Raw genomic sequence first — 576,716 nt, forward strand, 5'->3', positions numbered from 1 at the left:
CCAAAAACTCCTGAAACTGATAAGCAACTTCAGCAAAGTCTCAGGATACAAAATCAATGTGCAAAAATCACAAGCATTCCTATACACCAATAACAGACTGAAAGAGAGCCAAATCAAGAACGAACTGCCATTCACAATTGCTACAAAAAGAATAAAATACCTAGGAAAAGGACTTACAAGGAACGTAAGAGATCTCTTTTGTAGAAAACTACAAACCACTGCTCAACAAAATAAGAGATGACACAAACAGATGGAGAAATATTCCATGTTCATGGTTAGGAAGAATCAATATCGTGAAAATGTCTATACTGCCCAAAGTAATTTACAGATTCAAAGCTAACCCCATCAAGCTACCATTGACTTTTTTCACAGAACTGGGAAAAACCACCATGAACTTCATATGGAACCAAAAGAGAGCCTGCATAGCCAAGTCAATTCTAAGCAAAAAAAACACAGCGGGAGGCATCACACTTCAAACCATACTACAAGGCTACAGTAATCAAAACAGTATGGTATTGGTACCAAAGCAGAGATATAGACCAATGGAACAGAACAGAGGCATCGGAGGCAACACAGCATATCTACAACCATACAATCTTTAATAAACCTAACATAAACAAGCAATGGGGAAAGGACTCCCTGTTTAATAAATGGTGTCAGGATAATTGGCTAACCATATGTAAAAAGCAGAAACTGGACCCCTTCCTGACACTTACATTAAAATTAACTCCAGATGGATTAAAGACTTAAATATAAGACCTGGCACCATAAAAACCCTAGAGGAAAATCTAGGCAAAACCATTCAGGACATAGGAGTAGGCAAGGACTTCATGACCAAAACACCAAAAACGTTGGCAACAAAAGCCAAAATAGACAAATGGGACCTAATCAAACTCCACAGCTTATGTACGGCAAAAGAAACAGTCACTAGAGTGAATAGGTAACCAACAGAATGGGAAAAAACTTTTGCAGTGTACACCATCTGACAAAGGGCTGATATCCAGAATTTACAAAGAACTCAAACAGATTTACAGGAAAAAAACAAACAAGCCCATTCAAGAATGGGCAAAGGATATGAACAGACACTTTTCAAAAGAAGACATACATGAGGCAAACAAACATATGAAAAAATGCTCATCATCACTGGTCATTAGAGAGATGCAAATGAAAACCACATTGAGATACCATCTCGTGCCAGTTAGAATGGCGATCATTAAAAAATCTGGAGACAGACGCTGGAGAGGATGTGGAGAAATAGGAACACTTTTACACTGTTGGTGGGAGTGTAAACTAGTTCAACCATTGTGGAAGACAGTGTGGCGATTCCTCAGGGCCTTAGAAATAGAAATTCCATTTGACCCAGCAATCCCATTACTGGGTATATATCCAAAAAACTATAAATCATTCTACTATAAGGACACATGCACACGAATGTTCATTGCAGCACTGTTTACAATAGCAAAGACCTGGAACCAACCCAAATGCCCATTGATGATAGACTGGATTGGGAAAATGTGGCACATATACACCATGGAATATTATGCAGCAATCAAAAAGGATGAGTTTGTGTCCTTTGTAGGGACATGGATGAATTTGGAGAACATCATTCTCAGCAAACTGACACAAGAACAGAAAATGAAATACCACATATTCTCACTCATAGGCAGGTGATGAAAAAAGAGAACGCATGGACGCAGGGAAAGGAGTACTACACACCGCGGTCTATTGGGGGGAATAGGGGAGGGATAGCGAGGGGGGGAAGGGAGGAGGGATAGCCTGGGGGGAAATGCCAAATGTGGGTGAAGGGGAAGACGGCAGCAAAACACACTGCCGTGTGTGTACCTATGCAACTATCTTGCATGATATGCACATGTACCCCAAAACCTAAAATGCAATAAAAATAAATAAATAAATGAAAAGTCAAAATATAATAGGTGCTTTCAAGGTTCAGAAGAAAGTGGAACACTTATACACTGTTGATGGGAGTGTAGATAAGTTCAACCATTGCGGAAGACAGTGTGGCGATTCCTCAAAAACCTAGAAACAGAAATATCCTTTGAACCCAGTAATCCTATTACTGGGAATATACCCAAAGGATTACAAATTATTCTATCATAAGGACACATGCATGCATATGGTCCTTGCAGCATTCTTCACAATAACAAAGACGTGGAATCAACCTAAATGCCCATTAATAGTAGACCGGTTTATAAAATTGTGGTACACACACGCCATAGAAGTCTATGCAGCCATAATAAAGCAAGATCATGTCCTCTCAGGAACATAAATAGAGCTGGTGACCATTATTTTCAGCAAACTAATGCAGGCACACAAAACAAAATACCACATGTTCTCACTTACAAGTGGGAGCTAAATTATATAATATATGGATACATAGAGGGAAATGACAGACACTGGGGCCTGCCAGAGAGGAGGGAGAGAAAAAAAAATAATGGATACCAGGATTAATACCTGGGTAATGAAATAATCTGTACAACAAACCCCTTTGACATAAGTTTACCTGTAAAACAAACATGAACATGTGCCCCTGAACTTAAAAGTTTTTAAAAAAAGATAATGGAAGACAATTTTTTAAAAAGGAAACAGAAGAAAATGAAAGGGAAAAAAATCTAAGATCAGTGTTTTTTCTAATTTAATAGATAATTCAAGCTTTAAACATGATTGTACCAATCTTTAGTTTAACCGTAAGTTCATAAAATTCATCCATATAGTTTATAATATGAATTAGGACACCTTTGAAAATGAAAAGGAGGCCCTTTTAAAAATATATATACTGGGACAGTGGATTTAGCCAAGATTTTTTTGAGCAAATCAGATTGGTTTTGTCAACCAATGCACCAAAGTTTTTATCTCTGTACATTCTCAGAAGGGATTGATACTGTAATTGATTTCAAAGTTAGCCCTTTTTGTTAGTACAGTAGTGATCCCTCATTGTAATTTTAGTTTGCATTCTCTTATTTGCTAACGAGAATGGTCACATGTTAACATGCTTACTGGTTACTGGATATCTTCTTTCGGAAGAGAATATACAATTCTCATCTATATTTGTAATGGGCTGTCTTTTCAGCCTTGATTCTTAAGTGTTATTTTGAGATTCTGGATTGGGTGCCTTTAACCTTTATTTCTCAACTCAAAATAAATTCATTTTCAGTAAATGCATGCAAGAAAAGTGGTAGGTCCACTAACCACTTTCAGGTATCCCATGCATCCAGAATTATTAAACATGCCAGGACTGTGATGCCAGATATTCATTTAGCCATTGTGTCCAAGTGGAGAGAATACACTTCATGGCTCATCAATCCACTATTGATATATGATGTTGCTACTGAGACCTGGCATTCTGCATTCACACAAATATCCTGTCCACACTACTGTGATTCCTCACTGCTCCTACTTCATGCACAGACCACCAAGGTTTTCTCTTTCTATCCTCATTCTTAAATATTGTTGCCCAGAACTCAAAGCCTGAAGCAAGGGAATGGGTTTAGAAGAGAAAGCTTTCAGAATTAATTATAAGGTATACTGAAACATTTCTCCTCCATGACCCTTATCTCCTTCTTTTGAGCCTGTCACTACCCTGTGCTAGATTGCCCCACATTTTGTATAGGTAATTTCACTAAAGATGCTTCATCATCTATCTCTTCCACTGAGACTTGGTTAAACCCACTCTTTGTCAGTCCTACTGGTAACCCCAAAGTAATGGATGCTGGCAGTGGCAACCCATACGCCTATGACCTTTCTAGGTGCTAGTGCATGCATTTCTAAATCTGGGCAGACTTTTTTTTCCCCCAGATCACTGTAAAGATCTGAGTGCAATCACAACACACAAAAGTACTAGTAAATTAACATCGTTCTTCTCCCCTGAAACAGCCCTCAATATATGACCCCAGAAGCTGGTCTATAAATCGTTAGCACAGAGACCTCACCCCTTGAGAGAGACAAAGGAGAAAAATAAAAATAAATTAAATCAAGTGGCAATGAAGTTTTATAGGATAGTGTTGTATAATGTCAAAATGTTTAACATGGATTAATGATATAAATATAAAATAATTTAAATTATAAAGCATGTGTAGCTTTTGCCATGTCATTTGAATATTAAAACTGAAAAATAACTTCTGTGTCTGGTGCCAACCTTACTGTAATATAATCCATTATTATCCTTCAACTGTCATTCATTATGGGATTTTAATATTGTGTTATTATTCTCTGTTTACTTATTGAATACAGCAATTATTTATAATAATACACTTTTAGGTTAAAATAGCTTATTGAATAACAGTAAATTAATGGTAGTGTTTGCTATATGTTATTCTTGGGCCTGGGATAGAGGATCTGGATTAGGGGAAGAATTTACAATACTTCAGAAATAATGTTAAAGTTAGTGAAGCATGCTGAGAATGTGATTAACTTGCCAACACCTGGCTGAAATGATGTACAACACAAGTTTATAAATGGTGGTAAAGCATAAATTATAATTTGGTAGTTATTTTTCTTTTCAAGAAAATTGAAAATTTATTCTAATGATCTGAAATGGGATATAGCAAGTAGTGTAACTTATATCTCTAACCTGCACACATCTTCTATTTGTGAGTGTGTGTGTACACATGGGCATGCATGCAAAAGCAACAATATAAAAAGCTGCACCTGGAGTGGGTAAGACAGAACAGAATTATAAATGCTCTTTTCCTAATATAAAATGAAATTTAAAATATTTAAATACAAATTTTGCGTACGTGCCAACAGCAAATCAATAAGAGAAACAAATACAGCCAGAGGGGAAAAATGTAGCTCTCATTGAAATAAACAAAAAATTCTAGGTCGGAACTACTTGGACTCCTCCAGCCAAACAGAAGTGAAGAAAGTAGATGAATGGAATTCATCCTGCAAATTCTTACTAATACATGCCCATCTCAAAGTTGGTTGGGATGTAGGTGGGTGGGTTCTGAGTAAGCTGCTGTGGGAAATGTGGGGCAAAGCAGTGAGTACAGATGGTGCCACATACTCATGCTAACATGGAAGACATTGGAATGAAAAGCCTCTGATCATGTCAATTCTTGGGACTTTTTAGGAATTAGGAAAGTGAGCAAAAACTTGTGATACTGAAATAAGCCTGGACAGGATAATACACTCATATATACATACACAAAGGCATCTATAAAGAAACAGCACAGAAAGACTGTCAGGACCATTGAATTGTGTAACTCCAGGAAATAGGCAGTTCTGTAGAACACAATGTGCTTATATCCCTAGAATTATCAGAAACTACATTTGGCCCAAACCAGGTTCTTCCTTTCTAAAGCACATGTGTTTTGCATACATATGACTTAGGCTAAACAAAACTGATATGAGAGCAACACTCAGTCCTAACCCTATCCTGCTAAAACATAATTGCTACCATTTAATAATTATTTTAAAATTACTTTAATTTGTAATATTATTTTTAAATCTATCTGTTTTCTGTCTGTCCATTCATCTATCCTCCCATCTCATCTATCCATCTACTCAGATATGCATGCATAAATATAGCCATCTTTCTTTATGTATAGATGCACAAATTACTGCAACAATATTCACCAAATGGTAAAATACATTTACCCAGTGACATATTTGAGTTAACTGTTGCATTATTCTGTGACATTTTTGAAACTTTACATTTTATCCATTACTATAAAAAATGAAGTAAAAATACAGAGACAGATGATTCTACTAAGAATAGAGTTCCTTCTATGTTCATCATGGATATTGGCCTGAAGTTTTCTTTTCTTGTTGGGTCTCTGCCAGGTTTTGGTATCAAGATGATATTGGTCTCATAAAACGATTTGGGAAGGATTCCCTCTTTTTGAATTATTTGGAATAGTTTCAGAAAGAATGGTACCAGCTCCTCGTTGTGTGTCTGGTAGAATTCGGCTGTGAACCCATCTGGACCTGGGCTTTATTTGTGTGGTAGGCTCTTAATTGCTGCCTCGACTTCTGACCTTGTTATTGGTCTATTCATAGTTTCAGCTTCCTCCTGGTTTAGGCTTGGGAGAACACAGGTTTCCAGGAATTTATCCATTTCTTCCAGGTTTACTAGTTTATGTGCATAGAGTTGTTTGTAATATTCTCTGATGATGGTTTGAATTTCTGTGAAATCTGTGGTGATTTCCCCTTTATCATTTTTTATTGCATCTATTTGGTTGTTCTCTCTTTTCTTTTTAATCAATCTGGCTAGTGGTCTGTCTATTTTGTTGATCTTTTCAAAAAAGCAGCTCTTGGATTTATTGATTTTTTGAAAGGTTTTTTGTGTCTCTATCTCCTTCAGTTCAGCTCTGATCTTAAGCCAAAATAGACAAATGGGACCTAATCAAACTCCACAGCTTCTGCACGGCAAAAGAAACAGTCACTAGAGTGAATCGGCAACCAACAGAATGGGAAAAAATTTTTGCAGTTTGCCCATCTGACAAAGGGTTGATATCCAGAATTTACAAAGAACTCAAACAGATTTGCAGGAAAAAAACAAACAAGCCCATTCAAAATTGGGCAAAGGATATGAACAGACACTTTACGAAAGAAGACATATATGAGGCCAACAATCATATGAAAAAATGCTCATCGTCACTGGTCATCAGAGAGATGCAAATCAAAACCACATTGAGATACCATCGCATGCCAGTTAGAATGGTGATCATTAAAAAATCTGGAGACGAGAGAGGGGACTCAAGATGGCGCTGTGAGAACAACCCAGGATTGGAGCCCACGTTGAATTCGCAAACGGTGAGTCAGTGCTGCATTTCCAGACTGATCTTTGTTGCCCACAGAACGGGGAAACAACCAAGTATAAAAAGACACGGGACGCCAGGCAGTAGGTCTGCCTGGCGAAACCGGCAGCCGGGGCGGCGGCGGCCGGCCCTACCCAGCAATCCCCACAGGGCGCGCTTGTCCGGGTGCCTTGTTGAACCGGCAACCTGAGATTTGAGAGGGCTGGACTTGAGACTGAACGAGACTTGCACAGTAGCCCAGCCCAGGGGATTGCAGGGACAGATGGTTTGGGATACCCAGTGGGACGAACAAAACCGCGATTTCAAACTATCCCGGGCAGACGGTCCGAGACGCTCTGTGGGGGAGGGGCATCCACCACTACGGAGGCAACCTGCCCCAACTGATATACACGCCCACTGCTGACGCAGCCAGCCGTTGCCGAGGCAACCCGCCCCAACTGAGATACACGCCCACCGCTGACCCAGCCAGCCATTGCCGAGGCAACCCGTCCCTACTGAGATACACGCCCACTGCTGACACAGCCTGCCGTTGCTGAGGCAACACGCTACAACGAAGAGACTCCGCCGCAGGGCGTGGCGGAGACCACAGCAGAGCCGGCAGGAACAGCGCGAATCACACAACAACAGGGCGGAGCCTCGGCAGCCAAACAGTGGCTAGTCTGCCTTTGAGCTGGGCAGGACACCTGATCGGACATCCAAAAATAAAGCCCAAACCCCTCAACACAGAGCATTTGAGAAAAAAAAAAAGGGTTGTTTAATGAGCTGTGTTGCAGCAGAATCAAACATAGCAGCATAACAGCCCTGAATGAACAACAGAGTGCACAGCTCAGCAATTAAACCCCTATAAAGTACAAACTGTCTCCTCAAGCAGCTCCCTGACCCCTCTATATCCAAAAGACTGTCATTAGGCAGGCATCATCCTGGGACAAAGAGAACAGAAAAAGAAACTGGTAGCATCCCCCGCTGTGCCACGGCTACTAGAGGTGCACCCCAGACAAGCAGGGTCTGGAGCGGACCTCAACAGTCGTTCAGCGAAGGGGCTAGACTGGTAGAAGGAAAACCAAGCAACAGAAATACTTCATCATCAACATTCTGGGTGTCCACTCAGAGACCCAAACGAAAAGTCAGCAACTACGCAGACGACCAGTGGACAAATCCACAAAGATGGGAAGAAACCAGCGCAAAAAGGAGGAAAACACCCGAAACCAGAACACATCGCCTCCTAGAAAGGACCAAAACTCCTCACCAGCAAGGGAACAAAGCTGGACAGAGAATGACTGTGACGAAATGACGGAATTAGACTTCAGAAGATGGATAATGAGAAACTTTTGTGAGCTAAAAGATCATGTATTAAATCAATGCAAAGAAACTAAGAACCTTGAAAAAAGATTTGAAAAAAGATTCGAGGAAATGATAACAAGAATGGATACCTTAGAGAGGAATATGAATGAATTAAAGGAGCTGAAAAACACAATACGATAACTTCGTGAAGCAAACGCAAGTTTCAATAGCCGAATTGACCAAGCAGAAGAAAGAATATCTGAAGTCGAAGACCAACTCAATGAAATAAAACGAGAAACAAAGATCAGAGAAAAAAGTGCAAAAAGGAATGAACAAAGTCTCCAAGAAATGTGGGACTATGTGAAAAGACCTAACCTACGTTTGATAGATGTACCAGAAGGGGACGAAGAGAATGAATCCCAGCTGGAAAATACTCTTCAGGACATCATCCAGGAAAATTTCCCCCACCTAGCAAGACAAGCCAACACTCAATTGCAGGAAATACAGAGAACACCACAAAGATATTTCGCAAGAAGAGCAACCCCAAGGCACATAATCGTCAGATTCAACAGGGTTGAAATAAAGGAGAGAATATTAAGGGCAGCCAGAGAGAAAGGTCAGGTTACCCGCAAAGGGAAGCCCATCAGACTCACAGCAGATCTCTCAGCAGAAACACTACAAGCCAGAAGAGAGTGGGGGCCAATATTCAACATTCTTAAAGAAAAGAACTTTCAACCCAGAATTTCATATCCAGCCAAACTGAGCTTCAGAAGTGAAGGAAGAATAAAATCCTTTGCGAACAAGCAAGTACTCAGAGATTTTGTCACCACCAGGCCTGCTTTACAAGAGCTCCTAAAAGAGGCACTACACATAGAAAGGATCAATCAGTACCAGCCATTCCAAAATCACACTGAATGCTAAAGAGCTTCAACATAATGAAGAATTTACAACAACTAACAGGCAAAACAGCCACTTAGAATCAAAATGGCAGTATCAAATTCACACATAACAATATTAACCCTAAATGTAAATGGACTAAATGCACCAATCAAAAGACACAGACTGGCAAATTGGATAAAAATCCAAAACCCATCAGTGTGCTGTATCCAGGAAACCCATCTCACATGCAAGGATACACAAAGGCTCAAAATAAAGGGATGGAGGAAGATTTACCAAGCTAATGGAAAGCAAAAAAAAGCAGGAGTTGCAATTATCATCTCTGTTAAAATAGACTTTAAAGCAACAAAGATCAAAAGAGACAAAGAAGGCCATTACATAATGGTAAAAGGATCGATACAACAAGAAGAGCTAACGATCCTAAACATATATGGACCCAACACAGGAGCACCCAGATACATAAGGCAAGTTCTTAATGACTTACAGAAGGACTTAGACTCCCACACAATAATAGTGGGAGACTTTAACACTCCACTGTCAATACTAGACAGATCAACCAGACAGAAAATCAACAAGGATACCCAGGGCTTGAACTCAGACCTGGAGCAAGCAAACCTGGTGGACATTTACAGAACTCTCCACCCCAAATCCACAGAATACACATTCTTCTCAGCACCACATCACACCTACTCTAAAATTGACCACATAATTGGAAGTAAAGCACTGCTCAACAAATGCAAAACAACTGAAATCATAACAAACAGCCTCTCAGACCATAGTGCAATCAAGTTAGAACTCAGAATTCAGAAACCAACCCAGAACCGCACAGCTTCATGGAAACTGAACAACTGGCTCTTGAATGTTGACTGGGTAAACAACGAAATGAAGGCAGAAATAAAGAGGTTCTTCGAAACCAATGAGAACGAAGACACAACGTGCCAGAACCTCTGGGACACATTTAAAGCAGTCTCTAGAGGAAAGTATATAGCAATAGGTGCCCATATGAGGAGAATGGAGAGATCCAAAATTGACACCCTATCGTCAAAATTGAAAGAGCTAGAGGAGCAAGATCAAAAAAACTCAAAACCCAGCAGAAGACAAGAAATTACTAAGATCAGAGCTGAGCTGAAGGAGATTGAGACACGAAAAACCCTTCAAAAAATCAATAAATCCAAGAGCTGGTTTTTTGAAAAGATCAACAAAATAGACAGACCACTAGCCAGATTGATTAAAAATAAAAGAGAGAACAACCAACTAGATGTAATAAAAAATGATAAAGGGGAAATCACCACAGATTCCACAGAAATTCAAACCATCATCAGAGAATATTACAAACAACTCTATGCACATAAACTAGTAAACCTGGAAGAAATGGATAAATTCCTGGACTCCTGTGTCCTCCCAAGCCTAAACCAGGAGGAAGCTGAAACTATGAATAGACCAATAACAAGGTCTGAAGTTGAGGCAGCAATTAAGAGCCTACCTCACAAAAAAAGCCCAGGTCCAGATGGGTTCACAGCCGAATTCTACCAGACACACAAGGAGGAGCTGGTACCATTCCTTCTAAAACTATTTCAAACAATCCAAAAAGAGGGAATCCTTCCCAAATCATTTTATGAGACCAACATCATCCTGATACCAAAACCCGGCAGAGACCCAACGAGAAAAGAAAACTTCAGGCCAATATCCATGATGAACATAGATGCAAAAATCTTCAATAAAATATTGGCAAGCCGATTGCAACAGCAAATCAAAAAACTTATTCATCATGATCAAGTAGGATTCATCCCAGGGATGCAAGGCTGGTTCAACATACGCAAGTCTATCAACGTAATTCACCACATAAACAGAACCAAAAACAAAAACCACATGATTATCTCAATTGACGCAGAGAAGGCATTTGACAAAATTCAACAGCCCTTTATGCTAAAAACCCTCAATAAACTCGGTATCGATGGAACGTATCTCAAAGTAATAAAAGCTATTTATGACAAACCAACAGCCAATATCATACTGAATGGGCAAAAACTGGAAGCATTCCCTTTGAAATCTGGTACTAGACAAGGATGCCCTCTCTCACCACTCCTATTCAATATAGTACTGGAAGTTCTAGCCAGAGCAATCAGGCAAGAAAAAGAAATAAAGGGTATTCAAATAGGAAAGGTGGAAGCCAAATTGTCTCTATTTGCAGACGACATGATAGTATACCTAGAAGACCCCATCGCCTCAGCCCAAAAACTCCTGAAACTGATAAGCAACTTCAGCAAAGTCTCAGGATATAAAATCAATGTGCAAAAATCACAAGCATTCGTCTACACCAATAACAGACTCAAAGAAAGCCAAATCAAGAGCGAACTGCCATTTGCAATTGCTACAAAAAGAATAAAATACCTTGGAATACAACTCACAAGGAACGTAAGGGACCTCTTCAAGGAGAACTACAAACCACTGCTCAACGAAATCAGAGAGGACACAAACAGATGGAGAAACATTCCATGTTCATGGTTAGGAAGAATTAATATCGTGAAAATGGCTATACTGCCCAAAGTAATTTACAGAATCAACGCTATCCCCATCAAGCTACCATTGACTTTCTTCACAGAACTGGAAAAAACCACCATGAACTTCATATGGAACCAAAAGAGAGCCCGCATAGCCAAGTCAATTCTAAGCAAAAAGAACACAGCGGGGGGCATCACACTACCGGATTTCAAACTATACTACAAGGCTACAGTAATCAAAACAGCATGGTACTGGTACCAAAACAGAGATATAGACCAATGGAACAAAACAGAGGCACCGGAGGCAACACAACATACATACAACTATACAATCTTTGATAAACCTGACAAAAACAAGCAATGGGGCAAGGATTCCATGTTTAACAAATGGTGTTGGGAAAACTGGCTAGCCATGTGCAGAAAGCAGAAACTGGACCCCTTCCTGACACCTTACACTAAAATTAACTCCAGATGGATTAAAGACTTAAACATAAGACCTGGCACCATAAAAACCCTAGAAGGAAATCTAGGCAAAACTATCCAGGACATAGGAGTAGGCAAGGACTTCATGAACAAAACACCAAGAGCATTGGCAACAAAAGCCAAAATAGACAAATGGGACCTAATGAAACTCCACAGCTTCTGCACGGCAAAAGAAACAGTCACTAGAGTGGACCGGCAACCAACAGAATGGGAAAAAAATTTCGCAGTCTACCCATCTGACAAAGGGCTGATATCCAGAATTTACAAAGAACTCAAGCAGATTTACAGGAAAAAAACAAACAAGCCCATTCAAAAGTGGGCAAAGGATATGAACAGATACTTTACGAAAGAAGACATATATGAGGCCAACAATCATATGAAAAAATGCTCATCGTCACTGGTCATCAGAGAGATGCAAATCAAAACCACATTGAGATACCATCTCACGCCAGTTAGAATGGTGATCATTAAAAAATCTGGAGACAACAGATGCTGGAGAGGATGTGGAGGAAAAGGAACACTTTTACACTGTTGGTGGGAGTGTAAATTAGTTCAACCATTGTGGAAGACAGTGTGGCGATTCCTCAAGGCCTTAGAAATAGAAATTCCATTTGACCCAGCAATCCCATTACTGGGTATATATCCAAAAGACTATAAATCGTTCTACTATAAGGACACATGTACACAAATGTTCATTGCAGCACTGTTTACAATAGCAAAGACCTGGAATCAACCCAAATGCCCATTGATAATAGACTGGATTGGAAAAATGTGGCACATATACACCATGGAATATTATGCAGCAATCAGAAATGATGAGTTTGTGTCATTTGTAGGAACATGGCTGAATCTGGAGAACATCATTCTCAGCAAACTGACACAAGAACAGAAAATGAAATACCGTATATTCTCACTCATAGGCGGGTGATGAAAAATGAGAACACATGGACACAGGGAGGGGAGTACTAAACACTGGGGTCTATTGGGGGGAAAAGGGGAGGGCCAGCAGGAGTGGGAGCTGGGGAGGGATAGCCTGGGGAGAAATGCCAAATGTGGGTGAAGGGGAGAAAGGAAGCAAAACACACTGCCATGTGTGTACCAATGCAACTGTCTTGCATGTTCTGCACATGTACCCCAAAACTTAAAATGCAATAAAAAATTAAAAAAAGAAAGAATAGAGTTCCTGAAGAATATTTCAAAACTATTGTTTTTGAAAATTTTTAAAAGAGAGCAAGAGAAACTTAAATCTTTTATTCTAGCAGTAAACACAGAAGCTGCAAAAAAGTAGGAATTTGAAAGTGGGATGAACAGAAAAAATATACTTTGTTAAACTACTGATAGTTATCTTTGTATTTGGTATTTATTGTTCTCTTCCCAATCTGAATTTTTTCTTTGCTTGTAGGAAGCTGAATTTCTGATGCAAATGAAGAAGCAAAGGATTTTTGTCGAAATAGATCTGTTGGTTGCATCCCTGCTGCTTTGTATGATGTGTGTGTGTGTGTGTGTGTGTGTGTGTGTGTCTGTGTGTGTGTGTAGAGGAGGGGCAGAGAAGACATAGTAAATTAAGGCATCATTTCAAGGGGTTTGAAAACAATAGAGATTTACATTTATAAATCACTATCTGTCAATACAATTATAGGTCACAAGAAGGAAACCACCTAAGACACATGAATTAACAGTTGATTTGTGTAGATTTTTATACTAGCTGTCATTTTGCATCCCTACCCATAGACCCTAACAGCTGGCAATGATATTATTTGACTTTAAGATTTTACTATTTCCATCTTTTCTGTGATTATCTAGAAATTTATTTGTAACATAATTCCCAATTTTCTTTCAGTCTTTGAAACTAACCTCTAAACCAAAGTAAAGTTGGTTATTATCAATACCCCACATCAGCAAGTATTTTCATTTTAATAAATATGGTTCTACAAAATGCTTGTGGCCCATTCCCCAAAACAATATCTATAATTTTTAGTTCTTTCAATAATAGACTTTACATAGAGGACACCCACTTCTGGATGCTAAATCAGTGTATAATATCAAAGTCACATTATTAAATTTTAAGCCAACATGTATAATTTTAATGATATGCTATCATTCTATGGTACAAGAAATTACTATTTATATTTTAAAATGTGAAAACAATTTTCAAAAAATTTTCAAATTATCTGTCAAAGGACATTAGTAAATAAATTTGCAAAAATACAGACTAGGATTAAGGTTATTTTGCTATTAAATTCTATAAAAGAGAGATTCAAAACATCATTAAGGACTTCAGTTGTGCAACATCTATTTAACTCTGACTGGGCTTACTGTAGACCTTCACATAGTCCTTCAATTATTCATATCAAGGTATTAATCAGTACTGCTTTGGTAAACCCAAATTCTATGCCCTCTAAGAAAAAAACAGTGTCATTCCCTGGGGTCTAAAATGCCAGTTGGAGCCAGTATTTTTCTTTGAATCTGTAGTAAGGAAAAACACAATTAATTGTTAGTTGTCACTTTCAAGGACCTCAACTGTCAAAAAATTTCCGATGGAAAACAGTAAAAAGTACCAAAAATAGTTTTGTGAATGTTTTAATGATTTACATTTTTTGAAACGATGTATCATAACGCATCAAGCTGCTGAAAAATTGTCAGTGCCACAGTGTAATTGTGTCAACAAACAGGACTTGAGTGCTGAAAAGAAAGCAGTGTTCATCTCCAATCACATTGTAAGTGTTAGGTTTAGGTTAAAGAAATTGGTAAAATTATATAATTAACATGTAGAAGAGCTCTAATATTCTCATATTCTTTTTATACTCTACTGTCTTTCAAATTTCAATGTTTGTCAAATTTTGAAAAATTTACCTTCAAGACCTCCTTCTCTTTCAAGGTGCCAAACTACTGAGGAGAAATAAGTGACAGAATAAAGTTAGAACTTTAGGCAAATTGCATAGTTTCGCTTTTTAGAAAGAATTCTGATTTTAAACGAAAGGACAGATTGAAGAGTAAAATAAAAAGACCATGTAAAATATACAACAAATTGTTTACAATTTAGAAAGCACACCATTTAAGGATTTGTTTTTACAATCTATGTGACTAAATCATATATGGTCATGGTATAATTCCAAGTAATGATAATAAATAAATATTATGACTAGAAGGTACATAAAACATATTCTATTAGGAAAAAGATTTTTTATCCACCTTGAAAAATGATGTTAATCGTTTTGTTAATTGCTTCGTTGCCAATTGCTTTTTGCCAATACTCTGCAGTTCTCAAAATTGCAAAATAATCTATAGAATATTAATTATTTTGCCTTATGTTTGTATATTTTTCCACTATTATGTGCTATTGATTAATTTAAAAATCTGTTCTCAAAATAAGAATTCATGCATACCTGAAGGAATAAGTTTATTTTGTTGTTTTTTCTGCTGTTAGTAAAACCTAAATGCTTGGATATATGTTATCATCAATTTTATCTTACACTGTGAGTAGTTATGCAAGGCAAAATAAATAAAAATTATATTACACTGATGTGGACTTCATAGTAGTAATTGGAATTTCAGGGACTTTTTAAAGAAATTGCCATGCCTTTCTTTAAAATTAAGATATTTTGAAATTACAGCATAACAGAAATAGTTATTTGGCATTATAATAAAAATGAATTTTGCATTTAATGATTTTCATAGAACTGAGCTTTTTTTTTCTTTTCTTTTCTTTTTTTTTTTTTTTTTGAGACGGAGTCTCGTTCTGTTGCCAGGCTGGTGTGTAGTGCTGTGTGATCATGGCTCACTGCAACCTCCACCTCCTGGGTTCAAAGAATTCTCCTGCCTCAGCCTCCCGAGTAGCTGGGGCTACAGGCGCACGCCACCACTCTCAAGTACTTTTTTTTCTGTATTTTTTAGTAGAGACAGGGTTCACCATTTTGGCCAGGGTGGTCTTGATCTCTTGTCCTCATGATCAGCCCACCTCGACCTCCCAAAGTGCTGGGATTACAGGCGTAGCCACCCTCCAGACCAGAACTGAGCTTTGCAAACCAATATACAATAATTTTCAGGAGAGAGCTAACTGGTAGTGTAAAAGACATCCATTCTTAAAATAGATACATTTCTTTCTGTAGTGTCAGATTAATGTGGTGAGGATTTTGAAATATTTTTATATTAAAACCACATTGATATGGCATCTATTTGTAACTATCTGCATGCTCTGTAAAATAAAAATTATTTCCAAACAAAAATTTTTGCTATTAAGTCTGTTTAGCATAACCCCCCTGACAACTGGAAGTAAGCATTCATTCTTTCCTCTCACAAGAACTACTCTAATGAAATTTTGAAAAGCACTGTAATACTGGAAGCCCAGTAGCCTCAGGGTATACAGAAAAATTTTCTCTTAAAATTGACCATTAGAAAAACCTTGCATGAAGTAAGAAAATTGAAAGTTGGCATTAGAAAACTTTCAAAGAAAATGGCAGTATTTCTCCTAATTTTTACATTTTCGTGAAAATAAACATGGTGTAAAATGGGGATAAAACAACATCTGTGATGCAAATTACAAAAACCCGTTAGACATACCATAATAACAACAGTATTGAAAGAATGTATGAAGACGACTTTTTTACTTTTCTTAGGTACTGGGGCATAAGTAGAAAAGAAGGATGTACTGATACCCAGTTACTTTGAGAGGGAAGGAGGCTGAATGAGTTTGTAGTCCCAGTGCAACCAGCCTGCCCTGTAGGAGGAAAACTCTGCCACTAGGAAGGATGTTTATCAGCGGGCCATGAAATTTAAGTGAATGACCATGTCAGACAAAGGGAAAAGATTATTTATGCACGGAGGTGAAAATTATTGTTGCAACCGCCTGAAAATCTGTCATCCTTCATGCTCGATTTTAACCATTCTGGAATGAAAAACATGTTCATCTCCAAAGCCAAGCACGATGTTGGGAAGAGTGCCCGTGCCACATTTTAGATTAGGGGAAAGCATGCTATGACTGCTTCACAATGTTTGCTATTGCAACAAGGGTGAGAAATTACATAAAGTGATCCATGTATTTTTTGGCTTCAGCATAAATTATTGCACTTCTAAACTAATTACCCAGATTTAAAATTATTTTTTCTTCTTTTATAATCTATATTTCATTAATATAATTTGCTTATTTTTTCCTTTTGTGGACTTTTAGGATTTTCTCTTTCTTGATAACTTGATTTCTCTACATTGTATTATAAATTTCTTTATCACTATTTTACTTGACACTCATTAGGGAGAGCTAATTTGAAAATTTGAATATTGTATTTTGAAAAAAATATCAGTAGTTTTCAACTTGAATCTTGCTTCTTCTCTATTACCCCTATTTTTGTCTTTCTAGAGAACTTAATCAATTTTTTTGAGCTTCTCATTCTATCCTCCACACCTTTTAACTTCTCTTTCAAGTTTCTTTGTGTCTTACTGTGTGGTGCTGGTAGGTTCTCCATGTTCTACATTCCACTAGTCCAAATCCCTACTCAACCAATAACTTAGGAGTATCTAATAGAGCTTTGCAAAAACTACATTTCAGTGGCAATGCATTTCTCTTTCTATCATTTTAATAATTAAAGATATTGTGCAATGTATACCTTGTCCTGGGAATAGGGTTCTGTCACTTAGTTCTCTTCTGATTTCTTTTTTTTAATTGCATGCAAGATCGTTGCATAGGTACACATAGGGCAGTGTGATTTGCTGCCTTCCTCCCCATCACCTATATCTGGCATTTCTCCCCATGCTATCTCTCCCCAACTCCCCATCCCACACTGTCCAACCCCTATTTCCACCTGACAGACCCCAGTGTGTGATGCTTCCCTCCCTGTGTCCATGTGTTCTCTTTGTTCAACACCCACCTATGAGTGAGAACATGCAGTGTTTGATTTTCTGTTCTTGTGTCAGTTTGCTGAGAATGATGGTTTCCAGGTTCATCCATGTCCCTACAAAGGACACAAACTCATTATTTTTGATGGCTGCATAATATTCCATGGTATATATGTGCCACATTTTCCTTGTCCAGTCTATCATCAACGGGCATGTGGGTTGGTTCCAGGTCTTTGCTATTGTAAACAGTGCTGCATGTGCCCTTATAGTAGAATGGTTTATAATCCTTTGGATATATACCCAGTAATGGGATTAATGGGTCAAATGGGTTTCTATTTCTAGGTCCTTGAGGAATCGCCACACTGTCTTCCACAATGGTTGAACTAATTTACACTCCCAGCAACAGCGTAAAAGTGTTTCTATTTCTCCACATCCTCTCCAGCATCTTTCTCCAGATTTTTTAATGATTGCCCTTCTAACTGGCGTGAGATGGTATTTCAATGTAGTTTTGATTTGCATTTCTCTAATGACCAGTGGTGATGAGCATTTTTTCATATATTTGCTAGCCTTATATGTCTTCTGTTTTTGTTTTTTGTTTTTTGTTTTTTTTTTTTAGACAGAGCTTTGCTCTTGTTACCAGGCTGGAGTGCAATGGTGCAATCTCGGCTCACCACAAACTCTGCCTCCTGGATTCAGGCAATTCTCCTGCCTCAGCCTCCTGAGTAGCTGGGATTACAGGCATGCACCACCACGCCCAGTTAATTTTTTGTATTTTTAGTAGAGACAGGGTTTCACCATGTCAACCAGGATGGTCTCGATCTCTTGACCTCGTGATCCACCCGCCTCGGCCTCCCAAAGTGCTGGAATTACAGACGTAAGCCACCATGCCTAGCCCCATATGTCTTCTTTTGTAAAGTATCTGTTCGTATCCTTTGCCCATTTTTGAATGGGCTTGTTTGTTTTTTTCTTGTAAATCTGTTTTAGTTCTTTGTAGTTTCTGGTTATCAATCCTTTGTCAGATGGGTAGATTCCAATTTTTTTTCCCCATTCTGTTGCTTGCCAGTTCACTCTAATGACTGTTTCTTTTGCTGTGCAGAAACTGTGGAGTTTGATTAGGTCCCATTTGTCTATTTTGCCTTTTGCTGCCAATGCTTTTGTTGTTTTGGTCATGAAGTCCTTGCCTACTCCTATGTCCTGAATGGTTTTGCCTAGATTTTCTTCTAGGGTTTTTATGGTGCCAGGTCTTATGTTTAAGTCTTTAATCCATCTGGAGTTAATTTTAGTAAAAGATGTCAGGAAGGGGTCCAGTTCTGCTTTCTGCACATGGCTAGCCAGTTTTCCCAACATTATTTATTAAGCAGGGAATTCTTTCCCCATTGCTTGTTTTTGTCAGGTTTTTCAAAGATTGTATGGTTGTAGATATGTTGTGTTGCCTCCGATGCTTCTGTTCTGTTCCATTGTTCTATATCTCTGTTTTCATACCTGTACCATGCTGTTTTGATTACTGTAGCCTTGTAGTATAGTTTGAAGTTCAGTATTGTGATGCCTCCCGCTTTGTTCTTTTTGTTTAGAATTGACTTGGCTATGCAGACTCTCTTTTGGTTTCATATGAAGTTCAAGGTGTTTTTTTCCAGTTCTGTGAAGAAGGTCATTGGTATCTTGATGGAGATAGCATTGAATCTGTAACTTACTTTGGGCAGTATGGCCATTTTCACGATATTAATTCTTCCTAACCATGAACATGGAATGTTTCTCTATCTGTTTGTGTCCTCTCTTATTTCGCTGAGCCATTGATTGTAGTTCTCCTTGAAGAGGTCCTTTACGTTCCTTGTTAGTTGTATTCCTAGGTATTTTATTCTCTTTGTAGCAATTGTGAATGGCAGTTTGTTCTTGATGTGGCTCTCTTTAAGTCTGTTTTTGGTGCATAGGAATTCTTGTGATTTTTGCACATTGATTTTGTATCCTGAGACTTTGCTGAAGTTGCTCATCAGTTTCAGGAGATTTGGGGCTGAGATGATGGGGTCTTCTAGATACAAAATCATGTCCTCTGCAAATAGAGACAATTTGACTTCCTCCTTTCCTATTTGAATACCCTTTATTTCTTTTATTTGGCCTGATTGCTCTGGCCAGAACTTCCAGTACTATATTGAATAGGAGTGGTGAGAGAAGGCATCCTTGTCTAGTGCCAGATTTCAAAGGGATTGCTTCCAGTTTTTTCCCATTCAGTATTTTATTGGCTGTTGGTTTGTCGTAAATAGCTTTTATTATTTTGAGATACGTTCCATCAATACCGAGTTTATCGAAGGTTTTTAGCATAAAGGGCTGTTGAATTTTGTCAAAGGCCTTCTCTGCATCAATTGAGATAATCATGTAGCCACCACAAGCTCATGATAGAGAAGCTACACCTTCAGGCACAGGCACAGGAGTTACAAACTAAGGTAGATAAACTACATCTTCATGTTACAATTTCAGAATTCTTGTTATCACATCTTTAATGTGGGAAATGTGTTATTACTGGCCCCAGCTCACCCTTACTGGTTAGGCAGTGAAAAATAATACCAGATTATTGAGAAAATTAGTCCTTTCTCATCAGTCTTTCCCAAAGAATGTCTACTTTGATTTTCTTTATATCTCTCTCTCTTCTCCATTTTCTCTACATTCTCTCTTATATGCCACCTTGTAGAAAATAATAGAATTGGCTTAAGACATAAGTAATATAATGTAATGGAGAGCATGACATTTGAATACATTCAGATGATGAGATAATGTGAACCAGTCACAGGCTTTATTTGCTCAGGCCACCAGGACTGTCTCATACAAGATACTGATTTTTGAAAAATATTTTATTTAATTTTAGTAAAATTCATTCACAACTTTTAAAAACTAAAGAAGTTCAATTTTTTTTTTTTTTTTGTGACAAAGTTTTGCTCTTGTTACCCAGGCTGGAGTGCAATGGCGCGATCGGCTCACCACGCAACCTCCGCCTCCTGGGTTCAGGCAATTCTCCTGCCTCAGCCTCCCGAGTAGCTGGGATTACAGGCACGTGCCACCGTGCCCAGCTGATTTTTTTGTATTTTTAGTAGAGACAGGGTTTCACCATGTTGAACAGGATGGTCTCCATCTCTTGACCTCGTGATCCACCCACCTCGGCCTCCCAAAGTGATGGGATTACAGGCTTGAGCCACCACGCCCGGCCCAGAAGTTCAATTTTAAACATATTTATGTGAACCTTTCTTTATAAAAATTAGAAAATCTGTCAATCTGGAGTCCATTATTTTATCAGGCAAAAATGTGAGTATAAAATATCACATTTTGATGAGACTCTTGATTTCCAGTTCTCATCACAATATCTGCTTCATTTATTTACACTATCTACCTGTCCCTCAGCATTTGAAATTCGCAACCTCTCACAATAATTCACTGGGGAGGATCCCAGGCTTTCTTTCCTTCTTTCTCTAAGCTTTATCCCTAGGTCATCTCACGTATTTCCATTGTTTTCCATTGCCACCTACATCAAAACTGCTCTCTTCACTCACTTCACGTATTAGTTAAGACAAGCTAAATTATCAAACAACAACCAAAGCTCATTGGCCTGGTAAAACAAAGATGTCTTTCTTGCTCTTATAAATTAGTTCTAGATTTGGGCAACTCTGACAGCAGCTCTACTCCATACCACAAATTCCTAATCCAGGATGTTTCTTTCAATCTTGTAGCTTTACTATCTTAATACTTCACCTTCCTCCCCAACCCCTTGATAAGAAAAAGATCAAAACACTTTCAAACTGGAAATTAAATGTATCAGCCTAGAATGGGTAGATGCACTTCCATGAAGAACACATTGTCTAGAAATAGCCAACTGTGACAGTCAAAGAATTACAGTCTATTTTTTTTAATGGGCCCAGGAGAAAGAAAACAGATTAGTGAACAAAAATGATGTCTATACACCTGGAAAACTGAGGCATATTCTAACTAGTCTCCTTTAGCCTCTCGTGTCCCTTCTATAATCTGTGCTCCTCACAGAAACCAGAATGATAGTTTTTAAAGTGTGCATTTTATTTCATAATCCACAGATTAAAAAGTATTTAATATTATTTCATTATTCCAGTATTTTCAATATAGACTATAAGACCTGCATGATTTGTTTCAGTGTTACAACACTTTTTCAATGGAATGCTATTTTCCAGCTATTCTTACCCTTATCAGAAACATAGCAAGTTCATTCACCCTAAGAACTGCTGATCTTTTTGTTGGCATGTTTTTCAAATACCAGCCTTCACTGAATACCTTAAACCTTCGATTTTATTGTTTCCTTTTTATTTTTTAAAATGATTCAAGAAACATTCTTCTGTATTCAGCTATTTCTGCATTTCTGCAGTTTTCTAAACTTCAAATTCTAAATTAATTATATTTTAGGGTCAGGTACAGTGTTCGTACCTGTAATCCCAACACTTTGAGAGGCTAAGGTGAGAGGATCGCTTAAGGCTAGGAGTTCAAGAAGATCCTGAGAAAAATAGGGAGCCCTAATTTCTACAAAAAATTTAAAAAGTAGCTGGACGTGGAGATGAATACCTGTAGTCCCAGCTACTTGGGGGACTGAGGAAGGTTTATTGTTTGGGCTCAGCAGGTTGAGGCTGCAGTGAGGTGTGATCACAGTACTGTACTCAGCCTGGGTGAAACAGAGTAAGATTCTGTTTCAAAATAAAGAAACAGAAGTATTTTAGAATCCTGCATATTTATATGTTATTTACTGTTAATAATTACTCTAAAATTTACATATTTACCTCCGGAATACATTCTCACTAAATTAATTCATTCAATAACTTACTGTATCAGGCAATATTTATCACACACCCATTATGCACCCTCGTGAAAAACATGAGTTTTCACTGAAAATAGTATAAGATTTGTTAATTTGAAAAGTAAAAATATTTTATTCATATTTATAATTTTTTTTTACTTTTTGTGGTTCCAAATACATTTATTAAAATAACTTGGCAGTCATTTCTTTGCACGAATCTTTGCCACTTCTATATTGAGATTTACTTAAGAGAAATGGTTTACACAATTGTGGGGCAGACTGGCTAATTTCAAACTCCATAGGTCAGTCCATCAGGAAAGGCAGGCTGGGACTCTTGGATGTAGGCTGAAAGAAGCCTTTATCCACAGGCAGAACTTCTCCATTAGAAATGCCTCAACTCTGCTCTTTTTTTTTTTTGAGACGGAGTTTCGCTCTTGTTTCCCAGGCTGGAGTGCAATGGCACGATCTCGGCTCACCGCAGCCTCTGCCCCCTGGGTTCAGGCAATTCTCCTGCCTCAGCCTCCTGAGTAGCTGGGATTACAGGCACACGCCACCGTGCCCAGCTAATTTTTTTTAGTTTTTAGTAGAGACGGGGTTTCACCGTGTTGACCAACTCTGCTCTTAAGGCCTTTCAACTGATTGATTCAGGCTCACCTAGATTGTTTAGGATACTCTCTCTACTTAAAGGCATCTAATTATGAAATTGAATTACATGTACAAAATACCTTTTCAGCAATACCTATATTCGTGTTTGATTCAACGACTGAGGACTGTAATCTAGTCAAGTTGATGTATCAAAAGGCCGTCACAACAAGTCAGAATACGTTTAGCTGATTAAGACAAATCTTTCTTTCTAGGAAAATTCTTTTGGGAAATCAAATGAATATCAAAAGTTTATTTTAACAATTAGGAAAGTGTTCAAAATTTGTTTTGAAAATTATTGGAACATTTGTCAGAGAGAACTAGACCACTCATAAAGATCATTAAGAGTCTCCTGGAAACCATGACAAAGCCTCACTATTCTTTTCTCTGTCATCATTGGCGGTAGTATTATTTACCTTCTTCTTCCTCCCCCTCCTCTTTTTCATATCCTCTCCCTCTGTCTTACTTTCTTTCTCTCTTTCTCTCTCCTTCTTTTCTCTCTTCCTTTCTTCCTTTCCTTCTTTCTTTTTCTTTCTTCCTTCTTTCTTTCTCTCCCTCTCTTTCTCTTTCTTTCTCTCTCTCTCTCTCTCTCTCTCTCTCTCTCTCTCCCTTCCTTCCTTCCTCCTTCCTTCCTTCCTTCCTTCCTTCCTTCCTTCCTTCCTTCCTTCCTTCCTTCCTTCCTTTCTTTCTTTCTTTCTTTCTTTCTTTCTTTCTTTCTTTCTTTCTTTCTTTCTTTCTTTCTTTCTTTCTTTCTTTCTTTCGAGTTTCACTCTTGTTGGCCAGGCTGCAGTGCAATGGCACAATCTTGGCCCACCACAACCTCTGCCTCCCAGGTTCAAGTGATTCTTCTACTTTGGCCTCCCGAGTAATTAGGATTATAAACACACGCCACCACGCCAGCCTCATTTTTGTTTGTTTGCTTGTTTTTTTTTTTTTAGTAAAGATGGTGTTTTTCTATGTTGGTCAGGCTAGTCTTGAACTTCTGACCTCAGGTGATCTGCCCACCTAGGCCTCACAAAGTGCTGGGATTTCAAGCAAGAGCCACTCCTTCTTTCTATTATCTTCCTTTATCTCCGTCTTTATTTCAATTGAATAAGTATTAGCTTTCTATTATAACTTGTTACATTATACTTGTAGCAACAAGTTGCATAAGAAATGCTTTAAAAATATTCTTATAAAGTGTCCTTTCTTGACAATAACATGAATCATAATGGGATTCTTAATGATCATTTCGAAGACATCCTAATTATATTACTAACTTATTTATTATAGTGAAATTTTCTGCAGATGTCTAATCCAATACAAATTTGTTGTTTCCAGTGTCTGAGCATACATTTATACAATACTTGAAGAAATTTCTTAAACATATAAATATTTTATTAAGTAAATAATTACTTTAGCACAATTTCATGCAAGATATATTAACAAACTAGGGAAAATGTCTTTAAGAAGGTTTTTTCAAAGAAATCTTAAAGTGTTTGTTATAAAATAGATCTCTCTACTTGTTCAACCTGCCCCTCAGGAATAATGATTAGTAATAGTATTTAATAATTAAAACTATTGAACACTTACAATGAACCAAGTACATTGCTAAGGGCTATACTACATCATCTCATGGAATCTTAACATATCATGTTATCGTGTAAGCTATCAATAAATGATTTCAGATAAAATAACAAAAGTCTCAATAGTATTCGAGTCAGCAACAAGAAAACTTTATAGGATAATATTCACTCGAGTAGTTTCAGAAGCTGAAATGTGTTCCACTATAGTTCCCATTTGTGGTGAAAGAAACTAAAAAGTTTCCTGAGTTTGGTACATGTAGAATATGTTCAAATTAGAATATGCTCTAAATATAATAAGTAGCTGATTCAAAGCTTCCAAATTACCTAGAACTAACTTAACTCAAAGCAATAAATGTTTAAATTACTTTTGTCCCACTAACCATGGTTCCAGTACCAAGATGACTTTGCTGTTAATTCAACTTAGAAACCTTGTCCTGATAACTGAGTTTTGTAGCCTGGATTCTGCTAGACCTACACTTTTTATCCTTTAATACAACTTGTTTCAGTGTTCTGATAATTTTTACTTGATCCTCATTAAGCCTGAATTTGCCCAATTAAATAGATGTATGTAAAAATAAATTGCATGTTATTTGAAATGCATTAGAAAATATGGAGTGGTTTCAGAATGTATAAGAACTAATAAAAACATTATTTTGAACAAGAGAATATAAAGATAAATATTTGCACCATTTGTCTTCATATCACAAATCATGCATTTACCCTTTTACCTTTAGTTTTCATACTCATTAATGCCATCTATAAATGGTAAAGTGTTGCTCATTGATATTAAGGGGTAGAAGAAATCATCAAAATTGTCTAAAAGTTTTTTTTTAATCTGGTTCATGAATTACAAATATGTCAAATATTTCAAGCTAGGATAAAACAGAATTTACTATTAATTCATAAAAAATTAAAACAATATAAAATCCTACTTCTTATAATATGAAAATAGTCATACCTGGAACTCGCAGGGAAACATTACAGACATAACTGAGCAAAGGTTTTAGCCCCAGGCCAGAACTTATCACTGGTTTGATCCACTGGACTCAAACAGATACTCTATAGCTAAACTAGCTCCTGGTGTTTGAGATGGGAGTAGATATAACCACCAAAAAAAAAAAAAAAAAGGAATCTAAAAGTTTCAACAATATTCAGGTAAAATAGAGGTAAATTGATTAAGAATTTCAGAAAAAAAATACCAAAAATTCCATCAGATGCCGATAGACCAGCATTAAGAGATCTTGACAGGGCAATACTGAGCCCAATAAAGTTTCAGAAATAAGGCATCCTATTAAAGGATAGGGGTCTTATTTAACAATCCAAATACAGGAGAAGTCTTCATTATTTTAGAGAATAATTCATAAAAGAAAAGTACAGTTGTTCAGGTCAGGGAGAGTTGCATATATTAAACTCCAGAATTTTTCATCTCTCATAACTGAAACATTTTATCCTTTGAGCAATATCTATCCAATGCCCTAATCCCCCACCCTCTGGCAGCCACCATTCTACTCTGCCTTTTCACAGATAAGTGAGCTCCTACAGAAAAATATTCTGTGTCTGGTTTATTCTGCTTAGAATAATGCCCTCTGGATTCTTGCATATTATTGCAAATGACAAGATTTACCTCTTTGAAATGGCTGAATAATATTGGTGTGTGTGTGTGTGTGTGTGCGTGTGCGTGTGTGTGTCACATTTCCTTTCTATTTTCTTTAGACAGAATCTCACTTTGTCACCGAGGCTGTAGTACAGTGACACAATCTCAGCTCACTGCAACCTCCGCCTCACAGGTCAAGTGATTCTCATGTCTCAGCCTCCCAAGTAGCTGGGATTACAAGCGTGCACCACCTCACCCAGCCTATTTTTGTATTTATACTAGTGAGAGGGTTTTACCATGTTGGCCAGGCTGGTCTTGAACCCCTGACGTCAAGTGCTTTGCTCACCTAGGCCTCCCAAAATGAACCACTGCGCCTGGCTGTGTATCACATTTTCTTTCATTCATTACTGAACACAGGCTGATTCCATATCTTGGCTATTATAAGTAAAACTTCAGTGGTATATTTAGTTTTGGTTGTAAATCAACATAATCTCTCCGAAAATACTTAAAATACAATACAGGAAAAATAGTTTTCTACAACTAAAATGGAAAAAAGGATTTATTTCAGGTATTGTTCCTCTCTTAAAGGTAGTTTTTAGTAGCTAACAATTTTGTTAGTTAATTTGAGACTGCTTTTGTAAAGAGTCTCTTTAATATCTCACAGTGAGGTAGAAAAATTAAAAGCAAAATCAACAGACAATAATTACTATTTCTCTGAATTCTCCTTTTTCAACCAGATGATGATGCTTAAGACAACACAACTCCTTCATATGTATGCATTTTATTAAAATGAATTTTCTATAATTACTTTTTTAAACCAGACGAGAAAATAATTAAAAGAAATTTGAGAATGCCATTCCCTAGTATCACCTCTGAGGAGCTAAAACGGATCATAGTGGTTCATTCTATAATGAATAATAAAATAAATAACTCTCTATCATCAGTGACATAGCAGGGTAGTGTCACTACCTCTACCCCAGTGAGGTAGAGAATGCTTGGTGGGAAATTAACATGGACAGGTACTTGGGAAGTGTTGAGTTTGTGTTCAGAGGAACAACTCTTCAGAACTACCCACTGAAAATACTGTTTTTCTCCCAGTGCTCCATTTCTTTCCCTCTTAAATGCATGAATTCATCCATTTAGCAAGTATTTATTGATTACTTAGTACAGAGGCCTGCGCTATTTTAGGCATTGTGGATACAAGTGTACAATGCAAAATCAGAGGCAGAAAAGGAGATAATTTGATAAAACGTAATCTATACCTCTTAATCCAACTTTTCATTTAGATATATCTCCTAGTTTTATTACAGTATTTAAAATTTATCTTTATTTTGATGTACTAAGATTTTATGCATAAGGAAAAATTCTTGAGACATATTCGTAAATGCCTGAAGGTGCCCTGACTAAATAATAATGTCAAAGATTTCATTTTCCTGGTGCATGCTTTGGAACTTCTTTCTTGGTTTTTCTCTAGAGTGACCTGTTTCATCCCAGCCTGCCACAGTGGCTTTTGTTTTTTTTGAGACAACAAGAGTTAAAAGTGTCCAAGACAAGGTACATGAGAGCAATTGAGCATGTGCTTTGTCTGGAGTTATGTTTCACCTTATTTGGCTTTTTACATTTCTCCTTCTTTAAATGGCAAAGATGCAGATTCCTCTATAATTAGATTATTTGCAGTGGGTTGTCCAAGACTTTTTATGTCTACTTCTGCTTGTGTTCACACCAAATAACTTAACTTTAATGGCCTACATAGTAAAACTTCTGTTTCTTTTCTTTGAATTTCCAGACTACATTTATGAAAACAAATATTATTTCATCTGCTATAATAAATAATAAGCCATGGAAAAATTTTATTTTTTTGCCCAATTTCAAACATGGGCATAATGAACATAGTGAATGTTGTTTACGTCATTGTAGCCAGAAGATTGATTTTTAAATATTTTCCAATGACCACTTCAATATGGTTGATTTTACTAGGATGTGGAAGCATCTTTTTATTTTTTCCCATGTGGGCTGATTAGCATGAAGAAGACAGGACATTTATCTCATAGATGGTTTTTTATGAACTACATTTTATTCATGTGGGCTAGTACTCTTAAATTATGTGTCTTACTCAAGGGTCACTATAAAATGCTGCATGTAAAATTACAAAAGGACTTTTAGAATCCTTGAGATTGATTGAATCGTAAATATACAAGGAAATTCAGTTCATAAAACATCACTGGACTGTTAAGTTGAATGTATATGGTGCAAACTCTAACTGTATTTGTACCATGAAGTCTGTTCATAATAAGGACATGTAATTTTAACTGATTTTTAGGAGAACTGAAGATGCTTCTGCATTATAAAAGGAATAACTCAAAATATACAAGTGTTTAATTAGTAAAACCCAGAACAATATTATCATAAATGATCTAAAATTTATTTTATATGGTTCTATAGGACATACACTCTATTTTAATTTTCACAAAAATCATGGAATTTAGACAGGGTAGGTGTTCAGAGATGTTAAAATGTTTTCCCTCCAAAATGGATTTAGCATTGCAACCTGATGACTCCTAATATAGAATTCTCTTTAATACATCAAACCTCTACTAAAATTTGATATAATGTTAATTTATAAATAATATACTATATAACAAATATATTATAATAAAATATAATACAATTAACTATAGTACATAATAACACAAACTATTTGAAGTTTACTATTCTTGTAGCTGGGAAAGAAAAACTTTTTACCACTCAGAAATGAAGATGATGCAACAGAGACCACCATGAAACCTATCATCTCTAACTGTAAGTCATGGGAGCTGATGAACCTCTTTGCCCCGGTGAAGAAAAAAGGAAGAGGAAATAATAGCTGGATAGTTTAGGGAAGTTTGTGCTCAATTTTCACAACTTAGGAGAAAAGACGGCTTGCTTTTCACATAGAAAAACTAGTTTCTAATATAGTTCTGAGGTAGCTAAAAATATTAAAACCATTTTTATCTATCTGGTATTCCCAGGACTTGGTATACCTAATGCTCTCACAAGTAAGTGAACCCAAATAGCACAAAATAAATTATACTATGTGAATTGGACTGGTAAGTCACATGTTTTGTGAAGGCATATCAATGTGCATATTACTAATATGTCTACTATATGGAATATACCCATTGTCCACAAATTTTATCAAGAATGCTAAATGTTTTTGCTCCCACAATACAATCTCACAAAGTGGCTTTTGCTGTTATAATTCTATGTCCATCATTAGCTAATTTTAATATTAATATCAGTGACTGGCTAAGAGGGGAAATTCCAGTGATCTTTGCCTTATATTGAGAGGGGCTGAGTGAAATTTATTCAATAGAAAAATCAAATGCATTTACAAAAATTTTCCAAACCATATGTTTATGAACAAATAAGGAGATATTAGATCAATATATCAAAATACTTGACATATATAGACATCCAAATAAATTAAAGATGTATTTTCCATGCTGCTACATAGTATAGATGGGATAAGGAATATGGGGTTGCAATACTTTCTCAAGATGAAGATAAATAGAGGATATTATTCTTGGAATCTGTCTATTGCATCCAAGCAAAAACATCACGTTTTTGATTGATATATTGAATATTCTACAATGCATAATGATTAATGCTACCAATGTATTATACCACAGGAAATATGGTTGGTAGCCTAAAACAATACAACACAGTATCTCACACACACACACACACACACACACACACACACACACACACACAGAGACACGCAGCTTGTTCTCAATTTTATTAGCTCTTAGGAAGAGATAATAGATTCCTTGCTGTAGGTAAATAGATAGATAGATCCATATATCATGGATATGAGTGTATATGTTTATATATTCTATATGTCTTTGAGTAAAAAATCAAACTAGCAACATTTTGAAGAGAAATGTTATTTCACAAAATATGACTACTTTCATGTTGCTGAAGTACATAGATACAACAAAATCTATACAGCTTATATCCAATATGTAAACTAGAGAATGGTACATTTTGTGTTCAAAACTTAGGAAGTATAAATGTTAGAAGAAAAAAAACATATTGTAATATGTAGATTCCTTCATCAACAACGTATATTTATCAACTAAATACATTTTTAAATACTTTAAAGCAAAAGCAATGAAACGTTTGTAAACCACAATGCAAATGTGTAAGATGCCAAAAAAAATATGTTTAATGTGTTGTCATAGAAAGTTGCCCGTGGATCAATAATTCCCAAGTTTAGCATGATAAAGAAAAACTTAGAAATATTGCTAAATTTCTAGTTCTAATATTTAGAGTTAGTGACTCACAAAATCTGTAACACAGCTCAGCAACCAGAAACTCAAGTTATTCTGGTAGAATTATTTCACAGATCAATTATTTCGGGGAAAAGGTGGGGGAAAACTGCCACTGACAATATAATTTCATGTAAAATGGTTATTTAAGTAAAAATAAATCAGATATTAATATTTATTGGAGTTTTCTTTCATTTTGAAAAAGAAATAGAGTATTTGTGAGTTACCCACAAGCCAACAAATGTAGTTTAAACAAAGTAGTATCTTTATCCTTCTGTAACAAACTAGTAGTTATGATCACCTTAAAGGATAAAGAGAAAAATCACAGAAGCAGCACAGAAAAAAAAGTGATGGTTTGTTTCCCTTACTTAAAAATGAACAAATCAGAAAATGTGTGAGTAAAGAAACAAGAAAAACAAAACAAAATAAAAATACAACAAACATACATATGCATGATTATCTGTTTTTTTAAGTAAAAGCCAATTTATTAAGAAAGTAAAGGAATAAAAGAATGACTATTCTAAATAACTTATAGTTATTTATTGATTTATATGCTAAACAAGGGGTAGATTCCTGAGTTTTTAAGGAAAGAGGTGGAGAATTCCCGGAAGTTAGTGTTCTTTCGGCTTTCAGATCACATGGTGTAACTTCCAGATATTCTCATGGCATTTATAAACTGTCATGACACTGGTGAGAGTGTCTTTTAGTATGGTAATGCATTATAGCATATAAAGAACAGTGAGGATGACCCGGGGTGACTTTCATCATCATTTTGGTTTTGGTAGATTTTGGCTGGCTTCTTTACCACTCCTGTTTTATCAGCAGTGTCTTTGTGACCTGTACCTTGTGCTGATCTTCCATTTCATCCTATAACTAAGAATGCTTAACCTTCTGGGAATGCTGCACAGCAGGTCTCAGCCTCATTTTACACAGCCTCTGTTCAAAATGGAGTGACTCTGGTTCAAATGCGTCTGACATGTATCCCCCATCCCTTTTACAAGGGTATCTTTAATTGTAAGAGTTATAGAGGGAAGAAGATCCGTCTTCTGTAACTTAATCAGACTGAATAGGGGTAATGTATTCCTGCATAGCTTGTAAGGTCTCTTGTATTCAGGGTAGAGAGGAGTTTAGTTAGAAAGCCTCAGTATAGTGGGGTTCATTTTTAACTCCAAGTTCTGACCAAAGGTGTTACCTAGAAGATAAATAAGTATTTAATTTTATAAAGCATTGAGCAACTTTATGTTGCATTTGTACATGGAATACAATAGCAATATATTCTACAACAGTAAAGTAATATAAATAAAATTGTCCCAACTAAACTCAATAAGGTTTTCCATAATGTAGACAATTGTTAGAACAAAGCTGATATGGGATCACTAACAGGTGCACCATAGTTGTTGAAAGAATTTTTCTCTTACTAGTCCCCATTTTTATTCAAAACAAATGATGGTAGGACTGACTTGTTTGCAAAGAAAGTTTTAGTCTTATTATACTTGACCTTATTATTTGCATAAAATGCAGCAAGAATAATTATTTGCCATATAGGCTTTTTAAAAAATTGGCTTTACTGGAACTTTTTTCCATATGGATTCTTATATTAGACATTCTAAAGCCATAAGCCCACCATAGTTTTGTGCCTACAAATAGCAGTATAAATTGGGTGAATTCCTATCCTCCTGTGGCACAAGATAACTTTGGCCTCCCCTGCCTGTCAGAAAATGACAGTCTTTATTTACAACATGTCAGGAATTATGTACAGGGACTGTGTACACAAGGTATGAGACCAGTTTTCCCAAGGGGCTTTTACTGGTTCTTAGTTAAGTTTGATTCCTTAAAGCCATTTGTTTATATTTGAAAGCTTGACATTCCAATGAAAGCCTTGGTAAAATTGCCAGTTTTTCCAATTGTGTCCTCTTGCAAAAGAAAACAGATTCTTATTGGACTTATGCAAATAACTACATTGTTATAGGTTAAAAATACAAATAGTTGCAGTTTTTGGAGAAATTAGTTGAAAAGAAACATATCCAAGTTTCATTTACAGGAGTATACTTTATCCAATTGCTAAAAGCTGTAAACACCTCAAAATAAGAGTTTTCTAGACTCTGAAAAACAAAACAGGCCAGCTTCTGTTTTGTCTACAGGATCACACCTGTAATCCCAGCACTTTGGGAAGCTGAGGCAGCAGGATTGCTTGAGTTCAGGAGTTGGAGAACAGCCTGGGGAACACAGCAAAATCCTGTATCTACAAGCGTTTCTAGCAAAGGTAATAAAAATATCATTTTGGTCTTTTATTAGTTCAGTCTATAAAACTGCCTCCTGTTTTGCTTGGTATTTGTGAACACAGTAGTATTCAAGAGAGTCTTTAACGTTTTTATCCTCCATTTTAATGTCACACTTTCCAAATTTACTTACATTTAAATATATTCGTCAGAGTTCTTTAGCTGATCATAAACTGCCTTTTGAAGAAATCAAAAGAAGGCAATTGTTTGTGGATGAAAAAAAGTCTTAGGATAGCCACAGTCAAAGACACAATTGACAAGAAAATTTGGTTACCTCTGTGGCCCACAATACTTTAGCATAATAATTGTAATTATTGCTGATAATGTATCCTAAGTCATATCAGACTTATAGGTGTTTCTTACAATTCTGGTACATAAACTAATAACACATTTATACAAATACAACCCAAAGAAAGTCAAATACCATTTGATACTTGACAATCCTTCCTCTAAGATTTTAACATACAAAATAAAACAAATGTATGTCTTTTTTTTAATACTTTGGAAAATATATCTATAAGGATTTATCAAGTCAGTAAAAGATTTAATTTTGAATTGGACTTTGGAAAGTTTGTCAAATATAAAAGGTTTAAACACTTAATGTTATAAAATAGAATCTTAATATGACTACAAGTCATTTATTTAGTCAAAATGATAACTCGAAAGATTTTAAAAAGACAAAAACCTTTACTCATTGATACAGGAGGAATTAGCTTTCCAAACAATTTGTCTCTTTTTCCCTTGCTTCTTTTTCCTGTTGTTTATTCAAAAGATAAATAAAAATCTTTCATTTCTTTTAATATTTCTAGAAAATCTTGTTCAGGACAGACAGCCAAATTTTAACTTTGCATGAGTGTACTATTAATGTCAACCCAATTCTTCTTCCTCTTTTTTTTTTTTAATAGCAAATTAACAAATTCATTAAGATATAATGCTGTTTGCAGTGAAGATGCTGGCACTTTTATTTACTGCTATTGGGAATATACATAAGAACATTTTGTAAGTTTGAGGATGTTAATGTTAGCATAAAACAAAAAAAAAGGCCTATAATACTGACTATAATTCTGTGTATAGATCAGGTGAAATTGTCTATCATTGCAAATATAATATTCAAAATAATATATGAAGACTCTTGAGAATGTTGATGATATATTAGGTAAAAAAATGGTTATAAAAGAGTATATAAAATTGTTTTATTTTGTAAACACATATGTGTAAATAATTATATTTACTGAGATATAGTTATTTCTGATTAGTAGAATTTAGAAGTAGATATTTATTTTATTCTCAATTGCATTTTTTCTTTTATTATACTTTAAGTTCTGGCGTACATTTACAGAACATGGAGGTTTATTACATAGGTATACACGTACAAAGATGATTTGCTGCATCCATCAATCTGTCATCTATATTAGGTATTTCTCCTAATGCCATCACTCTCCTAGCCTCCCACCTCCCAAAAAGTGCCAGTGTATGACATTGGCTTCCCTGTGTCCATGTGTTCTCATTGTTCAACACCCACTTATGAGTGAGAACATGTGGTGCTTGGTTTTCTGTTCTTGTGTCAGTTTGCTAAGAATGATGACTTCCAACATCATCCAGGTCCCTGCAAGGGACATGAACTCTTCCTTTTTTGTGGCTGCATAGTATCCCATGGTGTATATGTGTCACGTTTTCTTTATCCAGTCTATCATTGATGGGCATTCGTGTTGGTTCCAAGTCTTTGCTCTTGTAAATAGTGCCACAATAAACATGCTATTACAAAGCAAGTGTCTTTATAGTAGAAAAATTTATACTCTTTTGGGTATATAACCAGTAATGGGATTGCTGGGTCAAATGGTATTTCTAGTGCTAGATCCTTGAGGAACCACCACACTGTCTTCCATAATGGTTGAATTAATTTACACTCCCACCAACAGTGTAAAAGCATTCCTATTTCTACACATCCTGTCCAGCATCTGTTGTCTCCACATTTTTTAACGATCAGCATTCTAACTGGCATGAGATGGTATCTCATTGTGGTTTTAATTTGAATTTCTGTAATGACCAGTGCTGATGAGCTTTTTTTCATATGCTTGTTGGCTGCATAAATATCTCCTTTTGAGATACTGGGTTCATATCCTTCACCCACTTTTTGATAGGGTTACTTGTTTTTTTTTCATACAGATTTGTTTAAGTTTTTGTAGATTCTCGGTATTAGTCCTTGTTGATTGGATAGGTTACAAATATTTTCTCCCATTCTGTAGGTTGCCCATTCACTCTGATAATACTTTCTTTGGCTGTGCAGAAGCTCTTTAGTTCATTAGATCCCATTAGTCTATTTTGACTTTTCTTGCCATTGCTTTTGGTGTTTTAGTCATGAAGTCTTTGCCCATGCCTATGACCTGAATGGTATTGCCTTGGTTTTCTTCTGGGGTTTTTATGGTCAAACCCAATTCTTAATAAAATCTTGTAGACAATTTATTTAATCTTTATCAGTTTGGCCATAAGGGAAGACCCTCATAAACCTTTTATGATTATTTCCAATTTTTGGTTAAACAATTGATCAATGCTCTAAGAAAACCCTGTTGTGCTTTTATTCCAATGTTCAACCTATGAAAAAACTGAATAATAGCCCTTTAACTTTAGTCAGTGTGTGCATACACAGAATTCTTTCACAAGATTAAGCTTTCACAACTTGCTCAAACTTTCAACTTTATCTTATCTGGTTTATAATAATCCTTTAACTTCTAAGCAAGCAAAAGACCAGCTGCCATGGGTCACACTTGTAACCTCAGAACTTTGGGAGGCTGAAGTAAGAGGATTGCTTGAGCTCAGCAGTTGGAGGCCAGCCTTGGAATACAGCAAAACCCCATCTCTATAAAAAATATAAAAATTGCCAGGCATGATGGTGTATGCCTGTAATACCTGATACTCTGGAGGCTGAGTTGGAAGGACCACCTGAACATAGCCTTGGCTATTCTGGAGGTTGAGATGCAGGATCACATGACCATGGGCGGTTGAGGCTGTGGTGAACTATAATGTCACCAGTAAATTTCAGCCTCATAACAGGGTGAGACTCTGTCTCAAATAAATAAATAAAAAAATAAGATAATAAGAAGCTTTCTCTTCCAGTGGTAAGGAGTAAGAACATTCTGATGCACCTGTCCAGTATACCACTGGTATATAATATAGTTTTTTTTATGCCAGTTCTAAGTGAAGCAGACTGTTAACAAGTCCTCTAAAGCAATTTTAAGGGACAATTTTCAAAAGAGTGTACAAAATCACAGTTAACTCTTTTGGATCTACCTTAGCTATATAAAGCAGAATCTAACTGAAGCCTAAGTTCTGTTGGCCCTATGATTGGATATGCCTAGACATGAGTAGAGGGTCTAAATCAGGTCTTACGCTGTGGTATGTGATGCCTTCCATGAAATAACTCATCCAAGAGAAAGGATAGTCAAGGATCAGAAGATTGAGGCAAAACAGTAGCCCCATGCTGGGGAAGAACATGAACTAATTACCTTGGTATATTGTGGAGTCACATAATATTCCACGGGAGCTCCAGTAGAGTTCATTTGTTCACAAAAGTTTTACTGCATATCCTACATGTGTCAGATGCAACTATTTCCTATTAATTTAGATCCACTTTCTTTTGGCATAAAATTATTTGTAATAATACTACTACTCTTAGTAAAAGTAACAGTCAAAATTAGTGTTACCAAAGATTTTACTTATTTGAAATTACATAGGTGCTTTACATGAACTTAAAAGCCATCAAAATTTAAATATATGTGTGTGTAAATATGTGTGTATATTTACTGTTTGTATACCAATTCTTTCTTCTATTTTTAATTTTCTTCTTGCCGATAGACATCCTTAATGTTGTTTATTCAGTGATAATCTGTGATTAATAAATATATTAGTTTTTGTAAATCCGAGAATTCACTCTTCCTTTCACTAAAGTTTAGTTTATTATTGAATTCTGGGTTGATTCGTTACATCTTCAGACAGTTTGACCTCTGTTGCTCATGGTAAGCATGCAGTTAATCACAGACTTTCTTTTTAAGAACTCCGTGTTTACGTGTGTGTGTGTGTGTGTGTGTGTCTTTAACATTGATATTGTGAATATACTAAAATGTGCTCAGTCATAAGCTTTATCCAGTCTGTCATTGATGGGTATTTGGATTGGTTTTATTTTGCTTGCTTGGGGTTAGAGATGATTGTTCAATCTGAGGGTTCAGTATTTTTTCTATTACAAAGTAATTTCAGTCATTATATTAGTAAATTGTGCCTCTTTCTCTTATTGTGTGTTTTCTATGCTTCTAGACCATTCAAAACATAGGCATATGCAAGGACTTCATGACTAAAACACCAAAAGCAATGGCAACACAAGCCAAAATGGATAAATGAGATCTAATTAAACTTAAGAGTTTTTGCACAGCAAAAGAAACTATCATTAGAGTGAATCAGCAACCAACCGAACAGGAAAAAATTTTTGCAACCTACCCATCTGACAAAGGGCTAATATCCATAACCTACAGGAAACTTAAACAGATTTACAAGAAAGAAAACAAACAACCTCATCAAACAGTGAGCAAAGATATGAACAGGCACTTCTCAAAAGAAGACATTTATGCAGCCAATAAACATATGAAAAAAAGCTTATCATCACTAATCATTAGAGAAATGCAAATCAAAACCATATTGAGATACCATCTCACACCAGTTAGAATGGCGATCATTAAAAAATATGGAGACAATAGATGCTGGAGAAGATGTACAGAAACAAGAACGCTTTTACACTGTTGGTGGGTGTGTAAATTTGTTTGACCATTGTGGAAGACAGTGTGGTGGTTCCTCGAGGATCTAGCACTAGAAATACCATTTGACCCAGCAATCCCATTACTGGGTATATATCCAAAGGATTATAAATCATTCTGCTGTAAAGACACATGCACAAGTATGTTCATTGTGGCACTATTTACAATAGCAAAGACTCGGAACCAATCCAAGTGCCCATCAATGATAGACTGGATAAAGAAAATATGGCACATATACACCATGGAATACTATGCAGCCATATAAAAGGAGGAGTTCATGTCCTTTGCAGGGACTTGGATGAAGCTGAAAATCATCATTCTCAGCAAACTGACAAAAGAACAGAAAACCAAACACCACATATTCTCACTCATAAGTGGGTGTTAAAAAAGAAGAACACATTGACACAGGGAGGGGAACATCACATACTGGGGCCTGTTGAGATGGTTAAGGTGGGATAGCAGTGGGTGTGGAGATTGAGGAGGGAAAACATTAGAAGAAACACCTAATGTAGATGACAGGGGATGGATGTGGCAAACCACAATGGCATGTGTATACCTATGTAACAATCCTGCAAAATCTGCACATGTACCCCAGAACTTAAAATAATTAAAAATTAATAAATATGACATCCAATTTTGAGGGAGGCACAGAAAAAAAGTAATTAAAAAATAAGAAAATAAGCAGTTATTTATTTTATAAGAATATCACAAACCCTGGGTTCCATAGGCCTTTGAGAGAGTGTTTCATGTTTGATTCTGCTGTAGTAGAATCAAGCTTTAGAAAAGCATCCATACTCAACAGAGGTTTAAGTTTCTTATTCCTTACAGGTAAAACTACCTCAGCTCTGTTTATAATATTAATTGAGGTCTACACTCTGTATTTATTTCCTTCATTATACCATGAACCTTAGTTATACAATGAATTATCTTTCAATTTTATTTGTCTATCTGTGACTTACACATCATAGGTACTAAATGTGTGTAATTTTCAACTATATTGATTACTTAGTAACTAAACATCCAACACATGTGTACAAAAAAATTAATATTATAAAACTAAAGAAGTTATAGGAACCCACAGTTTATCTTTTAATCTTAACAACTAAATAGTACTCAAATAAATTTAGAAGAGAAGTCCAATTTCTTCAGTATTTTTAATATGTTTTGTTTTTTTACACAAGTAGAGAAAATAATATGAAATATGCTTGCATAAAAGCCTCAAAGTTAAGCTATTTGTCAGGTATAATGATTTTGTTCTCTCAAGCTCTGATGCAAATATTTGTTTCCCAAGAAAGCCATTACAGCATACTACTTCTCTCTAATAACAAAATGATAAGCGTATATTGAGGAAAAAAATAAAATTCCTAAAGGAGAAAGTGCATTCTATGTACATTAATAATGAAAACAGCTTTAAATGTTAATCTATGTACAAAACAATATCCAAAAATGAACCTCCTGTTACATTTGCCCTACAGTGAAATAATACAAAATGCTAGGAGAAAATCAAGCTGTTGGTAATCAGGCCCTGAATAAAAGATCACATTTCTGTAGCTTCTATTACCAAGAAACATCTGTCATAAAATAAAGAGCACAGATATATCCTTAAAATATTTTATGGTTGCCTATAGAAAAAGTATACATGCATAAGCAAATTTTCAACCATATAATAAGACTTTTGTAGAAATTCTTTAAAGAAAATCCATTAATATAAAAATTAAAATAATAGGCATTTATTTCTATCAGAATAATTTTGGAGCGATTGCATAATAAAGTTATATTATATTGGCAATATGGAGTTTTGAAATAAGCCAGGTCTATCCTGAATCCAGTCCAAGAAAGTTTAGTTACAGAGTTACTAGATTTGGCTCACAATAGTGTGTCTGTTAGTTGGGCACCATGGATAATTTAATCTGAGACACCAACATGCATTCTTTAAAAAAAAATAATTAAACATTGTATTCTTCAGACTATAATTAGTAGAGTATTTACTTTGGAGTGCAAATCTCTCAAATACATTCTCTCTCTACCATCTTCCTTCCCTACCTTTCTCCCTCTCTCTCTTCTTTCTTTATATAACTAGAAAATTAAAGAGTTCCTCCAAGTGATAAACAGAATATGTCAGCATAAGACCTGGAACTACTTAATAGATAGAATGATAAATAAATAAAAGTCCATAATATCATAGCTCAGACTCTTGGGGATGTTTGCCATTTTTTAATCCCCTACCCACCATTCTGTGCAGGACAGTTCTCCAGGTGCCCTTGGACAGGCCCCTTTCTCACCAATTTCTTGCTTGTAGTTCTTAAGAACAACTGCAGAATGTGCCAGGAATGCCACAACCTGAGACAGGGAGTGGTTGACCAGAATAGCCCAGGCTCTGTTCCAGTCTCTTCTAGAACACGGTTTAAGCCAATGTTTCCTGTTGCCCAGTGATAGAAAATCCAGAGAAGGCTGCTTTCTGCGATCCCTCACCTGTGGTGCAAATGGGGCATTTATAGACTACTCCAACCACCCAGGCAGCATGTCTGAGCCTTGGAGGACTGGTTTGTAATGAATCCTATGCTTCTGGTTCCTTGCTGCTTATCTGTCATTACAAATCCACTTCCTGTAACTTGTGTGTGGGTGTTCTATCTCACTGGACTGTCATGTGGATAGCCAATACACAGTGAACAAAATTGCACTGAGATCAGGATGCTTTCTGACAGACCATGACTTCTACTAGCAAAGCAGGCACGGCCGTACCCCCTAGTACACCTGGTCCAGGGAGAAGATGTCAGCCTGACAATGCACAGTGGCCCATGAGTCCCTGATATTGCGCACTTATGTGGTTGTCCATTCCTAAGACCACAGACCTCAGTAAGTGGATACTCAGATGGACTCTGAGGTGCTTTGGAAGAAGCCAACACAAGTAAGGCAACTTCTCAGAATGGGAGGCTCACTATTAAAAGTAATGAAGGAAGGCCAGAGAAGCCCTCTGCAGTGTGGTTGATGTGTTTTCTTGATCAAGGGATATTGCAGGTTGAAATGGTGAATGGAGCAGTTAAGGATGAAGACAATGTCTCTGGATGTCCACTGGAGGCCAGTGGTCTTAAATTCTGGTCATGATAGAAAGGAGAAAGAGGGCAATTCAGACTTTTCTGAGGGCATTATAGGCATTGACATTTTGGCTGCTTGTGGCACAGACTATCATTACTGCCTGAAGGGACATGCTCGTGACAGCTAAGGATTCCCCCCATAATAAAGGGATATATTCCCTCCTACCTGCAACCTTAGCTATCCAAGTCCTAACAGATTATTCACATAAGTAGTACTGTATGCTGACTGGATAAATGGACTCTAATTTGTTAATTCGGGACTTGGTACACATGAAAAGGTTACAATTAAACTTGTTACAATGTACCAGGCAGTTTGGCTAGTCAAAAGGACCTTCAGTGCATGGAGACTAACAATGGACAGAATGCTAGGCTTCTGGGGCAGGAAGCCAGATAAGTATTCCAGATACCATCAAGCAAAACTTATTGCCCCTGGTGATATCCACTGAGAAGAAGGAGGCCCAACAGGCTGTATGCCTCTTTGGGTACTAGATACAGTGTTTATCTTACAAAGCCACTAACTTTAGCTGGGGCCCTTTGCAATAGCATGCTGGAAAGACATTTGATAAGTCATGGCCACGATACTACCTCTAAAACCTTTCATGTCAGCTATTCTGATGAAATTACATGTGTCTGCAACCTTCACACAGGCTAACTGAAATTTGTGGCAACAGAAAACTGTCAGTAGGATGTACCAATATCTTGGATTTTGAACTCAGAAGTTGCCTAAGTATACATCAGACACAACTCCTTTGAATGGCAACTCCTTGAGTGCTTTTGAGAAGTAGTGGAAACTATGATTTTACAGCTGGAGTGCCACATGTGACACTACAACATGCATTGCCCATTCTCTCTTGGGTGCTCACAACGTCATCAATAAAGTTGAACATGCTCAACTAAGTTCAATTATCAAATAGAAAGGACACATACAACATTAGGCCTGGCTACGATGCTTATGGACCAGTAGGTTCCATGAACCACTGGCTAGCCTACCAGAAGGAACCAAGTAACTTGCAGAAAGCTCAAGACTTAGAGAGGAGCCTTCGGACAATATGTCATGGATAACCGGCAACTCTGAGAAATAACAAGCAGGTGGGATCCACTGGACTGTTGCTACCATCCAGCCAATGGATGGCCATCTTTTGACACAGACTGAGAGGAACTTATGTCATGTTTTTGGATAACCCATGGTAGGAAAGCAGTTGAGAGCCCTGCCCATATAGGAACATGCCAGGAGGAAGGAATAAACCATTAAAGAGGAAACAATTAAAGCCCAGATACAAAAATGAATCATTTTACTATCTTGCCAAATGAAAGGAGCATAAATGTCCAGCTTCCTTGAGGTTTTTAGGATTAAGCCTATCATGTCTCCCTTAAATCAGCTTCTGTCACACTGAAGCCAGTCTCCCCTGAAAATCTTGGATCTCTAACATGTTGAAAATGCAAGCAGAATTAATGCTTTATACAGGTTTAAATAGATAAACATTTTATCTTTACTTTTGTAATTATCTTTTTGTCACATTTTTAAGTATTTAGAAATAACTTAGGGCACAGAATCCCAGCAGCTATTTGTTAGGAAGTAATGGTGAAAAAAAAATATTAAGTTGAATTGATTGAAAGTGTTCTAGTACCTGCAAAACGAAACATTAGTAAGCTCACCTTTACTCAAAAGACATGTGTTCAACCCTTAATGTACAAAGTATTGTGACAACTGAGGAAATGCGAAGCAGGGAAAAAAGAAAATAATTTTATCTCAAATGACAGAAGTATAAAAGTAGCATAAAAAAGGAGTAGAAGGACAGGGGCAGTGGCTCATTTGGGAGGCCAAGGTGGGCAGATCACGAGGTCAGGAAATCAAGACCATCTTGACTAACACGGTGAAAACCCATCTCTACTAAAATTACAAAATATTACCCAGGTGTCCTGGCACTCACCTGTAGTCCCAGCTACTTAAGAGGCTAAGGCAGGAGAATTGCTTTAACCTGGGATGCGAGAGTTGCAGTGAGCTGAGATCACACCATGACATGCCAGCCTGGGCAACAGAGCAGTACTCCATCTCCACAAAGAAAAAAAAAAAAAGGAGAAGAAAAATGGAGTAGAAAGGTCCAAGGGCTATATTGACTATATGACTATATATAGTCATATATATATATATATATATATATATATATATATATATGAAAAAAAATAATTAATATAACTAAAGAAAAAATCTCTTTCAGAAAAATAATCAACAAAGCAAATTTCATAAGCTGACACCGTCACCCATTGTCTAAGAGACTCAAAGTCTTCTCCAAGGACTTCAGTATTATAGTCCCACTGGTAAAATCATTACTCCCTTGGATTGCTACTAATGACATTAAATTAAGAAAGTGCCTCCAAACTGAATGACTCCATGTTAATTAAGCAATAGTTTGACCTTAATTTGGCTTATGACATAGATTTGCCACTAAGTACAGAATGTTCTGGTATTTTAATATAAGTATATGTTATGTGATTTTTATATTTCTCATTTATATTTTTCATTAATAAGTTGTCATTTTGTTTTTTATCAGTTCCTGGAATTGAATCATGTGAATCTGTTCTGAAAGACGTTTCGATTTTCACATACATCATGATATCTGGTTATGCAATACTGAGATCCATATCAGAAACACAAGCAAATTTGCCCAGGAAAGTAGCCCTTTGGGATTCTTTATAGACGACTAGTTCGCCTCTCCAGAAGGCCCTCCACTTCAATGAATTTTTTTCCTTCATCTCTTCTTCATTGCCCCTTCCTCCACTGTCGCACTTTGAAAAACAATTTTCAATATTTGACTATTAAAATCTTATCAGTCATTTCAGACTTTTAAAATCATTTAAAAATAACTCACCTTCTGTAAAACCCTCTTACCTGAAACCTCTGGCCGAAGTATTATGTTGCTTGTAGCTCCCATAATACTTTGTATTTGTGTGTGTGTGTGTATGTGTATATATATATATGCAACACAACAATACATATATATATACACATACACACACACACACATGCACACTCACATATGTATAACTGTATCTTATTTTCTACTTGTGTTGCATATGTCTTCTTTTTCCTAAGTGACTATAAAGTACTTTAGAATAACCAGATATATTATTATGTGCAATTTGAGAACCTTTGGAAATCTATTTTAAAAACCTGGAAAATTTTGATTAAATGTCTTTAATGGAATGAAAGGCTATCTTAGCATTGCTTATAGGCACATAGATATAGTTCACTGTCAACAGTTATACAACCTCATCTGGGATTGTTTCTTAGAGGATAAATAAATGTCAGCCTTCATATTCTTTCATGTCAAATAATAGGAAAAGTAATAATATACTGTTCTAATGAGACAAATTGCTCACTTAATAAGAATTCTCTATCTGGGAAAGATGATAAAGAATCTCTTCCACACAGAAGGCAGAAATCATTTCCCCTCTGGCTGTTGTTGTCTGAGTATGCCTAGCTACATTTGCATTGCACAGAAGTACCGACAGTTTTATAGGCAAAATAGGTAAGGGAAGTTTCTTTTGGTTGAGCTTGGTCTTGCTTAACTCCAGAAAACTACCATTTCACAGACAAAAATGATATCATTGATCATGTTTGTTCTTCTGTACTGCTGCTAAACCTGTATAGGAAGTAATTAATCCTTAGAATCTCCTTTCAGATGTTTTAGCCCAGTTTTATGGGTAGAGTCCAGCACAAAGAGGAAAACTGAATGGTCTAAGGCCACATTAAGAGTCTTCACCAGAACTGTCATTAGAACTCATGAGCACCTGCCAACACGCCTGAGCTCAAAACAGGTACCCTTGTCAGTCTTTATAGCTGTGGAGTGACACTACTAACTACAAACAGACCTTTTAACTAAAAAAATTTACAGGTTACTACCAGCATCTGAGTCAAATGAAAACCACATTTTCTGGTAAAAAGAAAGACATAAATAATATGCAAAGTTAATATTTTAAAATTATTTTAGAACTGCTTTTAAGAGAATTTTGTCCAGTTCAAATTAAAACCACAAAAAAGAGATATAAATACATTTTTCACATCAACAAGTAAAGCAGCATTGTGCATTTTTCATGTTATAATTATAAATTATGAGCAAGAGTTCCAGCTTGAGACTAAGTAGTAAAGGTATTCTAGTAATGAGTGGGGCAGGCCTAAGAGAAGTGGCTGAAGAATTTCAGGAGTACCCCCATTCTAAGCAAACAACAATAACAACTACAAAGTGCCAGCCACGGAAGCTAAACTCACTTCCATATGAACAGTTTTCTCATTAAAGAGCTGGCGATTCTAGAATATTAGCCACTCTGATGCGCCCTCCATCCCAGTGCCTATGAGTACTACAAAGATACAAATAATAAGTTAAAATGCAAAAGCAATTTCACTGCAATTTTCATAGCCTGGTTTCCTCTTTGCTCTGACATGGTGTAACTCAGAGGATAGCACAGTGTTCTCTCCCAATTCCTTCCAAACTGCCTTGTTCATTTGGCACTAAGACTCCCACACAAACAGAGGCACTTGGCAGAGTGACTAGCTAATGGTAGGAGTACTGAGTATCCAGGAGCAGGTACCCAGTAAAGCAGTAATACATTCATAGAGGCCCAAATGGAGAAGGTAAGAATGAGTAGAGTCGTGCCAATGCCCAGAGGGAGACAGCAGCAGTGGTGGTGGCTGTCGATGGGAGCAGACTTGTTTGCAAGAAAATGTGAGACACTCTCTGAAATACCAGGCAGGAGACTTTGTGGAGTGCTGACGTTTTTCCATCTGCTCTAGGGGTAAGCTGCCAGTATAATTTTTTTTTTTTTTTTGAGACAGAATCTCACTTTGTCTTTAGGCTAGAATGCAGTGACGTGATCTCGGCTCACTGCAATCTCTGCCTCCAGGTTCAAGTGATTCTCTTGCCTCAGCCTCCCAAGCAAGTAGCTGGCACTACAGGCTTGCCACCATGCCCAGCTCATTTTTGTGTTTTCAGTAGAGTTGGGTTTTCACCATGTTGGCCAGGAGGGTCTTGATCTCTTGATCTCATGCCTGCCCCAGACAGCCAGTGTTAATTATTTATCTAATCCTAGGCTAGTGAAGGAAACTAGTTAAAGGTAGATTTTGGTATAATACTGCTGGTTTGTTTGTATATACCTATTCTGTAATACTTGAAAGTTAACTGATTTTTATGTATGTTATAGTCATAAAACCTGGACACAGAGAGGGGAGCATTACACACCAGGATCCGTTGTGGGGGACTAGCAGAGGGATAGTGGGAAGGAGGGTGGGAAGGGATAACATGGGGATAAGTGTCAGGTATAGGTGATGAGGGGATGGAGGCAGCAAACCACCTTGCCATGAATGTACCTATAAAACAGACTTGCATGATCTGCACATGTACCCCAGTACAATTAAAAAAAAGACATTACCTTAACAAGTTTATGCTGTATAGCGTATCCTTAGCATGACTTCAAAGTTGCAATTATAGAGCCAGACAAAGCCATGTCATAAAAAGTATGCAGAATCAAATTATTATTTAATGTATATAATAGTTGTGATTCTGACATCTAGGAAAGTAATACATATATACATATATATACACACACACGTGCATATATACGCAGGCATATGCACACGTACACAAAAGTAAAGTACAGAATTCGGTCAAAAAGATCAGAGATATAACACAATTACAGAGGGATTTAAGGATTCCAGTGAAATGATATTAAGGGTTCTCTAAAGGCAGGTGGGAAACATTTTAAATATCTCAAGAAAGCCAAAAATTTCTGAAGAACTCGACCAAACAGTTATGCCAGTAATATATAAATTTAAAATACCTGAAGGATTGTGTGAGTAAATAATACTGGGCCGGGCGCGGTGGCTCAAGCCTGTAATCCCAGCACTTTGGGAGGCCGAGGCGGGTGGATCACGAGGTCAACAGATCGAGACCATCCTGGTCAACATGGTGAAACCCCGTCTCTACTAAAAATTACAAAAAATTAGCTGGGCACGGTGGCGCGTGCCTGTAATCCCAGCTACTCAGGAGGCTGAGGCAGGAGAATTGCCTGAACCCAGGAGGCGGAGGTTGCAGTGAGCCGAGATCGCGCCATTGCACTCCAGCCTGGGTAACAAGAGCGAAACTCCGTCTCAAAAAAAAAAAAAATAATAATAATAATAATAATAATACTGGAAGAACTGGCTGATGATGTAACTTAAGCCCAGAAATGTGTGCTGAAAAACACTGGCTTTTTAAACTTATGACATCCTCTTTTGATGCAAGTAACACAGATATCAAGGGCAAGAGCCCCATACTGTGCCCACGTCAGGGGACTGTCTCGAAAATAACCTTAGGACACCGACTGGCTCTGAAAGGCCTTAATATCAACCTTTATTTGTGTTTTTGCATGATAGGAAGTTTACTCATTTTATGTGTCAAGAGCATTGTTAACACACTCTAGACTAGAATGTTAAACAACAGAGTCATGGAGTTTATAATCTAGATATGAGGACTAATCAAATAATCACACACATTATGTATAACATATTTTGTCAAATCTGAAATGTCATTAATTTCACCATAATAAGATATGTTATTTTGAAAAATTAAGAAAGCAAAAGAAAATGCCCACTGATATTAAAACCGTGGGGCAATACTTTTTTTTAATCACTCAAATATTTTAAACATTTTTTTAATCACTCAGATATTTTAAATATTTGAAAACCAAGGTTGTCTGGTTCCAGAGTCTGTGATTTTTGTAAAAATACCACTGCTTACTTCGGGTGGTCTTGAGGCAAGTTAGTAAACCACTACATGACTCAGTTTACTCAACTAAAATATGGAGACTCAAAAGTCGACCTGTCTCACAGGACTGTTGTCAGGACGACATAATTTGATGTTTATACATTTCTTAGAATTGTACATAACGTATGTTAAGTATTTATAAGCTTTGTTTTTATTACTATCATATTAAATACATTGAGATTTCTTACACTAACAGAAAGTGCTATTACAAGTTAATGATTATTATTTATTGGTCATTGGCTCAAACTCATGTTATTGATCTATTGAAATTTGTGGCACATAATACTTATTGTTATTTAAGCTGAGTTATGCCTTTCTTCACCCTCAACAAATCTGCAACAGACTTTTAAAAATCAGAAAAACAATTTAATAAATAGACATGCAACTTCAGCTAGCCCTCACGTTTGACCTTATTTGGTTTTGTAAAACCATAATGTGGTTTTACAAAAATGCTATGTCCTTTGTGTTTTTTAAAGATGGTTTTCTGATATTTTTTAAAATGAAAATTTAGAAATTATTATATATTCACCTTTAATTAGCTTTGAAGAAAATTGGAATAGCAGTAGAAGCATGCTTTTGTCATCCAACAGAAACTAAGTTTAAATGTTACCTGTGTGACATTGAACAAGTTATTTGAAATCTCATAGACTTCATCTCTTCACTCACAAAGCTAAAGTAAAAAGTACTGTCTCAGTGACTTTTTATGAGCATTATATATGGAAATATATGTAGTTTCTCAATAGAGAAACTAGCAAATTGTAAATGCACAATAACAATAATTGGGGTAATCAGTGTTTTTATTAATTAATTGGCAATGTTTTAATAAAGTCATAATATAGAGTGTAACAAGGTGATACTTTGGATACAAAAAGAAGCCAAATAATATACTACTGACAAATAATAAGCACACAATACTTATGGAATTAATGAAAGTGGAAATACCTAATGTCATCACCAAAAAATGTCACAGTGGCACTCTGGATAGAATCCATCAAATATGTTTTAAAAAGAATAAGGTTTGGAGAGAAAGCCATGTTAATGAATAACTTCAAAGAAGTTTATGCATTTATTCAAATGCAATTTGAATACAATATGAAATACAACAAAAATCAAAATTTTAAAATACCATGTCCTTGTCTATCTTTCGTTATCTTCAAATACAAAGACAATGTAAAATTTACCCTTGTAATATCTTACCCAATCTAAACATTACCTCTATATAGATATAAGCAGCAAAATCCAAATATTAAGATCTTACATTTTCTATTATCTTAATATATGTTATTTGAAATTTTACCATGTTAACTGATATCTTGAATTCTTAAGGAAAACTTCAATCATAGAAAACTATCTTAAGATATAAAAAATATACAAACATAAAATAAATCTTTATTCTTCAAAGTAAAGATGAAAGTTTCAAAATATATGATTTCAAAATTTCTTCACAAATTCAAAAGTCTATGATTTTATAATAATATAATAAATAAATAATAACATTATATACTTTGTTTACAACAATATAATTTTTCTGAAGTTTTAAATTTATTTATTAAGGCTGGTTTTTAAATTTGGAATGCTGAATAACCTCAAAACTCAGATTTAAAGATTTGTATATTTTAGTTTTGTTGTAGCACTAGCCTAAGAGATAAGCTAAGTGTCTCTTAAATGGTTTCTTTCTGCTCTGAGGTTTAGGTATATATGTACATACTCTCTGCAACTTTGATTTTGTCAAGTCATCTCTGAAATATTTCTCAAATAAATCTACTTTCTCTAATTTTGCTTACTGTTACCACCCTAGTTTCTTCCATATAGTTTCTCAAAACAAGGACAATAACTGTGACAGCAAATAAAACAACAAACAAAATGAAATAAAAGCAAAGTGTATTTATTATAAAGGCACACGGATATAACATTTATTCCAAAGAAGACAGTATAGCCAGTCTCTGCACATTTTGAACTGATAGTAATAGCCATCAGCATCTTTCAATATACCAAAGAGTATGTGTTGTTAAAATATATTAGAATTTCAGCCTGCCTTTGAATAGATATTAGTAATGAGTGAATTAAAAATTTAATTTATGAGGTATATGATTGAAGGAGATTCACAAAAGACAAATTAATTAGATAATTTCAACTTGGATTAAAAAGTCCTCAATGCTCTTCATAGCACTTATTACTGTATTTACCAGCCTTTTTATTCTCTTCTTAGTGTAAATCTTTTTATCCCTTGTTAATTTGGTATTGAGAGATTATCAGGTGAAATAAGAGAACAACATAAAAGCTTCACATGTTCCTCCATTAAAATCCTGGATGTGGCTAATAAATAATGATTATATATGTGAATTATTTAAATTTACAAATTCTTTGTTATTTAAATAATTTTGAAGAGGGAAATATTTAAATGCTTAATTTTGCATTTCTTATAAATTATTTATTTATTTATTTTGAATTTCTTATGAATTCTTTATTATTTAAATAATTTTGGAGACAGAAATATTTGCCTTCTTTATTTTGCATTCCTTGATTGTTAAATTTCATTTTTCTGCCCTCCTTTCAAAATAATAGCCTACACATATTACCCTAATAACATGTGATAAAGATATTCATTAAGCTATAGATAAATGTCTAAAAATGGATAGTGATAAAATTTAAAGCTATATTTTTAAATCAATTTATCAGAGTTTTTTTTAACTTATAGAGATGTGTAATGTGAGATCTAAAAATGGAAGTCCCTCCTGAAAGTTTTTGCTTTATAGGTAAGAAATTAGTTTGAAGTTTGAATCAGCTTATGGACACCTTATTGTCAGTGAAAGAGGCAAATAAATTAAAAAAAATTACAGTGAATTTTAGTAAGTGCTTACAATAATTAAAACATTAAAACCTTTCTGCCTTCAGTATCTGATCATGAGAACTTGAGCTTATTTTTCCAACTTTACATGAAGTTTAACCTCCTGCATTTTTAATCGTCTCATGATATGAACAAGAGATTCAAATGAAGTGAGCAAAAAAGAGTAAACTCATTTTATTACTTTTCTTAAATATTTTAAACAATATTTTATGCCATAAATTTGACTGAATATAAGCATACAATTCAGTGATTATTAGACCCCTCAGTACAATGTTGAAAAAAAGTAAGGAGTGTAGACATCTTTTTTTCTTAGTTTTAAAGGTAAAACAGTCTTTTACCATTAAGGCTAAAGTTAGCTGTAGAGGTTTCATAGATATCATTTATGAGGTTAATTAACTCTCTTTTTATTGCTAATTTGTGGAGGATTCCTGAATGTTGATTGGATTTTGTTCTGTGTTCTCTTTGAAGTCTATTGAGAATGTCTTGTGGTATATTACAATAATTGATTTTCAAAAATGAAACCAATTTTGCATTTTTAATAAGCCTCAATTTTTTTGTGTCACTAAACTTTGTTATTATTTTATTGAGGATTTTCACAACTATATTGTGAAATGATCTGGTTATTATGTCACTTTCTTGTTTTATTTATTTATTTATTTATTTATTTATTTATTTAGGATGTACCACATTGTCTCATCCATTTTTTTTCTGATTCCTCCCCTCCAGTTCTCTCTTACAGTGTCTGGCTTTTGCCTTTACTCCATGGGAAGAGCTCTTGTTAAGGCCAACAAGTGCAATAGTTGAGTCTCTCTTCTCTTAGTGGTCCATGAGTGGCATTTGACATGATTGGCCTCCTCCTCCTCCTGAACCTGCTCTTGTTTTATTTATTATGTGTTGATCTACCTTTTGCATTAAGTGAAACTGTCCTTATAGAATGAGCTAGAAAGTAATCCCTCCTTCTCAATATTTTGTGAAAATTAGTCTGTCTTTTTTCTTAAATGTTTGATAGAATTCACCAGTCAAGACATTAGGGCCTGAGTTTTTCCGTCTGGGTAATATATCTATATCTATATCTATATTTCTTTAGATTTATTTGTATATATATTATATATATGGACATATATATGTGTGTGTGTGTGTGTGTGTGTGTGTGGTGTGTGTATATGTATACACACACATATATGTTATTTGGTGGGAACATTTTTTTATTAGCTGTTGTAATTTGTTAGCAGTTTAAAATTACAACAATTATCTTTAACTGAAAATCACCTGATAATGAGGGTCGCTTGAGCCCAGGAATTTGAGACCAGTCTGAGCAACATAGAGACTGTTTCAAAAAAATAAACAAATAAAATACACCTCCTGATAATGTGTCTTTAATAAGTAAACATAGCAAAAAAATGAGAGCCTTAAAAAAGTAGTTTGAGGTATTTTTAGGACAGTGAATAAACCAGTTATTTTTAATCTAATAGTAACAAGTGAGCATTTTAAAATTCATATGAGACAATTACAAAAATGCTCATTTTTAATTTATTTAAAACTTACAGAAAATAGCTATGACATTATCTTTTTTTCTAATTCTAATTCTGATCATTTACAACATAGAAATGAAATTCATTTTGTTTTGTTTTGTTTTAATGTTTTATATATTGTTGCTCATATTATGTGTGTGTGTGCATGCTTTAAATATGAGCCACGCTGCCTCTCTTTTTTATGACCATAAATATACAGAAAACCTAGAGTTCCCCTTCCACCTTGCAAGATATTTCATGTGTTCTCAACTGTGTTATATCTTTATTTGGTAATTCTTTAAATGATTTATTTAAATAATACAGCTTTTTGAGTCCCATTTTCAGGATAGTAAGGAGTTGAATTCTTATGAATTTTGTGGGAGTCCTAACGTCCAAGGTGATGGTATTGGTGAGAAGAGCCTTCAAAATATATTAGTGTCCTTATGAAAGAGAGTTCAGTGGGATCCTTTGTCCCTTCCATCACGTGACATTATAGTGAGAAGATGGCCCTTTGTGAGGATATGATCCCTCACCAGACATCACATCACTAGCACCTTAATCTTGGACTTCCCAGCTCATTGAATTGTGAGAAATAAATGCCTATTTTTTATAAGCCACCACTCTATTATATCTGGTTATAACAGCCTAAATAGACTAATGCAACTGGATATTGACAACTCCAAAGAAATTTAAGTTTGGGTTACTCAAATCATTATCATTTTATGTTAAGATATCTACTTTTCATGTTGCAAAAGGTGACAAGTAATATATTTTTTAAGTATAGATAAGCCAAAAATGTTCCAGATATTAGAGTTTCTGTTCAGTTCTGAAAAAAACATGTGGCTAAATAATGAATCTAGTATTGTTGTACATTTATTATAAAAGATAAAATAAATTTCATTATTTAAGATGTTTTGCAAGGTGTATCAACACATGACATGATGTTATTCTTCTCACAAATTTAAGTCTTCTTCCAAGCTTAATCCTAAATGATAGTTCAGAAGCTACCTTCCTTATGTGCTGCTTTGATAATATCACTCAACTATTCAGAATTGCAGCCTTCAAGATCAGAACAAATTTCGTCACACTTGGACTCCAGTTTTGTTAAATACATTCGATCATATAAATCTCCTTAACTTACAGGTAGCTTTGCTGTTTCTGCTGCAGTTAAACTGTGTGAGCCACTATGCCTGCAAAATTATTTATTCTTACTCCTCAGATACAGTGCCCTGAGAACTGACAGAAAGCATATTCTACCCCATACATTGGTGAAGGAAAGTTTCATCTATTAAAAATCACAAATATATATCCTTGGTTCTCACAGAACTGTAGAATTCAGTTTCTCAATTGAAAACACTTTACACAGATTAGTCTTTGAAATTTCACTTTCATGCTAGACTTTGGCTAGATTACAAATAATAAAACAGCAAAGTAAGCCTTTCTGTTATGTTTATGTTAATAAAAGAGTAGCTTACATTTTTAGTGCCACATATATACAAAGCAACATTGTTCAAGGAATTTTATATGTAATATTTCATCTAATCTTGCAATTTAGTTATATTCATTTTATAGAAGAGGAAATAATTTTTACCCAAAGTTGCAGAGTGATTAGTAAGACCACCCAGCATAACTGTAAATGCAATTTTCTTTCTATCATATCAATCTTACCTAACCTTAATTTTTGTTTCTGAAGTTTAGAAGCACATAGGGAAAAAAATCACATAATTTAGTGCAAATCTTAGTTTCTTTTTTAACATAAAAATTAAAAATATAAACTTTATTTTTCAACATAAGCTCCATCAAGTTTTAAGATACTTTTATAAGTGGTGAAACCAGCCATTTAGTGCATTCGTAAAGAACTGAGGGTCCTAGGAGCAAATCTTAGTTTCTTACGACTTCTTTAAGAAAACTGGGAATACAATTGAAGGGTGATCTAGAAAATAACTACAACAGGGCCGGGCGCGGTGTCTCACGCCTGTAATCCCAGCACTTTGGGAGGCCAAGGCGGGTGGATCACGAGGTCAGGAGATGGATACCATCCTGGTCAACGTGGTGAAACCCCGTCTCTATTAAAAATACAAAAAATTAGCCGGGCATGGTGGCACGTGCCTGTAATCCCAGCTACTCAGGAGGCTGAGGCAGGAGAATTGCCTGAACCCAGGAGGCGGAGGTTGCGGTGAGCCGAGATCGCACCATTGCACCACAGCCTGGGTAACTAGAGCGAAACTCCGTCTAAAAAAAAAAAAAAAAAAAAAAAAAATCTACAATATTTCCTTTGATATGTGCTAAATTTTATACAATGTACCAACTGGTTGTAAAAAGTTAAAGTTATCAAATTTTATTGCCACCTTTTGAGGTAGAGATAATTAATCTGATTTAAATAAACTGAATTTTGGAAAAATAATTCTTTTGCACAAAGTAACAAAGTTAATAAAAAAAAATATTTGAACCTGGATATCTCAAATATGTCAATCTATATACTTCCTTTCTCACACTCTGATGTTTCTCTTGGTTAGTACGATGTACTGAATAAAAGCTAGAAATCTTGTACATTCTTTTTTTCCTAAGGTTTTCAGTTTCGTTGTCTGTGAAGTATCCTTTGTCAGCCTTGACTTTCTGCAATAATTATCGCGTGCACTCACAACCCACACAAATAAACATACTGTTCATTATGGAAATTGTATGCTTTATTCTTTTTAAACATTTTAACATAAAAAAATTCAAACATATTCAAAGTAAACAAACAAGTATAATGAATCCTCATGCCTCCATCACTTAGCTCCAAAAACAATCAACATTTAGGATCATCATCCTTGTTTCATTTATACGTCCACTCACTCCTCACTCTCTCACTCACATTTTCAAATAAAATTTGCATAAATAAAATACACAGATATCAAATGTATAATTTTGATAAATGAACACACATATAGCCAACATTTCCTATAGAGATATATACTATTTTCATTAACTCAAATACTGTCTCATGTCCCTTGACAGTCAATTACTCTTGAGCCCAGAGACAACCATAGTTCTGTTTTTTTTCACCAAGACACACTTTTACATATTAAAGAACTTCATATGTAAGAAATCATTAAGTATGTACTTTTTAATTTCCAGCTTAATTGGCTTCTTATAATTTCTATAAGTTTCATCCATGTTGTTGTATGAATGAGTAATCTATTATGCTTTTATTTTAGGAGGCAGAGTTCTGCATAATACTGTTAAATTATATCAATATATCGCACATCAATTATTCATTCTCCTGATGATTGACATATGGGTTATTTATAGATTTGGCTGATATGAATGAAGCTATTCTCAACATTTGGGTACACATCTTTCTGTTGACAAAGATATTAAATTTTCTTGGTTAAATACCTGGAAATGACATTGGAGGATCAAATATTTATCTTTGTAAGAACTTCCAATCCTTTATTTCTGAAGTGATTGTACCATTTACAATCCTATCAGCAGTGAATGAGAGTTTGGGTGTCTTCACATCAACACTGACATTTGAGTGTTGTCAGCTTTCTGATTTTATCCTTTCTGGTGGGGGTCTACTACTCTCTCATTGTGGTTTTAATTTGCATTTCTTTAATGATTGATTAGGTAAGCCATGAAAATATTCTTGTAGTGTTTCTGATACAAACTTTGTAGCTTTAGTTTTTAAAGCTAGGTTTATTATCCACCTTGAATTAACTTCTGTGTATTGTGTAAGGTGGATGCCATGGTTCGTTTTGTTTCCATATGGGTATGTTCAGTGGATCCAGCACCATTGTTTAAAAGAGCCATATAAGCATGGGTATATTTCTGGATTCTCAAATCAGTATTATTGGTCTTGCTGTCTATTCTTAACTCAATACTATCTTACCTTGCCCTTTTTTCCTGTACCGATTTGGATTTTTTCCATGCATTGGAAATTACAACATACCCTTTAATGTATCACAATGTACATTTAGAGTTTAAATTACACTTTTTTTGCGTATCAGAGTGTACATATAGAGTTAAAATTATATTGCTCTGTGTGACATATAGAAACTTTGCAGCAGTATACTTATGCATCTTCTATTCTGTTATTTATATCATATGTGTTATGTCTACCTAATTTGTGAAGCCCACGATAGTTTTATGTATGATAAATATATTTATTTATAATTTTAATTGCCATATGCTTTTAAAGAAATGTAAAAATATATTCTTGGTCTTTTCTTTAAAATACACCTTTTGTACATTCTGATAAGTTTTGACGTATGTATATACCCACTGAACAATTAAACCAATCATTAAACAAATGCTTCTTTTCTCTTCTTTGTAATTCTGCCCTCACACTTGTAGTTATTCCTAAACAGGCAAATACTCTGCATTCTAATCTGCATTTTGACATATTAACAGCTTAGTATCAATTTTTAAATATTGTATTAATAGATTCATACAGGATTTGATATTTTGTTAGGCTTCTCACTAAGCATAATTATTTTAATATTGGTCCATGTTTTCCTATATACTAGTTGCTTATTATTTTATATCACTTAATAGCATTCAATTGTGTGGATATCTCACAAATTGTTTGGTCAACTTTTGATGGACATATATATATACACACACACACACATATATATATATATATAGTTTTTTTCTCGGATGTATATACATGGGAGTGGAATGACTGGATAATATGGTAGCTGTATATTTAACAGGTTAACAAACAACGGAGATGTTTTCCAAGGTGGTCATACCATTTTATATTTCTATTAGCAATGTATGGAACTTCAATTTGGTCTACATCTTCACTTCACTTGCTCTACATCTTCACTATCACTTATATTCAGTCTTTTTTTTTTAATTTTAGACATTACAGTAATTGCATAATTTATTTCATTGTGGTTTTAATTTTTATTCTTCTAACAACAAATGATACTGAGAAAGTTTTCACGTGCTTATTTGCCATTTATTTCATTTCATTGGTCAAGTGTCTGTCCAAATCTTTTGGCTGTTTTAAAAATATATTTATTTGCATTTTTTTCTTATATTCTGTGGTAAAAACTTTAGCAGATATATGACTTGGAAATAATTCCTCACAATGTTTCCTTGATTTATTCTCTTCATTGCATTTCAAAGAGCAGAATTTGTTTATTTTGATAAATTTGAATTTATTTTGTTTTTATAAGTGAATTATTGGTTCAGTTTCCGAAAACTATTTGACAAACCCATGATCACATATTTTTTCCCTGTGTAAGTCAAGAATTTTTGTAGTTTTAGATTTTGTATTTAGACCAGTGTTTCTTTTTCAGTTAATTTTTATGCATGGCTTATTAAAATACAATTTTTTGGCAAACAGATATTCATTATTTTCAGCATGATTTGTTAAAACACTATCTTTCTTTTCTGAATTAGCTTTGCACCTTTGTAGAAAATCAGTACATAATGAACACATATATTCAGGTCAATTGTTGAACTCTCTTTTTTGATCAATTATCTATTTGCCTACCTTGATGTCAACACCATATTTCTTTGATGAACTTAGCTTGATAACGAATCTGGAAGTCAGATAGTGTAAATCATCCCAATTTGGTTTCCTTTTTCAAGGTTATTTCTGTTATTTTGGTACTTTATATTTTCATACTAATTTTAGGATCAGCTTATCAATATCTACAATAGTCACTGATAAAATTTTAATTGAGATTGTATTAACTACATAAATACGGTAAAGAAGAAATGATATCTTAGTGTATTGATTCTTCAGACTTATAAACACAATATAGTTGTTCATTTATTTAGTTCTTTATGTCAGTAATGTTTTTAATATTCAAAGTATGGGTTTTAAAAATATTTTTCAGATTTATCAATTGGTTCATATTTTGATGCTATTGTAAAATTTTATTTAATTTTATCTGAATATTATTTATTCATATTGTTCAAAAAAGTAATTGAGTTTTGCATTTCATCTGGTGATTTTCTGCAATCTTGATAAACTGATTTATATTAGAGGCTATTTTTTTTTAATTTGAGACAGGGTCTCACTCCTGTTGCCCAGGCTAGTGTGCAGTGGCACAATCTTGGCTTGCTGAAGCCTCAACTTACAAGGCTCAGATGATTCTCCCACCTTAGCTTTTCCAGTTGCTGGGGCTACAGGTGCACCACCACACCCAGCTAATTTTTTGTACATTTGGTAGAGAGGGGGTTTCGCCATTTTGTCCAGGCTGGTCTTGACTTACCCTGGCCTCCCAAAGTTCTGAGATTACAGGTATAAGCCACCTTGCCTAGCTAGAAGCTTTTTTGGTAGGGTCCCTAAAATTACCTCTGGAGATGATTATATCATCTACAAATATAGATTTATTTCTATTCTAATATGAATGCATTTAAAATTTTTCTTATCATATTGCACTAACTAAAATCTCTAGTACAATGGTCAATAGAAGGGCTAACAGTGGGTACACTTGGATTCTTCTTTATCTTACCAGGAAACATTCAGTCTTTCAATGCTAAATACAAGTTTAGCTTTGGTCATTGGTAATTACCCCTTATCAGGGTGAGAAAGATTCCTTCTACTCCTATTTTGCTGTGAAGTTTCTTTTTTTTTTTTTTTCAAAAATAGATACTGAATTTTATCAAAGATTTTTTTTCCATCTTTTGAAAAGATTACATGCCATTGTTGCTAGTACATGTCATTGTTTGCCTGTTAGTGTGGTGAATTACATTGATTCTCAATTATTAAACTAACCTTACTCTCCCCATGGAGAGAGTAATTATGAGTAATTTTATTAGTAAAATAAAATTTACTAAGAGTAAAATTAGTAATTTTATTTACTAATTATGTATTAGCCTTTTAACATTTTGTTGGATTATGCTTGCTTAAATTATGTTTAAAATTTTAACGTCTGTGTCCTAAGTAATATTGATCCAGGTTTTCTTTCTTTGTATATCTTTATTTCTGATTTTTGCATCAGAAAAATGCTATTATAGTTTTACAGAACAACATAGGGTATATCATATCTCTTCAATTTTCTGGAAGATTTTGTAAAAAATTGATATTATTTATTTCTTAATATTTAGTAGAATTCTCCATGTGAAAACGTTGTGTATTTTTTGTAAAAGTTTTTAATTAAAAACTCAGTGTCTTTTGGAGATATAGTGTGTCTCTTGGGAAAGTGTTTTTTCATTTCTGTATTTGAAAGACATAAACTAAATGGTCAAATTCACTTACATAAAGTTGTTTATAGTGCCTTATCTTTTTCTTAAGTCTATTCAAGTGATATCATCTCACTCATATCTGATAATGGCAATTTGTAATTTCTTCATTTTGGGGGCTGATCAGCAAAGCTAGAAAATTGTTTTTATTTATTTTTCATACAATCAGTTTTTCGTTTCATTTACTTATTTTTTTCTGCTTTTAAACTACTTGATTTCTGCTCTGACCTTATTTTATGTCTGTGAACTTTGGCTTTCAGTTACTCTTCTTTTGTTAGTTTCATAAAGTAGAAACTGAAGTTTCTGATTTGAAAATTATTTCTTTTCTTATTTGAGAATTCCCCCTTATTATTTCCCTGTAATCATTTCTTTAGCAGTGTCCCACAGGTTTTGACATATTTTGTTTACATTTTCATTCAGCTCAAAATACTTTCTAATATCCATTTAAATTTCTTCTTTGGGCCATAGGTTATATATATATGTGTGTGTGTGTGTGTGTGTGTGTGTGTGTGTGTGTGTGTGTTATTTGGTTTTCAAATATTTGGAGATTTTCCATATATCTCTTTTGTATTTCTTTAGTATTTAGTTTAACCATGGGCAGACATTTACTTCGTATGACCTGAATCAATTTTATATGTATTGAAATATGTTTACTAATAGATTATGTTTTGTCTTTGTAATTGTTCTATGAACACGTGAAAAGAATGTGTATTCTGTTGTAATGGGGGGGACTGTTGTATAAATGTCCATTGGGTCAATTTGGTTGATAGTGTACTGTACGTTTACTGATTTTATAAATGTTTTATAAGCTATTTAGACTGTTAGGAGCTCTAGCTTTATTTGTGGATTCCTTTATTTCTGTTGGAAGTTTTTCCTTCATTAATTTTTAATTTGGATTTGAAGTGAAAAAGAATTAAGATTGTCATATCCTGAGAAATTGAACCTTTAACATTATAAAACACTTTATCTATTCCAGGAAAATTATATGTTTCACTAGAAATTTTATCACCCTCATTGATAATTCCCTGATTTTTTATGTCCTTTTTTTATTCTGTATTTCATTTATGATATTTTCTCTTGCTAAATATTAAATGTCTAGCTCTATCATCTGCATAATTTCTAGGATGATTTTGATAGATATTTTTTCTGTTTTACTTACAGGAAGAATATTTTGCTTCTTGAATGCTTGGTAATTTTCTATGGGGTGATAGACCTATTTTCAATTTGTCCTCGCTTGGGCTAAATATTTTTTGTGTTCCTACCAATGTTTTTTAGCATTCTCCCAGGGCACAATTAAACTCACTGGAGACCATTTGACCTTTGTGGATATGGACTTCAAACTTTACCAGGTGGGAGGAAGTAGAGTTGTGTTTTACATTAATTTTACAAACTGCTAAGGAAAACTTAGTACTCCACCTGCAGCTTCATAAATTTGGAAGTATTTCACTTAGGCTTTTGAGAACAGACAATATTCCTCACTCTGAACTTTGAGGATTGTTATTTCTAGTTATTTTTTGGTGACATTTTTTGGCTTTTAGATATTTTTCATATATGCATTCATTAATTAGTATTTTGCTAATCTTCTGCAGAATGGTGGGGCCCTGAGTGTGCATGTTGTGTGTGTGTGTGTGTGTGCGCGCCTTTATCTTCTCTCATACTTTGTACTGTAAACCTTAGATGCCTTGGATTATCTGAGCTCTCAGATCTACCTCCTCAACAAAATAGCTGAGTTCTGCCTAAGTTACATTCTCAGACAGTAAGCAGAGGCAATTGGAGAGTTCATTTTCTTTCTTTACCACCTCTCAGGAATCACTTCTGCACTGAGGGATGTAATTCATTGTTTCATTTATTTTGTCTCAATTTTTGGTTGTTTCAAATGAGATTATACATCTACTCCTGTTTACTCTATTTTACTTGAAAAAATATTGGCCTTTTTTATTTATTAACATATTGCACCTTTACCCCTTTATGTATACTCAAGTTATCATCTAGTGTAATTTCCTTCATCTTGAATTACTTCCTTTAGCATATTTTTGTACATAATTCTGAATGCAGTGAATGGACATGATTTTGGTTTATCTAAATTGTCTCTTATTTTCCTTTTTATTCCCAGTACATTCGGGTTATGGTTTTATTGTAGTCTGTTATATTTTTCTTAATGGGAAGTCAGCTATTATTTGAATTTCTCTTCCTGTGTTTGCAATGTGTCATTTATGCCTGGTCACTTTTAGCTGTTCTTTATCTTTTGAAATCGACAGTTTACAATGATATGGTTTGTTGAGGTGTTCCTACCTATAGTTTGAAGCTTTTCCTCCAAATTTGTGCTTTTCTCTTTCTGTTTAAGAAAAGAAATTTTCTTAAATTTTTGTCCTGTTGTCTCTACCCTTTCCTATCAAACTCAAATTACACATATGTTAGAATACTTAGTGTTTCTCTTTTTATTCACGCCCAATATTTTAATTGATCTGCATTCAAGTTTACTAATGCTTTATTTTGCTACCTTCTCTTTTATTAATTGAATGCAATGAAATTTTCATTACAGTTGTACTTTTTAGTTTCATTGCTTTTATTTGGTTTTTATTTTTTAGTTCTAATATGTTGACATTTCTCATTTGTTTATTAATCATATTTTCCTTTAAGTCATGAAATATACTTTAATAAAACTCTGATACTGGTGATTATATCTTGATACTTTTAGGAAAATTTTCTATTGATTGCAATTTTTCTGTGCAAATGTCATATTTTAATTTGTTTATTCTAGTGATATTTGATTAGACATTACAAATTGTACATTATACAAACACTGGATTTTGTTATAATATACTGTGTCTCCCCTTTGTGGGAAGCGACTAAAACCTTCACTCAGATTTTTCAGTTTTGAAAAGATATATTTTTGTCAGGATGCTATGTTCTTTTTGATGCATTTTCAAAATTCAGTGTTTTATCAAGATTTGTGCACTTTTTATACATTTTGGAGGCTTTCATATCTTATCCAACTCCTTCTTTTTCAGATATTTCTCTCTGCATTTCCAGCTGCTTTCCCAGTACCAAACTTTAAGCTAATAAGTCTATAGTTTTCTACTGTAGTAACTGCTTCATTGGAGGGTACCATCGGACAAAAACCTATAAATTCACATATCACACTGGTTTCAGTTTCTATTTAAGAGCAGACTCCTCTTCAGCATCACCCTACATGGTACTCAAAGTTTTTTTTTTTTTTAATTTTCTATTTTACCATTTCTCTCTGTAAGATGTTTATTCGAGCTAAACAACAAAAACTTAAAGTGCATTGATCTTTCAAAGTGTATATTCATATATAAAATATCCTATGTAATTTTGGGAAGTTAACAGGGTAAATTAAAAAAAAGATAACAATTCTAATTTGTCACTAATATCTCACAATCCTTTATCTCCCAAATCTGTTGAGTGCTTCTCATTTCAAAAATCTTGTTAAAGACATAACACCACAGATTAATACTGGTGGTGCTAACCAATTGTCTTTTTTTAAAAAATCTACATTCTATATGTATGATTTTATAGACCTACATATGTCTGCATTTAGTTGGGAAACTTTTTTCTGTATGAAATAAAATATTGTGCCTAACCTGTTTGCTTGAATGAATGTCATATACTCTTCAATATTTTATCCAGTTGATTTTCTTTAGAAAACATTTTCCAAACTTTTTTGCTACTACCATAAGCTGAGTTTGGGCGACCACTTTTGTGTATTTTTAGGATATTTTCTTCTTTCGTTTAGGAAATTTGTCACACTTTATTTAAATAATTGATTTATCTTGTCTATCTTCACAATATACTGTGAATTCCTTGAAGTCAAGCATTTTAAAATTTACTTTTATATACCCAACACTTAGCACAACAGCTTTCAGAAGGAAGTGCTTAAATAAATTTATTTAATTAAATTGAAAATATTTCAGGTAAAATTATGTCATCTGTTTTGAAATTTCTGCTTATATTTTGCAAGTCAGTGTGATAACTTGTAAATGTATATTAGGACACTCTAAGGCTTGCTTTTGCAAATATCATTTTGGGACTATTTTTTAATCTCAAAAATACTAAAGCACTATTATGCAATTTGTTACATTTTTAGCCATTCAAGTCTCTACTTTTAGTAAAATTGGTATAAAATAATAAAACCCACCTACACAGTTTTATTTTTAAAATTGTAAAATTGTAAGTGAATAACATCCTACTCAACCTAATCTGTCATCACATTTATTTCTTATAAATGTATATTAATAACTTAGTTCTTCTGAAATCTTTAATCATTAATTTTATTGATTTTCTTACTACTAAAGCAATCATTTCAAAATAAATTATTTTGTATTTTGATTAAAACATTTCCTTTCTTCTCTCTCTCTCTCTCTCTTTTTTTTTTTTTTTTTTTTTTTTTTTAAGATGGAGTCTCACTCTGTCACCCAGGCTGGACTGCAATGGCACAATCTCGGCTCACTGCAACCTCCGCCTCCCAGGTTCAAGCGATTCTCTTGCCTCAGCCTCCTGAGTAGCTGGGATTACAGGCACGTGCCACTGTGCCCAGCTAATTTTTTTGTATTTTTGGTAGAGACAGGGTTTCAACATCTTGGCTAGGCTGGTCTCGAACTCCTGACCTCGTGATCCACCTGTCTCGGCTTCCCAAAGTGCTGGGATCCTTTTCCTCGCTCTTAATTGTATTAAAAGTGTAATGATTCTTTGAGGTACAAAATGTACAATACATATAAAAATCAACCATTTAAAAAATTCTTGAAGGCATTTTCTACCATAAAGTCATTCTATACATATTGTTTAAACAGGGACATTCAATATTCTAAATATGTTATTTAAATAAAATAATTATTTAATATTCCTTTTTTTTGTTTCTTCAGAATTTTTACATATCAACAAAATGTATTATAACTGGAACAAGGTATTTTTTGAAGGAAATAACATAATTAATATTGAGGATTACTTTCTAACTGGAAAGAAAGACCATTTTGTCACTATGGGCAAAAGTATTTAGAAGGTAGGTATCAAAAGAAAAAGTAGGTATCATACAATAATGCAAGAATATGATAATTAACCTATGGATGGCAGACAACTGCTTCTGCATATCTATAACATTAAAAACAAACTGAAAAAATTCAGACTGAGAGATTTAATTCAACTCTTAAAATTTACACTCTTATGTGTACAACACATATACCCCAAATAAGATTTTCAATCACCCATTTCAACTCAGTGTTTAAAGATTAAAGTAAAAAGGAAGAATTGTTTTTAAAAAAGAAATAAAAACCATTTATCATGGTCTTAAAGGTTTTGTTATGAATCATTGGGATGCTACCATTTTAGAGGAGACTATAGTGTCCGCTGAGAACACTGCTGTTTTGTTGCCTGAAACACTGCTAGCAGGTGGTAAAGGTGAGGAAAATACAGAAAATGAACATGTGCCACTTAAGAAAGAATAGTTGCTGTAGTTAGTTATAAAACACATAAAATGACAATTCTACAGTATGTTGTATTAGGAAAGATAGCCAACTCTACAATGTCTTTAAAGAGTTAAAAATACATTTTACCATGAGTCTATAAATACTGCTGTTTATATTCTCTACAACATTGAGCTAGTAACATTTAATAATAATTAATGTCATTACTGAGAGCCCTTCACTCTCAAAAGCTGTATAAGCTGGCAAGGTGGCTTAGTGACACATGTTTCATTTCTGTTAATTGAGACTCTTTAAAGTGACATATTAAATTTCTTTTGCCTGAGTTGACTCAGCTCTTCTTTAAAAAAAAAAAAAATAGGTAAAATTGCTTACTCTAATGCTTACTGAAGTTTCTTCTTTGAATGACTCTTTAAGTACTCAATTGCTTTCTAATGTCCTGGAAAGATATTTTTTTTCTGCTCAGGAACTTTTTCAACAGAGTTGAGTGATTTCCACTCTGAGTCAGGGTTTAAAGTAGAAGCTAATCAATCTGCTATCTCATGGAGGGTGACCCTAAAATGACAGGAGGAGATGAAAAATTAAATTTCTATATTCACCACTATAATATAATGTCAATCATTAGACAATAGCTCCGTGTCTTTGATTATCTGGAATATTTTCATAACTGTAATTCTTACTCTTAGAATTAAAATTTTAATATAAAATATGAGATTTAATATGCTTTTGCATTAAAGTGGCAAAGGATAGTACAAAGAACTGGAAGATATTGTCTATCAGCTAAATTTTAGACATAATACTATAAAAGAATAAATGCTAAAAATCCTGCAGTATTAATTTTCAAAGTTCTACTAGAAAAATATTTAATAGGTATCACATGCTAGGTATTCAAGGAATGATAATTAAATGTCTATTGTGTTCTAGGCACTGTTGTGTATATATATATATTCTGAGAACACAACAGGATCCTTACCTTTGTCCTTAAAGTAGTTACAAAGACTCCTCTGCCTAGTTCTTAACCAATTATTTTTTCCATGGAACAGCAAATTGAGCAAGCATGTTAGAGTAGTATATGGTGCTAGCAGCAGTTGAGATCTGAAATAAATCTTGCTTCTATAAGCAGCTGTACTTAAAATGTTCTAGTAAGTTCGTGATCTTTATCTATCCTTGTCATGAACTTTTTATTTGGATCATTTTGTCTCAGTGAGGTAAAATCTAACACTAAATTCCAACCTACCCTTTAAATCAAGACTTAGAAAACCCGCCTGAATAAATTGATAGCTCATTCAGAATTATGATGTCTAGATATGCCTGATTTTGAGTTTTGCCTTTGCCCAGGCAATTTGACCATCTTACTACAATGGTTTGCCCACTTTTCAGGCTCTCACTTCTGTTTGAAATATAGCTCACACTGATCTTAATTGTGTAAAGCAAGGACTGGCACACCGAGATCTGAAGGAGTCTAACACTTCCCTTGTTTTTGTAAGTAACCTTTTTGGAATACAGCCACACCATTGATTCACATATGGTCTATGGCTGTTTGCATGCTACAATGGCAGACTTGAGTAGTTGCAGTGTCGACCATATGGACCTCAAAGCCGAAGATATTTGTTGTCTGGCTCTTTACAGAAAAGTTTGCTGAGCCTTGCTTTAAAGCTTCTATTTGAACAGTTGTTGAATGTAGACATGACCTTTCTGGCAAGTAGATTAGCATTTTTACTTCCAATCTAAATATTGTTATTGTTCTTTCTGCCCAATGTCTTCTTATGATTCCAACATATCTTTCCAGGGAAGGTTACCTAACATGTAACATTGAATTATTTCTCCATCATTCACTGTATAATGTTCCCTGATAGGTAATTTCAGGCATATTAATGATGATAGTAGTGAGACCCACAAGGGATAACTCCTGTGCTTATAAGTCTTTCTGTATATTGTATATAAACATGCAAATATTCAAAAGAAAAATCAAAACCGTAAATTTTTTAAAAGAAAGAATCAAAAACAGGCAAAGCAAAGACAGTGAAAATGTTCAAGTCAAATTGCAAACATTTGTCATGCTCCTTGGTATAATAAATAAAGCAATAATCATGAAAGGTTGCAGAGCCTTACTCATAGCCCATAAGATAGGTCTAATCTCACCTCTTAACTTCTCTGTGAAACATAGAGACCATTAAAAATAATTAATTGGCAGGGTGCGGTGGCTCAAGCCTGTAATCCCAGCACTTTGAGAGGCCGAGGTGGGTGGATCATGAAGTCAAGAGATCGAGACCATCCTGGTCAACATGGTGAAACCCCATCTCTACTAAAAATACAAAAAATTAGCTGGGCATGGTGGTGCGTGCCTGTAATCCCAGCTACTCAGGAGGCTGAGGCAGGAGAATTGCCTGAACCCAGGAGGAGGAGGTTGTGGTGAGCCGAGATCATGCCATTGCACTCCAGCCTGGGTAACAAGAGTGAAACTCCGTCTCAAAAAAAAAAAAAAAAAAAATTAATTGATCATATTAGATTGATAAATTCTTTGACAAAAATAATCTTGTGTCTTTTAGTATTCGCTCCGCTTGGGTTTACATTTTGCTCTCTTTTTTCCTGAAGAATTGATTTAAAATGGAAGATTCTGGGATTTACAACCAAGAAGTCACTGTTCAAGAGCTCAGTTGTTGGAAACCAATGGAACTAGGTTAAGTTCACAGCACCACTGCTGTGATCTGTAAACAAATTAACATATGGGATTATAAAATCATAAAATAAATTAAAAATAAATAAATTACATTTTGTCTGTATGACCAACAACATTAATTGCAGTAGAGGCACAGATTTTTACTTTTCATTTCCAAAATTTATTTGAAAAATGACTTTATATTTTGAATACACACACATATAGACTTCGTGTGGATATGAGTATATATGACATTTCAAAGGCTGTAAGTCATCAGTATGCACTTGCCACAATCAGCACCATCATTAATATTAAGCACCCCTACGGGGTCTGGTACCTAATAAAGTGCTATATGGATGAATCAGTTAACTGGGAAGTTCTCTCTCCAAGCTTGTAACCATGCTATTTTTGCACTCAGTAGTGCTTGAATAGAGCATGTAAGAGCCCTTTTGAAATGTCGATCACATTCTATTTTGTTTCTTGCTAGCAAAAACTATGCCTTATTTTTACAGACTATCTTCAGGGTGACCAAGTATAACCCATTAAGTATATCTGAAGCTTCATGTACACCTTCTGTAGCCTCTGTGGTAAAATATGTATATTATAGACAAATAGTTTTATTTGCAAATAGTAATGACCATGTAATTAGATATTCACCAGGATGCTAAAGTTCAACAATGTATTAATACAAATATTCAAAAGATAATTCAAAAACTGAGAATTAAAAACAAATAATAAATAATAAATAATAAGCAAAGCGAAGAGAGTAAAAATGTTCTAGTCAAACTGCAAACACTTTTCATGCTCCTTGGTATAATAAACAAAACAATAATGGTGAAAGACTGAAGACCCTTACTCAAAGTACATGTATCTTCCAGAGCCCACATTCATATGTAAATCATATAAATATAATATTTATATTATAAATACATATATAATATATTCTTACATACATATTTACTTTAATATATAATATATAACTCACAAATAAAGTACTTACCTAAGTGCATTGAGAAGGAAACTCTTTGAAGAGGATATGGAGCATTTATGTGTGTGTGTCCATGTGTGTGTGTGTGTGTGTGTCTGTGTGTGTGTTTATGTATGTGTGTATTAGTGTTGCTTACTCAGAGAAATATTGGAAAATGTAGTTCCTCAAACTGGTAACAGTGGTGTAGCCTGAGTTGTGTATTTGGGAGATAGCTTTTAACCTTTTCCTTATACTCTTATATAGATGAAAAAATTATATTTAGAACGTCATTTTTATTGAGAATATGTTATTTTTATAGTCACATAAGCTATTCTTTTCAAAAACAAAAGCAATAACCATATATTAATTAAACATATAAAGTTCAATTGCGTAGGATGGCATCATGCCTAACTGCCTAACCTCATTTCCAGATTCATCCACCATTATAATATATTCTTTGACAATACTAAAATAGGTAATTGTCCAATTATGAATTTCTTTCATGCTTCCATGTGTCTGTTAAGGCTTTTCTTTGTTTGCTTTTCCCCTTTTCACCTGTCAGGCCAGTGCTCAAGAAATATTATCTTGTGTAGCCCACTCAACCTATATGAGGGTCCATCCATAACCCAGAGAAAGTAACCAATCCAAACACTGAAAGGAATTTTGACTCTTCAATGTCTGCATGCAACCAATTGTACATTGCTGCATCACCCTCCTTCCTCAAATCCAAATTCTATCAAGTACACATATAAATATTTTACTCGTTCTTCCCTTTGTTCTTGGGTCTCTGTGAAGTAATAGCTAAGATGACAAAATAAACAAAGACAACCCCTTTTGATCATGGCCTGATAACTTCTAATCCTTTGAGTAGAAGTAGCCAATTTTCTTTCTGTTGAGCCTTACTAATCTCCTTATTTCAATTAATGTGGTCACCCCACTGTGTTAAAATGGTAATACACACTGTATTGAAAGAATGCAGTTTGTCAACATCAGGAAATGTTAAATCTCCCAATATGGTATTACTGGTCCTATAGATGCATTTTTAAATTAATGTAACAGTATTTCAGTATTACGGCACAATATTACTTATAATTACTAATTTCACTGTGTTATATAAAATAGTATCATGTGTTACTATCAGTAGCACCTTAGAATTTAGGACATGTGAGTGTGTGTGTGCGTGCAGTTGTCAAACAGTTTTTGATTAAGTCTTATAGAATATAACCTCCTTAATGAGAATAAATGCTATGTCTCTGGTAAACTTGTCTCTTTCTGGCCATGCAATAATCATTTGTAAAATGGTTAAATAACATGCCATCCACAATAACATATGTGGATGCATGTGGTCTCACTGGAATGTCTGTGCCAATACTTAAATAGTCTACTAAAACCTGCAACATGTTCCAATATCTTCATCTCAGTAGTGTAAGTAAGTCTCCAAAACTGAGTATGAGCAAAGGAAACTAGGTCATCCTATAAATTCTAGTTAAAAATCTACTTAATTCAAGTCTATTAAGAATTTTGCAATGAAGCATGATCAGTATTATCAGCAAGCACATGTACAAGCTGTAATGGAAGTTGTGTAGAAAGTGCTCTGTTGTGAAGTCACCACCTTTGGTTAAAAGGGCCACAGTATCCCTATTTTTGTTCCCCTACTTTCCCTGCTATGATCATGCCATTCACTGTATTTCATATCTTTATATATATATATATGTCTGTGTGTGTGTGTAATTGCACTTTAGGTTCTGGGGTACATGTTACATGTGTGGAACATGCAGGATTGTTGCATAGGTACATACATGGCAATGTAGTTTGCTGCCTCCTTCCCAGTCACCTGTATCTGGCATCGCTCCCCATGTTATCCCTCCCCAATACCCTAACCTCCGCTGTCCTTCTCCTAATCCCCCTCCAACATACCCCAGTGTATGATGCTCCCCTCCCTGTGTCCATGTGTTCTCACTGTTCAACATCCACCTATGTGTGAGAACATGAGATGTTTGATTTTCTGTTTTTATGTCAGTTTGCTGAGAATGATGGTTTCCAGATTCATCCCTGTCCCTACAAAGGACATTAACTCATCATTTTTTATGGCTGTGTCACATTTTCCTTGTCCAGTCTATCATCGATGGTCATTTGGGTTGGTTCCAGGTCTTTGCTATTGTAAACAGTGCTGCAATGAACATACGTGTGCATGTGTCTTTATAACAGAATGATTTATAATACTATGGGTATATACCCAGTAATAGGACTGCTAGGTCAAATGGGACTTCTAGGTCCTTGATGAAGTGACACACTGTCTTCCACAATGGTTGACTAATTTACACTCCCACCAACAGTGGAAAAGTGTTCCTATTTCTCTACATCCTCTCCAGAATCTGTTGTCTCCAGATGTTTTAATGATCGCCATCCTGAGTGGCATGAGATGGTATCTCAATGTGGTTTTTATTTGCATTTCTCTAATGACCAGGGAGGATAACCATTTTTTCACATTTGTTGGCCTCATATATGTGAAAGATATGAACAGATACTTTTCAAAAGAAGTATCTGTTCATATATTTCACCCACTTTTGAAAGAGTTTGTTTGCTTTTTTTTAAGCAAATCTGTTTCAGGTCTTTGTAGATTTTGAATATTAGCCCTTTGAAAAATGGGTAGATTGCAAAAATTTTTTCCCATTCTGTTGCCTGCCAGTTCACTCTAATATTTGTTTATTTTTTCTGTGCAGAAGCTCTGAAGATTAATTAGATCCCATTTGTCTATTTTGGCTTTTGTTGCCAATGCTTTTGGTGTTTTAGTCATGAAGTCCTGGGCTATGCCTATGTCTTGATTGGTTTTACCTAGGTTTTCTTCTAGGGTTTTTATGGTGTTAGGTGTTATGTTTAAGCCTTTAATCTATCTGGAGTTAATTTTTGTGTAAGATATCAGGAAGGGGTCCAGTTTCTGCTTTCTGCACATGGCCAGCCAGTTTTCCCAATACCATTTATTAAACAGGAACTCCTTTCCCCATTGCATGTTTTTGTCAGGTTTGTCAAATATCAGAGGGTTGTAGATGTGTGGCATTGCCTCTGAGGTCTCTGTTCTGTTCCATTGCTCTATATCTCTGTTTTTGTACCAGTACCATGCTGTTTTCATTATTGTAGCCTTGTAGTATAGTTTGAAGTCAGGTAGAATGATGCCTCCAGCTTTGTTCTTTCTGCTTAGAATTGACTTGGCTATGCTGGCTCTCTTTTGGTTTCATATGACGTTTAAGGTGTTTTTTTCCAGCTCTGTGAAGAGGGTCATTGGTAGCTTGATGGGGAAAACATTGAAGCCATAAATTACTTTGGGCAGTATGACCAGTTTCACAATATTAATTCTTCCTGACCATGAGAATGGAATGTTTTTCCATCGGTTTGTTTCCTCTCTTATATCCTTGAGCAGTGGTTTGCAGTTCTCCTTGAAGAGGTCCTTTACATCCTTTGTTAGTTGTATTCCTAGGTATTATCTTTGTAGCAGTTGTGAATGGGAGTTCATTCTTGATTTGGCTCTCTTTAAGTCTGTTATTGGTGTGTAGGAATGCTTGTAATTTCTGCACATTGATTTTGTATCCTGAGACTTTGTTGAAGTTGCTTATAAGTTTCAGGAGATTTTGGACTGAGATGATGGGGTCTTCTAAATATACAATCATGTCATCTGCAAATAGAAACAGTTTGACTTCTTCCTTTCCTAATTGAATACCTTTATTTCTTTTTCTTGCCTGCTTGCTCTGGCTAGAACTTCCAATATTATGTTGAATAGGAGTGGTGAAAGAGAGAATTCTTGTCTAGTGCCAGATTTCAAAGGGAGTGCTTTCAGTTTTTGCCCATTCAGTATGATATTGGCTGTGGGTTTGTCATAAATAACTTTTATTATTTTGAGATATGTGCCATCAATACCTAGTTTATTGAGAGTTTTTAGCATAAAGGGCTGTTGAATTTTGTCAAAAGCCTTCTCTGCATCAATTGAGATAATCATGTGGTGTTTTCTGTGGGTCTGTTTATGTGATGAATTACGTTTATAGACTTGTGTCTGTTGAACCAGCCTTGCATCCCCAGGATGAAGCCTACTTGGTAGTGATGGATAAGCTTTTTGATGTGCTGTTGCAATCAGTTTGCCAGTATTTTATTGAATATTTTTGCATCTTTTTTCATAATGGATATTGGCCTGAAGTTTTCTTTTCTTGTTGAGTCACTGCCGGGTTTTGGTATCAAGATTATGTTGGTCTCAGAAAATAATTTTGGAGGGATTTCCTCTTTTTGCATTGTTTGGAATAGTTTCAGAAGGAGTGGCACCAGCTTCTCTTTGTATGTCTAGTAGAATTCAGCTGTGAACCTATCTGGACCTGGGCTTTTTTTGGTTGGAAAGCTATTAATTGCTACCTCAACTTCAGCCCTTGTTATTGGTCTATTCAAGGTTTCAACTTCTTCCTGCTTTAGGCTTGGGAGGGTGCAAGTGTCCAGAAATTTATCAATTTCTTCCAGGTTTACTGGTTTATTTGCATAGAGTTGTTTGTAGTAATCTCTGATGGTAGTTTGTATTTCTGTGGAATCAGTGGTGATATTCCCTTTTTAATTTTTTGTTGCATCTATTGGATTCTTCTCTCTTTTCTTTTTTATTAATCTGCCTAGCAGTCTGTCTATTTTTTGATCTTTTAAAAAAAACAGCTCCTGGATTTATCTATTTTTGAAGGATTTTTGTGTGTGTGTGTCTCTATCTTCTTCAGTTCTGCTCTGATATTAGTTATTTTTTTTTCTGCTAGCTTTTGAGTTTTTTTTTAATCTTGCTCCTCTAGCTCTGTCAATTGTGATTATAGGGTGTCAATTTTAGATCTTTCCTGGCTTCTAATGTGGGCATTTATTGCTACAGATTTTTCTCTAGACACTGCTTTAAATGCATCCCAGAGATTTTGGTATGTTGCATCTTCATTCTTGTTGGTTTTGAAAAACATCCTTCCCAGCACTTTGGGAGGCTGAAGTGGGCAGATCACAAGGTCAAGAGATTGGAATCCTTTGGGCCAACATAGTGAAACCCCCTGTCTACTAATTACTACAAAAATTAGCTAGGTGTGATGGCACATGCCTATAGTCCCAGCTACTCAAAGGGCCTGAGGAAGGAGAATTACTTGAATCCAGGAGGCAGAGGTTGCAGTGGGCTGAGATCATGCCATTGCACTCTATCATGCAGCCTGGTGACAGAGCAACACTGTCTCAAAAAAAAAAAACAAAAAATCTTTATTTCTGCCTTCATTTCATTGTTTATCCAGTCAACATTCAAGAGCCAGTTGTTTAGTTTCCATGAAGTTGTCCAATTCTGAGTTAGTTTCTTAATCCTAAATTCTAATTTGATTTCACTATGGTCTGAGAGATTGCCAGTTAAGATTTCCATTCTTTGCCATTTGCTGAGGAGTGATTTACTTCCAATTATGTGGTCAATTTTAGAGTAGGTGTGATGTGGTGCTGAGAAGAATGTATATTCTGTGGATTTGGGCTACAGAATTCTGTAAATCTATTGGGTCTGCTTGGTCCACATATAAGTTCAAGTCCAGGATATGCTTGTTAATTTTCTGTCTCATTGATCTGTCTCATATTGACAGTGGAAGGTTAAAGTCTCCCACTATTATTGTGTGGGAGTCGAAGTCTCTTTGTAGGTCATTAAGACCATGCTTTATGTATCTGGGAGCTCCTGTATTGGATGTGTATATTTATAGGATTGTTAGCTCTTCTTGTTGCATTGATCTATTTACCATTATGTAATGCCCTTTTTTTGTCTCCTTTGATCTTTGTTGGTTTAAACTCTATTTTATCGGAGACTAGGATTGCAGCACCTGCTATTGTTTGTTCCCCATTTGCTAGGTAAATCTTCCTACATCCCTGTATTTTAAGCCTATATGTATCCTTGCACGTGAGATGAGTTTCTTGGATATAGGACACGGATGGGTTTTGACTTTTTATCCAATTTGTCATTCTGTGTCTTTTGATTGGGGCATTAGCACATTTACATTTAAGGTTAATATTGTTATGTCTTAATTTGACCATGCCATTTTAATGCTAGCTGGTTGTTTTGCCCATTAGTTGATACAGTTTCTTCATTGAGTTGATGCTCTTTACCATTTGGTATGCTTTTGGAGTGGCTGGTACTGGTTGTTCCTTTTTATGTTTAGTACTTCTTTCAGGAGCTCTTGAAGGCAGGCCTGCTGGTGACAAAATCTCTGAGTAATTACTTGTTCATAAAGAATTTTATTTCTCCTTTGCTTATGAAGCTTAGTTTGGCTGGATATGAAATTCTAGGTGGAAAGTTCTTTTCTTTAAGGATGTTGAATATTGGCCCCCACTCTCTTCTGGCATGTAGGGTTTCTGCTGAGAGATCTGCTGTGAGTCTGATGGGCTTCCCTTTGTGGGTAACCTGACCTTTCTCTGGGGCTGCCCTTAGCATTTTTTCCTTTGTTTCAACCCTGGTGAATCTGGTGATTATGTACCTTGGAGTTGCTCTTCTTTAGGAATATCTTTGTGGTGTTCTCTGTATTCCCTTGACTTTAATATTGGCATGCCTTCCTAGGTTGAGGAAGTTCTTTTGGATAATATCCTGAAGAGTGTTTTCCAGCTTGGATTAATTCTCCCTGTCACATTCAGGTACACCTATCAAACATTGATTAGGTCTTTTCATATAATCCCATATTTCTATTCAATGTTTGATAGGTGTACCTGAATGTGTTTATTCTCGTTAGCATTTCATCAAACCTTTTCAAGGTTCTTAGTTTCTTTACATTGGTTTAGAACATGTTCTTTTTGCTCAGAGAAGTTTGTTATTACCCACTTTCTGAAGCCTGTTTATGTCAATTCATCAGACTCATTCTCCATCCAGCCTTGTTCCCTTGCTGGTGAGGAGTTGTGATCCCTTGAATGAGGAGAATCATTCTTGCTTTGGATGTGTTCATCCTTTTTCACTGGTTTTTTCCCATCTTTGTGGATGTATCTACCTGTCATCTTTGTAGTTGTTGACTTTCAGATGGGGTTTCTGAGTGGATGTCCATTTTGTTGATGATGAAGTTATTTATTTCTGCTTTTTAGTTTTCCTTCTAACAGTCAGGCCCCTCTGCTGTAGGATGGCTGGAGGTCCACTCCAGACCCTGCTTGCCTGGGAATCACCTGTAGTGGCTGCAGAGCAATAAGGGTCACTGCCAGTTTCTTCTTCTGTTATCTTTGTCCCAAAAGCATACCCGCTAGATGTCAGCCTGTGCTCTCCTTTATGAGGTGTCTCTTTGGATATATGGGGGTCAGGGAGCTGCTTGAGGAGAACAGTGTGTCCCTTATAGGAGCTCAAGTGTTGAGCTGTGAGCTCTGTTGTTCTGTTCAGAGGTGCTGGGCAGGTACTTTTAAGTCTGTTGCAGTAGAACTCATAACCACCTTTTTTTCCCCAGGTGCTCTGTCCTGGGAAGGTGGGGCTTTATTTATAAGTTTTTGATGTGCTGCTGCCTTTTCTCAGAGATGCCCTGCTCAGCAAGGAGGTAACCTAGTCACAGTCTGCCAGCACAGGTGTTGCTGAGCTGTCATGGGCTCTGCCCAGCTGCTGTATGAACTTCCTTTTGGTTTTGTTTATAGACGTATAGTTAGAACTGACTCAGTAATGGAGGTCTGACTCAGTAATGGTGGACTGTCTCTGTAATGGTGGACTGCCTCAGTAATGTCGGACTGCCTCGGAAGTTGTGGACTGCCTTGGTAATGGCGGACGCCTTTCCCCCCACAGAGCTGGACAGTCCTGTGTTCAGCTGCACTTGCTGTGAAACTCTCAATACACAGCATTTCAGATTGCTGAGCTTTGTGGGGGTGGGACCCACCAAGCCAGTTCACCTGGCTCCCTGTTTCAGTCCCCTTTTTTCAGTTGAATGGGCACAGGTTGAAAAGGCCACCCAGATTTGGTTGAGTCTTGTGTGAAGACCCGCTACACTGGCTGAATAACCATGCTGGAGACTTGTGGCCCTCTTCCATCCTGTAATCTCCTGGTCTTTGGGCAATAAAAGCTTGTATGGAAATGCAGTGATCACTCACCCTCCCAGTTCTCACTGGGAACTGCATTCCAGAGCTGTTGCTATTTGGCCGTCTTGGATCATTTGGCTGTATTTTCTATCTTGATGATGGCACAATTCAAGGCAGATTCAAGGATGTTTGACACTCCTTCACAAATCACATTTAATCAGTAACCAAATCTAAGATCTCACATCACAGTGGCTCCTAATGCAGACCTAATTTAGGCCCCACACTTTTCTCAGAAAGCACTATTGCAAACCAAATGTATCACTTTTCCAAATTGATGTAAGAGTGATATTTTTGAAAAAGCACATTAGTTTCCTACTCCAAGTTACTGAATAATTCTATTTTTAATAATATAAACTTTTATCTATTTTGTAAGATACTTACATTCCTTTATTCTTTCAGTCTTTTCCTGATGTGAAATAGTCTGCTCATTTTTTTTTTTAAATGACATTGATTATTTTAGGCTGGTTATCTTGGAGAATGTTCAGCATTCTGAATATGTGTGATTGTTTCCTCATTGTGATGTTGGCCTTGTTCTTTTATCTTCTTGTTTCCTGCAAGTGAACATTAGGCCTTGAGGCTGAAATAGATGCAAACTAAACATTTTGTGAATTAATATTTTATAGGTAATCTTCAATATTTTGTGTTGTACCACACTGAAAAAACCATGATGTAAGAATATAATTCTGTGAGTATTCCTGAGTTTGGCACTTTTCTAATGTGTATTGTTTTAAATTTATAATGACCAATTAATATGTAGATTATTAGACACCCTGTTCATATCTTGTTCTTTAAAATATTTTCCTATAATTTTAGAATTCACTGATTATATATGTTTGAATATGTTATAGCATGGAGTGTTACAAAAATGGCAGTTTTCAATGTTTATCATTTATTAGTTCTCATTTTTCTATAAAGAGATTTCTTTCAACTGTTTACCTTTACCTTCACTATCAAGTCATGTGTGTTTATTTATTCAATTTTCTACAATCAAGATGATATAATAGTTTACAGCTTAAAAAAAAACTCAATTTCTACTACTTACCACTGAAATCACTGACTGTTGCTAATAATTTAAGAACACCTTTAGAATTCCAAAAAGTTTTGATTTTCTGAGCATATCACAATCAATGATTTTAACAAGAGAATCTGTTTATGATTTTTCTGTATCATAAAGAAATGAGATGGCATGTAAGCACTTATTATATAAAATCACTATCCTAGGAAATCTCAGGTATTTTTTTTTACCAGTCAGTCCTCAAAACATTACTAGGAGCACTTATTTTGCACTCCTTGCCTCTCATTTCATTTTATGAATAAGGTAATCAATACTCTGAAGGCTAATTAGATGCTCAAAGGCATATAATTAGTAAAATATGAGCAGAATTTAAACTCTGGTCTATTGACTCTCCCTATGCCATAGTGCCTCTCTGAAGTTCTAGTTACCATTATTTTACTGTCATGAGACATAATGGTGATCCTATTAGTCAGGGTTCTCCAGAGAAATAGAATCAACTATATATATATGTATATACACACACACCCACACACATCTGGGAGGAAGACAGCAAAATAAAAAGAAAATTTATTTTAAGGATTTTGCTTACACAGTTGTGTTTACTGGCGAGTCAGAAATCTACATGGCAGGCCAGCAGGCTACAGATCCAGGGAATTGTTGATGCTCCAGCTCAAGTCTGAAGGTAGTCTTGAGACATAATTCCACTTTCATTCAGGGAACCTCAGTCTTTTCCTCTTAGGCTGTCAACAGATTAGATAAAACCCATCCACATTATGGAGAGTGATCTGTTTTTATTCAAAGTCTTCCAATTTAAGTGTTAATTCCATTAAAAATGCCTTCATAGAAACTTTAAGACTGGTGTTTGACTAGACATATGTGCACTGTAGCCTACTGACACAAAATTAACCATCACAATGATATGTAGTGAATGTGCTAAATTTCTATTTTATTGGTATATATTTAGTTTTAAACTTCACACATTTGTTTTCTCCAATGAGCCTATTTTTCTCGTTAAAATCGATCTCCATGTTTTAATGTATTAAAAATTATTTGCTATTTATTTGTGTCATGTATGGACACGAGAAATTGTTATTAAACAATTTCTATTAGTTCACTCCTCAGTGATAGGTTTAATATTTATTAAGACGTTTTATACACTATATTTTAAACTAGCAGTATTGACTCTATAACAACCTTGAGTTACAGCTTCAAATGTTAATCCAAATATGGTCTTTATTGATGTAGACACTTTGCAGCTCTTAGAGACTCACACTTAGAGCATAAAAACAGTTTTACAATAAAAACTACAAGCAGAGATTGTGTTCTTCTGTGATAGTGACACTGTACTGCAGAAAAATACTTGAGTGCATCTCATTATTTAAGGAGGAACAGTGGGCTCTGGAACTGTGAATACCAGAAAGGCAAAAAACTCTTCTCAGTGTTCCTTTCAGGCCAATATCTTTAAGCGACATGTTCAGGAAGGCAAATATAGGCTGCAGAAAAGTAAGAAAAAATAATATCCCTGAGAGAGAAACTCCCGGACTATGAGTCAAACTGTTGTGTCAATTCATTCACTGGATTTCTAAATGATAGCAAATTCCTAAAATTCCCACATTCTTTCATGAATTGTTTGAAATCTCCCCAATTTGTCACCTGTTTCCCCTGCTGCCTTAAACTAAGGTAATACATCAGCATGTTCAGTAACTGAAAACAGTAAGTTATAGACCCTATAAATCCTTTCTTGGTGATGGACCAAGTATCACTTTGATTTAATACTGGCATATTCTAATTATTTCCTAATTTTAGCCTTTTTAGATCTGCTATTTCCTGGGGAATTTGTATCTGTACTTTAGTTCTATAACTTTGACACCCAGAATGATGGCTCAGACTTAGTTCTTTAACAGCTGTTCATTGTAGGTAGAATGTCTAGCACTTCAACATTTAATTTCTAGTCCCAATTATTTGGCTGGCACTATACTAAGATTTCTTCCAATTCTTTGCATGTAAACTTTGGGTACAAGATTTGCTCTAAATATAACATAGCAAGACGTGGGGACTGGCAATGATAGGAAATGGATCATCTGGACATACACACTACATCTATAACAGCTACTCATACCTCTAATGTGCTTTTAGGAACTACTGGTAATTTCCCAAAATTCTATCAACATTGATTATTTTATTGGAAGTTTTGATATTGTTTAGAAAAAGTGATTATCCTATTGGTTCTGAGGAGCATAGAAAAATATCATTACTTTTTCTTTATACTAATGACATTAAAAAGAAAGAAAAAAGATAAGAGAAAATCCCAATGGCAATAGTAAATTTGTATCTATTATTGCAAAAGACCTAGTGGCATTACCTGTTTAGCTCTGCCTCTGACCTTCAATACATCTTAAGAGTTTCTGAAAATATTCTTTTACTGAAAATGAATGAAACTGAGGCAGAGAATTTCAAGGAAGAGATTGAAGCCTCAAGGGATAGGCGGTACACAGATTAGTATGACTGGAAGTTGAACAAAGGGGCAGCCACCAGCTTTTCTTTGACCTTTTCCTTTCACTTAGTGGCATTTATATGAGCTTAGACTGTAAGTATTCTAGAAATGGCAGAAAGCAGATCTGGACACAGCTCAAGCTATACTTATATTTTTTTTTTTGCTCCAAATCAATGTAGCAAGTTATTTTTCTCTCTCTTTTCCCCAGATCTTTGAACAAGAATAATGAGAAGAAGGAGGAAGAGTAAGAGGAGGAGAGAAAGGAAGGAAAGAAAGAAAAAAGGAGGGAAAAAGGAAAGAATAACAAAAGGAAGAAAGGAACAAAGGAAGGAAGGAAGAAGGGAGGGAAATGATCTGTCTCAGACAAATAAAACACCCCAAAAATAAATAAGTTTTTTATTGGTAGCTTAAAATCTAATTTTTGATACTAAACTATAACAAAATTAAGTTAATATGAATTTAATCATATTCATTCTAAAGGAGAGGAAATTCTTCAGTGTAGTTATTATAGAGAAAGATTTAGGAGGCATCAGAACAAAAATGATTATGAGGAAAACTACCTTTATGTTCACTTATGATATTTCCAATAACTCTATTTTCAAGAGTTCTCCTACAGTATTTCACTTCTACAATAAGAAAAACACGTTAATAGTCACAAAATTAACATACCAATAGCTATTATCATATACTACCATTTGTGTTAAACTCATTAATTTCTCAAAACCTTACTAGCAATGACTTTCATGATTTCAAGGAATATTTATATTAAAGCAAATGAAAGTATACGCATGAAAACACAGAATATATACCACACACATGCACACATACATGTACACACTCCTGCAATTACTTTGATGCAAATCACAAAAACACAAAAATCATTGGAGCAGATGAAAAGTCCCCGGCCCCATCCTCAAATGCATTCATGAGCAATTTCATTTGACAGTTTCCAGCATACTCTCAGCCATTCATCTCAAACCCTTATTCCCTCTTGTCTGCCTGAGGACTACCTTCTCCTTGAAACTTGCTTGAATTCAAGAAAGGACAATTTACAGGTTTTAGAGAGTTAATGTCTCTCCTTCAGACAGTGCTAAAACCATTGAGAATGAAGTGGTCAATGAATAAGAACAAGACCCCCATTCCTTTGTAGGCTGGTCCTGAAGGCATTTCTACATAGTTTCCCAAAGGGGCCACTTAAGTGACAATAGCCTACAGCAGCAATTTCATTAACACAAACTTTTCTGCTTCGCTTTCCCTCTTTTCTTACTTGCAAATTCTAGATCACCACTTCCATATTTTACGTGTTCCCAAGTTCTCATCTCTAAGTCTGTGTTTAGGATTACTCGAACTTGGCGTAGTAGAAAAAGGCAAATATAGTTTGTTCATTTCAGTTACCTCTATTGTGAAATAATCATTGTTAGAGATAGAAAATCTGGCTAAATTGAACTCTGACAGACTGTAAAATTACCTTCATATACTTACTGATTTCCCCCCCTCAGGTTTCACAAGAAATAATCTACAAATAAAAATTAAAAACATTTACAGTGTATAATAGCATATTTGGATACATATAGATGTTGTGAAATGATTAAATCAAGCTAATTAATATATTCATTACCTCACATACTTCTCCCTTATTAGTGATGAGAACATTTTAAAATCCACTTTTCTTTTTTAGTAATTTCCATGTATAAAATCAATTATTATTAACTATTGTACAACATGGTGACCATACTTAATAATGTATTGACTGATTTTCAATTTGACTATTTTTCATACATAAATCAGTCATCTCATGACAAATGAGACTTTATTACAACTATCTAATGAAAATATTTAAGAATATTGCACATTTATTCATAGTAATATAGGATAGAACATAATACTATAATAATAAAAATAATCTTAGTAATTTTGCTTATCAATGTTATAACTTTTATTTTCTCGTCTGAAGTATTTCTGCTTGGCTCAAATTGCAGTTACTTAACTACTGTCGATGAATTCTGTTCCAAGTACGTTTTATTTGTCTTTAGTTTTTCTCTTCTTGTCATAAAGAATAAAGCACTTTCCTAGGAAGAAATCTAACAGAAGTGATTCACGCTGCTACCTGCCTTAAAATAAATTTGTCTTTATATTCCTTTAAATTAGCTTGAAATATTTATTCTACCCATAATACACAATCACTTACAGAACATGAGAGTGAGACTTTGCATTCAGGGTTGCCTACAGCCCAGCTTATTTTGAGTAATTGTAAATAGTAATACCCATACTTTTTTTTTAATTGGCTAATGTTGTAAGGTGGCATCTGTCATCAGCATCCTCATATAAACTCACCAGTGCCACAGCATCTGTTCTATCACACAATGTTCTATTTCTGTGTCTCGCACATTTAACTAGCAAAGAACAAATAGACTATTTTAAAATAAGCTGCCAATGTTTCTAAATGAGAACACAAAGTATATTTGCCAGAAAGGTATGTGACAGAACAGGAATAAACTATGACTTTCAACTTAAAGAAATATAATAAACACATCAGTTATTTCATTTATATTTAAATATTAAGATTGGACAATTACATAATTGGAAAAGAGTTGTTGGATTAAAAGTACTCTACTTTTAAAATCACTTTTTCTAATACATGAACACAGTTTTCATTTTGTATTTGAAATCTAATTGATATGTAGCATAAAAGTATGATAAATATATTTGAAAGTTGGTAGATTTACTCTAGTTAATGTTCTGTGCCAAAAACTTCTCCAGGAATATAATGAATTAGAATTATAATGTGAATTCAGCCATCCATCCATTCATTCATTCAATAAATATTGATTAATCACACTATGCACCAGGACATAGTGATAAAATAACTTAAAAAGTTGTTACAAAAGTACCTGGTTTCATAAAGCTTATTCCAGAGGAAGAAGGCAGGGGAGAGTAAATAAATGCATAAAACGTTTAAAACAGATAGGTGACATAACTGCTGTGAAGAGAAAGAAAAAAGGCACTGGCAGAGGATGCTAGCAAAAGAGTGTACTTCCTTAGAAAAGTGATCTAGAAATGGCTTCTGATTAAGTTGAAAATACCTCTTGAAGTTAATAATTGAAATCAAAGATTAAGAAAACATATAAATAGTCACTTTTTCCTTTTAAAGGAGCTGAATAGAAAGTATCTTGAATCGATAAAATATAGTAATACACTTTAGGAAAAACCAATTAAAGAAGCCACAACAAAGAAAACATCACAAAGAACATAATCTACACACACATTTTTCAGCTTCATCTGCAATCCAAAGAACTTCACACACTGAGGCATGGGGGGTGAGGACTTAAGAAGGGAGGAATAGCAGAGGGTGGGGGAATTGGGGAGGGATAACATTAGGAAAAATACCTAATGTAGATGATGGGCGGATGGATAAAGCACACCACCACCATGGCACATGCATATGTAGGTAACAAACCTGCATGATCTACACATGTACCCCAGAACCTAAAGTATAATAATAATAATAATAATAATAACAAAAGAATAGCAATTTTTTATAAGTATGCAAGTAATCTCAAACAGGCCAGTCCCTAAGAGGCCTCACAATTGTGTATCAGTGTAAACATTATATTTTGATGCAAATCCTATACATAGCTTATCTGACAGTGGAGAAAAGATTGCTTTTTCATTTTAGAAAAAATGCAGCATAAATTATTACCATTATGTAAATTATTCTTCTTCCTGCTTTACAACTATTGAGAACATTTTGCATGAGCAAAAAATATGTCAAAATATAAAGAAGGACACCCAAAGGTGGCAGCATTTTGTGGCACATGGTGTGTCACTCAATGAAATAAATGACATGATAAAATTCATTTTAGTCATTTATTTATTCAATTAATTTAGTCAAACAGTATTCACTTCAGACTAAGGAGAATTGCTTAAAAAGAGAGATTTATTATGTTTACTGCTGTCCACCAAGCATAAAACATACTATTATTTAACTATGTGTATATTATTTTTAAAAGTCTAGAAAATAGTACTTCTGTGTAGAACACATATCATGTAGGAAGTCATGTTACATTTAAAGCAAGATTTTAAATGATACTACATTAAACTATGTAGAATTTATTTTCTGAACAAAAAAATCAATAGGTAAGAAAGTCAATGGAACTATTTGAGTAAATGCAACCTCCTACTATAATATTAACATACAATCTGTCCTTTTAAAATATTTACAATCTCGTTATAACAATACCAAATATTAAAATATGGGTGAAACACTACAGAGGTAATAATTAGGTATTCTATTTAAGAATGAATCTACAAACTGGTGGTGGGTGCATATTGTTATGGTAGTCATAATCAGGAGTAAAAATACATGGATTCTTACTTTGCCACAGCAATGTTATAACAGGGTAGGGTAATTTTAAGACTCACTATCTAGATGTTTAAAAAATCTAATATGTGAAGGAGAAATCAGGAAGGAGGGAGAGAGAGAAAGAGACTCAAATGAGGTACAAAATAGGAAAAATATCTGAAACTCTTTTGGTTTTAATTTTCATCATAACTAACATAGGTTTTTTAGAAGGGTGGGCTTATTAATGCATTCATCTCTTTATTAAACAGATTTTTACTGAGCCCCAACTACAGGGCAGAAGTTGCTTTGGACAGTAAATACATAGTGCAGAACAGACCAATCCCCCACCCTGAGCAAGTTTACATTCTACAAAAGGGAACAGAAAATTAACAAACAGGCATATCAAATATCAAATGGTTGTAAGCACTAGAAAAAAAATAAAGCACAATAAAGAGAGGCGGCATAATTGCCTGTGGGAGAACTACTTAAAACAGGGCAATCGCTTTGTAAGAATTGGCAATAAGAGATTTGAATGACATGAGGGTGCAAACTGTGAAGGGTTTTAGGGTAAGAGAGTTTTAGAAAAATGGGTAAATAAGTGCTGACACTCTTATGAAAACAGCTTGGTGTGTTGGAAACAGAGGCTGAAGGAAGATTGAAAGGGATAGCATGGTAGGAGATGGGATGGGGGCTTCATGTAGGAGGGTTGAAAATGTAAAAAGGATGGAGATAGCTAGTAAAAACTGAGAGAAAATGTGAACTTTACTATCATCTGGAAGGAACATTGAGATTTGCAGAGAGAGAGAGATGGGAGAGAGAGGGAGAGAGAGTTGGGAATGGGAGGGGGAGGCGGGGAGAGGCTCTATGATGAGAGAAATATGAAAAAGTAAATAAATAAAACACACTTATGAAAATATTAATGGTGGCTCCGGATGAGGTGGCTCACACTGGTAATCTCAGCACTTTGGGAGGCCGAGGCAGGCAGAGCACTTGAGCCCAGGAGTTTGAAACCAGCCTGAGTAACATGGCAAAACCCTGTCTCTTCTAAAAACACAAAAATTAACTGGGCATGGTGGCAGGCACCTGTAATCCCAGTTATTCAGGAGGCCAAGGGAGGAGAATTGCTTAAACTCAGGACTCAGAGGATGCAGTAGGCCAAGATAGTGCCATTGCACTCCAGCCTGGGTGACAGAGCGAGACTATCTCAGAAATAAATAAATAATAAAAATAATAAAATATTAAGGGAGCTAGGGTCATAATGTGAATTATATTAGGACTGTGAAAGAAAGGAATAATTTAGAAATAAGCTACCATTTAATGGCTGTTTATCTTGACAATAGTAAGAAGGATAATTTGAAATGATGACCACCTGAGATAACATTATCTTAATCAAGCTATGAGTCAAAAGCAGCCAGAAGATGATGTATGAGCCAGAGTATCTGATTTAACTCAGAGAAAACTAAATCTCACTGGATTTGCACAATTCATTTGTTTCTTGCTCACATCACAGAAGAAACAGACCTTCATGGGGACGCTGCTTCACAGGGTAATCTGTGCTTCCAGGATCCTTCCAGATTGTAGCTTCACCCACTTGAAGGCCTTGAATTCCTCCCTTTCAGCCAACTGATAGAAAGAGCATGGCCTGGGACATTGGAGGATGTTTATCGTGTAGTCCAGGAAGAGCAGCAGTTCACTTCATATTCTTTAAACTGGATTTAAGTGTTGAAGCCACACATCACTAAAAATGTCTGGAAAATGCAGTCCATTTGTGCTACCAGGAAAAATCAAACAAAAAAAACAGCAGAGAAAATACAGTCAGAGATAGGTATACACATTAGACATGAGTAAGTAGCACAAAGAAAATGTAGTTGAAAGAATATAAATATTAAAAAGAACATAACAGCATATACAAAATAAGTGACAGAAAACATAAATATACAATATAGACAATATTTCTCTTATTTTAATATTTCTATTATAATAAATACAAAAAAGTCATCATTATAAAATAATTTTGACCATCATTAGGGCAAAGTATAATAAAATGGTCTTACTTTTATTAAAGTATTAACTTTTGAATTGAATTTTGTATTTTCTGATTTCCTATTACTTCATAGAGTACATCAGTGTAGATCATGACATTTGGATAATATGTTTATTTTTAATCACTGATTTTTTTCTATGTTCCCTAACTGAATAATACTGTTACATTATGTCTTCATTCTAAAACACAATATGTGTATTCATCTGTGTGATTTTTATTTATTGAAAAACTTTGTTTCTTACCAATTAGAAGCAAAGAAAACTGAAGTTGAGAAGTCTTTTCTTTTAATTTAAAGCAGAGATATCATGAAAACAGCAATTTGGCATCTGAAACTATTGAGAAGCATCAATGAAAGCAGGATTTTTAAAATATATAATAATACTCTTTCCAGGTAATGCAATGGTGTTAAGTACAATAATGATGTTAAAATCACATATGGCCTTACAAATTTGACCAGTGGACAGTGCTCTATAATGACCCATGAAAAATTAAGTTTCTTGTGCCCTAAACATAATTCATCATAGTAATAGCCACAGGAATGGTAACTATAATAAAGCAATTCTACTTTAAAAAATTGTCTTTGACATAGAAGTCTATTCTCAAACATACCATGCATTAGGTAGCAGCAATCCTTCTAATCTAGAAGACACAATACAGAATTACTGTTGATTGCCTTCAAGAATACCTGTAATTAAACCTAGCCCAGTAAAATAACTATTGGTTTTGCATCTTCTGTCTCTCTCATATTCATACACACTCACTTTCTCTCTCTCTCAATTACAAGACACAAGTACACTATTTTCTAATGATTAAAATATGATTTTATCTATCATTAGTAAGTTGTAATATAGATTTGTTTTAATGATAATGTTCATCTAATGCAGTGCTTTTTAAAAGTATGTATTTTCTTTATATACTACCATAAGAATTTAAAATAAAATAAGTGTTCTCAAAAAGTTTCCAGGTTGATGATTAAATTGTTAACGGTTTAAAGTAGCTAAAACATTGAAATTTTGATTCTTTTAAATACTGGTATTTTTAAATGGACATATTATGTTAGTCCTTTAATTAGATCCAGTGGAATTAAATATCCATGACTCGATACACAGCACCAAAGATTTAAAAGAAACACCAGAGCTGCACATGTTTGTTTTCATCTTTAGATCATAATAAACCCCCAATTCCTCCACAGGATTTTATTTGAATGTATATAATACACTTAAATATTTTGTTTAAAGTCTTTCAACGACTATGATACAAAATATGTGTTTAAATTTAAAATATTTTTTTAAATTTCCTAGGAGCATAAGTTAGTAAAATGTTAAAAGTTTTAAAAAATGTTATTCTAGCTTGACATACCTTTCCTATTATACATAAATGTAACATATGGTTGATCAAAGATCTTCTATCATGCATTCTTAGATAAATTTTATTTATTATGATAACAGTACAGAGTTCAACATCCATTCCATTTCTTTATGAAAAAAATAGTTCTGAGCATGAAGAAACTATATTCATATAAGTAAATAGATAGAACAAATATATTTGTCATAAGCACATAACCGAATCCTTAAACACTGAGTTTTATGCCAAAACTCGTACACTGATTTCCCATTAAAACTTGTTTAATGATCTGTCTCTGACAAGACTGTTAAATCACTAAATTTGGTTCACCTTCAATTTTGTCAAAAAGTATGATTTAGAAAACACCTGAAACATTTGTTATCTAGTCATCAGAATCATTCATTTTCCCAATTCTGACATCAATATCTAGTTTCTCCTGTGTGCATCTGTGTGAATGTGTGTGTGTGTGTGTGTGTGTGTGTGTGTGTAAAACAGCTTGGCATAATACAAAGTAATAAGCCATAGAATAGATGAGAAGTATTGCTTTTTGGTATAAAGTTGTGTAGTATGGGAATAATCTTAATTGAGGAAGAGGAGGTAGGAAAGAAGTTGCTGGACTCAGAAACCTTATCAGTCTTAGAATATATAGAAAATTGAGGATTGGAAAATTAATTTCCTTAAAACCATCTGTGCTTTTATCTTATAACCCCAGGGTATGTTTACCCTAGTTAGAAGACAACTGGTCTAAGGAAGCTCTTTGCAAATCCTTTGGAGGGTTTGAATATACAGACACTGGTTCCCTGCTTAGCCCCTTTTTGAGTGGTCACATGTCACAGATGGCATGCAATGTGTCCTGTGTAAAGTGTAGAAGCTCCACATCCTGGAGAAACTGATGGTGTCATGCTTAATCTTTTGTTTGCATAAGAATTTGGTGACTTCTTGAAGTATGCAAGTGCATAGTTGAGTATACTTACACACTATGATTTATGGTTTTAATTAACCAAATTCACAAACTATACAAGTGGCTTACAAATATTTCTGTCAAATAAACGTGTATTAAAGACAATATAAGATTAATAATCCACATATAAGTAACCAACAAAAAAATTGCATCACTGGTATTTATTAACCAGATTCAATATTTTTGTAGGCCACACTATAAGACGAGAGCGATGACAGTCTAAATTGAAAGAACAAGAGGTCAGCCAGATTTTCCTAAGTCATCAAAAAGATCATTTGAAGTATAAATGCACACATTAATTAAAATAATTTTCAATAATTGTTAACTCATCTGTATTTTGCAATGATTCACAATACATATAATTCATTAGTAAAGAAGCAGAATTACCTCCTTCATATGTAACCAAAAAACTTTTTGTGTTATCAAAAAACTGTGGGGCAATTGGTCTATAGAACAAGGTTGTGTTAACTTTTCCATATGATAGAAGGAACAGTAGGTCACTAACTGCCTGTCTAGAAATTTATCACATTATTTCCTCTCTAAATATGGCACTAAATAAGAAAAGAGAAGAATCAGTGAGGTTTGGGGACAGTCTACTATTAATGATGCTTATAATAATGTAGTCAATATAGTTATTACTTGTGTAGATGTTATAAATGATATTATAATTTTCATAATAGTTTATTTGTACGTAATTAATGAAGTGCTTTTTAAAGCAATATAATATAAAGGTTGGGAAAAATTATGCAATTAGACACAATTTTCTTTTAGAATGAGTGGTTTCCCAGCAACATTCTTAGTCAATGTAAATTCCAATAGAACTTCCAAAACATTTGAGTTGTGGACTGAACACATTTTGTTTCAAGCAGGCATTAACACAGAGAAGTGGAGGACCGCAGAAACAAGAAATCTTCCCCAGTTTCACAAGCTGGCCACAGACATCTTCATCAATTTTTCACAAATACAGATTTTGCATTAAAGATTTTATGTGTGTGTCCTATAGGGCTCGGTAGGCATTCTGTTTAGTAATAGTATTGCCATTAATTTATATGCTTTAGGTCAATGAACATTGAACGACGAATATTTTCCTTCCACTGCAAACCAAATTATAGACACTTGCTTCCTAAAAGATGCATGACTTGAAATACCATTGTGTTCCCGTGTAATCAGTGGGCACCTAAAATGTCTTTCAATTGAGTTCCTTATTTCAGATACGAGAACTGCAATCCAGGCAGAAAGGATACAAAAAGAGTGTAATACAACTCAAAGCAAAATTCACATAACTTATAACACTTAAATACCTGAAAAAGAACTGGAATAAATAGATTTGTCTTCACTAATTAGCAATTCCCAAGCTAGGGCAGATGTGAGGATGCCGGACCATAAGGCATGATGACACTGAAACCAACTAAAAAACAAAGAAACAATCCAGCTCCATAAAAAGCTATAGGAAAGAATTGTAAAAATTGTGAAAACGGCTCTTCATCAGGTATTGAGCTTATTCAGCCACACTTGCAAACACAATTATAGCAATTTTACCAGTAGTTGTGTGCAAATTTGAATACCAATTATATATATTATACAGTATTATTAAAAATGTAATGTATGTCTCTCTAAAATATATTAACTAAAGCTGCTTTTTGCTTCAGTAAAATAGTGAAACTGATTTCAATGGCTTATAACTCAAACAAGGTTTGTTTTTTGCTTTTGAATTTAGACTTCTAATTGAAATTGACACCTAGGATACCATCAAACTTTTTCATGAAGCTAGAAGAAAAAATGTATTCTACTAAGAGAAAAGAAAAAAACATAATAAACCCAGACTCAAATTTAATCCTTGATATTAGAGCAACCTCCATGATTTCCTTAAGGTAATGATAAAAATGTAAAGCAGTTTGTCTGAAATTATGTCTTCTTTCCCAATTTTCCCACCATTCTAAAACAGAACTTGTAAAAGACTGTTTGTAAGAATGTGGGAAAGACCAGAAAATGGGGGGAAACCCATTCATGTGTGTATTTATATTAATAAATGTTTTATTTTGATATAATATTGTGTTGCTAGACTAAAAAGATGTATGTCTGCTAAATGCCAAAATACTCAAAATTCAGCACTTTACTTTCAGTATTTCAGAAGTTAATATACCATGATCTTACAGCTTGAAAATATTCCTAACACATTGAAGGATGTATGACTTAGTTTTAATTCTAAAATATGGTGGATATAACACAATTACAAAGTATGAAAATTTATGAAACGTTACCTGCTTATGAATTGTGAGACAGATTAATATTAAAAGCATTTTAGCTCAATTCATAAATATAATTTGAATACATAACACATTTCAGATTATTCTAGAAATGACAATGTCAACGAATATGACTAGCACATGTTTTCTGCCACTGAAGACTTCACGAAGTAAAGGAAGCTCATAGGAACCACCAAGTCCCACTGTTCTCTTGGAAGTAATAAAAATATACAAGAATAGAGAGTCATTCATTCATTTTTGATTAAGGTATAATTCACAAATAAAAATTATATATATTCACGGTGTAGAATATGATGTTTTGATATGTATGCATTGTGCAATGGTTAAATATAGCTAATTAACATAAACCTCAGCACATACTTCTTATTTTTTTGTGGTGAGAACATTTAAGACCTACTCTCTTAGCAATTTCCAAGTATATAATACATTATTATTAACTATAATCACAATGACAAACTTATTTATCCTGTGTAACTGAAACCTTGTGCCCTTTGACAAACATCTCCCCTGACTCTGAAAATTCAGTCTTTAAGATTGTGGCCTATCGGTAAATACTTAAATAAGAAGTGATATTTGAGCAGATCATTGTAAAATGAGAAGAAACTCCACAGACAGAGAAGTCAAAGGATATTTCATTTTATCTCATTGCTGACATATCCATGTATTTTCTCTCCATCCCTTCAAATATTATCTACATCATTTAAAAATTTTCTATCCATCAGGTTTTGTTTGAAAGATCGTTTTCTGAGTGAGATCATGCATGAAACAACAATACTAAATAGTTTTTTTCTTGTTACTGAACTTGAGTATCTTAACTATTTTTTTTTTAAGTTCCGGGATACATGTGCAGAATGTGCATGGTTGTTACATAGGTGTAGATGTGCCAGGGTGTTTGCTGCACCTATCAACCTGTCATCTAGGTTTTAAGCCCTGCATTCATTAGTTATTTGTGCTCATGCTTTCCCTTCCTTTACCCCCTACCCGCCGACAGGCCCCAGTGTGTGATGTCCCCCTTCCTGTGTCCATGTGTTCTCATTGTTAAGCTCCCACTTATGAGTGAGAGTGTGTGGTGTTAGGTTTTCTGTTCCTCTGTTAATTTGCTGAGAATGATGGCTTCTAGCTTCATCCATATCCCTACAAAGGACATGAGTATTTCAAATTTAGTCAAGATATTTAAGCAGTTCATACTTATTTCCATAAAGTTGTATTTGGTCCATGTAGAGTTTTATTTTATGCTTTTTTTTAAGCTCCTGTTACATCTTTTGTTTTGCTGACTTATTTACTTCTAGTAATTTTTTAAATAGTGTTCTTATTTCAACTCAACTACTTAAACATTGTGACATGTTAGTGTTAAAAAGATGAGTTACATTCATATAAAAATAGACTTTTTTATTCATTTTCCTTATGTTACTTTCCTAGCATTTTTCTCAATTCATATTTATTGTAACTCCAGGTCACAAATTTCACACTAAAAAATAAACTTGTCTTTCCAGATTGTTTAGACTTAAACATTCTATTTTGGAGTTATAATTACAACAGTTATTTATATCCACTAACATCCTATCTCTCCCCACATAAGTTAGAGCTTTCATACATTTATGTTAGTTTTTACCTGTTGAATAGCCTTCCTTAGTTTATATTTTGTTCATCTCTTTGTGGTACAAAATAATTCTTTCAGAAAATTTTAAAGGAAAATACATTAGGGTTTATTCTTTTGAAATGATACATGGCTCTGGTTGTTTTCTACACATGTGAACAATATGTGTACTAAGAATAACATTTTTGAATCACAATCATTTTTCTAAAAAATCTCTATTGACTTTGCTTCACTGTCCTCCTGCATTTATTGTTGCATAGAAAATAAATGAAACCCCATATACTCCTTAGAGAAAAGACACTATCAAAATTTAACAATAAAGTAAATGAAAAGTCAAGTGAGAAACATTTGTCAAAGTAGAACTACTTCTTGCTTTGGGAAGGGGAAGGGCAACAATATTCATCTTTTGCCAAACTTGGAATATTTCTGTTGAAAGGTTTTACAAGCATTTTAGGAAACAATTTGGCAATAGTAAGATTAAAATGTCCATACTTACAATCCTTCAATTTCATTTCTAAGTATATAAGCCCAGAGAAATTCTCACAAAACGTTTGAGTCTTCACTGCATTTCCAATAGTAAAAATAAAAATGGATCTTTAAATTGTGCATTAATCCATATGATCAGAATAGTGTAAAAGTACACAAGTAACCAAAAGATATATACATTTATTGACATGTATAGAAGTTGGAAATATAATACTGAGATATAAAAAACAAATTGAAGAATGTTATATATGTTAAACATTTGCAAAATATTTAAAAATATACAAACCATATTTTTATACTTTTATTTTTATCAATATTATACATGCATTTAAGAATCACATAATTCTATATGGTTTCTGAGATCGTGATTCATTGTCCCTACTTTTGAATCAAATGTCCAAAATCAACAATTTAACCATTTTTGCTGGATAGCTGGGCTTATAACACTACACCTCTAAATACTGTGTATATATGTTAGCATGTCTATTTCTTAAAGTTTTATGCATTATCTGTTGAATTTATGATAATAAAGATAAGAACTTGATTTTCTTTCATCATTTCCCTCTTCAACCCATTTTTCCATCACTCTTACTTATTGCATCTACATTAACTATTCACATTATGATTACCATGTGAATGCTATTGACAGGTGAGTCAAGACAAAGCTTATGATTGCTTGTCATTTCCTGAAAACACAGTTTTTCCTGAATAATTGTCTGGGTCTTTCTAGTTATCACTTAAATAACCCCAAGTTAACTGCCAATGATCTTAAATGCTTCTCCTTGCATTAATATTTATCAGGCATTCCATCAAGTTTATCTTTTTACAGAACTGTCTCCAACAGCCTCTGATCTGTCCAGTTAGGACTGGTTGGTTGGACTCCATGCCTGAGGTACCTATCTCATCTTGGGATCATCCTTGACCATATTCTGATAATTATTTTGTTGTTATTCCTGATTTACACTCATGTTTAGACACAGCATATCAACCAGTACCTTCTTAAAAAAAGGTTGAATAAGTAGTACTAAGAATATAAACAAATTCAATCCTCATATATGTTGATAATTCAGCTGGATGAAAGAGTCAGGGTTGAAACTATTTTTTCTCCTACATTTTGAAGACATTGCTCCATTGTGGTCTATTTTCCAGACCTGCTGTAAAGCAATACTGATTCTGACTCTTTCTCACTTAATGATTTTATTATTACGTTTTTCTCTCTCTTTATAGAAGCTAATAGCATCTTCTCTTTTTCATTATTGCTCTGAAATACCACGTCCACGTGCCTTTGCACAACTTTATTTTTACTCATTTTCCTGAACACTTGGTGTGTGGTATTGGCTTTCAACATGCAAGCTTGTGCCCTTCATCTTTAGATGTTTTATTTCAATTATTTGATAATTTTATTTCTTTCATTTCTGGAATTGTTATGTTAGAAAAATAATACTTCAAATATTTTGGCCTTTTAACAAGTCTTCTGAATTTCTTAAATTCCTCAGTTGTTTCGCAGCTTTTTGCCTCCTTGTTTTATTTTCTAAAAGTACAATTAATTATTTTATTGAGTTTTTCACTTCCGTCATATATATTTAATTTTCAGAAGCCCTTTTCTTGTACTCTTCCATATTTTATCCCTATCTCATGACTTCAAAGCTGAGTAGGCAAGAAGGTTGGCAATTCTGGAGTTCAGTGCACAAAGGCCCTATGTGGTAGAGACATACTTTTTAAGATGTCCACTATAATCTCACCTTCTGATATTTACATTCTTGTTTCATCCCCACTCCTGAGTGTGGGCTGACCCAATGCCTTGCTGCTAATGAATTGTAGTTAGGCCTTGAGATGACCAACAGATCCATTCAAGATCCACCTTAATTTCAGCTTATGAGAAACCTTGAGCCACAGAACCCAGCTGTGCCGAACCCTTTCCAGATTTACAGAAACCATGAATGATAAAGGTAGTTTTTAGCAAATAAATGTTGGAATAATTTGTTATACAGCAACAGGCAATTAATATAGCATATGATATTTAGGAGGCTGTTCTTATCTTCATTCTACCTGATATAAAGTAGAACAGAGCTTTCTGTATTACATTTCTTATGGAATAAAACTGCAGTTTCAAATGGAGTAAGGAAGTGGGCAATCTACTTGTTTACATGACCAGATTAGTAAACAGAATTTGGAAACAGGATACTTTTAAAAACACACTTTCAACAAAACTCTGTTTTTATCCCATTATTCAAATATCAGAGTTATCTAATACAACACATTTCAGAGTTTTCTCGAGGCAAAAGTCAGGTTGCTATTGAGTTTTTCTATCTGTTTATTTAGGATTTAACTTTCTTGGTCTATTAGATTATTTACCACTCATTCATTTGCTGTTCAGCTTCCAAAATATTTTTATGTTTTCTCTTTTCCTATTATCTTGCTCTTTGTAATGTTGAATGTTCGTTTGTTTAAATATATATATTTAAAACAATATATATATATATTGAGACTGACTCTTACTCTGTTGCCAGGCTGGAGTGCAGTGGCACAAACTCAGCTCACTGCAACCTCTGCCTCCTGGGTTCAAGCGATTCTTCTGCCTCAGCCTCCCAAGAAGCTCTTGTTAATAACTTTCAGGGGCCTTCTAAAATGAATATAATACAAAAATTAATCAGTACATTTTAATGATTTTAAACAAAAATAAATTAAGTATTTATTCATGTGGAATTAAGGATACATTGATGTTTTCATATTGTTCTTTGAAAAAGTTTTGTTTTAATATTTTATTGCCAAACTTGTTTCAACAATCTGATTAAAATATCTGCTCTATGTTGTAAGCTTCTTGGATTTTCATAGTATAATATTACTGCATGCTAATAAACTGAAAGCCATGAAAAAAAAAATCTAAAAGGGGAAGATATAAGAGCATTTCAAGTAAAATAATATGAAATAATTAAGATGGTTGATTTTTACTTTGCAAGTGCTTTTTTTTTTTCATAAAATAAACACTTTGCACATAAATATATTTCCCCACAGTATGCTTGTACAAACCAAGTCACAATCCTATGCCCACATGTGTGATTGTGTGATGATGTTTAAAAAGAGATCTGTTTCAATTTTCTTTAGACCAGTTACCTGACATTTCAAAAGATAAGAAGTACTGCTTGGCTTGAATGAACTCAAAAATATCTCTGCAAATGCATTTGAACACATCTTTTGAAATGTCAGTTTGGGACCAAGTGATATGAGTTACTCATTCAGATACTGGAATATAAGTGTTAGGCGTGTGGAACAATTTTTAAAGAGATAGAATAAGATTGATGAATATATTTTTAATAAATCAATGAAGTAAAAGTTGTGTAGCTACTACTTCATTAAGATAATTATTTCCCTACTCTTAGGATGCTTAAAGTTTAAATGCAGAAATACGTTACATCATTTATATACAAGAATATTCATTTGACATTTGAATTATCCTCTTATTTTATTTATTTAATATTCCATTGGCTATTTCATTTTACTGTCTTTTTTGTGTATGTTGAATATTTTTGTGTGTTCTAACATTTTCTTTTTAAGGAGATTTATTATATTATTGAATCAAATTCATCCTGTTCTTGTTGAATAAGTTGAGGGTGCAATGGGCATGGCTATAACCACGTATCATTAAAAATTGATGATGAAAATTGACTTTCCATACAGCCTAAAAGTTGCACTTTTGAGCATTTATGTCACAGATATGAAGACTTATTTTCACAAAGAACCTTGTACACAAATGTTAATAGCAGTTTTATTTGTAAGAGCCTAAATCTGGACACTACCCAAATGTCCTTCAATGAGTAAATGGTTAAACATGCTGTGGTACATTCATTCTATGGAACACTAATTAGCAATTTAAAAAGAATGAGCTATTATTGACTTACAAATAACTTGGATGAAGCTCACAAAAATTATACTGAATAAAAAAGCCAATTTCCAAAGGATACAAACTACATCATTTAATTTATGCAACATTTGTGAAATAGTATAGCAATATAAATGAAAATTGGTTAGTGATCTCTAGGTAGGAGGGATAACAGGCAGTAGATGTACAGATAACATGAGGGAACGTTGCAGTAATAGTTGGGTATCCTGATTTTTCTGAGGGTAACACAAGGCTACCCAAGAAATAAAATTACACAGATTTAAATACACACATGCACATATACACTCACAAATAAGTACATTTATAATATTTGAAATCTGAATATGCTCCATAAAATGTACCAATGTCCATTTCTTGGTTTTTATTTTTTATTATAAGTGTGTATTATAACACTGAAGGAGATTTGAGAAAGTGTACATGAGATTTCTTCACACATTTCTTTGCAACATCCAGCCAGTCTATAATTATCTGAAAATAAAATATTTACCAAAAAAAAAATCACTTGATGTAAAATAATTTTGACAGGCAAAGCATTAAGAGAAAATGTAATATTGCCAAAGTTTCCTTTGTGGAATCTCATTATGTACTTTACTTCTTCTCATCTCCCATTGGGGGCCTACCAAAGCTGTTGTCCTTAGACTTGTTCGCTGTGAATGTCAGCAGGAATGCTTCGTGTACATACCTATGAACAAGGATTCAAAGTGGTTTTTGTTTTTTTTTTTTTTTTTTTTTTTTTTTTTTGAGACGGAGTTTCGGTTTTGTTATCCAGGCTGGAGTGCAATGGCGCAATCTCGGCTAACCGCAACCTCCGCCTCCTGGGTTCAGGCAATTCTTCTGCCTCAGCCTCCTGAGTAGCTGGGATTAGAGGCACGCGCCACCATGCCCAGCTAATTTTTTGTATTTTTAGTAGAGATGGGGTTTCACCATGTTGACCACGATGGTCTTGATCTCTTGTCCTCGTGATCCACCCACCTCGGTCTCCCAAAGTGCTGGGATTACAGGCTTGAGCCACCGTGCCCAGCCTTTTTTTTTTTTTTTTAATTGAAGCGAGTATTTCCATTCTGCCCTTTTGCTCTTTTTATTTTTTGTAAACATAAAATAAAATTTGATGTTACAATGCAAATAATATTAGAAATATGTTTTGTAAAGCTAAAAAAGAGGAAGACTTTTTTTTCCCTAGGCTTTTTTCTGGAAAATTTATTCAATGTTTAAATATGTATTTATAAAATAACTCATATACAATCATTTTCATAATTTATTGATTTTCATCTAATAACCAAGTTCAGAATTAACATAAGAACTATTGATGGATTTCAAACTATGGCTTTGGTTTGTGATTTATGATTCATGTTTAAGCATTTTATTTAGTCCTGTACTTCCCCTTCAGTGGTCATCAGCACTGATGATTAAATACATTTGTAATTATCAAATATAAAGAACTGATAGTGTCTTTGATGGAATCAACCAGTTTTACTACAAATCACCACTTACATTTTTATATTTGCCTCATGTCCTTTTATCACTTTACAAAAATTATGTATTTCTACTATCCATATAGTTTTTTTGTGTTTTTATATAATTTTATAAATTTAACAATGAGGGAATGAAGGAAAAAATGCTATTTCAGAGGCCAGTTCCATTTTTGGTCAGTATGAATAGGAAAGTTTCTTAAGAAATTTGAATTATTATTGTTGAGAATCTGTGGGCAGAGCCTCCATGAGAGAGATTGGGCAATGTATTAGTCTATTTTCACACTGCGAATAAAAACACACCTGAAACTAGGAAGAAAAAGACGTTTAATGGGCTCAGAGTTCCACATGGCTGGGGATGTCTCAAAATCATGATGGAAGGCAAGGAGGAGCAAGTCATGTCATACATGACTGGTGGAAGGCAAAAAGCAGAGTGAGCTTATACAGGGGAACTCCTCTTTATAAAATCATCATATCTCATGAGACATTCAGGCAGAGAAGGGTTTAACTGAAGACAATGCTTTTGGAAATTTTATTCTTGGTTGAGAAGATAAGACTTTAGGTACTTGAGGAAAAGGAAGATACAGAATGGTTTTCAAAGAGAAAAAAAACCCAGAAATATGAACATCAGAAAAGCATTTGATGAAAAAAAAATCTATGATATTTACTGTATTAATCTGTTTTCATGCTGCTAATAAATACCCAAGACTGGGTAATTCATAAAAGAAAGAGGTTTAATTGACTCACAGTTCCACATGTCTGGGAAGGCCTCACAATCATGGTGGAAGGCAAATGAGGAGCAAAGTCAGTTCTTATATGGTGGCAGGAAGGCAAGGGAGCTTTTGCAGGGAAACTCCCATTTATAAAACCATCAGATCTCATGAGACTTATTCACTACCACAGGATCAGTGTAAGATAAACTGCCTCCATAATTCAATTATCTCTACCTGGCCCTGCTGTTGACATGTGGAAATTATTATTACAATTCAAGGTGAGATTTGGGTGGGAATACAGACAAATCATATTATTCCACCCTAGGCCCCTCCCAAATCTTTTCCTCCCATTTCAAAACCAATCATATCTTCCCAACAGTACCCAAAAGTTTTAACTCATTTCAACATTAAGTCAAAAGTCCACAGTCCAAAGTCTCATCTGAGACAAGGCAAGTCCCTTTAACCTATGAGCCTGTAAAGTGAATAGGAAGTTAGTTACTTCCTAGATATAATGGGGGTATAGGCATTTGATAAATATATCTATTCCAAATGGGAGAAACTGAAAAGAATGAAGAGGCATCAGGCTCCATGCAAGTCCAAAATTCAGTGGGGTAGTCAAATCTTAAAGCTCCAGAATAATATCCTTTGACTCCAAGTCTCATATCCAGGTCACACTGATGCAAAAGGTAGATTCCCATGGTCTTTGGCAGCTCCACCCCTTTGGCTTTTCAGGATACAGCCCCTCTACTGGCTGCTTTAACAAGCTGGCGCCGAGTGTCTGCAGCTTTTCCAAGAAAAAGGTGCAAGCTGTCAATATATCTACCATTCTGGGATTTGGAGGGTTGTGACCCTCTTCTCACAGTTCCACTAGGCAGTGCCCCAGGGGGATTGTGTGTGGGGATTCACACCCCACATTTCCCTTCTGCACCGCTTTAGCAGAGGTCCTCCATGAGGGCTTTGCCCATACAGCAAACCTCTGCCTAGACATCCAGGAATTTCCATACATCCTTTGAAACCTAGGTCAAGGTTTCCAAACCTCAATTCTTGATCTCTGTGCCCTTGATCCCAACACCACATGTAAGCTGCCAAGGGTTGGGGCTTGCACCCTCTGAAGCAATGACCTGAGCTCAAGGTTGGTCTCTTCTAGCCACGGCTAGGTTGCAGGGACCAACTCCAGAGACTGCACAAAGCAGTCGGGCCATGGCTCAAGCACACAAAATCATTTTTTCCTCCTATGTTTCCCAGTTTGGGATATGAGGGGCTGCCATGAAGACTTCTAACATGCCCTGGAGACATTTTCCCCGTGATCTTGTTGATTAACATTTGACTCTTCCATACTTATGTAAATTTCTACAGCCAACTTGAATTTTTCCTCAGAAAATAGATTTTTCTTTTCTATCACATCATCAGGCTACAAATTTTCTGAACTTTTATGTTCTGCATCACCTTTAAACATAAGTTTCAATTCCAAACCATATATTTGTGAATACATAAAACTGAATGCTTTTAGCAATACCCAAGTTATCTCTTGAATGCTTTCCAGCTTAGAATTTCTTCCATCAGATGCTCTAAATCATCTCTCTCAAGTTCAAAATTCCTCAACTCTCTAGGGCAGGGGCAACATGCCACCAGTCTCTTTGCTAAAGCATAGCAAGAGTCACATTTGCTCCAGTTCCCAACAAGTTCCTCTTCTCCATCTGAGACCACCTTAGCTTGGACTTTATTATCCATATCAATATCAGAATTTTTTCAAAGTCATTGAACAAGACTCTGGGAAGTAATAAACTTTCCCACATCTTCCTGTCTTCTTCTGAGTCCTCCAAACTGTTCCGACCTCTGCTTGTTACCCAGTTCCAGAGGCGCTTCCAAAGTTTTGGTATCTTTACAGTAGCACCACACATCTGGTACCAATTTACTGGATTAGTCAGTTTTTATGTTGCTAATAAAAACATACCCAAGACTGGGTATTTTATGCAAGATAGAGGTTTAATTGACTCAGTTCCACATGGTTGGGAGGCCTCACAATCATGGCTGAAGGCAAATGAGGAGCAAATTCACATCTTACATGGCAGCAGTCAAGAGATCTTGTGCAGGGGAACTCCCATTTATACAACTATCAGATCTTGTGAGACTTATTCACTACCATGAGTATAGTATGGCAAACAAACAAACAAAAAATCACCCCATGATTCAATTATCTCTACATGGCTCTGCCCTTTACACATGGGGATTAATATAGTTCAGGGTGAGCTGTGGGTGGGAACACAGACAAACCACATCAATCTCAGACAATAAAACTTTAGGAAGTTAAATTCCAATTTTTACAAATTCTGTGGTATAGTTTTTCCCTCTTTACACACATTTCAAGAAAAATAACTATTCATAACCTACACATATGATAGCAAAGGAAGAGGAATGTTACCAATTATGAGTTAAACCAGTATAGAAATAAACTAGAATTAGAAGTACAGTCAATAAAGTTAGCATGCTGCAAAATTCAGTGGGAAGATGCTTTGAAACATAAGGTACACGATAGAAATCATGCATCTTAGAATTTTTGGAAGACGTGGAAAAATTGTGGATATGATAGAAAATGATTAAGTCAAACAAGTATTATACCTAACTCTTTTTATAATAGGAGCAAGAGGCTAATTAATTTTTACTTTACTATTTTTGGTAATATAAAGTTAATAATTATTACCATCTTTGTACTCTCTACTGTCTCTCCCTCTCTTCCTCCTTCTCATTATCATTTTCTCCTTTTCTCTCTCTCTCTCGCTCTCGTTTGTGTGTATGTTAGTGTGTATTGATGACTGCATACACATTTTCCTTGTAGATTTGATTTTCTTTTTTTTTTTTGAGACAGAGTCTCACTCTGTCTCCTAGGCTGGAGTGCAGTGGCAAAATCTCAGTTCACCGAAAACTCTGCCTCCCTGGTTCAAGTGATTCTCCTGCCTTAGCCGGATTATATGTGCCTACCACCACACCCAGCTAGTTTTTGTATTTTAGAGACAGGGTTTCACCAAGTTGGCCAGGGTAGTCTTGAACTCCTGACTTCAGGTGATCCTCCTGCCTCAGCCTCTAAAAGTGCTGGGATTATTGGCATGAGCCACCAAGCTGGGCTTAGGACTGCCTTTTTTTACCCATGTTTTTCTAGTGTTATATGTTATAAATGCTAATTACTGAAAATGTAAAAATTAAGAATAGAAAAATAAATTCAATTCATCACCCCAGTCATATACAAATGTTGACAATGACATATAGCTTTCCAAACTTAAAAAAGTTTGTTTTTATTAGCTGGAGATGGTGGCTCACACCTGTAACCCTAGCACTTTGGGAGGCCGAGGCAGGTAGATAACTTAAGGTCACGAGTTCTAAACCAGCCTGGCCAACATTTTGAAACTCTGTCTCTATGAAAGATACAAAAAATCAGCTGGGCATGGTGGCACACAACTGTAATCCTAGCTACTCATGAGACTGAGGCAGGATAATCTCTTGAACCCAGGTGGTGGAGGTTGTAGTGAGCTGAGATTGCACTACTGCCCTCCAGTCTAGGTGACAGAACGAGACTCCTTCTCTCAAAAAAACCAAAGAAGTTTGCTTTTTATTATGCTTTCATACTTTGATATTTAGAGCTATGATATATAGATACATAATCATATATTTATATAATTATATCTATATATCTATATCTATAGCCCTCCTGGGCATTGTGGCTTGCCTTACAGCATTTTGGGAGGCTGAGGTGGGAGGATGGCTTGAGGCCAGAAGTTCAAGAACTGCCTGGACAAAATGAGACACCTATCTCTATAAAAACTAAAAAATAAAAAAATTAGCCAGGCATAGTGCAGCCAAGCCTGTGGTGCCAGCTCAGTAGTTCAAGATTGCAGTGAGCTCTGATTGAATTACTGTACTCCAGCCTGGTGACAGAGTGTCTGTCTCAATCAATCAATCAATCAATATTTTAAAAAATGATCCCATGATATTCTTTTATATACATATACTATAATATATTAACCATTTCTTATTAAAGATTAGAGCACTTCAGATTTTTATCAGTTAAATATACCACTGTGTTTAATCTTTCAGCCCATCTTAATTTCCTCGCTTACAATATAAGAAATGTAATTGCTAGATTTGAAACTATGCCTTCTTTAAAAACACTTGATGTTATTATTATTATTATTATTATTATTTTGAGACGGAGTTTCGCTCTTGTTACCCAGGGTGGAGTGCAATGGCACAATCTCGGCTCACCGCAACCTCCACCTCCTGGGTTCAGGCAATCCTCCTGCCTCAGCCTCCCGAGTAGCTGAGATTACAGGCATGTACCACCATGCCCAGCTAATTTTTTTGTATTTTGAGTAGAGACGGGGTTTCACTATGTATACCAGGATGGTCTCGATCTCTTGACCTCGTGATCCTCCCGCCTCGGTCTCTCAAAGTGCTGGGATTACAGGCTTGATTGATGTTATTTTGAAATGACGCTAATAAAGACATTTCAGCTTTACATCCCACCAACAGCGCATCAGAGTACATGAGATTATCATTGCTAACTTTCAGCTAGAAGCTTGTTCAATAGACAATAAACAGTGGTATCAAAAGTCTGGGCTGGACTTCTGGCTACTTAGGAGGCTGACATAGGACCACTTCAGACCAGGAGTTCAAGGCTGCAGTGAGCTATGATCCAGTCACTGCGCTCTATGCAGTCTAGCCAGGGCAACAGAGGGAGACTCTGCCACAAAAAAAAAAGGAGAAGTTGCACACGTACCCCTTTGTTATTTGTGCCATTGAAAACATTGATCAGTTTTCCCCCAGAAAACTATAGCTATTATTTTATAAAATATGTTCTTGTAGGAGTAGATTGGTTATCAATATCAAGTCAGTATATCAACTGAGATTAATAAACAGTCCTTTGAATATAAAAAATTTTACAACATATTTTTCACATATTTGCAAATAGTTTCATAGTCCAGAGAATAGATTAGAATAGGTAGAATTTTGACTATTACAGTCACTTTAGTTTTCTGACTCTCCTATCTATATAATTCTTACTTTTTCAGCCCCAAAAGTCCATATTATCCTAGCATTCACATATTCTTCTGATGCCAGTTGTCCAAAATGCAGGATGGAAACAAAAACCAAAGGACTTCCTTGCAAGTCAATTTGGCTCATCGTAAACTCCAGCAGCATTGGCCTCATGCTATGCGGCAACATCTGCAATCCTCGCACATTGACAAAAGAATGATTAAAGAAGAAACCACCATCAACAACCACTATGACTATTTGGCTCACCGCAACTCATTTGAATATTTTATTCTTTCTTCTTTGCTACATAACTTCTTTGTACATAATCATGAACAGTGTGACAACTTTATTCTGTTCTCAATATTGATAGAAAAGAGATAAAAAGAGTGGTGATTATGACATGAACATCTTTGATAAGTGAAATTTCTGATGAGTAATCATTTCATATATTGTTATAAAATACTTTCTATATTCAAATCCTCATTAATTTGTTATTTTTTTTAAATTACATATCCATCTGATATCTTGTTAAATTTAAATATAATTTAACTTCACGTTAATTGGTAGAAATGTGAATCAGCAAAAAGAAGGGATTCTAGGACTTCAGGAAAGAAATGCTTAAGAAATAATACTCAACAAAATATTTGCCATTTTATGTTCATTAACTTAAGAGGCAACATATACAATTATGAATATATTAAAGTATTGTCTTTGTTGTAAACTTCAAGAGTCGATTGCTTAAATATATTTCAGTCAATATTTACCTTTGAGATCAAAATAATTAGTATCACCATATATATATCCTCTTTAGCAAATTATGAATCTGAAAATTTAATTTTTTAGGGTATCTTGTAGTTTCATTTGGGTATCAGATAATTTCTCATCTGAAATCTACCATCGTTAAAATTTGGCTTTGCCTGTATTTTTCATCAAATTCTCCCAAAGAAAGAATCTAGCTAAGTGACAAAAACCTTTAAAACAGATTTGTAAAAAATTAGTACAATGATATAATATGAAAGGAAAAATTCTGTTGAGTTTATGGAGTTTCATTTAAATTGCTTTAGTGAAGGCTGTGGATTACGTTTTCTACCATGGTTAAAAGGGGCTGTGTGCCATGTGCTGGGCTAATGTTATCTGACCACAGATCTCAATCGTTTTACTTTCTTGATTTGGTCCATTGTCTCCATTGTACACAAACAAATTTTGTGCATATTTTTGTGTGCAGGAAACAATGCTTTTCTTTAAATAATGCTTGCTTACGATCCTTATTTTTTCTGTTTTCTCCTATTCATTTACGTCACATATACTGCCTCTTTTGAAAATCACTTTTGGACTTAAACCTGTAAATTGAAATATTTTCATGTATTAATTGGTCCCACTCATGCAGAATTTTGGGATAGTCCTCTTTTTCTGACCAACCTGGTTTATCACATTTATTCTTTATTTCAGTTACATAGGACTTTTCTCAAATAGACTCCAAGTCATCAGTTAAAGTTTCCATGTCTTACCAGCTGTGAGACTACTTGGGTCACCTAATATCATTTCCTCAGTTTTCTCATCATTCATATGGGGATAATAATTTTCACCAACATCAGGGTTGAAGTGTCAGCATTAAATAAAATAGTTAAGATAAAAACACCACATAATGCTTTACACATAGCAAATCTTCAGGAAATACTAGCAAGTCTTTCTGTAAAGACTGCTTTTCTTAAATCTTTGAAAGCAGGGAAGATTATTGATACACTGAACTTAACTATAATATTAAAAGTTTTTATGGAGGTAGTAAACTTTAAAGGAAACTTATCAAGTTTACTTTGAATATCCTTCCTTCAAGAAAACTCAGTATTGAAGTCACACAAAAGCAGAGATCTTGGGAGACCCTAACTAACCACTTCCATCTTTTAAGGTCATAGTAGCTATTCCAAACAATGAGAAATGCAAACCACACGGCACTGAAACCAATGATGGCATGATCTTTTGTTATGCAAAGCAATAAATATGAAAGAAAACAATAAACCAAATCTAGTTTTCATGCAATGCCATGGTTCAGTGTAATTATGTTAAAAAAGTATTAACATGCCAAGACATCAACACCTGGCCAAATGTATATCTCCTTTGAGAGATTTAAGTCCAACTCAAACCACCATCGTTATCTTTTCTGATTAACCCTCCTTAGATCAAAAATTGATTTTCATTTCTGTCTAAAGAACTTTATGAACTTTACAGCTTCAATGAGCTTAACAGCTTTCATTTTTTTTCAGAGATATGTAGTCAGTATTATTAAACAACTATGAGAAAGTCGACTGCAATTCAAGGTGGAGAAAACAAAGGATTTTGCATTCTGTATTCTCAATTGTGTAACTCAGCAATGTTGGGAGAAGATCACACAATAATGACCACACTGACCAGCATCCCATGTTTTCTCTGACATACCAGATTTAGATTCTGTCTTTCTTCTCTTTAGATATAGTTAGACAATTTTATTCCAGCTTTGACTCAGAAAATATTGGCATTGTGTTGATTTATACAAAGCTATGACTACTTTAAGGTGGAGAACAATGTCACTTTTTTTGTTGGGAAAAGAAAAAAATTAGACTTGAGTGCCTGGCTTTCCTAGAACACTGGGTACAATTTAGATAACAGCAATACCTGTGTGTGTGAGTGTGTTGTTCGTGGAGGGGGTGGTCAGGAGTAAATATTTCCAGAGGTAGGATTTCCTTGGAACAGAATGACAGGCAGAAAAATCAGAGAGGTATGAGGTAATTTAGGAGAAAATTGAGTTTAACGCTGTAGTATAAAATAAAAATTAAACTATTTGTGGTAGAAGCCTTTAAATTCTAGGCTTTAAAAAATGTGGTTATTTTGTGATCAATAGTAAATAACTGAAGATGGTAGATGACCAAGGTAGTCACATAGACATGCAACCAATATGGGAGGGAAGGGAGCTTGAAGGTTGTCTTCTCCAAGTTCCTCATTTTGCTGATGAAGACACTGAGGTCTGGAGAAGTAATGGAACTAGCTCAAAGCCCGACTAAACTCATATTAATTTTATTACATATTTCTGGGCTTTAGATATCTTAGTTGATATTTTGCTTAAATATTTTTAAGTAACTCTTTTATGAATGTAGAGGGGAAGGGAGCTTACATTTTGAATGGTCCTCAAATAGAAACATAAATTTTAACTTTCTATCTCACTGTGAGGCTTTTTGCCAAACTGAGAGACTGATTCACTGCTATTCCTCTAAATTTGCTTCATTCATTTGGAGCACATTATAATAGAAAGAACTTGCTTTCAGACTTCTGGGGCCAAAACATTTCAGGAAAAAAAGAAATTATAAATGAGCGTTCACCTCTTTATAAAATTGCATCACTACTGCTTTATTCTTTCATCTTTATTGCAAATATTTAAACAAAGAAAAAGTAATCAGCTAAAGATTGTGAGGAATTTATTGTGAAGATAAACAAGGCTCTACAAATGTCAAAACTCGTGAGCTGACTCACCTTTATTAGGTGTGAGCAGAAGCCCAAGCTTTACAGTGGTTACTATACATGAAATTAAATGAGATACCTTTCTTCTAAAATCAGACCTTTTTGTAGTTGCTTTCTCTGCAGCCTTTTGTTATTTAATGTCTGTACAGTAAAACTGTCCTTCAAATGCATCCCTTTGAAAGAATGAGTAAATCGAGGGAATACACTAAAGCAAGAAAAGACCTAATAGAGGTGAAGCATAGAAAGTTAATTATCTTAACTGGCTTTTTCTCATTGTTTGTAAATCTCTCAATGCAAAAGGGCACAATCAATTAAAATAATTAAATTCGTAAAGCCATGAATTTATTTGACGGATGCTAATTTCACTGGAATGAATTACATATATCTGCATAACGTATAATTTCTAAAATACTGAAACCTTCTATCAATGAAATAAATTACCACCTCTGAAAGTACCTGGCACACTACAAATCTCAATAGTGAAATTATTTGACTCCTTGAAATCTCCAACAGAGCTACCGCCTCTCTGTTTACACAACGATTTACTTCTGAAGAAAACGTTGAGTAATTATCCCATTCCAGCCATCAAAGTCTGGGAAGAACAGAAAGGGTCAGCAGCGGTAAGCGGTATGGGTGTTTAAGAAACTAGCCACGGACCAACAGAGCCTGCGAATGCGCGGCGATGTGACGACAAGGTTGTTGATGCCACAAGCCTGTGAGGGGCAGCAGGAAAAATGCCAGACGGAGGGACCGGTATCTCTAAGGGCCGCCAGTTGAGCTGGGGTTGATCTCGCTTCCGCCTCCCGAGAGCACCAGTCCTAGCCAGCGTCGTCAGGAGGATTCTTCGCCCTAATTATCCCGGGAGGAAGACGCGCCTTTCCCGGAGACCACTAGGCAACACTCACCACGGCAGCCTTCAGATTACTTCCCTTCGTGGGTGTGTGACTTCGCCGAAGCAACTCACACTTACAGTAGATTCTCACTGGCGAGGCTGCGAGCAGCGGAGGGCGGGGGAGCCGGGAAGAGGAGGAGGGAAGAAGGGTGGGAGGCGCTGAGCGGGGAAGCAGAGGAGACGCAGGGGCTCCAGACACAGCAGGAGCGCGCCTTGGCGGTGCAGTTTCAACCTCGCCCTCGCAGCCGCTCACACACCACCTCCTCCCCGAGCAGCGGGAACCGCAGCAGCTCCCGGGCCGCCGCAGCCCGGCTCCGCGCTCCTGCCTGCCGGCCGCCGTCAGTCCCTCCCCTCGTCAGCGCTCAGCCCGCAGCGATTTCCTTCTGCCAGCCTCTTTGAACTCTGGATCTTTGCCTTTGCTCGCTGCTCTCCTGTTTTTCACTCCCCACATTTTCTCAACTCTTCATTCTTTATCCTTAGCCACCCTGCTTTTTTCCTTTTTTTTTTTTTTAAATCGGGGATTTCGTCATAAAATGATTTGTCTTCCTTACCTTCGTCCATTTCAACACTGAAGACTGCAGAGAAGCTTCACCTTTCCCCTAGTGGCATCTAAAAATTCTCAATTCTTAAAAAGTCTTTTTACAAGGCAGAGGAACAGGACGCGGGACCCTCTCGACAACCCTTGATCCGAGTCCAGAACTGCGCTAGCAACCAGAACTAATTCATTTAACCCCACCAAAGGGGAAGGCGACAGGAGCCAGAAGCAAACTTCAGCTGGCTCAGCGGATCCGTGGTTCCCGCATTTGGAGGAGCCGCGTGCCAGAAGGCGTAGGACCCCACCGGGGGACCAGAGGACTCCCGAGTCTCCCTCGGCCGCTCCGCGAGGCCGAAGCGGTGGACTGAGCCGCGCGGGACAGCGGCAGCTGAGGAGGCACGGAGAAAATGCGGGGCTCGGGGCCCCGGGGTGCGGGACGCCGGCGGCCCCCGGGCGGCAGCGGCGACACCCCCAGCACCTCAGCTTCCCTGGCCGGCTGCTACCCTGCACCTCGCCGGGCTCCCCTCTGGACGTGCCTTCTTCTTTGCGCCGCACTCCGGACCCTCCTGGCCAGCCCCAGCAACGAAGGTAGGGAGATGGGGGTGGGGACCGCGGCGACCTGGGGCGGAGGGGCTAGGCGGGGCCTGGGGAGTGCGGGTCCCGGAGCGCTGGACGCTGCTCCTGTGGACTAAATCGCACTCTCATCTCAAATTAATATTTGTCGTCCTCATCCACTGGCCTTTCGCTTCCCTCTGCGGTTTTTGATAGCATTGTTTGACATTAGCTGCGGAGTGCTGGGCAAGGATCAAGCATGTGGACAGAGACTGGTTGGGGGGCTGGGAAGGTGGAAAACCTTGGGGGGAAAGGAGGTCCGAGGTCCGCGCCAGGGGGATGGGTGCGGCTGGGGCTCACTTAAGGCGCGTGGGGAAGTGACATACCGGGCTTGAGGGAGTGGGAACTGTTTGAAGCTCAGCAACAGGGATCTCGGGAGCAGTGGGGCTTTTAGAAACCGTTATTTGAGGCCAGTGATGGGAAAACGTTGTGGGGGTGGCTGAGTGCTTTTATTTTTGGGGAAAGTGCCTGCTGGGAGCTGTTATTTAGGGCATCACCAGCTGCTATTCTGGGTGGGTGGCAGGAGCTTTTATTTCTCGTGGGAGGGGTATAGCGAAGGACAGAAGGCGCCCCACACTGTTGGGTGCCCTTCTTCTTCGGAGAGTTATTTGTCACACTCAAGCCAAGGTGGAAGAAGGCGAGGAGGTGGGATGCCGCGGGAGGAGGGGTGGGGGGAGTGTCGTGTCGCTGCTAGGAAGTTGCTGCTAGAACCCACCTGGGCATGTCTTAGGGAGGGAAATGACCTGCTTTGGCCAGCACAGCACAGCACGGGATCCGGGAGTTCCCAGCCCCCCTCCCTACCTCCAATCCTGTGCTCCGGACCCAGAATACTGTCCCTGCTATTCTCTGGGAGAGTAGGGCCGACAGGGGAGCAACACCTGTGTCGCTCTCCATGCTCCCAGAGCAGTGCTCAGCCCCTCTGCCCGCCCACCTCTTGGACCTGAACCCTCTGTCCCTGGGTTCCCTCCAGCCCAGCTCGCTCCTCTCCCACACCGGGATGGAGCTGGGGTCTGAGCCCAAGCGCGCATTTCTCCCGGAGGGGCGGGAGCAGCATCTCAGATCCAGATCAGGGTCATTAGGAATGGTCAGCTCCACCATGAAAACATGAAAAAGCCTACCTCCTTTGGCTAGAAGGTTGGGGGTTTCGGTTTGGGATTGTGTATGCGACGCGTGACGCTCAGAACCTTACAGAAATTCCTTTCACTCCTGGGCACGGGACGCTAGACCGGAAAGATGAAGCAGCAGTGGTGGAGTAGTGTGTGTCCTCGTGACTTGCATGGGTTCAGTCTCCACTGTAGGAGAAGGCGCTGCACTGGTATCCCAGCAATGCTAGGTCTAAAGGAACGGCGTGAAAGCAGGGCGGACAGAGGATCCCTTACCCTCATTCCATGAACTTTCTCTCTCTTTAACCTCTAAGTTTATTTTTTTTTAAATTCTGATTAAAGGCATATGTGTATTTACCTACATTTATCTTTATACATATATAGGTGATCTGTCATGCCTAAGCCGAACAATCGGGCATTTTCTCTTTCTGATAAAGTTGAAAAAAGTGTTTTTGGGACTCCTAGACCTTTTATGAACACATTAAGGTAAATTCATTCTATTAGATGCCTGGAGGATTATAATAGGGTTAGAGAAGGTTATTTTATTAACTATCTTATTCCACCGAAAGGGGCATCTTGGTTTGAATTTAAAGAGGTTTAACATTAATATTCATCCGTTCGTGTTTCCGTTAGATTTAAAGTCCTTTTCTCCAGGTGTGATGGAAGAGGAGAACTTAGGTGGAGATGAAAAGGAGTCGCTTTGGTTAGAAAATTGGAAGAATTGAATTCTCAGGGAGTGACACTGAATAGGAACAAGAGCCAAGACTGTGCAGGGAGGAAGAGGCAGAAGGAAAGGGAAGAAAGGGGAAATAGCGCCGGTCTCCTAAGGTGTTGAAAGCAGAGCTCGAATCTTGTGAAATGTAGCCTGGCTGTTGTTACAGATTTAACACCCACAAATTGTATTGTCTTATCTCATCTAGTTCTTCACACAGCAAAACTTAGACTACAGTGAGATGGGGCTTGGAGATCTAATCAAATATGAGATGTACCTTACCACCTGGTGCTCTGAAAAAAGCCTGCTGTTTGGGGGGCACATTTTGTAATATGTCACTATTATACTTAATTGGAAATAAAATTGTATAAATATCTGTCATTATCTAATTCATCCCATCTCAGCTAGGCACAGTTTTCTGTCTTTCCACTTAGTATTTCAGACCTTTATTTCTGCTCTGTGAAATTTGCATTCTTCTCTTCCTTTTGTTTCTCCATGCTATTGCTATAAATTGAGCAGCAGAGTATATTAAAATATTTATTTATGTTAAAATATTTATAAAATGTTTGGGGTTTTTCTCAGTTTCAGATTAGAGTTTCCCAATTTGCTTGTTTGCTTTTGGAGGGACTTTGTAAGGTCAGGAGACAGAAAGACTTGATGGATATGCTAAACTCATTAATCACTTGTTCTCCTTTAATTTGCCTTCTGCAACCTATAGATGCTTAGGGATTACCCAAAGAGCGCGTGTGTGTATGTTTGTGTGTGTGTATGTGTGTGTGTATTATGAAAAATAATGTTTTAAGATATACAGAATAAATATGAGTGTACATAGTTGGTATTCTAGTCATTTCTTAAATTTAACTTTATTAGATATAAACAAGCAGAATTGAACAGAAGAAGCCAAACATGTATCTGGAAATTTGGACTGATATGAAATGCATTTATTTGGCTTGTTAGTGTATGTTGGATAGCAGACAAGAGGAAAATTTACCCTTTAGTCTGAATTCTAAGCACTTTATAAGATAAATATATCCTTAGTAGTTTTATCATATTAATCATAAACTACATGGGGAAGAAATCTTTGAACTACAATGTAATATTCAAAACTTTTTTGTTATAAAATATTTCAGAGTCATATTTAGGAACAGACTTCTCTCTGATCAAGCAGGACAAATATTAGCAAGTGTATCTACAAGTGGAAGTTTAAGTACATTTAGTAAGTAAAGGGTTCATGTCCACTGTTATGAATTTTGGAGATGGCCCTGAACTTATTCAGTAACTGCCACTTTTTGCTGTCTGGAGATATATTTGTAAACAAGCATTATTTGACAAGTGCTTTTCACAGCAGGGATTCTTGGCCAATTACTGCTGAACAGCTCTGCATTGAAAATGATTCACCCGCAGTGAATCAAGCTTAATTCATTGAAGCTACAGTCAGTAATGTCCCAGTAAAGTGCTTCTGACAGTTGTCAGCAGTTTGGATTTGAAAAGTCCAGTTTCTTGTCTCTGAATGTTTTGTATGTTTGAGAAAGTGGGATAGAAACACGTAAGGGGGGAAGAAAAGACTAAACTGCTTCAAAAACAATCATAGAATTGTAAATGGTTTCCTTGGAAGGATAAAAAAGGGAAAAAAAAGTTTGTTTTAGGGGTTTCTTGGCTTATAATAGAACCAGGCCCATAAAATAGATTGGAGGACATAATAGATTTGTAAAACTAAATGGCTTTATTCTGTGGCCTTGTCATCCTGTTGTAATTCATTTCCTTTTAGATAAATCTGCAGGACCCCACAGAAAAAGGACAGTAAAATCATTTCCTCACCAGGACATTACTGAGCAAGAAAAGAGAGCTATTGCCCCATTTGAATCATAGATTGTCGAAACTACAAGGGAGCATGAATAGTTTTGGCTTTTTGCTTAATAAACCATGAAAAGGAGACCTAAGTCTTGACATTTTAAGCTCTTTTGAGGTAGACAAAGATCTTCTTGGGTGTCAGGGTGACAGGTAAGAGGATTTCATTTCCTCATATAAGACAGAGAAGACAGTGAACCATTTCTGCATTTACAACAAAGATTTAGCTTTGATTTGAAATATTCTTTTTGTAATACTGTCATCTGGAAATACTGTTGGCTCTTTATTCTAATCCACGTAAGATATAGTTGATAAGGAAAAAAACGTTCACTTTTTTCACCTAGAAAAACATTATTTACTATAACATATTTATGTTTTTATGCTCTATAAAATGCTACCGGTTACATTATGTGTTTTTGTATATTTACATGCAAAATCAGAATGAAATGATATAGCTGTTTATAGCAAACATTTCCAAACTTTTTAATTAAATATTTTATTCAGCATTGATTGGTCCGGTTGAGAAAATAACTATGCTTTAGTTATTTCTACCATACTTTTGCTGATTGACTTTACCACTTGAATCTTCGTTGTCTGGAGTGCTTTTTTAACTGTATTTCCCTGAAGGGCAATTAGTTTCTTTTTCATTTGTAGAAACCTTTCTACCTTTGACTGCAAAAATAGAATGTAATGTGTGTAATTATATTGGCTAACTATAGCTATTCTCCCTTTTATGAGTCAAATTTAATGTTCTTTTTCAAAAGAAAAATATACTGTTCGTATTTACAAAAATAATTGCTGAACAAATTATTGATAACTACTTAGACATTATTTTTTAATTTAAATTAGCAGATATTTAATATCATCTAGTTTACTAATGAATAGTTCCAATTTAAGTTAGCAGGAGTATCTAATTATTTAAAGATTATGACATCATTTTAAGCAATCTTAAAATAGTTCACAATGGTTTTTATAAAGCATCAGAATTAATTGAGGTTTGAATTTCATGCCTTGCTTATTAATCATTAAAAATTGATTGTAGTATTTGCCTTTTATTTTTCTTTCCAGTAAAAGTGAATTGTGATTATAAAAGTAATATCAGAGCTAAAAATGTAAAGTGTTACTTAGAAACTCAAAATGATTCTTACTCTTATAATCTCTCTGGTGAATATATTTCAGGAGGTAAATGGCTCCCACTGCTGTGCCCTTCTGAGTAAATACATATTTAGTTATTTTATCAAAATTTATGTAATCCATAGGGTAGATAAGGGTTTCAAAAAGGAGTTATTTTAGTTTGCTGTATATATATATATATATATATATATATATATATATATATGTATATATATATATATATATACATATATATATATATATATACACCAATGGAGTAGTTAACTGATTTTAAAAAGTGTATCATATGTTCTATATTAGTGTAATTGGCACCGACATTTCTATGGGTGTATATAAAGGTAGACAAAAAGCAAAATGACTTCTTAAGGCTTTGTAAACACAGATTGAAATGGTTCATACCTTTAAAAAAATTCTTAGTACCTATCTTTAATCAACAAAATGTTTATTGAGTGAAATGCATTAGAGATAGGAAATACATTAAAAAAATAGATTTTCTGTTGTTTTAATAACAATTTTTGAAGGCACTATATAGCAGTTAGAAAACTGACAATTATTAGTTGTTGAAAATATGTTCTAAATAATTGGTTCCATTGAAAATGTTTGTTTCAAAATATGAGCAATCTATTTTTAATTATTTGGTTTTGAAGTTCCAAAACAATTGGCAGGAATTCTTAGGATAATTTTCTTTATTTAATATTACTTTTAGTTTCAGACTTCCCAGACATTTGTTTGTATTCATTTAATGAGATAGATTTTAAAGTGTTTGAGCAAGGCAAAAATGGAAGCACTGTAGCAATTTTAAATATAAATTTTAAACAACAGTTTATTTTTGACAGTCCATTTATTAACATATGCAAAATGCTTGTAATGAGGAAAATAGAATCTGATGTCATATAAATTGTAGTGTGAAATAGGCATTTCCACATGAAGCTCCAAATAAATAGCAGTGCAGGTATTCATGAATATTAAAACTTTATTGGAATTCTCACTTTTCTTTTGACCCTATAGAATTCCCATAAAGAGGATTTATTCATCGCAATTATTCTTATCACATAAAAGAAAGATATAGCTCTAATTTAAAAATCTCTATTATCATTACAATAAGAAATATTTAATTAAGTGGTTAAAAATGTAATTCTAATCAATGAATTTCAAGAATGGGATTTTAAAGTTCCCATTTAAACTATTTTATTACCATCTTAAACAATTGTTACCTAATATAATCTGTTAGTGCAAAGAAAACTAAATAGAAAGAAAAAGTGCTATAAGACAAATAAGAATTTGAATTATATCTGGTGAAATTTGTAGTAATTGAAGGTCTTGTTCTTTTTTTTTTTCCTAAAAGCTCAAATTTTCATCCAGCATTCCTAATGAGAATCCCAGGTGTTACAAAGTCATAAAATAAAACTGTAATTTAGTAGGTGCCCCAGTTGGAGTTCTTAAAAACTCTGTGGTTTAGTATGATGACATTTATTAACTGTCACTTTAATGTTAGTATAACTTTTGAAATGATTTTAAATTTATAGTGATTTAAAGAAACCAAAACCATAAGCAGTCATTTCTATATTTAAAAATTGCCTGAAAAACCCTTTAAAAAAAAAAGTGTGTGTGTTTTGCCTTTAGAGTGCCATTTAATGGTATCCCAGTTTAAAAAGTTCTGGTAGGTTCTATTCATAATTAAACTCTTCTATAGCTCTTATTTTCCTGTAGGGTTTGCAGACGTTAGTCTCTGATCAGCTTTATTAATATCATATGCTACTTTATTAATATCACTTATATTATTGCTTATACTATAGAAGAGCATAACTTAACTTTGTTGAAAAAGAGTAGAACCTAGGGCATGCCGTCTTTCCTCTGTGCCTCTCAGTGACAAAGTGTTCATGCCTTTAATCGCTGTGTTTTTATTAAGCAGAGTGCAATAACTTGCCTGGCTTTTTGTTGTATGTGCCCGTGGATGTGTTTCGACTGTGTGGAAAAGTGATGAGAAGGTTGGAATAAAGGGTAGGGAGAGGCATGTCAATGTTATCACCACAAACCTGATGTTAATAACAATTTTGAGTATTGGTTTCAGTCATATTTTTAAAAATATTGTCCCGGCCCACACACATACTCTCACACACTCACACGTTCTAATTTTATATTTGTTTTATTATGTCCCTAACAATAAAAAAAACCCAGCCTAATGACAAAAAAGAACCCCTAGTTCATTTTGTTTCATACATTTTTTTTCTTCTATTTCTCTGTAATATCTGTTTTGTTGAGTTATGCCAAACACTTGTTGTGTTGGACACCCCACAGATTAAATAATTGGGATTTAAGTGTCTGGGATAATTCTAATTATGTTTTAGTTGCTGGACTATCGCCCAGGCCATCTTCTTCATTCATCAAGCTTGTCTTCAGTTCTAAATAAACTAGCCCCACAACTCTGTTAAGTAAATGATTCTGGTAAAAAATAAAAATAAATAAATAAAAAGAAAGAGCCAAAACCAGAGAGTTGAAATATTTTGCATATGCTTTATGAGAAAATGTTCCTACTTAGAAAAATATTTCAGGCTGAGTATTGGAAGAGCTAGAGAAAATACAGTCTGTTCTTTTACTCAGAGATGGGTAATGTCTTTTTTCTCTTATAATAATTTTACATTCTTATTTTCATTTGTCATGTTGTCTTCCTCTCTTCCTCCCTTCCTCTTTCTCTTCCTTCCTCCATTTATCCTCCTCAAAGTCAAAATGATTTAGGAGGGTAAGAGCCCATGCCTGTCATGTTCCAACACCCTCAAGGAAGTCAAGATTTCAGATTGTGCATTTGTTAAGAAGATAATATATAGTCTTCTTGCAAAGAAATTGTGGGATTCAATGCTTACAGAATAGATTGTGTGAAACCCAGTTATACATTTTTTTTCACTTAATTCATACATCAGAAGTGTTTAAGACATCTCTGTCAGTTTTTCCTTTCTTATAAGATAACTGACTTATTTACTTTGCACTGACAGCTCCTTCACTTTCCAGGATGCTTGTTAAAGTCTTTTCTATGGAAAGGCAAATTTAATAGGCAGATATGGCTGGCACCTGTTCAGCCCAGCAGTCCACAGCAAAAGCTTGCTGGGAGAGCCAAGCACTTTCACCCAATGCTTTCACCGTGTGTCCTAGCAGGAAAAGTGAGGCTGATTGCCCAGTCTTGTGGAAGATGACAATGCACTGTCGTCTCACTTTAAGAGTTTCACTCCAGGCAGTGTAGTAATGCCTTACTGAGTCTCCGAAGAGGGGATACAGCCAGACTACCGACGTAGATGATAGAAAGAAATAAAACTTCTGTGTCTGAAGGATTTTAACCACGCCTAGTTCTGAAGTATGATATTTGACTTCTCTAGAAGGAAGAGAGGCAGCAATAACCACAACAAAATTATCTTAAACATACAGATTTTGTACGTCATTGCTTTTGATTTAAACTTGTAAAAAAAAAAAGTAGGAAAATGATTAGTTGCAGTGGAAGTACAGAAAACCAACAACAAAAAAAGCAAACAAAAACAGTTTTAAAAATCTGTTTTAAATTCAAAAACAAACATGATTTTGTTTTTTGTTTGTGATAGTCTCTAACACTTACTAACTCTAAATTATTTGGTCCTTATTTATTTATTTTAAACTTCAGTTCAATTATCTGTATTAGGGCAATAATGGTACTGCCTACTTCATATAATTACTATGGAAAACAAATGAAATGAAACCATTTTCTAATTATTAGAGCACTACACAAATATAGGAGCAGAGGAAGCCTGGGAATATAACTGATTAAAAGCCCTCCATGGTCTCTGTGTGTTACTCTTTGTTTGTTGGGTAAGGATAAAAATAAAAAGTTATGTTATTTGAGGGAATTCCATTAAGAAAAGGAGTAGAAAAATATTTTACTTTTACAAGTTTAACAGAAATATGGATATTTATGAACACTTTGCTCATGCCTCAAGTGGTATGAAAGTGGCCCATGTCCTTGGGGGTCCTATAGCTTAATTTTTATTAACTTTATGATAGTCATATCTCTTGCGGGATAGTTCATAATGGGGAGATCTAGAGACCATGAACCCAGCTCAACCATGGTCTTATACAGTGGTATGGTCTTGAATCATCCACCTCAGATTCCACATAGTTAAAATGAAGATGTAAAGGCACACCCATAAGGTTGCTGTGAAAATAAAATAATAATGTACCTATTAAGTTTCTTAAAGCCAAGTGGGTACACAAACCTGTTAGTCTCTGTCTTCCTCCCTTTTCCCATTACTACATATAGAGTATTTGAGGTATGATTTCATACTCACAGATGGTCATCTTCCTTACATTGTATGATTAAAGGGAATGTGGGCTGGGAAAACAATCTGAGGAAAGGAATTGATATGCACATTTTCCACAGAACTATCAAAGGTAAAAATCAACCACCTGACATTGTCTTGATTTTCTTCTGTTTTTTCTCATTATTTAATATTGAATATTGGGATTTGATTAGGAAATAAATAGAAAACCATTGGTATAAGCATTATGGGTTGTAAATGTTGTATTTTACCTCATTTACCCTAATGTAGACTGGTAGAGGGCAGATTTTTTTTTTTTTGCCTCAAACATATCAAAAAGTATCTTCAAATATTTTGAATGTTTAGTCCTATAATATGTTATCAGTTTCACTTTTAAATACACACACACATATGTGTAAAATGTCATATATATATAGTCCATATAGAAAGTCATTAAAAGGACATGAAAGATGCTGCTGAAAGTAGATAGTTGGAAGAATTAAATTCTTAGAAATTACCAATATTATGTCAACACCTCTACTTTTAGTTTAAAATATATAGATTTCTTATCTGTTCAATTATATGCAGAGTAAAAAATATTTCCTGGAAATATAATTGGATTTTTATATTTTCAAAAAGTATTAATGTAATTTCATAAAAGCTTATCTTTTTTACTTAGGTGAGCATAAACAGGTAAAAGAAAGTTTGGAATGTGTTATACTTAGCTCTGCTTTTAAAATGTATGCATGTGTTTGCAGGCTCATGAATGCACACACCTGTATAAAGTAATAATAACTAACATAAATTATTGACTTACTGTGTGTGGGGAATTTTTCTTAGTGGTTTACATGTATATTAATTTATTTTCTTCAAAACAAGTCTTAAAAATGTATGTGAAGTCTTGGAGATATTTCCTCTCACACTTACTCATAGCTCTAATTTTTTCCCTGTCATTGAACCCTTGATCAGCTGCTAGTCATCATACTATCACACACTGATTTACTTTCTGTTAGTCTTCTCTCTTCATTGTCCAGATCCCCACTAGCACAGGGAAGATCTGTTCCTGCATATTTTCCTGTTTCCATTTCATGACATGTATACTTTACCTTTCCTGTTTTTTTTCTGTTTCTCTAGTATATAAGCAATCCAGTTCCCAGTCTCTAGCCCAGATCAGACACTCTAGATCTAGCCTTGCATACCCCAAATTATCATATTAAGAAATATACCGCAAAATATTATTATATTAAGAAGTTTTTAAAGAAGTGCTATCTATTGCTCAGTAGTATGATCACTACCTCTTGCTTTGTTAAAAATAGTTTTGTTCTGACTCATGATGAATTCTATTATTTTAGGCAGCACTACTGTTTATAACAAGAGAGAAGACTGAAGGGTTTCCTGGAATACTCAACTTTCATCTCCTGTCCAAGCCAACCCTTTGGGTGCTTTTATCCTCCTTTATGTACAGGGTTATGTTAAATATTTTATAATCAATGTTATGTTGCTTATATTATGAAAAAAAATACTATTCCACATGAATTGCATAAAAGAGCCTATAGGATAGATTAGAGGAACTAAATGTTATAAATAAGGGAACTGAAAGAAGAGAGTTTGATTTATTAAAAAATTAGAACTAGTGTCAAAGCCAATGTCTTATTACTGCAGAACCAGTGCAAAATTTTAGCTGAGGTATATCAAAAGGGTAAAATCATAGGCTCAGGAACCTGGCTCAACTACTTAGAGCTGTGTGACTCGGGCAAGCTAGTAAACCTCTCTGTGCCTATGTTTTCTCGTCTATGAAATGGGATGGTTATAACAATATGGTTTAGAATTGAAGATTGAATTCTCATTAACAATGTACTTCATAGGCTGGGCACCATGGCTCATGCCTGTAATCCCAGCACTTTGGGAGGCTGAGGTGGGCGGATCATGAGGTCGAGAGATTGAGACCTTCCTGGCCAACATGGTGAAACCTCGTCTTAGTTGAGCATGGTGGTGCATGCATGTAGTCCCGGCTACTTGGGAGGCTGAGGCAGGAGAATTGCTTGAATCTGTGAGGCAGAAGTTGCAGTGAACTGAGATCATGGTATTGCACTCCAGCCTGGCAACAGAGCGAGACACTGTCTCAAAAAAAAAAAAAATTGCTTCATAAAAGTTCTAGCATATAGTAAGTAATATATATGTTAGGTATTACATGTATTAAAACAGTGTGCGTTGGCACTCCAACATTGAGCAAGGTCTACTTTTCTACATTAGTCAGTGAGTACTGTCTAATATTAATTGCAAATAGAAATGCCAGGAGAAAAACACTTGACTTCAGTTCAATAGCTCAACCAACCCTTCTTTATACCCTGAGTAAAACCTTTTAATGGTCCTCCAGTGCCCTCAGGATAAAAATGTAAGTCTCTGACTCTGAGTACAAAGTTCTCAGTATTTTGCTTCTGGCCCATCTCTCCTGCCAGTTCCCCTTCCCTGCATTCCAAGCTTCTTGGTGAAGAACTGCTCTTAGTGCAGTTGGATCCTATGAGCTCAGTCAAAAACACTCACCTCTCTTCTTCTCTGGATATTCTGATATTTATGCCTAGGTCTGTACAAGATTTTCCCAGGAGTGTGTGCCCATTTTTATTCTAGGTGTTGCCTGTCACACTGAGATGGAATTGTGTTTTTGCTTGTCTGTACATTTCTGATCTTTGATGGGAATAGAGATCTCTGTAAAAAGTAAAGGTAAACCAGAAAAAAAAATTCTCTTCTGAACTGAGAATCACCACTGAAATAGTATAATTTGTCAAAGAAAGCAAGTTAGTTCCAAAAAAACTGGCAGTAAAATATCTCTCTTTTTTTCATATACCAATGTATCAATATGAAGAAGCCCGCCTGTCTGTAAACTCATTGAGAGCCAGCTCCAATGCTTTGCTATTCCATATGGAGCGTCTTAGTAAAGTATGTTATAATCTATACATTTCTGCTTAGTGAACAAATATTAAGTAACTTATTTGTTTCTTTAAAGTCAGTGCTGTTCCGTACACCCAGTTGTACCTGATGACTATATTGTTGCTGAAGCCAGCATAGCTGAAGCCACCACAGCTCTTTTTACAAATTCGTAACTAATAAGAGTTCAGAATCTCTGGTAATGTAGTCTTTCCGAAACTGAAAAGCCACCAACTGAAAGATTGTATGATTTGCCAACCAAAGCAAGTTAATTCCAAGAAATTTGTTAGTAGAATACTGTATTTTAGACTTACCAAAAGAATCAATGAGAAGAAAGTCCTACTGAGATTAGCAAGCTGCTGGAAAACAATTAGTAGATATCCTGTGGTCACTATATCTTTGTAATTTAATCAACTGCAGCTTTCCCAAGACCCCTGTTTTCTTATGATAAATTTTCCAAATTCCTATAAGTTGAGCTACTAATACCCGACATAATTTTTTTTTTTGCTTAGCATATTTTAATTTTACCTCCAGAAAAACAATTGATATAAAACCTGTGTTTCTAAATAGTTTAAATTTCATGGGAGTGGAAGATTTACTCTTTGATTTGTTCTACATTTCCTGGATTATTTTGACTGTCACTTACTTTATGAAGTACTTTAGATTTACAAGCTGGTTAGAATTCCTAATGTTGCAGGGAAAACAGCGAAAAAATTGATGTTATTAATGGTCTGAATAGAATAGCATTATAAGAGATTTATATGTAAGAAAAATTAAAATGTGTGATAAAGGCTTTTTAAGTACAGTTTGGTTGGCATCTGATTAGTGTTTTTAATTAACTATTTCTCCAGAAAAAAAAAAAAACACATATTTTCATTTACTTTAAAATAATACCAAGTATATCCAAAATATCAGAGGGTTAATATTGGATTCTCCTAATCTATAAGAATTCTTTGAATTAAATTTTCCTCTAGGTGGGAGGGTTAAAATGATAAATGCTATGGAGACTATTGCCACATAATCGATTGCCAAAAAACTATTGCCACAAAAACCTTTAATTTTCATAACAATCCTGTGTAATTGAAATTATTATTCTAGTTGATGGAGTAAAATAGTGTTTTGGCAAAGTTCAGTAATTTTTCACTAGGTCATATAGCACCTAAACTGACAGGATAGAATCAGGTGAATATGACTCTGGAGCTCTGGGTTGCACCCATTTTGCTAGAGATTATATTTATCTAAATATACTTAGTATTATGTTTTGTATTTTATTTATGCATACCATCTTTCAAGGAAGGAATAATGTTTTGTAAAAAGAATATGCTTCGTCCAGGCACTGTGGCTCATGCCTATAATCCCAGCGCTTTTAGAGGCCAAGACAAGCATATTGCTTGAGCTCAGGAGTTTGAGACCAGCCTGCGCAACATGGCAAAATCTTGTCTCTACAAAAAATACAAAAAATTAGTCAGGCATGATGGTGTGCACCTCTAGTCTCAGGTACTTAGGTGGATGAGGTGGGAGAACAACCTGATCCCTGAGAGGTCAAGGCTTCAGTGAGCCATGATCACTCCTCTTCATTTCAGCTTGGGCAACAGAGGGAGACTCTTTCTCAAAAACAAACAAACAAAAATATATATATATATTATGCTACATATAAATGTAGTATACTACATATAGTATGCTTGTGAGAAAATAAATGAAGATAAAAATAATATAAATACATATATAATGAAACATGGAAAACTCATATCAAGAAAATCTCATTATCATCAATGCTAAAGCAATTATATAGTAAATTTAAATATAAGATTTCAGTTGCACGGTTCTCACTTCCTGGTAGAAAATCTGTCAGTTCATCAGGAAACTGACATTTTTTTTTCCAACTCTGGGGTTTGAGAGAAGCTGTTATAGTGGTGTTTTTGTTTGAAGGATGCCATGAATAATATTTTTATTTTTCACTGATTATCTGGTGGACTCCTGTATAAGTCATTGTGGAAAGCCATGGACATAAAGGTAGCAATGGTTCCAGGGACTTTTTGTTTTTTTTAAGCAGCAGCAGCAGCAGCAGGTTCAAAAGAAATCACTGTGGAAGCCCAATATCTAAAGCAGAGAATTACTGGGTTTTTGGCTATGTTTTTGTCTCCTCTTTTCATCCATATGCTTGTACCTCTGAGACATCTTTTTAGAACCTCCAGCCCATTGTGAGCTCAGTTTAAAACCTACTGTGTAAAATATAAAAGGAATGTTGTACAAAAGATCAGGGTGATATAATCCTGACATGTAACTTTCTAAAAATCTGCCTAAAGCAGAAATTATAATATCTAGTAAAGTTTACTTTAAACCAATGGTCCCTAACCCAGAGGTGCTCATTAGAGCCAATTTCAGAATATTGTTAATTATGCTATGTCTGGACCCACCTAAACTTGTGGAATCAAATTGATTAAAGCAAATTCTTTGGAAACCTATACTTTTGCAACCTGGGAATCTGTAGTTTTAGAACACCCATAGATAATTCTTATTTTTATCCTTGTTAAAGAACCCTGGCTTAGAACAGAAGTACTTAAAGTTAGATGTGTGAACTGGCACTCAATCAGTTTGCAATTATACCAATATAAAGATTGAGGGTTAGGTTTTAGGGTCGGTTATTGCAATTTGACGTTGCTGCACAATACAGCTGGGTAATAGGTAGATTTACCTCATTGAGCCAAGGCCTAGCTAGCTCATTTCTAATGTCTAACTTTAATTAAGTGAGCATAAGAATTACTTGGGTTGGTAGTTGTGCGGGGATTTCTAAAATGCTGTCTCTTGCATTTTAGTCTCCACCTAATGTCCTGATTTTGTAGGTTTTAGAAAGAGCCAATGGATTTATAGTTTTAAAAAAAGTACTGCAGGTGATTTGAATGTGGGTGATAGAAATACCACACTTCAAAAAACCAGAGTGTATATTTATTTACATGTATATGTCACTTATATATGAGTCATGCTTAGAAAATGCCATATAAAGTGTTTCTGTTGATAATGAAAGAGAGTATGAGAGTGTTCTAAGGTTAAAAGTGATATAGATGATTTTCAGGTAACACTATGTACATCAAGGAAATACAAGATGTTAGAGAGTTGTAAAAGCAAGTATCACTGTGCAAAATAAAGTAAATTCTAAGTATGATTTGATGCATATTCAATGGTATAATGACTGACTTGAAAAATCTGATTCTCAAGGTATATGCATTGAGATATGTGTGTGTGTGTGTGTGTGTATAAAATCTTTTCAATTCTAAACTATATTGTTTTATATATATTTATATATATAAAATAAATTATTAATGATAATTCAACCTTTTCAATTCTAAACCATATTGTTTATATATAGAGAGAGTTTTATATATATAGATAGATAGATAGATAGAGTTTTATATATATATAGAGAGAGAGTTTATGTATATATATATATTAACAATATGGTTTAGAATTGAAATGATTGAATTATCATTAATAATGTGCTTCATAAAAGATCTAGCATATAGTAAGTAATATATATGCCAAGTATTACATGTGTTAAAACAGTACGGGTTGGCACTTTGACATTGAGCAAAGTCTACCTATCTACGTTAGTCAGTGAGTACACACATACACACACATATATAAATAAATATGTATTATATGTATGTATGTATGTGTATATATATATATCCCTAAATGCTAAATGTTAACTTAGATAGTTATCCCCTGAGAGTCTAATTTAGGAGATTCAGATAGATGACTTCACAGGTGATATAAATTCAAAGGACTTTCTATTTTTAGGGCTAATCAATTAGAAGACTGAACAATCAAGAAGACCCTTCCTGTTTTATTTGCTGATGTTTCCCCAAGGCTTAAAATAATTTTTGGCAGTTAAATAGATACTCAGTAAATATTTGTTGAATGAATGAACCCTTATTGTACATATTATATTCCATAGAACTTGAACAAAAGACTGTAAGTTGGATTTTCTCATCGGTTGTGTATGTATTATCTGTAGAATTTTATTAGGTTACAAATAGAAAAACTATCCAAGAGTGGCTTAAAAATCGTTTTTTTTTCAGTAAAGTAATTTGGGGGTAGATGTCTGGTGGCTTGGGGTTCGTTTTTCTTGGTCTTACTCTCGTGCTCACTGTGTTATGTTTGCATGAATGCTAATGCATCTACCAGTATCATATTCAATTCGGAATAAGAAAAAAGGAAAGAGAAGTGCCAGTAGCCTTGTCAGCAGCATTATTCCTTTAGTTTAAACAACAAAACTTTCCCAGAAATTGGCAAGCAGATGGCTGTCCAATTTCATTGCCAGACCTATGTAACAAGGCTGACAGATTCAAGAGAGGCTAAGAGAATAGCAACATGATAATTATTGTTTGCTAAGACCCCTCTGATCCATAGTCTGGTATGAAGCATATCACTGATATTATGATACTAAGGAAAGAAAAAGAATGTGAGTAATTAATATGCATAAAACAATGTCTGCCAAATATTACAAAAAACTGAATGTACTTTTATTTTACTTCATTTATTTTCTTTTTTCTTTTTCTTTCTTTTTTTGGTGGGGGGAGGAAGGCAGGAAGGGAGGGAAGAAGGACGGTAGGGAGGAAGGAAGGGATGAAGGAAGGAAGGAAGGAAGGAAGGGAGGAAGCGGGGAGGGAGGGAGGGAGGGAAGGGAATCAAGCAATGACAGAGACATTGCCGACATGGATCTAGAGGTTTACAAGTTGATTTCTTTTTTTTTGAGAGAAGGAAAGAAAAAAAAAATAAGTAAAGGAGAGGAAGAAAGAGGAAGAGAAAGAGGGAGAGTAAATGGAAATATTGCTTTATTTTGAAAAAAATTGGGTATTAATAATGGCCAATCAATGTTTCATTTAAACTTATGGGTAGGTGTGGTGTGGTATTGACAAGAATGTATATTTTGTGTATTTGAAGTGGAGAGCTCTATAAATATTTATTAAGTTTACTTGTTCCGGATCTGAGTTCGAGTCCTTGATATCCTTATTAATTTTCTGTCTCATTGAATCTAAGTCTCGTATCTGGGTGTTAGGATCGTTAGCTCTTGTTGTTGCATTGATCCTTTTACCACTATATCTTTGTTGCTTTAAAATCTATTTTATTCGATACGAGAATTGCAACTCCTACTTTTTATTTATTTATTATTTATTTTTGCTCTCCATTTGGTTGGTAAATCTTTCTCCATCCCTTTGTTTTGAGTCTTTGTGTATCCTTGCATGTGAAACAGGTCTGGATGTAACATGCCATTGGGTTTTGGCTGTGTCTTTTGATTGGGGGATTTAGTCAATTTAAATTTAGGGTTACTGCCATTTGATGTTGACCGGGTGTTTTATCTATTCGTTGGTGTAAATTCTTCTTTATGTTGGTGCTCTTTACTTTTTGGTGTATTTTTAGAAAGGCTAATACTGGTTGTTTCTTTCTGTGTGTAATGCTTCTTTCAGAAGCTCTTGTAAAGCAGGCCTGGTGGTAATAAAATCTCTGAGTTCTTGCTTGTTCATAAAATATTTTATTTTTCCTTCAGTTGTGAAGTTTGGTTTGGCTGGATATGAAATTCTGGGCTGAAGGTTCTGTTCTTTGAGGATGTTGAATATTGGCCCCCACTCTCTTCTGGCTTGTAGAGTTTCTGCTGAGAGATCTGCTGTAAGTCTGATGGGCTTGCCTTTGTGGGTAATCTGACCTTTCTCTCTGGCTGCCCTTAGTATTTTCTCCTTCGTTTCAACCCTGGTGAATCTAACGATTATGTGCCTTGGTGTTGCTCTTCTTGAGGAATATCTTTGTGGTGTTCTCTGTATTACCTGGGGTTGAATGTTGAGCTGCTTTGCTAGTTTAGGAAAATTTTCCTGAATAATATCCTGAAGGGTATTTTCCAGCTTGGATTCATTCTCTCCGTCGCATTCAGGTACACCTATCAAACGTAAATTTGGTCTTTTCACATAGTCCCACATTTCTTGGAGACTTTGCTCATTCCTTTTTATCCTTTTTTCTCTAATCTTTTCTTCACGTTTTATTTCATTAAGTTGGACTTTCACCTCTGATATCCCTTCTTCTGCTTGAACAATTTGAGTGTTGAAACCTGTGCATACTTCTTGGAGTTCCTGTATTGTATTCTTCAGTTCCATTATTTCACTCATACTCCTCTCTAAGTTGTCTATTCTCAATAGGAGTTCATCAAACCTTTTTTCAAAGTTCCTAGTTTCTTTACGTTGGGCTACAACAGGGTCTTTTAACTCACTGAAGTTTGTTATTATCCATTCCTTGAAGAGTGATTCTGTCATCAGGATGCGCTCCTTCTCCATCAAGCCTTGTTCCATTGTTGATGTGGAACTGTGATCGTCTTTAGAGGGAGAGGTGTTCTGACTTTGAGTATTCTCAGCTTTTTTATGCTGGTTTCTTCCCATCATTGTAAATTTATCCTCCTGTCATCTTTGAAATTATCAACTTTCAGATTAGGTCTCTTGAGTGGACGTCCAGGTTGTTAGTTCCCAGGGCCAGAGCAGCGGTGTTAAAACTGATGGTGCTTTTCTGCCCAGGATTCTCCTGTCTGGTTTCCTTCTTGTGTCCGTAATAGGTGACTCTGCCTTCCCGGGGCTCCAAACCTCGGTCAGAAGGGGAACCGGTCCCGTTTACTCTGCGCTGAGCGCTGTGCCATCACAGCCTCTGCGCTGGGCTCTGGTGTCCTGCTGGGGGCCCATGCGGGTCCTCCGAACCTGTTTACTCTGCTCCGAGAGCTGTGCCAGCCACGAGAGTCATGCTGGTCACCCGTGTGTTTCCTCCACTGGGGGATCTTCTGCTCCATGAGCGACCAGAATTTGTCTGAACGTGTGGCGTCCTCTAGTTCTCCGCACCTTCCCTGAGAGCTGCAATCCCGGGATGTTAGCGATCGGCCATCTTGGATTATTCTCCTATTTTTTATTTTTCTTTGTAACCTTTTAAAAAGGACAGACAACCAACTACTGCAGTCATTTTGTGACCAAAAATAGATTATAGTACTAGATTAGCTAGGCAAAAACGATTAATACTATAAAAATGTTATATACTGTTAAGATGTGTAAAGCATTGTATTTTAATAGACTAATTTTAAAATATGTTCTTACTGTCATGACTGTCGGTAGTTATTTTCAGATGGATAATTAGTTATGGGAACTAAAATGTTTGTGGTCAGCCACCTAAAACCATTTGACACAATATTTGTACTTTGTTAGTATTTTTGCCTGTATTACTTAATATATTGACTAGTTTTCAATGATGAAACATTAACCAAAGATTTCTTGTAATATCAGCTTTAAAAATTTTAGATAAAGAATCATTATGTAGGGTTTACATTAGTATTAATTTTTGATTCAACCAAAACACTGGCATGCAGTAATGACAAGTTGTCAGCAGAAATTTGGGTCACTTCTCGTTTTACAAGCAGGACTACTGAGTCATTTAGATGTTTACCTATTTTTGGTACATGTCATCACTTTAAAAATTCACTTCAATTTTGTGAAAATTTCTGTCTTCTGTAATCCTCATTTATCTCCCCTGAAGTTTGGAAAGCTAATTATTATATAGGTTTTTTTAAAGACTGGTATAATTCACACATTTCACCAAGGTAAGGATTGCTTCAAAACAAAGAATTAGCTTTGCATACATTTTAAAATTCTATTTTAATACAGTAGTTTTTAGTGTACCATTTGCCTTTTAAGGACAAATTCATATCTTATTTTGCCCCCATTAACATGCTTAAGACAAAGTGAATAATAAAATTTAAAAAAAAAGGGAGGGTTTATTATTCCTTTTTTGCTTACTCTTTTGCTTTCTGGAATCTTGTAACTAACTTTTGAAAATTTGATACTAAAATGTGACTTTTCCAGGAAAAACTAATGTCTGTTCTGTTTAGATTGATATACCTGAGGATTTTCATCCGATGCACAATATAATGAGAGCATTATGGTGATGCCGGCTTCTGTAAAATACAATTTGCAGTCATTGATTTAATAAAATTCATTGATATATTGGATTAAGTGGTTCAAAAGAGTGAACCTTTGTATTTTACAAGTCAGACATTGGGGCAGGAATGATATAGATACCAGAGAAAGAGCTTCAGAGTTACATATACTTGGATTTAGATTTTAACTATGTGCTTATTAGCTCTGGGACCTTGGGCCATTGCTCTATTAGTGTTTTTTTAACTTCCATTTCCTCATCTGTAGAATGGGAAAAATAATATACAAAAGATCATTGTTAGGATTAAGTGATATAGTGTATATGAAGTGTAGAAACAGACCATTTTAGTTTCAGTCACTGATGTCACAGACATGAGAACTGAGGCCCTCAAAGTAAAATTATTTACTCAAGGTCACACAGTAGCAGAACCAGAACCATAGAACTAAAGAGTATTCACTATGCAGTGAAGCATTCTTAAACGGAATTGTGAATATGCACATTTATTTCAAGTAGTGAGGACTTAATTTTTTTTTGAAGGAAACAGCCTTGTCTTATCTATATACATAGTAGGGTGGAATTAAGCAGTTCTTACGTGAAGTATTCTGTGATATAAAGATTTTCAAGTCTCTTATATTATCATCATCGTCTGATGTTGGCTTTTCTTTTTAGAATAAAAACAATATGTAAGATTAGACAACTTTGGTTACCATACCTGACAAGGTAGCCACCAAAAACCATATGGTGTTGCTCTTTTCATGCAATATGTTCTGTGAATATAGCAGACTGCTCGTTAGTCCTAATTTAGCGGTCAGTAGACTACTGTATTAGCTTTGCCTAAGCACTTTGTACAGAGGAACCAGTGGATACTAACTCTGAATTTCTTTCTGCTATCTCCCTGGGCTTACATACTTTTAGACTATTAATTCAAAATACTTTGTATATGTTTCGGATTGATTTTTGCTTCCATCATAGACATATGCTTTATGGTATGAATATTCTACTGTTTAAGTTTTGAAGAGCAATGCTATAACTTCTTTGTATAATTATGGTGATGAAAAATACTTTGGGGTAAAATAAAGATGAAAATATTTTGTAACAAAAAAATTAAAGGCACTCATTATTTGCGGTAAACAATTAAGCATAATATTAAGATCTAAAGGAACAACAAAAATAATCTTTTATAAATAACTTCAAAGATAAATGATGTGGAAATAAGTGACTAGATTTTAAATGTCATTAGAATTCTGTGAATAAACTTTTTGGAAGTATTAACATATAGAAGGAGAATAGACACTGGAATGGAAAGATAGGTTGGCCTTCAAGCTCTGCCACTTACAAGTTTTATCAGTTAGTGTGTCTTTCTCTTCAAATAACAGCAAATAACTGTCCCTCTGGATTAAGAAACAAAATTGATTTTTTCTCATATAAAAGCAATTCCTAAGAGAGGCAAGTTTCAAGTTTAGATGGATTAACAACTCTATGATATAATTTGGAACTAGATACTTCCCATCCCTTCACTCTGCCAACCTTAATCTGTAAGCTTTGCTCCCCTGCTGATTCTACTTATTTTATCTTGATGGCTGTATCAGTTTCAGGAAATACATCCATATCCATCAACATTCAAGGCAGTCGGGAGTTTTCTTTACTAATATTTTCTACCAAAATTCCCTTCCTTTGCAGATCCCCTTCACAGATCATTGGAGAGAACTGAATCAATAGTGGGACCACATAATTGGAATTGAAATAAGTTCATTTTTGCCGAAATGGAAGAATATAGAGATGAGTAAGCTTGAAAAACTGGAAAGAATAACCCTGTAAGGACTTATGTTAAAATAATAAGACAATATTACAAGATTGAAGTTAGACAGTCGCATGATTATATTGGTGGTTTACAAAGATCTTTCTGGAAGCAATATTTTGAAGAAATTGTTAGGGATTATACCTTTTTCTGCAGAGAAAGCCATTAGGAGATTTTTCAAGAGAAAAATTATGGCAAGGATTTTACTAGACTGATTATACTGTGGAATGAAACAGAACAGGCTATTTAGACAGTTAAAATCAGTGAGATTTGGTCAGTGATTCAATGTGGGGGTAAAGGTGAGGAAAGGGTGACTCAGACATCTGGATAGAACAAATAGTTCTATGGATTTGCACTTATTGAACTAGGGATCATGGGAAGACAATTTTTATTTTTACTTCTATATACAGAAGATACTTTATTCATTTGGGGACAGGCTGAATTTGGGGATGATTACATACCACAAATGTATTAAAAACCAGCAGGCAGTTTTACAAATGTATAGGAATTTTAAGAGAGATAGATGTATAAAATAAATGAAATTGTGTGATCATTAACATTTAGATTTTAACTCAGAAGTTCATGAGCTCCTCTGGAAGAGTCCTTACATTGGGACACATACTAATATCTCCTTTAAAACCAACTATCCAGCCAACAGAAAGTAAACATGTGAGCCATTCTCTATCCTTAATAATCTGATGCAATATGCATGGACTAGCACCAAGACTTAGTTCTTTTAAAAAGCTTGTTTAAAATTTTGATGTTAAGTTTTAATCAAGAATTTTTGGTATAGTGTGGGAAGAGAAGACAGTCTACACAAATGAGGCATTGATCAAAATCGAGGTTTGAAGGGATGGTGCAGGAAGAATAGCTTATAAAGGAAAGAGGAAGCAGTAGCTAGAGATGTAGAAGAAAACCACAGAAACCTGTTGTCACTGAAGATGAAAAGTGAGAGTGTTTGTCCATGATGGTCATGACCAAATGCTGCCAACAGATAAGACAAATTAGGAGCTCAGAGCTACACAATTATCACTAGTGAATTTAGTAACAGAGGTTTTGGTAGAATAATGGGGGTTGAAGCCAGATTGTAATGGATTAGGAAGGGACGAAGAAGATGTGAGAAAGTAATAGATACGGATGTTGACAATTCATTCAATAATTTGAGTTATAAAAAGGACAAAGATAGAACATTCACTGGATGGGAATGTGAGATTTATTTCTGAATATGTTTTAACAAAAATCTTTAGGAAATTCGTTGTGGTTAATATGCAAAAGGCCTAATTACCCAAATATAGGTTTGTCAGGTAGTGTTGACAGCTCATTTGAGTTCATGGTTTACTTAGAATGAAATCAGTCTCTGATTGTACAATTTTTCTCAAGCTAGGTTCAGCTGCCATGGTTCATGTACAAAGAAGGTAGATTCATTCTTGATTAGAGTCTTTCGATGTCCAGGGAAATAGGTGGCTGCCATAAAATGATCTAACATTTAGGTCTTAAGTTGGGGGCAGATTTGGCTGCAGGAAACAATAAGCAGGGCTCATGGTCTGTTGATAAGGTCTCAGTTACTGCTTTATATAGAAATTGCCTTGTTGAGCACCTGACATATAGTAAGCATTTAGTAAGTATTTCCCCATATTCTTTTTTTCTAACAAAGACTATGCATATGAATTGCTCAGATTTGTCAAATAAATACTCTTCCATTCATTGTCTGTGGAAAACACAGTTGGTGTGGCTTCCTGCCTTCGAGTCAAGGGATGCCAGAAATCATAACACTTGTAAACCTATAACATAATTTTTCCCAAATTTACAAATCTAGTTTTCCAATGGGAAACACATGTCCTCTTTCTCTGCACTCATTTTGTAAACCATTCTTTGTTCCCTGCAGCAGTTGTCAAATTATAAAATTTAGCCTGACAACAAGAAATCACATCTGTGCTGAATAGGACCATGGAGAGAGGCTGGACAGCTGTATATCTGGGGTTTGTTCCCACAGATTATTTAAATGTGTATTGTAATTGAATCCAGTAACTTTTCTGATATTGTTAAATCAAAGCGAATAAGCAAGCATCCATCAAAACTCTGTTGTATGCAATGGGACTTTGATTCAATGCCTTTAGAGAAAGAGAAGGCCATCCAATTTGCAACTAGCCCAAATTATTATCTTTTCATACTGGAGTGAAGGTCTAACTGACATTATAATTGTGTTTGTTAATGTGAAGATAATAGAAAAAACAGAAACAATATAAATAAGAATATGCCTTCTAATTGTCTATCTTCATGTCATCAGGGATCACGCATTCTCTCAACGCCTGCGCACTGATGGTGGATGGTGGGGTCACATGCCCTTGATCTGTCTTTGACTCTTCAACATATGAAAACACATTCATTCCAATGTGTCTGTTTCCTGGAGAATCTAATACATTTTCCTGCTCATAGTGACTTATGTTGGCAAGATGTTAAGGAAAAAGTAGTGGCGTCAAAGGGATATAGAACAAGTTATGAATGTTTGAAAGTGATAATCACTGAAGAGCATATATGTATTATTAACGTAAACTAAACTTTAATTGTTAGAATGTGGAGAAGTTGAGGACTTAGGAATCTTTTTATGCATATTCTGTTTTATTTATTTGCTCTTTGCTGTCCTTGAATCTTAACAAAAATGACAAGTTAGCAGTTCTCTGCTTTTTTTGAAAGTAAATTTTCCAAAGGCTTTCCTCTGTTCAAGAAAGCATTGAAATTGTTAATATGTAGTAATAAAATTAAAATATATTGAAAACTATTTTGAGTTAGTTTCTCTTATAATCTGTCATTTATTTGGGCATTCAGTTAAGTGACTTTTCCTTATTAAAAGGTTCCTGTATTAGTATTTTCCCATATATAAACTTTAGGAATTGAAATTTAGTACATATTCATTTACTCCTTTAAAGTTATTTCTCCTGAAGAATCAGTCTTCTTAATTACTGATTAAAATACCAATACCAACCAATATGTCTATCTTCATTGTAATTATACAATGGTTGAGGGAAAATCACCCTGAAACCTGTCTCTCAGTTAAATTGTATTACTCTATTTTTAAAACATAAATAATAGAATAAAAGCATTTTTATAAAATTTCTGTATCTAATTAATGTCTTTTAGAGTAACTGTGGTATCAAACACTTCCTTTAATTATATTCATTAGTGGCTTCTCCCAGACAAGTTTTAATTAAGTTGTACAATAAAGATCAATACTCATGTATTCATTACAATTTACAACAAGCATATATACTGTTCAGAACAATTTAATTACTGTAATTATAGCACAGAAGATACTTAGTGACTGTGCTCTATTATTGCCAATCTCTCTTTTTAATAAATTTGGTAATGAAATTGGGAAATTAATCTCTGAAAATTCACATTTTTATATACCCTATGTCTAACCTTCTGCTTTTTATATAGCTATTTTTTAATTTTTTTTTTTTATTTTACTAGCAGGGGAAGTGGAAGCATTAATAAATAATAGCAATGACAAAGTGCTTTTCATGAATATTGTCATGAATACTGAGAAATTATGAAAATGTATATAACAGCACCTATAATAATTATATTGGTTATTTGAAAAATAATTTGGTGTGATGCAGTCAGATATTCTATTTTTATTTTTGTAAATAAGACAAAAATTATTTTATTACTTTAATTTGCTTAAATGTAAGTATTATTTTGGCTCAAAAGAGTGCCTCCAATATGCTAAGGTTCTGTTAAATTCCTACTTTCTCAATTCTTTAAATGCTACATTGGTAGATTAACAGATCGTTCTACCAATGTACCATGTAAAGAACTGTGAACACAGAAATTTTCTAGAGGCATTGATAGCTGTATAACAGGGTTTCTCAACTTTCGAACTTGTGAAATTTTGGCCAGATAATTATTTCCTGGTGAGCTTTACAGTGCATTGCAGGATGTTTTTTTTACCGCGTACCTGACTTCTTCCCATTCAATGTCAGAAGCAAATATTCATCCATTAATGAACACAGAAAATAGATAAATGCCCCCAGTTTTTATAATCAAAATGTCTCCCGACATTATTATATATCCATGTTGAGAACCACTGGTGTATGGTGATTAGCCACACCCTCCTGATCTTCCCACTGACCAAATTATTCATTCATAAGACAAACAGCTGTTCAACTGTTCTGAACTGAGCTAGGTTCATAGGCATGAGTCAAACATGTTTTTTTTTAATAATAGAACAACACAATTCTGTGCATTTTATTTTTTAGAGATAGTAATAGAGTGGTCATAGAATGTTTAGTAATAATACCTAACTCAGATTTTGGAAAGGGAAGATCAGAATAGTCTCCTGAAGAAGGAAGTTCCTAAAATATGTTTTGAAGGACAAAGGAATCATTATCAGTTCAGAAGGTAAAATAAAGATATGTGTTTTAAAATTTACACATAAATTTTAGTTATTTTCTCTGAGAATCAAATTCTAATTTATTCTCCATTACATAAACAAAATCCTAATATAGTAATATGCACATGATTACTAAAAATGCCTGATTTTACTCTCTTTTTCTCAATTTCCAGTTCACTAATGGGATATGTAATTACCTTTTTTGCACTGTGAATTTTATGAAATCATTTGTTTCCCGAAGGACAGCCATTTTAGACAGTAGTGGGAAGATACATATGTGTATTTTTTGTAAACTTCCTGCTCTACGTATGAAGAAAACTATTTGATCATATCACTGTAAGATTATAGAGATCCCTAATGTGGTTATTTTCATGTATTCTGTAGTATATTCCAACACTGAAAACTCTCAGTAAATTGTATTAACAGCCAAGCTAGTATTTTGAGATAATCTGTTTATTCCCACACATACATATTTTCAGCAAAAAATAAAGAAGGTATAAATGATAATTTAGTTTAAAGTTAATTCAAGTGTGGCTAACTGAATCTTGAAAAGCCATCTGAAATTCTGCTGATAATAATGAATATTTCATATCTGTAAGAGGTCTGCAAGGAATGCTGTGTTTCTCATGCATGGTAGGCTGGTTATGAATTCCTGGAATTCCTGTGCACATCGGTTTGCCACCAAAGGATTAAGTTCAATTTGACTGCCATCATGGTAGCACCCTTAGTTTGCTGATTTGCTCTACTTTATCTAATCTACGCAGATAGGCTGCTGCTCAATATGAAAGGTGAATCAAATGAATCATTAAGATGAATAAACATAACAATTTAGGTTCTGCAACCCCTTGGTATTTAGTCATGTCTAGACACAGCTCTAGTGTCCCAGAAAAACTAAAATGAGGACAAGGACATTTAAGTTTAATGTAGCCTTATTCCCATGGAAACCAGAAAAGCCAACAATAGAATAAAAAGAAGAGTATGGATCTAACTGAAAAATTAGGTGTAATGAGTGGCAGGATTTGCAAGGTCAGTGGGTAGGAGAACAGTTTTTGTTTGTTTGTTTTTTGAAAGAATGGTTTCTCAGTTAGGTCACCATTCCTTTAAGAAATCAATAGTCCACAAATTATTTATTATTCCTTAAAACCAGTATGATTTGAGTAGGTTAAAAATGGTACAAACATATTGCATACATTTTTATACTTAACAAGCTCAGAAAATAGAAGAATAAAGTGTATTTTAGCATCAACAACATTAATGTGTATATATAGGTAATAGTATATTTGTTTTTCTACAGATTTTAAGTTATTGATTTAATGTTACTATTATATAATTTCAATGTGGTTTATAAGATATATAAGTTCCCAAATGTGCTTTTGTCTCATTAATTTTTGCTACTGCAAAATAAATGATGCATACCAATAGTTAAATGCACATAATTTCTCTAAGATGTAGGAAATTTCCTCAGTCATAATAATTTTATATTATCTTATAAAGTATTGAGACACATCCCAGCCTATCAACCGTTACTTCTTTAGTACTTCAGGCTTACACTTACAGATAGAATCATCCTTTTAGAACCAGTGGCATTTCAAGATACTGGCTTTTGAATGTAGCTTACAGAAACTTTGGTACCTCTACATAGGAATAACTCAGGTGTTTCCCTTTTAGGTTTATATGCCAGGTTCATTCAGAGTGGTGGTATTGCACAGCAGGCCAGGTAGATTGATGTGGAATAGGTATAATAGGTTGGAAAGATAATGATATCTGATCCAGGGCTAAAGTATTTTGACTAAACTGTACCCTATAAGCTAGTTTGATATCTCAGAGACAGTATGTAACACCATATGTATGATACATATCAGTGTGTATGTGTGTGCAGTGATATGTGTGTGTGTGTGTACATATTCATAAATGGCTTCCTTTTGTAATGATGGCACTCAAACTTCCATTCTGTAGTTTATAAATATCTTAGGATTCCCATATATAATGTATCTGGCAGTTCTACATGAAGCCCTCTTTTTAAACTATGGTCATATCTAAGTAGAAGATATCTCTGGGAATGCAATAGATTCTTAAGTATAGCAACTTTCTCAAGAACTGTTACAATTTACTTGTCTTGGTTAAGGGTGTGTAGATTTATTTCTTAATTAAACTTGCAATTTAGATTACAGATTTCTGTTAATATCACAAAAAATGTTACAAGCTTGGGAATAGTTTATTGCTGTTTAATGTAAATTATTTGTTAATTGCTTCATAACAGCTTTCCAGAAGAAAATAAAATACATTTAGCTACAACTTAATGGCTGCAGCTTAATCCCCAAACCTAGAGCTTTTTATAAGGCAGCATGAGCCTTTCATTTTTGTGGGCTTACTTTTTGTCTTGTTTTTTTTCTTTATTCTATTTTTTAAAAATTTATTATTGTTTTGCAAGAAAAAAACATTTAGGGTAATGCCTTGCTTTCAAATAATTTTGCTGTGATTGTTCTTCAAATGTTTATTTAAAATCACTTCTCTTGCATCAATATATTTTCTTTAAATGATACCCATTGTGTTCATCATAATGAACACATAATTTATGTAAACAACATGCAATTTTAATAAGACTATTAAGATAGAGATACAATATTTATGATGTTATATATTTTACTGAGTTTAGTATTCTTTTCTTTTTAGTGAATTTATTGGATTCACGCACTGTTATGGGGGACCTGGGATGGATTGCTTTTCCAAAAAATGGGGTAAGTTTTTATGAGACTTTTTCTAAAACTTAAGCTATGTGCATAAGCATCTTGATACTTGTAACACAGGAATGAAAATGTACTGGATATATATGTTGTTAAGGGAGGAGGTGGTATATGTGTGTTGGATGGGGTGGAGGGACTTCTAATAACTCTGACCAAAGAAAGGAACACTAGGGAAGGGCTTTCAGTGACTGAGAAGTAAATATATTATTTCTTCTCTGAGTATTGTTCCACAAAGAAATGTGAAGTTTCTTTCAGCATTTATGAAAAGTTCACATTAAAACAACAAACTTTCAGAATTAGTTTATATTAAAGGTAATAGTATTTGATTTGCTACTAATTTGCTGTCATCCTGGCATATTGCATAGTAAATAAAATTTAACAGGTTTATGATCAGTGTTGATTCAAAGCTGGGACCAATTTATTTTTTACTTTGTTTACCGAATCAGGGAATAAAAATACTATAAGAAATTCCTTTAAATGCCATTGAGATAAAAAATATTCCAAGAAACTATTATAATACATGCAATTCATGTAAATATGCATGTATATATGCAATTCATCTAGAAAATTGTGCACACTAATAATTTTAGAAGATATCAAAGGTTAATTTTCGAGTAGTCAAATTTTATAACAAATTTGGTTATAACAACCTAAATAGTCAAAAATTTTATTTTCAAATTAATGAGCAAACCAGGTGTGCTAATCAGTTCTTTACTAAGAAAATTATTATAAAAAGAACACATTGTATTAATGATTCTAATTCATAATAATTTGTATATTAACATCCTCATCTCAGTGGGCTTTTATGTTTTTCTTCAATTTGGTATTTCTTTTTGGTTTTGAAAAGTTATAGATGCATTTAAGGTCATGATATAAAAAAGGAATTTGGTAGATTTTTAAGAGCAACAACAAAAACATTCCATTACCCAGGTGTAGCCAGGCTCAGGATAATGTCATGTATACTTTTAATGTGTTCCTCTTTTATCTTTCTTACACTCTTCCTTCTTCCTTACCTTTCTTCCCTGCACCTCCATACACTTTTTCTTTCATCTATCATCACCCCATACAAATAAATGGCTGGCTAACATCAGTCTATGTGAATCTTTACAGATATTTTGTATTCTCCTTTTTCTCACATACCAAAAATAATTTATTGAATAAATATTTTAAGTTTTTTTCTTTCTGAGAGGATGGCTGATATGTTGTGTTGAAATTAATTTTTTAGAATCCAGAGAAAATATATGATATTCTCTTTGAATTTAGTTTTGTGTTTTTCTGCTGTTACCACTCAGAATTTATTAAAATAGTGCTTTGACAGAGTGTATCTGTGAGAGTATAAGTGTGGTGTTGTAGTTGCTGTTGCAACTATAAATTTGAGGAACATTACTCTATTTTATACATGATTTCCATATGAAACACAATTAATTGCTTTTTAAAAACATAATCATTCTGCATTGGGAATGGGATTTTTCCAATTATTCTAACAACTTCATGCTTTCTTTTTTTCCTCTTATTATTGTTAATATAGTACTGTGTTTGTTCTGTTTTTTAAACAATGAGCATTCTTTACAAAATTCTTATAATTATATTGAGTAATGTTTCCTTTCACATAGTGTACCCAATGTTAATATTGAAGACAGGGAAGTTAATTTATAGGGGCTTAATCAATGTATATTTGAGTGTGAAAAATGTGTGTGGGATTCAGGCACTATGTTTTGTCTTATGGCACTCAAAGTAAAAATGAATAAAAAATTGTATTATATTTAAGTAAAATAAATATTCCCTGTATATAAAATTATAGTTATATATATATATATTACTTTATATATATATATATATATATATATTACTTTATATATATATATATATATATATATATATATATACTTTAAAAATATTTTAGTTGGCTGTGGCATTTGTGATTAGATAAGAAACATAATCGTAGGTGAAATATACATAATCAGAATGACATCCAAAAAATTATGGAATAATGGCCTACAATTTTTTTTCTCAAAAAATGCCATAAGAAAACTGGAAAAACATTGTTAGAGTCAATTTTTTCTGGGAACTCTGGAATTCAACCAACATCTTGGAGAAATATGGGTAATGTTTATTTGAGAAAATTGAGTTAGTCTTTTAAAAATAGCAAGTTTTTTTGTATGTTTGTTTGTTTGTTTTGGTATCTGGATAAAATTTGGGACAAAAATTAGGCCTGTTCAACTAGAAAACTTAGGGAAAGCTGGAAACTGAGATGTTCACATGAATTTTAAAATGCCTCAATAAATTATTTGGAATTTATAGGGCCATGCACATGTGTAGGGCTGTGTACATGCCAAAGTTGTATGTATACTCAGGAAAGACCTGAGAAAGACCTAAGGTTTTATCTGTGCACAAAATTGAAGTGAAGGGTAAGGTAGGTCTTTAATTGCCTAGCTGAATATTGAAGGAATGTCCCAACATGCACACAGAGACCCTCAAACAAGTTGAGAACACTTACTGGTTTGAGATTAACAAAATATTCTGTCTAAGCAATAGCTGGTATGTAAGCTAATAGAGCAATGACTTCCATGGCTACACATAACCATTGAAAAATATAGAATTATTTCAGTAAAGTCAGTAAAGAAGCAAACATTAACAAACCCTGGAGAGTGGGGTAGAATATGCTAGGTTTGCAATAACAAAAAACTATGAGAAATGGAAAGAAACAAGAAAGTATTGCTGGTAAAAAGAACAGCAGTTATTAGAAATTGTACTGAAGATGCCCAGATGTTAAAATACATTGAAAGAAGTAAAGGAAAATATGTCTAAAGAATAAAATAAAGTATAAAAATAATGTATAATTGAATTCAAAATATCAATAAAAAGTACTTCTTATAAAAGAAAAATTGGCATTGAAAAATATAAAAGCAAATGAATAGTTTACAATAGGGGCTTAACAGCAGATTTGAGCAGAGAGAAGAAAGCATGAGCAGACTTGAAGATAGGATAACTAACATAATCCAATCTGAGGAACAGAAATAAAAATTAATGAACAGAAATAAACAGAAACTTAGAGATCTGTAGGAAGAACACAGATATAATAGGAGTCCTAAAAGAAGAGGGCTGAAAGGGTCAGAACAAATATGTGAAGAATTAATGGACATAAAATTCCCAAATTTGATTAGGGAACATTAGTGCAGGCATTCAAGAAACTCAACAAATATAAGTAGGCTAAAGTCAGAGAGATTCACAACTAGACACATCTTAGTTAAACTGTCAAAAGCCAAAGAGAGAATTTCAAAAGTAGCAAGAGTTCATCCTGTATAAGAGATCCTCAGTACTTTGTCTGGGTGTGTTTGCATGTGTGTGCATTTGTGTACCTGTTGGTCTGCCTCATGATAAAAAATTTAATTCTCCTTCTCTTTTTTCTTCTGGACATATCTAGTGGTACACTATTACAGAAAATTTTATGCAAATTTACTGCATTTATTCATTCAACATAAATTTATTGGGCTTCTAGTATATTTCCTTCAATCTTCCAGGTATTAGGGCTACAGCAGTGTCATAAAACACCCTAAATTCCTCAGATCCTGGACTCTAAGGGAGCATTATAATTTTGAGAATGAGTAATCAAGAAGAACAAGGCAGTAGATAGTACATTTTTTTGTCTTGTTATTTCTTTTTATAAATGTGCAAAAGTGTCAGAGAGATGATGGTATTTGATTGAGGTCACTTAAGTAGTTTGCAACACACCTGGGAAGAGCGCATATTCTGTATTTGGCACATGCAGTGTCATATCACTCTTTCTAATTCTAGCTTTCCATGAAAAAAATATGCTTTTAGTGCATAAATATATACCAACACTTAGTACTAATAATCACAACGTGCAAGAGGAAACTTAGTATTCTGTTTGTAAATGAAAAAAAATGAGGTTCGGTATGGGTAAGTGACTTGCCCAAGATTATGTAGTTACTTGGAGACTGAGTCCATTTCAATCCCAGGTCTTCCAGGATCCTGATTATTTAAAACCAGAGATGAGCTATTCTAAATGGTTAGGTTTTTAGAGACATGACCAAGTTCTGGCGCATACTCAGATTTTTATTTTATACATACGAGATTAGGTGCTAAAGAAATAATTCATCTCAAAGAAAAGTTTTAAAAGGTCCAGAGCAGGTTGCATTCTATTCAATGTTAGATCGTAAATGGTGAAACAACATATAAAACATACCTATTCAAATTTCTGCAAGGTCTTACCTTCTTACTGTCAAATGTGCGGTACCAAATTCCAAATCTGAACCTTAGAGAAGGATAAAGCCTTTAAGAACATAAAAATCTTTCTTAAAAGGTAAAAGTTTTGTTTCATGTAAATTTTATTTTAATTAAAATTATGAAAGCATTTAGAATCAATTTTAAAATTTTATAAAATTACATTTATCTCAATTTTCTAATCAAATTGTTTGGTGGAATAATAGTAAATCCAATAGACTCTTTGTAAAATAAGTATTTTCTCACTTAAAGCTTTCCTCGCTCTTTAACTTTCTGCTCTTAAACTATCAATCTCATTATTCATAGCTTCACTAGCCTATATGTACACAACGTAAAAATGTATTTTGTTTTTGCTTCCTTCTAATTACAGTAGAGTTGTTTCAGTCACCCTCTGGAACATTTTATATTGATTAATTTATATAGTCTAAGCCTGCATGTGAACATAATCATTCCCTGGAAATTTTTATCAAGTGTTTTCAAGGCTTATTCTTGTGAGAATAAAATTAATAGTTCAGTGTTTGCTTAGAACAGTTTGTGATCTCATGTATTAGAAATTCCACTATTGCTCTTTTTTTCCATAAGCTGTTGTTATGTATGATCACAAGATACATCTGCCTCCCTTGCTTTGGTGAACCAGCCTTCTCCCTACTGAGTTGCCTGTGCTTCCTCTAGCACACAGTGGGGAAACCTCACATTCCCCGGAACATCACCACGCAGTTGCATTGCAAATTCCCCTTTGATTTTTGCTCTATTTTCTTTTTCCAGTCAGATAAAGTATATAAACATTATTTTAATTTTTTTCTAATGCTGATCTTAAGCACTTTTAGGATCATTTATAATCATTTTTTCATTTGAAGATTTCAGATTATTGACTATATGTTTGTTCTAAAATGGATACAAAGTAACTTGCTCTCTGCCTGAAGGAGAAAGAGAAAGGAATAACCCTACACTGTAGCTACTTTAAAACAGGAGTTTATGGCTTTTCTTATTTTATTGTCGCTTTGTTCTATTATTTCTTTGAGACTGAGAACCTTAGTGCTTACTTTTGAAGCTGGAAAAATCTCAGGTTAAGATTACTCAAAATGATTGTGTATACATTGTTAGTGCTTTATGTGTTCTCTCCTCAATCAAGAAAAACTTATGAAGGGGAGAAAGAAAGCAAAACACACTGCCATGTGTGTACCTATGCAACTGTCTTGCATGTTCTGCACATGTACCCCCAAACCTAAAATGCAATAAAAAATTGAAAAAAAAAAAAAGAAAAACTTAAGCTGGGTTTTTCATCCTGGTACTCAGATTTTGACAATTTGTGTGTGTGTGTGTGTGTGTGTGTGTGTGTGTGTGTGTTTTGTGTATGATTCCTTGTCCCTGAAACTAAAGGCAAGAGTGTGGAGAAGTATTTGAACTCTGCTATTCTCATATTTTCTAGAGTATCACAGTGAATTTTGCCAGAACCTTATTTTGGCTTTGCTTCCTACTGAAAGAGAGGAAAAATAATGACTAGCCCAGAAGCCCACACTGAGCACGAAGAGGCTAATAAAGATTAAAGTAATGCTGAAGTGAGTAAAAAAGAGCACATTAGTGGATATAGAAAAGCTCTTTATTTTAACAGTGATAGAAAAGAATTCTAATGGGAATGGATATTATAATATATAATGCAAATGCCAATATAATGAAGAACAAGCCTGATTCAAATAGCTTTGTATTTATTATTTTTTAGAAAAGTAAAAAGCATGCCCCATCTGTAAAATAATTAAGATAAATAATTTATGGAACTTAAGATAATCATTAAGCACACACTGAAGTATACAAAACAAAAAATTTTGCATTTAGATTTCTCAGATGGAAACTTAGCAATTATGAATAAAGTTCTTTAAAATGTCCAGCTCTTGCTTCTGTATATAAGACAAATGTTGTATTGAGTCTTTGATATATGCCAATACTTAAAATGAATTGATAATAGTCATAGGATATTCCTGCATAGTACGATTGAGATACACATGCATTATTTGTTCATTAGTTTCATTAGGTATCCCTGTGTTCATTCTGGTTATATATTTTAAATCAATACAAATTAATACCAATATTTTCTTGTTTAGAAGTTCCTGAAACACTTTTTCTAATTAATAGAGAAACTCATAAATTGGAATATGACCTTCATCCATAATATCCTCTTATTAATATCTTTTTAACCTAACTGTAATTGGCTAGCTAAATGTCCTATTTAGATTTGACTTAGTATTACTTTCTCAAGAAGGTATGGCATCCAGACAAACTCTGTTCCTCTTTGTAGTAGTTCATGTGGTGAAATCCATCTCTTTTCCCCTCCATCCCAACCTCCATCTCATGTTTTTACTCTAGATTATAATGTGTACAGCTATGTTATCCATACTTACCATTTTGTCTAGCTTTGCATCCAACTGTTTATTATTCTGATTTTTTTCTTCTTTAGATTGCTTTTTCCACTTTCTTGTAAAACAGGCAGGGAGGAGTTTCAGGTCATTTAGAGAGTCATATACAAGTTATTGTTACCTCTCCTGTGACATGAGTTAGCTGCTAAATTGTACCAAATGGCTATTTCCCAGTATAACTTCCATGATTTTATGTTGAATCCAAATATTTTCATTTCCCCCATTATGTATCAAGGGATATATAGGTCCCAAAGTGGTTCTCTGCCAAATGATATAGCCCATGCAAAACTTGGGCCTAAAGTTATTTTTCTTTTGAAAAAAAAATTCTGCTGACATTGATATTTGCACCAGTTTCTGTATGTCAATATAATGATTTTGTTTTGTTTTGTTTTTCACTTCCATGTTCCCATTTATTAATGAAAATGTTAAATAAAACTAGGCCTTGCAGAGTTCCCTGGGGTCCAACCGCCAGGTATTTTTCCAAGTGGTTTGATTGCTGTTTATTGTGATCCTTTTTTTTTTTCCACCATCCTTCAGCTGTTTTCAATTCCTGTGACAGTGCTCCTATGCAAGTCAATTTGAATTAATTTTGCCAGCAAATGCTTTATGGTTCTGAGTACATAATCTCCCTCTCCCACAGAGAAAAAAATATACTGTAATCATCCCGCATTCCTGTTGATTATTTCCATTAAAGGCAGCAGGGGAAGAGAGACTCCTCTTGTGTTTGAAGTTTTTTGAGGCTTTTGCTATTCATTGCCTTATTCTCTCTCACAGCCCCCATTCTCTGTCTCTCTCTCTCTCTGTCTCTCTCTGTCTCTCTTTCTCTCTCTCTCTCTCTCTCTTTCTCTCTCTCTCTCTCTCTCTCTCTCTCTCTCTCTCTCTCTCTCTCTCTCTCTCTCTCTCTCTCTCTCTCCCTCTCCCTCTCCCTCTCCCTCTCCCTCTCCCTCTCTTTATTGTGTTGTTCAGTACTTGCAATAATGCAGAAATTATGGTCCAAACTGCTCAACCTGAAATTTTGGTCCTTTAGAGCCTAGCCATTGCTGTCTTTATGATCCTATATCCCCAATACTTTCCCTCTAATTGAGCTGATTTCCTTCATCTTAACTCTACAAATGATTCATATAAATTTCTATCTCTGGTGTTTTCCACAAGTTACTTGAAATACTTCTTACTCTACATGAAATCCATCTTAATACTAATCCTTTTTTCAAGATACAGCTCAAGTTATACCACATGAAACCTCTCATTACCACAGAGAAGTGTGGATACTTTTTTGGATGAATTAATGTAGCAATTATTGAATATTGAACACACTGAAAATTAGATATTTATCGTGTTACCGGCTGTGTGAATACTGTAAGCTGCTCTACTGTAAATAATTTTTTTTGTTTTCACCTCTACCACATCAATCTGTGCCTCAAATATAAATTCCCATTACCTGTATCAGTTACTGACGGATAAATAATCAGGTATTTAAATCTTTAGGAAGTAGTAATTGTTTGGAACCAAAAGGCTAAACCTTTTTTGCTAAAAATTGATTAGTAAAACAAAGGTAGCAACATTTGGATTTAGGGGTTCTTATTTATTTTTTATTATACAAAGCTGAGCCAATAATACTTGGTTGATTATAAAACTTATTTTTACTAAAAGTGCTTGTGCCAAGTACTGAGATTATAGTGGTAAACAGGAGTCAGTTTCTGCCCTCAAGTATTAGGAAAGCATCAGTTTAAATGATGTCTCCTAGAACTGTGAAATATACAACCTAGACAAACATAAACATAACACTGGGGCCATGTCTCCATTGAGTTTGATCCAAGTTACTCATGTGTATAAATATTTGTGTCCTTAATGCTAGTATAGTTAACATAGAGTTCTTGAAGTCTGTTAATCTGGATTCCAGACATGGCTCCATTTCTTACTACCTCATGTATAGCAAGTTAGTTAATCTCTCTGTTTTTGCATCTATAAATTAGGTATAATACTACCTACTGTACAAGATTGTTATAAGGATTAGAATTAATCAATGAGGCAGTGTTTAGCACAATCCCTGACCCATAATGAGCACTCAGTGTGTGTGATGTTGTCATTATTCTTGTTCCTGGTTTCTGTTTTGGTTTTTGTTCTTATTTTGGTTTTTAGCAAATGATAGGTAGTGGTTGTGATAGACTTCTAAGGTCATTATGTTTTGATCATTCGCTTCAGTATGCTTAAACTATATTTTAATTAAAACTTAAAGATGGAAAATATATTTGCTCATTTAAAAAATCTAGATAATTTATTAATAAAGCTTTGAGTAGTTTTACCAAAAGTCACTCTGGAACTTTCCTTGATAGCATGTATATAAAGCTTCCTAGAAAAAAAGTGTTTTTTACTGATATGAACAATTCAGTTTCACAAATTAAACAGAAATGTACACTAATTATGGCAAGAAGAGAAAATGCACAGTGAAGGCATGGAATGTTTATCAAAAGCAGACAAAAGAATTGTAATTTTGTAGATTATATGATGATAGGCTTATACAAATCTATGAAAACACTGTTTGAAAACCTTTTTGTATGCCTCATTTTACCCTCACCAAGAGCAGAGGTACAATGATGGGCATGCATTCAATAATAAAATTGATCTTCAAAAATCTTAAGTGTTGTTAAACCTTTTCTCTTATGTAGTCAGGATAAGGAGGAAATATTTCATCCAAAAAATTATTATTAAGATAAAATATTTTCTTACAGGGAAAGTTTCTAGGAAATGTTCTAACCTTTTGAGTTATGCATACAACTAAAGCTGATTTAGTTATTTCTTACTCTGTTATTCAGAAGTCAATTGGCTTCATTTAATGCAAAATGACCAGCTAGGCAGGGGTTGCTTTCTCTTTCTGGTTCCTGCTTCTGACTGTTATCAGTCATGAAGCTGTACAGGTCTGCAGCAACCCCAATTCTTGCCTCCCTAGAAAACAGAATTTGAGGCAGCATAAGGCAGAAGGAGAGTCTGAGGCAAGTTTTAGAGCAGGAGTGGAAGTTTATTAAAAAGCTTTAGAGCAGGAGTGAAAGAAAATATGCTACATGTGGAACAGGGCCAAACAGGCAACTAGAGAGACCACTAACAGAGTGCACTGATGACCTTTGACTTGGGGTTTTATATTTTATACTTCCAGGTCTCGAATCCCCACTCCCCTGATTCTTCCCTTGAAGTGGGCTGTCCACATGTACTGGGCTGCTAGCACTAGGGGCTGCATGCACAGTGTGTTTACTGGAGTTGTAAACATCCCAGTTGAGATGTTCTTGCCTTCCCAGTGGAATATCCCTCCAAGATCATACACCAGTTAAACTCTGCCATTTTGCCTCTTAATGAACATGCTTGAGGCCAGTTGTGCAACTCCTGAGCCCTCATAGGGAAGCTGCTGATAACCAGTTTCAGGTATTTTCCCTCTATTGAGAGACTGCCTTTCCTTGGCACTAACTGTGACCAATTATTATTTTAGAGAGGGTATAAAACTACTCCTGAGACCATTTCTTCTCCTTGACCACTTTTTCCTTGCGTCTCCCTCCTGCATGCTGCTTTATTTCCTTCTCCCTCCCCCACCACCTCATGGTATGAGTTATTTAAGAGTGAAAGGGACACACTAGTAGGTTTGCCAAGTTTAATGTAAAGCACTGATGTAACTTGGTAGGTAAACTGGAAGGTAAGTTCTAACTGCTTATTCTCCTATGTCAGTTAATTGGTGTCTTCCCCCTCATTTGCTGTCTGCCCTAAAACTTATTCCAGATTCCTTCATTCACTGTTTTACTTCTATGTTCTGCTTTTCCTCCTCTTTGTTCCCTTCCTGTGTGTCCATTGAGTTTATGAAATGGAAGAGTTAACTGCATGCACGAGTGTTTGGAGGGTGTTGCAGTTTGTCTTTCTAATTAGGTGTATAGCCTATTCACTTTCCTAGAATGAATCTCTTACCCTAAATTTGAGTAGTCTCGGTTTTGGCAATTCCTCTAGCAGTTTGGCAGCCCAGTGCAGGTTGTACATGACCATTGGTACTGGTCATTTGGTCAGTTGGTACCTGACCATTAGCTGATGGTCGCCTGATGTGTGTGTGTGTGTGTGTGTGTGTGTGTGTTGTGTGTGTGTGTAGGGGGGAGGCCTCTCCTGCTCTGCTCATGTTGACAAGCTGCCTACAGTAACTGACCAGTTTTTTTTTCATACATTTTTCATACTTCTCTGCAGACCAGATACCAGATTTATTTGCTTCACTTTGCACATGCAATTTCTACAATTCCAGACTTGCCCTCTTATATTAAAGTGACTAGCTCACATTGACTGGAAATGTTCCAAATTCTACACTGAAATATTGTGATGGGTTCCACTTGGCTCACATGTGCATCACTGATGCAAATAGCTCTAGCTGGGTTGGGGAAGAGGATGGAATCATGCATTATACATGCTGTGGATGTTGGTAGCCATCACTACAGTTAAGGAGAGCAGCTTTAGAAAAAAAAATATCAAAAAAACTATCTAGGATTCATCTCAATTAGTGTCTCTTAGGAATTCTGATGAGGAAGTATTTCCATAAGTATAAAATTGACTAAGTTATAAAAACAGTTACCAATATGAAATATTTTCCTCCCAAAATTTTTAGAAAAATGAGTTATTACAGTATATAATTCCCATTATATTTCTAAAGCCTGATCACACAATACATACAAATTTTATCCCACTATTTGTATATTTGGGACTTCGTTGTAGTTGTTTATTGTATGTCTTTATTTATCATTCTTTTCCATAACACAAATACCTCTGTTCCTCTATGCTACTTTGACTGTATAATAATCGTACAGTCCTGTCTCTATCCAGTTATTATGAGTAGGCAAAAAACTAATAACATCCTATTAGCTCATTGTTTCCTTAGAGCCTAAGAAAATCACCCTTGTGATTGCTGACCTGGTTCTGAAAGTCCCTATGCTGCATCTAACATTGTCTCTAGCTTAGAAGCACGTTGTAGATATGAAAATACAGAAACAAAAGAGGAAGGCAACCTTCACTGTCTGTTTATGTTGTTTCTCCTATGTGGAATTTCTTTATGCTATTTTAACACTTCCAAAATGTTATTATAAATATTTAATGACATTTTATGAATCTGAACTGATTGAGCAAATATATTCCAATTCATCTTATCTCTTAGCATTTTATCTAGAACACAGATATGGAAATGGTGTGCATATAATTTATGAATATTGAACTTAATCCTTTATATATTCTACACTACAATATATATATCAGGACAGGACAGCTGCCAGGGCTATTAGAAAAAATATTTAAGAGAGTTTTGTATATTGGGCATGCATGGACTTTGGTTGATTATAACATGCAAATGTGTGATAAGCCAATGAAATCACACAGGCTCTGCTGTGATTATAAATTATTAAAATAATTCGAGATTATTCACAAATACTTCCAATCTGCACAGTTAAAGCCATAACCATGAGTATAATCCTGAAATATAGTAACTTCATTAAAAAACTTCTCTGGTTTACTTTTTGCTTTATTATGATGCTAGAATGAATAATAAAATTTTTAAAGGTAAGTAATAGTAGTGACTATATGCTGTATTTATCCCTTCTTATAACTTTTATTTTTTACATTCTTAAAATATATAGACTAATGTTATTATGATCAGAATAACATATATAATCTCAAGGCTAATATCAGAAAACTTAATATTGCAAAAGTGATATGAGTATGCCATTTTCCTGGAAGGTTCAAGATGTCTATCATGTCATCAAATATTGAGAGTTCTTTCTGGATAACCAATCATCAGTAATATTCTTGGTAGCATTATTCATATATTGAAGTTCATTCCTAACATTTACATATATTGCATTGTTCTTTGAAAGTAGAAATGGGAATGAAGATACAATATCATATAATGAGTGAGTAAAATATTAAAATGAAGCTTCCCTTATATAGACTCCCTACATTTTCAGATGTAAGATGTATGTCATAGCTGTAAAAAATAATAAACTATGGGATTTTATAGTTGGGATTCTTCATATTATTAACCGTGTATGGTCAGCATGTTCCAATGTACTTTAAAGATGTGCATTTTTAAATGAATTCAGGTAATATAAAATTAGGAAAGCCACATCATAAAAATAGCAACAGTAGCAGGAGCAAACAATGCTGACAACTTTAGTCCATTTTGAGTTAAATTTGTGATTTATTTTAAACATGAATTACCTGTTTACTCATCTATTAAAAAATAATAATGAATAATTTTTAAGATTCTTTTTAATACACAAAGTTTATACTTTTATTTATTTATTTATTTATTTATTTATTAGTTGCATTTTAGGTTTTGGGGTACATGTGAAGAACATTCAAGATTGTTGTATAGGTACACACATGGCAGTGTGATTTGCTGCCTTCCTCCCCATCACCTATATCTGGCATTTCTCCCCATGCTATCTCTCCCCAGCTCCCCATTTCTAACTGTCCGTCCCCTATTTCCCCTTGACAGACCCCAGTGTATGATGCTCCCCTCCAAATATACTGGACAGGGAAAATGTGACACATATACACCGTGGAATATTATGCAGCCATAAAAAACAATGAGTTCATGTCCTTAGTAGGGACATGGACGAACCTGGAAACCATCATTTTCAGCAAACTGACACAAGAACAGAAAATCAAATACCACATGTTCTCACTCACAGGTGAGTGTTGAACAATGAGAATACATACACTCTTATTTTTTTGACTTTGATTTTAAATCTGACACGATGGCCAATTATAACATGTATGAAGGCATTAACACTAGAATTAGTTCATAGTTAGACTTTGTGTAAATCTACTGAAGAAATTACTTCTATAGTCCTAATTGGGTTGGTAAAGTTGAAGAACTGAAGTGTGTGTTTGGTGAAGTTTGAGAATGTAGGTGCCACTTTGTTAATTTTTATTTTTCTAAAGGAGTAACAAAGGCATAATATGGTCAGACACAGAAATGGCAATGCTATCATTAGATATCTCTCTGTCTTTTTCTTCCTCTCTCCTCTTCAAACCTACACATTCCATCAAGTGCATATGCATTTACAAAATGAGACAAAAATTACAGTTTGAATAACTAAAGAGGGCTGAAGATACTGAATTGATGTCCAATATTTCCCAAAGTGATGTTTTATTAAAGATGATCAGAAACAGAAAATAAATGTGTTAAGCCAAAGGGGTTCTATACTCAAGTTAAGTTTGGAAAATATAAAATTAAATGGTATTAAACGGATTTCTCTACTTACAGCATTACACCAAACCTTTAATATATTAAGGGGCATTTAGGTTTTTCAAATTATTTTATCAGGAAACATTTTACCTAGTATATTTATGAACTTCTTCATGAAAAATGTCTAGCAGATGCAGTTTAGGAAACATTTTAATTAAAAGGAGCTAGTTCTCCATTTAAAACCTATCTGAATGCAGTGATATACAGAAATAAGTATAAAAAGAGTTTTTCTCTTTATCATAATGACATATAAGCACTGCCTAAGAATCACTTTTTTATACATATGTGAAAATTGTGTCTAAGGCACAATAATAACAAGTAGATAACCCGCACTGGATATTATAACTTATACATGGTGTTTGTTATGTTGGATATCCAGATCAGGAATGTTTCACATTCATATTACAGAGACACAGTTGCCTGGGCTTGCAAGCTGTGGGTTGAAAGGATTTCAGGTTTACGTTTTTCAAGGGGGTTAATGAAATAAATTCTCTTTTAATTTACATAAATGAGAAAATAAATAATTTATTTAGTTGATATTTTAACTATACATTTATATAATCTCAACTGTTGCTCCATAGTAGAAAAGAGAAGCAAGCTGTATGAAACCTCACAGAAAGTTATACTGAACAAATATCTTCTAAAAAATGTCTTTCCCTTAAATCTACTACATCACATGTAAGCACATAGATAGTCTACATAGAGCTTTGATTTGAAATTATACATAATGGCATATAACCTTGAAAACATGATTTTGAACTTAATTTCTTGATACAGTTGTATATTAACCCCTTCATTCATCCAACAAATATTTATTAAATAAAACATGTAACAGAAGTATGCTTACATTTAGGATTAAAAGTTACAAGGAATGTTCATTGACTTTTTAAAAAATAAGTTCTACAACTGAGATATATTATTATGCAATTAAATGCGTAAAACAGTACAAATCTCATAAAGGTTTATAACAAAATGAAATTTAAACTGTGAATTTAAATTAGTGACACCTAATTATTTGATCATGATAATGAAAATAGCTAATAGCAATATTGTTTATAGCTCTGGAAAACATAGTAAGCAATTCTTCCGTTCTATGATGTGTTAACCTTCCATTACAGTATTTATAAAACTCAAAAGTTCAAAAACATTTTTTTGTGATTTCACTAAATTAGTACACTTTGTTCTTTCATTGTTTGTGATAAATTTAAATATCAAGCCATGTTTTATGTAATGCTTATCTTCTAAATATAAATTTGTTACTCAAAGTGTGACTTAGCTATATGTGATATTCAGATATTCAATTAACATTTTTTAAAAGTGTGTTCTTTAAATAAATGTTAAAATGACTGCAAAAACACCTGCTTGCTGTGATATGGAAGTTGGTTGTGCTAGCTGAATGAGGCCAAAATTTGCTTTATTTGTTTTAAATTGTAAATTGAATCAATTAGAATTATACTGTGGACTATTTCTTATCATAACTACAACCACAGTGACAAGAAGATTTTTAAGTTTAGGTCATTTTTGCCATGTTCTTTTGTGAATTTGGTCAAGAAGGTCAGTTACTACAAGATTTTAGAAATGATAATATTGACTTCATAGGAGAACTGAGAGAAAAATATTAAACACTTCAATATTTGGTGTCTTATTCTTCAATGTGATAGCTGGCATTAGTTGATGACTGGAGAAGGTGACACTTTCCTCCTGTATTACATACAGTATGATTGTATCAGTACATGAAAAGAAGTGCATACATAAGATGCAAAAACCTTTTTTAGACATGGGTTTTCTGTATACTCATGTAAAAAGAACAAGTAATAATTTCATGATTTTTCATATGACAAACTAGCAGTTTAAAAAAAATAGATCTGGCTGGGCGCGGTGGCTCAAGCCTGTAATCCCAGCAATTTGGGAGGCTGAGGCGGGTGGATCACGAGGTCAAGAGATCGGGACCATCCTGGTCAACATGGTGAAACCCCGTCTCTACTAAAAATACAAAAAATTAGCTGGACATGGTGGCGTGTGCCTGTAATCCCAGCTACTCAGGAGGCTGAGGCAGGAGAATTGCCTGAACCCAGGAGGCGGAGGTTGCGGTGAGCCGAGATCGCGCCATTGCACTCCAGCTTGGGTAACAAGAGCGAAACTCCATCTCAAAAAAAAAATAGATCTATGAGGCAGAGTAATTTTCTTCACTTGGCTTTCTCTTCTATTATCTCAGTCTATTAATCCATTTAATATATTTGTTTTACAACATAGCTCTCTATATTTTTTATATTAAATAGTTTATGTTCTACAAAGTTTAATATGTTCTATCATATGAGATAACCTAAAATTTCTAGTATTCCCTAATTACCTAAATCTTAAATATCAGTAGTGCTATATTTAATAATTGACCACCACTGAAATCTGAGGTGGTCATTTTGTCTATGCCAATGACAATTTTTTAGAAAGCAGTTATTTTTGTTTTATTTTTAATACATTTATTCTTTTAACATTAGCAGTCATTTTTATTTTGCGATGTCACATATGCTGTTTTAAGCACATTTGTTCCTTAAACATTTAATGTGTTAGGCACAATGATTATTTCCATTTTATTCGTAAGAAAGCTGAGCTGTAGATAAATGACTTGTACACAATCATTGAGCTTGAAAGTGAAGCTGAGAATAGAATCCTAACAGTTTGGCTCCTGGATCAACATCAAGGTGTCTTTGCTTACATTACAAAATTCATCCTTTCTATTAATCAGGTAGAATTCAGGATAACAAATCCAATAGAGCATTTTGTAACATTCAGTCAGAGAACTGATGAAATGAAATAAAGCAGTTTTTATTTAAATGACCTATGTGTTTATTGAATTTGGAGATTCCTTTACTTATGAATGAATTTTAATAGTTGCTACTCTGAAAAGCCTCAAATTTATTAAAGTATCTTTAAAGTTATAACAATGGGATTTATTATGTAATAATTTCAAAAGAAAAGTCACCCTTTAGTAACAGTAAATAAAAATTCTTGCCCCTGTCTGTAGGCAGCATGTTGCACATCCGTCAGTGTGAGGCAGCCACAGTCTGAAAGTGAATTTGTGAATCGCTAATATGAAAGATACTGAATAATAACAAGTATGCCTAAAAGTATTAAATTTTAAATTTTGAAGTGTCACAGAAACTATTTTTGTATTTAAAATAATTCATAAAATTGTTATTAAATCTCATGATTATCTTATCCTCTCTAACTTTTCCTGAAGCAGAATAATTCTTTCATTTTACTATTACCTTTATTATCATAAATCTCTAAATATAAATAAGTTTTGGTTTTTCCATCAAGATTTTATTTTTCTATTCTCTGATCTGCATCGTAATTGGTAATAGTGGAATGTGAAGTTAGCTATTAGATCACAAATTTTATATTAGTTTATTAGTTTTTTGTCCATCATTCATTTCTGATTATATAAATATAAACAACATTTTTAGCATTTTCTGAAGTTTTGCTTGGCGTATAGTCTCTGTGCAGTGGCTTTTCTGAATATGCCTAGAATTCTAAAACTCTGAAGTCTCCTGCTTCATATATCCACCTTGCAAAGCTGTAAGAGAGAATTATATTTCTTCATAGCACTTATCACAAACCTGATGCTATTATATGTTATATTATATTCCCATATATTATATGCTTCTTATGATAGTATATTAGGCATAATATGTGAAGGGTACTATTTTCTTCCTTTTGCAATAGTGTGTCTCCATAGCATAGTGTGTAATCAGTATAATTGTTGAATGAAAGAACAATCAAATGGTTGTGAAGTTGAGGTTGAAAGAAAAACTTTCCCTCATTTACAGGAATTTGGGTTCAGGTTTCTGAGACTGTTGCAAAAGAATTGTATGCATCAGACACCCCCAATTATAATTTTTTTTTAATTTTTTATTGCATTTTAGGTTTGGGGGTACATGTGCAGAACATGCAAGACAGTTGCATAGGTACACACATGGCAGTGTGTTTTGCTTCCTTTCTCCCCTTCACCCACATTTGGCATTTCTCCCCAGGCTATCCCTCCCTGTTCGCCCCCACCGCTGGCCCTCCCCTTTTCCCCCCAATAGACCCCAGTGTTTAGTACTCCCCTCCCTGTGTCCATGTGTTCTCATTTTTCATCAACCGCCTATGAGTGAGAATATGCGGTATTACATTTTCTGTTCTTGTGTCAGTTTGCTGAGAATGATGTTCTCCAGATTCATCCATGTTCCTACAAACGACACGAACTCATCATTTCTGATTGCTGCATAATATTCCATGGTGTATATGTGCCACATTTTCCCAGTCCAGATTAATGTAATGCTCATAGTAACAATTTTTTTCTTAAGAATTTTTTTCTTAAGAAAAGTGGTATTTTTTGGTAGTGATATGATTTTCAAGTTTCAAATAGGTTATTCACAAGTAATGTGGGACTACTAACTTCTCATAAACTAAACTATTTAAAACCATGTTATCCAAATCAGTTGATAAAAATTGTTATGTAATGACTATATACTCTTAAAGTTGAATGTTAATACCCTGGTTTAACAGTTCTCAGCCTTGCTGAGTCTCTTTATGACATGCCAGCTACTCTGCTCTTATTAATAATTAAAGCTAAGTGAGCTTGAGGTTTAAATACTTCAAACACTTTCCCTTGGAAACCAGACCAAGTCCCTTCTAGGAGACAGCATTTCTTTCTTTTTTTTCCACAGGTAAGACCCAACAAGATCACCTAGATTTATGCTAGTCAACAACCATTGATTTAAAAACAAAATTCAAATGGTACACTAAATAAGAATCAATAAACCATCCTCTATTATCACTACCATGTCATTACAAATAGAATTCTAATACCAAAAACTAAGCATATATTCCCCAACTAAAGAATAAGCCATTACATTGAACAAATTTGGCTTTGTGAAAAACTTATTTTCAGTTTTTAAAGAATTAGTGAAGACTTTGTCATGATCTGTTGGCTAACATTTGGGAATTATATTACGTTTTATCTTCATTTAAAGACGAGAACACTTGAATTGTTTTCTAGGATTTTTTTTTCTTCAGATCTCCATGTTTCCTATGTCTTAAACATACTTTGGTAAACTCACATAGTGTCATATATGAAATAAGCTGAAGTGTAACTGTTTTTCAAGAAAAGCTTTTATAGCCCAACGAGTTTACCATTATTTCTATCTCAGTGTATCTATCCAGACACTATTTGGTTGATTTAATCAAAAACTACAATAAGTTTGCAGTTCACTTTGGAAGAGTATACCAAATCAAATACTGTTTAGAGTTGATTCTGAACAAAAGGAAGTTACTTTTCTAGAAAATAAAGTAAGCTGAACAGAGAATATAATTACACAGGACTAATGTAAGGATGCCCAGAGCAAGTTGGGCCTGATTAAATATATTTAATCTTAAGATACTCTTCAAAGGTTTAATCATATTCCTTAAACTTCAACAAAATAGAATCTAAGTGAAAATTTACTCAGATAATTTAATGTAATGTAGCTTCTCCTTTGATCTCAGAGTGCTGATCTCAACGTTCATCCCCAGTGCACTTTCCCTTTGTTTTCAGAAATCTTTTAACACACTCAGCAACACATTCACATAGAGACACACAGATACAGGTAGGCATGCAAACATATCCAACGTAGTATTAGATACCGAGAAGATTCCCAGGATTAAATCTGAAAACATGCCTGAACCCCTAATACATACAGCACATGGTAGAACTCAGTGGAAAAATTTTCTGAAAAATAACCCAACATTTTTACTCATGTCCTAATCCCTGGTTACCTGACTATATTTCTGGTTCTGTATATTAACGTTTCTCCTGGTTAGTTATTTCTGAACACACCTTACTTTGATTTTGGTGTCTTCATTTATTTGTTCCACAAAACATTTTTACACATGTATTTTGTACTAAGAGCTCTATACATTGTAAATGGAGAGATGAACGACAAACTTTCTGCTGCTAATCAGGCTGTAATATTAATTTATAAAAATTATTGCACTTACTATTATATGCTATTACATTTAATATTAATTCATAAAAATTATATGCACTTACTATGTGCTAATGACTGTTTGGTATTGGAAAACAAAGTATCAGTATCTTATCATCTCCATTCTCAAAAGGATTATAGTCTAGTTATAATCACTTTGCCAGTACATTTGTTGGCTCCATCCCACTTCTGTCCACAGTGACATAGGCTGCTTCTGGGTCTATATATTCTCCAGGTTGATGCAGATTTTCAAAACAGGGATATGTAAAGAATCAGGCAACTTGTGTAAATAAGTGATGCTTCTCGATGTTTTTATTTCATCTTATTTTGTTTAACCTTGCTAAGCATCTCTGCAGTATTCATTATTTAAACTAGGTTTTATCCTTATTAAGGGGAGAATTATTTTCCCAAGACCATATCTGAGGTTAGCAATTATTCAATTTCTTTTTTCTAATGAATTTCAGTGTATTATGGAAAAAAATGGTGACTTGGTCCATAGAGATACATATAAATGTCTGATTATAAACTTGGAAGTATTGAAGCATGAATCTCTTAATGTTCAGTCCTCACTTACTTTTTCTCCTATCTCCGAGAAGAAAGGGCATACCACTTGCAGTTTTCCACTTTTTCCCACATATGGAAAAAGCACATTTGAAATGTATGCAAATCCATTATCTGATTCTTCAAGTTACTGGATGTTTTCTGAATATATTTCTTTCCATTTTCTTTGTTCCAGAAAAAGTTAATTTCTTTTCTGTTTTAGCATATGCTTAATGAAACAAAACCTCAGCCAAGACCATGATCTACCATTAATTCACAATTATAAATATATAACCTATCAAAAACTGAAATATCATTTTGGACTTCTATAACATTTTCTTTATGCAGATAGTTTTAGTGAATTTCTGTTCAAAGAGCTTGAAAAGAAGAATCATCTCAACAAATATTCACTGACAGCTCAAATATTTTGCTCCAAATTGTGAATATATATATATGTGTGTGTGTGTGTATTTCTCCCTTCTCTAAAATAAATTTTCATTTAATTTTAAAATTGCTACAATTCAAATATCTTAAATTCAGTGTACTATATCATCACATTTATTAGATTGGCGTTAAGACATTTTAATAGAAATATGGCTGTTAGACTCATCAAATAGAAACAGTGTACATCACAAGAAGTCAAGAGCCAAGATTCTGAAATAAAGTTGCCAGATCATATCTCCAAAACTTATTAACTTGCCTAGTTTTCTCATCTAAATAATAATAGCTTCCTCATTGGACTGTTTTGGTGATAACCTGTGTTAAAACATATACAATGTTTAGGAAGGTCCTAGGTATATATTTTATTCTTGATAAATTTCAGTTATTACTATAATATATTATATACATATATAATTATATAATATACATATTTATTATACATATATAATATACATATATATTATACATAAAATTATAATATACATATATATATATACTATATATATATAGTATAATTATATATGTATATGTATATACACATACATATATTGGGGTCCAAAGATTCCATAGGTCTGGAGTGGTTTGGTGTACATTACAAAGGATCTGCTCTTTAACACACACCAAAGGTGGTGATTAAACTAGTGCTTGGAAACCTCTCTTCTAGATCATTCAAATTGAGCATAGAGAAGAAAAAAGGACAAATTTTATGTTATAATCAATTAAAACTGAAAAATGAAGATATACTGTTATGAATGAATGTTTTAGAAATAAATTAAAGAAAAAAGAGAAAAACAGATTTTAGATATTAAAATTGGAAGCTAATTTTTCTGGGCATGTATGTATTTTTATGTAAGTATAACCACATTAAATTGAGTGGGAATTCTGTGCACATATATACTTAGGAAAATATGGCCTATATATATATTAATGAGACTCACTCAGTATCTCTCTTGCTGAATGTTTAATTCTGTCAGCTTTAAGTTATTTTAGCTGAAGTAGAAAATGAGTTAAGATGGTTTAAAGAGAAAAAAAATACATCAGTCCTTACTCATTTTTCATTTAGTGATACTTTTTTTAGAACCAAGCTGCATAAATCAAATTTAACTATTTAATGTCAATATATAGATTTAGTAGTTATATATTCCTTAGGGTTACCAATTCTAATTTGAATAAAATTTTATATCTATTATTAAATATCCTGAGGCTCCTCATGTAATGTCTTTCTTTTACAAAAAAGTCCATATTTTTTAAAATTCCTAAATATATGTGTATGCATATGTACACATATCTAATATTAGTTTTTGAAAATCTGAAAAATCTTAACTTCTCAAATATAACTCATTGTCTGTTAGAGATAGTTTTTCAGTTATATAGCAAATATTAAATTGTTTATTATAGATAAATGCAAAGCCTATGAAGTAATGTGTTATCAATGAGTGTACAAATGCAAACATCCAGCAGAAGAATGTCAATGTAATCAGTTTATTATTTTGTACAGAGTCTCAGTTTGTCACCCAGGCTGGAGTGCAGTGGTGTGATCTCTCCCCACTGCATCATCCACCTTCTGGGCTGAAGTCATTCTCTTCCCTCAGCCTCTCAAGTAGCTGGGACAAAGGAATCCACCACCACACCTGGCTAATTTTTATATTTTCAGTAGAGATAGGGTTTCACCATTTGACCAGGCTGGTCTGGAACTCCTGGCCTCAAATGATCTGCCCGCCTTGGCCTTTCAAAGTGCTGGGGTTACAGGCATGAGCCACGGCACGTGATCTATTTGTTTATGCTGTTATGGCCCTTTCTGTGACTGACTTCTGTGATGAGCACACAGATGTATTTTGTGCATTTATTGGCTCTCTATAGTTATGAATGGAATGTTTCCAATGGGAGCTTAACAAATTATAAATATAATAATATAATAAATTCAGGTTTATACTTTTGTCACTGAATATGAGAAAAACACAAACCAGCATATTTGGAGCATGTTAGTATTACTGTAAAAATCATTGTAGAAATGAACTCTGCCAGCAGTAAGGTTGTATGAAGCCATAAGATAATTACTTAGAGGAAGACTGTCAAGAAAAGTATGTGCCTCAATCATCCTATAAAGTGATCGGATCTAAAACATGACATTAAATTCTTGTGAAACTAATTAATTAAAAGGACACTGAGATTTTTCAATTAAAGCAGAAATTTAGCTATGAATATTGAGACTTGTAAAACAATTTTCTTTACTTTAAAAATTCTTTCAATAAGCATATTCTTTGTTACATTTGATAGTAATTAAATTTCTAGTAATTTTCTTTTGATACCATTTACGTGTTAAAGGGTTGTCATTAAATATAATCAAAGAATTAATGAAATTCTATTGCTTATCAACCATATATCAAAGTAATTTTCATATTTAGTTTTCTGATTTGCCATTTTCATTTGGGCCAACTAAATTGGCATGTGTTAACTGGGATCATTGGGGCTCATGTTCTTCTCTGAAGGTGAGTGGAAGACCATCTGTGTCCCAGTGTTTGAACTTTACATTCATTCCAACTAATTAGATCTTTTTCCCTGGCAGGATAGGTATTTCAGATATCTTCATGTAATTTTAACATTCTATTTAATATGAGGAGAAGAAAAATACTGGTTAGATCAAGCCTCAACCTCACATGATAATAAATGCCACTTTTTTATATGAATAACTGAAGATTTTAATTGTTATATTGAAACATTTATGATGATTTAATAAAATTTTACAGTCTTCTCAGACCTCCATAGGCTTGCCAACTGTCACTTTCTAGTGATAATTAGGAATAGAGATACACAAATAAATGAAATTCACAGTGGTTTAAGTAGTACCCTTTTCCAACTTGATTCAATTCTCTTCGCTCTAAAACCTTTCCTAGATCTGCCAACTCTTAACAACATGTGACAGAATTGAGTTTAACCTTTTTTTTTTCCTTACTATTCTTCTAGTGGAGGTAATTATTGAGGGGAAAGCAATAGTGGCCATACCAAAAAGCTGGCAACATTTAAGTGTTCTTTGACCAAATTCTAGAAAAAGGAGGGATAAATAACTGTCATTCAAAAGGTCTTTCTGTTTCTGATGTAGATCCCAGTACACTACCAGTAAAGCAATAAAAATAAAGAAAATCACTGTTGGTATTTTCATTCATTCATCTATTCAATCATTGTTTCATTTTTACTTGCATAAGTTCAATCAACAAATATTAAATGTATCCAGTTTCCTAAATACTGGTGGTAGACAGGGTGATACACCAACAATTGATCACAGATTTCTTTGTCATTGAGGCAAGAGAATAAATCCATTTGGAGATACAAATATGTAAACTGATGATGTAACATAAATCAGGTGCAATGAAAATTGTGTGCAAGAAGAGTAAACAGGATTTAATACATTATGATATGGTATTTCACTAAATGGCCACACTTAGTGGAGCGGCTGTCAGCCACTATCATAAATTAGAATTTCTCAAAATATAGGGATATACAGAAAAAAAGTAAATATGTGTTATTAATGAGAGCTATCCCGTAATACAAGTTTGGGAAATATTATATAAAACCAAATAGGATAATTTACTGTGTAGCTTTACTATACATATTGCATACTATACATATTTACTTTATAGATATGCCCAGATTTCACAAAGATTTCAACTTAATATCCTGAAAATAGATAAATCAGGAAGAGCTTCATTGTTGTGTCTCTAAAGAACACTTCTTTTCCATAAACTATTTAGTGAGATTATAGTTGTATACCAAATACTTTAAGCAATATTATGTTCATAACTACCTGAGTTTTAATTCAAAGTAAAGAGAAATAAAAATTAAATATACAATAGAATTTGGGGAATAAAAAATGGATGTGCCTTTGAAAGAATATCAGAGACTTCATTGACTCCATTCATTAGTTTGCCTTTGAATTACTGTTTTCCCATGTTCTTTATCTTATTTTGTGAAGCATCATGGTGTAGTGAGTTAAAATATGAGCTTTGAAGCCAGATAAATCTGAATTCCAATTGTTTTATATTGATCATTAACTTTATAACAACTTCTCCTGACCTTTCATCTTATATAGCTCAATTCTCTCTTTTCATAATGCGCTTCACGCTCTCCCCCTCCTTCTCTCTCTCTCTCTCTCTCTGTATGTATTAATCTGTATGATTCATCACCTGTGTAGGTTTTTGTAGCCATCACTTGTATATTGTGAAACAGAAATAATACCACAAGATCTTTCATGTCTTCTTTTATGCCTACCCTCATATATTTCTTGTTGCTTATTCCTTTATCCTCAGATCTAACTCTTGGCACTCCTCTGCTCTTCTCCACTTCTAAAATATTTCCTTTTCAATATTGTCTTTTCATGTATTTTCTGTACTTTCTCAGCGATTTATGTTTTATATGTTTTACTGTGAGTTTTGAGTCATCTTTCATTTTGGAAGGTAAGTTTGCTAGACATAGAATTCTTGGTTGACAGAATTGTTTTTCTAGCACTTTAACTATATCATTCTACTTTCTTCTGGCCTCTATGGTTTCATCAGAGGTATCAGCTTATTGTCATATTTTTGTTCCTCTCTATCTGAGTTGATTTCCTCTTGCTGCTTTAAAAATTTTCAAAACTGTTTTAGCTTTTATCACATTCAAGTGTCTAGGCCTGAACTTTTGTATGTTCACTAATGGGGTTCAGCAGGCATTTGTATTTCTACCTAAGTGTTTGACATCAAATTTGTAAAATATTTGATATATTATCAACTATTGTACCTGCTATTTTTTCTTCTTACCCCTTCTTTTGAAAGTCTCATTAGACATATGTTAATATGATACACAACTTTTCCTAGATATCTACAAGCTTCTGTTAATAAATTTAGTGTATTTTTTAGTTCATTTTATATTTTATAACTTGTCACTTTGTTATGACTATAGTAAAAGAAAATTTAGCATAGTTTTATTTATTTTAAAGTATATTTTGCTGTTTTGTAAATTTTACATTTGTCTTTATTATTATATACTTGTAAACTCCATATAACAATTACTGCTAACTCTTGTGCAATGATTTACAGCATGAATATAACATATTTATTTATTTATTTAGTCTTGGTTACATTAGTAGCTTCTTTTTGATCACTACAGACATCACTTGAACACGTGTATCTTTACAAACATTTATAAATCCAAGATGTAAACACTTTTAAATGCACCATGTATTTACAAACACCTCTCAAAGCTGGCTAATAATGTATATTCCAAGCAGCAGCATAGAATATTACTTCTTCCTTATCACTTTTATATCACTTGATTCCATTTATACCTGGTTTCTCCTAATAAACAGTCAGTTAAATGTATGAAGCATTATCCTATATTTAGCATAAATAGACAAAGTTGGATAAAGAAATAGTATTAAGAGCTTGTGATACCCAGGAGCACTCTAATCCATCTTTGCTAAAGGATGGATTTACATAGCAGACAAACCATCAGATATAGCAAACAGAATAATAAAGGGAGGTCAGGGACATTTACCTCCTATAATTATGGATATTTCCTGTATCATATCAAGAGTTCAGTTTGCTCATATACAAATAGATGTAAAAGTACAAAATAATATCTAAGATGTATTATGCTAAAACATTCTATGTTTCTTTACTATAACTAGATTTGCTTGTTATCTGCATTTGTTCTGTTTATGTTATCTGTTATGGGAATACATTAGCAAACAAGATTGTATTGATAAGCAGAGTAAATGGCAGTTAACAGTTTGTTTTAATATTAAGACTAAAATCACACTGCAAAATTAATTTTCTTTTCCCATCTGTGATTGATAACCTAAGCAACAGGGCTCAAAATAATTAAGGGTTAATATAGTAAGACAAGGAACAAGGTGACAGAAGACCCCAGTAGGGAGAACAAATGTAAAGACTTATTTTTTCTACTGTTTGAACTTCAGTAATACTGTAAAGATGTCATAATTTCTAAAATTCTTAGCATTTCTAATTAGAAATATCTGTCTTTATGGTAATTCTCAAGTAAAATATTAAAGTATAACAAAATATATAGATTGTTGATAGGCAAAAAAATTATATAAATGTTAAACAGTCACTGTCTTCAGATAGTCAATCCCTCTTGTAAACTTCTATAGCCTAATGTTGGTCAGAATTAAATTTGCATTTAATTATGATAAAAAAAAAAAAGGCCGGGCATGGTGGCTCACACCTGTAATCCCAGCACTTTGGGAGGCTGAGGTGGGCGGATCACAAGGTCAAGAGATCAAGATCATCCTGGTCGACATGGTGAAACCCTGTCTCTACTAAGAAAATACAAAAATTAGCTGGGTGTGGTGGCGCACGCCTGTAGTCTTAGCTACTCAGGAGGCTGAGACAGGAGAATTGCTTGAACCTGGGAGGCAGAGGTTGTGGTGAGCCGAGATCGCACCACTGCACTCCAGCCTGTCACCTGGCTACAGAGCAAGACTCTATTGAAAAAAAGAAAAAAAAAAAAACTAAGTATTTGGAATTGTCACTGGAGAACTATCACTAAACATTTTAAACTTCTGTAAGAGAAGTATATACTTGTCAAAGATACACTTTTGGTTGAGATTACTTTTTTTTGGCCAGACACAAGACTAACAAATGCAGGAGGAGGAATTTGCAACAGTCATGTGGCTTTTTGTTCATTTGCTTCTATTACAAAGAGAGAAGCACTGGAATTCTTAATATATTTAACAAAGTGGGTAAAAGTATCTCTACAAGGAAAACTACTGAGCACTGATGAAAGAAATAATGGATGACACAAACAAATGGAAGATCATCCCATTCTCATGGATTGGAAGAATCAATACAGTTAAAATGTCCATACTGCCCAAAGCAATCTGAAGATTCAATGCAATTCCTATAAAAAATATCAACATCATTTTTCACAGAATTAGAAAAATACATATGTAATTTATATGAACTCCCAAAAAAGTGCAAATTGTCAAAGAATCCTAATCAAATAGAATAAAGTTGGAAGCATCACATTACCTGACTTCAAATTATACAACAAGGATATAATAACCAAAACAGCATAGTACTGGCATTAAAATAGAGATAGATCAATGGAACAGCAAAGAGTCCCAGAAATAAAGCCACAGACCTACAGCCAACTGATCTTTGACATAGTTGACAAAAACATATACTGGGATAAGGACACCCTATTAAATAAATGATATGGGGAAAATTGGATTTCTATATGCAGAAAAATGAAACTGGACCCCTATTTTTCACTATATATGAAAATGAACTCAAGATGGATTATAGATTTAAATGTATGACCTGAAACTATAAAATTCTAAAAGAAAATTAAGGAAAGCTCTTCTGGACATTGGCCTAGGTGAAGTATTCATGAACTAACACCTCAAAAGTAAATGCAACAAAAACAAACAAACAAAAAAGATAAATTGAACTTATTTAAACTAGCACAGTGAAAGAAATAATTATCAGACTGAATAAACAACTTGCAGAATGGGAAAAATTATTTGTAAATTATGTATCTGACAAAGGACTAATATCTAGAGTCTACAAGGAACTGAAACACCAACAGCCCCAAAACAACACAAATAACCACATTGAAAAGTGAACAGATATGAACAGATATTTTGCAAAAGAAAAGACACAATGGGCCAAAAAGCCTGGAAAAATACTCAACATCACTATTCATCAGATAAATGCATATTAAAGCCATAATGAGATTCCATCTCACACCAGTCTATTACAAAGTCAGAATACTTTCTCCCTTTCTGTGATTTGTCTCTTCACCTTGTTCATTGTACCCTTTGCTGTATAGAATGGAAGATTTTTAACTTGATATGATCCCATTTGTCCATTCTTGTTTTGGTTGGCTGTGCTTGTGGAATATTATTTAAGAATTTTTTGCCCTGACCAGTGTCCTGGAGATTTTCTTCACCGTTTTCTTGTAGTAGTTTCAAAGTTTGAGGTTTTAGATCTAAGTTTTAATCCATTTTTATTTGATTTATCTATATGGAGAGAGGTAGGATTTTATTTCATTCTTCTGCATATGGATATCCAGTTTTCCAGGCACCATTAAAATAACAGGTGTTGGCAGGGATGCGGAAAAAAGGGAATGCTTATATGCTATCGGTGGGAATGCAAATGAGTACAACTGCTATGGAAAACAGAGATGTCTCAAAATAACTAAAAAGAAATCTACCATTCTAACTAGCAATCCCACTAAAGGGCTATACCCAAAAGAAATGAGACCATTGCATCAAGAATATTCTTGCACCTGTATGTTTCTGGCAGCATTATTCACAATAGTAGAGATATAGAATTAACCTAAGTGTTCATCAATGGATGACTTCATAAAGAAAATGCAGCATATGTATTCAGTGAAATATTACTCAGTAATAAAAAGGAATTAAGTAACGTTTTCTGTAGCAACATGAATGGGACTAGAGGCTATTATCATAAGTGAAACAGTTCAGAAACAGAAAGTCAAATTCCAGATGTTCTCACTTATAAGTGGTAGCTAATGTGTACACATGGATATAGAGAGTAGAATAATAAGTTTTGGAAACTCGGCAAGGTGAGAAGGTGGGAGGGGCATGAGGGATGAGAAATTAGTTAATGGCTAACAATGTATCCTATTTGGGTGTGGTTACACAAAAAATCCAGACTTCACTGCGATGCATTATATCTATGCAATGAAACAACACTTATACTTCCTAAATTTGCTTAAAAAATAATGAATAGAGTTGTTCTCTTTGGAAATGCCAGCTACTGACTAGACAACACACTGACAGTAGATGGCCTAAATTTCTATAGAATGTCTTTAATACTGCTTTGACAAGTGGATGGAGTACATTTTATTATATATTATGGCAATATAATCACTTAAATTTGAGTAAGCTAACAGCCCTAATGTTGCTGTTTTCCAACAAAAAAAAAATGAGATGGAAATTTGTGTTGAATAGCCACTGATTACAAGAACATGATTAATGTGAGATATAGAATTGATTTATGGGTGCTGTTGTCAAGGCCTGCATCACAAGCATAATATTATCTACTGAAAAATGAGAACAGAATATAGAACAGAGAGCACAGGCAGCATTATATTTTGTGATGTATTTTATAGAGTGGGTATATTATCCAGAATTGCAAATGGTTTACTGAAACCATTTTTTTTTTTTGCCAGAACAACAAGGGTGTAATTGTATTTATTTTACCTGAAACATTAAGTGCACCAAAGGCTAATCTACTTTATTTTCATTAAGCTGAATCCGAAGTGAAATAGTTTATTTTCACTCATTTACTGAAACTTTCATTCTGCTTTGAAAATAAGGCTTCCTTACAGAATTTACAGGTATCTATAATAGGACAGCAAAATATTTATATTAAAGAGTACTAATTATGTTACTTTTCAATCTACATCTTATTGAGAATATATACATTAAAACAACACTAAAAGGACCATCTCTAACATCTCACAATGACTGTTGTGAAGGATTCTTAATTGTGTGTGTGTGTGTGCATGCACATGTGTGCATGTATGTGTTTGTTATAGTCCTGAAACATGAAATACTTGACTCTCTTTAGAACTTAAAATCTGCATGATAAATTTGTACTCCAGTATAAACAATATATAATTGAAATCACAATCACTCTTAGGAAAGATATAAAGTCACTGACTATGTAAACTTTCGTAATAGTACACCAAAGTTTATTTCTGTTGCTGCAGTTACATATCAAATGTTGGTCTGATCGTCTCTTGACATAACATGATAGAAAATACACATTGGTGGCTACCATAGTCTAAGTATAAAGGTGTCTCCATATACAGTGGTACAATAATGGAACTAAACTAGATCAGTGATTTATAAACCTAATTGTTATTTGCTTCTTTTAAAATTGTAACTCATTACACACATTACTGACAAATTAGATTACATGTACCATATTTAATAGGGTTGCTTTTTATAAAACAATAATGAGATCATTTAAGATTTTATTCAGTTTATTAATTTGTTAATTTCAGGCATGGTTACCTACTTTGCTTATTCTGTCTTTTAAAATTATTATTGACAATTGATAGGTTTGCATTTGTTCTCATTAGTAATTTTTCAAGGAAAAATGTCTCATTTTATTTTTTGATTAATTTATGTATTCTCCTATTTTAATTTAGGCTCTCAGGGTACATGTGCGGGTTTTTTACATGGGGAAATTGCATGTCATGCGGGCTTGGTGTATGGGTGATTCGGTCAGTCAGGTAGTGAGCATAGCAACATACAGGTAGCCTTCCAACCCATAACCCCTCCAACAGTCCTCTGTCAAGCAGTCCCCAGATGGTCTACACAGACCATCTTTGTGTCCCTGTGTATTCAGCATTTATCTCTCATATAGAAGTGAGAACATGCCATCTTTGGATTCCTGTTTCTATTAGTTCGCTTAGGATAATAGCCTCCAACTGTATCCATGTTGCTGTAAAGGACAGGATTTCATTTTTTTTAATGGCTGTGTAGTAGTATTCCATGGTCTATATTTACCACATCTTTTTGTTCAATTCACTGTTGATGGGCAACATGGTTGATTCCCTATCTTTGCTGTCATAAGTGGTGCTGCAATGAACATATGAGTGTATACGTCTTTTTGAATGCCTTATTTTAAAACTTGAACTGTTTGTGACATCTTTGATAATTTTATATGATGAGAAACTATTTAATATATCTCTTATTAAAAGCAGAAAAACAATAAATACATCAGTCCTTAATATATCAGTCCTTATATATATTTTTATTTGCATACTATGTTCATCACATTTAACTAAGAAATACTTTTTCTTGATTAAGTCATAAACTGTTCTAGTTGTATATATTTTATTTGATATACTACTTTTGATTTTTCCAACCTTCTATTTATTGCTTCACTTGGATAATTGTTAAAGGAATTAATGAAGAAAGGATCCATAATTTTTGAAAAAAATACAATAAGAATATTGAATGAAAAAAATGAATTTCTTACCCCAGGGTTAAAAAAAATATCTAGCTTGCCATTCACATTTACTGTTAAAAATAGATGTTCAATTGTCTGTGAATTTTGCTGTAAAAAGATTAATATTAACTTGAAAATTTTAATCTTTCTTTCTCAAGTGATTTCATTTGTATCATGAATTGAATTTGAGCTCATAAATATTTGCACTATTCCACAGGCAATAAAGTAATCAACTTCAGTTTTATTTCATACACAGAAAATTAATAGAGTTGTTTCTAGCAACGCTGCTACATAACACTTATGAATTTTAAAGATGTTTTGAACAACTCAGATTCTTACTTGATGCAAGTCTTTCTTTCCCACTAACATATTATTGAGGAAATATAAAAAGGTTTTGATTCAAATGATTTTTGCTGAAAGTTGATACATTTTGTTATATTTATTTTATTGAGGGATCATAACTATTAGAGAAATTGAATTTCTTACACAGAAACTCTGTGCTACATGTTTTTTTTTTCTTTTTAAACCATTTTTTTTTCCCTGTGGTTTTGTGTAAAAATAGATGCTTCTGTTGCCCAATGGAATGCCCATTTGTTTCTTGATTCAAAAGTAAGGAAACTGAACAAGGAAGATGGCAGCTGTAATTCTACAAAAGCACATAGTTTGGTTTTATCTTTTGAAAACATAAGTACCTAGTTCATTAGGTAATAAATCTTTTGTTCATTAGAATGACCTCATGTGGCCCTATAGTTTATGCATAGTAATTTAACCCCTAAAAAAGAGAAAAAAATTAATTATAATCAGAGAATTCTAACTGTAGGTATTAATTTGGCTCTAATCAGTATGCCAGTTGTTTGGGGCCTCAGTTTACTCATCTGCAAAAAGATGCAGTTATATTTTGTAGTATAATTATGTCATGTATGCATTGTGTAACAGGAAAATTGATCTACAATATGGCTCTATCTTTCAACTGTTCTTCCAGGATTATCTGTAAATGAGCACACAATGTTTTTTTAAAAGACTGTGACCCAAGATGAAGTTTGCACTTTAATTTGACTCTTTATTGCCTGAGCATTTGGGAAGCCAATGGCAAGAAAGTCTGGCTACTGATATTCATACCTAACATGTACTTGTCTTAATAATACAGTGTTTCTTCCTAATGAGAATTCACTTTCAGTTGATACATCAAAGATAGTAATGAGAGACGAAAGAACTTCCTTCCCAATAATAGTAGAATACCTCACTTTTTCTGCTATAATCTTCCTAAGTGACTTTCCTTTGAGGATTTTCTTGTCCACTTTCTCTTAAAAGAAATGCCCTGAATGAAATTTATTAAGTAACGGCAGCGTTAACAAAAAATGAACTCAATTTTAAATCTAACAAGGAGAAAAAGATATAATGGTTTTATGTAAGCATAGTCATTCTTATAAAATCTTATGGAGAAGATAAGTAATTGTTTATCATACATCTGGGGAAAACAAAAACAATGAATTCATTCAGGTCCAAACTTTTCCCAAGTTTAGTCAATATAGCCAAATAGAAAAAGTATGTTAAGTAATGAAACTAAAAATATTACATTAAAATATAAATTAGTATAATAAACGAGGTACTAATAAAAATTAAAAAATACAAAATGTCCCTGCAAAGGACACTTCTGGGTTTGAAGTTTCTGATTTTTTATATTGCATTTATCTAATTTTTGCAGTAGCAGAAAGCTTCCAGAAATTGTTCACTTTAGGTAAACATATTTTGAAGTAGCAATTGGAGTGTGTTACCAGGCACTTTCTAAGATCATAAGGTGATGCTGTTTTTCTTTCTTCATATATATATATAGGTGTGTATATGTACCTATATGTATATACACATACACACCACACACACACACACACACACACACACGCACATATACCTTAAGTTCTGGGACACGTGCAGAACATGCAGGTTCGTTACATCAGTATACAAGTGCCATGGTGGTTTGCTGCACCCATCAACCCCTCATCTACATTAGATATTTCTCCTAATGTTATCCCTCTGCTAGGCCACCACTCCCCAACAGGCCCCAGTGTGTGATGTTCACCTCCCTGTGTCCATGTGTTTTCATTGTTTAGCTCCCATTTATGAGTGAGAACATGCGGTGTTTGGTTTTCTGTTCTTGTGTTAGTTTGCTAAGAATGATGGTTAACATCTTCATCCATGTCCCTGCAAAGGACATGAATTCATCTTTTTTTTTTTTTTATGGCTGCATAGTATTTCATGCTGTATATGTGCCACATTTTCTTTATCTAGCTTATTATCAATGGGCATTTGGGTTGGTTCCATGTATTTGCTATTATGAACAGTGCTGCAATAAACACACATATCCATGTCCCTTTATAGTAGAATGATTTATAATCCTTTGAGTATATACTCAGTAATGGGATTGCTGGGTCAAATGGTATTTCAGGTTTTAAATCCTTGAGGAATCATCACACTGTCCTCCACAATGGTTGAACTAACTTATACTCCCACTAACAGTGTAAAAGTTTTCCTATTTCTCCACATCTCTAGCATCTGTTGTTTCCTGACTTTCTTTCTTTTTTTTTTTTTTTTGAGACGGAGTTTCGCTCTTGTTACCCAGGCTGGAGTGCAATGGCGCAATCTTGGCTCACCGCAACCTCCGCCTCCTGGGTTCAGGCAATTCTCCTGCCTCAGCCTCCTGAGTAGCTGGGATTACAGGCACACACCACCATGCCCAGCTAATTTTTTGTATTTTTTTAGTAGAGACGGGATTTTACCATGTTGACCAGGATGGTCTTGATCTGTTGACCTCGTGATCCACCCACCTCGGCCTCCCAAAGTTCTGGGATTACAGGCTTGAGCCACCACGCCCGGCCCTGTTTCCTGACTTTCTAATAATCACCATGCTAAATGGCATGAGATGGTATCTCATTGTGGTTTTGATTTGCAGTTCTCTAATGACCAGTGATGATGAGCTTATTTTCATGTTTGTTGGCTGCATAAATATCTTCTTGTGAGAAGTGTCAGTTCATATCCTTTGCCCACCTTTTTATGTTTTTTTTCTTGTAAATTTGTTTAAGTTCTTTGTGGATTCCAGATATTAGCCCTTTGCCATATGTATAGATTGCAAACATTTTCTCCCATTCTGTAGGTTGCTTGTTCACTCTGATGATAGTTTCTTTTGCTGTGCTGAAACTTTTTAGTATCATTAGATTCCATTTGTCAATTTTGCCTTCAGATGCCATTGCTTTGGTGTTTAGTCATGAGGTCTTTGCCCATGCCTATTTCCTGAATGGGTATTGTGTAGGTTTTCTTCTAGGATGTTTATGGTTTTAGGTCTTACATTTAAGTCTTTTCAGAAAAACATCAGTGAATTAGTGATTTGAAATCATGATATCTTCAATAAAGTTAGCAAAACATAGTGTGTGAAACAAAACATATCACACATACATTTACAAACTGAAAATCAGAATAAATGATATCTGAAATATTTTAATGGTTTGAAACCTATAACTTACTTAGTTTTGAAGCTCTTCAGAAGACATTATATTTAAAAGTTGTGATTCAAAGGATGATGAACTGCTATCCCTGTATTTAAAGATGCAGTTAGGTGATAAACAAGGTCTTCCGAGAAAGTTATGCTTTGGTCATTTCAGAGTAAAGCTGCAGGCAGTTGATTTCTTGCCATAACTTTATGTCACTCTGCCAAAGAAATATCTAATATTGTCCTAATATTATTTGACTGAAATATGAAATATGTCTATAGTTCCTTGAACCGATATGCTGTATTCTGGGTTTTTAATTTACACAGAATGCTGAAGAAGACTACTGAGTGACAAAAACTTTATTTTTCAAACATATTCTTGGAAATAAAGTAAGCTATCAGTTATGATTAGTAAAATGTAATGCTAGTAAAAAATCATTCAACAGGTAAATATGCAAAACTAAACTTAAAAAATTGTATCAAAAATGGAAAGAAGAAAATCTCTTTAAATAAATCATTAGTGTTTTTAATTAAAAATTACTGGACTATTTTTTTAAAATCTGCTTTTATAAACTTTTCTAATTTGATGTGATAAAATTATGATAATTGACAAAGACAAAAATGTATTTTTTTTGTTTTAAATATAGCACAATTATATATTTGTTTACCATGTTTGAATTATTTCAAATTAATGGGATTTCTGGAATAAGAAGTGGTATGTATATGTATGAAATGAATTTATTAATTATAAAATATCTATCAAGTGCCCTACTCTGTGCCCTGTTGTATCAGACTCTAAGATATGGTAGACAATAAGAAAATCATGCATGCCTCTCCCTCATATTTGTGTTGAGTATTAAAATATATAGCAAAAGAAAAGAAGATATATTCCTGGTTACATGTTGTCTGAAAAAATGTTGAGTAGCAATTAATGCAATGTATAAAGGAATCCCATGCACAAATCCACACAATGAGGCAGAGACATGCTGAGAAGAAGACAAAAGAAGCTATGGGCAGAGGAGATGCCCAGGTGGTCATCTTGGTCTTGTGTAAACCTGAGTAAATCCTTCTTTTGTGTGGTCTTCAACTTCTTATTTCTCATATGAGCAATAGGACTGGCTCTTTTAAGGTCCTTTCTGATGTCTTTATTGAATATTAGATGCCTAGGAGAGAAAGTTTTTGTTCTCATTATAGATTTGCATAGTTGATTTGCCAGAGATTGGATCTCATTTTATACATCTAGATATTGTAAGAGCTGAGACTAAAACTAGGGCTTCAGGCTTGTAGTTTTCTTCTGTACAAGATCATTATAGTGGCATCGTTTTCTTTTTTTTTTTTTTTAATTTTTTATTGGATTTTAGGTTTTGGGGTACATGAGCAGAGCATGCAAGACAGTTGCGTAGGAACACACATGGCAGTGTGCTTTTCTTTCCTTATCCCTCCCCACCTCCCCCTCCCACTGGCCCTCCCCTTTTCCCCACAATAGACCCCAGTGTTTAGTACTCCCCTTTCTGTGTCCATGTGTTCTATTTTTTCATCACCCGCCTATGAGTGAGAATATGCGGTGTTTCATTTTCTGTTCTTGTGTCAGTTTGCTGAGGATGACGTTCTCCAGATTCATCCATGTCCCTACAAACGACACAAACTCATCATTTCTGATTGCTGCATAATATTGCATGGTGTATATGTGCCACATTTTTCCAATTCAGTGTATTATCAATGGGCATTTTGTTTGATTCCAGGTCTTTGCTATGGTAAACAGTGCTGCAATGAACATTCGTGTACATGTGTCCTTATAGTAGAACGATTTATAGTCTTTTGGATATATACCCAGTAATGGGATTGCTGGGTCAAATGGAATTTCTATTTCTAAGGCCTTGAGGAATCGCCACACTGTCTTCCACAATGGTTGAACTAATTTACACTCCCACCAACAGTGTAAAAGTGTTCCTTTTTCTCCACATCCTCTCCAGCATCTGTTGTCTCCAGATTTTTTAATGATCGCCATTCTAACTGGCGTGAGATGGTATCTCAATGTGGTTTTGATTTGCATCTCTCTGATGACCAGTGACGATGAGCATTTTTTCATATGATTGTTGGCCTCGTATATGTCTTCTTTTATAAAGTATCTGTTCATATCCTTTGCCCACTTTTGAATGGCCTTGTTTGTTTTTTTCCTGTAAATCCGTTTGAGTTCTTTGTAAATTCTGGATATCAGCCCTTTGTCAGATGGGTAAACTGCAAAAACTTTTTCCCATTCTGTTGGTTGCCGATCCACTCTAGTGACTGTTTCTTTTGCCGTGCAGAAGCTGTGGAGTTTCATTAGGTCCCTTTTGTCTATTTTGGCTTTTGTTGCCAATGCTTTTGGTGCTTTGTTCATGAAGTCCTTGCCTACTCCTATGTACTGGATAGTTTTGCCTAGATTTCCTTCTAGGGTTTTTATCGTGCCAGGTCTTATGTTTAAGTCTTTAATCCATCTGGAGTTAATTTTAGTGTAAGGTGTCAGGAAGGGGTCCAGTTTCTGCTTTCTGCACATGGCTAGCCAGTTTTCCCAACACCATTTGTTAAACAGGGAATCCTTTCCCCCTTGCTTGTTTTTGTCAGGTTTATCAAAGATTGTATAGTTGTAGATATGTTGTGTTGCCTCCGGTGCCTCTGTTTTGTTCCATTGGTCTATATCTCTGTTTTGGTACCAGTACCATGCTGTTTTGATTACTGTAGCCTTGTAGTATAGTTTGAAATCCGGTAGTGTGATGCCCCCCGCTGTGTTCTTTTTGCTTAGAATTGACTTGGCTATGCGGGCTCTCTTTTGGTTCCATATGAAGTTCATGGTGGTTTTTTCCAGTTCTGTGAAGAAAGTCAATGGTAGCTTGATGGGGATAGCGCTGATTCTGTAAATTACTTTGGGCAGTATAGCCATTTTCACGATATTAATTCTTCCTAACAATGAACATGGAATGTTTCTCCATCTGTTTGTGTCCTCTCTGATTTCGTTGAGCAGTGGTTTGTAGTTCGCCTTGAAGAGGTCCCTTCCGTTCCTTGTGAGTTGTATTCCAAGGTATTTTATTCTTTTTGTAGCAATTGTGAATGGCAGTTCGTTCCTGATTTGGCTTTCTTGAAGTCTGTTGTTGGTGTAGACGAATGCTTGTGATTTTTGCACATTGATTTTATATCCTGAGACTTTGCTGAAGTTGCTTATCAGTTTCAGGAGTTTTTGGGCTGAGGCAATGGGGTCTTCTAGGTATACTATCATGTCGTCTGCAAATAGAGACAATTTAGCTTCCTCCTTTCCTATGTGAATACCCTTTATTTCTTTTTCTTGCCTGATTGCTATGGCTAGAACTTCCAGAACTATATTGAATAGGAGTGGTGAAAGAGGGCATCCTTGTCTAGTGCCAGATTTCAAAGGGAATGCTTCCAGTTTTTGCCCATTCAGTATGATATTGGTTGTTGGTTTGTCATAAATAGCTTTTATTACTTTGAGATACATTCCATCAATACCGAGTTTATTGAGGGTTTTTAGCATAAAGGGCTGTTGAATTTTGTCAAATGCCTTCTCTGCATCAATTGAGATAATCATGTGGTTTTTGTTTTTGGTTCTGTTTATGTGGTGAATTACATTGATAGACTTGCGTATGTTGAACCAGCCTTGCATCCCCGGGATGAATCCTACTTGATCATGGTGAATAAGTTTTTTGATTTGCTGTTGCATTCGGCTTGCCAATATTTTATTGAAGATTTTTGCATCTATGTTCATCATGGATATTGGCCTGAAGTTTTCTTTTCTTGTTGGGTCTCTGCCGGGTTTTGGTATCAGAATGATGTTGGTCTCGTAAAATCATTTGGGAAGTATTCTCTCTTTTTGGATTGTTTGAAATAGTTTTAGAAGGAATGGTACCAGCTCCTCCTTGTGTGTCTGGTAGAATTCGGCTGTGAACCCGTCTGGACCTGGGCCTTTTTTGTGTTGTAGGCTCTTAATTGCTGCCTCGACTTCTGACATTGTTATTGGTCTATTCATAGTTTCAGCTTCCTCCTGGTTTAGGCTTGGGAGGATGCAGGAGTCCAGGAATTTATCCATTTCATCCAGGTTTACTAGTTTATGTGCATAAAGTTGTTTGTAATATTCTCTGATGATGGTTTGAATTTCTGTGGAATCTGTGGTGATTTCCCCTTTATCATTTTTTATTGCATCTATTTGGTTGTTCTCTCTTTTATTTTTAATCAATCTGGCTAGTGGTCTGTCTATTTTGTTGATCTTCTCAAAAAACCAGCTCTTGGATTTATTGATTTTTTGAAGGGTTTTTCGTGTCTCAGTCTCCTTCAGCTCAGCTCTGATCTTAGTTATTTCTTGTCTTCTGCTGGGTTTTGAGTTTTTTTGATCTTGTTCCTCTAGCTCTTTCAATTTTGATGATAGGGTGTCAATTTTGGATCTCTCCATTCTCCTCATATGGGCACTTATTGCTATATACTTTCCTCTAGAGACTGCTTTAAATATGTCCCAGAGGTTCTGGCATGTTGTGTCTTCGTTCTCATTGGTTTCGAAGAACTTCTTTATTTCTGACTTCATTTCATTGTTTACCCGGTCAACATTCAAGAGCCAGTTGTTCAGTTTCCATGAAGCTGTGCGGTTCTGGGTTGGTTTCTGTATTCTGAGTTCTAACTTGATTGCACTATGGTCTGAGAGGCTGTTTGTTATGATTTCAGTTGTTTTGCATTTGTTGAGCAGTGCTTTACTTCCAATTATGTGGTCAATTTTTGAGTAGGTGTGATGTGGTGCTGAGAAGAATGTATATTCTGTGGATTTGGGGTGGAGAGTTCTGTAAATGTCTATCAGGTTTGCTTGCTCCAGGTCTGAGTTCAAGCCCTGGATATCCTTGTTGATTTTCTGTCTGGTTGATCTGTCTAATATTGACAGTGGAGTGTTAAAGTCTCCCACTATTATTGTGTGGGAGTCTAAGTCTCTTTGTAAGTCATTAAGAACTTGCCTTATGTATCTGGGTGCTCCTGCCTTGGGTCCATATATGTGTAGGATCGTTAGCTCTTTTTGTTGTATCGATCCTTTTACCATTATGTAATGGCCTTCTTTGTCTCTTTTGATCTTTGTTGCTTTAAAGTCTATTTTATCGGAGATGAGAATTGCAACTCCTGCTTTCTTTTGCTCTCCATTTGCTTGGTAAATCTTTCTCCATCTCTTTATTTTGAGCCTTTGTGTATCCTTGCATGTGAGATGGGTTTTCTGGATACAGTACACTGATGGGTTTTGGATTTTTATCCAATTTGCCAGACTGTGTCTTTTGATTGGTGCATTTAGTCCATTTACATTTAGGGTTAGTATTGTTATGTGTGAATTTGATACTGCCATTTTGATGCTAAGTGGCTGTTTTGCCTGTTAGTTGTTGTAGATTCTTCATTATGTTGATGCTCTTTACATTTAGTGTGATTTTGGAATGGCTGGTACTGGTTGTTCCTTTCTATGTGTAGTGCCTCTTTTAGGAGCTCTTGTGAAGCAGGCCTGGTGGTGACAAAATCTCTGAGTACTTGCTTGTTCACAAAGGATTTTATTCTTCCTTCACTTCTGAAGCTCAGTTTGGCTAGATATGAAATTCTGGGTTGAAAGTTCTTTTCTTTAAGAATGTTGAATATTGGCCCCCACTCTCTTCTGGCTTGTAGTGTTTCTGCTGAGAGATCTGCTGTGAGTCTGTTGGGCTTCCCTTTGTGGGTAACTCGACCTTTCTCTCTGGCTGCCCTTAGTATTCTCTCCTTTATTTCAATCTTGTTGAATCTGACGATTATGTGCCTTGGGGTTGCTCTTCTTGCAGAATATCTTTATGGTGTTCTCTGTATTTCCTGCATTTGAGTGTTGGCCTGTCTTGCTAGGTGGGGGAAGTTTTCCTGGATGATGTCCTGAAGAGTATTTTCCAGCTTGGATTCATTCTCTTCGTCCCCTTCTGGTACACCTATCAAACGTAGGTTAGGTCTTTTCACATAGTCCCACATTTCTTGGAGACTTTGTTCATTCCTTTTTGTGCTTTTTTCTCTAATCTTGGGTTCTCATTTAATTTCATTGAGTTGGTCTTCGACTTCAGATATTCTTTCTTCTGCTTGGTCAATTCGGCTATTTAAACTTGTGCTTGCTTCGCAAAGTTCTCGTATTGTGTTTTTCAGCTCCTTTAATTCATTCATATTCCTCTCTAAGTTATCCATTCTTGTTATCATTTCCTCATATCTTTTTTTAAGTTCCTTAGTTTCTTTGCATTGATTTAATACATGTTCTTTTAGCTCACAAAAGTTTCTCATTATCCACCTTCTGAAGTCTAATTCCATCATTTCGTCACAGTCATTCTCCGTCCAGCTTTGTTCCCTTGCTGGTGAGGAGTTTTGGTCCTTTCTAGGAGGCGAGGTGTTCTGGTTTCGGGTGTTTTCCTCCTTTTTTCGCTGGTTTCTTCCCATCTTTGTGGGTTTATCCACTTGTCGTCTGCGTAGTTGCTTACTTTTCGATTGGGTCTCTGAGTGGACACCCAGATTGTTGATGATGAAGTATTTCTGTTACTTGGTTTTCCTTCTACCAGCCTAGCCCCTTCGCTGTATGACTGCTGAGGTCCACTCTAGGCCCTGCTTTTCTGGGGTGCACCTCTAGCAGCTGTGGCACAGTGAGGGATGCTACCTGTGTCTTTTTCTGCTATCTTTGTCCCAGGATGATGCCTGCCAAATGTCAGTCTTTTGTATATAGAGGGGTCAGGGAGCTGCTTGAGGAGACAGTCTGTTCTTTTTAGGAGCTCAATTTCTGAGCTGTGAGCTTTGTTGTTCAATCAGGGCTGTTAGGCTGCTATGTTTGATTCTGCTGCAACAGAGCTCATTTCAAAAACCCCTTTTTTTCTCAAATGCTCTGTGTTGTGGGGTTCGGGCTTTATTTTTCGATGTCCATTGAGGTGTCCTGCCCAGCTAGGAGGCAGACTAGCCACTGTTTGGCTGCCGAGGCTCCGCCCTGCTGTTGTGTGATTCGCCCTGTTCCTGCATGCTCTGCTGTGGTCTCCGCCACGCCCTGGGGTGGAGTCTCTTCATTGTAGCGTGTTGCCTCGGCAATGGCAGGCTGCGTCAGCAGTGGGCGTGTATCTCAGTAGGGACGGGTTGCCTCGGCAACGGGAGGCTGCATCCGCAGTGGGCATGTATCTCAGTTGGGGCGGGTTGCCTTGGTGGTGGTGGACGCCCCTCCCCCACAGAGCGTCTCGGACCGTCTGCTCGGGATAGTTTGAAATCGCGGTTTTGTTCGTCCCACTGGGTACCCCGAACGCTCTGTCCCTGCAATCCCCTGGGCTGGCCTACTGTCCAAGTCTCGTTCAGTCTCAAGTCCAGCCCTCTCAAGTCTCAGGTTGCTGGTTCAACAGGGCACCCGGACAAGCGCGCCCTGTGGGGATTGCTGGGTAGGGCCGGCCGCCGCCGCCCCATCTGCCGGCTTCGCCAGGCTGACTTACTGCCTGGCGTCCCGTGTCTCCCTTACACTTGGGAGTTTCCCCGTTCTGTGGGCAACAAAGATCAGTCTGGAAATGCAACTCCGACTCACCTCTTTGCGGATTCAACTAGAGCTCCAATCCTGGGTTGTTCTCACAGCGCCATCTTGAGTCCTCTCCAGTGGCATCGTTTTCAAGTGTCTACTCCAGAGCTTCTTACCACTGCATCGTAGCCTCAATAGATGATCCTTGATATGGAATCAAGATAATTAGAAACATAATAATGACAAAAGAACTAGACAATGGACACCCTAAATAACTTGAAAGGTTAAAATTGACTCTTTTGACATGATGCTGCCTACTGTGAATTTGGTGACATAATGCCAAGGATATTTCCGGTCCAGTCCATGTGTCATGAGTCAGTATTTTCAAGTTCTGCATGAAAAATGATGTATAGGCTGGGGGTCTGGAAATGAGAGCAATGCCAGAAAGGTAGGAGACAGCAGGAACTGGATACCAGAAGGCCAAGAGCAGTGAGAGGCAGACAGGGAGAAACTAGTTCCTAATGGCTTGGGTAGGAAAAACTGGTAACTCCATCATACACATGTTGTTATGAAAGTAAGTTCTTTCTTCCCCCTACCCTTCTCTGATCAATGTGGCTGATGTGGGATGCCTGGCCAGCAATGGGTTTAGAATGCAACTGATCTGAAATTTTCAAAGCCCTGAGGGAAAAGGAGTAAGCTCAAGAATCTGGGAGAGAAATCAAGCTAACCCGAGCTGTATAACCAGTTATTTATTTTTAATGGGGAAGAATGGGAAATAAGGAGAAAACAAACAGAGAAAAGCATGGGCTCAGGGGATGGCACTGAATAATTGCGAGACCTTAAGAGTCGAACTACAGCCATCATAGTGCATTCAGCAGTCCATTTATCCAAAATGTCCAGGCTCACCACTTCTAGTAATCAAAGGATCAGCAAATATTTTTATTAAATCATGAAGTCATGGAAAATCCAACAAAAATGAACAGAAAATATTGATTCCTATCTGTGCCTTGTATTAAGTTACTGTAATCCTGTACATGACATTTGTAAGTGTCTAGGAATACTTCTGCCACATTCTAGAGTTCTTGGTGAATGTTACTTTCTCTTCATCCTTTTTTATTTGTTCATACCCAATTTTTGCTGAGGATAGCAAGATACTCTCTTCATATTAAAAAGGAAAGGAAGCTTAGAAAAATGTGAAGTTTTATTTCAGATAGCCAGTCTTAAATACATAAAATATTTCTGTCTATTTCTTGGTTTGTCTCAATGGCAGCAGATATTAGAGATGGATATATTACCCGTGTGATTCTCTGAATGGTTTATTGCCATAATTATTTAAATTAAAGTCATTATATTTGCCATCATTTATATTTTGGGTACTTGAAAAAAAATAAATAATATCTTACCATGACAGTTTCCGAATTCAAAGAAAATTATAGTTTCCCTCTCCTTAATTGAGAATATTCAGAGAAGCAAGATGCTTATGCACATGCTTTGAAATTATCACCTGAAGCAGTAACTATTAAGCTGTCTTTTCAAGTGCTGCTTGGCTTGCATTTTTAATAATATTTGTGGTACCCTGGACTTTGTAAGACAAAGACTGAATTGCTTGGCTTATGGTCTTGAAAAATCCTGCTATTCTGCTGGCTTTTATTTGCTAGCAGGATTTTACTAGAATATATTGTCCAGAAATAGGGCTTCTATAAGTGATTAGAGGCAAAAACATATGTATATATGTTTATGTTTTATACTGAAAATTCATCTAAGACAAATATTTAAAACAGAAATAAGGTAGCATTTTTATTTCCTTTTTATAAGGAGATTTTTGATATCCTCCCTTTTACTAATTCAAATAATATATATTTCATTAATCTGATTGCAGTAAATGGATCAATCTTACCATTTTACTTGGTTAGTTGACATATTATTTTGCATGAAATATTAATCATGATAATTGGCACCACTTATAAAGAGATTGATACCTAAATCACTTCGGAAAAAAATTGTAAGTAGTTTAATGTTGGAGTGCTGAAATGGAAAGCTGGTTTAGAAAATCAGGAGCTAAGTAGAGTTTATATACATTTTGAGAAATGACAAAAACAAGATTGAGTGAAATAAGTGAGGCTTTAGGTAAAAACATAATATGAAAGTTGTTTGGCAAGATAAAATCTTGATGTTACTCTCTTGTGAATTTAAGGAGCTCAACAGTTTTACCTCATTAGCACCTTTGCTTATATCTGCCGGATGGCAGCTAGACTTTCCAGAGGAGCCATCTGATGTATAAGATTTATTTGCATCCTTTGTGCCCATGCATTTTTCAAATTTTGCCTTTAGAACAGAATCAAGAAATAATGCCATATTTAATTTCATGTCTAAAGAAATAAGTGTCTATGAAGTTTTTTTATCTATAATAATGTCTGAAATCACACATTCTGGATTTTTTGAAAGTCAGTATGGTTTCATTTTTCTTTGTGTTTCAGGGTTATTTTAAAGATTTAAAGCAAAATTATATATCTAGTTTTTACACACAGATTTTTTTATAGGTTTCAGAAATTCCTTAAATTGTAATGACATCTTTATGAAGAATAAAAATTTGGCTCTGTACTGTTAAGGAAATGGTTGTGTTACGTTGAGATTCTCAAAACTGGAGTATTTTACTAGGAAAGAGATAAATTTAGACCTCTTCTTTGGCCAAATAATGTTTTGGAAGCTAAATAAATTGTACTTATTATTTTTTTTTTTTACATCCTGTATATCTTCAGAACTCTTAAGGCCACTATGCATAAAATAATGCCTTGATAAGAAAGAATTAATGGGGTCCCAACATATCACAAGAAGTTATTAGTATTCAAAATGACAAGGCTATCCATATAACTAATCTGTAATTTTTAATCTTTCTTTCATAACTGTCTCCATGTTTATATATGTAGATAAATCTATGAATTAATATTTAGCTAGCTAATTTGTGAGAGTCCTGAATAGATGGGTTCAGTGAAATAAAGATCTATATTAATTTCAAACTAATGAATTTTCTTTCAACTTATATTACATTGATGTGTCATTTGTGACATTACAGAATAAATGTGTTTATATGTTACATTTTTCTTCCTTTTTTCTCTCAAATTTGTGGTCTTTTTTCCCCTCATTTCATTTTTTGATTTCATTTCTTTTATTTCCCTGAAAGTTTCTCTACCCTGCTTATATATACGCTTAACTTTATTCAAAATATACCTGTTTTCCTTTTTCTGCTTCATTTTGTTAACCTTACCCACATTTAAATTTCTTTTATTTTTTTCTCAGAAATGCATGTTTCCCCCTCTGCCTGGGACATATTCATATGTGTTTCTCTTTGAGTTATGTTGGAGACAAAATATAATAAGTTGTTAATTTACCTAATTTAAAAATGGCAATAAAAAATTTGTGATTCTCTTCTCCAAATACTTTATATCTAGTTCCTTATGTAAATACCAAATATTGAGGATATGAATGTTTCTAAATCTGAATTAGTTTTCTTTTATAATTTTTGCTATAGTTCCTGGTTATTTTATATTTTTTGAATGTTTTTATCTTTCTGTTTTATATTGTACAGTGGGAAGAGATTGGTGAAGTGGATGAAAACTATGCCCCTATCCACACATACCAAGTATGCAAAGTGATGGAACAAAATCAGAATAACTGGCTTTTGACCAGTTGGATCTCCAATGAAGGTGCTTCCAGAATCTTCATAGAACTCAAATTTACCTTGCGGGACTGCAACAGCCTTCCTGGAGGACTGGGGACCTGTAAGGAAACCTTTAACATGTATTACTTTGAGTCAGATGATCAGAATGGGAGAAACATCAAGGAAAACCAGTACATCAAAATTGATACCATTGCTGCCGATGAGAGCTTTACAGAACTTGATCTTGGTGACCGTGTTATGAAACTGAATACAGAGGTCAGAGATGTAGGACCTCTAAGCAAAAAGGGATTTTATCTTGCTTTTCAAGATGTTGGTGCTTGCATTGCTCTGGTTTCTGTGCGTGTATACTATAAAAAATGCCCTTCTGTGGTACGGCACTTGGCTGTCTTCCCTGACACCATCACTGGAGCTGATTCTTCCCAGTTGCTTGAAGTGTCAGGCTCCTGTGTCAACCATTCTGTGACCGATGAACCTCCCAAAATGCACTGCAGCGCTGAAGGGGAGTGGCTGGTGCCCATCGGGAAATGCATGTGCAAGGCAGGATATGAAGAGAAAAATGGCACCTGTCAAGGTAAGAGTTTGCCTCCGGATCTGCAGGGGCTGTCTGCTTCAGTTGGATCATGTATATGTATTTCCTCCAATGATTATGAGCAAATGACCTTTTACTTTGCTAATTTATGGAGATTATTTCTCTCAAGTTTGATTTTTCCCTTTTCAGAATTTTAAAATTTCTGGCAACTGTGAAAGATTTAATGTAATATTTTACTGGATATACATAATTAATACTCAGAGTGTCTGACTTGCAATATAATATTTCATATTCACTTTGCTTTTAGAAATTTTATTTCTGAAAAACTCAAACCAAGGGACTAGTAACCTTCATTGTATAATTATTGTCTGCTACTTCTAGTTTCTCTCCATGAACTTGTTTTCTATTCTTTATTTGCTGTATAAAATTTAAATGCAAAATCTTAGATTAGACATGTTTTGGCATGTTTTTAACTGCCTTTTAAAAATTCTTCAGAAAAAAAGTTCAGCCATATGAACTTTACAGCAAAACATTTGTAAACTGACAGGATTAGTTTACTGTGTTGTTTACATATGGTTTCAATTACATGCTTGCTTTTTAAAAATTACAGATCAATTTTAAATGCATAATAAGCAGTGCTCAACAAAAAAATAATGATTTGAAGATAGAACTGATAAAAAAGGTCACTTTAAAGCAATTTGTCCTTGGGGATTTTTTTTTTCCCCTGCTTTTATTTTCTTTTAAATTGAAACTTGATCATGCATGCTTCTCTCTTCATTTGAAAATGCCCTTATATTGCCCGCAGTATGGTGAGTTGGCCGTTTAAACTGGAAATTTGTCAATGGCTTTCTGGAACAGGGGAGTATTTTATGTCAAAGGGAAGAGCAGTTTATAGGAAAGAAAACAAGCATTTTCTATTTAAATTATTCTCCCTCATGACCCTGAACTTGTTTTCACGATGATATGAGTGTACTAAATAGGTAATAAAAGTTAATGAGTATTAACCGAGGGAAATCTGAATGCTGAGCAGACACTTGGTCCCACCTGGTATCTTCAGGTGCATTTATTTTTCCTAAGTCCACTCTATTACATGAATCAAACTTCCTCATTTGTTCATGCTTGACTGTAGATTATCGATCCAGGGAAACAAAACTAGGGAAATTACCTGTAAATTGCAGTAACTTTGGTTAATTCTCACCAGAAACACATTACACTTCATTTGAATTTCCTACTTCAGCATCAGCTTCCATTTTATATCTTTACAATACCATCTACAGTTAATTCTGTTGTTTTTCTGTGAAATCTATAACTTTCTACACCTGATTTTATATATATGCAAGCACATCTGAAGTTTTTGTTAAATCAAAATTGTGTTTTTAAAATGCTTCTAAGCTTATTGAGGAAATGAATCACAATTTTTTCAAGATTTGAATTAAAGAAACGTTCTAACTCACAGTATATTTTGTTTTTTGAGCAGTCTTACTGGTTTAAGGTGAAGTTTTATGTAATTGAAGGATCAGAAGCAGGAATTATAAGCAATCAATTGAATTTCTGTCTAAAATATTGTAAATTTAAATCTTATTTATTATTTCTAAAACTTAACTTTGTTTATTAGTATTATGAAACAATATACTATACTTGGCTGTTTGCTTATATCATTTTAGAGAATGTGTGCTCACTTAGTTCAGATCACTATGACCTTTGTCTTTACTTTGATTGACAGATAGTATAAGAGGCCTCTCTCCACGTTTTGAGGATGCATTTTGATTGTTGATTAAATTAAAAAATTCTGCTGGTAATAATCACAAAAATCTTGGGAGGTAGCTTTCTGACAGGATGCAATGCAATGTCAACTTAGTGCAAGGGTTAACACACATCTTTAACTTCTCACATTCTTTTCTTAAGAATTGAAAAGTAGAAACTTAATTGAGTGATGGTGGATTAACTAGAGAGTTTACATTTTAGAAAACTTTACTAAACTGGACTCTGTCTTAATTTATGCATATATCTTTCTTCCCTGATAGTAGGTGCAGTGGTTTGCAGAGGTGATGCAAAAAGTTTACTGCACAACCCAGAGAATGTTTCGTACATATAGTCTTTATGATTAATGTCTGTGGGTATTTTCCTATGTACAAGTGGTATGTGATGGCACTCCAGGAAGAATTTCAAGTGTTTATTATATACATAACTTATATAATTGAATAACTCATTGAGTGAATAAATAAATCTTAAAGGTTTGCTTCACAGAACTAAAGCATCATAGATATTATTGAGACATTTCTATCTATAGTAATAAGTAAATGTAAATGTGTGTGTGTGTGTGTGTGTGTGTGTGTGTGTTTTAAATGCCACTGTGACTCCAGCTTATTTTACAATCTTAATTTGCTAGCCTCAAGCCTCTAAGTGGGGATCTTGATGATTTGAAACCATCCTTCAAAATAGGCCAGCAATTTTGGGATCATTCTTCACATCTCTTTTCTACTCACTATCCAGTTCCAATCCATCACAAAGTATTTATAGAAAGGACCACTCAATTTTCTCTTAAAATCTTCTACTTCTCTCTATTTCATTTTTCCTTTAATGTAGAGGTAAACCTTATTGAAACTTTGTTTTCAAATATAGTGAATTACTTTTTATATAGTTTTGATTTTTGAACCATATGAATGCATCACCTATTAAAAAATGCAAATGTTCTTTTCACACACCCCTCCCATCCCGGGAACCTCCCCGCCGTCACTCTCAAACACACATTTCATATCCTTAAGCGGTTTCCTTCAAGACAAAGTTTTTGTCATTAAGAGGCTGCATGGTTTTGCTCCAGTTATCTTTTGTGACTCATCTTAAATTTTGCTTCCTCCCCTTCCCTATGCACTAGCCAAGCTAGGTTTTCTCCAGTTTCTCAAAGACAATTTGCTCATTTTTACTGCTTGTTTTAAGAATATGTTCTCTTCCTGTGGATTATTTCTGTATGTAACATACATTAATTCTTTAGATCTGTGCTCCTGACCAGTCAAGGCTAGATCAAGCCTCACTGTTTACTCATATAGCTTTCCTTCATAGAACCATCTAGAACTATAATTTTACATCTATTTGCTTACTTGTTATCTGTTTAATTATTTTTCTACTCCTGTTAGTCTACATACTCCTTGATGACAGGAGTAGCCAGGACTATGTACTCCTTAACCTAAGAGATGAGAAAGAAATAAAAAACCAAAAGGGAAGGACAATGAATTCAAAAGAGAGGACAGAGAATCTTCAAAGACATAAAAGACTACTGTGTTTTTAAATACCACTTTGTGTTGAATTATTTTACCTTTGTATTATCTGTAAAAAAATTCAGTGGTCTGAAAATTGATTGTCATGTCTTTTAACTTAATCATTTCTTAGTTCTAAGACTCTCAGGCCAAATTTCATGTTCAAGGTATTAAGGCATATGTGATTGGTACTTCATATATTTACTATTAGAGAAGCCAACTTGGTGAATTTTACAGACCACAAAACACCACATATTTAAATATAATACAGCCATAGTCCATGATGGCATTTAATTATTCAGTTTCTTGATAATAAAATGATATTAGAATTTAATGTAATTATATTATTAAGAAGCTAAAGTTTGAATATATCTGTGGCAATGATTATCATGTATTAATATTTCTTAGTCTGTGCTGGAGGGGATTGAGTACTTGCTGTCATATCATGCTCATGTGACTTGTTATATGTGCTTTGCATGATGGAGTTGACACATGGCCTTTTACAAACTAAACCTTCAGGATTCAGAATGCTAGGCAGCTCATTAACATATGGCCTCAATCTAGACGACCAAGCACTGAGTTTGGAGTCCTGGTCAATTTAGCAATTTGCGATCTGTCATTTTCATATAACTTCTTCTCATTTAACTTTCTGTAAGAGAATTATAGACTACCTCACCCATAATAATCTGGTTTTGACGAGGTAACAAAATACTCTTGTTTCTATTGTATGAACATAAAATATAGTGTATACTTATTTTTGTAAGTCTTACTTATATGCCTAAATTTTCTGTAATAAACTGATTTAAGTCTACAGATTTCTTTCTTGGAAGTATTTTTTATTTTCAGAAACAAATAATGTCTCAAATCCATTAATCCAAGTACATTTTTCCACTTGTATTTTGTATTATTTCTGATGAAATTCATGCTATTTTTTTCCCTTAAGATTCATGACTTTTTTTTTTAGTAAAAATGGTTAGCAAAAACACATTTTAGAAGTTTCTGCCTTTTATTGAAGTGAATGTTTTTGACAGAAGTAATTGAGTTCACATGAATCAAATGTTGCCTGCTGAGTTCTCTTGTGATTATGTTGCTGACTTACTCAGATGCAAGGCAAGACCACTAATCTTCATCAGTTGCTAGTGGAATGAAGTAGTAATTTGAAATTAGCTCCAGATAATTATAGTTTCACTTATATCAAATGGAGGAAAGAGATTTAGATTGTGGGTCACTGCCAAAACCAGAGTGAAGAAGGTATATAGCACATGCTAAAATACAGGATAAGGAGGGTTACACGTCAAGGGCTGTCGAGAAAAAGTACTTAATAATTGTCCAACTAGAAGATGATTGCACAGCAAGGAAAATATAGTGAAAATACCCTATTCAAGAAAGAGCCTTGATTCAGAAATAGTACTATTCAGCATGGAGTAGGATGTCGATCATTCATACTTCTGGTCCATATTTATGATTGAAACAAATTGGCTGGAAATATAGTGTATTAGGTGTTCATGTAATTATGCATTGGAGAGCCTAGTTATTTTTAATTAGGCACATTACCAAAATATATCAAAGAGGTTGAGCTTTTGCTTCCATTTGGCGTGTTATTATATATAACAAAAGGAACCTATTTTAATTTCAAAATTGGAACAAATAATGGAGATTATAGAAGTATAGGATATCAGAGGTGCCTGATTGTGATTTGTTGGTGTGTGTGTGTTCTGCTTTTGTGAGAAATTACAAAGTCAAGAAAATTAAATATGAAATCAAATTATTTCATCCATTTACAAATATTATATAAGATAATAATTCAAATACTCTTTTTCCCCATTTTAAGTGCTCCCTAGCCTACTTTTAGATTAGTTGTAATACAATTTTAGAAAGTAGCCTGCATTTAGTTTTTTTTTTTTTTTTTTTTTTAAATAAATCAAGGATTTTCAACACTGGCACTATTGATGTTTTTGACCAATTATATATATATATACATATATATATGTAGCTGGTGGGGAGGGGGATGTTGTCTCTTTCATTGAAGGCTATTTAGCAGCTTTCTTGGGCTCTTCCCTCTAACACAATAGGACACTCCACTCCCCGATTTGAACAGTCAAAAATGTGTCTAGACACTGCCAAATATTCCCTGGGGTCAAGCATCACTCCCAGTTGAGAATAATTAATCCAAGTAATTGTCACCTCCCCAAATGAACACACATGGCACTAACACAAAATACGTTTATATATATGCTTATGGACTGGATACCTTTGCAAAAGTGAACTTTTTTTTTTTAATTTGAAAGAAGGAAGGAGATGTACATGTTTAAATGTGACTGATTGAACTTGAATATGGTGGGAAATATGCTGCTTAGAAGAGGCAGCATACTCTAGTAGTTTAACCACATGAATTCTGAGTAAAAATGAAAAGATTCTTATTCTACCTCTGCCATTTACAAATGCCATATCCCTGTGCAAGTTACTGAATCTCTCTGTTCTTTGCTTTCCTCATGTCTAACTACCTCATACCAATCTTGCGAGATATTATATAAAAATTATTTGGCACACTCCCTAGCACACTGTATTTATTCAATGAAGATTATTTTTTATAGCTCTCATTAAAAATAAAATGCATTTATAGGCATATATGTCTTCATAAAATAAAGGGTAGCTACAAGTTATAAAAATATCTAGTTTTCTTTAAGTAGGTAGTATATTTCTGAGCAATTTGATTTATCAAAGAATAACACCACATTTTTTCCATTGGGCGAATAAAACTATGTAAATATTATATAACTTCCTTTATACGGATTTTGTTAGAAGTACAAAATGGAAATATTTGCTCTCTGAGTAGACATTTTTACTTTTCTATAAGTTGTTATTGCAGTGGGCACTGTATCCAGACTATACAATCCCTGTATTCTAGGAATGCAGATATATATGCATACAAACATGCATATAGACTAACATCTACAGTTAAAATGTATGAAATTTTCTAATGGTGGTATAGTTACCTAGGGATAAAGTGTGCTATTTTAGATACGGCAATAAGAAATTTTTTTTTTTCTGAAAAGGTGGCATTTAAAATAGAAATGAGGGGAAAAAACTATGAAAAGTATGAGAAACATTACAGCAAACAGAGGGAGCTTCCAGTGCAGAAATCTATTTTAATATGTTAATTTTATGTATGTCTCATTTCTTTCTAAAATTACACTTAAAATGTATTTGCATATTAATATCTGAGAAACAAAAGACCTGATGATTCCAGAACTTATTAGCTAAAATATGCTGTTCTTCCACATTTATTATTATCTTAAAGATAGAAAACTCCTAATAAATATCCAGGGTCAAATGCATACGTATCAAACATGAAACAATCCCGTTTTTTTTATGAGTTGTGTTGGTGGATGGTTATTTGTAAATTATTACACTTGTTGAAAGTATAAAACCAGTGTTTTTCTTAAAGAACTTGTTTCATTGGTTTGACAATGGTTAGTAACTAGTGACTTCTGCTATATATGAATGGATGAATACAGGGACTTGGCAATGAAAGAAAAGAGATGGAAGAACCAAAAACCTTATGATTCCTTTCTGGTCAAACTTTTAAATCTGGTTTGCACTCCAACTTTCTCACTCATAAAAGAAAGTATACTAGTGAAAGTCTCGAGCTTGTATATATTTTTAGTTTAGAATAAATGTAACCGGTAAATCCTATACCTCATCTTTATAGTAACAGTAATAACTACTTTGTAAATTTCACTTTGGGCAGGTCTCTAGGATGTTTTATATGATGATGACATGTTCCATATTGTTACTGTGCAAATGAATCTTAACATTAATGGACTTGAGTTTCATCATGGTCATATGGATGGAGAATTAATGATTATATTTTATGTTGAAATGTCTCACACTTGTGTAAACACTTATTAATAATAAACATTTATTAAAATAAGATGCACTGGATAAGCTCCTTTTATTATAATGCATTTTATAAAATGATAATTATCAGGAAAATATTTTAATGATAAAGACCTCATAGAAAGCTTTATATGTTTAAAATTCACAACATTTAAATGTTCCAGGAAGCCAAAAAATGGTCCTTTTGTTTTATTGTTTTCTTCTTTTCTTATTGTTCAAACACGATCAAAAGATAAAGTCTGATAACATAAATCAGAACAGCTCTCATGGGAAAAGTTGTGTGTACAGAGTAATTTGATGGTGAAAACTCAGAGTATGATTTAGGAAATATTTCAGTATCAGTTCTCAGAGTCTTGAGAACTAATAGTTCCAAAAATGAATGCAAATGATAAAAAACAAAGTAGCCAACACTTGCATAAAATAATTCAATAGACTTCAGACATTAAAATTGATCTTTGAAGGCATCAGGAGGTATTTGTGTGTGTAGCAAATAAATGGCATTAGGCTTAAAAATGACGCTGGCCTCAGCTCCAATCTCACTGTACCATGTAGTGTATGTGTAACTGTGGTCAAGTTACAAAACCAGATTGAGCCCTGTTTTCTTCCTCTGTGAAATATTAAATGTTATAATCTGTACGTGTAAAGTGTTCATGTAGCTGCAAGTAATGTCTGCCTACTTAGAAATGGTACATGGACTGGAAGCATTGCCATCATCTGGGAATTTTTTAGAAAGGAAGAAGCTCACCCTTACCAAAGAATATTAAATCGGAATCTACATTTTAGCCACATGCCTTGGTGATTTTTATGTACACTCAAGTTTTAGAAGCAATGAAAGTAAGCACTCTTGCAGTGAGTGTGTTTTTCTTTTTTATTTCATAGATTAGGGTACTGAGATACAGATAAATTAGGACCATGTAAATATATAAGGTCAAGAACAGTAATATATGTATCATAATCCCTTTGTATATATGTAAAAATAGTACAGTATCAATGTTTTTTAGAGCCATTGTGCATTAGTTGAGTGTTTATTCTCCCCTCAAGGTGTTCCTTAATATACTTTATCATATAGATGGAATTATTTAATTTTTGATAGTATATAGATCTAGTAATACTTCTGATAAGTGCATTATCACTTGAGAGTTACATATTCACTACCATTTTTTTATCCTATTAACATACATAGACAATATTTGGCAAATTAGAGGAAAAGTCAAACAACAAAAAAATTGAGAAAAAGTAGAGACGCATCCGTGTTTTAATGAGTTAGATTTATAAATTAGTTGTTTATTTTGCCCCCTGTTGGGATGCTTGTCTTTTTCTTACTGAGCCAGAGGAGTTCCTCACATGATATAGCATTTCCTCTTACTGATATGCATTATTGAGACCAAATTTTATCTAATTCTTCTGTGCTCAACATTTACAGTGCAACACAATCATTTTTAACAGTGATATTGTTGACCACACCAAGCAGAAATTCTGATATCATGGTATGGTGCTAGCCAGAGGTTCAGTATTTTTAAAAATGTTTCTTAGATGATTGTAATATGCAACCAGGGTTGAGAAGTGTTGTAACATTTAAGATTCATGAGTTTTTAGCTTTTGGTGGCTAATAGGAATTTGCACCCCAAAACCTTACCCAGGGAAGGCCACTGATTTTGATTCTTGAAGATTGTGCTTTCTTCTCCCCATTAGGAGGTCATCAGGTAACAGCCTCTTTGTGATCTCACTGTGCCCATGGGCAGTTTTCTTTTTTCTTTTTATTTTTTAACTCTGTGTCCTTAGTGTGTAGCCAGATTTTCAAGTTTCAGTATCTGTGAAGGTCTCCTCACTTGGTACAAGGCTACGGCCTTTTCTCTTGGATTCTGAGGCATTAAAATTCAAGTTCTGCGTCATCCCACTGAGGTTTCAGGACAGTCAAGGATATGCTCTGGCAGTTACCACTTCAGGCTTTGGTTTTCCCTTTGTTTCTGCCCTGTGTGGATTGCCCTTCCCAGAGATTTTTAGTTTATTAGTTTTAATGGAATTTGTGTTGAAGCAAAACATAACAAGAACCTTTAATTGTTATATTTAATTCAGGATTTTTATTTTAAGGTGTTTGTAGCTGAAGCATTTTCAGATTTTCTTAGACCTTCACATGGTTGGTACTGAAAGCCTTCTGAGAACTCACAGATTGTAAATTGCATAGCTCCCTAAGCATACGATGCCAAATACAAAATGTTTATTTTTTTAAAAATAACTGTGGACCCATAGGAAGATAAAATTAGTGAAAGATAAATAATTCCATTACTTGAACCCCCCAATACTAAATTCACAGTTTTTTATTAGGTTTAAAAAAAATAAAGAATGCTTATTTTTTACAGGTATGTTTCATTTAATTTTATCTAAAACTCATGTTATTTTACTAAATAGCTAATATCTGAAAAAGTACTAGTTAAGCTGTCTGAAAAAATTGGCAAGTAAAGTAAGTTTCATCTGTTAATAAACATTGTTACTTTATCATTGTAATGAACAGAAGAAAAGCTGTAATTTTCATTTTTCTTCTTCTGTAAGTAATGTTAGAATTAAAATGATTTACATGACTTCGGGAAAAAAAAGCCCCTATACTTCTGTACATTTTTTCCTCTTTTCTAATCACAATCTCTCAAGCTTTTTTAACAAAATAAAAATAAAAAATTAAAGGAAAAAATGCATCTTGGCTTTGAGAAAGGAGTATCAAATAAATATATGAGTGAAACTTGGGAACACAAAACTTATTTTAAGAAAGGAGTATGAAACAAATAATGAGTGAAACTTGCAAACACAAAACTGTATTTTAATAGTTTTAGCATAAAGACCTCTGAATGATATGATCAAATTAAATTTTTTTCATCAGTGAACTCAGTAAATATAATTATGTCACCTGTATAAAGAGAACAAAAGGCATGGATTTAGAGGTGTTTTGTTAATACTGGTTATTGAAGTAAGATTAGTAGTATTTCTTTATAGTACCAAAAATGAAGGTATAATACAGGTGAAATAGAACCAAATATTGCTCTATTTAATAATTTCTTAATTACAAAACTCAAGAGAAACAATGATTTTTTTCCATGTGGAAAAATGAAAATTTTTATTTTAGGAAGGGTAATAACATATTTACTTTTTTAGCATTTCTTGTTTCCTTATCTTAAAAAAATAACATATGAGTTGAAAATTTTATGAAGGTTGGTAAGCTAATAAGGAAAATGCGGTCTGGTGTCGGGGGTTGGGGAAGGGATTAAGCTGTCCATTATTACACAACCACAGTATTTTAATTTTAGCCGTAGAATCATATATTTTACTTCAGCCCCTTTGTTTTACTTTTTGACTTTGTACAGTGTAAATCATACTTGATCAGAATGGTTGATTTGTAGTTTTAATTGTATATTACATCAATGATAAACCTGAATAAAAAGCACTGCTACTTATTAGGTCCATATTAGGATTAATATGTTAAATGTTTGTGCTTCATCTGTATAGATTTATTTAATGTATTCCTGGATGGATCATCCTTGAGAAAACTACTTATCCACTTTAAAATGTTGCATAGAAAACTATCTAACTAATAGCAAGTATAGCTTAATTTGTATCTCTCTCTCTCTCTCTCTCTCTGTGTGTATGTGATTGTGTGTGTGTCTCTCTCTCTCTCCAATTTATGCTACTCATACAAAAGTATACCTTTTACTGAATTTATATAATCTATTGCCTTTAAATTTAACTCATACAATAGTCCAGAAAGACATGTCAATTATTATAAAGCAGGAAAGCATGGAATTACTAACCCTGGTATAGTTCTTTCTAGGAAGGGTATAATTCACAATAACAATAAAAAAGTGAATTCTAAACTATACATGATCTCATAACTGGTTTTCATTACATTAAAATGCTTTTATATCCTTTTTTATTTGTCGTCATGTGTGTGGATCACATCTTATTTTTAAATATTTTATTCTCTTTGGTGCTTAAATGCATTGTCTGTATTTACGGCTGACCAGCAGTATTTCATCTATAAGAAACAAAGTGATTTGTTGATATGCTTTGATCTTTTCTGATCTTGAAGATTTCTTGCTCATTTGAGCACTGTAAAGGTGTAGTTTATAAAAGAAAAGGTAAGGAAAAAAAGAAGAACCCTAGTTTCGGGGAAGTAACAATTAGAGCAAATGATAATTTGACTGATGGATAACTCCATTTCTTTGATGGAATTGTTAGCAGTAATCAGACATGGAGAATGAATGCTGGAAAGTTCCTGCTGTGTGACTGTAAAAGAGAATCATAATACACTACTCCATATGCATAAGAGCTTTTCCTCTGATGAATTCACAGAATTTTGAAAGGATTCCATTAGGACATATCTAAGATCAAGTAAAAAATGAGACTTTCAAAGTTTTATTTTCCATTTTATGGGTTGGAAAAGTCATGTGATGTGATTTCACCAGTGTGTCCTGTGTTTCCCTTAGGCTTCCTTCTCCCACACTACTTTTATGCCTCACAATCTAAAAGCCATGTAATTACTTGGTCCTGTGAACAGTTTTTCAATATTCACCTATTCCCAATATTTTCTAATGCTAAAAGCTTCTTTTTTTAGAACCAGACTGACCTGTATTATTTATTTATTTTAAATTCTCCTTAGAAGGTTCTGTGTGTCGTCTGTGTTTGCTCTCTTGGTTCAAGCATGATTTAATATGTCAACACTGGTTTGCTTAACCGCGTTTGATTGTCTTCCATACTTCACTTAGAGCTAGGCAAGTCGCTTTTCAAGAATGTTGCTGCCCAGATAAATGAAATGTCACAACAGTGAAGACTCCTTGTTTTGTGACAGCAGTGGCTTTCTTTGGCACAGTCAGTGGTTGGAGAGGGAGGTGGGTAGGGAATTTAAACAGTAATAATAGAGCCCATTTAAGTGGGGTTGTGCTCCTCAAGGCCCGTACAGACTAGCAGCAATAGAATAATGTACTTAAATTTGGGGGAACTCCACTCTTTCTACAGGTAAAAATGAATTTAAGTCCAGAATAAGAATTTGTTTTCCCATCATAAACAAGAAAAAAAGGTCTGTTAGCAGTTTAACCAAGTAACACTCAAAGAAATCAAGTTTTGGTTGGATTTTTCCGTACTTTATTACCAGGCCCTGAGTTGTTATTGCTCTCAGTACATAATGTTAGAAACCAGTTCATGCTAAAAGATGTTTTCACTGTCTTTCACAATAAATGTATTGTTTATGATTTCAAAACCTGGATTAGATTTTAAAGATTCGAGGCTCATAAAGCTTCATACTCGGCACAAAGAAAATCCTCGATACAAGTTAGTTAGATTTAAAAGTTTAAAGCAATTTCAAATTTCAATGAGATAAAATCCTAGACAAAGTGCTGGGGGTTTCGTTTGCTTCTGCTTTTGTTTTTGTGTTTGCATTTGTTGCTATTGCTGCCCCCACCTTGGCCATTGGAGCAGTGGAAAATAGGAGCATGCTCAACCTGGTACCGTCTGACCAAGCCAGCGACTTGCGGCCTTTAAAGACTTGCGAGCTTTCTAAGAGTTGTTGGTGTGAGTGTAAGTGTGAACATTTTTAATTTCAATTTAAAAGAGAAATAAACCAGACCAACCAGGCATGTTGTTAAAAATTAAATATATGTTATAGGAATAGAGACACTGTTAATAAAACACCTTGATCAGGAACTGAGGGTATAAGAAACTAAGCATTCAGGAAGCAGGGCATTGGGTGAAAACTTTTACTTCTGGTAAAAATCTGATGAAGGGGAAAGTCTTAGCCAAGGGCAACCTGTCATCATCAAGGGAAAGACCAGCCAGAGCATTCCTCTGAGCAGACCTCAGGAGAACATAGTTATTTTCATCTGTAGTTACAGGAAATGGAAAGAAAGCTGAGGAGAAAAGGAGCTTGTTCCTAGAAAATACAAAAGTGGGCTGATGGGAATAGTTTGACTTTCAAGTGGAGTATAAAAAGCAATAATATAATAGAAATAAGGGAGATCCGAAGAAATAAGATCTAAGATTCTGAATATCAGAATTGTCAGGATATTTTAACTGGACTCGTAAGGCAAGAAGAAGGGTTGACACATATGCAAAGAAACCTGCTATATGCCTGTGCTGTTAAATGTTTTATTCATATTCACTCTTTTAAGCTTGACAACATCCTACAAGGCACCATTTCAGGGGCAGCTGAAAGCTCATAATCTTACTAACATCACACAAACTAAAACTAGAAAGTGGAAAATTGACATTTGAACCCATTGTGTTTGTTTCAAAGTCTGTACCTTTTTATTATATGTTCTGCAATAAAATGCCTTTGGAATTGTTTGATTATGTCGCCTCGACTTAGATCACCTATGAGCTTAATCCATCATTTGTAGGAGCTGCACTGGAGTGCACATGAGAGGGAGGCACACCAGAAAGACTTGGGAGCCACAAGAGTTGTCCTTATAGAAGAGAGATTTGGCCCCTGTATTCAGACCTGAGACCAGAAAGGAAGAACATGTAGTAGCAGGAAGATGGAGCAAACAAGCAAAGCAAAACTGAGTGAGCAAAGCAAAATAATGCGTTAAGAGGGTCTAGGATTCTGAAGCTCTTATTCTAGATAGTAGAGACTGTATAATTAGGCTCAGTGAATAGTCAGGAACCGAACTACACTTTTTAATGGAAACATCCAAATGGGGGTCAGGGGACTTTTGGCATAAACTCAACATACATGTTGTATTTGAGTGAGAGATTGTGTCCAGAGGTTAAAAGTTCTCAACTCATTTCTGACTTTTTGCTTTGTACATTCTTAGACACATCAGCTGCTTTGCCTTGTCTGTGCCTGAAAATAGTATAGATTTTTTTTTTCTTTCAGTACACGTTTTGGCCTTCGGAGTATTAAAGTGTCATTTGCATTCAAGTTTTGTTTTTTTTTGTGTGTGTGTGTGTTTGGAGGTGTCGTATGGAAGCAGTAAAATAAAACTGCACTGTATAAAATAAGGGAGGAGACTTTGTCAGGATTCTGACACGGGAGCATCCTCTGCACCTCATGAAGCTGGTTGGATCTTTAGATTTTTCATCTCCACAGTAAAGAAGCTAAAGGATTCTTCATCTCACCATCACTTCCGAAATTATACACTTAGCAGGTACATGGTTTCTGACTGGAGGAGACTTTCAGTTTGAAGTGATTTCATGTCATTCTTGATGGTGGGAAGCTGAAAAAATGCAGAACACAAAACAACACAATGACAAAAGTAAAAGCAAAATAGAGATGTCTTTATAAGCAAAATAGTATAATTAAAATAATTGCTATTCTCTGATGATTGATCTTAATGAATACATCATGCTGATAATGAAGACAAATGTCTTTATGTTCAGAAGTGCTTTAGAAAAAAGAAAGTTCATATCCATGGATTATCTCACCCAGATGCATGCCACGTCTATAGAAAAGAATTTAATCCTCACAATTACTTTACCAGATATATACTGTTTTTTTTTTTAATTTTATAATTGGGAATAAATGAGGTTAATGTAGACTAAATATGATTTCCAAGAACCCTGAGTTAGTAGTTAGCTTCAAATATAGCTTTGCTATGCTTAAATATATATTACTTTTGAGAGAAAAAAAAACATACCAGGATATCTAACATTTTAGAATGTACCACATTTTAGTTTTTAATTGAAAAGGTAGATAAAGTTCAGTTACTAGAATTACAGGGGAAGGAATATATAGCCAAAGGACAAGTATAGAGAACATTGTAGTACTGACATGAAGAAAAATGATAACTACTACCTGTTTTTAAAAAATCAAATTCAAAGATAAATATTTGCTAATAATTGTATAAAAAGAAGACATAAAAAGAACTAATTCTATTCATATATGTATTTATATATGGCATCAGAAAGATGAAAAATATCACAATGAACATAAGATTGTCTAATTATTATATAACTTGAATCCTGACTGTACTGGGAAAAGTTACATTAAATTGAGTACAATTAAGAAATTGCCAATATATGACCATGTTAAAGCACAAAAGCTGGTTTCATATTATTCAAAATAACATATGCAATCAAATGCTGTCAATATTTACTTATGTTTTCTCATTACTTACCTATTTAAATGATTCAGTAATGAAGGAAAATCTGACTGCAAACCCAATTTCCATACAAGTACTCTCTCTGTCTCTTCCTCATTTCTTCCCCCACTTTCCTTTTCCCATATTTTTTCTCTTTATTTTTAGAAGACATTCCAAAGATGATAACTTTTGTATTTTTCAGTGTATTTGGTGTAGAAAAGAAAGTGAGGCTACAGGTATTTTTTTTTTTTTTGCTTGTTTTAGATGATAAATATTACTGGTTTTACAAGAAGGCCTGAAAAGGAGTGTATATCCCTACTGCTGTAGAAAAATATATGTTCCTTTTCTTTCTCCTGTGTAAGTAGTTTCTGATTCATAATCTTAAATGCTTCCTAGAGTTGTAGATTTATAAGCACTGATTACAACAGATGTTTCATGTTTTCTGAATACAAAGGAGAGATACACAGCTAAATGTAACTGTAATCTCCAATAGTCTTCAGATTTTCCGGTTTTGTTTCCTTTTTTTTTTCCAAAAGAAATCTTCTTGCTTTGTTCTTGGAAAGAAAAATATGTCATTTTATTTGGATCCTGCCATTTCAGCTTGTCTACTAATAAAGTTAACATATCCTGTTTCAACTCAGAAAAACACTGACTACTTTAGCTCTTAAGGTCAATTAAAACACTCTTGGGAAATATTTTTTCTCACTAAGTGGTATTGGATCCTGGAAAACTCTGAGTTTCAACTCCTTGGTAAGATTTAAAACCTGGTTATTATCTGATTTTTTTTTCCTTTTCTTCAATTCTTACCACATTTTCTAAAGTTACTTTACTTTGTGTTGTTTTGATTTCTTTTACTTACACCCTGTTTTAATATCCTGCTTTTTCTTCTCCATTATAAATTTTCTGTAATATAAATTTATTCAATTCATTTAAATATCTTTACTCTTTGAGAGAACCTTAATTTTTAAAAAGAAAGCTATTTTGGCTGTTATTATTTTTGCCTCTTTCGAACAAAGATACTTTATTTTGTTAACTCAGAAACAGAGGGCAGAGGATGCTACCATTATAATATAAAAATATATAGCCTGGCTCATGAATATTTTTTAAATGTATATAGCACTTTTTCTGTACAATAAATTTAACCTTTGTGTTCTATCATTAAAGATGATAATGGGATAGTGATAATAATAGCGATAATGCATCTCCAACACTTTTATATCAAAGTCTATATGTCACAAACTATTCTAAGCACATTATATTTATTATGTAATTGGACACACACACACACACACACATGCATGCATGCATGCAGGTAGTGAAACACAGAGAGACATAATGAAGGTAACAGTTATTAAGTAGTTGAGTTGGATGAAAGTGTAGGCCGTATCTGCCAGGGTCTCTGCTCTTAACTGCTATGACATCCTGGTCATGGAGAGAACAGCATATCCTCCCTCCTAATTTTTTCTCAGTTTTCTCACCAAGGCGTTTACAAACCAGTTCAAAAGAAAACAACAGCTGTATATGTAATAATTAATTGAGTAACAAATACATAATTAAATAGGAAGATTTTAAACAATATTTTTGTAGTTCATTTTGATTAAAAAAATCTCAAGAACACTTAGGCACTTGATTCTTTTTATCTTACAAAAAGAGACTGATTCAAATACAAAATATTTCCATTAAAATTTACATGTATACAAACTCTAATAATTTTAAAAAATTGTTATAAACTAAAATAATAATATTTTCATTTAAAATGTGTTAATATTAAAGGTATTAGAGACCATTTTCTACCTGGTATTCAGTGTTTGTTCATACTGGTTTCTCTTGTTTGCTGTGCTATTTTTAAATATGTCAAATATGTCATAAAGAAAAAGTTGATTTGTATAGGTTATGCTTTGTCACATCTGAGTATTTTTGAGGCATTGAGAGAGCTGTGTCATGCCACTCAAAACATCTAAAAAGGACTTTATCATCAGGTTTGTGCAGGAGAATTTTGGAAAAAAAAATTTGAAATATGATTTTGTATTTTAAAAATATATTGAAATTATCATTTGAATTTCATAGTCAAGATGTTAAAGATAGGCATTTTCCATTAAGATATATTTTCTCAGACATCACTATTACTGTTCATCAAACAAGAATTTAGTCACAGAAGAAAAACACATTATATTTAGAAAAATATGATGAGTTTCTGTTGGAAGGAAATATTCTCATGACAGGTTTTGTTTATATCTTAACCATTTTGTTTATTTTGTCATTTTAAGATGAAGAATAACTTTTAGGTATGTAAATGGAAAACATGGATATAAATCAAAGAGATTTATAAGTCTAGTGGATTGATCAGGTGTTAAAATTTTACCTGACATTTTTCCAAATTGATTATTAAAATATATTATTTTAAAATTTATTTATACTTAGCATATTACATATATATTACATATATGTGTGTAAACATTTTAAATGAATTCAATTTAATATTTAATGAATTTAATGAACAACTATGTACATTTGCAAATAAGAACATATATAACTGTTGGATATATGCATTTAGTCTACCTTTTGGAAAATGCATAATGTCAAATAATACAATTTAATTTTCATTATTTTATGTAAAAAACAATAACAAAAATATCATTCTTTTTTAACAAAATCAAATTTTATGTGTTCTAAAGGGTGATAACCCCAAGCCATAGGGAAAAGTGCGGGACCACATTCAAATTAGCCTTATTGTTCTGTAATATCTTCCTGGAGTACAAGGTTAATTAGTACCATAGGCGATAATGCATTATTCGACATTGCAATCAGTCTTTTATTCTGCAGGGTCTTTATCAAATACAGATTGTTGTTTTTCTTGTAACAAAACCTTGATAAACTATTGTCATATTTAATTTTACTGAATTACATTGGTGACATATAAATTAATTCATGTACTTTAAATATTCTGAAGATGCCATTCCAATCTAGAAAACTACAAAGTAAGATTAAAGACGAATGTCCTCCTTTTCAGTAGGAGATCATGAACTTTTAAGACAATGAACAGAGATTGCTATTGCTTCTTTTAGTTTTCTTTTTTTTTACTTTTAAGTTCATTTTCTGTCTATGTTACAGAGAAAGCTTTAACAATACTTGTGTTTAGTGGTAATAGTTTTTCATTAAATGGTGATTAAATTTTTTTTTTCTATATTATTAATTTCCCCTCTCATTAGACTATAAACTCTCTCAGAGTAGGAATTTTATATATTTTTTCCATGATTTGTCATGGCAGATAGAACTGGTTTATACCTTACACATATTTTTAAATGAATTTAATGAACAAGTGTATATTTGCAAATAAGAATATATACCTATTCCCTAACAATTTAATAAGACTTCAGTTGTAGGATTAAAAACAAAAAATCTTGTCTCAATTCTAGTTTTTGTATTTCTTCTCCACTTATTTAAAAGAGACAAAGATATAACAAAGCAAATGTGGAGGTAATGGCAAACACAATACAGAAATGATTATTTATTGTGTAATTCTAAATTGTAGAATCAAATGATAGCCAGGCAGCAAGAATTCCAATGGTCATTTTCCTTTGCAGATTTTTGAGTAAATATATGTAAATTGGCAAATTTTTTCTTTACCCCCCTTTTTCCCCCAGAAATCACATAATTAAAATTGCACACACAACACAGCTGCGAGTAAGTTGCAAGAGATGTTGGAATTCAATTTTTTTCCTCTTTCCTCAGAGAAGACACACATTATTTTCATAGATAACTGTAAGCTTCACTCATCTGGAGAAGAGTTATCAGAAAATTTCAACTTCAGGAAAGTACTTCAGCTTATTTCTTTTTGATAATTTACTCCTAATTTTTTTCATAGGGTAAGATAAGGAATACTTGGATTTTATTTGTTTTTGTTTCCCAATTGCTAGTTTCTTTTGATGTCCAAACAATAATGATTGAGTCTTTGCCATTCAGGGGAAAATAAGATATTTTATGAGCAAAGAATATCTGATTTTGCTTATCTGATGGACAGTTTCCCTTATAATTGTTCAGATCTAGAATTTTAAATGGAAAGTTACACAAGGTATAATTAAAAATACCTACTGCCTTGTCTCAGCCTATGAATAGAATTGTGGCATCTGGAAAATGAGTCATAAATTGTTTATTGTATGGAAATTTTTATACATATTTATGGTATCACAGTAACAATGCTGGTTTCAAGAAACTATTAATTTTTTTTTCTTCAGAACACACTAGGAGTTCCTTTTAGTTATTTATTTTTTTCCTAAGATATCAAGAAATATTTAATTCAACTCAGTTCCTGAAGGATTGAGGAGGGCCATTTCTATATGTTTCATAGTGTCTACAGCAAAGCAAGCAAACCAATAAACACAAAAGATGTTGAAAGGTGCTCACACACATAAAAATGTCCACATTATTAAAACATGAATACTTCCTGCCTTTTCAGTTAAACTTTGTTAACATCAATGACTTTCCTAGACTTTCAAATGTCTATGTGTAAAGAATCACAAATAAAACATGGTTAAACTCTTGAACAGTTACCTCACAACTTTAGCATATAAACCAAGTTATTGCACATTTAGAAACCTTTCATTAAATTGGTACTACCAGCACTTTGGGAGGCCGAGGCGGGTGGATCACGAGGTCAACAGATCGAGACCATCCTGGTCAACAAGGTGAAACCCCCTCTCTACTAAAAATACAAAAATTAGCTGGGCAGGGTGGTGCGCGCCGGTAGTCCCAGCTACTCGGGAGGCTGAGGCAGGAGAATTGCTTTAACCCAGGAGGTGGAGGTTGCAGTGGACTGAGATCGTGCCATTGCACTCCAGCCTGGGTAAACAGTGAAACTCCATCTCAAAAAAAAAAACAAAAAAGTTGGCACTAAAGAGTTATCGTGACAATAGTTAATTAGTTCAAGCCTATATTTCATTTAAGGAAGTAAAATGCACTGAAAACATTTCTAACTCAAAATCTGGTAACTGTTAAGATAAAACAAGAATTTAAAATGTCCCTATAGCTGATATATTTTAAGATTCATTACCTGTAGTAACCATAATCTATATAAGCTTGTCAGGGAAAAAAATTCAGGTTGAATTTCAAAAAACCCGCATTGATAAATAAGGACCCATGTTTCAAATACCACCTCTGCCAGAAATAGACCACATTGAGTAAATAACCTTGCTTGCTAGGACTTCAGTAGGTTAGTCTTTAAAATAAGAGATTGACTTTGTAGGAGATGTAAAAATAATTTACCCTCTAATCTTTTGAGTTCTTAGCTCTGAGACCCTTGTAACAAAAGACAGATTAACAAGAATGAAAAATCAAACAGAAGTTTATTAACATGTATACATACTTCATGTACACATAAAAGATATCCAAGGGGAAAACTGAGGAAGAGTTGCTTAAAACTCTGGCATGTAGAACATCTTCAACAAAGAACAATATAATTATAAAGAAGTGACGAGACGGAAAAGGACCCAGGTCACTAATGGAGCAAATTGTGGTAGACTAAATAAATGGGGGAACAAATGATAGATAAAGCCTAGATGATAAAGCGTGTTACTTAGATTTCTGTGGTGCCATCTCCAGGCTAATAAGGGTCTGAAGTCTTTTATGCTCAACTTTTGTGCTTTATGGGGGCCAGGAGAGGAGGAACATCTTTGTAAATTTAAGTCCTAATTTTAGTCAAACAGGGGAAGGGCAGAGGGCTTTTATTTGATTTGATTTGATATGTGTTTCATATTGTTTACCTTCAGCACAAAATAATCCTTATGCCAAAGTGGCATAATTTTTGGTGAAATATTCTACTACCCTTGAATTTAGTATCACTTTTCAAAATGGGTTTTCTGGACATAGTCTTCTATCACTAAAGATCTTCACTGGAGTGAGTGCAATTTATATTTTAACTTCCACAAATATCTAAAAATTAATATATTCTATATCTGAGTACTGGAAGAATATGCAGTTTCTTTAGATCGTTTCTTGCTTTGTTTCCAAGTAACATTTTATTCATATTCGGTTAACTTAAATATTATTTATTCAGAGTAAAGGTAAAGTAATGGAGTTGGAAAATTTGTAAATGATGCAAAACCAAGTGAAACCCAAATGAAAATAAGGCTTATTGATTAAATAAAAGTTTCATAGACTTTTCAATATAGAATAACTGCAAGATAATTGAATCTTTACTTTGTGTTAAACTCAAAAATTTTTCATGTAATGTCAGAGAACAATTTAAAGTATCATTTTAGTGTCAAAAAAACTTGAATTGTCACATTAATTAATATTAATTTGAATTTTATTGGCTCTGTAAGTTTGTTTGTATTAATTCTGTAAAATTGTTTTTGTTTCAGTAATAGCAGCTATAACCTAATAATTTTATTTTTAAGTTTATATTTGCACATTTTAATGAGCCCTTAAACATTTTTAAAGTTTTAAGTAAATACTGAAAGGAAATTTTTTCTCTTTTAAAAACTGACTGAACATTATTCAACCTTTAGAACTCTGTTCTAGGATGAATTGATTACTGTTAACATTCCACGCAGCTCATATATTAGTGGCTCAGACCATTTAGAGCCTGTGCAGCTGAAGCAGTTTTCTGACTGTGTGTGACCCTCTGGTGACTGGGACTGTCCAGGCCCAAGACACCCTGGCTTCCTGAGAGTGCCTGTCCTATATCCTTTTTCTCCACCCACTGTGTCTGTTACTGACCTTTTCATAGAAGGAAATGAGGATGGGAAAACCATAACCAGCATTTTTTTTTTTTTTAGCATGAAACTATAGGAAGAAATTTGGAAGTAGAAAAGCCTGCTGTTATGTGTAGTATGTATATATCCCCTACCCCCAAAAAAAGCTAGGGAGGGGGATGGAGTATAATTGGTAGGGTGTTACTTAAGAAACTCAGTAAATAAACTGCCAGAACTTGAATTACACATTTGGGAGGGTGTGGTGATTAGATAAGAGATAGATTCAATGTTGATATAGGTATACCGATATATAGATAGAGATATCCCAAGAAGTAGCTCATTTTCATGCACCGAAATTATTTAGAATTAACTTGTATTTATTTATTCGGAAAATATTAATTGATGATAATTAAGTGCTACAAATTCTAGTAATTTCTGGTGGTGCAGAAGTGAACAAAAAACAAAAGATTTCTGAGTTCATGGAGACAATTTCTGGTTTAATTGGTCACGTACCAGTCTGATGAGGGAAACGTGACAGGATTTGTAAAGGCACCTCAGTTTTGATGCTAAGTACATACTTTCCTTCTGACCTTTTTTTTCTTTAGCATGATTTCCAGAAATTGTGGCCGGATATCTACTGATATTTTAGTATCCAGGTGACATTTCTTCATTTATTAATTTTTTGTCTAAAATTGAATGTTAGTAGTTACTTAGTCTATTTCAAATTAAAATATGAATAATGGTATATATGCAAAATTTGCTTAAAATTTTATTATAGAATAAGGAATAGTAAGTAAATTGGATTTAAATTATAATTATTTAAGTGAACTGACCTGGAATGGTTTTTCCTGTGTTAGTTTCTAATTACCACATCAGTCACTTATAAGCTTCAACATTGCATAGTAACTTACTATATAAGCTACTGTTACATTACATGTAATAAAGCAGATTATTAAAATCTCATTAAAATGATGAAATTGTCACAAATTTTTAAATGGCTTTGAAATAAAATGCCTAATAATCACATGAAAACTGTAGCCAAAAGTATTAATTAAAGAGGAAACCTGCCAATGCTGAGGTTCAGTAGATAAAAATGATCTTTTAAAAACAGATTTTGATACAAATGTTGACATACTATATATTCCATTAATATAACATGTACTCATAAGCAAATCAATAAAATGATAGTGACAGCAAATTAAATGTAATTCTGTATTCGGAGATTAAAATAATAATAATTAACAAACAAATAAAAACCAAACTTTCAAAAATGATTTTTAGCTAATGCTTCTTTCTTTGGTTGGAAGTAAAGTGCACATGCAAACATTCAATTAGCAACAGTGTTAGGAAGTTGTGTACCTGTTCAAGAACAGTGGGACTTGTTTTCCCATTTCTATAGAGTGTAAAATTCATCTTTCTCTGTGTGGAGAAAAACTGTCGCTCAAACCGATGGACATGGGAAGAGGTATGAAGGGACTGAGCACTTACATCAGATATGAAGTCAAGATCTGAACTCCCAGTAGTGCTACTTCAAATGTCCACCTGTCCTAACTTGTCAAACTTTCCATATGTGTCTAGGGTGAGAGATTTCCCAAGTGAATAGAGCTATACCACCAGTGACAATCCATAGTAGGAAATAAGGAAAAATATGACAAAGTCTGTGATAAGTAACAGAAACTCTTAGTTCCTAATTTTATGTCTTACTCTCAAATATATGCATAGCTAGGGGATGACATTTAACCACTGGAGGACAAATCCGCCTTATTTGAATAATTCAGTGATAGGCCTTTGTACAGGCCTATACATTCGAAAGTTCTATAATATGTCACTATTTACACATTAACTTTTTGAGGCATAACAGAGTTTTTGTTTGTGTTCAAAACCATATTATGCAACATTTTGCAGAGCATAACATTCTTCTACCTACCACTTGCTTCTCAAATGCCGAGTATATTGAATAAACCATAGTTAAGAAAAATGACTGTAAAAATGCTGTATCTCTTGAGGTGAATGACATTTGCACATTTCACATACTGCATAACTTGTACTTGTTTAATTATTATACTTTTTTTCTTGACATGGATGCAGAGTTCTATACTGGGCATGTTTCTAGAAACCAAAGGTTTGGAACAGAATTGACAAATGTCATGCATGCCCTTGATTAATTTATTAATTTTTTGCAGTTATTTCTTTTCTTTTCTTTTTTTTTTTTTTTTTTTTTTGATGGAGTCTCACTCTGTCACCCAGGCTGGATTGCCCAGTGGCACCATCTCTGCTCACTTCATCATCCACCTTCCAGGTTCAAGCGATTCTCCTGCCTCAGCCTCCCTAGTAGCTGGGATTATGGCGCCCACCACCACTTCCTCCTAACTTTTTTTATTTTCAGTAGAGACATGGTTTCACCATGTTGGCCAGACAAGTCTTGAACTTCTGACCTCAGGCAGAGGTCAGCCTCTCAAAGTGCTGGGGTTACCAGCGTGAGCCACTGCACCCGGCCTTCTGCAGTTATTTCTAATAGACTTCTCACTACCTTAGAATGAAGTATGTAAGACTGCTATTAGGCTAATTCATAGTCTTTTAAAAAATGTTATTTAAGACTGAAGCTAATTTTAAGCTTGATTCCATCATAGGATAAAGGATAGATAAATGGCAAAATTTATATGAGTAAATAAACCACTATAATGTTTCCATCCCTTTACAGACTATTAGGAGAAAATATTGAGACCCGAATAGTCTCATTAGGCATTAAGTATTCAGGTAAGCTAATATTTCTGTGTTGAGATAGTAAAGTAGTAGGTAGAGAGAATAGAAGGTTTCTATACCAGAAAGTTGCTAACAAGTGGTGTTTGAACATCAAGGGAAGAAGGTACATGGAACCCCTCAGCTTATGTGAGCCCACCGATTTGGGTAGCTGACTATCCAAGGTTGTGAGCAGTAGAAATGCTATAAAATGTGGGCCGTCAACTTTCAGTGGGCCAGAATGATTACCAGGGCTCACTGTGGACTTTTCTCTTTGATCAGCTCACTCATTCCAGTGTGTCTGTTGTTTCTGTTGATTGCTGTCATATGAGATTGCTCAGTTCTCTATATCGTGTTATTAGATTTATTCTTTTTTTTTATTGTACTTTAGGTTCTGGGGTACATGTACTGATCATGCAGGATTGTTGCATAGGTACATACTTGGCAAGGTTGTTTGCTTCCTTCGTCTCCCCATGACCTATAACTGGCATTTCTCCCTATGTTATCCCTCCCAGCCTCCCAACCCCTACTATTCCTCCCTTAGCCCTTCCCCCACCCACACGGACCCTCCCTGAGTTCGTGTGTTCTCATTGTACAACACCCATCTGTGAGTGAGAAGATGTGGTGTTTGGTTTTCTATTCTTGTGTCAGTTTGCTGAGAATGATGGTTTCCAGATTCATCCATGTCCCTACAAAGGACATAAACTCATCGTTTTTTTATGGCTGCATAATAGTCCATAGTGTATTTGTGCCACATTTTCTTTGTCCAGTCTATCATTGATGGTCATTTGGGTTGGTTCCATGTCTTTATGATAGAGTGATTTATATTTCTTTAGGTATATACCCAGTAATGAGATTGCTGTGTCAAATGGAATTTCTATTTCTAGATCCTTGAGATATTGCTGCACTGTCTTTCACAGTGGTTGAACTAATTTACACTCCCACCAACAATGTATAAGCATTTATTTTTCTCCACATCCTCTTGCACATCCGTTTTCTCCTGATTTTTTTAATGATTGCTATTCTAACTGGTGTGAGAAGATATCTCAATGTGGTTTTGATTTGCATTTCTCTAATGACCATGTGATGATTAGCATTTTTTTCATATGTTTCTTGGCCTCATATATGTCTTCTTTTGAAAAGTGTCTGTTCATATCCTTTGCCCATCTTTGAATGGATTTGTTTTTTCTTGTAAATCTGCTCTGGTTCTTTGTAGACTCTGGATGTTAACCCTTTGTCAGATGGGTAGATTGCAAAGATTTTTTCCCATTCAGTTGGATGCCGATTCACTTTAATGATTTTTTCTTTTGCTGTGCAGAAACTCTTAAGGTCTAAAAAATATAGAACACTTCATGAATTTGTGTGTCATCCTTGCACAGAGGCCCTGCTAATCTTCTCTGTATCATTCTGATTTTAGTATATATGCTGCCAAAGTGAGCATTCCTAACTCTATTCTTATCCATACCTAGCAACATTCTTTTCCCAATTTAAAGCTTACTTCCTTGTGGGCAAATGCTTATTTAAAGTACATACCTGTACCAGTCTCCTCACTGTATTATTAGAAAGGAAACACTGTTCAACAAAAAAAAAGATATTTTGTGTATCATAGGTTCTCTAGCTCTAATCCTTGAACTAACACGAGATGCCAGAGAGTCCATTTTAAGTTGCAGGGGTTTCACAGAAAAGGTTTATTAATGATGGAATTTTTACAAACAGCATCACTACAGCAATTCTGCCATGGCATTCAATAGTCTGAGAAAATTACTCTCATATTCTACCATATATATATATATATATATATTCTGGCAATTTATTTAATTTTTTTTATTATTGGATATTTAGACTACTTTATGTGGAATGACATTTTGATAAATTTTTATTTACACAAATATTTAACTACATTTGTAATTATTTTCTTAATATAGAGTTTGAATACATGTATTGGAGCATTTTCAAAGCTTTTAAAAACTATTCAAACATACCTTCCATAATTATTGTGATAATTATTATTTTTATTATTTTTATTTCTTTCTTACTTTTTTTTTTTTTTGAGACAGAGTCTCACTTTGTTGCCTAGGCTGGAGTGCAGCGGAACAGTCCTGGCTCACTGCAACCTCTGCCTCCTAAGTTCAAACTATTTTCCTTCCTATGCCTCCTGAGTACCGGAGACTACAGGCATGCACCACCATGCTCAGCAAATGTTTGTATTTTTAGTAGAGATGGGGTTTCACCATATTGGCCAGGCTGGCCTTGAACTTCTGACCTCAGGTGATCCTCCTGCTCGGCCTTCCAAAGGGCTGGTATTGCAGGCATGAGCCACTGCGTCTGGCCTGTGATAATTATTATTACACAAATAATAAATGATTCAAGGACATACTCTCTTAATTTTACTTTTTTCTATTTCTGGTTTCCTATACACAAATACTTGTCATATTCAGCATAAGTAACATGAAACTATTGGCACAAAAATAGGCTTACAGTCACAATTTTTATACAATTTTCACTTAACATATGGCTTATTATGCTATTTAAGGTGACAGAAATTGATAAGTCTTTTTCCCTAAGTATCTGAATTCTTTCCATTTGTTTTATAGATGACTGGGATGATTCATGCTTATAAGCATTTAGAAGCAATTGGGGCCTAAGTTTGAATATCAAGCCTTGATTCTTTTTCAAGGCTGTATGTTCATCACTAGCATGCCTGTGTTGGAGGTTATGTGATATATTAAGGTAATAAAATAATTGAAATAAGTGAGGTGTTATTGTCATAAATAATAATTTCTTTAAAGTGATAGATATACTTGAAAACTAATTTCAGAATAATTAAATTAGTTTCTTTCCAATAATTTATTTTTTCAGAGTCTTGTAGGAGATAATAATTCAGCTCATGAGAAAATGGCTTATTTAATAGTTTTATTGCTATATGCAATTCACCAAAATCTTCATTATACCATGTTATTTCTAAAGATATTTTCAGCTGTAAGACCAGAAAAAGAATAGGAAAAAAGAATGTCTTAACCCCTTCATATTAATATTTGCTTCAATTACAGTATTTTTATTAATTCAAAAATTATTTGAAAATTGGAGGAGTGTTGATGTACAAGTAGAAAATTTAATAATTATTTTGGAGAGTTACATTTCAAACATGAAATATATAGCAGGTTTTTGAATTGCATGTTCTAATTTGCTAACTTAACAGTTTAGAAATAATATTTGGAAGTATAATTGGACTTTGGACCCGAATACAGAATTGTTATTATGCAACTGTAAGGACAAGAATTTTGACTAGAGAGAAATAATAAACCAAAAGAAATCCTAAATAAAAACCCACAAGCCCCTTGTGACAAAAATACATATTTTCAATGATAAGTAAAATATACATAAGACCTAAGAATCAAATTAATTTGAATTATAAGTTATTGTGGGTGCCACAGTAAAAACGAAAAAAAAAAAAAAAAAGATGGGAAAGATGAATAGAAATGATGATACTGTTTAGGAAGCAAACCTCTTTCCTTTAAATCTTTTGAACTTAATCACTGTTCAATCTTATTTAAGTTGGTGCTTAATAAGAAAATGTTGAAGAAGTGATAGAAAGACAATTTCATTCATGTTCTGAAGCAGTTTCACGTGCCGGTTTCAAACCAATACTAGAATTGTCATCTTTTAAATTTCGTGATACTCCATTAAATCTACTTTATCCCTTATTGATTTAGACTTTTTAAGGAATGCAAATTTTTGATCTGTTTTTTTTTTTTACTTGTAAACAAGCCATTTTGTATATTTTATTAGTAAGTGGGCCATATTGTACGTTTTAACTAATAAACATTCCTTTTAAAGGTAATTTAAGAAATTCTTCCCTATTCACATTGCTTCCTATTACTTCCATAAATATTCCTACTTCTTTCTGTTTTATTTCTTATCATTTTCTCACACAAAGTAATAGTTTGAAAATAACTTTTCTATTTTCTGAATTCGTTTAAGGAGTGCATCAGGGAGGGAAAAAGAAAGAGGAAAGGTAGAAAGAGAAGGGAGGAGAAGGAAGAAGAGAGAGCTCCAGGGTAAGGGAGGGAATGAAATCGATGATTGCTATGATCTTTCATGTTTCTTCTGGTCATATGATACTCATTTTATTTTGTTACTTATAAGAGTCTATTTCTCTAAGTCACTTAGTCAGTAATGGTTTGAAAAAGTGGATATAAATTATTTAAGATATTATTTCTATTAATACGACATTTTTGATTTTCAAGACAAATACTTTCCCAAAATAATGTATTCGTTAAAAATATGATAGTAGTTTCACATTTGTTGGTTTATCCTTTAATGTAAAATAAAACACAATATTGGGGGATGAAGATTATATATTTAAACAAAAGATGGGATGCTTTTTGTTTAAAAAAGATGAGATAATTTGTTGTTAATTATTAATAAAAATGTTTAGTATTATGTTGTACATTTGTTCATAATTGATATTTAAAATCAAATTATGCTCTAAATACACAATTACTTGATATTTTATAACAAATTGTGAGTAAATCTAATTTTTTATATCACAGGACAGAGGTTTTGATGATTTGAAATAGTTAATTCAAATGCAACAATATTTTGAGAAAGACAATTGTGTTAGGTGTCCAAAAAGATTTGCATATCTAATTCTCATACTTACCGTTCGATTCTCCTTCAACAATTATTATTAGAATCAAATTTTATTGGGTGTAGTTTACTTCCTCAATGAGCTGTCTACCTCTAACAAAAATTAAAATTTGTTTGAAAACTATAGTTATTATCTGAGGTAATAAAGATACATTTTCTCTAGAGCGGATAAAATGCTATGGAGTCGAGTCATGGTCACAAATTTTACCCAAAGCAATAGAGAGGAACTTTGAATTAAGTTAAACATGGTTTTGAGTGAAAATGAAAACACGTTTTCAATGTCTGTTACTCATGAATACAAGTATATCTCCATTTTTTCTGAAACAATACTTTGAGTGTGAAATCTAGCCAATAATTTATTGCCTTTAAAAAAATAATAAAAGAATAGGATTAGTTTATCAGCAGGCAGAATTTTAAACAGGAGGATCAGAATAAAGGATGAATTTAAATTTGAAAATATAGGATAATGTCAATTATCCTATTAAAAGAGAAGATCAATTATAAAAGTCTTTTTCAAACTCCCCACAATAGAGGGATCCACTGATATATATATTTTGAGTTTCACTATTTTGAATGAACACAGTATTAAAGCACTTTGGTTAATAGGGGCAGTCATATACTATATTTAGTGCTCTTTGCAAAATATGCTATTAGACATATGCACTCAGTTGTTATGTGTTGAATTTCTGTATAAATCATTTTAAAGAATGTGACATTTTTATTTTATTCAATTTTCAATAGCAGAATGTCATATACTGACAGTTTGGCTATCAGCAACTTGTGCTTGAACACTTGTTTTTCTTACTTGTCAGAACCCTTCTCTTAGGCTGTCTCTTTTTCCTCATAAGGAAAATAGAAAGTCAAATTCCAAAGTTATTGATATTAACTGATATATGGCAATATTTCACCAGTATATAGTATATGTTTTTGTTATGATGGTGATTGTCAGTTTGACATATCATGGGCATTTCAAGACCAAGTTTTAAAACTTAGAAGAGAATATAAGTGCTGTGATGCAAACTTGTTGAATGATGGAAGAGAGGGTTTTACTAAGAAGTTCATTTTTGGAAGTAAATTATCTACCAAGTTTGCTCATTTATGCGTTCCATAGAAAAATAATTTAAGGACCAAACTTTTCCAGACATAAAAATAAATTTATCTTATTAAGATCTATGGACTTAAAAAATCTTTTTCATTTGCTTTTTGCTTTCACAGCACTTCAGAAATAAATATTTTTACATTTCTGTTGTCAGAGTTTGATGAATGAACAAATAAAAGTGTGGAGTGTTTATATATGGGTGTGTGTAGTCAAATACTGTATGGTTCTTTCATATTAATTATATAAGGCCTGTAAGAGGATGACCATGCATCAATATATATTCCCATTATTTACTCTTAAAAAACAAGCCTCCATTATAAAAAAAAAATAAAGAATTACCAAAAAATAAAGAACTGTAACAATTATCAATTTACCAAAACAATCATTATATATTTTAAATGGCCTTTACTGATGTTACAGTTTAGGCAAGAAAAAAATATGATAATTAGCATGCTGTCAATTACATTTTACTTCTGTTAAATATATGAGTGGTGTAATATAGACAAGCCTTACAACTGACAGGAAGAGGCATTGCTAACCAGCAGATGTTTCTAACCACCTTGGAACTTAAAGCTCATTCGCTCAGTGCCTCTACTGTGAATTAAATTGGAGTAGCACTTTGCTGCCTCTCTAGATTTCCATCAAAAAAATAAGGAAGAAAAGAAGGGAAGAATAAACAAGGTGGGTGGGGGAATTGAAGAAAGGGCATGAAATTGATTTAGCAAATGGTTCACCATTGGCATTGCAGTTTATTTCTTGAAAAAGTTTGATATGGAAAGGTATTTCAGAAGAGTATTAATTTCATAGAGTGGATTTTTTAAGGAACAGTGTGAGTTGTCAATTTGTGCAGTGCAACTGGATATGAAGAATATTAAGTGGTTTCCTACAAAATATCTATACACATCTGCCAGAAAGAATTGGGTGTTTAATACACACTGCAATTTAATCCATTTAGACTGTTATTATATTGTGACATGTACACTGAACATCTTTGTTGCATGAATGGAATTGCTAAACAGAAAGAGGAGACCCCATTGTTTTTCATGTTACACAGTCATGAGAAAATAGGAGCAGAAAGCTCTTAATTATCATATTTCCATGTGGTAAAAGTAGGGCCCCCACAGAGGTCTCTTTGTAATGTCAAGGATAGTGGAATTATGAAAGACAAGTTTGAAAAGATATTTTGAAAGAATTGGAGAATTCAAGGTTATAACCCATGAATTGGCAAAATAAAACATCATAGCATTTCCAACATACCAAATTTGAGGAAAAGATCAACAGAGAGGGAAAAAAATGAGATAGAAATAGTCTCCAAGTTATTTCTTCAAAGTAGAATTGGAAATTAAAAGTGTTTATTCAGAATTATAAACTTATGAAAAGTTTTAATTTAAATTACTATTTTATTTATATTCTGTTAAATTATTTTTCTAAAATAACTTTTTAATATTTTGGTTGTGTTTGAACTGCAACATATATATTTACCATAATATGTATTAGTGTTTAGCATCTTCCTAGCTTTATAGATTATCTTGCTTTTTAAATAGTTATTGTTGTCTGCTACTCTTTCTTTTGTCTTACACATATTCAAATTTTCTAAATTTGCTGAAAGCAAAATATTACTTGAAGTATTGGTTATGAAAACAAGGTAATAAATGGAATCTTATGTTTTTATTAATAGATTGACCAAAAAATACTGAAGTCAAATAAAATAAATTGGAATTCAAAACAAAAATTACTTCAGGCCTTATTGAAAATCTCTTATTAAACTTTGCTGAAAAACATTTATATGACTTCTCTAATTATATGTTTATGAGTCTCTTTCTTATATAGGAGTAGAAGTTTCAAAATTAAATACTTTGGGAAGCCTTAAATGAGAGATATAAAGAGTGTTAAGTGGCTATTTGCAAAATATCTATATACTTCTGCCAGGCATCTGTCTATTTTTAATTAACTGTATAACTTTTGATAATAGATTATATGTAATGAGTGGAGAAAACTATAGACTACTACCAGTTTTTTTTCTGGATGCAATGGTGTAAAATTGGATCATAAATTAACAGTGAATGTATTTTGAAATTCATTTCCATAGAGAACACTTTGTATTAGAAATACCAGTAATGAGAAATAGAAGCCCCTGATAAGTAATGCTGTGTCCTCGCATTATTTATTGTTTCTGCAAATGTAGATGTGTATCACCCTAAATACGAATATATTGCTTAATTCTAGTAATACTTCATTTTTTCCATTAAAGCAGATTATTTGTCTACCCCTCTAATGTTGGCAACTTCATGAAATGTATAAAACATTGCAGAATGTAAGCTACACTACTGTGAGATTTTAAAATAACTTGGTACATGTAACTAAGAATGGCTTGAAGCTTATAGTAATGGAATTGGTATAAGTAGGGGCTGAGCTCAGTTATCAGTTCATATGCTTATAAAAAGATATAATAATAACAAAGTCACAATGTATTTATGGCCAGGTCACTGGAAAGCACAGTATATGGCAGTTAATTGTGGTTTCACAAAAACCAAAATCATATGAAAATGAAGAAGAAAAGGCATGAGTAATTTTGACAATCTCCTAATATAACATTTAAATTTCTAGTGATTAGGACACCAGCAATTATCTATACTTTAATAGCAACTATTATTTAGAAATATTTGTTGAAATAGTTGTAGCATTTTAGTCAAAGCTTCTTTTGGGTTGAGAACTTCTGTGGTTACTTTGGTTTAGAAACTAAGATTGGTGTCTATGTGGCATTCCTGGTATCACCTTCAATTAATATGTAAGAAAAACAATTCTCTTGAGTTATTTATGATACAGAAATACAAGGTGAAATATGTATACAAAAGTAAAAGTGGGCTTCAAAAAAATCATTTTTTGATTGTTTGTTTAAAACTGTATGAAGCACAGCAAAGAGTAAGTTGTGTGAACCACAGACAATAATTTTGTTCAACACGTATCACCAAATCCTTTGACAAAGGATATTCGACAAAAAATACTTTGAGAGGAAAATTTCTAGTATTTGTGGAATTTGTTACAGTACTTGTTTTGGTCTATTAGTCTTTGATATTTTTTAAACAGATGGATGATTTCTGAACACATACTATCGATGTCATTTAGCTTCCACAACTTTGCATATAAAAATCTCTTTTATTACTCATCAGATATTTCAATAAGACAGAAATGTGAAAAATAGCTTGATTTTTCTCCAATTACAAACTAATCATGTTTCCATGTGCTAATTTCCAAATATTTTCATCAAAAAAGTGCTTGCTTCAAGTTTTTAATTTCCACACTGATTAAGAACAGGACATGTGGATTTGATATTTTCTGCTACACATGATTTATGCTGATTCTTCCTAATCTACCCATTAAAGTAATATTGGGGGAATTTTGCCAATCCATCTGCCAACTTAATATTTAATTTTTAAAGTTCTAACTCCACTCTACTTCCTAAAATCTAATCATTACACAGTTTCTTGTTACCTGCTCTTTCAGACAACTATATTCCTCCATATAATTATGTTAGAATTGGAAGCTACTTGTGTGTTGTGATTAAAGGATGCTGAAATATTTTTGCTTCTCCAAATAATTTTGAATGCTTTATTTCTTGGACCTTTGAGTGAAGGAACTGAAGACTTCTCTTATAATGTAAATATTATCTGATAAGAGTGATCAGTTTTGCTTTGATCAGACATCAATGCCTTAGCAGCACTTGAGAAATAAAATTCAGTACATTTTGAACAAGGGACAGCTCTGCCAAATGGGGATCTAAAGTAAGTGTCAGTCAAATGGTTCCTCAGAACTGTGTGTGACTAAAACAATAGGGATAGTAGGAAGGAGAAAATAGTGAGAAAAAAAAGAATTTATATCTACTTGATTTATTGAAAGTATATTTTATCATGATCACAAGGTTTTAATTGAAGCAAAAGTTTTGTGTATAGTATATTTTATTTATTTATTTATTTATTTATTTATTTATTTATTTATTTAGAGACTGGGTCTTACTCTGTCACCCAAGCTGGAGTGCAGTGGCATAATCGAAGCCCACTGGAGGCTTGAGCTCCTGGATCCCAGCAATTCTCTCACCTCAGCTTACGAAGTAACTATAGGCATGTACCACCACACCTGGCTATTTTTTTAAGTATTATATTTAATTAATCAGCATTTTCAGTGTCTTGAAGACTTTTGAGTTCTTAAAAACAGAATATTTCAAAAAAATGAGAAGGAAATCTATACAATAAGCTTGCCTTTTGAGAATTGTAATGTAATGCAGATAAAAATCACTACTTTCAGAATGTCAAGGATGTTTTGGTATGCATCTTCTCTGTGACCTTGCATAATGAGCCATATGTCTTCCACACGCGTGGATATACAGTTGCAAAATTTATCTTATGAATTTTTATATGAACTGCTTCTGAAAACAACTTCAACTATCTAAAATTTATATTTTTCTTATGTTAATATGAAATTTAGTTTCAGGAAGAGCCAAATACATCTTTTTTTGCCTAAAACTTTAGTAGGGGGTTTACGCTTACCTAAAGGTCTACAAATGTTCAAGTTCATGTTGGAGAATTCTAAATGTCTCCAAAGTATGCCAGAAAAACAATTGAGAAGCATGGTTCTAAAAGCTAGAAATCTAAACTTTGGTTACTTAGTGTCAATAAAATTATATACAAAAATAGTCCTCTGTAGTAGAGGAAATTTAGAACTGATTCATATTAATTTAATTATGGATCTTTAAGTTGACTTGGACTGAGGTTGAGAAATGCCACCTGATTTTCTCTGTAGCATAAATAGAATGCCTAGCAAGCCAAATTTTTCAGAAAATGATAGTCAGTGACCTTCAATCCTGACTCAAAATTCCAAAGAATCAGAAGAATCAAGAGCTCTGTGATATTCAGTTGAAAGTAGCTGACATTCTGATTATCAGGATTAACTAGACTGCAGACATTTATCGGGTTAATTCTAAATATTGCCAGATTGGATGGTAACTAGAAATGTCTCAATGTATTATATTAGACCTCAATGATAGTCTGAACAAATTCTTCTGTACTGAGAGCTGCAAAGATATTTTTATATTTACTTATGTTTATCTTCAATTTTCTGATATATCAATCTTGCTTAAAAATTATTTCCTAGAATGGTTTCCCCTTCGCAACCTTTTGTGGTTCATTTCACCCTTTGGTTTCCAAGAAATATACCACAGATCAATACATGTATTTCGCTTTTAGTATAATGGAGGTGCATGGACTTGGTGATGAGTCCAGGCATTGAAAGATTTGAATCAATACAATGTGTCTTGATTTCAGGGCTTAATGCTCCTGTTGCTCTCACTTTCTGCTTTTACTCAATCCATGTATTTATATAGTTGTAAAAAATTAGGAAGTGAGCATATGATCAACGGACCAGTGTGAACAGTCTAAATCTAGAAACACATCTGCCAGCAAAGCTGTTATGCCTCAGCACATTGCACTCAGTCTACTCCCTGCCTATGAATGATGTCCGTGTTTATGAATGATGGATCTGAACAGTGGGACAGTGAGACACCACCCTGGATACCCTATATGCCTATGACTGTGAATAACATCAGTATTTCATACTTGCTTCTGGCAGATTGCCTAATAAAGTGTTTGGCATTCCAGCAACGCTGCTGTCATGAGTTTAGGCATTTAATAAAAGTCTCCCCATTCTTAGAAAAGGAATATTTTATAAAAATCATTTGTTTTTTAGAACAAGTGGACTGAATCGGGTATTTTTTGTTTGTTTGTCTGTTTTAATGTATGTGCTTTTTGTCTCTTAACAATGTCGTGTAGGTATTGAGGAAATTTTTTGTCCATCATGTCAAACCTTTCTATCCTATCTGGGATAGAAAAAATGCAAATTCCTATACTTAATTGGTACCAATAATACCTTGTACTTACTAATGGAAGTGATTTAAAGTTACATTTTCCTTAATACGAGATTTTTATTCTAGTCAAGAGTTTATGAATTAGTGATTGAAGGACTCTACATGGATGAACAGAGGATCCTCAAGAAGTTACCTGAGCATTCAACACGGAGTGATTTAACTAAAACCAGATCACTCTGTTTTCCTTAGAAGTAGTTTTCAAAGTACTGGAAGCATATTATCTGTATTCCACATTTGTTTATTTATCCTCAGAATATCATTTGAGTAATTTAACAGATAGGAAATATGTCTAGAATACTTATATGAACATAATCATTCAGTTTTGCTAGGGATTTTTGTATTACCTTAGTCATTTCTCAACTCCAGTGACTTAGAATGCAACTTTGCACTTAGGGTTGGGCAAACAAAACTGACAGTGAGTAGAAATCAAAAGAAATGGCATTGGTTTCTCCTATCTCTCCTAGAGTGGGCTGGGCAAAATATAATGATAAGTGTGTTTATCCTAACAATGATATACATTTCCATGTGTTGTGTTCATTATTCATGACATCAGGAAAAGATGTCATATTTTTCAGAATAAAATTATTTGAAAAGATCTTCAGAACAACACAGGGAAGAAAAAAATCCGCTTCTTAGGGAGAAAAATTAAGTTGTGATATGGAACAATGGCTCTGTATTATTTTGTCTAGAAAACCCAAGTTTCAGAAAATGACATTACTAAATTGTTTATAGAAAGCAGGCTATAGAAATGCAAAACAGTTATCTGGATTAGTGTGTCAATTTTCCTTCAGAAATTCCTCATTTGAAAAATCTGTGAATATATCAATTGTCAAATGATCATTGTGCATCTCCTAAATGTTTTTGGGGGTAATTGCTGGAAACAATCAATTTTATTCAAAAGAATGAGCTGTAGGTTTTACAGTTCAATAAATTATAATTTTTCACACCAGCCCAACATGTCATAGTCATAAAAATCAAGCTTTCTCACTACACTGCCAACCTTTTTTTGTGAATGAGAGATGACATATCTCATTGATTGTTTACAGATTTAGGAAATATCCTCATGCACTAGCTGTAGAACTGTTAGGACTTCTACTTTTGTAAATATACGTAAGAAGTTTTAACACTAATGTCCTCATGTAAAACATACACCTTTTCAGTAATTGAGACATTTCATTCTATCTGAAATCACCCATGTAAAAAACAATGCCAGCAATTTCAAAATCAGCAAAAAAAAAAAAAATGTTGTTTTCCATCTATAAGATATCAATAAATTAGTCTAAGAGTCCCTGAAGTTGCTGGTATTATTATTTTTATTTTCTAGAAGTCATTCTAACACTCATAGTATCTTCACAGACCCATAGGGATTTTCATATAAGGTAATGGGCCTTTGCTTATGTACATCACACTAGGGGACCCTACTTCATGAGCTGCTGGCTAATATTTATTAAAAAGAGAGCCTGTGAAATGTCCATGGTCACACTGTTTTGTGGAGACATCATAGAGAAGCCTCAAGGTTGCCGTTGGGAGAAGGCATCCAAGCACTTTCCTGAAACAAATGATTTCTAGTCCAAGAGGAGCTGCCTCACTTCCAGAGTGCGTCCTCATGGGGGAATGGGGAGCGTCCTCTGCCCACTGCTGGTGTGACAGCTGTTGGAGTTGACATTTTAAGTGCTTTCTTTCAAATCCTAATGTGTTTACTTTGAAATAATTTCTAAATTTATGAAAAGGGTCACTTCATTTTGTGTGTGCTTTAGATACCTTTATGAATGAGTATCTATGGTAACTCAGCATATTTTAAAATTAAAAATTATTGTTGAACAATAAATACATTTTAAAAGGTGATCAAAGAAAAATAAATTTTAAATGGAGAAATTTAACACAAAATATTTACCACAGAGAAACTTTATTTTAAACAGAGAGAAAGTAAATTTATGTGGGAAAACTATTTACTTTTTAAAATTTTTATTTTTTACTAATTTCAACTTTTATTTTAGACCCAGAAGTAAACATGCAAGTTTGTTACATGGATGTATTATGTGATGCTGAGGTTTAGGATAAAGTTGAAAAACTTATCATAGTTTTTCATAGTTGGAAACTATGTTCACTATTAATGTTTTAAAAAAATTAATGTTTTTTTAATGCTGTTTTAAAAATAATTCTTATGTTTTGTTTTTAAGAATTTTTTAAATTAGAAATTTTCTTTTGGCAAACATTGGTATCTTGAATAAAATGCCAGGTCTCCAAGCAGAAACCCTGGATTTAAATTTCAGCAACAAACCTTCTATAATTATTTTCTTCTTTGTAAAATGAAAATAAGAATAGATTCCTGAAATGATTACATGTATTTACAATAAATTCTATATGACTGTGCTTACTGAAGATATTCAATAACTAGTACACACACATATACATACATACATATTCACATATCTCAAATGAACACCAATAAAATGATAACTGAGAGGCATGATATAAGTGAAATGCCCTAAAATGACCTATTTTATTTCTTCTGAAGAACTCCAGCATGCATTTTAGGTTTAATTTTTATCAATGAACTGTGAAAAAATTCTACATTAAATCCAAGTTGATGCAGGTGTGATCTGTTTCCATTACCAATAGTAATAAATGCATGTATAACTATGCTGACACACACATAATAAAGAAATATGTAAATACATTTTCTGAGTACTGCAGATTAAGGATTTTGGGCCAGGTGCAGTGCCTTACACCTGTAATGCCAGCAGTTTAGGAGGCTGAGATGGGGGGATCACCTGAAGTCACGAGTTCCAGACAAGCCTGGCCAACATGTTGAAACCCCATCTCTACTAAAAATGCACAAATTAGCGGGGCGTGGTGGTGCACTCCTGTAGTCCCAGCTCCTCGGGAGGCTGAGACAGGAGAATTGCTTGAACTTGGGGGGCAGAAGTTGCAGTGAGCGGAGGTCATGCCACTGCACGCCAACCTGGGCAACAGAGTAAGACTCCGTGTGAAAAAAAAAAAGAATTTAGAATTTCAGCTTGGAGTCCACAGAATTATTTCAGTGATTAATTAATAATGTTGGGAACATTGCTATCATTTTGCTTTTTTTGTTTTTGAACTCAAGTTGCACTAGCTCTTTACAGCCCTTCTCTTGTTCATCCACCTCTGAAGACCCAGATGGTTGCCATAATCTTGCTGCATCTATGCCTTCTTGCTCCTTGAAGTGTACTTAGCTCAGTGTTTATCTCACTTCCTCATAAGATCTTATTTATTACAAATTTCCCAGGTTTTTGAACCCTATCCACCTATACATTAATCTCTCCACTTTATTAGAATGATGACTTAGTGAGATAATCTTCATGAATTTAATTTGGTGATTTTTTTTCTCTTACCTTTACTGGTTTTCAGTGCCTATATCAAAGATTGTTACGTAAATATTCTATAAATATTTGCTGAAACAGTGGTAATAATAATTATAAAAATAATATCGACTTGTTAAATTATTATGGATCAGAGTTGGAAAAAGTATTTAGCTAACTTTACTTTTTCAATACGTTAGTTATAGCTTATGCTTTCTGCTTCATAGTGATTCCCAATGTACATGTGCCCAAACATTCATAAGATGGGGTGTTAATAACATACTGTTATTTTATCTATATTCCAATATAAATTATGTACAAAATACATTCAGCCACAACCACTCTCACTGTTCCACTTCCCCAAACCTATTTTCATCTTTACTCTCAATAATCAAGCCTAGAATATTCCATATAAATTATAATGCTGTTATACATCAGTCCTATTTAAAATCTACTTCTAAGCTTTATCACACTTTCATCAAAAAACAAAATATAGAAAACGAGTTCTGTAATTTCCCGAATAAATGACAAACAGAATTTTATATTTGTTAATAATATTTTGAGAAAGGAAGTGAAGGAAGACTCATTCCATGAGTTTGCAACATTCCATGAATTTAGAACACAGTATTGAATGTTTTTTAGACCACAAAAAGCTGAATTTTACTAACAGTTATCGCCAGGATAGCTTAGCCAATGAAAAGGAGCAAGTTGTTCTCCCTGGATCACAACATATCACAAAGCAATTGTACATGGTTAACATAAAATCAAGCTAAGCACTGAAACTAATGCTCTATTTGCTATCTTTTAACCATACCCTGAAAATAGCATTAGAATTTAAACAATTAACCATTAATATTACTATAGCAATCTTAAAATACTTAGAATCTTCTAAATTCTATGAACTTGTTCTCCATGTAGCTTGGATCACTATGAACCTGATCCCACTGGAGAAATTAGTTTTATCAAACACAAATATATTGTTAGTCATAGAAACATACCTTAATGCTTTTATTTCCATATATCTCTTTGGCCCACACTTGTAACATGCCTCTTTTCATGAAGAGGAGAAATTATATCAGTTATACTGAGGCTATTACTAATCTTGCTGTATACTCTTCTCAGTGTTCTCAGTGTGTGGCTGGACTTCCACCAGTGAGAGGGTGAATTGTCTTTGGCTAAGCCCTGACACTCATGAAACAACATTTTATTGACATCGTAATTGTTCTTGTAAAGTCTCTTGGGGCTGCATGGTTTAATTCAACTAGTGGTGAAATAAATATATCCACACTTGCCATCAAATTGGCTTTAAGCTTTTTCAAAAATGATATGTCAATAGAAAGATGTGTTTTCTATACCTGAAGTAGCTACTGACATTTTATCTAAGGTATCGATCTTTCTCATGTTGTATCAATAAGAATTGGTGAATTCTGCACATGTTCATCAGCATCAGAAGATTCTTTTAATTCCATTTAAAAATGGAGTTGTAATTGAATGAAGAAAGGCTCCTATGTAGAAAAATAGATTTCTAAACATTTGGAAAGCTATTATATGTTTTTCATTGTCTTTTTTGTTTTAGATTATTTGAAAACAACTTGTAACAAAATAAAAAAGCTTCCAAATAAATATTGGCTGAAAATGACAAATCGAAAATATTACCTCCCGAACGTTATCCCATCACACCTACTTGACAGTCTGAAGATAGTATATATCTCCTTGTAGCACTAGTTTTGGCCTCATAATTTTTAACATAAAAATTCACGCTAATCAATTACTGTCACTTGTCCCAATATTCCAGTGATATCTTAAGAGCTTGATGACATAGCCCAGCTATGAAAGAATATGTAATATGTGAAATTCAAAATAAAAAAAAACTAATTATTTGTGATAAAACAGAAGATAGAGTTTTTTTTAAGAAAAAACTTTTAAGTTCAGGGGTACACGTGCGGGTTTGTTGCATAGATTAACTTGTGTCATGCGTGTTTGTTGTACAGATTATTTCATCACCCACGTATTGAGCCTATTACCCATTAGTTACTTTTTTATTTTGATCTGATAGCCATAATCAGATAGTGGACATTTTCTTATAGGGCAAATTCAGGTTTTAAAATCAGGCTATATATTCAAAATAACGATTTTCCAATCAATTATTTCATTAATGGTACAGTGTCCGAATACAGCCCTCAGGTATTTCTTCCCAGTGAATTCCAAGCTTCCATAGCCTTTGCTAATTCATTCCTCATCTGTTAACTTTCATCAAACATATCTGTGGCTACTGAGGACACACATAAGAGTAAACTGATTGGGGACAGAACATGTTCAGCATTTTAGAATGCCACTACCAAAAAGAGACAGCTTTGGAATACTGGAAGTGAATTCCTGTTGAAACATAGATATGCAAAAGATTAAAATAACCCTTATAGAAGATAAAACTTCTTAAAACTAACAAAAACATGTAAAAATTTTTCTTTTTTGTTTTATAGGGCTGAAGTGATAACATTTTATACCTAGAAGTGAATTCTCCCCATCTCTGAAACATTACCTTTATGTGATAGCACAGAGGTGTTTTATGGATTATGAATAATAGAATCTGAGGACCAAGGACGTTTAGCTCTCAATTACATACATAGGCCTTAAAACAATTGTTGACATAGGATAAATTCTCACTAAATATATACTTTGTGAAAAATAATTTGCTAATTCATATCATGGCACTTAGATAACATTTTATAGAGTAAAAAATATCAACATGAAAAGATGTTTAATGATGGAGACATTCATTGGCCACACACAGAGGAATAATTGATTAATAAAATATAAATTAAGTGTTAGCATTACCTGGAAAAAGTTATAAGAATAAAGATACAGTAGAAATAAAATCTACATTATACTTTTATTATAATTATTTATATTTTTCTTTTTAAAACCTGTTTTTCCTCAACTATCAGATTTTAGTCAAGGACTATCATTTCTCACTTGTAACAGCTACAGCACATTAACATTTAATGAAAAATAATTTTGTACATTTTTAATAAATAATCATTTGGTTAATAAAATGTAGCTGAATTGTATTTACATTACAAATTGATTAGCCAGAATTACAGCCAAGTATATAATAAAGCCTCATGTAATTAATAAAATCAAAATAACATAAAATTGAAAAAATGATGTATTTTAGTTATACAACATATATGATTATTATATGTATATTCATGTTATATATATAAGCTTTCAAATGAAAATGTGTATCTCTGACTTCTGAGATTTGTTGAAATACAAGTTTCTTAATTTTTATTTTCCTTACTTTCTTGGACTCTCCAAAAGATATATGAAATTGGAAAGACAGGGTAAAATAATTGTACATTTTGAAATAAATATTGAAATTTGTAGATACATAATAATTTCTCTTTTATACCGCAGACAACTTATTTTGCTAAGAAATATTCTTCATGAAAATGTAATGAAATTTGGAGGCTTAAAAACTTTGTTATTATGTTTGCTTTGTACAGTTGCTCAGAAATGTAGCTAATACAAAAAATGACATCAAACCACGAGAATTTTCTATTAGGATGCTGCACTTTGCCATATTACCCAAAGATTTTTCATTTTGTGGAAAAGTAAGTTATTTAAATTTTTAGGCAACTGTGAATCTCTCCATATATAATTCATTTCAAAACATTTGAGGTCCTACATCTGAAAATGTAATATATGCACTGCAATATTTATACAGCCAGAGAGATTAAGGGAAATCTCCCAATATTTCACAAATATTTATTTAACACTTTATACAGATACTGTGATCCATGTTTCTTCACACATAACACTACTTTAGAAATGAATTTCAACTTATTCTGAGGACAACTAAGTATTCTTTTTGAAGTAACTAGAACTTCAGTGATATAAAATAATATGATATAAAATAATTACTGGAAATGCAATTATTGAGTAATAGAACTTTAAAAAGAAACGTTATATGAAGAAGACATAAAGTAACAATCACGTTAAGCCAGGTTGTCCTTGAAGGTATCATCCTTCTTCTAAGTTTCTGTATTTAAATCAAATAACCTTACAGTGTTGAAAAGGACTTTTCTTGTGTCAGTTTGCTGAGAATGATGTTCTCCAGATTCATCCATGTCCCTAAAAGGACATGAACTCATCGTTTTTGATTGCTGCATAATATTCCATTGTGTATATGTGCCACATTTTCCCAGTCCAGTCTATCATCGATGGGCATTTGGGTTGGTTCCAGGTCTTTGCTATTGTAAACAGTGCTGCAATGAACATTCGTGTGCAAAATACCGCATGTTCTCACTCATAGGCGGGTGATGAACAATGAGAACACATGGACACAGGGAGGGGAGCACTACACACTGGGGTCTATTGGGGGGAATAGGGGAGGGACAGTGGGGGGGGAGGAGTTGGGGAGGGATAGCATGGGGAGAAATTCCAGATGTGGGTGAAGGCCCAGCAAATTACAGTGCCCTGTGTGTACCTATGCAACTATCTTGCGTGTTCTGTACATGTACCCCAAAACCTAAAATGCAATTTAAAAAAAGATAAAAAGAAAAAGACTTTGAAGGCAAGGAGATGGCTTAGCTGGCACAGTGATCCATTTACTAGTTCAAATTCACATTGTATATCCAATTGAGCTTCTTCTTTCTATGAACTTAATCTAAAATTGCGTAGAAAGAGATAAATTTCAAAATGCCAAATTATCCCTAAACTCATCATTGAGTTTTTAAACCTGCCATAGTCAGAGAAGTATTGATTGTATTAATACATCTGGGAGACATTAATTTTGAGGCACTTGCCACCCATGATTTTCATTGTCTCCAACTGTAGCTATTCTATCTAAAATGGAATATGTAGCCATTCTATGTAAAATGTCTCCCAAAGTAGGTAATATAGCGAAATTAGACAATCCAGCAACTAAGCATCTTACTTCTAAATAATAAAACCATTTGTCTTAATATGTCCTGGAAAATGTATCTATATTACTGTCATATTGCTTATTTACTAAAAAATTTTTTTCTATTAATTATGAATTATATTTAATTAGGTAAAAATAAATTTGACTTGGACTTTGTGCCTTACAATTTAACACACCTAGAAATATAATTTGAGAGGAAACAAAGCATGCAGAGAAAAACTCTTGAACATGATTGGTATTTTTTAAAGAATCTTAAATAATGTTGTGACCTGACACTAAAAGACTCTTTATACTTTTACAAGTATTTTTGTCTCACAGTGTGAATTAATCACTAATTTCCTTTATGTGATGAGTTGAAATTGGTCTTTTCTTCCTCTTCACTGCCTAAAACATCTCACCTCCCACTTCTTAAAGAGGTCAGGGCTCAGGCCTCTCCTTGAATCCTAAATGAGATTTGTCAGTCAAGCGTAGCAAAATCTAATGTTATCCAAAAAAAAGAAGAAAATGGACCAGAAAATTATCTGATTTTCCGATTTCATGGCCCAGGTTACCCTGGGAAGTGATGAAAGTGGCATTTAAAGCCCGTAACTAAGGTGGTATGCCAAACTTAGCAGTAATAATGGATAAACCGTGTGGAAAGATATCGCTTTAACAATTTTACAGTTGCTAAGTGTGAAAATTGTATTGTGGTCAAGCTCCAGGAATTCATCGCAGTTGATTCAAAGAACTGGAGCAATGCTCAACTAGAAAACATTCTCAGCTCCGGTAACTCTTAAATACTGATGAAGTCAGCAGCTGCTTTGGCTGTTCTGACATCAGGCCTTAGGATCAGACAGCTTTATTAGTTATATTGGTTCCTTTTCCAACCCCTGCTCTGAATAAAAACATATCTCTTGAGGAAACAGGTAGAAATGTATTGAGACCTAAATCACGGCTCAGCTTGTTTAAGGTGAGCATCACTTACAGTGTTTTGTATTGTAATGCCACCAGTTTGTAAGAGAAAAAATTACCAAAATATACTTGCAAATAGGACTCTATAAATATTTTACTAACATTTTTAACATGTAATTTTTATTAACCATTAGTTTCTGATGATCTAAATAATTTTATACCTATATGGTAATATCTACAGTGTTGGAATCTGAAATTAAAATCAGGCTTAATAAACTTTATGTCTTATAAATATTGAGTGGTATAACACATGAGTAAACAGGTGGACTACTTTTTGATGCTGTTATGCAATAAAAATGTTGCAAAAATTTTAAGCATATTATGGTGTTACTTAGGAACTATGACACAACACCTACTTGACATACAATAAAAGTGTAAGTGCTATATATGATATGCACACATTCAATGGTTAAGAGAAGTAGTGATCATTCACTGTAAATAGACTTCCACCAGTAGCAAATTAGAAAGAAGAAAATATGTTGCTTATATTGTTCTTTTTTCTACAATATTCTCCTTTGATTAAGGAAAGTCAATTGCTATTTATATAGGCTAGACATACATTCTGGTTTTCCCAGAAACACTCTGTTTTACACTATTCCCTTAGGGTAATTATAAAAACCAATTTATTTCATTCTCAAACATAAATAGGTTTGGACAATAAATGATATGCTCACTCCATATATATACATATATAAATATATATACATATATTTAAACATATATATACATATATGGTGTAAGCATATCATTTATTATCCAAATCTATTTATATTTCAATAATAAATAAAATGCTCATTTATCATCCTTTACATACATATGTAAAGATATGTGAATATACTTCATATATGCACAAATTTGTAAATACACATACATGTAGATGCATGCATATGTGTAAATGCACACACATATATGCATATATATATATAAGCACGCATACACAGCAGTCTCCTTTTCTTTTCTTTTTTTTTCTTAAGATGGAGTTTCACACTTATGGCCCAGGATGGAGTACAGTGGTGTGATCTTGGCTTACTGCAACCTCCACCTCCAGGGTTTAGGCAATTATCCTGCCTCCGCCTCCCAAGTAGCTGGAATTACAGGCACTGGCCACCATGCCAGGTTAATCTTTGTGTTTTTTAGTAGAGACAGGTTTCGGCATGTTGTCCAGGCTGGTCTTGAACTCCTGACCTCAGGCAATCCGACTGTCTCAGCCTCCCAAAGTGCTGGGATTACAGGTGTGAGCCACTGTGCTTGGCCAGCAGTTTTCTTTTCCAAGAATAAATATAATGTGTTCTGTAACCTAGTAGGAATCTCCAAATCTTGGTTTATATTTTTGACATTCATTCCTGAAGCTTGTACTCAAGAGTTTTTAGTAGTTGTTTCTTTTAATAAAAGCTTAAGAGCTGCCAGATTTGAGTGTCAGAAAAATAATACTTTGATCATTATGGTTTACAGAATATCTGTTAAAGGCTTCCAAATATTTGAAATATTATTAAAATACTCATTAAATGAAATATTCATTTTCACATGTCAAAATAGGTAACTACCAGCTATTTGTAATGGCTCAACATATATTTACATTGGTTTAATAACTAGAATCAAGAGAAATATGGGCATCCCTCCACTGCCATACATGAAACACAGTTTTTTTGTTTTTTTTTTTAATTGGAGTTTTGCTCTTGTTACACAGGCTGGAGTGCAATGGCACGATCTCGGCTCACTGCAACCTCCACCTTCTGGGTTCAATCAAACTTCCTGTCTCAGACTCCCGAGTAGCTGGGACTACAGATGCACACCACCATGCCCAGCTAATTTTTTGTATTTTCAGTAGAGACAGGGTTTCACCTTGTTGACCAGGATGGTCTCGATCTTTTGACCTCGTGATCCACCCGCCTCGGCCTTCCAAAATGCTGGGATTATAGGCGTGAGCCACTGCGCCTGGCCCGAAACACAGTTTTAAAGAATTAGTGGCTTAAACTTAAATACAATCTTGACTTAATTTTATTGTTTGTTTTTCCTTATGTTCGACTTAGTTGGGTAAAGAAAAAGAAATACTTTTATTCTCATAAGTATTATTACTATTATTATTTTAAAATAGTTCATTCTCTTTTTTATGCTGTGAAAAAAATTTCTAAGGATTGCTGTGGGTTTGTTTCAAATGTCAAATGTTTTAATATTATGAAATTTACAAAATAATAGTATTAATTTGTAGTAATATAGAGGATTCTAAAATATTGCAATGTATTTAGTTTTGTAAACAAATGTAAAGTATGTGTTTAGGTCTTCTGAGCACCATTATTCAAAGATAGTTTAGGAGATTTTATTAATCTTAGCATGACAAGGACTTGCTTTAATTTTACTTTGGCTACAGAAAATTTTTCTGCATATCAAAGTTTGAGAATATGCAAGATTCTTTAAACTTTAACGGAAATCTTCCTGTGTAAAGATGAATAAAATTCGATAAACTCATCTAGTTTAAGCATCTGTGGGTCTCTTCCCAAGTAAAGATGAAGAAAAAAATCTATAAATACATCTAGGTTAAGCTTCTGTGGGTCTCTTCCATATTGAGATGTATTTGAAGTAAGAATTTTAATTCAATTTCTGTCTTTTCTCATCTCTTATCAGTAAATATAACTTTTTTAAGAATTATTCTACAGATTATATCATGCATCCCATTCATATAAAAAATGTTATGCGTTATCTTAACCCTTTTTCTAGAAAAAGATCACCTTAGAATACTTAATACCACGAACTCTTTCCCAACCCAAATGTCATTGTTTTCTTTTATTTTAATTAGCTGTATATTTCAAACAACACACATTATCATTGTTGTATAAATATTTATTATATTTTTTTTACAATTGCTTACCTTTCTAAATTTTTAAATTATTCTTGCATCTAGCTACTTCTATTTATAACATTTACTTGTCAGAATACCTTTCAGAATTCCTTCATTCTGTATCTGCTGGTAATACATTTTCTCAGATTTGTTTGTTTAAAATGATCGTGAATCTTAAGGATGTTTTGATCAGTTCTATGTTGCTACTTTGTTTCAGAACTCACTGACATCATTCCATTATCTTCTGGCCATAAAAATCATGGAAATTTAGCTGTAGTCTACTTTTTTTTATTTCATTTTAATCTGACAGTTTTCTCTTGCTGAGTTTTACATTTTTGTTTTTCTTTGGTTTTGTGCACTTTCACTGAGTGTATATGTCAAAAACTGTCAAATAAAGATCTGCTATTTTCACTGTACTTGCAAACTAATACAGTTAGCTTGCCTCAATTCATGAATGCAGCCGGAAGACAGGATACTGCTAGGTCAAGGGCAAAGGACTTTATATTTCACAGCATTAGCACTAGCCAGACAATTAACATTAGTCCAAGTTCCCTAAGTCCCAATTCCCACATAATGATAAATAGAGCACAGTATGACACCTGAACACTTAGCAAGCTACATTTCAAGTGAGTGACCCTGAATTTAGGGAACATGAGAATTTGTAGCTTTACCTTTGTTATATTGAGGCAGACAGAAACTTGCACTATGCTCTGGAGTGGAGGTAATATGTCATCCTAAGCTAAGTACTATAAGGACATCCATGTAAAAATAGTCCAGAACAAAGCCAATCAGTGCCTCCTCTTATAAGTCAAGCAGAAACATGAAACATTTCCCAAAATGTATTGCTTTACATTTTACTGCTTTGGATCAGAGTTTTTTAATTTGTGGTTTCACATCTTTCATCAAGTTTGGAAATTTCTCAGCCATTAATTACTTTATTAAGCATTAATTCTGATTCATTTTACCTATCCCGTCTCTCTATGACAACAATTGTAGGTATTTTAGTACTTAGTATATTATCTTTGTCTCATACCTTGTTTACCACATTTTCCATTATTCTCATTTTCTATATTTTGACCTGGATATTTTTCCTCTTACTTATGTTTCAATTGACTAACTTGAGCTTTGGCTAATCTGCTGTTATCCAAGCAGTTTGAGTTATTAATTCTGTTGTATTTTGCATCTTTAAGTAGGTTTTTCAAATTTCTGAAAAAACCTTATATTTTTCTTGTTAAACACATATTTTATATATTTACTTCAAAATAGTTCATTTATAGTCATTTAATATCCATGTTCATAACTCCAACATCATAGTCACATAGATTAGTCGATACTGCTCACTGTTTGGGGCTGGCTTTTATTCATAACGTCCTGTTTTATGGTCCTGGTTATTTTTATGTGTTGTATATTTTATTTGCCGAAGTATGTTATTATTTGATGTCAAGAAACATTTTCTTCTATAGAAATGTTTTATTTTGATTCGGGACCTATAGTACTATTAATCTTGGATCATCTCAATCCAGTTTCAGGAACTGTAATGATCTGAAGCTAAGCAGAATTCTATATAAGATTGCCTTCTGGCTTTATCTAGACTGCAGCCTCTCAGGGTCACTTTCTAATGTAAATAATGTTTAACTGTGACCCTCTAGCCCCTGTCGTGGAGTATTTCTGGATTCTAGTCTCTCTTTTTCTGAACCTATGAGATTGTCAAAAGGGCTACTTAACCTTTCATTTTGAGAATCAGCAAATACTCCTGGGGAAAGTGTCTCAAAACATCAAGCATTTTAAATGTTTCAACCTGTATCTCCAATTTTCCTTGGAGGAAAAGTTAGCCTGAATTGCCTATTTCATTGTAATAAAAACATGAAGTGTAATCTATTTTTCTTTTATAAAAGATACCAGAAATGACTTAACTGGAAAATCATATTTAATATAACATTAGGAAAAAATAAAAAGTAAATAGATTATGAGCTATTTTAGACCACAAAATATGTCAGACAGCTCAGTCAATGTATATTGACTGACCTTTTTAAAAACAGCTTCCCTATCTCATTTGCTCATTTTTATTACCTGCTTTCTTTTGTTCTCATCATCAGAGTGATAGCAGTAAAGTCATTCTGATTTCTTTCTTTCTTTTTTTTTTTCCACTTGGCTTTGAATCTTCATTATCTTGTCCATTTGATGTATAGACAACTGCAGGTATCAGGGAAGTCCACACGGTGTAAAAAGTCAAACTTTTCCCAGAATGCACTGTCATTGCCATCTGTTTACTATGTGTTTGTGAAGCACTCCACACAAACACCTACACAGACCTCTTTCTCTCCTTCTTTCTCTGCATTGATTCATCACACCAGGCATTTGCGAGCATCTGTTATTGCAGTTTTCACAGTGGTGAACACTATATTTAAGGTTACAGTGACACTTCCATTACAGAATTGTTGCTTCCAGTCACGAGGCCTTATGAATGATTATTCTGTTAGGGAAGAGGTTGAAATTTTCAGTGAATGTATTATGCATACAGGTGACTTTTCAAGTTGAGCTGGAAATGGATTTAGTTATCTTGAATTAGAAAAGTTAAAAAGAGGAGTTACCTTTTAGAAAGGTAAAAACATTTTTTGACAATTAATGGAAACTCAATGGTTATTTAAAATAATAATGCCAACATCTAATTTTTGTAGAATTAGACTTTAGGGAGCTTGAAACTCACAGACATTGTAATTTGCTCATAAAACTTGTCATTAATATTAATGTGACTTAAATGTCATAGACCTAGAATTTCAGTTGCTAACTTTGAGCAAAATTAGAAAATGGAATTATAAATCTCTTTAAAAATCAGTGGACAGCTGCTAAAATATTTGCAAATATGTCTCTCTCAGAAGCTACTGAAGTACAAAGTATTTGAAAATAAAACAAGAACCATTAGAAAAATAGGTTGCTAACAGTCAAAAATCCTGAAAAAAGGAAAAAAAAGGATTTCCAATGTGAAATAAACTAAATAAACTAAATTGCTTTATAAGCAATACTGAGCACATCCTCCTTTTAGCCACCGTTCTCAAATATTAACTCAGTTTATCTGCATGCCTTATATTATGTCCAAAAGAGAAAAAAATGTTACAGAGAAAGCATATAAATGTTTAATGTCCAATATATTTGCAACTTGATTATTAAATTTTCTAAGTGTCTCTACCATGAATTTTGTGCATTGCAATGAGAATTGAGCATCTCGGTGCCAACAGCCTCTCACTACCTTATCATGAATTTATAAAATATTTTTTTATCCTATTTATTCATTTTTTTAATTTTAGTTTAAGTTCTGGGGTACACATGCAGATCTTGCAGGATTGTTACATAGGTACACACTTGCCATGGAGGTTTCCTGCCTCCATCCCCCATCGCCTATATTAGGTAGTTCTCCTAATGTTATCCCTTCCCAATCTCTCCACCCCCTGCAATCCCTCCCCATCTACAGACCCCATGTGTGATGTTTCCCTCCTGTGGCCATGTGTTCTCATTATTCACCACCCACTTAGGAGAGAGAACATGCTGTGTTTGGTTTTCTGTTTTAGTGTCAGTTTGCTGAGAATGGTGGTTTCCATTTTCATCCATGTCCCTGCAAAGGACATGAACTCATCCTTTTTTATGGCTGCATAGTCTTCCATGGTATATATGTGCCACATTTCCTTGTCCAGTCAATCATTGATGGGCATTTGGGTTGGTTCCATGTCTTTGCTATTGTAAACAGTGCCACAATGAACATGTGTGTGCATGTATCTTTATAATAGATCGAATTACAACCTTTTGGGTATATACCTGGGTAATGGGATTGGTAATGGGTTAAATGGTATTTCTATTTTGAGATCCTTGAGGAATCATCACACTATCTTCCACAATGGTTGAACTAATTTACTCTCCCACCAAAGATGTAAAAGCATTCCTATTTCTCCACGTCCTTTTCAGCATCTATTGTCTCCTGATTTTTTAATGATTCTAACTGGTGTGAGATGTTACCTCAATGTGGTTTTGATTTGCATTTCTCTAATGACCAGTGATGATGAGCATTTCTTCATATGTTTATTGACCACATAAATGTCTTCTTTTGAAAAGTGTGTGTTCATATCTTTGCCCACATTTTGATGTTTTTTTTTTTTTTTCTTATATATTGGTTTTAGTTCTTTGTAGATTCTGGATATTAGCTCTTTGTCGGATGGTAGCTTGCAAAAATTTGTTCACATTCTGTTGGTTGTCAGTTCACTCTAATGATTATTTCTTTTGCTGTGCAGAAGCTCTTTAGTTTAATTAGATATCATTTGTCTATTCTGGCTTTTGTTGCCAATGCTTTTGGTGTTTTAGTCATGAAATCTTTGCCTATGCCTATGTACTGAATGGTATTGCCTAGGTTTTCTTCTAGGGTGTCCTTATGGTGTTAGATCTTATATTTAAATCTTTAATCCATCTGGAGTTAATTTTTGTATAAGGGTCCAGTTTCAGCTTTCTTCACATGGCTAACCGGTTTTCCCTATTCTATTTATTAAAAAGGTAAACCTTTCCCCATTGCTTGTTTTTGTCAGGTTTGTCAAAGATCAGATGGTTGTAGATGTGTGGCGTTACTTCTGAGGCCAGCCTCTGTTCTGTTCCATTGGTCTATATCTCTGTTTTGGTACCAGTTTTGCTTTGATTACTGTAGACTTGTAGTATAGTTTGAAGTCAGGTAGCTTGAGGTCTCCAGCTTTGTTGTTTATGCTTAGAATTGACTTGAGTATGCAGGCACTTTTTTGGTTCATATTAAGTTTAAGGTGTTGTTTTTCCAATTCTGTGAAGGTCAGTGGCAGTTTGATGGGGATAGCTTTGAATCTGTAAATTACTTTGGACAACATGGCCATTTTCATGATAATGATTCTTCCTAACCATGAGCATGGAATGTTTCTCCGTTTGTGACCTCTCTTATTTCCTTGAGCAGTGGTTTGCAGTTGTTCTTAAAGTTCTTCACAGCCTCTTTTTACTTGTATTTCTAGGTATTTTATTCTCTTTGTAGCAATTGTGATTGTGAGTTTGCACATGATTTGTCTCTGTTTGTCTGTAATTGGTGTATAAGAATGTTTGTGATTTCTGCACATTGGTTTTGTATCCTGAGTCCTTGCTGAAGTTGTTCACTATTTTAAGGAGATTTTGGACTGAGGAGATGGGGTCTTCTAAATAAACAATCATGTCATCTGCAAATAGAGACAATTTATCTTCTTCTTTTCCTTATTAAATACCCTTTATTTCTTTTTCTTGCCTGATTGCTCTGGCTAGAACTTCCAATACTATGTTGAATAGGAATGGTCAGAGATGACTCCCTTATCTAGTGCCAGTTTTCAAAAGGAATGCTTCCTTTTGAAATTTTGCCCATTCCATATGATATTGGCTGTGGGTTTGTCATAAATAACTTTTATTATTTTGAGACACGTTCCATTGATACCTAGCTTTTAAGTATTTTTAGCATAAAGGGCTGTTGAATTTTGTCGAAGGCCTTCTTGCATCTTTTGAGATAATCATGTGGTTTTTGTCTTTGGTTCTGTTTATGTGATGGATTAAATTTATAAATTTGCATATGTTGAACCAGCCTTTCATCCCCAGGATGAAGCCTACTTGATTGCTATGGGTAAGTTTTTTGATGTACTGTTCCAATTAGTTTGCCAGTATTTTATTAAAGATTTTTACATCAGTTTTCCTCATGGATATGGGCCTGAACTTTTCTTTTTTATTTGTATCTCTGCCAGGTTTTGGTATCAGGATGATGTTGGTTTCATAAAAATGAGTTAAGGAGGATTCCCTCTTTTTTATTGTTTGGAATAATTTCAGAAGGAGTGGTACCAGTCCCTCTTTGCATGTCTGGTAGAATTCCTCTGTGAACCCATCTGGACCTGGACTTTTTTTGGCTGGTAGGCTTTTATTTGCTGCCTGTACATCAGACCTTGTTATTGGTCTATTCAGGGATTGAACTTCTCCCTGGTTTAGTCTTGGGAGGGTGTAAGTGTCCAGGAATTGTTGTCCAGAAATTTATCCCTTTCCTCTAGATTTACTGGATTAAGTACATAGAGTTGTTTGTAGTAATCTGATAGTAGTTTGTATTTCTGTGGAATCAGTAGTGATATTCCCTCTATCATTTTTTATTGCATCTATTTGATTCTTCTCTCTTTTCATTTTTATTAGTCTGCCTAGCAGTCTATACACTTTGTTGATCTTTTCAAAAAACCAGCTCCTTAATTTATTGATTTTTTGAAGGTTTTATTGTGTCTCTATCTCCTTCAGTTCTGTTCTGATCTGAATTTGTTAGATCTTGCTCCTCTAGCTCCTTAATTTTCATGATAGTGTGTTGATGTTAGATCTTTCCACACTTCTTATATGGGCATTTAGTGCTATAAATTTCTCCTCTGGAGAAATTCTGGTATGTCCCAGAGATTCTGGTATGTTATATCTTTGTTCTTATTGATTTCAAAGAACATCTTTATTTCTGCCTTCATTTCATTATTTATCCAGTAGTCATTCAGGAGCAGGTTGTTCAGTTTCCATGTAGTTGTGCAGTTTTGAGTGAGTTTCTTAATCCTGAGTTCGAATTTGATTGCACTGCTGTCTGAGAGACTGGTTGTTATGATTTCTGTTTTTTTTTAAATTTGCTCAGGTGTGATTTATTTTCAATTAGGTAGCTTATTTTAGAATAAGTACAATGTGGTGCTGAGAAGAATACATATTCTGTGGATTTGGGTGAAGACCTCTGTAGATGTCTATTAGGTCTACTTGGTCCAGATCTGAGTTCAAGTCCTGGATATGCTTGTTAACTTTCTGTCTTGTTGATCTGTCTTATATTGATAGTGGAGTGTTAAAGTCTCTCACTATTATTGTGTGGAAATCTAAGTCTCTTTGTAGGTCATTAAGAACTTGGTTTAAAGTTTGTTTTATTGGAGACTAGGATTGCCACTCCTGCTTCTTTTACTCTCCGTTTGCTTGGTAAATCTTCCTCCATCCCTTTATTTAGAGTCTATCTGTGTATTTTCAAGTGTGATGGCTCTTCTGAATACAGAACACCTATGGGTCTTGAATCTTCATCCAATTTACCAGTCTGTGTCTTTTGACTGGGGCATTTAGCCCTTTTACATTTAAAGTTAACATTGTTTTGTATGAGTTTGATCCTGCCATTTTGATACTAGCTGGTTGTTTTGCCTGTTAATTGATGCAGGTTCTTCATTGTGTCGATGTTCTTTATCATTTGGTACATGTTTGCAGTGACTGGCACTGGTTGTTCCTTTCCATGTTTAGTGCTTCCTATAGGAGCTCTTGCAAGGCAGGCCTGGTGGTGATTAAATCTCTCAGCAAAGGATTTAAAGGATTGTCTGTAAAGTATTTTATTTATCCTTCACTTCTGAAACTTAGTTTGGCTGGATATGAAATTCTAGGTTCAAAGTTATTTTCTTTAAGTATGTTGAATACTGGCCCCCACTCACTTCTGGCTTGTAGGGTTTCTGCCAAGAGATTCATCGTGAGTCTGATGGGCTTCCCTTTGTGGGTAACCCAACCTTTCTCTCTGGCTGCCCTTAGCATTTTTTCCTTCAATAAAACCCTGGTGAATCGGATGATTATGTGCCTTGGGGTTGTTCTTCTTGAGGAATATCTTGGTGTTATCTGTATTTCCTGGATTTGAACATTGTGCTGTCTTGCTGGGTTGTGGAAATTCTCCTTCCACAAAACAACTAAAGAGTGTTTTCCAGCTTAGATTTATTCTCTCTGTCACATTCAGGTACACCTATCTAACGTAGATTAGGTCTTTTCACATAATCCCATATTTCTTACAGCCTTTGTTCATTTCTTTTCACTCTTTTTTCTCTAATCTTGTCTTCTCATTTTATTTCATTGAGTTGATCTTCAATCACTGATATCCTTTCTTCTGCTTGATAGATCTGGCTATTGAAACATATGTATGATTAGTGAAGTTCTTATGCTGTGTTTTTCAGCTCCATCAAGTCATTTATGTTTTTCTCTAAGCTGGTTATTGTAGATAGCATTTCATCTAACCTTTTCTCAAGGTTCTTAGTTTCTTTGCATTGGGTTAGAACATGTTCTTTTAGCTCAGATAAGTTTGTTATTACCCATTTTCTGAAGCCTGTTTCTGTCAATTCATCAGACTCATTCTCCATCCAGCTTTGTTCCCTTGCTGGTGAGGAGTTGTGATCGTTGGAGGAGGAGAGGCATTCTGTTTTTTGGTGATTTCATCCTTTTTTTGCTGGTTTCTTCCCATCTTCATGTATTTATCTACCTTTGGTCTTTGAAGTTGGTGACTTTTGGATAGGGTCTCTGAGTGGACATCTTTTCTCTTGATGTTGAAGCTATTTCTTTCTGGTTTTAAGTTTTCCTTCTAACAGTCAGACCTCTTTGCTGCAGGACTGCTGGAGGTCCACTCCAGATCCTGCTTACCTGGGAATCACCCATGGTGTCTGCAGAACAGTAAGGGTTGCTGCCTGTTCCTTCTTCTGGTTTCTTCATCCCAGTAGGATACCTCCTAGATGTCAGCCAGGTGATCCAGTGAGGTGCCTCTTTGGATATATGGGGTTTAGAGAGATGCTTGAAGAGGTAGTCTGTCCCTTATCAGAGCTGAAGTACTGTGCTGGGAGCTCTGTGGTTCCATTCAGAGCTGCTGGGCAGGAATGTTTATGTTTGCTTCAGTGGAACTCACAAACTGCCTCTTTTCCCAGGTACTCTGTTCCAGGAAGGAGGGGCTTTATTTATAAGTCCCTCGTGTGTTGCTTCCTTTTTTCAGAGATGCCCTGCCCAGCTAGGAGGGAGTCTAGTCATAGTCTGCCTGCTGAGCTTCTGTGGGCTCTGTCCAACTGCTCTGTAAATGTCCTTGCAGTTTTGTTAACACAGGTAAGGTTAGAACTGCCTCAGTAATGATGGACTGCCTCAGTAATGGTGGACTGCTTTGGTAATGGAGGATTGCCTTGGTAATGACAGACTGCCCTGGTAATGGCGAACTGCCTCAGTAATCGCAAATACCCTTTCCCCCATGGAGCTCGACTGTTCTCGGTGGAGCTCAAATTGCTGCACTGGCTGTGAAACTCTCAAGCCAATGCTTTTCAGATTGCTGGTCTTTGTGGGGGTGGGACCCACCAAGTCAGATCACCTGGCTCCTTGTCTTCAGACCCCTCTTTTTCAGGGGAATATGCAGCTCTCTCCCACAGGCATTCCAGAAGCCAGTTAAAATGGCTGCCTAGATTTGTGTGGGTTTTTGTGCTGGAAACCAGTGGTGCTTGTTGGTCAGCAGGAATCTCCTGGTCTGTAGGCTGCAAAGACCATGGGAGAAGCGCAGTATCTGAACTGTAGTGCTGGAGTGGCCAGAAAAGCCCCTGATGCCCTCCATTGGGTAGGAGGGGGTGTATTCTGGTTCGCTGCATTTCCAGGGTGAGCAACCCACCCTGCGTCAGCTCACCCTCATTTGGCTACACCCATTGAGATGCATCTGGTACCTAGGTTGGAAATGCAGTGATCACTCACCCTCTGTGTTACTCTGGCTGGGAACTGTGCTCTGGAGCTGTTTCTATTCAGCTATCTTTGTGGAGTTCTGGAAAATAAACATTTTAAAATGCAACAAGTTAAAGTGTTTGTCAAAGTATAGTTCTTTGGAACAGAGGTCATCCAATGTAAGCACATGGCAAATACAGCCTAGAGATCATTTATTTACATATTGTTTATTACTACTTTCAAGGTACCACTCAGAGTTGAGTAGTTGTATTGGAGACCTTATGGCCTAGAAATTTGTAAATATTTGCTATCTGTTCCTTACACACAACTTGTATAGGGTACCAGTAAGTATGATAAATAGGGTATTTCATCATTCTAGTCTTTCTTTAAAATAGATTCATGCAAATCTGTCAAGTTGGCACTAATGGCCAACCTTCATTGGACTGGCAATTTAGTGTAGACAATGGGGTTTCCTTCCAGACCTTATAAGTTCCTTCAATTGGATAATGTTTGCCACATGAAAGCTCTTGCTCAATTTAAAGAGTGATAATTTATATGTGCTACATATATAACAGCTTTACCACATAGAATATCACCTAGTGGTCAAAATGTTTTGCTCTTTCCATTTTCATCTTGGTCTCTATTCATATTCACCTAGTTTGAGCTCTAGAATTCTTTGTTTTATGGTTTCTATTACATTTCTGACCTACTATGTCAATTCTTGTACTAGTAGCTAAGTTCTGTAAGTGTTTTTTCTCTTTGGAACTTTAGATCTGAAAAAAAAAAAAAACTAAAACATTTTTCTTTTTCTTTTATAAGCACTATTTAAACCTTGGCATCACAATTGCTTTTATTTTTCTACTTTGAGATGTGTGTTAGTCAAGACATCAATGTGTGATCTTCATAGATACCGCACCAGAAGTGATGAGTTACTTTGGAAAATGAATCTATCTGTTTGAGGGTTACTAAATCCATGGGGATTACTTTTAGTAGGCGATTCTATCCAGACTATATAAGCAGGGAAAATAGAAATGAGACAAATTAAGTGAAGGGAAAATAGCAAGAATATGCTTATTAAAGAATCAGAGATGACTGATTCTCTCACATCATTTTACTTTCAGCTAGCAGTATACGTTACTATAGAAAAAACATGAGACTAGATAAACTTGTGCAAATACATTAACAAGAACTACAGTAACCCCTGCAGTATTTTACTGACCACAAAGTCATTTCCATCATGATTATACTTTCTGTCCTTGTTTGTTGAAACATAGTTTAAAGAAGGAAAACAGATTTCAAATTTAGAAGAAAAAATTGAAATGACTTTTTTTTTATATTTAGTTGTGGAATATACGTGCAGAACGTGCAGCTTTGTTATATATATATGGGTCATGGTGGTTTGCTGCCCCTATCAACCCATCACTTAGATTTTAAGCTCCTCATCCATTAGCTATTTGTCCTGATGCTGCCCCTCCCCTCCCCGACAGGACCCAGTGTGTATTGTTCCCCTGCCAGTCTCCATGTGTTATCACTATTCAACTCTCACTTATGAATGAGAACATGCAGTTTTTGGTTTCCTGTTCCTGTGTTAGTTTGCTGAGGATGATGGCTTCTAGCTATCCCTGCAAGGATGTGATCTCATTGCTTTTTGTGGCTGCAAAGTATTTCGTGGTGTATATGTACCAAATTTTCTTTATCCAGTCTATCATTTTTTTTATCCATTCTACTATTTGGGTGGGTTCCATTACTTTGCTATTATGAACAGTGCTGCAATTGACATATGTGTGCATGTGTCTTTATAGTAGAATGATATATTTTTTTGAGTACATTATCTGGTAACGGGATTGCTGGGTCAAATGGTATTTCTGGTTCTGAATCCTTGAGGAATCTCTACATCATCTTCCACACTGACTGAACTAATTTACATTCTTACCAACAATGTAAAAGCATTCCTACTGCTCCACAGCCTTGCCAGCATCTGCTGTTTCTTGACTTGTTAATAATCACCATTTTAACTGGCATGAGATGGTATCTCATTGTGGCTTTGACTTACATTTTTCTAATAATATATGATGTGGTTTTTTTAATATGTTTTCTTGGCCACATTAATGTCTTCTTTTGAGAAGTGTCTGTTCATATACTTTGCCCACTTTTTGATGGGGTTGTTTGTTTTTATTTTGTAAATTTGTTTATGTTTCTTGTAAATTCTCGATATTAGACCTTTGTCAGATGCGTGGATTGCAAAATTTTCTCTAATCTGTAGGTTGCCTGTTCACTCTGATGATAGTTTCTTTTGCTGTGCAGAAGTTCTTTAGTTTAATTAGATCCCATTTGTCAATTTTGGCTTTTGTTACAACTGCTTTTGGCATTTTTGTCAGGAACTTTTTGCCTATGCCTATGTTCCGAATCATATTACCTATAATTTTTTTCTAGTGTTTTTATGGTTTTGGGTTTTACATTTTAGTCTGTAATCCATCTTGAGTTAATTTTTGTATAAGAAGTAAAGAATGGGTCCAGTTTCTGTTTTCTGCATATGGCTACCAGATTTCCCAGCACCATATATTAAAAGGGGAATCTTTTCCCCATTGCTTGTTTTTGTCAGGTTTGCTGAAGATTAGATGAATTGTAGATGTGCAGTCCTATTTCTAAGGTCTCTCTTCTGTTCCACTCATCTATATTCCTGTTTTGGTACCAGTGTCATGCTGTTTTTGTTACTGTGCCCTTGTAGTATAGTTTGAAGTCAGGTAGTGTGATGTATCTGGCTTTGTTCATTTTGCTCAGGATTGCCTTGGCTATGTGGGCTCTTATTTGGTTCCATATTAATATTAAAGTTTCTTTTTTCTATAATTCTGTGAAGAATGTAATGGTAATATAATGAGAATAGCATTGAATATATAAATTACTTTGGACAGTATGGCCATTTTCATAATACTGATTTTTTCTACCCACGAGGGTGGAATGTTTTCCATTTGATTGTTTTCTTTCTTATTTCCTTGAGCAAAGGTTTGTAGTTTTCCTTGAAAAGGTGTTGAACAATGAGAATACATGGACACAGGGAGGAAAGCATCACACACTGGGGTCTGCAGTGGGTAACTAGAGGAGAAACAGCAGGGGGTGGAGAGTTGGGGAGGGATAACATGGGGAGAAATACCAGATATAGGGATGGGGAGGAAGGCAGCAAACCACACTGCCATGTATGTACCTATGCAATGATCTTGCATGTTCTTCACAGTACCCCAAAACCTAAAATGCAATAAAATACATTAATAAAAAAGAAAAGGTCCTTCACATCCCTTGTTAGCTGTATTCCAAAGTATTTTATTCTCTTAGTAACAATTGTAAATGTGAGTTCATTTGTGATTTGGCTCTCTACTTGTCTATTGTTGGTGTACAGGAATGCATATGATTTTTACGTATTTTGTTTCCTGAGAGTTTGTTGAAATTGCTTGTCAGATTAAGGAGTTTGGGGGCTGAGAAGATAGGGTTTTCTAAATATAGGATTATGTCATCTGCCAACAGAGACAATTTGACTGCCTCTCTTCCTATTTGAATATGCTTTGTTTCTGTCTCTTGCCCAATTAACCTGTCCAGAATTTCCAATACTATGTTGAAAAGGAGGTGTGAGAGAGGGCATCCTTGTCTTGTGGTAGTTTCCAAAGGGAATGTTTCCAGTTTTGCCTACTTAGTGGATACTGGATGTAGGTTCATAATAAATAGCAATCATTATTTTGAGAGATGTTTCATAAATATGTAGTTTATTGAGAGTTTTAAACTTGAAGGTATGTTTAATTTATCAAAGACTTTTTCTGTATCTATTGAGATAATCATGTGGTTTTTGGTTCTGTTTTTTTATGTAATAAATTATGTTTATTTATTAGCATATGTTGAACCAGCCTTGCATCCCAGCTGAAACCAACTTGGTTGTAGTGGATAATCTTTTTCAAGTGCTGGTGAATTTGGTTTGCCATTATTTTATTGAGGATTTTCCCCTCAATGTTCATCAGGAATGTTGGCCTGAATCTGTTTTCTTTGTTGTGTCTCTGCCAGGTTTTGTTATCAGGATAATACTGGCCTCATAAAATGAGTTAGGGAGGAGTCCCTTATTTTCAATTGTTTGCAAAAGTTTTTGAAGGAATGGTGCCAGCTCCTCTTTGTATCTCTGGAAAATTTTGCATGAATCCTTCTGGTCTATTTTTGGTTGATAGGCTACTTGTTACTGCCTCAATTTCAGAACTTATTATTCATATATTCAGGGATTCAACTTCTCAGTTTAGTCTTGGGAGAGTGTATGTGTCCAGGAATATATCCATTTGTTCTAGATTTTTTAGTTCATTTGAATAGAGCCTATGTGTGTCTTTGCTCATGAGATGAGTCTCTTCAATACAGCACATGGAAGGATCTTGACTCTATCCAATTTGGCAGTCTGTGTCTTTTAATTGGGGCATTTAGCTCATTTACATTTATGGTTAATATTAATATGTGTGAGTTTGATCCTTTCATCATGATGCTATTTGGTTATTTTGCACACTATTTGATGCCATTTCTTCATAATGTCACTTGTCTTTATATTTTCATGTGTTTTGCAGTGGCTGATACCAGTTTTTTCCTTTCCATATTTAGTGCTTACATTTTTTTTCTTAAAAGTAGAAAAATTACAGATGAGAAAGGGGAAGGAGGGAGTGAAGTGCAGACAGACAGAGAGCAAAAAAGAGATATCATGGTTGTATTTTCATCATTGTCACAGGCTCAAGTCATCTTTATGATCTTTCCTTTGTCCAAAAGCATTCCTTTCTTATTAAATAGAAGTTAGCTGCCAGACCTGCCAAACACTTGAGAAATGATTTTTTAATAAAACTGATTGCCATGTGATTCTAAAGTAGAGATGGGATGGGGTCTCTGAAAGTCATACTATTAAAGAGAAGGGATGGTGGGAAAAAAGAAGAAAAAGCCATCCAGGATATAAACTGGGTTAAATATACTTGATTTTCTGGTACTCTGAAATCTAAGAGCCTAGGTAAAACCAGCCAGGCATTCAATAAATTCCTACAGTATTTTAATCATTGTTTGATTAGTTAGTGGTGTAATGGGAATCTTTTGAAATGCTTTGGGAATCTTTTAAAAAGCTCTGTCCTTCACTACTCAAAAAGTAAGGATCTAATGCTTTTTTGTTTGTTTTACAATAATTTTTCAGATTGTCAATACATACATTATTTTTGAAACAATTACTGGAAAGACATCTTCTGGGCACCAAACTTAAGAAAAAAATAATAGCTCAGACAGGGGGAAAGAATAATTGTTTATTGAACAATTGTGTTGCCAGTGACAAAGTAAGGCTGGTGTCAGATCCATTGTTCATATCAAGCATGCAATATGAAAGACAACTTGATTCTTTTGAAAAGAAGTAAGTTTATATGCACATATTTCTTCCACATGAAAAACATTACTTTTCAAAACACTATCCACGCTTTAAGAATATCTCCTTTGGTCTGTATCAGAAAATTTAACATTACATTTCTTGTTGCTACTGGTTTATTTATGACATTTATAGTAAGTTCTTGTACATTCTTGACATTTGTTTCAGTGTGATTAATTTTGTGCATGGTCCTGACTTTGTCAGTATCTTCTTCCTGTCAATAAAACATTCTTGTAGAAGATTCATGGTACATAAGTGCCTATTTATTGCTAATTTCAAACCAACCGAATGCCTCTGTAGAATAGCTTTGCAAAATCATTTATTAGGGAAAAATATAATAATATATGAATTAAAATTTTATTGTAAAATAAATTTTAATGATATTTAGCTTATATAGTTAATTGTATGATTATAAAACAGAAATCTGGTGATATCAACACTAATATTACTCATAGTGACAGCAATAACAATGACAGTGACAAATAATGCAGCACTCTTTTGAATTTTCCAGGTTGTGAAAACAGTATGATTTTAAGAAAGCTTTCATGCCTAATTTAAAGCTTCCAGTTTTTCCAAAAACTATTCTGATATACAATTTGAAATTTTCTTTGAGTGAGGGAGCAATATCTCTGTTGATCAAATTGCAGATTTTGGTACAGCTAGTGGAACATACCCTTTACTTCTTTCTTTAGCAGTATAATTTCAACAAACTTTAAGATTGAACATGGTTATAGAATCAAATGGAATTTTTGCTACATTTCTATTTCACACCTGCTTAAAAATAATTAAAGAAGGATCATTTTGTCATACCTAGGCATTATTTCTTCTTTATGGTGACACATAAAAACCCTATCCTCGTTTCCTTAATATTGTATTTAAACAATTTCTTTTTCTCTGCCTCCTCCTTTCTCTTGGTTTTATCCGTCTATCTTTTAAGAAGTTTAATCATTTAAGAAATCTCTTCTAGCTTGGCTTCTTGATCATTAATGTTTAACATTGATCTACTCTTGGAAAATTTGTCAAAGTTTCCACAGCTCATTTATGGGATATCTGGTTTCCAAGACAGTCAGTTTGTTTTCAAAACATTTTTCCCCATTTTATCATAATGCCTCTCCACCTACGGTTGGCTTATTTGAAATCCTAGCATTAAGCTAATGCCACTTAGCCCCTGTATTAGATAGGGTGCAGGATACTCTATAACAAAGAGACATAAAACACAGCAGCTCAAAGAACAATTTACTTGTCTTTATTAGCAGTACAGAGTAGTTTAGGCAGGCTACTCTTCCTGCTATCATAAAGAGATCCTCATTGGCAGAATGTCTCTAAATCACCAACATGAGTGTTGGATCTAAAGTAACTGCTGCATTTCTCACCATCTTTAGGTCAGAGGCAAGAGGGCAAAAGAAGTCCAAAGCAGTGACTTTAGCTTTACGGAGATATTTGTGAAGTTGTATGTATAATTTCCTCATATCTAATCTGCCTGCGTGTAGGCAGATGTTCACATCTACTAGAAAGTCATACTGAGAAATGTTGTCTTTACATGGATAGCTGTGTGCTTAGCTAAAACATAGGAAGTCCTATTAAGAATGAAGACTACATCTAGCAGTCAGTTGTCTATCTCTACTCTTGACTCCATATGTCAATTTTTTACTTTACAAATTCCAGAGTGTATATTTTATTGAGTAAAGACTAGTCAATGCATTAGCTTTCCCATATAGGGTGATTTCTAGATGATATATTAATAGGCTAAGGGGCAAGGCAAGAGAATTTTTAGAATCAATTTTAAAAGTACTATTTCCATATTTAGAGACATTGCTTGAATTATGAAGGGAATGAAGTGTGGGGTCATTGTATATTACATATGCATCCATAATGTTTAACATAATCAATTTTCAATTATCCTAAACATTTTTGCTAACTTGGTGCTCCCAGAGCTACTTTTGCTGATTTATATTTAAATTTTTGAATATTTTGGCATTAACAAGTTAATATAAGTTTTGATGCTTTTGAAATACATATTTAATTTATTTTGCAATTAGATATATATCTGTACCTTAGACCTCCCTTATACTTTACTTCTTTGTTTCACATGGTGTTCTGCAGATTTTTTGCTTGCTTAAAATCAAGGAAACTAATTGATCAGCTGAGCAATAGTGAATTCAAGTCAGGTCCTCCGGGCAAATATATCTTTCCTTCTTTTGGGAACGTTATTTTGTTTTTTCTAAAATGACATAAGTATTAGATGAGAGCAGTACTTTAATAAGACATCCCAATATAGGTGATTGTATGTGTTCATGGGTATGATTACTATGTGACACTCTTGATTTGGAGGTTTCTAAAGAACAAAATAATTTTTGTGATTATTATTTTCAGTGTCTAAATATGTATTATTGTAGGTACAAAATGTAAAAAAAAATTTCTTTAAACTTTTGAATCGTCCATTCCCAACATATATATTTAGTAGCAGAATTAGTGCTCAAAGTTTTATTCCACTTTTGGGATATTTTATATCTCTGTTTTCTCCATGTTTCTTAAGACATGAAGTCAATGTGTAAACTCTTGGACATTTTGTTATTTAATAACATTTTTAAAAACAAACTGTTAAGGAATAAACAAATTAACTGGCCTCAGAACTCCCACTATATAGTTTCTCAATTCTTCTATATAAGACAAATTCAGAATTGTCTCTTGCAAGTTGAAACTAAAATCATATTTGTGCCCTTATATACACTGAATATGCAGGAAAGGTCATGTTTTATATAATACAAATAGGAAATGGTTTTAAACTAGAAGACATATTGAGTCTATATTAAACTGTTGATTTAATCCCTTTTGTAGATATTTACTTTGGGGCATTTTGTTTATTTGGACATCTGCAGGGTAGGTAAGCATTCTCTGGCAGGTATTGCTACAGTGGCAGGGCTTAGTATCACGATAGCAAGATATAGTTTAATTTTGCTATCTGAAAACCTTGAATTTTTTTGTTGTATATTACTTTTTACAAAATATCTCTCACTTACCACATAGCTGTATATTAACTACAAGACTTAGTGATGTACATTAGTTTTGTTCCTTGACTTTAAGACAATAATGTTCTAGTTTAGATGTAAAGACAAGCTCACTTGAGTTTCAAACAATCTATTGGAAAATAAATGGCTCATATCCTATTTTATTACAACTTGAAAATGAATTTTGGTTCAGTACCTTCTTTTATTTCTACCATAGGGAAAATACAGATATTCACTATTTCTCTCCTGTGAGAAATATGTTCTAATTTTTGGATCCCAAGGGTTTTAAGGAAAATTTGTCCCTCTAAGACACAGTCTGACCCAATTAGAATATGAAAATGATTAATTCATTTACCATTTAAAGGATGTAAAACTGGGTTGTCATCATGATAACACCATTCTAAGAGATGCACAAATTCTACAAGTAAAGTATACAATATTTAAAACCGAACTTTATTAATTTTAATTTACATTTCCCTTTGGTTGCCTTGCATCACTATTAAACTGAGATCTAAATGTAAAGATTTTTATAATTTTATCTTTCCAAAACCTCTCTTTTAGGAATAGTAAGTTAACATTTTAATATTTTATATTTATTTTTACTCAATTCAAAGAGTATAGTTGTCTCATTTTATGTGGATAAAATTGCTGAATTATTACAAGCTTTGGGATTGTCTGTAATTTGATTCAAAGTATGATTTAATTTATTTCAACAATATCTTTTAAAAATGTATTTAGATTTCAATAGACTTGTACAGATTTAAGAATAATTTCTGTCTCAAAGAGTAAGTATAATTGACTTCTCAAATAGCTGTTGGATTAACATTTGAGAGAGTATAAGACAATTGTATATTTTTTTATACAATTAATAAAAAATATATATGGTTTCACTTATATGCTAGACCAGAAGTGGCAGAATTCCTCTGTTAAGAAAATGAGAATTTGTTTTCCTATAACACCTTGTTAAATGCAGTGATTTTTAAAAAATCTTTCAATAAAGAAACAAATACAAGAGATTTTGATGACTGTCATGCTTGAAGGAAGGTAAATGAACTGAAAGAAGTACTATCACAGTAATCAATTGCTCTCTATTTTAAAAGAAATTAGGATGGAGCAATTGTTTGCTCAAAGGACTGTGGAGTGGCAATAGATCCACCCATTCAAAGTAATAGGAAGTGTATTAGGTTACTAAGGAGTCATTAAATGCAAACAATAATTTACATGAATGTACATCGATCAATGTATGTTAAAAACATGAAACAGTAGTATTTTATTTCTATTAAAAATATTACTAAGAACTCATATTTTTAAATTTCTTAGAAAGCATGTCTCTTCAAACTTTCAATGTATATAGAAATTTAGGAAGACAAGATAGATTTTCTTTTAACAAATGTTTTATTGTATAATGATAATATCTAAAAGGGTAATATACTCCCCAGATAAATAATAATATTAATTAGAATTATTTCTAATTAGATTGTATCCCTGTGAGATTCTTTGCAAAAGTTAGAACTCCACTTCCAGTTCAGCTTTTTCTAAATCAATGCTATTGTTTCCTTTAGCTGGGCCCATATTATTCTTTCTTGTATATAATACACATTTTAATACTATGGGGTTATTTTTCAACACCTTCAACTCAATATTGAACGGTGATCGCTTTAGCATACTTCTTTAACATTTTACATGTATTGATTTTTTTCTACATCTTAGCAAAACAGCATCTTAATAGTGTGAACAAATAATATAATAGCTTATGGTAATAAATTGCCTGCTCTAAAAAAAATTATAACACTAATCTTGATGGGCTGGGAAATAGGATGAATATATATATTGTAAATAGATAAGATGAATAATTGAATTTATCAGTATTTTTAACATTTTTAATTGAATGTAGTTGGAAACTCTGATTTGCGACTTACATGTCCCTAAAATTGTTCAACTATGTGCAGGCAGTCACCCTTCTGTTCAATACCTTTCACTTTGCTGCTTCATTCTTCTGTGTCTTGTGATTCAGCATTTTGTCTCATGTCTCCATCCTGCCACAGACAATGCGGATCTCTAATCACGACAAGAAGAACAGAGCAACTTACCAAGATTACAGTGGTCTCATCAGCAATTAAATGATATTAATTGATTAGAAGATTCCATAGTGAATTATAGATAAAAACAATAAAACAAATTATTTATTTGATTTTAGTTCACATGTAGAAATCATGCTTACTAGTGTGATTTACCAGGAGATTATTTGTAGCATGCAGACTCTGTTCAACAGCAAGCAAGGGCGAGCTATTTCTTTGCACTGAAAAAATAATTATGAGTGAGTAAATTTAGTATTTCAGAAATTTTCAAAGTATCTCATAATGAATGCAATCATAGATTTTACCTGGCTGTTCATTTCCACTGAAACATAAACCACAGCTACAGACAAATTTTTTTACAAAAATAAAAATGTTTATTAGCAGGTTGTTTCACATATAGCCACTTTTCAGGGAACATAACATATCCATTTAAGCATGTTTTATTGTATTTGATGCAGTGTTTCTCTCATTTAGAATAATATAAACTCAAAAATATGAACATTTCATCTGTAATAGAAACATGATGAACTCCATACCTCTCCCAATCTAAGTCAATTTCTGTGATTTATCTGAGATCATGTTTCAGATCTTTGCAGAAAATTGTCCATAAGGTAAAAACTATGCATGTACATGGAATATCATTCATGTGGCTACTTTTGATTACAGCTTTATCTGCTCAGTTACCTTTGGATATGTGAATGATTTGAAACTGTTAAAAGGAAGATATTTTATATGCTTGAGTTTTCATTTTTTCTTTTATAAGTTGAAAAGTATTTCAAAAGATAAGATGATACATCATTATTTTGTTTTTGTTTTACTAGAACATTATTAACATTATTGCAGATTCAATAGAAATAGGAAATTCTCTAAATTAACATTATGTAAACAACTCTCATATATTCTCAATTCATTTGTGTAAACTAATTACTTCACAAATCTCAGGCCTGTGGGCAATAACAATGTTATTGTGATTGTTTATTACTGAGTTTTTGCATTATTTTTAAAAATCTAAATAATTAAAAAATTTTAAGTGTAAATAAAATTTAATTTTTAATTTTACCCAAAAACACAATTACTTTCCTAGAATGTTACATAAATGCTTGTAAAGCGTGATATATAGTTGAGCACTTAAGCCATTCGTAAATTGTTCAATGAATTAAATATGTTTGGGCACAGACATTTTGTGCTAGTTATCTTATTTTTATAAGCTAATTTTCCAGAGACACCTTTAAACACAGTAATGCAGAGTATTTGATGAAAATAATAAATGATTCATTCTTTCTCAGCTAAACTCATCTCTTATTTATTTATGTTTAGACAGGATCTCACTTTGTCGCTTAGGCTGGAGTTCAATGGCAGATCTCAGCTCACTGCAGCCTCTACCTTCTGCCTCAGCCTCCTGAGTAGCTGGAATTACAGGTGCTCACCATCTCCCCCAGCTAATTTTTGTATTTTTAGTAAAGATGGGATTTCACCATGTTGGCCAGGCTGGTTTTGAACTCCTGACCTCAGGTAATCCACCCACCTGAGGGCAGGTATTAGAGGCGTGAGCCACCACACCCAGCCCTCATCTTTGTTTCAATAAGTAAAGGACTTGTGTGAAGGAAAAATATCCTGATCACTTCATTTTATAGTTGATAGTCACAATTTTAGCTCTAATATTCTGCCTTCATGAGATAACAAAGGAAGATACTATATAATATATTCTTGTCTAATCTGACAACAAAATATAAATGACATCACTTCAAGTAATACATTAAATTGTGCCAACCCTGAGTTTTCAAATATCAGAATAAGAATAATAATATTTAATCCTACCTAGCTTATTTAGTCATGGCACAAAAAATAAAACAGTTTTATAAATGTTAGCATTCTGTGTAGAAGTAAAAATAATATTTCCAATGGAGAACAATATATATAATGATTAAATTTATTTTTAACATTCTCTTAGCCTTAAGCAGCAGGCTTATCAAGGAGAAGGAATACACAAATTGTCTTATCTTAGTTAGATATACAGAATAATTTGTCTCAACATTGATTTGGTATTTAGAATGAGGCCCTAAATTAGAATAATTGAAATTTAAGTGGGAAGTAGGTGACGTTACTGACAAAAAAAAAAAAAAAATCAGTGGAAAGTTTCACTAAGTGTGTGATACAGACAAGGAAGGGTCAAAATGCACAGCTTTGTTGAGATTAGGGGGATGGAAACATGGTGTTACTATTGATCAAAATAAATAGAAAGAAAAGATGAACTGTGTATGACAAATGACTGTTCAGATGCTGGCAATGATGGTCATAAAATATTACTCTTAAAGAGTCCATTAAAAAATATGCCTATAGCAGGAAAATACTTGAGATCTGAAAGTGTAAACTTGGAAGTCAAGTGTGTGGAGGGAGGTTCCAGTTGTTTTAAGAACTGAAAGATTTATTAGACAGGGAGCATTAAAAAAAAAGTTTTATTAAACAGGGAGATAAAAAAATCTGTCACCAATATAACTGATGACAGATTCAAAGAAAATTGGAGAATTTAGAGTAAAAATAAAAGAGTTTTTGGAAAAATAATAAATGATTTTGAAAGAGTAAGACAGGAACCAGGAAACAGGAAAAATAAAGGAATTTCAAAAATAATGAGGTTAATGGAAAACAAAACTTCAAAATTGTGTAAAGCTATGTAGGATTGGTCTATTATCACACTGAACATATCATAGTTAATAATACCTGGTACCTGAAGTTTATTTTTACGAACTGGAGATGATAATATTAGTAAAATATCATTAGTTTAATAAGATATTTAAATAATTTTCTTTCAAATAGAGAATGATGTTAGTCAAGTGTCAAACTATGAGACGCTTTCATTGCTTCGTAGGAGACTTTAAAAGTCACATTAAATTCCATTACTAATTGATAACCAACTGAAAATAAGTGAAAGCTTTTCTATGTTTTAAAGTGTAGTCATTGTGAAAAATGAGATTATAATTAATGCAGGATTTTTAAGAAAAAATTGATAGCTTTCTACACCATCCCTGAGTTTCCACATATTAAGATAAGGATAATCATATTTATCCTGCCTAGCTTAGCTTATTTAATCATGGCACAATAAAATAATTTCTATAAGTTTTAACACTTTATTTAGATTTAAAACTGATGCAAATAATATATTATGTATTCGTTAAGCATATTAAGCCTCATAAAGACGTGGCCTCAATACAATAATACACCAGGACAGGCTTATGTATCCATTAGAACTAGTTTTTGCTTAGTAAAAGTGAAAGACCTAAGTAAGGTAAATGTATTTATTTATTTATTTATTTTCATGTAAGAGAAGCCTGAGGGTTACAATGCGCAAGACTGATATGGTACCTCTTTATCATCACATTCCTGGATCATTGCCGTTCTGCAAAGGCACCCTCCATGTATAGCTTTCATTCTTAAAGAACCTCCCGCTCTAGTCCTAAATGACCTCTGTATTACCAAACATCAAGTCCACATTCCAGGGAGGAAAGAGGAAAGGGCAAAAAGAAAAATTAAAAAAAAATAATTCATACAGCTAAATCACCACTATTTAAAGAAAATTTCTGGTAGCAACATACGACCATTGTACTTTCACTTATATCTCATTGAATTCTCCCCACCTGGATTCTGCAAGGAGAGCTGATAAATGTGAGATTATTGCAGGACACAGTATTACATCCAATACAGGGATTGTGTTCCTAAGCAAAAAAAGGAAAGAATGAATAGTGGAGAAGCAGCTGGCTGTATTCACCGTAATACTGTTATTCATTTCAATTCATAACAATATTAAGAAGCTGAGGCTTAGGAGAGGTCAGTTTATTTCTAAAATTCAGAAACAAGAAAATGATCCGAAGTCTGTCATTCAGAAATTGCATTACACCCATTTTCTTTCTCTATTCAGATAAACTCTTATGCTAATATAGCTTCTTGATTTATGCTGGAGTTCTAAAATTTACTCTACAATTTCTATAACTTACACTGAGTTTCTAACTGACCATACATTCAAAGAACCCTTAGTTCTGTGTTGACCATATTATTCCTTTGTGCTCCTGTATAAACACAACACACACATCACAAACACACACACACACGGATGTACACCTGCTTACACACACGTATACCATAGCTTAGCATTTTCTGCCAATTGGATTTTACTTTTATTTGTCTTATTTTTAAACCTTTTAATTTTCATATTCAGAATTCACTGCTCATATTAACAACCATTAAATCTATGCTTTGATATTCTCTTTATTTCACCTGAGCCAAGATTATGATTTTTATACTACTAGGCAAAGCTCTAATCCTAGTAGTTCCATACCTTTTTTTTTCTATATATGTCATTCTTGAGTTTCCTCCCTACAACAGTTTGAATTAATTGTAATAATTCTCTTTTTAAAAAATCTGTGATTGATTTTTCCCCAGCTGGATTATAATACATTTCAAAACTTATATTATCTCTATATTCACCTGGCAGCTGTCACAACAAAGAATACATAGTATTATCTTTTAAAATTGTTTATAGATATTTTCATTGCTATCTCAGATATCTTACTTGTATATATTTGTATAACCTTGGATATCAATGTTTCCAATTTGTATGATTTTAATATCATTTTAAATTAAAAAATATTGATCTCAAATGACCAATAACACCTACCAGAACTTTGTAAGAATGAATCATTGAGTTACTTGTAAAATATTTATTATGATTACAATCATATCAATTTACTGTATTGAGTTTCACCTAGCTATATAGTAATAGAGCAAGGATTATATATGTTCATGTCATTGCTCCAGTTTCATATATGCAAGCACACTTACGTGATTCAGGTTGAAAGCTTAAACAATGGCATTGTTTAAGTAATAAGCAACTGCATACATTTATTATGTATCTACCATATGCACAATGAAAATTATATGAGTATGTATGGTGAAAAGACCAGGGTTTTTCCAATCTTCGTGTCTCTCCCTCTTGTTCTTTCTTTTTGTTTTTTCTTTCTCTCTGAAGGGTTTACATTGTATTTGTGTGTGTGCATATCCATGTGTTAGATGCATATGTATAAATACAGATATGAATATGTATACATATGTTTATGAGCCTCAGAGGAAGTAATAAATTTATTGATATTAATGTTAGTAAACCAGCATAGTTATTAATTTATATAACTTGATGATGCAAAAATTATGCTTTGAGAAGCCATTCCAAACATTGGACCACTCTTTGGGGATTTGAAAGATTATGGATTTTTGCAAATGTGCTTGTATTCTTTTTTTTTTATCATAAAAGTTTCTTGAGCACCAATTGTGTGTCAGACAGTCTTTAAGTTGCTTTTATTATGCCATAGCCTATAGTTGTTTTTTTAAAAAAAAGAAGATTACATTCACTAGACAACCAATTTTTAAAATTGTGAGATGTTTTAATTGAACATATTTCTTAAACACTCTAAAACCTCAGAAATAATTTTTGTATTACCTCTGTGCTTTCCTAGACCATCACTTGCATGGCTGTTTATCACTGACATTGTGGGCAGCAGGTTAATTGTAATTGCATGGTCACCTGGACTATCCTATAATTTGAAGTAGAGTCCTTCTGCTGTGTCCGGCTCAACAGTATATTATTTCCAAGCATTAATGCCAGCATCCTCTTTAAATTGGTTATGGAATGGGGAAAGAAGTGATTTACATGCTCGATTTAGTACACTCCTCTTGCTGTCCACTTCAGGCCACTTTCCTGGAAAAGCAGAATGTGAGCAGAATTGAAATTCAGATTTAAACAAAGTTGGAAAAAAATAACATGAAACAAAGAGAAATGAAAGTAATCCCAATTCTACATATTTGTTGACAAGTACATAGTATGCAAATCACTGGATATCCTGAACTACTTATTTACGTCTTGGGAATTTGTGAATTAAACACTAAAAGATGGATTTTAATAAATGAGTGCCTATACACATTGAATTCTCTACAGATTTTTGTAAGCAACTGGAAAAAAACTAAAGACTTTTTTTTTTTCTTAAGGATAAAATAGACTTTTTTTTCCTTAAGGATAAAAGGAAGATGGAGGAAGAAGCAACTTAAATATATTTCTTAAGAGTGCACAAAACATACCTCAGTAGAAACACTAACTCTTTAAGAAACATATTGTTTGTCTTTTTAAAAATTATTACTTAAATTGAGGCACATTATATTTCTTTTTAATTTAGGATTAACTATGCTAAATTTAGAAACTGCTCATTCCTTCTGTGATGTTTTGGCTCAGGGCACCTATGGTTTTATTGATGTGTGATGTTTATCTGAGTCCCTCTTTTATATTATATTTACAAACATCTACAGCAAGCTTTTTCTCTGTCATTATGTAAGAAGTGGGTTAGGAAACACTTTGTTAGCTAACATTTTCTGGTCAAATGATTTTCTTTCATGCTGACCATACCTTAAAATTCCAGCCCTATAATAAAACAAATTTGCTTGTGACATTAAACTCTTAAACATTCATTTATTTAACTAAAATGCTTACCCTGAGGAAACTAACACTGAATTAGAAAACCAAACACCGCATGTTATCCTTTATAAGTGCGAGCTAAAGAATAAGAACAAATGGACACAAAGGAGGGCGGGAGGAGGGAAAGGGTCAGGAAAAACAACTAGTGGATACTGGGCTTAATACCTAAGAGATGAAATGATCTGTACAACAACCCTCCAAGACACAAGTTTACCTATGTAACAAACCTGCACTTGGACCACTGAACTTAAAAGTTAAAAAATAATATTAATCAAAACACCCAGAACTTTACTTCCCAGTGTATTCGAGGACCTAGAAGTTATTATGCTCAGATTTTTCTACCAAACCATAGAAGCTATAATTTAAAAAATTAAATGCTCAAGATTTTTTTATTCTTCTTGAATTTTAAAAAAATACAGACTCACTTCTTATTCTGTCATAGACTTTTCCAAAGGTAAACATTATCTTGAAGTTATGACTTTTTGTACTACATGTATCTGCTGTGTGTGTGTCTCTCATTCAGAATATGTTATTGTTTTGTTGGTTTCAAAACTTTAAGGAATTGACAAATATTTCATGTATAACTTGGCAAATTTTTACCATCACCATTATTTTTCATGATTTGTCAATTTGATGAATATAGAACTAATTTAATTTCATTGCAATATAGTATTCTTTTAGAGGTTGCTTCTAATATTTTCACTATTACAAGTAATAACACAATAAGCATTTTACTACATGGCTCAACATATATGTGAATGTTAGTATAGTAAAGATACATAAAAGCAGAATACAGCCAAATGTTTTCCCAAAGTGTGCTTGTCCTAAGCACTATATAAAAATTCTCTTTTTATCTCTTTTTCACAAATACTTGGCAATATGAATACTTTAAATGGTTTGTAGCCTGATAACTTTGAAATGGTAATTAAATTTATGCTTTCCCATTTAGAGGAAACAATGAATATCTCTTTTATATTTAGTAGCATTATTTTTTTTCCTAAAATTGCTGTTAATGTGATTTGAAAATTTATTATTAAGATCAATTGCCTTTTATTGAAAATTAAAAAGCAGATAAAAAGGAAGAAAATAAGGGAGATGCTGCAGTTTTCTAAGAAGGTAGAAGTGAGACTATAGAGAAGTTGTAGCCGTTCCATGCAGTTGGCATATGCGAGATACAATCTACACATATACAAACTTTGGCTTTCATGACATTTTGGTGACCTTAAATCAATGTCAGAGATGAGGAGTAATTTATTGTTCTAACTGATTTTGAGCTCTTGTAGATACTTATTATAATGAACAATGGAAATTTACTAAAGAGAAAATTGTCCATTAACTTGTCTTATTTTACACCCTCTCTAATATTCTAAACCTATTCTAAACCTATAAAAATTTCTGACACAAGAAATAAATTGAGACCATGATAATTCAATGAAATCAAGTTAGAATTACAGTAGATGTGTTGCCTTAATGTTTTGTCTCTCTTGCAATTTAATTATGGACAGTATAAAAGGGTACTAGACCCTGAACTATTTGTGATTGGATACTCGGTCTTCTTGTTCTATGTGTTTCTGGTATTTGGCATACTCTTGTGTCAAGCATATGACCTGAAAAGTCTGGGGCAATTATAGTCTTTTCCCTTTATATTCATGTAGTATTAATAGTGAGCCTTTTTACTCTCAAGATTGTCCCAATACTTACATCTACTTATCTGATTTGATAAATAAAATGTTTGATATATACAAAACAGTAATACCCATCATTAATTGAATACCATGTGCCAGGTATTGGGTTAAATACTAATATGATTTATTTTAATCATAAAATGAAATAAGATAGCAAGGAAACTGTTGTTCAGAGTGTAATTTGGCTAAGTAACTGACAGAGTCATTAAAGGAAATCTTCATCTCTTTATAATCAGTGCCTAAGACAGTGATCCCTACCAAAAGATTTCAAAACATCTTTGTTCATTGTTTGAGAAACAGAAAAACAGATTCTGAAATAATCCCATGGTACTTATTTGAAGAAAATAGATGAAAAAATTTGATAAGCTACAAATTTTATTATTTTTATACCACTCGTAGATCTGTACATTCATGGTTTATTCATGCCAGGGGGCTTTTCTTTGACAAAGTGATGAGTCTTTGTTTTCAGTAAGGTTCTTGTGTTTTTATTTCTTTATGTTTTTCATTTGAGAAAGTCTGTTGGTTAAAACGTGAACACTTTAAGGCAGAAATCACTGCTCTTTAGAGGATAGTAAATAGCTTTCCAATGGTTGCAATGGGTGCAGTAGGTTACTTAAATGGGCCGCAGATGTGTATCTGTACAATTTAAGAGGAGGAAGAGACTTGTAGCAAACATTATACCCACTGTAGACAGGGGGAAAAAATACATTGCATGAAAATCTTCCAGCCTCATGTATAAAAGGCTATATATTAAGTTCATGATAAAACTTAAATCTGTCTTTTAAAATTATATTACCATTTCATAGTCCTGGGACAAAATAATTAAGGACTTGTGAATGAATTAATTAAATTATATTAAATTGTTTCTCTTTTGCAGCAACAGTCATAGAGGGGATTTTAAAAATAAATTATAGAGTCGGGTGCTATGGCTCATGCCTGTCATCCCAGCACTTTGGGAGGCCGAGGCAGGTGGATCACGAGGTCAAGAGATCGAGACCATACTGGTCAACATGGTGAAACCCCGTCTCTGCTAAAAATACAAAAGATTAGCTGGGAATAGTGGTGCATGCCTGTAATCCCAGCTACTCGGGAGGCTGAGGCAGGAGAATTGCCTGAACCCAGGAGGTGGAGGTTGCAGTGAGCCGAGATTGTGCCATTACCCTCCAGCCTGGGTAACAAGAGCGAAACTCCACCTAAAAATAAAATAAAATAATAAATTATAGTCTTTCCTGCCAAATGTTACTTTTTTAGTATAGCTGCTCCGAGAGATAACTAGTTAATAGTCCTCTAGTAGATAGAAAGTTGAAGAATTATAACTTTTAATAATCTTCTATTATTTTTAAATATAGGGTTTTCTTAAGGCATGAGATACATACCATAGGAATGTATCTCATGAAACTTAAAAGATGATAGAATATAGTAGATATTTCTAAGAAAGGAAAAAATTAGACACTGGCTCACAAAAAGGTGTGACTTTTTAATGATGTGTCATTTTGGAATAGAGCAGATCTTTCTTTGAAGGATTAGGTATTTGTAAACACAAAAATCAGGAGTCTATCTTTTGTTGTTTTTAGAAACAAGTACTAGATCTGTCATATTTACCTATATGCTCAGGTTTCAGCTACTATACAATCTGTTCTTTTTCTTAGAAAAAATTTGGTGTCAGTTCTCTAAAAACTTCTACATTCATATGGGAAATGTCTAGATTTTATTCAAAATTTTAACATACTGAAATGATACAGTTTATAAGAATCACAAAGTGTGCTATGTATGCAGCTGCAAATATTTAACTTCCTTTAGGAATTATTTAATAATACTTCATTTGACTAATTTAAGTGATATTTCTGTGTTTCTAAACAGGGATGTTTGAATATCATCCAACACAAATCTGGTCTTCTAGGGACTTATAGTTTGGAGACAGAAAACATGGACAGATCATTAAGAAAAACTACAAAAATATGTAATATGTAAGGTGGTATGTAAATGTACAGAATATAAAGAGCATAAAAATGCATGCTTGTTAGGGTATAAAAACATAAGGCAACAATACAGGATATTATATGAACAATTTAGAAGACGCACATTTTTGTCCACCTCATCATCTCTGGCTAGTTAGACAAAACACAGTATCCTTTTTACTTTCTAGACTTTGTCCAGAGACTTATTCTCCCTTTATTTGGTCACTTTGAAATAGTATACCTTTAAAAAAATTATATCCATATATGTTTATATTTCAGTACTCTAAATTCTCTGTAAAAATCTCATTTCTATTGTTTATTTAATTACTCTAGCCAATAACAAATATGGTAAAAGAAAAAAATATAATGAAGTATATAGTGAAAGCGATGTTGCCATTAGTACAATTTTTACGTTTTCAACTGCTTGGAAGTAGAGACCAAGTCGTTCTTCTAGTCCATTGTTTTTAATTATTTCTAGGAATTTCAGAGTTTGATATTTACATCTAAGCTTTCAAAGAGCTCTTATGGACCTGGCTTATAACCTTCACTCTTGTGATATGAACGTGGAGTATCCACCATTTCTCCTTTTCTTTGTTCTAAGTTGGAAAAAGAAATCCTTTGAACCTGAAACCTTGCCTTTAGGCATACTATGTATTCAGATCTCTTAGTCAGGAGTCTTTTACTCAGGAGATGCTAGAAGGGGCTAAAAAAATCAAGAGGGGTCTGAAAGTTCACCAAAGCTATTGGGAATGTACTTTTTATTATCTGGGTTAGCTCTGTCTTCTTAATTGATATCCTTGGTTTCTGATATGTGAAAGATTCTGCAAAGGAGAATACCATAGAACCTTAGATCTTCAACATCAATTTAAAACTGTCTTCCACTTTGCATGTTTGGTTATAAAATGTTTTTCACCAAGTGGCAAACCAACATTTTTCCTCTCGGACTCTGTCTTTTATACCAGCTAACTCAATATTTTGTCACATTCAGTTTACAGTGGCTGATAGCCAGAGAACTCTGGAAAAATTAACCAGATCCTCTTCATTACTTTAGCAAAGAGAGATGAAATATGAAACCAAGTAAAAAAGTACTTATCTTTGTTGTTATACTCTTCGACTTTAAAGCCTAAGCCCCATCAGTATTAGAAATCACTTTACTTAGAGAACCATGGAGCAAAAAAAAAAATATTCAGAGTTGTTTTATGTGATATTTATGACTTTCGTGGGCTTCTGACAATATGTAATAGAATATGCTCTATTAGATTTAACTAAATATTACAATATATAATATATCATATATTATATTAAACATACATTAAATAATATAGATAATTCATTGGTCTAACCACCAATGCTGTCATTAAATATTAAGAATGGAGAAAGTAGAGCATGAAAAAATTAATTCCACTGACTGATCCTATATTAGCAGCCACTTGAAGAAGATTTTTCTTTGTACCTCTTACCATCTCTTTTGCGTTGATCATGCTTTTTAGACTCCCTTGATAACATTCTCAATTCCCTTGGTATCACTTATAGTGAGTAACTGAGTGATTTAAAATAAAATGTGTAATATGAGACCATCACATTTGGACTGTTGTATAAGTGATATTGAATCGCTTTAACTGTAGTAAATTGGATGAATAGGAAATAAAAGTGAAGAGCTCACGAAAGACAAATCACAAATGAATGCCCAGCCTTATGAGTAGATGACGATGGGGCAGTAAGAACAGCTGTAAATCAATCATGAACTAAACATCTCTGCTGTTTCTGTTACATTAACTAAAAATCTATCATTCATACATTCTTGTTAAGGAAACACAGAGGTGTCTGCATTTTAAATATTGGATGAGCTGGTTGACACTATAAACCTATTCTTCACTACTAGCTACACACTTCACAATATGTGTTAATAACCAATCACCTTGTATGTCTCAGTACTCCAGATAACTACTTTTGTTGCAGAGTAGGTTTGGAGAAGGGTCAGGATCACTCTTTTAATTATATGAAAACACACAAAAGTATTTTTCTTGCCAGTATGAAAGGGAGATTAAAATCAGAAAAGCCCAAGGTACTGACTTTGAGTAAGTCATGTGCACCTATTGATCATATATATATATATATATATATATATATATGGTGTTTATATATGTATGTGTGTGTGTGTGTGTGTGTGTGTGTATATATATATATATGTGGTTTATTTACAATGATCAATAGTGTAAAATAATTCAACAGATTAGGGAGGAAGCAGTAAATCCCTATCCTGTAGTCTTAAAGAATTAGGACACAAAAGACCCAGAGCCTCTTTGAAAGCTATAGAATACATACAGGCCATGCCAGGACAGACCTCAGACTTTCCAACACTCCTAGCATATTTTAATTAGTGAGATCTTAGTTCTTTTTTTGTTGTTGTTGTTCCTGTGGGCTTAAGATCCAAAGATGGGTTTTTGAGTGTTGTCACTGTATGTTAACTATAAAGAATTTTAAATAGACTATGAAATTTAAAGTGAAGGGAAAAGTTAAATTACATAATGATTTTCAGAATCAAAGCTTAACAAATCAGGCTCTGGCAGCTCTAAATCTGAGAAGCACAGACAGTGGGATGAACAGCTGCTGCTGAACTTGCTGCAGGCTCCTACTTTATAACATGTTTATGTCAGGCAATGGGAAATGGATTTGTCAGGGTGGGAATGGTAGCTGGATTACACAAAGAAAATGAAAGGAAGTGCTTGCTTTTCCTTCCTTATTGGGCAAATTTCAGCAACATTGACTTTCAAATGATTAGGACCAGAATAGTTTAGGTTTGACATTTCTATAATGCTTTCTTCCAAAGTTCAGCATACTTGAATTTAGATAGAAATTTAGCCAAAATATTAAAAAAGTAGATGTAAATATTAGAAAAAAGTATAGTAGGGACTAAAATATAAAATAAAAGCTTTTACATAAATGATTTTATCCTTTGCTTTTATTTTCAGAGATACCTGAAACGTATCTCCTCTTCAGAAGCTTTGCCAACTTCCCTATTTAAAGGGTTCCTGTCCTAGGGTACATCTGACACACAGAACATAATGATAAATTTCATCTATGCATGTCAAACGAGGGTAGTTAAAACCAGATTTGGCCTTTTGTTTCTGTTATATTCAGAAAATGTTGGTCTTTTTTTTATTCTGCCGAATTTGGATTTAGTTGGTGTGCAAATTTGGAGATTAAAGTACTGAATTTGAAACAGGAATATAGAAATATAGAGATATTTTGTGGTTGTGTGTGTGTGTGTGTGCGTGTATGAGAATACAAACACATGTATTTACAAACAAACAAAAATATAGCAGAATGAAATATTAAAGCTAATAAATTTGTGATTGGGGGCTCTTTTGCTAATTTATGCATTATAATATAATACATAAAACGTCTTAAAATCATATATTGTATAGATAGAGATAATAAAGGACAATGAAAGAAAAAATGTAAATGTAAACAAATATGAATTTACCACACTTACATAACAAATGGAATTTATATCATGATCAACAAAGTCAAATATTAAGTTTGAAATGTCACAGCTTTTCAAAGGTAAAATAATTTGTTCTTTAAACTTTAGGATAAAGCTAATGTAAAATGTCCTTTGTGTTATTTTGTCTGATTCATAAGACAGAAAATAAACTATCACTTAACTTTATAACAGGATATTATTTTTAAAACTCAAAAATTAATCTTTTAGTGTGAGTCTGCTTACAAATCTTATTGAGATGTTTAACTATTTTAATATGAATTTAGTAGGAGTAATGGTAAAAGTAGAATCTCTAGTGCTGTTTGTAAATTATACACAATGTTGTCTAGTTTTAAATACATTATATGTTAAACTTTGGAAAACTTTTGGAAAGGGCTATATTTTTGTCTCATTGCTAGAACAAAATTGTAGCTTCAACTTGAATAAATATGAGGTGTAGAGAAAAAGAAAATGTTTTCCAATATGAGAAATAACACATCATTAATTTTCTAAATGCTAGCTAAAATAAAAAGAAGCACTAAAAATTAGACAACATTCCAGCTGAATGTGAAAATTATTCAGTAATCCAAAATAATGCAGAAAAGGGAAATACAAGACAAAGAAACAGAGTGTGAAAAAACAGATAATACAATAGTAAGTTTAAATGCTACTGTCAACAATTACATTAAGTGATAACTGGCTTAATTCTACAAATAAAGGTACAGATCATTGGAGTACAATAAAAAATCAAAACTCAAATTTATTCTGAATAAAAGTTCTTCAAATTGAATCAATATTCACAATAAATTAATACTATTCTGTTAATAGGAAACATATTTTAACTATAAAGACACAGATGAGTTAAAAATGAAAAATGAATAAGACATAGAAAACAAAAAGGAAGCAAGCATAAGGCTTTGGTGGCAATTGTTAATATTGGATAAAAATAGACAATAAGACAAGGAGTATCAGTTAAAATTAAGTGATATATTTCAGAGTGATAAAATAGTTAACTCCTCAGAAAGACATTAGCAATTATAAATATATACATTTAGAAAGCCCCTAACTACATGAAGTAAAATTTGACAGAAATAATAAAGAAATAGATAAATTTACTTTCAAAATGGAAAACATTTAACATACTTCTCTAGGTAATTCATACAATAAGTAAATAGGAAATCAATACAAATATAGATCTGAACAGTACTATACGTCAGTTGGATTTAATTGACGTTTTTAAAATACCACACCAACATACACATTCTTTACAAGTATAGATCAAAGTAGACCACATGCTGTGCTGTAATGTTAGTCTCAATAAATTATTAACAATTGTCCATACTGAGTAAGTTCTGACCACAATGTAATTAAGTTTCCCTTCAACAGTATCACTTCTAGTCAACATTTTGTGGAGTCTACAAGACACTGTAATAAGGCAAGAAAGAGAAATAAAAGGCAAATAAGTTTTAAAGGAAAAGAATTTTGTCTTTTGCAGATTACATTTTATAGAATAGATATGCAAAATCATGACCAAAATTAATAACTAACTTTAATAATTGTACTATTCAGGATTCTCCAGAAAATCAAAAACAATAAGATACACAGACACACAGACATGCACACACACACACACACACACACACACAGTTGACCCTTGAACAACATTGGTTTTAAACTCAACCTTGGATAACATGGGTTTTAAAAGCATAAAAATCCACTTATACTTGGAGTTTCTACTGACTCTATTGTTTCTAAGACAGCAAGGCTACATTTTCCTTTTCCTCCTTCATAGCCTACTCAATATGAAGAGAGCAAGGAAGAGGATTTTTCTGATGATCCACTTTCATTTAATGAACTGTAAATGTCCTTATGATTTTTAATAACATTTTAATTTCTCTAGCTTACTTTACTGTAATAATCAAGCATATAACACATAAACAAAATATGTGTTAATCAACTATTTATGTTATTGGTAAGGTTTCCAGTGAATGACTGTTTGTAGTTAAGTTTTGTGGGAGTCAAAAGTTATAAGTGAATTTTTGACTGGAGGCTGGTTGATGCCCCAACCCTTGCATTGTTCAAAGATCAACTACTTAAGTGTGTAATATAATGGGAATATCTCATGTGATGAAGGTTGAGAAGTCCCACGATCTGCTGTCTTCAAGCTGGAGACCCAGGAAGCCAGTGGTATAATTCAGTCCTCTAAGTCCAAAGCCCTGAGAACAAAGAGCTCTGTTGTCCAAGGGCAGGAGAAGATGGATGTCCTAGCTCAAGAAGAGATATTGAATTCTGTCTTTCACCTACTTTTTGTTCTATTCAGGCCCTCAACAAACTGGCTGATGTCTAGCTACATTGGCAAGGGTGAAGCTCTTTTCTCAGTTTACCTATTCAGATGCTAATCTCTTCTGGAAACACCCTCACAGACACACTCATAAATAATGTCTTACCAGCTATCTCAGCATCCCCCAGTTAAGTAAACAAGTAAAATTAACCATCACAAGTTTGCAGATATGAGGATATTATAACCAAACAGGTTGGGTTTTTATATACTAACTGCAAGTTTTTGAAAGTTAAATTTTTAAAAAATTCTATTAATTTCACAATACACATAAAATACTTAGGTACATGTTCAACAAAAGATGTGGAAGATCTTGTCAGTGGAAGCTACAGAATATTATTAAGAGATATAAAGAAGAAATGTATCTTATTAATAGATTGGAAGATTTTTTTAAGATGCTTGGTGTTCTGAAATTTACATATAGGTATAATACAATCCCAGTTAAAATTTCAACAGGCTTCATTTGTATAATTGGCAAGCTGATTTAAAAATTCACATGGAAATGCAAATGAACTGGATGAGCCAAAGCAATGTTGTTGTTGTTATTGTTTTTAAAAAGAAAACAGCAATGTAGGAGGATTTCTACTACCTAACTACAAGATTTGTTTAAAGCTAGTAACTGTAGCTTTAAGTAATGGGTAAAGTGACAGAGGTAAAAAGGGAGTTGAGTATGTTTAATCAAGTCCATTAGTGTGGAAAGGGACAGAGCAAATTTAGCAGGCAAAATGGGTTTTAGGGAATGTAGAGAGTTGACAAATTGGTAGAGTCAAGTCACTAGAGTTAGTAAGAGAGGATTATAAATAGGTGGAAATTGGAGAATGGGATGTTTACTTTGAGATTGTGCTGTTTGCAGTTGTTGACAATCATCACATTTAATTTGATTATAGGAATTATTGTTTTATGAGATATATTGGCTGAAGTAGGTAAAGGATAGGATTATTGTTGAAGAAGAGTTCAAGGGTCTGGGAGTTGTGAAAGGCTTGTGTTTGTGCACACTTTAATTACCAAGAATTATTGCAGGAATAGCCAAGAGCTTAAAATATTTGAGGAGTGAAGGGGAGTATCTAGGAATTGAATTGATTATATATTTTGATGACATGAAATTTGATGATGAGCATCTGAGGGAGAAAAATGGGAGTGTTCTGTTATTATTGCTGTATAACAAACCTTTAAAATGCAGTTGATGAAAACCACTTGCTTACAAATGCAGTCAATTTGCTTACAAATCTGCTATTTAGACAAGGCCAAGGGGGAACATCTCATCTCTGTTCCACAAAGTGTCAGCTGAGGCAACTCAAAGTCTATAGCCTGGAATACTCTGAAGATTCACTCACATGTCTATAGGTTCATTTTAATTGTTATTCGGGACCTTAGCTGGGGCTGTAGGCTGTGGACTAGAATGCTTATATGTAGCCTCTTCATCTGGCCTCTTGAGCATCTTCAGGATGCTGATGAAAAGTCACAAGAAATTTAAGCAGAAGCTGTATTACCTTTTATACCTAGCACCAAGTTGCATACTCTCAATTCTGCTCTAATCACAGGCATGCCCAGATTCAGAGGACAGAGACATGAGTCTCACTTAATGATGAGAAGAATGTAAACATCAGATTGCAAGGAAAGAATGTGGAATGGAACATCTGTGGTAACGACGGTGGGAAATAAAATCTACCAGCAGGAGCAAGGTTTGGAAAGTGCAATGAAGTGCAAAGGGGAGACCTATGCTATGCAGAACCCTGCTATAGCAAGCATGCAAGAAAACAGCTACCACTGGACAGTTAGTACCATCAGGAGAAAGCCATAGGTTTGGTAGTGCAAAAAGGTAAAGAGAACATGAAAAAAGATTAAAGATAAAGAAGAGGTTCCTGATAATTTTAAGTAGAAGAACAGTCACCATAGTAGGATCTTAGGAGTTTTGGTAGTGAGAGAGACAGGTGAATTCAAAAACAAAGGGATATACAGAGTTATACAAAGAAGACGACTCAATAGGTAAGGGACAAAATGGATGGGGAAGTGTGAAAACATTAAAAAGCAGTAGGACAAGGCTGCCATATAATAGATAATAAGTTTCAAGTATGGACTTTTTTATTTGGATAAATATAAAAAATGGTAGAACTTCAGATGCCTTTAAAAACACAAAACAGTGAAAAAGATTTAAGAAGTGCTTAGAAATCTTTTGAAACACTCCACTATAAAATATGATGCATCAAAATTAGGAATAATTTTCATCTTTAAACACTCAACAGAACTAAGGAAAAATATATAAAAGCAAAAACTTGCTATTTATTCTATGTGCTTACATAAATGAAAATCTATCAAGAATATTTAGTTGCTTCTTAAGAACCGCATTTATAACATTTTAGTACTTTAAGGTCCTAAAATGTGGGTAGAGTAAATGCATATGGCATAAATCAGAGTAACTTGTCCCAAATGCCTTATTTCCTAACCACAAATTACTTCAATTGTCCAAACCACATAATAATCTGAGATTCCCTCTTTCTCCACAGGCTCAGAGCCAAATCTCCATGGCATGCTTAATCATAGGACAGCAGACTTTCAATTCTAGTAAAGCCATCACACATCTGTCTTTTAAAAGTGTTTATTTTCCAGATTTTGCCAGCAGATTAATTTTTAATGCTGGCATGCATAATAGATATTTTAACAATTAGGCATATTCATTTACATTTCATGTTCATGATATCTTGGTGTTTAATGATTTACTATAAGATCAATATGAAACACAATAGCCTTTGTATTTAGAATGTTGTATTAGTATGTCTCCCACTACTATAACACCTGAGACTGGGTAATTTACAAAAGCAAGAGGCTTAATTGACACATAGTTCTGCAAGTTTTACAGAAAGTATAGCGACTTCTGCTCAGCCTCTCAAGGAACCTCAGAAAACTTACAATTATGGTAGATGGTGACCAGGAAGCTGGCACTTCATATGGCCATAGCAGCAAGAGTGACAGAGCAGGGAGGTGCTACACACTTTTGAACAACCAGATCTTATGAGCTCTCTGTCATAAAAACAGCACCAAAAGTAGGGTGGGTTCACCATTCATGAAGGATGCACCCCCATCATCCAATCACCTCCCACAAGGCCCCACCTCCAACACTGGGGATTACAATTGAACATGAGATTTGAATGGGGACATAGATCCAAACCATATCAAATGTCTACTAAAATTAATACAGTTCTCGACGTATTTATTTATATATTTTAATTTTTTTCTTTGTGTTCACTGACCACTAGCAATGTTATGCTTAGTGTCATATTAAATATTCTTAATAATAACTACTGTTAATGACGAGTTGAGTTGGGTGCTTTTTTACCCAACCTGTCCACTCTTAGTTTGTAAATGGTTACGTTTTCCCTCATAATTAAACAAATATATTACTTAATTCAGGCAGACTATGACCCTCTTTTCATTCCCCACCATTGGGTATTCCTCTTACTTATTCTCATAAATCCCTCTTATAGCACCTTTCAAACCTGTCTTTTTTACCCTTATGCATACCCCTGAATAGCACATGCCTGGCACATAGCACTCAATAAACTTTGGATTTTTTTTCAATTATTGTTACATGTTTTCACTTGACTACTGGTTATTTTCTAGTATACCTCTCTTCTTTACTCTGTGTTTCAACCAAGTATACATTTGCATATGGAAACCTACAATGTGTTTTGTTTTCTAGGATTTGGAAATAAATTATCTTACACAAATAAGTTTTAGCATAGCAAGCATTGCTTAAAAACCAAAGTATTAGTCTGAGATGTTAAAGGATGGTCTATGAAAATTGCCTTAAAACTGTAACGTAAATTACCGACAGTGTCAGCTAAGATTTACACAGCTTTCCTTATGCCCTTTGTAATGCCACCACTGTCTAAGATTATAAATTTTATAGAATTGGGGGTATAAAGTAAATACATATTATATGGTTCAGAGTGTCAAACTGAAATATATATACATATGCACTGTATTTTATAGTATAAGGCAAAATCTTCATAAGTCAATGTTAACAAAATATATTTGAGGTAGTCCCACTGATTAAATCTTACCATTACAATACATATATTTTTAAGATATAAAAACTGATCATCACAACTAGTCATCACACACAGAAAATGTTTTATATATTTTTAAACACTACTGATTAGTTAAGCCATGCTTACAAGGTGTTCTTAACATGTTATTGAAGTGCAAGAATCTCTTATAAAGATAATTTTTAAAGGCATAACTTAATTGATTCCATGCCAAACAGACACTTTGCTTACCACATCTCTACCCTGTACTTCTTTGTTAAGTAATGCAACATTAATCAGCTTCGGTTGCCATAACCACAGGCTGTGGCTTGAGCAGCAGAAGTCTGGAGGTTAGACTACAGGCTGGAGGTTAGAAAGTCCAAGATCAAAGTGCAGGTCATGAATTTCTTGGTGTGGGCTCTCTTCCTGGCTTTCAGGGAGCTGCTTTCCCACCATATCCTCACCTTACTATTCCTTCATGATACAGGTGGAGAGACAGAGAGAGAAAGAGAGAGAGAGATTGATTAATGGATCATCGTCTTCTTATAAGGCACAAAGGCCCACTCTCATTATCTAATCTTATCATAATTACCTCCCTGAGGACCCATCTTAAATGCCACCAAAATGGGGGTTACAGCTTTAGCTTGTGGATTTGGGGAAGATGCAAAATTTTGTCTAGTCCATGACAAATATTCTTCCTTTATTATCAATTTGATATGTTTCATGCTATAAAATATGTTAATCAGGTAGGCTTATTTTGTGACAATGTTTTAACAAAAGAGAAACATAAAACCTGAGGTTCTATCACTTACTTGCATGTGCTTTCATTAGCCCTTTTCATTTTTAACTTTAAATCAGTCATTTCATATTATTTGAATGAATAAAATGAGTTTCATAGAACATATTTTTCTAATATTGTGATATTATGCTAGAAAACTACAGAGAATTTATATATCTTACATCCCTCTGAAACTTACAAAGACAAAGAAAATTAACATTTTGGATATTTTATGTCTGGGAAAGAAAAAAATATCATAGGTCAAATTATAGCCTTGTAAAAGTTTATGGTGGTTTTTACTAAAAAGATGAACTTTACTTCTTATTTTTAAGAAGACAATCTCTTCAAGTTTTAATTTCTAATTAAAGTAAATATACTGAGTTTATTTATACCAATTCTAGTGTTAGTTTTAGATATGTTCTTAGGTTGAGTCTGAAGTAGATGACATTAGGAAAGACTAATCTCAGGTATTTGAGAAACAGTGTAAGTGTAAGAAGTAAAAGAATAATGAAAAAAGAGAAAAATAAAAAAAAATACTACAATGGCACATGGTTCTACAAGGTTTACTTTTGTCATATAAATGAATTATTGTCCTTTTGGAAATATATTCATATTGCATTTTAAAGAGCATAATATTGGAATCAGGGCCAAAATTATAGTCTTCAGTTTCCATATGACCTTAGGCAGTTTATTTTCTTTCTTTCTTGACTTGATAATTAAAAGTCCTAAAATTTCTTTCTTAATTTATATTTTTATCGTATCCTTATAAAACTTTATTTTGCATTTTGACTTAAATGTTAGCATGATCCCTCAATGGGGAAAAAAAAGGGTGATGGGAGCAATTACTTGAGCATCATATACAAGTCTAGCATGTTTGTGGATTATGTCATACATTTGTCAGTTGCTTCACAGTTATTCTCAGTTCTACAGTGATTGTGAGATATCAATTTTGTATTGAAGTGGACAGACATTGAGGCAGCTAAAACTCAATGATCATTGCCAAATTAATCATGGTAATCATTCTAATGTTTTGAAAGAGCTATTGAATGCTTAGTTTTCGCTGCCAGGAATTATACCCACACACATACACATTCCGATTAAACCCTCTCAGAAATTCCATAAGAGAGGTACTATTTTAGGATAAGGAAATGTCAAGGTTTATATAGAAACAATATAAACTTATTAATATTGATTTCAAGTCTATGTGACCTCAAAATTCATATCCAAAAGAGAAGATAATGTGTGATATCGTGGACTGGAAGAGCTAAGAACAAACACTATGGAGAATATAGTAATTAAGAAAAACTAGTGAATTAAAGTCTTGCTAATAGAAGTCGGTATCATCTGAAATTGCAAAGGATAGACTTGAAATGTCTTCTACAATGGTTAGAACATTTGTAAGAAGGGGAGGAAGGCAGCAAATCACACTGCCACGTGTGTACCTATGCAACTATCTTGCATGTTCTTCACATGTACCCCAAAACTTAAAATGCAATTAAAAAAAGAAGGCTTAGCTGTGTTACTGCATCCACCTGGACTGAACTCCCAGATTCTTCACTTAGTGCTTTTAAGAATTTGGTAATATTGTCTAGCATTATACCTATAAAACAGAAATTTACTACTCACTTCATATGATGATTATGGTTATGAAATGATCTGAATCTGTGTAGGATTTTACTCACTGACTGGCACTAGTGAACATGCTGAATAAATGCCAGCTTGTTTTATTAGTGTGGCTACTGGTATTATTATTTCTTTGTCATAGGGTCACAAAAGTGGAAATGTTCTGATAAATGGCAGCAGATTAGTAATTATAAAATAACAATGGAAAGGAGTATGCTTAACAGTATAATCTAATTTGGAGTAAGATATAACCATAAAGTTTAAGTTCCCATATTAGAAAATCAGGACACTGTTTTCTAACCATCCCTATAATCAGCCTTTTAGAGTTATTGTTTTTCTGGCTTCCTTTTCTTCCCTCCCTGGCTACTGCAAAAGAGCCAAGACTCATTTGGGTTTTGAAATTGATATCCCCAGACACCTAGGACATAAATATAAATGCTGGGAGTGATTGAATATTTCTGTAGTAATGATTGTATTAAACAGGTCAACCAGTTAACTAAATGTAAATAAATGATGTGTAATACTATGAAATATATTTTAGCATTTACCTGCTTGAAGCTTTTAGAGATAAGGTATGTTATTACAGGACAGTCTACTCAGTAATTCTGAGCATAAATTTTCTATTCTGTAAGTTAAAAAGTATGTCCGTCCCTAAATGTTGACATGTGAAATTGTTTAATTTAAGACCCAGTAGGACACTTGCACACTGAAAATTAGGGGCAAATCGATGACTGCTTTTACCAAATAAATGTCATTAGCCAGTTGGTTTTGCTAATTTACACATTTTCAATTCAAAAGAGGAACATTTTATAGATTGCATTGAACATTTGAAAAATGGCTTGATTCATTTTAGTTCTCAGCATACAATTTGAAGAAAACTAGTTTAGAGCAACTGTGTGCCCAATGTGTTCTCTATACTTCCTGTACTATATTTATATACATAGACACAAACATGTTACTCCAAGAAGAGTTTCTCACAACTGGGGTAGTTTTTTACATTTCTTTTTGTTTTTAAGTCAAATTACAGTGTGCAAACTTTTATCTATATCTAAATATCTATACTTTAAAAGGAACTGCATTGTTAATATGTTGATTACATCATATACCACCTGGGCAATGATTCTCTAACTTGACTGGTGAGTAACTTTTCTTTTTGTTTTAATTGTTGCTTGAAGAAAATGTAATCATGAATGCCTTTTATACTATGTGTAATGGTTTTATTCTTTATTCAAAAAATAGCATATAGTTCATTGTACTTTTTTATTTTATGAAAGGGAATATAATTTTGTCACATAGGTAGGATTTTCTTCTGAGTTAATAAACTGAGATGTAATACCATTGTATTGGGTGAAATATTCACGACCGAAAGCATTATTTCTACCTTAGTAATCAAGGTCAAGACCTTGCATATCCTTTTATAACAAATGTGTTGGTTGCTTTTGTGCCTAAGTGAAAGTTTTCTGAATTAATCACAAAATATTAACTTAATGATTCATAGCTGGACCTACGACCATACAGACATGAATTAATCAAAGCAGATCTCACTACTTGAGTCTAAAATAATGGATACTTCAAATCAAATACACAGGTCATTAAGCTTTTATTTGAATTACAGAATAAATCATCCAGCTTATAGTTAAACTGTGCATCCTACCTATCAAGCAATAAACACTCAGGTTAACACAAATATTATTCACAAAAGCACATGTAATAAGGAAAAACTAAAGGCTGATTTGAGGTTATTTCATGAATACTTAGTTTATATTTTTCATCATATTAATATGAAACAAAGTAAAAGAGCCTAAATGTAATGACATTAAATCAACTTTTACACAAAAATTATGTTTTCCTACACTGAGAGAAAACTATAAGTGGGGAATTTGGGTATCTATTAATTTAGACAAAATAATGTATGTTGTATTATCAGTAAGCAAATAGTAGTATTTTTGTCATGGTTTCCAGTGAAGTAGCATTCATCCACAGATTTTTATCTTTAAACAGATTCCCATGGTTAAATCACTCTCAAAAACATAGTTGTCTAGCTTTTCTCTAAACTTACAAAATAATTATAAATGCTAATTTTGCTTGAGAAGAAGCAAAAGACATAATATTTCTGGCTTGTCAATTAACCCATAAAATATGTTGAAAAAATTTGCAAGGCATGGTGCTAAATTTAGGTGCTCTAAAAACTTATGTGAGAGTGCATTTTCTTAATATTTTGTGAGCAAACCACCCCCTGACATTTTGGGCTTTATGCTTTCACTAGTTGAACACATGGTAAAAAAGGTGCCAGAAACTTTTCACTTAAAATTAAAAAGTCATTTAATTTTATTTACTTTAATTTTCTATTTTCCTAAAGTACAAATTCACAAGAAACTGGATTTATTAAACTTTCTGACGGTGGATCCTTTTTTTATGAAGAATTTTAGTTATGCAAGACTGTTCAAAAGTACCATTTGTTAATAAGACCAAAATGACACAGTAAAATAACCATAAATAGTATGTTTGCCTCAAGATGAACTTTTATTCAGATAAATACCTTTTATTTGTCTATGAAGTAGAAGAAATAAAAGTTTAAGACTAGAGAAGGCATAATGCTTAATTCAAACATAGCTTATTCTAACTTTTCCTAGTCTTTTAGTGTGTTCTTTCCAAGTCTGTTCATTTTGACAGCAGAAATATTTCTTTCAAACTCTCAATTTTTTATCTAATTAAATTTTTTGGTGAAGTGGGAAATATGTAACCAAATATTTAAAATGTTTCCACATAGACAAGAGTACATATATATGCCCTTACACACACTAATACTGAAATACTCTTATTTCTGAACTAATTCACATTTATTTGTTTGGGATAGAAAAACTGCTTAGCATCTTAATGAAAATAAAATTGTAAAATTATCTAAAACAACTTAGTACTATAGAGGAATCAGTGATTAAGGGGAAAATCAGCTCTGCTTTGAAAGATACCTTGAATTCTGTTATTTATGATAAATATTTATATTATGCAAATTGTTCCTAGAAACCTTTGAAGAACGGCTGAAATTATGTGGCTTTTATTTCAGTGAAGATTCAGTTAGATAAAACATAAAAGGTAATACTGTGATTTATGAGAGTCTACAGTCAAAAAGCCATGTGTCAGTTCATTCTAGGCCAAAATGAGCTTTATGTCTAGCAGGTCCACATTGTCAAGATGGAAACATACACCATCACATCACTGAAGAATGTCTTCCTGTAAATACTTTTCTATACCCTTGGCATTTAGACTAGTGAAACTGAAATTAGTTCAGCTCAACTATTTATCTTAATCAGGAGGCTACATTATTTGTCAGTGAATAATTCAGAAAAGCATAACAATCAAAATCAGTGTACTTCATTTGAGCATGACAAACTTTCTATCCTAGATTACATGGTGAATTTGTGCTATGTATATATTTTTTTCAATATTTTCTAAAATTTTCTAACTTTGCTGATAATGAGGAATAGAAGTTGTCATTTTAAAAATAAAGCAGGAAGTGATATCTGGTACCTAATACATTTTTACTAAATTTAAAAATATTCTACCTTTTTCTGAATGCTAAATGAGTTAATAGTCTCTCTGAATGAGGGGAAGGAAGTTAGCATTAGAATTAATCATTGATACTATGTGATAAAACACTTCTATAAAAGATATAATTTTAGAAATATAGAAATGTGAAAATAATATAATCCTAAGCAATTTCTAATACTTTACATGGCTTTATTTTGTTCATGATTTTATTTTTAGGTACACACACTACAATTTATATTACATATACACACAACATGTACATATATTTGTTGCTGATGGTCCACAATTTGGTTAAATCAATATGTATATATATATATATATGTATGTGTGTGTATGTACTTGTGTGTGTGTGTGTGTATCACATACATGAATGTTACTAAAATTGTCTTGAATGACTTTTTAAAAATGTATATGTTAATATTAAACACCATTAAACAATTAGTGTATCTCTCAATATGTGATAATGTATAAGTTAATGCCACAGAACTAAGTTATTTAATGGCACAATGGCAATAAAAAAGTCTTAATTATATTTGTATATCTCATATTCAGTACAGCTTATGGCACAAAACACTGGTTCATTATGTATTGTGGATGAATAAATATGTAACCAAATTTATTTTATGTTTTATTTATAAATATTATGTCATCTTTGAATTTATGCCAGTATTTGGTGAGCATAAATTAAAAATACATTAGAGATCTAATGTATTTATCAATATTATTGCTGTCCTTTTCTGATGTAATATTCTAATATTAGAATTAGCCTTATTGTTTTCAATCATTTAAACTTATATTCAAATTAGCCAGTTAACTCTAGATTCTTAAGTAGGACTTATTTCTTTTTGCGATCATTCAAGAGATGTTGCCAAATTTTAGAGCTCCCAGTTTAAATTTATTTTAGTTGTATCAATGTTTTAACACAATACCTACTTTTATACGGAGCAGATATTTTTAAAAAATAATTTCAAATTGTCTTTTAGATTCGGGGGGTACCTGCACAGGTTCGTTACATAGGTATATTATATGATGGTGAAATTTGGGATACCATTCTTCCATCACTCAGGTAGTAAACATAGTACCCAACAGTTAGTTTGTTAACTCTGTCTCAACTCCGTTCCTCCTTCTTCCCTCTAGTAGTGCCTCATGTCTATTGTTGCCATCTTTATGTTCATGAGTACACAAAGTTTAGCTCCCACTTATAAGTGAGAATATATGGTATTTGGTTTTCTGTTCCTGCATTAATTCACTTAGGATGATAGCTTCCAGTTGCATCCATATTGCTGCAGAGTATATGATTTTGTTCTGTTTTATTGTTGTGTAGTATTCCATGGTGTATATGTACCACATCTTCTTTATCCAATCCACCATTGATGTGCACCTAGGTTAATTCCTGCTTTTGCTATTTAATACTGTACCTTTACTATTGATTAGTACTGCACTAAACATATGAGTACATGTACTTTTTTTTTGAAAGAAAGAAAGAGAAAGAAAAAGCGAGAGAGAACAGGAGTCTTGCTCTATTGCCCAGGCTAGAATGCAATCTTAAAATAGGTATTAAAAACCTCTTTTATGCCGATAATTGTGCTTAACAGCAGAGACAGGAAGGAATGAGAGAAGAAAATAACAAACGAACTGCCAACCAATATTTTATTTAAGTCTGTGAAATGCTATGCAAATGCTGAAGAGTGATTTACTTTCAATTATGTGGTCACTTTCAAAATAGGTGTAATGTGATACTGAGAAAACTGTATGTTCTGTGGACCTGGGGTGAAGAATCCTATAAATATTCACTGAGTTTACTTGTTCCACATCTGAGTTCTAATCATAGATGTCCCTGTTAATTTTCTATCTCGTTGATCCATCGATGATTAACAATGTGGTGTCAAAGTCTCCCGCTATTATTGTGCGGGAGTCCAAGTCTATAAGTCATTAAGAACTTGTCCTATGTATCTGAGTGCTCCTATATTGGGTGCATATATATTTATGATTATTGACTTCTCTTGTTGCATTGATCTTTTTACCATTATGTAATATCCTTCTTTGTTTCTTTTAGTCTTTGTTACTATTAAAGTCTATTTTGTCAGAGAAGAAAGTTACAACTCCTGTTTTGTTTTGTTTTGTTTCTCTCCATTTGATTGGTGAGTCTTCCTCCAGTCCTTTATTTTGAGTCTTTGTGTGTCCTCGCTTATGAGATGGATCTGGATACAGCATACCGATGGGTTTTGACTTTTTATTCAATTTGCCTGTCTGTGTCTTTGATTGGGGCATTTAATCCATTTAAATTTAGGAATAATATTGATATTTGTGAGTTTAATACTGTCATTTAGTGCTATCTGGCTTATTTTGCCCATTAATTGATATAGATGCTTCATTATGGAGATGCTCTTTACCTTTTGGTAAGTTTTTGGGATGACTGATACTGGTTGTTCCTTTCCGTGTGTAATGCTTCTTTCAGAAGCTCTTGTAAAGCAGGCCTGGTGGTGATGACATTTCTAAGTGCTTGTTTGCTTGCAAAAAAATTTATTTTTCCTTCATTTATGAAGCTTAGTTTGGCTGGATATGAGATTCTGGGTTGAAAATTCTTTTCTTTGAGGATATTGAATGTTGACCCCCACTCTCTTCTAGTTTGTAGGGTTTCGGCTGAGAGATCTGTGTGAGTCTGATAGGCTTCCCTTTGTTGGTAACCCGACCTTGCTCTCTAGCTGCCCTTAGAATTTTCTCCTTTATTTCAACCCTGGTGAATCTAATGATTATGTGCCTTGGGGTTGCTCTACTTGAGGAATATCTTTGTGGTGTTCTCTGTATTACCTGGAGTTGAGTATTGTCCTGCCTTACTAGGTTAGGAAAGTTTTCCTGAATAATATCCTGAAGAATATTTTCCAGCTTGGATTCATTCTCTTCATGACATTCAGGTACACCTATCAAATGTAAATTAGGTCTTTTCACATAGTCCCATATTTCTTGGACACTTTTCTCATTCCTTTTTACTTTCTTCTCTAATCTTGTCTTCTCGTTTCATTTCATTACGTTGGTCTTTGACCTCTGCTATCCTTTCTTCTGCTTGATCAATTTGACTGTTAAAACCTGTGCATAATTCACGGTGTGCTCGTATTGTATTCTTCAGTTCCATTAATTTACTTATATTCCTCTCTAAATTGTCTATTCTCGTTAGGATTTCGTCAAACCTTTTTTTAAGGTTCTTAGTTTATGTTGGGCTAGAACATGTTCTTTTAACTCACCGATGTTTTTTATTATCCACTTTCTGAAGCCTGATTCTGTTAATGGAATGCACTCGTTCTTCATCAGGCCTTTTTCCCATGTTCATGATGAGCTGTGATTCCCTGTAGAGGAAGAGGCATCTGATTTGGGGTATTCTCAGCCTTTTTAAGCTGGTTTCTTCCCATCATTGTAAATTTATTCACCTGTTGTCTTTGTAATTACCAACTTTAAAATTAGGTCACTGAGTGGATATCAAACTTGTTGGTTCCCAGTGCTGAAATCTGAGCAACCACTGTGCTGGCTAACCCAGCGACATTAAGATTCATGGTGCTTTTCTGCCTGGGAATCTCCGGTCTGTCTTCCCTCTTGTGTCCCTTTTTCAATCAGCTGAATGGGTGACTGCCTTCCCGGAGCTCCAAACGTCAACCAGAAGGGGACCCAGTCCCGTTTACTCTGCACTGAGAACCACCACACCAAGGCACCGGCGAAACCCCTGCGCCAGCCACAGAGTCATGCTGGCAACCTGTGGGGCTCCTCTGCTGGAAATCTCCTGGTCTGTGAGCAACAAAAATTCATCTGAAACTGTGGTGTCCTCTTGTTCTCTGCGCTTTCACTGGGAGCTACGATCCTGAGCTGTTAGTAATCAGCCATCTTGGATCTCTCTCCATACTTTTTTTTTTTTTTTTTTTTTTGACAGAACAACTTATTTTCTTTTGGATATATCCAGTAATACAATTACTGGGTTGAGTAGAAGTTCCATTTTCAGTTCTTTGAGGACTCTCCAAACTGCTCTCCAGAGTGCTGAACTAATTACATTCCCAACAACAGTGTATAAGCTTTCCCTTTTCTTCACAGCCTCGCCAGCATCTGTTGTTTCCTGACTTTTAAATAATCACCATTCTGACTTTGTGAGATGGTATCTCATTGTGGTTTCAATTTGCATTTCGATTTGCATTTCTCTGATGATTAGTGATGTTGAGCATGTTTCTGTTTGTTGGCTGATTGTATCTTTTCTTTTGAGATTGTTCATGTATTTTGCCTGCTTATTAATGGGGTTATTTTTTCACTTGTTTAGTTGTTTAAGTTCCTAACAGAGTCTAGATATTAGATCTTTGTCAGATTCATAGTTTGCAAACTTTTTTCATTCTGCAGGTTATTTGCTTTGATAATAGGTTTTCTTGCTGTGCAGAATATCTTTAGGTTAATTAGATCTCACTTTTTATTTTTGTTTTTTGTTGCAGTTGCTTTTAAAGACTTAACCATACATTCTTTTTTTCAAGGTCATGACCAAAACGGTGCTTCCTAGGTTTTCTTCCAGGATTTTTATAGTTTGAAACCTGAAATTTAAATCTTTAATTTATCTTGAGTTAATTTTTGCACATAGTAAAATGTAGGGGGTCTAGTTTCGTTCTTCTGCATATAGCCAGCAAGCTATATCCTAGCACCATTTATTGAATGGGAAGTTTTCCCCCTATTGCACATTTTTGTTGACTTTGTAAAAGATCAGAAGGCTGTAGTTGTGCAGTTTTATTTCTGGACTTTTTATTATGTTTCATTTGTCTATGTGTCTGTTTTTGTACCAGTACTGTGCTGTTTCACTTAGTGTAACCTTATACTATAGTTTCAAGTTGGGTAATGTAATGCCTCCTGCTTTGTTCTTTTTGGCTTAAGATTACTTCAGGTATTTGGGCTCTTTTTTGTTTCCATATGAATTTTGAAATAGTTTTGTTTAGTTCTGTGAAAAAGGATATCAGTAGTTTAATAGAAATAGTGTTGAATCTGTACATTGCTTTGGGCAGTTTGGCATTTTATGGATATTGATTCCTCCAATCCATGAGTATGGAATATTTTTCCATTTGTTTATGTTATCTATGGTTTATTTCAGTAGTGTTTTGTAGTTATTTCTGTAGAGATCTTTCACCTCCTTTGTTCAATGTACTACTAGGTATTTTATTTTTTGTGGCTATTGTGAATGGGACATTCTTGATTTTACTTTCATCTTGAATATTATGGGCATATAGAATGTTACTGATTTTTATACATTGATTTTGTATTCAGAAGGATTACTGAAGCTATTTATCAATTCCGAGAACCTTTTGGCAAAGTTTCTAGGGTTTTCTAAGTACAAAATCACATGTTCAACTTCTTTTCCTACTTGGATACCTTTTATTGTTTCTCTTGCCTGTTTGCTCTGTCTACACTTCTAACGTTTTAAATATAAGGATAAAGTGCTGTCACTGTTTAATTTTGGTATAATTAATAATATTTATGCTATTTAAAATATGGCATGTTTTGAGCTGTAATTTCCTTATGGCATTTTGTGTTATGATGTTTTTTATAGCAAACACATATTTTAAACCCACACTAAACTATCTTCTGAGTACCTTATTTTGAAAAATGTATTAAATAAATATAATTCACTTAGCTTAGCTTATAATCCTCTGATAATTCACATATGATGGAGCTATGGTAGATAAATATTGTTCATAGTGATTTTCTGTCTTTCTCAATAAAACATACTTAGTAAAGCCCAGCAATGCTTTTGAAAGTTAATTATATCTTGAACATTGTAAACAACAATAACCTGTGCATTTTTAATTCAATTATTTATATGTATAGTATGCATATACATACACACATATATGGCTGTATATTTTAATTCTAATGGAGATAAGTATAATATTTTGAATTACTAAATCCATAACTATCATGTATATTAATATTTTTAAAAGATTTTTTGTGGCCATGTTTCTGGAATGTTGACTTTGAATTACGAACTAACTATACTTAGCTATCCCAAGGTTAGTAACTCTTTAAGGGTAAAATATATTGGAGACATTAAGTAATTTAATTGAAAATATTGTGAAAAATCAATTTGTCAGTTTAATAACTTTTTGGCAATTTTGAGGGCATTTAAACAATTTCTTATAATATTATACAGCAAATTTCACAATTTTTATAAGTGAAAACCTCTATTTGTTTGAATATTGATAATGCTTTTGATTTAGTTTTTATACTTTTAAAAATATATGTCATTAAGATTCTCATTTCTGAAGTGATCAATATGAAAACTAGACTTTGGTGGCTTGTGTAAAATTTCTAAATCATGAGTAAAGACTGTAATGTATGTTATTTTTTACTTACCAGTACTTAATATTTAAATAATTCATGTTAATCAGCTTTTCATAAGTTTCTGCTATGTCATTTAGACCCAGAGAAGGACACAACAGTAGTATTTACACCAATAAATACAAATGAATATTTCTTTAGTATAAAGGACTATGCTCCATGTGATGAATAGTATCAAATGAACAGTTTCTGTTCTTTGCAATGTTCATATATATTGAAGGAGAATGAGAGTTTACACAATTAAAATAATAATGAATTTTGCTACCTGCACTAAGAGACATACTAAATAGGTGGCTCAAAGGTTTAAAGGATAAGTAGGGAAAGAACATGTATTATTGCAGATTAGCATATATACCAGGGAAATTGTTGCATTTAAAAATGAGCCTTCAAGCATGGGTAGAAATAATTATCAAACATGATTTTCTTTCCCCCCGAATGTTGCCACAATAGTCTCATAAAACATGTCAACATCAGGTGCGTTTTTTGTCTCCTACTCTTTGCCCAACTCAAATTACTGGTATAGTGTTTTCTAAATGATATTTAGATAATGTATACACATTATATGAAACAACTTTGCTCTAGAAGCTTAATTTATTTTTAATAAAACATGTTGGTTTGGTATTTAAATAAACTTCATTAGTTATCTAAATACTTATTTCTTAAATATTGTCATAATTAAAATGTAAAATGTCAATTTTTCCCCCTCTTTATCATGGTTTGTTTATTATTATTTATTATTCCACTCATGAAATAATTTTATGGGTGTGAAGGTTTTTATTTTCTCAGACACCCCAAACATGTCTTGTCACAGTTTTTGTCAGGAAGTATGCTCTCAAAAAACAAATTATATCTACAGTGTCTTCCAAAGGCTTTCAGATTAAATCCAAATCTCTTATTGTGGACTACAAGCTTTAAAAAAAAAAAAAGATTATACATTTATTTATTTATGTTTCTTGTCTGTTGGCCAAGAATGCATTTCCTGCAGTGTTCAGAGGCAGAGAAGAAAAGTTTCTCAGGTGTAGGAATTAAGTAGACTGTTATGGATGGAGACAATGAGTGTGGTAGGAGACAGCCTTTAAAGAGTTTTTAAATATTACTTGGAAATATGCAGGCTGTGCTAGTATTTTGTAATGAAAATATCTGGAGTTTCCAGAAAGAGGGCATGTCAAATATTGCTAAGAAGTGAGCATGGCAAGAAAGTAACTGCAATCTTTAACTGAAGTAATATTCTTTGAGGGTTTCAGTGGAGTGGAGTGAGTCGTCGTGTGATTTAAAATGAGGAACTACAGATGTAGGTATGGAAAATATTTTACGAAATCATAACCTGAAAGTGGAACAAAACTGGCAAAACGGGGATGATGTAAGGTTGATAGTTTCATTGTTGGTTTTGTTTTGCTTTGTTTTTGAGCATCTCAAAAAGATTTAGTTACTTGGAAGCTTCATCTTAGAGAGCAGATTGGGGGTTGCTACTTCAACTGCAGATACTTTTATTTGATATGAACAAGAATACATTTTATTTTGATAGAAATAAATGTAGAGAGGATGGGTACCATGAGATATAGGTTTGGAGATTTGGTGGTAGGAAAATGAGAAAGTTTCTTCTTGACAACTTTTATTATCTCAGTACCAGACAAATAACTGCATCAGCTTATAGTAGCAGAAACAGAGCTCATAAGGAGTTGAAGAAAAAGAAGACACTTGGCAAGGCGCGGTGGCTCAAGCCTGTAATCCCAGCACTTTGGGAGGCGGAGGCGGGTGGATCACGAGGTCAAGAGATCGAGACCATCCTGGTCAACATGGTGAAACCCCGTCTCTACTAAAAATACAAAAAATTAGCTGGGCATGGTGGCGCCTGCTTGTAATCCCAGCTACTCAGGAGGCTGAGGCAGGAGAATTGCCTGAACCCAGGAGGCGGAGGTTGAGGTGAGCCGAGATCGTGCCATTGCACTCCAGCCTGGGCAACAAGAGCGAAACCACGTCTCAAAAAAAAAAAAAAAAAAGAGAGAAAGACACTACAAGATGATCCTCTTGAAGTCAGAAATGAAGTTAACAAAGGGAATAATATACCTTTGTCTAGCAGGGTTCTATGACCCTTGGAATTCAGGGTCATGATTTGAAGATGATGAATAATTACAGTTTATGTTATTTTTCTTGAATAATACTGTACCACACAATTCTGTTTCTCTCTAAACATCTATTTGCATTATTTCAACCACCTCAAATTAAATAATGACTTAGATGTTACTCATTATCTTTTCCAACACATTTCATGTTCTGTTCTCTGAGAAAATGATGCCAGTATTTACTGTGAAGTTTAAGCCAAATAGTTTATAGTCATTCTTACAATTTTCCACCTATTCATCTAACTCATCAAATACATCTTGAAATTTAGTTGATTTTACCTAATTCTCATTTCTTGAATTCACCTAGTTTTGTTAATCACTACTGGAACTACTCTAGTTAAAGGACATTGTCTCTTTCTGGACCAATGCAATAGAAACAAAAGACCTCTTTGCTCTGTTCTTGATTTTTACCTAGGCTGCTGTGTAATGATCTCATAAACACCACTTTGATCTCATTATTCCCTGGCTTAATAACTTTGCAGTTACTGTATATATAATGCATTTTCATTTGTCAGTTAAACCTTAGTAAAGTTGGGACTGGGGGAACTTGCTAATGACCTCTCTTTCCCTATTAAAAAAAAAAAGTACCAAATATCTAATAAAAGATATAAGATTTTAGTGGCCTGGTGCCCTCTGTCCTGTATAAATTTGTCTCTTCCATTTTATTCTGACTACCTTCCTGATCAATTCTTTAGTATTTTCCATCTCCCTATTTGTTCTCCATCTCATGTGATCCTTTGAATGGATTTCTTTCTTTAAGGCACTGATGCACTCTAACTCAAATTATTTTCCTAATATTTCAAATATCAGCAGAGACTCAGCATCCTGAGGGAAGTTTCCTTTAATTATCCAGGTTAAATTGGGTATATATGTTCACTGCTACAGCTCTTTTTTCTTTACCTAGTGTAATAATATTTATAATATTTATGGAATGCCTTTAAGATTCATAAAGCCAAGGCTGTGTCTATCTTGTTACTCTCTGAAACCAGTTCAAGTAGAGTTTCTGGCCCACCATACCTGCTGAAATTATTTTGTTGAATTGAACAGAAAGATACATTTATCTACTTTTTACTTTGATTCATATTATTCTCTAGTTCCAAAGCTCCCTTGGGGATTTGAACAGCAGTGGTATATGTGATATAATATAAAGTGTTTAAGTTAGAGCCACTTATTAAAAAGAAAAGAAATGACTTTTGTTTCATAAATGGTAAATGAATTCCAAATACTTAGAACATGTGAATTGACACTTCATGTCTTTGAAAGCAAATAGTGTTTAAAGAAAAAATGGTTTTACTAAAAGGATAAAAGAAGAAAAATTGAATAACTTAGCTATGTATGGTATTGGCTGCTACAGCAATCCTATTATAAGAAAAATAATATTTTAAATCTCGCCCTAATCATTTAACTACAGGAATGTCCCTAATACAATCAAAAAGCTCTTCTTATCTTTCAAATACCTTCACATTCTCTCAGAATTTATAAGAGCATTAAGGCTTTACTATCACTATAATTAGATCTACTGAAAAGAGTACCTTCTCAATTTTGCCAATTCCTGATTATTCATGTGATGGCAGCGAGCCTTAGCATGGATTACTAAAACATGAAATCATTTATAGCATGTCAAAATTGGCCCCAATTCATTATGTCTATCAGAAATTTTTACTGAAATACAAGTTCGCCTTTGAGCTTTGGCAAATATGTGTGATACTTCAGTGTATGTAGTGAGCTTTGAAAACAGAAAAACATAGTTGATTAGCTTTACATAAAGTAAGCTGAAAAAGCTTTCAAACCACCAGTTTAGTAGTCTTCGAGTGATCCATACCGGGCAATTAGAATATTAAAGTTTGGCTTTATTAGTCATTGAGAAACAAGAATAATATGAACCTGTAGGAAATCCACAGAATACAAAGATTTACTTCATGAGCACTTACCTGACCATACGCTTAGAAATACTCACAGAAATATCTCAAAACACTTTCTTTATGTGATTCTAAATAGTTCAGTTATAATATTCATGCCACTCCATTTATTCATTTACACCTTTCATAGAGCCCTTCTAATTCAATCATTTTGTGATCAAACACTGGAATAAGTAAGTGCAAAACTGAATAAGACATAATGTCTGCCCTTAAGAAATCATTACAATTTGTATAGTAGCCTTACTGATGTTAGAATAAATGTTGAATCGGTAGGTGTCTCAAAAAGTTCTAAAATAAGTAAATGTAAAACAAATGTCAACTAACTCCTCCTGAAATCAAAATAATATGGTTGATATACCAGGTCATCTATGCATTCTCTCCAATCTAACAGAATTTATGAGGCATTTAGCACCTAGTAATTTATTTATTATCCAATAACAAAATTTTGAGCAGCTACTATTTATCATGCCATTTTAGCATTACATGGAATAATATTAATTTCTTCAGCATAGTTGTAGTAATAATAAAGTAAGTGAAAATCATACACAAAGCACTGCTTCAGTTTTAAATACATACAAGTATTTGCCTTTTATCAATATAGTTCCTTCTAAGCTCCTGTAGCATAAAAATCATTACAAGCATGTACATTCCATAAATATTTAAGTACTTTAAATATTTGATTATTTGAATGAATAACCTGGTATTTATGATCCAGAAGCTTATGAAAAATTATTGCAATTGACGCAAAGATTGTGTTATCTGTAATCTGCGTATACTAGTCAAAATAATGGCATTATTCACAAAACAAACACTGCATCTGTTCCAGGGAAAAGCTTAGTCTCTTATTTCTTTTGACAGTGTGCAGACCTGGGTTCTTCAAAGCCTCACCTCACATCCAGAGCTGCGGCAAATGTCCACCTCACAGTTATACCCATGAGGAAGCTTCAACCTCTTGTGTCTGTGAAAAGGATTATTTCAGGAGAGAGTCTGATCCACCCACAATGGCATGCACAAGTAAGGAAACCCATGCATATTTGGTGATGCTAACTTTCACCAGTTTTGAGGAAACAACATGATGGAGCCTGTTATATCCTATTAACATTTCCCCCTAAAACAGGCATAATGTTTAATCTTCGCTATACAGTTTTCACCAATTTTCAGTCTCCTTGAATAAGCACTGAAAAGTTTTGAGTCTCCTTTATCTCTCAATGTTAGTTGCATCCATTTTTCCTAACTTCAAATTCAACACCTGAGACACAGATACATAATTTTTCCTTTTATTATGTGGCTTATTTAAGTGTTGATGCTAACCAAATATGACTTTGCTAATCTACTTCCCAGTTTACATTAAAACCTCTTCTTCTTCCTCATCCTTCTTCTTTTTCTTGTTCCCTTCTTCTTGTGTTCTTCTTCTTGTTCCCTTCTTCTCTTTTTTCTTCCTCCTCCTCCTCTTCTTCTTCTTCCTCTTCTCTTCTTTCTCTTCTTCTTCCTCTGCCAATTTTCTCATCATATAATTATGTAGCTGGTGAAGCTTATACCATCTTGTTCTAACCTGCCCCAATACAGTCACTGATAAAGTAAATTTTAAAAGAATACATGAAATATTTCAAGAACATAGAGAACTGAGCATGGCAAATCAGATTTGAATCAGATCAGAGTTGCATAGACCAATTGTTTTGCTAAGGTTCTCAAGCAGGTGTCATGTTAGTGACATGTTAGTGAGTGTCCTTAACTATTATTTAATATGTTTGCTGATCATTAGTAGAGTACATGAGTAGTGAACACTTAATTTCAATATTTCCAGTGGATGTATCCACATCTTTCAACACTTTTAGTTTTCCATATATATATTTTTTGTTTTCCATATATATCTGAGAATGTAACACATTTATACATTTGTTTGCTTGATGACAATACTTTCAGAGTTTTCCACAAGCAAAGGTTCTGTAGCAAATCAAACAAAAATAGAAAATGAAAGAGAAGGAAAGTTAATCTCTTCCTCCTCATATTGTGTAATTTCCATGAAATGCCTGGGTTTACTATTTTAGGTCCCAGGAAGTTGTAGCTGTTTTCAAAAGTGTACATAAAAACTTGAAATATTAGTATCCCTCTCTAAATTTAAAACTGAAGTGCAGATTTTTTTATCAAAGAATCACAAATTGAAATTGTATCTGAATTTCATACTGCCTAAATCTCAGAGTCAGTGAAATATATTTTCAGATATCCTTAAATCATTGCTATTAATTATATTTACATTGCTATTAATTAGCTTTACATTGTGAAGACCATTCTTTTTAGCCAAAGACTGATGATTTTATGGGTTAGATGCTTACTAGTGAAAAAAATTTCCTCTTCAAATGAGTAAATACCATTATTACATGCATTTTTGTAAGGATACATATGAATGGAGGATATATAAACTATGATTAGATGTGATGTGTTTTGGTTGTAGTGGAGATTTAAGTAATTATTTTCTTATGAGAGCAAAAAAATGCCCAAGTGACAGGGAAAATGTTGGCTAGACAACAGAGTGCTAAATTAAAGAGAAAGCCGTGTTTTGATTTACCCTTTAAATTTTATTCATTTTCTAATTAGTATTTTTCTTAAGTGCTCTACCCATGACTGTTCTTTTTTTTAGCATAAATGTGAGCCTCCCTTTCTGTAAATCTGTCAGGTTTGGGAATGGGGGTGGGACATTAGGGAGGGAAGCTGTGCTTTGGTGGCAAGGACTGCTTAGCACTTTTTTTAGGACCAAAGCCCACAGTCAGGCTTCACATTTCTGTTTCCAGGTGTGTGAATTTCTAATACTGTGTTGTCAAACGAGTACTAATTTGTATGTATTTCTCAAAAAAAAAAAAAACTATTGTGACTCATGTATAAGATTTTTCTAATACATAATCTGTGAGTGTGTGTGTATGTTTAGTTGCATTCATAATACCACAAATACTACATATGATTTCCTTATCGCTTGATAGGTGTTCAGATGAAGATCTTGAGCTTCATTTTGGCTTTGGCTCTTTGGAATTGAATTTATAGCTCCAAATTCAATTTTATTTTATAGAATATACATAGTTTTTAAATCTATGAAACAAAATTTTAAAAGCCTACAGAAAAAAAAAATCAAACAAAAATAAAACCTAGAGTCCAATGAATTTGCTTAAATTAAGGGTTAATCTCACAGTTCTACCTATCTATGAGTAAGACAGTCCAATTTCATTACATGTTTTTTGCAGATGCATGTTAGTTCAAGCTTCTACTTTTTAACTTTACTTTAGGGTTTCACTTGAGTCTGAGTTTCCTTTTGACTTTAAAGCTGTTTGTACCCCCATCCAAATACTGGGGAGCTGTTAGTGTAAGAGTCAGGAAGAAAAGGAGGATTCTGATTCTGATGAATTTTTTTATAGATTTAGAGGAAAGTTGTTAAATGCAAGTATGTTTCAGTTTCAAAATTAAAAAAAAAAACACAAGTTTTACATTGTTTTAAATTAGATATATTTCTCAGAAGTCAAGCTTGTAATTTTTATCTTAAATTTCGTTTTATCTGTAACATTGCACTATTAAATAAGCTAAACTTTGTAGTAAACAAGAATATGTGTATTTCCAGGAATACCATTTGACCCAGCAATCCCATTACTGGGTACATATCCAAAGAATTATAAATCATTCTACTATAAAGATACATACACATGTATTTTTATTTCAGCATATTTTACAATAGCAAAGTAAAGCAAATACAAGCCAATTGCCCATCAGTGATAGACAGAATATTTTCATCTTAAGAAATTATTTCAACTTAAAGGGGACTATTTTATATTGAAGTATGTGAGATGGCAGGTATGACAAAATTCATAGGATTCAATCATAAATATGGTCAAGGTAGAGTTGTTTTTTTTTTTTTTTTTTTTTTCAAAGCTGTCAAGTGCTTAGTTAAGGGATGGATTCCTTCATTTAAATGAGATTTTGGCCAGGCACGGTGGCTCACACCTGTAATCCCAAGAGTGGTGGATCACTTGAGGTCAGGAGTTAGAGGCCAGCATGGCCAACATGGTGAAACCCTGTGTCTACTAAAAATGCAAAAATTAGTTGAGTGTGGTCGTGGGCCCATGTAATCCCAGCTACTCAGGAGACTGGTGCAGGAAAATCACTTGAACCCACAAGGTGGAGATTGCAATGAGCCAAAACCCCGCCACTGCACTTCAGCTTGGGTGACAGAAGAAGATTCTGTCTCTAAATAAATAAATAAATGACATTCTATCCAGCTAAATCTTAAATATCAGTTAGCTTTCTTATCACATTTTAAACTATCCCTCAAAAGTCATGACTTAATAAATGTTAGTTAAAGATTGTTAATTTTGATATTTAGAACAGACAATGCATATTAAGATAACAGATCATCCTAAGGAGCTTAATTTATGCTTATGAACCATTCAATTACCATCATACTCCATTTTAATCTCTGTAAGGAGAAATGTCCAAATTGTCTCTGTGACGAATATAAACATATTTTCTCTTTGAGATTATCCAGCAATATAAAATTAACAGCTAACTCAAGTTTTAACTAAGTATCTAAATGTTGACTATCGTGTTAGACATTATCTAATTAACTTTTTAAAAATCTTATTATGCTAATCAAGTTCAGGAATAATTAAAATAATTTACAAATAGGTTATGGTTACCCTTAATCTAAGACATTTATAACACAATTCTGACCATAGATTTAATTACTCATATTTTAGTGGAAATACTCCATCTTATTGAAATAAAATGATTCTGAATATAAAACATATTTTAAAAACTACACTCAGTTTCAATTAAGAAGTGTATACAAAGTAAAATATCCAAAAATACTTCATGAGGTTAGGAAAGTTTTACTCCTAATAGCTATTAGTAGCTAAGATGTTATGATTCTATGAAACTATTTTAGTTAAATATATTTCTTTTCTTATTTTGGTAGATTGTTGGTGTTTGAAATTTGTTCTGATCATTCTAAATATGAACACTTTCATTTGACCTATTGCAGTCCCATTGAAGGTTATTTTTAAAATAAATTTCAGATTTTAAATTAAGTAAAATTCAAAACTTGCACAACTGTAATATTGAAACAACATCAAAGTAAAATATGTTTTACTGTAAATTGTAATTTTGGCCATTTACTTAAGTTCTAATGCCTTTTTGATATACAATAGGGGGTTTCAAATTTGTTGGTGATTTATCAAGTAGATATGCAATCTATTATGAAGCAAGCTAAGGTTATTTATTTTTAACTTGCAAAATTTGTAGTCAGGAGCAATGCTGAAAATTCTGTATTTTCCTATGCTTATTTCTTAGTAGATACTTCGTGTTTACTTTGTAGGTTACAGGGATTAGCATCAATGAGGAAATACTCATTTCAATCCCCAAAGAAACTCACCAGTTTTTAAATATATAATTTTATATAATAATATTTGTGGATACATAATTTTACTTCATAATTGTTTACACATACGTGAAGCAAAACGTTCTGCTTTTACTTAGCTAAGTCATTTCCATAGGGAATAAACCCCTCTATTGTGCCTACAAAATTATGAAAACCAAACTACAAATCACAACATAAAAGATTTATTGCAAATCTATTTTTTCCTTCAGACCAGGAATTCATGTGGTAAATAATGCCTAATTAATATCATCTTAAAATTTGTTTTTCTTACTTTACTTTGCAAACCAGGACCCCCCTCCGCTCCTCGGAATGCCATCTCAAATGTTAATGAAACTAGTGTCTTTCTGGAATGGATTCCGCCTGCTGACACTGGTGGAAGGAAAGACGTGTCATATTATATTGCATGCAAGAAGTGCAACTCCCATGCAGGTGTGTGTGAGGAGTGTGGCAGTCATGTCAGGTACCTTCCCCGGCAAAGCGGCCTGAAAAACACCTCTGTCATGATGGTGGATCTACTCGCTCACACAAACTATACCTTTGAGATTGAGGCAGTGAATGGAGTGTCCGACTTGAGCCCAGGAGCCCGGCAGTATGTGTCAGTAAATGTAACCACAAATCAAGCAGGTAAGTGCCATGCCCAAGCAAACTGTGTATGTTAGGCCTAGCTCTGTCAATTATTTCCACAGCAAAGAGCCAAGTTGACTGAAATCTGTGCGAGAACTTTCCATTAACTGAAAGGTCAGGACTTAAACTATAACACATCAAAAATGCTTTTGCAGTTTTAAGCAAATGAAAGCTAAACCTTTTTAGCAATAACCTTTACAGAAAAAGAGAAACACTTTTAATTGAATTTTTTCATTAGAAATACATTTCTGGATCAAATCCATTTGAAGCAAAATTTATCTCATATAATTTCATAGCATTCATTTTTATAGCTCAAATCTATTTTTGTTTTCTTTAATTTTTAAAAACTCACTAATTTAGCATGTAATCAGGCAGGTTTTATTTGCTTGCTTGGCAACACAGATGAATTTTCTTATCAGATCATAAATCTTCTCATATTATTTCAACTATTGTAGCAAAAAATGCATGTGATAAAATTTTCTTTGCTAAGTTCATTTGTCAAAATTAGAATAACTATGAACTATTATACAACCACATGAAAACACTTCTATATACCATATGAAAATTTTGGAATTATTAGGAAGTAGTTATTAGGCAGTAGGGAATACAGTCCTGTTTGAGCTATTGATTTTCCTATATTTTGCCCTCAAATGTTCACTTTTAAGCAGATTAACATGGAAGACTTCTTTCCTAGTAAGATAAAAACCAAAGATAAACTACAGCTGATTTAATAATTCAATGTACTATGTGGCAAGAGTCATTCTAAACCTAAGAGCAATCTGTGGCATGTTTTTTCCACCAACAGGTATCTGGGAGGGGAAGAAAAATGCATTAAAAGTCAAAAAGTTGTTCTTCTATCAACTGGCTACAACTCTCAGTCCCAAGTATAGTAACCTTGTCATCTCCTTAGTACTTCAGGTGGGCTTTGGTCAGTGAGCACATCCTTGCCACCAGTAACTTACAAAGAAACAGGATGTTTGATTGAATGAAATCAGGCTTAGTTTGTATAATATTAGTATAAGTTTGTAGGTTGTGGAATGCTAGGCTTGATGAGGGAATGCTGTTGGTGAGAAGTCTCAGTCAACATAATTAATTGGAATTGTTGAATATCTCAGCTAAACCAAGTGGTTATGTTTTAAGAATAAGAAAATGAATGAAGTTGAGTTCACTGATTGATAAAGCTGAGAGAAACATTCAAAATTACCCCAGATTGTTTAAAGCATGTGATTAATGTAGCAGGAATTATTCTATACTATACATGATCTTACCCACATTGAATACTTGTCTATGGCATTGTTTTCCATTAGAACATATAATGCACACATATATGCCACTTTCCCCAGTGAATCATTTATAATTTTTACCTAACCTAAGCTGAACCTAATAGAAGTGCTAAAGAGCCAGACAGGAATAATGAAAATCAATTTTTTCTTCAGCATAGACTCAGCTTCAGGCAATGCTACCATGTGTTGACTTTTCATCACCCTATCTAGACATCAGGAGTGTTCATAAATGTGTACTCTCTTCCCATATTAGAAAAATATTGGCTTGAAATCTTTGGTTTCAGTCTTCATATGCAACATCTTTCAACTTTGCTTGATCCTGTGTATTATCTTCTTCCAACATATTGTAAGCATGTCGAATAATCACTAAGAGTGTGTTCCTTTAGAATAACATTCTCCAGCTTACAAAACCTTAACTTCTTTGAAAGGCATTCCTTTCATAAACTAGATAGAGGAAATAACTGTTTATTTTTAATGGTGCACTCAACAAGTATTTGCTCTAACTAGAGCAACTTGCTGGCCTCTTCAGCCTCCAGAGTATATTATTTGAAGCATGAATACCTTAAATACCAAAAAAAGATTAATTTTCATCCATGTGGTCAATAAATAGGTGTCTTATAAAACAAATTTTTGTATTCACAACAGACAGTTTTGTTGACTTTTGGTTGCTATTTGTTTGAGTTCTCACTGTAACAATTGTAAACCTACCCAAAAAATCAAGATTCTTCTCAGTACCCACATTCCAGAACCACTAAGTCTCACATTACATACAAATTATGGCAACTTTAAATTGTAGCCACTCAATGGATTCTTCTTGAGCTCCTGACCAGAGATAGTCAATTGATCAAGACAGGGAAATTGCAATAGAAAAGAGTTTAATACATGTACCACCAGCTAAGCAGGAGACCAGAGTTTTGTTATTACTCAAATCAGCACCCCCGAAATTCAGAGGTTAGAGTTTTTAAAGATAGTTTGGTGGGCAGGGATTTAGGGAATGGGGAATGCTGATTGGTTGGGTCAAGTATCAAATCATAAGTCCTACATAGAGTCAGTTTCTGGGTAAGGGCCTCAAGGCCAGATGAGCCCATTTAAGTGGTCTTTATGATGCCAGCTGATCCATCCGAATGCTGTAGTGTCAGAAAATATCTTAAATACCAATCACAGGTCTTAAAATAGTAATGTTAGCCATGGGAACCATTGGGAAAGTTAGCAATCCTGTGGATTCTGGCTGTATGACCCCTGAGCCATACTTTTTTAATATTGTGGACAATTTGTTAGTTTTACAAAGTGACATGGTCCTCAAGCAAAGAGGGGATTTGTTTCAGAAAGGAGTTATCATTTTTGTTTTAAAGCTAAACCATAAACTAAATTCCTCTCAAAGTTAGTTCAGCCTATCCCCAGGAATGAACAAGTGCAGCTTGGAGGTTAAAGGAAAGATGGAATCAATTAAGTCAGATCTCTTTAACTGTCATAATGTTCTCACTGCTTAGATTAGTTTTCTTGCACTGCTATAAATACCTGAGACTAGATAATTTACAAAGAAAAGAGGTTTAACTAGCTTATAGTTCTGCAGGCTGTACAAGAAGCCTGGCAGCTTCTGCTTCTTTTGAGGCCACAGGAGGCTTCCAGTTATGGCAGAAGGCAAAGAAAGCTAGGCATCTGATGTGGTGAGAGCAGGAGTACGAGAGATGCAGAAGGTGCTATACCCTTTTAAACAACCAGATCTCTTGAGAACTTTCTATCGTGTGAACAGCACCAAGGAGATAGTGCTAAACCATTCATAAGAAACTGCCCCCATGATCCAGTCACCTCCCAGGAGGCCCCACCTCCAACATTGGGAATTACAATTCAACATGAGATTTGGGCAGAGACACAGACCCAAACCATATTACTCTTAAAATCTCTGCAAAGGTGGTTTCAGAATAACTCCTGAAATGTCTTATGTTTAATGCCACCACCACGGCGAGACACTTTTAAAGTACCCAAATTGCAGAAAGGGGATTGTAGTAGTTTTTAATGCCTAAATATCTTTTAAGAATTAAATTGAAGAAAGTTATCTTCACCATATGTGGTTGTTATATAAAACTTCTTTCAGCAGATTTTAAGTTTAGTTTTGAGATCCTCTAAAGATTGTTTTCAGAGAAATATGTTTCTTAAATAACTCATTTCAACTTTATAACTAGCCTCAACAATTGTGTTGGTATTTTCTGAATGATTTTGTTGGAGCACAGAAATTGCTTCCCTTTTGCCCTTTCTGTAAGTTTGCTGAGGTCACTGAAAATAAACAGCTTAATAGGGAAAATCTTCCATAATAAATTCATTAACACTCTCATGGATGTGGTAATCCACATATAGAAGACTCAAAGAAAGGCCAGATGGTTGAGGCTTACATACCCTTTCTATATAGAGTGGGAAATGGGGGCATTGTAAACGGGGAAATGAATGATCTCAAAGAACAATGGCCTGGGATAAATTTTCTCTGATCTCTGGGGGAACCAATAATGAGAGGATGAGGGGAGGAACTTCTCAATAAGGAAATAAAGGTTTTCTTATTATGCAAATAAAGTCTCCCAGGTAATCTCTGGAAGGTTCTGTTAGAATAATAAACAAAAATTCTGTCTGAGTATGGTGATGACTTTTAGTCTCTTCTCTTTTCTTTTCTAGTGGTTAATCTTTCCTGATTATTTGATGAGATTTCTAGGAAGGAGGCTTTAAGACAATCACGTTTCTTTTGAAGAGGAGTTTCCCTTAGTCAATAAGGAAATTAAAGTGAGAGTTCCTCCCTGCAATTGTGAGATGTAGAGAACAGGGAAGAAACAAGAGAATGTTAGATCCTTTTTGGTTCTGAGGAAACATCTAAGGTCTTCTAATTTTTTAATTCAAAGCATCATGCCAAAGCACTATGTGTTCTCTCTGCACTCGAACAATATATTTCTATGTGTGTTATAGCAATAAATTTAGGAACTGTCCAGATTCAAAAAGTATAAGAAGAAAAATAATGTGTGTTCAAGTTGAAAATTTTGCATTTAGGCTGATAGTCTATGGAAGTGATTAAAAGCTCTACAAATGTATATATGAAATTTAGACATTTTCCAAACCATTATATTATTATGGAGTCTAGCAACTTGCTTTTAGGGGAAGCTACCTGAATTAAAACAATACTTTGTTTTTCATGTAATAGTCAAATTACAAAATTTTAAGGAAAAGCCAAATACTAAAATTGGTTTAAATTTATGGTTCTTGTAAAATGTGGTCATAATAATGATATTGACCAGTAAGAATTCTAAAATTGTGAGAATTTTCTTGGTCAAGAAAAATAAGCAAATGTAAAGGGGGAGAAAAGCAAGAAAAATGTCTATGTTGCATAATGTAAAGAAATAGTGGTTATGAGAAAGGGAAAAGTGAGAAGAAAATAAAATGTGAATATGTTCGTTATATAAAGAATTACTTAGCCAAATTACAAAGGTGGTAAAATATAAATAGAAGATAAAAAAATTAGAGGATAAAATAGTGGATATGCAAATAGTGGATATACAAATTGAGAATAAAATAGTGGATTTGCATAGTGTTCACTATTATGCTATTAATCTTATAAAATGAATAAAATTATTCATTATATATTCATTGAGTTCCTCAAGTTTACTAATGACTCTTTCATATATAATACATTCTTATACAAAATTGATTTATATATGATAGTCTTTCTTTGCCAAAAATATTTAGATTTGTTTACATAACAAGACTTCTGTTGTTCTCTTTTATTCTTTTTTTTTTTTTTTTTTTCTTCTTTTTTTGAGATGGAGTTTCTCTCGTTACCCAGGCTGGAGTGCAATGGCGCGATCTCAGCTCACCGCAACCTCCGCCTCCTGGGTTCAGGCATCCCTGCATCAGCCTCCTGAGTAGCTGGGATTACAGGCACGCACCACCATGCCCAGCTAATTTTTTGTATTTTTAGTAGAGTCGTGATTTCACCATGTTGACCAGGATGGTCTTGACCTCGTGATCCACCCGCCTTGGCCCCCAAAGTGCTGGGATTACAGGCTTGAGCCACCGCGCCCAGCCTGTTCTCTTGTATTCTTTTAGGACTTCTAAAATTTAGCCAGCTATACAGATGAACAGAGACATAACAACACATAGTATAAAATAAAAAATTATATTAAAAGCAGCTACTTTGAGAGTTTATCTTTTTACAAAATAGTGTGATTTTATGTTTTTCTATGAGTATATATTTTGTTTTCCTTTCAAATAATTTTGCACGAGGCATTTCTAAGCTTAAGCTTAAAGCTCTTTCAATGTACATATACACATGTATATTTTGTCCCAACGGAAAATAAGCTCATTCTAACCACTAAACCAAAATTACAAATAATCAACATGCCAAGGTACAGAATTCTAATTCTGGGCTGAAGCAGACAAATTTTAATTTGAATATAGGCTCAGACTCTTTGAACCTTTTTTCAGAGGGCTATGTTGACATGTGATGGGTAGCAAAATGGAGCAAACTTGCACCTTACCTTGGAAGGCAGGTTCCAACCTGTCCCAGATGATCAGAAATATCACCAAGGTAGATGGTACCTATATTTGCATGGGTTTTATTTCTGGTTCTTGCCCAAATGTCTAGAGGACATTATAATACCAGTTCACTATGTCTTTTCAATTTGATGCCATCCTTGTGTTGACCAGCATGATGTCTCATAAGATGTTGAAGTGATCAGTGTTCCTAAAGACTAAATCTGTAAAACTGAAAATTTCAGAGAATATTAGAAAAAGATGGTAAAAGCACACTGTTGTTTCAGCAAAAAGGCAGCAAATACTTGTTGGTAATCTGTCTACTGAGATATTATAATTTAAAAAGAAAAAAAAGGTCACCTGTTAAACCATTATTATAATATTGAGTGCCAGGGTCTTTGTTGATTCTCTTTAGGGAAGGAACCACATTGTCTGTACTTGAACCACCACCTGATTAAAGATATCTTTTGTTTTACAAGATTAATTTGTCTTCCATGTAGACTGAATAGTTAAGGTAAATTGGCTCATGTGTTTATAAGCCCCAGTCTTTTTTCTTCCATGTTTGTTATGATGACCATAGTTGAAATGTCCCCCCAGGGATTTGTGTTTCCTCTTTTGGTAGGAGGTCTTTAGTTTGGCCATTACTAGAGTTTGACAGATTTGACTTCATGGGCCACTGAGTTAAAAAGACATTTCTTCCAGTTACAGTGTAAATCTTCCAAATACACATCAAAGATCTAGTAAAATAATCAAAAGCTGAAATGGAAGTATCACCGTATCAACTGTAATATGAGCCCAAGACAAAATTCCATTCATCACATGAACCTCATAACCTCTACTTACACCAATGTTTTTTAGTGGTAGTCTGAATCCACCAAGATCAGTGTTAGCTTGAAGGCAGTATTCAACAACCTGTGGAAGGTCAGGGTGTTTATACCCACCACCTTTCCTCCCCGATGTATTTTAAAATGGTAGGAGATATCTTTCAGAAAAGCTAGAAGAAAGATGTGCCATACTAACCTATGACGCTATCGCAGAGTCCTTCTTCAAGAGTAACCCTGTTTCTCTTCATTTAAGTGGTCATGGGCTAAGTAAACTAATTCAATTGTGAAAACTATTGACAGGTTATGACTAATTAGGTCAGTAAATATAGATTTTTACTTCCCAGATTTTGATGTCATTGCCAAGGATCAGATTACTCATTATTTGGTTCCCTTCATGCTAAAGAACTGTATTTTTTTTTTTACCATTTATATCCTGCTATCTATTATGAGATCCATGTCCACCCTCTTTCCAGTGGTAAAGTACTCCTAAAACCTAAAGAAATCATGTGAATGTAGCTTCACTCTCTATGTTCCCCAGTATAGAAAATAGAAATTATATAGTTTTTTTAATATTGCATTGTCCTTATCATTCTTTTTATTGGTATAGTGAAAAAACTATCTCCTGAGCTCTTTCTGAAAATTTAGTCAGTGAGTGATTTTACAGGTTTCAAACAGTAAATCCACCTTAACTTTCTTATATTAGTAGGTCATTGAATTCTTGTACATCAAAAAGAGGAACTCCAAGTGTCTGAACTTTATTTAACTTAGCCTGTTTCTCAGTCCAGATTTTGGCCAACTAATTGAAGAAGCATTTAGCACCTAAGCCAGCTACCAGAAGTAGCACATTGACTCTAGAATCTCTAATCAGATATTTATACCAGCTTGAATTAAAATTCTTTCTTGCTTCTATATCAGGAACACGTAAAATCCATTTTCACACATGTTCCCCCATGTATTTTCAAATTTAGCTATAAAATCTTGTGTGTCTCATATTCAAGAAGCTTCCAATCCTCAGTATTAAATAGATAATTGGCTCCCAAGAGGACGTTGGGATTTTGAGTTCAAATGGAATTATAGATTTGGTCAAAAAGAGAATTGCTCTCTTCCAACCAGTAACTACCTCAAATAAGATATGGACTTGATATGGAGCGGCTTCCTCAGTCATGTGTTTAGACAGCTGAATCTGCTAGCAAGAAGGACTCAATAAGATTTAGCAGATGAGAATCTTTTCAGTCACCTGAATATTCTTATTTATCCAAACATTTCAATGCTCTTGATTTAAGTTTTTTCCTCAGTCAATGATCTTCTTTTCTTAAAAGGCAAGTCAATAAATTAAATCATCTTTGTAATTCAGGAATTTATGGAAAATACTTGAATTTTGATGTATAGCTATGTTGTCCTTTCCACTATATGAGACAAGAGATGCCCTGATCATTTCAATGTGATTTAAACTAAGAAGTTAATCTTGGAGACGATTATTTTATTTCCTTAAGTCATCTGAAGTGCATTTAGACACAACCGACATTTGTTGGATTTCTTAAATTTCTCATGACTGTATGGTGGAATTTGACCACCAAAAATATAATCTTCAATATTATTTGAGGTGAGCACAAGCAACAAGCTGCATGCCCCTATATACCAGAAGTTGTCAGATTGTCATTCTCTAACACCAAATGGATCCTTGTTACACTGAAACACAATAATCTGATTACTGGTCCTATACTCCCATTCTCTTAATAGACTTGCATATAACACTCCTCTCCTGGGAATTTTTATTGTTGTTTTTAAATGTTTGTATTCTTGGTTGCAAATAAATTATACTCTGACTAGTTGAAAACAGAAAAGAGAACTAATAAGAATATGAAGTGGCTCATAGACTCATTGAGAATAGATTCAAAGATTAGAATATAAATTTAGAGGAACAATGCCCCAAACTCTACCCGATCTGATGAAACCGTACATTACCACTGCAGCTGTCGAGCAATGAATGGCGAAGTCTTTATTTTAATGCAGTTGCTATTGCCACAAGTAGCATTGCTGCTTCTGGATCTCAAACTTCAAAACTACAAAGAAATCATCAGTATTTCCACCAGCGACATCTTCATGTTTTTCTTTCACTCACATCAGCAGAAAGCCAAAAACAAAAACTTAATGAAGAACGTGGTTTTTTAATTTGCCTATTTAAATCAAGATCTTGCTTGGGCCAATGGGTTTGGTATCTGAAGCCATATATCTTTATCCAAGCAGAAAGGGGTATTTTGAATTCTGATAATTTTGTTGGAAACACAGGCTTGACTTACTAGAGTTTTTAAATATGTAAATTGCCATTCAAAAGATAATGAATTTGGCAAATTTCACTGCATATTTATTCAAATTTGAATAAAAATTTATACCTAGAATTTATTAAACAAGTCATCTGAAATATTTAGAGAAAATCTTGTTTTACAATTAATTGAGATTTGTTCATTCTGTCTCCCTCTCTCATCCCCTTTCTCTTTCTTTCCTTCCCTCCTTTCCTTCTTTCCTCATCTCCTTTCTTCCTTTATTGTTTCTTTCCTGTATTCTTGTGTTTTTTTGTTTGTTTGTATCTCAGGGGTTGAGGGCTGAGTAAATAATATGCCTTAATTCAGGGTGTATTTTCATCTTTAAACCAAACAGGACCCTCTTTGGTTTATATATTTTTTTATGTACCCACTTTTGTTTTTATCTTAAGTCTATTTGCCATTTATCTACACTACAGAGCAACAATTTTAATATGTTTATTTTTCATAAAGTATTGCTTAAAATCATATGCATGTTTTTTATTTAATAGTTGTATAGCCTTTTGTATATAATATTTTTTCACCATAATCATATTTTATAAATCCATACACGTTGTTTATGGCCATGTAGTGTGCAGCTTATTACCATAATATTTCCATGTCCACTGCACTTTTCATATCAACTAACCCCGTAATGGAGACCCAGGTTTTCTTACTGCCTGATTTGTGGACATTCTGTAATCAGCATAAAACTCTAATGCAGTAATTTTAATTAAGTATACACAATATTTCATGTCTAAAATGTAAAAAGAAAAACAAAAGCAATAACAGTAGTTTCATTGAATTTTTAGTTCTTTCCCCCTTTTCTCTACACAAAATATCTAATATAGTTCTATTGTCCTCAAAATGAAATGTACAGAGAAAGAATTCTGTTTGCTTGCATCTAGTACATAGGACAGCAGATTAGTATATTGGTTAAAGATCTGGACTGAGGATCTAACTTTCCTGGGTTCTATCCTAGCTCTTCTACTAACAAACTTTTTGATTTGAGTAAATTACTTAAATATCACAGGGCCTCAGTTTAACACATGTGAAGTGGAAACAAATGGTATCTGTGACATACAGCGATTACCACAATCAAATGTGCTAACTCTACGCTTGGCATCTAGTAAAGTGTGAATACATGTTACTATAGTATTATTTAAGAAACTCTTCAATAATCTTTCAAGTGGCATGAATCTATGAAATAAATTATGGAAAAAATAGGTTTTAGACTTCATGAGCATTGTATAGACAAACTCATTGGTTAATTAAAATGGAAAGATGATAAATATTTAAAAGAAAAAAATAATACATAGAACCATGATTCTACAGAAAGTAAAAGACAAGTGCTTCAGGCTTGCAGGAGTATACCAATAAAATTCCTTTTCTAATGGGAACTAGATTTTTAATAATTTCTTAAAATATTTAGCTTAAAATAATGTCAAAGTTCTTCTAATTTTGATAAAATATAACATAAAGAAACAATGGTATTACAGGATCAAGCCTGGGTGCCTTGGCTCATGCCTACAATCCCAGCACTTTGGGAGGCCGAGGAGGGCAGAACACTTGAGACCAGGAGTTTGAGACCAAACTGGCCAATGTGGTGAAACCCTATCTCTACTAAAAACACAAAAATTAGCTGGACATGGTGTTGCACACCTGTAATCCCTGCTACTCGGGAAGCTGAGGCACAAAAATCACTTGAACTCAGGAGGAGGAAGTTGCAGTGAGCCAAGATCATGCCACTGCATTCTAGCCTGTGCAGCAGAGCAAGACCCTGTCTTTAAAAAAAAAAAAAAAAAAAAGTGTAACAGTATCAAACTAAGAGCAAATGGAGAAAAATATATTGTTTATAGAAAATAGATTTATAATTTGATTTTCATCAAAATATATTTTGAAAAGGTATAGATTTTGTTAACTTATCATTTTCATGTGTGAATGAATGCTAATTTGCTAAATCATTGAAGTTTTTAAGGACAAATATGAGACGAATGTTTTGTTTAATTACATATCATGAATATATCTATATTGGCCTCACACTGATGCTTCTGTGACCATATTAGTGTTCTGATTACAGCTGCCAGCAAAAATATTTTCATTTTGCCAATTAGAACTGTCTGTCTATATTGAAATATTGAAATTTGGCTTCAGTGACACTCAAGTTCTGTGCTTGTTACCACCATGTGTGTTTGCTGTTTGGAGAACAGTTCAGAGATGGGATTCTAATCCAATGAGTATTTCTATAATTCATCTCTGATTTATTCAATAAGTATTATGGATGGGGTGAATATTTTTAGAAGTCATCAAAATTCATGTTTTTTTTCATTGACTTTAGAATCTTGCCAGAGACTCACCTCATTTCTAAAAAAGCACTTCAGGGCCTTCTGTTCCCTAGCTTCCCTTATATCTACAATAATGTCAGAGACAGGATAACTAGCGTGTTTCAGTACTAATTGTGGGCACATTCCTATGCAAAGAACTGTATTGCAATTTCCTTATTTGATACTAGCAATATCCTCTTGACAAAATACTATTCCCATTTTTAGGATGAAGGATCTGAAGTTTAAAAATGTAAAATGGGTCAGGCACTGTGGCTCACACCTGTAATTCCAATACTTCGAGAGGCCGAGGTAGGAGGATCATGAGGACAAGAGATCGAGACCATCCTGGCCGACATGGTGAATCCCCATCTCTACTAAAAATACAAAAATTAGTTGGGCATGGTACCATGCACCTGAGTGCCAGTTCCTTAGGAAGCAGAGGCAGGAGAATCGATTGAACCCAGGAGGCGGAGGTTTTAGGAAAAAGAGATCTCGCCACTATACTCCAGTCTGGGCGACAAAGCAAGACTCCATCTCAAAAAATTTTTAAAAATAAAAAGTAAAGTGAAGTGATTTCCCCAAGGTCACAGATCTAGTAAGTGAGGGAATAGAAATCTGAACCAATTCTTACATTAGAGCCAGGATGTTCTGAATCATAACAAAATATTGCACATGCTATTTTCTCCACCTAAAACCTATTTTCTTATATCACTGTCCTAGACAGCTCAGTTTTCAAATCCACTTAAATTTCTGCTTTCTTGAAAAAACTTTCTCTGCTTTCCAGTTTGAATATGGCTTTTGAAGGTAACCTCAAGCACAGGAGCTATAACAATTTGTTCTATTCTCTATTTTTCTAGAATCTTTTCTTGGGGCACACAACAGTGCTTACCACTTGTGACCGTTAAACTAGTTCATAAACGAATGGGTTCAGTGGTTTTTCTATTCTTCAAATCAGTGTTATAATTACAATTGCTGACAGTGATGGCATATAATATATTTTAAACATTTTTGAATTTTTTAAAATAATTTTGCATCAATTGGTTTTTTTTGGTTTTTGTTTTTGTTTGATGTTTCTTTCATTTAATATTAAGGATTCAGACATGGTACCCTAACTGAAATTAATAGATAGATTCAGATTTTTTCCAGAACCCTGAAATAAGGCATTATTACTTAAGGTCGTCTGCTTAGCTGGTCTTAGCCTACTTAGTTAATCTTTCTTCTTTAGATACTATACTTTTAAATTAATTAATTCTTTAATTAATTTTTGCTACATGGGTATATTGCATGATGCTGAGGTTTGGTATACTAATGATCCTGTCACCAAGATAGTGAGCATAGTACCTAGAAGTTTTTTTTTCACCCCTTTCCCGCTTCTCTCCTTCCATGGTCTATCAGACTCCAGTGTCTACTATTTCATCTTTATGTCATTGAGTTCCCAATATTTGGCTCCCACTTATAAGTGAGAGCATGGGTATTAAGTTTTCTGCTCTTCATTGATTTGCTTAGGATAATGACCTCCAGCTACATTCATATTGCTGTGAAGGACATGATTTTGCTTTTGGGGGGCTGCCTAGTATTCTGTGAAAGGCACTAAAATCAAGACAAAAGCATGCAGTGAAAGTGACTAAAACCATGCTAGAGATAAATTTTGTGTATTGTGTTATTTAATGAAAACTCACAGTATTTTCAATCTTTAGTAGGTTTAGGAATTACCTGTGTATGTTTGTTACAATGTATTTTCATGGACTCCATACTCTGAATTTATGATTCAGTGTATCCAAGGTAGGGGCCAAGAATCTGCATATTTTAACACACACACACACACACACACACACACACACACACAGAGTCTGTAATTCTGATGCAAGGAGTGTTTGTCTCATATTATGAAAAAATACAATTTTAGGAGGTTCTGATATTTATTTCCTACCTCTTTTATCTAGGGAAATGGTGACAATCTTCATCAGGGGTGTTTTATGTCAGTATGCCCAAATGCCCTGTGCAAAATACCTGCTAAGTCTATTTTTACACCATCAATTATTTTGTTAATGTTATATTCTTTCTGTCTTACCTTTCTGCCCAATGCTCACCTGGAAACTAGTTTTAAACCTTATTCTTTCATGTCAAATCTGGTTGCAAACAGGTTTGCTATTCAATGTAAGCATGGACAATGTTCTATTTCCTTTGAATGCTATCAAACATTCTTGTGGCTTAGCTCAAAATCAGAGCAGCTCAGCTATTGAACTGTTCAATCATTCATCTCATTGGTATATATTCTATGAATTGATTTGTTAAAAAATACATATTGTCAATTGATATGCATAGATTATCAATTTGCTTAAAACCTCATGCTGAGATTTTACTCTCCTTTATTACTATTCCTAGGGAACATAGCTCTTAAAGCTTTACCAGTGGTTTAAATCATATACATCTTAGTGTGCTGTGTAGATGTAGTATAATACTGAACCCGCTGATGCAAAGTCATGTTTAAATCAAGCATATACGTGGGTCCTGTATTAGATTCCAAACAAAGTTCATTTCGAATAAACAAACTTTTTTATACAGCGTGTTGAAATAACTTGTTCTTGTTATTTCATGAAATTGATTGCCATGCATTTACACACAAAGTATTTATTCGGCACCTTCTGCATTTGTTATGCTCAACTGAACTTTTAAAAAGATACTAAGCTACTGAAAGACATGCTTCATCTTTAGAGAATTATATTCCCCCTCTAAAGAATTAAATAATTGAATAATAAAAGCTAATAAAATAAAACAGAAATGAATTAATGACAATTGGGCATTGAACTTCATAGTAACAGCATCAAATCCATTACCTTTGAGTGACAATACAGATTGACTTGCTTACTGCATGCTATCTTTTATAGTCTCTATTTTGCCTCCTTTATCACATGTACACATCTGTGGATGCATTTACTCAAATCCACTTAGTTATAGTATGGAAATGTAATTATTAAAAATGGATGAAAAACCATTTTGCAACAGCTCTTATATCTATTGAAAGGTCATGAGTTGTTTGGGGACCCTCAATGCCAGCATAATCAATCTGTATTGGTAGTGACCTATTATTAAAAGGTATATTAACATAAAATGAAATGAGTAAATAAATATTTTTAAATTGACTTTTGGGAGCATTTTTATTTATTCCATTTGATATTATTAATAATTTACAGCTCATCAGATGCACAACTGAAATTGTCAAAGTAACTTAGCTATTTTGTAGTTTGGCTGCAAAACAAGCATCTTATCAGATGCTTATCAGAACAAGCATCTAGCTTGAGGATGTTTTTTGAAGATGTGAAATAGTTTCAGTAAACAAAGTATACTTTGAATGCTGGCTTTTTGATCTTACTTTTTTGAATTTTCCTCCATTAGTAAGAAAATAGAGGATAGTTTATTGACTTTTCAAGCCTAGAAGGCCTGAGGGTATGACCTGTACTGCAAATTGATGCTTACATTATAACTCAACAAATAGTTTTCTCTAGACTTGTGGTATGAACAAAATATAAATATAATATTATTCTAACAGTTGATTTTATTTTCTTTGGTTATATCTGCCTATTTAAAGAATATGATTTATAGAACTTGTGGTTATTTTTTAAATACTCTTTAATTTTTTCTAATAAAACAGTAAATGACATTTGAAGATGAAAACTCCCATGATGTGATGAATTATTAATCTGTCAGATTATTTTTTGTATCAGCAACAGTATGTTCATATTAAAAACAATTCATTTTCTATTACATGTTCTTAATTCTCAATATGCTATAGATATTAAAGGAAATATTTATGTTTCAGAAGAAAAAGGCCTTACAAAATATTGAAGGAGTAATGAGAACTACTAGTGGGGGAAGGGAGAAAGGGGATTGGGATTTGAAAAACTACTTATTGGGTACTATGATCACTACTTGGGTGATGTTTGTCTACTACGGGATCATTTGTCCCCTAATCCTCAGCATTATACAATATACATAATATGGTTTGGCTCTGTATCGCAACCTAAATCCCATCTTAAATTGCAATCTCCATAGTCCCCATATGTCAAGGGAGGGACTAGGTGTGAGGTAATTGTATCACGGTGCCAGTTTCCTTCATGCTGTTCTTGGATATTGACTGAGATCTCATGAGATCTGATGTTTGATCAGGCAGTTCTCCCTGTTCTTGCTCTCTTTCTCTGTCTTGCCTGCCACCATGTAAGATATGCTTGCTTCTTCTTCTGCCATAATTCTAAGTTTCCTAAGGCCTTCCAGCCATGAAGAACTGTGAATCAATTAAACCTCTTTTGTTTATGCAATACCCGATCTCGGGTAGCATCTTTATAGAAGTGTGAGAATGTTTTAATACAGGAAATTGGTACTGCAGAGAGTGGGGTACTGCTAGAAAGATACCTGAAAGTGTGAAAGTAACTTTGGACCTGTGTAACAGGCAGAAGTTGGAATAGTTTTAAGGGCTGAGAAGAAGACTGGAAGATGTGGGAAAGTTCGGAACTTCATAGAAACTTGAATGGATTTTGACCAAAATGTGGATGGTGATACGGACAATGAAGTCCAGTCTGAGGTGACCTCAGATGGAGATGAGTAACTTGTTGGCACCTGGAGCAGTGATCACTCATGTTGTGCTTTATCAAAGAGATTGGTGGCATTTTGCCACTGTACTAGATATATGTGGAACTTTGAACTTGAGAGAGATGATCTGAAACTGGAACATATGTTTAAAAGGGAAGGAGAACATAAAAATTTGGAAAATTGGCAGACTGATGATGTGATAGAGAAGAAAAACCCATTTTCTGGGGAGAAATTTAAGCCAGCGGCAGAAATTTGCATAGTAATGAGAAACTGGATGTTAATTTTAAAGACAATAGGGAAAATATGTCAAGGGCATGTCAGGAGATTTTGGTGGTAGCCCCTCCCTTCACAAGCCAGGAAACTTAGGAGAGAAAAATGGTTTTGTGGGCCAGACCCAAGGGCCCCTGCTCTGTACAACCTTGGGAGTTAGTGTCCTATGTCCCAACTGTTTCAGCTCCAGTTGTGGCTAAAAGGGGCCAAGGTAGAGCTTGGACCATTGCTTCAGAGGGTGCAAGCCCCAAGACTTAGTGTCTTCCATGTGCTGGTAGGCCTGCAGGTACACGGAAGTAAAGAATTGAAGTTTGGGAACCTGCCACTAGATTTCAGAGGATGTATGGAAATTTCTGGATATCCAGGCAGAAGTCTGCTGTCAGAGTAGAGCCCCCATGGAGAACCTCTACTAAGGCAGCATAGAAGAAAAACATGGGGTTGGAGCATCCACAAACTGTCCACTCTAAGGAACTGAGTAGTGAATCTGTGAGAAAAGGGTCACCATCCTTTAGACCCCAGAATGGTAGATACATCAAGAGTTTGCATTATGTCCCTGGAAAAGACAGAGGCACTCAATACAGCCCATGAAGGAGCTGTCCAAGGCTGTGGGAGCCATCTTTGGCATCAGTGTGCACCAGTGTGAGACATGGGGTCAAAGAAGAAGATTTTGAAGCTTTAAAATTCAATGACTACCTTGTTGGATTTCAGACATGCCTGAAGTCTGTGGCCCCTTTATTTTGGTCAATTTCTCCCATATGGAGACTTTGGACTATGCACTTTTGGGTTATTGCTGGGTAATTCATGGTATTGAGTTAAGAATTTGGGGGACTGTTGGGAAGGCATGCTCGTATTTTGAAAAGTGATGACATTTGGTTTGGGAGGGGCTGGGGAAGGAATAATATGGTTTGGCTCTGTGTTCCCATCCAAAACCCATCTTCAATTATAATCCCCATAATCCCCACATGTCGTAGGAGGGAGAATTTAGGAGGTAATTGGATCATGGAACAGTTTCCTGCATGCTGTTCTCCTGAGTGATAAAAAACTGGAGATCTGATGGTTTTATAAGCAGTTTTCCCTGTTCTTGCTCTCTCTGTCACCTGCCACCATATAAGACAAACCTGTTTCCCTTTCTATCATGATTTTAAGTTTCCTGAGGCCTCCCCAACAATGTGGAACTACAAGGCAAGTAAGAATCTTTTGTTTATAAATTGCTCAGTCTAGGATATTATCTTCATAGAGGTGTGAAAATGGACTAACCCAATACCCATGCAGGAAACCTAAGCATTATACCCCATGAATCTAAATAAAAGTTGAAATAAAAATAATGATTAAGCTTTTCAAGTTGTTAGTGATAGGTGTGGTAACAGTGGTTTATTTTTGTTTTCATCCATTTTAGAAAAGTAAATTTGATGAGAATAAATGGTTTCAAAACTGAATGACTAATTTTAAATATTTCCAAATATGATGTTGGCATTGGTACCCATCAGAGAGAAAGTATATATGCCTTTGTTTATGAAATTTATGTCTGTGTTTCTATGAATCAGGACTGTTAAAAGAAAAACTTCATCCGAATTAAATTTAAAGGAGTTTAAACGAGCCATGAACAATTTGCATATCAGGCAGCCCCTCAGATCACAGCAGATTCAGAGAGACTCCAGGGATGCCTTGTGGTCAGAGCAAATTAATACACAAAAAAGGAGAAGTGGCTGGGTGTGGTGGCTCACACTTATAATCCCAGCACTTTGGGAGGCCAAGCCAGGTGGCTCACAAGGTCAAGAGATCGAGACCATACTGGTCAACATGGTGAAACCTCGTCTCTACTAAAAATACAAAAAAAATTACAGGTGGTGCACGCCTGTAGTCCCAGCTACTTGGGAGGCTGAGTCAGGAGAATTGCTTGAACCCAGGAGGCAAAGGTTGCGGTGAACCGAGATCGCGCCATTGCACTCCAGCCTGGGTAACAAGAGCGAAACTCTGTCTCAAAAAAAAAAAAAAAAAAAAAGAAAGAAAAAGAAAAAAAGAAAAGGGAGAAGTGGCGTATAGAAATACATCCAATACTGTACCTCATGTACAGAATGCAGGTACAGAAACAGCTGGATTGGTTCAGCTCAGTGTTTGTCTTATTTGAATACAGTTTGAACACAGCAGTATATGACTGCTGGAATTGGCCAAGACTCAGATATTGTTACAGGCACATACTCCCAAATTAGGGTTTGAATCTTGTCTACTTATTAAGTTGGGTTGCAGTTCATCCACAAGGACTCAAATACAGAATTACTAAGGCCTTCTCAGACCATATTTAATTTGCTTTAACAGGACTGAAAATATTGGTGACTTGTACCTCAAAACTGTGAAGTCACGTACTTAACATAATTGATAGTGACCTTAAATTTCATGTAGCCTTACTGTATTCTTTGCTTCCTAAAAAATTTGTCATTATCTTATCTTGTTTTATTATTATTTCTAGTCCTACCATTACTTTACCTCCTTTAAAGAAAAAATATCCAACTCTATATGTCACTGTGCTTTAGTTATTAATTGAGAGAGATCATATTCATGGTCATGGTTATTTTAAGACAGCAGAGAAAGAACTCGTTCTATTATTCCATATTTAGGAAACTCTTCACCAGGTGTGGTGGCTCACACCTGTAATCCCAGCACTTTGGATGGCTGAGGCACATGGATTGTTTGAGGCCAGGAGTTCAAGACCAGCCTGAGCAACATGGTGAAATCCTGTCTTTATTAAAAACACAAAAATTAGCCTGGCAGGATGGCACAAACCTGTAATCCCATCTACTTGGAAGGCTGAGGCACGCTAATCACTTGAACCTAGGAGGCAGAGGTTGCAGTCAGCCAAGATCATGCCACTTCACTCCAGCCTGGTTGACAGAGTAAGACTCTGTTTAAAAAAAAAAAAAGACGAGATAAAGAAAACTCTTCACAGAGTGTTTTAGTTACTGCCACATGAGATGAAGTTCCTGGGCTCAACATTGTACTGACCTTTATAAACACTAACCACGAATATCATGAAAAACAACTCTTTTTTATTTTGTTAGAGTATAATATTAATAGTTATACTAGACTCTGGTTAACAGCAATGTACTCTCCTTCAGTTTCTTTTCTTTTCTTTTATAGCCTAATGTCTATTTTGACTTTTTCAGGGACAGTGGTTATGAACTTTTATTTTATTTGATTTATCTTCTAACAAAATTTTTATAGGCACACAGTAGGTATATATATGTCTTTACTTACTAAGTGAACAGGTTTTTAAAATATTTAATCAGGATTCATCTTAAAATTCTTATATATTCTTTAAATTTCTTTTAAAGATGCTGATGATGATTACTATAACAAAAAATGTATTGCAACATGCCAAGTTGTTCTAAATTTTATAGGGATAGGTTAAGTAAATTTCTTAACTAAATATCTAAAATATTTTTGTGAAATTAGAAAGAGAGATAAAAATCTGTGTTTTTTTCCTGAATCTGGTCCTCTTGCCAAGGAGCTATTAAGTAGCCCCATACCCTGCACTGGAGTCTAATGCTGGACGTTTGCTCTGAGACACTAAAGGTGTCTCAGCTTTCTTCTACTTCAAACATTGCTTTTGTTTTTAATTGCCCTATATGAATCATGTTTTACATAATACTTTCTAAAATAAAAATAATAATGAGCATTACTCATCATCATTTTACTCCTCATATCAATTCCTTGAAATATATACATTGTACTCCTATTTCATGCCCTAGTCAATTGGTCAAAGGTTTAAATACATAGTTTTCTGACCCTACAGCAGTCTAGAGGCTACAAGTAGTATAAATTTAGCTAAAATGTACTTAAACGATACCAAGAATATATTTTATCATTGAAAACCACCAGTTCTGGGAAGAATTTGGTGTGCGTGTGTGTGTGTGTGTGTTTCCCCACTTTGGCTATTTTGTAGTTTATTCTGTAAATTATTTTATATTTATCATCATTTTTTAGATTTCTATTGCTCAAAGTTCTGCACTTGAATCTTTCTCAGTTTGAAAAACTACATATTATGACACTGCATTACAAAAGCATGCTTGGCTATGTGATATGTAACAAACCATCTCAAAAGCTCAGTGACATAAAACAATAACAATTTATTTTTGCATGTGTGTCTACATATCTATTAGGTGTTCCATCTTTCCTCCGCTTGCTTACTTAAATATATACCTACATACAGTCAGATGCAGGTTAGATTGGTAACTATATTTATTCCCTATGGCTGTTGTAACAAATTACCACATACTTTGTGGTTTAAACAACATGAATTTATTACCATAAATTCTATAAGTTAGAAGTCCAGTAAGGGCTTCATGGGCTAAAAGTAAGGTGTCAGCAGAACTGTGTTTCCCTCTGGAGGTTCTAGGGAATAATTCATTTCCTGGGCTTTCCAGCTTCTAGAGGATGCCTGAATTTGGCTGCTGGTCCTCTTCTTCCACCTTCAAAGCTAGCAATCATGGCTCAAATTCTTCCATTGCCACACCTGACCTCATCTTCAGCCTCCCTCTTCACTTCTTTTTACTCTTGTGATTACATTGGGCCCACCCAGTTAATTTCAGGATAATTTTTCTATCTGCTGATTAGCAAACTTCATTCTATCTGCAACTTTAATTCCCATTTGCCATGCAATGTAACATATCCAGATGTTCTGTGAATTAGGGCTATTATTATGCCTACAACAGTGACTGTGCAACAGATCTGGACCTTGTTAGATATCTGAAGATCAGCAAACTAATTTAGGATGACTTTGGTTGAGATAACTGAGCTTTTCTCCTTATGGGTTTTCAACCTGAAGCAGGCTGGCTCAGGCTTTTCTCTTGTAAAGTCTAGTTACTGAGAGAAATAACATGTCATTACGTGCATTGCTTTCTAATGATTGTGATTAGTAAAATGATTAATTCAGATGCGAATAGTGGCAAATCAAACTATTCCACTCTTAATGGGAGGAGCTATAAAGTCACATGACAAATGGCCTAGAAATTGACGGGGTGGAGAAAGGGGGCCAGTTTTGCAATGAATCTACCACTGTTGAAATACCTGCAATCATCATATTGACTGGTTTATTCTCTGATCAGGCAAACTCTTTTTTGCTTTCTTGTCTTTATTTGTGTCATTCTGGCTGGCTGACACTCTTTTTTCTTGCTCATTCTACTGCAAGTTTTTCCTTGCTCATTCTACTGAGTGGAAGACAAAGTAATCTCTTTGTACTTAAGTTTGTTATGGGGTGGTCCATGGGGAAACAAATAAAAGAGTCAAATTTCATTCTGCTTTATTGCCACTTTTCTTGTGTATTTTAAAATAACCACTTCCTTTGTCCCAATGGTGACTAAGGGCTATCACTTTTTTGGTGTCTCATTGCTTGCTTTCTGTTCCCAGATGTGGGAAATTCATGTGGGACAACTATATGCTCAAGTGCACTGAGGTGGGTTGCTTAAAATGAAAAGGAAACGCTAAAGAAGGGATGATTCCATCCTAAGTATCTGAATTTAATATCAGGACTTTTGTCCTATAGAAACTTAAAGAAAAGGAGCCAAATGGACAAGGAGTCTATGCTTACAATCAGATACTCCCTGGTAATGTTTAAGAGTTTCTGTAATCTTGAAAACACTTTTGATGCTTTTTCTCCTCATATCCCACATGTAATCATCCAGTAAATTCTAACTATTCTATACATAAATATAGCTATCATTCAGCAATTTATTACCCATCCCATTGCTAACACATTGAGCCAAACCACCGTTATGTCGTAACTAGATTGCTACACTCTCCTGGTGAATGTCTTCATTTTCTCTCTTGGATCTCCACAGTTTGTTTTAAATATAGTAGCCACAAGGATCTCTTTAAAATGTGTCAAATTGATGATACTTCTCTCCTCAAAACTCTCTAATGACTCCCCATCTTACTCAGAATGAGAAACACAGTCTCACAGGATCTGAACCTTTATCATTTCTTTGGGTGATCTTCTCTCCCAATAAGTTCTCACCTGCTTACTTTACCAGGTACACTTGCCTTTTTTGCTGATCATTGAACCTTCCAGGACTGTTGCAGTCTCAGTACTTTTATATTTGCTTTTACTTCTGCTGAGAACCATCTTTTCTAAAAATATCCATATTTCTCCCTAAGCTGGCATTATTGTTATCTTTCACTCAAACATTTCCAAACGTGTTTTCAGACCATCCTTTTTAAAGTTATGCACATATGTACACATGCATGGGGACACATGCCCACACACATGCAAACATACAACCTCTCTCACCCTAACCTTTCCTATCTCACTTATCAGTATTGTTTTCACAGCACATATTACCCTCTAACACTGAATGATTGACCTAATTTGTATGTCTTTTTTTATTTGTCCTTGAAAATGTGAGAATGTAAGTTCTATTAGGGCAGGATAGTGTAATTTGTTTACTGAAATATATTCAAATGCCAAGAAGTGTGCCTGCACACAAAAAACATTGGAGAGTTATTTTGAAAAAATAAATGAATGAGTGAATGTATGACATTATTGAAAGGTATCATTTTACAAATGGATATATTTCTTAGGAAATTTCAAGTTATATTTTGCTACTTTGTGGAGCAAAGTAGGGACCTTTTCCTCATTCTTAAATTATCTGCTGATCTCATATTGAAAGTTACTACTACATAGTCCAAATGCATGGGAACCCATATGGGTAACATCTACCTTATTCCTATTATTTCCACTTTTTGTTTGGTGAACTCTTACTCAATTTCTATTACCAGCTAATATGACTCCTCCTTTCAGGAAGTTGTCTTTGAAAAATTAAATCTGAGATAGGTGTCTCATTTCAATTTTCTGGAAATGTCATTACTCTTGTAGAAGTACGTTGTAATTTTCCTATTTGTTCCTTCTACTATGCTATAAGCTCCTTGAGAACAGAAATTATGTATATTTTGTTAATGACTAAATTGTTAGTGGTCAGTATGGTTTTAACATATAATAGGTATTTGTAAATATTTTACATGAATAAATAAATAAATATAATTTACGAAAATGTTATTAATTCCAAATTAGAAAAAAAAAATAGTATCTAATCTAATAGCCAGATTTCTATTTTTAATTTCATTAATTGAAAACTGACTTACTCTAAACACTATTCTTTCTGACATTTCAGTCACCCTAAAGTAACTTTGTTTTCCAGAAAGAATATTGAAAATTTGTCAATATTCCTTCTTGGTCATCATGTCTACATTTTAAATAGCTCTGCTTAATTTATTTTTAAAATGATTTTTTAAAATTTGCTTTATTATATGTACATTATTCAGTCTTACCAGTAATTATTTCACAAGTCATTACATCAAAATCATTGTCAGGCAAAACTATCACAGCATTTGATTTTTCAGTTCTTTATAAAATTATTATCTATTTAGATTAGAGTAGTTTATTGGGTGCCTTAAAATAAAAGTGTCTGCTTCTTCTTTGTGTTGCTTTATCAATATCCTCAAGCAGGTATTATGGAACTTTTCCTTTTTGTTGTTTTATTTAAATTTTCTAGGCATGTCAGTAATTTTAAAGTGGTTCCAAATAGAAAAAAATGTAGAAAGCTGGAAGCCATCATTCTCAGCAAACTGACACAAGAACAGAAAACCAAACACGGCATGTTCTTACTCATAAGTGGGTATTGAACAATGAGAATGAATGGACACAGGGAGGGGAACATCATACACTGGGGTCTGTTGGGGGGTGAGGGATTAGGGAAGCGATAGCAGGGTGATGGGTGATTGGGGAGGGATAACATTAGGAGAAATATCTAATGTACATGATGGGAGGATGGATGCAGCAAACCACCATGGCACATGTATACCTATGTAACAATCCTGCACTATCTGCACATGTACCTCAGAACTTAAAGTATAATTTTTTTTTAAAAAAAGAAAATAACCTACATATGGAAACTTTGATGAATTTTGAAGCCAAGTTATTTATAATGAGTAAAATTGAGTCTCAATTCAAATTAGTGGACTACACTTCCCATTTAAAACATTAATTAATTCTATATATGCTTGGATTTCTTTTATATATTTCATGTTAGTCTGCTACTATAGTTTATTGTTCTTCTTTGAATGGATAAAAGACAAAGCTTTAAAGTCTCCAGAAAACATTTCCGGTTGTTGTAGTCTTAATTTTTATTTATTTCCTTTTTTTTAGAGTAGTACAAATAGAATAAATAAATCATATGCTTAGTCTTAATTAGTGAAAATAAAATGTATACATAGATTTTAAATGTAAGTGTCAGGGCACATTTTTATCAGTTTACTAAATCCACTTTGAGGTCTACAGTAGAGTTTTGACTATAGATTTAAAAAATTATTTTCCTATCTTGGGATCTCTGTGTATAGAAGCATTTATTTTCTGGAAAAATATAAAATGTCAAATACATTTCCAGTTATGGCAAGAGAAATATAGTGCAAAAATAACTAAATGACAATCGAAAAACTTCATAGAGATTTGTGTATGACCTACCTGGTAGACAATGATTTTTTTTTTTTTTTTTTTTTTTTGACATCTGAATGAACTTACACTTAAACAAGGACAGTAGAAAATGAGGTACTTGTCAAAGTCTACACAATTACTACAAGGTGCAATGCTGCTAGAGTGTGGTTTGGAATCCCTATTTAGTGGTCTTCAGAATTTGCTTTGTTAATTTCTTTGGGGTTATTCTATTTTAATATTGTAATACTGATTTAAAAAGTTTTCTATTACTTTGAAGAGCCTATATTAATAGCAGTGATCTTTCTCATAACTTTTGCAGAATTATTTTCTAAAACACATGACTGGAACATTTTAAGTAACTAAAATCCATTTTGACTGACTTCACTGATATCATAGGAACCATAAATTTCATGTCTAATATAACCTTATACAAGTTATACTTCATAAGATTTTATCTTGTGAATGACACTATTAAATACCCAATTAAAGAATCATCCATGCTGAATGGCTTTGCAAATAAAAAGCCAGCTTGGATATGAAGTGAACAAACTTGCATCACACAGGAACACATATAATGTAAGTGGCAAAGTAGTAGAGATATATTTTTCTCACTTATAAAAATATGTTACTGATACAATTTTAATATAGTCTGATAACTTACCTCAGCATACTACATACTTCCCTCTTTGGAAAATACTTTTAAAGCAATTTACTTTATAGATCATGGCCACTAGATTTAAGTTATATTCTGAAGATTGCATTTATCAATCATGAATTTCTTTAAAGATCTACAGAAGAGTTTATGTTACTCTGTTCTTATACAGAGATAGGGATTTCTTTTTAAGTATCCAGTTCTCAGAGTGATAATAATGTATATAGCAGGGTATAAAAATATGGCCATCATGAGGCTAGAGTCTGTTTCTCCAACCCCCAAATCTGGGTTGGCTTTGTGAGTTTCTTTGTTTAATAGAATGCTGTAGAAGGGATATGCAAATTCTGTTGCTAATGCCTCTAAAGATCTGCAGCTCCCTCTTCAACCCTCTTGGAACCTTGAGACCACCACTCTGAAAAAGTCTTTTTTGGCTTTCTTGAGTATGAGAGAGCATGTGGAGAGAGGAAGTGCCCCAAGCAGGCTGTCTGGTCACTCTAGCCTCCCCTGCTGAAGCCTCAGACTACTGAAGGAGGCTATCTTGTACAGGCCTAGTACCCAGCTAGTCTTTGAGATGCATGAAGACCTGTGAGTGAATATAGACAAGACCAAGAGAAGATCCCCTCTACTCACCCCTGCATCAATGTTTAATTGTGAGAACTAGTTAATGGTGGTTTTTCTAAGTCATCAAATTTGGGAGCAGTTTAATTACAGCAATTGGTAAATAAATAGTCAATATTATGGGATACTTGCAAAATTCTAGCATTACTTGGAGAATAAAGTAAAATTTATTCTATCATTATTTTTATAATTGATCTTCTTACTGAGGGGAAAGGCAATATATGAAGAATCTATGTAACTTGTAATTAGCTAGTAAGTAAAGAATTCAGAATTTGAACCCAAGGAGTTTGGCTTGAAAAATGTCTTCTGACCACATTAGTGCTCAAAAGATGATAATTCAGAAATCAACACAGATGATTCCTAAAATGTAAAAGACTACACTTCTCCAGAAGCCCTGATTTAATTATGTATTAATATGCTATTCTACCTATCTACCTATCAATCTTTCTCCTATCTCTTTATCACCTAATGTGTACATATACTTGATTTCTCCAGTAGAAGGCATGTTCTGCTTGGCTAACTGCATAATTATTCAATATCAATTATATTATTTCATTGTGTCTCTGTAGACTCGACCTGCGTTCCTTTTATGATAATATTTCCTCATTAGCTTTTGTTCTCATTTTGTTCCTTTTTATATTTCACAATATTTTTATGTCCATATTTCAAAGCTTAAGAAACAGCTCTCTGGATACATCATATTTTAAAATGTGCCCCATTTTTGTAGCTGTTAATGAAATTTTGCTGTACCTATTAAATGTGTCATTTTATGTCTGAGGTTGCAAGGCTTATATATCTTTTATAGAAGTCATGATTTAAGCTTTATAAGCTAGACAGTTTGATTAATAGTCTTTCTTTTCTGTGTCCTCCATTAATCTGCTCTTTTGTGATATGTTTTAATGGAATTTTTGTATGAAGAATATAGTAAAAGAAATACTTTCTAAAATAGCAAAAGATAATGCTGAGGAAATTATTAGTTTACCTGTTACATGGTAGTAAATCTGTAGATCAAAACTATGTTTGAGCAAATTGGAAGTCCTTTAAGAGAATGACAATATTACATATTCAGATTTATAGTAATATAAATTTTCTGTGTTTTTTCAGTGATTTACAGTGATACCCTTTGAATAAACTGCATAAAAGTAAAGCAAACTAAACACCAATATTGTATAGCTAAATCAAAATATAATACTAAATCACAGATAGTGACTGAATCTATTCTTCACTTAAAGTCTTCATCACAAGGATGTCTAGTTTTTAGGGTTTAAATTTAGTCTTGGTTGCTTGATTTACATTTACAATATCTATTTTATTGCTAATTGCCAATTTGTTAGTAGGTGAAGACAAATTTCAAAATGTTAAAGTTTGGTGAAATGGTATATCATTATGGGGGTGTTTATCATTTAAATGAAAGTATAGTGATCATTTGAAATATTTATAGTAAATTTTTATGTCTATTTCCAGTGTTCATGGTTATTTTATGACATATACAATCCACAACATTGATAGCGAATTGATGATTTATCACATTAAATTATTATGCAATGATTAAATATAAAATCTGTTAACAAAAAATCAACAAACATGAAAAAAAAGTTCATCATCACTGGTCATTAGAGAAATGCAAATGAAAAAGCACATTGAGATACCATCTCATGCCAGTTAGAACACCAATGATTAAAAAATCTGGACATAACAGATGCTGGAGAGGATGTGGAGAAATAGGAACACTTTTACACCGTTGGTGGGAGTGCAAATTGGTTCAACCATTGTGGAAGACAGTGTGGTGATTCCTCAAGTATCTAGATATAGAAATGCCGTTTGACCCAGCAATCCCATTACTGGGTATATACCCAAAGGATTATAAATCGATCTGTTATAAAGACATATGCACACATATGTTCATTGCAGCACTGTTTGCAAGAGTAAAGACATGTAACCAACCCAAATACCCATCAATGATAGACGGGACAAGGAAAATGTGGCACATATACATCATGGAAGACTATGCAGCCATAAAAAAGGATACATTTATGTCCTTTGCAGGGACATGGTTGAAGCTAGAAACCATCATTCTCAGCAAACTGACGCAAGAACAGAAAACCAAACACTGCACGTTCTTACTCGTAAGTGGGTGTGTAACAATGAGAATAGTTGGACACAGTGAGGGGGTGGGAGGATTGGGGATGACAAACAGGAGGAATACCTAATGTAGATGACGGGGGGATGGATGCAGCAAACCACCATGGCACGTGTATACCTATGTAACAATCCTGCACATTCTGCACATGTACCCCAGAACTTAAAATATAATATAAAAAAGAAAATACTATCTATAATAAAAATTACTGTGGTATAAACTCATTCCCTAACTCCCCTTATGCATCTCAAACACACATAGACATTCTAGCATACACTAACACATATGCTTGTGCATTCACAGACACATACATTCTTTTCACCATTACCATTACAATTACAGTGAGAGAAAAACTTGTTTAGATTAATTCCCAAATGTCAAATTAATACAAATGATTTGTAAAAATTACTGTGAAGACTTGGAAGTATCTGATTTTTATCTACCTACCTATGTACTAAGATAATGAATAATATTATTATATTTTAAATGCCGATACAGTTCTGACCACTGACACAGTAAAAGGAATAGCCTTTTATTCAATCATTCATACTGTCCCTGTGCAATAGTAAATGGAAGTATTTAGTAAGATACATAAAAATCCTGAAAAGGAGCAGTGATTTGTGTATTATTTATCTCAAGTGGAGTAAATTGTGATAAATAATAGAAAAGTAGTTTCCCATAAAGCTCGATTAACTTTTCGAATTGTTGTTTTGTTTTCCTTTAGTTTCCATGTTATTGATGAGATGCAATAATTTGCCAGTTCTAGATCAGGAAATTTAAACTGAAGCCCATTAGTAAGATGTGTTACATACCTTACTTCATTTCCATATCCCATTTGAATTATGAACTAACCTAAGTATTGAATGTGGTCATTATAGCCCTTGAACGTGTGTAGCACATATTGGACCCTGTTTATTCTTCAGAGGAAAGAAACATAATAATTCACATTTTTGATTCTGCATTTCTTGCTTATCTGGTTTGCAGATGTTAGAATGTGAAATGCAATTGATTCTTACTTTCTTGAAAATAATAGGTGTGAAAATTCACATGCATTATCGCGGTGTGACTAAGCACTTAAAATTAATAAAAGAGAAAGGCATTTTTATGTATATTAATGAATATGTTAACTTGCCTTCTTAATGATGATATTTAACTTAAATTCTAAATGAGGCAAATGGGACACAAATAAATCTTATTAATGAATAGTTTGCTAAATCATTGAACAAATTAGTAACAGGTAATATTTACTTTAGACATTTCTATTTATATATATATACTCTATAATGATTTTGAATACCTATTATTCGAAAGATACTATTATAAATAATACTTGAAAAACAAAAATGAAGCAAAATTTTGCCTTCAGTGAGGGTACAGTTTAATGGGAGAATTACATATGGATACAAGTTAACTCTAAGATAAAGTTAAAATGTTTATTAGGAAGATTAATAAATTAATGTGGACATTAAGAAGAAACCATAATTATTTCCAGATGAGACACTCAACAGATTTAATTAAAGAAACATTTGAATAAGGTCATGAGTTGTATGTAGGATTTGGACATGCTGAGATGGAAAAGAACATGTTGGGCTCTGGAAACGTATTGAGTAAAGGCAGAGAAGTAGCATTGTCAAAGATGCAGAAAAGACTTAGAGTGGTTTAGTTCATGCTGTTTAAGGGATGGTATGTTTGGAAAGGTAAATTGATACAAGATTTTGGAGGGCTTCAATACTAGAATATAAAGATTTCATTTAATTTTCTATGCACTGAAGAGCCATTACAGTTTCTTTGTATGAAACTAAATTTTGCTTCACATATTTTTGTGATAAAATAATTGTAAAGAATAATTTGAAATGCAGAAAAACACCTTATATTGAATATTTATATTGTCAATTGTCTAAGTATAAAAACTTCCTTCAAAAATTATTCTTAAGCAATCTTTAAAAATAAATCTGGGTAGCATATATTTATATGTTGTTATATTGGCATTTCAAAATCAGCCACCTGATATAACAGATACAGTGTTGGTCATAATATCTACATTTGAATAATTTTACTTGTTGATTCTGATGTAGTAGATACTTATCTATGCTTAGAAAACTACTGCATTAGGCTACATGACTCTTCATTGAAGATCATAATTTAGAAAAGGATAATACACATAGAAATAATATATGTAGAAAAAGTATTGATTTGAAATTTTGAGTTCCTCACTCCTCATCTGAAATGTACATCTTTAAGTAATTCTTAGCAAATACTGGTTAACAGAAATATAATACATTCTCAAATTAAAGATAATTATGTTTCCATAGTGGAAGAATGGGGAAAAGGAATTACTTATTTAACGTATTGCTCATAGAGTGCTTATTATGTGCTTTTTATCAATCAAATAATTCAATTCTTATAATGACCCTATGATATAGACATAGTGTCTATCCACTTAACAGATGAGAATGCTGAGTTTAGGTAACTTGCTAAAATCACAGGAGTCACTAAAAGCCTAAGTAACGACTGCAAATAACCCAGCCAGGCTTGTGCTGAACTAAATCCCATTAACAAAAACAATATAAAGTTTCTTCCTATGCAGCTCAATGTTCCTTTTCTCCCACTCATTTTTTACTGGAGGAATTAATGTTGTATCTTTATTTCAGTTCATTATTGAAAACATGTGTAGCTTATTAAAAAGTCTACTTTTTTGTGAATCATGCTTGCATTTGGTTTTTATTAATAAATTCTTTTTTTTCTTCTCCCTTTCTATTATACTTAATGTCGACCGTTAAAAAGTCACAAAACAACAGATACTGGAGAGGATATGGAGAAACTGGAACACTGGTGGTGCGAGTGTAAATTAGTTCAACCATTGTGGAAGACAGTGTGGCAATTCCTCAAGGATCTAGAACTAGATATACCATTTGACCCAGCAATCCTATTACTGGATATATACCCAAAAGATTAGAAATCATTCTACTATAAAGATGCATGCACACATATGTTTGCGGCTGCACTGTTCACAATAACAAAGACTTGGAGCCAACACAAATGCCCATCAATTATAGACTGGATAAAAAGTCTATTTGTTTTTCCTGCTTTTAATTATAAGAAGGTCAGTTCTCGGGTTATCATTCCTTTCTATCCTTCTAGTTATACTTATTTACATTATAAGCTAATAAAATAATGATATTTATAATGCATATGATATTCATTGCTACAATGAGATAGCAAATAAACTCTTGGGGTTATAAATTTTCAGGTACTGAGCAGTCTAATTAGATAGAAATGAAGGAATGAGGAAATTCAACTATATCAGCTTACTTCCATGGATTAAAATAGAAGGAAAATTTTCATGTATTACTAATCACCTCTGGGAAAGTAGATAGGTGACATATTACAAATCAGCTAATACCGTTGTGTATGAGTATGTGTGGGTGTGGATGTATGTGTTTATTTTATATGATTTTTCCACTTATAACTGAAATCCTTTGATAGATTCATATTTGACTGAAATAATTGTGTTCTCATGCACCTTTTATGTTGATTAGAAATTTAATTAAACATTTCCAAGATTCGTTAATTAATTGGCTTCCTTGAAGCTCTCCTATCATAAATTAAGCAGCATATGAGATTGGTTTAAAATATGACAGTCTTGTTATGACACACTAATGAGCATTAACATTTCATCAATGATTCTAAAACAAAGTGCATAGTTTTTCTTCTTATTGGTCTTTAACAAATTGAAAACAATAGATCAGCTTCCACATAATCATTAGAATTATGCTTAGAATGCGTAGAATATGGCAGTTTATGCTACTATTTCCTTTTCTTCCACTCCTGTAAAGAAAAAACAAATCGAAGAACAGAGTAAAGAAGGATTCAGAAATAAAACTACAGAAATTAATGCTGTGAAATTGACCAAGGAAGGCAAATACAGTAGACATCTGCCTCTGGGATAGAAATTCCTTTCTCTTTCAGTGACAGACTAGCAGAGTGCTGTTAGGGCATTCATTCTGATTGCACCCATTTTCAAGCAAATTTGCATACAAGTTATTCATACTGATTCATGGTTCTTTTAACAAGTTTCTCCCTCTCCTGAGCTTTCCTTCTGGGATCCTCTGCTAACCAGTTAAGTAGAAAAAGTAATGTACTTGTGAATAGCTTCTGAAATCTGATGTTTACTTGAAAAGGAGGGAAAAAACCTCTCAAATTTAATTAATAAGAATAAAGATGTATAACTATAAAACATGTAAGAAATGGGTTTGGGACTCAGCTTTTAGTTGTAACTATGGGCATAATGTTTTAACAATATTAATAACTCTTTAGAATTTAAGAAACCCAATCCTATGTGTTCAGGGCATTTGTATTTAAATTCATTCTAATCAAATCTGGGCAAATGAAGGTTAGACTGAGCAGAGATTGTTGAGAGTTAAATGTCAATGACAATGCACAAAAGTGTACCATCTGCTTTTTTTCTTTATGTGTGTCACATTTGTCATTACACAGTAATATACTGAAATATAATTATTTTCTAAGAAGTTAAAAAAGGGAATAGAAACAAGGTTCAGAATATAGTTTTACTGTTTTTCTTGCATGCATCAAAGATTTTAGTAATGCACTGATATGGCTTCCTTACAGTATTAACATAAATCTACTCTGTTTACCTGAGTTATAAGCAGATCAGTGTTCCTTATGAGAAGTTACTTCTAGCAGCCTCTAAGAGAGGATCAATATTTGTGATTTGTGATAGGTATTCTCAAGAACTAGAGAGAAAAACTAGCAAGGAATAAGAAAGGATCTGCCTGATGTCAGGCTGTTTGCTTGTGTGCACTCTAATAAATTGATAAGGAAACTAAAATGTAGGTGATTTTTCACTAACAAGAACAAAGAAATATAATTTTCTTAAAATGTGTATTTGTATGAGAGAAAGAGAGTCAAAGGTGAGAAAGAAAAGAGGATTAAAATAGACATCTCTCTACTTAAAAATTAAGTTTATTTCTGAAAGGCTATTCATAACTCATTTCTTCAGCATGACTAAGAAAGGATAAAGTTCACAATTTTGAATGCACTTCCACTAAATAGTACTTACGATCTGTGCTTTAAAGTTTTAAAACTGAACTTTTGCTGTCCTGTCAGGTCAATTTAGATTATAATAGGCATCAATTTCCAAAAATACTAGTTTCATCCATGTTGAAATTTGTGGATGCAGATGGACTCTTTCTCCAAAATCTCTAAGTGTCAGGATGCAATTTTAAGCATTACATTATCTGATAGTCACATGTATAATGTATACATACCAGAAGCTGTTAAACCTATGGTAGTGCCTGTGGCAAAGTTACCTTACAGCATTTACACTATTCTTGACCTTTAAATAGAACAAGTCATAGCTTTTTTCATGCATTGGCATTTCTCTAGTAGGCATCTGACTCTGGTTTACACTATTTGTTCACATGCTAAATAATTTTTCATTGGATAAATTACCTTTCCCTCATATTTGTTGAGGACCATTGCTTAGGGCCAACACTATTCATATTATTAGTGGCAGCAAATCCGTAAGGGTCTGCAGCAACCTTAATGTTTGCCTCCTCAGAAGAAAGAATCCAACTGAGACAGCATAAGACAGAAGGAGAAACCTAGGCAAGATTTAAAGCAGGAGTGAAAGTTTATTAAAAAGCTTTAGAGCAGGGATGAAAGGAAATAAAGTATACTTAGAAAAGGAAAAAGGAGGTGACTTGAGAGATCAAGTGCCCTGTTTGACCTTTGACTTACGGTTCTATATGTTGGCGTGCTTCCAGGGTCTTGCATGCCTTCTCCTCTCATTCTTCCCTAAGGGTGGTCTGTCTTCATGCACAGTGTTCTATTAGCATTTGAGAGGCGCGCATGTGCAGTGTGTTTACTAGAATTATACACGCCCTCACTTGAGACATTCTTCGCTTAAGGGCTGAATGTCCTTAGAAGGTCATATACCAGATAAACTCTGCTATTTTGCTTCTTAATGAAGGTGCTTAAGTCTACTCACCCAGCTCCTGAGATCTTATCAGGAAGCTGTTGATCACATGTTTCAGGTGTTTCTGTTTATTGGAAGCTGCCTTTCCCTGGTTCTGGCTGTGAACAATTATTGTTTTAGAGTAAGCTTGTCCAACCTGGGGCCCATGGCAGTTCCATTGACCTAAAGAGTTGGAGAATTAAAAATCTTAACCTTAATTTATGTTCACATATCTTGGAGAGTAAGACGTGTGACAGGTTGTAAAAACATGTTTAAAAATTATATTGCTTAGTGGAATAGTGATTTATATAGAATTGTGTTAATTTTGCATTATAAGTTATACACATAAACAAGAGCATATTATCTTTATTTATTTATTTATTTATTTATTTATTTATTTATTTATTTATTTTGAGACGGAGTTTCACTCTTGTTACCCAGGCTGGAGTGCAATGGCGCGATCTCGGTTCACCTCAACCTCCGCTTCCTGGGTTCAGGCAATTCTCCTGCCTCAGCCTCCTGAGTAGCTGGGATTACAGGCAGGCGCCACCATGCCCAGCTAATTTTTTGTATTTTTAGTAGAGACGGGGTTTCACCATGTTGACCAGGATGGCCTCGATCTCTTTACCTCGTGATCCACCCGCCTCGGCCTCCCAAAGTGCTGGGATTACAGGCTTGATCCACTGCGCCCAGCCATAAGAGCATATATCTTTACTGAATATTTTAATTAGGATTTTTAAGTAACTATAACTTTTTATGTCTGCTAGTATAGTGAAATTTAAGAGAAAAACAGCTTACATTATGAATACCATAAACTGGTTATCCATAGAACAAAATATTGCAAATTTGTGTGCATTTAACTTATAATAATTGCATTGAAAGCAAAAGAACTTGAAAGTAAAACATTTTTTCATTGTAAGTCAAAAAATTATGATCATTTATTACCATGAAAGTTCTCTTTTTAAATTTTTCTAAGTCACTAAAACCATTGTTTATATGAAAAAATATTGAAGAAAGAAGTTCCTAGAGACTTTTGCTCAGTGAAAATGGAAAACACAGGAAAGAAAAAGAATGCAGACCAAGTCAGCACAATTTCTTCTCTTTTGGAGGGTTTTTTCTTCTTCTTTTTTCAATTAGGTTTAGGTTATTGAACTTGAAGTGTAATGATGCTAAATAGAATACATATTCAATACAGTGCACAAAGTTTTTAGCTATGAATCTTCTGAATACTCTAATTTCCTTATTCTTTCTGCTTCAGTTCTTTCAAATTTAAGAACAAACATTACTCATTTTCATTTATTTGCTTGCATTCAAGGAAACTGACACTATACTGTAAGTGAATGTTTACACAATTACTTTCTGATTTTTAATTTATGAATTCCAGGTGTCTTATTTTATTTTGTATTTTAGCTGAGTTAGCTATTATATCTATCTATCTATCTATTTATTTATTTATTTATTAGCAATGATCAGGCTCCATCACAAGTTCACTTACCATAACTACCCTCCTCTGCCTTTCCCTGGAGTGTGTGTATGTTTATGTAACTTAAAGAACACTACAGAATAAGTTTTCTCACGTATCTTTGCATTTAAATAACATTTTTATATGAATTACCTTCTCAATTATGTTAAGAACAGATATCCTAATCTACTTGACATTTATTATAGATGTTAAGTGTCTCATGTGAAAAATAAATGTATTAATCTCTATCCACTTAAAGAATTGTACAGAAGTTGAAATTGGTAATCAATTTTAACTCCCACTGCAAGAAATGGTAATCACTGAAGTGGTTAAAAATAACTTACCAGTAAAATGTACAGGCATGATCAATAACATTTTGAAGAAATGCTGAAAGTCCATGAAACTTTTCGGAAATAATTTTTCATTATTATTTATTTTATTTTCTGTTGTTGATCTTATGATTATTTAAAATATTTACTGGATACATTTCCCCACCTGCCCAAACTTCACTAACACTCACATAATAATTTTAAAGAGATGAAACATTAGCTGTAACTAACAAAATAATATGACTTTTTTGGGCTTTTAGTCGAGAAAACGTTAAAAATTAAACTAGTAGAAAAAAAGGGTCCTCCTGGCAGCAGGCAGTCACCTCAATAGCTTATGTCTGATTTTTCCTACAAGCTTTCACAGTCTCCCCTCACTTGCAGTCACATTTATCCTTCCTTTTAATTGGCAACACACAATCAGTCGTAAACATCTCTCATAGCTCATTTATACATATATGAATAGCTCACCACAACATTAGGCCTATTTAGGTTATTCTAGGATCTTGCCCTGTCAGTGCTATTATATAGAAAGTTTAAAAAAATCTACTTTTAACAGCATGTGACTATAGTTACGAAAAATTGTTATAACTTTACTAACTTTGATAAAACAGCTTTTCCATGCTCAGGGACATATTTGACTCATATTGCTGTTTAATTTTTATAAAGATGTAATCTTATCCTTTGAATGTCATACTTAGATGCCATACTATGTTTATTATTTTTTTTTATATAACTTTAAATCTGTACACTAACGACATGCTATAATCAATGACTAGGGAAAAGGAATGTGCTTATTTTGGTATATATTCGGGATTGTAAAATGTGGTAAAAGTGTAGTAGAATAGCATCTAAATACTCAATTCAAAACCATTTAAAACATCTTGTATTAAAAAAAAATTATTTGAAGATACTTGGAAACATATTGTAAGAAAAATTATAGTTACTGCTTTATTTCTTCTTTAAATGAAAAAAATAAAAAGCTAGTATTTCTTTGTGACCAGTCAATGTATGTGATGCTAGTTAGCTCACAGAAAGAAGCTACTTATCCAAAAGTGATTGAACCCACCTGTTCTGTTAGTCAGGCTTTATCATGTAACAATGGGGACTTCTTAACAGTCTGGAGGGTACTTTGTAAGTCTTTGAAGTATCATTAGAAGGTATGTATTGAAGGATAAGGTTTCACTGTTCATGTTCCAGGAATTAGTCAAAGTGGGAAAATGTTTCCTCTTGTGTGTGAATGCCCTTTTGAGATTGTATAATGTTTTACTTAAAGAGGCAAAGAACCACTCATGTTTCAATTTTAAGTTAGAGGGCATAAAAGAGAAAAGCAATTTAGGATTTGTACTGATGAATTAGTTGCCACAATTATTTTGAGGTTCTTTAGGGATATTATACTTTGTTCTGAGATTAGATTATGAACAAATTAATCATTTGGGAGATTAAATGGGAAAGTCAATGCATAGGTGACTTCATTCTGGCAAAACCAAAATGAACTGAGTTGCAAGTATGTCACTTTCATTTTTTAATTCAAACAATGGACTGGTATAATTATCTCTAAGTTTAATTATTTGTTCTGATTAATAATTAGATGGAGAAAAGATGTTTATAATATTTTACATTATCACGTATTATTTGCCATTATACTTTGGACTGAAAGTGAAACAAGTGTCTACCAGATTTTATACTTGTCTAGATCTACATCCCTCAGCATAATGGTCATGGATGCCTTTGCGTGTGAAATGCTGACTTATGAATCTGGGGCCACTGGACTTTAAAATATAAAGTAATGTATGACCTCTGTGTTTCACTTTTAACTAGAGTATTTGTAATAAAGAAACAAAAACTTACATAAAATGATCTAATGTACTTACCAGTAGGCTGAAACATAAGAAACATTTCCACTCATTAGCTCAAATGATTTTTGTTTTCTAAATAAGATGTAACAATTTCTATAAATTCAGACTTCAATTTATTCTCTCTCACACTCTCTCCTTAGTATACTATCATTCTTAAGTGGATGTGTTCTGTTTGCATATGTTTCAGTAGTTTGACTGCAAATGTAGACATTAGTATAAAAAGTATTTAAAAATTTTATATTCATGGCTCTCTTGTGTCTTCCTTTTTAATGCTTTAGACACTTATCTATATTGATACTTGTAGTTATTTGTTACAGTTGACATAACAAAGGACCACAAACTGAGTGGCCTGACCAACAAAAATATGTTGTCTCTTGGTTGTGAAGGTTGGAAATCCAAGATGGAGATGTAGACAGGGTGCTGATCTCCCTGAAAGTATTAGAGAAGAACTTGTTTCAGGCTTCTCTCCTAGGTTCTGGTAGTTTCTTGGCTGGTGACAGCATACACCAATGTCCACAAGGCATTCTTGTGGAATAAGGGTACCTGTGTGATACCTCTATATTTATGTCCAAATCTGTCTTTTTTATAGGCACACAGTCATGTCAGAATGGGGCTCTCCCTAATGATCTCATTTTAATATGGTCCTGCAAAGCCTCTATTTTTGCAAAGGCCAACTTCACAAGTAGTGGGATTTGGGACTTCCCTACTTTTTGGGGAACACTGTTCAACCCATAACAATACTTAGGTATTAATTTTACTATATAATTGTTACATGACTATATGAGAGTACGTCCATTCTTTCACTAAAAGACAGTTTGATATTGTCAACTTCTTTTTCTGTGACAATCTTTGTATATATCCCTTTCTGCTTATGTTCTTAGGATTTGTTGTGGCAGATATATAGAATTAAATTTCCTCTGTGATTGAAGTTTTGAAATTTCCCACCAAAGTGTACAAATGTGTTCTATAAAAAATGTAAGTCAATGCAAAAGACTTTTTTTAAAACCCTCCTTAATGCTTGCTTTTATCACATTTTTGAATTTAAGATGTTAAATATAACCAAATTTGTTTTTATTTGAATTTTTCTGATTCTTAAAAAAGGTTTTAAACTTTTCATATAATTTTGGGCATTTGAGTTTACTCTACCAATTGTCTGGTCATTGTTAAACAATTTTTACATAGGAATAATTCTTTCTAAAAATTGTATTTATTACATATTAATTTTTATTGTTTTTAACCCAATGCATTTTTTTCTTAGTATATAGTTTTTAAATAATTTTTTGTTGCATATTATTTTTTACTTTGACAAGTATAGAACTGTCAATCTGCTCTGTGTAATTTGTACTTTCTTGTCAATTTTTAAAAAATGCTTTCTTGGAGTATGATATAAAGATATTGTCATATATTCCCATCTAAAATTAAATTTTGATTTTCACATAGAGACTTTTAATTACTCTATAATTTATTTTCTTATATATTATGATTTGAGAATCATTTTATTATGAATCATTTGCTTCTCGATTATACTTGTTAAATTGTTTATCATTTCCTGATGGGTAATGACACCTCTGTAATATACACTCATATATTCATGGCTCTTTTTCTAGTTTCTCCATTGTGTGCTTTCTTCATTCAAAACAACTATAAGTACAATGTCATTTTTGTTTTGTTTTTTTTTTTGAGAAGGATTATGGCTCTGTCACTCAGGCTGGAGTGTAGTGGTGTGATCTCAGCTCATTGCAACCTCTTCCTCCTGGGTTCAATTGATTCTCCTGCCTCAGCCTCTCAAGTAGCTGGGACTACAGGCATGTGCCACCATGCCCAGCAAAATTTTGATTTTTTAATAGAGACAGGGTTTTGCCATGTTGACCAGGCTGCTCTGGAACTCCTGACTTCAAGTTATCTGCCCACCTTGGCCTCACAAAGTGCTGGGATTACAGGCATGTAATGGCCAGCCCTACAGTGTCTTTTTCTTCATTATGTAAAGATGTAAATTCTTCATTATGTTGATGCTCTTTATTTTTTGGTATATTTTTAGAAAGGCTAATACCGGTTGTTCCTTTCTATGTGTAATGCTTCTTTCAGAAGCTCTCGTAAAGCAGGCCTGGTGGTAATGAAATCTCTGAGTACTTGCTTGTTCACAAAATATTTTATTTTTCCTTCACTTGTGAAGCTTAGTTTGGCTGGATATGAAATTCTGGGTTGAAAGTTCTTTTTGTTTATTCATAATAAATATAGTAATTACAATGTCATAATTAGAATAAAATTACAATACGTTCATGATTTTTCTTTTTTTTTTTAATTTTGGTGAGACAAATTTTGACTATTCTTTACTTTGCTTATAGCTTGATCATATTTTTTTAATTTCTGATGGCATATTTTTAATTGTACTCTAAAAGAACCTGTTATCAGTGTAAATCATAGATTATATATTGTCTTACTTTCTTCTCTGTTGTCTCTTAAATTTTTTCTTGTCTTTATAATTTTTACAGTTTTCATATAACGAGAAATTGATGTTGGCATTGTTTTCACTTATAAGTTTCAGAAAACACTATCATTGTTGAATATGAAGTTGTATCTATCACTTTTACCTATTTTAGAAATTGGTCATTATTGTGTCTTTAAATCTTACGTTCTTGTTCTTTCAACTTTATTCTTTCTGCACTTTTTTTAGATAAATGCTGAGTTTTCTCATTATATCTTTCATGGCTTTCCCCTCTTATTAGGTTATTTAAGAATATTTTTCATTTTGTTGTAACTTCTTCAAATCATTTCTTTGTCAGATAAGGGGAAATTTATTCAAGTAATATCAGAAATTCCCAATTATTTTTTAGTTTGCTTCCTGACCAAGGAATGCACTTTTCACAAGAAAGTAGAGTCATCTGCAGCAAAAACATTTTAACATTTTAAGCTGTCTATGTTGGCAAGGAATGGGATATGAATGAATATTGTTGATTTAATGTTGTCTAAAGCGAAAGTAATAGTGAGATTTAGAGGTCTGCTAGTTTTTGTCAATTTTTGTTTAAATAAAAAACCACAAAATTTTTATCACTCTCAAATCTGGACTTTAGAATTAGAAAAAATATATACATTATACATAAAGTTTACTATATATATATATATTTCTAATATATGTCAGATAGATATTTCTCATAGTTATCTGGTCCCAAATCTTCTTTTCAGAGTAGGAGCTAGGACAAAAGGAGCAATAATTTTGTTTGACATCAAGCATAATGGTGGTCGTAGTATATTGAATGCTGTAACATTTTTTTGCGGGGTATTTGGAATATCTAAGTGTATATCATGGTTCCACACAATAGCAAATATTGACTTGGAAACTATTGCCATATTCTAACTGTTTTATTTATAACCTCACCCCCAATCTACTGTTTCCAATATAAGCAGAACAACAATAAGTAAAACTTATCCAGATGTGGTGGCACACATCTGTAGTCCTAGGTACTTGGGAGACTGAGGTGGGAGGATTGCTTAAAGCCAGGAGTTCAGGGTTACAGTGAGCTATGATTATGCTACTGCACTCCAGCTTGAATGAAAGAACAATACCCAGTCTCAAGGGAAAAAAATAGTGAGCTTTTAAAAATGCAGACTTGGTGATAGCAGTCTTAAATAAATTATTCAAACTCTTTAATATGGCTTATTGGCTCTACGTTGTTTGCCTCTGCATATGTTATTACCTCATGTCTTAGTCTCCAACTTCACCATTTGTGTCACAGCCATATTGAAACATATTTAAGTATCTCAAATACCATAGAATGACCCTCAATCCCTCCACAACACACACACACATAAAATGTTCTTTCTCTCCATACATGCACCCCATGTCCCTACATGAGTGTCCCTACGCTCTTTTATCTGACTAATTTCTGTACATTATTCGTATCTTAATTTACAATTCATTTCCTTTAGTAGACTTGCCTGATTCTTCAGTTCCAGAAGAGACGTTTTACATAGGTCTCCCCGCAGTACACTATTGTACCACTATGGTTATTTCCACATTGTAATAGCCTCTTTTACTTGTCTGTATCCCTCCCTAGAAGCTAATTTCTACAAGAATTATGCGTGTGGCATTCACAGTTTTCTAGTTTTTCTTTTCTTGTAGTGTCACAGTATCTATCAATGTTTCTAATAAGATATACAGGAAAAAATCTTATTTATTAAGTAATGATTAAATGAAAAAATAAATAAGTTTTCTGACTGATTATGATAGGATTTTATTCAAAAAGACCTAATTCTAGCCATTATATAAAGTTATTCATACTAAGACAATAAAGGTAAAATCATACTAAGTTTTAAAAGTAGTAAACAAATAATTGCTACAATTGAATTAAGCAAACATCTATATTTATTGAAGGCATTGTAACCAATTTTGAAACATTTGCTATTACATTAAAAAATCATGAGGGTGAAGCAGATAATTGACATGATCTAACTTTGTTTTGCAAAGATCGCTTTGACAGCTATGTAACTAACAGCTAGGTGGTCAGAGTGAAGAAAGGATACCATCTAGGATGTTATTAAAGAATTCGAGAGAGATAGTGATGGCCCAGATGACCCTGGTGACAAACGAGGGAATATATTTTGAATGTTCAATTTCAAAATAAACTCATTATTAAAGAAGCATTTCGTCCCTAATTGGTAATATTTCCACTCCTTCAGCTACTAGAGGAGATAAAGGAAGAAATTGTTAGCTTTGCTCCAGAGGCTTTATTCATACATGGATTTGAAATACTTTGAAGTATAGCTTTTTGAATTAAATAATTATTTTTGTACAAGAACATTAAACTTTCTGTTAGCTTGCATGATGAATGTAGTAAGTGTAACCTGTCAAAAAAAGGTCTCTGAGTAACGGCATGAAACGCCAACCTACAGGAAAAAAGGGCTAAAACTTTAGATGGCAACAGATTTCCTTCCAGCTTGCAAGTTAAGCCTGGAGTACACAGATATATTTAATGTGAATTTCCTTGATGATAAATTTCCTTTAGGATGTTCACAGTCCTGTTGGCATCTTCATTACCAGGAAATTATATGAGCACTTAAGTTTTCTCATAAAGCAGCAATAGTTAAAGATTTCCTGCTATTCATTATTCACTTTAAACTAGCTTCTTTCATCTATGATTATCAACACTTTTACATACTGATGAATAAGTCAATTAAATAACATTTTGTTTAAAAATGTAATATTTTTGTTCAATCAGTTATAAACTTCATGGCAACATACTGAATCAAATGAGGAAAATTAAATTATTTTGAACAAGCTGTATGTAAAATTAAAATATATTTATAACAAAATTTAAATCATGAACCCAAAGACTAAACTCCAAAGTTTTTAAAGTATAGATTGATCTAAAGTTACCATAGCCTGTGGTTTATGGATTTTCTATAAAAATATATATCTCAAACATGAATAAAAAATAAACATTTACAGATTAGAAAAATACGTATTTTATTTATTAGAATTTCAGAATAAAACATAAGTCATAGTAATATTTCTGATTCAACTCTTCTAAAATCCATTACTATCTGTTTGATATATATTCTGTATTGTTTAAACAAAATGAAAATGTGTTAAGTGACTAATTCAGAGAAAAACTGAGATAAATATCTATTTTTGTAGGTATCTGAGAACATGGGATATGTCTAGGGAAAAAAGAAATTAAGTTTTTGAGAGAAAAAATACCATTAGTCCTAAAAGCAACCAAGCAAAATGCATGAAAATTTTTAGGGTTGGGGTACAAAGTCGCTCCCACTGGTGGTCGTGGCACTTACGAAGGCGAGGTCATGAGTTCAAGGCTAACCTGAGCAACCTTATAAGCTCAAACTAATTGGCAAAAAAAAAAAAAAAAAAAAATTTAGGGTTTGTATATTCTTCAAAAATAGTGATGAAGTGGTAATATAATACAGCAAAACTGAAAAAAAAAGGAAAGAAGGTAAATATTGGTTACAGCAACAAAAACTTGAATAAAATGCTTTTATTCTGGAATAGAGCTACAGTTTACACATTAAGTATTTTAGCTAAACTTATGACAATAAAAGCACACTGGCCATGAATATTAACACTGTGCAGAATTGAGCCCATCAATTCACTTGTTTAAACGTATTTTTTCAATTGGAAAAACAAGATAATGTACATATACAAGGTAGCTTTTATAAAATTTTTCTATCAATGTACTGTGCATAGTAACATTCAATAAATGGAGCTTTGATTTCTTCTTTTCTCATGAGATTTTATAAAGATTAAATAAGATTTTTCAAATGAAAGTGACATATCTACAATAATATTATATTGGGCAGTACTGTATATTAGACACTGGCTAGATTATATGTATAGATGTCATATCCTTAATCTTTATAACAACTTAAGGATAGATATTATCTTCATTTTACAGACACAAAGACAGCTTCAGAATGGGTAAGTGATTTTCCCTAAAATACTCAGCTAGAAAGTGGCAGAACTGGAATTTAAATTGAAGTTTTTGCTATTATAAAAGTAAAACTTTTAATTAAAACCTATAGCCTAATTACTTGGTAGCAACATTAGTAAAATTGTTATATCAGTACACAGGTCTACTATGTCATCCTTTCAAGTAAGAGTCAACCTACTTAGCAGCAATAAATGTTTCCTGCTACAGCACAAATCAAATTTACAGGAACCTTGCACACATACATGTGTACCCACAACGCGCATGTGCACTCTCTCTCTCTCTCTCTTTCTCTCTCTCTCTCTCTCTCTCTCTCTCTCTCTCTCTCTCTCTCTCTCACACACACACACACACACACACACACTCCTGCAAGTATAAACTTGTATTTCAGTGAAATAGGTCATCCTGCTATAGGCTGCTTTGCTATTGCTAGGGCTGAGGCTCAGTTCCAGCAAACCTGTTTCTCCTTTGCCCAATAGCTTTCTTTCAGAGTTCACCAATAGAAGGCAATACAAAGGAGACTAGAAAACACATGGAGTGTGGAAGGAAAATTGCCCTTCCTATTGGCTTGCCATTCCAGGTATTACTGTTCTAGTAATTGCTTCCTGCCTTCACAGCAACAGGAGATTCATACCTTCATCTTCCTTAGGCACTCCTGGAACCAGACTTACTGCACCCCCTTCAAAGGCCCTCCTCCTGGCTTCTAAGGTACCAGCTACAGCCAGGCTTCTTGGTTCTGATATGCCTTAATTTTTTCCATCAACCTGGAAACGATAGCCACCTCTTACAGTGTTTGTCATTGGGTTACCTCAATATTTCCTTTACATATTACATGGCCTCTGTTGAGATATCCAATATGTTTACTATTTTCCTAGCAAGATTCCAACTCATACAATTATAGGTTTTGTGCAGCTAAAATTCACCTACATATTAGAAAAACTTGGGTAGCTTTATGTAATTCAGATAGGGAAAAGCTATATATGGATATTCTTTTTTTAAAAAGTAATGAAAAGCAGAAACATCTGTGAAGTACAATGCCTCAGTCTAGACAAGTTGTAAATAACTAGGGCAAACCCCAGGATACTACAGCTGGACCTTCTCATCTACTATACCTGACATTTTAGATTTGCTCTTCTAAAAGGCAAGTCTCCAAGGTGTTTTAGGTTTCTAGCATCGTTCTTTGAAAAGAACTGTTGGAGAATATAGTTTGTTCAAATAGGGACTTTAAAGGGTTTCTAACTTCTGAAGTTCACTGTACAAATGATCATGATCTGGTGAACTTAGTAAAGATCTGAGACTTTAGAGTTGTCATCTCAAGTGTCAGGCAGTGACTCTGACTGCCACGAGTCACTTACCCTCCTCTGCATTTCAGTTTCTTCTCACCTTATGGGGCATTGTCAATTCATGGTGACTATTCTTTATCATTATAGACAACACAAAAGGGCTATAAAAATGTTTTGTTACTATCTCTGAAAAAAAATATGGTTGTGGGGGGCATATATAAATTAATTCTGCTTTATTATTTATAGAAACTCAGAAATTTAATAATGCAACATATTTTTATAAAATATGTAAAAAATATTGTGTGGATGCATGAGTTTGTGTGAATAGTTACATATTTGCATGCCCAGTTTCTACACACATACAGGTACACAGAATGGCACTGATATATAGGTTTGTGGAGTCAGTATAACCTAGAGATAAGGAGTAAATCTTTGTAGGCAGACTGTATTTTAATCAACTAGAGATGCCATTGAATGGTTGACATAAACAACAGAAATTTATTTTCTCACAATTCTGGGGATTGGGAAGTTCAAGGTCAGTGTGATGTCCATTTAATTTATTGGTAAGAGTTCTCTTCCTGGCTTGCAGACAGTTGCCTTCTGCTGTGATTTCACATGGCTTTTCTTTGGTGCATACATGTGGAGAGAGAAAGAAAGGTCCCTTTAATTTTTCCTATTCTTCTTATCATGTTCCTAGTGACCTCACAGAAGGCTAATTGTCTCTCAGAGGCCCCATTTTAAATTCCATTTCTTTGTTGGTTAGGACTTCAATATATGAATTTGGGTGGGGATGGGGACACAAATATTCAATTTATAGCAGACTGCATGGAACCTCTTCTATAAACTGAATGACATTGAACATTTTACTTAGAAAATCTTACATAGCCTATTTATGCATTATTAAATGAGATAATAATAACATTCAAGTTATTTGGTTATTTGGAAGATTAAATGATGCAATCCATGTCAAAGGTAGATGTGATCTTTTTATTCTTACATATATAGAGCTTCCACCATGTTCCAGTACTGATATAGTACTATAATGTCATACTATATATGACGTAGTACTATATATATGTATACAAAGCTCTATATATGTTAGTATAAAAAAATCATAGGCACACACTTACCTTACAACAAAGATATTATCAAGAAGTGCCGTTGATTTTGGCTATCTAGTAGATTTTCTTGATAATTATTCTATTTAGCTTAGATTAAATTTCTTAGTTGAGAATAATTTTTTATTCTGATAACTTGATTTTCTAAATGTACCAAACTATATATATATATACTTTTTTTTTTTTTTTTTTTTTTTTTTGAGACGGAGTTTTGCTCTTGTTACCCAGGCTGGAGTGCAATGGCCGGATCTCTGCTCACGGCAACCTCCGCCTCCGGGGTTCAGGCAATTCTCCTGCCTCAGCCTCCTGAGTAGCTGGGATTACAGGCACGCGCCACCATGCCCAGCTAATTTTTTGTATGTTTAGTAGAGACGGGGTTTCACCATGTTGACCAGGATGGTCTCAATCTCTTGACCTCGCGATCCACCCGCCTCAGCCTCCCAAAGTGCTGGGATTACAGGCGTGAGCCACCGCGCCTGGCCCTTTTCTTAATATTTTTTACAGAATCAGTGTAAGTCAGTAATCTCCTTTGTTCTTTTAAATAGTTACAGTAATGAAAAACAGACACATCTGTAGTTGTAGTGTATTCTATAGAATGGATACACCGTAACTTGTTCTTCTAGTTAATTCAAATTGCTCTTTATTTTCTTTCTTACCTCCTCTCTTTCTCCCTCCCTTTTTTCCTTTCCTCCATCCTACCTTTTAGAAAAAAAAATTCCTATTATAAATAATAACAGAGTGAGCATTTTTAAATATACATTTAATTAGTTGTAAAGACTAATTATTCTGGGTATATATATTTCAAATTTAAGAATACTATAAATTTACTTTGCAAATAGCTTGCATTTTTTCAAATAAATTATGGAAATACTGGTTTTCTCACACCCTCAGTAATATATATTTTTAAATTATTTTTAATTTTGCCAGTTGGATAGTTAATGCTTTAATTCACATGCAGCTAATCACTTTTATTCATGTTTACAGGTCATTTGCATTTTTCTTCAATTACTTACTTTAGATGACTAACTTTTACATTAGGTTATTAAAGGTGCTGATGATATTAGAAAATTGATATAGTATGTTGGGAGGGGTTATCCCTGTTAAAGTTGTTAACTTTTTGTCTATTATGTCGTAAATTTATTTCTGATAGTTTATTTGTGGAGAAATAAATTTGGAAACAATAAATTACTAATAGCTAAATGACATCTGGTTGAAAATTAGCACAGACCTAGGGCAGACTACTACAGATAGAAATCTTAGCCCTACTTACTTCTACAATGCTTGCTAAGTTAAAAACATCAAAGGCATTAGTTCATCTAAATCAATTAAATGCAGAAACCCTAAGCATTTGGCTTTCCTTTGGTAAATGCAAATATAAAAGAAAACAGAAAGAATATAACATATTGTGTACAGAATAAAATATACTACTGAAATAACTAAAATAAATCTGAGTAGTTTTGGACAGAGATCATGAATTCTCAGTTCAAACTCCTAAGAAGATAAATTAAAGTATGCTGTTATCTGTCTTTACACGTACTTAGTTAATTGTTGATTCATGTATGTTTTCTTCTTAACGCAACTGCTTTTATGTCAGCATCTTGTAATTCTAATTCTACTCAGGTTTAGGGAGGAATTTTCAACCACCTCTTGCAAGATATTAACTCTTGGACTATCAAGAGTTTCAAAGAGTGGTTGATTTTTGTCACTTTTTATCCCAAAGTATGGGGCAGGGCAGTGGGGAGGGGGAGAACAAAACTTATCTTGGGTGAGCAAAGATTATGCACCTTTTATGTAAGGAATTAGACACAAATAGAACAAACATTAACCTAACTTGTACAATAAATCTAAGCAATAACAACATGTTAAATATCTGGATTTTCCTTATAAAATATAAACTGATTTTTACATATATGAATGTATTCAAGTGTTCCAAGATTTTTCACCTCTTCTAGGATATAACTTCTATTATATAATATGGTGGTATCAATGGTTAGACATAAGGACTCTGAATCCAGACTTCCTGGATTTTATCAACTGCACTGATAGTTGTAATTTTTCCCTACCTCAGTATCTTCATCTAAAGAATGGGCATAATGGTAGTATCTAATTCACAGGATTGTTGAGAAGTTTATGTGAATTGGTGTATGTAAGGGTTTAGTATATTTTAGTTAATTAATTTTGTAGAGTATTAGCTGTTATAGCTATTTTCAAACATAAACTTCCTCAACCCTTATATTTTATTTACCTTCTCAATTGTAGTTCTGAGTTCTCACTCCTTTTTCATAATTGCACATTATACAACTTAAACCTTTAATGTTCTTTTATATGGTTTACTCCTTTTCAGCTGACATTCTTGATATTTTTTTTTTCAAATAAAAGCACTAACCATCTTGTAGCTAGCTCTAAAATTTAGTTTTCAATCTCATCCTGCTTCATATTCCTATGATATAGGTCTCTCTACTGTTCACTTCCACACTTTAAAAATGTTATTTGTCCAATGGAAAAGTTTCCATTTTAAGCTTCAGCTCACATATTCTCTTTTTTTTTTTTTTGTCTTTTCCTTTTTTTTTTTTCTTTTCCTTTTCATGGAGAATGAGGTCTCACTATATTTCCCAGGCAGGTCTCGAACTCCTGGGCTCAAGCTAACCTCCCACCTCTGCCTCCCTAAGAGCTTGGATTACAGGCGTAAGCCACAGCACCCGGCACATATTCTCTTACTGAAATCCTTCATAACTCCCCTCAGCTCCATTTGGTTCTTACTGTCTTCTTTGTATTTCTATAGCCTTCCACTCATATTTTATAAGTCAAATGTGGGAAGGTCTTTCAAAGATGAAAACATAGAAAAATTTATACATTAATGTATATATATGTAGATACATGTACATATGTATATATAAGTATATATGTATACATATATGTATACATTCATGTGTGTCTATATTTATATTTAAATTTATACTTACATTAATATCCAAATTTATATGTATATTTCCAAGAAGTAGATTATCATTTAATTAATTAGTAACTATTTAACTGATAGAGGAATTCACATTGGGAGAAATAAGGTGAAAAAACAAATATGAGGCTTTTGTAATAATCTCGACTACAATTCAATATTTTGAGTATTGTTATGATTATCCGTGATGGTCTTTTGTCATTAGATGAATGGTTTTATAGATAAATCAATAGCATTTTGAATGCAAATGTCAAGAAAGTATGGGCCTTGTTCTTGTTCACTGCTGTTTTCCCGGTAATTAAAATAATGCCTGGCACAGGATAGGCTCCCTGCAAGTATTTAATTAAATAAAAGAATGATCCTAGTATGATGCTATATGAGCAGAAAAATACTGTTTTCAGAAACCAGAGGATTTCATTTCTGAAATATTTTTAAAGGAATGCAGTATGATGCTTATGAGATCTGATAAGACACCATAGGACAGAGAAAAATTATGTTTAAATTTTAACTATGTAAATTCATGATGTATTTTTTTAAACTTTTAACATAGAAATTGTATTATTTTAAAATTAAAATTAATGTGGCATTAAATCCCTATGACTTCATGAGTTAGGTAAAACAAATACAACCCCAATTTTACAAATGACTATATTGAGGTACTGGTAGGATTTCTGAATTTTGCTACATGCTGGCAGAACTTAAGCTGACTCCAGATTCACTCTTGAATCCAATATGCAATCCAGCTGCATAATCGGAAACATGTTTAAAATCCTTTGAATGATTTCGTGGTCAGTAATGGGTAATTGTGTATCAGAAATGGTCACATCCTAATTATAATAGATTTCAAGGAAATGTAGTATTTCTTGAGAATTCTAAGAAGATACGGTCAATTTATTTTATTATCTAATAAAAAATGAAAAGTCTTTTATTATTATTTGTGAAGTTTTCCAAAACTTGATCTATTGCTTTTAATTAATTAAAGAAATAAATGCTTAACCTTAATGTAGGGTGATGGACAATGTTAAGGCCTATTTGGGAAGTTTTCCCAGCACTTGTAAGGATAGCCACTGTGTACAATAAGAAATTGGCTCTGATTGGCAGGAAGCCAGGGGATTTTGTGAAAACTTACAAACTCAGTAGGATGGCTCTGTTTGCCTTCTTTGCAATATTGCAAGCTGAGATTCTGGAATAAGTTTGAGAAAAGTGGCTTTGTTATACATGGGTATAGTGGGGAAATAAAAATAAAATAATATTATAAATAATTTATAATAGTATTACCACTTCATTTTTCCTATTAAAAATTAGTTTGTTTTTATAGTTTTATCTTATTTACATATTCCTGAAATATTCCTTTCATTCTCTTTAGGCACACTTACAAAAATTAGCACATCATTCATAAATTCCCGGTAGTGAATGCTATAAAAAGAGGATTATTTTCTTCTCTACTATGTTATTATGATGGAAATAAGTAAATCAAAAATTTGGTATCATTTCTTGAAGAGGGCATAAAAGGCAAACAAATGAGTGCTAAATAAAGGGAAAAAACCTTTTGGCATTATGTAATTGATTATAGTCATTAAACTATCTACATCCCACTAGGTGAAAGCTAGTTATAGATAGGTGAACTCATTTGTAAAAGTAGTCAACGTTAGTTTATCGTTCTGGTAATGTTATGTTTATCTGATCTTATGCTGATTTAACTGTTTCAAACATGTATATTTCAAAATATGTACCACACTGTTAAATCTAAGGATATTTTACTGAATTTTGTACATATTCATAAATAAAAACATTGAATCCCAAATTAGTAAACTTTTCATACATGTATGATACTAATTAGTTTTTGCTTAATCTGTCTCTTAATTGTTCCATTTAGTTATTTGGGGGTGATTTAGTAATAGGAGATATAATCATCCGATCCTCTAAGTAACCAGGAGTTTAAAATATGACAAAAGGAATTTTTATTTAACATGAGTGTCTCAAGTAATTGTGGATTAATAGAGGTTAGTTACATTTTGTATGTGTATATGTTTGTTTATAGCACTATTTTAGTAGACCTTAATAGTAGTTGATCAGAAAACATAGAAACATTTCTCCAACGTGTTAAATATTGTCTGAAGAATACAAATCATCCATTTGTAAGACTTTATGTAATGGCTTCTGATTTCCCAAGTTCTACTTTATCAGAACAACATTGTGTCAAAATGAATGTTTCCAAACTGACTGAACTCCTACAAATATAGGTCAAATTAAGCAACTCTCATCAGTAACAGCTCAGTCTACCTCACAGAAAAGAGCTTGATCTTATTTGTAGTTATTTCATTACTAAGGGTTTTTATCATTATTTATTGAGAACATTATAGTATCTACTATCACTGAGGAAAAGTTTGTAATTTAACTCTAAAATTATAATAATAAAAATCAGAGGGTAGAAAAAATTATATTTAAATTTTATATAATAATTAAATTTCATTAATGCAGATATTTAATTGGAGATGTTCAGTACACAGTCAGATAATTGATTGTGTATGGATTTTCTTTTCCAGTGTTTCATTGCTATGCCGGCAGATGTTTTCAACCATCAGAGAGAAACTGGTGAAAATGGTTTGCATTAACACTCTAATTTTACATATAAAAAGGCCCTATTTGCCCCTAATGCTAAAATAGTGACAGAGCTAGAATGGAAGCTCTCCTCAACTGAATCTGGGGTTTCCAGCAGCCACAGTGATTTTTTTCAGATAGCAAGTGTAAGAAGGATAGAACAGTGCAACATCTAGACAAGTGCTTTGTTTATAAAACCTTAATTTATCTGAGAGTATTTCAAGAATATGTATATCTAATTAGATATCCCAGCTTTTTTCTTGTGGTCATGAGAATCAGCATCAAGCTTGTAATATTTTGATTTTTTTAGTATCTGTTATACTTAAAAAATCCTTTGAAAATGAAAAAATATATAAATGCCATCATGATTACTTTTAATGTCTTAAAGAATACTTAATCTAAATTCTGCAAATATTATTGTTAGTCTATATGTGTGGACTCATCAGTGAAAATCCTTCCACTCTGTGCCAAGAAACCTAACAGTGGATACAAATCATAGACTGATCCAAGACGCCTATTACACAAATCTAAAATTCTCATTGACAGTGAGTTGAAATTTAATGTGTAGTAATAAAACATTCATGAACTTACCCAGGGTCTACGTATAGTTTATGAACAAGTGTTAAAATGTGAATAATATAGGTGATCCTATTTTACTTTTATGTGAATTTATATGTAATATTGACAGTTAACGACAATTTCCTATCCCTATATATACAAGAATTTGCACATAAAGAAGGCAATGGGGAAATTATGAGGACCTATATTTCTGTGGTGTCTCCTGTGTATACTTGATTTTAATTGCTGTATCTTAAACAATACATTGTCTGGCTTTTTTTTTTCATTTTTGGAATCGGCTGAAAAAAGTCACATAAAAGTCTTTCTAAATAGAGTTTCCTGGTTAGGTACTTCATGGTCTTAAAAAAATAGTGTTTTGATTTCAACATAATAATTTAGTAGCTAGGTGGCCTACAACATGATGTGAAGCAGCATTCTTGATTCAAGGGAAAATTTTCTGCTTATTCCACGGAAATTTTAAAACATTTGATGAAAAGTTGCATTAATTTATGTAAAGAGCCAGTGATGAATGGAGAAGTGATTTGGAAGAGTAAAGGGAAGCAATGCATTTTTTAAAAATATTTAGTGCTATTTCAAAGAAGATTAGATCAAAGATTAGATCAAGTTCCAAAAAATACCCCTGCATAAATGAATATAAATAAGATATTAATTTCCTGACTATGTTTAAGAAATTCCATGAAAAATGTTTGGATATATATATACCTAAAATATCATATTATAGGTGCATTTGACAAATCTATAAAAAAAAAAATATTATTATAAATATATTGCCGTGGCCTAGTATGTGAAGATGCAAAGCCTATAAAATGATATAGACACAAATGTGGTGAAAACCAGAATATGTATAGATGTGGTAGGCTGAATAATGATGCCCTTCTAAGAAACATGTCCACAACCTATTCCCTAGAATCTCTAAATATGTTACCTTAAATGGAAACAAAATTTTGCTGATGTGATTATATTAAGGATCTTGAGATTGGTAGGTCATCCTGTACAGGGAGATTATCCTAACCCACTGTAATCTAAGAGTTTTTATATTAATATAAAAGACAATAGGATTAGATAAAGATGTGACTACTGAACAAGAGGCTAGAGTAAAATAGCATTTTTTTTTGAGATGGAGTCTCACTTTTTTTGCCCAGGCTGGAATGCAGTAACACAATCTTGGTTAACTGCAACTTCCACCTCCCGGGCTCAAGCCTATTTCTCCTGCCTCAACCTCCTGAGTAGAGTAGCTGGGATTACAGGCATACACCACCACACCTGGCTATTTTTTGTGTTTTTGGTAGAGATGGGGGTTTCACCATGTTGGCCAACCTGGTCTCGAACTCCTGACCTCAGGTGATCCCACCCTCATGGGCCTCCCAAAGTGCTAGGATTACAGGCATGAGCTACCATTCCCAGCAAAGTGAAGGTGCTTTGTACATGGAGGAAGAAGCTGGAGCCCAGAAATTTCAGTAGTGTTTAGAGGATCGAAAAGGCATGGAAATGGATTTTCTGATGAAGGTTCCAGAAGAAACAGCTCTACCAACACCTTGATTTTAGACCTCTGACCTCTAGAACTGTAAGATAGTAGATCTGTGTTGTTTTATGCTCTAATTTGTTGGTAATTTTTTTGTAGCATCAATAGAAAATTTATATGATAGGATACTTTGGCACGGCTGTGCTGAAATATATCTGAATGTCTGGATGAATAGAATCAAGAGTCCCATATTCTATGGCCAACATAACGTTATAACTATTCATGTTCTGACCAACATAATGTTGTCACTATACATTCTAAGAAAATATCAAATATGTTGGTGTGGTCTTATGACTTTGTTTCACCAAAGAGAGGTCTAGTAATCATAATGGGCCTTAGAATATTTTGTTTTATATTTATGTGTATTTTAATATGGAACCTTCCCAAAATTTTACCTAAACTAAGTTTAGATTCTATATTTACTGCACAAGGAAAGTGTTTATATTATGGAAGTCATTTTTAAGGTATATCAATAACAATGTCAAAAAGAAATACCCTACACTGTTTTTAATGAACTAAGAAAAATCTGCTTCAGTACTCAAAAATTTTATTTTGTTCTGGTTTGCTTACTTAATAATCTGTATGTAATGTTTTGCATTAGTGGGTGTCTTTCATAGACCACTATGCTGCATCTCTCTTTGAATTAACTTTACTAAACACCACATTATATCTTTATATTTAGAAGCATCAGGTAAAGTACCTTTAGAATCATACATACCCATGTTTAAATCCTGAATCCATTACTTATGAGCTGTTGGTGCTTAAAGTATAGAGGCACTAAATGTATTTGCAAATGTATTTATATACTATATATAATTTATTTATGTGCAAATTCATTTATATACTTCAAATAAAAATAAGATACAATCTTCTCCAGGCAGATATAAGAGCAGTAGTTGAAAGTGATATCTAATCAACTAATGGCAATTAAAAAATGAAGAAGGATGAATTGCTTGAAATAGGATTAATTAAAAAAATAAATAAAGTAGACAGTTGTAGTGTTGCCCACCTATATTCCAGGGTACTTGGGAGGCTGAGGTGGGAAGATCTTGTGAACCCAGGAGTGTAAGCCAAGATTGCACCACTGCACTTCAGCTTGGGTGACAGAGTAATACTCCAATATCAAAAAACACAAACAAAAACAAGAAAAACAGAACTACAAAAAAAAGAACTCTAGATAGAAGTCTAAAGCTATTTAGATGACTTCCAACAAAGATTTCAAACATATTCTGATTTGTTTCCATTGATTAACTATAGACTTCCTCTATAAAGTTAATCAACCTTGTTTCCAGTATTTTTATGACTTTATTGGATCTCAGGTTGTTCCTACCTATTTCACTTCTATAAGTTTCTAAATTTACAAAGATTACATTATAGTAGTTTATATAGCCATTACTTCAAAAAGCATATTAAAATGGAATTTATTACAATGCTTAGCAATTTTCACCTGCCCCAATTCCTTTTTGAATTTACAAGAATTTGTTATTTTTGTATCATTTTTGCTCAGAAAACATATAGTTGAGCTAGAATCAAACTTGTAATACAATGTCATGAAGGCTTTTTCCAAGTTTACTCCATTCTGGTTTTTTTAATAAAAGTTAATCTGCAAGTAAACTGGCATTTGCCACTTTTATTCATACATTTTGAGAAACTAATATTCTATTATGTTTTTAATGATGATATTACATCTTCACTATTTGTCAGAAATATCTTATACCACTTTCCAGTTTCATTGGCTTCCTGATGGATTGGATCTTTTTTTATTGGGCACATAACACATGCTTATTCTTTTTCTAGTTATAGAAGATACAAAGATAAATGAGGCCACTCTCTGTACTCAAGAAGTGTATAGTCTGGAATTCAAGTACATGGATTTTCAGAGGAATGATCTAACTTTCTATATCTGTGATATCGAATACTTTCCCCAAACGATTTATTTTTAATATTTCTAGTTGTATGGTCACTGGCCAGGACACATAGAATTAATTGTGATAGCTCAACTCACTAATGTTTGGCATACAGTAGTTTATCAGTAATATTAGGGAAAAAGGAAAGGAGGGAGAACGAAAAGAGGCAAGTCGCCAATAGCACTTTTCCTTTGCTGGGGAGACTTCTTAGAAGTCCGTGAGATGGAAAGAGAGATGTTTTGAGTTTTGAGGAAAGGAATGTTCTGGGACAAGTAAGGGAGAGTTGATTAAAGTTTTCCAAATTTGCCGTGGTATCTGCTAGATATAGCCCCGTTTTATTTTAAAACAATAGTGTAAAAAATATTAAAATTCTATTTCTCATAAAATGGGTATTGTCGTTGTTAAGATCAAATAATCATTGACACTTAGTCCACTTCCTGTATTTAAAAATCTATTATAGGGTAATAACAAGTAATGAATGGAAAACAAATTCTATGATAATTTATTTGGTGTGATATTAATTTTGCTATTCAGAAGGAGGCATGTTGTCATTTTGCATCTTGTTACATTTAATATTTGCTTTTGTAATTTGCACTGTTACTTTAGAGAACAGTGACTGTGAAGGCCAGTGACATAGCTCTCTATTTTTATTATTGTCATTTTCTATTCAAATTAACATCACTGTGAATGTGACTTCGAAGCAATATTTAAAGTTTATGCTTTAAACCATAAAATATAATCACCGGAAATTACTTACTAGCAATTAAGTTATTACCATTTCCTGCTGGAAGCACTTAATTTTTAATATTTTGTAATTTTCCAGTCTTGAATTAAAAAACAACTATACCTAATGGTACATTTTCATCTCTCTAGAAGTACTGAGGTTTAAGGCCAGGTTTTGGTAAAATGGTCATTTCAAAACTTCACTGAGATCATATATCAAAAGAATCAGTTGCAGGCTTTTAAGACGGAGTGATTTAGGTTTTTGTCTGAGTGAGCAGATTGAATTTTTATTGAGAAAGAAACCTTTAAAATGTCTTTTTTCTTGAGTACAGAGCATGGTTAGGTACAAAGTGTGTTGAGAACACACTGCTAGTTACTTTTTCTGGTCCAGTAGTATCAGATGAAAACATGGTAAGAAGGATATACTAAGTATGTAGTATGTAAAATTTATATTATGTATTATAAAATATGAGTGTCTATTCTTACACATTTGTGGATGCGTATATCATGTCTGTCTTACTTTTCTGTTAACAATTTTGAATAAGTTTATAATTCAATAACTGCAATTCCCATTTACTTTAGGAAATCTAGTCACTCATTTTCTTATATTCAAATGCTAATATGTATCCCAAAACAAAGATAGCAAAGTAATCACTAGATATAGTTTTATTAAACCAGCTACAAAAGACGTACATGACTCTCTAAGAAATGTATGTGTGTATGTATCTTTGTATGTGGTGCATATACCACACACATATGTTTGTGTGTGTGTGTATAAATATATATATATAAGTTATGGATTTATCTACATCTGCATTTTACTTAAAAATATATTCATATATATGTAGTTTGCAGGAGGCATTTAAGTTGTTACATGTTACATGATATACGTAGACACACACAAAAATAAAAGATATATTCACTCTGCTAATGCCAATGCTAATTCATATTAAAAAGTATAAACTAACAATGAATTCATGGAATGGAGTTTTTGTAATTTCCCATGTTTCTCTGGAATTTCTATAACTATAGCTTAGTTTTGTAGATTAGCTTGGGTTTGTCTTTCTATTTTTCCCTCTTCTATTTTTCACCTTTGTGAAAAAGTGAACCAAAGGAAAGCCTTATAACAGGAGTCATAGAGACATATATTTAAATGCATATTTTCTCTTTTATCACTTCTAAAGTCTGTTCTTTACTGAGAGAATATATTTTATCGTAAAAATACACTCAAGTTTTATAATTATTAAATATGTTTAACATATAATTGTCTATATATACATAAATATACAATTGTATGTGTGTATGTAGACATGTATACTCTTTGAATTTTTTTTGTGCCTGTAATCCCAGCTACTCGGGAGGCTGAGGCAGGAGAATTGCCTGAACCCAGGAGGCAGAGGTTGCGGTGAGCCGAGATCGCGCCATTGCACTCCAGCCTGGGAAACAAGAGCGAAACTCTGTCTCAAAAAAAAAAAAAAAAAAAAAAAAAAACAGGCGTGATGGAGTATGAGCTTAAAGTCACTTGACTTCTAGTTCTTTATTTATTCTTTGCCCCAGAAGTCTCTAGATTTTCTTGAAATTATTTAATAACACTGTTTATTCATTTTTTCTTCCCTGTCATATTCATATGTAAGTCAGATACATATTCAATATATACTAGATTCAAATATAGTTCTACCTATATTGTGCTGTGCCAAAAACAAATGCAAAATGTATTGCTTTGAAGACATTTATATTGAAATTAAACAATTAAGTAACTGAATGACAGGTGGTGAGAGCCACTGTTGGAGTAGGAGATTACAGATAAGTAAGGTGAGGAGACTAGAGTGATCCAAATGATAACTGATTTTACTTAACTATAAAATAGGACCATGTACTACATATGCTTTATTAGCTTTAAATTCCAGAAAAATAAGTTATGCATATCAGAAAAATTAAATTCCATTCTATGTTCCAGGAATTTTCAAGGCACATGAGATAACAATAAATAAGACAGTAAAAGTACTTCCCATCATGGAGGCTATATTTCTGTAGAATATAAGACAACACCCAAGTAAAGAAATAAGCATATTGGGGTCCAAAGTGGCTCCCGCCGGAGGTCATGGCGCTCGTGAAGGCGAGGTCACAGTTCAAGGCTAACCTGAGCAACCTCATAAAGCTCAAACTGATTGACAAAAAAAAAAAAAAAAATAAACATATAATTTCAAGCAGCGCAATTATAAAGAAAATAAATTATTAAATGATCAGTCAGGAAGCTAATTCTGAAAATATGACTTGTTTCTTAAAGACCTGAATAAAGTGAAGAGCAATTTACATGAAGATCAGGAAGGACATTCTAAACTGAAAGAACTTGAAGTGTAAAGGGACTGAGGCAGAAGAAATTTAGAGTGCTCGAGAAACGTATAGAAGGTCATGTCCATGAAAGGGAACAAGAGATAGTTGTGGTGACGGCGTTAGAAATTTAGGTAGAGAATAAAGCATGTGTTGCCTAGGAATCCATGGGACAGAGTAATGATGTGACCAAATTATAGCATGAGCAATAACAAACTCGTTGTTCCTAGAAAAACTCACTGAAGGCCAGGAAGGTTTAAAGAAATAGTTCAAGTAAGAGAAAAATTATGACGTCTTCAATGAGGGTAGAAGCAGTTATATATTTTACCAAATTGTCAGAAAAGTCTTCTAGGAACTAAGCAAGCAACAGTGAACCACACATAGGATTTTTCTAATTTCATAGATTCTCAGCAGACTAAACCCAATTATGCATTAATGAACAAAATATCAATTTACCAAGAAATGCTAAAGGATCAGGAAAATACCAAATATAAGCAGACATGATCCTCAGAGAAAGGCAAAGCTGCTGACAGAGATTAGGATACAGGTGGCAATAGTGAGCCACAGGTTCAAGACACCAGCCGTTCTGAAAAGCTCAATACAGATCCAACTTCCAACCTCAGCTTTCTAAGTTAATTTTTTTAAAAAGCAAGAATTAATAATAATAATTCTTTTTTTAAAAAAAATGATTCTACCAGTCTTTATTGAAAATCCAAAATCCTTGGTCCCAATTTGACCTACTGAGTCAGAATTTTCTGGAGAGAAGCCTAATACTCTATGTTGTTTTGAATACTGTAGTGGCCCAGACCTGCTTAGTTAATAAGAAGTGCCTTAATATGATAAAGTATGCATAGCAGAGAGAAGCGGAGACTTCCAGCTGGCAGATACTGACAGTTCACTCACCCAAATTTTAACCTATGGAATCAAATGTAAAATACATGTCTTTTTAAACCTTGTGTTTAAATGAACTAATACATTACTCATGTGTAGGGTATCCTGTTGGAAAGCTTTAAAAATGTCATCTGGGATGCCCATGCCATATGCGTTTCTGCAAAAGCAAAATAGAGTGGTAATGATAACAGCTGCTTTAGAAAGACAGCTGGCAATAGTTGAAGACTAAAACAAGAAGCAGCAGAAAGTCATTAAAACATATACAAGAGCCTGGCGAGGTGGTTCACACCTGTAATCCCAGCACTTTGGGAGGCCAAGGCAGGTGTATCATGAGGTCAGGAATTTAAGACCAGCCTGTTCAATGTGGCGAAACCCTGTCTCTACTAAAATTATCCAGGCGTGGTGGCACAGGCCTGTAGTCTCAGCTACTTGGGAGGCTGAGGCCGAAGAATCATTTAAACCCAGGAGGCAGAGGTTGCAGTGAATCAAGATTGCACCATTGCACTCCAGCCTGGGCAACAGAGCAAGACTCCATCTTAAAAACAATTTTTAAAGTAACTTTATTTATAATAGTTCACACCAAAAGATAATTCAACACCCATCTATGTCTGGGTGGAAAAATAAATATTAGTTACTTTGGTTGGATAGTATTTACTGAAAATAGACCTCATATTACTTTCTGGGCTGCTGCATACATTCAAATAATTTTATCTGAACTGTGGCTAAAAGGTGTTTTCATATGTAAAAGCTCATGGAGCACTTAAGGTTGGTACACTTTATTGTTTATATTATATGACAATAAAAAATGAACCAAAAAATGTCATCTGATGAAGTTTTAAACACATTCATGGACTATCATAGACCGAGAAGATTTCAGTATTGTTTTATTTACCTCTCCCAAGGCTTTAAGACATAAAATATGGGTAGATAAACCAAATGCATGGAGATATATTTATCTGTTTTTCTAAATATACTTAACCAATACTTGATTCTATTTATAATTTTAATATACAGAAAGTATTGGCCACAGGGATGCTTGAATGCTATTTTCTTATTCCATTGAACATAGCTGAGGTTCATGTTTTCATCATGTTCATTTTATTTTAAAGAATGGGGCCGGGCGCGGTGGCTCAAGCCTGTTATCCCAGCACTTTGGGAGGCCGAGGTGGGTGGATCACGAGGTCAAAGATCGAGACCATCCTGGTCAACATGGTGAAATCCCGTTTCTACTAAAAATACAAAAAGTTAGCTGGGCATGGTGGCCCGTGCCTGTAATCCCAGCTACTCAGGAGGCTGAGGCAGGAGGATTGCCTGAACCCAGGAGGCAGAGGTTGCGGTGAGCCCAGATCGCACCATTGCACTCCAGCCTGGGTAACAAGAGTGGAACTCTGTCTCAAAAAAAAAAAAAAAAAAAAAAAAAGAATGAAGAAGACATTATTCTATACTAAGTGTAACTATCAGTGTTTTATTTAACATTTGAAAGCCCAACATTTTTTGTTAATTAATAAAATCAAAGAAGTTTACTCAAAACTTTTTATTAATTTAGAGTCATCAAAGCCACAGGATTCAGGGAAAAAAAGCATCTTAACTCTATAAGCACTTTGCCTTTGGATCTCATCAAGCATTTAAAAAAGTGCCAAGTTCAGTGAAGAGGCTACAAATAATTTTGACTAATAAAGAATGAAACAGTTAAGTAATAATGGAAAATTCATTATTAAAATATTCTTAAACAATTTTCTAATATTTTACAACTGATATTATTACAAGTAGTATTTATTTGGCACCCACCTAGTACCTAACATTGTACCTGAAGAATAAGATATCAATCTTTAAAAAAGATGCATCTATATTATTGTTCCTATAATAAAGATTGAAAATATGTTTATAAAAGTTAACTAACAGAATTACACAGAAATGGCTGGCTGCCAAAATACTTGAAATCAATTGAAGTCAATTCTATCTGACTTCAAGCTATCTGTGCCATGGCAGGCCATTCCATCTTGGAACACTGTGCCTTAAACTAGATTACTATATCTGAAAAGTAAGGAGACTATATTGTTTTATACAACTGATGGCAGGATTTTGTGTATTATTGTGTCATTGAGATATTAGACGTTTCTACATTATATTATTATAAATAAGTCAAACAGACACAGATGAACAATTCTGAATAATTCAGTACGTACTAGACATATGTACTGACACTGAATGATTAAGGTCAGTTGGATGACTGATGGTGGCAGCCACCATTAGAGTGGGAGGTTAAAGATAAGTAAGGTGAGGAAGCTAGAATTATTTATATGGTAATTAATTAGAGTTGGCAATCTCAGTATATATGCATCTTTAGGTTAATATAGATATAATAGTTATGTATATAAATATGTGTAGATATACACAAGTTAATATACATATTTATGTCCTTGTTCTGTCAGCTGAGAGGACTTAGAAGCAGTGGCATCTCAGTGGTGAGGAACACATTCAACACCCAGATCTTAGTTTCAAATACCTTCGCCAATAAAGGAAGCAGTTCTCCTTACACAAATGGACGACCCTAGGAATGGAGCAATGAATAAGCAAGATGAGCCTAGAGTACCTGGTCTTTTAGTGCCAGAAGATAAGAAAATGATGTCATAAAAACACAAACAAACCCATAATGATGGGGGTATATCAAAGAGACATGGAGGTCCGAAAGAGCTTCCAACAGCCAAAGCATTAACAAATTCAGTTAACAAAATATTACACTATAAACCAAGGTATAAAAATATCCATGTCATACTGATGTAAAAAATAAATTTATAAATGAGGAAAAAAGGATAAATTTCCATGCAGAAAAATTCCTAACAATTTAAGTAGATATTCTACCATCAAGAAAGTGAATCATAAATTCCCACTGCTTAAATGTGGGTTGTAAATAGTGTCTTTCTTCCATAAAGCGCAATATTGAATGCTGGGGGAAAAGTGTTACAATGGAGAAACACAGTAAACTACGTCCCTCAGGCAATCAAAGTTAACATAACAGTGATGATATATTGATAGTGTGTACTCTCAATATGATGTAATAGGAGTGGCAATTTACCTTTGTGGTCAGCCCCCCAAAAACCCACAATCCCATTTTAATCATGAGAAAAATATTAAATTAATCCCAATTGAGAGACAGTTTACAAAATACATGACCAGTGTGCTCCAGAGGTATAAAGGTCATCAAATCAAGGAAACTGAAAAACTGCCCTAGCCACGAGGAGCCTAAGGAAACGTGATGACTAAATTAATGTGGTATGCTGGATGGAATCCCTGGACAGAAAAAGGTTATTAATTAAAGACTAAGAAAATCTAAATAAACTATGGACTTTAATTAGTAATGATCTATCAGTGTTGGTTCATAAATTGTGACAGATACAATGTGTTAATGTAATAATGTAATATGTTTCTAATAGGGGACACTGGATGTAAGGTATGTGGGAACTCTTATTTTTCTATAAAAATAAAACTATTCTAAATTAAAAACTTAAAATATTTGAAACGGACCAGATGATTAGTTCATAATGGAAACTGTAGTAGCTCAAAGGATCTGTATCTTGCATATCACACTAATATGCAAAGATTAGCTCTAACACAGAAGCTACAATATAGAAAATTTTGGAATATTTCTACATATCTGAAAGCTACAACTCAGAAGTTTTGTTAATGATTTTATACTCTTATCAACTTGATTTCTTTGGTATTTTGTTCTCTCCTTATACAGGGACAGTAGTAGTTTTATGATTTGACATCATCCATCAAAATTTTACAAGCACAAATGCTCTAAGTCATCATTTTCATTTGATACCAGACTTAAAAGGTTGAGCTGGCAGAGAATGAGCAAAAGGTATTAGCGAGGGAGACAAATAAGATAAATTGAGCATGCTCCTTGATGCTGACAAACCTGGTTACCGTTATTGTAATGTGCATGATACTTGCAGTGGTGTAGGATTACTGCCATTCACAATTTGTGCATCATCATTATGTCCCCAGGAGCTGTCAGCATCCCCACTTTCATCAGCCTTACCCAGAAGATGCAGAGATGCTCTTGTCACAGAGGAAATTATTCCTGATCTATTCTGAGCTCAGAAGTGGTCTTCTTCCCTCATTCTAAGCCAGTATTTTAAAGCATATTTTTAGCTACTGAACTGAGTTTGCAAAACACTTGTGTTTGTTAACTAAGTGTTTGAAAATGAAATAGTTTATGCTTAACTTTGATGAATGTAAGTAAATTACAAAGTATTCTACTTTAGGCTGATTGTGTCTGTTTTGGTATTTATTTGTTGTCTTTACCACAAAAGATTGATTTTTTTTTAAAGAACCAATTAAGTTTTAAAATGAAGCACAAATCCCAAACTAATATTATCCTAGTATGTTCACCTATGATGAGATCAATTTGGTTTTTAATGATATATAATTATATATGCATTTGCCATTCATTCATTCATCCATCCATTTATTCAATGAATATTTATTGAATTTCTATGTGCTAAACAATTTTCTCATCTTAGAAATAAATTAGTGAACTAAACCAAATCATTTCCTGGAGCTTCATGGAGCATACATATTAAACATAATTTATTAAAAGCAAGGTGGTAATACCATCAATTTATTAGATAAAAACTGACAACTATCTATAAGAAATAGACACATTTTTTAAAATAAGATTTTACTTTTTAAAAAGTAAAGTGAGTAAAGAACTTGAAGACTTAGTCTTTCTCTGGGTTTTTTACTGTTGTGTAAAGCAATAAATTTGTAGTGATAATGGGAAATTGGGCATAATTCATGATTCATAAAGATATTCACTACTGAACAAAATATATTCAAAAATTCACTGTCTTCCTTAATCCTATGTTGTTTCTATTTCGGTAACGTTAGTATTTTTTGATAAACACCACAGTGAACTAGGGGACTCATAGCTTACTCTTCTATGTTGCCATGTCTTTTAGACCTGTTGACTATACAAATATCAGTAGATTGATAAAAAGAACTTTGACTCAAATATTCAAGTGTTTTGTGAACTCAAAATATCCGGACATATCCAAAATAGCAGATATATAATTTCTTCATTAGACAAGTAGAGAGGTTTGATAGAAACTATAGCAAATTGTGATGATCACCAGAAGTTACTATAATTTCTAATGAAATATTTGGGAAAAATGAAAAAGAAAATGTTCATTTTATTTGCTATTATTTAAAGGGTACCATATCTTTGGTGGCATGTTTCTTTAGGAACCTGCCCATGATTAATATATAATTTATTAATAATTTTAGAATCCATTAATTTCAAACATAAATTATAAAAGAGTTTGTGTTGTGCAAATGTGGTACTATAATCACGTATTAGCATAATGGGATATGTCATACAGAGTTCATACATTTTAGAAATTTAGAGGATGCATAAGGTTATCAGGAATGTCTTTATAAAATATAAAATAAAATAATTTACATTTCTAAACTACTGGAGAAAATATAAACTGCAGTTTTATTATGACAAAAAAGGATATTTAGCTGATTGTAAAATATCTTCGGAATCTTTAAACCTTATATAGAGAAACTAAAATTTAATTGGAATTTTTTTATAATTCTACAGTCTCAAAATGCCAATATATAAAATACACAGAACAGGTTTAATTTTAGGGCCTTATTCATCACATTGCTCTTTATTTAAATATTTTGCAGCTCCCTCTCCAGTTACCAATGTGAAAAAAGGGAAGATTGCAAAAAACAGTATCTCTTTGTCTTGGCAAGAGCCAGATCGCCCCAATGGAATCATCCTGGAGTATGAAATCAAGTATTTTGAAAAGGTAAGAATAACAGAATAAAAAATGTCCTCACTTTCTTTCTTTTCTTTTTTTTTTTTTTCATTTTAGCAACTGCAATTATCCAATTTGTAGAAGAGTATGCTGCAATTTTATGTATAAATCAATGACAATTGATTCTTCAGTCATAATTATGGAGGCTAGAAGTGTACAGGGAGCTCTTTTTTCATGTTCTGCTGCTGCCAAATAGTTTACCCTGCCTAGATACTGCCATATAGTCTAATATCCACTTAACTGAGTTTCACAGCATTAAAAGATGAAGTCATAGGACATTTGAAAGTGTTATAAATACTTCAGCTGTAGACTTTCGGTAGTGACTTCAGTGTGCTAACAGAGAAATTGTGTGTACTTGCGGCCAGTAACTCAACATAACACCTATACTGTTAAGGAGATACGAAAGATGAGACACATATATCACATACAATTTTTAAATATTCTTAGCAAACATCTGGCACTGTAGTGTAAACTTTATTCTTAAATTTCAGGTAAAAAATAAAATACGTATATTTCACATTCCCTATATTTTCTTGACATCCTCTTGTTCTCTGAGTCTCTTATAGCAACTTTTATGCACTTTACCATAATAGTTATTGAGGTCTAAAGGTTGTAATAAACTCTTCCTCTTTTCTGAATTCATATCCAAGTGAGCTACTAATGAAGGAGTCATACAGATGAAAACTGAAAAAGCTTATAATTTCTAAAACTAGGCTGGAGTATGTGGCTTAGATATGTAGCCACCATATGAGTTTTCCCACCACTTCTGCCCCATTCATCTGTGATTTACAATGTTCATATATTGAATTTATTAGTGGATGAATAGTCTATTATTTTTTAGTCATCTTTCTAGAAATAACTTACTGTTAGTATTATATACTACTATCATATCATTAGGAAACATAAATGTTGACACTTATATTTCTTTTTTTTTTGTCTAATAAGGTTCATGTTTCAAAAAGACACTTATATTTCAAAAACAGGTAATAAAATACATTATTTGATGACAAAAAGAGGTTATTAAATACCAAGAATGCTCTTAGATAATACCACTGAGACAAAGTTATGTTGGGATATGGTTAACACTGTTTATTGTCAACAAAAGTGTAATTGAGTGGGATATAGTGACATTAAAATTTCTCACTGATTACTGTTCCTCTGAGATTAGGAGTGAAAAACAGCATTGCAAATTCCAGAAGTCTGCAATTTAAACATAGTATATATCAAAAAAAAAATTGTAAAATTAAGGTTTATGTTTCTTACTCAAGTTTTTGTAACCTTTGTTATGCTATATTGATGCAAAGCTATGTAGAGTTATATAAATATATATTAACACATGCTGAATTCTGCTGTGAGCATTGTTTATAAATTTTCATTGTGATTAAAGTTGATTTTAAAAGAAGATAAAATGCAGAACAGAACTTTAAAGCATGCAGACACCAAAACTGTGTATTTGACTATATACATCTAGATGCAATAAGGGTTAGCAGCAGGAAGACTAAAAGTGTAACAAGTACTTACATTTTCTTTTAGCTCTGAATCAACCAGCTGGAACTAATGGCTGGCTTTCTTTTTTGTCCTTAAGGGAAACATCCTGTTTTTTCCCCTTATGAATAACCTTTGATTATTTTCATGACCACTTCCCAGCATATGCATTAGTTTTATTATATATGTAATATTAAATAGTAACACAAATTTATTTATTTTTTTAAGTTGCTGCTTCTCTTAGAACAAAGACTTACTCAACAAGTGGTGGGAAGGAATTTCTATTAAATATTACTTCTACTGAGTTTTACCAATATTGTGATATCATTTTCTTTATAGTTTGATTCCTCTTTGAATTACATTTATTTCAGTATGATTTTGTCTTATGTTTAATAGTTCATATTTAATGCGGTATTAATCCATTATGTTATCTACACAACTCAAATTAAGAAAAAATTACCTGGGAAAAAATATTTCTATACAGATTTTCAATAAATTAATAATAGTTTGTCTATTTACATTCATTAAAAGGAGCAAAATCCTTATATAATATATCGGTGGAAGTAATTAATTTATTTTTGATATCAACGTTATACCTATAAAGATTTTTTAAAAGACTTTTATTTATTAAAAACGGATTATGAGCTTTCATACCATCTATTGAGGTAGGGGTCTTGATAGGTTTCAGAGTGATTTTGAGCTTTCAGAATGACACCACCATTTTACTGGATGGCTTTTGGCCAGACACAGGTGGCAGAGCTTTCCAGGGCACATGCATTTGCCAGCTGGCATTTCTGCCTCTGATTGCCCTGCTCTAATAGAGGTCATTGGGCTTCTCTGCTCCCACGTGATGATGGGCCTACTGCCATCTCTTAATTAAAGGCAGAGCCAAAGGGAAGCTGCCCCTTGGCAGGGTGTTTGCCAGCTGGCTCCTTCTGCTGAGGCCCTCCCCTCACTGCATGTGAACAGTGTTTGATAAGCAGCTGGGGAATGTAGCTCATTTGCTCAGCTGGGGCATGAAGTCAGAAAAAGGCACTGCCCTGACCAAGGACTTGGCAGCCAGGCAATTGTGGGTGTTGAAGATCTTTACATAAATTTTGTGATATGTAGAAAACTACAATATGAGAGTAATTTGAAGGAATGAAACAGAATTAAATGTTGAAAGACACTTAGATGATTCGCAATGTATATACGCCGGTTTTGATCCACTAGATAATATGCTTTGCTAAATTTTCTTTAATAACGTGTATGGCTAACTCAGAGAGAGACAGTGTACAATTAAACTCTAGCTAAGGAATAACTGAGACATATATGATATTAATTGTTAGAATGCTGTGCAATTGATATTAGATCATACATTATTTCAAGAAGCAGCATTCCACTTTCCTTGTAAATTTTTTTATTTTGGCAAAAAGTGTCAATTTCTAATATTTTTACAAAATACATTCATTGTGCCTTCAGTAGTTAAGATTTACAACTATTGTTGTTTTGTTTTTTCTACTTTTCAATGGGAGAATTTACCTTCCTGCTACAGAGTTAATAGTAATCAATTCCAAGTAGAACCTATTTTCTAGAGATTGTACTTGGCGGTAAATGTATGATCTCTGTCTCTATCTCCTTTCAACATTCTTGATAAATAATTTTGTCTCCATTGTAAGGAAGAAAAAGCAAGTTCAGAGCTGTGTACCCAGATTTTCGCATCTACTTAATAATATGGCTGAAATTATAATGCTGTCATTGATGTCATCTGTCAAACTTTTTATATTACAAATGTTAATCCTTTATGTAAAAATGATAATTATTTAAAGTTCATCACAATTTCACACTTAAATTTTGACTAGACTTTTTCACCACATTAAATTTTCCTTAAATATCAGCCAACAGACAGACAGTTAACTTTTATTTACTACAGCAATCATAGCCAAGCTGGAAAGTAGAATATTATTGAGAAATAGTACTTTTCAATAATATGGAGAAATAATATTTTTCAACAATATGATAAATAACAAATAATATTATCAGGTTTATTCTGCCAAAAACCTGTGCATTCTCAGAAAAATTAGTAACTCATAGTTTACAGAAGCTGTTTACAACTGTTAAAAGGAACACATCAAGAAATTGTTTGCTTTATACTGCTGTGATCCTAGCATACTAGAAGAGCGATGTATGTTTACCAATGAAGAAATGTACTGGTATTATTAGGTAAAGTTTTATAAAATTTAATTACCTACTTTGAATCTTTTGCTCAACTTTAATAAAATTTTCTAAATACGTTAAAGTTTAGATACTTAATTTGTGGTTTAAAAAATTAAAGATCAATCATTTACCTAGGATTAGTCCGAAAATGTGATATTTGGTTTACAAATTATACCATGACTATTTAGAAAGAATTTTGAATTTACTTAACTCTAAGATAATTTTGTATATTTAAATATATTACAAGAAAAATGGTAGATTGTTTTAAAAGAAAAATGTTTATAGAGTGTATATTTTAGATAGTATTAGTGGTAGTCAACTTTGACATGCCATATTAGAAAGAATTACAAATATATAAAATAATTGTGAAAATTAAAACATGTATTAAAGTTTATTAAATGTCTCCACATATATTACCTGTTTCATTTTTACAACATCTCTATGAGGAGACCCAAGCAAATCTCTACCCCAGTTTTACTGATAAGGAAACTGAAATGAACCTGCTATATTTTAGCATGCAATTTCAGGATTTATGCTAAAGTCGGTGTGGAAACTTCAGAGAGATAATGAGGAGTCTAAACTTTTGTGACCATCAAAATAGAAACAGTTCCTATCTGTTTCAGTTCCCAGAACTATGTTTCCAGTATTTTTTTTCCTACTCCATCTCCATTAACTACTTACCCCTGAAAAAAAGAATATTTTCAAAGAAGAATAAAAATGCCTTCCTTATTTGCATTTTTTCTTTAATGCTCTCTATTTAGACTTAGTGAATTAAAATTAAATTTCACCAGTGAAGTACTAATTTCTTACCTACGACCTAAATACAATTAGAAATCAAATTCACTAAAGAGTTAAAGCGTAAGTCTTATCTCACAGAATGGGAGTTATTGTTAACTTTCTATGTGAATAGGCAGGATGTTAGTTATGCTCTAATAAACTATATCGGAGGGAAAAAGCACACAAATAACAATACTAAAATTGAGTCTGTAAAATAATCAATCTCCTACAACATTGTTTCAAAGTTTTACAAATTTATTACTGCCAAAAGCAAGTATTCTAGATGGGTGGACAGTATGTCACCCACCACCCTGAGTTCTAGAAAAAACTTCAATATTCTATGTAAATAGCACACCTAGGTTGTGTAAGATTTTTTTTCTAACATATTATATTTGTACTAATAGAGTCCATTGGTTTCTGATTTATTTTCTGATCTATGGTTCTAAATTTTGCTATCATTAGTAATTGATATGCTGACATTTTTTTTATTGTATGTGCATGTGCATCCCAAGGACCAAGAGACCAGCTACACAATTATCAAATCTAAAGAGACAACTATTACTGCAGAGGGCTTGAAACCAGCTTCAGTTTATGTCTTCCAAATTCGAGCACGTACAGCAGCAGGCTATGGTGTCTTCAGTCGAAGATTTGAGTTTGAAACCACCCCAGTGTGTAAGTCATTTTAATTACTGTCAACTCATGTCTCCGTAATGGTTACCAGAAAAGAGTCAGTGGATCAATACCCTCCCTGGGCACTCTGTCAGTCTCCCTCTCCCTCTCCCTCTCCCAGGCATGACCCCTTCAGATAGGAAGCATCTGTCATGCTATTATGGTAGGTCGGCGGGTTAACACATTGGTCCCTGCTCCTCATTGCATTCAGTCTTCTGGGAGATGGTACATCAGGAGATACTTTAAAAATGTTTAAACTTGCTTTTAGAGACTTTCTTTCCACTGCTGCCATACTTTATTGAATTATTGCCATTTACTTTTTTAGTTCTTTTATTGAACTAGGCTACTAGTCTTAGTCTTTCTATGAAAATTCCACAGGGAAGTTTCTTTAGCATTGAGTTTAGCAAGAAAATGGTGCTCTCAGGAACCAATCTGATCTCATAAAAAAGATTAAGTCTCTGGCACTGTCTTTAAGTGGAGAATCTGGGAGATTTTTTGCAACACCATTTTTATATCACCTTTTTCCCCTATTAATAGTGTAAAACATTTTTCTTTAATTTTAACAAAATATTTATGTTACTTACTTGTCCTAAACACATGGAAGAATTTGAAGACAGCAATAGACATTATTAAAGCTTTCTTGTGAAGAAATACACAGTATTGTGAATGTCAGAAGTGTACATGAGTGTCTATGTGTGCGTATATTTGCTTTAAGCCAAGTTACATAATAATTAGTGATTTCAAAATTAAGAAAATAATTGCATATTTATTTTTTTAAATCAGCAAAATTATAATTTAGTTATGAATCTACTTTATAAGAATCAGAAGAGCTACTAAATTAAAATGTGATTGAAACTATATAATATGTCCCTTTTGAAAATTAATATCTACTTCTTGTTAAAGCATTATTTTGCTGAATGATTTAAACATTATCTTTATTCCTTAAAAATAGCTAAGTGTTGCTTCACTGAATTTTATATAGAAAAGTGTGGCTTTGTAAAAAAATAATAAATTTGTTCTCTTACACAAGAAAAATCTATAAATAAAGTTTAATTGAGGCTACTGAAATTTGAAGTTCTAAAGCTATTAGAAAATTTTCTTACTAGATTTAAAAGGAACATATTATATTACTCTGAAAATTTTCATAATATTGGCAATGGATTATTTAATCTTGCACCTTGAAACTGAAATGGATTTAGAAAGAAAGGCATGTTATATAAGCTAGCCATTTTAACAAGACTTGATTCTATTTAGGTACAATTAGTAATAAATACTGCTTATGTGGTCTACCAACTCTGGGAACAAGCCATATATGAAATCTCAAAATATGATTTGATAACTATGCAAATGAAAAATCCCATTTATAAAAACTGTAAAATTCTACTCAGTTTTAGGATGTTGGCATGTTCAGCAACTGGTTTTGCTTCAGACTTTTCAATATTCTATCATTTACATATGTGTTAAATAGTAGCTGCCATGCTTACCAAAACTCAATCAGATCACTTAGATGACTAATAGTTAATCACTTCTGGTATACTTTTACAAAGTTTTACCTGAAATAACTACTTTAAACATTTCTCCTATATAATTTCTAGAGAAAATGAAATATCACCCACTAATATTTTTCTTTTTTTTTTTTTTAGTCACCCCAGGCCTTCTGTCAGTTCAAAAGTACCATCTAGGAGTCAGGGACTAGAGTAAATCACCTTGGAAGTCTACCTGGTATTCTACTATATTGTAGCTGAGCTGGCACTAAAAACAACAAGACATAGTCCTTCTCACAGTTCGTTTTTCTTTACAAAGGCAGAGAAGCCTCACCTTGTAGCCACCACCTCCCCAGGCCATAGAGAGTAGTGCCAGACTACCTCTGGTGTTCCTTTAGGGCCCAAGGTCTCTTATGTCTGCTTCTCATGAATGCTGTCTGGCCTGGGACTTGCCCTTAAGGACAGTGGGCTCCGCTCCAGCCCAGGGCAAGTACAGAAATGCTATCTAATAGTTGAGTCCTAGAAGTAGGGACCCCAAGTGCCTGCTTGGTGCTCTAACTCCCTGTGGTTATGCCAGTACCTAAGATGCAAGACAAAGTCCCGTTTACTTTTCCCTTTGCTTTTCTCAAGCAGAAATATTTTATCCCTGAGGTCACCATAGTTGGTAATGTACTGAGTCTCACCTGAAGCCAGTGAATCTCAGAGGCTTACACAAGTTCCTTTCTTCTTCTTCTTTTTTTTTTTTTTTTAGAAAGAAAGAAAAAAAAAAGGAGTGAAGGAGAGGAAGAAAGGAAGAAAAAGAGGGAGAGAAAACGGGAATGTAGCTTCATTCTAAAAATGGGTGTTAATAATGGCTGATCAATATTTTGTGTATTTAAGGTGGAGAATGTATATTTTGTGTATTTAAAATGGAGAGCTCTATAAATATTTATTGAGTTTACTTGTTCTGGACCTGAGTTCAAGTCCTGGATATCCTTATTAATTTTCTGTCTTGTTGAGTCTAAATCTCTTTATGAGTCTTATGTATCTGGGTGTTAGGATCGTTAGCTCTTATTGTTGCATTGATTCTTTTATCACCATATCTTTGTTGCTTTGAAATCTATTTTATCAGATGCGAGAATTGCAACTCCTGCTTTTTATTTACTTTTGCTCTCCATTTAGTTGGTAAATCTTTCTCCATCCCTTTGTTTTAAGTCTTAGTGTATCTTTGGATGTGAAATGGGTCTGGGTGTAGCATACCGTTAGGTTTTGGCTATATCTTTTAATTGGGGGATTTAGTCGACTTAAATTTAGGGTTACTGCCATTTGATGTTAACTGGCTATTTTATCCATTTGTTGATATAAATTCTTCTTTATGTTGATGCTCTTTACTTTTTGGTATATTTTTAGAAAGGCTAATAGTAGTTGTTCCTTTCTATGTATAATGTTTCTTTCAGAAGCTCTTGTAAAGCAGGCCTGGTGGTAATAAAATCTCTGAGTACTTGCTTGTTCATAAAATATTTTATTTTTCCTTCAACTGTGAAGCTTAGTTTGGCAGGATATGAAATTCTGGGCTGAAAGTTCTGTTCTTTAAGGATGTTGAATATCAGCCCCCACTCTCTTCTGGCTTGTAGGGTTTCTGCTGAGAGATCTGCTGTAAGTCTAATAGGCTTCCCTTTGTGGGTAACCTGACCTTTCTCTCTGGCTGCCCTTAGTATTTTCTCCTTTGTTTCAACCCTAGTGAATCTAACGGTTATATGCCTTGGGGTTGCTCTTCTTGAGGAATATCTTTGTGGTGTTCTCTGTATTACCTGGAGTTGAATATTGTCCTGCTTTGCTAGATTAGGAACATTTTCCTGAATAATATCCTGAAGAGTATTTTCCAGCTTGGATTTATTCTCTTCGTCGTATTCAGGTACACCTATCAAACGTAAATTAGGTCTTTTCATATAGTCCCATATTTCTTGGAGATTTTGTTCATTCCTTTTTATCCTTTTTTCTCTATTCTTGTCTTCTCATTTTATTTCATTAAGTAGGTCTTCGACCTCTGATATCCTTTCTTCTGCTTGATCAATTCGGCTATTCAAACTTGTGCATATTTCGCTAAGTTTCTGTGTTGTGTTTTTCAACTCCGTTAGTTCATTTATATTCCTCTCTATATTGTCTATTCTTGTTAGCATTTCGTCAAACCTTTTCTCAAAGTTCTTAGTTTCTTTACATTGGGTTAGAACAAGTTCTTTTAACTCCCAGAAGTTTCTTATCATCCACCTTCTGAAGCCTACTTCTGTTAATGGCACACAGTACTTTTCCAAAATATTGCACCCACTAATATTTTTATGACTAGATTGTAACATTATTTTTAATAGCAAATGAAAATATTTTAAGATCATATTGCCTCCTAGCTACTAGAGTAAAATCTTATTTTTACTCATCTATGTGTATGTTTTCTTACAAGCTTTTTAAAGAATAAGTTTATTATTTGTAGAAAGTGTCTATTATATATTAAGTCTCTTTTCATCTTTATGTATAATATTTTCTGAATATAATTCAACAAGAATATATTGACCTCCTATAACATATTAGGCTTTGCTAGGTCTTGAGGAAATTAACATGAGTAACACATGGAAACTTCTCTCTATACAAAAAGAACATACTGTGTTTAATTTTGAATGGAATATTTGTTTTGAAAGGCATTTTAGAATAATAGTTTTGCTCATTATTTAAAATTTTATTTTAATTTCTAGACATCAAAGATTTGTTTGTTTTTTAACACTAGATGCTATATGTGATTCAAATAATTCTAAGTCATAATCCCTTCTTTCTCAAGGCCTATTGTCTAATAAAGAATCAAAGAAGATACACAATGATAATTAAAATAATACTTTTTTTTTCAAAACGTTTGTATTGTCAATGAAAAGTCTTTCATTTGTAGTATTTTCTATAATCACATTAATTATTTTACTGAACAATTATTTACTTCATATTATAATTTTGTTCTTTATGTATATTTATTATTTCCCCAACAAGATCTTCAAATACTTGAATACAGTAATTATGGCAAACATACAATAAATATATTTGTATTTTTTCTCTTTAAGTTATCAGTGATTTTTCATTTAGTAAGTGATAGTTAGGAGTTCTGGCTTTACTGAGCCATTCGTACTAAGAAAAATCTATTTTATCAGTCAGGTTTGTAAGAAAAGAAAATTATTTTACAATTTACTTGAGTATGCTTTTTAAAAAGAATTTTTCAATTGCCTGTTCAATTCATAATGATGATACAAATAATGAAGTGTTGACTCCTTTTTGTGATTTGCTTTTTTAATGTATTATTTACTAATTTATATTACATTTCAGTAATTTGTCAACAAAAAGTTAAAATGTTATGATGGCTCATTTTTTATTGACATTTTCTTGTAAGTCAAAATATAGCCCTAAAGCGAAATACAAATAGTAATACAAACAGGAATGCAGAACTATTTTTTTAGGAAAAACTATTTAATGTGAAGATTTGGGTAGAAAACCTCCAATTACTCTTTCTTTGCCAAGCTACAGTTTATATGTTTAATTGTTATCCTCTTCATTTTAATTTTATTGTGCTGATTTCTTATATTATCCCTGTTCTCCACAGCAGTGACAGAAAAACACATTAACAAATAAACTTACCATTAATAAACCCATTCAGCCAAACTTTTAGCTCCCTTTCTTGTTTCTTTTAACATATTTTATCTTGAAGCTTTGAGACTGTCACTGCATCTATCCTAACCTCTACATGTTCGAGATTTATGAATCACATTTGTAATTCTTCTAATTTTATAAAATGCATCACTTTCTTTTCTCCAACTCTTACATATTTGTCTCAAATCTGTATAATCTAAATACTGGAATAATGATATTAGGCTTTTTTTTTCTTTTTTTCCCCCCTTTTATCCCTCCCCTAGCCCAAGACCCCTTGACAGGCCCTGGTGTATGATGTTCCCCCTCACTGTGTTCATGTGTTCTCATTGTTCAACACCCACTTATGAGTGAGAACATGAAGCGTTTGGTTTTCTATTCTTGTGTCAGTTTGCTGAGAATAATGGTTTCCAGTTTCATCCATGTCCCTGCAAAAGACATGAACTCATCCTTTTTTATGTCGGCATAGTATTCCATTGTGTATATGTGCCACATTTTATTGTATTTTTTATTAAAAGTTGTATTGAGACAACTGAATTTACATTCAAGTGTAATAGCAATACAGAGACTCTTACACACTTTACTTAGTTTTTCCCATGGTAATATTTTGCAGAACCATAGTGTAATATTACAACAAGAACACTGACATTGATAATGTCAATCCACAGATCTTAATCCTATTTTCTTGTATTCCTTTGTATATCTGTATATGGATATGAATGTATATTAGATTCTATGCAATTTGGTCACTTGAACAGGTTTGTGTAACAGCAGACCTCAAGTTACCAAACAATGCCAACATTATAAAGATACCTTGTGTTGACCTTTTATAACCACACCCATTGCCTTTAAGAACAAATATTGTGGCATCACTAAGCCCTGGAAATCATTAATCTTCCATTCATGTATAAGGTTTTCACATTTCAAAAATATTTTGTAAATAGAAACAGGCAGTATGTGACTTTTTACTTTTGAATTGGCTTTTTTCATTTAGCATAATTCCCTGCAGATTCATCCAGATTGTGGTATGTATGGAGTTTGTTAATTTTTATTAACTCAATAATATTCCATGATATGTATGTGCCAAAATTTGTTTAACCTCCGTTAATCTGTTGAAGGATGTCAGAGCTAATTATAGTTTTTGCTTTTACAAATAAAGATACTGTAAACATTTGTTTTTATGTCTACATAAGTTTTTATTTCTCTAGGATAAATTTCCAAAAGTACAATACTGCATTGTGCAGTAACTGTATATTTTATTTCATAAGAAACCACCAACATGTTTTCCAAAACGACTGTACTGTTTTCCATTCCCACCTGCAGTGGAAGAATGATCTGGGTTCTTTACATCCTTGTCAACATTTGGAGTCATCATTATTTATTTACTTATTTGTTAGCCATTTTGAATAAGTGCCTAGTGGTATCTCATTATTTTGAAAATCACTGATAGCTAATGATGTTCAACATATGCCTACCATAATGATTTTAATGTTTCCACTGATACCTACATACTCATTCATCAAAAAATCATGCCTTTGATTAAGTTACCCAGGTTAAGAAAGTATTTGGTTACCTATTGCTGGGAGAGAAGGATCCCAAATTCTCAGTCTCACCTGTAGGCTTATAATCTGGCTCTTATAATTATTTTAACCTTCAATGATGAATTCTTCACATATATACGTGAGGCAACAAAGTCTAGAGACTATCCATGTAATGTGGGTCTACAACCAGGAGTGTGAGAAGCAACGTGAGGTAAAAGAATGTGACTTCTCAATATATGCTGCCTTAAAATTTCCAGGCATGATGCAGATGTATAATGACTTTTTTAAAAAAAATTATTTATTAAAGAATATTAATTTTTATAATTGATGACCTCTCACCATAGGGTATTACATTACTTCAATATTTTTTAGTGTTTCCATGACATTTTCCAGCTGTTTTTCCAAAAGAACATCATTAATCAACTAGTTTTTAGCAAACATAATAAAATGAGAAACATGTGTAACTAAAGTTTCATTTTTTTCTTTTTCTCTCTCTCTCTCTCTTTTTTTTTTTCTTTTGTGAGACATAGTTTTGCTCTTTTTGCCCAGGCTGGAGTACAGTGGCACGATCTTGGCTCACTGCAAACTCCGCCTCCTGGGTTCAAGTGATTCTCCTGCTTCAGCCTCCCAAGTATCTGGGATTACAGGCATGCACCACCATGCCAGTTAATTTTGTATTTTTAGTAGAATCAGGGTTTCTCCATGTTCGTCAGGCTCTTCTCAAACTCCTGACCTGAGGAGATCCACCTGCCTCGGCCTCCCAAAGTGCTTGAGGTTCATATTTTGAAGATTAAAATTTTAACAACAGGTTGACATGATTACCATAGCTCCTACTTGACCTAAATGTATTTTTCTCACTCCTAGAAAAATCAATAAGCATGAAAGCATTGACAGTACCCTGTAAATTATTTATTTTCATCTGAGTTAATATAATTAATGATAGCATTGATGCCCTCGGACAAACAAAAGAATAAACAATTCAAAAATCTTGATAAATCATTTTCTATTAGAAAAAGCTCACACATTAATTAATGCATATGGAACACTTAATAAATAAACCTGAAACTGAGGTGGGTGAATTGCTTGAGCTCGGAGTTACAGATCAGCCTGGGCTAATTGGTGAAACCCCTTCTTTACCAAAAAATCACAAAAATTAGCCAGCGTTGTGGTGCATGCCTGTAGTCTCAGCTGCTTGGGAGGTTGACATGGAAGGATCACATGATCCCCCGTGGCAGAGGTTGCAGTGAACCAACATCGTGTCACTGTACTCCAGCCTGGGTGACAGGGTAAGACCTTGTCTCCAAATGAAACAAAAAATTTAAACCCATCAAGGACCTTAGAAAATATTGCAAACATTCTTTAAATTATTCTAAAAAAAAATAAATATTTTTAAAATTATTCCTCACAAAATAGGCCCCAATTGCTTATTACACAAAAATTAACTGATTTCAGAGGACATTAGTTAAACACATGGAGTATTAATGTTTATGATTTGACATTACTTGTATTCATAAAATGTATTAACAGCATATTTACAATTTTTTAATGCCATTAGCAATTATTTTAGTGCAATATATTTTCCTATACAGAGGTGCACTATTTTAGCACATTCTTAAATTAGGTCTTGGAAATTACTAAAAATGAATAATTTGACACTACCAAAATTTTATATTTTTTCTCAAATTTAATACTTTGACCAATCTGAAGTTACTCTGTTTTTAATCCTTATTTCTGAGCAATTGTTCACTCTTCCTTCAAAACTGTATCTGTGAGAGTTCCCAAACTGGCACATGAAGAATTGGAATAATTATTAGACTCAGATCAGAAGGGCTTTTGAATGCTAGACTGAGCATTTGGGAATTTTCTTCCAAAGGTAGTAGGAATCTCTAAAGTTTTTGATCAGGGAAACATCATAAAAGTTATATTTTGGATATTTGATATGAACACATAGAAGGCAGAGAACACTTAAAATGATATGAACCATATTCCACCATTTTGATCATACAGGTTTGAATAAAATAGGTGAGTATTGGATGAAAATAAGTGACACCTGGGGAGAAACACAAAAATATTCGGTAATTAATGAACAAGCAGAAGTTAAGAAAGATTTAGTGATAGCTCAAAGAAACCAGAAAGAGATCCAATCAGTTTGATTTTTTGGTTTGATTAATGATATGTTTATTTGTTGACATGTGTTTTTGTTAACGCCTTTGGGAGTAGATGTGATGGAAGGGCCAATTTTAAACATGTTGATTTGCATGTAACAATAAAATCTAAAGAAAGGGTTAAGCAGTTTGCTATAAAAATAGAAAGATGTTTTGGAGAGAAATAGGATTGAAGATATAAATTTGTGACCCTGATAGTTGTTAAGTAATATCATGAAGAAAGAATCAGAGAGAGGAAGAAAGAAAGGGAGGGAAAAAAAGACAGAAATGGAGAGAAGTGAGAAGGATTAGGAGTGAGCATTCATGAAGAATCACTCATGCATGGTGTTTGGGAAAAGAATATGAAGCCAACAGAACTGACAAAGCAGAACTTCATAGAGGGACAAAGTAGAAGCAGCTTGCCTGATGCCATAGAAACCAAGAGGAAGAGAGTTTGCAGTTTAAGGTATACATTCAGCTAAGTCAAACTCCTTATCATGGTGCAGGGTACGTTAAATGCAGAAGTATTCATTGCATATGACAAATATCATATTGTGCATGGAATTCAAAGGCAGAAGAATAAAAAGTTTCAGAGAGAATTTTAAAATGTTGGTTCTTAGATGAGGCTGATTTCGGATACCTCTGTCAAGATGCTGACAAATAGGAAATATAAGAATGGTAAACAAAGAAGGAGATTAAAGTATAAATAATGTTTACTATTTATTTAAGGCTGTCAGTAATTGAAGCTTTATACTAAGTGTATTATATGTATAATCTTTATCTTAACAGAAATATAATGATCCAGCAAAATTATCCCTATTTGGAGATTATGCAAATGTGACTTTAAAAGGTTAAATAATTTTCTTGACCCATATATATAGTAAATGTTGGACCTATTTTCCAATTTGGGTTGAATTAACCCTAGTAAGTTTAGATATAAATATTTATTTCTCCCTAAAGGTGATATCTACCTAGGTTTGTAAGTAGGAGAGTAGTTTATAAGGCAGCAAAACTCTCCCAGAGGGAGATTGTTGAAAGAGCTAGGCCTAAAGTTTAGCATTTCTCAAATGTGGGAAGTGGGAATGGATTAACATACAGAGCAAATGAAGAAGACTCATTACAGGGATGATTTTACTAGGAAATTAATAATAGAGAATTAAGGCATTCAAGCAGCAGTTGCAGCCTACTAGAAGAACATTGAATGTCTGAGTGCAGTCTGCATGTTTTTCTTTCTGAAAGCAGGGCCCTCTGACAAAAAGAAATTGAAAGAGAGAAAAAAAGCAGTGGTGGAAATAATCAATGTTTAGAGATTAATAAAGCAGGTCTTGGGGAAAGGGTACATAGTTTTTTTCCTACCTAGTAGATACTATAGCCAATAACTAAATTTCTTACCACTGACTTTAGCATCAGAGAATAGGAGAAAACAGGATAAAACTTTTGTACCTATTATGCAAAAAGGGAGAAGGTAAGAGCACATTATATTGCAAATAATAATTTTACTCAAACCAGCCATTAATGATATCGGGATTTAAATACTAGTCTAAAATAGTTGAAAATAGACCAGTATAAGAAGGTGGTCAGAGAATCACTTAGTTTTGGTTAGAATGAATTGAGAATAATGTGACTAAAATAGAAAGGGAAGTGTTTGAAGATCCAAAACTTGTGGTAGGCCAAGATCTGGTAAGGGGTTGGGAAAAACAAAACATGGGTTGTTATGAATTTCAGTGACAATATTTGATACCATGGAGCTGAACTAGTGCTACTCTGAAGTTAACGAATTGACCATGTCATTAAACAAGAAGCATGCTAGATATTCTACGGAGAGATTCTGAAGAACATTAGTAAAATTTATTTTGCTTATCGGCATTTTATTTTAATCAACATTAGTTATCAGCACAAAAGTAAAATTTATTTTCTTATTTTAAGTACAACTACCTAATCATGTCCATGTTCCTCTTAGGATGGCAATTTTATGCTAAAATATAAAACATTTAATATAAATCTTTGTATTTAAAAATTAGGTGATGTAAATGTATCCAATCTTAAGATAGGTTCCTCTACTTTTAAATATTTGCCTTGATATTTTTCAAAAGGTGAATTTACTTATGAAATATACTTACTGGTTATATTGTGCTTTAAGTTGTGTTTTTATAATAGTATTCAGAATGGTGATACTACATTTTACTTCAATGAGGCCATAGCGACATTATTTTGGACTTCAAGCTATGTGTATAGGGAAAAAAAAGTCCTATCTGGGTTCATCGGTTTTTTTTCTAGAGAACAGCAGAATACAAACTCTAAAAATGTCAAATCATATATACCTAGCACCTTGTATTTAGATTAAGGTGTTTGAGGTCGATAAAGAAGTTCCATTTTAATCTGCAGACCTGAGGTCCCTAGATGAATACTATACAAACAACATGCATTCATTTTTTATGATGACAAGGAAATCATCAGTGACTTAGTGATGCTCTCAAATCTCTATTTGGAAAGTAAATATTTTCTACTAAAGATGGCTTTTCAATTACACACTTATAAGAAAGGATATTAGGAGAAAATTTCAGCCAAGTGTGGGTAAATTGCTTAAATCATGAATTGATTACTGTCTATTAAGCAGCTTTTATTTTGAATGCATGTGATCACTTTAACTACAAGCTCTATTTTCTGTGTCTCCTATCAGCAGTTGCAGCATCCAGCGATCAAAGCCAGATTCCTATAATTGCTGTGTCTGTGACAGTGGGAGTCATTTTGTTGGCAGTGGTTATTGGCTTCCTCCTCAGTGGAAGGTAAGAGAAGAAGCTGTGATTCTGAACTTTTGCAGCTGATCTCTTCCTCACCTTGATCTGATCATTTGGCTGTTGAGCACATCCCAGAACAAATCAGGCAAGCAATATATCAGCAGATAATCTCAATACATGATGCAATTCCTAAGCCTTGTCTTGTCCATATTATTGATAGTTTTTAAGCACACAATTTCTCTTTTTAGGTAAGCATTTTTTTTAATAAGAGTTGTATTAATGTGTTATTGTTTATTTGGTTAATATACCTGTGTGTCTTTATATTACACAAGTTTTTAAAATCTGAATGGTTTTTGTCTCTCTAAAGTATATATGGTTGCCTTCTTCAAGTTTAATTGGTGTTTGGGAAAAGCTATGTCTGTGCCAAGCATGTTTTTAAGGAATAAGACATAATTCTAGTTAGCTAGCATTCTATCCTAACAGGGTGATGTACGCAAAGCAGAAATTCTGGTAAACAAGCCACTTGGAAAATGACCAAACCTTTTCATTGAATGCTTTTATTTTCAGCTTCTAAGTGATTTCAACCTGAATAATCAATCATAGTCTATACTGATTTGAAGTGAATTGTACATCATGTATTATGTCTATAGATACATGAATATATGTTATATATTACATAGCCAGATTTTTCATTTTATACCTAGCTCTTATTAGGTAGAGTCCTAACAAGAGTTTTTCTAGGTGCTTCCTGACATTGAGCTGAGAATAATCAACCTTCCTAAAAATAAAATAAAGTAGAATAAAACAAAATAAAGAAAATAAAACAAGAGTACGCTGTTTTCCTACAACAAACATATTTTCATGTATTTTTTAAATCCAGGCTATTGTTAGAAGGTATATTTAGTAATGGGAGCTGTCTATTTGAAAATTTATTTTGGTGTTAGATAATTATAGAAACTTGATGAAAGTCTTCATGGAAATATTTATTTCTGACAAAAAAAGTGAAAGTGAAATATTTATTTCTGACCACAAGGTCCAAAAAAAGTCAGGAAATCAATATTCATATTGATTTTCTTATGTTCTACTCATTTATTTTTGAATCTTTAGTACCTATTCAACATATAAATATACAGAATTAGGCACTTTTCAATGTACTGCATATTGTGTTTTGAAAAGATTTATGACTATATTTTTAAATTACAGAAGTTAGCAGTTTATTTTCATAAAATATTGCAAATTTCTTTGAACATCCCCTTATTGTATCTGAAAATTCAATTTATTCTGGTTCTAATTTATTTGAGCGTTTGAAGTTTTCTTAAGAATGTATGTAGTAATTCATCGCTTACTTTTAATGTTAGATTAGCATTTATATACTTTCAGAATTTCCAGCTAGGGTGCAGTTTGTGTTCTGTTGAGGACAATTAAGTCCATCCCAGATAGGAGGATGGCTATCTAGTGCTCCACTGATTTCATCTCTCTGAAGTCACTGGGGAGAATGCCCAACCTATATTCCTGCTTTCTGGAAGATAAGCTGATTTCACCAGTCTCTCATGAAAACTTAGCTCAGATTTTGATCCAATAGTATAATTAAGTTGCATAAATTGTAACTAAGAAAACTACCATGTGACAATGTGTCTTTTATACTCCAGATATAGATAATACCTTTGCATAGCCGATTTGTAATGCCATTTCAATTCTTCTGACTAAGAGTTAGTGTCTTACTTTCTAATACATCAAATAAATGTCAGTTATATTTATGAACATGGAGGTTATAAGAAGATTCTGTATTATTCTGTCCACACTTAGGGGAAATAAACACAAAATGAAAAGAAAAAAAAAAAACAAGGTCTAGAATCCAATGAATCTGTATTTTTGAGAATTTATTAAAAGATACACATCAAATATAAGAAATACATTGTTGTAGACTTAGCACAGTGAATTTACTGGTGACATTTTGCTATGGATTCTTGCTTATTCTTATGTGGCATCATCAGCATTAGACAAAATGTTTGAAAGAACATTCAAGGCCGGGCGCGGTGGCTCAAGCCTGTAATCCCAGCACTTTGGGAGGCTGAGGCGGGTGGATCACGAGGTCAAGAGATTGAGACCATCCTGGTCAACATGGTGAAACCCCGTCTCTACTAAAAATACAAAAAATTAGCTGGGCATGGTGGCATGTGCCTGTAATCCCAGCTACTCAGGAGGCTGAGGCAGGAGAATTGCCTGAACCCAGGAGGCGGAGGTTGCGGTGAGCCGAGATTGCGCCATTGCACTCGAGCCTGGGTAACAAGAGCGAAACTCTGCCTCAAAAAAGAAAGAACATTCAATCTACTTACTATTTGGTAACAGATGGATAGTATCATTTTAGTACATACCCACACACATTCATACAAAGTCACCCACACACACTGTATGATAGTCTTACACTGTTATCAAGAATTGTTGAAGATTGGGTAATTTATAAGGAAAAGAGCCTTAATTGACTCACAGTTCCACATGGCAGGGATTGGTCTCAGGAATCCCACAATCATGGAGGAAGACACCTGTTCACAAGGTGACAGGAAGGAGAAATGATAAGCCAAGGGGGGAGAGCCACTTATAAAACCATTAGATCTCTTGAGAACAAACTTACTATCATGAAAACAGCATGGGGAAAACCACACCCATGATTCAGTTATCTCCACCTGATCTCTCCCTTGACATGTGGGGATATGGGGATTGCAATTCAAGATAAGATTTGGGTGGGGACACAAGCCCTAACCATGTCTCTGTCTCTGTCTCTGTCTCTGTCTCTGTCTCTGTCTCTCTCTCTCCTCTCTCTCTCTCTCTCTCTCTCTCTCTCTCTCTCTCTCTCTCTCTCTCTCACACACACACACACACACATTCCTTATGTACCTGAAATTGCTGTTCAAGAATAATGAAATTTTAGTATAATATCTCATTTGTACTGGAATCAGATCTATGCCAAAAAGACATAGCTTAATTTCCTGCCAAATTCAAGGCTTGATAAGAAAATTTTGAACATTTTGTCTAATGAAAGTGTAATTAATTTTAAAAACGGCAACATATTAGCAATTAGTACATTGTTCATTTATATTAAAATTCTTTCCTAATCCAATTTAACTTCACAAGAGTTTAAGATGCTGACACTAGGAATTTGCAGTTGAAAAGACAGGACATTTCACCAAAAACAAATCTGAGGCTTGTACTTTTCTACAAGCCAATGTTTTGTGTGAAATTTTAATTACTTTATTTTGTTGAATGTAGTTTCTTGAATTTCAGGGGGCATTTGTCACATGATAGAAACATATTTGGCCTTTGTGTTTACACTTCATGGACAAATTATTTTATATTTATTTTATGTAAGTACAATTATTCAAAAGCTAAATGGTATGATTCTTGAAAGACTTTTTTTTTTTTTTTTTTAAATCTCACTTAAGGCAATAAACTTTGTAACTTGTTTGTACCAATTCAGGTTATAAGAAACCCTGAAGTGCTAGATTGTCCTGAATTAACTCAATAAAGATTTATTAAATAATGAAAAATGAAAAAGTAAATGAATCAATGTGGCCCAAACCTCACATAAATTTGGGAAACTATATTTGAGTAATAGTACATTATTTTAAAAAGATTGTTCTAGGAAAGATGTAAAGATGTTGGATTATATATCTTTCTCCCTTCTTTCTGTGCCAAAAAATGATTGATTCACACAGAGACACAGTCAGACACACACACTGACATTTAGACTACCGTTTCACTTTTAGCTTACTCTTATCACTTTCTAATCTCTTGAATATGATACAATGTGCCAGATATTTGCTCCTAGGTAAGACATCTTTTAACTAAAAATAATTGGACTCATCATTGGTTAAATAAGTGAATTTTATTTTGATGTATTGCCCAATATTAATGTCACCTGTATGTAATATTCATTGACAATTTATAACATGATTGGGCCCAAAAGAAAATATATCTTGAAGATCCATATTCATTGAAAATGCATATTTTTATTCAGACAAAAAAATTGCAGATTATGACACACTGTATATTATGAAACTAATCTATTTCAAAGAAAAAAAGATTAAATTAAAAGAATTCTAAAATACACTCAAGGTTGAAAAATAAATCAAACATAGAGGGTTTTTAATTTTTTCAGGCTAATGTTGATTATACAGAATTTTTTTGGAATCTTCCTACCTAGATACAATTTAAAATAATTTATAGCATCCATCTTTAAGGAAAAAGTCCTATTTAACAAAATGGCAAACAAGTAAAACATTTTAGAATTCTTGACAATTTTAGAATGTGTGTGATCTTCCTTTTTAAATATTTTAAGTAATCTTTGGGCATTTTCTGCAGAGTTCGAACTCTCTTCACTGTTTTCCATTAATCTTCAAATGTTTTTTACAGGATTATAGAACAGTTGACATGCCTTTCACAAACTATAAGCTAATCGTCTTAGGATGGAAATAAATTAAGCTTCTTTGTATGCACAGCATATTGTAATTGCTCTTTAATCTTTCTCTTTTATCACTAATGACATTGGACATTGATAACTTTCTTGTTTCCTAATTTTGTGCAGTTGATCTCTTATATGTCCTATTTTACATATTTCTAAATGTTTAATTGACCAGTCTTTCACCAATGAATATCTTCACTGGTTAAATGCTTAAAAAAGTTTTTATTGTATTTTTTTCCTTTTAATCCTTTAAAGATGATCATTGATATAAAGTTGACTTTTTTATTTATCTGTGGCTTTGTTTCAAACACAGAGTCTAAATTCTGAAAATTAACTACTGAATAGTTCAGAGGCTGATAAAAAGCTTAAAGTAACAGGATTTAGTGCTATAGACATACAAAGAGAAACATCTTTCAGTGTTCAGAAGCAATCTCTTTTTTGAACCTTTCTCAATATAACCTTCATTAAGGGATTAAAGAATATGTTGTAATGCTATGTTTCTCATCACTGATTTATTATGTGATCCTGAATTTAATTCAATTTCAGGCATGCAGAGCATCTCTTTTTATATTAAACTAAGTCCACATACACAATTATAAATAAAAACAAACATGGCATGCATATACTCCCATCCTTGTTTATACATGTTCTTGCATATAAACAAAATATGTAAAGATTTTTGCTAATTTTAAAAGCAGGAAATGATAAATCCAAAAGTATCTCCTCAGTAGGAAGAATAATTCCTTTATGCTGGTTGGCCTTATATATGATTTTGTCGCAGGACCCTTAAGGTATTGCTTTTCCAGCCAGAAGTCTCTGTGACCAGGGGCACCTTGCCTGAGTTTTGTTCAGGCCTGGTGGGTCCATTCTGCCCACTCACACTGGCAGGCTGCACTTGGTTCATGTTACGGGCCTGAATCCCACAATTGTCAAGCCAGACATGAAGCAGTGAGGGGCGTGTGAATGAGTGAGCACAGGGTCTGGCAACTGAGTCCAACCAGGCACACTGGATGCTGCAGAGGGATGGGCAGTTCCAGGTGCCAACACAGGCACTTGATCCATGTAACCTTGCAGCTGAAACAGATGCACTGAAAGCAGCTTTTGCTGTTGGCGGCCATGTGTAAATGAGGGGAATGTGGTGGCATCTAAGAACTTGGAGATACCAGAAACTGCAAAGCCCCAAAGAGGGTGTCACATTCCTGACTTGAGGCACCCCTAGGTCTGCGGTCCCCAAAGGGTTGCCATTCTTCTCTCCATCTCATCACGTTCAATGTGGTAAGTGTAGCAGGGGTCATGTTTCAGCCCTGTTTGTGTTACAGCTCTTTCAGTTTCACCTCTCAGTGGGTCTGAAGTTCTCCTCTCATGTCCAGGAAGAATGAGGGACACAGACAACTGTAGGATAAACAAGGTGAAGAGACGCTTTAATGAGTTGACAGTATAGCTTTAAGGAGACCCAAAGTGAGTAACTCCTTTCTGTAGGCAGACCGTCCCAATGAGTGCAGCTGTCAATGGAGAGGAGACCCAGAATGTGTAGCTTCTACCTGCAGGCTTGTTGTCCTGACATCTGAAGCCATTGGTGGAGAACAGACCCAGAGTAGGTAGCTCCTACCTGCAGGCAGGTAGTTTTGTCATTTCTTCAGTCTGGCTGAGTCCAGGTTTTTATGGACTTCAGAAGGAAGAAAATGTGTGCTGACTGGACTATGGGCAGCCGTAGGCAGGCCAGAGAAAGCACCATAACTTCTCACTCCGGATCACAGAAATGATAGCTCAGCCCCAGGCTTCAGGCCATTCCTGGCTTGAAGGTGGGGCTTCACTGGAGACTCTTCCCTTTCTGTCCAGGGGCCTGTCTGCTTCCTGCCACCATGAACTTGCTCTCTACAGCACCCAGGCTGCTCATGACAAGGGCACTCCTGCAGGCCCATGCTGAGCTACTCTCAACATTCCCTCAGCCTCTCCCCCGTGCTCATTGGTGTCTAAAGTTCAGAGGGAGCCAAGGTGGCAGGGGACTGTTGTGGCAGTGCCTCCCCAAGTGTGCACACATCTAGCTGGGTCACAGCAGCACCTGGGCTCGGCTTCAACTTTGCTCTAACATCAGAGTGGGCACCAGGAACAGGGAAAGGTCAGGTCCTTCCAATCCTGCAGGGTCAGAAGGGCTTTCCAGCCCTTGTAGAGTTCAGGAATGCTCGGGTCCTCAGCTGTAGCTGGGTGGCTGCAGTTGCACCCAGGAGGGTGGGGCTTCTGCCCTGCCAACTTGGAGGGCGGAGTGAGGCTCCTACCTATTCCCAGCTCCTGCTGGTTCCATAGAGCTCACAGCCCAGGCCATACCTCCCTTGCTACAACCAGCTTCTTTGTGGCTGCTGCTCCAGACCGGACACCACTGCCATCAATCCCCCCTCTAAAGAGGTACATCTAACTGCCATTAGTATAGGAACAATGACTACTCTTAACTGCTTCATGCTGATAGGGGCATTGTTTTGGGGAAAACAGCAGTCAGATCTCTCTCAGATGCCTATGTAAGGGTCGCCAGTGAAAAGGGAGCCATCATCCGAGGCTTCCGTTGGGTAACTCCTTGGAATTTGATGGCCTCTAGAAAAGAAGAAATGAATTTTACAAGGAGATTAAGTGTGCATGGACCAAATATGAATATTATACAAGGATGAGCTAAAAGGATATATATATATGAAAAGCAGACTATTTTGAAAATGAATGTTGTGGCTAGAGATGTTTCACTCAGGTGAAAAAAATTACATCTTGTATGGGGTAAACTTTAAAAGAGAAATAGCTCTTTAGGGGAGTAGTCCCTTGGAGGTTCAGAATTAATGAGTCCTTGATGAAACTGTTTTATGGTGAGGAACAGAACAAGGTGAGAACACTAGGCAAGAGGTCTCTCCAACTACGATCAAGAGTTTCAGAAAAATATTGGGTTAGAGGTTTTCCCGAGGTGCTTTTCTCCCACCACAATCTTACTAAGAGAGGAGTGGGAAGCTGTATTGGAGAGAACTGAGAGATCTGCTCCAGTGTCCGGGAGGAGGTCCATGGTCCACCTTTCTCCCTCTGACTTCTGAATCATCAGAGCCAGGGAGAAGAATCTCAGGACCCATCAGTTTTGCTGGACCATTTGTGCTGGACCCAGTGACATGTGTCCAAAGACAGTCCACTCTTCAGTGGCCCCCATTGTAAATTGGGCAGGGCCAAAGTGGCCTCCTCCTGCTATCCAGACAGTCTTTCCTAAAGTGCCATGGCTTGCCACATTTGTATCAGTTAACAGATGCATCCAAGGGATTAGGGGATTTGTGAGCCTGCAAGGCAGCTATTAAAGCCTCTGCCTTTTTCCTGTGTCTCTTTTCCCTCTCTTGGTCCTCCTCGTGATTCGTATTATAAAAGACTGAAGTGGTCACTTTCAGGAGGCTCTCTAAAGTACTATCTGGTCCCATGGCCTGTTTTGGCAGCTTCTTCCTGATATCAAGGGTTGCCTGAATAATGAACTTATCCTTCAGGATCAGTTGCCCCTTGACTGAATGAGGATGTAGAGATAATGTGCTTTACCAAGGTCTCTCTTAGCCTTTCCAGGAAGTCAGTGGGATTTTCATCTAATCCCTGTTCTGTCATTCTTGGATTAATTGAGAGTCTCAGTCCTAGTCCATAAGGCCTCCAGTATACACACATGAAAGTGCTTCCTCTTTCATTCTCCTATTTCATCATTGGGGTTCCATTTAGGGTCCTCCAGTGGTACTGCTGTTCTTCCAATGGAATAAGGCTCATCCCCTTCCCTGAACCTGTATGACATGCAAAGCTTATCCCCCATAAGTCTCTATTGCTGGCAGGGTGGCCTGCTTTTCAGTGGTAGTCAGGGTCTGATTCCAAAGTAACATAACATCCTTCCATGTAAATTCAATTACGTAAGTTCCAGAAAACCACTATATAACTGTCAGGGTCATCTGAAAACTTTATAAAATTCCCTTAATCTGCCTTAAGTCCTGTAGAAAAAAGGGGACTGGGACACTAATCAATATCTAGGTAGCAGGGGGATGGTGTGTCCATGCTGCCCTGAGTGCACAAACACCTGGCAAGGTTGTGACAGTGCACAGGCTTAGCCTCAACTTTGCTTTGAAATCAGAGCTGGTGTCAGTAGCCGGGAGAGGCCAGGCAGCAGGAGCAGGCACTTCTGAACCTGCAGGGATGGGGGATCTTTTTGGATTCCTGAAAGCACAGGGATGACCAGGTCTACAGCTACAGTTGGGTAGCTGCAGCTGTGCCTAGAAGGGCAGGGCTCCTGCTCTGCCAACTTGGAAAGGGGTGAGTCTCCTACCCATTCCCACCTTCTGCTGGCTCTGAAGAAAGCATAACCTGGGCCTCGCCTCCTTCACAGCAGCCATGCCTTCTCAGTGGTCACTCCAGATGAGCTGCCACTGCCATCAATTTTACAGCTATTCATATGTGAGTTTAATGCTATGATGTTTGATAGATGATAAATTTAATTTGAGAAATGGCTTAATCCCTGTTAAAAGTTGTATTTTCTGGCCCAACAATCTTCCCTTTGATTGTCATGGTCATGTACAAATCTTGTACCTGGACATAGAACTGCCCAATTCTATTTCCCTTTGTGTTGTATTCAACAACTCAATCCATTTGAAATGTCTCATAGTTCTCTGAAGCAGAAATTCTTTGGAAGTCAGTCAATAATGTATATAATAGTGGCTCTCATAATTACAATCATCAGACCATGTTAGAAATTAGATAAATGGGTAAATTTATATAAAGCACTGTAGGTTTTAATGTTGCAGAAAAATAATACTAATATTTAGCGTTTTTACTTACTTTTAAGTCTCTTGAAATATGCGAGGTTGTAAATGACATCTTCATCTTTGCAATTATTCATTATAAACATTTTTGGACACTTATTGCACATAAACACAAAGGTAAGTCCACGACATGTGGTATAAGAAAACAGTGTCTTTTCCTAGAAATGTTTCCACTTTTACTTAGTAGCCTTATAAGTATACAAAATTTTATAAAACAGAATTACAACAGTTAGGAATAGAAGAAGAGTTTACAATAAAATTGGATTTTTTTTTCCTTCATGGTAACTTTTTTGGTTAGTGTGAATCATTAATTCAATAAGTATTTGAGTTCTTGCTACATGCCTGGCACTGTTCTTATGTTACTAAAAGCAATGGCTTGAGGATAAAATCCTTTGAACTTAGAAAGTTTTCTTTCAGCTCATTTGGAGCCAAATAAAATATTTATGCTGGAGTTTTGAATGCAGCTATTTAATTTAGACATGTGCAAGAGCTCTGCCTACATCTGATATGAAAGCATCATAGTTTCTTGAATGAGTACTTTGTGAAGAGTATATTCATGAAGGGTGTGCTCTAAAACCTGCAGAGAAGGCTCTTTGCCTAATGGAAGTAATGTGGTAATAATAATGATAAGTATACATTATCTAACATGAATTACATACCACCTACTACTAAATGTTCTAAAGGTTTAGTAACATCTCACAACTCCACCGTGTCTCAATACTAGATCTATATCTAATTTATAGCTGATATTTTCTTGACATTTCTTGAAAATTGTAAGAATGGTCCTGCCTTAAGTCTTTTACATTGGCTCTTCTTACTATCTAAAATTTCCTTGTCCCAGAGAACCTTATAGCTTCTTTCTTATTTCTTTCAAATCTCTGCTCAATCTTCTTCTCTCAATTGAGCATAATAAAGAGATGACTTGATTCCTTCCTCTGCAAACCATGCCTGTTTCTTCATTAGACTTATTGATATTATATACCACACAGATATTTAATCTGTTCATTTCTCGTTGGTCTCTCCTACTAGAGAAGAATACAAAATGGTAGGGATTTTGATCTGTACCCCTTTCACTCTGGTAAAGTGTCTAGAACATAAATTATTATAATACAGCTAGTCAGTAAGGGCCTGAAGCCTGAACCTAACTCTGATGTCAGGGCCTTTGTGGTTTAGGATATAACTTCCCCAAGACTTGTGATTACGTGACTTTTGAACCTTTGTGTGGAAAGCCTCTGATTTTCTCCTGCTAAAAATAATGGAATTAACATTTTAAAACTTTAAAAACTGATCAGAAATATGAATAAAACATTTCTTAGAAATTAATGTCAGTGGTAGCTTGACACTAAAAAATACATTAATTTTAGTGGATTCTCCTTCCTTCATGGGAAAATTATATCCAGTAAATTGTATTTACTCTAAAATCACACAAATTAAATGTCACCAACTTCATGGCCATTCCTGACTTTGTGATACCTGGTTAATTCCACTTCGGTGTACCCTTAAAACTTAATTTTCTCACTGAAGTAGTTTTAGTTCACCATTTAATATATCTGTCTCCCCAGTAGATATGTGCTCATCTTGAAAAACAGATTATAATGTAGGCCCTTGGTAAATGTCTAATGAAAGTATGACTGGAGGAGTAAAGTTGGGTTTTAAGACTCTGTAAAATGTAATTCAAACTGTCTTATATCACTATGTGTTTTTGTCTTGGATTTCTTTCGTTGCAAATGACAGGAGCCATAATTTAAAGTAGCTTACTCTGAAATAAAATCATTGATGTTGCAGCTGAAAAGTTTTAAAGATTAAAACATTAAATCTAAAAAAAAAAGATACTGATAAATCCAGGTGTTAAAATCATGTCTGCTATGCAATTGAGACATAATTCAAAAATACTGTTGAACAAATATGGTGTTTAAATGCATTGATTAAACTGAAGTTTTTGGATAAAACCCTGGGACACTGTGATATTGAGAGTTAGGGTGGAAGAATAAGAAGAATAAGATCCTGCCAAAGGGGGCTTTAAAAACGTGGCCCATGAGGTAGGAAGGGATCAAGCAACTGTTGGTTCACTAAGGGGAAATGGTCATGTATTGAAAATAGATCTGACTTCAGGGCTCTTGCCCTTCACTCTCAGAGCTCAAATGGCACAGGCTGTGACAGAAACTCGATATCCAGCTCCACAGTGTAAGTCAATCAGTAGTTCTGGGACCTTACCTAAGAAGATGATGGAGAAGTTACACTCTATGACCAACACCATAGAAACTCATACCTGAAACTGGAAATAGGATCAGTTTCATATAAAGCACATGGACTGAGAATGAGGAAAGATAATCTCTCACTCTGCAACCTTTTTCACATCCTCTATTTGCTTGGAACAAACTTCGTATTATCCCTCCATATTTAAGCCTAAAACCACATATGAAGATTTATATCAAACTTTCTATCATGAATAGAGGACAAAGGAATTCCCTCAATCCCTTTAGCCAAAGCATTCTCTCCTTTGAGCAATATATCAGAAAAATATATCAGTATTTCTCCTAAAACGTAACACTTTCAACCACAAATTATAGGGTATTGTGTAAATATCTTCTCTTTTCTGTCTGCCAGTAAGTATTCAGAGGATAAAGACGTCTGTGGCTCTTCTATATAACTTAATGGAATAAATACCTTATAAGTTATTGAATTAAATATGAGCTATGCATCAATCTCCATTTGAAATGCTTTGTCCATTTTTTCCTATCGAGGTTGACATTTTAGAAAATGAAACACTTTAATATCCCGAAAGTAAATATAATGGAATTCCCAACCCATAAATATAGTTTTAAATAAATAAATAATAAGCCTTTTGGTTTCATCAAGAAAATGCAATGATTTCACGAAGTAGTGCATAGAAGATAATATATTTTCACTACCTTATGATTTTATTTCTTTGACATCTGGACATGCTAATATTATTGTCATGATATACTTGGTGACATCAAGCAGCAATAACTTAGAAATTGATATATTTTGCACCTATAACATGATTAAGTTTACATAGTTTCAGAAATCAATAAGTTCTAATAAGAAAGATAAATTTTGTAAACATTTTAAATATTATATTTTAAAATAATGATAAACATTTGTAATCATGCAATCACTGATTTTTTAAAAAAGCTCATTAAAAGTGAATCTCAGAAGCTTATGAGTTAGCAATAGATGTGACTTCATAAAACTATGATAAATCCAGACATGTGTATTGATTTAATATCTGAGGGTTGTTATCTCTTCTATTTTCTCATGATTACATGCTTTTTTTCTTCAAAGGCTCTGACAAAATAATAAGAGAGAAGATCATAATTTATTAATAACTGACAAATGGGGATTAGGGCAGAGTAATGCCAGGAAGACAAGGAACATAGCAACAACTAATTGCCCACTGTGGGAAGTAAATCGTCCTAGGAAACTCAACTTAAGAGGGTTACTGGCTCAACCATGCAATGCTGTTGAACATCCCACTTGGAATTTCTCACAGATCAAACATGAAAACTTTACTGCAATGCTCAGGAAGTTATATTGAGGCAAATATTTGAAAGGAAAAACTAAGTTTATGGTACTGGAAACAACAGGGTAATATCATTGACTTGCAATGATATTAATTATTTTAGTAAAGAATCAAATGACTTTGATTTCACCTAGTCTGAAGCAAAGGGTAGGTCAAAAGTCTAACCACAAGAGCAAAATACGCTTTTTGTCTAAAGCTCCATTTGCTCAAACCTCTATTTCTGTAAAAATGTGATCCCTATCTGAAAGAGAGCAGGCTGGCACACCAGAAGATGCTGGGCTCTGGCGGAAGACCCTCCTAGGTTTCTGGGAATTTTACCCACAATAACACAGCCTTTCACAGGAACCTGATACTCAGCTCCACATTGAAAATCAATAGCACTGCCCTATGCCAAAGGCTAGAACATCTATTCAACAACAACAAAAAATCAGTTAATTTCCTGAGCCATGTCTGGAAGTATACTCATTGTTGAAAAATGAATCAAAGTGTCCCAGATGATTTTAAACACCAGCTAAAAGCCACATTTGTTTAAGATCTGTGCTCTATAAGGTCTTACATGAACCAGGAAAAAAAGGAAATGTTTCCAATAGATTAGCAACTCAAACTCAAGCAGCTGAATTCTTTATGCCATATGGAAGGACTGACTTCAGATAATGCTGATGGCTGTGATAGCTATAGTGCTACAAAGAATATTATATCCCAGTTGATGTGGTTAGGCTTTATGTCCCCACCCAAATCTCATCTTGAATAGTAATCCCCATAGTCACCTCAAGTCAAGGAACAGACCAGGTGGAGGCAATTGAATCATGGGGGCAGCTTTCCCTATATTGTTCTCCTGATTATAAGCAAGTTATTACAAGATCCGATGGTTTAGAGCACCTTATAAGGTGCTCTTCCCCCTCTGCTTGGCACTTCTCCTTCCTGCTGCCTTGTGAAAAAGTTGCCTTGCTTCCCGTTCCACCATGATTCTTGATTGTAAGTTTCCTGAGGCTCCCCACCAGTTTTCTTTAAAAATTACACAGTCTTTGGAAGTTCTTTATAGTAGTATGAAAACAGACTAATACACCAAGTATTTTGCTTACCAAAATTCCTTTACTGTCTCTTTCTTCTTGCTTCTCTCATTACTAATTTACTCCTATGATGTTTTATTCTCACAGAAAAATGATGTACTTTTATGTATTACATATTTGTTGTGTCTTTGCTCTAATTGTCACACTGTGTTTTAGCCACCATTACTATAGATAATAATTTTAGTTAATTTGTTGTTATATTGGGACTCTTCCTTTTGGTTGTTTTAAATAACATATTATCATTTCTTCCTGTTTGCAAGATTGGGCATTGGAATCTGCACTCCCATGATTATTGCTGTTTGTTGAGTTCTTGTCCTATGTTCTTCTAAGTGATGGTCAGTCAGGTATGCCCACAAGAGGAAACACAGAAGAGGCAAAGGAAAACAAAGTTTATTATATTCACAGGTCCTAGAAACAGAAGGTATATAGCATGTCATGCAGGGCCATCAGAGAAACACCACATTTTGGTCAAGAGGAAAAAGACTGGAGAGAGGGGAGAGTCTAGGAGTGAGCCTTTTTGGGGGTTACAATGTGAAAGGATATTGGTTAGTTTGAATAATTCTGACAAACTTTGGGTCTATAGAAGAGGTCTTTAGTTGCCTGGAACCTGAGCCTGGGGTAATTAAGGCAGGCAAATATTGCCACCTGAAGTTAAGGGCAGGTTAGCAGAGCTATTGCCTCAGATTGGTTAATTAGCATCTCAAATAAATGCTGTAGGCTAAGTACTTTGCTACTTCTAGGTACTTGCTAGCCCTCAAAGCGGCAGTCTTTCCCCAGCCAGGGTGATATTCAAGATGGCAAAATATCATATATGGACAGAAAAAATATAGATAAACAATAGAGTACTCTTGGACCAGGATAGATGGATAGATTGAAAGGTAATGAAAGGAACGAAACATTGTTGAAAGTTTAGTGTAGTTTATTTTTTTCCTCCTTACTACACACCTACTTCCATCCCAGAAGGCAAGATCTCATCAAGTTGGCAAGGTTTTACCTCCCTGTGGGAACTGGGAAAAGTCTCTATTTCTTAGGGAATTTCTAGGCTGTTTTCAGACCAACTTTGTAATTCCCCTGTAGTGTCCCTCTAGACAGATAATTCCGTAGATTCCAATAGTCCCATATACCTCACAAGTACCTCTTGCCTACTTCTAATAGTTCTCAATGTCTTTGATGTTGGAGAATCCTAGTGCTTCTCTGACACTGCTATGCCTATTCCCCTGATTTTTTCTGAAGCAAATTGAGTAGTCTTTGGTTAAACTGATCCTCTATATAGATAATGCACAGGTCCTACAAACATTAAAGACCAGATACTCTATTATCCATGTTGAGTTTCAATTGAAGTCATGTAACTTTGATTGCTTAATCATTTAATTGTTTAATATGTTGATTGTTTAATATCATTACTGTTTAATTCAGAGAGAAACCAGCTTCAAATATGGAGAAATATTAGACATACAATGTAAAATATGATCATAATGTGCAGTTGCAGAGAAAAGAGTTAAATGAACATCTTTAGAAACATGAAAGAATATAATATGAAGTCAAATACCTTTTATATTAATATTAATTTTTCCTAGATATACTGGAATTTTACCACAAATTTGCAAAGCTAATGTTGTTCAAAAGATTTTAAATATGCCAGCATCACAAAGCTATATTTTTAAGAATACAAAGTTCAATATAACTATTTAAGCAATATAGGCATTAAACCTGCACAAGAATTTTGATTTTCCTAATTTGCTACAAGTAAAAATATAAGGAAATACTAATTTAGAGGTTCAATCTTCCTCAGAAAACTTTTAAAATGAAATTCAGCCACTTAACCATTAATCTCTATGTAATCATAACAAAGATGATCTAAAAATTCAACATATCATAAAATTAGTATGAATTTAATATTTACAGGATAAGTGAATTAAAAATTATTTACATAGAAATTTTGATGGAGAAATATGTAATAAACCAGTATTCTACATTTGTATGACTTGCATGCTTTATGTAATACATAGGAACCTCTTGATGATTAATTTTGTTATTGGTATCTGACTTTTCCTGACCTAGTACTATTCTACCTGTTCCAAATGTACATATTTGTAGTCTTTTGGATTTACCTCTTCTCTAGTAATTTGGGAAGCAGTGGGCCAGGATAAGGTTTTTTTATAGCCTTAGTGGTGTATTATTAATCATTTCAAACCTGTGCTAGTGTATATATACTGTTGCCCTTCAGCCCCGATAGGGAAAAAGCTACTTTAAATTTTAAGTAGGTGCGTATTTTACCACCCTGTATCTTTCTACCTAAGCCTTGGGGCTTCTAAATCTCCATCAAACTAGTTGAAATGAGAAAGAACTTCTGTATATCTCAAATATCTGAATGGAGTTTGTGCAGTTTAGCCCATTTGTTCCTATTGGTTTCCAAAGCCAGGGTGACTAGATACTGCTCCATTGTCTCCAAGCCTTGGGACCATGCCCCAACCCCAAGTAGGACTCTGAAATAACCCAACTTGGAAGTCTATTAGGGGATCATCTCACTATATAGCAAAATGTGCTAAGGTGAGAATCACTATCAATCCTGCTTCCATACATCCACTCCTTCATTGTCTGTCCAAACACCCTAAGTACTTAGATTGCACCTGGACCATTTGAGCTCTGTTTCGACACAGTCTTAGAAGTTAATCACCATGTCCTTAGATGAATGTCCTGTTTTGCTGACATCACCAAGACGCCAATGCTTCTTCCCTTTCCTATAAGTTTCAGCCTATTGTTTTTTTACATTGCATGTTACAAAGTTGTCAGAGTTAAGCCATTTGCCCTAATTTCTTACTAAACTGCTATTTTTATTTAGGTATACATTTCTTAATTCTTATTTAAAATTACGAAGAACATAAAATACAAAATACAGAAAGAAAATTAATCAAACTTATACCACCAGAAGCAGACAGTATTAATATTTTGTCGTATATATTCAAGATACCTTTTATATTGTTGAATTTGTAATTTGCAGTTTTGTTTTCTGTTTTTTTAACTTAACATTACAATATAACATTTATCTGAGCAATTAAAAATATTTTAAAAGCAAAACTTTAATGCCTCTTAGGTATGCTAGTGTCTGATCTTTGTCATGAATGTTTGCTCTGTGTTTGTGTGTGTGTGTATCTAATTGTTATTGTTTGAGAGAAGGGTTTTGTGTGTCTGTGTGTGTGTGCTTGTTTTGTTTTCTACTATTTCTGTCATTAATGTCCTTGGAACACATTCATAAATTTCAAAGTAAGTGACATGAATATGAATATTTTAGAATTATTTATACATGTTAACAAATGGCCCTTCTGAACTAGTGTATCAATTAGCATTCTCTTCAATAGTACATGAAATTGGTAGTTTATAACCTAGAACACTTTTGCTTATTTAATAGGAGAAAATTAGTTCTGTATTTATAACTAGATTTATTTTTTATTTTTAGATTTACTAGGACATTTACTTGTTAGCAAAAAGTATAATCATTAGCTGTTTTAACACCTGTTTTTTAAAATTGCATGAATAGGCTCTTTACCCATTAAAGCTAGTGGATAGTAGCACTTCACAGAGCAGAGTTACAGCATTGAAGGTGTCAAATTTTGTTTGAATTTTAGTGGTGTTTGTTTTGCATGGGTTACAAAAATGTTTAAACTGTTAATTTTGTATACTTGGAGATTTCAATTGATATTTTCCAAAGACTAATGTGAGTACTCAGCAGTGGTTTTTTTCTCTCTCCCAAAACTCTTATACGTTTCCACCTGTACCATGTGCTAAATAAACATCTGCATGGGTATTATTTTGTCTATGCTGGCTCTGGGCTATGAAAGCCATTCTATTAATCTGTCTGATTTGTATCAGTATTACATAAGTATAAATATTATAATATTAAGAGATTTTTCAATGTTTGGTCAGGTAAATTCCTATTGGAGATCATATATAGTCACAATTACAAATATTTTATATGGGTACATTTTTGTGAATATAAATACATACATACATAAATTTATATATAATTTGATGTATAAAGCAATTGTAACCATCATTAATCATTATGTGTGCAATGTATTAAATATTTCATATTTATCACCAGCATAATATTTAATTTTAAATAATTAAGGCAACTAATATAATATGTGATTTTAATGTTACTGATCAATACTACTAAAAAAACAGCATGTACTTGCATGGAATTTAAATTGTGTGACATGAAAATGTGACATATAGCTTCTTCTTAAGTCATTCTAGAGTATGCTCAATTTTGATAATATGTTATCACAAGATACACACATTCCTTGAGTTTTGGTAATTTCAGTATATTGCCACAATTACATTTATTATTTGAAAGTGAAATAATGAAATGGAAAGTTTAGTCTTTCTGATTTTTCCACCTTAAAAGTTTCATGATTGTAGATGTGATTCAATGTTAGAAAAAATCTCGACAGACATAATGGAGAGAGCTAAAGAAAAAAAGTTCATGCTTGACTTCTTTCTTTCACTCATTTTCTTCTTTTTTAAACCCACTCATATTTTTAATTGATTTTTTTGTCAAAACAAATTAGTGTTTAAAACATAGTATTTTCAAAGCTGTGTTTATAAATGTTATTTCTTTGAGCTGACAAAAACAGCATCACTTATTTGCAACTTTATCTGCCTTTAATTTTTCTCTCTACTTTTCTCAAAATAAACTAAATCTATAATAACTGAGCACAAATAGGTTCATCATGATAGTCATATGCTCTTTTCTAAGAGGCCCCCAAGACAGATGTGTTTCAGCTGTGAGATGACTGGGAGAGGAAGAGCTTAGTGGAAGAAGCTTAGCAAATTTAGCCTTCTAGAAATGGAGGTAATTGATGTTTGCTCAGTGTAGGCAACATTCTGTAGGAGAAAGAAACATGATTCAGTATGTTGTATATCAACACTATTATTATGCTAGAAGAGAAATAAGATGGTCGTTGATTGCAAAGATGAATCCATGTATTTTCTCTTTATTGAACTAGTAAAGATTATCTCTTCTGTGGAAATAAGCTGAAATCACCCAAATGAGAACAAACACAGACTATTTTTTCACAGCTTACTACAGAAGAGGATCAGCCAACATCACATGCATTTGGTAGAGACCCAAAGGCGGGCAGAATAGTGTAAAAGCTTTATAATGGGGAAAATGGGAAGGCTTCACGTAGGCCCAGATTTAGAGCTTATTGACATAGTGAAGCTGGAAATGGGTTACCTAAAATCAGGGCATCCTAGCTGATTTAGCTTCCTTTGTTTGATCCTAAACTGGAAGTAGGAAACAAAAATTAGAGAAGTTGGCAGTTATTAACTTCTGACCATTTGGTCTGATTGCTACAAAGTTTGTAGCTTGACTTCTTGAACCAGTTGCTACAGATGGTATTTGGAAAAAAATGACAAGAAATTGATATCAGAACAGAAGATACAATTACTTCTGCTTAAATGAGTACAGAAATATTGTTAGAGGAATGATGGTTTTTCTTTTTTTTTTTTTTTTTTTTTGAGACGGAGTTTCACTCTTGTTATCCAGGCTGGAGTGCAATGGCGCGATCTTGGCTCACTGCCACCTCCACCTCCTGGGTTCAGGCAATTCTCCTGCCTCAGCCTCCTGAGTAGCTGGGATTACAGGCACATGCCACCATGCCCAGCTAATTTTTTGTATTTTTAGTAGAGAGGGGGTTTCACCATGTTGACCAGGATGGTCTCGATCTCTTGACCAGGATGGTCTCCATCTGTTGACCTCATGATCCACCCGCCTCAGCCTCCCAAAGTGCTGGGATTACAGGCTTGAGGCACCGCTCCCAGCCAAGGAATGATAGATTTTAACTGCACCTTTAGGGTGAAGTTTAATTTGACCAGAAATGGTTTAGAGAGTATGATGGAAAAGTCAGGAAGGTATGAGTGCACATGGGATATCTGTTCCTGTGACTCCTTAGTCCAGTCGATTTGACCTTCCACAGCCTCTCCTGTGTCCCTGCCCAATCTCGTCTTCCATTCCTTCCTGACTCATTAATGGCAGGAACTTTCTTGTATACAAACTGATTTTTGAAAAATAAGGAAGTTCATTTTTACACGCACATGCACATCATACACATGCAAGATTTTCTTTGTAGGGAATTATATTTTTCCATAACATGATAATGTTTAATATTATTTAGCTTTTACAGTGGCTCCAAATGGGAATATGGCTTATCTGATTCATATCATATGTATTTTTTATGTTGTGAATCACTGAGAAGGCATTCAAAAATTTTAAATTTTCTTCCTTCCTACTTCCCCCACACCTTCCTTCCTGCTTCCCCCAACCACCTTTTCTTGATTTTATACAAATATTAGAAGAAGAGATGTCCAAGTGTCTAAGTGACTAATTTATAATAAGTTGGTAGGAAGATACCAGTAGTTAGTCCTTCAGATTGGCAGCTATTATGACCAGGACATTATTAAAGCCTTCTAAAATAAGATATGCACGCTAGACTGAGCTTAATAAAATTCATCAAAATGTCAGAGGGAACTCCCCAGTAGTCAGAATTCCATGCTGTCTTTTTTTTCTGTAATAATCTTGCCAAAGATTAAAAATAAGATTTTCTTAATATTTTTTTTCTTGCTTTTTTTTTCTGATGTAGTGAAAGTAATAATGGTAGTAGCAGTGGTGATGGTGGTTTTGTTCTTCCAGAAACAAAGGAAAGATTTTTAGGAGTGGAAATAACTCTCTCACATATTGTTGCCACCAATATCACATCCAGGCTTTTCATAAATTTTGGAAATATTATTTGGGAGAGCAAAGAAGCAGCCACATCCAACATTAATTTTCTTAATGGAATTGGCCCTGATTAATGTGTGTGTGTATACATATATATGATATATATGTTTTTAATATATAATTTATATATGCATATGATTTATATATATATACATTTTATACATAATTTATATATACATATGTTGTATATATGAATTATGTGTTTAATTTATATATAATCTATCTCTCTGTATACATACTTACCAAAGAAAATATTATTTTTAAGCACCTTCAGGATCTTTTGAAGTTTCTACTTACATGCAGGCCATTAATATGCTGATTACAAGCCATTCCCTTTTATTCATTAAGTAAATTCCCCAAAAACCATTATAATACATTTGAACTCAATACAATAAGTATTTATTGAGTACCTCGTTGATCAGTGGTTCTTGACCTGGAGAAAATTTAGAATCAACTAACAGATTTTGAGAAATACTGATGTTTGACTTCCGCAATATAGATGTTCTAAATTAATGACCGTAAAGTAACTCCTGGACTTTTGTTTTTAAGCTCTCTTGTTGACTCTAATATGTAGCCAGGTTTGGAACCACTGTATTACATATGAGTAGAGAACCATTGTTATATAATTTATTTGCTCTTAAAGAATAGCATATAGATTTTCAGTAAATGTTTACTTATAATGAGAATGACTGTGTCTTCTACTGCAGCAAAAAGTTTACAAAAGGTGGTTAATATTTGATAAAATTGATTTTGAGTTCACATATATATTGGAATAAGCAAATTGTATCTAATGTGTTTAATAACATTTGCTAATTGAATCAATTCCTTTACCTGTGGCATTCATTGAAGAAGAATTTAATGTTTTATAATGAACTCAGGCCCATTAGAATAATGAAATGAAGTAACAACAGAGGATCATTATTAAATTATAGCTTGGGAAAAAATAATTGAAGTGTTTTCTAAATATATCTCACCTTAAGTTAATTTTCCACTTTCACTTGTTTTGATGTTTTAGGTCCTAATAGTTTTTTGTTGTTGTTGTTTTTGTTTTTTGTTTTTTGTTTTTTTTAGAGTAAGAAGTAAGGAGAATTTCTGATTCCAAGGTTAACGTGAATTAGTTTCTGTTTGTGTTTATGATTTTTTCCTTAAGATGAATGGCTACATATCAGACACTTACATTTGTACAGTTTGAGGGATTTTTCTAACAAATTCATGATAAGCGCATACTTTATTTAAGGTGTACCTCAGTCATTTATATTATTTAATCTCTATTTAAAACATGCATTTGAATAATGTGATAGAGTTTGGGTCACCAAGTATTTTTAAGGTATTGATCTTTTAATGCTTTAAAATGAAATTTTGTATACTTTGCTACCCTAAGGGCTAGACTTATATAAAGGTATTTTACTGTTGTATGTAATTTATTATAAAATAATTTATCAGATTCTTTTTAACTCTGTAATCACAGTGAGTGAAGGAAGAAAAAAATGGTTCATAACAGTGTTCCCCATGAAAATGGCTTAAATTTTCAATGTGGAGCAAGAGGAGACACAGATAAGATAATGAAAGGATGAAAGAAGCTGGAAGATAAGGAAAGAGAAAAGGCGCTTTAGTTTTGTATGAGACAGTAGTTGGTGCTCAAACTTATTCTCTGCAACTTGTTATCAGTGCCATCCTGAGAAAGCTGTTTTTTCTCTCTGAGTCCCTGGATACTCAGCTTTACAATAAGTATTCAAATAACAATTGAATATTGTTATTTGAGATGAGACATGAGAGTGCTGGGCTTGGAACTTCATTAGATAAAACTGAGATCCACTGATATCCTATAACCCTTCTACACGGAACTTGTGGTCTGATAGGAAACCTTTTGGTAAGGAGTTTAGAGGGTTATATGCAGAGAGCAAGAATTATTGATAAGGGCCCCGCGAGGTGGCTCAAGCCTGTTATCCCAGCACTTTGGGAGGCCGAGGCGGGTGGATCACAAGGTCAAGAGATCGAGACCATCCTGGTCAACATGGTGAAACCCCCTCTCTACTAAAAATACAAAAAATTAGCTGGGCATGGTGGTGTGTGCCTGTAATCCCAGCTACTCAGGGGGCTGAGGCAGGAGAATTGCCTGAACCTAGGAGGTGGAGGTTGCGGTGAGCCGAGATCGCTCCATTGCACTCCCGCCTGGGTAACAAGAGCGAAACTCCATCTCAAAAAAAAAAAAAAGAATTATTGGTAAGGGTAATATGCTATTTTGAAAGAAAGTAATAGAGAAATAGAAAAGAAGATAAAATTACTGAGTGTAATTTAGGAATTTCCAAAAGTGACAAAAGTTAGTGCAAAAAATTTGCAGTTTTTGCCATTAAAAGTAATAGCAAAAACTGCAATTTATTTTGCACCGACATAATACTTTCCCAATTTTCCTAGAGTGGGGTCTGGATATAGTGATTAGATTGCTTATATAAATATCAGCATATGTTGTAGTTGTGGCATTTCCCTCTGAGGTACTAAAAACATACTTTAAAAAACAGCTCTTAAAAATCAGCATTACCTTCTCCTGTAAGTTAGAATAATTATATGACTTTGTGTCAGAAGTTTGGTACGATATTTGTTAGTATTATGTTTGTATTTCTTTCCCAGTTTTTGCCAAGAGATTTCTGTAGAGTTTTAGCCTGGCTTCATCAGGAAATCAATTCTAAATCTTAAAAGAATGGCAGCGAATTAAGACATGTGCAAAAGGCATTCATCTTAGTCTGTTCAGGCTGCCCTAGCAAAACACCATAGAAAGGGTGACTTATAAATAACAGATACTTATTTCTCACAGTTCTGTAGGCTGGGAAGTTCAAGACCAAGGTGCTGGCCTCTGATTCCTGGTGAGGGTTCTCTTACCACCTTGCAGACGCTTGCCTTTGTGCTGTGTCCTCAAATGGAGGAATGGGTGAGAGAATTCCCTCAAACATGTTTGATAAGAAAACTGACCTCATGCAGGAGGGCTGGGCACTCATAACCTTATCAACTTCCAAACCCCTGCCTCCTAAAGTCATCACTATGGAGGTCAAGACTTCAACATATAAATTTGGTGGAAACACATTTAGTACCATGAAGTTTTGCATCATGAGATATCTTAATAAATGTATAAAACAATTAACATTGCAGTGTTAATTACAAGTGAACACTTTCTTCAGTGTTATTTGGTTAATATGAGCTATGTGTTTAAATACTTTTGTTTAAAAACTCATGCCTGTTAATGACAATATATAGCAGTATCATAGATTGTTTTTACAAATAATATATATATAATAATATACCTCATTTTTCTTGCCTGAAAACTGTCTCATTGTAGTAAAATCGCTTGAAAACTTTCAAAGTGCTGACTGTGAGCTCAACAGTACAGAGAGCATAACATGTATGACCGAACTCACCTTCACAGCAACCCTAACTGGTGTAGATTTTATTATCTCATTTCATCAGTGACTAGATTATCCAAAGCTATGCAGGGTTAGTAATGGCTATATTCAAGACTGCTCCTCGTTTGACTAAAAACTTATTTTGTGAAACAATAGTGCCAAAGCATGAGAACATTTTTATTGCTCTTTGATAGGTTTGGAGTATTGTTTTCTAAAGGACTGGTGCCACTTTTCAGTGTTTCTTGCCACACATAAGAACAATAGCTCCATTCTGTTTTCTTCAGCACTGAATATCATCGTTTGTTGTTAATTTAATTTAAAACAGGAAAATGATGCAGGCTTTTGCTTTTCTTCCTTTGTTGTAAGTAAAATAAAAATATTTTTAATGTAATTTACTTATTTCTTTTGTGAAATTACTCTTCTTGCTTTTTTTCTCATTTATCTCTTGGCATCTTAGTGTTTTTCATATCCACTTCTATGATCTCTTGTTTAAGAATTTAAGTCATAACTTACCCACAGCTGCAGTCTTGCTTCTCTGTTGTAGTATCTTTGAGAATTCCTTCCCTAGAGGTATAATTGCCTTGCTTCCATAGGAGGGAGGTTATCATGCTTACATAGACACACTTCATACATATATTGATCAACTCTGTGTAAGAGCTGGCTAAAGTAATTTTATTTGAATCTTCTTTGGGTCTGGAATGATTCTGTTATCATATTTTAATCTACTGAAGGACATATTAAAAAATCTTGTTAAAAGGAAGATCAACAGTTTTTATTACAAGCCTAAAGGAGCGAAACTATTTTAAACTTAGATTAAAACAATCTTGTTACAGCTGCATGCAGTTACTTACAGAGTTCTAGGTACTAAACACTGATGGGAATACAGATGTAGACTGTGTTGAATCATAGCTCACAGATAAGATTGCTTGCTATTACTAGCACATTTTGGTTTTTATTTCTGAATTATCTCTGTGGTGTGTAAGCATCAACCTGTACTTATCTGAGTATTTATGGGCTGAGAAAAAGTTTGTTTTTTATACTATCTGATGCCAAGCTGTTACTATGAAAGCATCTTCAAAAATTATTTTAAAAAGTGATTATGCCTTATTTTACTTCAGATATTCATAGAGAAGTAACTTCAGCCTTAGTTTTCTTAATAGCATATTAATGCATACTACTATCTAATCACCAAATCCTTAGAAAGTGTATTTTGTGGAAATGATTTTTTTAATTACATTGGCCATTATGTATTATATTAGTTAATCTGAATGTAGTTATTATTCAGTTCTATGATGAATAAAAATATTTAGTCTAGTAATGTCATGTAGATTATGAAAAATATAAATTCCTCGGAGATAATGAGAATATATTCTGTCACATTGATTATGATAAAATTAAAAATAATAGCTAACAGTTCTTCTCCAAAATGTGTGATGTGCCAGACACTGATCAAAGTAAAATATATGCAGTCTCTCACACTATTTTTATGAAACATATGTGATAATATCTATTTTTATCACTATTTTATAGCTGTCAACCTAAATGAAAAAGGTTAACCAAATTATTTAAAGCAATTTTTATGCCACCTTAAAACAAATAAAATAAAAATAGAAGTATAAATGTTTGATTTTATATGGTTTTAGGTTTTTTGATCAAATTTTATTAAAATTATAAAGTAGAATTCTAATGATAGTAAGTTGATTTATATTCTTGGATTTGATGTTATAGTGAATTGCTTGTGAATGCATGTGTGTGTATGTGTATAATTATTTGTAAGACACAAAGCTTATTATTTTTTAAATTAAGATAACTTTATAAAATGTTATTTTTAGAATCATTTGTGTGTTTCTTGACACATTTAGTTCACTGACCAAGTGGAAGACGAATCTTATTAGATAATAGTCAATTATTGTTTTCCTATGCACAATTCTATATGAATTTATAAACTGTGCACACTTTCAACTGGAAGGATATTTGTACTTTATTAGAAAATGGCATCTTTTTTTCCTCATTAACAAACAATTGGATAGATTTGTTGACAACCAATAATTGTTTAATTTTTGTTGGGTTGAAACTGTGCTGTTTGAAATGAACCCCAGATATGCAAGCTTCCTACATTAGTAGATATCAGTAAATTGAGGTAACTTTATTATTAGCTAATAGCAATTATGGTAAAACATTGACTGCTTATAAGTATCATTCACTGTGTTTAAGTCATGCAGAAAAAAAAAAAACCACAAGTAAGCAAGAGGAGTTATTCTCATCTCAGAAAACTAGCAGTCTAAGAAAGGAGGGCAAATAGCTTTTAAAGGGCTAGATATTTGATTTAGGCTTTGTATGCTGTACATTCTCTGTCTGAATCCCTGAACTCTGCTGCAGCACTAAAGAAACCATAAACAACAAGCAGTGAGTGTTCCAATAAAACTTTATTTATAAAAGCAAGTCATGAAGTGGATTTGGCCCTTGCTCTGTAGTTTGCCAACCCCTAATCTGAGTGCTGTGATGAGGCACAAGTGGTAGGAAAGTTACATAAAATTTTAGTAATTGTTGAAGACATTAATGCAATTGGTATAATTATAAAGAAGTATATCAAGATGTGTAAAAATATTTTACAGATGTATCAACTACTCTTCAATTTTTTAAAAATCTGATATACTGTACACTGACTCTCAACATCTCTACAGTGAAAATAATGATTTGGCATAGTCTTTAAAATATCTTGTAATAAATGGACAAAGTAAAAATAGATGTTATATAGCCATTTTTCTTTATTAGAATTTCATTTTAGTGACAGTCAAATCCTCAGACATTTAGTAGTACTACAAATTAAAATATTGTCAGTGTACAAAGAATATATATATAAATTGTCTACTTTTTCTTTGAAGAGATCCATTGGAATTTTATGTTGGAATGCTCATATACATTCATTAGTGTTTGCAAATTTATTGGAAGTTTATAATTTTTTTTCTTATTTTTTGGTGATAAATTAGAATGGATACGTTATAAGTAATGAAAGTTCCAAACAGACAGATTTTAAGTGAAAGCCTAGATTTGCTGGTATATAGTATCTTTACTGAGCTCATATTATAGTTCTCTTGAGATCACAAACTACTTAGAAGTGAATGCATTGAAGCAGTAAATAACTTTTGTCTTTTGTTATGCCATCAGTTTACATGTTTTTTTCTCAATAAAGTGCATTTTATAAAATAGTTTATTTTGTATTTTCTAGATTTATTACTATGAATATGTGGAAAAATTAAAAGAATCTCTAACGTTGCAATATCTGGAAAAGTGCATGTATTCTGTATACTTTGCTTCTTTGTATAGCAACCTCTCTGAAAATATATATTTGGAGATACATTTTTCTAAAATCTGGAAATGCAAAGTGAAATTGGTAGCCTTCAATAAGTGATTTGGGAAGTTCTGTATGCCTAACATTTTCAATAGGCTATGGTAATTAATACCATAGGCATAATAAATCAGTGGGTCACATAATCAAGTCTTTATACTCTTTCCAAGTTTGTAGGCTATGTACAAAACCTTTATGTAAAGGGCTGTTTGGAATTTCTTCCAATGTAAATTTTGAGGGAATTTTTTGAAGAGAGATACATTAAAATGGACTTCCATCTTTATTTATATGTCTATATTAATTGCATACAATTAATTCAAATTATTAGCTCATTAAATTTCATACTGGATAATCAATTTAAGCAAAATAAAAATAACAATTTACTACAACTCTGTATTTCTTAAATCCATAAAATGCTTCTTAATTTGAAAGGCACTGTGGAAAAAAAATTAATTGCATGCATTAAGGGATTTTTTTATTTTGAAAAGGAAAGCGGACACCTGAGTAAATTCATAGTGTCTTTATGCTATATTTGAGGGAGTGGGATCTCTTCCTTATCTTGGGCTCTCTTGTTTGCTTTTCAGTTGCTGCGAATGTGGCTGTGGGAGGGCTTCTTCCCTGTGCGCTGTTGCCCATCCAAGCCTAATATGGTTAGTGTTCCCTCCCGCTTTCACTCCTATGTGATGTCCACCTACATGTATTACCGTCGGCATTCCTTTTCTTTCTCCATTTGTGTACATTTGAGTAGAATAAAGTTGGCTTTTCAAAGTAAATCTTAACAAGTGATTTCACAATGGATTATTTCAAATTAATATTATACATATGGCACATCATTCTTATGTCAAGCATTCATCCTTCTCTTCTGAGACTTTTCCTGTAGTTCTGATTTAAGCCAGGAAGTTATGAGATTATAGTTATCTGTTCTACATTTAACATGTCACTGTTACTGTTGTTCCATAAAGTAAAAACCATGTCATACTTGGAAGCATAATGCTACTTCTGTCAAGGCAAAAATCACCTTTTCTGTCTTCCAGAACCATGGAATGATCCTAATGTAACTTGGATCTTCTACTGTCATATCATTGTGATTACATGTGGCCTTGGAAAACAAAACCACATTTAATTTCAAATGTTTTACCTACTTTTATTAATTTTAATAATGTATGAATTATTACAGATATTAGAAGTGATATTCTTATTTTGATACCAATGAAGTAGAGAATATGCACATTTTCAATCAGTGTCCAAATGGAATACTCTTAATTATGTATAAATAAAAATTCTAAATATACAACTGAGGTTCTGACTAGTAACGGATTTATAGGAATTCCTACACAATGGGGAGCTTCTTTGTGAAAAGTGAAATACTCCAGATAATTTTTTTTCTATACTAAATAGCCTAAATCCTTGCACTATTGTACCCAGTTTTCACTTGTAGTCAAAATTTGCCAATAAAATATTTCTAACATATATTAGAGAACTATAAAGTTTCCATTTTAAATTATTAGATGGATTCTTTAGGTATAAAGTAATTTTTGTCGCTTAAAAAATTATGCATGAATGAGTGTATACAGATGTGCAAATGTGAGAAGTGGTGGAATGGAGGCCAATGATCTGAGAACAAGAGAGAGTAAACAACAGATGATGTAATTTAAAAATATTTTTGTCAACTTATTAAAAGTTTTAAATTTGGAGAAAATTTTAAAGTTGAATATGAAGGTAAAGATTTATTCCAAATTATTTAACTTATATGGGAAATTCTTATGTGCATGACGCTTCAGTGTCAAACAAAATACAAAGTAAAATCAGGAAGAAGCTGAAGTATAAAGTTTGGCTTTATGATGGTTTTTTGTTTTTTTGTTTGTTTTTACCGTGTTATGAAAAACTAAAAATTGGCCATTGAATTGTCTATTCTACTATAGTGTCAATTATAGTTGTTAACCTAGATAAGTTATCTCTGAAACAAAATAGGCAGAATTTACAACTTAGAAAAGATAATTGATAACCATGCCTTACCTTGAACTACATCTCAAGGATACCTCAATGGAAGTCTGACCATTCATGAGTCTATGGCTTAGATAGTAGTGGCAAAGTCTAGTTTTAGCCAGATTGAAATGCTTGATTTAAAAAAGATACTATCTTTTTCTACTGTATTGTTGGCTTCAGGTGGTTTATAAAATGAATAAAAGAAAGAAGGAAGTAGGAAGGCAGAACTCTTATTTTACAAAAAAAAAAAACAAAAAACCAGTAAACTGAAGATGACAATATCTTTCTTTCAATAATGTTAAAAATTGTGAAGGCAATTAGTTCATTTGTATATGTGCATGTGTATTTGGTTGTGTGTGTGTTTGTGAAAAAAAAATTGGTGCACAAATGCATTTAGGCACTCAAAATGCTACCAGTCTTCATGGAAAGACTCCTGAAAAAGCTGGAAATATTTTTTAAAATATTTCTAGTAAAATAAAACAAAATAAAGCAAAAGAAACAAACTTTAACTGAGCTTATATGAACAATAAAAAGTTGTTTAAAATTTTTACTGAGTAGGAATCAAAACTAAAATATTTTATTGCTATATTTTGTGAAGTTTTATTTTATAATTTCAAGTTACTACAAATTTTATATTAAGAATGGCGTTTGTTTATATAAAAGCATTAGGAAGAAAACAAACACATAATAAAAATTAAGAGTTGGGAAGAATCATTTATCTATGAAGTCAGTAAAATACTAAGAAATCTGAACTCCCATCATCTAATTTGCATGTGTCATCATGCCAGCATTTCCAATCACCATGTCAATAATTTTCAAAAGCATTCTATCATCATCATTTGTGAACAGATCCATTTGCAACTACAGAACAGAAATTTGTAGACTTTTTTTTAATTGTACTTTAGGTTCTGGGGTACACGTGCAGGTCATGCAGTAGTGTTGCATAGGTACATACACGGCAAGGTGGTTTGCTGCCTCCACCGCCCCCGCCCCCGTCACCTATATCTGGCATTTCTCCCCATGTTATTCCTCCTCAACCTCACCACCTTCCACTGTCCCTTCCCTAGCCCCCGAAACAGACCCCAGTGTGTGATGATCCCCTTCCTGTGACCTTGTGTTCTCATTGTTCAATATCCGCCTATGAGTAACAACATGCAGTGTTTGATTTTCTGTTCTTGTGTCAGTTTGCTGAGAATGATGGTTTCCAGTTTCATCCATGTCCCTGCAAAGGACACAAACTCGTATTTTATGGCTGCATAGGCATTTTAAATCTTAGAATTCCATTGTTTTTCATGTTTTGAAAGATCACTCATGAATATATATGTGGTTGGTTTTAACCTTAATGTAATATGATGCATATACATTTAAACTGTCCATTGTAAATGCATCGACTCTCTTAGAAATACTCTGAGATAACTTGTGGAAATTTAGGTTCCAAAGAAGATTGTTTCAACACCATTCATCTAGATTCTTGGCTCAGCAATTTCAATATGTTGACACTTTTGCAAGGCTCTGAGATTCTGATTTTTAATCTGTCATATTTCCCACCAGGAAACCACATCTATTATTTTTAAAATACATGATGTGCCATTTATAAGATGATATTTGTAATTACATGTTGCCTTTTAAATCATTTTATCTCAAATTATTTTCATCAGTGTAGTTGTCTGCTTGCTTTATTGTGACATTCATAAACCTAATGTTAATATTCCAAATGTTCTCCCTGCTTTGACTGAAATCTATCCAGTGATAAAAGCTATTTCTGTACTACTTGTGAATGAAACTCAGAAGCCTAAAGTTTAAAGTTATATCCTCAAGGCTGCCCACAATTTTAGCAAAGGTATCATTTAAGTTGCCTTTGCCTTTATTGCCACCTCAACCAGTTTAATGTTCTAATTATGGTTTTACTTCTCAACAAAAAAATCTGTTTTTACAAACAACCAATTTTGAATTGATAGTTTTAATGTAATAAGATACTAATGTCTGTACTTTCTGAAATGTTACCCTTTATCCCTGAATATTCATCTGTGTTTGTGCTTACAGAAACCGATGTATATTTATAGCATATTTATTTTAAATCCATGTAAAATATTGTATAGTCCCAAAGTAGCCATGTCTTGCATTTCTTAAATTCAAACATATCAGATTGTTTTCTTTATGCATTAGGGTTAATGATTTTCAGTGGCTTCATATTATTTACTGCATCTGCTGAGGGATTTAAGTGGGAAGGTAAAAGTAGTCACTATTTTGAAAATAGAGCCGTTAAATTCTCATTTTATTTATTTACCTATTATGTGACATGTAGAAAAAAACCTCATTTTTAAAGACTTTTTAATTTTAAAAATAAATCAGAGACAAATGAACTGTAGCATAACTCATAAATCAGACACACAATGCAGAGATTAAAAACAAAATCCAAACAAAACAATTTTCTCTAGCCAAAGGATCATTATTTCTTTGAAACATTAACTATTATCCTAATATCTCAATGCATTTTTATTTTTCTATATTAACTCTAAGTTTTTCAAAATGTGAAATAAGAAATTTTAGTTTCATACACACTTTACATAAATTATTTTATTCATTTGTTTTATCTGCTGGGGGAGTGTGGAAGCACTCTTCCCTTTTAAACAGCAGGAAAGTGGAGTAAAGAATAGAACTATCCCTTTATAATAATTCTAGACATCCATTTAAGTGCTTTGTGGAAGGCAGATATGAGTGTTGTTGACATGTATATAGAGTACACTAAATTTCAATTGAAGGCTTGCTAAGCAAAATATAACCATGAACTGCTCCAAACTATCCATTTTTTAAATAACTATAAAACTTCAGACTATAGGAGATACTAACTGGGCCTCCTCAGATTGAGAAATCTAACAGTGGCATCTATAAAACAGTTAAAAATTAATAGGAAATCATGTACTCTAGTATTAGAGTAAAATTTTTTAAAACCAGGGAGACTTAACTTTTATATGTCACACTTTATTAAACGTACTGTTACACCAAAATTCTGCCAATTACAACTGACTTCAACCTTGAGAATAGTCTATAATTTATCTTTGCATATTTTGAAGTATTTGAAATTGTTCAGGCTTTTCTATTATAGCTTAATTTAAAAGGATTTGAAGAATTTATTAATGAGAGATTTGCAATTTTATGTATATATTTTGGGAGATGTTATAAGAGTTTTAAAATTCCTTGTTTTTCAGAATATGAAGATACAAAATGATATATAAAGCATCAAATAAGACATAACTTATCATCTCACATGGCATTAATTACAAGGTTGTTAGCACCCTTGATCAGATGTGAGATAAGAAATTAGAAAATTATTTTCTCATTTTGTGTGGTATAATCTTACATCATTCCCATATCCAAGGAGAGCATGTTTTTCAAAATAAGTAAATTTCTCTTGAGAAGTATATCTGAAAATATATAGTAGGTAAAAATAGATTAGTTGCACTTTTTGTCTAACTTAAATCTATCTATGGAGAACTCAAAATGCCAGTATTCTGGTATTATAAATGAGGAAAATATAGATGAGTCACACTGTTCTGCTAGCCAGACTGCCTAAATATCCAATGACCCGTTTTACATATTCATTTGCATTCTTATTGAAGAATACTGGCTCATAAAACAAAATTTAATCTATGTTCAGTCTTTATTCGATACATTAGTAACTTAATGTTCTTATGCTTTTTTTTAAAATGAGAATAAGTTAGCTTAGCTTTTATTAAACCCACCTTTTTCTAGTTGGAGAAAATCTCAAAGTGAAAAATTTGAAGTATTTTCTAAAAACCAGTGTTATTCCTTTCAGGTTTCCAGCAATAAAATTCTTTATATACAACATTACGCGATGGTTGAGGTCCTTGTTATGTCAGAACGAGGGAGTGTCCATAGGTGAAGAAATGTGGCTGTAAATGAGGCTAAGAGTTTTTATTTTCTCTCATCTCATATAGATATTAATGTTCACTGTAAGTTGTTGCCTTTTGAATATTTTTGCTTTAATGTATAGGAAAAGCATTTCTTAATCTGGAAAATAGAGGAACAATACAGGAGTATCCATTTCTGAGCTAGGCACTGCATATGCTCACTTTTTTAAATAAATAATGTGCAAAAACACTTCTTCCCCTATTGCATCCCACCCTACAAAATTTATATTTAGGTGAAAAAAATATATATTGTATGTTTCTGTAGGCTAAGGCAATGAAAAGATCTGATAGTGTAGAGGCTATTGTTTTGCAAGGATTTACTGTCTGTCTTTCTTTCTTTCTTTCTTTTCTTTTCCTTTTTTTTTTTTTTTTTTTTTGAGGTGGAGTCTTGCTTTGTCACCCAGGCTAGACTGCAGTGGCACAATTTCAGCTCACTGCAAGCTCTCCCTCCCGGGTTCAAGCAATTCTCCTGCCTCAGCCTCTCGAGTATCTGGGATTACAGGTACCTGCTACTGTGCCCAGCTAATTTTTGTATTTTAAGTAGAGATGGTGTTTTACCACTTGGTCATGCTGGTCTCAAACTCCTGGTACTTTCTTTTGGCTATTCTATTCATTTATATTTCCTCATTAGTCACAAGAGTGCCATTTAGTAATGTACTGCTCTGTAAATTACTTGGTACTCTGGAATTCTTGACATTCATATCCCAAATTTATTACAAAATCCCAAATTTACACTCAAGAACTAGGTTATTCATTGGCTCTTCATCTGTTCACATTTTTTTTTCATGTATTACAAAATTTTTAAATACCCAAAATTAGATATTATGGTGGCAAACAAACTTTTAAGATTAGCATTAATATTACCACGAATGTGATATCCAAATCCTTGGAAAAGATATGGGAGAGAAATAAATTGATTTCTAAGTAACTCATGAGGTCATTGCTATATTTATATATCTAGCATCTCTCTAGTACTTTTAAATACATATTAATTAATGAATATGAATTATGCCTACAAATAATTTCTCCTGCCAATCTCTACTACTAAAGAGCAAAAAAACACATTATTTTCTAAAATAATACGGTTTTAAATGATTAGAAGCTGTGATTCCTCTAAATACAGATGCTATAGGTATTTTTAGTATGAATTCAAAGTTCATTAAAATTGTGATATGAAGCAAAATAATATATATATATATTCATATATATATTTCATTCGGAAAAAAGACATCATTTTCAGAAAGTAGGAGGCACAATTTACATAAAGAATGACACGTTTATTGACTGTTAGTCTGATTGGTTGAAATTATGCATCTGGAGCAGGTACAGAACATGACACTGAATGAACAGGCTTCCTGCAATGCTTTTTCAGTGAGCTGCCTGAGTGCCAGTCTCTGCCAGCTGCACTTATACTTGCTATTTCTTGTTGAGGTTTGTTTTAATGATGCTTCGGGGGGTTCCAGAACTTAATTTTATATGTTAATGTGACATGCAGCTGTATATGTTATAGAACTCCAGAGATGCCCGTAGTCAAAAATAACTCCTTTCTATTGCCCTCCTGACTCTCACCCTAGATAATGCAATATTAACTGCTCCTCACTAAGGTATTTCCCAGATTTTTTTTTTATGAGATCCAAAGTTTTATTTTCATTTTCATACAAGGAATTTGCATGCAATTTAAATATCCATGAAGCTTATTGAAATATAAAGACTATTTGAGGATACAATTTTGAAAGCTTATTATTTGTTTTGTTGAAGGTGGGAGAGTTGAAGGTGGATGAATGGATGTTTGTTTTATGACGTAAATTTAAAGAACATGTATAGCTTTAAAGCCTCTGTAGAATTCCTCTAACAAAGTCGTTTTTGTCAGTACTATTTAAATAACAGAAACTGGATGATTTTCCACAATTGTATTTTGAACATTATTAAAAAGAAATATTAACAACTGTTCTCTCTAGAGGCACATACATAAAGACTAAAAGAATAATTTTATATCTAGCAAAATTATGAACAATGTATTAAAATAACTTAAAACATAGCTTGAATAGACCAAATATAATCTCTGCATAGTTTAATGTATTTGTTTCTTCCCTTTCTTTCACTTCTGTGAGGCTATTTGAGATGGCTTAAAAACCCTGGAAAGACAACTGTCTCTAAGTGTTATGAATAAAATTTGATGCCATGAGATTCCTGTTGTGTATTTTTCCTCACTCAAGACCATTATATGTATTAAGAATATTACTTCAAGTTTACTGAAAATTTACTAGTGTTACCTTACTAATACATTGACAGTTTCTTAACGTGATAAAGGTAACTGTATTTTTCAAAAAAATGACTTAGGATGGATTCTGTTGTCCAATTTTGTTATATATATATATAGTTACACACTGGAAAATGACAATAAAATAGATTCACTTTACATCAAAATATACATATATTTTAAATATACCTTAGAATATGTCATCAAAGAATAGCCTCTGTTAGTACATGTCTAATAGACACTTCATTTACATCACAGAGTAGTTCTCAACCAATTTTGTAACAAAAATATTTTGCCAGTCTGTCATTAGGCTGTATTTTCTTGATCCATAAATAAATGGAAATTTTGTTTTTAAGAAACTGAATTTCGTGTTGGGAGCTTATGAATAGTAAAATCATTTCTTTAGAGTTTCATTAAAAATAATTTAAATATTTTCATTTTAGCCAGTTGTTTAATGTTGAATGCTTAATCATCAATTCAGTGTTCATTCAGCACATTCCTTCAAACATGTGTCATTGTGTAGACATAATCAAAATATCATTCTTTCATTCATTTACTCATTCATCAATGTGACAAATATTTTTAGTGCCAACTTTTAGGTGCTAGGTCACTGCAAGAATTTATAGATGAATGCAAATTGCTGTCATTTGAGAAGTTAAAAAGTAAGGAAGTCAACAAGTATACTCAAATGATTATTCTGCACCGTAGAGTGGAAATCAATAGAAAGCTATTGTGTTCCAAGGGGAAAATATTACGTTAAGTCTGAGTATTGGGAAAATGTAAAGAAGGCAAAAATGGAACTGAATTTTGACAGTTGGAAATTGTTAGGAAGAAAATCCTCGGTGGAGGAACCAATATGTGCAAATGTATGGAAGCATGGAGAAATATCCTGGAGATTTCAGGACAAAGTTTAGTAGACGAGAAGATGAACAGTTGGAGTTGATGCAGGGAATGTATGTTAGGGCTACATTTAGAAAACTTTGTCTTATTATTTCATTATATATTTTGCAGTAGATAGCTAATGCAATAGAAAAGTATCTTATATACCGTAAATTGGCTATAGCTATGCCTAGTTTAGTTTAGAAAAGGAGTTATAGAGTGGAGGAGCATTATTTTGAAGGCACTTATAGTAATGTGGAGGAAAAATAATGACTCAATTGAGGAAATGTTAATGAAAACAAAGCGATGGGTCATAGTGCCTGGGATTTGGCACTAATTTGTTGTGAAGGACACAATGATAAGGCTTTGTTTTTAAGAGACCAAGGCCGTACTGGAGTTAACAGGAAAAGAAGGCAGACTATGGTTGAAAGAAGTAAAGAAAAACACGATGATTTCGTTTACAGGTCCATTGAGTTTGAATGTTGGTAGAACACCCCTATAAAATCAATCTATCAGGAATAACAACATAACTCTCAAAAGGAATTAAACCAGTGAGATAGAGATATTAAGTTGATAGAAATAGATGGATCGAGAGGAGAGAGCCAGAGAAGTTTACATGGAGGACCTATGAAAATATCCATACATAAATGTAGAGAGGAGCAAAAAGCATCAGAAAAGTAGTTAGGGATTTCAATTTATCAAGAATAATGAAAAACTAAGATATTATTTGCAGGTTTGTGAATCTTAGGAGGACAGATTTTTCCAGTACTAAGAGAAATTCGCAAGCACTTGCAAATTTGTGGATAATTGAAAAAAATGAAGAGAGACAAAACTTTGAAAAGGGAAGCTGAGAGGCTTTGCAAGTTGTGGTGAATTTCATAGTTTTCTGAGTGGATATGAGTGGAAAACAGCCAGTGGAGCAACTGAGGACTCCAAAACAGTAGAGAGAAAAACAAAAATAAAAAACCTATTGTGCAGGGTGCTGAAGGCGAGGGACAGTTAGATCAGAGGCACCTTTTGGGGCTGTTTATTAAGAAAGAGCAGCGGACTTCGAGCTACCAAAAAATAAAAATAAAATAAGGTAAAAGAGGAAAAGAGAACAACAATGTCTGGTGTCTGGTATTTGGTGAAGGAAGTTTAAAAACAGATTTAGATGGCTTCAGACTTCTCAGTGAAATCTAGGCAGGATTGTTTGCTAAGTGGGGAATACTGGCTAGGGACGTAGGTCTCTTCCAAAAAAAAGAGTATTGGCATCATTGCAAACTACTAGTATGAACATCAGTTTAGGGTTGCAATAATTTCAATTTTTCTTCATGCCTCTGGGCTTGACGTGATTGATTCACCACTTTCAGATGTGGCTAATTCTAGTTTACTTTGTTCCAGGCGGTGTGGCTACAGCAAAGCAAAACAAGATCCAGAAGAGGAAAAGATGCATTTTCATAATGGGCACAGTAAGCAAATTGTAAAAAATAAAACAGAATAAAATAGGGAACACTTTATTGTTATTTAAGTTTCTTTTCAGGCTTAGAAGATTTATAATACTAACAAAAATATTTTTTTAAAGTAAATATTCTCTTACTACATTCCTGTAAAGAATATGGGCTTGGGTGTTTCTGGCTGGCTTTAGGCAATAGCTTAATGCTTTATTCAATTATTTAAAGAATACTTTCATTAAAATTAAAATAAAACTTTTTGCTTAATATAAATAAATATTATAGTTCAATTCAAATTTCTTGGCAAATTCTAATTCCTAGCAACAGAGTAGGTAGAAATCTATCATTAAGTAGCATTACCTGGTTAAATAAATAAAATTTCTCAGGTTTTTTTTTCTTCTTCTAGTATTTTAGAGGGAATTTACCTAAACAGGTTCTGTAGCAGCAATCTTGGTTCAAATGATTTGAAAAGACCATGCTTTAAAAAATAATGCAATAAATCATGTTTTAATAAAGAGTTTTAACAATTAGAATAAATGAGTTAAATTTTATTATTTTTCCTTAAATGTCATCATGTTAGTTGATTTGCCAAGTTAGTGACAAATAAATTTATTTTGTTTTTGTCACTCTGCCATCTTACATGTCAATATCATTAAAGCCGTAACTCATGCTGCAAAGCATTGAGTTAATTTCCTCATCCTATCATATTTAATATTATTTATTTTCAAAATCCTTGATTGAGGCAATATTAGTAACCTTTAAAGATGATAAAACCGAAACTCGTAGAATGTAAGTCTTGTCTAAAGTCATGCAGTGACAGGAGTACAGTGAGAAGCAGAATATATTATTTTGACTTATATGTCAGCCTTTCTGCACCATTACCCCCAGGAGAGTTACTTGAAATTATTTTTTATAAAATTAAACTTAATAATCTGTGATTATATAGAATATCATCTATATGAAATATAGCATAAGAAACAAGCAAGTTAATCACTAGTGTTTTGTTGTCCAGTTCAGTGAATAACATTGTCTTAATTTGCCTCAGAGACCCTCTAAGTATTATAATTGAGAGGCATAATTTCTCAGATATGTCATCACATATGCATTTCTTGTACCTGCAAACAGATTTCTAAAATTATAAAAGGAATATAGTTGTACAAACAACTGTAATTCAGAAGAGGGCTGGTTTGTGCAATTTGGCTACTTCTAGGAATTACAGATTTAAGCCATACTTTGATGCTAATAAAGTTTATAGTTTTGCTCATCCATCACAACTACCTGTATTTTAATGCCAATTTATTTTTACAGTTAAACTGCCAGGGGTAAGAACTTATATTGATCCACATACCTATGAGGATCCCAATCAAGCTGTCCATGAATTTGCCAAGGAGATAGAGGCATCATGTATCACAATTGAGAGAGTTATTGGAGCAGGTACGACAATGGGTTTGACTTTGACTTTTAATTTTTGTTTGTATTCTAGAATGAAATATATCAGTGTCCTGATCTAACAGAGAAGGGTTTTAATCTTTTGTAATTGGCTTGCATTCAAAGTGGTACGTAACTGATCACATTTTAATGCAAACTTCTGTGTAACTCATGCTTAAAAACAGCAAAAATATATTTTAAATACATAATGGTTTACTGTTATATATACATGTGCATATATATAGTGAATTTGTAATACCCAAAAGCATTTACATAATTCAGTTCATATCTGCCTTAAAATTGTTTCTTTTTCTTTCTGTCTATAACCTGGTTGACTTTTCTCATTACTACTACAGTATACAGAAAAAGAAGACAAAGTGATTTTTAGCTAGTTGCTTTTAATTTCATTGCAACTTTTTTAAAAGGTTTTTGTAGGTAAGACAGAGAAAGCTAATAGCCAGTAAAGTGTTTTACGACAGTCTGTTATTGTTTGTCCCAATGTACTATTTATTTCATGAACATCGGTAATGTAGTGTAGACTGCCCTTTTCTGACTCTTTTTTTTTGTCTAAGCCTTAGTAGTCTAGGAGTTCATTCGACCCTTATTACACTAAGAATTTCAAATGAGTTTTTGCAATTTTTCATCTTTATCACAAGGTGAATTCGGTGAAGTTTGTAGTGGACGTTTGAAACTACCAGGAAAAAGAGAATTACCTGTGGCTATCAAAACCCTTAAAGTAGGCTATACTGATAAGCAACGCAGAGATTTCCTAGGTGAAGCAAGTATCATGGGACAGTTTGATCATCCTAACATCATCCATTTAGAAGGTGTTGTGACCAAAAGTAAGTATGATGGCAAATTATATGTGTGTGTGCATATCATCAATATCTGTCTAGAATATTATTAATTTTAGGGCAAAGAGAAACCAAGATTATAATATATTAATTTCTCTAATATTCGTGTTTAGCGTGTATTTTAGTGGATTTTTGTTAAAATTAATCTTCAATGAACTTGAATTTTTATTTATTTTTTAAAATATATAGTTTAACCCATTTGCTATGAATTCAGTGCCAGACAAAAATGTATCCAGATAAATGAAGCAGTAAAGATATCAACTTTTTTTTTTGACTATTGGCTCTTTTACTTTTTATCCTAATAAAATATTAACTTCAAAGTTTTGATTGAGGCATTGAAGTTTAACAGTAATAGGATTGCTATAACCATAGTAATGCCACCTTTTATATAGTGGCAGTTTTTTATAGCCAGGTTCATTTTGTTTATTATTTTTTTAAAGATATGTTAATAGCTCTAGGGAAAGTAACAGCCACAGAAGACAGATAAAGTTCCTTGTCATGTTTTTTTGTTGTTGTTAAACCAAATCTCATTTTTTTTCTCAAAAATATGTAGAATTTTACATCTCTTTTAATTTGTTTTAATGTTTTGTAAATGTGCTCATGTAGTGAGCCTTGCAATAAAAAGATTTTAAATCATTTTCAGTCACAAATAATGTATTTTTGTGGCACATAACTGAGGGGGCTTTATTTTCTTTGTATCCATTATTTCTTTACTGTTCCTGTGTGTTCTGATTCCTTCCTTTATCCCTTACACCCTATACGTCACTTACCAAAATCCATATCTTAAAGAGATCTACATCTCCAGGAAGATGCTCAGAGAGGAATACAGGAAAAGAATAAAATAACCTACAAATGTGGGTTTCTTCAAATCTTAGATATGTTTCTTCCTCCAGTTGAGTACATACCCACACATTATTCTTTACTTGATGGCACCCCATACGGGGCATTTCTGGAGCAAAAAGAGAATCCTGAGGTCTTATCAGAAAAGTGTAAATTGCTAAAGGAAGGCAAGAGGCAGGATCAAGAGAGAGGCAGACAGAAGAAAAAACATAGTTTTTGAATGAAATAAAGCAAAAATGTTTTATTACAAGGATATTCTTTAATGGATGTGTGGAAATATGTGAAACAAGAATATGATATAAAAATATGGTCACAGATGCCATAAAATAAAATCAGAATTTGATGGTGGCTGTATTCTGTCTGAGGAGAAGAACTTTGAAAAACATCTGTGATAGTAAGTGGTGCTAGCTACTATAGGAGCAAGAATCATAACAATAAAGATTCAGTTAACTTATTTTCTATGCAGAAATGGTATTATCTAATATAAAACATAGTTCTTAATAAGGGTACCAGTAATAATACTAAGCAAGAATTTGATAATTTCCGTCTTCATCATCTCATTCACTTTCTGAAAATAAACTCTCACTACGACTTCCCATTACTCCATGGTGAATGCAAACTCCATAGGCAGTCAATCTACCCTTCCTAATCAGCTAAACTGTACTATTTAGAACAATGCCAAATTACTGTTATTATCATGGAAGACCATGTTACCTAATAGTCAAGAACATGGACTATGCATCTAGTGACGTGATTTGAATTTTGGTTATAACATAAACAATTATGTGGTTTTGCACATCATAAACATTCAGAACCTTAGTTTCCACATTAATGCTATGAAGTGAGACTACTTTATAGCATTATTGTGAAGACTACATGAATTAATATAAATGAAGTTTAGAATGGCCACGACACAGAATAAGTACTTATTTAGTACATAGTTACTACTTTTCCACTTATCTCTCTTCTTATGCTCTGAACTTTTGCGCGTGCATTTTATGCTTTTAAAATACCTTGCCCTGCCTTCATTGCCTCTTTCTCTGAAATTTACACCCTTATGTTCACTACTTGTTCAAGTCCTTTGAAACCTTATTTAAAGTCTACCAACTCTGTGAAAGAATTCCTTACCACTTTGCCCTGAAGTAATTTCTTCTTTGAACACTGTGCCTATGTGATAATTTTTTGCCTATGTGTATGTCTATAGCATTTCTTTATTTTGTATAAAAGTCTTATTCAAACCTTCCACTAAATTTTGTCTTTTGTTTATATTTTTCAGCTTTCTAGCTAAAAAAAAAGTATGTTCCCTAAAGACAAAAATCATATACTAAATATTTATGTAAACATATTTTATTTTTTTATTTTGCATAAATTCTTATACATACATATATATACATATATATGTATATATAATTGCACGTTAGGTTCTGAGGTACATGTAAAGAACATGCAGGATTGTTGCATAGATACATACATGGCAATATGGTTTGCTGCATCCATCTCCCATCACCTATATCTGACATTTCTCTACAAGTTATCCCTCCCCAACCTCCCTACTCCCCACTGACCCTCCCCTAATCCCCCCCAACAGAACCCAGTGTGTGATGCTACCCTCCCTGTGTCCATATGTTCTCATTGTTCAACACCCACCTATGAGTGAGATCATGCAGTGTTTGATTTTTCTGTTCTTATGTCAGTTTGCTGAGAATGATGGTTTCCAGACTCTTCCATGTCCCTACAAAGGACACAAACTCATCATTTTTAATGGTTGCATAGTATTCCATGGTGTATATGTGCCACATTTTCCTTGTCCAGTCTATCATCAATGGGCATTTGGGTTTGTTCCAGGTCTTTGCTATTGTAAACAGTGCTGAAATGAACATATGTGTGCATGTGTCTTTATAATAGAATGACTTATAATCTTTTGGATATATATCCAGTAATGGGATTGCTGGGTCAAATGGAATTTCTATTTCTAGGTCCTTAAGGAATGGCCACACTGTCTTCCACAATGGTTGAACTAATTAACACTCCCACCAACAGTGTAAAAGTTGTCTCCAAAAGTTCATCTGTTGTCTTCAGATTTTTTAATGATTGCCATTCTAACTGGCATGAGATGGTATCTCAATATGGTTTTGATTTGCATTTCTCTACTGACCAGTGATGATGAGTATTTTTTCATATTTTGTTGGCCTCATATATGTCTTCTTTTGAAAAGTGTCTGTTCATGTCCTTTGCCCATTTTTGAATGGGTTTGTTTGTTTGTTTGTTTGTTTGTTTTTTCTTGTAAATCTGTTTTAGTTCTTCATAGATTCTGGATATTAGCCCTTTGTCAGATGGGCAGATTGCAAAAATTTTTCCCATTCTGTTGGTTGCCAGTTCACTCTAATGATTGTTTCTTTTGCTCTGTAGAAGTTCTGGAGATAAATTAGATCCAATTTGTCTATTTTTGTTTTGTTACCAATGCTTTTGGTAAAGACCTTTGATCTATTACAAAACTTGTTTATTTGAACGGGTCCTGACTGAGATAAACTAAGACAACATCTTATGCTAATACAAACAAATTTCTTATATATTGTATATGCATTTTTAGAAGCTAGTATCAATATCAACAAATGATCATATCTAGATTCTGTGAATTCTAGTCTAAAAACTGTTACTGTGGTTAGAAAGGCAGTCTTAAATTTCTAATTTCCTTGTTTTGTTTTTGTTTTTGTTTTTGTTTTGCGTTGGAGTCTTGCTCTGTCACCCAGGCTTGAGCGCAATGGCATCTACGTTCATTGCAAATTCTGCCTCCCAGGTTTGAGCAATTTGCCTGCCTTGGTCTCCCAAATAACTGGGATTACAGGCACCTACCACCACGCCTGCTAATTTTTGTATTTTTAGTAGAGACAGGGTTTCATCATATTGGTCAGGCTGGTCTCTTGGCCAGGCTGTTCTCAAACTCCTGACCTCGTGATCCACCTGCCTCGGCCTCCCAATGTGTTGGAATTATGGGTGTGAGCCACTGCACCAGGCTCATTAAATTTCTAATTTCTTAATCAAATATTCTGCCTGATGATGCTACTCACCATGAGGCTACACATATATGTAAAGCAAAATGTAAATACTTACGATGTTTATTTGCTTTTACTTTTTATTCTATATGAATTGAAACTATATTTCCCCTTAATAAATTTAGCTCTTGATGTTCAATTTAGGAAGCCTTCAACTTGTTTTTAATTTACCATGTTGCAACTCACTCTATTTGTGTCCTTAATTTCATGCTTTCTGATCTGATGCTAATTTATTCAGCAATTATTCTCAACCTGCAGCACACAGATAATGAGACATAAGTGGAACTAAATCTTGTGATTTTTCTGATTGAAACTGAGGTGGGGAGTCTGAAGTAGCACTCCTATGGGTGGTGTCATCCTGAGCCTTCCTCTTTCCACTATCACGTGCCAGAAGTTTGAATCCCCATTCAAATTCCTTCTGTGATTTATTGTGAAACAGGAAACATCATAAATAGATACACATATTCTAAAGAGCTTTTATGACAAATGACGTAAAAAAACCCCACAGGTCTTGGCTTAATTGACTCATTTGAAATGCAAGGCACTTTAATGTAATAGACACAGTGCCAGCTTTTTCTATTTAATGAGATTCGGGAAAAAGATAAAAAGCAAAAAATGATAGTTTTTTTCATTGCTGCATCCTTAGTTCCTGAAGATTTCATCCCCCATCAGTGGAAAATTATCATCCAAACTGACTAAAGGAACATCTATTGAGTATTAGGATTAGTCATAGTTTTATTTCTTAATCTAGAATCATATATGAATAAGCTTAGTTCTATAAAATTAATGAATCTAAACAAAACATTAGATAACCATTAGAGGAATCTCTGTCCTTCTCTTTATTTCTATAACTGCAGAGATAGAACATTCAATTACATTGATTAAACTGCCAGTTTTGACTTATTGTGTAAACTTATAATTCTCTTTCAAATATATTACTTTATTCTGTCTAGTGAGATTATGTTCTTTACACAGACTCTATTATATATTAACTAACATTTATTTCAACAGTCTTCCACTACTCCTCCCATTTTGTCACTTTTCCACTTTAGTCCACTCCATACACATTGCCCTCAAATCACTGCTTTCCTGTCATGCTTCATCAGCAGTCAAGCAAACAACCCAGATGCATAGACTTTCATACTTAACCTGATACACATTTCTATTTTCCACTATTTTCTTTCTGGAGAACTCTACCTTATTCTTGTCCTGCCCCCTTGAGATACTTCACTCAGCTCTAAAATGTCCTCTTTTCTCTTTGCTTGACCTTCAGGTTTAATTCAAATGTGACCTCTATGAGATCAGTGTCATTTATCTTCCTTTTTCCTTCAATCCTGAGTGTCTGCCTGGCATAAAGTAGACCTTCAATTACATTGAATAGCTGAGTAAAGAAAAGCTTCCAAGTTCTACATTAGGTACAAGCTTCAAAATACAAACTTCAAAGGGCAAACGTTTTTGTTTTGCTCACTTGTGTGTTGCTAGATCCAAGCCCAGCATGTGTAGCACTTTATATATGTTCTGAATAAATGAATTCTCAGCCAGAAGTCATTGTCTAAATATCAGTGGCATTTCTGTATACTCTGTCATGCTATATGTTATTTCATAAATATATCTTCACATGTTTTATCACTCTTCTTATGCAATAAGCTTCTTGAAACTGGCATAGGTTTATAACCCTCTTTGTGTCTAACAAAGGGCCAGACACATTAGGTAATTTTAAAAATCAAGGAAATTAAAATACTGAATGAATAAATTGAAGCTATGTAAACATCTTAAGCTAGTTAAAATTATATAGTTTATGTTTAAATTTGAAAACATCATTCTATAAAACCATAGGCTTTTAAGAAAAAAATTAAAATTAATAGGAAGGTAATTGCTTGAAAATAAGATCTTGCATATACCACTAATAATTATTCACATTGTATTAAGAATTTACTAAGCTTAGTTTCTTTACATGTTATCTTTTTTAATCTACACAATAAGTCTATGTTATAGCCATTAGTATTTGTTTTCATTTTACAGAAGGGATAAATTAACATTAAAAAGATACCTTATTCAATATCATAAAACTAGCATGGGAAAAATGCCAGATTTTAAAACAGCTCTCTCTGACTTCAAAATCCAAACTCCTAAATATTAGATATAACCAACCTCATATTTAATCATTCTGCACATGCTTGACTGGAAACATTCCTTTATGCAAAAAATAGTAGTTGATCACCTAATCTATGCCTATTCTTACTAATCATTGAGGCTACAGCAGAGATTAAACCAACTGAGTTTCTGCCTTTATAGAAATAATTTTTTTAGGTGATGGAGACAGAAATTAAATGAACAAATAACTTAAGATAATAAGGTTAAATGGAGAAAATCAAGCTGAGTAAAGAGATTAGGGGTTGCTTCTGTTGAGAGTGAATGGTTCTATTTCACTTAGATAAGGCTTGAACAAATTAAAGGTTTGAGCCTCACAGACATTTGACGGCAGTCTGTTACAGGAAGAGGGAGTAGCAATGCTCTAAGGGAGCTTGCCTGGAATGTTCAACAAACAGCAAGAAGCCCATTGTTTCCACAGTGCAATGATTGAGAAGAGTCTTCAGTAAACATTTAAATTAAAGATGTAGTAGGAGAACCTATAAGGTAACGACTCTTTGGTCCCTGCAAAGACCATCTCTTAATCTGAACTTTGAAGACTCAGAGCGAAGATGAAACAGAATTTGATTTACACATTAACAGGACCAAAAAGGGTGTTGGGTTAAGAAGAGATGGTAGGACCCAGTGTTGAAGCAGGGAGGCACTGAAGGTACTTGACATTGTTCACACATCATATGGATTAGATCAGTGTAATGACCTAACATGGTAGAGGGTAGTGCTTGGATTTTGTATATATTTTGAAGGCAATTGCAGTAAACCTTCTGAATTGGATATGAGGTATGAGGAAAAAGAGAGGAGTCAATGATAACTATAAATTATTTGTTCTGAGCACCTCAAAGAAAGGAGTTGCATTATGGGAAATTTTGAGAGGAACAAGATTATCTTTGGCAATCTTGCCAAGCATAAGATGTTTAGCTGTGAACATCTTAAATTTGAGATGCCTATTAGCATACAATTACAGAAGCTGTGCATCAAGTTGGATTTACCTTTAGTCCTAAGAAGTAAAAAGAAAAGTGTTCAAGTATGAGTAAACTTGAATTTTATGTCTTCCATTTCATAAGAAGAAGTAAAATTATATGAACCAGTTATAAACAATGATACACATAAACAACTTTAAAACTGAAGTAGAAATGGAAGCAAGCTCATTAATTTGGTATTTGTTTTTCTTTAAGGCAGATACAGGTGTTTAATATATATATATATTTATATATATATATACACACTAAAAATGAGAGATTTACAAGTGTTTTCTCTGAAAGAATCTAAATATCAATCATCTATAAAAATAGGTTCATAGAGTTTTACTGACTTGCAGATTGTCTGTTAGTAAATAAAACTGTGTTTTAAAGTTGTTTTTATTATTAATAAATCAAAGTGGTCAGATTTGATCATTTTTAGATTCTCCATCTCTTCTGAAAATTCTATAGCTTCTGACACCATAATTAACTACTGTGTTAACCACCTTCACTAATGTAAGAACAATTATAGTCTGTTCTCAATTTGAGAAATTAACATCTATTGAGAAATTTTATATCAATGTAAATAATCTGAAATAAAGAGGATATTTCAGAAAGCTTGGAATTTCTACCCATAGAGACATTTTGCATTTCCATGCCCCTGTCTCAGATGAGATATACAAGATTTTGATTTTATCTTATTTCCCAAATCTGAAATTATTTAACTTTACAAAGGACTTGTCCCAACATGTTAGCCAGCAAAAAAGAACCATAATATAATTAAGATATCTGAGTACATTTCTAAGTTCTGTCTGATAGTTTGTTTTTATTTTTGTTGTTTTGTTTTTTCCCCTTTTAATAAGCATTCCTACTACAAGAACAAGATCCTATTTTCTGGTTGACCATTAGCCATTAAAAACTGATTCACCATATTTGTGTTATCCCAGGTTTCTTTGGGGGTAAGAATAAAAGAAATATCAAACAGCTGCAAACTTAGGGATACTAAATAAAAAACAATGCAAATAAGATGGCATACTGAAATAATACTATAAGTCTATAAGTATAAGCAGAGGTTTACTTTTAATCATTTATAAGTCTTAAAAAATATTTCTAAGAGAAACCCAGTGACAATTATTTTCCAGTGAATTATGAGGCTTCTAAATGAAATGCTCCCTGATAGTCCTAAGTGGTATCATGTGTTGATTGATGAGCTAATGGTTTCAGAAAGGCAGATGGTATGAATGTAAAGAAAATAATAAAACTTCATTTAGCTGCAAGTCTTGCAATGTGTCCTAGTTTAGTGTTTCACAAAATTTAATGTGTCTTGGGTATCCTGCTAAATTACAGAATCTGTTTCAATAGATCTGATTGGGGACTGGGATTTTACATTTCTAGTAAGTTCCCCGATCATGTCTGTGCTGCTTGTTAGAGACCATACTCTGAGAAACGAGGATTAGATCAGCATTCCCTAAATTGGTTTCACCTAACTTTGAGATGTCTTATGGCAAAGAATTGTATTACCAGGAAGGGCACATTCTCTTCTCTTTTGGAGATTTGTGATGGACATTAGCACCAAAAAAGTCACATAATAAATTTTAAAAACCTCATTTCTGGCAGGGCACAGTGGCTCATACCTGTAATCCCAGGGTGACAGAGTAAGACTCTGTCTGAAAAACAAAAACAAAAACAAAAACCACCACATTTTTTTGTAATTGTAGAAAAAACATACACACGTATGTTGAGATATACACCCTTAATTTTATTTCCAAGTGTACAATACAATATAGTTAGCCCCAAACACACTATTGTACAGCAGATCTCTAGAACATTTTCATCTTACATGCTGTAACTTTATACTCATTGAACAGCAACACCCCCACTTCCCTGTCCCCATAGCTCCTGGAAACTACCTTTCTACTTTTTGCTTCTGTGGGTTTAACTAGTTTTAAATACCTCTTATGAATATAATCCAAGATTTTTCACAATAGACTGCTTGGATCATATATGGGTAATGAGCACATATAAAAATATTTATTGACAGAAGGTGAAGTCCCAAACTAGATCTGCCATCAATGGTTGAATAATTAGTTATGACATATTTGTGATTCCCAAGTTTGTATTAACATACAAAAAATGAATATATGTGAGTATTTAAAATGAAATTAAAGTAAATATTTTGAATTTATAGGCATCACAGTATGAGAGAAAGGAAAGTGGCCTTGATATTCAGATAGATATTAATTTGATTCTCAACTTTACTCCTTATATAATTTGCTCTAGACAACTCAAGTAATTTATTGAACCTTTCTGAGCCTTACTTGCCTTCACTGAAAAAGTTTATTATGATATCACAGTTACAGAATTTTAATATTAATTAATAAAGTGCCTTATATAGAGTAGATGCTCAATAAATTTGAGCTCTTTTATGGTTATCAATGATAAAGGTAAATTTCTCAAATAATGTATTTCTGTCACTTCATGAACTCTCCCTGGTCTGGGCCTTCAGTAAATAATATAAAGTAATATAAAACTCTCTTCTGTGATTAAAATCATGTTTTGACATGCTTTATGACCTCTTTTTATATGGAATTTTGATAACATGCTTTCAAAATATTGGCAGATCTACTTTTTGTATTTCAAGCTGCATAATGGAAAATGATTTATACAGTTTTATTGAATTTACAAGGTTAGAGTAAGCCATGTTAATTATTGCTATGTCATTTTTGCAGGCTGCAGGAACTGAGAAAAAACATACGCCAAACTAAATGTAATTAGCATTAAAATGACTCAAGCATGAAAAATAATCAAATGGGTCCTGAAGTGTCCTATTCTTGTCAACAAAAGAAGATCATACTTGTTTGCAAACATTCATTTTAATTGCTTTCCCCCATCATGTAAAATATGAGAGGTGCTTTAGGTCCTTATCATCTTTCTCAAATAATGTTTTTGTGTTTCACATGACAACCTACACTGTCATAAATAGTTTATCTGCCTTTGAAACTCAAGTGACTCTAAGCTGAAGAATCTTACAGGATGAATGTCAGTGCCTATCTTCCTTTTTTTCCCCAAATACATATTATTCAGTTTTAATAAGTTGTCTGATCAGTGCATTCTCTTTAGAATATGAATTCTGTCTTCCAAGTTCAATGAATTTGGGGTTGAATTTAAGGTACAGATTTTCCCAAGAAAAATATAATTGTTATATGAGAATTCTATCCAAATCTGACTCACTAGACTTTGGTTGAGCAGCAGTAATATTTACCACCGACCCATAAATTTAGGAAGAAAGCCTAAAATATAAAAAAGTAGGCAGAAAAATAAAATTCTAGGCAAAGAAAGAGGAAAGAAACTGAAAGTGCTATAAGCAGAAATACAGTAAAAACCCTGCAAACATAAAGGACATGGGGTAAAGGAGATAATGATAACATAGATTAGTGGAGCACAAGGTGTCTGCTCATGTGATATGAGCTTAGATGTACCAAGAAGGAAAAGCTGAGACTATACTCTCCAGATGTCTGCTGGAGTTCAGTTCTTTCAATTCATTATAATGTGACAACCCTCTCAATAGATTTTTTAAATGAGGGGAAAGATTAGTCAGAGTCCAAGTAAAAGAGTCACACAGAGAGGATTTCTGGAATTATAAGCTGATTCCAGAAAATCTAGGCCTCTAACAGATTAGGGCTGATCTTCGTCAGGTACATACCCTTTTGGCTCTTTTCGCTGTAAGTTGATCGAAATCTTTCTATACTCTTGGTAAAAGACCCTGGAGTTGTCCATGTGTCCCCTTTATGTGTGTAACCGTTTCTTTGCTGAGTACTTTCAAATTCCTGAAATTGGGCAAATGATGGGATAATGCTTAATATCACGGGGTGATCCAGGATACTCTGGCATTATCATTGGTATACATTCTGACATATAGGTGCCTGTGCCCAAACAGTGGGGCTGACTCTCCTGGGACTTTCCTTAGTTTTGTACTCTGGAAAGAAAAGGACTTCAGATGGATATAAAATAGGCTCTGAGATGTGAGAATGGGACAAAAAGGGCCCAAATCAGAATTGTGTCTATTTTAGAGTTGTTTAAAAAGAGTCTGACAAGATAATTAAAGTTTAAGTTGCAAGCATTGTCTATTCAAGGTTGTCGATTAAAATCATAAGGATAAAAAATTTATTAACAGTTTTTCCTGTTGTGTTCTCAGAACCATTTACAAATAAATTTTAAATAATTATCTACTAAGAAATTTCATTTCTATCTAGTTTTAAAGTTAGTATTTGCCACCTCATCTCCTGTGACTATGATTTCAAAAAAGAAAAAGATCAGAGCTCTGACCATATTTGAACTTGACGAGCTGTTTATTGACAATATGGATAGACATGTGCTTCTTCTCTTCCTGGAACTCTGGACACCTTTTATTACACCAGTGACCCCTTCTCTTTTCAAGGTGCAGATTAAATTACATCCCAAATGCACAATCTCTGCATATGTGATCTCTCACCTAACATGGGCAGGTACAAATCTGTGTCAAATAAATTATTCTAGACAAACTTTTTTACAAATTTTATAAACTTTAGAGAATAAGGAAATGTGTCTGCCTTTGCAATATATTTGTCACATTCTATTTAAAGAAATATTGTCTCTAAAGTATTTTATAAGAAGATAATTAAGTGAGAATTAGACTGACTTCTCGTACCTTATTATAAACAGTGAGTTTTAAGTGATCTGGGAATGAAAAATTCTCTTTTCTTCCCATTTATTTCTTTTTCATATGTAATCGTCAAAAGTTCTATATCTATATTTGCCCTTCTGGATAATGTGATAGGCATACATATGTAAGCTGTCATTCTATGACCTGAGTCAATAAATTATCCAGTAAAATACAGGCACTTTTCTGAAGAATGTCATTAAATTAATTATAATGCATTTCACAATTGTATAGTCATTGTTTCTCTTTATTAATTAAAAGGTTAATTTAATTGACATGTATGGTAATTTTATTGTCATAAGTCTCCTTTTTCTTAACTCAAAATACTTTAACATTTAAGTTTTATGTCATCTGTTTCTATTAAAGAGCAATGGGGCATGTCTTAAAATACAGTGAAAATGTGGAATGATAAAACTAACAACTGTGTTCTAGATATTCTCTTGTATAGCAAGAATTTTTTATCTTGCTGTTTTCATCTTACAACATGTCACAATTTTATAGGGATTAAGATGATCCGTTCTCTTAGTCAACTTACATCTAGCAAGGAAGCCAACACACAGATACAAAGTTGATAAAATTTATTTTTAAAATGTTAAATCCTTGACTAGCAAATGCTGAGCAATAAGCACTATTTTTAGTGCCTTGGATAACCATGTGACTTGGTGGACAAAAAGACTATGATGTAGATGCCATTGCTATCCTCATTTTACAGATGAGAAAACTGAGGCACAGGGATAAGAAATGACTTGCCCAGGATCACATAATAGTGAGTGATTGTTCTGGGATGAAAATACAAGAAGTATGGCTCCAAAGTTTGTCCAGCTAACCTCTAGGCTGCATGTCAATGTCAGATATGGAAGGAGGAGAACTCTTTTCATCATAAATGATGGTTGCTAAGGAAAGCTTTCACATAGCAATGAGAACATAGTTTTAAAAAATAAAAAATATGTTATATTACTACTTCTATTAAATTAGAATTTATCCTAAAACTCATAGAATTATCCTTAAACACATTTTCTACATAAATTATGATATTGGCAAGGGTGTGTGTGTGTGTGTGTGTGTGCGTGCATGTGCATCTTAAATGTCAATCTGTTGTTTACCTTGTGACACATTTTTCTCACTGACTCACCCATGATAATAAGATATCATTATATCAGGAATTTGCTTCCTACTCAAAGAGGACATTTTTAAATGAATATATATACACATTATATATATGTAGTTTGGACACTAATAAAAACTTCTGGGTAAGCTTTTCCCCGATAAGACTGCAAAATCCAAGAGCAGCAGGTTATATCACTCTGTTTTCTTTTCAGGTAAACCAGTGATGATAGTGACAGAGTATATGGAGAATGGCTCTTTAGATACATTTTTAAAGGTAGGATTTCAGAATAATTTAGTTATTCAAGGTGTTATTTATATATTGGCTGTGATGTTGAAGTTGAAATTGGGCCACTTTAAAGCTTGAGTTTTTAATAGAATAGAAATTTATAGAGCCACAATAATTATACTCCATAGCGAATATTGGTTTGAAAATTGTCTTTTTCAGAAAACTCACACAAATCCTAATTATATGCCCCTAAATTTTTATGTAAGTATGTGTTAATTTGCAAAAATGTGTAAATAACCCAGGCAAGTCATTAATGAAGGTGTCAACTTGGAGTCTAAGTGTTCCTAATCCACCTGAGGACCAGTCCCTGCTTATACCAGCAGAGGTCATGTGGTAATCGACAGTAGCTAATATTAGATCACCAGGATTTCAGGCTAAGATATTTTTATGTGCAAATCTCTAAATTTTAAATGTTGGCAACCCACTTTATTAGTAAATAGCTTGTGTTAGACCACAGAACATATTTCCAGACCTGATTAAGCACATAGGCTGGCAGTTTGTAACTTTAATATAGTGCTCATTACCATTGGTGGGAAAAAGTGACAGCACCGTGGCATTGATAACGATTGTAAGAGGAGCCTATGCAATGAATCTTATAATGGTCCACTGAAAATCAAATTTTCCTTCCAATCACCAGATTCTACCAAATTGTCTTACCAAATTTTTAACCACACCTTTAAGTTCTCCAGTCTCTTAGAGTCACATCATTCCTTTATTGTAAAGTAGCCATCCGTCGAGCTTTATGAGTTTGTATAACTGCAATAAGTTCAGTGCCCTTGACAAAGATGACAAACTTCCAAAAATTGCTAACATTTTCCTGGTCATTGCTCAGTCGCCCATCTCCCAGTTGCTGTTGCAGAAATTCCCTTATCTCTTCCGGCCGTTTCTTCTTTACCTTAATAGGTATATCCAGCTAGCTTATTTTAAATCACCTGAAAATAGTACAGTGTTGACCCAAAGTAGGCAATAGGTTGGAGTGTGAATAAACCCTTGAGATGACTGAGAATAAAGGAGTTACAGTGCTGAAAAAGGCAACTACATGAGATTTTTCACCAGAGTTTTCAAAACCTTTATCTGCTGTGACCAAGCAGAAGAAAGATAAACATTACCAAGTTAACCATATACTTTCTAACATTTTCCATTCTCCTTCAGATAGAAACTGAATATGCTTTTAGTGATTAATGGTATCAATTTGGGGCATTGAATACAGACCACTCATATTTTCCCCTAGTGATTGGTGTTGCTAGACTAATATTTCTACATTGCTTTTACAGAAGAACGATGGGCAGTTCACTGTGATTCAGCTTGTTGGCATGCTGAGAGGCATCGCTGCAGGAATGAAGTACCTTTCTGACATGGGCTATGTGCATAGAGACCTTGCTGCTAGAAACATCTTAATCAACAGTAACCTTGTGTGCAAAGTGTCTGACTTTGGACTTTCCCGGGTACTGGAAGACGATCCTGAGGCAGCCTACACCACAAGGGTAAGATCTAGCAGCGTGCATTTCTGAAACACTAGACCAGAGACATTTAATTTTTAAAGATTCTAAAAGAAATAGCTAAAAGGGCATTCCTGCAACAAAGTCAAAAAGAGAGAGAGTGAGGGAGAGAAAGAGAGAAAATCAAAATTAAGAAAATTATTCCTTTTATGTACCAGCAAATTTAAATATTAACTTTAGAATACCTGAGTCTCAATAATTCAATTTTCCTGAAGATACTAAAAATAAAAATCTTACTTCAGAATGGACACAGATTGCAAAATTTAAAAGAAAAGAGTTAAATACAGAATCTTCTACATTAAAGATTGTGTGTATATATACACGTATATATGAATATGTAAACATATATAATATTATCAGTAGTTTCAGCTCTCTGCATTATACTGTCCTCACTTGTAAAGTAAATACAGAAATATCTAGCTCCTACCTTTTAAGAATTTACATTGTGGGAAAAAAGCTATTCTATCAAAAAGTTTTGATTTCCTGGAGGCATTGTAATTCCTAATTAAAAACTTAAGTCTTCACTATGGAAAATTGATCACTAACTCATATTGTCCTATTTCACATAAGTCAACACTCTTTTATGGCAATGTAATTGCTTGCAAAATTCATATGTTATATAATTGACATCTTTTTCTGTGACAAACTGTGGATATTGCTACAACAGAATCTTATGGATGATCTCTAATATGAGAGATCATATTGAGTTTGAATTCCTCATGATACACTATATCTGCTTAATTCTAAATATGTTCAATGTCAGTAAATTAGATATCCTCGATGTCTAAAACCCTTATGAAGATAAGAGATTTGTCATTGTTTCATTTTCCTTATGCAGTTTGATACCTTTCATTCTCAAAATAATATACATGTGTTCTCTTATTTATTTGTACTTTAAAAAATTGCATCCACTGGTAGTCTAACGATAATTTTTTTTAGATTATAAGGGTTTTTTAAAACATTTTTGCTTGTGATTCATGGGGATATGTACTATGCTGAAGGGCAAAAGTAACTTTTCAAAGCAAACAAAGACTTCCAATGGTCAGCTTAATCAATAAAGTAATTGGGGGGTATCTTTCCTCTTCTAGACCTAACTACCACAGTAATTATTTGCATTACATGAAAGCTCGATTAAGAATTATCTTGGGAATAGAGTTACACTTAATAAACTTGGCCTGAGCAAGATTGAAGTTATAAAAAAATTCATTGCCAGTGTGACTGGTTGGTGTCTCAGTTAAGTGCAAAAAGTAGATTTTTCAAGATTTGTGTTAGTGTGTTATGCTACAGGGTGAAGTGAGACAGAGAACCTGAAACTCTCAAGGCTTAGTCCTCTGAAATGGGGTATAGTGGCAGCCTGTGGAAAATCTATATAATAAGAGATGAGAAGATAAGAAACTTCAGATTTATTGAAGACACAAAGGATGATCAGAGGACCCAGATAAAAATTATGGGCTAAGGTTTAGTATAATCAACAAATGTCAATTTGAAAAGGAATATTAAGTCATTATAGAATATCTATGCATAGCTAGGAATCATGATGCTATCTTGTCTATGAATATTTAATGAATGATAATAAGTTTCAGGTAAGTCGTCTTCAAATGGTGTTAACATGTATCTAAAGAGCAAATAAATTCAAATCTAACTTCAATTCCCAAAATAATTTTTAGTATGACCCCAAAGTGTTATTTTCTTATATACCTTGAAACTTTGGTTCATAAACAGCAATTTAAGTCCATTTTTTCCCTTGCTATGTAAATTAAATCTTTCCTTTCCTCAAAATAGGAAGGCATATGTTAGGCTTTTCACAAGAAAATACTGAAAATTTTCACCTCTTTCTCTCTCAATATATATTTGATTGCAGATAAAATATTTGGTTGTCTGGGTTTGACTGCTTTTAAAAGTTAAGAGAAAAATAATTTCACCCTAAAAGAGGCATGATATAAAAGTCCTTATTTTATGAACTAAGGGAAAGTCTACCAAATCAGTTTTCATGCGTTAAAAAAAAAAAAAAAAAAAAAAACAGACTTGATAATGTGGTAGGATTTTCTCCCAATCCAATTTCAATAATTTTCGATTTGGTTGAGTCAAACAAGATAACCTCCTCTTAAATAGTTGAACCAAACAAAAATATGACAACAGAGGAGAAGAGAAAAGCAAGTCTAAAAGAAATACCAGACACAGTGAGGGGAATATCACACACTGGGGCCTGGGGGATTGGGGGCTAGGAGAGAAACAGCAGGAGGTTGGGGAATTGAGGAGGGATAGCATTAGGCGAAATACCCCTATATGTAGATGTAGGGGCAAAACCACTACCATGGCATGTATATACCTATGTGACAAACCTGCAGGATATGCACATGTACTCCAGAATTTAAAGTATAATAAATAAATAATAATTAAAAAATAATACAACATCAAGGGAATGTATAACTTTGTTTTAATATATCCAATGTTAGGCCAGGTGCAGTAGCTCACACCTGTATTCCCAGCACTTTGGGAGGCTAAGGTGGGTGGATTGCTTGAGTAAGGAGTTTGAGACCAGCATGGCCAACATGGTGAAACCACATCTCTACTAAAAATAAAAAAATTAGCCAGGCATGATAGTGCACATCTGTATTCCCAGCTACTTGGGGGGGCTGAGGCACAAAAATTTCATGAACCTGGGAGGGAGGCAGAGGTTTCGGTGAGTGGAGATTGTGCCACTGCACTCCATCCTAGGAGACAGAGCAAGACTCTGTCTCAAAATACAATAAAATAAGATAAAACAAAATGATATGTATATATAATTATATATGTGTGTATATTATATATTTTTCCCTCCCATTATATATATGCATATATACATATATATACATATGTATAAATATGTATATATATATATCTCCAATGTTAATGCTTGTCTTATTAACTGCTAAACAGCTCAGGGTCACATTCATCAACCTACAATTTCCACTTACAATTTCTGTATTAAAGAAAGGAAGCACCCAGGGAGTTTGAGTCCTTCACTCTCTCTTCTAAAGTCATGGGAGTATACCTTATTGGTTTGCTTGACTGCCTGCTTTCCCTTACTTAGAGCTGCCATACTGAGGACTGTAATTGAGATGTGGATTCTGTACCTACTTCAGTAGTCACACAGAATTTAAACTAGAAACCTTCCAGACAGCCAATTAGTAGTTAGTCTACAACGGCTTATGGGCTGAGAGATGTGAAAAGAGACTGTGTGCTGTCAAACAGATTCACTTAAGAATGCTACATCTCTGTCTAGATCTTTTCAGTGAGGCAACAACGTCCCTAGGTACATTTGAAGTATATAGGATGTTTTTAAAATCTTTTTCAATTTTAGGGAGGAAAAATTCCAATCAGATGGACTGCCCCAGAAGCAATAGCTTTCCGAAAGTTTACCTCTGCCAGTGACGTCTGGAGTTATGGGATAGTAATGTGGGAAGTTGTGTCTTATGGAGAGAGACCCTACTGGGAGATGACCAATCAAGATGTGAGTATGGGATTACTCTTTCTCAACTTGACAATGAAATGCTTTGTTTTCTGAGTCAAGACACTTATGATGTTTTTCATTTCTGAAAGTGACAGTTGCCTAAAACACTGAAATACTTTGCTTACCCTCTGATATGTTTTGTGTTGTTGGAATATCCTTTCTGCAGAAGCTCAAAATGAGTTAGTACAAAGGAAAGTAAGTTACAGTTATATAAAATCTCAGTCCCTTGCCAGTTTTACCTGTACTATAGTGATGTTTCACTCAATTCATGTCAGTATCATTTTCAAAGATAAAGAAAGAGCCATCAAAGAATGAATACTGACAGGCAAGTTTTTATGATTTGCATTCGATAAAGGCAGCTAAGACTGCAAACCAAAGGGATGAATGATATTGATTTAATAGTGGATGCTCTTAGAGGATAAAAAGGAGTAGTCCATGTTTCTTTAAATTAAAAAATGTAAGAAGAGTTGTATTGTTTATATAGTTTGGGAGAAAAAACAGATTTTCCCCACAATGAAAAATAATTCATGCTTAAAATAATAGAATCCTAAAATTAAAAGAATCATGAAAGAATCTTCTGTTCAAGTTCACAGTGTTTATGATGTGATGCCTGACACATGGCTCTTTAATCTTTCCCTTTGTAATTTTCCATCATTATTATTCAGTGCGACCCTTTCTATTTTGGATCATATGGAAATTTTATATTTTTTCCCTTGAGAAACAACAACTATAAAAGCAGCTAAAATTTATGAAGCCCTTACCATGTAACATACACTGTCTTAAGTGCTTTACCAACTAATATTTCATCACTTCTTTGTAAAACTAGTATATTGAGCAGTTTTTATTTAATAATGTGCTTATTTGAAACACTTTCTTTCCTCCCAGTATTTCTGTCATTCTATAAAATCTCCCTCTCTCATGCCTTCAGGGTTAGTTAGACAGATACTATATCACTTTCCAGCTGAATTTTGTTGAAACAACAACAATGCCAGTAATTAACAGTCACTTTCCAATTTAAAAATTCTAGTCCAACTTCAAAGTGAATCCCATATTCATTTCAAGGTGTTTTCCACAACTTCAGGCCTAGCCTAACCATAGGTACCTACAGTGTGAAACAAGTATGGTCAGATATTTGCTCCTCCTCTGCCAAAGTCCCTATCGGGATTCTTCAGGATTGGTCTAGGTAGGGGTAGAAAAGAAGGGGCATGATTGCTATCATAATGTGAGGCTACTGATGCCTGCTGTGGGACAAATCACCCAGGCATTAGTTCTCAAGTGAGTTATCTGTCTGAGCTCTTCCAAAGACCCTTGATGAAGCCCTTTTCTTTGCAAGACCCCGAGAGGAGGAGGAGGAGGTATTCTGACTTTCCATAATTCCTTTCACTTGTTGTCCGTTCCTTACCTCACAGTCTTCTATAGTTTCAGCTCTGTGTCCACTTTACTGGAGAGAAACACATTCTTATTGGATGCATTAGCAGTATCTTCTCTTTGCAGTTATCTATTGCAGGCTGCTGCAGCCAGCCTTCTCCAATTTTCCCTAGAAGAAAAGTCAGGGTCAAACATCAGCTTTCCCAAGAATGACTTCGTAATATTCTTCTTTGATTACAACAGCAAATAGAAGTTCTGGATTCCTGATTCTCAGCAAGCACACAGGATGATAATGCATCTCCCCTTCTTGTAATCACCTAAAATTACTACAATTGGTTTTCTTTATGCCCTGCTTACTTGAATTGGAGAGGGGAGCACTGATTGGCATTTCCAATTATGGGAAAACAGTATATATTATCTTCAGCTTTATGATTTTAGGGGCAGAACCGTGGCAAAAGTATCGTTCAATTCTGGTAACATATATTTATACTTATATTTAACAACCCTCTGTCAGAGGGATGCTATTATTATAACTGTTTTACAATTAAGAAACTGAAGTTTAGAGAAGTTAAATGACTTTCCTAACATCACAGAAATAATAAAAGTTATACCAGAAATTTCAATCCGATTCTCCAAAATTTTTGTGTCAGAGCAAAACACTGTCTCCAATTGTACCAGTCTCCTACCTTCCTTTCATTTCCAACCAATAATCCTACATCAGCTTTTTAATTTAATATAAAATATAAAATGTTCAATTCAATATATGATTACTCTAGATTGATCTTGATCTTAGTCTAGACTAAGAACAGACCTACTTACTACTTTGTATTCTTCAGATAAATGCAAAATGATAACATGCCCTGCAGAGCACTGCATGGTTTTATTTCTAACTTATCTGAAAGCTCATTTCAATGTCATTCTTTCCTTTAATTTTTGTAAAAGTATTTTAATCCATTCTGGCAGTGAGCCTCGATATACTTGCTTCAACCATGTGTCTACTTCACTCAAGGGCAACATTTGTCCTTTATTTGCCTAGTTAACTTCTACTCACACTTGAGATATTTTGAATTCTGATCCTGTCACTCAGAATTATTAGTTTTTCAGCTGTGCAGCAGATCATCCATGTGATCAGGAATTATGCTTAATACAGTTGTATTTGTCACAGACAAAATTATACACTGGTGCTAGGCGAATGTTCATAACTGTTTATCTCGACTAGGCCTTCTTATCTTCCTGGGGGGTCAGTGGGTCAGTGTGCCTTGGCTCTCCTCCACAAGTCTCTTACTTTCTTCCTAAGACCAGCAGCTTGCACAAACATGATCTCATTTGCAAAATGGCTGAAGGGCAAGAAGGAACCCAATTACATCTCAGCCTGCAACATGTTTGTTAAAATCTCATTGGCCAATTCCATAATCAAAGTGTTGAGTCAATGGCAATGCTCTTTGTGGGGGCACTATAAAGTCACATAGATAAGTGAATAAAAGTTCATTTATCTAATGCTTAATCACTTTTTTATAGTATCATCTATTTTTACTCTCATAGTGCTTTCATTGTGATTTTCATTGTTCCTTTTTACTTTTTTTTCCCTAATTTCAGCCATTTGAGTGTCTTGATATTCTTCCAGATAACTTTATTTCAAACTATTTAGAAAAACACAAGAAATTGCTTATTTAACATTTCAGGAAGTTTTAAGGAAGAAAAAAAACTAACACTTTGCCTTCTACTTTGTTTTCTAAGAATCTAAATAAGGTTTACAGAAAATGATCATAAAATTAAAGATCATTCTAAAATATCTTTCTGTGATACAATGTCCAATGCAGGCATCGTTACTTTCTCAGCTAGTTCATCATTGGCATTTTAGTTTTAAGATACAGCACTAAATTTTCTATGCCCCAATTTCTGTCCAAATTTTACACCCAAGAAAAATGACAAATCAACTGTATATAATGATCACAATCACTAAATATTTCTTTGAAGAAAAATTCTCAGAAAACAAAGTATAAGTACTGATTTGGCAATTTCAAATGATGTATTCCATAATCTCTACATTCCAGATGATATCTGATTCTTAAAGGGCTTTGCCACCATGAAAATGTTACATTACGAAGATATTCAGGGTAATCTAAATCTCACAGAGGAAACCTTCTTCTGTGCCAGAAGGGCAAATTGCAGCAGAAGATTTCTTTTGATTTAGGATTGCCTCTTCCTTCACAAAGAAAACCTGTAACAACAATAATAAAAATAAACTAGAACGACTAAAGTGAATTTAGGTAAATACCAGACCATGAACTCTGATTCAAGCTCATAAACAAAGATAATACCATGTAGTCAGTTGAAGCCTATTTATTGATAGTAAACACTTTAAATGTCAACATTTTTCAGAAGCTAAAATAAAAACTAAAAATTTCATTTTGTTGCATTTTTATTTTTAGTGACAAGGTCTTTCTCCTATGTTTATTGCAGAATATATAACTGTATAGATTCTACTAAGTACATAGATTCCAAAATATTTTAAAAGCTAATTTAAGTAATCTTTTTAAATCTTCTTATATTAGAAGTATTATTGTCCTTTTTGGTTTTAGGCAATCAGGTTCTGTGCTTTCTTTTTCTGGCCAGTTTTAACGCAGGTATTTTATTACTACTTCTGTTGGCCCAGATCTTACTTGTAAAGCAGAAAGACTGTTTGACTATAGAAAATGTCAACTAGCTTTGTACTGGGTGTGCCTCTCTTCCTTTCTATTCTTTGTTTCATTTCTAATGTGCAACATATACATATATCTGCAGTATAAGTGATATATATATATATATATCTGCAGTTTGTTTTATATGTGTGTGTATATATATGTGTATATATATATGTATATGTGTGTGTATATATATATATATATATATATATATATATATGTTACATCTTTTCATGCTAAAAAAGTCAGCATGTTTTAATTAACTAAAGAAGGGGTATGAGGAATTTAATTCTTATCCAAATACTGCAAATTACTAAAATTTGACAGTAAGCAAATTACTCAACTCCTTAGCCTCACCACAATCTAAAATGAGTGTCTTGAAACAAAGAATATTCATCTTTTAAGGATAATGCTGCCCTGAGATGTAATTATTTTAGGAACTATTATCCTCATGAAAATTCTTACCATTTCGAAAAACTGGCACATAAAATATTATCAGTACTTCAGCTCAAAATTTCTGTACCTTGCTGCTTAACAACAACAAAACAAAAATCTTGGACTTAAAACCGTTCATCTTGGATTCTACAATTCTTGGTCAGTTTCAGTGATTATAAAGGGAATAGACTTCAATAGAAGATTTCCAAGATCTCTTTAATCTCTGGAAGTCTACTGATCTAAGATTGATATACTAAGAAAAATACATAAAAAAAAGTAAATAAATAAAATAAAAATACATACTTAATATATCTTCAATAGCTATTGAAAACAGGAAAGATATCTTGGAATAAAACTGTTGTATCTGAAACTATTTCTTTTTCTTTTTTGAGACGGAGTTTCGTTCTTGTTACCCAGGCTGGAGTGCAATGGCGCGATCTTGGCTCACTGCAACCTCGGCCTCCCGGGTTCAGGCAATTCTCCTGCCTCAGCCTCCCGAGTAGCTGGGATTACAGGCACACACCACCATGCCCAGCTAATTTTTTGTATTTTTAATAGAGACGGGGTTTCACCATGTTGACCAGGATGGTCTCGATCTCTTGACCTCGTGATCCACCCCCCCTCGGCCTCCCAAAGTGCTGGGATTACAGGCTTGAGCCACCACGCCCTGCCGTATCTGAAACTATTTCTATGTCATCTGAGTTTACTTCCAGAAATATATTCATTAAACTCTTGTCGTTTGTAGGGAGCTTCATATCTAGTATTAGCAGCTCTTATATGTGAAATTTCAAGTAAATGCCTAGCAACATAGGTACTCAAGCCCTAGATAGAACTTAATTCATGGAAATACATAGCTGATGCTCGAATTGTCCTTATAATCTTTCTAATCTTCCTGCTGCTCAGTTTCCAAGCCTACATTTTCACATCTCCTGTGATGAAGAATGCACTGTCTTCCAAAATAGCTCATTCTAATTCTGGGGAAAGAGATATATGGCTAAATACATAATAATTTATATAAATATAAATATGTATATGTAAATGTATATTTATGGTGCAAATAAATATGATTCTATAGGGTGACTGACATTCACATTCATTTATTTATAGTGCAAATAAATATAATTCTACAGGGGAACATTCATACCTCTCCAAAATTATTTTATTTGATATGTGTTGAGGGGTAGTGGTGATATTTTCTAATTACAATGGTGTGACTGGGCACCAAGTTGGAAAGACCACAGATTTTCATGACAAAAATACTTAATTTGTGAATCCTGCCACCCTCCCTTCTTAGCTGTTAAAGACAGGCAATTTCTTTCTTCCTTTTTTTTTTTTTTTTTTTTGAGACAGAGTCTCACTCTATCACCCAGGCTGGTGTGCACTGGCATGATCTCAGCTCACTGCAACCTCTGCCACCTAAGTTCAAGGAATTCTGCCTCAGCCTCCCAAGTATCTGGAACTACAGGCACGTGACACCTGGCTAATTTTTTGTATTTTTAATAGAGACGGTGTTTTACTTTGTTAGTCAGAATGGTCTCAATCTCCTGACCTCGTGATCGGCCGACCTTGGCCTCCCAAAGTGCTAGGATTAAAGGCATGAGCCATCACACCTGGCCAAAGCCAGGCAATTTCCTAAACCTTCTAATTATCTGGAACCTGAGGTTCTGTGAAATGTGTATAATAATTTTTATCTTGTAGATTTGTAATAAGAATGAATTCAGATAATACAAAAACAGTCTGTATGGGTATGACATAATCATAGGCAAATCTAGGCCCTCCAAGAAGCCTATGTCAACAGGAAAGAATTAGATATTAAGGAAAATGTTCCTAAGAAAAATCAAGGAGAGATGAAGGGAAGTTGGGCAAGATGTCAGACTGTGACAAAGGTAGGTCCCCAGGTACAGTAGAGATGGAAGGAAGGAAGGATGATAGAGTGCAAGCTACGGAAGAATGCCATATAAAAGAGTCTTATTATCCCTGCCATGCTCCATAATTGCCTGCAAGCTTACTTTATACAGGTGCACATGTGACAAAGGGCTTTAGAGCACAGCAGCTAGGGTTGTTGGCCAATTACTATCTCTGCAGGTGAAGAGATGAGAGACAAATTTTTGTGTTTGCCATACTTTATCATCTTACCATGAGAGACCTATTTCACACAGGTTCAGAGAGCATCTGTTTCATGGTTCTGTTGCCACTTCCTCCTAAGAAAGAATTCAGAAGAGGCAGGTTACTAGATGAACTGTAGCCTATAGCTATAGTTGACCTTAGGATCTCACTTGGTCCTTATCCTCCCCCTCCTCCACTATCCATTCTGAATTCCCCTCACTATGATCTTGGCAGGTTGTGGCAGCTTAACCGGTGGTCTGATTTAATTACTCAGTCTTAGGGGTTTCACACATATTTCTCTTTGCACCAACTGTAAGTCCAACTGCTTCCTGCCACTCAGTATCAATTATCCTTGCCATCATGGTGACTTCTCTTCTGCTGATCTATTTGCATGAGTAATTTGACACTGTTAGTTCAATGGAACCTTGCTGTGTTTTCTGGCAAGAGTCACTGGGAATGGAGCACAACATGGAAGCCTCTGACAATACATATGCTGCAACATGAACAGTGGCACCCATCCTTTCAGAATCTTGACTTCATATTGGTGCTTCAGCTGTGCCTTTAAAATACCATTCTGGTGTTCTGTAATTCCTGTTGCTTCTGGATGATGAGCTGTGTGTGCTGGTGTGCTCCAACCAGCTTCTACCGGCTAGCATATGTTTAGAACATTTCTACTTGGACGAGACCATGTTAGTAGCTTACAACTGGCATGAAGGGAGTATTTACACCACATCAGTATACCAATATTGCAAATCTGTTCTCTCCCAGGCAGAGTGAGTTGTTACAAATTTGAAGTACAAATATTTCTGGAATAACATCATTTTGTTCAACATCATTTTGTTATAATGTTGATAAGAAAAACCAATAAATCAACTCACAGCCAGGGCCACCATCTATGCGGAGCATGCAAGTTCTCCCCATGTCTGTGTGTGTTTCCTTCCATATATAAAGATATGCCCTTTAGGTGAATTGGTGTGTCTACATGGCCCCAGTCCAAGTGAGTGTGGGTGTGAGTGTGAGTGTGTCCTGCAGTGGGTTGGTGTCCTGGCCAAGGCTGGTTCCCACATTGTGCCCTGAGCTGCTGGGATAGGCTCCAGCCACCTGCAGCCCTAAACTGGAATAAGAAATAAGTAATTATCTTACTTATTTTTGTCACTTTTTCTTATATGTATGTATAGGTCACATTTATTTCAGTGTTTAATATGAGAGTCATTTTAGGTCTTTATAAGAAGTTTAGTTATGTTTTTGTAACCGGAAATATGCCCTAGGAACTTAACTCTTGTTTATATCAACTAGTTTATAGTAAAATTGGTTTTACTATATTTTGTTTCACTAAAAGTCACAGTTTTCAGACCATATTCATGATATTAAGTGAGGACTTAACTATTTGTGATACTTACATACATTCTTCATTGCAAAACGCAAACTTTACTTGGGTGATATACTATGTGGGATTCTGTGTTTGTGAATAAAGCCTTTCAAAACTCTTATACAAATCTAATAGTAATGAGAAAGTCCATCAAGATTATAACTCAATTGGTTATATGTTGTAAGTTGTATGGGAAAATGAACACCTAAATTGCACTCGGTCAATTTTGGTAGATTTCCAACATTTTATAACCTACCAGAGTAGTAATGACATTTATTTATCCCTGTTTTTAAAAATGAAAAAAAAAAGAAACTTCTAAATATAAAATCTGAAGCTATAATTTCAAGTCTATTTTTAAAATAAATACTAACAATTAATTTAGAATTAAATTCAGTGACTTAATTACCTGGACCAAGTTCTTAAGTTGATATAGAGACAGAGCATTATATTTCTAAATATAAATTTACCTGATAATAAGACTTATTAAGAAAGAAATTCTAGAAATAACTACACTGGTCAAATAACTTATTAAGGTGTTTAAACATCTGTATTGTGCTTAGTGGAGGAAAAATTATTAAAAAAATAGATGTTAAAGAAAAAAATATAATTGCTTGGTAGCAGCTTTGGAGAAAGGGCAAATTATGAAATAAATCATGTTTTGATTAAATAAGAATTGCTATTCTCACTGCATAGCAAATATATTACATGACAAGCTATTTAAATTAAGATGTTTTATTTTGGTACATATATGCTATTTAAGGAATTAAAACCTGGCCCTATCAGCAATGGAAAATTTTATAATCAGCAATTAAATAAATTTCTGTCAATCTATGTGTGCAACTGATAATTTTTTAAAATATTCCTTTATTTGATCACCAGTGAGAATAAATATTATCTTAAAATTTGTTTAGCATTTTTATTTCTTTCTTACATTTTTAGCTATTATGTTTCTCATTTATCTTTTTTTTATTATTTTATTTCTCAATATGTATAGGTTTTATTAATCTATGTTAATCATGTTATAATTGTTGAAAACATTGTCTCCTGTAGTTTGCCTTATAAGTACTTGTTTTTGAGGTAAATTAACTAAGGTAGTAGGCTGCTCTTAGGCCTTTTACTTGAAGTTATTCAATTTATCTGACCATTTAATTTCAGAGTCCTTGAGTACTTTTTATTTCTCTGCCTCTACTTAACTATTGGTATTTCTCAGAACCTTTATTATATGCTTTCCCAGGGGTGGGAATTTAACCACAGCAACTTCAAGCTGTGGCCAAGTGCTGATGACCCTTATCTTTATATTATCAGTCCAAATATTTTCTATGCTCTAGCCAGATTCCTGCAAGTTGCCATCTGGGTGTTCCCTACTCACTTCAAATAAAATAAGTCCCAAATTATATCTGACAACATCTTCTACCCTCAGAAATGTTCTGCCTAAAGTTAACAGAAATTACTATCCAATGTTAGGCTTGAATTTTCTTGGTTTCAACTACTTTCCTCTCCTCTCTACTCCTATGTTTCTTAAATGTACCATTTAACCTTTTTTCTATTTGCCACTGCATTCGCTCAGGTGCCATTTTCTTTATTGTAAGGAGAATGTTTTCTTGCCAATTCTTAAAAATTGTCTCTGAAAGAAATAAGTTTACGGAAGTAGAAGGGTAGAATGTGGATACCCACGGCCAGGAAGGGGAAGGGAGTGGGAGGAGGAGGAGATGCTGGTTAAAGGATATGAAATTACAGCTAGGTAGAAGGAATGAGTTCTTATGTTCTGCAGCACTGTTAAGTGAGTATGGTATGCAGCAACTTCTTGTACATGTTCAAAAAGCTAGAAGAGAGGATTTTGAATGTTCACAACACAGATAATAAATGTTTGAGGTAATGGGTATGCTTATTGCCCTGACTTGATCATTATATATTTTATACATGTGTTGAAATATCATTCTGTATTCCATAAATATGTGCAATTATTATGTGTCAATAAAAAATAAAAGAAAAAAAACAAAATTATCTTTGTAAAGTTTCTATTCCAGTCATTTTTTCCAACTTATCAAATCAATTCTGAATTTGTTGCGAGAAAATGAAATTAAGGTTAATTGTTGAAGAAATATTCATAATAAGATATTAAGAAACATGTTCATTAATATTTGTTTTAGTACCACTCAAATATTTGAATTTTAATAATGGAATAAAACCTGTAGTGCTGTGTTTGGTAGCATAAACAAATTTCTTCTTAAGTTAGATATTTTGTTGGGGACAGCAACATTACAAATGTTCTTGATAAAACGACCTCACAATTAGGCTGATTCTAGTATATATGGTTACATTTAAAATCAAGGATATTTATAATTCTTGTGCTACTAGACAGTCATTCCAGATTCCCGACAGAAACCAGCAGATGATAATAAACAGTCAGACCATGACATTATTAAATGATACATGAGACAGTTATGCTAATTTAGCCTTTGACTTATCCATCATTTACCATCCAAAATTCTCTTTTGAAGTAAAATTGCAGTTCTATTACTTTAAAAATGTGGCTGTGCACATATTTTTTCATTTAAAAGACATCAACTTTTCAGAAAAATTGCTAGAAAATTTAATATTTATTTGATTCTGGAGTGCAAGGATAAATAAAACATGAACTGTTTATTTTTATGTCAATTAATTTTACAAATCACCCTTCACCGAGATTTTAAGAAAAAGTGATTATCATTTATTTTGTTTATAATAAGTGAAGAAAGACTATCTTTTTATATTATGATCATATGTTTATTTTATGTTGTTGTATTTTGCAGCAAATGGAAATAGCAGTGGATTTTAAAGACAGTAATGCTAGTTGTTATTGCAAGAGTAAGGATAAGAAAGGATAAAAGTTGGACAGTGGGACACTTCTGAAGCTATTCTATACTAAATTTGTGGTATTGGGGGACTGGTTCTGTTTTGCTTTGTACAGGTGATTAAAGCAGTAGAGGAAGGCTATCGTCTGCCAAGCCCCATGGATTGTCCTGCTGCTCTGTATCAATTAATGCTGGATTGTTGGCAGAAAGACCGAAATAGCAGGCCCAAGTTTGATGACATAGTCAACATGTTGGACAAGCTGATACGTAACCCAAGTAGTTTGAAGACTCTGGTTAATGCATCATGCAGGTACAAGACCGGATCTGAATGATTTTCCAGAATGTATAATTCAGATTGATGTCACAAATATTTTATCAATTAAATTATTCTTGTATTGACATTAATCTATGAGTCTATATGACACTAATTTATTTGAATATAGATTTTGCATGTTACTCTCTTACAATAAGTGAAATATGTGATTAAATGATACTTAAAAGCACCTATACCTAATCTAGTTGTGTAACATGCCAGGTCCAGAAAAAAATGAACTATAGCCACATTCAGGTATCAATAAAGAAAAAAAAACTTAAATGTGTGTATATTCATGCATTTTGAAAGATATGTGAGGAGGAGGAATATAAGATTATAACATAAGGAAAAGCCAATTAAGCACTGACATATTTTAAAGCAGAGATATCTAACATTAATTACTCTTTGATTTCTTTAGAATACATTTAGTCTTCAAATTTTAGGGATCCTTTGCTCTTATCCAGTTGCACACAGACTTTTGGTTGATTATTCAGTCTGCAGTTTGAATGAGATTTAAAACTGATAAATGAGTAATCTTGTGGAAAAAAACATTTGTGTGAGTAAATGAGCATTTTTTTTTTACTTTTCTGAATAGCACATAAATGCATTTAAATAATGTTTTATATTTGTAAAGCATTCCTTTCTCTTTATCTGAAAAACAGAATTAGCTTCTCAAAAAATAAATCAGTTTTATTCTGTACTAGAAAATTTACCAGATTGTTATTTTCACTATGTTTGAAGCAGTTCTCTATTTTTACAAGTGCTATGTCAGTAACTAAATTGGCTGCCTATTAACATGGACTAAAGGAGAAACAATTTGTTGATCAAGTTATAAAAGTTCTATGATTCTGACATAACATTTGTTTACTAGATGAAAAGTCATTTTAAATACAAATGAGGAATAAATCTTCAAATTCTGTTCAAGCATCATTAACTTCCTGTGGTAGCAAATGAAGAATGTATCTTCTTAGCAATTATTCCTTATGTTGTTCCCCAAATATCTGCTTTTAAATTTCTTATTGTCATGTAAAATATTAAGACTTTCTCTCATCTACTTGTTTGAATTATATTACATTTTCACTAAAGGAAATACAAAAGGAGTAAAAAAATACTTAATGTTCTAAACTATATTAATTTATATAGGCATCATCATTATAATTTGAGAGCATTTAAAACATTTCTAAGTATACAATATATACGATTCAGCTTTCTACATTTTGTTTAAACAGAGTTTGCTTTAAGACCAACTGTACCACTTACTACCTTTCCTTTCTTCAGTTATCTGCATATCCTGAATCTAAAAATTGTTAGTTCATGATCCATTGTCTCACTCTTTCTCCATCCCTACCTACCTCACCATGCAGGTAATATTCAAATATTTCTAAATATCTTGATTTTTTCTCCTTCAATTATTTTATTCTGAAATCTACCTTGTACTCTGTTATTCCCATGCTTATATTCTAGACTTTGCTATTATCAAAATTGCAATTCTTTCATATTTCAACTTTAAGATTTTACTATCCAACTGTGTCTTTCTGCATTTCTCTTTCTAACAATTCATGCCTAATGGCTAAAAATCACTATAACATATTCATTTATTCATGTAACATCTATTCACCTTTATACTGTGTGTCATGCTGGGACTTGGTGCTGAGGATACAGCATTAAGCAAATAGACCTAAGTACTTGCCTTTATGAAGTCAATACACTGTTGAGTGAAAAACACTGAACAAAGTAAAAACTTCAAAACCAAATGTATGTTTGGTTTTGCAGTGGGGAGTGAGAGTAGAATTCAAGATGAATACTAGAAAGCTAGATTGGTTGTGCAGGTGAGGCATAATCTTGAAATAAGGTGGTATTAATATTAAATGGGAGAGAATTTGTTGGCTGTACAATATATTGGAAGTTTAGTAGATGGTATGCACAATGATAGATTTTAAGAAAAATGAGGAAAGGAAAGAGGTGGACTGTTGTATCATACTTAATGGGGAGGACTTCAGGGCACATGGATGTGGAGAAGACGGGAAGTGTGGTCTTGAACCTGGGGCCATATTTCTCTCAGAAATGTAGAGGCACAAAACAGGCATATGGATACAGAAGAATCTTAATTTGGAGATAAACATTTTTAACAAGTAGATTTTTAAAGACATAAAAGTGAATAAAATTCTCTATAGTGGAGTTATAGCCTAAAAAGAAAAATATAAGGCCAAGTCCTGGCTCCTTTTGAGTTTTAAAGTCAGGGAAAAAACAAAGTAGCAGGCAAAGGAGATTGAGGAGAATACAGCAGCATGCATAAACATACACAGGAAAATGTGGCACATATATACCATGGAACACTATGCAGCCATAAAAAACGATGAGCTCATATCTTTTGTAGGGACATGGATGAACCTGGAAACCATCATTCTCAGCAAACTGACCTAAGAACAGAAAATAAAACATTGCATGTTCTCACTCATAGACGAGTGTTGAACAATGAGAACACATGGACACTGGGAGGGGAGTATCACATACTGGGGTCTGTTGCGGGGGAACTAGGGGACGGACAGTGGGGGGATGGGGGAGTTGGGGAGGGATATCATGGGGAGAAATGCCAGATATAGGTGATGGGGAGGAAGGCAGCAAACAACATTGTCATGTGTGTACCTGTGCAACAATCTTACATGTTCTTCACATGTACCCCAAAACCTAAAATGCAATTTTAAAAAACATGCACACACCCGTACAAAATTGTGATTTTAAAAATGTTGAGACAAAGTAAGATTTCAAGAGTGAAATGGGAGGTGGTGGTGGTATTGGTTGAATGTTTCCAAGAGGTCAGTCATTTTGTAGTTTGAAAAGTGCTGACAGATTATGGCAAAAGAGAGATCATTGCCCATCTCAACCAGAGTGATTTTATAAATTTGGTTTTGAAGAACCTATACTCAAATGTAAATGGAACATAAGAGAGTGGAGAAAACCTGAGTAGAAAGAAATGTATTTTGTGTCCTTTACTTATAGTTGCAATTTATGTGAGTAAATTTCACATGTAAATCATGTAAATTTACAGGATGGACAAGTAAATTATTTTTTATGTTTAGTTTCCTTTTGCCACTTTTTCCTGATTATTTCCTTAAGATACATTTTTAAAAGTCATCATCATTATTATATCATTATTATTGGCCAAAGAGAATGAATGTAGTGACGTTCAAAGCATCTTTTGATTTAGTCGATTCTATTAAGTTTTGGTTTGTATTTGGGGTTACATTTTGTTTTTCATGTTCTACCACTCCCAGGTGAATTAAGAAGCACTCTATATAAGAGCATAAAATAAATAATAAATAGTTCCTTAACTTGCAAAGAAATTTACTTAAATGAGCGTAAGTTTCTGTAGCAAGTCTATAATTGATTGGCTTTGCACAAATTATCTCAATCTATAGAGGGTAACATTTTCTTTATCTTCATAAACAAAAGAGTAGTATATCTAAATCATTACATGACGATTTTTGGTAGACTGATTTTTAGAGAAATACTATGTTTATAGCAAAATTGAGTGTAAAATTTGAAAGTACAGAGATCTGCTACATACCCTTTACCCTCCACATACGTAGCCTTCCCCCACCCCATTATCAGCATCAACCACTAGAATCACACATTTATTACCATTGATGAACTGGTATTAACACATAATTATCAGCCAAGGCTCATAATTTACATTAGTGTTCACTATTGGTGTTGTACATTTTACAGATTTAGACAAATGTTTCCACCATTATAGCATCATACAGAGTAATTTTCTTGTCCTAAAAATTCTCTGTGTTCATCTATTAGTACTACATGAAATTTTTAGCTATTGCTTTGTTTTACATAAAATTTACTTACCAAAACATTAATAAGTCCTCATATTAAGTCCTCTTTACTTACAGATAAAGTAATCTCAGTAGACTGATTTTGTATTCTCCTGGATTTTAAATTATTTTCTTCCATATTAACATTTGCATACTTTCCCCTTATAAATATACTTAGAGACTCAAAGATCCATTGAATATGAATTAACATTATAGTAAACATTGTTATGAAAGAATTAAATTGTTACTTATAATATTTATGTTTTATGTGTTTTAGAGTATCTAATTTATTGGCAGAACATAGCCCGCTAGGATCTGGGGCCTACAGATCAGTAGGTGAATGGCTAGAGGCAATCAAGATGGGCCGGTATACAGAAATTTTCATGGAAAATGGATACAGTTCAATGGACGCTGTGGCTCAGGTGACCTTGGAGTGAGTAATTTTTCTGATAATTTTTACATAATTGCTGGGGCAAGAAACGTTGTTCAGAATCCAATCTGGATGAGGTCAAGGGAAATCAGTTAACCTTTGTGGATGTGTGGCAGCTCTCAAAGAAGCCTCATCATCTTTAGCCTGTATTGTTAACAACTGCATGGTTAATGCTACATGTGGCCAGTATCTTTGCTTCTTTGCTTCAAACAAATAACATTTGAGTATTTGAGTAATTGGAATAACAGCTCCTTGGCAAAATACTGGTATTTTGTGTTGTGGAAAAAATGTTTTCTTGACAAGTTTTTTTTTTATACTGATATCTATGTTATATGAATGTAAATACAAAACAAAATAAACTGTAAGCACAATTGGTGTGGCTAGTCCTACATAAGGACCAAACATATTTTACATTTCGGCTCTCTACGGTGAAAACCAAGGTAACAACAGCTTGAACAAAGCTTCCCTAGCAGGATCTCATTTAATTTATAAGTGTGCACCTTAAATTCTTGCAATCTAAGGATGTAACAAATCCTGCTTCTGATTTGTCATTTGGTACAATCTCAGTGGAACCAATTGTGCCCTTTTCTGTTTGCACGTTTAAGATAAAATTTATCAAATCTTATTAAATAAAAATCACTAGAGTTAAATATTAAATTCTTTAAGGTTGTAAATTCTTTGTACTTTATTATATACTCTGTACTTGTAGTTGTTTTAGCCTAATTGTTATTTGTGAAAATTAACTGTCCTTATGGTGGTTCCATATAGATTTATTTAACATTAATGTTTTAACCTGTGAATATAATGATAACTTCTAATTACCTGCCAATTCAAAGGTTAAAATATAGTAAGGTTTAGAAAATGGTAGTATATTCTGAAGCACTAAACCATAGTTGTGATTTCATTATTACACATAATATGAACATTAAGCAGTTCTATCTTACCATCTCTATTCTGGCATTCTTTGATTCATTGAATTCACTGTTCATCTCCCACAAAAGGTAACAGGGTACCACCATTTATCACCAATTAATGTCACATTCTCAGAGTTCTCTTCCTTCATACTGATAACTAAAAGAATCTGAAATCACAACCATTCAGCTTGCTTTCTTAATTTACTGAAACCCATTCTCACAGTCCACCAAATCATATCTACTTGACGAAACATATGCTTTGTCCATTATTTCTTGGAACACTCAAGGAACCCATTTGTGCTATATTAAAAAGTAGTATAGTGAAAAATTTACTGATAATTTAAAACTATTTTTACATGATTGCTATTTAATTTTTCAGTAAAAATGGTCATTTTCATTTATTAAAGTCATTTGTCATTTTATATTAAAATGATATTGTAGGTATTTCTTCTACCCAATGTCAGATTACTTGTAAATATATAATAAAATTATTTGCATTAAACAATGTCTCTTTTTTTATTAAAATAGCACGTTTTATGTATGTAGTTACTTCTACATTTTTTATTCTTCCTTCAAAAAATAGTTATAATCACAAATTATAGCTTTTGCATTAGCTACTTGTGTTTTACTTATATCTTTGGGGTCCCAAAATACTATAATTATGTTGACTATTAGCATTATAGTATCAAATTTTTATTGCTCCTATTTTTTTTTGTTTCTTTCCTATCTGCCTCTCTATTCCCAAATGCACTTTATTTTTTGTTTTCTTTCAAGCCCTAATAACCTCTTCTGTCTTCTTATAATGATCTTCTCCAGCTTACTGCCTCTTGCTGTTTTGCCTTCTTTCAAACATTATGTCTTTTAATTCATTTACTCTGACCAGAAGAGTAAAGTTAAGTTAGGATACCTGCCCATTTTCCCATTCAGAAAGTGTTGTCTCCATATGAGACCAAATCCCTGAGGGTCATAATCATTAATACATATCTTACTAGGAATTGAGCTAGCAGACCCTCACTCCAATAAAGCTGTTTTTTTTTTTTTTTTGTAGAGTCTATACCCTTTAAATTTAACATGCTCCCTTGTTTACTGTGCTTTTCACTATATTTTTCTCAACTGTAAGAACATTTATGAAACATTATGTTAAGTAACTCACAAAATAGGGAGTAATCAGTTACTTGTTTGGCCAAAATTTTTTTTTAAAAAAACAGTTCATCTGTGCAATTTTCCTACTCTTCATCAAAAAAAAAAAAAAAAAAAAAAAAAAAAAAAAAAAGAGTCAGTCATTGCTAAGGACTAATGGCAAAGGAGATGGAATTATCAGCAAAAGTTAAAGACAAGCTCTCAAAACATCTTGATACTGATTTTTCACACATAGTCTTTATCCCATACCTAAGTATTAATTTTATGAAGCCTGTATAATATAAAATATAATTCTTAGAGTTATTGTTAGAAATAACAGCAGCTGAGAATGGAAGAATACATTCGTAACTGTTGTAAATACTTAGGAAAAATGTGAAAATCAACTCATATAAAGCAAATGATCTAACTGCCATATTTAAAAAATACATTGTCATTTGTGACATCAAATTTGTTTGCATAGTTGGTTTAGAAAAAAATATATACAGTTTTTCAGAACCACATACTTTGGTTGAAAATCTCCATCACAAAGGTTTAATTTCATTTATTTATGTATTGTTGTCCGTACATGCATGTATAGCTAAATATTGAAAGGTAACGAAGAACTTGGAGGTCTTACAGTCAAAACATATTCATGAGAGAGGCTTTCAAACTTTAGATGTGTTTTTCTGCTACTCTTTGTGCCTAAAATACGTTGTGTTCAGTATTCATATAAAAACAACTGTGGCAGTAATGGTGCAAACTATCTCATCTTGGTTAAGTGCAGTGAATTATTGTCAATAGGGATAATTGTGAGCTTGAGGTGAGTCAAAAATCAAATCCAAATATTTCAGTTAAGGACAGAATCAGAGTGACTTCTTAAACTTCTTTTCAGACCAGTACTGTCAACTTTTGCTTATTCAGAAAATGAGCAAAATCCAATGAATTTAAATATTATATCAATTGTATATATGCTGAAGAGGTTCCATTAGCATCAGTTACTGGAATAGAGTCTTAAACTAATAAAATGAAAGTTTTCAAAATCAAGAGCCAAAATCTTTACAGATTAATTCAAATAAATTTATTAACTTATCAACAAGTCATTATGCATGATTTATTATATACTTAAGGTACACATAGGTGTACGTACTGTTCTCTGTGTTTTAACCCTCACAATGTCTCATCCATTAAAAACCATTAACAAACTGTGGTTAAATCTTCTCTTGCCAAATGTAATATATTTATGTTATACCATGTCTATATCACTGATTGTTAGGGTTCTGCAAAGTTAACAAAATGTGACATACAACTGCATGATAAAACTCTGAAAAAAGCAATAAACATTGAAGTTTAGGGAATGTTCATTAATCTGTCATCTCCCTTCTCATATCCATCCAATGTTGGTGGGGACTAAGTACCAGTGATATGGATAAAAGATGTGTAAAGTAAAAGGGAGAAGAATGAGCAAGAGAACGAATCATCCGTAGATGGATGAATTTAAGCCTGAATGACTAAGAGTTGGTTGCAACATCAACTACATACTTTTTTGAATTATATTTTATTCTGCCATTTTAGCATTAATATCAGTGTATTTCCATTGTTTAATATTATTGAATAATGTTTGAAGAAAATACTGCAATGTAAATGCAACAATGGCAATTCATAGCATTTGCAGCTTTTCTAAAAGTAATCATTTTTTTGTCAACAAAACCCAAACTATTTTTTATGTTATAATGCTAATCTCATGTTTAGATTAATAAGCCTGTATGGAAATATAATTTGTCATCACTAGAATAGACCTTCAGTATTACTTAAGATTATACATGATCATGATAAAAGTTTTGTAATTTTTATAATGGGAACACACTTAAGACATTGTGTAACTAATGAAGTTTTCTTCTTTGGAAAATGAAATGTAAAAAATGCATATATTTCACCATTTCCAAATTATGTTTCAAAAATTATTGTAAATAGGGCTGCAATATTATTATTTTTTCTTTTCATCAAATTTCTGCAATTACTGCTAAGTCGACTATTTAATATGTGATTTAAGTAGCAAAATGGGAATTACTGAAATTAAGAAATATGAGACTAAACTACATAAAAGAAAATACCATAAAATATTTAGTAACATTATAAGAGTTATTTAACCTTTACCATAAACATTTTCTAATACTGTGTTAATTCTCATCTGTAGTATTATTAAAAAATATTTAAAAGGATTTCAAAAGAAACAACTTAGCTGCTGAGAACAATTTTAACTTACATAAAGAACCCTGTGTCTCCATGCTTTCACTGAAAAATCACATCGTTTGAAGGTACATGTACATTGGATGCATTATTATAATTAAAGTGTCCTCCAAATCTCTGCACCTTAATTTGACAGTTTTGAAATGAAAGGTCAGATTTAAAGAAAAACAACAGAATTTCATTAAAGAAGACAACATTTATGGCAGTATGTAAAATTCAGCGTTTTGTTTCTATAATTCAATTTCTCCTCTGGGGACAGGGGGAATAGGATGAGATGAAAAGGAAAGATAGAGAAGAAAAAAGAAAGGGAGAAAGAGAATTTCTCTGGTGTGACCCTCAACATTCATCTCGGGATAATCAGATAATAAATTATTCTTAAAATAAAATTTTATCCTTAGTTCATGTTAAAATTCAAACAAATGTAACTTAAAATCTGTAAGTATGAAATGTTCTTAGTACAAATTTTATTTTTCTATAAACACAAACTATATCCACATTTATTAATCAAATATAATTTCTCAAAATTCTTTAGTATGATATAGTTATCATGAAAAATTTAAATTACCAAAGCATTGAGTGACTAGAGTCCTTCTTGTGGTCAAGTCATATCTAGATGATTAAATTATATTTATCTCTAATATAAAAAGTTAAGACATTAGTAATGAAAATAAGTCACTAGTGATTTGATAACCTCTAGACAAAACCAAGAGTTGAAGTATGGAACACATACACACTTCAAATTTAAGTTTTGTGATTGTATGTATAAATTCCATGTTGAAGGGGAACTTAGAAATTCTTTCAAGTCATTCAGAATAAATTGTAATGGTTATTTTCAAAGGCTTATTTCTAATAATTAGCATAGGAATCATGAATTATGCAATTTAAGTGTATGTATTATTACATCCGTATTTCCCAATTTAGTTTCATAAATCTGGGTTTATAAAACATATGATAAAACACATGTTTTAAAACTTTGTTTCTAGTCCTAATTAAATTATCCAGCAGAGATTGTTTTCAGGTTAAGTAATTTAAAATTTTCATCCCTTTCTCTTGGTTGTGATCCAGTTTGCTAGGAACACTCATGAATACCCACATCTACATAATTCTTCCTGATTAATAAGTTACATGTGGAAACATGAGAATATTAGCACATAACAGAAACTACCATGAAGTAGAGATTTGGTTACCATAGCCTCAGGCAAAGTATGTGTTTCGTTCCCTTCATTAGACATTTTCTTTCAGAATTTTTGATGTTTTAAATTACATTTACAGAGTTTTCATTTTACAGATGAATAAACTATTTCATATAGTTTGAAGTGATTTACTCAAAATTGTCTCTTAGAATAATTATAAATTAAGAGTACAGACTTTGGTGTCAGGTACCTGATATTAGCTGTAACTTGGTTACCCATTTGGCTGTGTTATATAACTAAGTAATTCAATATTCTAAGCCTTTGTTACTTCATCTATAATAGGGAATTTAAAAATCTGTATAACAGGGTAATTGATATTTCTAGCATACAAGACAATGTCTATTAAGTCTCACTATTATTAGTAATGGTTCTCAACCAGGGGAGATTTTGTCATTTAGGGGAAAATTGGCAATGACAATTTGTCTTGTCAAAATGAAAAGCTCTTCTGGTATATAGTGGGCAGAGGTCAAGGAGGCAGCCAAATATTCTACAATGCATAAGACAGAGCCTCTACAGCAAAGAATTACCCAGTCTATAACGATAACAGGGTCAAGGCTGAGAAACTCTGGTTTAGTTGAAAAGAGACCAGATCAAACTTGTGTCTCTTTTATTCTCTGTTTTGTCTGTAATTAGCTATTTTATAGTGTATTTCATTATTAACAATAATGATTTTGTTTAAAAGCTAATTTTTACTGATGTTTGAGTTTCCTTGAGGATTGTCTTCACACCATTTCTATCAATATTATTATTTTTATATTCCAATCTGGTATCTTTTAGTTGTAATAATTTTTAAGCTTACTGTTTAATATTTACATTCTAAAAAGGAAGTATGTTTCCATAACAAATATCAGTAGCTTTTTTTTATTTTTGGTGGCTACTTGTCATTTTCTAAAACTTTTATAACAAATCAGGAAAAAGCATGTAATCTTCAGCATGCTCTAAAGGCCAGTAGAGTTTAGATGATATTTGGTAAAGAAAAAAAGTCCTGGTACTTTTAGTATAAAGCAAAAAATAACATAAAACATTGTTATAGAGCAATGTAGCGATGATTATCTCCTAAAGATATCTGTTATATAAACTGACTGTATAGAATGAATTATTTTATGACTTTGGTTTTCAACTGCTTAGCTGTAAAATATTAAAAATCTATTTTAAGCTTCTTTTAGAAAAAAAAATGTGCTTTTGCATATTGTAAATCTGCATTTTCAAAACTTTTCAGTAAAATTGTGCCTGTTAACTCTTTATTGGTAAGAATGTGCAAATTTGTTTTATCACCACTCTGAGCCACTAAAATAGTGATGTTACAAATGAGACAAATATGTATTAAATCATTCCTCGTTATAAATATTTTTTGACTACTAACAGATTTTTGAGGTATAATTTTAGAGCCTACCTTTAAACATTAGAGTCTGTGTCTAAATTAGGACTGTAGTCTAACTAGTGTTTGCAGTATGTTTGCCCCTTTGCCAACGTTAAATATTGAGGTGTGCTACAAATTCAATCAATACATCCAATGTGTGCTTTCTTCATGCAGGGATTTGAGACGGCTTGGAGTGACTCTTGTCGGTCACCAGAAGAAGATCATGAACAGCCTTCAAGAAATGAAGGTGCAGCTGGTAAATGGGATGGTGCCGTTATAACTTCATGTAAATGTCACTTCTTCAAGTGAATGATTCTGCACTTTGTAAACAGCCCCGAGATTTATTTTGACAAAAAAAAAAAAAGGTGGGGTGGAGGGAAAACAGTGATTTCTAACCTTAGAAAACATTTGCCTCAGCCACAGAATTTGTAATCATGGTTTTACTAAAATCTCCAGTTCTTAGTCCTTAGTCTTCATTTTTCATGAAGCAAACATATCTTTCATTAAAAGGGACATGAGATTAAACATCCTCTTACGTTACAACTGCAAAATCCTTCCCACTACTTCTACAACATTTTGTACCTGAAATATATAAATATATAGCACCTTTATAGACTGAACTAAGGCAACCCCTTTCAAAACTTCCAGGGATCTACTTGAAATGTTTTATAGCCATTTCTGAGCTAACAAAAGCTACAGTTTACTAAAGTTTACTTCAAGTCTTAATTGTCTACAAAAGTGTATTGAAGAGCAATATGATCAGATTATTTCTTAATAGATAATTTCTTTTGTAATTTTAAAATGCTGTTACGCAGCTATAAGTTATAGAAACTAGTATATAAACATGTTGCTTGATCAAGAAAAAGTACAATGCAGGGTGTATATTTATTTTTTGTGTTATAAAATTTACTCTTAGTTGCTCTTCTAGAGATTATTAGGTAATAAATGTGTATATACTGTATAATTTGCAATATACCCAGGAACTGATTTAAGATGGAGTTCTGTGTGTGTTTGCTTGCACATGTGTGTGTTACCATTCTGCTTGCATTTCTAATAGTGTTTTAATTTTAGCAAAATATAGGAAGAAGTGTTCCAGAGTGTAATATGAATAGGAGAAATAGGGAAGCTGTAAAACAAAATTTAACACAAGCTTGTGTCTCTTTTCCTCTCATGTGTCCAAAAGCTAATCTCTTTATTCACTAAAAGGAAATGCATATAAGACTAATCCCCTTTGGCTTTTTAAAAACACTTTGTGATATCTGTGACAATGCAGTTCTTCTAGCCATTAATCTTGAACCCCTGTAAGAAATTTCACCTTTCTGAGTCCTAAAAAATATCTTGTCAAGCAACGTTGACACCAAAGGGCACATTTTCAGCAGGATATAGAAGGATTTAACTGTGCAGGCTTCTGTTAATGTTGTTAAATCCAGGCACATAGCACGAAGAATTACCCCTAAGTGTTAATCCTTTGTAACCATTCCTATTTGACTCAGTTTGAGAAATTTTTATTCTAAGGCAGCAATGGAATTATGACAAATACAGACATATATATATATATATATACATACACACACATAAACATATTTATATACACTTTTTTCCCTTCAGAATTTTATTTCAAGAATTGACAAGTTTTATTTTTTAATTGATGTTTATTCATTTGTTACTTTCATTTTATATTCAGTTACATGGCATGGAGATTATTTTAATGAACCAATCCAAGGTACTATGTAATTGGACTTATTAAGGAATATAAGATATCTTTTATGTATGCTCTATATACCACAAATAAGGAAGACTTATACTTGTGATACAAATTATACAGTGTATTTGAAATTATACAAAATTCAGTTCCTGAGATAATCAACACTTTGTATTATTATACTTTATAAAAATCATGGAATGCCATGTAATTGTTCAAAAGCAGAGCACTTAAATAAAATACAGCCTACTGATGATTATCAATGTTAATAGTACCATAGAGCAGAGAAGACTGATTTAATGAAATTCATCAGAAAGATAGCCCTGTTGTATTAATGGTACTTTTTTTTCCAAGCACTTGTTTTACTTGAATGTTAATACATGTAAGAACAAACTTTGGGGAAATAACTACTTCCTATTCTGCCCAGCCTTTACTTAAACAGTCAAATACCTCTTTTCTAAAGAACCAGGAAACATCAAAACAACAACAACAACAAAAGCCTAAACAATTTTCAAATGATATATTGAATTTTCATAATAATAAGGGCTATATACCATGGGTCCCTACGAACTGTGCTGCAAACAAATAATTTATTAGTCTTGTGAGTTTTCCAGAGATGTGAACTTAGTATTTTCTTGATAAAATCACAAATAAATGGGCATCACCATTATTAAAGAAACATTTGTTCATTTCAATAAACACAAAATTAATGCAATAAATTACTTTTGTACAAATTAAGTAGAGAGATTGTGTTGCACTTTATTGAATTTTATAGAAACATTAAAATCTAAGTGATAAAGTAACAATTGAGAAACTTCAAAATGAAATATATCTTGAATCAAAAAGAAAATTACCATGTGCTTTAGAGCTGATGAACTTGCCACAATTGCTTAGATATAACAAAGATATTTTCTACATTGCGTTCCAACTTTATATTCTCAAAGATAATTGTGAGGTCAGGGTGGAATGTATCTAAATGACTAGAACTTTAAGTTACCATATAGATTTCTTCTTTTTAACAAAAGACGAATATAAATTAATTTGGATCAAATTTATTTGCCTTCTTTGCAGTCTTGGTGTTCATTTTGGAAAGTAAATTGAAAGGAAAGCTAAATAGCCAAATAGTTTTCTTCTGCATCTCAATTTGGTTGAGAGTTTCTAAAGAAGGTTAAGTTGACTTTAGAAGGAATACAGAGACTGTCAAACAAGAAGTACTTTCCCTATAAAAGAGGAAAGAATGCCTTTCTAAAAATTTGTTTCCTATTGGATATGTCACCAATTAGAAAGTGCCAATCTCATCTGCAAATGTGAGAAATGGAACAAGGAGGAGAGGCAACTCTAGTGAAATGTAGAGAGGCCATAATCAAGAGCAAAGTTTAATAAATCTTGTTTATGCAATTTCATATTCTATTGATTAATTTTGTCACCCACCAGACTACCAAAAATGAAGAATAGACACGACTATTTTAGCACGTACAGTAGATTTGTCAAATAATACATAATGTTCGTGTGACTGTCAGTAGCAGTATCTTAAGGGCCATGACTTTTTCTTAGTATTGGACTTTGAAAAATCAGTACAGGAAGTAATTTTCAACAGACTGATACCTGAAGTCACTCAATTACTATTTTGACCCATTATAATTTGTTTCTAATCTTGTCATTTGCTCATGTGTACTATTAATATAATCAGTTGCTTTTTTTATAATGTAGTATTTCCATGTAAAAATGTAAAGAAATTCATTTTCCCATTTTTAAAAATTGCAATGCGCATGATCCTTTATTTATTGTATTTTAATCACCTAGTCAGTATTCTAAGGTTGCAAGATTACTGTAAAAATTATATTCTAATATTTTATCTAAACTTAAGTATGGCCAGCATTACTGGTTTCAGAGTTGCCTAAACAATACAGAATATCCTTAATTCAGTTTGTAAAAGAGTTTTGACCAGCATGAAAAAGTGAAGACACAGTTTCAAGTTTAAAATAGAAAATTAATGTAATCTGAGCACTTATGTGTTTGCATGTCTTCTACTTAATCTCTACGTGAAAGTAAAATATTTTTAACGCCATTATTTATGCTGTGTAAAGTGGGTTCTCCAAAGCACAAGCACAGTTATTTACCTTTGGAAAACATTTTTGGCTATAACAGTGCATTGGATGACAAACACTATTTGAGTCAGGTGTTAGAAATTTACTAGATGTATTATATTACATAGTAGAGTAAGGTCCTCTTCTCGTTTTGTTCTTCCTAAAAATAAGAAAAAAAGAGAGATAAGTGTGATAGTAAACTGTCTTTGCTTACATCCTGCCACGTGTTTAACTTCAAAGTAAGTTAAAATTAGGTACAATATGATGATCATCCTGATGATGATGATGATGATGATGATGACGATAAATGGAATTGAAATGCTAGTTTTATTTGACATTAGTAAGTAGAATAAGTCATCATTTTTTCAACTCTGTAGCACAGCTGGTTACACTGAATATTTTTCTCTATTATGCTGTTAATTATATAGTAATGTATCAAAAGAGAAATAGATAAGAACTTTCTTTTCATTTCTTATTCATTTATGAGAAAGTCTTTTTACACATAAATGATTGAATGTTCTTGTTTAGAATGACCACGTAATTATCTCTTAGAAGAAGACATCAATCCTTTAAAAAGAAAAAAATATGTTTATAATAATCAGCATCAAATGTTGTTTGTTTCTTCTAAATGTTAACGAGGAAAATTAAAGGTAGCAAAATATCATGTTTATTCAGTCTGGGGGCTGTATTAACAGATGTTTCAGTGGTCACCATATCTGTGATTCTTTAGACTGGTGTAGTTTTATGGTCAATTATTTAAAAGTGTGTAAATTACATTTATAAGAGTCTGAGAATATTTAGACTCAGTCATTGTTAGTATTTTTATCAAAATCTCTTAGTTTCAGTCATGTCAGAAGCAGCTATATAGCATATCTTATTCTATGATATACATCAGGCTATCTCAAATCCCTGCCTCACAGTTAATTCAAAGAAGGATTAGGATTTGTGTATTTTTTCTCATTTGAACTTTTATGTGCATTTGGTTTGTGTACATGTTTTTTGTAGTATAAAATATGGAATTTTATATTTTTTTAGAAAATAAAAAACCCTTTGAATACAGTTAATTCCAATTGTCATGCTTGACCCTCTCCTGAGAGTTTAAACTTATATCCTTTGTGTAATGATTTCAGTTACTTCTAATAAAAATGTTTCAATTTCTTATACTAAATATTTTAAAGGACATCAGCATCCATTTTCTTCAAGAACAGTTTCAGGAGTCTGCAGCCAAATAATTTTTGCATATGGAGATTGATACTGACATTGTAGAATAGGTACACGACTGTGTCAAAAGCTAATTAGAAGTTGATTTGTGACAGTGTAATATATTATCTGGAAAAAAAAACCAGAAAACTATGCCAAACATCTAGGAAAAAAAAGACTTTTACTGACCATCATCAGCTCATCAGCCTAAGACTTTATCATCACCACACATGTGCTTATTGCATAGAGTGGTAAAGTTGCATTATCACAGAGAGAGTTATCATTTAGTACAAACACTTCCCTCTGTTTCAGTAACTATTGTATCATATTGGCCTCTTTTTGTAAAAAACACAGCATACAATGCACTATATTCAAGAAAATTAATTATATTTGTAGTTGTTTGCATTTATATCACAAAATGTGACATCAACATGCCTATGGAAATAATCCACAATTCCTTTGCACATGTATAAAATAACTATTACAAATGATATTATTTAATATTTTAGTATATATTTTATGTAAATAATTCTGAGTTCTTTGTCACTGGGTAGACTATTATTTTTGCCTCCACTTTGCTTCAGAAGTAAAGATTATATGACCAGGTAGAAGGGATGAAGTGGTAGTGAAAACGTTAGCATTTGATGAGAATACACCAATCTGTATTAGAATTTTCCACTTTTATCTTTGAGATATATATTATTGACTCCATTTTAATGATGAAGAAAAAAACAGCTTAAAGCTGTCAAAAATTTGCTCAAGGCCTGACTGCTTATCAAAGGCTAGATGAAATCCACATTTATTTGAGACTAAACCTATGAACTTCCCATCACACAATTCTGATTCCACACTGTCGCCCACGCAATTGAGATAACAGTATCATAACAGAATCATTTATGCCAACATTCTGGTTTAATTGACAGAAGGACTGAGAGTCATTGGGAAAAAATGAATTGCACATTTACAACAAGCAAAGTGTAAATTTTGGATAGAAACCAAGGTCTGACTGATTATACCTCTTATGTGTTCAGCTTTTGGAATGAGCCAAATTTTGATAATCAAAAATAGGTTTCCTCATTTGTTATTCTGGCACTAAGTAGCAACACGATATAATTCAGGATATTTTTCTAATACAGGATATAGTGTCTGAAAATACAAGCTCAGGAAATTGCAAGTAACATTTGTTGGTTATTTCCAGCTATAATATCTGAATTTCACTTACAGAACTTTGACATCTACAAGAGATTCGCTACCAAGTTGTTGCCACATCCAACATAAAATAAATAAGTTTGTATTTATGAAAATCTACAGTTGCTATTTAAATCAGGCAGAGTTGTACATAAAAAACAAAATATAATTTTACTTTAATTTGGCAGGTTAAAATAATAAGTCGAATGAAGCTGGTAGAAATGATGATATATATGATAAATTGTTTTCAATGTTTTTCTGTACTTTTTAAAAATGTTGATTATGAAAAATATTAAGATGTGTGATGTGATTATGATTTACAATTTGACATTTCCAAGTGATCTTATGTTTCTAAAAAGTACAAATTAGTTAAGAATCTTATATAATTTTGTGATATTGATTTTCTAAACAAAAAGCAAAATTTCTCTATTAACTAGCATTATAATTATGATAATAAAATTCAACACCAAATCTCATGTAAAAGTTGAGTCTCTACTATAAGTAATGGCAAAAAATCACTTTTTAAAATTAAATAATATTTATATGTGGCAGGTTACTTCATAAGATAAAATACACTCATCATGAATAAATAATTTTAATCAGCATAACTTATTAATTCAAAGAGTTTTTGCAGGTGTTCAGAGTTTGTTCTAGGCCTCTTTACTCAATTAGATGACAAGTAGAAATTTGGCTGCCTTTTTCAAAGTCATGGTTCCTTATACTACTCCTAACAAAAAAATATTCCCAGACTATACAGGAAGCATGAAGCTGGCATCTACTTGACTTCTGGGGAGGCCTCAGAAAGCTCAGTCTTAGCAGAAGGCAAAGGGAAAGCAGGCAGGACCTAGATGGCAGGAACAGGAGCAAGGCTGTGGGGAGGTGCCACACAATTCTAAACAACCAGATATCAGGAGAACTCAATACCACAAGGACAGCACCAAGGAGGTATGGTGTTAAACCATGAGAAATCACCCCCATGATCCAATCACCTCCCACCAGACCCTACCTCCAGCACTGGGGATTACATTTTCAACATGAGATTTGGGCAGGGACACAGATCCAAATCATATCCCCACCTAAACAGAGCTCTAAGTATTTATCTATAAATGTATTTCATAATTTATAGATAAATTTAAAAGGCAGCCAGGAGATTATGATTTTATTTTTTACTTTCCCTTCTTTCTAAAATATGGACTTTAATATTATTTCTGTGGCTCATAGTATTGGTTGCCATGATAAATTTCCCAAACCATTCTGATAAGAAACCTTTATCATGAGCAACAAGCATTTTCATCCATTCATTTGTTTAAGCCATACAAGCAATCAATCAATTTTTAAAACTCATACACTCAAAAAAAAAAAAAAGTAAGTCGATATCTTTGACAACAAGCGCCAGGTTTATTTAGCAATGCAAATATGATCTCACCACAGGGCCAGCCAGTATGAGCTATTAATACTTTCAAGTTCACAGTATGGGATAATCTATCCACTAGGAGAACATGATCTCTTTGCTGTAACTGAGAAGTTAAGTTTCAGCTCTGATGTGGTTTACACATTCTAAATCCATGGAAGAGTATCTGTTTTAGGAAGTATGTATAAAAGAGCCTTCTCAGATTCTAGCCTCTAAGTGAGAGTCAAAGACCTATCTGCCTTAAAGTGTCAAAAAATGATATCCTTGATTGGGCTCTTTGTTCTCTGGAATTGCACATAATGTCCACCTATTGCTATATTTGCTGATATACATAAATCTACTTCTGGGCTTGATTTATATCTCTTCCTCAGATTGTCTGCTTACAGCTTTTTTTGTCACACTACCTTCTAAGAAAAAATAATATATGATTTCAAATTAATATGAGAAGGTAAAATGGAGGAAAGCATGCCATTATATTTTCTTCACCAGTGAGTCCATTTAATAGACTTAAGTCCCCAAATTCTGTTTTATTGGAGGAAAGCCTGATAAAGTAAAATCAGATGTCTGCATGCAGCACAAGAAATTCTAACCAAGTAACTATTATATGGTCTGTTTGTGCGTGAGCTTTATAAATCTTAATAGATTTAGCATTGGTCTGTATAAATAAAGAAAAAACATAAACTGATATTTTCTATTATGGTGGCTGAACAGATCTGGAACTATCTATTTATTTAATTGTAAATGGTATAGAATTGGAAGTGAACCCCATTTTTTGGGTAGGTCACTTCAAAATTTTTCACAGAGTCTCACAAAAAACTTGGGACTCTTTGTATTTATACAAAGTTTATAGGAAAGACTCTAGTTAGTCCATTCTCTTTCTACATAATTTTCAGTAGCTGTCTCTTAGGATCCAGAAGAAATAAATAAATAAACTTTTCCAGTGAAAATGTAGCTTCAATATGAACTCCTTGTTTCTAAATAAATTTATACCTTTAAGACTCTCAAATAAAATATTTCAAGCTGTGACTATATATTCAAGATTAGACAGTATTATAGATTAAGTGGGGAACAAATGCACTGACAATTTAAAATTAGTTCTTGGACCATCTGCAAGAATAAGTCAACATGCAAGTATGAGGATCTTTTATATCCTGGAACCATTGTGCATTCTAATTGCCTTGACATAATTGCACAGCAGCTGGGTATGAGATAGTGAATATCCTATAAAATATCATATAGTGGGCTGGCCAATAATTTCCATGTTATACCGACATCTTTCATCATGTCTTTGATGCTAGAGATGAGATGATGTTTATGGCAATAAGGGCTGATGGGCTCTGAGAAGACAAAAATTGTTATCTATACAAATGCAGAAAGAGTATCAAGCAAGAAGCTTTCTCCTCCTTAAAAAACAAAACAACCTGGACTAACAACTATTGCATTTTATCTAAGTTCTGTTTGTTTGTATATTGAGACTTTGGAAGAAGTTTATAAAATTCTTAACATTTCCTCAAACATCTTCTGATTTCATTTTTAAGGGATTCTGTGTATTAAACAGGACCAGGATTGTTGTCTTCTTTTTATGAATGAGGAAACTAAGGAAGTTCAATAGTGCTGACAAGTAAAATCACAGATCTAGTCAGTTGACAGTATTTAACAGCCCCAAGACTTACAAACCTGTTCCTGTAACCAGTGCCTAAGATGTATAATGCAAATGGTGAGATTTAATAACAATAATATGAATATTTTTAAAGGCCCATATCTTTTCAAATAATGTGTTGGATACTCTCACATATATTTTCATTTAATTCTAATGACAGTTCTTTAACTGAGATTTCTTCTGTTTTGGTTTTGAACAAATGTAGAAAAGAAGACATGCAATGCTAAGTGGCTTTCCTTAGATCATGTCATTCAGTACTATATCTCAGTTGTTTTTTCAAATAACCCTTCTTCTTCTGAGTTCCAGATGATGCCCTCTTTCTTGCTTTGGAATTTATTCCATTAGTTATTCCTATTCTTGGATATCTGCAGTAATCAGTCTCCAAGATTCCCTTCACCTTATCCTCTGTGTCATTGTGAGAGAGTAAGGCATCCTTGATCTCTGGGGCCAGCATGCCAAATTCTGCTCTGCCAGCCACTTAGTAATTGTATGGATGCAGACAAGTCATTTAGACACTTAGCCCTCAGGTATCTTGCCTATTAAACAAGAACATAACTGGCAAAAATCTAAGAATATATTCATAGAGAATGTGAAAATAGTTTCCAGCACATAATAATTCTTTAGTAAATGTTATTTTTATATACCCTACTCTATCATTTCTTCACTGTCAAAACATATAAGAGTTACCTTCACTTTTTGTCTCTCCCTCTCATTTATTTCACTGCAATCTTTTCTCTTATTCTATTTTGCTTTAATGTAATGTTATTGAAAATTTTAAACACATAAAATTCAATAAAGTTTTAATAAATATCCTTGTACATGAAAGCCAACATCAACAATTATCACCTCAATGCCAATTTTGTTCCATTCACAACTCTATCGACTGTCTCCTCACCAAGATGAGATGGAAAATAATGCAGTATTAATTATTTCATAAATAAATATTTCAGTGTGTATCCTAAAGCAGAAAGATTATTTAAAAACTAATTATAGTACCATTACACTACCTAAAAATGTACAATATTTTAAAATTATCTTCAGATATCCAATCAGCATTCCCCTGGCTTATGATACATCCTTTTTGTTTTTTTAATAGCTTTTTGTATTAGTGTTTAAATAAAGTCTCTGATAGTTTATAATCTTTCTTCCTTCCTTCTGTTTTCCCTGTTTCTTCTCTCTGTTTTAGGTTTTGAAAATGCCCCAAATTTTGTAAGGTACTTTACTGTTTAGTCTTTTAACATATTTTATATTCCCTTTATTTCTGGTAAATTAGTAGTTGTGTTTATAAGTCCAGTCATATTCAGGATTGAGTTTTTAAGAATACATCATAGGTAGTTTTGTATACTTCCATCACGCCACACTTAAAATCAGGCTGACTTCCTGTGGTGTTAAGAGTAATCGATGATCATTGCCAAATCATTATTCATTAATAATTTCACAATGCCGATTTTTCTCTATTCATTTTCATTTAATTGCCACACTATCTTTATAAAGACTGTTTTCCCCTCATCAATTACTTTATTATGCTGAGGTAGAGCTTATATAGAGAAAGTACCAGTTGATTGGTGAGTTCGTATGTCTGTGCTATCATTTTTTAAAAGGGAGCAAAGGCTCAAATTGTCTCATCTGTGGCCCTTTGGCTTGATGGCATACCGTACTGACCTTCTTTCCTCCATTCCCTTTTCTTGGCAGCCAAGAACCCACTTCCTGATTTGCCTACTTTTCTGGTTATTTATTCTCAGTCTTTTCCACTTAAAAAATATTATTCTGCCTTCCTTTCAAATGCTTATATAATAAAGATCTTATATTTTATATTCTTTTCACCTCATGCCATATGATTTCCCTAGGAAATTGAAACCAGTAAGTCTTCAATTTTAATAAACAGTATTAAATAAGGTATTGCATACCAACCAGTAAGTCTTCAATTTTAATAAATAGTATTCAATAAGGTATTGCATACTAAATCCCCAATCCTGGTCTTTTTTGTAACATATAGTTTCTTATATATAACTTTTTTACTAAACATCTCTTATCGGCTGTACTGTAGGCGTTTTAAAAGTAGAATACCCAAACTGACCTTCATACCTTGAAAACAACTCATATCTCCTTCCATACTTCCTAGCCAGTAAAGATACTACTTTACATATAGTAAACAAAAGCAGATATCTAAACTTTGTATTTTAAATTTTCTTTAACCCTCAACTACACTAAAACTTATAATATTTTATTAATTTCATGTTAAATATTTTCTCAGTATATTACTTTCAAATGTACAAAAACAAGAAAAAGAAAGATTGACCAGAGTGGGAAACAGCCTAGAAAATTAAATATATCACCCAGAACCAAACAATACTCTTGCTTGATAATACATTATTTTAAGCATTTTTATAATGGGAATTTAACAAAAATTTTATAACACGAAGAAATATACACATTAAACAACACGTTTTTTGCAAAATATTGCCAATTAGTATATTTTTATTATGAAAGCAGAAGCTAGAAAGCATATGGTTACCTGATTGTCCAAATAAAGATATAGAAAAGGTGCTCTGAGCCATGTCAGCAGATAAATTTCCACAAATTATGCTGAAGATTAAAATTTAAAAAACTTTTTTGTAGACATTTTAAAGGATAACACTTGAAGGGTTTCCATTTTGATTTAAGAATAAGTGAAAATGATTTATTGCATGTTCTGTAGAGTAGTAGCAGCACTAACCATGTTTGATATGGAGGTCAGATAAAACAATTGGATTTCAATCATTCCATGCTCTGCAAATATAAAAAAATAAAATTTTATATTCATGGTAAAAGAAAATATATCACAAATGTGAAGCGTAAGGTGTTTTCAGGACATGTGAGTTGCAGATTTCTCAGTCCTTTGCTTGGCTGATGTTCTGGAAGAAATGAAAAATTATGTTCTGAGTATGTAGTTAAGCCCAGGTCTTGAAATTTGCTACATATTCCACATGTTTAGTCATGAGTTTCCCCTTTATAGCCTGTTAAAGCACATGGAACTGATTACCCATAATGTAGAACAAAGTCCCTCCCTACCAAAAAAAATAAATATTCTTACTCGTTTTAGAAGGCAGTTTCCAAATAGTAAGTGTTCCCTGTTCTTTAAGAAAAATTGTTCCGAAGTCAAAGCAGCTTGAAAATCCTCTATATTTCACCCTCTCTTAGAGCATCACGAAAAATCTTAGAAATGCAAGTCTCAAGTAAGTTTAATTCAATGATTCCCCAAGCATTTGGCCACAAAATCCTTTTATCTTGTGATAATTATTGCTACTACTACAAGGAGACTCTCAGAGTGGAGTGTCATCCATGTGAACACTTCTCAAATTGACTAGAAGAATGTTATATTTTCTCAATCAGTGTCACTCTGGGGAAACACCGATAAAAAGAAATCCACTGGGAGTTGCATCTGTTTTAATGCCATATATTTGCATAACAGTTCATCCATATTCATGCCTGATTTTCCTGGAGACTAGGGCAATAGCACAATTGTGGTGAATCTGGATGGAGTTGGATGAGCCCTAAAAAAAAATACGAAACTAGCTAATTAAATGTACCCACTTTGGAACATGAATTGTGCTTCATTAAGTTCTGATATTAAGAAATATGGCCTTAAAAAACCTTTTAAATTAAAAATAAAATGTTATGTAATAATTGAACCATGATGTTGAATTTATTATCCTTATCATTTTGGTGAATGTGCCATTTGATAGGGAAGTTATATAAACATGCAAATATTTTAAGCCTATAGACTTGGGGAAAGGAGGAAAAGGACAATGATGCTTGTGTGAACGAACAGAAACACGTAACAAGGAACTACTGATAGAGTAAGTATCTCAGAGGAAATAAGCCCATCACAATAGTGCATCCATTCTGAGGGGCTAAGGAAAAGGCCTGAGACTTAGATATAAGACTGAAAATCAATAAGGCATTTTAGATATGTGTATATACTACATGTATATGTACACATGTAAACACATGCACATGTACACATGTAAACACATGCCCATATACACATACATAAACATGTTTTTAGACTTTAACATAAGACTATGTGTAATGTGAAAAAGAGAAAGATGTTTAAAATGTAAGTATATGAAACTCAAGAAGCCTATATGTGAAACTCAGAAAACAGAGAATAAATGAAATAATTAAAATATATATGGCAGTTTTACAGAGATATTTCTAGAGAAATGACCTAGAATCGAAGGCATTCAATCTGGCATTATTATATTTCTTTAATAAACATCTACATCCATTGATGATAGCCTTAGGGAACTGAATATCCCTGTAAATCTTCATAATTTGTGTACGTATATTTTAGAAGGAGGGGACCCACAGCCTTCATTACATTCACAAAGGGCTATTTGCCAATAAAATGCTACAAATCATTGGCTTAAAGTAATCGTTAGATGTACTCTAGCCAGTTACGTCTGATACCTGTAAGCAAACAATTTGTAATAATATTCTCCTACTACTTTGATTTATTTTTTAAAGGTTTAATGTAAGTCCTGGAGAATCTTCCTGAGATATTACTCCCGAGAGATTAACTTCATTGTAGCTCTTGTCCAGTAGATCAAATATTTTGATCATAATAGTTACAGATAGTAAAATATATTGATAATAATAATACAGTGAAACCTAGAGATAGCATAATCTCATATACATATTTTTTATGAACTATATTAAACACTAAACAAACTCTACTATATAGCTAAAGCAATGATATTATCTTAGAAAACAATTTTTAAAATCGTAAGACGTCATTTAACTACTATATGAAATGGGTGTCAGAGTCGAATGGTGTCAAATCTGTATGTCCACGAAGCTTATTCTCAGTAGCATTATAACCCTGTATTTCTTCACTAGCTCTAACAAGAGCGTTTTCCTTAAACAAAATCCCTATTATAAGACTAGTACTAATATTTTCTCTGACCAGACGAGTTTTAAAAATCTGTGTAGATTTCTTTTCAAACACCTACTTACTTATCCTTTCATTCATTTAGGAAACTTTTATGTTAGATACTCACTATCTAGATCATGGGTTCTCAGTCCTATAGATGTGATTCAAATGTTGTCTCTGCCACTTACTAGCTGTATGACTCTGGCAAGTCAGTTTACACCACTATGCTCAGCTTCCTCATCTGCAATTTACTCCAGACTGTCACTTGCCCTCTACTCTCCATGTTCCTGTCACGTGGATTTTCATGCTACTATCTAACTGAGGATCATTGGATCTGCTGTTGTATGTAGTGGGGAACACTCCTCTCCCAGAACTTTGAATGGCTTGTTATTCTTATTTTTAAGGTCTTTGATTAAAGGTCTTCTGGGGTTACCCACTAAACTTGTCTAAAAGTATCCTGCTACACTCTATCTTTTTTCATCGTGGCACTTTATTTTCTTCGAAACACCTTACGAGTATTTATTTATTTTGTTTGCCTATTTTACTGTAAGTTTGTTACCTGTCTTTACCTCTGTAATATTAAGCTCCATAAAAGCAGAAAACAGGTTTGTTTTTCTGACTGCTGTGTCTCTATTACCTAGCACAGAGCAGGCAGGATAGGCATCAATATACATCATTTGAATGTAAAAAGGGATAAAGTATCCAAGGTTTTATGACACAGAGTAAGTCTGAAGTTAAATATTAGCAAGTATTAATCTTGGAGAACATAAAATGCCAAACACAAATTAATTTTTTCTTCTAGGTTTAACCAATTGAGACAAGATATAAGAAATCAATGGTAGTCAAATCATAATTAAATAAAGCACTCTTGAGCCCTAAAGTATAGAATTCCTTGGTATTACTGAATTCATGAAGCAGCTTGAATTGGGGAGCAAATTGGAGCCTTATCTTTTCTACTCACTCCACTCCAACCCAGATAGAAAGTAGAAGAGTCAGTCAGTAGCCCCCAGGGGTTTTTCGAAAAGACTGCTTCTATTTCTTGGTTACCAATATCTGCGGCAAAGTAACACCACATACAATTTTTTTTTTTTTTTCTGAGACGGAGTTTCCCTCTTGTTGCATAGGATGGAGTACAACAGTGCGATCTTGTCTCACGGCAACCTCCACCCCCCACCTCCTGGGTTCAAGCAATTCTTTTGCCTCAGCCTCCCAAGTAGCTGGGATTATAGACCTTCACCACCACTCTTGGCTAGTTTTGTATTTTTAGTAGAGATTGGGTTTCTCCATGTTGGTCAGGCTAGTCTCGTGCTCCCCTCTACAGGTGATCTGCTGTCCTCGACCTCCCAAAGTGGTGGGATTACAGGCATGCACCACTGTGCCCAGCCTCCACATACTATTAGTAGTACGTATGATGTGGCCCAGTGAATGTTAGAATTTCTGCAATCAGACTCCACAATCTTCCCCCAATAAAGAATAGCTAGTAAATGATGCAGTAAGGGAAAGGGGTGTTCTTCCAGTGTTTTTTAAGATGGAGAATTAATGTGGAAACTTTTTTGTGACTAAAGCAGGAACATAGAGCCGGTAGATGATCATTCTAGCCACTTACATTTGTTGAGATCATTGTTATTGTTGTAATCAGGATATGACCTTGACCTCAAGAAGCTATAACTTAGCAGTTTGAGTTATATCCATAAAGCAATTAAATACAATAAAACAATGTGGTCATGCGATTTTAGGGGCAACTCCGACTGGTCAGTCTCCAATGACTAAGAAAGAATCTCTTCAAGGAGTTTACATTCTTCAATTGTACTATTCAGTATAGTAGCCCTAGTCACATGCTTCTATTTAATTTGAAATTTAAATTAATTGAAATTAAATAAACTAAAATTCAATTATTTAATCTTACTAGCTACATTTCAAGTACCCAAGAGTCACAGGTGACTAGTAGCTATTCTATTTAAAATCACAGATAGAGAATCTATCCATCACAGCAGGGAGTTCTATCAGACAACACTGATCCAGACAACTGACAGCCTGACACTTTAATCTGTGTGGGGATGTCAGACAGAGCAAGATTAGAGTTATGAAGACCAATTAGAATAGATGTATAGTAAGTAAGGTAGTTGAGCTTAAGCTAAATAAATAATAGTGGAGTGGGAGGAAACAGAAAGGAACTGTTTTTTAAAAACTAGAGGAAGGACCAAAAGATTCATAGATAGGTTGATTGCATTTGATTAGAATAAGAGAAGGATTGCATGCAAAGTTTCTGTCTCAGGTGGCTAAAACACCAATTAAAGTTATTAAAAATATACAGGAGATTAGTCTTTCAACTAGGGTGAGCGTCAACAAAACTAGCTTAATTCTTTTAATGGTAATTTTTCTGGCTAATGACAAAGAAGAAGCTACACATCTTGTCTGCAGTCCCCTGGATCTCAGTTCTGGCCACAGTGACTGTTCAAAAATGAAAACATTCACATCCACACAAATAAACATCAGCATGCAGCACAGTGCAGTTACAATCTATATCTGGAAAAGAAACATTTATCCCAAAGAGAGCAACACAATTTTTATTGACAAAGCTGTGACTCAAAAAGTCATGAACATCAATCTATATTATCGAAAGAACACTGAGCTTAGAAGTTTAAGTCTCCATTACTACCTCAAAGTTTTCATCCTAAATAATGGTTTATTTGCCCTATATATCTGAGATTCAAGAAATAATTCTTTATACTCTCCCAGAATACTAGAATAAAACAGAAAAAAAAATCTCAAAATGTGTAGTGGAATGGTAGTTTAAGATCTCCACGTTTTTGAGATAAAGGAAATTGTTTACAGCTTTGAAGTGATAGTTTTATTTCCCATTTTCAGAAGTCTCAGCAAAATCTTGGGAATTTCATTCGGGGCTCTATAATTCACATAAGCAAATTTTTAGGAATTATTGTGAAGGCAACGGGGAATGACTGAAGGATATAGTTGGAAAAAAAGAAATAATGACATTAGGTACTCATTCTCCCTCACCCACATCTTAATTTGCATTTGATGAAATCAGTGCCTGAGGCAAAGACTTGGGTCCAGGAGACTCTTTTGGGAGGTGACCCCAGAAAGCAAGGATGAAGAAAGGGAAAGGAGAAAAAGTCAAAATAACAATGCTGTAGAAACCAAGGTTTCCATTTTCACCACAATCTCTGGAAAACTTGGAGAATGCCTCTCAGAAATGAGCCTCCAGAGTTTGACAGGGTGTGCATTTGTTCACCAGCTCCCATCCCACATGACTTCAGGGACTTTAACACCTGCAAACTTTCATGTCACACTGTGCTGTCATCAGATTTTACTATGGTGCAGTAACACATCAGACCAATCACAATAGAATGCTACAACTCCTGAATAACAATCTCCTCCTGCCCTTCATGGTGTATTCGTCCTGCAGCTGGCAGGAGAGTAAACCTGACATCTTGTAAGTTTCCCACACACATGCTGTATTAAGGGGAAACACCTCAAACCTGTGAATATCTGTACTTGCCCTGGTGTTCCCTCTTACTAGTAGGAGCACACCTTTAAATAACAACTTTAAAACACCTTGAGCAGTCAAGAGAGAGACCAGAAGGAGAGAGGAAAATGTTTATACAATATTTTAGTATTTGCAATGACATTTTCTTTCTGCTCTTTGAACACTGGGCCCCACGTTTCCAGTTTGCATTGGGCCCTGCAAATCACGTAGCCAATTCCCTTAAAAGAAGTGGTTGTCCATGATTTCTAAAAGAGGATAAATACAGAAGAAACAGGCTGCTGCAACCACACCAAAGGATATAAATGATATTCATTTTCACCCTTGTCCATTTCCATTTTAGATTCCCCTTGTTCTCAGCCAGAGTTACGCCCAACCCAGGTATCAAGTGCTAGTAGCCAGTCTAGTTTGCTTGCCTGACTGGGGAGCACACCTTCAAACCTGAGTGGCCAATGCTGTGCTCTTGATTGTCTTGGATTTCTCACATTGTGGTTGCTTCTATTGCCTATTCAACAAGCATGGAAGCCTGGAGAAATACCCCAGTGACTTTCCCAGGTTTCAGATGTATTTCTCTTTGTCCACATTTTATAAAAGCAATCCTGGCACCTCATAATAATCAGGGTCAATTAGTCCTGTCAATGTAGTAATTCATTTGTCTTTTGGTTCAGTAGTCAAGACTAAGCTTCCATAGAGAAAAAAACATTTTATTTCAGTCCCATATCAGCACATTCAGTACAGCAGAGCCCAAAATGCAGAAACAGAAATACATGTTTTGCAAGCTGGTCACAATATTAGTTTGCGTGGGCAGCCGTAACGAGGTACCACAGACCACATGGGTTCAGTAATAGATATTTACTTTCTTATGATTTTGAAGATCCGATGTTTAAGATCAAGGGATCCCAGGTTTGTTTTTTTCTGGAGCCTCTCTCCCTGGCATGCAGATGGCTGTTTTGTCCACTCTCTGTCTTCACATGGTCTTCTCTCTGTGTATGTTGTGCATCCTAATCTCTTTTTATAAAGACACTAGTTCCTATCCGATTAAGGCTGCCATAATTACCTCATTTTAATTTTACCGCTTTAGAGACCCTATCTCCAAATATATGGATATGACACATATTTTTCATCCTGCGTTCTCCAGATCCAGATATCTGCTATTGAAGATAGAGCTATATAAATTACTTCTTGAGTTATTATAAATAATGCCTCCTAGAGGACAGCATCATAACTTGGCAGTGTGTTGCTTTCTTTCTGATGCCTTAGATAAGTCTTTAATGGACCAGCTTCAGGGTTTCTATTTGTTTGGCTACACTATAGTGATGTGCATATGGTATAATCAGTGGATTCTGTAACTGTACTCACGCAATCACATTATAAAATGGATCCTTGGTTTGAGGTTCTGTTACGTGCCAACCCAAGTCAGTAAATAAGCATGCTATAAGCTCTCTCAGAATGATGCTGCCAGAGACACTATAATCAGGGCAGGCAAACCCATGCATATTACAGGCATAGAAGGGTAGAAGGTATCTGAAATAATTAAATTCTTACCCAAGTTATTTATCTGATAACAAGTTCTCACTGCCAGTAATGTAGTAGCTCAACTGATCTTGTAAGGAAGAAAATGTTGTTGTGATCCTGCATAATTTTCATCTTTGCCATCATGACTATTGTACTCATTAACTCACTGCACAAGCATTGGAGAAGCCAAGGATGGACTCACTGACACCTACCGGGTAATTCATCATGTGCACCTAGTTTTTGAGTGCCTTCTCTGCACTGTGTGGACATTCAATGTAAAACACAAAAATTATTTCACTGTATAACCACTCACATAGATTCCGTCAGCATACCACTTCTCCAGACGTGATGCCTCTCATCTTCCAATTTCGGTTTCCAGGGCCCTGAGCCAACACCTCAATTCAGCACTACCATTAGTCTATGTATAGTCTGATATCACCATTAATTACTTCTATTAATTAACAAAAGTGTACATTAATTACACTATTAATTATTTCAGGCCACTTCTCTCTCATTCAAAATATATGTCCAAACATACTTACTTCTCATAGGTCTGCTCAATGAAGTAACAATCCAACCTTAGCTAAATCCATCAGCACAACAAGCTAAACAATTTGTGAAACAGGCCCCCAATGTATCTTGGTCATCAGCCAACATTCTTTTTTTTTTTTTTTTTCCAAGGGATGATCTCAGTCAGTTTTTATTTAATCATACACTTCAATGTCAAATCAATATGCAAATTTCACCCAGGCCTTTCCAATGAGAACCCACTAGAATCTTGATTCATATAGTTGTAAGCCGAAAGAGAGGTGTTAGAATAAGAGAAGTAGGTAACATGAGAGACTGGGTCACTAGGCTGTCAAACCAACATATATCCACTGGATATGCCAGGACTTGATCCAAAATGGACTTTTTCTATTGTATGATAAGTTGCTACTATACCCACTAGACCTTATGAATTAGTGGAACTGAAAACATTCAAAAGTTCTGTCATAAACTTACTATCATCAGATTTTTCTATGGTGCAGTAATACATCAGACCAATCACAATAGAATGCTACAACTCCTGAATAACAGTGCTTCCACATTACCTGTACCTTATCGCAAACCAGCTCAGATGAGTCTTGTCAGAGCATACCACTTAGCATTAGGAATGGGTTCTTTGTTATATTCTGATGATGGAGACTGCAAGAAATCAAATGGAATGGCTTGGAATGGTATAAATAAAATAGGATTGAACAGGTCAGATTAAATAAAAGGACTCATTAATTTTCACAAAAGATACTCATACAAGATTTAGTGAAATCAAATGTTCTTATACAGAGCACTAGAAATAAAATGTAGGTAAGCACATGGAGACAAGGTATATTTAGAAATGTCTAGGCATAGCTCTCCAGAGTCTTTTTGTGGTCACATAGGATGTTCTTTGACTCCAGATTGTGAACTATCAAGACATATGGAAGAAATCTTAGTTTTAGATGAGCTAGGGCCAAAGTTTCTGGAAGAGTCTTTTATGCTGTATTGGACATCCAAGCCAGATGCTAATGGATTTCACTAGATGTAACTCATCAATCTAGACATCCTTAAGCAACATAAGCAAGGTGGTTCTGGGTGCTGCCAAGGGAGTTTCAAACAATAAATAGTATAAATTGCTAGCTTGTCTCTCTCATTCTTATCTTGGTCTGAGTCAGTATCAGATTTCCACAAATCACCATAGATAACACTGATAAGCAGTTCTGCTTTAAGATAACTTTATCTTGCACAGTGACTTAGTTTCACATCTCATTCTGAATCACTGCTTACTAGATACACTTCTGGCTTTAATTTCTTAGTTTCCTGGGTGTTCCCCAAAGCAGAACTTGAGTCCAGGAAGTAGCTGTAAGTTATTTATCTCAATTGTTTTTATAAAGCAGGATTTATGAGTAAAGAAAGTGAGACAGAAAAAGAAGAAAACAGCATCAGAGTGCACTATTGAGGTTTTAGCTGGAATCACTGAGAAGAATAAAAAATTTCCTGCCATAAATGTCTGTTTGGGGATGAAATATCGAGAGCTAATTTAGTAGTTCTCATCCATACGGTTGAGGATTGCCTTTTGAGGTGTCAACTTCCCCATTCTTTCAGGCTAATGTGCAAATAGACCAGCCTCTTAGGACTTCCAAGAAGGCCATGGCTCTAGAGATGATCTGGTGGTGGAAATCTCTTAAGGCATCTTGACAGCCTGTTGTAAAACATGGTCATCATTAAAAATGAAATATCTTAAATGTATAATTAAATGAATTCTATGCAAAACAGAAGTAATTAATACTGAAAATCTATCATGTCCTAATTATTTTCTATTATCTACCCTCTTCGTGTTATGTAGATCTATTTAATCTGTATGATGAAACACTAACATAATGGAATGCTACTGGGTGTCTTTCTCAGAAATGCATGTAATACATCATGCTGTAGCTTGAAATTGGCTATGGTAAAGTATTTGCACCATGGAAATCCACAAATGCTATAAATCAGGGCTTGATTCCTGACCACAACTCTAGCCCCAGTTATTCCTTAAATAATAACTAATATTTTATTGACAAAAAAATAAAGAGAAACATGCTAGATCATTGATACATGTACTGTCAGAGTGATTTGGAATTGCCAACCCATGTGGTTGAGACCAGAGATCAACCAATGAAAGAGGTGACATTGGTAATTAAAATAATCTTCTTCACACCCTAGTCATCCACACTTTATTCCAAAGTGACAAGGTAGAGACGATTGATTTCCTTCTAGTCTCCATCTGCTCCTCAAGCCACCCTACAGAAACCTTGTAAGTGAGCATGATGTTTGACTTACTTATTTCAAAAGGGAAAATTTTGAAGCAGAAAAAAATGAAAGGCCAAGTAATTAAGAGACTAGGTATTGACTGGGTTGTTATTCTACACCATAAAAGTGAGAATTGTAAATGGACTCAGGTAGGAAGAAAATGAGACAGAAGTAAAAATCTCCAAATATGAAATGACTTTTAAAAAGGCTGAAAAGCTAAGCCAATAGTAAACATTATACTTAAATGATATTCTCATAAAGGTGGAGATATTTTACACAGGAGGTGTGAAATAATGATGAGAAATCTACCTATGGACAGAATCTTCTAGACAGATAGAAGTTCTCATGGTAAGACTGTCACTAACTACCTCCTCCCATGCACAGTACCCATCCTCATCATCTCTCTATCTCTCTCATATACACATACTACCACCACCACCACCAACACACTCAAGACTATACAATAAATAATAATAACTCATATTTTAGTTTCTACTATTGTTATAGGTAGTTAGCCAGGCATGAGTGGGACAGGAGGGGCCACTCCCCCATCCACTAGGAATGTCAGATGATGGTTTGACAATTATCACATTGCATTTCTAAAAGTGATACATTGGGAGCTGGTGCCAGGGAGAGGCCATTTTCTGATGGTCCACACTTGTTGCACTAAAGTGTTAATTAAATGCAGGTGCCAGGGAGAAGCAACTTCCTGGGATGCACATTAAGAGACAAAATGGTGGGCCGGGCGCGGTGGCTCAAGCCTGTAATCCCAGCACTTTGGGAGGCCGAGGCGGGTGGATCACGAGGTCAAGAGATCGAGACCATCCCGGTCAACATGGTGAAACCCCGTCTCTACTAAAAATACAAAAAATTAGCTGGGCGTGGTGGCGCGTGCCTGTAATCCCAGCTACTCGGGAGGCTGAGGCAGGAGAATTGCTTGAACCCAGAGGGCGGAGGTTGCGGTGAGCCGAGATTGCGCCATTGCACTCCAGCCTGGGTAACAAGAGCGAAACTCCGTCTCAAAAAAAAAAAAAAAAAAAAAAAAGAGACAAAATGGTAAAGTATGATGTTCTGGGGGCACGCCACAAAAAAAGAAAGAAAGCCTCTGATGGGTATGTGTACACTTCCTAAACACACTGCACATGCTCACCTCCCAAGGGTAAAGAGAGCACTGTGTAAGCAGGCAGTCCACCCTATGGGAAGAATCATGGGAAGAGGTGAGCCTATAGACCTAGGATCATGCTTAAATGTCACACTTGACCTTCAGGTGCTTGCTTGGGTCTCTTTCAAATGAAATTTTCTTTCTTTCTTGTTCTAAAGCCTTTCAAAATAAACTTCCACGTCTGCTCTGAAACTTTCCTTGGTCTCTCTTTTTCTGCTTTATGGCCCTGAGTCAAATTCTTTCTTCTGAGGAGAATTGAAGTTGCTGCCCATCCATACAGATTTACTACAGGTAGCTTGGATCTCTACCACCAGTAACATATTTTGTGTTGTGAACTAAGATATTTGCCACCACTAACACGATGTGTTCGAAAATGTTTTACGTCCTTTGTGTATATTTTTAAACGTTCACTGCAATTTCACAATTTAGATAATATTATAATTCCCACATTAGAGATGAAGAAATAGGCACAAAGGACTTGAGTAACTAGGAGACAATATATATTTAGTGGTAAAGCCAGGATAAAAACTCGTCTTTGAAAATAAATTTTCATCCTCTTAATCTAATTTTAATCTTCTATTACTTCAACATATTGCTTACCTGGCAGCCCTATCAAAGGGTGGATGAGTTTACACCTCCTGCTTACAGAAAGGAGTCTAATTTGCTTCCTATAATTGCTTTCAGGCCATAGTCATTCCCTTCTCTTTCTAAAATCTCAATACTTTTGAAACATATGCCAGTAGAATGTACTACCTAATAGTTTTCCCTTACCTTCAGGGGGCAAATTCCAAGACCCCTAATAGATAGTGGATGCTTGAACCTTCATAAAGTACTAAATCCTAAATGCAGTAATCTTTTTCTGTACACGTTTACCTCTGATAAAGTTTAATTTATAAATTATGCACAGTAATATATATTATTAAGGAATATATTACTAAGGGATATGTGTCAAGGGATATTAACAATAATAAATAATAAAATTGAAGAATTATAACAATATACTATAATAAAAGTTATGTAAATGTGATCTTCCTACTGGTGGAAGGCAACTGAGTTACTGGCAGCAAATCTGTATGGACCTGTAGCCACCTCAGTTCTTTCTTCCAACGAAGAAAGAATTTGACTGAGAGGCATAAGGCAGAAAAAGAGAGACCAAGGCACGTTTCAGAGCAGGAGTGGAAGTTTATTTAAAAAGGGTGTATAACAGGGAGGAAAGGAAAGTATGCTTGGAAGACACCCAAATGGGCACGTGAAGGTTAAATGTGGTGTTTAACCATGATCCTAGGACAGGCTCGTCTTTTTCCCCAGGATTCTTCCCTTAGAGTGGGCTGCCTGCATGCTCAGTGCCCTCCTTACCCTTGGGAGGTGAGCACACACAATGTGTTTAGGAAGTTGTACACATGCCCATCTGAGGTTTTCTTCCTATTTCTGGCCCAGAAGGTCATACTCCACCATTTTTTCTCTTAATGCACATGCCCAGGAAGTTGATTCTCCCTGGAATCTGCATTCAATGAACACTTTAATGCAACAGGCACGGACCATCAGAAAATGGCTTCTCCTTGGCACGGGCTGCCAATTTATCACTTTTAGAAAGGCAATGTGATCACTGTCAAACCATCATCTGACATCTCTAATGGTCAGGGGAGAGCCCTTTCTGCTCCTCTCATGCCTGTCTAACTACCTGTAACAATCTTTCTCTCTCAAAACACTGTATTATACTGTACTCAGCTTTTCTTCTTCTGGTGATGTGAGATGATAAAGTGCCCACTTGATGAGACACCATGATGGTTTGTCTGATAACCAAGACAGCTACTAAGTGACTCAGGAGCAAGTAGCATAGACAGCATAGATATACTTGACTAAGGGATGACTGACATGCTGAGAAGAAGTGGTACAGCACATTTTGTCACTTGCATCCTACCAAGAACAACAAGAAATTTAAAACACGAGTTATTTCTAGAATTTTCCACTTAATATTTTCAGATGTCAGTTGACTGTGGGTAACTAAAACTATGGAAAGTAAATCTATGGATACAGGTGGACTACTGCACACTTTTGTGTTGTGATGATGCACCTACCTTCCTGTCAGTCCTTATTCATTGGAACTTTAACACCCTTACCTTTAGGTTTTGTCATTTCCAACCAGAGTCCACTAGCACAGAGCATAGTTTTTCAAATTATTTTCAAAGGCCCCTCTCTGTGTGTGAACAAAGGCATTTGCCATAGGTAGATAAACTTACAAGGGGTCCGGGTCCCTTTCTCTACACTAAGATTAGCCTGTGTCCCAGACCAGTAACTGGAAGTAGCATCTGTGTACAGTTTAGCCAACTAATCCCTTGGTTTCTGGAATGTCCCGAGCAAATGATTCCTCCAATTCCTTTTTGTTTTAATTTTTTTCATCATTGTCAATGACTTTACCTCTACTCTACCTATAACTCCTACCATAAGTAACTGCATAACCTCCAAAATGTAATTAAATTCCACCCAAATTGAACCACTTCACATTTAGTCTCATGAATTTAAAGTGAGCTACTAGCATCGACTAGCAATCACTGCCTTTATCTAGTCCAGGCACCCTATCATCGCCCTCATCTAGTTAGTGGTCAATATTATTTCTCCGAGAAATAAGCTCTTGTCTCCACAATATCATCAATGCTATCCTCTCTATTTAGTTATTCTCATCAGTATACAAACATATGGTCATATCCTCCATCCTAAACTGACCATTCTTGAATCTCTCAGCTCACTCCCGTTACCATTTAACTGTCTACATAATTATGCAGAAAATTTTTTAAAAATTGTTTTGTACAATAAGTGCTCCGTTTCTCAACTCACATGCTTTCCGTAAGCCACTCCAATAATGCTTCTTCCGTCAAGTTTAACAGTGCTGACCAGTGTTGACTAACAAATGCAATAGTCATTTTATTAGTCATCCTTTTGCTCAGCCTCTGAAATTGTCAAGTTTTCTTTCCTGAAACATTTTGTTCGCTTAACCTCTAGAGCAGACTCATAATTCTTGAAGTATTCTGTGTCTTATTTATGCTCATCTTTATCCATACCCAATGTCTGCTCAATCCACACCCAGTTTTACAACTGTAAATAATTTTTTATCACCCACGCTAATATCGCCAAAACATCTCCTTCAGAACGAACATGCTTTCAGCTGCTGACACATATTCAACTGCCTTCCCGCTGCTTCATTTGGATGTCTAAAAGGCATCATGAATTTGACAGGTCCACTTTTTGAGGTTTTGTGCTACAAAACCTGCTCTTCACTTACTCTTTCCCATTTCCATAAAAGGAACAACTATTCAGTCGTTCAGGCAGAAACCCTAGAAGTCACTGTTCTTTTCTGTACCTAAATCCCATAAAAAATTGTTAAAAGATATATAGGCTCTATATTCAAAATATATTCCAAATTTGACCATTTTTCATCATATCCATTTCTATTGCATAAAATACCGCTTAACTGGTCTTGTTCCTTCCATTTTTGTTTCTCTATAAAAATATTTTAAAAGGGATCTGAGTTATCTTTAAAAAATTAAATTAGATCGTGTTAGCCTGCTCTCAAACTGTGTAACAGTTTCCTGTTCTAAAATCCAACTTTTAAACATGCCTAACAGAACTCTAGTTAGACAATCAATATCCTGAAACAAATAAATATATATGTCTCTTTTACTTAATCATAGTTACATTGGCTTGGTCTTATTACTGCATCTAGAACTCGCCAAGTTTCTTTCACTTTCTGTTCTCTCTTTTTGAGGAGCTCATCCTCCAGGTATTTTTCCATGCTACTCCTTATTCCATTGAGTTTCTGCTCAGGTATCACCTTTCATCCTGTCTCTGCATGACTTTTAAAAAAATGTTGCTTCATTTATCATAACAGAATTCAATATTTCAATTAATTTATGTTTTTGTTTCTGTGCTTATTGTCTGTTTCCACTAGGAAAATATAATCTAAGAACAATGTATCTGCTTTTCTTTTTGCTATTATTTGTATGTCTAGATGAATAACTGACATACAGGTGTTTGTTTAATGAGAGAACATATTGATTAAGAAGTCATTATTGAAGAAGAAGGGGATAATTTAGATTGTATTGTATTAAGTACAAGTAAAACAGACTGAAAATTAAGATGGCAATTTGCTAACAGGAATGATAGTATTTATATTTGCTAGACTGTACTGTAATCACATAGTTAATTATCTATCTATCCTACTGGATTATAATGTCCCTACGGCACCAAGTGATATTTGTGCTTACCATTGCATTTAAATCATATAAAACTGTGCCTAAAGGAAAAATTAGCTGCCCTATAAATGCTTATTGAGTGAATACATTTAAAAAGTAGCCTTGGTTTTGAATAGATTTTTTAAAATAGCCTTGAGATTCAACCAGTTTAAGAAGCAACCATAGCCATTAGGATATATCCAGGAAAGAAATCAGTATAGTTTTACTGTGCAGTAACCCTCTTTACACTGTTTGAGGAAAATTAATACCATTGCCCATAAATTATCACTATAATCATGATGAAAATATTTACATGTTCATGAAAGAACTAAGGGAAACTTGAATGAAGTGATAGATGTAAGGGAATTCAAATTAATCTAATATATATTACCAACATATTTTAAATGTTTTTTACTGCAAAATGATCAATAGAGGAAAAAGGCTAAAATCTATTTTATGAACATCCAGTAATACAGTGAAATAAATGCTTTATACATTACTCAATACTTCTTGTACATGATTAGCACCACAGTAACAATTTATATATTATGAAGGTTATTGTCTGTAAGCAACTGAAATAAAGTTTTCTATTACAAACAACATTTTCCAGAAATGTAGTCAGAAGTTTGAAATTAAGAATGCAGTCACATGTCCACAATAGGCAGGAAAATAGAATAGAAATAAAAGGAGGAAATATACAGAACACAGATCTCTTAAACAGCTTTGTTTTCCCTGCATCCATCTACTCAAATGATCATGTTCCCAACTCATTAATGTTCTAGTACCTTACTCAAATGCAGCAATATTTATCATTTTGTCAGTCAGTGGAATGTTTAAGCAGCACCTTTTAATAATTTATTATTCAGAAGCCAGAGTTTGCTAAAAAACCCAATATTCATGTAGCTTCTTCATTTCCTTCTTTGCTCATTTGTAGCTTCTCCTTTTCTTGCCCTCCCCATCCCTGCTCTCTTGCATTGTCTATCTCTTTGTCTTCCTTTTATTTCCTTTTTTTCTTTTGGTAACAAAGCTATATTATAGCATGTAGGCATTAGCAGGTAATACAAACTGGAAATAAATTTGTATAATTAAATTATTGAGATTGTTTCATTCATGTTTTTAAATCAAGTAATTATAAAAATACAATGGCTTAAATTATGGTATTTTTTAAAAAGTGGAAACAACTAAAACCACTGCACAAATGGCAACTGTGTAATCATTGAAGCTTGCATATTTGAAGCCCAGAGAGTCATCTTATAAACTTTGTATATGATACTGCATTTACCTGCATTTTTATTTAGTGACATTCTATAATAATTCAGAATTGCTAGTAGATTAGAAGTGATGATATGACAACATTGCTAATACCTTATAAGAAAATTATTGCCTTTGCTTTTAAAATAGCATTATTCTATAAAAGATACTGTCTTTTTATTATTTTGGAAAATTTGCTATGACAAAATGCATTGTGTCTAGAAAACTGATTTTTAATAACAAAAAAATCTGCCAGCTTTTACAGTCACTGAAAAAATACTTATATTAGCTTTGTTAAACTTAATTTTGTTAGACCAGAGCTATTCCACTATTGATAGACAACTCAGTCTTAAACACTAACTGGAAAACATAGTGTTTTTCACAGTTTTGTACTTTTATAAAGGAGAGGTATTTATGAAAATAATACTCTTCATAGTAAAAATGAATAACATTTAAAATGATTTCTCTGTACTTAGAAATATTAAGAAAATCTATGCTTTACATTTTAAAAAGAATATGTTTCTAGTCAATTATAAATTGTCATAATCTACTAATCTGAAAAGAAAAATGAAGGCTTTTCTCAATTCTTTATATGCCTCCTGGCACACAGAGACAACAATAAGTGTTAGAATATAAATCTGGAATAAAAATGATGCCATAATAAAGAGCTTCCTTAAAACTATGTTTTCAAAATACACAGTTTTGTTTTCTGCATTGTAATACAGGAAAGAAACTGAAATGTTTGTAGTAAATTACAAGAAATTCAAGTGAGAAAAATTAAACTTGGATGAGATATAAAGAACAAAAAAAAAGGCAAAGAACACAGCAATACAAAATGTATCTGAATGACTCAGTGACAACTAGTTATCTTTTCTTTCTACCGCGACTTGGCTGTGTCCCCACTCAAATTTCATATTAAATTGTAGTTCCCATAATGCCCACATGTCATGGGAGAGACCAGGTGGAGAAAATTGAATCATGAGGGTGGCTTTCAACATCCTGTTCTCAGAATTGTGAGTTCTGCTCAGGAGATCAGATGGTTTTATAAAGGGATTCCCACTTTGCTCTACACTTATTCTCTCCCCTGCAGCCTTGTGAAGAGGTTTTTTCTGCCATGATTGCAAGTTTTCTGAGGCCTCCAAACAATGCAGAACTGTGAATCAATGAAAACTCTTTCCTTTATAAATGGTCCAGTCTTGGGTGTTTCTTTATAGTAGTGTGAGAACAACTAATACACCACATAAAGCTCATCTTAAGTGCATAAAATTAAACAAATACATAGGACTTGGAACATTTAAACTACAGTTGGTTAGTAGAGTTTGTAATTACATTTACTTATATATTTTTTTTTTACTGACACATTAGAAATTAGTATAAAGTAGGGGTATTTGGAGGGTGTTCAGAAATGCAGACTTAGATATTAATTTTATTATAATTATAAATATAAAACTTTCTAATAAAATGTCACTTTTGCAGAAATTTTTGGAGTTAATTGACACAAACTAAGAGGTTCTCATACTGGTTATGTTAATAGAAAAATCATTATTTTTCATTACTAATTCTGCATTTTAAAGCCCTAAATGATAATTTAGTATTAAGATAAGTTTTTATTATTATTAACTGCCAGGTGTTCTTCTAAACATTTGTATTAAGGGCTTTATAATAGCTGTTGGAAGCTGTTACTTTTGTAGGTACAATAAAAAGCATAGTGAAAAATAACTTGCCCAAGAACACATAGTGATGGAGCTAGTGTTTGAATCTAGTGAGTCCAACTCACAAACTCATCCTTTAACCCTCTTCTTCTGAGGTTCAATTTAGCTTGATCTTATTCTACTATTTTTGTCCAACTCACTGTATTACCCTGAATAGAGCCCCCCCTTTTTTTTCTGTCCTATCACGTCCTCTTTACTTGCCCAATTTCCACAGAAGAACTGAAGGATCATGCAAAGGAGCAGGAGAAGAAATTAGTCACCTTTAAGGCTACTCTGAGACTGTCCTTCTTTTTGGTCATTGAGTTTCTTTTTGTCTTTTTGCAAGACAAAACTGCAATTTTGTCTTTCTTTACAAAAATTATTCCGTGTGTTTTACTTATATTACATTGAATCAAATATTTACTCAAAATCCTCCCAGGTACTACATGGTGTTACAGAATAATCACTCAGTGATTCCCCAAATATTTTGTACTCATTATCTAACTAAAAATGAAAAACAATTATTCAAATAAAAAAGTTGAGATTATTGACAGGCTATTATTATATTAATGTCTAAGAAAGAAAAATGTTGCCTAATTTAAGACCATTAAAGTTGGTAAATTAGAATTGAAAAAACTAATTAAAAATGGTAAAATTTAGTCTGGTCCTATCTGCAATTATTTAGATCCCAAGTTTTTAAAAGATGAACCAATTAGCATACAATAGGCTCCAAGCATAGTCTTTAAGAGTTAAATAATTCTCAATACACACATTTGTCTGTCCAGGCAATCACAGAAAGGAGAAGCATAATAACTAAGCGTATGCACATTATTTAGGGAAAGCTGATCTTCTAATTTAGTGGTTTGCCTTTGCAGTACACTTGCATGCCTGCCCATTTAATCTGTTAACTCATAGGGAAACTTCCAAGAAGAAAAGAAATAAACTACCAAGTAGTCTTCAAGATATGGCTTATGTGGCAGACACATGGAGATACATACATTTTAGTTGTGATTTAGAAAATTTTGCCACTTTGAGATAATGCAGAAAGAGAAAAACTGGTAAAACATTGTAGTAAAATTATTAATAGATTTTATTTTTCAATAAAGATTGTAATACCTTTCATGTTTTATATCTAAAATGCATTCAAGTGTAATAAAATATAATTTATTTTTATGATGGCTGTTCAGTTTCTTTTACATGGCTAAAAAATCAGAGCAAACAAGATCTAAAAAAGGAAATCCAGCTTTTTTCTTGGATAGCTAGAATTTTTTTCTACTCTCAAATACTGTTAGGAAAATGTCAACAATTTGATAAAATATTTCTTTGGGAGTAATTTATTTATGAGGATGTATGTCAGAAACATACAAGTTTTATTTTAGGCTTTAAATAGAGCTCTGCTTTTATTTATTTATTTTCAAAAGCGATTTAAATATCATATACTATTGGTAGAGAACACCAAAAGATTTTCAGATTTAACATTAGTTATGTTTATTTTTTTCTCAATTTTGCAAAGCTTTTCCTATTTCTAATAGTAATTCTAATACCTATTAATTTGTTTCACCTTTTTTAATATTACGTACATATTTAGTCATTTAATGAGATGGCATGTGTTTATCTCAAATATAACAAGGTTACCTAATGACATAATTTTGTATGTACGATGTATTAACTTCAAATTTATTGTATTCAGTTTCTAGTAATATGATGTAAAGCAGTTGTATTCCCATGATATGTCAAGAGTATGCTAGGACAGTCTTACTAAGAAGAACCAGCAGAGATTTTCTTTCCATAAACCAAAAGGCTATTTTCAGTCATCAGTTTTTTTATTGTTTAGCACTTTTGACAGCCAGGAATATTTCCTCTCTCTTGAAATAGTGTCTTTTATGCTGTGTTGATTTTTCTCTTTTAGCTGTTTTCCTGACTCCTTTACAGGTTTATTTTCTTCTGTCCAGCTAAGAAATGTTGTAGTTTCTTAAACATGATGTTAAAGTATGTCCTCTAAATTAGCAGCATCAGCAACATCTTCCAACTTGTTAGAAGGACAAATTCTGGGTTCCCATCACAGATGTACAGAACTGCAAATTCAGAATGGAAGCCAGATATCTGTAGTTTAACAAGTGATCTAAATAATTCTGATAAACACTAAAGTTTGAGAACTATTTTTCTCCATTATTGTCTCACTTTACTTCATATTCTCATTTCAATTCTACTCATATAAAATCATTTTCTTTTCTTAAAGTAGGATTCAAACAAAATTTATCTGTAAAGAATAAGATTAGTATATATTGAATGCTTTGTGAACCATATGCTCTCTGTCACAATCACTCAACTCTGCATCTAGGAAACCAAGCGCAGACAACATGTAAATGAATGAGTGTGGCTGTGTTCCAGTATAACTTTATTTAGCCACATTGAAATTTAAATTTCATATACAATACTTATACTTGGTATAAAATATTCTTCTTCTTTGACTTTTTCAATCATTTTAAAGTGCAAAAAACTATCTTTAATCAAGTTACAGAATATAAGTTGATTACATCCTAAGCAGGCTTGTGACTCACCAGATTTAGCCCAGAGGCCATAGTTTGCCCACCCGTGCTTTAGGGTTCTGCTACTTGTGATGGTTAATTTTGTTAAATGTCAACTAGGCAAGGCTATGGTACCCAGTTGTATAATCAAATACCAGTCTGAATGTTGCTGTGATTAACCTTAAAATTAGTAGAGTTTGAGTTAAACTGGTTACCTTCCATAATGTGGGTGGGCCTTTTCCAGTAAGTGGGAGGCCTTAGAGAAAAGATTGAGGTCTTCTGAAAAGGAGAAAATTCTGCCTCCAGATGGCTATTGAACTCAAGACTGCAGCATTGATTCTTAATAGAATTTCCAGCTTGCCTTATGAATTTCTGACTTTCTAGTTCTCACAGTCAAGTCAAATTTTCAAATTTTCTCTTTCACTATATGAGAGAGAGCGAATTAAAGAATTTATATATATAAATATATATACATATATATACGTATATTTATATATATAAATTCTTAAATTCGCTCTCTCTCACTATATATATGTATGAATAATATGTATGTATATATACATATACATATCATATATACATATATAATTATATATACATATATATTTATATATACATACATATATATGTATATATATAATTATATATACATATATATTTACATATGTATATATAATATGTATATGTGTATATATATATAAATACATATGTTGTTTCACTTTTTACATCTCTATAGGTAGAAAGAGATATAGATATAGTTAGATCGATATACATATATAGGGGGCTGAAATATATATTTAGAATTATATAAAGAGAAATAAATATTTTAATTCTCTGTATCTATATAATATATATATACACAAATATACAGAGAGAGAGAGAGATAGTCTCTTTCACTCTCTCTCTCATATAGACAGAGCAAGTTGAGAGAGAGAGAGATCCTATTGACTCCATTTCTCTAGAATGGTGGAATATATTAGTAGATTGCTTACCAATGCACTACTCAAATGTGGTCCATGGTCTATTGATAACAGTACTACCAAAGAGCCTGGTAATAGTACAGAATCTTGGTCCCACTCTGGACCTGCCGATACAGAATTTACATTTTAGCAAGTTTCATGGTGATTTGTGTGCACATGACAATTTTAGAAAGATTGCAATACATTTCTTAACTAAAAATAAGTATTTCTTAGTATGGTTTTATAAGGCTAATGGCTATCACCCCTAGTTGGTTCTAATTCTATGAACATAAAATTGTATTTTAAACAACTAGCCTAGTTTCTGGCCCAAATTAATTGAATATTTCAGCCCTAAAAGTCAGTATGAAGACAATAGCAATTAATGTTAGGTAGTACAGGATACAAGATTAATTTAAATTCAGATTATATTCATTTTTACCATGAGTGTGTAACATTTCAAGTCCCTTAATTTTTATTCATGTATGAAGTTAAATTTTACTTACCTGGTAACTGGTAGATTATTAAAGTGATCCCAAATGCGATGTAAACAAAATTATCACTCAGAGAAAGTGCACATTTTGTAATCCGTATTTACAAAGAACACATAGGTTACAGTTAACCATTTGTGTTTACATTTTATTCTAAGATTAAAGGATATTAACTACAATGAAGGTTCTTGATTTGTCTCCCCATTCCGATCTCCCTAGAATATTCTATACAAGTAAATATCAAAATTTTAGTTTTGTTTCATTTCAGTTTCTTGCTGTAATTTTGTTTTATAATGGAGAATAATATTTACCAGATTTTCATTAATGTATTAACCATTATGCTGTCATCATTTATTTAGTGGAGTAGGTTCTTATTTGGTGGAGTAGTTACCACAGGATTTAACCAGCCCCAATAAGATAGTGGATGTATTTATGCCAATAATCAATCTTCTGTCTATAGATTTATCTGTAGCTTCAGATTTCTTTTTTGAATTGATATAGCAAAACAAAAATATGTTCTTTTTTCTTAACAATACGCAACCCCATATAACAACTTGATAAGAAATCCAAAAGCAGATTATTTTATTTCTGTATATTATGCCTTAACCTCATCATATAACTGAGCATTCAGACAAATATAGATTTACAACTCAGAAATAAAACAATCAAATTGCCTTGATACTTTGGTTATTATGCTAAGATTGTCTATCATAGACAAGAGAAGAACCTAAAAAACTCATGTCATCTTTTTAAAATGTATTTTTAGTTAAATTAGCCCAAATTTCTCTAATTGCTATAATCCTTTTGTCTAAAAACACTAAAAGGAGAAAACTCAATCAAAAGGGAAATTCTCCAGAGGGTGATCTATAATTCATTCTATTTTTTCTGTCTCAACATTAAAACAACAACAAAAACAGTCATAGAAGAAGAGATACATAGATCTACTTACTGGAACGCAGTAATAGAATAAACATGAAACCTGATTTAAAAAGCTTTTAAAGCTCTACTCATTTTTCTTCATCATTTTTAATGTAATCTTAAAGAATATATTCAGTTTTTATAATGGTGAGTTATTAAAAGTAAGGAAATTAAAGTTTTCTCCTTCATAAGGGGGTAGATGTGTTGTCTTTTCAGCCAAATTAATCAGCCTGTGTTGCAATTTGTTTCACTACTATGCCGACTCTGAGAGACAGGTGGGTGGCTTAATGATCTCCACTATTCCTTTTTCATCCATCAAGTGTCTCCTCTGTTATCCTTTTTTTTTTTTTTTTTTTGGTTTGTTTGTTTGTTTTTGGTCTCTGTGGCATAGTCACGCATTTTTATTAAATGGTGCTATGATAAAAAAATATTTCAAAATTGCTGTAGAATGTAATGATGATTTTCAACTGAGTAAATAAAACAGTTTTCAAACAAATATAAAAGAATATTAAAGATGAAGATATCATAAAGTCTAAGCATATAAAATAATAAGGGAAGTAGAAATTTAACACAGTATATGTTTGAAGATTAAACAGCTAATTGCTTTATTCACATTATCCTTTAAGTTTATATAAAAGCAGAAGAAAATAAAAACCAAAAACCTTGCCCTTATTTAACAAACTAGGAAAAAAAGTTGTAATCATGCGAAAAGGAATGAATGCCCCCATGAACACCCCTCAAGTAATGAAGGACTGGAGCTAATGAACAGGTGCCCCAGCTTTTCAGGGACTATTCACCCACTCACCTTCACCCTTGCATTCCTTTGAAATCTTCCAGTAGTAGCTTGAGAAATTGCTGGAAGCATGTCCTTAACTTTGCTGTTGGTATTATTCTTATCGATTGATAAAATAGTTACAATAGCAAAAACTGTAATTACTTTTGCACCAACCTAATAAATCTATGACTTTTTGTTTTTGCTGAATATATAAATATACATTTCTTGCAATACGATTTATTTTAAATCCTTACAAAAATATACAGCTTATTATTTTTATCCATATTCATCATTTTTTTCTGATGTATATTGAAACATCAAAAAAAATCTTAAAATAAGTTTTTATAAAGACAATCATATGGGTACTACACACCTATTGAAGCCTAAATGTTAAATATTTAGGCAAATTCTAGACATGATTTTCAAGTAAACCTGAATTAAACTTAGTTACTGATGCAGTTGTGGATTTTGTTTTAAAATTTCTTCAAATTTCTGTATGGTGAATAAAGCTATCAGGAACAATAGTCGACTCCTGCAGGGCTGTCTCAAGGCCAATAAAAGAGTGATCTCTGGGATATGAAAGTAGAGACACTTCAAGGTTTCTCCAAAGAATTGGTCCCAGAACACTTGAATTGGCGCATGTAAGCAGCCATGTCACAAGTGCTTTGAAAAAATAACTCCAAAGAAGTGGCTACACATTTACAAAGAAAAGATGTCTTTGTTATAAACTAATACAGCAAATCATTCCTTGAAAGAGGCCAGGAATCTTGACTTAGGTGATCATTTTATTGAGACAATGAATCTCAAAAGCCTGTAAGGGGAAAGTACTAACTCTAAGTAACCTTGCACAAATTGTTTTTCTATGTATACTTTAGTTTTTTAATATCTCTTCTTTTCCTTATATCTAAAGTGGAGATGATACTTGTTAAGGTTCTCACCAGCTAGAAAACTGGTAACTGTAGGACAATTCTCCTCTTCCTTAAAGGACCCCGAGAGGCCCCAGGGGTGAAGACTCAAGCCCCAATCAGAGAGGTCCACTTCTGCCATATTATTGGTGTCTGTTTCTTCTGGATAAGCTAGGAAATACAGGATTCTGTGATGAGTGTCAAGCATAGAGCAGAAAATTTTACCTTTGTATTATTTATGTTTAGCATATCATGTATTTAAACTCATGCCTGCACAAAGTATAACTTTTTTCCTAGAAATTAGTTTTGTTGTTTAAAGGCATGTTTATAAAACTGACTGGAAATAATGAGGTAAAATACAGAGATTAAGTGTCATTAGTGAAATTATATCTAGCCTAGACTTTTAGTAAGAAAGAATACAAACCACTTTCATTTACTGTACTGTAGGTGACAACTTATCCATGGTAAATATTTCTTTGGATACTACTATACAAAGGTTTTATGTTTCTCTTGAGGATCTTAAAGATTTTCTCAATTTGTGTGAATTTTTTTTCTCATCTTTTTTTTTTTTTTCCTACCTATACTACTTTAATTCAGCCTCTGATGGCCTGGAATATGTACTATTACAAATCCTTCTTAATTACTTTGTTTGCTTTTAATGTCTTATTTCCAATTGCCTCACACTCAGCCACTGAATAAATCTTTAAACTGCTCTCATGAGGTTAATCAACTTATAAAATTTAACATTTCTTCACTACTTACAAATATATTTCTAATTAATAAATAATATTTAAGGCACTTGCCATTTGGCTTCAGGTGATTATTATTTCCCCCTTTCACATTTGGAATACATATTTCTAGCTATTTAACTACATTAGACAACTTATAATTTCCTAAATAATTTTGTATATATTTCCACTCATCTATGTTATTCCCCTTTCTTCCAAGTATCATCTTCTTTATAAAGTTACAATAATAATGCCTCAATCTCATCTGGTGACCTTACCTCATACTTTGGAGACAAAACTGATGGCATTGTTTAAGAACTGCCTACTAGCCAGGTGGGGTAGTTCACGCCTGTAATTTCAGCATTTTGGGAGGCTGAGTTGGGAAGATTGCTTGAGATCAGAAGTTCAAGACTAGCCTAGGTAACACGGTGAGGCGCCTGTCTCTACAAAAAATTATAAAATGGCCAAGCATATTGGCATGTACCAGTAGTCCCAACTCTTAGGAGACTGAGGTGGGATGATCACTTGAGCCTCAGAGTTTAAGGCTGCTGCTGTGAGCTGTCATTATGTCACTTCATTCCAGCCTGGGCAACAAGGTGAGTTCTTGCTTTTTATAAAAAAGAAAGAAAGGAAGGAAAAATAAGAAAAAAAGAAAAAAACGGCCCACTAAACTGGCTACATCATGTTTGCTAATTTATAGTTTTTTCCAACCATGTCCAGTAAACTATGTATTTATGCTCCTATCCAAATCCAACCCCTCCCTTGTGCTCCAGATCTTACTCCTTTATTGTTTTTCAAGTCCGTTGCATCAGACCTTGAGAAAGAGGTCTTATTCTCTTTCTAGTCTGAATTGTAAATTTTTCCCTCTTTGCTGGGTCATTACATTAGCATTAAAAATGTAACCCATTTACAGTACATAAGTTGCAAAGCTCTACATCTAGTCTGGTGTATGATTTTAAGCTTCCTGAATCACATATTAAATTTTCTAAATACATTACTTAACATAAATGATGCATATAATGACTCCTCTTTGTTGCAAAATAAAGAGGCAGAAAGTATATTTTAATATTGGAGGCTATTGACACAAAATAAATGAATAATTCTGCAACATGATGAACAAAAACAAATACTGACATAGAATTAGAAAGCAAATATTGACATAGAATTTTCTGAACATGAAAAAGTTGATTTGGCAGTTGTAGCAGTTGATGGGGAATGCAAAAAAATATAATTTGCCCAGTTGACTTTACAATATAACTTGTTTTAGGAACTATTTTGCTTAAGAGTTCAATGGTATTCATAGCAAAAGAACTTTCTCTAATTGCCTGAAATTCTCATTTCAACTTTAAAGTATGAATGATTGTTTTAATTTTTTTTTTTTTTTTGAGACAGAGACTCACTCTATCACCCAGCCTTGAGTGCAGTGGTGTAATCTCGGCTCCCTACAACCACTGTTTCTCAAGTTCCAGCCATTCTCATGACTCAGCCTTCCAAGTTGCTGGAAGATGCCTGCCACCACACTCAACTAATTCTTTTTATTTTTAGTAGAGAAATGGTTTCACCATGCTCGTCAGGCTGGTCTTAAACTCCTGGCCTCAAGTGATCTGCTGACCTCAGCCTCCCAAAGTGCTGGGATTACATGCATCAACCACTGCACTATTTTAATATTTTAATTTTCAATTGTAGTATATTCTCATCAACACCTTCGAGTTCGAAACATTTGGAAGATTTACCATGTCTAATGATACAAAATTTTACTTTTATTTCAACATGTTAAAAGGTATATGTTTTTGAAAGGTAAACTCTTGACTCACATATTAGTACAAAATATTCATGAGTCAAAGATTTTATTTTACAGAATAACTGATAAGCAAACCTCACAGTACGATAAAACTGATTCAAGAGATTCCAAAGAATAGATATGCATTTTTTGTGTGTCTACTTAACTGCATTTACCATAAATAATCAAGAATGCTGAAATAAATTGTCAAATATATGCAAAACTGTTCAATATAAAAAGAAAATAAAATGTAATATTTGGAATCATTTCTTCCAGCCCGGTGGGTTGCTATGGGAGAAATCAATCACATCTTCATAAAACATAAATAATTTCCATCTTTTTGAACAAGAAAAGGTTTGCATCACCATCAGCCTTCCATGTTACTTTCCATACAGAGTTGCATAACAGGTAACAGACCTCTGAAAACAATGAAATTCACAAAAACCCCTAGAAAATCAGGCAGCCCCAACTTCCCATGAGCAACACAGCATTCCATAAAAAATATGACGAGTAATCATTTCTTCATTTCAAAGATTTTCACTATTTTTTCTGATACATACATGTTCTCTAGAGGTGGCAGCCTATGAAGACTCACTCATGGAAGATGACAAGAAAATTTGAAGAACTTTACCTTTGATGCTTAATGTTCAGATAGACATACAACTATTGAAACAAAACTGTATCAAACCCATAGTAAATTTGCTACAAACAGAGCAGATTGCTGGACTGAAATTTTTTTCGAAGATTCCTTCTTCTACCTCTGTCTGTATACATGGTAAAAGGAAAATATATTATTAATTGATATTATAGTTAAAACATAAAGTAGCAAACTCTTTATTTTAGTGGTTTAGCACCAGCAATTTTTAATGTAAAACATCTACGTTACATTTCTGAAACATTATTTAAAGACATATAGAAAAACACAACTACTGTTATTATATTTTTAATATCTTTAAATTTCAAAAACACTAATTTAACTCACTATTAAACTATCAGCAACTACAGAGAATAAGATCTGACTTCACATAGAAATTAGTTTTTAAATTTTAATTTTTCTCATTCATTTCTGATCAGAATTCAATGACATAAATTCAAAAAGATCATATAAATTTTACAAAAAAGATAATACATTTACATCAGATTCATAAATTATGTTATTAGTTGCTAACATTTAGGTAGGTATCAAGTGAGAATTCTATATTGTTTTCCATGGATTTTTTTCTTTTCAAGCCAAAGAGAAATTTTTCATTCTTCTTCCCTTTCTGCCTTTTCTAGTGATGTGAACCCTTTCAGTGGGCATTAGCCTCCCTGAAACCATTAAGCCTTTTGTATTAATCCACACAGCTGAAAAAATCTAGACGGTTCACTGGTGAAAAGACTCACATCTGTTTTCTATTGTTTTTCTATCAGAATTATTAATACTTTAAGAAAATTGCTCACAAAGGTATTCTTCTCCTTACTGCATTTTAATAAGCTGCTTATGCTAAGCAGGTGTCTGCAATTGTTGTGCTCTTAAGAGGGGTACACACATCTATCCACAGGATAAACAGGTGAATCTGCTGCAGCTGAGTCATTTACATGTCTCTATAAAATATGTATGACCAGATTTACATATCAATGTAAATAGCAATAGTTAGATGCTACTTTTGACTTGTCTTGAGAGATAAAAGTTAAAAAGATACTAGGGATTTGGAAAGATTATACTGAAATTCTCATTAAAGTTATACAATACAGGTGAAAAAGTAAAAGGCATACAGATTTTTAACAATATGCTAAACATTTTTAACTCCAAAACTATGGAACATTTCTCTCAGTATTACACATTTAATATGCTTGAATTCTAGGCTATCACTTTTTTAAAAAATCAGAGAGAAGTATTTTGAAAATTTTAAGATTTACATGAAATTGGCAATAGTGTTGGATGATCATCTATCAGATACAGGCTTTTGCTTTTCTTCTTTTTATCATATGAGATACAGACTGTGTTTTAGCCTGAGAAATACTAAAATCTCTATTCAGAATTGGAGAACATTAATTATAACCAGTAACTGGACTTTTTCATTTGGCTGTACAAAGAGCAATATACTGTTACTCAATATGTTCAGCTGGAACATTTGAAAAAATGCACAAAAAGCCATGTAACAGGATGCTTAGGTCATCCATATGCACACTAAACTTTGAGAAGCTGCTCTAAATGGTTTCAGGCCTTCCACCCAACTCCGAAATACTGAAATATTTTCCCAATTCTGAAACACTGCAACATTATCACAACATATTTTAATATAAAAAAGATACTCATCCAAAATAATTGGAAATAATGGCTCTATTCTACCACTATGTTGATTTTCATAAAGATTAACTGGACGATCTTGTTGTTTAATATGTGTAATAGTTTCCACTATCTCTCTAACATAAAATCCAAATCCCTGGCATATAAGGCCTATGATGACCTGGGCACAGACCAATGATGTAACAGTTATATGCAAATTTTGTTCTCTAAAGCTATTAAAATTTGTAGATTTTGTAACTCCTGTGATAATCCTTGACTCTGCACACTATATGCTGATTCTTCTGCCTGGAATTTAACTCCTCCTCAGCCCTTCTTTTTCAATTTGATGAACTTTCTATTAAGTATATCAACCACAATACTCTAGCTGATACTTTAAACTATTCTTACTATAACATTTTATTTGTATTTCTACAAGACTCCCCTTTGAAACTACAATGTACATATACATATGCATGCTCAAATCTGATTCACACTCTAGATCTTGAGAACTTGGAGAAAGGAAAGTTATTCAATTCATCTTTATATTTGTATAGAAATATATGTATAATAATTGATGAAATAAAAATGTATTCAATAACTTCCAGTTTTTAATATTCGTGTTTAGTCTTAGAACAGCGAATCATGATAATTGAAAGGTCATATATGATATTTATCTCACTGATAGAGAATCTCAATATAACCTTTAAAAGTAAACTATATCGCTACTTTCCCACTCTTTAGAAACTTAAAAAGAAAGAAGAGAGAGAAAAATGATGCATCTGGTTTGTATCATCCAACTTTTATCTGTACAAGAATTTGGAGATATATTACAGCAGAAAATCTTGACCTACCCCATTGTTGAATTATCTCTTGTTTATAAAGTTTACATTACCTTCATAAATAATAGTTATCTTGAGAAAAACCTAAGTCTACTTCCTAATCAATTCCAAGGTTGAGCAATTAAAATCATTTTAAAGGCTCTTTCAACCTTAATATTGTATTGTTCTAATAAAATATAGATAAATAATTTGCTTTGCATAAAGGTAAATACAGAAAGAATAAAAAGATAAATGCTTAGAATTAACTCATTAATTTCTATAACATCTCATGTGTGTGTGTGTGTGTGTGTGTGTGTGTGAATATTTGAATAGGTGTAGTTTTCAAGACAAATTGCAAAATTGTAAACAGGTTATATCGATCTATTGGATCACCATTATTGGCTCAATGGGTTAGAATGTGAGATGAGCCAATGAGGTTTTTAGTATTTCTTAGAATACTTGTCTTCTTTTCAGTTCAAAACTTCATTTGTAGACTAAAGTATCCATCATTTTCTTTAACAGGATTACTAAATGTCACATTTACTCTTTCTGCCTAATATTTATTTATTTGTACATTCATTTTTTTATTACAAGTAGTTGAGAATTCTATGAAAAATAAATTTGTTAGCGTGAGGATAATAATGGAACAAGTAAATAAAAGTAGGTTGGATCCGGAGTAAAAATTTTACATACAGTAAAAGTGAGAGTAGAGTCTGGAGAAAGAAGCTGACAGTAGATGACAATTTGATGAATTAATATTTATGAAGGGCTGCCTTCCACATGCACTCCACCACAGCTCAAGGAATAATGCTCAATGCAGTCTAGTTTATCTATCTCTGTAATCCTACTATTAAGCACAATTTTAAACATGAGTCTGAGCATTCCACTTCTACAATGCTGAGAAAGTAATAGCTGTTATTTCTTCCAATATTGTTTTTCTTCATTACCTCTATTTTTGTTCCTATGAAGTTTCATATTAAATACATTTTGTAATTTATCCTATTTCTTAAAGTTTATCTTAACTTTTTTATGTAGGATAATTTTATTGTGATAATATTCTCTGAAATGGGATTTTTTTTACACTTATCTTCCAGCTTCTTCATTTGTTCTCCGTTTTCTGAAATCTGTAATAGAAATGATATGTTTCTCTTCTAAGTTCTAACAATAATAATATATATTTGTTGCAGTCTCTTCTTGCTTTCTTTTTTATTTTCCACCAATGAAATTTTCTTCATTATCTCTCAGAAACTCCCACACATTTTTTTCAGTAAAGATTACGTTTTTAAAGCATCATTAGGTTTAGCTTAAGCAAAAATATTAATAGGTAGCTATAAAGATTTTTCAGATGTCGATTGGTGTCATTCATTTCTCATATTATCAACTTCCCCATTAGAGTGGTCAATTGTTTACAATGGATGAATCCACACATCATTATGTAATGGACTAATGTTTCTGCTCTCGCAATATTCATATGTTGAAATTCTAAACCCCAAGGTGATAGAATTGGGAAATAAGTCTTTTAGGAGCTGATTGGATCAATTCGATAAATTCAAATAATTAATTGAATTTTCCTGATGACATGTGATATGGAATATCTTTTCATATGTCTATTTACCATCTATATATCTTCTTTGGTGAGGTATCTTGTTAAGGTCTTTGACCTGTATTTTAAACCAGCTGTCTTTTTTTCTTACTGTTGAGCTGTAAGTGTTTTTGGTATATTTATCAGACTTGTCTTTTGGAAAAATTTTCTCCCAGTCAGTGGCTTACGTTTTTCATTCTCTTGGCAGTCTCTTTTGTGATGGAGAATTTTTCTATTTTAATGAATACCAGGTTATCAATTATTTCTCTCATGAATCATGCCTTTGGTGTTTTATCTAAAATGTCATTACCAAACCCAAGATCACCCAGATTTTCTCCTTGTTATCTATTATCTAAAACTTTTGTTTTTTGTGTGTTTTACATTTAGGTCTGTGATTCACTTTGAGTTATATTTATGAAGAATGTAAGGTCTGTGTATAATTTTTTTTTTGTATGTGGATGTTCAATTATTCAACACCATTCGTTGAGAAAACTATCTTTTCTTCACTACATTGGGGCAATTGCAGAAGCAAAGCATCTAGTTTGGGACAGTTGACACTAATAGCTGAGGTTTTCAAGAGTACTAAATACCATGATATTTTGTCTACTTCTTCTCCTAGACCAACTTTTGAATTAACATAGTAACCTTTCTTGTTTTGAGATCTGTTCTGAACATATTTGCAAGTCTCTTCTCTGTTTTGCTTTGAATTTTCGTAGGAATGCTCAGTACTCTATCTTTAAACTAGAAATATGCTTTCAGGCACACAGTTTTGCAACTTGACACTATCTGGAAAACTGAAATAAGCAGCTTTCTAATTTGGCCTTTAGATTTCTGTATTATATGCTAAGATAGAGTAGGAAGGGGCAAAATTCAATTGAAGAAACTTCCTTCATCAATTCATGGAACTAGAACCATAGTATATATTTAGGGAATTATGGTAGTATACTGACTGCCTAGTAGGATTCAGGACAGAAACAAAAAATGACAATAAAAACATAGCATTACTTCATATTACAGAAGGTATGCAGTAACTGGATACAGACATCATACTGTATGTGTTACAAATGTGAAGACTCTAAAATGTCTGATTGTTGGAATGATAAATTATTCAGTTCTCCAGAGAAACAGAACCAGCAGGATGTTTTGTTTGATTTTTTAATAATTTGCTCACACAATTTTGCACAGGTGGTCAGTCCAAAACCTGATGGGATAGGCTAGCAAGCTGGAAAACAAGGGAAGAGTTGCCACTTGAGTCAAAAGGCAGTTCAGTGGCAGAATTTCTTCTTGCTCCCAGAAATAAGTGTTTTTACTATTAAATTCTTCAGCCGATTAGATGAGGCCTAATCACATTATGGAGAGTAATCGACTTCAAAGTCCACTGATGTAAATGTTAATCTGATCCAGGAACACCTTCACAGAAATATCCAGAATAATGTTTGAGCAAATATCTGGGAATTCGTGCGCAGCCAAGATGACACAAAAATTAATCATCACAAGTCCACCTCTTGTCAACTTGGCATTCATACATATCTATTTAAATATATTTATTCTCAAAATTTTATTATGTTTATAACAAAATAAGGAGGAAATACTCATGATTATTATAGCCCTCATTTCTGTAATATCATCCTCACATGGCTTTAGCTCGTATTCCTAATAATTTTCTTCCACTATGCATTAATTGCTTTGCCTTTATCAAGCACCTCAGTTGGTTGTGTTTCTTCCCCTGGTGAGATGACCAAAACCTTAATTCTGGAAGGATTTAGGCAGTTAGTATTCCTGACTGAACTTGGTTGTTTTAGTCGTCCATTGACTTTAGTCACAGGTAAGGTCATTCTAATTGATGTCCAAGGAATATCCTGTTTTTCAGACATCTTCTTCCTTACTTTCATAGTAGAATAGCAGTCGAAATTCTTATTGGTAGTCAGGATCAATCACTCCAGGAAGCATAGTAACTCTCTCTTTTCCATTAATTTAGAGATGTGAGAAGCCTTGATGTGACCTGGTGGCAGTCTCAACTTCTAATTCAATGAAATCTTTGCTGTTCCCCTTTATGGAAGAATTCATCCCTTTGGAAGCAAAGCCTCTAGACCAACAGAGCATAGCTTATATAAACAAGAAGCAGAAATTTTGCTGGTGGGTCAGTAGGGGCAGTAGCAATTAATGCCATTTCCATTTCCACCCTCTTGATTTCTGGGCCTATGAATTCTGGCTATGGGAGAAATAGCACCATTTATTAGACACTGATTCAGAGCATATACAGCCTCCTCAAGAAGAATCTCCAAGTTCTGTAAGGAATTGATACCCAGAAGGTACTGTAACTGAATCTACATAAAATCATTTCACTGTACTATTAAACCAGCTGCTTCTGGATGGTAAGTTCCATGAGAATGGTCCATTGTCACATCTCGTTTGCTGTGAAATAAGTTCCGCAGTCAGAATTAATGCTGTATGGAACACCACATGGTGGATAAGGCATCTGTGAGTCCACTAATGGTAGTTTTAGAGGAGGCATTGCACTCAGGGAAGGCAAATCCATATTCAGATAAGTCTATTCCAGTAAGTAAAAACACTGTGTTTTTCATGATGAAAGTGGTTCAATGTAATTAACTTGCCACTAGGTTGCTGGTTGATCATGCTGAAGAATGGAGACATACTGAGGTTGCATGTTGGAATCTGTTGTTAGCTGACTGGGCACAAAGAAGTGGCTATAGCCAAGTAAATGTTGATGAGTAGAAGCTTGTGTTGCTAAGCCCACGCGTAATCTCCATCCATGCAACTATGGCCACTTTGTTCATTAGCCCATTGGGCAAAGGGCGGCTAGGGGATGAGGTATACTGGTATCTGAAAAACAAGTCATCCGTTCCATTTGATTACTAAAGTCTTCCTTTGTTGAAGTAACTCTTGGTAAGTATTCACCTGGGACACAAATATGTTTATCTGTTATGCACATTTATAGGGATCGACCTACATACCTCTTCTCCAGACTTGGTTTTCACCAATTTTTCAATCATGCTCCTTCCAAGTCCCTGACTATCCGGTCAAACCATTAGTTACAGCCCACAAGTCAGTATATAATCACACACATGACCATTTATTATTCTAAACAAGAAGAACATTAGGTGCATTGATTGAAGTTCTGCCTACTGGAGAATTTTCCTTCACCATTGTTACCTAGGAACATCTAAGAAAGGAGCTATACTACTACAGTTGTCCACTTTCATGTGATCTCTAAATATTGTGTAGAACCATCTGTCAACTGATCTTGGGAAACTCCTCATAAGGACATAGGTGTAGGCTGGGAGAGAGAGAGAAGGTAGTGTAGCAAAAATGGGATTCATAAGAATTTGGACCACTTCTTCATGTAACTACTTAGGTCTTCAGAACATGATTGGGCCAGATTTTATACTACCACTTCCATTTGATGATGGCATGCTTCTGTATGTGCCCAACATTATGATTTAGTGGAATCAGATAATAGCAGTTTATGATGGGCTGCTCATGTTACATCGTATCTTGGTGGCCCATGTATAAGAAATTAGTTTCTGCTGAGGCCCAGTAGCAGGTCAAAAACAGTTTCTCAAAAGGAGAATAGTAATTTGCTGTGGATGATGGGGCTTTGATATAAAATCCTAAGGGCCTGTACTTTGATTCATGTATAAGGGCCTGCCAAAAGCTCTAAACAACATCCCTATCTTCCACTGACACAAAAGGTAAGTGACTGAGGGAAGAGATAAAGTTTGAGTTAAAGGTAATCAGCTGGCAGAATTCCCTCTCACTCAGCAGAGCCCAGTCTTTGTACTGAAAGCTGCTGGATGAAGCTCACCCAAAATGTGGAAAGTAATCTGCTTTACTCAGTGTCTGCTGATTTAAATGTTAATCTAATCCAAAAACATCACCACAGAGACATTCAGAATAAATAATATTTAATCAAATGTATTGCCTCCATTGCCCAACCAAGTTGAAACAAAATTTACTATCAGAGGCAACATGATCAGAAAAGTCTTTAATAAGATAAATATAGTTGTTATAAGCAGAATAGAAAGCAAGAGGAGGACTTGAAGGCAAAGATGTTTTTGAAATACTTAAAGAATAGATTAATGAAATTTAGTGAAAGGGTAGAAATCAGAAAATAGAGTAGAAATGCTATATGCAAAAATAGTGAAAGTAAATGTGATAATGTAATTATGTATCAAAGTAAAAATATTTATTAAATATTTGGAATTAAGAGTGACAGAGAGGTGGGCTAAGAATTAAAATGCAACTCAACTAATTATTCACATGAATGCCAGAATTGAATCTATAGTTTTTTTTAAAAAAACCTTGAATAGCACACATGTTCCTTCAATGACATCTTTAATTTTTATTAGCTTAAAATAATAATGTGATGCTTGAAGTCAAGGATTATTTAAAAATTCTTGAAAGTAAGACTAATTGGCTAAAAATTTAGTTTCTGCAAAAACTGATTTTAAATATTCTTTGAGATCATCAGAAAGTTAGTAATGAGTGTAAGTAATAATTTAGATTTAGATCAGTACTGCTGACTTGTAAGTAGACTTAGAGCATGCCACTTTCTACAGTGAGTACTGTATAATCTAGTTTAATCTGAAGCAGTTATATTACTATGGTTTGATAAATCAACCGATAAATTTTATTCATATAGTAAAAATCTTATATTAAATAATCACAAAAGCCAGCAGCTCATTTTTACAAATGTTGTTTCTGCTCAACTATCTGTGCTCAAATGCTTTAAAATCATAAAACTATTAAGGATTCAAGGTATCTTGAATTGTCTATTACTCTGCCTGGAACTATTCTGTGTATACTGTAACTGTATTAGAAATGTAATATAATCTTTTTACTTGATCAACAAACTGAATTTTTCAATGTGCTGATTCATCTTTTGTTGATTTTTAATGTGTACAATATTGTATTCTCTTTCTTTTCTTTCTCTCTCTCCCCCAACCCCTTCTCTCTTTCCTACACAGTTGAGCTCTTTTTGTCCAGGCTGAAATGAAATGGCTCAGTCTTGGCTCACTGCAAGCTCTGTCTCCCGGGGTTCCTGGGATTACAGTTGCACACTCCAGGTAGGCTAATTTTGTATTTTGAGTACAGATGGGGTTTCACTGTGTTGGCCAGGCTGGTCTTGAACTCTTGACCTCAAGTGATCAGCCTGCCTCGACCTCTCAAAGTGCTGAGATTATGGGCATGAACCTCTGTGCCCACCCACTAGCTTTCATATTTATCTTTTTTTTAACTTTTAAAATTGATTCTAATTTTAAGTTCCAGGGTACATGTGCAGAATGTGCAGGTTTGTTACATAGGTAAACGTGTTCCATGGTGTTTTGCTGCAAAATACCATTTTTGTCTTTAATAATTTAAAATTTTCTATAAAATATGTTTACAAACATGCAAATTTTCTAATCCAAAAGTTTTAACATCTGAATTTCCGATTGTCATTAGCACAGCTTTATTATATTTCATACACAAAAAATATGGTGATTTTTTTGTTTATTTCCTTTTATAAGAAATGCCACCAATTTGTTCTGTTTTGCCTATTTTTGCAAAAGATGATTTAACATTACATTGTAAAAGAAAACTACTGTTTTTACATTAATACAGCACAGACAGAAAAAAAAATAGGATGACTTACTTTTAATTTTTCAACAATGAGCTAATGGATCTATGGTCCAATTACATTGTTTTGTCTTTCTGAACACTTTTTGATTGATGTGCTTCTCGGAGTTGTAAATAATTGCTGTTCTTAAATTTGAACTATAAGGTTTTAATATAGCAAGTGAGAGCATCTTGACTTTGATTATTTCAGTTTAAAAGAAAAAAAGTCAAAGACAGTCGAAATAGGGGAAAAAAGATAATAATAGCTGCTGGTGTTAAGGAAAGCAAAGCTGGTTTTATGATGTGAGTACTGTGCAACATCTTTTTGAAGCCAGGCCATCCCTTCCGTAATTAGTTTTTCTAGAAGCTTAAAATCACATTACCTTCAAAACAGCCTTAAGATAAAAATGACGGGGAAAAGAATGAACTAATAAACTGCTAGTTCTGGGAATTGGGGTTTTAAAGGCAAACAGGAAAGAAATTCAAAAAACATTAATATTTGGCGTAAGAATACTTGTGTTAGCCAATGTTAAATGTCAATGGAACATTTCTACAAACACAGCATTAAAATAGTTGAGCAACAGCAAACTTGTGATATTTGATATATTGAGGTAAAGTTTGAAATCTTTTCTTTTGAAAAATTAAATTAATTATTGTATTAAGATAATGCATATGTAAGATTTTTAATTATCAGATACTACAAAAAGCTTCCTAATAGCAGTTATGCTCTGACCCATTATTTTTTGTACATTCTGCTCCTTAATAGGTGATTGTTTTTAATTCTTCCAGATATTTCTTGTACTAGTTATCTTATGTTACTAAATATTATGGTCTATTGCTGTTTTATTAGTTGTAACATTTCTATTTAGCAGTTGTTATGATGGGTGAGGACCTAGTTCTGACGCCCCACCCTATTTTCCACACCTTGTCTTCCCCCTTTTCTCATTCTCTCAATATAATTGTCTTGCTATTTAATTTAAACCAGCAATTATGTTTTAACAAATGATTTGTAATATTCACTGAAGGAACAAGTAAATATTATATATAATTATATTTTCTTTATTATTTTAATTCTTCAATTATCTGTTTACTTGCTGTTACTTTGTTTCCACATGCTATCTCATATGTAGTGTTTCTCAAAGGGAAACTCTGTCAGATAGTCTACCAATTTCACCTTTTTATCTGCCCTTGCCTTTCTTCTTTTTTCTGCCATCCTGACCTGACTGTTCTCAGGGTCTGTGGCATTTGTATCATCTTAGGACATCACTTCACCATTTTTCTATGTTGAATCTTCTGTTTCTTACTTTCTATGATTTTCTCTTACTTGGTTTGTTCCTTCATTTCTAGAAGTACATTAACCACAGGTTTTGTAAGAAATGATAAATGTGAAGTTTTTTGTGTGTGTTTCTGTGTGTGTTTTAGGATATCTAAATAAGTTTTTATTCTATGCTTACACTTGATTGACAGTTCCTATGAATCTGCCTTATTTTTCCTAATTCAATCATAAGTTTTCTCATTTACATATTGAAGAAATCAGAAATGTAAGAATTATATAATTTTAATTAAATTACATGAATATGGTTGATCAGAACTATATGATCTTCTTCTTTTGTTATTTCCTCCTTGATCAAAGTTTGCCTGAGTGTTATCCATATACATACACTCAGTATTTTTCTTTCTGGGAAAAATCTCCATTTTTCTTGCTTCAGTTTCTTTGACATTTTATATTTTAATATTTACTTTAAAATTGCATTAAAAATATTTACTAATACATTTACAATAATGGCCACTATTTAAAAATCTCTTGTTCTTAGACAATAGCATTCACTTACTTTATATGTAGGAAATGCCTTCTCTGCTTTTCAGTTTAAATCAATAAAAGCTTGGGTATAAGTACAATGATATTATGATTGCTTTAGTTATCTTTTATTTAAGGAAGGACATTCTTCCAGAATATTATAAAATGTTCCTAGGAGCAAAGGCTCAATAACTTCTCAGTAGACATTGGTATAATAATATTTCTCAAGAAAATGTTCTGCTCAACAAATGCAAAATATATCTATAAAATATACATGGGTTAGAGCTGCCTGTGCCCAATCTATATTTATATATAAGAGATCTTGGGAATGGGAAGAAGAGAAAAGGGACATTTAAAGTGGGAAGAGGAGTTTCTAGTCCTGGGGAAAAATTAAAGTACCTTATTTTTACCATAACTGTTGTTCATACAGATCAGCATAATTCTCCTTTGTTGTAGAGTAGTGTACAAACATACAAGGCTAAACTGTTTGTGGAAGATGGACTTCTTGTTTCTAGAATGTAAGCGGGAGTAGTAAATCAAAGAATAAAATTACTCCCTGAAAATAATGATGAGCATAGTCATTTATATTTTAAAATTTAGAAATTAATTTAATTAGTAATTCATAAAATCATTAAAGTTCCCTATTCAAATGAGTAGTACTGTAAAAAATATCGAGAAACAAACCGAAAAATTTACTACATATAAACGTAACTTTTCAAAAGTCAGTTCACTATACATATGAAAAGATGCTTGCAATCATCAGTAATGTTTTTTAAAGGCAAGCTAGAGATACCATTTTTCCTCATTGGCACTTTAACCCACTTTAATTAGTGAGGGCATATGGAAATAACTACCATCATATACTATTGACCAGTGTGAAAATTTGCTCGACCTTACTGAAAGGCAATATGCATAAAAATTAAAAATGTGCGTACACTTTGACCTTGCAATTTCACCTTCAGTGATTTATGCAAAGAAAAATAATTGGAAAAATTCAATGATGTACAAAAAATATTTTTCTCATTATTATTTATGGCATAGAAGTAGCAGCAGTGACCGAAATATCAATTGAGAAAGGCTTGGTTAAATAAATTATGAAATCTCAATGTAGTATAAAGCAATGTAGCCTTTATAAAGATAATAACAATTCTTTATTAATCCATGAAATATTCACCACATAATATTGGTTCATAAAAACCAGATTATAAAAGAGGAAGCTTGATTCTACTTTTGGAGATAGGGACATTGGTTATATAGACATACAAACCATATATATATTGGTTATATAGACATAAACAGAATAAAGTCTGGAAGATTTTGCAACAAATTGTTAAAAGCAGTTATGTCTGTGTGGTTGGTTTGTGGGCAACTTTTCCTTAAAAAATCTGTGTTTTCTGTTTTTAAAATTTGAGAATACATTATATTTTAATTGTAAATATATAATTTTCTTAGATTTCAATTTTAATTTTCAATATTACACACACATACTCTCACATACACGTCCAAATGTAAGAGTGATTATAATGAACGGAATTGTTTATTTGATCAGATGAAAGAGAGAACAAATCTACATGTTCTAAGCACCTATTTAAAAAACCCGCAAATGATTATTAACATTATCTTGCTAATTTTAAAGTAGCTCACTCTACCTAAATCATTAAAATAATAAGATGTCCTAAGACATTTTATTCTCAATAATACAAGACATGATCTATAAATGCTAGAGAAATTCCAACTTGCTAATACTTAATTTCTCCAAACAAAGAAGTAAATATAATAATAATATAATTTTTTTCTGTGTGGCACTCAAAATTTAAAATAATAAGATTTTTAAAATATTTTAAAACAAAAATCAATTCAAAACCAATTGGAATTAGAAACCTCTGAAGAATAGCCTTATGGGATCTACTTTGTAGATTAATTTTCACCGATGTTATTGATAAGAATAAAATTTAAGCCTTCCACACAGCAACAGTGTCTAAGTTCTTCTGTATATAAATATTAGTAGCAAAATGCCATATTTGAAATTTATTTTAGATTTATTGAGCTCAGAAACATTTAGCTCCATAGAGTAATATTTCATTAAGTTATTTTCCAAGCATCTTTGGCAAAATATTTTTTTAAATATCATTTTGAAAAATAAACAGTTTGGTTGCATAAATAACATTTAAAAATTTCAGCAACCGTAAGAAGTGGTAAAACTTAACTGTCACAAATGCCGTTGTTTACTGTTCCTGCAAAGTCTCTGAGTGGTTCTAATTAGTAAATACATGTGCTTCCAAGTGTGCATTTTTAGTAACACATTGAGTGCCAGAGGTCAGCCATTATTTACATAAAAATGGGAACTGAGATGGTAATGCTAAATCAGATATTAATACAAAAGGCAAAATGTTAATAAGGGAGGCTCCTGGAACAAAAAACATTATCCTAATCCATTGAGTCCTCTTGATTATTCATTCTGTACACTTGTAAGTAGATTCAAATTGCAATTAAAGTAAAAAGCTATTTGGCTATTGAAACATCAGGGAGTGATGATGCTCAAGCCTTGACAGTGTCTACCACAGAAGAAAGAGGAATCAAGGACCCATTGTTATGGAGCCTGTGATCCAGAAGACACTGAAGTGGTCTGATCGTAGACAGGTAAGCCAAGTGATGTTACTGTCTACATCAAGGCCAGTATGTTTTCAGAATAAGTTGAAAGCACTAATAAAGTGTTCTATAAATATGTAACTGAAAATTTCACATGTGCTTTTTATATTAAGTGAAAGTTTTAATAAAATCAACATTCTCCTAGAACTTCAATTTTAAAATTGACAATTTTACTGCTACAGAAGACTATTTTATTCTTCCTAAGGCTCTAGCTTTGAAAAAATACACATAAATAATATATATATATATATATACACATATATTTACACACATATATACTTATATGCACATATATATACATATATACACATATATACATATATATACATATATATACACATATATACATATATACATATATATATACACATATATATTACATAGTAAGCAACTGTAAACCACTTTTAAGTGAATTAGTTACAACTTTTTCTAAGTCCCTGTGATGATCTTCTCTGAAAATTGTTTTGTAATCCCACTCTCCTTTAAAAGATCATGATCTAATTCAGTTATATTTGATGACAAACTGATCACAAACTGATTACAAAAAATTTTCATTAACAAAGACCCAGCTAATTTAGAAAATAATATGCTTGATATTCATTAAAATTCTGTTTTGCTCTAATAGCAATTCTACATTCAAACTGGTAGGTTTAGCAAATAATTATTAATGGGAAAGTACACTTGTGATGTTATTATTATTCTAAGGTTCCCCTAAGTCCTTGAAGATATAAACTCCTAATTCATTGTCATTTTCTCCATTACTTCCCCAGTCCAAACTCCTAATGGTTTGAATTACAATGAATTACTAATTACAGCATGTATTGAGTAGTTTTTATGGGCCAAACAGTCTCTTAAGAGTATTACATTACATTGCTCATTTATTTCTCATAGCAACACCCTAGGTTTGATTCTACTGTGTTGGCATTTCTATTTCACAGCTGAGAATTCTGGAAGTTAAAGAAGCTTGTCCAATGCTTCCTTGCCAGGGACTTAACTCCAAGGAATCCAAATCTGTATCTTGTACACATAACCACCTTAATGTATTACTTTTATAGGTAAATTTAACTTTTTTAGTGAATTAACTCACTTACATAAATCTGTTAATGTCTAAGGTGACATGTATTATTTTAAAACATAATTTTTGAAATCTTTCTTAAAATGTTTTATAATTCAGAATGTTTTATTTGCTAATATTGTCCCTTTCATAATTGATTAGATATAACTGTATTGTTCTTTCTTGTATGTTTGCTAGGCTTTTTGTAAGTCAGTATAATGTGGGTTTACATTTTCGCTCTGTCATTAACTTCCTGTGTACGCATGGCAAGTTACTTAATTTCTTTTTGCCTCAGTTTCAATGACTAGAAAGTGGGAATGATACAATTTCACATTTTATATGGTTTTGTGTGAAGTCTCAAAGGATTACTTCATATCATGTATGTGGAACATAGCACAACTTATTAAAATGTGCTAAATACAACCTTCATTTTTTTATTAAAATGTTCCTTAAGTACTAAATGTACTTTTTACATTTGCGATTAGTTCCACAAAAATTTTGTGGAACTAAATATATGTAAAGTATACACAAATTATAACAAATTGAGAGTCCTAGAAGTTCGTATGATCCTTGGAGAATTTGCTATTCATGTTTCCTCTCAACTCTAACATTCACAGTTTCCCCATCAAAACTTACCAAGACCATTTAAATTAATCCTATCAGATCCTTCTTCCCCTGTTTATATAGGTCACACAAAATCCTAGGGTCTTGAGTCATCTCTCCTAGCTATAGTTCTTACGTACTGAGAAGCCCATGCTTCCCATAATCTGACCCTCATTTCCCACATCTTCAAATTTAATTTCCAAACTTTGCCATTCTGTTCTGTGTCTCAGAGAGCTGAAAAACATGGGCTATATCAACATTTTTCTTTTACTATATTCTGATTGGGTGCAGCCAATGGGAGTCAGTTACAGAAGATCTGAGAGAGAGAGAGAGAAGAGTGAGTTTGGTATATTTATTCCTCAAGCTTCCTCCCTGTGAAGCCAAATAGGTTAACATTTTCTAGACCAAAGGTCTTAGCTTCTATCAGGTGGCTTCTTCACACAGTTGTTTTCCAATCTGTTTATTCCTCCTTTTGCCCTCATCAAGATTAGGAGAAAAAATGGTACCCTGTTCTCATGTTCTCACTCTCCCTTATGGTTTTCCTCCTTTGGAGTTTTAAAAATAGTTCTTTTATTAAATGCTCCTCTTCTCAAACTCAGATTCCTTAAGTCTGGTTAATTCCAACTGGTATAGGTAATTTGGCAAGAAAAAATTACAAAGTCATGATGGCTGATCTCAATTTTTGGATCACCAGCCTTATCTGAACCTATAACTCTTCCCAACAATTTTACAATATTTCTTTTTTACATAAAACAAATCTATTATGCAATACTTTGTCATAACAAATAGCTTCTCTTTGGTAAAAATAAACTGTATAAATATTTTAATAAACAGAGATTAGATACAAAAACTAAGCTTCTATAAGTTATTTTTAATATGAGCAAAACAGACAACTGAGAAGTGGTTCACTTGTGACTGGTCATCTACTGGCAGTTACAATTCAAACAGGGACAACTTTTATGCTACACCAGAAAAGAGGATAAAGAAACAGTTTGATAACAAATCTCTTGAATCAGAAAGCATTCTTATACTTTCATTTAAAAACAAATAATAATTACAATCAATTGGCAATTATATATTTTTATACACAATATGATTGCAATATAATATTTTAAATTAAACACTCAGTTTAATAAAAAATGTACAACAATTTAAAAAACTGGCAGATGCAAATAATATGTTTTAAGAAAAAATGGCAGGTATAACATTAAAATACATGAATTTGCCTTTCAATACATATTTTTACCACATCATCAACATATTGAAATAAACTTGGTTTAAATCAGAGCTTACACATTTCAAACAAACAAACAAACAAAAAACAGTAAGATATATGTAAACAGAAAGGCTCAAACTTTCTTTTTTTAATTTTTTTTTTTTTATTTTTTATTGGATTTTAGGTTTTGGGGTACATGAGCAGAGCATGTAAGACAGTTGCGTAGGAACACACATGGCAGTGTGCTTTTCTTTCCTTCTTCCCTTTACCCACATTTGGCATTTCTCCCCAGGCTATCCCTCCCCACCTCCCCCTCCACTGGCCCTCCCCTTTTCCCCCCAATAGACCCCAGTGTTTAGTAATCCCCTTTCTGTGTCCATGTGTTCTCATTTTTCATCACCCGCCTATGAGTGAGAATATGTGGTGTTTCATTTTCTGTTCTTGTGTCAGTTTGCTGAGGATGACGTTCTCCAGATTCATCCATGTCCCTACAAACGACACAAACTCATCATTTCTGATTGTTGCATAATATTCCATGGTGTATATGTGCCACATTTTTCCAATCCAGTCTATCATCAATGGGCATTTTGGTTGATTCCAGGTCTTTGCTATTGTAAACAGTGCTGCAATGAACATTTGTGTACATGTGTCCTTATAGTAGAACGATTTATAGTCTTTTGGATATATACCCAGTAATGGGATTGCAGGGTCAAATGGAATTTCTATTTCTAAGGCCTTGAGGAATTGCCACACTGTCTTCCACAATGGTTGAACTAATTTACACTCCCAACAACAGTGTAAAAGTGTTCCTTTTTCTCCACATCCTCTCCAGCATCTGTTGTCTCCAGATTTTTTAATGATCGCCATTCTAACTGGCGTGAGATGGTATCTCAATGTGGTTTTGATTTGCATCTCTCTGATGACCAGTGACGATAAGCATTTTTTCATATGATTGTTGGCCTCATATATGTCTTCTTTCATAAAGTGTCTGTTCTTATCCTTTGCCCACTTTTGAATGGGCTTGTTTGTTTTTTCCCTGTAAATCCGTTTGAGTTCTTTGTAAATTCTGGATATCAGCCCTTTTTCAGATGGGTAAACTGCAAAAATATTTTCCCATTCTGTTGGTTGCCGATCCACTCTAGTGACTGTTTCTTTTGCCGTGCAGAAGCTGTGGAGTTTCATTAGGTCCCATTTGTCTATTTTGGCTTTTGTTGCCAATGCTTTTGGTGTTTTGTTCATGAAGTCTTTGCCTACTCCTATGTCCTGGATAGTTTTGCCTAGATTTCCTTCTAGGGTTTTTATGGTGCCAGGTCTTATGTTTAAGTCTTAAATCCATCTGGAGTTAATTTTAGTGTAAGGTGTCAGGAAGGGGCCCAGTTTCTGCTTTCTGCACATGGCTAGCCAGTTTTCCCAACACCGTTTGTTAAACAGAGAATCCTTTCCCCCTTGCTTGTTTTTGTCAGGTTTATCAAAGATTGTATAGTTGTATATATGTTGTGTTGCCTCCGGTGCCTCTGTTTTGTTCCATTGGTCTATATCTCTGTTTTGGTACCAGTACCTTGCTGTTTTGATTACTGTAGCCTTGTAGTATAGTTTGAAATCTGGTAGTGTGATGCCCCCCTCTGTGTTCTTTTTGCTTAGAATTGACTTGGCTATGCGAGCTCTCTTTTGGTTCCATATGAAGTTCATGGTGGTTTTTTCCAGTTCTGTGAAGAAAGTCAATGGTAGCTTGATGGGGATAGCGTTGATTCTGTCAATTACTTTGGGCAGTATAGCCATTTTCATGATGTTAATTCTTCCTAACCATGAACATGGAATGTTTCTCCATCTGTTCGTGTCCTCTCTGATTTCATTGAGCAGTGGTTTGTAGTTCTCCTTGAAGAGGTCCCTTACGTTCCTTGTGAGTTGTATTCCAAGATGTTTTATTCTTTTTGTAGCAATAGTGAATGGCAGTTCGTTCTTGATTTGGCTTTCTTTAAGTCTGTTATTGGTGTAGACGAATGCTTGTGATTTTTGCACATTGATTTTATATCCTGAGACTTTGCTGAAGTTGCTTATCAGTTTCAGGAGTTTTTGGGGTGAGGTGATGGGGTCTTCTAGGTATACTATCATGTCGTCTGCAAATAGAGACAATTTGGCTTCCTCCTTTCCTATTTGAATACCCTTTATTTTTTTTTCTTGCCTGATTGCTCTGGCTAGAACTTCCAGAACTATATAGAATAGGAGTGGTGAAAGAGGGCATCCTTGTCTAGTGCCGGATTTCAGAGGGAATGCTTCCAGTTTTTGCCCATTAAGTATGATATTGGCTGTTGGTTTGTCATAAATAGCTTTTATTACTTTGAGATACATTCCATCGATACCGAGTTTATTGAGGGTTTTAACATAAAGGGCTGTTGAATTTTGTCAAATGCCTTCTCTGCATCAATTGAGATAATCATGTGGTTTTTGTTTTTGGTTCTGTTTATGTGGTGAATTACGTTTATAGACTTGCGTATGTTGAACCAGCCTTGCATCCCCGGGATAAATCCTACTTGATCATGATGAATAAGTTTTTTGATTTGCTGTTGCAATCGGCTTGCCAATATTTTATTGAAGATTTTTGCATCTATGTTCATCATGGATATTGGCCTGAAGTTTTCTTTTCTTGTTGGGTCTCTGCCGGGTTTTGGTATCAGAATGATATTGGTCTCGTAAAATGATTTGGGAAGTATTCCCTCTTTTTGGATTATTTGAAATAGTTTTAGAAGGAATGGTACCAGCTCCTCTTTGTGTGTCTGGTAGAATTCGGCTGTGAACCCATCTGGACCTGGGCTTTTTTTGTGTGGTAGGCTCTTAATTGCTGCCTCGACTTCTGACCTTGTTATTGGTCTATTCATAGTTTCAGCTTCCTCCTGGTTTAGGCTTGGGAGGACACAGGAGTCCAGGAATTTATCCATTTCTTCCAGGTTTACTAGTTTATGTGCATAGAGTTGTTTGTAATATTCTCTGATGATGGTTTGAATTTCTGTGGAATCTGTGGTGATTTCCCCTTTATCATTTTTTATTGCATCTATTTGGTTGTTCTCTCTTTTCTTTTTAATCAATCTGGCTAGTGGTCTGTCTATTTTGTTGATCTTTTCAAAAAACCAGCTCTTGGATTTATTGATTTTTTGAAGGGTTTTTCGTGTCTCAATCTCCTTCAGTTCAGCTCTGATCTTAGTTATTTCTTGTCTTCTGCTGGGTTTTGAGTTTTTTTGATCTTGCTCCTCTAGCTCTTTCAATTTTGACGATAGAGTATCAATTTTGGATCTCTCCATTCTCCTCATATGGGCACTTATTGTTATATACTTTCCTCTAGAGACTGCTTTAAATGTGTCCCAGAGGTTCTGGCATGTTGTGTCTTCGTTCTCATTGGTTTCGAAGAACTTCTTTATTTCTGACTTCATTTCATTGTTTACCCAGTCAACATTCAAGAGCCAGTTGTTCAGTTTCCATGAAGCTGTGTGGTTCTGGGTTGGTTTCTGTATTCTGAGTTCTAACTTGATTGCACTATGGTCTGAGAGGCTGTTTGTTATGATTTCAGTTGTTTTGCATTTGTTGACCAGTGCTTTACTTCCGATTATGTGGTCAATTTTTGAGTAGGTGTGATGTGGTGCTGAGAAGAATGTATATTCTGTGAATTTGGGGTGGAGAGTTCTGTAAATGTCTATCAGGTTTGCTTGCTCCAGGTCTGAGTTCAAGCCCTGGATATCCTTGTTGATTTTCTGTCTGGTTGATCTGTCTAATATTGACAGTGGAGTGTTAAAGTCTCCCACTATTATTGTGTGGGAGTCTAAGTCTCTTTGTAAGTCATTAAGAACTTGCCTTATGTATCTGGGTGCTCCTGCATTGGGTCCATATATGTTTAGGATCGTTAGTTCTTCTTGTTGTATCGATCCTTTTACCATTATGTAATGGCCTTCTTTGTCTCTTTTGATCTTTGTTGCTTTAAAGTCTATTTTATCAGAGATGAGAATTGCAACTCCTGCTTTTTTTTGCTCTCCATTTGCTTGGTAAATCTTCCTCCATCCCTTTATTTTGAGACTTTGTGTATCCTTGCATGTGAGATGGGTTTCCTGGATACAGCACACTGATGGGTTTTGGATTTTTATCCAATTTGCCAGTCTGTGTCTTTTGATTGGTGCATTTAGTCCATTTACACTTAGGGTTACTAATGTTATGTGTGAATTTGATACTGCCATTTTGATGCTAAGTGGCTGTTTTGCCTGTTAGTTGTTGTAGATTCTTCATTATGTTGATGCTCTTTAGCATTTAGTGTGATTTTGGAATGGCTGGTACTGGTTGTTCCTTTCTATGTGTAGCGCCTCTTTTAGGAGCTCTTGTAAAGCAGGCCTGGTGGTGACAAAATCTCTGAGTACTTGCTTGTTTGCAAAGGATTTTATTTTTCCTTCACTTCTGAAGCTCAGTTTGGCTGGATATGAAATTCTGGGTTGAAAGTTCTTTTCTTTAAGAATGTTGAATATTGGCCCCCACTCTCTTCTGGCTTGTAGTGTTTCTGCCGAGAGATCTTCTGTGAGTCTGATGGGCTTCCCTTTGTGGGTAACTCGACCTTTCTCCCTGGCTGCCCTTAGTATTTTCTCCTTTATTTCAACCTTGTTGAATCTGACGATTATGTGCCTTGGGGTTGCTCTTCTTGCGGAATATCTTTGTGGTGTTCTCTGTATTTCCTGCATTTGAGTGTTGGCCTGTCTTGCTAGGTGGGGGAAGTTTTCCTGGATGATGTCCTGAAGAGTATTTTCCAGCTTGGATTCATTCTCTTCGTCCCCTTCTGGTACACCTATCAAACATAGGTTAGGTCTTTTCACATAGTCCCACATTTCTTGGAGACTTTGTTCATTCCTTTTTGCGCTTTTTTATCTAATCTTGGTTTCTCATTTAATTTCATTGAGTTGGTCTTCGACTTCAGATATTCTTTCTTCTGTTTGGTCAATTCGGCTATTGAAACCTGTGCATGCTTCGCGAAGTTCTCGTATTGTGTTTTTTCAGCTCCTTTAATTCATTCATATTCCTCTCTAAGTTATCCATTCTTGTTATCATTTCCTCATATCTTTTTTTAAGTTCCTTAGTTTCTTTGCATTGATTTAATACATGTTCTTTTAGCTCACAAAAGTTTCTCATTTTCCACCTTCTGAAGTCTAATTCCGTCATTTCGTCACAGTCATTCTCTGTCCAGCTTTGTTCCCTTGCTGGTGAGGAGTTTTGGTCCTTTCTAGGAGGCGAGGTGTTCTGGTTTCGGGTGTTTTCCTCCTTTTTTCGCTGGTTTCTTCCCATCTTTGTGAGTTTATCCTCTTGTCGTCTGCGTAGTTGCTGACTTTTCGATTGGGTCTCTGAGTGGACATCCAGATTGTTGATGATGAAGTATTTCTGTTACTTGGTTTTTCTTCTACCAGCCTAGCCCCCTCGCTGTATGACTGCTGAGGTCCACTCTAGGCCCTGCTTGTCTGGGGTGCACCTCTAGCAGCTGTGGCACAGTGAGGGATGCTACGATTTTCTTTTTCTGCTATCTTTGTCCCAGGATGATGCCTGCCAAATGTCAGTCTTTTGGATATAGAGGGGTCAGGGAGCTGCTTGAGAAGACAGTCTGTTCTTTTTAGGAGCTCAATTTCTGAGCTGTGAGCTCTGTTGTTCATTCAGGGCTGTTAGGCTGCTATGTTTGATTCTGCTGCAACGGAGCTCATTAAAAAAAACCCTTTTTTTCTCAAATACTCTGTGTTGGGGGGTTCGGGCTTTATTTTTCAATGTCCGTTAAGGTGTCCTGCCCAGTTAGGAGGCAGACTAGCCACTGTTTGCCTGCCGAGTCTCTGCCCTGCTGTTGTGTGATTCGCCCTGTTCCTGTAGGCTCTGCTGTGGTCTCTGCCACGCCCTGCAGCGGAGTCTCTTCATTGTAGCGTGTTGCCTCGGCAATGGCAGGCTGCATCAGCAGTGGGCGTGTATCTCAGTAGGGACGGGTTGCCTCGGCAACGGCTGGCTGTGTCAGCAGTGGGCGTGTATCTCAGTTGGGGTGGGTTGCCTCGGTAGTGGTGGACACCCCTCCCCCACAGAGCGTCTCGGACCGTCTGCTCGGGATAGTTTGAAATCGCAGTTTTGTTCGTCCCACTGGGTACCCCGAACGCTCTGTCCCTGCAATCCCCTGGGCTGGCCTACTGTCCAAGTCTCATTCAGTCTCAAGTCCAGCCCTCTCAAGTCTCAGGTTGCTGGTTCAACAGGGCACCCGGACAAGTGTGCCCTGTGGGGATTGCTGGGTAGGGCCGGCCGCCGCCACCCCGGCTGCTGGCTTCACCAGGCAGACCTACTTCCTGGCGTCCCGTGTCTCCCTTACACTTGGGAGTTTCCCTGTTCTGTGGGCAACAAAGATCAGTCTGGAAATGCAACTCCGATTCACCTCTTTGCGGATTCAACGAGAGCTCCAATCCTGGGTTGTTCTCACAGCGCCAACTTGAGTCCTCCTCTCCAGCCCAAACTTTCTTAAACAAATGCTTTGGTCTTCACACAAGGGTATTAAGTTGTTGTAATATTTAAGACAATATTTAATTCATTATGGCCACTTACTCAGATTTTCTTTCCTCCTCAACTTCCAATATATCCTCCCCATTCTCACAGTTAGAAAATAGAATAGTTTCTACTAGTTCCTTTTCACACCTTCGTCAACCAACTTGCACCTCTACTCATTTCCTCTGTCTTTACTTGTGTTACTATAGATGGGTGGTAATCCTAAAGTTTCCCAGGTTTATTTTAATTTGTGAAATAATTAGGGAAGGGGTGATACTTGCTTTTCGATGGCAGAAGCTAGGGCAGCAAACACAACTGTCATACCCTCATCAAAGTGTTTTTTTGTATACCCTACAACTTTTAACAGTCTTGTCGCAGAATCATGTATATAAAAATCTGTTACCTGTGTCTAGACTATAGTTCTGCTTACAAGATGAACATTAAGAAAAATTTTACCTGTCTTTATTACAGAATGAATGTATGTTTTATTTCATTTAACATATATTCTTGAGAGAAATTTTACTTTGTTCAGAAAGTTAGCAATAGCTATTCACTATTTTGAAAAATAAGTCTCCCTCAGCATCACAGCTCATTATATTTAAGAGAATGTAGTTTAAATAAAATGCAATAGGTGACAGTGCATATCTGTACCAGATATGTTAGTATGGATTTTCCTTCTCAGTACAACTATTTAACAACTATAGTGGCTTTTCTTGTATAATCCTGACCTAGAAATTAAATAAAATAATTACTATTGTGTTTTAAAGTTTTTTTTTAATTTCTCATTTTCAATGAAGATGGGAAATTATTTTGACATTTAAAATTAAATGTGACAGTATTTTATTTTATAGAAATATAATTTTAACCTTTAGCTAAAAAAAACTTTGCTTTCTAATTTTTACACTGAAAACAAATAAATTTTTTCTTTAAGAAGTATTTGTGAAATCAATGTCTCAATTGACAACATTTCAGCAAAAATTCATTTAAGACGTTAGGGTTCTAATTTTTTGATATATGATGATCTGAGGCCTTCCTAAACAGAAAATGATTGCTCACCTATATTTCAAAGTTTATTCAAAACAAGCAGAAGATGATGCCAAGGGCTGCTAGAATACTCCCCTCAGTCACAAATGGCTTCAGGCTCTAAGATGAAGGATATGATGTTCAACAGTGGAGTGTCTACTAAAGTTGATTATTTTTTGGCATGTTCCATGCTTAGAGCAGTAACTGCAAGAACTATATAAATTGCTAATAAATGGATTCAGGGACCTTAGAAAATGCAATGAACACATGGAAGAATGATCATGATAATTATATACAATGTCTGTTATACTACCTTGGAGGCATTTTAAAGCCTGTAAACTTGAAATGAATTTCTATCACCTACTTACATATGACCTTGGGTAAGTTATTTAAAATTTTTGAGAATCTATTTTCTAATTTTCATTATGGAAATTGTAAACCTACCTCATGTGGTTATTGTAAGGATTAAATGATTTAATATTTATAAATACTTAGAAAGTTGCCTAATATATAATAAGTAGGCAACTTCTGTTAGCTTTTCTGCCATAACTATAACCTGAAATTATTTATTATTTTAAATCTATTGTTAATATTTTTAAAGATTGAAGTGAATTTTAAAATTGTTTTTGTCTAAATGTTTTCCTTTAATTTGAATAAAATAATCTCTGTAAGTTTTAAATACATTTGAATGAAGTATTTCATTTTTGGAACTATTTAATATATGGAATTTCTCTAAATATTTGCATTTTGTTAAAGTCCATTTTGTCCTAGAAATAAAAAATGAATAATGTGGAAAACCAGTACTATTCTAAACTAAAGTAAAAGGCGGTAGCCTGATTGGAGGACTAATCTTTGATTATGACAGTAAATACATAATTCTTAATGTAATAATCAAAGATTAGTCCTCCAATCAGGCTACTGCCTTTTACTGTGCTGGTGCTCATTTAATAGCTAGCTTTCAAAAATATAAGTAAATTATTAAGCAAAGTACTTCACTATTATTATTTGAGAAGTCCTATCCCAGGAGATGGGGTCTAATATTCACACTGTCTGATGTATGAGAGCTTTAAGAAATGAAGGGGCCAAGCATAGATGGAAACTGACAGTAAATACTGTTTCTGTCAGTCAGGCCCAAGCAGCCAGTGGTACTTGGGTGATTTTTGATGTAATTAGGCTTCATGCTTAGCATAGGAGATGGATTTAATCAGCCATATGATTCACATAATATGTCAAAGAATAACAAGTTGGCGTACTGCACGTAAAATGGCTCTTCTCATTTTAACGTCATTGTTTATATGGCATAAAGTAACAGATAATTTGTAATGAATATCCTCCACTTATTTTCTCATATCTTTCTAGATTCTCCTTGTTTTCAAACTAAATAGTGCAAGTGACTTTTAGCTGTGAAAATTTCCCATGAGGGCTAAATAACAAATTAACACTAGTTTGGGTAAAGGTTTCCTAGTTAGCTCATCAAGGCTGTTAGGCCATGAGAGAAAGCAAACCACTATGATGTTCTTCAATACTTTACACATTCCTCACTCATCATCCTCCCCTCTTCCTTGCTAATTCTCTCTGATTAGTTTAGAAGCCTTGACATCAGTTTCGTTTTTGTAAGGAAGCTTTGTAAGTTGCAGTCTTTCTTTCCTAAATATGTTTGTTGTCAGCAAGCCAAAAGTACATTTACAATCTTCTGTACGCTTCATCTGAGGGAGATGGAGGTTTATAATAAGGAGGCTATTTGCATATAAATTATGCCTAGAATATAAGGGGTGTAGGCTAAGAAATGCTATTATTTAAAAAGAAAATAGAGGTCAATCTGATTTTAAAGCATTTTTTAAAGTTTAATGGGATTTGATGGTTTGCATTTCTTGCAGCTGAAAGTTTCGGGGGGTGGTGTGGGGGTGGGAGAGATTTTTGGCATTCGGCAGAACTCCCAGTCAAGAGTTTGTATGACATTTCATTGGAAATCAACTTCTTCTAGAGTCTATAACAAGGGATCTCTGAGATGTTATCGCAAAGTTCTTTGCCTATTCTAAATAATAGAACAAATTTAAAATTTTATGGTGGTATTGTATGTATCTGGAAACTTACATATCATTAAAAATAACAAAATTGTACTAACATAAAAATATTCTGTTAACTTAAAACAAATATTCCACTTATTATTATACTGACACTGTAACATCATGATATGCATGGGGACAGAATATTTGAGTATAAATTTGGCTTTAAGTAATCAGCAGTAGGTTACTTCTAAGGTCATGTTTGAAATGAACTATAGATCTGATATTTTAAAATTATTTTGATAAAGAATTGCAGCTAAAAAGACAAAACATTCTACCATATACTAGGGAGAGGTCAACATTCCTAGAAATAAAACCATGTAATTTCTATGGGACCTTATTCATGATGAAATTGAGCTGTCTTTTAGTCTACCTGTCCTCATGTTACAAACCAGGAGAAACTTTTGATTTGATTACTGCAGGTCTTAGCTATTTATGAAAAGAATAAACTGAGTAATTTGTTTCTAATGGAGAAAATCAAGAAAGAGAGAATGAGACATTTTCAGGGCATAAAGACATCTTGCTCGTGTGATAACACCTTGGCTAAATTAAAAACCTCAACTAACCCAATGACATTCAGATTTGCTCTTTGTTCCTTTTGCTATGTTCGTTCTTCCCTCTTCTCTCCAATCTTACACTGACTTTTACATGTTGAAATCCAAGGTAATAAATAGATATTTTATTTTGGTATAATGGTGAGACTTCATATAAGATGTATTGGATGCAAAGTAATGAGTGAGGGTAATTAAGCTACAAGGGTTTGGGGTTTGTTTTGATATAAAAAATAACTTTTTTTTTGAGAGGGAACCTTACTCTGTTGCCAGGTAGAGTGCAGTGTCACAGTGGCTCACTGAAACCTCTGCCTCCCGGGTTCAAAGGATTCTCCTGCCTCAGCCTCCTGAGTAGCTGGGACTACAGGTGCAGGCCACCACACCCAGCTAATTTTTGTATTTTTAGTAGAGACTGGATTTTACCATGTTGGCTAGGATGGTCTCACTCTTCACCTCTTGATCCACTTGCCTCAGCCTCCCAAAGTGATGTGATTACAGGCATGAGCCACCGCGCCAAGCCCAAAAGATAACTTTTGAAAATAAATATCTGACTTAGAAAGCTATTTCTTGAGAGTCCAATTCTTGTGAACATCTTTCACTCCATACCCACAGCATCAGTGTCTCCAAAAGAAATAACAATGTAGGTTTCTCACTTTTCATTTTAGTTCATGAGAACTGGATAAGAGAAATCATCCAGTGTGGGCCAAATATTGAGTGCAGTTTTGTGGCTGTAAATTTAATTAGGTTAGATCAACAGGAAAGAAGATGATTTGGGTAGTTTTGGGATTAACTTCTGAAAAAGAATCAGTTACTTCAATTGCATTAATGATTGTGGAATTTGTGAATTACATACCCCTTCTTTCATTGGAAAAGATATTATTTTAATAATATGTGAGCATCAGAGGATAAAAATGTTTGCAAATTAGTGAGTTACAACAAATAGCACACTGTTATTAATTTTAGTAGACTCTCATATTTCTTCAGTATAATTTTAGTCTCTTTAAGGTGCTTATCTACTGATAAATGTCCCTTTGCTTAACTTTTATTTTAAGTTCAAGGGTACAAGTGCAGGTTTGTTACATAGGTAAACGTGTCCGGGGGTTTGTTGTACAGATTATTTCATCAATAGTTATTAGGCCTAGTACCCATTAGTTATTTTTCCTGATTCTCTCTGTTCTTCCACCCTCCACCCTCCAAAAGGCCCCAGTGTGTTACTTCCCTCTACATATCCATGTGTTCTCATCATTTAGCCACCCTTTAAAAGTGAGAACATGTGGCATTTGGTTTTCTGTTTCTGTGTTACTTTGCTAAGAATAATGGCTCCCTTCATGTCCCTGTAAGAAACATCATCTTTTTTTTCTTTAATGCATATGTATGCTCATTGAATCACTAATCATAATAGTAAAGACACAGAGTCAACCTAAATGCCCATGGATAAAGAAAATGTGGTACATATACACTATGGAATACTGTTCAAATAGCTTTCCTGTTAGTACCACCTCACTTAAGTCAATACAGCAACTGTTTAATATTTATTGTGTACAAGGTCCTGAGCTAAATGATGCAATGACTCAAGATGATAAAAGGTAGCAAAACATATAAAGTTAAGACATTTCCCTAAGTCTAATTTATCCTATTTATTAACATTACGACATATGAGGCCTTTAGTTATCTAATTCTTGCCTAATTTGGGAACTTCTTTTTTCCTAACAAACTCTTTGCTGCATTATAACCAAATGCAATGGGATTATTTTAAAAATATACCTCCTCTTTACCTGTCTGCCGTATTAACTAAGGTTCTTTATTCCCTTTGTAAATCTTTCTAACAGAATCTACAATTCCCTGAATTATTTCACTTTCAAACCAATAAATCTTATGTCCCTTTCTAGTGAGCTCGGTCCTTGTCAAATGTATGTTATTTTTGTTTTCAAATTTTTATGCAGCTGTGTGTTATTGTTATTACAAATTAATTAACTTTTGAGTAAATGAATGAAACGTTTGTGAGAAAAGGCCTTATTTCCATGAAAACAAAATGAAATGTTTCAGGAAAATGATAAATGTGAGTTAATAAATTAAGTGAAATGGATAACTACAAAAGACAGGGAAAATTTCTGGCTTATAAATATCTTTACTCTCCAGCTCTATTCAAAAGAAAACAAAATTGAGGAACATAGATCATGAACTGTAGGGATAATTTATGAAAAAATCAGTTTCTAATTTATAGATCTCAAACTCTACGTCCTGAATAAACACATTTATATATTTGAAATTAAAATAAAATGTTTAATTTGTGACTGATTTGTTATTTCTTTTATGATTTCTTATAATCATGGATTGTTTAAATTAACTAAAAAACAAGAAATCCCAGTGGCTTAAAGTAAAGGGTGCTTTATGCTTTCATATTAATGTCTTTACAGAGCCATTCTATTGGCTTGTTGACTTGAAAAAAAGCAACCTTTCTCTTTCTTTGACGTTTAATTTACTATTTTACATTGTTCTCCTTCCCCTTTCCTATCCTATGCCTGGCTAATTCATACATAATTTTGGGAAACAATCTAAGACAGGACATTAGTGTTAACTTCTTAACAGTTTGTGTGTATGTCTGTGTATTCTATGCACAGAAAATTATACTCAGGTATTTATTTTGATCTAAAATTGAATTTTATTCTATTAATTTAAATTATTAAACTCAAAACTGCATATTTTAATTAAATGCTTATTTATACCTTATAAATATTACTCTGCCATTTATAAAACTAGCAAATAGTAACACTTATTTTAAGTGGCCTTTTGATTAATATTCACTCTAATATGCAAACTTAGAGAAATTTCCTAAAATTTTAAACTGCATTTACATATGAATACATCTGGTTTTCTTATTAAGTACTCTAATAAATCTTCTGAGGTACTTAAATAATACCTGTGAATCTAACAAATTAAACATAAATATTTTTACTATAAATTTCATTTAAGTGCTCTAGTAAAGTTTATAACCAAACTATAATTTCAACTTATAATAATAATTACACATACTAAATAGCATAAAATATTTTTGTAAGAGCTGTTACTCAATTAAGCTAAATTCTCTCAAGTACAATAAATATTAATAATACCAAATATGCATAGAATATTTCTTAACATAAAAGCAATCCTTATGTATTTAATCAATTTTTTTATTTCTGTACCAAATTTTAAATCTTTCTGTGAGTAATATACACAAACCTACCAGGGAACAATTATGTAGTCCTCTGGTATGCAGAATAACACCCATCCCCCTGTTTGTTCACACTCTAATCTCTGTAACCTGTGAATATTTATCTTCTATGGCAACAGAGAGTTCACAGATGTGATTCAGGGTACGAACCTTGAGATGGTCTGGTTTGACCCAATCTAATCACATAAATCCTTAGAAGGAAGAAGCTTTCCTGGCTGGGTCAGAGGGACATATAACAAGAGAAGAAGGATTAGAAAGATATGACAGAAGAAGGACTCAATCCACTTTTCTGACTTTAAAAATAGGAGGATGGCACAAGCCTAAAAATGTGGGTGTCTAAAAGTTGCAAATGTCCCTCAGCTGACACTCAGTTCTATAATCACAGAAACGGAATTCTGCCCGCAACCTGAATACATACGGAAATGGATTCTCCCTGAAACTCACCAGAAAAGAAAATGTAGCCCTGCTAATGTTTGATTTGAGCTTGATGAGATCTATGTGGTACTATTGACTTGAAGCACTATAAAATAATATTAATAATTTTCTCTTGTTTAAGCCACTCAATTAGTAATAATATGTTACAGAAGCAATGTAATATTGATACAAGTCTCATAAAAGTCTGAAGGTAGCACCTCAAATGATTTGTGCTACATACTTGCCAGAAATTTAAGGCAGGTTGTAAAAGGTAGGGAACAAATCTCTGGTGCAGTTTTTGTACATGCTGTTCTCTACCATGTTTACAACAATAAACGATTTCAAGTCCAAAAAGAGCAGTTTTATAGTCAATATTCCCATAATTCATGTTACAGACTAACCCTCAAACCTCCTGTTGCTATACAACTTAATGGGACTTAACTAATGTATGTGTTACTCGAGTATATATTATTTTAATATTCTTATCACAAATTTTATACACTTATAAATAATGGCTGATTAGATTCTACATATCTCCAGAAGATCCGGTGTCACAATATCTAAAATGTTTTTAATGACAGTCAGAAAGCTTTCTGCAATTAATACTTTCTCTGCTCCCACATACCACCACTTAACTGCTATTGGCCCCTCATACGTAATTCCCAGAGAAAACACCCTGCTCTATACTTCTGACATAATACTTATCACTCTGTGTCTTGGTCCATTTGTGTTGCTGTGACAAAATACTTTAAAGTAGATACTTCATAAAGAACAGAAATTTATTTCTCACAATTCTGGGGGCTGAAAGTCCAAGATCAAGTTACTGGCAGGTTTAGTGTCTGGTCAGGGTCCTGTCTTTGCTTCCAAGATGGCATCTTGTTTATGTATCCTCTGAAAGAGACTAATGTTGTATCCTTATGAAAGAGCAAAAAGGCCTAACTAGTTCTCCCTTAATGCATTTATAAGGCACTAATCCCATATATGAGGGCAGAGCGCTCATGGCCTAATAGCCTTCTAAAGGCCCTACCTCTTAATACTATTGCATTAGGGCTTAAATTTTAACTTGAATTTGGGAGAGGACACAAACATTCCAAAATTAGCATCCCAACTGAGCACTGAGACTCACCTGTAATCCCAGCACTTTGGGTACTGAGGCAGGCGATTGCCTGCAGTCAGGAGTTTGAGACCAGTTGGGGCAACATGGTGAAACCCTGTCTCTACTAAAAATACAAAAACATTATCCAGGAGTGGTGGTGTGTGCCTGTAATCCAAGCTCCTTGGGATGCTGAGGGAGGGAATTACTTGAATGAACCAGGGAGGTGAAAGTTGCAGTGAGCCAAGATTGCCCCACTGCACTCCAGTCTAGGTGACAGAGCAAGACTCTGTCTCAAAAAAAAAAAAAAAGGATCCCAAGTGGACTACATTTAGTAAGATTTATATTAATCAAAATGGTAAATCTAACAGATGTAATTCATATTTTCAGATAACAAGAGAAAAAAAAGATTTAAAAATTTGTCCTTTTGATGTTTTCAATCACTTTTAAAACTAACAACTTCTTAATGAGATATGATATGCATACAATGAAGAGCATCCCTTTTTGATTGCTGTACCGTAGCAAGAACAGTGAAGGAGCTGAGGAACTTAAATTTCACCGGACTTCGAAGCTTACTAGCTAGCTTGCCACACTTTCATGTATGCTAGCAGAAGAGACTCCTGGATCAAACAAAAAATTGTGTTACTCACCACAGTAGCATTTACTCCAGTTTGTTGAACCACAATCACCATAACACAATTCAAAGAGGGCCAGATGATACTTGCATATGCAGTGGTGGTGGGGAGGAGGCAGGGCATTACAAGAGAACAATTTCTTCCTTAAAGAACCTAAATGTTTTATAATGGCGGTAAACCTTTTCCCAGAAGGACACCTTACCTTTAATATACTGAACAGCAGCCATCCAAGATGGCTGATCACTAACAGCTCAGGATTGTAGCTCCCAGTGAAAGTGCAGAGAACGAGAGGATGCCACACTTTCAGAAGAATTTTCGTTGCTCACGGACCAGAAGATTCCCAGTGAAGGAGCCCCACGAATCGCCAGCATGACTCTTGTGGCCAGCGCATTGGTTTTGCCAGTGCCTCGGCGGGGCAGCTCTTCATGCACAGTAAACGGGACTGGTTCCCCTTCTGACCGATGTTTGGAGCTCTGGGAAGGCAGAGCCGCTTATTACAGACTCATGAAGAAAGCCAAACTGGAGATTCCCGGGAAGAAGAGCACCATCAGTCTTATCACTGCTGTTTTGGCCAGCGCAGTGGGTTGCTCAGATTCCAGCACTGGGAATCAATAAACTGGACGTCCACTCAGATACCTAATTAGAAAGGCGGTAATGGTAAAGACAACAGATGGATAAATTTCTAACAAAGGGAAAAAAACCAGCCTAAAAAGGCAGAGAATACCAAAAATCAGAACCCCTTTCCCTCTACAGGGGATTACAGTTCCTCATCAGCAAGGGAACAAGCCCTGATGGAAAAGGACTGTGTGCCATTAACAGAAGTAGACTTCAGAAGGTGGATGATAAGAAACTTCTGGGAGTTAAAAGAACTTGTTCTAACACAATGTAAAGAAATTAAGAACTTTGAAAAAAGGTTTGAGAAAATGCTAACAAGAATAGACAATATAGAGAGGAATATAAATGAACTAATGGAGCTGAAAAACACAACACGAGAACTTAGCAAAATATGCACAAGTTTGAATAGCCAAATTGATCAAGCAGAAGAAAGAATATCAGAGGTCGAAGACCAACTTAATGAAATAAAACGAGAAGACAAGAATAGAGAAAAAAGGATAAAAAGGAATGAGCAAAGTCTCCAAGAAATATGGGACTATGGGAAAAGACCTAGTTTATGTTTGATAGGTGTACCTGAATTTGACGGAGAGAATGAATCCAAGCTGAAAATACTCTTCAGGATATTATTCAGGAAAGTTTGCCCAATCTAGCAAAGCAGGACAATATTCAACCCCAGGTAATACAGAGAATGCCACAAAGGTATTCCTCAAGAAGAGCAACCCCAAGGCACATAATCGTTAGATTCACCAGGGTTGAAATGAAGGAGAAAATACTAAGGGCAGCAAGAGAGAAAGGTCAGATTACCCACAAAGGGAAGCCTATTAGATTTACAGCAGATCTCTCAGCAGAAACCCTACAAGCCAGAAGAGAGTGTGGGCCGATATTCAACATCCTTAAAGAACAGAACTTTCAGCCCAGAATTTCATATCCAAACTAAGCTTCACAACTGAAGGAAAAATAAAATATTTTATGAACAAGCAAGTACTCAGAGATTTTATTACCACCAGGCCTGCTTTACAAGAGCTTCTGAAAGAAGCATTATACATAGAAAGGAACAACCAGTATTAGCCTTTCTAAAAATATACCAAAAAGTAAAGAGCATCAACATAAAGAATAATTTATATCTATGAATGGATAAAATAGCCAGTTAACATCAAATGGCAGTAACCCTAAATTTAAGTCAACTAAATCCCCCAATCAAAAGAAACAACCAAAACCTGATGGTATGCTACATCCAGACCCATTTCACATCCAAAGATACACAAAGACTCAAAACAAAGGGATGGAGAAATACTTACCAACCAAATGGAGAGCAAAATAAATAAATAAATAAATAAAAATCAGGAGTTGCAATTCCCACATCTGATAAAATAGATTTCAAACCAACAAAGATATAGTGGTAAAAGGATCAACACAACAATAAGAGCTAAGGATCCTAACACCCAGATACATAAGACCCATAAAGAGATTTAGACTCAACGAGACAGAAAATTAATAAGGACATCCAGGACTTGAACTCAGATTCAGAACAAGTAAACGTAATAAATATTTATAGAGCTCTCCATTTTAAATACACAAAATATACATTCTCCACTTTAAATGCACAAAATATTTATCGGCCATTATTAATACCCATTTTTAGAATAAAGCAATATTCCTGTCCTCTCTCCCTCTTTTTCTTCCTCTTTCTTCCTCTTCTTCACTCGTTTTTTTTCCTTTCTTTCCTTCTCTAAAAAATAAAAATAATAAATATATAAATAAATAAAATGCTCTACATATCACCCTGTGCAAAGTGACCTTTGCTGGGGGCGAGATGAAATACAATAGGCAAAATTATTCATAAAAGCTGGGGATGGGCACATGGGTATTCATGATGCCACTCTATTTTTGTGAATGTTAAAGTTTTTTTTCCATAATAAAAGTTTAAAAAAGAGAGAGGATGAAAGCATCTGTAATCTGCAGTTCAGCAGTTATGCATAAAATACAATCTGTAGGTGTGCCTGCCTTTGGGGAGCTGTGTGTGGGGGTCTGCGGCTGTTGACCGACACACCTTGGTTTCTGTGAACCTGCATTTCTATGGTTGAAGGCAGGGAGGGATTCTTGGAAGAAGGTGACAAAGCCATCTGGGGATGTGTGACTTTGCTAGGGCTATGTAAAAATGACCACAACCTGGAGAGCTGAAAACAACAGCAAAAAAAAAAAAAAAAAAAAAAAAAAAAAAAAAAAAGTATATATATATATATATATATATATACTGAACAGCAAAACAACCTGTTGTCTATTCTAAAGGGATAAACTATTTCTCCTTTATAAAATATTTTGTTTTACAGATATTCCCGAAAAGGTTTTCAAAAGAAAAGAAGCCAATGCCTCTATTTGTAAGGCATTCAGAAACATGAAAGACCCATGGAGAAATTGTCTCTAAACAATAACCCCACCTTGTTGCTGTACCATATTGACTTACAGTAACCTTTCCCATTAGTACACTATTCCATTGATTACTCTGATTAATCTGAAAACAGAAGATAGGACCAAATTTTTCCAGTTTGTCCATTCAGTGTTTAATCAAGGATATTATCAACAAGATTCCAAGCAGTATGGAGTCTAGCCTGCCATATTGATTTCAGTATGTACCTATGTACCTTAGGGTCTAGAATCTAACCTGGTGAACAAACCGAGAAACCATCATTCTCTACCCTAGAAAGCCAAGCAGCTTTCTACTTAGGTTTATTAATTATGTTAGGAACTTTCCACTTAGCAGAAGGCATCACCTTGTGCAGCAAGATGCATTAGCATTTTTCCAGCCACTGTCTTGGTTTGCAAGGAGGAAGTTATAGCAAATCTATCATTCACAACACCTTGCCCAGAGAGTAGGCATGACCTGAATACCTCCAAGAGCCAAGGTTGTGTCATTAATTACTTTGCTAAAGTCTATAACAAATTTCATAAGAACTTTTCTAATTGAATTACTTCCTTCTTTGAGAAAACTTTATGTAAGAAACAAAATTTATGAGTCATTTATTTTCTGGGGAGCTTTCTAAAGTGTATTTATTTTCTCTGGCTGCTGTATTTTGTGGCCTAAAACAACAAAATTGTATTATCTTACAGTTCTTAAAAGCAAAAGTTCAAAGTCAATTTGTTGGTAGGACAGTGCTTCTTCCATATATTCTAGAGAATAATATGTTTCTTGCCTCTTCGAACTTTTGATAGTTCAGATTTTCCTTGGCTTGAGGTGGACTCACTGCTGTCTTTGTCTATGTGGTCGCATTACCTTCTTTCTGTCTGTCAAATATTTTTTTCTGCCTCTCTGATCTCCTTATCTCAAAGCTCTTGAGATAAGGAGATCATTTGAATTACCTATGTGGGCCCTAAATGATTAATGACAAGAACCTTATTATCTGCATCTGCAAAGACCTTTTTTTTTGCAAATATTGTGGCATTCACAGTCTCTCAGGATCAGAATGTGGATATATATTTTGGAGGTCATCATTCAGCCAAGGGCACCAAGTAACCATGCACAGCCTCATTTTTTAGATAACTAAGCATTTATTTGAAGGCTAACCTACTGTTGTGTTTCCTTAAACAATTAAAAGTCTTTCACTATCACCCCTTGGGTGCAATTACCATGTTTCTGGGTGGGAAGGCAACTCAATTTCTGGCTTCCCATAAGTGCAGCCACAGGGATGTGTATGGCGTCTCTAAAGGGAAAGTTAATTATGTTGGAGATCTTCAGAGAGTACCTACATCACTCAGGAAGTACTAGTTGATGACATAGTGAACATTCTCTCTCTCTGGCTGGTAAACCTTCAGTTTCTAATTAAGTTAGAATAATTACATATAGAGCTTGATTAAAAAAAAAAAAACTGCCTAAAGGCCATCAATCTAACCTGTGTTATCCAGTCAGTGACTGGACAATTTTTGTCTATCCTTGGAATTACCCAATGATTGCTCTAGTAATGCAGATCGGGCAGATACCCAGAGAGTGCAACACATATTTTACATGGAGATGAAAGAAATAGGATCATGGTCTGCTCTTTCCAATAGATGTCTAAGATCAGGTGGAATATCTATCAAATCATGGTCAGAGGCAACTGGCAAGGAAGGATATTCAGCAGTCATTTATAATTTAATGCAGTTACAACAGTTTAGGATAGCCAAACTAAGGTGTATTCTTTGAGGGAGCTTTCAGGGGTAATTCTGAAAGAAAAATTTCTGAGGATCAGAATATGGATATATATTTTGAGGGTCATCATTCAGCCAAGTGCACAAAGTATCCAAGCATAACCTCGTTTTTAAGATATCTACCTATTTATTTGAAGGTTACATAATCTACTATCGTATTTCCTTAAACAATTAAGCCTTTCACTATCAATGCTTCAGTGTAATTATTCTGAAATAATAATATTTCTCCCTCCTCTATCTCCAGGGGTCTAAGGTATGTTCTTTTCCAGCTGCTATGATTATTGCTTTCCACACAGTTGGTGCATCTATTTCCAAGAGTAGTAACTTTGCCTTTTGTTGTTGTTGTTGTTGAATCGCCTTCTACTCATACCTACAACCTTATGTTCAGTAGGATCAGGTACAAAAGTGACAAGGCATTTTGATAAAATGTACAGAAACCCATTACATTCCCTGATGTGGCCTATGTGAGCCACCTTAGGAGGACTCAGTGAGCAGTGCACTTAACCAAGTATTCATTGTCTTTATGATCTCAAAATGTCTTAGTCCACTATGACCATGCAAGTGACTGAATCACAAATAACTCTAAACTACTCTCCCCCTTAGACTGCATGGTATACAAATCGCTTAGCTTGCATTAAGGAAAGAAAAAGGCGTTTTGCCCGGGGATTGTGAGCATAAACTTATTTTCAAATTGGCTTATGTAATTTCCCACTCCTTTCATATAGATGATTATCTAGAATAAAAATGGAAGATTCTGCTTATAGAAGAGTTTTAGAATTATTAATTTGTTATTAAGAATCTCTTTTGAAGTTTTTCTCAATATTTATTTCATAAGTCTATTAACTTCTCTTCAAACCAAATGTGTTATTGTGAATTATTGGAAGCAAACTTCTAAGTTTAAAAAAAAGTAATAGATTTTATCAAAAAATAATAATTTATTCATTATATAAATAGACTACTTTCAACTTTCCTAAGGCATTTTCTTGATAATCCCTTTGATTGTCCTAATGAAAATAGAGGCATTATATAGCTATTTTTGATCTCTAAATATTAGATAACTTGATAGTAATTGAAGAAAATGATATAAAAATCAAACAATTTCATCTTTCTCATCAATGTTTTTGTACCCACATTGTATGCATTCCTTATATTAGTGCTTTGCATCCATAAATGTTTCTGCAGTTTATCTGAGGATCTTGAGAAAATTCAGATCCTAATTTTGGAGTGGGGCCTAAGGTACTGAATCCATGAAAAGCTCCCCAGAGATTTTGATTGTACTGGACTCTGTACCACACTTTGATAGGCAAGGTAGCATATCAAACTTTATTTAATATTTTTGGGCTTTCAACTGAAGTCACAATTTGTTCATGTATTAGGGATCTCTGGAGAGATAGAATTAATAACATATAGCTAGATATAGATAGATAGATGATAGATAGATAGATAGATAGATAGATAGATAGATAGATAGAAAGATACACATATAGATACATCCATAAATGAGAGGGGATTTACTAGAGGGATTGGCTCACCTGATGATGGTGGTTGAGAAGGCCTGCAACAGATCTCCTGCAAGCTGGAGGTTGTGAGATGCCAGTAATACAGCTCAGTCCAAGTCCAAAGTCCCCAGAACCAAAGTCGAAGATGTAACTCTCAGTCTAAGACCAAAGGTGTGAACCTCCAGGAGAGACTCGGTGCTTGTGTAAGTCTTAGAATACAAAGGCCAGGCCAGGTGCGGTGGCTGACACCTGTAATGCTATCACTTTGGGAGGCTGAGGTGAGTAGATCACTAGTCTGGCCAACCTGGTGAAACTCACCTCTACTAAAAATACAAAAATTAACTGAACATGATGGTGGGTGCCTGTAATCCCAGCTACTCAAGAGGCTGAGGCAGGAGAATTTTTGAACCTGGGAGGTGGAGGTTGCAGTGAGCTGAGAGAGCGCCACTGTGGTCCAGCATGGGCAACAGGGCAAGACTCCATCTCAAAAAAAAAAAAAAAGAAAGAAATACAAAGGTCATGGAGCCTGGAGTTCCTGTCCAAGAGCAGCAGAAAAGAGTACATCTCAATTCTACTAGATAGACAAGTTTGTTTTTGCTCTCCAGATCCCCATCACTGACCCACATTAAAGGTGGATCTTCTCCACTTACTCCAGTCAGATTTACTTGCTACTTTCTCCTGGAAACAGCCTCACAGGTTCACCCGAAAATAATGCTTTCCCAAGTTTCTAGGTAATCCTAATCCAAGTCTAGTAAGCAAAACTAACCATCACGGTTCATATACATCACCATTTAGGAATTCTTAGGGGAATCAGTTACTACAATTTGTTCTGCCTTTTCCTCAGTAGTGCATATTTTTCACATCTTACATGGTCAGAAATGAAGCAACAGTTACTAATACGGTTATTCTGACATTATAACCACATTTTTCAGTTGGTAGTATATCTTACCTCTAAAATTTTATGATCAAGTATATTTATTGATATTGTAAGATGCAGTCAATTCTTCAACAGCATAAGTTTGAACTGCTTGAGTCCAATTACATGTAAATTTTCTTTTGCCTTTGCACCTCTGAGACAAAAAAAAAAAAACAACCCCTCCTCTTTTTCCTCCTTCTTTTCAGCCTATTCAACATGAAGACAGCAAGGATGACCCACTTCCACTTATGAATAGTAAATGTTTTTTTTTTATTTTTTTCTGAGTCTTAATAACATTTTCTTGTCTCTAGCTTACTTTATTGTTAGCACACGGTAGGTGTCAATTGAATATTTGTGAATGAGTGAGGCTTCCAGTCAGCAGTGGGGTTCTACTAGTTAATTTTTTAGGGAGTCAAAGATTATGCACAAATTTTCAGCTGCATTGAAGTCACCAACCATAACACCTGCATTGCTCAAGGGTCAACTGCATTGAAAAGAATAAGACCAGAAAACAATTCATCTTCTTAATCTTTGCTTTCTTGCATACCTAACCACATGTTTTTGATGGCACTGGTGGCTAGTCTGGAACCGCCTCTGCAACGACTCCAGCTGCAGGGGAGGAGGTGAGGCCAAGGTTACACACTCTTCAGGGCGGCAGGAACCTTGAACAGGCAGGAATTCTTCCCCCTACAGATCCGGCAGGGTGGGAGCCCTGAGATCCTGGGTGCAGCTACAGCTGCCCAGCTACGGCTCCAGACTTGAGCATCCCTGTACCCTGAGGGACCCAGGAAGCTCCTTGCCCCTGCAGACTTGAAAGTTTCTCCTCCCGCTGTCTGACCTCTCCCCACTAGTGGTGCCCGCTCAGGTGTGGAGCAAAGTTTTGGCAAAGCGGAGGTGCTGTTGCAACTCAGACAGATGTGTGTGCACACGCTCACGGTGGCACTAAAATGCCAGCCCTCTGCCACCTCAGCCCCCTCTGTAGTTTGGGCACTGCTGAACGTGGGATGGAGGCTGAGGGGCTGAGGGCAGCTTGGCACAGGCCTGCAGAAGATACCCCTTGGTAAAAATAGCCAGGGCGCAGTTAAAGTCATGTTAATGATGAGAGGTAGACAGGGTCCTGGGCAGAAAGCGGGGGTGGGTTTCTTGTGGAACCCCTCCTTCAAGGCAGGGACGGCCTGAAGTTTGGGGGTCAGGCTGTCAGTTCCAGGTAGAGTGAGAACTCATGGTGCTTTTTCCAGCCTGTCCATGGCTGCTCATGGATAAATCAGCACGTACTTTCTCCCTTCTGAGACCATAAAATCCCCCGAAACCAGCCAAACTCACATAGACGTCAAGATGACCTGCCTGTGAAAAGGAGCTACCCATTCTGGATCTCCGCTCCACTGAGAGCTGCACTCATTAGGACTATTTGCCTGTGAAAGGAACCACCCACTCCAGTTCTCCTCTCTGCTGAGTGGGGCCGCTCTTTGGCACAACCCGCCTGCGGAAAGGAGCTCTCTACTTCCGGTCCTCTGAGAGCTGTTCTGTCAGTGAAGCTCCTCTCCGTCTTGCTCACCCTCCAGTTGTCCGTGTACCTCATTTTTCTTGGCCATGGAATAAGATCTGCGGACCCAACAAATGGTGGGACTGAAAGAGCGGTAACACAAATGGGGCTGAATCGCCCACCGCTCGCCACGTCGCAGGTCACCAGAAGGAGACACAAGCTGCTGTGATCCTACAGGAATCCCAGACCTAGGGACTCCTGAGCCAGGATGGGACATCCTCTTTTGGGCTCTGCAGTTTCTGATGTCTCCAAGCTTCAGGGTGCCATCGTGTTTGCCGGTGCCTGCAGTGGAAGCCACTTGTACTATGCCTGGTCCAGCCAGAGTCTCGCACGGAACCCGCGCGGGTGCTGGCGCTGGGAGCTGCCTGCCCCGCTGCAGCCATCACGCCTGGCTGTGTGCAGTGGCCAGACCCCAGGCTCATTCACACACCCCTTGGTACTCCGCACTTGGCTCACCTTTGGCAGCTGTGGGATCCAAGCCAGTATTGTGAGTCGAGTTTGGCAGCGGACCGCGCATAATTCAAAGGTATCACCAGTCACAGAGGTTTCCAGCTGAAAAAGTGACACGGTAAGAATCCTGCAACATTTATACTTTAAAACCTAGTTTATGATTTTTTTTTATTCTTTAAATTACAGTATAGGCATTGGCTATTCAAGAGGTTATAGTCCTCTTTTCAGCTTAGAAATGTCATCATAGTGAGTAATTTTAGATTCAGTATTAATGGAGTCATAGGTTTTGTTAATCGGGATGGAAATAAAGTAAGTTGAGCCAAGTTAAAGTAATGTTTAGATTTCTAGAGCAACCTTTTTTGGATAGCAATAGATATAATGTTTATATACGTTTCAGTTAATGTATTGTTTCTTCATATATACGTTTAATCTTTGCCACAACTGTGTAATATATGTAAAGATCTTGGGAATATGTAAAGATATGGAAGAGTCCTGGGAAGTATTGTAATTAGTCTTGATGATGGTGGTGGTGGTGGTGGTAGTTACACAGACTTTCTGCATAATCACTGGCTTGAAAATATTATTTTTAGACAGTATAATAGGGTTGGATAATAGAATGTTAAGGTCAAATCCCAGAATTTAAAATAGTTAAGATAGCACATGTTTCTGTTTGGAGCAGGAGTCCTGGCAGGCTGTGTTTCATCTTAAAATTCTCAGTAGCACTAAAGGCTCTTCAGTGGAAATCAAGTGTTATTGATCCTTGATATTTAGGTAACACATAGAATGCGTATGCTATTTAAAGAGGTATTCCATATTTGGAGAAAAACTCAGGAACCATATATATGGGACCTCATATGAGCATGGTTTAGAATGGTATAATAATTTTATATAATTGTTAAAGTTAAGAAATTGATACCCAAACTTTTCGTATCATTTCTTCTGAAATTACACTATTTTGCGGCCACTACTCTACTTTTGGCAAGTGTTAAAGTATAATTGACCTTATGATCATGCCAGCATTGTTCTTGACTTTTAAACTTCTGGAAATTTCCAAGTTTACAAACTGCGAAAGAGAAACAACAAAAATGACATTTCACCAGTCTGACCCCTTTTTTTCCAAATAGACCATGAGAGTCAACTGCAGTTTTATCAGAAGAAACAAGTCCCTGAACTCTATCTCTTTGGATTCATGAATTGACATTTCTTTGCTCTTGAAAAAAACTGAAGTCAGACAACAGTATTGTTTAGCTGAAAAGATTAAAAAAAAATATGTTGCTAAGCACATAAATTACTCCCCTCAACACATGCACACACACATGCACACAGGCACTACACAAAGAGAAAACAAAGTTATATTATAAGAATTAGAAAATTTTATAAATGTAAGTAATACATTATTTAAGCTTAGAATATCTGATTTTGCATGGTTCAGGTAAATAAATAATAAACCATGGCTCAACAATCTAGGCATTAAGAAAAAATGACGAGAATTGATTGATTGTTGAGAATTTGAAAAGACACACGCAAATACAAAAATGTGACACTGACTGAGAAACTGTTGTTTCCTTAAGTCTCTCCATCAATTAAAAAATTACTACATTAATAACTACATGAGAGCAGATCATTGACAGTTTCTTCTTTTTCTTTTCTTTTTTTTTTTTATTTTTAATTTTTGAGACGGGAGTTTAGCTCTTGTTACTCAAGCTGGAGTGCAATGACGTGATCTCGGCTCACCGCAACCTCCGACTCCTGGGTTCAGGCAATTCTCCTACCTCAGCCTCCTGAGTAGCTGGGATTACAGGCACGCACCACCATGCCCAGCTAATTTTTTGTATTTTTAGTAGAGACAGGGTTTCACCATGTTGCATTTAACAAAAATAAATTGAAACTCTTTTGATTTTTGGAAATACATTTCAAAGGTTGACATTTAAACATAAACCCATGGTTTAATAATGTTCTTAAACTGAAATGTAGTTTTTTCACAGAGATAAGACATTGTAGTATTTGAATAAAGAGACTTTCTGTGAGTAGAGTTTATTGAAGAGCATTTCTAATGGTGGATTAGAAGAATAGATACATGTGATGGTGAATTCTATGATTCAGCTTGTCTGGACTATAGGTGCCCATTTGGTCAAACATCATTTAACTGTTCCCATGAGAGTGCTTTTGGATGAAATTAATAATTGAATTGTCAAACTAAGTAAAACACATTGCCCTCTCTGATGTAAGTAAACCTCAGATAATCAGATGAAGCACAAAGATAAAAAAAAAAAAATGCTGACCCTCATATGAGTAAGAGGGTATTTTTCCTGCCTGATTGCTTGAGCAAGAACAAAAGATTTTTCCTATCTTTGGACTTGAACTAAAAACATTGGTTTTCAGACTAGAACTTATATCATCAACCCTTCTGGTTCTTAGGACTTCAGATTCACATTGGGATTACATTATTGGCCCTCCAGGGTCTCCAGATCACTAATTACAGAACATGGGGCTTCTCATTATTTATAATTGAACGAGCCAATTCTTTATAATAAATTATTCTCACTCTCTCTCTACATATATATGGATATATTCTCTCTCTCTCTTCATATAATACATAATACACATATAACATATATGTATATATTATATGGAGATACATATTATATATGCACATGTTATGTATTTATATGTGTATATATATGTGTGTATTATACACACACAACAATACACATCCTGTTGGTTCTGTAACTCTGGAGAAATCTAACACAATACTCTAGGGATTCAAATTTTCATTATTATAATTATTTTATTTTATTTTTATCTTTCTAGCATTGAATATCACAGATTATTGACTTCATTTGGAACATAAATAAGTTATTCCAAGTATTCTAATATCAATAAAATCTCACATGAAATATTTACATACTTAAGAACTGAATGTTGATAAAAGTAAATGACATTTTCTTAGGTTTGATCTGCTCAGTGGCCTGTGGCAAAGACTGATATTAGAGGAAGAATTAAAATCCTGAATCAATCATGAACTTTATAAGGTACAATATTTTGCTTAAAGTAAAAATTATTTTTGTTTGCTTGCTTATTTGATTTACTAGTGAACAATATACATTAGATAAATTATACAATAAAAGATACAGATAATATATTTATTAACATTGTTTAGTCATGTGTACATACATATATATATATATATATATATATATATATATATATATATATATACACTCATGGATATACACATACAATAAAAAGTACTAGTGAGCGTCTTCAAACTGGTTCAAATTTATACTCATTTAACAACTATTTATTGAGTGCCTGTTTCATGTCAGGCACTATCCTTTGTATTGAAAAAGTTGACAGTGGGCAATACACGTAATATTCCCTGTTTTCATGGCACTTACATTCCAGCAGGGACAGACGGAGGGTGGTTTTGTGATAAATGTACTCCAATCAAAAGGATTTGGAGTCAAAAGGATTTGAAATCAGATTCCATTAGAAATCAATGCATGCCCATTTAGAAGCTGGATGACTTTGGGCAAGTAATTTAATCCCTGCATCTCAAAATTTTGTCTTTAGAGTTCATACAGTCCTATTTTCTTAGTGGAATTCGGGACAATATTAAGAAGAATATCTTTTAATTTGTTAAGGTTTATATTAATAAATCAGTGTCAATTTGAACTCCAAGACATCAGGAAGCTGAGACAGATCAGTCAGAAGTAACTTTTTATGAAGATTTTTTCCCTCTACCAAACCTAATATGGAATAATAAATACAGCAGTTGACTCTTTTTTCTAGTCTTCTGATGATTAAGTCTTTTTTCTTAACAGTTTAAATTACCGATCCTAGATTCCAGATACCATCTTTGAAAAGGGGTGGACAAAGAGTTTTTGTTTTTATGGACATAATCTGGACATGTTGTTTCTCCTCCTTGAGATAACCTCTCTTCCTCCACTAAGCCTAAGATGATTGACTATGATGACATCTAATTACAATTCTTTCATTCTCATTTGCATCACTAAAGAGCCAGATTCTCTGTTCACTCTCTGAGATATCACAAGGTGACAAGCAAGAAAGAATTTCTCAGAATATAATGGGGGAAACAAAGACAAAAGAACATTGTATACTTTTATAATATTTTCTTGTTATAACTGACTAAAATTGCATCATAGGAATGGAATGCCTTAAGCTGGACTCTAACAAGCTCTTCTTGTAACAAGTTACTGATTTCAAATATTCATAGATGATAACATATTGTTACATGGAAAAGGCCTCAAATCGCTCAGTCTACTAGAGGCAAGATTATTCAAGTGTTCCTGGCTGTATCTCTATTTATATCTCTATCTCTTTGGTATATATGTATGTGTATGTATATAGACACACATGTTCAAACATATACATAAACACATAATACATATGTATCATTTTTGGAATGTGCACTAATGAGAGAGCAGGTGTATTAGTCAGTATTTTCCAGAGAAATAATCATTAGTATATGCATGTATAGATAGGTAGGTAGGATGGATGGATAGATAGATAGATAGATAGATAGATAGATAGATAGATAGACAGGCAGATAGATAGGTAGATAGATAGATAGATAGATAGATAGATAGATGATAGATAGATAGATAGATAGATAGATAGATAGATAGATAGATAGGGATTTTTGAAAATAAATTGAAGTTGACAAGTGTGAGCTGGTAGGTCAAAGACCAAGAAAAGCCTATCTTTCAGTTCTGGTCCAAAGATGGGCAGGTCGGAGACTCTGGAAACCTGATAGTAAGGGTAAAGTTGAAAGATTGACTTCTGGACAATTCCCTGTTGCTTTGGGAGACTGGCATTTTTTCCCTTTTCAGACCTTCACCTGATTAGATGAGGCCTAGCCACATTATGAAGGACAGTCTGTTTAGTCAAAGTTTACCAATTTAAATGCTAATTTCATCCAAAATGCCCTCCAAGTTGATACGTAAAATTAAACATCACAGCAGCTTGTAGAAAGAGCTTAGTTGTTAGTAGTTATTATGGAACATGTATTATTGTTCTTAATGTTAAAGTAAGCCTGTGGTGTGGTGTGGGGTGTGTGTGTGTGTGTGTCTGTGTATGTAAGGCAGCTTTTTTAGTCTTTTAGACTTATAAGAACAAAATTTGATATCCATAAAAGAGTTTTACAAACTACAAAGTTCAATATAAACCTAAAGTGGGATCATTATTATTGTATATCTATATAATTTGAGAGATAGGGTCTCATTCTGTCTCAGAGGATAGCCCACTTCAATCTCAAACCCCTGGACCCAAGCGATTCTCCCATCTCAAACTCCTGAGTAGCTGGGCCTGCAGGTGGGTACCACCACCACTGGCTATCTAAAAAAAAAAAACAACACTTTTTTGCTAGAGACAGCGTCTCATTATGTTGTCCAGGCTGGTCTCAAACTCCTGGCCTCAAACAATCCTCCTGCCTCAGCTTCCCAAAGAACTGGAATTACAGGCATAAGCAGGTGAGCCTGGCATGAAATCATTATTATTATAAAATATTTTGGAGATTCCTGAAGCCTATGACTCAAAAAGCGATGTTAAATGTATCATAATTTTGACATCAGTCTTATCACCTTTGTTGGCATTATCAGAATTTAAGAATATATATATATATATATACACACACACACACACACACACACACATATATATATATATAGTTCTGTTTCAATCTTTTAAATTTTCAATGTAAAATTTGCTCTTTCTTGAAAATTGCATATAAACATCTAAGCCACATGCATTTATATAATATTTCAGATTCATGGACTACTTCCTATTTTTCATGTCAAATATCTGGTATAACTTTTGAGCACCTTCACACATTCCTTATCTAAACTTTGAAATTTAGTACAAAATTCTGAATTTATGGGAATTATGTATTGATGATTTAATATTTAAAGTTAAGCTATTTTAAAATATTAAAAATTATTCCATGATAATAGATATTGTACTTTTGCTAAAATAAGTGTGCAGTTCCCTGGCTTTATGCTAGTTGTGGTGTATATTTTTTCTTTAATAGTTGACATTATTGAGAACATAACAGGGAGATGTCAAGTCAAAAGGGGCAATATTATTGATTACATTTGGAAAACATGTAAGTAAATGCTGATTGTAACTGTACATTCTAAAATTTAGAAAATTATTTGGCACAGGATAAGCACTCAGCAACTGTTTAATTACTTACCTCTGGTTCTTCCTGCATTTTGCTGGTTGGCAGAGTTTAGAGTAAGGAAGATAAAAATACAAAATTAAAATTCATTTTATCATTTTATATTAAAATAAGTTGAAGGACTTTCTATTTGTCACATCTTTATTACAAAAATATACTGCATCTTGAATACTATGAGAGACTCACTCTACTGTCCACACTAATGGAAAAGAAGAAACCACCAGTGTGGGGATAGAAAGATTATGTTTAAGGCATATAACTATTGGTGGGCAACGCATTTATTTTTATGGTGAAATATGATTTCTGCATTAGAAAATTCAATAATTCATATGCTATATCATCGACTTATAATTAGCTTAAAAACATAATATCAAGTCAAACATTTCTAGATATTTTCTGTCAGAATTCTTTCATATTGCTCTTCTTCCATCTTCTCAGAAATAAAACACTTTACAAATAGTTTCTAATTAACTGACCAGAATGGTAATATAGCTGAAACTAAAGAAAATGGTGGTTTAAAAAAAAGGTTTAGTAAACATGTATTTTAAAGGCTTTCTCTTTCTCTTACCCAAAGTTACACAAATATTGGTGCACTGAAAGGTTGTCTATTTGGTAACAACTTTTTAAAATTCATATTATGCAGCTATTACAAAATGTTTCATGTAAAACATAGATTAATTTCTTAAAATCAAAAGACTTTATTATGCAATGATTAAGGTGAAGGATTGAGAGAAGAATTCAGAGATAATTTCACACCCCTTTGATTATAATCTATAAAGAGAATAAGATTTAAAATTTAAAACTCTCTTTTGTGAGATACATAAAGCATTCCTCCTGGGCATATGTCATAAAACAAGTTGTCAGCCAATTTACAAAGTCACCACAAATTCACACTATCCATTTCCTATGAATTATATTTTTACAAGTGGTATTCACACCATATGCACATTGGATTTTCTATATACAAACCAAATCATTTGATTCACAAGCCAACAAGTGATCATTCCAAACCATAATTTCATACATAAACAGGTTTGCTGCAATCCAGAAGTTAATCACACTCAAATGAATTCATTAGCTAACCAACATATTTGTGATAAAACTCCAATCTGTTAGGAACACAAAATTGTCTGGAATTGGATTGTGTTGTTGTTACAACCATAAGGCATTTTATTTTTTTCTGAAAGTACATTTGGAAGACCTATTGCTATGGCTCTTCATTTGATAATTTTGACTTAAAAAAAAAAGTAGTCCCAAAGATTCATTTGGCTGTCCATTGCAAATCAGTACAAATAAAGAATTATTGAAAAAATAAATTGTTATTGTAAATGTTTCTGGTTCATAAATGGAAATATGTAATCACTGTCCTCATGCAAATATTTATTAGGCATCATCTACACATAAAGCATTTTACTAATCCATGAATTTTTGGGGCTTCCACCAAGGTAAAGAAGTGAGACACTGATGATTAAGCACAAAAATATACAGACATATATTTAAGTGAACAAATATATAATAAAGAAAATACATGGTACAGAATCACAGATATTACTGATGTAGTTTGACAAAGTATGCTAGAGGGAGTGGGAATTGAGTTTGTCTTTGAGAAAATACATTGCTTTAATATAGATAGCAGAAAAAGACAAGCACCTCAAACCTAGAGAGCAAATCCTTTTTTGTTGTTGTTAAGAGTGGTGAAGAATAAGAAAGATGAGGAGAATGGTTAGGTTGGACAAGTAGATTTGCCTTGTGAAAAGCAGGAGTTATGATTGTCTTCTTAGAGTCAGGTCAGATTTTGGAAACTATTACTAGGAGCTCAAAGTGTCAGTCATCTTACAGTGGGTAAAACTGAAACATCAAAAGTTTAAAAATAGTATACCTTATGTTTTAAGAATTAATTTTGTAGCATTTGTATATACACACTGTGCAACCATGGGAGGACTCTAATCTAAAAATTTGAAAGAAGAAGAAAACAATCAAGAAACAAGGAAGAAATAATCAAGGCACAAGACACTAAGTATATGAATATTTATTTGTTAAATTAAGATAAGTAAAAACAAATCTATGTAAAAATAGAAGTACCCAAAGGCAATATATTAGATACAATAATTGAAAGAAGGGGTGGATAACAAATGATCAAGTTAGTGATTAAAATAACAGTTTTAAAATAATGGAGTTGTGCTATAATAGAAAAGGAAACCATTATTGATGGTGTAAAATGGGAGTGACACAGGGCAGAAGTGAGTGTTGAATTTGGTTAAAGAGCTATTTCAGTTAGGCAGTGATAAGGATTTATTTACCTGACCATTGCAAGGCCAGAAAGGCTGTCATTTTAATAAAGTATAATGAGTATTCCCACTAGTGACAAGCATAACAATGCTATACATGACTTCTACTTTTTTTTGATGGGAGTGGATCCACTTCACTACTTCTTTTGTGATATCCAGAATACTTTTTATATATTTACATATTTATGAACTTACTTCCCAATATACTTAAAGTGGATTGTATTATAAAATGTACAATTGTATAAATCAAAGTAGATGCAAAATTAAAGAATAGTAAACCACATAATACTAGAAATAAGACTAATTTCTAAATATTTACAAAGCATCATTTTCTAATCACTTATGGTTATTAGACCAATGTGTTATTAGACCAAAATTTATAATTTTCAATAAATTTTCAAAAGGAAGAAACAGTATCACAATTATTTTATTCCTTTCAGTTGTAGATTTTGATATTAACACCTTCCTAGCTTTGGTTTGCTTTTTAGTACGCTGTAAATGAAATAACATTTCAAAAAACTTTAATGTATATAGTTATTACCTGAAAGTAGTTAATGCAACCATGCCATTCCTCTGTCATTAATAGAATTTTTTTTTTCCACTGTTATTACCATGAGCAGAGCCATGCTTTCTATTAAATCAATCACAGTTTTTTTGTGCTGTTGCTTTTGGTTTCTGAAAATGTATTCTTTGTAATAGGGATCCCCAACCACCCTGCTCGTAGCATGGAAAAATCGTCTTTCATAAAACTAGAAGTCAATTCATCATGGCAAAAACGTTGAGGACCACTGCTTTATAACCATGTGCAAGTTGGTGTCATATATCTCTTTGATGTTTATGAGATCCAAGAAATATTCTTTAATTATGATAGTACCTCATATAACTTGGTTATTTATAACATGCTGTTATTTTATTACCTGTTTCCTCATTATACATTAGTGAAATATTATGGGAGACATTGATTTGATTCAAGATAACTGGTAACATTTCAATCTTCATTACTGAACTATTTCTATTTAGATTTGTCTACTTTTAAAAATATAAATTAATGGACACATATGTTGGATTTTTTTCTACTTTACTTTTTGTTCTGTTTTCTAATAGCTCTCTAAATTACCCTATTTATAAAATTAATTTGCATTTTTGTGCCAAAGAACTTTACAAGAAAATATCTTAAAATGTGATTTGTAGCCAGAAGCAGTGGCTCACGCCTATAATTCCAGCACTTTGGGAGGTCAAGGCAGGCCTGACTTACATGGTGAAACCCCTTCTCTACTTAAAATACAAAAATTAGCTGGGCATGGTGGTACACACCTGTAATCCCAGCTACTTGGGAGGTTGAGGCAGGAGAATTGCTTGAACCCAGGAGATGGAGGTCGCAGTGAGCCGAGATCATGGCATTGCACTCCAGTCTGGGTGAAAAGAGCAAGAGACTCTGTTTCAACAACAAAAATGTGATTCCCCCATCACTTTATTTTCTTCAAACTATTTTTACTGAACAGAAAAATATTTTTAGATGTTTCCAACAAATTAATATTCATTTCTAAATTGCAGTGTTTTCAAAATAAAGCCTCTGATTTGAAATTTTCTGTTTATTTTTTGATATTTTAAAATAGAAATATTGTATTTAGCTAGTTCTCTAACAATTTTTCTTCAGGGAATACAAGAATCTTCATGAAGAACAGTGAGTAAAATCTATCAAGTTCAAAATATCAAGATTCCATACAAAGTAGGACATAATTTTAACTTAAATATTTTAAGAAATAATATGACAATTTGGTTTTAATATTTCTATTGATCTAGATCCAACTGGAAAAAAGAAACCACACTACCTATTTCAACTAGGGATGTTTAATATAGAGAATTTGTATCAGAACTGTGGAAGGCTGTATAAGCATAAAGAGAAACAGGACCCAGAGATAATCACTCAAAAAAAAAAAAAACAAAACACAAGACTTGCAGAAAAAAGAGGAAGACGTTACATTGTCACATCCTAAAGAAGGACAACACAGATTTGGAACTTCTACCTGGAGTAGAAACTGTAATCTGTTTTTAGCTGGTTGCACTAAGGGAGAATAATGAGAGTGATTCAAAGAGTGTCTGAAGAAGCTTGTGGAGAACTCTCTGCTGCTCTTGGAGGAAAGGTCTACTACTGGGCAAAAATAGCAAACAAACCATTTTGTAGGACCTTGTCCCCTTTTCTCTTCCTGCATTCCAGTGTTCATCTATTTCCCCTTATTTGGAGTTGAGAGAAAACTGACAAATAACCAATATAGAATATATCAGTCTACAGCCATTTGTGTTGATATGACAAATACTAGCAATATGCTTCTGCCTAACGAAATGTGACTCTCTCTAATACAAAGTAAGTCTCTCTCACTCTCTCCATAAGGAAGCCCGATGCAAATTCCCAACAGTCATGGCATCCATCTTTGACCTCCGTCCCAGCACTCATGTTCATTTTCTTCTTTAGTTACAATCCCACCCGAATATCATGAAACCTGAAAGAAACATTGGAAAGTTACCAATAATCCTTATGTAACAAGATAATGTAAATGAGGAGTGAACAAAACAGTATTGAAAAGAAAAAGCATATAAATAATTGGCATATTATTTTGGGTCAATTTTGATTGAAGATAATAACCATAAAAGATCATGACTAAAACACTGAATGAACAGTAAGAAAATTCTATACAAAAATTAAAGGCTTATGTTCTATTTTTGTCTTTAATTTCTAATTTGATGAAAAATTTTCAGTGTTGTAAAATAAAGATGTAATTTACCATGAAAATTTTTGTGGTGTAATTATTTTATTATGCTTCATCCTAATATATATTTTCTATTGCAGAAATTTGGATCAGATACATATAATTTCTCATCTATGACATGGTGAATTTTTGATGAATAATACCTGATTTTCAATCTTAGAATTAATACATTTCTGAAAGTTTTCTAAAAGGTGAACTTTTTAAAACCTATTCTTTAATTTGCCATGTTTCCATGTTCTCTGGTATTTTTAGTTTACATTCTACATAAGATAACCATAATTGTGGCACGTCATAATCAGGAAGTTTTCAAATACTCTTAGCGACATTAATATAATAGCAGAGAACTAAAGATCAAAATATATAGGTTAAAATTAGCATAATTTATCTGCTTTAATTTTATGGCTATCTGAGTAATATAATGATACAAGTAAATTTTAACAAACACTGTAATTCATTTTTTGAATAGCTCAGTGAGTTATGCTGCACATTAATCCAAATATCCTACTGGTATGGATTTTTCAGGTTTTTTCTTTCAAGGAGATAACCAACAACAAAAAAAATTCTTTTAAACTTTTGAACTCAGTTTAATTTTAAACCACACAACCATGAATGCTTCAATCCTAGGAAGTGATGATCACAGAGGGAGCTCATACTTTCATCACAGAGTTGAAGAATTATTTTCCTTTGTGCAATTCTACTGGATACATTTTGACAGATCTTCAATTTTCATTTATTTTTTAATCAAAAGGAGTCATTTCCTTGGTGTTGGTACTGGTCTGAGCAGCTCAGAAGGAAGAAACAGAATCAGCAGGGGCAAAGTGTATGATATTTGAAATATCAATTCTTTCTAAATTTTGCTGAAAATTAAAATGACAGTTAATTTATTTATCTGTTAGCAGAGTCAAAGCCATTTATATGAAAAATAAGTTCAATGGCTAACCATGCAGATGTTTTGTGGTTTTGAAGCTTTTTAGTTGCTACAAGCAATATTTATGGGCAAGACTGGCACGTCTCTTTATACATTGAATATAAGGGGAAAAAGAATAAATAGAAAGTCAAGAGAAGCCATATAATGTGAATAGAGATAAAAGGAAAAACATAAGAAATAAAGACTTTCATTTAAAGGGAAGTAACTTATTCTAAATTCAAGATGTCAGATATAGTTTTTGTTTGATATTATCCCATATCTCAGAATAGTTTACCTTTTTTTTATTTTATATTGTGAGACTTCAACTTGGATAGATATTGTTGTTGGCAATCATTTTACCCATATTTACCTTTCCCACTTCATCTTTTCTCATGATGACATAAAATTTACTGAGCTCACTTAAGCACATCAAAACAAATTATGGAAATTATTTTATGTAATTCTCACAACACTATGAAGTAGCTACTATTATAATCTCCACTTTAGGTTTCTAATGGCTAGTGACATTAAGTAACTAATTTAAGGTCCAGGGCTGCATTTTGTCTGTAGATTAGAAAAGTATGTCTGCTCTTAGCAGGCACAGAACTTACCATGGTTTGTGGGTGGGCAAGCAGACCTCTGGCTGGCTTTCACTTTGATTAGCATCTTTTACCTGAAATACTGGTATGGAGATCACTCTCAACAACTCTGCATGATGTCCCTACTAAGGTCACACAACCTGTTATTGATGATACTGAGATTCACTTCTTCCAAAACATGTGTTTGTCACTACTACAATCTTTTGACACTCAACTAACTTTTGTGAACACTTCAAATTTCACATTGATTGTCTCTTCCTCCAAATTCCTTTTCTAAGTGTGCCTTTCTGAATTGGGAACCTCTCCACAAGCTTCAATCAATCTTGTAGATATTTCTGAGAAGAACTTATCATATTGACCGAGATTGTGAAGTTGTATATTTTTCTAGGTGATCAGTAAACATTACTATAGTACAGATTTTCTCAGAACCTGGCACAGACTGTCATATATTAAGATTTCAATAAATATATATGAATATGAGGAAGTTCCATTGCCCAGTTGAAATTTGTTAAAGATATGTCAGGAGCTAATAAAGCATGAATCTGATCTGAATTTGAATTCTGAATCTGAAAGTGTGCAATAACATGAAAACAAACAAACAGGTAATAAAGGACATATGAAAGGATAATTTTTTTTCTATCATTTTATCACAGTTGAGTGCACACTGGAAAATTGCATTAGAGCTTCAATGACCCATAAAGAAGCATTGAAGACATTAAACTTTCTCTTTCACTGCCTCCTCTCTAGAGCTTTCCCTTTTTATGCTGTGTTTCAATGTGTTAGTATTCTATGTTTCATTTAAATAAGGTATTTATGTTATCATATAAATGAGGCCAAAATATATATTGATTTCAATGTATAAAAACCTTAGTTCCAAAACAGTTCAAAATAGCCTCTGGCCCACATATATTTTGCTCTTCAGTATAACATTTAAAAGAAAGATAAGAAAATTGAGTGTCAGCTTTTTTCTAAGTCACTACTCAGTTGACATTTCTAAATAGCACAGGATTATAACAACATTAGCTATAACTTGACTAATCATCTTATATTTGACCTCAATTTGTGAGCCTATTTGTAATCACATGTGATGAAATCCTATTACCTTATCAGAGTTTTAAAATACCATTCAATAATGAGATCTCCGTAAGAAACTAAGCATTCTCTATGCCTACATATGCTAGGTAAATTAATACACACATATAAATTATTTTGTCTGTCATTTCAAAAGTGAAACTATTATACAATCAATGGGCTAAAATATATAGAAATATGAGTCATGATGTGTTTGTTTGGGGTATTTAAATTTCTTTGATTCTTAATTTATGTGTGTATTTGCCTAAAGGTTAAAGCATCTATACAAATTTTCGATATATAATTGGTATTTTACCCTTGTAATTTATAGGATGTGTTTTTCCATATAATTAGAAGGAAGACTAAAGACTTGCAGAAATTACACAGAACCAGGATTATACCCAAACAAAATAAATTTGTGCTACATTCCAGTTTTTATTTTTTTTTAACTTTCTAACTTGCTACTTCTCAACAATGTATGGGTAAATGGGTTTAATATAAAATTTTTCATTGAATATACTAATGAGGCTTAAGAATCAAACTCTGTGTACCCACAGATTCATAAAAATATATCAATGATTGTCTAATAATGAGAAAAGGCCATACTAAAGTGTATATGAATGGTAGCATACTTTGCAAATTATATATAACCTATACACTGACATAATACTTACCACATGGTAAGCACTATTTACATGCTTTACCTACTTTGCTAATTTAATTCTCATTTCAACCCTATAAAGTAAGTTATATTATAATCTCTGTTTTTCATATGAGAAAACTGAGCAACAAAGAGTATGTATCTTGCCTAAGGTCACATATTATGTGACAACCTGGATTCATACCAATGCAGTCTAGCAGCAAAATACATGTTCTTAAACAAGTTTTGCTGCTTGCCTAACATTGTACAAAAACAAAATAATATGATTACAAATGTAAAGCTATTTTAAGAAGATGAATGTTTAGAAACAGAAGGAAAGGTAATGCATGTGCATTTGTGCAATTGCCTCAGCTTTGAAATAAAATGATAAGGTACTGATGAACATATGTAGTAAATTTCTTATGACTGAAGCCTATTCAAGTGCATGATGTCTATGTTGTGGCCCACAGTTTCAGACTAATTTGGAATGTTTGATGAACTGGTAAATCAGACTTACTACATGTTCATTTATTGTGGTACTAAAGTATTTTTTTGTGAAGAAAGAGGCAGCCTGCTTCCGTGAAGCAGCTAAGGGAACACCACACTTGGCTTTGAAGTCTACATCTTTCTTTTATTATTTGTGTGACCTTGAGCAAGTTGCTTAACCTCTGTTTGCCACCGCTTCCTCATTTGTGACATGAAACTAATAACAGTACCTGATTCTGTTATTGTAGTGAGAATTAAATGAGTTCATGTTAAGAGAGTATTTACAACAACACTTGGCACAAATTAAGTGCTATGTAATTCTTTTTCAGTAAAGATGAATTTAAGGATATCGAACTTGACTGCATAAAAGTATCATGTTTGGAGAGAAGAAATAATTTTATTGCCAAGACAGGAAGTGGTGTCTGTCACTTAAGTCCTTCATTAATCTACTTCCTGAATTTATGTGGAAAAAAAGTAATCAGTAATTTAAATCTAAAATGTCTTCCCTGTAATAGTAAGGGTGGTCAGTGGGTTAGGGAAAGTAGTCACACGAGAAAATAGGTAGCACTTGGAAGGGATTGTATTTCTCATATATCTTATCGGAATCTAGTGGAGAAACTCTAACATAGTTTGGTACTAGTCTATTATTTATACTTAGGACGGTAAGTAAACATGGATTTAAAAAGTTTCTTCATTATGCAGCTTTTAGGTCCATGAGTATATAGTTATATAATATTTCAATTTAAGATAATTGTCACCATATTAATTTCCATCAGATGTGTATAAATGACAGTTCTATCTTAAGTTTAACTTTTCAAACCCATTTTTTCTAATTTATTTCAGTCTTGTCACCCAAGTACTGAATCTTTAATTCAGTACTATAATATACTGAAGGTCTAATTTTGTAGTTTAGTTATCTGAGTTTGTAAAATCAGTTTCAATGTATATCCTAACATTTAAGTAGAAAAGAGGGCAATATAGAGGGAAAAAAATAAAATTTTTAAAGAATATGAACTAATCCATTTAAGTTCAAAGAGAACATAAAACAGGGGTATAAAAAGAGAGTAAAATAAATGAATGTGAGTCATGTTCTAAAGGCTTTAGATGGTGAAAACAAATGCTTTACAGAAATGTTCGAGTCCACAAAATAATCATTAAGTGTTATTTGAAAATATACCTATAAATCCTTGGGTACTTGGAGTTGAAGCTATTTCATTGTGAATTATGAAGTATTCTCCATGTGTATAGTTGCTTAACATTTTTTCTCATATGTTAAGTGTTGTAGTTTGATGACACTCATAGTCTCAACTGAAATGATAATGGATCTTTTCTGGGTTTGACAAGGACTCTTGTTTTACCATTTTTGGGTATTTTTAATGATCTGTGTGGCTGATGCATCAGTATTCATTGTTCATTTTAAAATCTATTTCATGTGAATTTTTTCTGTTAATTAAAGAATTTGAAAGAAGAGAAAATAACAAAGGGAAAACAAAACAGAAACATTAACTATAATTTCACCATTCAGAGACCAAAATGTTTCCTATTTTAATATATTTTTCTCCAGTATATCACTTTTAAAACGATAAATAACAGTATAGCTCTCTTATTTTTAAACAAATAAAATATGATGAAGACAACTGGAAGTCAGGTACTATAATTGGAGGCCAAAGGCCAGCCAACAGTGAGAGACCCCTATTTAAATTGTGGATCATAAGTGTAGCAGATAAATACATTAAGGAAACAGAAAACATTCAGCAACCACAGGGCTGGCAGGTTGAGAGGGTTGGGGCTGGTGATTCGAGAGCTCTTCCTCCTGCTAGTTTATCATCCATACTTCAGTGATCTTTATGGAAATGACCAACTTATTGGTCTAGTACAGTACAGCAGACTAGTACAAATAAGTCCACCGAGGTAGTTCTTAATACTCATTCTTATCAAATTGAATCACTATGGAACTAATCTTCTACAAATTATTTCAGAGAGTTGACATTTTATGTGTACATTAAAGCTACCTGGGAAGGGGCTGTCGATCTGGAGAGGGGCACAGCTGATTTCTGTCAGGTTTCAACTTGGTATTTATTAAGCCATATCTGTATATCTTTTAACACTGAATGAAACATGACCACCATCAACTGACCCAAGGTAGAGGAAGCAGGAGAAAACAAAGCAGCTAGGAAAGAAGAGAAAATAAAATTGTGTTTTACAAAAAGCTAGATTAAGTAAGTGTGTTTAATAACTGTCAACTCTTTGACTTCAGGTTAATGTACAGATTATACTGATTCAACATGGTTTAAAGGATGCAACTGTCAATACTGACTGGTTTGCTCTGTAACTATTTACTTCAAGTAATCACAATTTCTAAAAGTCAGTGGAAGAAATATTTATTGTGTAACCACAATAAGATATGACAGTATTGAAATGGAAGTTTCTAGGTATGTATGAACATGTAATGGACAACAAATGTATATAACCTTTTGTGGAGATTTAAAAAACACATTGTCTTAGGCAGAATTTAGAGAATTGAATACTGGGTAGCAAGACCAGAAGTGGAGATGATGATGCCAGATATTATTATTATATACAACTAGACAGTCTGTCTCTTATATAATTTATTTACCTATGACATTGTAGGTTAAATAACATTATCCTATACATACCCTAATTTTTTTCATTTTTGAATATTTAAACAGTTCCAAGAAATAAGTTATTCTATTGAACCTAAATAATTCAAGAAGATATTGAGACTCGAAAAAGATGCATACTTCTGGGAAGTTTAGCCTTGACTCAACGTGATATAATTTTGAGGTTGCTGGGTGCGGTGGCTCATGGATGTAATCCCAGCGGCTGAAGTGGGGGGAATCACCTGAGGTCAGGAGTTCAAGACCAGCCTGGCCAACATGATGAATCTCCATTTCTACTAAAAATACAAAAAATTAGCTGAGTGTGGTGGTGAGTGCCTGTAATCCCAGTTAGTTGGGAGGCTGAGGCAGGAAAATCATTTGAACCCATGAGGCAAAAGTTGCAGTGACCTGAGATTGCACCATTGAATTCCAGTCTGGGCAAGAGCGAAACTCTGCCAAAAAACAAAAAAACAAATAAACAAAAAACTTCAGGGTCAAGGTTCTGATCGTCACAGTATGCTGTTCCTCACAATAAACTTATGTGTCTCAAATACTTGAGAATTATCAATTTAAAAAATTTTAAATAGTTAACCTATTAAATAAAAGAATGAATTTCTGGCTGATGAGATGGAACATTTTCCCACTTTACATTATACTTCATATTATATAGTAAATTCATTAATTTTCTCAACAAAATTTATGTTAATATACTCAAACTAATACTTTTGTGCAGTTTAATCCCCATTTTTCTAATATTTCAGAATCACTAAGCTAACTATGATTCCTGTAACATTAAATCCTAAAGATATTTTTCATGCCTCATTGTATTTCATCTTCAAGCAACATGTACTATGTTTACCAATTAATCTCTTCTGTAACACTTTCTTCCCTTGGATTCCTCCCACTTCTCAGATTACAATATGTCAGTCACTTTTGCCAGTTCATCTCTTTCTACCAAATGTTTGTGTTTCTGGAGTGAATCTGAAACCTTTTTTTCCCCGTATGGTTACACTAGGAAGTCTCGTCTTTACTTACAGTTTTATCTATCATCTATGTGCAGATGACTTACAGATTGTCTCAATCAAGACCTAGACTCTGGACACAATACCTACATATTTGCCTAACTCTTCAGGGTTACCTCCTGGATGTCTGCAACACATCTCAAATTCAGCTTTCAAGATTAAATTTTTCTTTTTCTCTTTTATTAAAGAGTCTACCAAAGTAATTCCTAAACAAGGGGTAGTTCAGCATTAGTTTCATGGACAACTGAAAAATAATAGCTTGGATAAGACCATCTGGAAAGAGTACAAGTAAGAATTCTGACTTGCAGAAAATACCTTAGCTTGGCATCTCATCTGAAGAATTTTTATGCCAAACTCATTAATGAACACAATACTGACAAGGTGTTTTGGAGCTTTGGTAGTTTAACACTTCGCAACTTCCAGTCCAATTTCTCTTATGGATTTTTTATAAAAAATGAATCATTGAAATAAATATACTTGATATTGGATTATTTATTAGAATATGTAATAGACCTAGCACTCTGGGAGGCCAAGGTGGGTGGATCACCTTAGGTCAGGAGTTCAAGAGCAGCGTGGCCAACGTGGTGAAACCTCGTCTGAACTAAAGATACAAAAATCAGCCAGGTGTGGTGGCGGGCACCAGTAATCCAAGCTATTCGGGAGGCTGAGGCAGGAAAATTATTCAAACAGGGGAGGAGGAGGTTGCAGTGAACTGAGATCTTGCAATTGCACTCCAGCCTGGATGACAAGAGCAAAACTACATTTCAAAAACAGAAAAAAAATTGAAGCAGAGACAATCAACATTAAAAATTGAAAAAGTTCTCTTTCGTGTTAATTCCTATACACAAATGAAAAATAGGGTACAATGATTTAATACAACACCAGTAATGAGCATATTAAGTCTGAATTTCATTCTTAGATACTGTTTATCTGCTTTCATTAAAGTCACTTTTAATCTAAGCCCTATGTTTCTTAAAAGGAATTTGGTTGTAACATTATGTTTTGATGTTAACAAAGAAAAAATATTTTCTTCTAGTTATAAATTATTTTAACATATTTCTATACAATTAAATGTTAGTATTATTGTACTTCCTATTTATTACAATATTCATTTTTACCAAATAAAAATAATATAAACTTATTATTGACATTATTTTTATGCACTCTTGAGAATCTGAGCTAATAGGGAAGATGTGCCAATGCTGTGCCTGTATGATGGAACTATTTAGAGTAGCAGGAAACTAAAATATGTAATCAATCAATTTTATTCTCTAAAGTTGTCTTTATTACAGCTTTCAAATGTAACACTGATATATCCATTTTTGCTTCCAGACTGTAAGTAAGATGGACCAGTTAGCAACTTTGCTTTTTGATCATAAATGTGTAGCTAATTTTAAAACAAATGTGAAATATTGAAAATTAAAATTTATTTTGATTCTTATGTTTTGATGGTTGTTTCTATCTTATATTTGTAATGGAAATTTTGCTGCTGGGTTTTTTTGCATATATATGTGTTCATCAGAAATATTGGCCTGTCATCTTTTCTTCTTGTAGTGTCTTTGTCTGACTTTAGTGTCAGTGTAATGCTGGCCTCATAAAATAAATTTGAAAGTATTCTCTGTAATTCAATTTTTTGGAAGTGTTTAAGAAAGATTGATCCCCCTCCCCCATCTTCTTTAAAAGTTCAGTACAATTCAGTGAGCCTCTTAGGTTTTTGGCTTTTTTGATGGGAAACATTTTTATTACTCACTCAATCTCCTTATTTATTGTTTGGTTGAAAATTTCGATTTCTTCATGATTCAGTCTTGGTAGGATTTGTGTAGCAGATTGTATGTGTTTAAGGCTTTATCTGTTTCTTCCAGGGTATCCAATTTATCAGCATATAATTGTTCATAGTAGTCTTTTATGATCATATGTATTTTTGTGCTATCAAAGCAATGTCTCCTATTTTATTTCCAATTTTATTTATCTGCATCTTCTCTTTTTTTCTTAATTAGTCTAACTAAGATTCCGTCAATTTTTTCATTTCCAGAAAACTGAATGTGAGTTTTGTTGATCTTTTTATATCATTCTGCTTTGATACTTATTTTCTTCCTTGACTTTTGACTTACTTTTTTCTTTTCCTTGTTACTTGAGGTAATATTAGGTTATTTGGAATTGTTCTCATTTTTTGATGCATATTTCTTTTGCTATAAAGTACCTCTAAGAATTGCTTTTTCTGTATCTCTTTAGTTTTAGTGTGTTTTTTTCCTTTTTTTGTTTCAAGTTTTTGTTTTTTTGTTTTTTTTTAATTTTGCCTTTATTTTTATTTTTTGACTCTTTGGTTGTTTAGGAACATGCTGTTTAATTTGTGAATGTTCCAAAAATATTTCTATTAGTGATTTTTAGTTAAGTACTATTATGGTTAAGACAGATACTTGGTATAGTTCTCTCAAATTTGTTAAGACTTATTTGGTGGTATGACATACAATCTATCCTGGAAAGGTTTTTTTGTGCACTTGAGAAGTATGTGTATCTTACAGTCATTGGATGAAATTTTCTTTATATGTCTGTTAGGTCTATTTGATCTAAAATGTAGTTCAAATCCAGTATTTCTTTACTGATTTTCTGTGTGGATGATCTGTCCATTGTTAACAACAGTGTTTTGAAGTCTTCTAGTATAACTATATTGCCCCAATCTGTTAATATTTGCTTTATATAGTTAAGTGCTCTGATGTTGAATACATATATATTTATAATTTTATAACTTCTGGATGAATTGATCCCTTTGCCGTTATAATAACCTTTTCTATTTTTAAAGTTTTTGACTTAAAGTCTATTGTGTCTGATAGAAACGTAATTACCCTGAGTCTTTTGGTTTTTAGTTGTATGGAATATTCTTTTACAACTTTTCATATTCAATCTATGTTAGTCCTTAAAGGTGATACCAATCTTTTATAGTCAGCATGTAGATTGGTCTTTTGTTTTAATGTCCATTCTTCTACTCTGTATCTTTTCATTGGAGAGTTTAATCCATTTACATTCAGGGTAATCACTAACAGGCAAGGACTTACTACAGTCTTTTTGTTCATTGTTTTCAGTTGTTTTGTAGATTCTTTATTCCTTTCTTCCTCTCGTCCTATCTTCCTTTGTAATTAGGTGCTTTACTGTAATAGTATGCTTTGATTCCTTACTTTTTATATTTTATATCTCTATTATATATGTTTGCCTTGTGGTCACTATAAGAATTATATAAAACATCTTATATTTACAACAAGTTAGCTAAGCTGATAATAAATTAACTTTGATTACATTTTAAAAACTGTACATTTTTACTCCATTCCCCCATGTTTTGTGATTTTATGTCACAAATTACATTTTAAATTCTATATCTCTTAATGTATCATCACAGTTGTTAGTTTTATCTCTTAATCCTCATACTTCAGAGAGAAATGGTTTATGTACCACCATGAGAGTTAGAATATTTTGAATTTGATGGTGTACTCATGTCTACCAGTAAGATTTTGCTTTTATATATTTTAATTTTACTAACTACCATGCTTTTGTTTTAGCTGAAGTAACAAAATAATCTCCTTTAGTTTTTTATTTCTTTCTTCCCCCCCCCCCTTTTTTAAATTGAGATGGAATCTCGCTCTGTTGCCCATATTAGAGTGCAATGTTGCAATCTTGGCTCTCTGCAAACTCTGCCTCCCAGCTTCAAGCCATTCTCATGCCTCTGCCTCCTTAGTAGCTGGAATTACAGGCGTGTGCCACCATACCTGGATAATTGTTTTATTTTGGTAGAGACAGGGTTTAGGTAACTTGGTCAGGCTGGTCTCAAACTCCTAACCTCAAGTTATCCACCTGCCTTGACCTCACAAAGGGCCAAGATTACAGGCATGAGCCACCATGCCAGACTCTTTGGTGTTTCTTAAAAGACAAGTCTGTTGGTGATAAATTTCCTCAGATTTTGTTTGTTTGAGGACATCTTTATGTGTCTTTATTTCTGAAGAATATTTTTCCTGGATAAAATATTCTTAGTTAGCAGTTTAAGTGTAGCAACTTGAAACTATTATTCCACTCTTTCCTGGCATGTAAAATTTCTTCTGAGAAATCTGCTGTTAGCATTATAAGAACTCTTTTATATATGATTTGCATCTTTTCTCTTGCTGCTTTCAGGATTCTTTGTCTTTGGTTTTTGACAGTTTGATCATAATGTGCCTTAGTTACTCTTTGAATTGAATCTGTTTTGGAAAGTTTTATCAAGCTGTAACTGGATTTTTATACCTTTTCCCTGAATTGGAAAGTTTTCTGCTATTTTTTTTTAAATAAGCTTTATGAACTTTTGTTCTTTTCTTCTTTTTGAATTCCTGCAAATTGAATATTTGCTCTTTCAATGCTGTCTCACAAACTGCATAAGCTTCCTTTATTCCTTTTTATTTTTCTTCTTCTGACTGTATATATTTCAGTAAACTATCATTTCATTCACCAATTCTTTCTTTTGCTTTTAATGTCTTATGTTTCTACCATTGCTTGTACCCAAAACATGCTAAGTTCCAGTAAATGGTTTTTCCTTTAAAAAAAGTTTCTCAAAGAAAAAGTGTAAATGCTCATTGATTTCCTTCTTTTGTGGAGTGAATTTCCTGCTATAGAAATTAAGGGGTGTTTTGTTAGTTGCCCAGATTTCTTAAAGAGCACTGTATTTTGTACAGTTTTCCCTCCCATAAACTCTTTGTTGGAAGGTGTCAAAGATCTATCAGGGATGCACTGACGTCAGGACAAACAGTGGCAGTCTGCGAGCAATCAGTCAATCTGTAGTTCCTTCCCACTGCCAATTCATCATGTAAAGCTGGGCTGATTTTGGGCTTTCTGCACAATGCAGGCTGGTCTGACCACCCCTCAGCCCTGGCCAGAGGGAGGATAATGGGCACAGTCTATAGCAGGCTCAAGATCAGTGCTGGCTGTCAGTGCAAGAACAAATAAGGGGAAACCCGGTTTAACTGGGATGGCTCAGCTGCTCCCCATGCTGTCCATGTGACTCTCTAGGCCTTTCTTCCCTTTTTCTGGGTCACTCCCTTTTTAAGAGGTGAAAGGGTTGAACTGACACATGGACTTTTTATGATTGGGTGTAGAGTTGTTGGCAGTGGAAAGAACATAAATTCAAAGTTCCTTCTGGCTGGTGCTGGGAGTTGATGGGACAGAGGAGAAATAGTTTTTTGTGGCAACAATCTTCTGGTCAGTGTCGTGGAAGACCCTCTCCATGTTTAGCCCATATTTAGCATACATCTCATAGTACATGTATCACTTTAGGCCATTAGAGGGCTTCCTTGCCCTGATGCTATCAATGACCTTCAGGTTAGTGGAACTTATGGGATCATGGGTTCCCACCAGAACAAGAAGAATCTCACTTGTGGTCTAATAGTTGGCCATTCGACTGTAGTAGTGGTAAACAATCTGAAAACTTACTTCGTCCTTTAAGCTGAAGACAACTATAACAGCATTAACCTGCATGGCAAACTACACCTTTTGGGGACCCCTCTTCATCTCTAATGAGCAGCATGTAGCCCTATAAGTCACCAACAGTATCTTTTTTAAAACTGCCACCTTCAGGAGACTCTATCAGACTTATGTGCCCATCAAGGACCAGGGTGACAGAAAGTACCAGTTTATATTCTTTAACAAACTGGAAGCAGGTTTCTGCTATTAACACTTGATTTTACATTTTCTCTTCAGTCTATTTTTTAATTTCCAGAAATTCTGTTTGTTCCAGAAATTCTGGAAATATATATACATTCTCTCTGTTAATTTCTAATTTTAGATCTTTTTTGTTTTTGTGATTTTGTTGAAGCATTTTTTTAAAGTTTGCTGAGCTCTTAAAACAATTATTTAAACATCTGTCAGGCAGTTTATATAGTGCCATTTCTTTGAAGTTAGATACTGGAAAATTATTGTGTTATTTTGGTGGTGTTATGTTTCCTTGTGTGTGCGTTTTTTTTTCATGGATTTTTTTTTTTTTGCCTTTTTTTGTTGTCTGGCATTTTACAGATGAGTTTTTTCAAGGAAACACCATCCCCTTTGGGGTGAATGTGTACAGGGCACTTGGGAGATGTGTTATAGGGCTTCTGGCACCTGTGTGGACACAGGTGTAGTCTTTCTGTAGCTCTGTCAGTTGAGGTTGGTACTGATGAAAATTGCAGGGATCTTTAGGCACCAATGCTGTGCATGTCTTCAGTAGCAGCAAGGGTTGTTGGGGTCTTTAGTGGCAATGGCTTTTAACATCCTCTTAATCAATTTTTCTTCCACTGGGAAAGTTGTGGTTGATGTGGCCCCTCTTGGCACTGGATCTCTCTTATGGATTTACTCCTGGTGACAGTGGCAATTGGTGTCTGATGAGTGGTGTCCATTGAGTAGCCACACACCTGAGGCCTGAAGTATAGGCCTTCATGGAATACTATAACTCTGGAGATCCATGCCTGTATTGGCACTGATGTCTAGGACACAAGCATCCCTCCTATTGTACTGGTAGCAGTATACAAAACATGGATATTTGTGAAGTAATGAGGGAGCCCAAGAGCAGGAACTGAGGCATGGGCAGCTTTAGAAAGGCTCTGTTATCCAGGCAGGGACTCACTTTCAGTAGCGACTCAACTGGTGCCTGTAGTTTGGCACATGCAGCAAGAACATGTCTCAAGAACACAGTGCAAACTAGCTTGCTATGAGAATGGCTCTAGTGTCTGAGATGTGGGTTGGCTCACACAGAGACAGAGCCTGGGTTAGGAGTATGGGCACTCTCACTGTAGCCATGGCTCCAAGGTTGGGGAACTTAAGGGGTTTGGGAGAGGTCATGGTTTATTTCTCAAAGCAGCTCAATTGTGGCCACTCCTTTGGTAGGGGAGGACTTATGCAGCCATATCTCCATCTCTGGGGTTTTCTGGTAGAAATGACTGTTGGTTAGCTTCATGGCAAAAAATGCCAGTGTCCTTTTTGGAGCAGGCCACTAAGGACCACAATCATTCCTGCTGCATAGATTTTTGCCTTTCTTCCTTGTTCCTAACTGTCTCCTGGTGTCTCAGATATGTGACTCTCACCAGCAATCCTTTCTATGTGAATATTCTCCATTTTTTTCCTTCTACTGTGTTGCTGCAGATTTTTAATGGATCCTTGAAAACTCTATGGGCTATTTTGATATTTGGATAGCCATCTATATTTGTTCTTATGTGGAGGTGTTGAGGTCTGGTACTTTGCCATCTTGGTGACAACATTCTTTTTTTACTTATTCTTTTTTTTTTTTTTTTTTTTTGTGACGGAGTTTCGCTCTTGTTACCCAAGCTGGAGTGCAATGGCCCGATCTCGGCTCACCGCAACCTCCGCCTGCTGGGTTCAGGCAATTCTCCTGCCTCAGCCTCCTGAGTAGCTGGGATTACAGGCACGCGCTACCATGCCCAGCTAATTTTTTGTATTTTTAGTAGAGACGGGGTTTCACCATGTTGACCAGGATGGTCTCGATCTGTTGACCTCGTGATCCACCCGCCTCGGCCTCCCAAAGTGCTGGGATTACAGGCTTGAGCCACCGCGCCCGGCCGACAACATTCTTCTGCTTGACATTTTCTAATGAATATTCCTGCTTGACATTTTCTAATAAATAGTGTCTTATATGTATATATGCATGTGTCTCTCTGCATGCACAAGTATTTAATTCAGTTTTTACTTTACCCTTACTTTAAAACTTCTATATTAATGTAATTTTCAGATTTATTTCATAATAATTCAAATTATATTATAGAATTCATATAAGATAGTATTCTATACTATTTTAATATAATTACATGGAAATATGTATTTACTAGGCAAACTTTAAGTTATTTATATTCATTATTTTATTTAGTCAAAAAATTTAATTCATAATGTAAAATTTCAAAGAAAATAAGCCCGAGTTTTTCTTTTTTCTTCACATCTAAACAGTTAATACTGGAGATCGTATTCAAATATAGGCCATTATACGTAAATAAATACTTTTACTAAATAAAAATCTTCTTTTTCTCATTATACATTAAAATAATTGAGAAAGCAATGGTAGGAGAATGTTAAGTTGTTTGAAAATATCTAGCACTGAAAAAGTTTTACTTGAATATTTTCTCGATTTCTACATCCTTTTACTAAGAGAAATTTCACACCACACACACACACACACACACACACACACACCTTTTGATATGCAAATTAAATTTAGACCATCCTCCTACTCCTTAAAGATTTACAATGCAAATAAGCATATTGAAGGACTATTAGAAGACAATTCTCCATGGACTACTGTATTTCTGAATGTCTTCTGAGTGGAGACACAAGATGTCCTTTAATCTGGACTATCTTTTCAAAGACGTTATTATAATGAACAGCTTGGGAAATAGATAATACTATTTTCCTCTGAAGAAAATGTAAGGCATGCTTCCTATTCAGCATAACACTTCTTCAACAAAGAAAAAACATGCTTATTGTCCACTGTAAAAAATTTGAGTTTCCTAAACTTAGGGCTCTTCTATTGTAATGCAACCTGCTGCATGTGCTGGCTGCCTCTGGGCCCATTCACATTGCTACTGTGAAATGTAAGAGCAAATAAAACTATCAAAAATATGCCATTGCTCATGCTATGTGGTAGGCCAGGAATAATAAAATAATTTGTCTCTGACTCAGGACTTTTTTTTGGTATGTTAATTGAAGAGTTTTATTTATTTATCTATCTATCTATTTATTTATTTAATACTTTAAGTTCTGGGGTACATGTGCAGATTGTGCAGGTTTGTTACATAGGTATACACATGCCATGGTGGTGCTTTGCTGCATCCATCACCCCGTAATCTACATTAGGTATTTCTCCTAATGCTATCCCTCCCCAATACCACCACTCCTGGCTATCCCTTCCCTAGACCCCACCCCCCAGGCCCCAGTATGTGATGCTCCCCTTCCTGTGTCCTTGTGTTCTCATTGTTCAACACCCACTTATGAGAGAGAACATGTAGTGTTTAATTAGATCCTATTTTTCTATTTTGGCTTTTGTTGCCATTGCATTTGGGTTTTAGTCATGAAGTCCTTGCCCATGCCTATGTCCTGTATGGTATCACCTAGGTTTTCGCGTAGAGTTTTTATGGTGTTAGATCTCAAGGCTAAATCATTAATTCATCTAGAGTTAATTTTGTATAAGGTGTAAGGAAGGGATCCAGTTTCAGCTTTCTGCATATGGCTAGCCAGTTTTCCCAACACCATTTATTAAACAGGGAATCCTTTTCCCATTGCTTGTTTTTGTCAGATTTATCAAAGATCAGATAGTTATAGCTGTGTGGAATTCTTTCTGAGGCCTGTGTTCTGTTCCCTTGGTCTATATCTCTGTTTTGGTACAAGTGTCATGCTGTTTTGATTACTGTAGCCTTGTAATATAGTTTGAAATCAGGTAGCATGATGCCACCAGCTTGTTTTTTTGTTTCTTTTTTTTTACTTAGGATTGTCTTGACTCTGCTCATGGGCTATTTTTTGATTCCATATGAAGTTTAAGGTGTTTTTTCCAACTCTGTGAAGAAAGTCATTGGTAGCTTGATGGGAACAGCATTGAATCTATAAATTATTTGGATAGTATGGACATTTTCACAGTATTGATTCTTCCTGACCGTGAGCATGGGACATTTTTCTATCTGTTTGTGTCCTCTCTTATTTCCTTGAGCAGCGGTTTGTAGTTCTCTTTGAGGAGGTCCTTCACATCCCTTGTTAGTTGTATTCCTAGGTATTTTATTCTCTTTGTAGCAATTGTGAATGGGAGTTCACTCATGATTTGATTTTCTGTTTGTCTATTATTGTTGTATAGGAATGCTTATGACTTTTGCACATCAATTTTGTTTCCTGAAACTTTGCTGTAGTTGCTTATCAGCTTAAGGAGATTTTGGGCTGAGACAATGGAGTTTTCTAAATATGTAACTATGTCATTTGCTAACAGGGACAATTTGACATTCTCTCTTCCTATTCAAATACCCTTTATTTCTCTCTCTTGCCTGATGGCCCTAACCTCAACGTTCAATACTATGTTGAATAGGAGTGGTGAGAGAGGGCATCCTTGTCTTACGCCAGTATTCAAAGGGAATCATAAATAGCTGTGTCATATTTAGTGTGTCATAAATAGCTCTTATTATGATTTTTATATGAGAGTCTATTTTATTTATAAATGCCAATAATATTTTGAATTTATAAACTATATACACAGTGAAAATACATAAGCAAAAATCAGTAATAAAGTGTTTTGCCACCAACCTCTGTTCATTATATTTTCTTAATTACTGCTATGAAACTGTTCCTATCACATGAGGTAAACACTTTTGTCAGGTGAAATAAAACACAGTGAAAGAAGTTGACAGAAATTCTTTTGAAATTAGGGGCTTCTCTAAAAATATGACAGTTTCCTTGGTGGTGAAGCCATGAAAGCAATGTGAAAAGATATAATCATTTTGGTTTTGAAATTGCCTGTCACTCAATCCTCTGGTCTTTTATTTGCAAAACTTTGATCCTTCTCTTATTTTTAATGCCCCAAAGTATTATAGTACCATTAAATAATATTTTAAAATTTCAAATTAAAACAAAAATTGGCAGTTTTCTTACTTTAATCAGTTTATTATGAAGCATATTTCAAAGGATCCAGTTAACAGCCAGATGGAAGAGATGCATAGTTTGAGGTAGGGGGAAGGGTCATTGAACTTTTATGTCCTTTTAAGTGCTGCTATCTTCCAGAGACCTCTGTGAGTTCAGCTCTCCAGAATCTCTCTGAACTTTGTCCTTTTAGGTGTTTATGGAGTCTTCAATAGATTGATATAATTGACTATATCATTGACCATTGGTGGTCAGCTTAATCTGCAGCCCCTCTCACGTCCTTGAAGGTTGAGGGGTTCCAACCTCTGATCACATGGTTGGTTTGCCTAACATGTCATAGAAATACACTTTACTTTTCCGAATATTCTTAAAATGCATGATTTTCTCAAAGATTTACTTTGTACCTAACTGTCTCCAAAGGTGTCAGGAGGACTTCACAAATGCCTAGGGAAAGTAAAATTATCTTAAAATAATTTTGAATAGAATTTTCCAAGTTCCACATTATCCTCTATATATTAAAGAAAAAATTTTCAAGTCTTTTATTTGTTTCAAATGGTGTTGCTTCTTAGATAACTTGTAACTCTAAACATAACTCTTATTACCTCCCTTTATTTCACAAGATCCTTAAGTTCTGGAGATTCACCCAGCCCACCCAACAAACACCACCAATAAAAATGAAATGTTTCAAATTTGAACACAAGAAAATTATGAAGGTTAAAGTTAACTGCATTCTTCCTTTAATGGGCTTTTATGGGTTAATTTTCTCAAAATATTCTCCTAAATGTATTTGGGAATATAAATGTAATTTATGTGCAGAGTTGACAATTTATATAATCAAGAAATGTTAAAGACACAAATAAAAATCACACATATACCACTCAGATAAAATACCACTCAGATAAAATAATTTTTAATATTTGGCATAAATAAACAAATAACCAGGGAAATAAAGCAAATGTTGTATTTTGTTTTTGTTTTAATGCTGTTTTTTTGCATCTAAACAAAAGTGGGGAATAACTAAAAATTGATTAATTTATAAAAGTTCAGACTCCTTACTTTAAAAATGTTTCAGGGGGTACATGTGCAGGTTTCTTTACCACTCAATATCCTTTCAAATACCAAGTATTGCTAATTCTATCTTAAAATATAACTAATGTATCCATATTTTTCAGTCTACATTTAGCAACATCAAATTTTCACCAGTCTTATTTTTTTTCTTGGGATACTGTAATATTGTTTTAGTTGGTTTTCCCATATGTATGCCAGTCTCACTATTCTCTACGCTGTTTGGGAATACATTAAGGATGTAAATTTAATTGCTTTACACTAATGCCTCAAACTCTGTTCTATAGTTTTGCATGTATAATTTGAATGTTTTATTATATATATATATATATATATATATATATATATATATAGAGAGAGAGAGAGAGAGAGAGAGAGAGAGAGAGAGAGAGAGAATATAAGAATTACGTGTACTTTTCCTCATCTTTGAAACTCTTCATTAATGGAGTATATGAATGAAAACTAAAATTGCCAGCGTATCTTATTCCTTTTACAGTCATAGTTTATTTCTCTTAAAGATTAAACTTCTGGGATTTTAATCTCAAAACAATGTCTTTTTTAATCCTCTGACCCAAGAGAAGTTGGTAGGGTTGTCTCTATGTGTGCTCCTCTGAGTATGATTGCTTTTTATTTTTATTTTTTGAGACGGAGTTTCGCTCTTGTTACCCAGGCTGGAGTGCAACGGCGTGATCTTGGCTCACCGCAACCTCCCCACTCCTGGGATTAGGCAATTCTCCTGCCTCAACCTCCCGAGTAGCTGGGATTACAGGCACACGCCACCATGCCCAGCTAAGTTTTTTTGTATTTTTAGTAGAGACGGGGTTTCACCATGTTGACCATGATGGTCTCAACCTATTCACCTCGTGATCCACCTGCCTCGGCCTCCCAAAGTGCTGGGATTACAGGTGTGAGCCACCGCGCCTGGCCTGCTTTTTATTTTTCGTCTCTTCAGCAAGTGGTTATGGAGACGTAGACCAAACAGTTTCTAGTTTTCTAGCTACTATAAAAAACTTAATGCCGGGCACAGTGGCTCATGCCTGTAACTTCAGTACTTTGGGAGGCGGAGATGGTGGATCACTTGAGGTTCAGGAATTCAAGACCAGCCTGGCAAACATGGTGAAATCCCATTTCTACTAAAAATAAAAATAAAAAATTAGTCAGGCATGGTGGTGGGCACTTTTAATCCCAGCTACTTGGGAGGCTGAGGCAGGATTGCTTGAACCCAAGAGACTAAGTTTGCAGTGAGCCAAGGTTACACCACTGCACTCCAGCCTGTGGAACAACAGTGAAACTGTCTCAAAAAAATATAAATAAATAAAAGTAAATAAATTAATAACCCAACAGAAAACTAACTGAATATCATTAGCAGGTTAATAATAGAAAACAATTCTAAATGTCCAGTAAAATATGAACAAAGATTATCATACTCATTTTTACATAAGCATTTTAAGTATAGGTAGAATTTTTTTCACCAAGTACCTTGAGAACCCCTTCAAAAGTTTGATCCAATTATCCTTTTGACAGTTTTGTGAATTTAAAAATTCTTGTCAACTATCTGGTAGAGAAATATATTATGACATATAAAAATGTTAAATTACTCCTTTAAACAGAAACTCTACTTCTATTATTTGTACTTAAGTTATACTAATCTAAATATGTAAACATATATGTATGCAAATGTTTTCACAACATTTTCAGTTATTAAATGATACAAAAATCATACTTTAGAAAATTTCTTGAATAAAATACAAGTATTGGTTTGTAGAAAGTACCAAAACTTAAAATCCACCACCCTGAGTATATCAATTACATATAAAATGTCCATTTGGAACTGTTATATAGGAGTGTGTAGTGCTATTACACCTGAAGGGCAATGGAGAGAAGCTATACATCTTTTCAAAAGTCTCACTTTCCTCATCATAGCAGCTGTCAGGTATCAGCCTTGATATCAGACAGTTACTTGTGTTAAAATTTCAAGAACTGTCAGAGACACTGGTCATCATGTAACCTTTTCTATTATCCCTTTAACCAAGGTGTCACAGTACCTTCAGCACTTCTATTGCAAACACTATAGAGAGGCAATCGATATTATCTAGATTCAGTAAAATTCATGAGAATAGAATTATTATCTGACCAAAAATCAATCATAAGGTATTTCAATGCAATTTCTAGCCATAATGCTGACAAAAGTATCAAAACAACTAAGGCAAACTTGAAAAGAATCTAACTTCCGAAGTTCCCATCACAAGGTTTTTGAGGCTGGAGTGATGGTCTTTGGGAACTTACTGAATCTCCAGTATTGCTTTAGATCCATGCTGCGAATGGGAGTGTGATCTGTATTTATATTCTACAAAGAGAAGCAATAGTCACACATTTTTCTCACGTCTTGAGAGTCAGGATAGTGCTTGACTGCACATATATTTCTAAGCATTACAGGGTCTCCAATAGCTTTCATTTCAACATTGATTGAGATCAGAATCTTTTATCGACTTTGCATTATTTGAAGTTGTCAAATTGTTCATTTATTGTCATTTAGGCTTAGGATAGAATGACTTATTAAGCTTTCCATCAATATCTTCTTTTGAAGAGACATTTTCACTCAGCAAAATAGGAATGTATATGTGTGTGTGTGTGTGTGTGTGTGTGTGTGTGAGAGAGAGAGAGAGAGAGAGAGAGAGAGAGAGAGAGTGTTCTTCTGGAGTCTATAAAACTAGATAGTGAATCCATTAATGCCAAAATATTCATCTTATACATCTTGTAAGCATTAAGCCTATATATATGTTATGCATATGGTAGATTTTCAGTTTTTCAGTATGTTTCTCATATTGATTTTTTGTGATGATATAATCTATATTTGATGTGAGATTCTCTCTCACACTCACTATAGAATATAGTTCCCCCTTATTCATGGAGGAGATGTTTTAAAACCCCTTGTGTGTTACTCATATTATATATAATGTTTTTTCCATAATTGTGATAAAGTTTAATTTATGAATTAGGCACAGCAAAATATTAGCAATAATTAATAATAAAATTTAGAAAATATACTGTTATAAAAGTTATTTAAATGTGGTTTATTTCTCTTTGTGTCAAAATATCTTATTGTAGTGTACTCACCTGTTTTTGCACCATGACTGACTGCAGGTGACCAAAACTACAGAAAGAAGTATCACAGATAAGGGGAGACTGCTATATACACACACTTGCATATGTATATATGTCAGCAGCCATGAGTTTGATTTATATGCATATATATTTACATATAGATACATATGTGTGTATATATATGTACAGAGAGATAAGTCATATGTTTTGATATATTCACCCTTTTATTTATTTAATCAGTTACTACATAGCATTTATTACTAACCTCCCATATGGACAGGACACTGAAGTAAGTTATAATGGTAAAAGAAAGATAGGTAAATTTGATTACTGAATTTAGATTATTATCATTCATAAGATTATTCATTTGACTTGTTCTTTGGATACGTACCCTCATTTACTACTATTGAGAACTAGTTCTTTTTCGTTTCAGCATTTTACCATTTCACACTTTTTCTTCAAGTGAGAATGATACTGGTTTCAAATGTGTTTAGATACCAACTAAAATCTAAAATGAGCTTTTGCCCACTTTCAGAAAACACCATATTTTTAAAAAAGTATTTTTAATCTAGTTCCTTAATATACAAGTATATTTATACTAATTTTTATTACATAGCTATTGAAATATTCTATGTGTGTGTGCAACTATTTGGAAAATATATCAGCTGTCTTGGAAGAAAATAAATCACAGAAAATAATACAACAACCAAGAGAGTGGGATAGGCTGTAAAATGAAACATATGTTCTGTTTCATAAAGACTTGTATTCTCAGAAGGACTTAGTAGAAATATTTTAGAAGGACTTGGTTGAAATAAAACTGTACTTCCTGAAAAACATATGTATTTGTGACTCAACAATTTCTCAGGGAGAAGTGTCAGTTAAGGATAGAAATGGCTATATGTATATTATTTTGATATACAAGATATACAGTTAAGACTTCTAGAGAAAATACAGACTTAAGTAAGTCTTTAAGTAGTTGAAAGAAAAAATCTAAAGAACACTTGATCAATATTTTTCATCATTGTTTTTGTTCCTGAATATATAGTAGTTTAAAATAGAACAAAATAGAGAAGATACAGACATCTGCAAATTTTGTAAAATGTAGCATGCTTTGTGAGAAAGTGGTTAGTAGCAGGTGCTGGATGACTTAAATAAGAAGTTAACATAAGTGATAGATTTTAAGCAGTTTCCTTAACTTCATAAACACGATGAATCAAATTAACCACAAATATAGTATTGATAAAGGAAATATAGCAACCTAGGAGCAAGCCACTTGGTAAAGCAATATGCATCTATTGATATGAATGAGGCCCCACCTACTATGCAACAAAGATTCTTTTACATTATAAGGTTAAAAAATGGGAGCTACAGTTAAAATTGTGTTTTGGAATGACAGAATAAAATTGTGTCTCCTAAAAATCACCAAAATAACTTTCACCAGTATAATTTTTATGGCCATTTAAAAATGAGATGAAAATTAGGTAAAAGTCATTAATATACATTAAATAAGTGATTTATATTGTTAAAGTTACAGTAAATCAGAAGCCTAGAGAGGGTAAAGATCACTCTTTTGTCATTCAAAGAAAAAACAATGATCTTCTGTGTATGGTGAGTGCTGAATCAGAAATCAGGGAACAGAATAATTTTTTCATCTCTTGATATATTTTAGACTGCTCCCTGATATTCATCCAAGCCTTTATATATGGAAAAAACCCTCAATTTCTTTATTCAGTCAGCTGAATGAAAAATAGCTGAATGGAAAATCTCTCTAGACTCTAGTAGTTCCTGATAGCTACTTGATGACATAGGAGAGACAATCAGCAGAAAGATAATTGATATTTTAAAGCAAACTTCTTCAAACTCTGTTTCACGAAACAATAAAGTTCTATGAGATATTATTAGATGTCACATGATAGAAAAGTATTTTATTTGGGAAAAGTCACATTTCATGGTTCTCATCTTGAAGATTCTAACAGTATATTAGCATTTTAAAAATTGAATTATTCTGCAATACAGTAACTCATTTACTTTATTTGACTTAGCATTTTCCTGACTTATTTTCCATAGGTTTTTTTTTTTTAAATTAAACAACTGTGACAAGTCCTTTGGTGAAGCCTACCTAAGACTGGGAGAAGTGAGATTCTGCTGCATTTTCTAGTTTTAAAAAATAATTCATAAAAGTCATTGTAAGAGTTACTGTCTTGTGAGGTTTATTCCCAAGTTTAAAATGAGGAAACTGAGGCCTGCGTGAGAACAATTAGATACCAATTTATTCAGCTCCCAAGCGAAGTTCTGTGGTTCCAGGGAAAGAGGCCAGAGAAGTTACACCCGACTTCTCTCAGGCATAGGGTTCTATAGGGAGTGAAGGCATTTGATTGGCTGTGGAGAAACAGGGCGTGAACGGGGCAAACTGCTATTGGTAGGTAGGCGGGATTTCCGGTGAGTGGGCTAGGTGC

The 576,716-nt window shown here is 33.8% G+C and overlaps 1 protein-coding gene, 1 long non-coding RNA gene and 1 other non-coding gene across 18 annotated transcripts; 2 read left to right on the plus strand and 1 right to left on the minus strand.

The window, feature by feature from the left end:
* Positions 1-108,553: 108,553 nt before the first annotated feature.
* Positions 108,554-463,995, plus strand: EPHA5 (EPH receptor A5). Of its 16 annotated transcripts, none has more exons than XM_002745798.6 (18): positions 108,554-109,483; positions 138,327-138,391; positions 184,842-185,505; positions 291,023-291,178; positions 295,869-296,204; positions 361,869-361,993; positions 366,973-367,132; positions 378,633-378,738; positions 406,675-406,740; positions 416,531-416,598; positions 417,889-418,014; positions 418,665-418,850; positions 431,881-431,942; positions 433,229-433,438; positions 436,797-436,946; positions 447,859-448,052; positions 452,160-452,315; positions 459,320-463,995. In XM_002745798.6, the coding sequence occupies exons 1-18, from the start codon at positions 109,303-109,305 to the stop codon at positions 459,423-459,425; spliced, it is 3,117 nt and encodes a 1,038-aa protein (XP_002745844.1). In that variant the 5' UTR covers positions 108,554-109,302; the 3' UTR covers positions 459,426-463,995. The 16 variants fall into 16 exon arrangements, with proteins under 16 accessions (XP_002745844.1, XP_008991501.1, XP_002745845.1 ...); XM_008993253.5 differs by having other exon boundaries at positions 378,636-378,738; XM_002745799.6 differs by lacking the exon at positions 406,675-406,740.
* On the minus strand, positions 211,443-211,549 carry LOC118152491 (U6 spliceosomal RNA). Its single transcript, XR_004741252.1, has one exon. It is a non-coding gene; the product is annotated as a U6 spliceosomal RNA (small nuclear RNA).
* A 75,845-nt stretch (positions 463,996-539,840) lies between the features above and the next one.
* On the plus strand, positions 539,841-560,923 carry LOC144581956 (uncharacterized). Its single transcript, XR_013533466.1, has 4 exons — positions 539,841-541,002; positions 543,835-543,916; positions 556,172-556,323; positions 559,524-560,923. It is a non-coding gene; the product is annotated as an uncharacterized LOC144581956 (long non-coding RNA).
* Positions 560,924-576,716: the final 15,793 nt, after the last annotated feature.

Source organism: Callithrix jacchus, chromosome 3 (assembly GCF_049354715.1).
Source record: "Callithrix jacchus isolate 240 chromosome 3, calJac240_pri, whole genome shotgun sequence".
Taxonomy (NCBI): domain Eukaryota; kingdom Metazoa; phylum Chordata; class Mammalia; order Primates; family Cebidae; genus Callithrix; species Callithrix jacchus.

What these genes read in the sequence shown, in the direction of transcription:
- EPHA5 (XM_002745798.6), top strand. Translation starts at nt 109,303, where the DNA reads ATGCGGGGCTCGGGGCCCCGGGGTGCGGGACGCCGGCGGCCCCCGGGC. An exon ending in TTGCTTTTCCAAAAAATGGG is followed by an intron (nt 138,392 to 184,841) that starts GTAAGTTTTTAT and finishes TATATTGTACAG; the next exon opens with TGGGAAGAGATTGGTGAAGT. An exon ending in GCCCATCCAAGCCTAATATG is followed by an intron (nt 406,741 to 416,530) that starts GTTAGTGTTCCC and finishes ACTTTGTTCCAG; the next exon opens with GCGGTGTGGCTACAGCAAAG.